General features: G+C 41.0%; 4 protein-coding genes across 5 annotated transcripts; all 4 read right to left on the minus strand.

Annotated features, from left to right (window-relative positions):
* Positions 1-51777: 51777 nt before the first annotated feature.
* Positions 51778-84749, minus strand: FGF18 (fibroblast growth factor 18). Its single transcript, XM_080804634.1, has 5 exons — positions 83682-84749; positions 83473-83509; positions 70277-70457; positions 59059-59165; positions 51778-52407 (listed from the first exon to the last, which is right to left on the minus strand). The coding sequence occupies exons 1-5, from the start codon at positions 83711-83713 to the stop codon at positions 52141-52143; spliced, it is 624 nt and encodes a 207-aa protein (XP_080660760.1). The 5' UTR covers positions 83714-84749; the 3' UTR covers positions 51778-52140.
* A 7065-nt stretch (positions 84750-91814) lies between these two features.
* Positions 91815-107779, minus strand: NPM1 (nucleophosmin 1). 2 transcript variants are annotated; one of them, XM_080804191.1, is made up of 11 exons: positions 107457-107779; positions 105383-105462; positions 104705-104824; positions 104280-104373; positions 103854-103960; positions 103672-103739; positions 99027-99084; positions 98592-98675; positions 97781-97882; positions 95191-95265; positions 91815-92192 (listed from the first exon to the last, which is right to left on the minus strand). In XM_080804191.1, the coding sequence occupies exons 1-11, from the start codon at positions 107512-107514 to the stop codon at positions 92154-92156; spliced, it is 885 nt and encodes a 294-aa protein (XP_080660317.1). In that variant the 5' UTR covers positions 107515-107779; the 3' UTR covers positions 91815-92153. The 2 variants fall into 2 exon arrangements, with proteins under 2 accessions (XP_080660317.1, XP_080660318.1); XM_080804192.1 differs by lacking the exons at positions 91815-92192; positions 95191-95265 and adding an exon at positions 96323-96649 and having other exon boundaries at positions 107457-107656.
* A 47624-nt stretch (positions 107780-155403) lies between these two features.
* Positions 155404-157717, minus strand: TLX3 (T cell leukemia homeobox 3; the record flags this gene model as incomplete). The annotated part of the gene is made up of 3 exons (XM_080804445.1): positions 155404-155614; positions 156558-156801; positions 157156-157717. 3 exons carry the CDS (start codon positions 157715-157717, stop codon positions 155404-155406), a joined length of 1017 nt encoding a protein of 338 aa, XP_080660571.1.
* A 9321-nt stretch (positions 157718-167038) lies between these two features.
* On the minus strand, positions 167039-486769 carry RANBP17 (RAN binding protein 17). The gene is made up of 29 exons (XM_080805045.1): positions 486750-486769; positions 477196-477342; positions 473587-473677; positions 464952-465118; positions 461404-461469; positions 457744-457848; positions 456160-456325; positions 452711-452784; positions 450129-450248; positions 448077-448223; positions 447293-447465; positions 443691-443884; positions 421259-421364; positions 409054-409189; positions 268407-268466; positions 260696-260769; positions 259547-259641; positions 249769-249851; positions 249568-249676; positions 236901-237004; positions 231119-231207; positions 222661-222768; positions 219780-219862; positions 209326-209540; positions 207016-207154; positions 195751-195917; positions 171560-171658; positions 169597-169724; positions 167039-167447 (listed from the first exon to the last, which is right to left on the minus strand). Exons 1-29 carry the CDS (start codon positions 486765-486767, stop codon positions 167351-167353), a joined length of 3360 nt encoding a protein of 1119 aa, XP_080661171.1. The 5' UTR covers positions 486768-486769; the 3' UTR covers positions 167039-167350.
* Positions 486770-487587: the final 818 nt, after the last annotated feature.

Genomic DNA, 487587 nt, shown 5'->3' on the forward strand with positions numbered 1-487587 from the left:
AGTTATGACAGAGGCCAACATGTGCTGAATGCTCGCCACGTGCCAGGCACCGCTCAGTGTGTCTTAGACGAGATAACGAATTTAATTCCCCATTTAAGAGGAGGGGGAAGGGACTCCCATAACGGAGCAGAGACTGGCCCGGGAGCCCAGTGCTAGAAAGCATGGAGCCAGGACGTGAACCCGGGCAGCCTGGGTCTACAGGTCCCGGGCCTCTTGTCCGTGGTACAAGGCCTCACCTTGCCTAGCACGGAACCACGATTTATTTATTGTTTATTGAGTTTAAGTGAGTTACCTCCCCACCAGCGTAGAAGCAGAGATCCTACAGTTCGAGCAACCTCCTCTTATTCTTAGAACTGCAGCCAGAGGTCCCAGGTGCCAAGAAATAAAGAAATATGCAAGGGAGTGGTTAAAAGCTTAATCTGGAGGCAGACATGACTGGGTTTGAATGCCAGAGCCTCACTTACCAGCTCTTGGATCTTGTTCAAGCAAGTAATTTATTTCCCATCTCAATTTTCTCATCTTTGAGATGGGAGATAGTAATAGTAAAGATTAAGTGAGCTAACACACGTAAGGCCCTTAACACAGCAGCAGGTACCGAGCTGAGGAGCAGTAAATGTTTCCTGAGCACCCACTACATAGTCGGCCCTGAGCTGGGCGCTGGAGTACAGATTGAGAAACATAGACGGGGGTGGGAGTGGGGAAGAGCATTTACAATCACGGGCATAGGAAAACCAACCCCCTGAGATTTGGTTGGATAATGGAGTTTCTGAGCTGTATCTAAAACCAGCCCCTGCCTGGGGTGAAAGGGAAGCAACTTGCTCTTCGTCTTCACACCTTTACGCCTTTGTACAGGCTATCTTTCCCTCGCTCTCGTCTAACTGGAAAACTCCTACTCAACCTATAATACCCAACCCAAGTATTACCCTCTGTGAAGCTGCCTCTGATTTCCACTGAATAGAATCAGTCTCCTTTTCCTCTGGCTACCCCAGCACCTTGTATATACTCTTACCAAACTAACTCCTTTCGTTCACAGACTCAGTAGATAGATAGATGATAGATAAAGATAGATAATTATAAATAACTGCTAACTGCTAACACTGAGTACTTACCATGAGGCAGGCAGTTTTAAAAGCTTTATGTATCATCTTCAACAATCCTGTGAGATAAGAGTTACGGTCATCCCTATTTTACAGATGGACTCACTGAGGTCCAGAGAAGTCAAAGTACTAAACCAAGTCCCACATCTAGTAAGTGGCAAAGCAGGGATTGCCGCCAGGCTCTTACTCACTCTACCAGACTGCTTCTTGCAGGCTGGATGAGTCAGTCCTGGGCCTGGAGTTCCAGGCACATCCATCCACCGCTTATTTCTACAGTGACCCACCCGCCTGGTTTGCCTGGGACTGCAGGCCTGGCGGGGGGGGGGGGTGCGGGGGGGGCGCGGGGAGTGTTACAGGATGTGAGATTTTCAGTGCTAAACGTGGGAACGTCCCAGGCAAGTCAGGACAAGTTGGTTCACCCTAGTCTTCCCTCGAAAATGTTCTGGAACCAGACTCACACCCACGTCTGCCCGACTACACACCCACCCTCCCGAGCAGCCTCCAAAGGAAGAAAGAACCCAGGTCCAAGCAGGATCTCATCCAAAGGCAGGGAAGCCCCTCCTGGATGTTTGTCCTGGTCCTCCCAGTCCCCAGGGCCTGAGAGCTGGCGGAAATGGACACGAGGAGGGGCTGACCCGAGACCCGCAGGCCAGGGAAGTGACCTCAGAGCACGTGCCGGGCTCATCTCATCCCCAGAGCCATCCGGAGTCACCGCCGAGGGGCACGGTTCCTGCCTCAGCCCACTCCCCTTCCTGAGGCCTCTTCTTCCCTCTCAGCCAAGCTGAGGTGATGCTTTTCCCAATTCATCCAGGAACTGGGGAGGACTTAGCTCTGCTTTGTCCCCGGGGCGGGCTGGCCCTTCCGGGTTGAAGGAAGGGAAAGCCGTCCAGGTGGTGAAGATCTCTCCCCTTGTGGCCCAACTCCTCCTCCACCTCCTCCTCGAGGTCCACTCTCTGGCCCTCGGGATCCACTAAGACACCCTCTCCCTCCTAGGAAGTAGCTACTCAAAAGTGAAAGGAGGGACAAAGTTCTTGTAATCAATGAAAAACAAGAAGGGATCAATAGCACCGTGCCTGGAAAGAGAAAGCCTTCAGTAAATGCCGACTCAACGCCATTGGCATACAAACATACCAAATCATCCCAAGCTTAAAATTAATAAAATCCTTGACTCCCACCCCTCCCTGGGGATCACCCTGCTTTTCTTCTCCCCTTATGGTAGAGTGCCTCAGAGGAGTCTGTACTCCCTGTCTCTCCCTCCTCTCCCCACCCATTCTCCTGACCTTGCTTCTCTCATGCCTGCCTCCCCGGACTGCTGCTTTCTGGGCCTGCCAAAGACCTCTGGGGGCCACAGCCAGGGGCTAGTTTGCAGTCCTCCTCTCCCTCCTCCTCAACCCCCCAGCAGCGTTTGGCACAGGGGATCCCTCCCTCCCCCTCAAAGCCTGTTTTGTGCTTAGCTTCCGGGCCCACTCTCTCCTGGTTCCCCTCTTGTCTTCTGAGAGCTCACTCTCCACTGCCTCCATCATCCTTCACCACCCTCAGGGCTCAACCCTACAGCTACACAGCACCCTTGGGGTTGGACCTCATCTGTCTTCCTCCTTCACACGTGCTCTCTGAACATCAGCGACTTGCAGTGTGTCTTCAGTCCAGATCTCTTCCAGACTTGCTGCCCTTTGAGTATCCCAGCCATGTACCTTACACCAACATCTCTGCACTTTCTGACTCTCTGTCTACTTAATTCCCTGAAGAGCCACAGAGCTGGCTCCAACCTCCTCCATAAAGAAGCACACATCTTCATAAACAGCTACTCCCCAAACCTGCTTTATTTCTCTTCATATCATTTATCACAGCTTATCATATTATGTGGTTATCTGCTTATAGCTCGTAGAATATAATCTCCTTTCTTCGGTACAGTCACTTCCCTACTTTGTTTCCTGCTTTAGCCCCAGCACTTTAATGAAGATATATATATATATATATATATATATATATATATACACACACACACACCTTTAATATATACAGAGGACACACACTCTGATGCTGTAACTGAGCAGTTCCTGGCCCAGGGTAGGCACGCAAATATTTGCGGAGTGGATGAACGAATGAATGAATGAATGGACAAAACCACAACTAATAAAGGATGGATAACGGTTACACTGGGCAATAGGAATGAATCCCCAAATCACTAATCAGAGTGATGGAGTCAGACATAGAAGAGTGCTCTCTGCATGCTTCCATTTATGTAAAATTCTAGAAAATACAAATGAATCCATGGTGACAGAAAGCAGATCGGCGGTCACCTGGGGATGGGGCAGGAGGGAGGAATGGCTGCAAAAGGACACAAAAACCTCTTGGGGGTGATGGAAATGATCTGTATCTTCATTGTAGTGGTGATTTCTGTGGTGCATGTGTTTATAGAAACTCATGAAATTATTCACTTAGAGTGGATGCAGTTTGTGGCACATAAATCACACATCAGTTAGTTGATTTGAAATGAAAGAAATGAGTTCGTGAATGAATGGATCAATCCATGCACTCGTGAGCCTTCCTTTATCAACGGCTCCCCCGGGGCTCAAAACACATCAGTGTAACCTAGATTGGCACACCTTAGATCAGTTGCCCAGCCAGACTTCCCAATGAGGATGGGAATTGGTATTTATTTAGTGCCTATTATGCACCAGACTCTGTTCATAAACATTTCAGTTCTTCCTCACAAAGGTCTTGTGAGGCAGGTGATATTATTTTCATTTTAAAGATAAGGGTCACTAAGTCTCAGGAAAGGAAAGTGACATCTCCAAAACCCTACAGCCCCAAAATGGCAGGGTCAGGATTCGAACCCCCATTTCTCAAACTCTTAGGCTTCATCACAAACTTCTCCCCACTGAGGGCCCAAAGAGAAACTTCACGCGTGCCCACACACATGGCCTTGTCCTCGTCTCTCATCTCTCCAGGAGAAAGTGTTGCCACTGCCAAAGGGACACAATGTGTTTCTCATCATTTTTGAGTGTCATGAGAAGACTCAAGAAGAAGCAGTAGCCAGGCCCAGATGTTGTCTCTGGCCCACTGAAGACGGAGAAATCATCCCAGCTGGAGCAAGAGGCTCAGCCAGTAGTGTCCTTCTGGGGTGAGGTTGAAGGGGGGGCTATTCTGTCCCCAAGTGTGGGGCACAAGGGGTCACGTCAGCAACGTTGGGGATATGTTTATGTTGCCGCTGGGGTTGGGGGGAATCCAAAGGAGACCTCAGTATGACTCTGCCCTGTAAATCAGAACCTACCACCCAAGTGTAAGGAGGAATGAGCAGGGAGAGCCAGAGGAATGCAGAGAACTGACATTTTTGAGAACTTAACCGTATTCAGGGCGCTGTGCCAGACACTTGTACACATATCTCACTTGAGCTTCATAGGACCCTGCCAGGTAAGACTATTTTTTCCCTTTTTTAGATGAAAAAATGAAGGCTCAGAAAAGTGATGGAACTTATATAAATCACACGAATGGGACATGACATGTTGCTTTCCTTCTACCAGCACTTTCTTCCACAGTAAAGACCTTGCTATCTTCAGGCTTTTCTCAATTTATCATTTCCCCAAAGGAATTCACTGCTGAATACATTTACCCATACCCCCATCCACTCAGCCATATCCCAAAGACAAATTCTGGGCCTGAGGTACCCACCCTTTCATAGCTACATCTAATGTATGCACTTAACCATTCAATCGTCCATCGATCCACTTATCCACTCATCCAAGCAGTCACATGGCTGTCCATCAGTGTGGACGTATATGCCGCCACCAGCACCTCATCCAACCATGGGTTCCACTGGACACCATGCAACTACCAACCAACCATGCAACCACCTATCAATCCACCCACCCACATATGTACTACCCAACCAATCACCCATTTATATATCTATCCACCTATGTATTTATGTATCCCCACATCTACTGTCTCGACCAACCATTCCACCATTCATCCACCCCAACACATAACCAACCAGATGCTACCCATCATTCCAAGCACATGTCCAATCATCTACTCATCACTCATGGATCCATTTGACCAACCAGCCATATCCACATTCTGTGTAAACAAAAACACATACATGCTTTGATGGTTAATTTTATGTTTCAGGTTGGCTAGGCCGTGATACCCAGCTATTTGGTCAAACACCAGTCTCGATATCGCTCTAAAGGTGAGAGTAACATTTAGACAGTGGAGTCGGAGTAAAGCAGATTACCCTCATAATGTGGGTGGGCCTCATCCAATCAGTTGAGGCCTTAAAACCAAAAATACTGCCATCCCTCAACGAAGAGGGAATTCTGAGGTCTATAGACTTGGGAGATATTTTTAAAGCAGCATGGACAGGCCTTGGTGACTGAAAGGAGATGATGCCATCAAGGAGGAGCCCATGTTTCTGGCTTGACAGCCAAGATAAGTGGAGGTGCCACTGCCCAAGAACAAGGTGATAGGACAGGAAGGGGAGGCAGTGGGTGGTTCAAGTTTGGCCAAGTTGAGTTGGCAGTTCCTAGAGAACCTCTGGGGGAATGTCGAGCTGCTGGGGAGACGTGAGCAGCTGGAGGTTAAGGAGCAGAGAACTGAGGGTAGAGGCTTGAGTCCCACGGAATGAGGAGGTAACAATCCTATCTGAATGGAGGGGCCTCAGGGCCATAAACAGACTGCTGTAGGGGGAGCAAAGCCGCAAGGGGATCCCAGAAGACTTGTTGCTCCCCTGGCTGGGGTCCTGACCTCCCCCTGCTCTGAGCTCCTGGGAGGAGTCTGGCCCCTACCAGGGGGCCCTCCAAGCTGCTCCCTCTTTCTCCGGGGTTCATGGAGGGTTCACAGGAGCAGACGGACCCCGTAGGGCTCCTGCACAGATGGGAAATGGGGCCATCTCAGGCTCCGGCCCAGGGGTGGGCCCCAGAGCTCCAGCTGGAAACCCCATTTGGGGGCTGCAGGGGTGTGTGTAAAACTGCTCCCTGGGTGGCTCAGGCCAGTGCAGCTCAGAGAACAAACTGTTGTCTCTGCCATAAATCCCCTCAGCCATAAAGTCCCTTCCCCCCTGACCCCTTGGTTGGTGTGAGAAACTGAGGGCAGGGCAGGGCAGGGTGATGACCTCCTGACTCCGGGGCCACTGGCCTTCCAGCCCACCATGTCGCTCCTTTCAAGGCCTCCTGCGCCTGCTCAGGGCCCCAACACAGAGAGACACAGGCCCAGCCTGGGAGTCAGAAACCCTGGTTCAAGACCCAGCAGTGCCCTGGTTTCCCCTTAGGTCACTTCCCCATCCATATCTCAGTTTCCTATTAGCAAATTGTTTCTGAGAATCCCTGTCTTGCCTCTGGATGGGGAGGATGAGAATCAAAGGAAAGGGGCAGGTCCGTATCATGGGTAAGAAGAACATCAACATGGCCCACGGTCATTGAACCGCTCTGGGCCTCAGGTCTCTTACCTGTAAAATCAGGGTCACAATAAGACCTATTTCAAGGGGTTGCATGTATAACACGAGTGTAGAATCCCATACTTCAGAACAAAGCCTTTCGAAAGAAAAGCATATGCATTTGCCTTTGTTAAACATTTAGAGGATGCTAAAATGGTCATTTAACACTTCAATGACAAGGGAACATGTGGTTGATAATGATTTTTATAAACTGCTTGAGAGATGACATGATATTTTTCAGTTGCTCCTCAATTTCCTAGGATTTTTAGTAATTTATTTTACAAATGTGCGTGTATGTATAGAAACAAATGCACAGGGTACAAAACTAAGATTGTTTAAGTGAAAAGTAAGTCATCTCCACACCCCTATTTTCCAGCTACCTAGTCCCCAATCATGATGAACAGTTTTTGTGTATTCTTCCAGAAACCTTCATAGGCACACATACGTACACAAAGGAAGGTGAGGGAAGGAGCCAGAATCGCCATAAGTGACTGACATTGCTGGTGTGAACCACAGGGACGCTGACAGGCTTGGACGGTGGGGCACGGAGAGAGAGGAAGCTGTGGTGCGCCATGGAGAATGCTCCATTCAGGAACAAGACACTCATTCCTCCGTCGCCTGCGGGGTCATCTGAGAATGGCACATCACTGAGTCCCCTCTCAGGGAATTGCCCTCAGACAAGGTGAGCCGCCTCCCCCAAGACTACACCCTTCGCAGGGTAGCCCCCATTCAAACGCCGGTGCCTGGCCTCGATTTCACCCATCTGCCAGCGCCATCCCAGCTCCAGAGGTCCCCACGGGGTTGGGAAGGCCTTTGTCTCCACTGCAGGGCAGCTCGACTTCTCCCTCTGGCCCAGCCTGATTTCCTCATCCCTTCAGAGGATCCCCCTGCCATGCTGGAGGGGCGCAGCTCTGAAAACTCTCCGTAGGGGTGAAACGCGATAGGACCCCGCGATAGGACTCTGCGGAAGGGAATGCGGCACAGGGTCAGATGTTTGAAAGGCTGGAGAACGTGGCCGTGCGCTAACAATCTTGGAGGCTGAAGACTGCTGCCAATCACCAGCAGTACATTGGAGAAAGACAGTAAGAGGTGAGGGTGATTCATTACCAATCGAAGGTGAAGTGTAAAAGCCAGAAGTTCTCCTTGGCGCCATAAGAAGGGATTCCATCTCCTGCGGGAGAGGCCAGAGGAAGCAGAGAACCAAGCCCAGAGTTCATTAAAAGTGAAGCTTCAGTGAAGGTTGGATTTTCCAGCAAGTCTGTTATGCCAGAGTCATAGTCCTGCTTGGAAGGATGGGCTCCTGAGGACTGGTATGGGGACGTGTAGATGGATGCGCTTAAAAATCTAGAATCCCAGGGTTTTTCTGAACCCTATGAGCATGCAGAACCCCTGTCTGTTAGATGCTGGCATTTGTCTCCCATTGGAAGACGATGCCGAGCCCTCTACCTTGAAAAAAAGATCCAGCTCACTCAGAATCTACCCCCGTATCCCTTCCCGGCTGCCAGACCAGTAACTAGAGTTAGTTATAACATAACTGGGCCGAGGAAGTAGCAGGCCTGCTCCAGGAGGTAACGGGGAACTACAGCTATCTCAGGCACACGGCTCCACTTGGAGCTGCCATGTTGATGTCTTTGCTAAGCAGATTAATATGGCATCAGGCGCATGATACGTGGCTGGTGATCTCGCACACGCATGCACTTCTATCCCTATTGGGGAGAAGAACCAGAAGCATTTCATACTCATTGGGAGGTGCATAATAGTCGAGAACTATGATAATTCTCCCAACCTCTGTCATAATAGGCTCCAAAGACATGTAGTAGCCAATCTGGATATTACCTAGATGATCACAGTGGACCATTAAATTGGAAAGCCTGGCATGTTCATCAGACCCCATGAACAAGTGGCAAGTGTTGTGGATACCTTGGTAAGAAACCTGTTTTACAGAGAGCAGGAGAAAAACTATGTGAAGATTCCAAAACCCACCTTATCAGTGACATTTTTAGGGGTCCAGTAGTTCTAGAACATGCTGAGTCAACTCCGTGGAATGTGAAGAACAACTTATTGCATCTCACAGCTCCCACAGCGAGGAAGGGAACACAATGCCTGGGAGGAGTCTCTGGATTCAAGGGGCAGCACATGTCCCACTTGGAAATGCTGTCCCGATCCATTGATGTGGAAGCTGAGCTGTGCCTGGGAAGGGATGGAGTGGTTACAACCCTGAACTCTAGAGCCAGGCTGACTGGGTGTGAATCCTGGTTGCATCACATATGGCTCTGCGACCTTGGGTGGCAATGGCAATGATGCCCACCTCAAGGCTAAGGGGAGTTCATACACCAAAAACATGTGGAACGGTACCTAGCACGTGGGAAATGCTAACTGAATGATTGTAAGTGGCAGAGCTCAGATTCAAACACAGGTCTGGGCCACAGGTTCTTTCTATTGTACCACCCAAGACATGGGACTGGACGGCATTAAAGTCGAGAAGCGCCCCTGAAAGGGAGAGGTGCCCTGCCAGGCCTGTGGCAGGGATCCCCCAGCCATCACAGTGCAGCTCAGAGTGCAGAAAGGGAACGAGAGGGAGTAGCTTCTACCACTCAAGTAAAAACAGCATGAGGACTGATGACAAGAATATCAAAGTCTAGGCTGAATGGGTGGGTTGCAGGGGTCAAGGTGACACTAGATTTTATACAAAGAATAGTATGAAGTAAAAAAAAAAAAAAAATCCCAAATGCTCTGTGGCTTAACCAAATATAAACTTACTTCTCACTCAGATCACATCCCCGTGATGATGCGAGGTTGACAGTTGTGCTTCATGATATCACTCAGGGACCCAAGATCTTTCCATCTTGTGGCTCCATCCAGTCTTACGGCCTCAGAATCTTCAGGTCATCTCTAGGTAGCTGAGAAATGGAAGAAGACGGGGAGCACAAAGGCTACTATAGGAGGCTATAGGGCCTCAGAGTGGTACCTCACCCCCATCTCACTTGACTGGCTGAATTGTCATGGCCTTACTTAGCCGCAAGGGAGTAGGAAAATGTAGTCTAGCTGGGAGCCCAGGGAATAAGAGAAAACAGATTTGGGGCACACCCTGTCTCTGCCACAGGTTTTAAGTGGGGAAGCTAGAATGATGCCCCCTCTGCGCCATCCTTACACTTGGCACACAGCGAAGTGCATGGAAGTCCTCACAGGTACCGGCCTCCCTGCAGAGCTGACATTCAGCGCTGGGACTCCCAACACGGAGAGTTGTTGACAGCCAAAAGCCACTCTGCTGGGTCAGATACTGTCCTGTCTTTCACTGTATCGAACACTGCCCTGCCTCCCCTAGCTTGGAATGCTCCGCATTTGGAATGGCTGTTCCCCCAGAGCTTCTCAGCATCTGGGGGTTGAAATCAGACTGCTGTGGGTGAAATCCAGGCTCTGGTCTTCACTAGCTGGGCCACCTTGCTCAAGGCTCTTGACCTTAACCTTGTCTTGCTTGTCAGGCCCTGTGACCCCACTCATCTGCTTGCAGCCCTCTGCCTCTTCCCCAACGAATGAATGGAGTGATATTATGAGACCACTCTGTATTACAATTTGAGATGCATCCACATCAACGTTAGCATCAGAATTCAGCCCAAATCTGCTCTTTGGCTTCAGCTTTGGAAAGCCAATAGTCAAATGCCAACTTCATTGTCATTTCTGGCATCTCTAAATTGTGTGGGAGAAATGGTCATGTAATCACATAGGTTTCCAATCATGTCCAATCATCACAGCAGCATCAATAATACATAGAGTGATAGTAATACATAAAAGACACACCATTCAGGCTTATTGTTAATGTCTGAGTATTTACTTTCAAATATAAATAGTGATTCAAAGTGTAACTGAGAGTGGAAATTACCTTGTGGAATTTATATCTTATCAGTCAGTGAAAGGGTAATGTATCTGCCACAGGCATAAATGCTTATAATAATCAATGACAATTGTGCACACTGTTCTTTTATGTACAAAAGCATTCATTTAAAAAGCTCAGATGGTTCATTAAGGGAAATAAATTGACAATTTGAGGCGATTCTCTCTCTTTGATCTCTCGCTTTTCCAAACATCTTGGGAGCCAAGATTCTATCTTATCAAGGGTATTTGAGTAGTGAACAACCCTGGAAGATAGAGATAGTGTTTGCCTCCAAGGCGGTGGGCAAATGTGTCTACTGTTCAGTATAACAAAGAAAATGTCTTCCACTGGGGCAAAATTCAGGCAAGTTTTCTGCCCATTTTAAGGATCCTGTTCCCTTAACTTTGGGTTCCTCAGCTATGATACAAACCCGCTGTTTGTGCAGCATCCACCTGCCCCCTCTCAAATTCCCCTACCCATTGGTGAAATCATGCTGTCTGCTGTGCTGTAGGTAATAATGTCTTTTGTCTCTGATCCAAGAGTCTTGTGTCTTCTGTTAGCATTCATGAAATAGTGCAAGCAAACTTGTGAACTTACAAATAGGTAACATCTCAGACCCTTCACAGTTCTTGACAACAGTTTATTTGAATATTAAGAGAGAGTTTGTCTTCGATCAGTTTCCCTGGGAAACTGGCTCTGTGATTGGAGATTTGGGTGGATGGACAGATGGATGAATGAATGGATGGATGGTTGGAAGGGTGGATGGACAAATGGGGGGGGCGGAGTAAGGACTCCTGGGCATTTGGGCAAGAGAGGTGACTCATTTTCTCTCCAGGTCTGGAGAAGGGAGGTTGGTATGAAGCAGAGGCAATGCGTGAATTCCCAGATGCTGCTGCCTGACCCAACACTCCTCCTGTTTCTAATCTGCATACTCACCCTTTCCAAGGAGGCTTGCAATTAAACCCAGCTGAATACCAAGCCCCAGGAATGGAAATGCAACAAATTCTGCACCCCAATTGACAGGCAGATGGGACTGTCAAGCAGAAAGAGGGAGGACTGCCCAGGACTAGGGCACAGACCTTTCCCCCTCGGCTAAAGACTTTAATCAAGGAATTATTCACATGACTACTTTCAGCCAGGTGAAATTTGTGGATTGCAGACAGAGCTCAAAATGCTGCAGAAACCTGCTTTGAATTTACAGAGCAGACCTCCATGGGAGAAGAGAGCAGTTGACTGGGGGCCTCCCTTTCCAAGAGGAGATGATGGAAGAAATTTGAGAAAAAAGATTGGGGAGGGCTTACCCCCACTGGACACCCACTGCATGCCAGGTAGGACACTCAAAGGCTTAGAAACGACATCTCAGTATGGTCCAAATTCCAGTGACTCCTCCACCATGTCCACATGCAAGGACCACCTGTATGTTGCTGCTGCTGGAAATGCAAGTTCTGATCAACAGAAATAATACCAGCAACGGGATGGGCAGACTTTCTGTAAAGGGCCAGATAGCAAACACTTTGGGTTTTGCAGACCATATGGTCTCTGTTGCAACAATTTCACTATGCCATCGTAGTGTGAAAATAGGCGTAGATGATACGTAAATGAATGGGTGCAGCTGTGTTCCAATAAAACTTTATTTGTATTAATAAGAGATATTTTATCTTGAGCTCAGTTTGGTCCACGTCCCATAGTTTGCTCACCCAAATGTCAACTTAGGGTTAAAAAACACTGTAGCCCATTTTAAAGATTGGCACTGAACAAAGGAAAGATGTTTAACTGCACAAAGTGCAAGATAGTCCTAAGATAATTTCAGGACTTCTTAATAATATCAATCCATAGAGCACTGAGGGCAGGGCAGTGAAATAAATTGTGTGGTGAAATCTGTCTTCTCTTAATCCCATCAGGGTGGTTCTGGGGCAGTATATGGGGGGGGTGGTAGATAAAACATAGGATACCCAATAAAATTCAAGTTTCAGATCAATGAGAAATAATGTTTTAATATAGGTGTATGTATACTTAAGAGTTAGAAGGAACTAAAATATTTGGAACATACACTAAAAAATTATTTGTTGTTTTTCTGAAAACATCTTTATTTGCTAAGTCTGACAGTTATTTGTTAAATCTAACTGCATTTGTGATTTCATTGGAAAAAACTGTGGAACGTCTGTCTCTGTCTTCAGCCCTTCATGACAGTGAGACCAGGGCCAAATGGAGCTAGGGTCCCCAAACTCCCACCGCCATGTCACAAAGGCCCTAGAGCCAAAGTAGAAAGTCATCTTTGCGGCAAGCAGACTTAGGTTCCTACACAAATTGTCTGGCCCCGAGTGGGTCCTCCATAAACCGTAGCTGTGGGTTTTATTCATCTGTAGTACCTTGATGTATTTTATGTTCCCTCTGTAAAGTATCACCTGTTCTGTGACCTTGACCAAGTTCCTTGACATTTTCTGAGACTTAGTTTCTCCATCTGTAACATGGGGATAATGAAGGCGCCTCCTTAAGGTGGTTTGTGAAATGAATTAAATGAAGCAAACTTGTCAATTGCTCAGCATAATGCCTGGCAACTAGAGGCTCTCTAGAGATTTTTAGTAAAACAGAATAAAGAATTCTGCCTTCACATGCACTCTTCCAATAAACCTCAGAACAATTAGAGAGATGGCTAGTAAGGTACCCAATGAAGACCGGGTAAACTGAAGCTCTGGGAACTAACCTCACTCACAGGAAAGAAACACAGGACATGGGATTTCGGCTGGTGGTCTTGGCTACGGTCAACTCGACAGCAGGCAGACGTAGCCCTGCTCCGTACCAGCAAGAACAGAAAAGGCAGAGCGGGCTGCAGTTTGGCCTCCAAAGGCCTCAGACATGGCACTCCCCACCCCCACCCCATCTGCTGAGCCAGCTCCCAGCTGCCCAGCAGGTGACACTTGCCTGAAGAACCAGCACATTTTTACCTGGGTTAGGTTGAACCTGGAATCAGACCACCCAGGCTTTCCCCGGCTGCTGCAGAGGAGATGGGCGAGAGCTCCTCTGCCCCTCAACTATCCCGTCTCCTCCATGCTGACGATCCCTCCCAGTGCCTTCGACATGTCTGTGTCATGGGCACAGAGGCTTCCTGACCTGACTTCCCCCAAATGCCATCCTTCCCCATTTCTAGTCCTTCCTCAAACCTGAACTTCTCTCTGGCAGCCCAGAGCCCCCGAGAGAGCATCCAATCAGGTGTGCGTAATGCTTTGCTCAGTGCCTATCTTCACCGCTGGGCTGAGATTTCACCCAGTGTCTGGTAGGGGCAGGAACCCACCACACACTAGCTGAATCACTGACAAATTGAGGCAACCAACATTCTCCAGGCACCTACCATGTCCTAAGCTCTTGCCCTCCATTTTCTGGTGTTCTCACATGGGTGTTTTGAGGTTGGGATGCGCCGTCCATTTGACAGATGGAAAAAGTCAGGCTCAGGACCACAGTCACAGAAAGCAATTTGGCATGCAGTGAAGAGTGAGACTTCTGCTACTTGCTGTCCATGCTATCACAGGCAAATCCCACCCGGTAACTTAGGACAATGATCCTTCCTCCTGCGAAGGACTGTTGTAGGGACTCAAACAGAACATGATAGAAAGTACACAGCCCGGTCTCTGGAATACAATGTTCTGTCATCTTTACAGTATGACTTTCACTAGCGAGCGCAGCTAATGAGTGCTGGTGCTGTGATCTGATTTCTACGATACCAGAGAAAAGCAAGATGAGAGAGGGGCTGTGGTGGGGCCTGGAGATCCTCCCTTCTGTAGCGCCAGCCGGGTGCCGCTCCACACTAGAACTTTCTCTGAAAAAGAAAGGTCCTAACTCTGCAGGTCCTGACTTAGTGGAGTGGTCAGGGCTGGCAGCTTTATCTGCAAGGCTTAGTGATGCTGGTGGCCCAGGCTGAAGGGCCCAGATAGGAGAGAAAAGGGAGAGCCCAAGGTCTGAACTTTTCTGCCCCCAGAAATGTCACTCATCTCTGTCCTCATCCAAACCTGGATTGAGAGCTTTTCTGCCCCTGGGAAAGGCACAAGACTCAGAGTAGATGAGCTCTCGTAATGGACCCACGGACCCAGGCTCCCCCGTGACTCAACACGCATCATGGGAAAGACCCAGGCCCTGGAGCTGGACACAGCTGAAGTCAAACCCCGAGCTCACCATGTCCTCACCCAGATGTGTGACCTTGGGCAGGCAGTTTTGGGCCTCTGTTTTATTCACAAAATGGGTAGGAGAAAATACACCTACTGGGTTGCTGTGGGGATCAAATAAAACTAGCCTAAGAAAGGCACTCGGTACCCAGGAGGAGCTCCATGCACGTCAGGTGGAGTTCCGTGGCCTTCTGCTTCCACCTGTGTCTCCTCGCCCTCATCTCCCTCTGGATCCCTCCTCCCAGCTCATTTCAGGGCCGGAGTTGGAAAGAACTAGAAGACCATCTTGGAGGCAAGCCTTAGGCCCTGCAGAAGGGATCCAGGGCCAAACATAACATTAGATTATTAAAAATGTGGATTGTAAACACCAGCATCACTGGCCAGAACACGGTGGCCACCAGACCACAGCTCAGCTGCTCCTCATGCCCAGGGCCACACCTCCTGCTGCCCCTGGATCTGGGATGGGCCCAGCTCCACAGGCACTGGGCACAGGCTGGTGTGTTTTCCCTGCGCTGAGCCCAGGGGACCGGGCCAAACCCTGTCCTCACAGTCAGAAGGCCTGGGCAACAATTGCAGGGTCTGTGCTCAGAGGGGAAAGGGCCTCCCACCCTACCCCTGCCCTTGGCCATCAGAAAGGCCCTGAGGAGGTGACAAGAGACCAGATCTCTAACTTAACTGTGTGGTACTTGGTACAGTACACAGACCAGGATGGGAACCGCAACACCCCAGTTAGCAACTGTGCGAGCTTGAGTCAGTCATTTGACCCCTCTGGACCCTATTTTCCTCACCTAGAAAGGGAGGACTTAAGAGTCACCCCCTCCCCAGACTATGCTTGTGGGGTCAAACAAAATCATACATATAAAGTACAGCATCTGGCAAAATAAAAGCAGCCCCTAAGTTCAGCCCCAAGCTGGACAAGATTGCGGCTGGAGACCAAGGTCCCATCATCATTAGGTGCTGGGTGGTCACTGAAGTGGCCACTTCTTTAGCACCCAGAGATGAGCAGCCTGGTGCAGGTGTGGGTGAGCAAGTTTTGGAGCCCAACAGCTGGATTTGAACCCTAACCCTGTGATGTCATTGTTGTCACTGTCCCAGCTGAGCTCCAGTGGCTCCAACCACAAATAACCACGTTATCTTGCTCACTGGCCTCACTCGCCCATTCAAGAACTCACTGAAATGTTTCTTGAGTACTGACATTGTGTGAGCTCTAGCACCCTTGGACGAATAAGGCTGTGCCCCTGTCCTTAAGCTGTTGTCACGATTCCAGGAGATACTGCAGGGACAATGTCTAGCATTTGGCAAGGGCTCAGTAAGTTGTCTTTGCGTCATGAATTACTGCCTGTCTCTTTCGTCCTTGTCTTCCTCTCTCCCTCCCCCTCCCTCCCTGCCTCTCCCTCCCATCCTTTCTTCATTCCAGCCCTCCCTTCCCCCCATCCCTACCAATGAGGCATGAATCAGACATTGGCCCTCTGGGAATAACTACCTGGAGAATGGGGGTGGAGGGTCCAACACCCCCCACCCCCGCACCCTATTCCCCAAACAGGTGCCAAGCCCTTTTTGGCAGGTGCAGACCGGGGCCTGGAAGGAAAAGACAGAGTCGGTGGCCACAACACAAGAAAGGGCTTTGAAAAACAACCCCCACGAGTCGCCTTCTAAATGACTGCAGCTCAGTCTCCAAGACCTTGTTTGAAGCCTCGGAGTTCCCGACCCACAGCGCTGCAAGGGAAAGCAATCAGGGGCTGGTGGGCTCCGTGGCCCTATGCAGTTGGTTCCAGCCCAGGAGCCTGGGAAAGCCCCTTCTGGGCAGAAGAAGATGCCGGTAACACGGCCGGGGCGGGCCCTGGGACTCCCCAAAGTCATGCCAGGGTCACGACCTCCCAGGGAAAGGGGCTGCAGGGACCCTCCCCAGCCAGGCTTGGCCTCCCTGGCCCACCCATCGGCCTGTGTCACCGCCCAGCCTGGCTGAAACCTGACCCAGAGACAGAGCCCAGGCCGAGCCAGCCAGTCATGTCTTAACGTAATTTAGCTGTAATCGCAGCGTGTTTTCCTTCGCTATAATTAGTAAAATGTGGTTGTTTTCTGTGTTCCTGGAAGATGTCTGAACCGGAGCCAGCTCCCCGTAGCTTTTCTGACAAGCTCTCCCAAACAGGCCCACCAGCAACACAGTGGGTTTACCAACACTTTTTTTCTTCTTTTTTGTTTTTTACTCCTTAACCCGAGTCCTCCTGATTCTGGAGTTGGGGGTCTCTTCCTCCTGGCCCCTGAGGACAAGCCCTTGGGCTCAGCACGGCTCTGGACATGCTGTAGGTCCCCAGTCAATGTGGGTGCGTAATTGAACCCTCAACCCGGCCACATAAGAAAAAGGCAGGGAGGGAAGGTATTCCTTTTTTTAGGAACTCCACGAGATCCTCAAAGAAGTGCGTGTGTGTACGTGTGGGTGTGTGCAGCTCTGCACACATGGGTGTGTCTGTGATAACGGGCACAACCAGCTGTGTGGGGCTCCACCTGCCTGTGACTCTGGGTCTACGTATGTCCACCTGACAATGCCGGCGCCCTCGTGTTTAACTAGGAGCACTCTCTGGGCTTGGGGGCCGCCGGGAGGGTACCAGAACTGACCAGGGACGCCCCGACCACCGCGTGGAGGGTTGGAACAAGGCGAAGGATGCAGAGAATCCAGGAATCCACACCTTCTGTCCTCTCTACCTTGGACCCTCATTAGGTACAACTTTTCGTCCCGGCGTTCCGGGATTCTGCAGCAGCAGCTTCTCGGCCCCTACCGTGCGACCGCACGTATCCCTCTTAGTGGCTCTCCTTTGGCTCTCCCTACCGCATCTCATTCCCCCGCTTGTCCTTAGCTCAATGCGCATTTGTCACATAATCACATGGGGTACGCTTTGGGATTTTGTGTGTGCATCTGTCCGCATGACGGATCAAGAGTCTTCCCCAGTGGGAGACTCTTGCGGGAGGGAGGAGACTTTGTGTCATTATTTGATCAGTCAGTAAGAAAACGGAAGCGGTAATAGCCCCCACCTCACAGACCTCTCATGCGCAGGTCACATTAGAAGCCCCTAGCGCAGCCCCCGGAACACAGGAAGAGCTCGGGAAAGGTCAGTAGGACAATGCAGAACACAGGACAAAACAGACGCGCTATAGCGTTGGGAGCACGGACCCCACACCCCTGTGTGACCTCACGCAGGCTCCTTCGCCTCGGAAAGCATTTGGAACGCAATTTATGTGTAAATGCTCCGTATACGTAAAAGAAGATGTTAGTAAGTGTGTGGGCTTGACTTTTTCAATTAACCGCTTCTCCGCTTGTGCCCCTAAAGTTCTGTCATTGGCAGAAGTCCACGGCCAGCTGCGCCAGCCAGACTCTGGATGGGAGGAATGCTGAGCTCTGGGTGGCTGAATGAGCCCGCACGCGGAGTGTTCCCATTGGCTGGAACACTAAGGGCCTGGCCCATTTTCCGCGTGTGTTTGTGGAGAGTGATGCCACACGGCGGATTTGTCCTTTGACCTGGGTTATCATTCTTTTTATCTGTTCTCAGGAAATCTCACCAATGTCCAGCTCTACGACTTTCTGCAGATAATTTCCTCCAGAACACATTTCCTCTTACAAAATGCGTAAACATTGTGGTATTTACCCCAGGGTACTTGCATGACTTGAAGGGGGAACGTGCTCGTGTGCGAGGATGTGGAGCTCCATGCTCGCACATTAGGCAGGAGGGTGTTCCTGGGTCCTGGCGTCAGGCCCCGACTCGCATGAGGAGCCTCCAGTTCTCCTTGCAAAAGGGCACTTCCCTCTGCCAAGCCCTCCTCTGGCTGGGCACACAGATTCATTTTCGAACCATGAACATAATGGGGAATTTTTCCATACCCTGCACTGTGCCATGGCTCAGACCTGAAAGTGGTCGTGCTTTTTCATTCATTAATTTACCGATTCACGCACTCCCAATGCTTTAAATGCTGAGCTGAGCTCTCGGCAGATATTTCAAAGAGATGGAACTTCACGGTAAAGATACTGAGAGAACATACAATGGGCAATGAACTTTGCAGGTGAAACAGAGAACTCCGAAAGGCCATTGAAGTGTGAAAATAAATTCTTCATCTCACCAGTAATCATAAAACTTTATATTTAAACAAGATGAATTTTGGGGGCTCTCTTTTTGATAAAAATTTTTTTTATTTTTTACTTATTTTTTAAAATTTCTTTTCTGTGTTCCAGAATTCATTGTTTATGTACCACACCCAGTGCTCCATGCAATACGTGCCCTCCATAATACCCACCACCAGGCTCACCCGACCTCCCATCCTCTTTTTGATAAAAATTGTAAAGGTTAGTACTGAAAGTATAAGAAAATAGGTCCTCTCATAGAGTGTTAGCGGGAGTGCAAATTGAATAAACATTTTTGGAAGATAATTGAGCAAGTCCACTTCTAGAATTCATCTCAAAGTAAAACTTGGACAAACACACATAGGCAAAAAAATTTAAGCATTTATAAAAATTTAAAATAGCACAAAAGACCATCAAGAGGGTTTTAACTAAATAAATTATGGCACAATATTCACCCATTGAAGAGAAGGAGGGGATGTTAATGAAAGATGCTTGAAACAAAATCATGCAAAAAGCAAGCTGTGGGAAAATCTACAGTCCATATAACATTAATAAATGTGTATATAATATAGATAGATATTTTGTAAAACATTCCAAAAGCATATGTGCTGCTCTTGATAGATATTCATTTGATGCAAAGGTTTTTTACTTAATAAACTTTATTTATTAGAGCAATCTTACAGTCATAGCAAAATTGAGCAGACAGTACCAAGAGTTTCCCATCCATCCCCACCCTTCTTGCAACCTCCCGCACTATGAACATTCCTACAAGAATGGTTCACTTGTTACAATGATTGGTTGACACGTATTTATTATCCAAGTCCATAGTTTACATTAGGGTTCCCTCTTGGCCTTGTCCATTCTATGGTTTTTGACAGGTGCATAGTGACATGTATCCACCATTATAATATCATACATGGTATTTTCATTGCCCTAAAAATCCTCCGTGTTCCATCTCTATATCCCTTCACTTCCCTAATTCCTGAACAATCATTAATCTTTTTACTGTCGCCATTGTTTTGGCTTTTCCAGAATGTCATATAGTCGGAATCATATGGTATGTAGGCTTTTCAGATTGGCTTCCTTCACTTAGTAATACACAAGATTCCTACATGTCTTTTCATGGCTTGAAAGTTCATTTCCTTTTAATGCTGAATTATACGCCATTGTATGGATGCACTGCCATTTTAGTAATCCTTTTGCCTACTGAAGGATATCTTGGTCTCCTTTAAATTTTGGCAATTATGAACAAAGCTTCTGAAAACATCCGTGTGCCGGTTTTTGTGTGAACATAGGTTTTGGGTAAATTTCAAGGAGCACAGTTGCTGGATCGTATGGTAAGAGTGTATAAAGCTTTACAAGAAACTGACAAACTGTGTTCTATAGAGGTGGTACCATTTTGCATTCTCACCAGCAGAGAATGAGAGTTCCTGTTGCTTCACATCCTCACCCATGTTTGGTGTTGTCAGTATTTTGGATTTGGCCATTCTCACAGGTGTGTAATACCGTCTCATTGTCATTTTAATTAGCAATTCCCTAATGATATATGGTGTTGAGTATCTTTTCATATGCTAAATTGTCATCTGTATATCTTCTCTAGTGAGATGTTTATTCAGCAGGTCTTTTGACTATTTTTTAATTGGCTTATCCATTTTTCTTTCATTGAGTTTTCAGTGTTCTTTCCATATTTTGGATAACAGTTTTTCATCAGATGTGTATGTTGCAAATATTTTCTCACAGTCTGTGGCTTATCTTCTTATTCTCTTGACATTGTCTTTCACAGACCAGAAGTTTTTTTGTTTGTTTGTTTTTAAGATTTTATTTATTTGCCAGAGAGAGAGAGAGAGAGAGAGAGTACACACAAGCAGGCAGAGAGGCAGGCAGAGGCAGCGAGAGAAGCAGGCTCCCTGCTGAGCAAGGAGCCCAATGTGGGACTCGATCCCAGTACCCTGGGATCATGACCTGAGCCGAAGGCAGTGGCTTAACCTACTGAGCTACCCAGGCATCCCAGACCAGAATTTTTAATTTTAATGAAATGAAGCTGGATTGTACCTTTGATGTTACATCTAAAAAGTCATCATCATACCCAAGGTCATCTAGGTTTTCTCCTATGCTACCTTCAAGTAATTTTATAGTTTTGCATTTTACATTTAGCTCTATGATCCATTGTGAGTTGATTTTTGTGAAGGGTATAAGAACTGTGCTTAGATTCTTGGGTTTTTTTTCTTTGCATATGGATGTCCAGTTGTTCTAGCAAAATTTGTTGAAAAGACTATCTTTGCTTCATTGCATTGCCTTTGCTCCTTTGTCAAAGATCAGTTGACTATATTCATGTGGGTCTGTTTCTGGGTTCTCTGTTCTGTTCCATTGGTCTATTTGTCTGTTCTTTCAACAATACCACACTGTCTTGGTTACTATAGATTTATGGTAAGTCTTGAAGTTGGGTAGTGTCCATTCTCTAACTCTGTTCTTCTTCAATACTGAGTTGACTATTCTATTACTATTTTGAACAAAGTGTGATCTGATCAGTTAAGAATAAGAAAATAAAAGAATGTTTACCATCACTTATTCATTCTCCAATGTTCTCCCTTTCTTTATGTAGATCTGAGTTTCTGACCTATATCATTTTCCTTCCCTCTGAAAAAGTTCTTTTGACATTATTTGCAAGGCAGGTTTACTGGCAACAAATTTCCTCGATTATTGTTTTTCTGAGAAAATCACTATTTCCCCTTCATTTTTGAAAGATAATTTCACACAATGTAGGATTCTAAGTTGGTCGGGTTTTTTCTCCCAACACTTTAAATATTTCACTCCACTTGCTTACATGGTTTCCGATTAGAAGTCTGATTAAATTCTGTCCTTTGTTCCTCAATAGGCAAGGTGTTTTGTTCTCTGTCTTCTTTCAGGACTTTTTCTTTATCTCCCTTTTCTGCAGTTTGGGTATGATATGTTTAGCTATAGTTTTTGGCATTTACTCTGCTCTCATTCTCTGAGCTTCCTGGATCTGTGGCTTGGTGTCTGACATTAATTTGGGGGAAATTCTCAGCCATTATTCCTTCAAATCTTTCTTCTGTCTGATTCTTTCTTTTTCTTCTGGTATTCCCATTGTGATATGTTACAATTTTTGTAATTGTCCCACAGTTCTTGGATATTCTGTTCTGGGTCTGTTTGCCTTTTTTTGGCTTTTTTTTCTCTTGGCTTTTCCGTTTTGGAAGTTTTTGTTGTCATATCCTCCAGCTCAGAGATTCTTTCCTCCTTTGTGTCCAGTTGACAAATGAGCTTCATTTCTCTTCCTGGTTTTGATCTCTAGCATTTTCATGCTTTCTTAAAATTTCCATCTCTCTGCTCACCTTATCCATCTGTTCTTGCATGCTGTCTGCTTTTTCCATTAAAGACCTTAGCATATTAATCATAGTTGTTTTTTTTTTCATTCTAACATCCCTGCCATATCTGACTCTGTTCTGATGCTTGCTCAATCTCTTCAAGCTATCTTTTGCCTTTTAGTGAGCCTTGTAATTCTTTGTTGAAAAGCAGACATGATGCACCGGACAAAAGAACTGCAGTAAATAGGCCTTCGGTAACATGGTGGTGAGGTGTTGCAGGAAGGAAAGTATTCTATAGCCCTAGGATTAGGTCTACACGTGTGCCCCTAGACTCTGAGCTTCACCAGTCCCTCTCAGTTTTTCCTCCCTTAGATGGGACAGGATGGCTGGAGGAGACTAGAGTTATGTATGTCCCTTTCTTCATGTGGAAGGCCAGAAAAACCGGAGTTGGATATTTCCCTTCCTCCAAGTCTGATAAAATCCCAACAGCTTAGGCTTTGGTAAAATAATTTCTCTGGAGGGCAGTTCTTGTTAAGAAAAAATGGAGTCTTCTAGCATATCTCAAAATGGTTCCTTTTCTCCTCCCCCTGCTGGAGGAATGAGTTTTTTCTGATACTCACTCTGAGGACCTGGTAGAGCTCCTGGGGCTAAAACTTATGAAAGTGTGGGGGCCTCTTGGTGACCGAGCCCCATGGTGTTTTTAAATCTCAGTGTCATCTACACTGAGTCTCTGGCAATTCAATTCCAGTTCAGGTTCTCCTACCCCAAGACTGGGGCCTATAGAGACTTCTGCTCATGATTTTCTGTTCCAGGAAGTTGTGACCCTCTGTAGCCACCTGCCTGCCTCTCCAAATCCGGGGGCAGTCATTTTCCCTGTAACCTCACTTCCCTGAAAGATCCACGAGGAGTTTTTTTTTATTTTTCAGGCTTTTATTTGTTGTTAGAATGGAGTGGGGACTTCCAAACTCCTTACCTGCTGGCCAGAAACCAAAAGTCCCTGTTGGGATGATTTTAAAGAGTGTTTTTGCTTTCCATCTGTATTAGTCAAACAGAAACAATAGAATGTATACAGAGAGAAAGAGATTTATTTTAAAGAATTGGCTCTCATGATAATGAAGCCTGGCAAGTCCGAAATCTGTGGATGGCAGGCTGGAGACTCAGACAAGTGCCAGTGTTGCAGTTCAGGTCCAAAGGCCACCTGCTGCAGAATTCCCTCTTGCTCAGCAGAGCTCACTCTCTTCAGGTCTCTGCAGGCTTTCAACTGACTGGACAAGACCCACCCATAGTATGGAGGGCACCAATTTCAATGTTAATCTCACTTCAAAACACCCTCAGATTAATATCCAGAATAAAGTTTGACCACATATCTGGGCACTGTGGCCCAGCCAAACTGGCAATAAAATTAACCATCACACCATTTTTACAAGTTCACATTTACTCAGAATGTTTACAGTGTGTCTGTTTTGTTTATAATCAGAAAAAAAAAAAGAATACAACAAAATTAAATAAAAAGCAATAAAATGTGGTAAATAATATATTAAAATTCTAGGATGCATTTGTAATGTGTTGCTTCAGAATGCAATGCCTGGAAACTTGGTAAGAAATAATGCCCAAATCACGTGTAAAGAAAGCTCTATGTTAGACTCCCAGGAAGGACGATTCTCTGATAAGGAAGGACGATGAACTTGATGACTTCCATTCTGGTTGCTCAGACACCTTTTGTTCTTTCTTCCATCCAGGTTGTCCTCCAAGTCTATATACATGAGGTGCCATTTTTAAGGGAAAGTGTTCCATCTAAAGCTGGAAATTGTTGGTGGAGCTCAGTCGGGATCAGGCAACAGGACAAAAGAAAGAGGAGGGTCATGTAAACAGGTTTGTGTAAACAGGAGAGCAAGGGAAAACAGGGAGGAGAGAGGGATTGGGCGAGGGAAGGAAGGCAGAAAACACTGCTCAGTAAGTTGGAGCATGTGGGCAGCTGAAACACACCTCAAAGAGCTGGTGTGGAAGAAAGGGTCCTAGCGGGGCCAGGGCCACAGTCAACGTGACAAAGGACATCCCAAGGACATCCCTTCAAGTGACTCCCCGAAGTTCTCATTTCTCAAACATGGGTCTCACCAGGTCTCAACACCCCTCCACCCATTTTAAGATTTCCTGACTCCCCCATTGCTTTCACAATAAAGCCTACACCTCCTAGCCTGACCCCCGAAGCCATGACAGTGTGGCCCCCGGGTTTTCCCAGCTGTGGCTCCTGCTGCAGCTGCTCCTGGAATGCTCATCCATCCCCTCAGCCTGGAAGTCTTTGCAACGCCCCTAACACCCATGGGTGAGTCATCCCTCCCTGTAGGCTCAGATAGAAATTTCCACCACCTTGTGCAATGACTTGTGTCACTGTGTCTGCCTCCTCCTCACACCGTGACCCTGAGGTCAGGGACCATGTGGCATTTATTCCAACATCTCCGATGGGAGCCTGTGCCATAGGCATGTGTCACGTGGTTCAGAGTCACTCAGCCACCCCTGTCTCCTCCACCTCTCCCCAACACAGGCTACACCCATCACCGTGATCACTGCATGTCACCACAGCCATAATTGAGAAGCCAAGGGGAGAGAGGACATACTCAATGAAACTAGCCCTAGCTCTCCATTACTGTGGGCTTGCCATGTGCCAGCCATGTTTTGAAATGCTGCACATGAATGATCCCATGTCATCTTTGCTATGAACTTTACAAAGTCAGCAACACTGTGAGCCCCATTTACAGATGGTGAAATGGAGCCTGCAAATGTTGTCTTTGCTCCAGATCCTGTAGGTGGGGATGGCTGGGCTGGGATTTGTACCCATACCGTTGAACTTCACAGCCTACACTAAGCCTACACTTAAGTCTTAGCTCCACGAACTTGTAGAATAACCAAAGAAGATCCAATTCCCGGTCGTAATTTTATTAAGTGATCCTAGAGTTCATCTGGAGGGACAATTGTGACCAAAGCCACAAAATATTTGAAAGAAAAAGAATGATAGGGGTAGGGGTGGTCTTCCTCTACCAGATATTAAAATGCATTATGTCATAAAGTCCCAATACTTAAAATGGCGGGAGTGAGTCTAACCTCTTCGGCAAGCATTTATGAGAATGGCAGTGTCTGACAAAGAGCCTGCTTTGCCCCAACAGCATCCTGCAAGAGGAGTAGGGTTGGGGTTCGATGACTGTCAACATTGCATTGCCCTTTTACAGATGTGGAAACCAAGTCCCAGAGGGTAGGGTGAGTCACACATGACAATCAGGCCCTCTGAGGGGGGATGTCTGACGTCTCCGGGTCGGGGGGGGAGCCTGGGTCAAGAGAACTCAAGAACAAAAACAAGAACTGCTTTTCCTTCAGAGGTACAGAGGTGCGAGCAACAAGCCAGGAATGTAAACAGTCCCCGCGTCTCAACCCTTAGCACCCTCCACAATTAGCAGGCACCCCGGACCCACCTCTGCGCTCTTGCTGGCTGAGATGAGGCAGCCGGTGAGTCTTCTCAAGGCAGAGCCGTGGCCATCAGCGAGGACTGACTCATGAGATGAAAATACTAGCCATCCTAATCTGGGTCAAACCACCTTCCCTTGCAGACGATGACCCAGGGTGTGGAGTGGGGCTCTGTTCCACCACACTGTGTCTGGAGCCCTCCTGGCAGCTCCAGCAAAAGCCATCTCATCATGTGTGACCCTAAGTCAGAGGGGGCGGCCCTTCCTCTTCCCCTCCAGACACTCCAGCCCCGCTGCGCCCGAGCCTGCAGGAAACGCAGCTCCCCAGTGGACGCCTGTCTTCCGCCAGCGTTCTCTGTCTCCTCCAAAAGCCCGCTGCCAGCTGTTCGGGGTCACTTTGCCTGTCTGATCACCCCAGCCACCAGCCACTGGTCGCTCTTCACCCCGCTTTCACCCAAGCGTGGATGCAGCCCCCTCTCCTCCACTCCCCAAAGCACCCCAAATACAGGGCTTTTGGCCACAACAGACCAATATTCTTGCAAAGAAAAAACTCAATATAAAACTAGGCAGAGAAAATTATCTGTCATTAGAGTGTGTTGGTCCTTTGTCCCAACAAAGGGAATCCCTTGTGTTTTTCTTGGGAGATTCTGCTCTTCCTCTCCTTTTCCCCAAAAAACCATTACCTCCTACTTTGGGGCAGTCTCCCTTAGGAGGGACATCGGTGGTCCAGGCACTGTAATGGAGCCCTCCCTGTGCCTTTGCTTAGGCCGTCCCCTAAAAGCATCCCTGTGTCTAATTCACTCTGCCGCCTGCTCCCCTCTCCTAATCTCTTCTCATCCTCGGGATATTTTTCTTTTTGTGGGAGGACCCTCCTCGGCTGAGTTAGGGGCCCTGCCTCAAGGGTCCCACAGGCCCCTTGTAACATGTCAGGTTGGAGTCGGTCTACAGGTTTATTGGACTGCTCAGATTTTTTTTTTAATCTTTAAATTTTCTGATTAATGCTCCCCCCTCCCTGACCCCAGATTTCTAAAATAAGCTTTTAATTCATTTTCCAGGCTTTGGAAAATGGAAAAGTTCATAAAGCATTCACATTTTTGATTGACTTTAAAAATTAAAGGCTCTAGGGGAGCCTGGGTGGCACAGTCAGTGAAACATCCAGCTCTGGGTTTCTGCTCAGGTCACAATCTTGGGGTCATGACATCTAACCCCAGGGCAGGCTCTGCGCTCAGGGCAGAGTTGGCATAAGTCTCTCTCTCTCTCTCTCTCTCTCTCTCTCTCATGCATTACTAGTTCCGGTGCCCCTGACCCCAGCCTGACCCACCAAACACTCCCAGCTGCGAGGCTTTGTGGACTATACTGCCACTGAACTTAGTCATCCCGGTGTCGCCGCAGAAGTTGGAAACTCCCAAAGATTCAGCTCTGGCAAAGGACCAGGGTGGGTGAAAGGCAGGACCTGGGATCAGGCAGTTATTATACCAAAGGAGAACCTCACACAGTGCAGGGACCATATCCCACTCTGGCCCTCCTGTCCTGTACAAGCTGCCATGAGACCACGGGTTCAGCTCATGTGACCTGGCTGCTCCGCTATCTTGCCCAGGAGCAGCTCTGGGGCTGCCCTCTCAGCAGAGGTGGGAGGGGGTGGTTATTTGGGGTGCTTTGGGAGAAGGGCTGGATAGACACGATAGGGGCCCAAGTAGCACCCCCCAGGCCACGGCCACCTCTTGATCGCCACTGCCTATGACAGCCCATGTGTCCAAATGTCTCCAGGTGGGCCTGAGGGGTCCCCTCCAGGGAAGACATTCCACCATTCAGTCACTGAGGCCTGGACTGAGATAGGATTCTGAGTTTGTCTTGAAGTCAGTGCAACACAGAGAGCAAGCAAGCAGCAGACACGGGACCAGGAGACCTGGGATCTTCTCCTGCTTTGCCCTGAACCAGATCTGCGCCCTTGGCCAAGTCCCTGCTCCTCTCTGGGACTCAGAAAGGGGATGCCGCCAATCAAGGGCCCTCCAGCTGTGGCCAGGCATGTCTCAGGCTTCTGTGTCCCCACCTCCTCTGCTTCTGCCCGCTTTTCCCTCTTAAATATTGGGAGTCCAGCTAAGTTTGATCTAAAACAAGATAAACAGCATAATGTAAAATGAACAATCACAAGCTCTGGAGGCAAACAGACCTGGGGGTTCAAATGAGTAAGTTTGAGCAAGACTGCTGGTCTTGTCGAACCTCAGTTTCCCCATCTTTAAAATGGGAATCCTGCTGGAACCTAGCCCCCCTGGGTAGTTTCAAGTGTTAGGTGAGCTCATGTATGCAGAATGCTTGATGTTGTGCCTGGCACATGGTGACTGCTTCATGGATGTTACCTACTACTGTCATTATTAAAATCCTGCTGAGTGTTTATTTTAAAGTTTGCAACCGTTCACTGGAGACCGATCGAGGTCTCCGATCATCTCAGTCCTAGCTCCTATCTCTGGTTTCCATCCCAGCCCTCATCCCTTACCTCGGCGACTGACTCTGGGAGGTGCTGAGCCCTCAGCTGGGAGCCTGAGATTGATCTGGTTTGGACATGAATTCTGGTGCAGCCTTGTCTCTAACTAAGCTGAGTGACCTTGGGTAAGTAATTTCACTTCTCCCACCCTCGGTTTCTGATCTGTGAAGTGGGGATGATGTCACTGTGTACTTCCTAGTGGTGCTGGGGGATTGATGCAGCAGCTGACACAGATAAGTCCTCAATAAATGGCTGTTATCATTAAATTCAGCTGGGATAAGCATTTTGGTTTTGGTGTTTAATCATGTTTTGGGGAGCGATGGGCGCCCTCTAGTGGTGGAGCCCCACATGGAGGGGTGTCTTAGCCTTTACCCAGCGGGGTAGGACGGTAGAGAAGGGAGAACAGTTGGGGCCTAGATCTTATAGGTGGACTTTCTTGGGCCTGGCGATGAGTCTCCACGCAAGGCCACCACAGGTGGGCCTGGGACCACTGATCTGGCTCGCCAGGGAGGGCAGAGTGGAGGGGTCCAGGTGAGAACTCCGGGGTGAACCCCTGGGGTAAACCTCGGCGAAGAAAGAATGGTGCCCACCATGGAGCCAGGAGACAGGCATGAGAAAGTGCCAAAGCAGTTCTCCTTCTTCCTTCTTCAGTGCTAGATGCACCCTCACCACCATCCTCCCGCTCCATTTTACAGATGGAGAAACTGAGGCCCACAGAAGGGAAGGCACCCCCATGAGGTCATGTGGGGCATCCGAGGCAGCAGACCAGAACTTCGGGTCCAGTGCTCTCTGCCCTACAAGGTCAGCTTGGCCAAGCCAGGCAACGGAGAGCAGAGGACATTTCATTGAATCACAGAGTGAAGTTTCGAAGGAGAAGAAAAAAAGAAGCAGCAGGCGGAGTTCCCAGGGCTGGAGTGCTGCCCAGCTGGTCCCAGGGCTCAGGGAGGGCGGGAATGACGCAGCCCCGGCCCGTGGCAGTCTCAGGAGCACCATTCGCCGGGAATCCGCCTGTGGCGGCAGCCAGAGGGGCCGTAGAGGCTCCGGGAAGGACGTCTGAGCCGGCAGCCCAGGCTGAGTCTGTGAGGGCTCTGTGTGTGTGACACGGTGTGAGCTCAGGAGTCCCTCACTGTTCAGCACCTCTCCGTACCCCACCCACATACCCAACACACACACACACACACAGACACACACACAGGCACCCAGCCTCAGCAAAGAGGGCGTGCCTGCGTGGACAGCAGAAGCGTCCTCAGCAGGCAAGGGGTCAGCCTGGAGCAGGCCCATGAGAGGGGGCGGCCATGAGCAGGAGTCCAGGCCCAGCTGCCGGCCCAGGCCGAAGTCTGAGTCTGTGAACGCAGCCAGCTTACTTTCCCCACTCCAAAGGGCCCCCATTCTGTCCTCCAACCTGGGAGTCCTTGCCCACTATGTGTCCTGAAAACTTTCTCATGCATTAGAGCTCAGCTGAGGCTCCCACTGCCTTTGTCGGATCTTCCCAGCCTACAGACAGGGAAGCTAAGGCCCGGGGAGGGGAAGGGACTGGGGGCTCTGGGGGTGTTTCCGCCTGCCCCAACTGTCCATCATTTGGGGCATCTGTGGAATTGGGCTAGTGGGAGGGAAGAGTAGATTCTGTTCAGCCAGAGAGAGCCACTGGCCTCCAGGCCCCTTGTGAGATGCCAGCTCTAGCTCCCAATCCAGCCGTCACCAGCCACCAGCTCCCCACAAATGTGCCATCCCATGATTTGAGCAATGGAAGGATCCGTCATATGAAGACCGAAAAAAAGCAGGCTTTGGCACCAGCTGGACCTGAGTTCACATCCTGACTACCATCAATTGTACCCGTTCTAATACTCCAACGGCATTCACTGATGGAACCCTTGCTGTAATCCTCTGACACCGTGTCACTGATGGCTCCATTTACAGGTAGGAAAACTGAGACACAGCTGGGAATGGGCAAAGTGAACTCTGCCTCTCTGGTCCTTTCAACACAAGCTACAGTGTCCATTTATGAAGTTTGAAAAGCACATCAGAGCTGTTAGCTGTGCTATGGGGCTGGGCACTTTGGGTTGTGTGGAGGTGACGTCACCACGAGGACGAAGACCTTGAGAGCGGGGCTGTTTGGAGAACAGCCCAGCTAGGGAACACCCATCCCTGCCAAGATCCATTCTGACCACCCAGCTAAGCTGGGTTTGAGAAACCAAAAGGAAACTGAGTCAGTGCAAGCCTCTGGTTGGAGTCTGGCGTCCCAACTCATAGCTCCATCCAGGTCCCCTCACCAACGTCCTCTGCTCCTTAGTAATTTCTGATGTGCTCCTCTGGGCCTGGCCCAGGATACTAGATACAAGGCAGACAAGGGACCCAGCCCCATGGCCCTCTCAAGCGGGAATAGGCCCAGTGGGATGCCATTGTGGTGAGGAGGCAAGAGACCATCGCATCTCTAAGAGGGGATGACCTCTCTGCCTGTGGGAAGGCACTGAGCTCTGACCCCAGGGCTGAGCTCTCTCACCCCACCACCCCATGCCCAGCCCAAGAGCTGCCCCTTTAAGAGGTTTGGCCCCGTCAGGAAGAGATGGGCAAGGCCATTTCCCACCTCATGCCCCTTCTGGCTGCAGCTGTAAGACTCCTGACTTCAGCTCTGGGAATAGGGGGCCCCTGCTCCTTCCTCAACCTCTAGGCCACCCCTCACCCCCAGGCCACCCCCCAGCCTCTAGGCCATCCTCCCCCCCCCCACCCCCGCCAACCTCTAGGTCTCTGTGCCTTGGTCCTGGCCTCTCGGCAGCCCCAGTCATCCCATCCGCTCTTGATCCCGTTCCCTGGCTGGGACTCCTGGCTGGGCTGCCGCGGCCCTTCCCTTCCCACTCCGTGCTTGGCAAAGGGGTGAGTGTCTGTTCTCAAGCCGGGGCCCAGGGGGCCAGCCAGGGCCAGCGATGGGAAGGGGGGTGGAGGGCAAGACTGTCTAGAGGGAACCCCACTTCCTGAGGAGCTCACTTTGCCCACCACAGGGCCGTAGAGTTAGGACAGGCAGAAGGGAACCTGGCCCCCACTGGAAGGCTGGAGAGCACCTATCTCCAAAGAAGATGAAGCACGTGGTTAGGCTTCTAGAAGAACTGATTAACCAAGGAGAGTCCTGAGAGAACCGGGAAGACTCCAACTTCCTGGGCAGCTTAGCATTCCATCCCAGAAGTGTAGGAAACCAGGAGCCCAGATGAGCACCTTCTCTACGGCAGTCCACACCCATACCTGCCCCCCTCCCCCGCTCAAACTCTCACCCAACTAGGAGAACGAGTTAGAACCTGGGCTCCAGAGTTTGACAAACGCTAGGATCAAATCCTGGCTCCACCACTTACTGCCTGTGCGATCTTGAACAAGTCCTGTCACCTCTTTGGGCCTTGGCTCCTCATCTGGAAAATGGGGATAATAGTACCTGCCTTAGGGGGTCGTTGTAAAGAACGCCTGGCATGGAGAGTACGCTCACTCAATTCATGTTCGTCTCTGTGGGCCTGCCTGCCCTGCACACCCACCCATCTCATGGGTCCCGTGGAGCCCCAGGCAAGGGTTCCTGACCTTCTCAGCCGGCCGTGGCAAGTCCCTCCCCTCGGCTCTGCCTCCCTCCCGTCTGTGTGCACTTTGGACCCTCACCACAGGGGCTGTGGGGACCCAGTCCAAGGCCTCCCCATTCCTGTCACCCACTGGACTCAAAGGGAGGCGGAGAGGGGCAGTTAGAGGCGGATGTTTTCCCCAAATCTGAGTCCGAAGGCCCAAGGCCGAGGCTCTGCCTGCCGCGCTTAGCTGGATGGTCTCCCTTCTTCTGAGCCTTGCTTTCCCATCCGCTGGAAGCGGAGCGCACGGGAAGGTCCCCAGAGACTCCAGCGTGAAGGTGGTTTGCGAGCCTCGGCTGAGCAAGGCCGAGGGCTGCAGATTCAGGCCTCAAGGCTGCCCTTGTCTTTGTTTGCTTTATTGAGTAAAAGAAAATACTTTGAACATTTTATGGGGACTTGGGGAGGGGAGGAGGGGTCAGGAGAGGCTTCATCCAAGAGAAACAGCCTCCAAGGAGGATCCTGCCAAGAAAACCCAAGGGCGGGGGCCAGGAGGGTTCTCCTCTGAGCCTGGCCAAGGATGGGAGCTTGAGGGGACACAGGAGCCAGAAGAGAAGACAGAGTGCTGTCTGTGCATGGGAAAAGGGACCCTGCCACCACTAGGTCCTCCCCAGATAATGAGCCAAGACAGCCCTTTGCCCCAGCCCATCCAAGACTCCTTCTCTGCCGTTGCTCTGCCCGCAGGACCCACCTCAGGAACTCCCAACTCACCCACTCGCTCCCACCCGGGCAAGTTCATTCCTTCCCTCATGCCATCACAGACTCACTCATTCATTAGCATAGGCAGCCACTTTTCTGTTCCTTCGTTTCCTCACTGGTTCACTCACTCATTCACTGATGCATTTGCTCAAAGGTAAACAGTCACAGACCCTGCCCTCGGAGCACTCTTGGGTTAAGACATGCTCCCCAGGGGCGCCTGGGTGGCTCAGTGGGTTAAGCCTCTGCCTTCAGCTCAGGTCATGATCTCAGGGTCCTGGGATCGAGCCCCGCATCAGGCTCTCTGCTCAGCGGGGAGCCTGCTTCCCCCTCTCTCTCTGCCTCTCTGCCTACTTGTGGTCTCTATCTGTCAAATAAATAAATAAAATCTTTTAAAAAAAAGACATGCTCCCCACAGGAAATCTCCGAGGCAGAGCCCACCTGAGGCTGTAGAAGGCCAGCAGGTCAGCTGTGAGGGCCTCACAGAGAAAGGTAGGTTCTGGAAAGGTGAGGGGAGGGTACCAGGTGGTGAAGGAGGAGGAGATGGCAGGCCAGGAAGATGACAGAGAGGTGTCCAAGAGTACCGGCTGTTTCAGAAGGGAGAGAGAAGTCAGAAAAGGGGCAGAGCTCATCAGCCACAGAGGAGGCCAAACTTGCCTCCAGCTGGGCACTTTGGTGTCCCCCAGGACGTCTGTGGGCCCTGACCACTAACCAGGTGAGGATCCCCTGGAATGCCCCAGCATTCCCCATGGGCCTTCTTTCTCCAGCTGGGTCCAGGCCCTTGCTTCCCAAGGGACTGAGGTCAGATCCCAGCTGCGCCCGTCCCGTGCAGCCCAGGGAAGCCCTGGCGTGCCTCCCCTCCCCGGCTCCTCAGGAAACCCCGGTGCTTCCTGCTGTCTGGATTGCAGAGCTAAAAACCTTCCTCCTGGCTCCCGTCCTCAGAGGCCACAGGTCTTAACATTCAAGCTCAGAGATTGCCAACACGGCTTGACAACTGCTATTTTTCTGAAGGAGGAGGCAGAAGAGAGGTAGATGTTGAAGGGGAAGAAAAGAGGGCCTGGGAAGCAGGTGCCACTGGCTTCCCAGTTCCGTGGTTTCTAAGTCAATGCCTGTCCCCTGCAACAAGGGACATCCCCAGGGTGAAGCCTCACCCCTCCACGATGAGGGCCCAGCTTCCAGGCCATGTCCCCACTCTGGGGTGTCTTTTAACCAAGTGCATGACTCTTCCCTGAAAAGTCACTCAGGCCCTTTGCCTCAACTTAGCACCTGAAGGTGTTGAAAACCCTCGGATCACCACTCCTGCTGGGAATCCTGGCTGTCACCCAGAGCTCCAGGGGAAAAGCCGGAGATGACAGACGAGCTCTCTACATACTTCTCAAAGCGTAGCGGGAAGAGGGAGATATGGAGGCAAGGGCCATCTCTGCCCTTCACTGAGTGCTCTTGGGGCAGTCAAGTACTCTCTCTGAATTCCAGGGTCAGTAGGGGCAATAATAGATAAGATAATAATAGGAGAGTTATCGCCACTTTACAGATTAAGAAGCTAAACTCAGAGAAGTTGAGTAACTTACCCAAGGTGATCCAAGCAACAAAGGAAAGAGCGAGGACCCCAACCCAGCCACTCCAACTCCGGACCCCGAAGACTGACCTGTTACACCGAATCTCGCAGGGTTTTGTGCGTTCATTGAAAGAGCAAACACGGAGCATTTCCTTGTCCTGGGCACTGAGCATAGAGAGAGAAAGCTTGTGCCAGCTCTCCAGAAGCTTCCAACCCATGCAGTGAGATAGATAAGTAACCAGTAATAATGGAGCTTGACTATTGTTCCAATAGCTAAATGATAAGACGCTGGGTGTGTTAGGGCCTTCAGCGCGAGCTGCTTTAACAAATAACCCCAGCCTCTCGATGGCGTAACAAGATATCACACGGTGCAATGTATTGGCACGGGATTCTGCTCCATGTAATCATTATGAGATCCAGGCCTCCTTGGAGTCTTCTACTGGAATCCTCTACTGGATGTCTGCCAACACGCAAGAGAGAGGCGTCATGGAGGACTGCACGGAACGTTTTATGGCCTGGCCCGAAACTCACGTACCTCACTTGCCCATGTTCCATTGGCTAAAACTGGTCACACTGCCCCCACTTCACTGCGCGGGAGGCTGGGAACTGGGGAGCCGGGACGGATGCTCCTCTAGCGGGTCTCTGCCGCAGGTGGGGAGACAAAGGACAAAGTGGCTATTGAGCCTATCTGATTGAGCAGAGAAGCTTCCCAGAGGAAGTCAGGATGGAACCGAGTCCAGCAGGGAAGTGGGCAGTCAGAGGGCATTTCAGGCGGAAAGAACCGCGTGTGCAGAGAACTATGTAAGATCACTGATCCAAAAATGCTTTGCAATGAATTCTATAAGTCTAAGTTCCAATGATTGTGTAATTTCCTAGGTAGTGAAGGGAAGGAGGGTACCTTAGGTCAGCTTGCCCAGAGCCGTCTCTAAGCTATGTTTTTGAGGGCCCATGATTTATTAAAGAACTGCTTTCAGTAAGAGATTGGGAGGCCAACAGGGAAGGGAAGGAGCCAAGCCAGGGTGTAAACTGAGGCAAGGCCCCAGCCTCAGCCTGATCCCACAGACAGACACAGGAATGGACGTTCCCCCCGGAGCTTGTGCAGGACACAGGAACTGGACTTCTATACTCCAGGACCAGTCAGTCAGTGGCCAAGGGTGCCCTGCTACAGTGTGAACAGAGAATGTAAGTTCTAGGGCACGACCATCTCTTGGCATCTGGGTGAGGCATCAGCAGCCAGGCCAATAGGCACAGAGAACACAGAAGCCAGGAGAGGGGCTCAGAGGGACAGGAAAAAGGAACAGAGTCAGGGGCTGCGTGGGAGAAGCTAGACAGAGCAATGACAGTGCTAGGTGCAGAGACAGAGCAGCACCCCAGGGGAAGGGGACCTAGCATGACACCAGGGCTTGCCAAGTCCCCAAAAGTACCAAAAACCTTTTCCTTAGGGCCTCTCTAGCTGGAGGCGGGTTGAATTGAGGAAGCGACATGATTCCGAGTTCTAATCCTGACTCTGCCACTGGGTGAGATAATTGTGTGCACCAAAGTCTGAAGTCAGCACCCTCATTTTACTTACAAATAGGAATGAAAACATTGACTTGAAGGGTCGTGCTGAAGATAAGAGGCAGGGCCAGGTGTACATAGCAGGAGTTCAATAAATGCCAACCATCCTTGCCATTTTGCTCCTTGAATCCACACCCCAGAGCCTTGGGTGATCCAGACCCTTTACCTGCACAGGTTGTGAGGGAAATATTTAGCCTGTGTCCCAGTACGAGGCCTAATTCCCACCCACTTCCCAGTCCTGGAGGCCCCAGGTGGAGGGGGAAAGGGAGGAGGGGAACCATAAAAAGCTGGTCCCAGGAGGTGAATTCCCACCTGGTGACTTCAAGATTTCCCATTCCCAAACCATCAGAACTGGAAGGCACCTTACAGATCACCTGGGCCATTATTTAACAGATGGAAAAACTGAGGCCCAGAGAAAGGAAGGAATTTTCCCAAGACCCCAGAGTCCCAAAAACAAGACTGGCAAATAGGTTGTACCTCAGATGCCAACTCTGGTAGATTGGCAGCAGCTACCTAACTGCACTGAGTCTGGGGTCTTTAACTGGGCGCAGTGGGAAAGAATGCCAGACACAGTTCATCCTGCCGCCATGGGAGGGGTTGAGACAATACAGCAGTATTGACGTTACTGCAGAAGACAACGGAAAAAACGCCCTCCTCACCAGCCTCTGTCTTCTCCCCAAAAGGTTCAATGACGTTCATAGAAGATGGTTGCAAAGTAAGTCAAAAAGACTGAAGGGGACAAAAACCTCACATCCAAAATTGTGAGATCAGTTAACAAGCGCTAGGGTGTAGCAACTCTAACTCTTGACGAAAATGCCAGAATCCAGTAAGTGGCTGGAGTGTCCTAAATTAGAGCAGACCCATGTTGTTCCTATTCCCCTTCCGAACAGAGTTCTAACTTCCTCTTGCAAAATTCTGTTCTCCGCTGCTCACAGTCTACTGTATCTGTTCCAACCTGCCTCCCACCCCCACCCCAGCCCGCTATTTGAATCTTACCCAGACAGATGCAGACACGGGGATTGTGGGGCTCCTCCAGTAGCAGCTTCCTGACCAGCTCTTCGGACTCCGAATGGAGAGATGTCCCATCATGCCTCACTCCACCGCCCGTGTCTCCTGTGAGTCAGTAAGTGCCTTGAGAACAGGGATTCTGTCTCATTTGCTAATGTATTTCCCAAAGCCTAGAAGATCCCCAGAAGTAGTAGGCATTTAATCTTTTTGGCTGTTCTGGAATAATTAATGAATGCCTGAATATAAGAAAATCTACAAGTTCTGAATCAGAGGACAGGCTTTAAACACTAGCCCTGCTTCTCACTAGCCATATAACCTTGGGCAAGCCTGTTACCTCTCTGAACCTCGGTCTTGTCACCAAAAAGTGATACAATTACACTTCCCAGGATTGTTGGGAGGTTTAAATGAGACGGTGCATGTGAGAGTGCTTTATAACTTGTAAGTAATGTGCAGGGGGCAATTTCTCTCATCACCAAACCGAGGATCTTCCTTAGGTTGGTAATGGGACTGGATAATACAAATAAAAGTCCACACTAGCAGATAATTAGGGTCACGATGAAGCAGGCATTGTCTTTGCCCCCAAAACAGTTTGTAATTCAATGTCTGTGTCAAGTTGAAAGTTGCAGAAAATTTAATTTAAAAATATGGAGAATCTGTTGACTGAAGACACTGGAAAACTTTTGATGCTTATTTTAGGTAAGGTTTGATCAAGTAGCTTAAATGATATCACTAAGGGCCTAGTTTCTAAGCAGAAAGACTGTAGCTAAACACCATTTGGTGGCCCAGTGACTGAGTACATAGTAAGAACATAGGACATTTTTGTTGAAAAAAAAAATTGCTCCTAATCTCACATATGGAACAAATTGAAACTCTGATGATTCAAAAGTCTTTGGCTGCATAGAACAGAAACTAACTTGGACAAAAGAAATCTATTGGTAGAACTGATAGAGGCCAGAGAATAAGGCTTGGAAATGGGACAGGAATCAGTGATTGGCAGGGCCAGCTCAGGAAGGGCCTTGTAAGTCACTGTAAAAAACCTGAAGGTCAATGGGAAAGCAACTGGAGAGTGGCATGCTACTATCTGCATTTCAGAAAAGTCACTCTGGCGGCAGCCTGCAGGAGAGATGGAAGGGAAAAAGAATGAAAGGGGAGGCCGGGGGTGAGGCTGTTGCTGTGGTCCAGGTAAGAGGTAAGAGAGGCCCAGATGGGGCAGTGGGGAAGCACAACTGAGGAGAGTGTAAGGACCCCAGAGATGGTACAAAGGGAACCAACAGGATATGGAGGCTGGCTGGATGTGGCAAGAGACAAGAGTTACCTGCAGGGTCCAAGACTGGCGGCTGGGTTCAGCAATGGCCTCATTTACTGCAAAGGGGGCCATGAAGAGGAGATGGCTTCACCCCACTGGGTATTGGGTAAGAGTGGTACAGCTGACGCTATTTGTCCTGCAGAAGGCCTAGGCTAGGCAGCCTGCCCAGGGAACTGGCCAGAGAGGGAAGGGCTAGAGAAGGATGCCCAGTCTGGTATCGGACGTCAGGGTAATTCCAAACTCTTTTGGGTACAGCAATGGGCCTTCAGAGCCAAGTTCTGGGATGCTCTCTGCCTCTGGCTTCCTGCCACGGGCATCATCTGCAGGGAATATTCAAAGATGTAAACATGATGATTTCATCAAGGTCCAAGTGTCAGGGGACACATGTGCAGGCGATGGCAGCCCATCAAACCGTGGAAATTCTGACCCGGGAGGTTCAGACACAACAATGTGGAGGCTTCCCTCCCCCGCATCCCCTCTGGCCTGTGCCCAGTTCTCAAACGTGGTTAATTAATGTAATGAATTATGACAAACGTGTATGGTGCCTCTGATTTGCTGACAGCTGATACAAACAGAGGCAGTGGCCAAGAATCCCAATGCGTACATTACACACACACACATACACACACACACACACAACTCCACCAAAAATAGCTTGCAACTAGGTTTGTAATTCAGTGACTTTTCCATCTGTATTGGAACATGGCAAGAAGTGGCTGTTGCTGCAAAGGGTAAAAAAGTTGAAAATATGTTGCTCCCTATTTTTCACATTATAAAGCCTCCTTCTCCTCACCACTGCTTCTCCTGTGACATACATTCGCTGGTTACTTTAGCCAACCCTGCATTCCATGAAGGAAGAGACCCACATTCACTGAGGACCTACTATGTGCCGAGGGTTTTCTCTACTGAGTCAGAGCTCTTTTGGTTGCAAGCAACAGACTTCCAATTGAATCATCTTAGAGTAGAACAAAAGAGGGTGGGGATATAGAAAGGACTTTGCAATATCTCACATAATCGAACAGAAATTGAATATTCAAGCTATAAGAAGAGCAGAGAAATAGCTAGAATCAGTGACTCAAACCCCCACCATAGCTGAAAGTGTCCTCTTTATCTTCCAGTCAATTCTCATTTCTCACGCATCCTGCATATGTGAATTCACTTCCTTACTAAAATTTATCTGCAACCCCCAAATCAACATTTGTAGCATTTTCATGGTTGTTCATGGATACGTGCAGAGTGATGAAAAATTTGAATCCTCCAACACACATTCTCAGCTTGGGTCAAACAAGGAGGCCAGCTCATCTCTGCACTCATAAGTTGAACAATTATCCTTGTCATTGTCTATTTAGTGCCACATTTTTCTCATTTTAGTGCTTTTTGGCGGTGATTTTGCCATTGAAAATGGTCCCCAACCATAGTTCTGAAGGGCTGCCTAGCAATCCTAAGTGCAAGAAGGCTGAGATACGCCTTATAGAAAACACACATGTATTAGATCAGCTTCATTCAGCCGTGAGTTCCAGTGCTGCTGACCATGAGTTTAATGTCAATGGATCAGCAATGTATATGATATAAGATGTCTTTAAACCAAAACACAAATTAAACAAGGTTAAGTATTGATGTGCTAATGAAAATGTCACAACCAGGGGCTCACAGGAACCTTGCCCTGTATTTCCCCTAGGAGCAATGGTGCCGTGGTCACTAATTCAGTTTGTGGCCAATTTAGAGAATATAACTACCGTGAGTAACGAGAATTGACCAAATCTATTCTTTTTCCTTTTCTTTGCCTGCTCAAGGTCAGTGTCCTCAGTAAGGCAAGGAACAGGCCAACAGCTTCCAAGCCTCGTGTTTGATAGCATCTGCCACTAGAGAGCGGCTTTTCATGGTTGGGAAAATCCTGACTGGTTGAATACAGCAGGAGTAGGGAAGGTGATATACACATGGTATCTCCCAGAGAAACCACATACAGCAAAGAAACAGTAGTTCCTGAGAGAAAAGAGGTCCATTCTTATATGATTGAGAAAAAGACTGCACGAACATATTACACACACACACTCGCACACATGCACATTATTTAATTGTTGCATAAATTTTACCATATCCACACACCTCTTATAACATTACCAATTAGTCTTCCTAAATTAACTCATTTTCTTTCCTTAATACATTCTAAAGGAAAATTTACATTTCTGTCATCTACAGAAATTGGTCATCAAAATACACTCATAACTACCCAAATAAAAACTAATGTTCACACATGACGTTAGTCTGCAAACCATCTAAAATGCTCGCCCCTGAAACCTTTAGGATCACAGGTTCCTGTCTGTGTCTCTGTCCCTGGACTGGGAGTTCCATTCAGAGGGGATCACATCTTGTTCACTTAGGCCCAGCGCAAGGTCTGGCACAGAGTGAACACTACATACACATTTCATAGCTAGGCTAAGATTGCTGCTACCTGCATCTCCCTCCCCAGGTACATTTGGAGAGGAGACTGAATAAAGAAGAGGATCCCCTCAGGGGGAACGGAAGGACAGAGGGTACAGAGAGAGAGGGGGGACACAGAGTGCTGCCTAACATGGCCAAATCCTATCTGACCTCCCCTCTGAGAACTAGGACTTCCAAATCCTTACTATGAACATTTCCTATTAGCTCAGCACCTTTGTCTATATTCCTTTTCCTGAAATTCTCTTTTTCCCTCTCCTTGGGAAACATTCTTCAAATTCTCCCTCCTCTTCTGTATCACTTGGGAAGCCTTCAGCAACCGGTCGAAAGGGACTTAAATACAAAAACATTTTGTTGTCTCAGACAATGAGAATTCTCAAGGAAGGTGCCACGTGGCTTAATCCAGTGGCTGTAGGATGGCATCAAGGATCCAGTTTTCTTCCATCCCTTTGCTCTTCCATCCTCTGTACAGCTGCTAATTGTCCTTGTGATTTTGCAAAATGGCTACAACAGCTCCAGCCACCACATCCTCACCATAATCCAGACTCTAGAGAAACGATAGTGAGTTCCTTATGTATGTTTACACGAGCTAGGAAACTTCCCTAGAAACATGTCCAGCACCGCTTCCCACATCCTTCCCCTCATAGCCCATTGGCCAGACTATAGTCACATGCCCCTTATTAAGCCAACACTGGGAAAGGGAATGCAATTAGCACCATTGGCTTAGACTAGAGGAATTAACACTCAACCCCCGAGGATGAAGATGACACAAGGCTTCTCTGAAGTACATAAGCCCACAGGGGAGGAGGGAACAAGAACCAAATCTGTATTCTGTAGTGAGAAGTCTGCCGCCATTCTTTTAAACTGTTCTTTTAAACCCTTTAAACAACCACCTTTCAGGCCACTGGGTTGAAGACCCTCTTTGGTCCATGGAAGCCTTGTGTCTAAAGGTTCAAATGTTTCCAGTCTTTTCTCCCCTTCCAGACTCTTCTGTGCAAAGACCACGCCACACCATCTAGCTCCTTCCTTTAGAACTGTTAGATGACTTTGCCCTCGCGATGCAGTATGACTTGTGACTTATCTGTTTATGAGTCTGTCTTTGTCACTAGACTGTGAGCTCCTTCTGGACTGGGCCAGAATTGTCCTGGATTCTAAAGGCCAGGCCCGCCCGACGCCTAACTAAGTTGCCGTGGGAATGCTAGTTACACTCGATTTACTGAATTCAATTGTGAGGGCAAAGAGTGGGGAGAGAGAAGCAAGGAGCAAGGGGAGAAGAGGACAAAGCAGTGAGTAAAATACAGGCTTCGGCTGCAGACAAAACATAGGATGCCTGAAGAGCCAATTCACTAACCGGGATGGAGATACTATTGTGGGAAATAATCATTCCTTAGCTTAAATAAACCCTTTTACCTCAATTACGTGTGCTAGAATACAAAGTATTGACTCAGCCTGGGGAGGAAAGCAGAAGTTCAAACCCACCATCACTTCATTAGCAAGCACTAATTGCCCCAAGGTTTAGGTCAAAGGTTATGGCGGGATTAAAATAGAGTGAAAACAAAAGCAAGGCCTTGACTCCTGAATTACCTAATTGCTCCTCTCTTCTGCCTTACACTGGCTTTTAATGCACGAGGTCTCTTGACTGGCAGGTCCCTCGGCCCAAGGAAGCCACTACAAGCCTCCCCTGGGGAACCTGAGCCCTCATTACACTCGGGCCCCACCTTAGCTTGTCTGGAGATCCAGAGAGCAAGTGTTGGAGCGTACTGGAGGTGGAGGGGAGCAAGGGACTTGCAGCAACTTGGCAGAGAACCTGTCTTCAAAACCACAGCACGAGATGAGTGCTCACTGTGTCCCAGGCACTGAGCTCACAGCTTCATAGTCACCATCACGGTCCATCCTCTGGGAGCCCTGACATTCTCCACTAAAATGAACTCAGGCTCTGAAAGAATTAGCTGCTCCCAGGGTGGGGGCTGGGAAATCGCAAGACCAACTGGGGACTGGACATCGTGTCACACCAGGAAGCGAGGAAGCCGGCAGAATGCAACCCCCCCTCCCCCTCCAAGGAGCACTCACTGGCCAAAGGTGGAAGAACTTGACCTTCAAAAAGAATAATGACTGCTATGGATTGAAAGACATTAATTGGGTTTTTAATAATTCCCAGGGTGACACTGAAAAATGCATTGGTCATCTTTGGAGAATACCAGTTAACAAATTATTCTGAAAAGTGGTAAATAAAGAGAAAGAATCAAGGACCTACCTGCCTTTCCTCAAGGAACTACCCCTCGGGGTAACTGAACAGTTGATGGGGGAAAGTTCTCAGTTCATAGGAGAATCCCAGTTAATAAACGCAGCAGAAATGAGAAAATTAGAAAACCATCATTTTGCCACCTTCCAGAAAGAACGGATCTAGGCCAAGTTTTCTCAACCTCAGCACAACTGACGTCTGGAGCCAGATAATTCTTTGCTGTGGGACCTGGCCTCCACGTCCCGAAATGTTTATTCAGCAACCCCACCCCCACCCCACCCCCCCCCCCCCCGGGCCTGACCCACCAGATGGCAGTAGCAGCCACCTGGCCGTGACAACCAGAGCATTCCCACACACTACCCAGTGTCCTGCAAGACAAAGTCATCCTCATTGGGAACCGCAGATGCAGGTCACGGCATTCAATGGCTACTCAAACCACGAGGTTCTATCTGGAAGGAACAGAACCACGCCTGACCCGTCAGAGCCCCTGGAAGTACTTGAGGAAGCTGTGGGACCCACCACGACCACCGGTGTCCGTTAGCTTGGGCCCCAGTGTCCCCCCAACAAAACAGAAACCCAAGGTGAATCTTCCAGTAACAACCCCCAATTTTTGCCAACCAAGCTGCCGTTCCTCCACTGAAATCATAAATCCTCTCCTGGTCCCTCTCTGGGTTCCTCTGGAGGCAATCCTCTCTCCAGCCCGGTTTTTGTACATGCTGCCTCTTCTAAAATGCTTACTCCTCCTCCCGCCTGCTATTCCTGCCAACGCTTTCTTATTCTTCAGATCCCAGGTTTCCATGACTCTTCCTCCGGGAAGCCTTCTCTGACTCCCACTTTGTGCTATGCTTGCCCCTTGTGTCACTCGTCACAGTGTGTGGTCACTGTTAATGGTCTGTCTCCTCAGTAACGCTTGCAGGGGCAGAGACCATGCCAGAGTCATTGTTTTATCTCCAAGGAACCCAGTAGAGAGCAGGCACTCAGAAAACGTTGCGAGGAGGAAGGAGGGAGGAAGAGAGGCACGGCCTGGCACTCTGTTAGGGCTGGTGTATGCGCTTGGCTGAGCCTCAGAGTGTGACTGACTGTTTACACATGTGCACATTGGGGTGAGTGTGAACACAGATGTACATGCGCAGTGTAGAAGGGCCATGCAGAAATGGAAGCCTACAAAAGCGACAGCCTTGGGGCACCTGAGTGGCTCAGTCGCTTAAACAACTCTTGGTTTTGGGTCAAGTCTTGATCTCGGGGTCATGGGATGGAGCCCCACATGGGACTCCACCCTCAGCACAGAGTCTGCTTTAGACCCTCTCTCCCTCCTTTTATCCACACCCCACCTCTCTCTCTCTCAAATAAATAAATTAATTAAAAAAAAAAAAAAAAGAAAAGAAAGAAAGGAAAGAAGGAAGGAAGGAAGAAAAACCCTGCCTTGACTCCCTTGCCCCTCTCCCCGCCCAGCTGCACCTCCCAACACCCCACCTCCCGCTCGCCAGCTCCGGCTACACCTTTCTGCCTTTGCACGTGCTCTTCCTTCTGCCTGGACTGCCCTCCCCTGTTCTGCAGTTAAACCCACATTCAGATTTCCAGAGTCTCCTGACCCCTCGCCCCTTACCCAGTCCGTGCCCACATTCTCTGGGCATCTGGAACTTCTGGGCCTCCATCTATACGTGTTCCTCTGGCTGCATTATAGTCCACCTGTTTGCAGCCTTCACCTGTGAGCTCCCTAAGGGCTGACTCTTGGGGTACCCCCAGGGGACTGTGTCGTGGCACCTCTGTGCTCCCAGCTGCAGAAGATAGACAAGCGAGCCAGCGTTTCCAGATCGAGGATCGACAGTGTCTGTGTGGGTGTAGTGCATACAGGTGTCTGCGTTGGACTAGAAGAGGGTACATCTTCATATTTTTTTAATTCAGAAATCCCTAAGTAATTTTGATAATTATATCTTTTCAGTAAAATCCATGTCATGCACGATTAAATTCATCTAAATCTAATAAACGCACACCAAGCACAAATAAGTGAACAGGCGACAGCAAATAAGGGGTTTCCACTCACGTAAAAAACAAATGTGGCTTTACAGTAGCCAGAAATCTTTCTGCAAAAGTTAAATGAAAATATTTCCCCTACAAGTCTGAACAAGTGCTCAAGAAAATATAAAACAATAACTTGTGTCTGATACAAGATATTTCACTCAAAGACGGCCTGGAGGAAGTAAGTGTGGAACATTTCACCTCCTCCTACTTTGACTGGGCAAAATGCTTTCCACGCACCAAGGAGAGGATGGATGAGAAACACAACAGGTTCTTTCTCTTCACTGAGAGTAGCGGCAACACAGCAAGATGCATTTGGCCCAGACTCGTACATGCCAGGATGCTTTTTCCAAATCATGAATACTGTCATTCTAAGATGGCTTGGTAGATAGATAGGTAAATAGGCAGATAGGTGGCTGGATAGATAGACAGGCAGATGGCAGATAAGGGAGCACGTACGGAATGGAACTCACCAGGAGTTGTGTCCCCTGAATAAGTTACCTCTATTACCCTTATTTCTTTTCCTTTCACAAGACACCCCTTCGTAGTGAATGAGTTCCAGAACATTTGGGGTATAAATGAGGCAAAGTAATTAAAGAAAAGTTGCCAGTACATCCCACTGTGCAATATACCTGCGTTCAGAATAACCCAACATGGGCCAAAACAAAATACACCATTCGCCCTGTGATAGCATAGACCAGTATTCAGACAGGGAAAAGCATGAGGACTTTCCACAGATTCATGGCCCCGTCCCAATCCTATCTTCCATTCATTCCATGATCTGGAGTTTCCTACACTCCAGGCAATGCCTGCAGTGAGATGCAGGTGGGGTGAGGGGTGCATCTTCTACTGGGAAGTGGAAGAGAGGCTTTGTAGGAAGAGTGGGGAGAAAGGGAGCCTGCCAGCCATAGGAGCATTCTTCAGCAGATCAATTTAGGGGAAAGTACTCAGGAGAGTCAGGAAGCTGTAAATTGATTACCTTGAGATGACTGTACCCATGCATGTCTTGGAAACCCCTTGCATAGCTTGAGGTGTATGTGTCCCCACTCTGAAGTCCTGGATGAGAGCATGGAGCTTACAATGATGATGGGGAGAATGAGGGTAAGGGAAAGGGGCAGACCAGTGGTTCTTAAAGAATCCCAGTCCAGCAGCATCAGCATTCCTTTGTAATTTGAAAATTCTTTGGCCTACCCCAAACCTATTGAAGTGGAACCTACAGGGCTGAGGCTCAACTATCTGTATGCGAACCCCCCTTGCCTGGGGACTGTGTTGCACACCTAAGTGGACAAGCACTGGAACAGACATTTCTTGCTTTTGCCCCTTTTCTTCTGGTAAGAACAGTCCCATATTCCTTTGGGAAATCACCCCTTCTTTGACTTGCAGAACTTATGGTTGGGTGGACTGGCCCAGGTCTCCCCAACACCAGTTCCAGGGTCTGGCTCATGACCTACACCTGGCCACTTAAACTGTTCTGTCCCCCTAGTGAAGCTCAAGTGAAATTCCAGATCATGGAATGAAGGGGGGTAGGGGTGGGGGGGAGGAGGAGGGGTCCTATTCCAACCACAGTAATTGGTTCAAGGATTTACAAGAGAGAGAATTGATCCAATGAGAGTCAGCCCTGAGACTTTTACTGGAGCCTCTAGGAAAGATGTGTTCTCTTCCTTCTGAAGTTATGAAGGCAGTAGGATGTAAGCCTGGAAATACAGGGAAAGCCGTTGGTAGGAAGCACATAAAAATAGCTCTCTGGGGCAGTTGTGGTGGGAATTAGAGAAGAGAAGTGGGTAAAATGCCCACAGAAAGCTGATGCTGAAGAGATGACAGTGAGCCCCACGTGGGGCAGGCAAGGGGGCCTTCAGTCTGCAACAGTCTTTTAGAATCAGCCAGTGCCTCTGACCCACCCCAGGGAGCAACCCAGTGCCCAACAGCCTCAGAGTGGTCAGCCTGGGAGCCTGGAACCTTGAAAGCATATAGCTCTGTCTGCAAGCAGAGGAGGTAGGCAGAAATTCTAGCAAGTGCTAATTAGATCCGTGAAGCTACGGGGTGGTGTTTGGGGGGGGGGGGATGTCTGATTAATCACTGACCTGCTCTGCAGGGGGCCACACACCAGGGCTCCCTGCCACCCTCCCTCCTTCTCAGAGCTGGCAACCTCAGCCAGGAGGCCAGGCGGTTCTGGGACAGGGCAGCCGAGGGTAAGGCTCACCAACATCTGGTCCCAGCTCCCCCCACTAATGTTTGTAACAGACCCACTACCTAATTGCGTGGTTGGGGAGTAGCCTTCACATCTTTAGCACCTAATTCACTATTGTTTCTTTGGAAGCCCCAGTCTTGCGTCTGGGGAGGGAGGGCTCTGCCTGTTTATGGGATTTTCAAGCCCCGGGCATCCCAGCCCCCTCTTGTTAGGCTCCAGCTGTGTAGGCATCCGGGAGGCCATCTCCACCCTCCCCCCAACTTCCTGCACTCAGCCTGGGGCTTTACCGCCTCCCACTGCCCAGGATCACCTGGTTTGGCAGAAACACCCCCAGACACAGCCTCTCCTGGCCCTCACGTCATCCCCACCCACCAGGAGCGGCACTTTATTTCTCTTGCCCCAAGTTTTGGGGCTTTATTGCCCTCTCCATCCCCAACAAAGAGATGAAGATGAACAGTAGGGAAGCGGAAAGTAGGACCAGGGAAACCTGGGTTCGAACCTCATCTCTGACACTTTCTACCTTGCGACCTGGAGCCAATCGCATTCTTCTATGGGACTCAGTTTTCCCATCTACAAAATAGGTCTCTTAACACTTACCTTGCCAAGTTGTTGTACCAGTCAAATGAGATCACAGTAATAGCTAGGGTACCAAGAGCTCACTCCGCACCAGGATCTATCCTGAACAGGGTGTGTGTGTGCAGCTATGATCATAAGAGTCTCTCTAGAGTAGGTGCCCGATAAACATCCCTTCCCTCTCCTGTGCCAGTGGTCAGGGAATGGATGGCCATGGAGGGAGGAGACTGAATCCAAACAATGCCCAAATGTGGGGCAGGTAGGTAAAGAGAGCACCCTCATCATCAAACTCATCTCTCTCCCTTTTGGGGGCCAGTCCCACCATTCTTTTTTTTTTTTTTTTAAGATTTTATTTATTTATTTGACAGACAGTGATCACAAGCAGGCAGAGAGGCAGGCAGAGAGAGAGGAAGGGAAGCAGGCTCCCTGCTGAGCAAAGAGCCCGATGCGGGGCTCGATCCCAGGACCCTGGGATCATGACCTGAGCTGAAGGCAGAGGCTTTAACCCACTGAGCCACCCAGGTGCCCCCAGTCCCATCATTCTTGCATGCCGACCCCTTCAAATGCTAGGTAAGCCTCCATCTTTACTCACTTCTGGCACTTGGTCACATGGTGCCACTGTGGGGATGAAGAGCAGAGGGGTACGGTCTGGGACCAAGAAACCTCAGTCCTCTCCTCCCTGTCCTCCATTTCCTTGGGTCAAGAAGCAAACTTGGGAAAGATGCTAAGAGGAACCTGCTGGGCCACCGAACTGCCCCTTGAACTCCCAAGAAGAGCCCTGACTCATCTCCCTTTGCCATACTCCAGCATGTTTATGAATCACTATCATCGCTATTCGTCATCGAGTGGGTTCTGCCGTTAACTCGCTGGGTGCCCTGGAGCAGGTCGCTCTACCCGTCTGGGTTGTGATTGCTTCCTCTCTAAAGTGATAAGATTGAAGGGAAATGGAGAGAAGACTGAGGGTAAAACACCTGCCTGGGCCCTCCAGCTCTTACTGGGCAGGATTTACTCCCACTGTGCTCCGCTATCTCTTTTGGACATGACATGGGCAGCCCTGCAAGGTGAAAACTATTGGGCTGATGAGGGAGACTGCTCAAGGTCACATAGCTGGCAAAGTGGCCAAGCTGAAAATAAACTCAGGGGCCGTAGGTCCCAGATCCCTGTACCGTCTGTGACACTGACATCCTGGGAAGGGTCCAGGGGGTAGGAGAAGAGCTGTTATCAGAGATGTGGGAATGTGGTCTTGGTCTGCCTCCTCTCTCTGGTGGGTTGGGAGATGATGGACACCAAGACAGGATAGGGAGGGCCAGGGGTGGGAAAGACTGAAACCCTGGACAGGTGCCAAAAGCCCCAAGCTCTAGGGATCAGAAGACCTGGGCTCAAATCCCAGTGCTTTTATTGACTATCTGGGTGACCTCAGGCAAATGACTCCACTTCTCAGAGCCTGCTCTATAAAGTCAGGCTAAAAATCTGCACCCCAAAGACTGTTGGGAAGACACAATAAGACTGTACTTGGTACATAATAGGTGCTCTGAGAGGTTTCCCTACTCAGCTGGACTGTGGAAACACTCACTTGGCTCCTCCATCAAGCAAGCATCCTAAGACATCATCCGTGGCTGGGAACTCTTCCCACCAGTCCACTGTGCCTATCATTAACATAGTTCTCATTGTCCAGGAACTGTCCAGGAAGCCTGTCTAGAGTAAACAGAAGCTGGGGCCGCATCTTCCAAAGACAGGGAGTCTCTAAAGGGGCAGGAAAAGAGAATGGATGCCGGCCTCACTGCTCCACGAGATGGAGTAAAGGCTAGGTGCGGGTGTGGGAGGCGCCCGCAGCCTGTGAAGGGTGGGCAGAGCCAGCAGCAGGAGGCAGCCCAGGGCCGTGGGGATGAGAGCCCAGCTTATGGTACTGGGCAGTCCCGGGCTGGAAACTGCCATCCTTTTCCACTCAGGAACCAGAGCATTCCCTTTACAGTGTAAGATATATCACACATGTCTCCCCAGCTCACTCTGAATAAAAGCCCAAGTGGTGGTCTGGCCCCATCCAAAACTCTGCCCCCTCCAAAGTTCTCCACGCACTATGCTCCACCCTGCAAGCCCTTCTTTATTCTGTGGCAGGCCTCTGGGCCTTAGCACTCTCTGTTCCCCCTGTCCAGAATGCTCTTCCCCTCAGTGTCTGCCTGTGCCCACCCTGCTCCAGAGGCCTTCGCTGAGCACTCTAAAATAGCAGCCCATCCCTCTCTATCCCCTCACCCTATGTTATTTCCCCCTATTTCATGATTTATCACTGTCTGACATGTCTTCTGTCTATTGGGTTTATTGTTGATTTTCCCCAATGGGATGTAAGCTCCATGAGGGCAGGGGCTCTGCTCAGTTCACTGCTCTGTCTCTAGCCCCCGGAACAGCATGTGGCACAGAGTAAACTAAACACATATGGATTGGATGAATAAATAAATGATTGATTAAATTCTGACTCCACGATTTTCAAAGCTTGAATTGCTTTGAGCAGGTCATTTCATGTCTCTGAAACGTTCAGTGCAAAAGGTAATACACACCCATCTCATAGGGTCAGTGTTTAAATTAAATGACAGAGTGTAAAAGGAGTTGACACCCAGTAGGTGCTCAGTAAATGACAACCACCATCATAATTACTATCCCCAGGGGTCTGAGGCTCAGTCACCCACTCACTGAGGCCTTGGACACATTGATGGCCTCTCTGAGCCTCCATCAAGTGTGCCCATGTCTCCCCCGCTGGGGCGTGCAGTGAGGCCAGGCAGGCTGTGGTAAGTCCGCAGCAGGCCGTCTGAAACACAGGAGGCACTCACCAAGTGGCAGCTACCTCCACCCTGGGGAGTGTAGGATGTGGACACCAGCCCCAGCTTTCTTATTCTGTGATCTTGGGGAAGCTGCTAAATATTTCTGAGCCTCAGTCTCCTCCATCTATGAAATGGGAACAATGATAGTATCTTCCCCGCAGGATACCCTGAGGTGACAACGAGATTATGCACCTGAAAGGGCTTCACAAAGCCCCAAGCCAATGTGCTGTGACACAAGGGATGGGGCCCAGGGGTGGAGAGAGACCCTCATAATGCAGGGAGGAAGGACAGAACCAGGAGTTGTGCTTGGCCAGAGCTCGGAGGTGGGTTGCAGAGGGAGCACACATGTCAGAAGCCAAGCCCCGGCCCAGCCAGGAGCCCTCTGCAAAGAAGGTTCTCCTGCCCTCCTCTTTCCTTCCTCTCTGTAGGGCCTCACTGGGGACTTCTGGCCAGTCTTGGCGGGAGGTGGTTTCAAGGGAGGCAGGGAACAGCAGCAGGACCCCACGGGAGGAACCTCCTCTTCAGTCAACCTTCTGCCCAATCTGCTTCCCCTCCCGAGGCAAAGCTGGCCTCTCCCCTCCATCCTGGCCAGGTCCTAGGGAAGACCTAGAAGAAAGGGCCCCTAGAAGTTCAAGAGGCAGACAGACAGACTTCTTGCACTCCCACCCGTGAGAGTTTAAGGGGAGAAACACAGTCTCCTCTTGACCTGGGCCCTCTGACTCCACCAGACACAGAAGGGGGCCCACTGCTGCCTTGCTCAGCCTGTGTCTGGCAAAATCCAGATGAGGCTGCACCAGTGACTCGAGCAATAATCCCTAGACTATAAGTTTCATGCAGTATGATTTGGGGTCTGTTTTGTTCTTTGATGAATTCCCATTACCTAAAACAGTGCCTGGCATTTAATTAAGTGCCTAGTAAACATATGTTGAGTGAACAGGTCCATCAAGAAATGAGTGAATGAAGCAATTAATCAGTGACTAAGTGAAGTTCCCTGGGAGGCTGGCATGTTTGGGGACGTTTTTCAGTAAATACCCAGTGCCCGGAGTCGGCAAGCAAATGTTTGTGAACAATTACGCCTGAATCAGCTATCCAATCAATGACTCATTGGAATGTAATCTCTCCAAGGGCAAGGATGTCCAGAAGCAAAGATCCCTTGGTCTAAGGCTGCGTTCTCACAGCCTGGAGCAGTGCGAGGAGCAGGTGCACGAGCTCCCCACCCCTTCTCTCAGAGCCCAGGTTGCAGACCCAGAGGAAGGAAACACAGAGGGGCCCCGCCCTGCCTGAGCCCCACCCCCCCACCACCACTCACCTCGGGGTTTTTTTAAATAATTTGTCGATTGTTTTTAATTGTTGAGGCAGTAATACTTGGTTCATGAAACTGCAATATACAGAGAGGTGAAATAAATAGCTTATATATATAATATATATATAATATAGCTGGTTTTAAAATATTCCCTTATCATTGGTGTACTAGGTCACGTGAGTCACGGAAGGTCGATAGCAGCATCCTCCAGAACTGCGAGCAAGGCAGGGTCACTTGATTGGACGAGGCCGTCTGTCGTCGGAAGTCGAGGCGCCGAGAATTCCGAGGGGCACGCCTTCCCTGCGCGGTGTCTCGGGACAGCTTGCAGCGGACAATAAATAAATGACTGCAAACCAGAGAGCGATTTTTGTTGGAGTCTGGGGCAGGGATAGGGGGTTGGGAAAGAGGGGGAGTCTGGGGATAGGTACTACTTTCTCTTTGTTTTTCTTTTCTTTTTTTTTCTTTTCTTTTCTTTTTTCTTTTTTTTTTTTCTTTTGCTTTGCCTTTTTTTTTTTTTTTTTGCTTTTTTTTCTTTCTTTCTTTTTTTTTTTTTTTTTTGCTTTCAGAACCTTTGGGAAAAAGGACTTTGGTTTCTCAGAGTGTCGTTTTCCTCATTCAAATCCTCCTCTGGGGACGAGATTAGAGTTGTCTGTTCCTAGAGAGAGACAAGCACCTGTCCATTGACAGCAGTCCCTTTTCGTGAGTCTTTTGTCATAGACAGGGGGTTTCAAGTCAACAATAAAATCCTTATCGCTCCCCCCTCCCCAAGAGTTTTGGTTCAGTTTTTGTCTTCTTTTAAACACAATGTACAAAAATAGAGCTTCTTCCTAATTTTTCATGTAAAAATATTCCTCTGATGCAGTTCTCTGTGAGTGTGAGTGTGGGCCGGGGGGCAGCCCGGGGGACTGCGGTGGAGCCAGCCTAGCCAGGGTGCGTGGGGCGGATCCGCCGGGACCTCTTGGTCACCGTGGTGTACTTGAAGGGCTTCTGCAGCTCTGCCTGCCCCTTGGGGTAGCGTTTCATGAAGTGCACGTCCTGCTGGTTCTCCCGAGTCTTGGGACCTTTCCGTGGCCGCCCCTTCTTGGTGAAGCCCACGTACCAGCCAGAGTACTTGGCAGACATCAGGGCTGTGTAGTTGTTCTCCAGGACCTTCTCAATGAATACACACTCCTTGCTGGTGCCATCGGGCTGTAGGAGGTAAGAAAAGGAGGTGAGCGGGGAAGGGTGGGTACGAGGGGCAGAGCTATATGGACAGGGTGTGGGTAGATGGCAGAGGCTTGGGGCAGTAAAGTCGAGAGGGCCTGACGCAAGTTTTGTCCGCAGTAATTTCACTTCCTAGATCTGCGGGGTGGACTTGTCATATCGGCCCCTGCCTCCTTCCTTACCGGCCAATTAGGTAATAGATTCCCAATAGAGAATAGAGACCCAGACCTGGCCAATAAAACATTATTTCCCATGACTGGTGCAGAGCTGGACATGTGGCCTGAGTCATCCAATCAGAGTGCTCCTCAAGACCCTTGTTTAATCCCCCCAAACACAGGCTGATTTAAACTAGAGGAACACCTAAGGCTGAAGCAAAAGCAGCCATTTTACCACTATGAGGAAAAACGCTGTCTGACAACAAGGCCAACAGAGAGGAAGTCATGCCAAGAAGAAGGGAATGAAAAAAACCAAGTTCTCGTCACATCCTTTGGGCTCTGGACCAAGCAGTATCTAAGTTCGTTACCTCACTGTGATGTGGGCCAATAATATCTCATTTCCTTTAAAGTAGTAGAGATTAGTGCACAAAACCTGATACGGAGTCAGCTACACCATGGCCACTCCACTCCACTGCAATATAGTTAAATTCAAATAACATTTAATGTGGGACACGGTGCATTTTAAATGTTTGGTGTGAAGAGGGGAACTCCAAGAATAAGAGTTTTTGCATGGCCAGACTCCAGAGCCTATGCCTTTGGTTCTGAGATTTCAGGCTCCCCAGCAGATGTGCGAACTCCCTAGGAGACAAAGGATGCCGGGCAAGGAATACTAGATTTGGAGTCGGGAGCTGAATCAACTCTAACACTTCCTTATGTGACCTCAGGCTAGTTAATTCCACTCACTAGACATCGCGTTCCTTGTCTTACCAAACCAGGACAGTGATCCCGCGTCACATAAATGTGAGGAATGACACTTACACTTGAGCCTCATTCACGGTAGGAACTTGCTGAATTATTTCAGAATTGCAGGTGGTTCAGATGGGTTCTGGCCTCCCTCCCTGGATCAGATCTGGACAAAGGACGGTAGGAGGCAGGGCTCTGACCCTCCTTCCTGAGACAGTTGAATTGCTCCATGTAGCAGAGTGGGAAGCACACAAAGCTGGAAGGCCTGAATTAGCAGCACTCGAGTTTCCAACTAACATCTCCAAATTTAGGCCGGGCCCACTCCTCGTTCCGGACGGATGCCCAGCCAAGTTGGAAGCCCAGCGGTCTGGCTGTGAGTGGTGACTGAGGTGCGAGTTCCAACCTTTTGTTTGAAGTGGAAAACAGGCTGGAGCTTCCAGGAACGTTCACCTTTGAGTGGAGGGCAAGCTTGGGCCCTGCAGACAAAGTGCTGAACTTTGCAGAAAGGGACAGGCAGGGTAAGAAAACATTCTCTGGAGGCTGAGATCTTTCGAGGAGGCTACAGAGCAGGCAGGGGGTGGGACTGGGAGACATGTGGGACCCAGAGGACAGTATCTGTCAGGGGGTGAAGAGTGAGGGACTCTGGTGAGGGAAGTGGGGCATTTGTACAAGGCAGGTAGAAGGGAGAGGTCTCTGGCCAGCCCCCTCCCCCACCATGGATAATTCTGGAAGCTGCCTATCCAACCTGAGTCCAGGTCCCTCGGTCACTCTCAATGGAACAGTCACAGCAAACTGAACAAAGCCTACACCATGCTGTTCCCTGCCACAGAATACCTGCCACTACCTGGAAAACTGCTTTCATCCTTCAATGTCGAGTTCAATAACCACCTCCTCCAGGAGGCTTTCCTTGGCTACCATCTATCTCCCTGGGCATGTCCTCTTCTTCATTTAAGACTCCATTCAAGCATCAGGTTTTATTAGACTCACATATTCCAGCTTCTCCCCTTGGCACCCATTCCTCCTCCCACGCCCCAACAGAGAAATCCCATATCTGCCTGCCTCCTCATTAGCCCAACAGCTTCAGGAGGTCAGGACCACCTGTCAGTTGCCCTCGTGGCTCAGCATAGGTCTCAGGCACCCAGAGCATTTGTGGTTGAATAAAGGAGAGATAGGTGGTAGGGACCCCTCAAAAGGCTTTCTTCTAAAAGAAAGGAGATGCTGCCTCCTGGATCCCTCACTGATGTCCCAGAGACTGTCATGAGCTAGGGGAGGCCCTCCTGAAGGTGTGCTGAGAAAGGGACAGAGCAGGCAGAGGACCAGAGCGCCCGGCCTGGCCCACTTGGTCTACCCCTTCATTCACTCACTCATTCAGCATTTACTGCTTGTTAATTATAGGCCAGACATCTCTGTGTGCATTACTTCATTTAATCCTCTGAACTTGCTCAGATAAACTCTCTCTGCTAGAAGATAACGGAGTTCAAAGAGGGCAAAATGTCTTGCCCAAGGTCATGGGGCTTCTAAGAGGCAGAGCCACTGTAGCTCATTTCTCCTCTGTCCAGTTTCAGAGAGGTCCAGGAGAAGAAAGAGTGTGGAAGAGAGGGCAGAGCACTGCCTGTCAAAAACACCTCCCCACCGCAGGCCCCCAGGGCCGCCATCAGCATGAAGCAAGGTCCTGGACATGCAAGGTACGGGCACAGTGCCTGGCACTTTGTTTGTATGTATCCAGGTGTACTTATGAGAGCTGAAACTCTGAGCACCTCGGAGAGCTCGGGAGCCCCTTGGGAGGAGCCACGGGACCCATGATGGTCACAAGTCCCCACTCCCCCCACCACCCCCCACACCCCACTCACCCCTGGGAGCTCAGACTCAGCAGATCCAAAGCTAATGGCAGGCCCCACCTGGGCTTGGCCCTCACCTCTACTCCTGACTACCTCTCTGACCCTGCTTATTGCCTGCAAAGATTTAAAAAAATCACCTGTGCTTGAACCTCACCCCCCAAAATGCTGACACAATAGGTTCGGGCAAGGCAGACCATCAGTATTTACTGAGTGAGTGAATATCCTATCACAGAACTTTGGTGATTAAGTAGAATTTGAGCATCTCCCCCCACCTCCACCACCTCCAACCTCCAACCTCCTCCTTTCCAAACTGGAGTCCTATTCCTTCTATTTGATCTGAAGACTGAATCCTGATGACATCATTTGGCCCCTAGATCCCGTCTTAGTTGAAACTAGAACTACCCCCTGGACATTTGTAATTATGTGAGCCAAAAAATTCCTTTTTTGCTCAAGGCATTTTGAGTTGGGCTTCGGTCGTTCACAACCAAAGCAGTCTTCACAAAGATATGGTGGTAGGTGGGGGACCCCTCTGCCCTGAAAGGTCTTGGGCCCTGTGCTGCCCCAAAGAGGGCTCACCGGGGAACACTCAGGTGGGGGCAGCTGAGAAAATAATCGATCTGGGTTGAATATTCAGAAATGCGGGGCGGGGGGGATGCCGAGCACACAGTGCTCTATACTCAACAGCTGTTTGTGGAGTTAAAGGATGTACACCCTCCTGGGTGAGATGGACGTGGGGTCCAGGAAGCTGGCACAGGGAAGGGGGCTCCCTGAGCATGCAGCAGAGGAGTGAGGAACTAGAGCCAGGGCCCCAGAACATCTGAAAAGGCTCTGTTGGGGGCTCGTTGCATGTGCCCTGCTGGGGCCAAAGAGGTGCGAGGTTGGCACCCAGGGTCTAGACCACCCAAGAAAGCTCCAAAGGAGTCAGAGCCTAAGCTAAGGCCGAGGGTTCCCACAGCTGATGGAGTAACTTTGGGACCTGGCTTCAAAGGGGAAATGAATGACTATTTGTCATTTGCCCACCAGATGCCAGCATCATTGCTGCCATCGTACAGATGAGGACACTGAGGCTCAGCAGTGAGGGCACCTGACACCCCAGCCTGACGTGAGTAATTCTGGCTGTGGGTTAAGACAGTCTTTGGAAAGCAAGAAGCATATTTCTACTTCTTTGGTGCTCCTGCGGCTCTTTGGCCCCGGTACCCAGATCATGGGTGGATGGATCCAGAATCAGCCCTCAGTGAGCTCTCCGTCTAGTTGCGAGATGTAGGCACAGGAACAAACAGTGAAAACTCGGGTTAGCGACAGGCAACAGAGGACTGTGTGTGGGACTGTGGGCTCCAGGGCAGGTGTGCTGTATGAGGGGTTGGGGAAGCTAGAAGCTGCAGAAGGCTGAGCAGGACTTAGAGCAGGTGGACAGAGGGAAGGGCAATCAGCGTGTACAAAGCCCAAGTGCCCCATCCAGAGAGTGGTAGTTGGCAGGGCCATGGGTCTGTGGCTTAAGGGACCTGAGGATAGGTGGCAGGGCTGTGAGGCCAGGGAGGATCCCCAGGGCCCTCTGGGTCTCCCCAGGGAGTGTGGCCTTTCTCTAGTAGATGGTAGACGGTGAGGACCCAGGCATAGGTTTTGAGATGGGTTGGGGGTGGAAGACAGGGGATGCTCTTAGAGAGTTGACAGTGGGTAGTGGGCAAAGGCAAATAGCCTGGGCTGGGAGTCCTGAAGCAGCCAGGGCAACAGTTCCTGGGAAAGGACTAGGTCACAACAGAGGCAGTGGCAGCAATTAAGAACAACAGGGGGGCAACCTCAGGACCTTGGGACCTGACTGCCTGCGAGGCTGTGATGAAACAGCACCCCATGAGCCTGTGACTTCTATCTACAGGGGCCAGAGACAGTGAGGGGAGCTGGGCTAGGCAGAGGGCAATGGGGGGTCTGCCCTGGGCCATCCTGGGGCAGGTGGATTTGGGGCCCGTCCTTGGAGCCCCCCCCCCTGCTCGGAGAAGACAGGCGCGTCCTTACCGGGATGGGGGAGTTGCCTCGAGGGGAGCGGGAAGGAGGGGCCCCTCTCCGGGCTGCGCCGAGCCTGGCGGAGCCCGCGCCAGCTGAACCGTCCCCAATATTAATGACGGGAGAGAGGGCGAGGGGGCAGGAAATCGGATCCGGCTCCTGTGGAAGCGGTGACTCAGCGGCCAGCCGGCGGGCGGGCGGCCGGTGGGCGGCCGGTGGGCGGCCGGCGGCGGGGAGCGGGGCTGCTCTTTTGACCCCAGCGCGGCCCTCCTGGGGTCAAGCTGCCGGGAAGCGCGCAGCGCAGAGGGAGGGGCGCGCGGGCACCGGGCACGGCGGGCTGCTGCGCGCCCCCTCTGGAAGCCGCGGGAAAAGGAAGCCGAGCGTCCAGCCACAGGCAGGTTGGGCCTGGGAGGCGGCCCGGGCGGGCAGCAGAACAAAGCGCCTGACGCGGGGCCGGGCCGCGCCGCCACAGGAAACGCACGGCCAGGCCAGGGGACCCGGCGCCCGGCCCGCCCGCCGCCCCTGCCCCGATCCCCTAGCCGGTCGGCCGGCCGCCCCGGGACGCGGAAAGTGAATCACTAATTAAAACCACTCCTCGGCGTCCCGGAGCCGCGCTCTGCGGATTACTATTACTGCGCTCTCTGAGAAGCTTCGGCGGGCGTGGGGAGTGCGGCGGGAACCTCTCTGCCTTCCAGACCGGGCTTGGAATCCGCGCCGCTCTAGTGTGGGACCCGGGACAAGTGCCCGCGACGGGGCCGAGCCTCAGGTTTCTCATCTGCGAAATGGGGATGGTAGTGGTAGCGACCTCGTGGGATTATTTGGGAGTATTTTTGCACAGTGCCTGGCAGAAAGTAGATGCTCAATTAGCCGAAGCTACTGGTAGTGTTATCATTAACAAATAGGAAGCAACGGTACTCGGGCTCAAGTCCCTGGCCTGTTGTCCTCTCCGCAGCCACTAGGGTGTGGAGGAGGGGAAGACAGCCAAGAGTTGGGGGCTTCCAGAAAACAAAACCATGGCTTAAACAGGAATTGGGGCCTTGCTTCCTCCTCCCAACACGGTGTAATAAATGCAAATCACCAGCCCGGGCCTTGCCGCCAAATAGGAAGAGCCGTCCTCCTTAGAATTGGGGTCTGCCCTGTACCCCTCACTCCACCTGCCCAACGGAATCATTTTACAAGTTAGATATGGGGGGGTCAGTAGGGGCCCGGCAAAGGGAAGGGAACACAGAGCGTGTGCACCGTGGAGCGACTACCCCTAACACCATCCACCGGAGCCCCCAAAGGAAGCAAGTGTATGAGCTTCACAAACAGGCACACCCATGAAAAGAGGGGGACACTGAGCAGCACCCGCGGAAACTATGAGCCCCATGTGGGTCCACACCCCCACACCCACACTCCACCCTAATTTATCACATGCATCTCTATGGCCTATGCCCAAGTAGTAAAATCTTCCTGAAATGCTAGAACCATAAGGCCCAGCACTGAGACGGCAGTGGGGTCCAGAAGATGCTGTATTTCTCCGCAAACCCCTGGCGATTATTCAACCAATGCTGTTGCCCCAGCCCTTGGCCAGCCATTTGCCTGTTCTCAGACAGCAGACACACACAGGCAGGGAGCCCTGAGCCCCTCAGGGTCCACAACCAGCAGGAGAGAGCGGGACCCTGCCTGCTCCCCAAAGTTGCGGCCATGGATACCTCAGACTGGCAGGCTGGGATGTGGGTAGAGAAGGGGCTAAAGAAAGAGATTACACTCAAAATCACACACACACACACACACACACACACACACCCAGCTTATTTTCCATTTGGGGCTGACAAGGCCCTGAACACCCTGTTCCAGCTACCCAGAGTTGCCAGGGGGAACCCTCCCGAATATCCTGGGAATTCCAGACCATCACTCACCTTCCCCACGAGCTTGCCTTTCCGGTTCATACACAGGTAGAATTCCGTCTCCTTGCCCTTGATCCGGACTTGACTACCGAAGGTGTCTGTCTCCACTAGGAGCTGGGCTTCGAAAGGCAGAGGAGAATAAGACACATTTTTTTTTACCAGGGACAATGGTTTGGCGGAAAGGCTCAGCAACATGATCCCTGACCCTGTCCCTGGACCCCCTCACTGTTCCAACATCAGGCATAGGGGAGGCTTTGAACAGGTCTCATTGGAGCGCCCTGTCCCTTAGGCAGCCACAGAAAGCTTCCCCACCCCCAGCCTCTCTTGACTCCACTTGAGACCTAGATGGCTCCAGCTGGAGGGTTGTTCTGCCCCTCGTGGCTAACTCTACCTCATCACCCACTCTATCAGCCCCTCACCTCTTTTCCCCAGAATAGTACACACAGCCACCAATAACCCCAGAGAAGTAGCAGTCTCTGGAATTAGGGCACAGAAAAATGCATGCAAGGTTGCATGGGCACGCACACACCCTGCCTTGGGGGGACATCAAGCTACTTCCTTCAAAATTTGGGCGAAAGGCCTCTCCCTCCAGGGCAAACATCTAGAACCCCTGCTATGTCCCCTCCCCATGCCACACCTTGGGCACTCAAAGTGGGGAAGGCCCGGCGAAAGGAGGTTTAAGGCCCCCGGGAATGGAGACTATCTTCAGAATATTCTACTTTCTCAATCATGGCCACAGAGGCTGAAATGTAGCTAACTACCAGGAACCCAGACATCCCAGTCGGGACACAATATTCCCTGGTTTGAAGTAGGAGACCCCAACTAAATGACCCATTCTCCATAGAGCTTCCCTTAAGAGAGGGTGCTGTCCAGAGCAGATCCCCCAAAGCCGTGACTGTGAAAGGGCATCAAGTGGTCAAAGGGTGACTGTTTTTTGATGTGCCGTGTCCAGACCCCTCCCTGTCCATCTGCCAATCCACTTTTTCTCCCCAGTAAGGTGCTGTGTGACTTCAGTAGACCACCCATCCTCTGAGCTCTTTCTCCTCTCTGGCCTTGAATTCTATGCCTGAATCCCTCTGCAACACCTCCTCCCCACTGCTGCCTTCTTTGCCTATGACCCCCTCATTCTCACCCTCCCATCTCTGACCCTTTGTTTCCCAGCACCTGCCCCTCCCTCACCCACAAACTTTTAATTTTAGTGACAAGGGACTTGCTTCTCCATAACAAAAATCATAGCCCTAAATACAGCATCCTTGGAGCCACAAAGAGTGTACCTCAGTGCCCCTAAAATACACTAGGTATGATTTTAATAAAAAAAAATTTAAAAATATATACCCTGGTGCCCTGCTGTGAAAATTAAAACCATCTGGAACTCAGGATTTCCAATAATTAATCTCGCCCTCCTTTGACACCACTACTAATTAAAATATGATACCCCACCTTTCCAAGGAAAATAAGAAGAATTTACATAAAATTTAAAGATCTAACAAGAATTTAGTAATTCTAGTAACAGGGAGGGAGGGGGAGGCACATTCTTCTCTCCACCTTCCCCCATCCCTAGTAAACACAGTCAAGAATATTAAGCAGCACTGAGATAGGGGGTTACAAGCCCCTCATCCTCCCTGCTCCCCTTTAACTCAAACTCCCTGTAACTCTCCCTGGGAACCCAGGCCAAACATCAGACCAAACTGGGGCTTGCTTTCTGCATCTCTTCCAAAACTCTGGCCCCACACAGAATGGAGGTCGTGGGGTTCAGGAGTGTCTCCCATCCTAGGGCGGTGAAGAAGACAGCACATGTAAGGGAAAGGCGAGAGCTTTGGAACGCGCAGATTTGGGTATGAATCCCTGGCCCCGCTTGCCAATCATGTGACCCTGGGCCTCAGTTTCCTGACCCGTAAAATGGGTGTAATCATCCTTAATCTTCAAAAGGTACTGTGAGGATCCCACAGAAGGAAGGCAGAAAGGGCCTAGCACCTGTTATCAGAGGCCAGGTGAGGGAAGTGTAAGTTTCATAATATTGTGTAAGTTTCATAGTAACTGCAAAGCAAAACTTTTTTCCCCTAAACACACACAAACACACAGCATAGTGTGTTGGGAAAAAATCAGATGCGTGTAAAAGGGCAGAAGCGGAGCCAAACTTTCCTCCCCAGGCATGCCCTCTAACCTGAACTTCTTCAGCATGCCTCCAGGCATCCCACACGGCACAGTGCATCAGAACATGCCTTGCACTGGGACTTATGGGGTCTGATTCCACTTCTGGCATCGCCATGCTAGGCTGTATCACCTTGAGCCAGGCACACCCCCCTTCTGAGTCTCAGTCTCCTGCTCTGTGCAGGGGGAGGGGGAGACTCACCCCTATTCTGATTCTCTCTGGGACTGGGGCAGAGCCTAGGAGAAGAGTAGGGATGGGAGACTGTAGAAAAGGGGTCAGGTCAGGCCCCAGAACTATGGCCCAAGAGACCCCAAGTGAGTCTGAGGGGAAGTCTGCCCCTCTCCCAGCATGTGCCTGGACCTCTGTCCTCAGAACAGCTCCTACCATTCTGGCTCCCGTGTGAGCCCACTGAAATTTATACATCACCTTGAGCTTGGGTGGCTTTGTCCCCATTTTACAGTTTAGGAAACTGGAGTTCAGAGAAGCAACCCAGCAGGAGGGGCTGACATCGGGCCTGCCTGACTTTCTGCTGGGGTCTGGGCACCAGGGGAGGGCCCCCAACTCTGGAGAGGTGTAGTTCCCTGCCCCCCCAACCCCTAATTCTCATCAGCTGCGGCCCACCACAGCAAGCCCTGGCCTTTGCCTGAGCTGTCCAAAGGCCTAGGCTGGGGCTGGGCTGTACCCCCACCCCCACAAGCCTAGCTGCTCTCACCCCAGCATGGGGAAGGTCTGCTCCGGACACCATGCCGGGGAGCCAGAAGTCTGTTCTTCCCGACCACAGCAGGCCTTGCCGTGACCTAGACTCCACTCGGGCGCATGACATAATGAGGAGGGAGCCGGGCCAGAATTATGTAAAGTCTGCAGGGACTAATAGCAGCAGCAGTTCTCAGAAAGAGAGAGAAAGAGAAAGAGAGCATGAGCAAGATGGAGAGAGAGAGACCCCACCCACCCAGGCCAGGTTTGCTCACAACCTACCTCACCCACAGCATCGCACTCCCCCTTCTCATGACCCAAGCCCCCAACACGCAACTCTCAGGAGCTTAGAAACCTCATCTGGGCTCAGTTCCATTCTCAAGGCCTGTACCAGACCAGGCGGGAGGAGTCTCGGATGTTATCTGGCTCCCCTCATCATCAGAACCCCTCTCCAGGCATCCCCCCCACTGCCAGACTCGGCAGCCTCCACCCTCTGCCAGAAAAAGCCTTTAAAAATAAAAAATTAATTTTATCTCTTTCTTGCTAAAAGCCTCCTAGGGATCTTCAACCCACTTAAAATCTAGCCTCTTCATGGAGACCCATAGGGGGCACACGCTCTGGCCCCTACTGGTCATTCCTATGTCCTACCCTCACTCACAGCCTGCCAGCCAACAAGCCTCTTTGCTGTTCCTCTCTGACACACCAGGCACACTCCCACCTCAGGGCCTTTGCACTTGCCATTCCCTCTATCCGGAGGCTGCCTTGCCTAGAGCTTCCCATTGAGGCTTCTCTTCTCTTAGGTCACTACTCAAATATCACTTCCTCAGAGAGGCCTTTCCTACACCATCCAATGTCCTATTACCCTCCCCAGTCCAGCGCTACCCATCCCCTGCTCCATTTTCCTTAGAGCTCTTCTCCAGATTGTCTTAGTTGCTATATTCCTTTTTTTTTTTTTTTTTACCCTCTGTCTCTCCACTGGAAGGTAAGCTCCACGACAGCAGGGCCTTATCTGTCTTATACACCCCTGTGATTTCCAGTACCTAGCCCATACCTGGCTCACAGGAAATGACCAACAAGTAAATTTTAGTAAACGCATAAACGGCTTTGTGAAATAGATATGAGTAACACTATCTAAGGTAAGAGTTAAAGAAAACAAGACTCAGGGAGGTGAAGGGACTTGCCCAAGGGCCCACAGCTGATCAAAGCAGCGCAGGTGTTGGGACCCTGTCTAAGTCCACAGTCAAGGTCCTTAGCCACTCCGCCCCCGCTGGTGTTCTCCTGGTGCTACTCCTCCGACTTACTCAAACTCTGAGCTCCCACCCACCTGTCCCTAGCCTCAGGATTACTACCATGTCTTTCAGTTTGCTGTGTGACAGAGGTGAAAACCCTGTTCCTCTCTGGGCCAGGCCTAGGCGACCTCCAAGGCCTCTTTCAGTACTGCCCCTCTAGAAATATTATCAGTAACCTACATGTACTTAGAGCTTATGAGGTAGTGGGCTCTATGTGCATTCTGTCACTCATAATAGCCTCATAATAAGCCCATGAGGTGAGAATTTATTATCATCCCCATGTTACAGGTGAGAAAACTGAGTCCCAAGGTTACCCAGTGAGGGAGTTAAACCCCAGGCAGGCTAGCCCAGCAGTCTGGGTCTTATCTCATCCACCGCTTATCTTCCCTCTGCATCAGTCCCTTTCCTGGGTGAGTAAGTGAGTCAACACCAAAGGCAGGGAAGGTCTTTGCTCTGACCTCACTCTCTTGACACAGAAGAACTATCGGTAAGGATGCCTACAAAGCTCTTTCTATAAAAAACTCGTGCTGCCTTTTTTTCTTCCCTAAGTGCTTGAAGTCACAAGGATAATTGAAAAGTCCCAACGAATACTTACTCAGGCATTTACCATCTGTCAGGCACGGTGCTTAGACTGAATGTGCAATGCCTCGTTAGATCCTCACGATCCTCTGAGGTAAGAACTATGACACCCTTTTGATGGGTGAAGAGACTGAGGCACGGAGCAGACGAGTTACGCGCCCAGAGCCACCCAGTAGGGCCAGGATCTGAACACCGGCAGAGTAACCCCAGAGCTCGTCTGAGCCAGACAGAGGTTCTGAGGTAGGCAGCAGCAGGAGACAGACATCCTGCAGGCCGGTCATGGCAGAGAAAAAGGAGGTGACACCGACTGACTGACTGACTGACTGATTCCAGTGTGATTCCCTAGCTGGGCCTCCCAGTGTGTGACCCAGGGCCTCACTTTGACGGCTTTTGGTCTGAAGCATAGGAAACAGCAGGGAAACACACAGAAAGGCAGCCCAAAAACCAGACAGAGACACAGTGCAAAGAGAGACACAGGAGACAGGAACCGAAGGAGGAAGCCCAAGAGAACAAAGCTGGAGAAGGGAGGTTTCTTTCCCCGCCTCAAGCTTCAGCCTCAACCCCCCCCCCCACCCCGAGACCTGCAGGAGCAGTGTGGGAGCCAAAACCCCCCGGGCCCTGGGTGAGATGACCAGCAGCTGGCGGGCCTCTATGGTTCCAGGGCTGACTGCGCCCCTGGCCACTCTCCAGGTGTCCTCCAGCGAGGAAACGTCCTTGCCACCAAAGGCACCGGAAGGTCAATGCAAATCAGTCCTCCCTTCCTCCCTCTGAAGGTGGACCAGGTGGGGAGGAGGGGGTGGGGAGAAGGAACACTTTCTGGAGATGTTTCCACATCACTGTACACACACACACACACAAACACACACACAGCCTTTCTCCCAAAGTCCCCTTCTCCTAATGTCCCCCAAGGAGGTTTTTTGCAGGCCACGTGGGCTTGCTGGAAAGGAAGAGGGAAAAAAATCAATGGGATTGATCAGGAGCTATATTTAATCCTAGCCATAGCTCTAGTGTGGCCATTTCAGCTGCAGAGTCAGCGAGGTGTGGGTGACCACTCCTCACTGGGGACAGAAGTTATGGGACATGAGCTCAAAGGGCAGGGGTTTTAATGCCCCTTCCCAGCTGCGAGAGCCCTGGGGGAAGCCAGGTCTGCTGCTCTCTGTATCCCACATTGCATGATGCAGAGCCAGCAGGTTGGAAGGATGGAAGGGGAGGGCAAGAGAGGAGGGAGAAGAGGCAGGGAGCACCGATCTGCCAAGCATCTACTGTGTACCTGAGCTCCATGAGGCACCTGCCCCAGGGGGAGCACTCCCAGACACACACAGGGCTCGTCCACACAGCCACTGGCTCAAGCACACATCGAGCCCCTGCTGGTGGCCGACTCTGTGCATGGAGATACAGCAGTGAACAAAACAGACAGAAGCCCTCTACCCTCAAGGAGTTTGCACTGTAACAGGGGAGACAGGGAGCAAAAGGCTAACTACATCATGGAATATCGAGCAGCAGTAAATGCTAGGAAGAACAAAGTGCCCACGAGGAGACAGAGACGGGAAGTCTCTGACAAGGAGACCACTGAACAGAAGCCCGAGCAAAATGAGGGAGCCAGCCATGAGGCCATCTGGGAGAACGGCATCCTAGGGTTGAGGGAACAGCAAACGCAAAGGTCCTTAGCCAGGAGCACACCTGGCATGTTGGCTGGTGTGTGGGACTGCGGAGCTGAGTGGACAAGGCAGAGGCAACAAGGCGAGGCTGGAGTGGTCATCAAGAACCAGGCCATTCCGGGCTGGTCCAAGGACTGGGATTTAACCCTAAGAGAGACAAGCACCTTAGAGAGTGGAGTGACACCGTCTCACATTTTGGACTGCTATACGGACTCCGGGCATCCGACTCAGAGAGTAGGGGGTCCCTGTGGCATCAGCCACACCAGCCCTTGCTCCTTGTAGAAACACGGCCCTCCAGCAGGCCCTCCATTCTGGCCCTCCAGAATGAGGAAAATGGGACCAGAGGACTCCCCCCACTCTTGTCGTCTGCTCAGCCAAAGCCCTGGACGCCCCCCACACCTCCCTGCGTGAGCCACACGGGGCAGTCCCCGATGATGCTGGGAGCTGCCCCATAGTTATTTTATGCCTTCCCCCAGCATAAGTGTGGACCTGCTTTCTGCCAAGACTTGTATGGGACATAGGGATGTGCAGAAGGGTCACTGCTTTCAAGGAGCTCATGTTCTCAGTGCAGGAAGGTGCAGGCCCATGCTGGGATGGGCTGACCCCTCCTGACCCCACACAGCTGTACCACAGCTGGACTCACAGACGAATCCACGCCTGAGCTCTCAAGGAAGCCAAGGAGTGCTAACTCCACACCCCACCCCTAGCCCCCATGAATGGGGAGGAAGCCCAGGCTCAGGGACAGAGTGAGAAGGCCCCAAGGTCATGACTGGAAGTTGGAGAACTAGACTCTTCCTACTCAGAGTCAGCCCCATGAGATGGAGCAGGGTCTCTGGCCCAGGAGCAGCCCGGGGGCTGGAACCAGGTGTGTCTTACACCGTAGCCCCAGGACTCAATACTTCTGTGCCGAGGGAGTGAGGGACCCCAGCTCAAACTGAGAAATGATCAGACCACCCCCAGCAAGAAGGTCCAAAGATCCTGCCTCCTCGGGCCCGACAGCAGCCAAGGCAAGCAGACCCGATGCTTGGAATCACATTGAAGATGCCTCTTGGGCCTGCAACTGACATGCCAGAGCCCCATGATATGAGAGAGACCTGGCCCCTTCTGGAAGCCCCAGGAACCAGCTCCTGAGAGGGGAACCTCGACCAGAGCCCATGAGGGTACCCCTACACCCATACAACAGTAATGAGTTCAAGTAGTTGTTCTTCATCTTTTTTTTGTTTTAATAATCACACATAATCTTTGAGTGTAAGAGATGCTCTCATTTCTATTACCCCATTTCAAAGAAGAGCAAAGAGGATCGGAAAGGCTAACTCAGATCCCAGATCTCCAGCCCGCACGTGGTGGAGCTGGGTTCAAATCTTGTTCTACTCCGGAGTCTACAGTCTCATCCCCTCAAAGATCAACTTAGTGGCTGACACAGCCCCTCCAGTGGCTGTTCTGGGCACAGTCAGTCCTGGGAGCCTGGCCCTACTACAAAACATTGGATTTGGGGGGTTTTTGTGGGGGTTTTTTTGTAAAGTAGAAAATCCTTTTTTCTTTCAAACGACAACAGGAAAGAATATCTAATCATACTGCTTATAAAAGCAGAACTGCCCCCACACCACCATTCCTACTGCCTGGGTCCCTCCCCACTCCCCTGAGCACTGACTTAATGCGTCCCCCCACCACCACCTCCCCCATCCCCACTCCCTCGCCCTGTCCTCCTCCTCTGAAGCTCCACCTGTGTCACTGGCAGCCCAGCCTCCCGCAGCCAGGAGGACCTGGTGCCGCCACACCCCAGGCTCAGGTGTGTCAGTCTCAGAGGCAGATAGAGCAGGCCTTTCTCATCCTCACGTGGCTAAGGAAGGAACTAAGTCCAGAGCCAGACACCCTTGCCCCAAGCTCCATGGGCTGCTCAGTAGCAGAGCGGCAACCAGGTGTCCTGCCTCCTGGGGCTGTTTCTGCAACAGGGCCACTACCTACATGACAGAGGTGGCCAGGGCCAAGGGCAGAAAGGGGAGGGCCTGATGTAACCATGCTGGGGGGGCAGGGTGGCCCTACCCGGAGCCACGGCCCACCAGCAGTCCCCGTTCCTAAACCTTCAGCTTCCTGGGCTAGCACACTTGTCCCTCCAGCGCCCCACCCACCCTTAGCATCCTAGAGCGCTCTGGAAAAGCTTTCGGGAGCCTTGGGGGAGATCCTCAGGCTGTGGGAGCCCGGCTGACATCTCTGCAGATCTCACCGAAGACCGCTCACAGTTGTAAAGATGTCAAGCAGACCAAGAGCTCCTGGGCCAGGCCCCGGACTAAAGTGGCCCACGCCTATGCCTGCCCTGGGTCCAACAACTTAGGACGCCACTGAATCTGAGATTCCAGGTGTCTGTCAGGATTCCAGATTCCAGGTGTTCCTGGGGCCCCTGTTTATACTTGGTGTTTGCTGCCGTTCCCAGACTACATTACAAATGCCTATGACTGCAAGCCTCAGACCACATCATTCTTTCAGCCCCACAGAGTCCTGAGAAGGAGGGACTATCCTGGGATTGGGGTGGGGGGTGTTCCTGGCCTGTCAGGGGACTACTGGCTGCCCATCCCCCACAGGCAGGGCGGGCCCCTACCACAGCCCCATCCTCCAGGCTGGCTTGGCCACATAAATCAACCTCCCAATAATATTTGTATTGATTATCTAGATTGGAAGCCTCAATTGGCTCCATTGTCTCACTTCCTCTCCCAGGGCTCACAGATGGGGTCCCTTTGCCTCATCTGCGTTTCTAATGCGACACTTAAATGAAGCAGCCTCAGCGGCCAGCAAAGCCCAACGCTGCCCCGGCTGTGGGGAGGAGAAGAGGGGGTGGGTTGGAGGAGTGATAAACATATTCCTTGAGAGAAAATGATTCAGTCTGGGGCTTGTGGGGCTGGAGAAGCCAAAATGGGCTAGTTCCCGGATGTGCCGAGTGTGGCCCGGTGGCACCGTCTGGGCATGGGTTAGAAGTGCAGAGCTCAGGTCCCACCCCAGACCCACCAAATGAACATCAGCACCTAACCAGATCCCTTGGTGACTCCCAGGCATGTTAATGTTCAGGAAGCACTGCTGTCGTCCAAGCCTAGCATGGTACAGAAGGGAAACTGAGGCCCAGAGGAGGCAAAGGTCCTGCCTGATGTCACACAGCATGTGAGATCCCCTGAGTCTCTGTTTGGCTCAGGCAGAGGAAATGAGAGGCAAGTAACTTCTGGAGTGAGGGGTGGCCATTTCTGGGCTCCTCTCCCTTCCGAACTCCTACTTCCTGTCTCAGGGCATGCACAGATGGTTCAGACCAGCATCTGACCCCCCTGTATTCTCCCAGCCTGGAGGGGCCGGTGAGAGCTCCAGGGACTCCCCAGGAGGGCATCTCCCTCCCGCCCCGGCCAGCCAGCTGCCCCTTCCCTGGCAGCAACTGGACAGCAGATCCCAGGGAAAAGCACCACCTGGGTCTGCCCAGCACAGCAGGGAGCACGGAGAGACAGAGGGCCCAGAGAGGCGGCCAGCAGAGGACCTGGGAGAGGTGGGGAGGAGGGACTGGAAAGCTGTGATCCGAGGGAGGGAGGCAGGGAGGACAGAGATTGTGGGGAGGGGAAGACAGAGAGATGGACAGACACAAAGAGGGGAAGGGATGAGCACCAGGAAGGAGGGGAGAAGGACTGAGAGAGAGCGGTCAGGAGAAATGCAGCAGCAGCAAGATGGAGAAAAAGAAGGGGAAGGAGGGAGGGAGGGAGGGGAATGGAGGCAGCAAAGAGTGATGGCACAGGGAGAAGGGAGGCAGCTGGCCTGGAGACGGGGAGCCCAGGCTGGCCCAGCCCTGCCCGGCCTGGCCTGCCCCAGCCCCCAGTGACGATGCAGCTGCCACACTTGGGCCCTACCATGAGGTCAGTCCTGCCCTGGGGCGGAGGGAAAATAAATGGTGTCCAAGATAAAAGGTCCAAGAAATTATTTGTCTTGTTGTCATGTCTTGACTGCAATGAGCAGGGGCCGGCGGGCAAGTGGGGCATCAACCCCGAACAGGCTAGGCTGGCAGGACCACAGCGCACACCCGGGACCCGAGCCCCAGCCCCGCGCATCAGCCTCCTGCAGCCCCAGCTCCCCCGCCCAAGGCCAGGGACTGGGGGTGGGGGGTGGGGGGCGGTTTGGCTGGGACACTTCTCAGAACCTGGCCTCAGGAGGCAAGAACCCATGGGACAGAGTTCCCCAAATCCTCTCGAGGCTCTGGGAAAGTGCAGTCCTATGTGTTTCTCTCACTTTTGAGGGTTTTGTGAGCTGGGTGTGTGGGGTGGCAAGGGATTCAGGGTGTCTCATTCCTCCCAGCCCCCTTGCAGAGGCAGCATGAGGTGAGGAATGGTCCCCAAACATCCCAGAGGAGGGCTGGGCCGTTTCAGGGTCAAGGGCAGGTCAAAGGGACCACAGCCCAAGGTGCTAGGAGCACCATTCCTCACAGGTGTACAAGCTCAAGCTTGCAGAGCATATACCCATGCTCTCACCCACGTCCACCCATGCTCACACCCATGTGCAGCCAGCACCACCAGCAGCATCCAGAAAGCACTACCCAGGGGCTCCCACCTCTCTGAGCACCTGAACCCAGGGCTGGTGAAGCAAGGCCATGGGGAGCGGCTACCGGCTTTGGGCCATGCCAGGGAAGCCGCAGATACCCATGACCACTGGCCTTCCCCAGCAAAGCAGTGAGTGCTCCCACCAAGGCTCTCCGGGAGACACACCGCACCTGCAGTTTGCAGACAAGGAAGCCGAGGGCCAGAAAGGCTGTGCCAGGTGCCAAGTTACACAGCCAGGACAGGGCAGACCTGGGATTTGAACCTGCAGGCTGGGTGAGGGAGGAGGGGGCTGGTACCTACCATACTTGTCCCCGTCCTCGCCACGGGCACTGATCCTGCGGCCCAGGACCTGGATGTGCTTCCCACTGGTCCGGCTGTACAGCTGGTACAGCCGCAGCTGCTTTCGGCTCACATCGTCCCGGGCCCGTGTCTGGTTCTCCACGTGGATACGGAAGTCCACGTTCTCTTCGGCCGCCAGCACCTGGCCAGGGAGAGCGGCATCAGTGGTCTACCGGGGAAGGACTGGGGGCCCTGCACGCAGCAGCCACGTTCACACCAGATGGCCAGGGCCCGCTCCTTGCTGGCCCTGGGTCCGGCATAGACCCACATCTGCTTTGTTACCATCCCATTGCACAGATGAGGCAACAAGGCTCAGGGAGGGGAAGCATGTCGCCTGAGGTGGCCTAGCCGAGAAGTGGCAAAGCTAAGAAGCAGGCCTCAGTCTACTGACAGCAAAGCTGGCTACCTTTCCACCAAAGCCCCTAATTAAAGCAAGAAGTCCAGAGCCGAGTTTTCTCCTGTGACCTTGGGCACACAGGCTCCTTCTCAGTGAAAGAGCAGGGCAGAGCCCCTACCCTGATTACAGACCAGGGTGGTCATGAGGATCAAGTGAGCAGGTGGGGAGTACAGGATCAAAATCGGTATGAAGATGGGAGAAGGGTGGGGGGCATAGAGCTGCTGTTTGGGTGCACAGCAGGGAAGGACAGAGGCCTGGCTAGTTACCCTGGGAAGGAGTGGGCCAGAATCCACTGTCACTCGTCCCTAGGAGTAGATGTCAGGGGGCCTCCTCTGCATGACCAGGGAGTCCTCACGCTCACCCACCCTCAGTGGCATTTGCCCACATTCCTGGCCTCTCTTGGGGGGGACTTCACTTTGCATCTCCCACCAAAACTCCCCATATCTTCAGAGGTTTAGTTCATGTCTGACCACATCCTCCAGGAAGCTGCCCCTGGCTATGTCAACATGTATCTCTCAGTCTCCCATCCTAAACATGACCTCTCACCTGGACAACTTGCAGCCACCTCCTCACCAGCCTCCTGTTCCCACTCTTGCCTCTTGGTAGTCTGGCTTCCACCAAACCCAGTCACGTTGCGTAATGCTCCCTCTCCCCCCTCCACACTCTCCGGGGCTTCCCATCACATTTAGACAAAGGTCCCCACCACCGCCTCAAGGTCTTCAGGGTGAGCCCCCTCTTCACCCTTTACAACTCTTCACCCCTGCTTATACTGGCTGCCTTACTATGCCACCGAGCATTCCAAACACAAAACACACACCTGCCTCAGGGCCTTTGCACTTGTTCTTCTCTTGGCTTCCGTGGTCTTTCCCAGATTTCTACATTCTGGCTCCTTTACTTCATTAGGATCTCTGTTCAATGTCACATCCTTGAGACTGGCCTTCTTCAGCTGTTTTTCTGAAGCAGCTCTACCTCTGCCATTCTCCATCTCTCTGTCATGCTGTTTTTTTCCTTCTAACATTGACCAACCTGACATAACATTTGCTTAGCTGGCTTTTGTCTGTCTCCCCCCAACATTATATTGGCAGTACCATGAAAGCTGGGGCTGTCTCCTTCTTGTTTGCTGCTATAACCCCAGCATGTAGCATAGTAGAAACTCAAACATTTCTTGAATGCATGAATGAATGGACAAATGAACATTGGAAAGATGTGGAGTCTCATCATTCCACTTACTATCAAATTAGGTTTTCCTAGGCCCTACTAAATGTATGCCTGTTCCATCCCATCTTCACCATAAAGCTGAACAATTCTCGGTGTCCAGACAGTGTTCTTGGTTTGTTCTGTGTGCCCACGAGGTCCAACATGATGCTGGGCAGGAAGGACCCCACTCCCATGAGAGCGTGGCCCACTCAGCCTGTCACGGAGCTCTTGGGACCAGGGCTGCCCAAGCATCTGTCTCACCTATCAATCGTGAGCTCCCAAGGCAGGGACCGTGTTCTCCTCATTGCCACATCCCACGCCCAGCCCAGGGTCTCTGTCCTCGGGCTGACATGCACATGTCCCCTGTTGCTAGCCTGGGCCCCCCAGGCACTCCACCTGGACCACATTATTGATCCTCCACTATCATCCTCAGGGTGGAACTATTATCCCACATTACAGATGAGAAAACTGAGGCCTCAAAGCCAAATTGACAAGGTCCCAGAACAAGCCACAGCAGAATCAGCCCCAGTTATGGCTCCAAAGCCCCTCTTCCAGCCCCATTTTGCTGGGCCTTGCTTGCCCCACCTGCACAATCAGGAGGAGGTCCCAGAGTCAGAACCCAGGGTGTGCCTTTCCCTCATTAAGGGTCCCAAGGCAAGTTACCAACCCCTCTGGACTTGAGCTTCCCTAGAAAATGAGAGGGGTGATGATGGCACCCACCCCACAGGCTGTTCCACAGATGAAACAGAAAGTCTTAGAACAGTGCCCAGCACAGAGCGAGTACTCAGGAGGCGTAACTAAGAGAGCACATTGGGGCCCTTTCAGAGGTGAGGCCCCACAGACAGAGCCTGTCTGGAAATACAAGCAGATCACACTCCCATCCCTCTGCACACAGTCACAGGCCGGGAAGACGGTATCACCTCTGATGCTGCACCATCGGAGGGCTTATCCCCTCCACTTAACAGACGCAGAAACCCAGGCTTGGAAAAGTTAAGTCGGTTGCCTTGAGTCACACAGCCAGGGGTGCAGGGCCTGGCGGCTGGCCCACCAAGGGTGCACAGCCTTCACTCCCACTATTCTCAATGGCCAGCCCCTGTCACCAATTCACAGCCAGAGTCTGACACCTGGGACCCACCTCTTCTCATATCCCGATGCTCAGGGAGGGAAGAACTCCATACCCCATGAGGTTCACACCTGGTGGGCACATGTCCTGAAGAACCCCCATCCATGGCCCTCGACCTCCCCCCGAATGACTTCCTGAGGGAGTCTCGCCTTGTCCCCTCCCCCCAGGGGCGGGTCTCCAGCCTCCTTCCCTGTCCTCCAACTCTCCTCCTGCTCACAGGAGACCTTATCGACCCGAGGTCAAACCAATCTCCTTACCCTGGGTCCCCAAGGGGAGCTGCCCTACCCCAGAAGCCAGCCTCCCATTAACGATTTTCTCCCTGGCCCACTGGACAGAGGCAGTGCGGGTGACCCAGGGTCAGCAGGGGCTATCCGGTGGCCCTTCCCCAGGATGTGGAGGGAACAATCCATCTTGCCCAGCTTCCACCATTTAAGCCACATTCTGTGGTCACATCCTTCCCAAGGGAGGTAGCAGGGGTGGCCTCTGACACATAAACAGAGTCCCTCCTTCTGAAAAGGCAGAGACCCCTGGGCTTCCTGGGCAAGACCTCTAGGGAGCCACGGGCCTTTGCACAGATCAGGTCCTCTGCCCAGGGCACCCTGCCCGCTGTGGCCAGCTGACACCCACCCTCAGGTGCCTCCTTCAGAAGTCCTTTCCTGCCCTACCTACCCCCCACACCAGCTGGGTTAGGGTCTCCGGGCATTACTGTAATGGTTTATCAGCCCCAGACTGCAGCCTATCCGGCTCATCCTGGGGTCTCCAGTTCTGGCCTCAGGAAGTGCCCGGCCAATGCTTGCTAAATGACTGTGGCTAGGATGAGAGAAACCTGCAGGCAAAAATCAGCCCCAGCACTTACTACCCAGATGAGCAGAGTGCCCCACGGAGGGATGGCGATGGGGCGTCTGAAAGCTCTCAATTGCTGAGCTTCCCTCTGTTCCAGGTACTCTGCTAAGAAGCCCCCTAGACGTGCTACCTCCTCAGCCACTCCAGGAGGTGGGCATCCGTCAGAGCTCACTGTGTAGACTGGACCCTTGAGGCACTTCTCCAGGGCTACAGAGCTGGACTGTGGGCAAGCGGAGCTCTAGCATCTGCCTTGAGAACATTCTCTCCCTCCTGCTTTCCTGCTCACTGCGGGGCAGGTCACTTGGCCTGAGAGGGGGCCTGTCTTCCAGGCCCTCCTAGAAGAGCCGACGCTGCTGTCCACGGGCTCAGCCCCCTCCAGGGGCACAGTCACCTGGGGTGCTGAGAAGCTGCAGTGGGGAAAAAATGAGACTATGCGGCTCTCACAAGGTGAGCCGGTGGGCACAGCCAGGACGTGTCCTTGAGCAGAGGAAGGCACCTTTGTGACTCTGCCTTCCCTCCACTCCAGCTTCTCTTTTGGGTCAAAGCAGCTTTCCCCACAGCAGGATGGCCCATAGTGGGGTCCCCCTGCAGCTTAAGACCCCCCCATTACCCTTCCCTACAAGCCCCTTCCCTGCCCTAAGAGCTTGGGCTGTGGTGGAAATATTCACTCCTCAATCCAGGAATGGCACAGAGGCAGCAATGGCCTGACAGGTTCAAATATTACCCAAGGTGTGTCGAGGTCCCAGGCCCTGGCACAGACAAGGGGTCCAGTGGGACCCCCCACCTCTGGCCTGGCCTGCAGTCTTCCCCTGTGGGCATGGCTCTCTAACGCTCAGGAGAGGCCGGTTCTGACTCCCCACTCAGCCTGGCTGCCAACTCAGCCTGGCTCTCCACTGCCCACAGCACGGTGCCCACTTGGGGTCCTGCACCATCTGGCCTCTCCTACCTTCTGAGCTTCTTCCCTTAGGCGCCTTGGGGGGAACCTTCCATGGGGTGGAAAGAGATTGAGGCTATCTCAATGCCCGCTCCCAGGCGTCAACCCAGGTCCCCTCCTCCTGGGGTATCATCAGCCACCCCTGCTCTGTCTGGCTGTAGATTTCGGTTTCCCTGACACCCTCCTGCTCTGAAGACATGTTTGGGGGCTCCTAGTTCTTCCTGGGCCGCACCGCCACCTTCCCCATCAGGCTTCATTTCAGCACACACACCACACACATTCAAGATGACCAGCACTGACTGACCTCTGGGGTTGTCCGGCTCCAGCCCAAATCTTTGATTTCTCTAACCCTTGGTTTTCTCACGGACAGAATGGGGACTGCATATCATATTTATCTCAGAAAAAAGATGGTATTAGGAACAACAGCCACAATTATTTTCTTTTTCCTTTTCCTTGTGTTTTGTTTTCTGAACGGCCACTGCTTATTGAGCGTAAGAACTGCTTTAGGTCAACTGCCTCATGTAACTCCCAGAGTGGACCCATGAGTTGGTTTGAGTACAGTCCCCATTTTACAGACGAGGAAACTGAGGCTTGGAGAGGGGGCCTCGCGCATCCAAAGTCACACGCTAGTGAGCAAAGGAATCAAGATTCAAATCCCCGTCAGCCTAGAGCGCAAGCATTCCAGCACCTCAGCCTTGCCTGCCTTCGTTCTCCCCTCTCTCCATCCCCTCCCTTCCCTCAGTTCAGGATGGCAACTGCGTTCTGGCCACAAGCCACAGTTGGGGCAGGGACGGGAGCAGGAATTAAACATGAAAGGGCTGAAGGCCTTGAGCTCACTCCCCCTAACTCCAGAGGAGGATGGGGTCACACCGCCCCCTCCCGCCCAGGTCCCCAGCCTTGAGGCCTCCTATAATCCATGCCCCTGTCTCCAGGCAGCCTGCCCAGAAAGGGAGGGTCTCCTCAGTCCCCGGAGGGGCAGCCCACAGACTTCCGGCCAAATTCCACCACTGCCTGCCTCCTTCTCCAGCACCAGTGTGGCCAGCCCCGCCAAGGGCTTTTAGAGCTTCTCCAAATTCTCAACTCACCCCTCTAGGAGTGGCCACTGGTAGAGTCAGCCCCGCTCTCCATCCCAAAATGCAGCTCCCCAAACTCTTCCTAGAGAGCAGGTCTGGACTCGGGCCCAGGAGTTGCTGCCCGCCCAGTGTACTGGGGATTATTATCTGAGACAGTGAGACCCACACTGGCTCCCACTTGCTGGCCACTTTCTTTGTGCCAGGCCTGAGCTAAGCACATGGCAGACATGGTCTCTGTTCTCCTCACACAACCTGGGCAGGTCAGGATGATTGCCACCCCTATGACAAAGGGAGACACAGAGAGGCCAAGCAGCTTACCCACGATGTTGTACACAAAGCAACCGAGCCAAGTTCTGAACCCATCACAGGCTCTAGAGCCCATGAATTTCCCCCAGCTGGCATCTATGGACAGAAAGGAAAGGGGGAAGGCCAAGCGCACCCCTGGATGTGAGTTTGGCTCAGATTCACGCTCCCATTCACCCCTCAGCCCCAGGCTTCTCCCCTCTCTCCTGTCATCGTCCCCACACCCAACCCAGCCAGAACTGTGACGTTGCAAAGGGCCCTTCCCCACCCCCAAGCCTGTCCATTAAGCTCCCAGGGCTATCAATGTATTGATTGGCAGGGCTGAGGCATCAGCATGGGAGGGAGGTGCTGCCACCCAAGGGGCTGACTAGAAGCCCCTCTCCCCACACATCAGCCTTCTCCGTACAGATCGTCAATACAGGTACCCCTGGCAGTCAAGCCTGAAGCCGGCTTGGGGAAGGAGGCAGGACCCCTAAAGACCCAAGCTCCCTTCTTTTCCCCTTCCTGCCAATCCCTTCTTCAAATCCCTTAATGCACATGAGTGGGGAGTGGTCCGGCATGCCTACAAGATCAGAAGCGAGCCCTTTATTCCAACATTCAATGCCTATGATTGGCCCTTCACATCACCCCATTCCTAAACTTGATGCTCTAACTGGCTCAGAGTCCCCTGAGCACATCGGGCTGTTCCCTACTTCCATGTAGAGATGTCCCATTGCCTGCAATGGCTTTTCCATACACACACTCACACACATGCACACACACGCACATGCATGCATGCGCATTCGCATATACACACATACATGCACATGGACACGCACACACACATACATGCAGGTTCGCAGTGTCCTCGCCCAACTTGTTCTTAATCTGAGATTCAAATGGGGCATCTTCCCTGGTCAGATCCTCCGGCCCCCCATCGGGTTTCATGGCCCTTCTCCTAAGGACCCATGGCACCCTGAGCCCCTGTCCCCCTGCACAGATCCCTCAGATTTCTCTCAAGTCCCCAAGGGCTGGGATAAGTTCTGAGCTCCCTCGGCCCACAGCTGGTGCCAGAAGGGGCCTAAATGCAGGTGCCTGGCCCCAGAGAAGCTGGGGCTCCTTCAAATCACTGACTCAACGCTCAGCCTGCTCACCAGGTCTGTGCCAGATGCTGTGGGGCCCTCGGGATGGGTCCAGCCTCCCCTGACTTCCAGGAACCACGAGCTGGTAGACAAACAGGCCTCCAGACACACCAAAGTCAAATGCCTAACTGAAGCTCACATTTACTTAACACTTATAATGATCCAAGTGCTGTGCCAAGTACTTCCCCTGGGGTAGCCACAATTCACCCCAACAGCAACCCCAAGAGGGAGGTTCTACCCTAATGCCCACATGAAAAATGAGCCACAGAGAAGCTAAGCAATTTGCTCAGTCATGAGACTATGAAGTGGCCCAGGCAGGGTGTGATCTGGTACTCTTAACTCAGAGAGGTTAAGAATCTTGCCCAAGGACACACAGCCTAGGAAGGGGTGCAGTGAGGCTCAGGTGCAGACTTAAGTCCAAGGGCTGGGCTCTCAACCTGGACAAAAGGAGCCCTGAGGCCACTGATGCAAGGAGTATATCCTTCCCAGCCTTGCTCAGTACCCTGCAGAACGGTATGCACCTGACACACACATAGAGCAGGGAAATGACCCACAAGCTACTGTCATTTGGATACTGCCAGAGTGCCAGCCACTGTGCCAACCACCCTGTGTGCATTATCTCAACTCCCACAGTGACTCTTAAGAAGCGGGTCCCGCTCGTCACCCCACTTTACAGGTGGGAAAAGCCAAAAACTGCAAAGTGTTGACGTTAAGAAATTTGCCCAGCAGCACAGACACGGTTCTAACCTATTTCCCTCCTACACCAAAGCCCATGCGCTCAAGCTCCACAGAAGTCAGCTAGCTCACCTCACTGATACCCAGCTGTGTAAACTGAGGCCCAGAGAGGGAGGTCACCCCATGAGCCAGTGACAAAGCCCGGACTGATCCCAGGGGTCCTGAGAGTGTGTCTGCTCAGTGGTCCACAGGAGGCTTCTCCTCGGCCCCATCTTTGGCACAGGAGTGTTTTAAGTGACCCATGAGCATTGTGCCATTTAGATATGAGAGCAATAATCCCCATACCTCTCCCAGCCCCTACCAGCAACCTGATGAAAGCCTGAGGGGCCAATTTACCCACTGATGTTCCAGAACAAGTCCCCATCCTCAGGCCCATAGTGGAGATGGCAGGTTTCAGCCCCCTCTGAGGTGTGGCAGCTCTCCCCAAGCCCCAGGCAGCCTGGCAAGGCCCTTGGCACTGCCCTATCCCTGAGTGTTTGGCCACAGTCCTTGTGAGTGGTCAGCAACAAGACCCAGCAAAAAAAAAATGGGGCACACAGAGGTGGAAGAGAGTCGCTGCCCCCAGAGAGGGACCCATCCACATCTCCCCTGTCATTGTCACCAGGAGGTGACGGGGCCCTGGGGAAGGGGAGCTTGCCGCACTGACATGGGTATGGAGGCAAGGGAGGCTTCCCCAAACAAGAGACCCAGGGGCTGGTGTGCTGACTCTTGCTCTCCACCTTTAGGGAGCAGGGATCGTTCTGTTGGTAGTTTTCTTTCCATTTTACACATGCAGAAGCTGAAACCGGAGAGGTTAAGTAACTTGCTCAAGGTCATATGGCAAAGATAAGTCAGGGCGACCACTGGAACAAGGCTGGGACCTGCCAGAACCCTCATACTGCTATTTCATAAATCTGGGGCCTGGAGCCGGGTAACCCAGAGTCGTGGCCAGCTCTGCCTCTCTCGTGCTGTGTGGCCAAAGGCCGGTAATGTCATGCCTCTGAGCCTCACTTTCTTTTCTGCAGAATTCCCTCATCGCAGGCTGGTTGTGAGGCTGAGCCTCCATGATGCAAGGAAGTGCCTGCCTGCCCCATGGCAAGGACACTGTGCTGGTGGTGGCTCTAAGTATTGCTGTCGGCCTGATGGGTCTGCGCCCTGATTTCCCACACCTACATGTCTCCTGCTAGAAGACCACGTCGGAGCCAGAAGGTCCTGCTGAGGCTAAGAAGTCTCCTCCCTGTCACCTTCCATCTCCCTTTGGGGGCCCAATGTGACCTCAGAGCTATCCCACGCCTGCTGACACTGGCTGAGACAACCACAAGATATTTAAACAATCTACCTCCTTATCTCAGAGCGGGTAATGCTACTGGGCTACAGGAATGCTGGCAGGGTGTCCCCCCACTTCCCTGCTGGGAATGAAGCTGGGAGGGGAGCACAGAATCCCCCAGGCCCTACCCTCCTAAACACCCACCTATGGCTCTGGGACCCTTTCAGTCCAGAACATTCTATGAAAACCAGGGCCTGCAGACTCCAAGTCAGGTGCCCTCTGTCAGAGACACCTATCTGGGTTCTGATCATCTGTACCGTGGAGACCCTACCAGTGAGAATTCAAGGGGAAGCTCTCACTGAGAACCCCTAGCACGCCCCTTGGAACTCCCATTGCCCCACCGGAATTCTTTCTGAAGAAGTCTGTCTGGTGTCATAGAAAGAATACAAGACCTTGAATCCAGAGTCTTGAGTCTTAGCATTGGCCTTGAACAAATCCCTTCCCCACTCCGTGCCTCAGTTTCTCCAACAGTGAAGTAGGAATATTACCCCACCTACTTCAGGAGGAAAAATGACAGGAAGAAGGAAACAAGCTTCTGGATTCAAGAGCCTTGGAGTCTTGCTTGGTTGGACAGAACAGGATATGCCTGCCCCCTGTACTTCTCAGGAGGCAGGATCACAGCCTGCCCCCGCTCCCCTTAGAGTGGGAACATCTTGAGGCTGGGAACTGACTAGATTTGTTCTCAGATCCAGCAAGAAGCAGACTTTTGAACAAATACCTGACTGGACATGGATGGATGATGTCACCGCCCTAAGAATCTAAAAGTGCTACTCAACAGGACAGTTCCCCATCCTCCTCATATCCCAAAGGACTCTGTCTCTGGCTTTCCTATTCTAGCCAGCTAGAAGAAGGGTTCTAAACCTCCCAGAGGAAGTCAGGTGTAGGGGGTGGTCAGGTCCAGAGGGGGTGTGGAAGGAAACTTCAAAACTTGAACACACCGGGCGGTGAGAGAGGAATGGTGCTGTGGGAGTGACAGCGGGTGGGTGGCGGAAGCCCCCCTTCCCTGGCCCGCCTCAAGCCTGGCCTGTCTGGGGAAGGCCAGGACCTAGCCGAGCCTGGCGGTAGGAACAATGTCAGGCAGGTGCCGGCCAAGCTGCGTGAAAGGCCCAGCCCGGTGTCATTGTCAGCGCTCAGCCAAGTGCAGAAAAGCAATTTACTGGTCACGCCGCCTGCTCCCCTCGGAAATTTTTAAAATTCTTCCGATTTGAGCTATCCGCGGTGTCCCAAGTCGTGTGGAGAAGGGATTTTATTAAATTCCCAGCTTCCTGCTTCCTGGGGTGGCCAGCAGGAGCTGGGGGGGGGGGCGGCAGGGCTCACCCCATGCGGGACTCAAGGGGAAGGCAGTGTCTGGCATTGACTGTTGTGCTTTCTCGAAAAAGCATCTGGAGGTGGGGGCCCATTCTGGGCCTGATGGCTGATGGATGGGGAGAAAGGAAGAGCCCAGAAACTCTATTGCTAAGACTGGAGCAGTCCCCCAAACCAGGGAGGTGCGGATGGGAAGGGCATAGATATATCCATTTCCCAGCAGAACAACTCCCAGCAGAACAACGTACGCTCCTGGGTGGATGAGACTCTCCAAACCTTCTTCCGTACCTGTCATGTATCGCTTCAACCCCAAGTCCACCCACTCACAAATGATGAGCTCAGACTCACAGAGCTCTACAGCTGAGGGAAGATGAGGCTGGGGCTCAGGCCCAGACCACCAGGCTGCAAAACTCTGAGCCCTTCCCACCACGCAAGGAGGCCTCTCCCAGCCCCTGCTCACCAAGGGAGCTCCTGTCCCCCTCTCTAAGTGTACCCCGCCAGGGAAGTAGCTGCTCTCCCCTCTGCCTGCCCAATGCCCGCCTCAGCAGGGAGCAGGCTTCACACTCCCAGCAAGGAACACTTGAAGCCCACCCCCCACCCCTCAACTCTACCTCTAATGGCCACTACACCTTTGTTCTTAGACCATGAATGGGGACATGAGCCTGCCATTTCTTTATCTTTTAGGAATCGTAGATGCTTTTGAAAATCTGTGGGGAGCTGAGAGCCCTCTCCAAAACATGGGCACATTTGGGCACCATTTTGATGCAACATATCAGGGGCCTGCCTCCTCCAGAATTCCATCCTTAGAGACTCTCTGGGCACTTGGACCATGGGTTAAATTCATCAGTCTTACAGCAGTTCAGATGGGGAAAGTCTGAAAAGAAAGGAAGAGGTGAGAGAGGGGGGAGAGGAGGCTCCATCACCTGCTTGAAGTCCTAACCCAGATGGACCACCCAGCTCTTTCCTGAGAGGCTGGCTCTAGCTGTAGGCCAGGAGGTTGTGGTGGGATGCAGAGTCCAGGTTCCCTCCCTTGTGCTTCCCCAGAGAACACAAAGACATCACAGCAACCCCTCCTGGGCCAGCTTTAAGGACCGAGAGGCAGCAGGCAGCAGAAGTGCACAGATCTCTCTACCCCCGTGGCCACTGCAGCATTCCCTCATCCCCAGGTGCAACATGCAGGAGAAGAGCTCTCACCCAAGGCAGACAAGCAGATCCCCTGGAATGACCCTGGGGCCTGCCCTCTGCTTGGGGACTCAGCTGCAAATCAGGCAGGTCATGCCTGGCACTGGCCTCTCTCTTTGACACCAGCCATTCCCACCCCTGCCCCCGCCACCACAGGGTCACATCTGCTTTGGCAAACAGCCAGTTTTAAGTTACTGACTCCAGTTATATTGATTCAAGGAGTCACTGGGGACCTCAGCCTGCCCAGGCTGGGGGAAAGAACCCATCAGTCTGTCTGTCCGTCCAGCCAGTCAGCCAGTCAGCCAGCCATCCTCACAGCCCCCAGCCCCAATTGGCTTCCCCCAGCCCAATGTCCATCCTGATGGTAAGGATCCACTCCCAGGAGTGCAAGGGAGGTAAACAGACCCACCACCACACCAAGCACTGAAAGAGGCTACTGGGTCTCAGAAGCACTCAACACACACACCATTCCTTAAGCCATAAAGCTGGGAGAGCCACCATTTTCCCTGCTTAAGATTCTTCTGGGGCACCTCTGGAACCCAAAAGGCTAAAACCTAAGCATCCTCTCTAACCCTGTGAGGACACCTGCCTTCAACCCAGAGGGGGAAGGGGCAGATAATCTCTTTTGGCCCCAATCCAGCTCTTCCTAAGGCCCCTCCCTTGCAGCTCTAGGTGGGTGGGGGGCTAGGGCAGCTGGCACTTCCTATTCCCCTTTCCTTTGCCCCCCCCCAAAACCATGCTGAGGCAGCCCTGGTCTGGTTCTAATCGGGGCTGAAGTCGCTCCCTCTTTCCCTCTTCTCTTTCTCTGCCCCCCCCCCTTCCTTCATTTCCACGGCTTTGGAAGCCAGAGCGTTCCAACTGTCTGCGTGCCAAGACCTTCCCGAGTCTGAAAGCTGCTGAAGTAACAGATCAGATTTTAGCAAGTGCTTTCCAGGCTGAGCGCCAAGCCCTCTTCTGATTCACAGAGAGCGAGCGAGCGAGCGGGGAGCAAAGCGGGGAACCAGCCCAGGGCTGCACCACCTTGGGCGAGGGTGTGCGGAGCGTGGCCCATTCCGGAGCGGCTTCAAGGGCAATGGCCTCGCAGCCCGAGTGCCCGTCTCTGCTACCTTTCACCGAGTCTCTCCTAGACCTGTCTCTCTCCCTCCCTCTCTCTCTCTCTCTCTCTTCCCTGCAAACGCCTTTGAAACCACAGAGTAATTTACAACTGAAGCTTTCTCCCTGGACTCAAAATCCATTCGGCTCAAAGGAGCCTTTTTGTTTGGAAGAGCGAGCGGAGATATTAAGGGACGGTTGGCAGAAAAAATCCCCAGGTCCCAACTCCTCCCCGGTTGTGGGCAGGGGGCTTGGAGCGGGGCACTCTGCAGCGGCTGAGTCCGCTGGCTCCGGGGATCTCCTCCCAGCCGAGGCCAACTGGGGCCGCGCCAGTCTGAGCCCTGCAGCAGAGCCCCTTGCCCTTGGCTGGTCCCCCGCCGGCATTGGGCGCGCGCGGAGCCGCCCTTTGGCGCCCTGGGAACAGGTGCACTGGGCTCGGCGCCCAGTAGGGGTGGGGCACAAGGAGGGGGCGCGGCCCAGGGGAGGGGGGTCGGCCTGTACCGCGAGGTAGGGGCAGGAGGAGGTCAGAGTCAGGATCCTACGTACCTGTACCTGGAAGCACAGCAGTAGGAAGTGTAAACACCTGCGGGAGAGAGATGGAGAGGTGGTCAGTGGGACTTGAGGGAGGGGGGCACGCGGACAGACAGACGGATACGCAGTCGGAAAGTCAGACGAACGGCCGGGCGGGCGACAGAGTCACAGGCACACGGACAGACGGCCAGGCAGGGTAGGCAGCCCCGCGCGCGGGCGCTTACAGGCAAGTGCAGGCGGAGGGCGCTGAATACATCGCTGGGCGGGGGGGAGGCGGCGGCTCCTAGCCCAGCCTGCACATGTCCGCTTCGCGCGGCCGGGACCGGGCGCCTCCGCCGCCGCCGCCGCCGCCGCCGCCGCTGCTGCTGCTCTCTCCTCGCCGGCTGCTGCTGCTGCAGACTCTGCTGCTCCGGGGCGCTCCGCGGCGCGCCCTGCGGCATCAGCGCCCCGCGCGGCTCCTCCCGAGCGCTGCGCCCTCCGGGCTGGCGCGGGGGCTACGGGGTGGCCGCCGCTGTGCAGGAGGCGCCCGACTGGTGCGGGGAAGCTTGCTCACTGCTGGCCGGCCGTCCGTCCGGGCATCCACGGGAGGCTGGCTGCTCAGTTCACTCCGGGGGCAGCATGCGCGGCGGGGCTGGAAGCTGGGGCGCGATCTCCGGCCGGGGCGCGGGGCTGTGCGGGGCCAGAGGTCAGCGCTCCAGGGCCGGGGCGCGCGGCTGCAGCAGGAACGCGTCACGGCCGCACCGTCTGGGCGCCCGCCGGCTCATGTCTCCTCCTCCGCGTCTCTCCGGCCGTGCGCATCGCCGCCTCCCACCACTGGCGGCGGCCGGGGCGTTTTCTACGCGCGGGCGGCGAGGGGGCGGGGGGCCGGGGGCGGGCCCGGGCCCGAGTCGGCACAATGAGGATGCGGGGCCCGGGGGCTCCCCCCTCGGGGCGCGGCCGGACGGGCGCTCAGCTCGGCTGGGTGCGCCGCGCCCACATCAAAGGCGGCCCAGCCTGCTTGCCTGCCTGCCGCGGCCTCTCCACCGCCTCCTCCTCCTCCTCCTGGCGGCTCCGGGTTGGAGGGAGGTGCTCTGACTCTCGGAGACGGGACCGGCAGCTCCGAAAGGGCAGAGCCCGCGAGGCTGGAGCTGGTGAGCGCTGGAAGCCGTCGGAGCTCTGCGCCCAGGCGCAATGACCCGCGCCGCGGCGGCGCAAATACTGCGCGTATTGGGAAGGCGGCGGTCCCCAAGAATGCAGTTAGGTGAGGAGCGTCCTCACTCACCCACATTCGCTACTAGCACTCACTCACACCCACTAGCGCTTGAGTGGGGAGCCGGGAGGGGGCGGGTCAGGCCCAGCCCCCGGGGCGGCTCCGTTTAAGGGGGTTCGCTTTCGTCCGCTCGGTGAGTCTGCGCAGGACCGTGGCGTGTCCCAGATGCCCTCTCAGACGGCTAGCACTCTGAGACCCCGTCTGATCTCTCCTTCCTTGCCGCTGCGGGGGAGGGGGTCTCCAGGACTTCTCTCCCCCTCACCCCCCTCCGGAGCTCTCTGGTCTGTTCTCAGGGCTCCCAGCTGGGCTCTGGTAGGGGAGCCAGCTTCGGAAACGCGCGGCTGCCACCTAGCGACCCCGAGGCGTCGCTGCAACCCCTGCCCGGGAGGGCTAACAGGGAGCTACCAGCAGGACTCTGGTCAGCGACCACTCCAGGTTCTCCTCGGGCCACCTGGCTGAGACTTGTTTCTGTTTGCATTTAGTTCCTTTAACCACGACTCCAATAAGAATATCTCTTCTCCCCGCCTCTCCCCGCTTCAGAGGCAACACTCCCAACTTCAAAATGTAGGTGTCGTCATATGCAACTGCCTCCTCTACAACTGCTGACAGTCAAGGCTGTCCTTTGGCCCTGACGCTAAGGGAGAGGTCATAGTGGGAAACAAACTCAAAAAGCAAAATTCAAGAATCCATACTATTCGGTTAAAAACCTGGTGTCGCTGGCAGTGTTTGAAAACCCCACTGTACTAAAGCATAAACTGGGGTAGCTGCTGTCAAACAGGAAATGACTGTTCCGTGTACCAGCCCTCTCTGCAAGCTCTTGTGAAGTTCCCATTCACACTTGAGGCTCTGAAACAGGTTGTCTCTGTTTCAGCATTAGACACAAGAGCAGAAAACCTTTTGAAAACTAAGTGCTGGGTGACAGGGAAGGCTCCTGTGGAGGGCTGAGCTGAACAGCCATTCTCATTGCCAGGATTGGTCTTGCTTATCATACCATTATTACTTTCTATTATTCTTCTATCACCCAAATAAAGACTGACCCAAAAAGTCCAGTCAAGAGACCAGTTCTGAGTAAGAGCATGAACTCAAGAGTCAGAAATCCTGGATTTGAATATCGCTTCCAACATTTACTTATAAATTCCAACAAGTAAGTCTGAGACTCTGCTTCCTCATCTACAAACCATGGCTAAGAACAGTAACAACTCGAGAGTTGTTTTCAGTTACTGAATGAGGTCATTCAGAGTCTGGCACATAAGAAAAGCTCCAAAGGTTTTAGCCATTATTAATAATTATAATTAGGTTTCTCAGATTTTCACTTTCTTTATGACTTCATGAAGTAGGGAGGCAGCATCATTCTCAATTTACAGTTGAAGAGGCATCCAACCAGGATGTCTTTTGACTCCAGCTGGTCATTTGACCACATTTTTTACCATTTACATCTCTAATCTAGTTTTCACATATCTACTTACTATATACATGATTTTCGTATGAAGTTTTCCTATATTAACTTGACACATTTGTATTAACTTAATATGTACCACTAATTTGGTAGTCACTTCTCATCAATTCATCCAATCACGATTTATTGACCCTACTATCAGGCCATGGGTGAAGACAGACAACTTCCTCTTTTGAAAAAGCCACTTCACTTTCATGGAAAATAAGAAGTAACGGAAGTCAAGAGAAATTCTAGCTTATCGGTGCTTTGAAGAAAACCTATGGGACAGAGAAAGCCTCTTAGTAATACTTAGGCTAAGCTGCAGAGGTGAGGAGAGCTAGCCATGCAAAGGAATATTCCAAGCAAAAGACATCAAGTGCCTACAAGTAGAAAAAAGCTAAGTAACAGGCATGATTAGCCAGGGGTGAATGGCAGTAGTTCAGGGTAAAAATAAGCAAATGCTTGATCCTACCTCATAGGTTCTCAGAGGCCAACAGGTAGCCAGTATCTTTTTAAAGGCACTATTTTATGTACAATTTTTAAGTCCATCTGTTTCAAGTGTGCTCAGAGTTTAACACAGATCTATGTATAAACACCTAAGGCATCCTCCCCATGCTGGTCCCAAATTAACATTTGTTGGCACTAGATGCTACTGCAACATAAACTGAACCGTGTATTATGTGCTATTTTGTGGCCAGCTTCTTTTGTTCAGTATGTTTTTGAGAGTCACCCTCATTGTTGCTTTTATCAGTTTATTACCAAGTAGTACTCAACAGCATGGATACACTAATTTGTTTGGCAATCAGTGTCAAAGGCTTTGAAGCTCATGGTCAAAATGAATTTGCTTTTCAAAAGCTTATCACAGGTGCTAAAGTAAAGAATGAATTGGAAGGGTCCAACTGTGGCAGTTGGGAGGCCAAGAAGGCTATGACCGCTAGTCTAGGCAACTGTAGCTTGGGATGGATGGCTGTGTGCTATATCCAATTCCCAGTTGTCAGCTAGTAACTTATAATTTTCTGAGTAGATTCTCATGTGTTAACCCCCTTTTCTTATGCGGAACTGAAAACCTTAAAGAGAGCTGAGAATGTATATTGACTGCTAGTGCAATGGTATGTATACCCCACAGGGCAGTTAACTTTTTTTGCTTTCTGACTGAACACCTAGAACTTTGGGACAGATTATGTAGTTAAATGTTTTAGATTTCTCCTATCTTTTTGAAGTGTGAAAGTAATATACATCACAGCAACCTGATATTTATTTCCTACTTTTCTCCAACTTAAGACTCACAAAATTCAGGGAGTTTGTAGAATACAAGTATTTTGGGTACAGAAAAATAGAACCTCCAGCCTAAGAACACAGAACAGAGCCTCAAGCCTTCAACAGTAGACAGACCCTTAGAATACACAAGGCTCTAAAATTTTCTCAGAACCAGCTCTTAGAACTTTCACAGCATTAAACAGGACCTCTACTGCCAAATGCATGAGTCAGGGAGCAACTGGCTCTGGCAAGAACTGGCTGGAAGGTAGCCTTAGAGTTTCTGAAGTAACATTAACCCTTTATTGTTAACTATACTCGAATTTTAAAAAACTAAAACAAAAACAAACTGTAACCTTTTATTTCCAGAGCCCAGACCACTACCTATTATTCAGCAGCTTCGTGTGTGGTGACCCTCAACTTTTCTTGGACCATTTCCAACAAAAGCCCCAGACCCTAGACTATTTCTCTCCCTCATTTAAGCTACTGGTTGTCAAGACCACCTAGAAGCTTCTACAGCTTTGTGACACTATAAACCTCATACTATTGTATTATTACTTGTGTAAGTCCATTTAGACAGTCTGATCTGCTCTCCCCAAATGGCATTATTTTGTTCTGTGGTTGAAACTGAAGGTAACACAACCTTACATGATCAAGGTATCAAGTGAAGAGAAGCTTCTCTCAGTTACCAAGCCCTCTAAATGCTCTGACAACTCCATTACTTTTGCAAAGGGTCTGATCTGATCATCCATAAAGTGAAGCTAATGATCACCACCCACCCAGGCTGTTCCTAATCGCCTTTTTTATTTTACAAGATTTTGAGAGCAAGCAAGCATGAGCGGGGGGTGGGGGGGTGGGGGGAGAAGCAGACTCCCCGCTGAGTGGGGAGCCCCATGCAAGTCTCCATCCCAGAACCCTGAGACCATGACCCAAGCTGAAAGTCAGAAACTTAACCGACTGAGCCACACAGGCGCCCCTGCCATTCTTTACAAGAAATGGATCATTCCAGGTCTGAGAAAGAAAATGAAGATGAACTTGGAAAATGTTCTCACTAGAAAGCAAGACACTATCAGACTACTAGAGTCTGTGATGGTAGGAACAAGCTCAAAGGGGACTCCCATCAGCCAAAAAAGATCTAAGAGCAAAATACCAATATATAAAAAAATCTGAATCCAGGATACTTAACTAAAACTTTCAGAGGTTGTTCTGATGAAAGAACATCAATCCATCATTCTGAAAATTAGTAAAGAACATCCAAATACTTGTTTTTTAAAAGTCAGGTACAGAGGCAATACAAGTGGGGATTTTTAAAGAAAATGCCTGCAAATTGTGAATGGTATTGCTAAAGAACTAAGCCATTAAACATTCGTATCTTGGAGACTGGCTTAAGAAAGGGAAATAATAGTTATTCCATCAAGAAATGCTGTGAATTGTGTAAGACTGATGATTCACAGACCTGTACTCCTGAAGCAAATAATGTATGTTTAAAAAAGTTAAAAACAAAGTACTTTTAAAAAGTATTATTCCTGGTATACCTACTATAAATTCCTGAAATTAAAGAAAATAGACCAGGTTTCTCTTACAGGTCCCTCTACTACTTTAAATCAAGATTTGGGGTGCCTGAGTGGCTTAGTTAGTGGCCGCTTCTTGATCATCTGAAGATCTTAAGACCACACCCCTTTTTTCAAACTCCCTGCTCAGTGGGGATTCTAGATTCTTTCCCTCTGCCCCTTCCCACCACCCTCTCTTCCCTTCTCTCTAAAATAAATCTTTAAAAAGATTAGTACTAGGGGCACACCCGGGTAGCTTGGTCAGTGAAGTGTCTGCCACTAGCTTGGGTCATGATCCCGAAGTCCTGGGATCAAGTCCCACATTGGCTCCTTGCTCAGCTGGGAGCCTACTTCTTCCTCTGCGGGCAGCGTCCCCTTCTTGTGCACTCACTCTAACAAAGAGAAAAAAAATTTAAGATTTTTTATTTGTTAGAGAGAGACACAGCATATGCAGGACTTGATCCCAGGACCTTGGGATCATGACCCTGAGCCAATGGCAAACACTTAACCAACTAAGCTACCCAGGTGTCCCATAAATTAAAAAAAAATTACTTTTTTCCTAATTAGTCTTAGAAAACTAAAAATGCTTTGATTAAAAATCTTTAGCTTTCCTTAAGTACCTTAATTGTATTTGTTTTTTAGTAATTAAACCAATATTGATCTAAATATGGCCAATCTCATTTAACAGTTTGTATTGCACAAGTGTTTTTTAAAGGAAGAATTTTCAGTCACAAGTCTAGGAGTTCAATTTTCAGATTAAAATATTTTGTTGGCTGAAGTCCAATACCAAGCACTATTAAGTGACTTCGGAGGCACAAGAAAACCTGCCCTACCTGGAATCTTCTACAAAGATGGATCTGATCGGCTTTATTTAATGTGCAAAACACGACCACCAGTAAGGCCAACAGCTTTCCCTCAGAATGGGGAGAAGTCCTTTTGGTCTTCCTGCTACATTAGGTACCTATCAGCTAAACCCAAGGGTTAACTTCTACACAAAGCAACTTAAAACATTTCAGACCTACGTTTTGGTTAAGACATTATATTCCAAGTATACTTCTACTTCTGAACATTTTAAGTAACTAATTACATAATATAGTCCTACATCATCACGTACTGTCATGCAAAACACTATCTGGGGAAGGAATGACTCAACTTTAATGTATTTAGTTCTTGGTAGCACTCTGTGGCACTATTTAAGACCAGTAACTTTTTCAAATTCACGTGTAGGCTAAGCATTTTGGGAGTCTATCAATTTAAAGTATATGATCTTTTAAACGTTAAGCATAAAACATCCTTTAAAATAAGAGCTACTTTTAAGTCAAATTAAGAACAATGAACATTTGCCATTTCCAAGTGAATCTCCATTAAAATAAGATATAAAAAGAGAAACTACAAGGACAGACACCTTGAAAAGGAAATGGAATAATCAATGAAGAAAACCAAAACCTAAAGTAAATCACTAGAAGAGACACCTGAAGCCTGGAAAGTGGGATTAGAAAGACAGTATTGCACCAACCCTTTCTACCCTTCATAGCAAAGTTACTCAGAGCGCCTGCTGGCTGGCTCAGCCCATAGGGCATCTCTGACTCTTTATCCCAGGGCTGTGAGTTCAAGCCCCGTGGTGGACATGGAGTCTACTTAAAAAAGTAAAATGAAAAAATAAGGATACTCTACCAAAACCGTTACAAAGATTAAAAGGCTGATACCCGCTCATTCCCATCAAAGTATTTGGAACTACAGCCTCATCAAAGACAGCAATTCTCCTAATCAATATAAAAGATAGAGGGTAAAAACAAACAAAAAAACTTGAGTAAACAATGCATGGGTGAAAAGGGTTTCTTCAAACTTCAAATAATATGTCCCCCAAACACCAAAGAGCATTTGGAAGTTAATAAAACCAACACAAATTTGAAGACATAAAATAGTCCTTTCTCCTAAAGTGAAAACAAAAAGCAATGATGAAAAACATCCAAGAGCGTCAAACCAAAGGCCCAAGAACAGACAGACTTTAAACAGGAGAGCAAAATCTCCAAGAACATGGCCCCAAATTAGAGACTCCTTTAAGAACAGACCCAGTCTACCCACGGCCCAGAACAAGACAAATTATAAAATTTCAGGAAACCAGCAATAGGGCACTCTTAATCAGTTCTCAGGAAAATTGGTCCTAGACAACACATGAAAATGGCAACAGAGTAAGCCAGAAAGGGCACAATTAAAATTCTGAGAAGATTTAGCAGCAGTGAATTGTGTCAAAAATGGACTTTTCAGATTAAAAGTAGTCAGAAAATACTTCCTCCAGGTATTAGCAAACTACTGGGAGACTCCACAGCAAAATAAGAGGAGGAAGAGTAATTAACAGAACCATCATACAATTGGCACAGGGTAAAACAGATAAAAGATGCCAAGAATTAGCCCCTAAATGTCCTCAGGTAACCACCACATGCAATAAATTAATCTTTCTCCTACAGATTTAAAAACGTGTAAATTATGCGTTTTTGGGCAAACTGAAAAAAGTCAACAGAATTCGTCCTTTAGAAATCGAAAAAAGTCAACAGAATTCATTCCCCTTTAGATGAAGAACCCAAGTTGAGAAAAGCTGCTGCAACATGTTCAACATGCCAGATTTTAGCAGTAAAAACTGGGCTAAAGTGGATAGGTGGTCTGAACACTTGGAAACACACCCACATGGTCATAATTATAATCTGTTATTAAGAAGTGGGAAGTTTTAAACATTAAATGCTCAAGATGAAAAATAGGTTAACTCCAAGAAGCAGAACTATTTGGAGGGGTAGGGAAGGGATTTTAGGATAGTATTTGACACTTTTAACTATGTACACTTACTTCTTTGACAAAGTATAAGAAGGGTAAATAACAGAAAGAGAAACAGTACTACTTTATTAAAATACTGAGTTTATTTCACATGTATATTTTTGTCTCCCCACCATTTCCATTTGTCTGACCACCACTACTACTATGTCCTATCATAACATTCCATACATACTTAAAACCAAGCAAAGGGTGGAGTTCCATCTTTAAAAACTAAACAGGCATTTTGGACAACACATTCTTGGCAATAGAACCTGGACAACATTTATCAGACACGGTAGGGAAAGTTCTCACTCTGCATTATAAAAAGGACAGCCAGATATCAACTGTTACAGAAATGAAATAAGACGGAAAATTTTAACAAACTGTTTAAACTATTTTCTTAAAGAGACTTCCTCCACTGCCAGAGATCTTGAATAGCCTGGAAAAAAAAAGAAATGCGGTTAAAGAACCACAACACTTCATAGACACCAATAAATTAAACCATGTCTCTTTGTACAGTTCAACGTATCTCTTTTTCATCTTACCACCAAAAAGGTTCACTACGTAATTAAGAACTAATTTCAACCAAATATATACTCAGACATAATTTATTTCAAATACTTCAAATCAGACTAAAATCATGTGAATCTTTGTAAGCAGAGTCAATGGTACTAGTATGTATCTAACAGCTTAGATAAATGAAATGCAAGAGTAGGGAAGCCAGTTTGCCCAATGTAAACTGCTTTAGGGCTGCCAGATTAAACAAGCAGAAATACAGAACACACAGTTAAACATTTATTTCTAAGCCTATGGGACACATACTAAAAAAAATTACATTTACTTGAAACACACCAGATTACCTACTCACACTTGCTCTTGTTTGTTAAATCACTTAACACCAATCTTCCAAGACATAATCTGTTTTCCATTCTTAAAATCTAATGATTTGATGTTGTCTATTGACAAAAGAGCATCTCTGAGGCACCTGGGTGGCTCAGTGGGTTAAAGCCATTGCCTTCAGCTCAGGTCATGATCCCAGGGTCCTGGGATGGAGCCCCATAATCGGGCTCTCTGCTCAGCGGGGAGCCTGCTTCCTCCTCTCTCTCTGCCTGCCTCTCTGCCTGTCAAATTTAAAAAAAAAAAAAAAGGGCATCTCTGTCCATTTCTATGTCCTCCTTTAACACATGATGAAATTTATACTTATTCTCGTGCTAGTATTAACATCCACGTAAAAGAATCATTCAAATGACAATCTTGGCTAAGTATAGTTATTAATTATCCACTTCAAGTTAGCATTTCTTTTCCTATTCATAGAGAATGTTCTTTTTTAAAGGCATCTTGAGATGCCTGGCTGCTCAGTTGGTGGAGCATTTAACTCTTGATCTTGGGGTTGTGGTACAAATTCTGTGATGGATGTGAGGTACTTAAGAAAAAAACCTTAAAAAATACAAATAAAAATAATAGTCTTGATGTTTGTCAACTCTACAGCCTTCAACAAGTTCCTTTTAAGACAACAGGAGTACATTACAGTAAGTTTTTTGAACTTCTCTGCATTTACATAATCCTACTGCTAAATGTAGGCTTTATTCAATTAACCATTTAAAAACGTCACTAAGAACATTTAGAGTCTTTTCTTCAGAAGTATGATTTCCAGTGCTTCAAATGGGACTCTGAAAATTACCATTATTCAACAGTCACTGGGTTTCAAACACAAAGGAAAAGAGTATCAAAAGTGAGTAAATCTCACAAAAATCCTCCCTCAGTTTAATATAAATGCTGAAGAACAATCTCCTGACACTCTAGTCAAAAGAAACATCGGACACCACCGGGGCAGTACTATGCAGAATATGAGGACAGCAAAACACCTTTTGTAGAATCACTGCTTTGAGTAAACATTTTATCTTTACAAAAACATTCACCAAAATTTCATCTGTTGTTTCTCCACAAAAAGCAGTACAATTGTTTTCATTAACTCTTAATTCAAGAGCGTTTGCAAAGATTTGCTAGTATTTCTCAAGTCCCATCTGGAAGGGATTTTACTAGCCAAATCCTCAGAAGCAACTATTTCACTAGAAAAATTGCACAAGCAATGGAAAAAAATGTTTATACATTGTAACCTGTATCTGTAAGTATGCTGTAAAAACATGAGGCACATTAATAGTTTTGATAAATCTCTGTAATAGTAAGCAAAACTACATTTGAATATTTCAGAAATTTCATCCTTGCACTTGAGAACAGGCTTTCAGTTTTAGAATCAGAAAATACTTCTGAAAGCAGGAATTCAGTCATTTCAGCTGCCAAGACTGATATACTGGGTGGAAGTCCTTTACAACTTCGGTTATTTTTTCTTCCCCTGAATTGTTCTTAATTCCAAGTTTTATTTCACGACTTCCTTTGGTACTAGTGGGAGAAATCATTTGTTTTGTGCTTCCCTGTTAGTAAATGCTGGTTTACATCTTACTTTCCACTACACAATATTGAACTAATAGCTGCATACTGCACTTTCACAAGATTTTTGTTTAACAGATGTCCACTATTCAGAAAATTCACACTTGCACTTTGGGGTTCAAATATACACAAACAGAACAGCAACCAAAAGAGTGCAAGACTGAATTTCATCATTTCACAGCCATGCCAATTAAGGCTGACCTCACAAATAGTAGTGTTGAAATACTGAATGGGTTTCAAACTGGACATAAACAGTACTGCCATTTAAGTCATCTAAGTACTTAAATAACTGGCAGAAAATAAACTCAAACTGACAAAATTTCCTCGTTTACCGAGAAAAGTTGAGGCTTGGGGATTCTTGACAAAAGTGTGTTCTGTATATATAAGATGCCTAGGAACCTTACCTGTTTTTACGTTTTCCTTTATAATCTGAGTCAACAACCATAAATAAGACAATAAAAACAAATGCATTTTTTTCTATTGACAAAATAACACATAATATAAAACTTAACAGATGACTCAAACTAATATATTGAATATTAACTACAATTTGGTTTCTTGCTTCCAGATTTTACACTTTAGGTTGATTTCAGCAAAATGTGCTTCCCCGAAAACCTATGGAGAAAATGGTCTTCTCTGCCAACTCACAAAAAAAGCCGAAGTCCAGACTACCTTAAGTACTCAAATGGAGCAGCAAGGAAACCACAGAATAATACTTCCTTAACCAACAAAGCACCAAAATTAAAAGCAAGTTCAGGAACCAAAAAGATAATTTACCCACTATTATCAAAAGCTGAGAAAAATATACTGAAGAGTTATCTTCTCAATCTCTACCAACTAAATCCTTAAAAGTTCCCATGTATTTAATCTGAAGTATTATCTGTGGTTAGGAACATTTTAAAAGGAAGCCAATACTTAAACTGAAAGAATCATAAGTAAGTCACAATAAAATACTTGGATTTGGTCATATGTCCTGAAAATTCAGTTACCTCTTGGTCAGTCATCCGGAAGCAATTCTTCACATAATTGATGAACTTGGCTTCCACTTTGGGAAGAGAACCACCCTAGGAGACAAAAGGATTATTAAGGGTAAGTACGGAAACACTGTTTTTGAGATATGAAATTCCTCACATATTTTCATGCTATTTACACACATCACTGGTTCATTTTGTATCAATTCAACTCTTTCATTTTAATACTGTTTTTAGGCCCAGAAACACCTACTGGGCAACGAGACTTAGGAGCTAGGTCTTCCATTAAGGAGGGCATATGATGTAATGAATGTTGGGTATAAGACTGATGAATCACTGAACTCTACCTTTGAAACTAACACACTGCGTTAATCAATTGAACTTAAAGTTAAAAAGGGGAAAAAACCTTAGTTAGGTCTTTCATAGTATTCCCATACTGCTAAGTTTATCAAAGTCTCAAATTCTCTCCAATTTTAGAAAATATATTTTGTCTAAAAATACAAAATATAAGCTACACTTGAGATTCTTCAGACCCTCAAATGTCAACTGCCTGCCTACCGTATTATATACCACCCAGAACCAAATACAAAACAAATGTATACCCTTTTTTGAGTACCACATACAAAAAAATCAAAACTGTTTTAATACTTACTAAAAACCTAGGTCCAGCACTATGCTAACCTGGGAGTCAGTTCAGGACATTTGTGAAGTCGAATGGGAGGGAAAATTAGCCCCACATTTCACTAATTGTAACTTGGAACCTCCTTCATCAATTATGGATACAGGGAAGAAATCGTAATACTACTAGCACCAAATTATTTTCAAAATATTTCATCACCAAGTATTTTTAAACATAGCAATTACTGCAAAATACCCTGAGGTGTTCATATTCATCACTACTTCTGAATGATCTTATTTACACTAAGTATATCCTTTTTGTTTCCTCTTTTTATAACTAAATTTTAATTTTCCTTTAACCTCAATTTTCTACACATTTTAAAAGATCAAGGTTTCAAAATGCCAAAGGAATCATGCCACAGTTTAGGGATCAGATGTATGGTGTAAGATAGTTAAACTACCTCTATAACCTAGAAAATAAACCTCACTGTAATTTCCAATTTTTAAATTATTGTCACATACATTCTTATTTGATTCATTAAAATATTTATTGAGCAGCTAGGGAGATACAGAAGTGATTAAAACATTGTCAAGAAGTGAAGCAATTGCACACATTATAGAAAGTCAAGTGTAAGGGATCCTGAAATCACAGCAGTCAAAAGAAAGTGCTTTAGGAGATCAAGAATGAGATTGCTTCCAGCCTGGAAGGGGGTGTGGGTGGGTGGCAAATCAGGAAAGGGTATTTGAAACTTCAGTCTGGATTGTTGATGACAGTCAGTATGGACTATATTTGTCTCTCCTTTTCCTCTCCCCAGCTTGGGCTTAATTTACCAGTAGTGCCCAGGACTGTTCAATTCGCCTGTAATTAAATCAAGGAGATAGGACCATATTAAAATGGGGGGGGGGGATCTAAAAGATGTCATTTTAGCATTGTATGCAAGGGATAAAAATAAAGCCATGATACCAGAAGCTAGAAAGGTATACCATAGCACCAAAGCACAAATGAACACATCCTGGTTCTAAACATTATTTTTCCAACTGACCCTTCACTGCACAAGGACATCTAGCAAAGCCAGGTAAAACTTAGAAAGCACAGGAAAAACATGGGTAAAGGAGAGTCAGCAACTTTTCTTTTCACCATCCCGCCTTCACTCTCACTAATTGGGGTCTTATATCGTAACTCAGAATTGTTTTCTCAAATGTTTCAAGACATTTAAACTATTTATTCCATATTCTACAAGTCCAAGTTCAGTAAGGTTTAGTTGAGCTCCCCAATCAAGCAGCAGGATGAGAGCTAATTTCTTCCCACATTTCCACTAAGATAAAAGGCTTTTAAATTTAAGTGTTATTAAAGATTCAAGATACTATTACATGTATTGACCAGTAATTATCTCAGTATAAAAAGCAAATAGAAAAAGACATTTTCCAATTTGTTGGAAAATGTTTGACTAGAGTCAGTCATTGAGTATTTTTTTAGCTACACCACCAAGCAACAACACTGTCCACTTTTCCAGTGGCTTACAATTTTATAAAACCCAAACGCCCTCTGCTGGTTCTGTAGCATCTTACAACCAAAAAAATAAGCAAAGGAATCTACTGAACTTTTAAAAATTTATATAATGTATTATTTGTTTCAGGGGTACAGGTCTGTGAATTGAGTCTTACACAATTCACAGCACTCACCATAGCACACATTTAAGATCAGAATGAATCTTAAAACCAATTTACTTGTATTTCTTTTATAAAATAAAATTCAAGTAAATTCAAGTACACACCAAAAAATCACAAGATTAGGAACAAATGTGAAAAAACAAGTAATCCATTTCTGAAAACAAAAGAACAACCAAAAAAACACAAAAGGGGCAGGTGTAGCAAGGGGAAAAAAAAAAAAAAAAGGAGCACTCTAAGTTCCAAGCCTTCACAACAGTATTACCTTAACATGGGGAGGAATAAACCTATTCAGTTCTTAAAGAAAGATCCTTTTACTCACTTTTTCTATACTTGCTTGCATTTTTGCTTTAATGTCTTCTACAGAACTAGGTCCCTTCGGTGTCTTGGGAGTCTTTTCCTGTTTTTTGAAAGATTCTTGACCCTGGGCAGGGGGAGAAAAAAGATGAATTTCAAAAGGTCCTTAGAGTATAGCTCTTAAGACCCATCCCCTATCTACCTGGTTTTTCTCAAGGAAAATCCCTTTTATTTACCATCCCTCTTTATAAAATGTACGGAGTTACGCTGTTATTTCAAATTAACGTCTGAACAACTGATTATTTAGTATCATCCCTTAAGAAAGGAATAGGAATACTTTGAGCTTGCTTTTGTAATTCAACACCAGATCAGTTCTACACTTAGATACACTTAAAGGATACCACTTAAAGGTTTGAAACCCAAAGGCCCCAAAAATGAAGCAAGTAAATGCAGCTTGATATGCTGGAGGCCCATCCTGCAGCTTCTAATAATCTCCAAGCCCAGGTACTGTGTTTCTTTTAAGCTGTCAGATTCTAACACACAGCCAGGGTTGAAAAACTGCACCATGCCATAAAATACTTTCAACAAACTCCTTACAGGACACAACTGTTTGTAATGCACTAAGAATCTTTCTGTTGGCATCCTCCTCCACTAAAATGCCAGCAGTCATACATAGGACAATAATTACTAACAAGCATACTTTGGCTCTTTAAGACACCAATTACAAGGGTTCTCCAAACAATGTCAAATTTCAGACTAGCTTCTTCCACAGGAGAACTTTGTAATTTTTTAACTACTTCAATGAAAGCTGCATTTATGTGTATGGTGCCACTTACTTTTGTTCTTGGTGTTGATGGTTTTGAGTCTTTTCCATTCTGGTTCGATTTCTGTGCATTTTTGGCTGGAGTATCTCGTATAGACTGCAAATGGAAATTAATCTTAATCACTGCCCTCTCCTAAACAACGAACATGAGTGCAAATAAAACTTCCTTAAAACTACATATGTAGCAGTCAGGCTAAGACACAGGCAGTCATTCTGACAAAAGGCGTGAAGAACTAATAAAGTGGGAGGAGGCCCCATGGATAAAGAAAACACATCATTCTTCACTACTAGGAAAGTTTTTAGGATGACAGGACTATAGTAAGTATGAGATCAGCAAATCCTCCCAAGGCAGCTTTCATTAACTACAAAACAAGTGAAAAGCACTAAAAAATTTCCAACATTTCTGTTATTAGCTGTTTCGGACCTCATACCATTGTATCCTACTTACTTTCTTTACTGGAGCCTTTTCTTCAGCTTCCTCATCATCAAAATCATCATCATCATCACTACAAATGAAGAGAGTTATTAATACTGACTCAATGCACTCACATAAGCCAAAAAAATATGTAGAAATTGGATGAACCTGCAAGTGTTGTCAATCAAAACAATAACTTTCAGACTTTTGGGGACTGACAAAAAGAATTAGAAGCAGGATCTTGAAGAGCTTTCTGCACGTTCATCTTCATTACAGCATTATTCACAATTTCCAAGAGGTAGAAGCAACCCAAATATCCATTAACATGACAAATGTGACATGTATACAATTAATGGAATATTCCTAGTTATTACTACAATATTCATATTTTTGGGTAAGATTTGAGGGAGAGTGAGCAAGCATGGAGTGGAGCCCTCTAAATCTCAGGACCCTGAGGATCATGACTGACCTGAAATCAAGAGTCGGACACTTAAAAGACTGAGCCACCCAGGCGCCCCTGGAATATTCACTTTTAAAGGAAATCTGTCACATGCTAAACACAGATGAACCTTTAAAACACGGTTAACTGAAACAGAACAGTCACAGAAAGACATACTACATGATCCCACTTAATGAGGCATCAAAAGTAATCTTTATACTCCTAAGAACCCAAAAGCAGATTGGTGGTTGCCAGACAGCTCCAGACAGCTGGAGAATGGTAGAAAGGAGTTTTCATTCAATGAGTACTATTTTCAATATTAAGTAGATAAGAGTTTAAGATTTATTACACAACAGTATAAATATGGTTAGCACTCCTGAACTACACACTTAAAAAATGGTTAGGATGGTAAATACTGTGTTCTTTTACAAATAAATGAGTAAAAAAATTGGAGGTCGTAGTTTAAAGAAATTAAATAGAAACATGTTATGTTCACAGATCAGTAGAAATATTCTAAGGTGGCAACTCCAAAATAATCTAGATTCATCAGTCCCTAAGAGTCCCAACTGACTTCTCTGTAGAAAATGATCCTAAAATTTGTAACAAAATTGAAGAACCTGACGCAGCCAAAACAATCCTGAAAAATAAAGTTGGAGGATTCATCTAGTGTTTTCAAAGAAACCCACAAAAACTACGAAGCAACCGAAATCAAATTGTTTTACCAGCACTTAACGATACACACACATTAATAAAACGAGAGCCCAGAAATAAACCAATATATTTATAGTAATTATATTTTCAACAACAGTGATCACACTGTTAATTCAATGGCGAAAGAAGCCTAACAAATGGTGCTGGGACAACTGGAAATCCACATGCAGAATCTTAAGCTGGTCCCCCTCACTTCACACCATACACAAAAACGGACTCAGAAATGTATCAAAGATCTAAATATAAAACATAGTAAAGATTTCACTAGAGTTGGCAATTACTTCTTACATTAATACCAAAAGCACAAGCAGCAAAATAAATAAAATGGATTTCACAAATCATTAAAAACAAAAATTTAAGCTAATGTGACAGTGTATGGTCAACTATGCTTCAATTACAAAGAAGACAATGAGGATACTAAAAACTTTTGTGCAAAGGATACCACTCAAGAGTGGAAGACAACCAACAGAATGGGAGAAAATATTTGTATCTGATAAGGTGGTACTTGTCCCAAAACAAAAAACCTCTTACAACTCAAATAATATCAAGACAAGTACTAGTAATACTACAACATGCATGATTCTTTTAAGACTCAAGACATCAGGGGCGCCTGGGTGGCTTAGTGGGTTAAAGCCTCTGCTTTCAGCTCGGGTCATGATCTCAGGGTCCTGGGATCGAGCCCCACATCGGGCTCTCTGCTCAGCGGGAGGCCTGCTTCCCCCTTCCCTCTCTGCCTGCCTCTCTGCCTACTTGTGATCTCTGTCAACTAAATAAATAAATAATCTTTAAAAAAAAAAAAAAAAGAAAGACTCAAGACATCAATCACATACTGTATGCAGAATTCCATCCATTTACAAGAAATATCCAAAATAGGCAAATCCATAAAAGACAAAGTACATTACTGGTTGAGTAGAGCTGGAGAATATAAATGTAAGTTATAGTATGGTTTCTTTCTGAATAAATGAAATGGTCTGAAATTGTGGTGATGACTGCACAACTATGCAATATAAGAACCACTGAATTATGCATTCTAATTCTAAACTGGTAAATTATAGGGAAAATTTTGAGACGTTCATGTAAGTATTAGCTAATAGCAAATCTAATTCATATTTTAATTACCTCAAAAACTAACTTTTATACTAACTAAAATGTTTTTCCTTTTCCACACTAGTCTCTAAATTAAGCAACTTCATCTACCCACACCAAGAAAACACCCATCTTTCCAGAACTGGGGTAAATTAATATGACTGCCAGATACCAGGTAGTACAAGAAAACCTATATATACACTGTCCTTTAATTTAAACAGTGATTCTGTCAATTTTGGCTTTAGAGCCCAATCCCTGTTATGTTCTTCCCACACTAGAAACAAGATGACAAGAATTTCTATAAAACCAATTATCACAAGCAGTTTTATTTAACTATCTCTACCTATACATTTATCTGACCACCCACCCTTTCTTCCCTTATATGAAAACTTAGTATTCTGGACCTTGATTAACATCTATATATATTTATTTCACTCCTCCCTCACTATCAAACTTAAAGACAACTTAGAGGGAACATGGAAGAACACAAACTCTTCTACACTGTGGTTGTATCAAGAAACATACCCATTTTAAAGACAGGAAATCTTTCAAAACCCAAGCAGAATAAAGACAACAACTGGGTCCCACTCCAAAGCGTTCCTAGAAGGGATTGTTTCCTCACTGAATAGGTTATTGGACATAAACAGTAAACCTACACAAAGGTAATGTGAGATCAAGGACTAAGTAAAATTCAAAGCACATATACCATTCCTATTTCTCATTTCTATTTTAAGTCCATTTCCCATTCTTCTCCTGGGGTGTATCATTTTAATTCTGACTGATAAAAACTATTCTCCAAAGTAATTAACAGTGAAACAACAACTATATTGTTTCTAAGTCTGATATGCAGGTGATCCTGCATTTTTTTTAAGCATTCAACTCTTTTGTCTTTTCCTACTTTACAGGCTTCATTGCCATGCTCAAATGGCTTTTTTAATAACTACCAGCTTGGCTAGTTGAGGTTACTGAAAACCTAACTCTCATATTTGATCATTACCTAGTATGTGTTAGACCTTAGATTCTGTTTGAATTATGTTTTCTCTCTCTCTCTCTCTATATATATATACACACATACACACACACACACACACACACACACATATATATATATATATATACACACACACACATATATATGGACCAACCTGGGAACTCAGGAAAAAAGCCTGACAGATAATTAAAAAGTTCAACTTATCAAAAGTTACTGACATTATTGCACATAGGAAAGACCAATTACAAACAGCATTTTATTTTTTAGGTGCATATAACTCTACCTCAGCCTGATCAAGTTTAATAGACCTATCATTAAATTGTTTCCACCCCAATTTTAAATCCTCCACGAACATCCTCTTAATCTTTTTAATTTAAATACTGTATTTACAGGAGAGAGCTCACAAGAGAATGTGAGAGAGAAGGAGAGACAGGGCGTCAGTGAGCGTGCACACATGCGAACCCATGAGCAGCAGGAGGTGCAGAAGCAGATTCCCTGCTGAGGGGCTTGATCCCAGGAGTCTGGAATTATGACCTGAGCCAAAGGCAGACACCCAACTGACTGAGCCACCCAAGCACCCATTCTTTTTTTTTTTTTTTTAATTTATTTGACAGAGACAGAGATCACAAGTAAGCAAAGAGGCAGGCAGAGAGGGAGAAGCAGGCTCCCCGCTGAGCAGAGAGCCCATTGTGGGGCTGGATCCCAGGACCCTGAGATCAAGCCCCAAGCCGAAGGGAGAAGCTTAACCCACCGAGCCACCCAGGGGCCCTCCAAGCACTCATTCTTAATCTCTTTTAGAAGAATCTTATTTTACCAGTAAGGACCAAAGAACCATGAGCCAAAATCCTTTGTGAGGGGGAAAAAACCATGAAGTAACAACTTACAAATGAATGTAGCTGGAATTATTCAGATTCTTTCTACCCAAACCATTTATCATACAGCATTCAATAAAAAACATACCAGCAGACTTATTATCACAGGTTCACTAACTCTTCCTCAGAAAAAAGCTAGTCGGAGTGCCTGGGTGGCTCAGTGGGTTAAAGCCTCTGCCTTCAGCTCAAGTCATGATCCCAGGGTCCTGGGATCGAGCCCCACATCGGGCTCTCTGCTCAGCGGGAAACCTGCTTCCTCCTCTCTCTGCCTGCCTCTCTGCCTACTTGTGATCTGTCTGTCAAATGAATAAATAAAATCTCTAAAAAAGAAAAAAAAAGCTAATCAAATACATTTAGGAAATACTGCATATTCTTTTAAAATTTGCAATACACTACAGCACTGTAAAGGCTCTTAATCCCGTAACATTCTTTAATTCAGCTATTTTAACTCGAAATGACAACCACTGGCCATCTACCCTTTAATTATGTTAATTCCACAGGATAACTATAGTAAATAATTTCCATAAACTAACCCCCGGACACCTGTCAAGCTTCTAAGAGCATACTACTTATACTTACTCTTCATCATCGTCGTCATCATCGTCATCTTCATCATCATCTTCATCAGCAGCAAGTTTTACTTTTTTCTTAAAGGAAAAAAATATATATATAAATATATACACCCATATACTCATGAACAAGTACTGACCTTAATCACAAACTGAAGGCCAGAGTAAGATATCCAGCTTAATTTCACCTACCTGAGGAACCTTGCTACCACTTCCAGGGGCAGAACGCTTTCCAGATATACTAAGGAGTTTCACGTCCTCTTCCTCTTCATCTTCTGACTCTGCATCTTCCTCCACAGCTAAAATAAATTTATTATCCACTATTAAAACTCAACTGACAAGGAAGAACTCAGAAAAAAAAAGGCGTAACATAGAGTAGTGAGCTTTTAAAAACAAAGATCTACTAGAAAAACAGCAAACAGGGCACAGAAAAATTTTTTAAAAGGACTTTCCATGGCTAATACTCTCCTAGCTTTTAAATGGGGTGGGGGGAGGCTTTTCCAGTTATTTCCATGTGAATGATTATGAAGACAGGAGTATTAGAACTACTGAACAAAGTTCAAACGGGAACAAAGCAACTGCATTTGCGAATAAATAGCCTAATACATAATAACATACCTACTAAGTGCTGTCCACTAATATGCACAGGCCCTGAACCACATTTCAACCGTAAGACCACAGGTGGTGTTATTTCAAAGCCCCCAAGGGAAACCTAAAAAGGAGAAATTTTTAAGGTTAAATGTTCAGTATAAAAACCTGTTCACGACAAACTTAGAAAAATGTTTGCATTAATGGGCATTATAGGCAAACTCATAAGCCAAATGAACAAACCAGTGAACCTGTTTTTCCACTTCTGACAAACAAGTAGCAAACCACTATGTTCAAGAGTTGATCATTCAACCCCACAGTGAAAGAAAACACAGCTACTGCTACTAGTAAGAACCAAAGGAAATTCCTCCTTTCTAAGTCCTTGGTCTTAGACATCTACTTTAATGCAAAAGAATCGGACCTTGACATAAATTCCAAAGTTTAAGTGCCCTTACCGTTGGCTGTACAGACATTTTCAAAGTTGCCAGTGTGACTTTAATTGGACTGCCTTCATAATTCATTGCCTCTGCTTCAACAATGTGCAATTCATCCTTTGCACCAGCTCCTAAACTGACCTGTGAACAAAAATAGTATTTCAGCTTAAGTTCGCATTTTACAATCCCCCCAAAATTTGTCTTCAAAGAAAAAAAAAAGCAATTATAAAACTGTTATTACCACTGATAAAAAACTTAATTGTGCACAACATTCAAGTTTTATGTCGCCTTGCCAATCAATTTCTAATATTTGATACAATTGAATAAATGCACAGAAATGTATTTGATGGCATAGTGGTAGGTATCAGTTACCCACAGTATGGATCACCTAACATTTACTGGCCACCTACCACAAGTTAGGCAGTAAGGCTACAGGCCCTACTGTAGAGTACAAAAAAGATTCATCACTGCCCTAAAGGGTTTTATAATGCAGCCAAAGAAACAAAATACATAAATATGGAAAGTTGAACATTAGTGTGACTGAACTTCACATGAGTACCAACTGAGAGGTAAAGATGCCAAGTGCACGATCACATATATACAATACTCAGTTATAAAAAAATATTATCAAAGTGTTAAGTCACACAAAAACAAACAAGCTGTTATCAAGAAAAAGTTTATTTTGGAAAATGTAAATACCGTTCTTAAAGATAACTGGTGCTCATTTTCATCATTATCCACCTTAAAGTGATAATCCTTGTCAGCCTTTAGTTCACAACCTGTAAATAAAGCAAAAAAACAACAAAGAATATCACTGAAAACTTAAGGGAAGATGGCTGAACAAGTTTTCTACTGTTCTAGCTACCAAAAGGCAGGGCAGAAGTAGCTCTTCCTGGATTTCATGAACAATTGTCTGTAAACATCAAATAACACCCACACATGGCTTTATAAATTCCACTTTCCCACTATACTATCTCATTTTCTACTACACTACTATTACCACTTTCAGGTAGAAACAGGCTCGAAGACTGAGTAAATCTGGAACTGACACCTGTATCTGAAACTAAGTCTAATGTACAATATTGATAAAATCCTACTATTTAAAAAAGATGAATTACCCTACTAAGCACCCAAGTGGCAAACTGAAAAATGAGAATAGTTACACGAACACCTACATGAAGAGTTTATACTTATGAGAAAAACTACAAATGTAAAAAGAACCAAAACTTACTACAGGAATCAATATCCCTATTTGAAATTAACAGAAACGATATACATTAAATTATGCTCAGAAATTATATTTAAGAATAGACATATACCAGGGATAGTTCCAGTAGAAAAGATTAACACAAAAATATGGTATAAATTGATCAAAAACCCTGGCTATTCAAAACGGCTAGAAATAAAAGCCTTAATGTACAGTGCGAGTTATCTACTCCCATTCCATCAACAGGCAAGTTGTTTCAAGGACCATCAGAATAACATTTTAACTAAATGATTCCATTTAACTGCCATCTAACAGTTACTGGTACACAGATGCCTCAATGTTATCTCAATTAACAAATCTCAGCATGATATATAAAGAACAAACGTGGGGCAGGATTTGCACTTACTTCAAAGCCTGACAAAAGAGCTTCGACAATTTCATGAGGACTGAAAACCAAAACTGGGCTCTTTCTACTACGGTATTGCGTTCTGGAGAGGGGAGGGGAAGATTCCTAAACAGTACCAGCCCTTATCGACCCTACACACATTTCCCATCTTTTCAAAAGGGCTGTTTGCTCAGCGCGTCACAGAAGGCAGTCTCCACCAGCCTCCTCCAAAAATGAAAAAATAAAGCACCAGCTCTAGAGGCAAGGGTCTTGGTTTAAATCTACAAGCACAACCTTCGTTAAGTCACTTAAGTTCTGAGCACCAGCACCGTCATCTGCAAAGTGGGCTAATTCAATCTACCAACGTGAGAACAAAAAAAAGCGCTCTATAAATGAGAACTGCCATCACAGACGTTAAGCACTGAACAAAGACTCCCACAATCTTGGCTCTATCAGCCACTCTACCCAACATTTCCCGCCCATGAGCTTCAATTAAGCCCCAGGATGCCGGGCTCCGGGGTGACAAGACACCAGGTAGACCCGGATGTAGTGCCCACACCCCCTCCTTCCCCCAACCACGTGGCAACCACGTGCTCCCAGCGGTTGCGGCCTCCCCACGCCGGGCCGCGCCTCCCCTCCCCCCGCAACCGGCCGAGGCACCGGGGCTGAATATCGGCCCTAGAGCTCCGCACTCCTGAGGCCTGAGGACAACGCCAGGCTCTAAATACCCTTTTCCCCCAGAAAACAAGACCATGCCCCACACCACGGATTCCCACAACCTCCAGCACCAAGGCCGGGCCCAGCATGAAAGACACCAGCCAAGAGTCACAAGCCTACGAAATCACACAGCCCAAGAGAAAATCATGCCCGTGGTTCTACCGCGTGCCCCCAAATGAAGCTGAACCCTCAGCCTGTTGGTTCTACGTTACCTCAGGCCCAGGGCCTCGGATCGCTCCTGCCCCAGGCTTCAGGCTGCCCCTCCTTCCACCGCTTCGAGCTCCAGCTCTCCTTTTCTGACCTCCCATTTCTTAGGCTGCAGGGCCCCGGCACCTCGCTTCCCTCCCTCAGGCCTCTAGCATGCCTAGCTTTCTCTACCAGCCCAGGCCTCAGGAAGATTCCCGCCCCCCCACCTCAAAGCCACCAGGCCCTGGTCGGCCTCGCCCCGACCTCCCAGCACTTACCGAAAAGATAGTTCTGGGGCCTCAGGGGGCTCATGTCCATATCCATCGAATCTTCCATGGGGGGGTGGCTCGCACTTAGGTGGGAGAGAAGGCGGACGGAGATAAACGACTACAGTTCACAGAACAGCCGCGCAGGACGGAATCACACCAGGGAAAGGACGCGGGCTCCCTGCGCACATATATAGCATCGTGAAGATCTCGCGAGAGCTTCCCAAGTCCCGTCTCCGCGCGCGTGCTCGGGAGCCCCCCTCCCCCGGACCGTCCGTCTCTCGCGCAAGCGCTCTTCAACCCCACTCCTTTCCACCTCGCCCCCCACCTCCTCCAGGTACTTCGCGGGCTCCCACCGAGCACGCGCACTCCTACCCCGGCCCCACCCCTCCGCCGCTGCCGCCTGTGCGCACGCGTGCTTTCCCCTGGTAGCGCGCGCTGCCCCCCTCCAACCCGTCCACGTCCTCTCCGGCTCTGGCGGGCCGGCCTAGCGCCAGGATTCTGCGCAGCCCACCCTGCAAAATGGCGACGGCAACCCTTAGCTGTATTAGGGAGGGAGGGCGAGCCGGTTCACCTTTCTCCATCACTTCGTGCCTCTCAAGTCTCCAGACAAGCATAACCACCTCGGGATTTTGACTTACCTGAAGGCTTGGGCTCAGAGTTCATTGTTTCCCCAAAGTTAAAGCTTCAGGTGCCAGAAACAGTGGATTACTGATTATTTCTTGGGGAGAAAAGATGTAGCTGCTGCTCGGACTTACTCAGCTGCTTTTATAGCTCTTTCCTTTCTGAGGAGACATCTCTGAAGTAGAAATCTCTCATCTTGATGTCATTTGGGGGCCTAAAGGGGACTGAGTGATCCTCTTCCATATGAGCAGGGCAGGGGCCAACCCTGGTTGATTTCGCCAGACACAAGATTTATTTAAAAGGACTACATACCCACAATACGTCCCCATGTAAGATCTGTGAGGCACATGTGACTATCCCCACTCTGGAGACAAGTGCCCAAATGGATGAAGTGGTAAGACAGGATGCTCTAGCTCCAAGTCCAATGCTAACATCCCTCTGAAAGAGTTTGGAGGGGTATGTGTGGGTCCAGTCGCTGAGGCAGTGCAATTCTTAAGCTTTAATATTGCTTCGACTGTTCTGACCTGTGAAGAAAACATACGACTTATAAGAAATGCAGAGGCCTCAATTAGACTCTTTGGGAGTGAGTCTGGAAATTATTATTCTCAACAAACTACATCTTGACAGAGGATCCCCGACCCCTGGAGCCCCCGGACACTGGTGCGTTTTTAAGGATTCCCCTAATTAGCTTGTTTACATCAACAGATTAAATAACTTAAGAAATTGTGGAAGGAATAAAAATAGTGAGAGCGGTGCCCCACCTCCTTTTCTCCAAATACAATCAGGTTGGGAAGATAAACTGTAATACAGGTGAATCAGCTATTAACTAACAGAATCGAAATTCTAAATTTGGAGAAATCAGTGAAATTAGTATGTGAAAGGGAACAAGCTGTTCCCCACCCCCAAATAAAGAAGAGTCTTCACCAGTCTGGTTCTTGGATCTTTTGATATGCAGAGTATAGCCAATTGCTAGAGAAAATCCTGAGACTTAGAAGGATGTATATGTAAAGAGTTGAGAAAGGCTGAGAAAGGGAGGGAGGACTAAACAGAGGATTAGAGATTATTTAAAAATAAAATCTTACAAAAAAAAAAAAAAAAAGATCTGGGCATGAGAAAGTCTCAAGAGGAGCTGTAGGAGAATGGAGAAGGAGAGCTTAGTATTCTTTAAGCCCATGCCAGTATAAACTGGAACTACTTTGTACTTTCTTTCTGGATTCTGGACCGTGATTATTCAAATGCAGCTCTGCACAGAGCCTGAGCTATGTGGGAACCATATCTCATGTTATATAAACAAATACATTTGTTTCTTAAATATTTTAAGCACCTAGTCTAGATACTATCTCATGGAATCAAGCAGTTAAAAAAAAACAAAACCACTTATTGCATTTTTTCAGATTTACAAACATAACAAATGCTCACTTCTTAAAATAAAATTATTTAAGCCTATACAAAGTGGAAAAGTAAGAGTGCCCCTCTTTCCACATTCCCATTCCTATTCCCAAGGGTTAGTCACCCTTAATAGTTATGTGTGATTTTTTTTCCTTCCAGATTGTCTATCTATCTACCTATCTATACAGAGAGAGTGAGATGATATAGTTGGAGGGTCTTCTGTATTTTTTTTAATGTGGATGATTCATATATTGTTCAAATTGCATTTTTCAATTTGCTTGCTTTGTTCAAGAATATATTTTGGAGGGGTGCCTGGGCGGCTCAGTCAGTTAAGCGTCCAACTCTTAATCTCAGCTTGGGTCTTAATCTCAGGATTGTGAGTTCAAGCCCTGAGTTGGGCTCCATGCTGGGTATGGAACCTACTTTAAAAAAAGAAATTTATGGGGCACCTGGGTGGCTCAGTGAGTGTGTTAAAGCCTCTGCCTTTGGCTCAGGTCATGATCTCAGTGTCCTGGGATAGAACACCACATGGGGCTCTCTGCTCAGCAGGGAGCCTGCTTCCTCCATCTCTCTCTCTGCCTGCCTCTCTGCCTACTTGTGATCTCTGTCAAATAAATAAATAAAATCTTTTAAAAAAAAGAAATTTATGTATACTTAAACAAATATATATATACACACACACATATATATACATATACATATATATTTAAATATATAGAACGTTTCCCCACACTAGTACATAATATAGATATAATTTACTTGTCCATTCCTCCATTGATGGGCACTAAAATTATCTCCATAATCTTACTATAAGAAATAAAGCTTTAGTAAATATTATGGACTGTGTGTGTGTGTGTGTGTGTGTCCCGCCCCAAATTCATATGTTGAAGCCCTAAACCCTCAATGTGACTTTATTTGGAGACCGAGCCAATGAGGAAGTGATAAAGGTTAAATGAGGTTATAAAGATGAACCCTGATTCAATAGTGCTGGTGTCCGTATAAGAAGAGGAAGAGACATCAGAGCTTGCTGTCTCTCTCAGCTATGTATATAGGAGAAGGCAGCCATCTGCAAGCCAGAAAAGAGCTCTTTCCAGAAACTGAATCAGCAGGCACCTTCACCCAGCCTCAAAAACTAAGAAATAAATTTCTGTGGTTTAAGTCACCCAATCTGTGGTATTTTGTTATGGCAGCCTGATCAGACTGCTACAGTAAGAATATTTGTACATATATCCTTATGGATGTCTAAAAGTAGTTTTGTAAATAATTCTAAGAAATGGACTTGCACAGTACAATGGCAGCTATTTGCTTACAAACATATATACACATGACTACATCTTTTTGTTTACATAAATAGGGGCACACTTCATATATTGCTCTCTTAGCCTATTTGGGCTGTTGTAAGAAAATCAGTACAGATTGTGTAGCTTATAAACAACAGAAATTTATTTCTCACATTTCTGGAGGCCGATGTTCAAGATAAGGGTTTCAGCATGGTTGGGTGAGGATCCTCTCCGGATCACAGACCTCTTGAGTCCTCATATGGTGGAAGGGGCAAGGGAGCTCTGTAGGATCCCTTTAATAAGCACACTAATTCCATTCATGAGGGCTCCATTTTCCTGCCATGATCACCTCCCAAAGGCCCCACCCACTAATACTACCACCAACGGGGGTTAGGATTTCAACATAGGAATTTTGTGGGGACAAGAGCCTTCAAACCATAGCAATTATTCCTCAACTCCCCTTCTTGATTTCATGTAACTTAGCTATCTTTCCATGATATATTTGAGATCCAATGCTTTCTTTTTAGGAGTTGCATAATAGTACATAGGATGTACATATATATTATTGGTTTAATTCCAGGTTTTATTTATTCCTTCATTTGTTAACACCTTTTGTGATGGAAATTTTCAAACTTTACAAAAATGGAACATTATGATGAATACCCATATACCCATCACTCAGCTTTAACAGTTATCAACATATAACCACCTTGTTTCATTTACACCCCCCCACTATTCGTCTCCCCCTCTGCTAGGTTGTTTAAAGAAAATCCCAGACATGTATATTTTCATCTATAAATACTTAAGTATGTATCTTTAAGAGATAAGAACAATTCCTCAAAACCTAAACGTAATACCATCATGATCAAAATCAAAATTATCCAGTTCAGATTTCCCTGATTGTCTCACAGTTGGTTTGTTTGAATAAGGACGCAAACAAGGTCAACACATTATGCAGGAAGACGTGTTGTCACTTAACATGTCCCTTTATCCCCTGTATTTTCTGTAAGTTAGCAGTCAGATCTGTAGCTGCTTTGTCAAATGGTTAGTGGTTGCCACTAACTACATGTGGCTACTTAAATTTAAATTAGTTAAAATTAACTAAAATGTAAAAGTCAGTTCCTCAGTCTCACTGGCCAAGTGCTCAATAGCTATGTATTGGATAGCACACAAAAACATTTCCATCACCACAGAAGGTTCTGTGGGACAGCTGTGAAGTAGAGGCTTCCCCAGATTGGTGTTCACCTTCCTGACAAGAACATTTCATAGGAATACATCCTCTTGTGACAAGAGGCAGATAATGTCTGGTTGTCTCTTTTTTTATGGTATTATGTTCAGCTATTGTCAGCCTAATTCTTCCTTTATGAAGTTCTCCACTCCCCTACGTTTTGACTGATCACTGCCTTTGTTCATTATTTCTAATTTTACCACTCCCTCTGTATTTATTAACTAGAATTCAACAAAGGAGAACTTTCCCTTATCAACTATTTAGTATTGGGGCGCCTGGGTTGCTCAGTGGGTTAAAGCCTCTGCCTTCAGCTCAGGCCATGATCCCAGGGTCCTGGGATCGAGCCCCGCATCGGGCTCTCTGCTCGGTGAGGAGCCTGCTTCCCCCTCTCTCTCTGCCTGCCTCTCTGCCTACTTGTGATCTCTGTCAAATAAATAAATAAAATCTTAAAAAAAAACACCTATTTAGTTTCCCTGAAAAACAGTCCATAAATAATTGTATCTTTCCTTTCAATTACTTGTTTTACCTTTCTACAAAGGTGATTAAGTTTTTTTTAATCATCTTCATGTACACATGAATTTTAACATAGCTAGTATTTCAACTTATTTCAGTAATTCTTTTCTATTGCTCAGAAATTTTGTCAGTGAGAGCCCCTTCAAGTTGGCTTTAATGTCTTTGTGAAACGATATTGCTTTCTAGTACGATAGGATATTCTAGGCTTGCCGTATACATTTCCTACTCCTGAACTGGATTCAGCTGTTTCTTTAAGGATCCTGATCCCTTTAATGGGAATGGTATTAGAGATCCCATCCTAGTTGTGAAAGGTACTTGTTGCTATGGGGTTAGTTGTTTTTCTAGAACTTTCCAATGGACAGAACTAGGAAATATTTTCTTAGGTTAAAGGCAATATACTATACTCATTGTTTTGCATCTCTTGTTTTCTTTTTCCCTCACTTCTCAGTATATCTTAGATATCATTCCATGGCACAGCATGTAAAGGCTTTTTTTTTTTTCACATCCCATTTTATAGCCGCACGGTGTGGATGTACTCTAGTTTATGTAACCAGTTCCCTATTAATAGACGTTTGGGTTGCTTCCAGTTGTGTGCTATTGCAATTGGTACAGCCAGGAAGAGCCTTGTACATGCATCAGTTTGTGTTTTTATCAGGTTTGGGCAGCATTATAATGGGTCAACTTGGCTAGGCCAAGCATCCCTCTATGTTTATAGTTAGGGTGGTTGAGAAGAGATATTTTCACATGAAACTTGATGCGCAGAGGAGAAGCAGCAGCATTTTGGTTTTCATGCCCAGAAGGCTGGGGCAGGTACTTTGGGGCTAACACACATGGTGGCTTATTTACTCACTTACTGGTTTGGCATGGGGCAAAATTCAGGCTTACAACTGCCCCACCTCCCCTTGCATCACCATTCAGTTTCTACAACTCCTAGGACTTGCAGATGTCTAGCTCAGTGAAAAGGACACCACCTTCGGCGAGATACCCAGTTCCTCAAGGTTGGAGGTAGTGAGAACTGGCATCAGTTTTGGTCTATCTCATGGATTCCAGCTCATGTTCATGGATGGCTTGTCCTTGTGCTCTCTAATTTTTTATCTGTCTATGCTTCCTGACTGACTGCCCTGCAGAATTCAAGCTGTAGTATCAAACATGAAGACAGCAGCCTTACAGCTCCACCATGCATATGATTTTTTTTATTAAAGATTTTTATTTATTTATTTATTTGACAGAGAGAGAGAGGAAGAGAGATCACAAGTAGGCAGAGCAGAAGGCAGAGAGAGAGGGGGAAGCAGGCTCCCCACTGAGCCGAGAGCCCGATGTGGGGCTCGATCCCAGGACTCCGAGATCATGACCTGAGCAGAAGGCAGAGGCTCAACCCACTGAGCCCCCAGGCACTCCTGATTTTTGCTTGATGTTGTCCATTCACCTTTATATGAATGTAAAATTTTGTATTCCCACCAGTCTGTTTCCTCACAATGTCATCTGTAGAGTATGTTGTGGAACTTCAGGATTTTTGCCAATCTTACAGATAAGTAATATGGTTGTAGACTTAATTTGCACTTGTCTTGTACCCTATTTATTTACACACTTCTCCATTATTGGATATTTGGGTTGTTTTTAGTTTTTCAATGCTGTAAACTATAAAATGATAAGCATGCTTTTTTTAAAAGATTTATTTATTTATTTTAGAGAGCGTATGTATGTGAGCAGGGGTAGAGATTAGAGGGAGAGAGAGAATCTCAAGCAGACTCCCAGCTGAGTGTGTGTGGAGCCCAACATAGGGCTCTGTCCCATGAATCTGAGATCATGACCTGAGATGAAATTAAGAGTGGACACTTAACTGATTAAGCCACCCAAGCGCTCCAAATGACAAACATCTTTAAACATACATGTATTCTTGAAAGTTAAACCTCCAGGTCAAACCATGGCTTTGTTTTATTGCTTTATTTTTTTAAGAGATGGTTGATATACAGTAAAATTCACCTTTTCTAGGGTATGGTTCTACAAGTATTTACAAATGCATGAAGTTGTATAACTACTACTCCAATCAATATAAAGAACATTTTAATCACCCCCAAATCCCCCTGTCTTTTTGTAATCAACTTCACCCCGCCACTTCTAGCTCCTGGCGATCACTAATCTGTTTTCTCTCCCTATAGTTTTTGCCTTTTCTAAATTGTCACATAAATGAAATCATACAGTATATTGGTTTTTAAGTCTGGTTTCTTTCACTTAGCATAATGAATTTGGGGTTCATCCATGTATCAGGTGTTTATCATCTTACTGCTAAGCAATATTCTATACTACATATACTGCAGTTTATCTGTTTATCAGGTGAAGGATTATGAGTTGTTTCTAGTCTTTAGCATTTACAAATAAAGCCACTATACTATGCACATTTTTAAAAAATATTTTATTTATTTATTTATCTGAGAGAGAGAACACGGTGCGGGGGTACAGAGGGACAAGCAGACTCCCTGCTGAGGGCAGAGTCCAATGTGGGGCTCAATCCCCAAACCCTGAGATCATGACCTGAGCTGAAGTCAGATGCTTAACTGACTGAGCCACCCAGGTGCCTGGTTCTGATTTTTTTTTTTTAAGATTTTATCTATCTACTTGACAGAGAGAGAAATCACAAGTAGGCAGAGAGGCAGACAGAGAGAGGGGGAAGCAGGCTCCCTGCCCAGCAGAGAGCCCCATGCAGGGCTTGATCCCAGGACCCTGAGATCATGACCTGAGACCAAGGCAGAGGCCCAACCCACTGAGCCACCCAGGCACATTCTTATACTGATATCTGTGTCAATATAAATATTAATTAAAAATTGGGTAACTGAAAAAAAAATTGGGTAACTGGGGACACCTGGCTGGCTTCGTCGGCTAAGCGTCTGCCTTCAGCTCAGGTCATGATCCCAGGGTCCTGGGATGGAGCCTGCATCAGGTTCCTTGCTCGGCTGGAAGCCTGCTTCTCCCTCTGCCTCCTGCTCTCCCTGCTTGTGTACGCTCATGCTCTCTCCCCACCCACTCTCTCTGACAAATGAAATCTTAAAAAAAAATATTGGGTAACTGTTCAGGAGTGGGATTGCTGAATTATGTGGTAATAATATGTTTGACTCTAAAAGAAAAGGCCAAACTGCTTTTCTAAGGGGTTGTAGCAATTTACATTTCCTCAATCAGTGTTTGAGAGTACCAGTGGTTCCTCTGGCATGCCAGCAGCTGCTACCGTCCGTTCTTTTCTCACTATAGCTTTATTGAGGTATTTCAATAAACTTACATGTTTCGAGAGTGTACAAACTAGATGGCATCCCCTTAGGATTCAGAAACAGTTCATGTCCAACTCAGGGGAAGTAAGAAGTCCTTTCAGAGGAGGTGGCATTTGAACTGACTCCTGAAGCATCAATGGAGGGAACCATGTTCTGGCAAGGGAAAGAAAATGAGCAAGTAAATGAAGGGAACACAGGGCTTGTAGGGGACCAGCAAGTCATTGTGCCTGAGGTTATAGTAAGCAAAAAGATCCTTTCACTGGGTAGTGGTATTTAGAAATCAAGAGATAGGTGCTAGATGTGCTTATTGGTAGTAGAAAGTCATCGAACTATAAGTGTGTGTGTATATATATGTTGCATGTATTTTATGTATATGTACACACATATACATATACACACTATTAGTTTATATCTCCAATTCCAAACCTACACCATAGGTTTCATTCAGCCTTTCCCTTTATTTTAACTGCTTTCTCTGACAGTGAGAAACCTGGCTCTCATTATCCACAATATATTTACTTACTGACTTCAATATTCATAAAGTCGTTTCAGATACTAAACCCTATCTGTGATAAAAACAAACTACTAAGTAAAGTATTTGTACTCAATTTTTTCCCTTGGTCTTTAGAGCATATTAGTGTGTATAGAGTCAAAATATTCTTTCCCAAAGTTACATAGGTTGGTCCTTTTCTGCTGTCACCCCCAATATGGTTATGTTGTTCAATACAGTTAGGTTTTCATGTACAATTCCATTTGGGGCTCTAGCTCATCTTCACTGATTATATTTTGCTCATATTTTTAGTATGTGAAACAGTGGCATGGCTCTAAAAGTCAGAAATTTGTAAGAAGGATTGCTCAGAGAGCTGTCCTTATCCTTTCTATCCTATCCCTATCCTCTGCTTGTACCTAGCCAATCTCATTTAGTTTTTGGTTTATCCTTTTTGCGTTTCTTTTTGCACAGTTGAGATGCAGAGACCACATTAGGGTGAGGAACTCACCTTGGCACAGAATTAAGCGGAGAGGAATCTGTAGTCAAGATAAATAAGATTTTAGGGGTGCCTGGGTGGCTCAGTCGGTTGAGCATCGACTCTTGGTTTCAGCTCAGAGCATGATCTCAAGGATTGTGGGATCAGGCTCCACATTGGGTTTTGCACTCAGTGCAGAGTCTGCTTGGGAATTCTCTCCCTCCCTCCCCCTCTGCCCATCCCTCACTCACAGGCACACACACACTCACTCTCTCTCTCTCAAAATAATACATAAATAAAATCTTTAAAAATAAATATATGATATTTTAAGGCAATATATTTTTTTAAGATTTTATATAATTTGACAGACAGAGATCACAGGTAGGCAGAGAGGCAGGCAGAGAGAGAGGAAGGGAAGCAGGCTCGCTGCTGAGCAGAGAGCCCGACATGGGACTCGATCCCAGGACCCCGGGATCATGACCCAAGCTGAAGGCAGAGGCTTTAACCCACTGAGCCACCCAGGCGCCCCTAAGGCAATATTTTTAAAAATAAAAATTAATGCAAAAAAATCTGTGATGACAAGACATCAGAGTTTTGAACAAATATGACCACAGAGCTGAGCCATATTGGAACCTGAGGCAAAAGGAAAAATATGTACCTCATGTACACGTTTTTAAGTAGTTTTTAATGACTGCTATTCCTCAAGAACATTAAGGCAGATGAAAAAATATTGAAAAATTAAAAAGTAGGTAGAGTAATACATTATTTTATTTTATTTTTTATAGCACAACATATATTTCAAATGGACAAAAAATTAGAATCATTTACAATATCTTAAGATAAATTGCCTTTGAATGGAAGCTTCCTTTCCAGTGCTTTGAGGTCTACAAAATGTATCTAGAAAATGTACTACTGTGGAAAATGAAGATTGCTTAAATCAAATGGGGGAACTGTGTTTTCTCTTTTCAATTAATTGCTGTGACACTGTCCTTCAGGCAGCTGAGGGAGTTTCATGTTTTCATTAGACATCATCTTGCAACTTTGATGCTATATGAATTCCACCATTTTGAAAGCACTGGTATGGCTCTTGGGTCTACTACTCCATTGGAACTGTTAAGTCCACTCATATTCATTTTTGTTACAAATATTACAAAGGGGGAGTTTTGGGGTATTTAAGGCTGTATGTTTGGTTTTCATAAATTGTCTCAGCCCATGGTGGCTGCCATCTTTCATCAGTGTTGCTCTTCACAACATTATTTTTAATTTACATATTTTGTTTATACCAAAACAGACTTTATTCTAATTTTACTTCAGCTTAAGTTGATTAAAAATTATTTAAGATCACCACTTGTCCAAAAGAAATGATCAAGGAGCACCTGGCTGATTCAGTCTATAGGGCATGCACCTCTTGATCTTGGGGTCGTGAATTTGAGCCCCACATTAGGTATTGAGCCTACTTTAAAATATAATAATAAAATAAGTGATCAAACACAGCAGTTCTCTCAACTGAAAACAATATAAACAAAGAAGTAGATTTTGAGAATATTTATGAGTGTGATCCCATTAGATCCAAAGGTGTATATGTTCCTTTTGCCTAAGCTCCACATGGCTCACAGGGCATTGTTGAACAGATACATGCATAGTTTTGTATTTTTCCCTTCTTCACTACACAAAAGGTGGCATACTTTGGGCACTCTTTACACTTTGCTTTCTTTCATCCTAGAAATTGCTCCATGTCAGTTCATAGAGAGATAAAGAGATGCTGAGAGGAGTGACCTCTGAAAGGTCAACCAGAGGGTACAATGCCCAGCCCAGCAAATGTGCCATATCAGGGGTTGTTTGTGAAGGAGTCATGAAAGCATCCCACGAGACCCAAGGCCAGCCTTTGGGCATCTGCTACAGGAAGACAGTGATGCTAGATAAAACCACCACCATCAGGGGCACCTGGGTGGCTCAGTGGGTTAAAGCCTCTGCCTTCAGCTCAGGTCATGATCCCAGGGTCCTGGGATCGAGCCCCGCATCGGGCTCTCTGCTCGGCAGGAAGCCTGCTTTCCCCCCTCTCTCTCTGCCTGCCTCTCTGCCTACTTGTGATCTCTGTCTGTCAAATAAATAAATAAAATCTAAAAAAAAAAAAAAAAAAACCACCATCAAGTTAGACCCTGCTTTGCTTCCTCCCGTCTCTCCTTTCCATCCTGACTGAAGGCACCCAGAAGCACCAGGAAGCATACAGTAGGAGTGGAATATAGTGAAGAAATAGGAAAAACAAACAAACAAACAAACAAACACACCCTATTCCTTCACTCCCACAGGTTTTAAGCCTACATGGGCCTCAGAAGATTTCATCCACACCAGAAACTGAAGCTCTGACTTAAATCCACCCAGATTTTTGGCACCTGAAATAAGACTATTGTGATACCTGAAAGGGACAGAAAATCTAAGTCCTCTGCTCAGTATACCACACAGATGGAGAACAGAGAACGGACCAAGTAGGTTGAAAGAGTAAGTGATGAGAAAGAATAAAGCTACTTCTTGCTTCTCTCCTACCAAGTCCTGTCCACTAAATATGCCACTTTCACAAGAGAACCCAATTCAAACTCAAACTAGCCAGGGAAAAAAGATACGAAGCAACATTCAGGTAGGATTTGATGAACGGTGGTATAAGGTATCATCAAGGTCACTATAACTCAAATTCTCTCTGTTCCACCCTCATCAGCTCTGCTCATGGTTTGAGTTCCCTCATAAGAACAACCCAGACAAACTTTCTGTTAATATCTGAGACTGGGGGTTGAGAGGGTAGAGACATCCTTCATCAAACTGTCAAAGAAAAGTCTAGGGAATTTCTCTAATTTAATTCTTGGGTCACAGGTTCCCCCTCACCCCCATCTGTGGCCTGAGAAACGCTGTGATGATTGGCTCAGGCCTAGGTTACCTGTTCATGTCATCCAGTCCCTGTGGGAATGGAAATGGAAGGAGAATTGTAGTGAAGGGTTTAAGCCACTCAAAACCCATCCTGAAATTGAGGAAGGGGTCAGTCGTACCCAAGGCACCTGGCTAGAAAATTCAGGATCTCTAGGTCATTTAGTGAATACTGAAGAGGCAACTTCAGGATATGTTTTGTTCCAGTAGATATGTTTGTTGTTGGTTGAGTCATTAATCTGCTCAAAACAATAATAATAGCAACCAGTTTTTAAGTACTTTTTACGGGCCAATCACTGTATGAAATACTTCCTGTGCATCATCTCGTTTAATCCTCATTACAACTCTATGGGGCTGGAACTATTTTAATCTCTGGATTAGTTTGCAGGGGTTGCTGTAACGAGGTGCCATAGATCACGTGGCTTAAGAACAGAAATGTATTGTCTCATGGTTCTGGAGGCAGGAAGTCTGAGATTGAGGTGTTGACAAGGATGGTACCTTGGCTTTTAGAAACATCATCTTCATCTCTGCCTCCATCGTCATATGCCATTCTCCCTGTGTGCATGTATGTGTCCAAATACCCCCTTTTTTCAAGATTTATGTATTTATTGTAAAGAGAGAGAATGAACAAGGGGAGGGGCAGAGGGAGAGAATCTTTGAGCAGACTCCCTGCCGAGTGTGGACCCTGATGCAGGGCTCGATCCCATGACTCATGAGATCATGACCTGAGCCAAAACCAAGAAGCGGACGCTTAATCGACTGAGCCACCCAGGCATCCCCAAATATCCCTTTTTAAAGGACTTCAGTTTTGTTGAATTAGGAACCCACCCTTCTCCAGTATGACCTCATTTTAAGTGAACTAATTTTATCTGTAACAACCCTATTCCCAAATAAGGTCACATTGTGAAGTATTTGGGGCTAAGACTCTGACATATGAATTTTGGAAGAGCACAATTCAACCCAGAACAATCCTTATTTTGCAGGTATGAAAATGGGATTAAATAAGTTAAGTAATTTACCCAGAACCATAGCTAGTGAAAGGGAGAGACAGACCTTTGCTTGCCTCCTAAGCCTCTGCTATTGGGCTGCCATGAGATCATTAGCCAACAGACTATGCTTTCTACAAAGGGAGTAGGACCATTTAGGTCAGCACTTCTCTCCTGTGTTAACCTATTAGAAATCAAGAAGAATGATTTTATATAAATGCATAAGATGGGATAAAGATAATCAATCTACCAGAACTTATTGCTTCTTCCCCTACCACCTTCTTGTATTTTCAGTCCACCTGCCCAAAGAAGATTTTGAAAAACTTTTCTTTGAATTAAGAAATGTACTTCCGAGGGGCCTGGGTAGCTCAGTGGGTTGAGGCCTCTGCCTTCAGCTTGGGTCATGATCCCGGGGTCCTGGGATCGAGCCCCACGTCGGGCTCTCTGCTCCACGGGGAGCCTGTTTCCTCCCCGCTCTCTCTCTGCTTGCCTCTCTGCCTACTTGTGATCTCTGTCTGTCAAATAAATAAAATCTTAAAAAAAAAAAAAAAAGAAACGTACTTCCCACAATTTCACTTTGGCATTACCTGAAGAGACTTAAGAAGACTTGTTGGGTGCCTGGGTGACTCAGCTGGTTAAGTGACTGCTTTCTGCTCAGGTCATGATCTTGGAGAGCCTGGATGGGGTCCCCGCATTGGGCTCCCTGCTCAGCAGAGAGTCTGCTTCTCCCTTTGACCCTCCCCTCTCTCATGCTCTCTCTCTGTCAAATAAATAAATAAAATCTTAGAAAAAAAAAGATTTGTTGAACTGCATTTAATTGAAAAAGATGGTATGCAAAGACTATGCAATATGAAATTGTAGGCTAGATCAAAGGATGAGCCTAAACTGCCATCTCCCCTCACTCTTTTATTATCACATTTCTTTTTTTTAACTTTTTTTGAATTTTAAATAAAGCTCTGTGCCCAGCATGGGGCTTGAACTCATAGCCCTGAGATCAAGAGTCACATGCTCTGCTGACTGAGCTGGCCAGGTGTCCCTGTTATCACATATTTTAAATTTATTTTCTCGTCATGCCCTTGCTTAAGACTTCCAGCTGTAGAGAGGAGAGAACAGAGTTCAGTGAGAGCAAATGCAAGAACCACCATAGGTGGGGATGACAATCAAGTGGCCAAGATGTACTATATATGGGTTGCAGGATGTCCCCAAACAGCTTCCTTCAGGATAGAGAAATTTTGCTGCAGTGAGACTTAACCTAGTTAGAAGAAGGGACTTCTTCCATTGACCTCCATTGGATTTGGAGTTTCTCAAGGGTAGGAACTAATGCTACTTTTGCATGCTCCCCTAACTCACAGCCTGGAAGGAGGAAAGGAAGGGAGGGAGGAAATATATGCCTTTACATTAGGATTGTACTAGAGCCAGCTCATGCCATTTGAATTCTTTATCTGTTTTCTAGATCTGATAATTTTTTCCTGTTTTTTTTTTTCCTGGCCTACCATATGACAATAATTAGGAGAAGCAATGATACTTTCCACAAGTTAACACTTCTTTAAGAATATTGCGTCTTTAAAAATTATTATTTTCGGGGTGCCTGGGTGGCTCAGTTGTTAAGCATCAGCCTTCAGCTCAGGTCATGATCCCAGGGTTCTGGGATCGAGCCCTGCATCAGGCTCCCCGCTCAGTGTGGACCCTGCTTCTCCCTCTCCCACTCCCCCTGCTTGTATTCCCTCTCTTGCTGTCTCTCTCTCTCTCTCTCATTCTGTCAAATAAATAAATAAAATCTTCAAAAAAATAAAAAATTGTTTCTTCTTTTGGAGAGGATGGTATAAGTAGAATTAGTGAGCAGAAAGAATAATAGTATACTAGAAACTATTTATCTTCATTTTTATATTCATTTTTTATTAGGAATTATTCAAATAGGTAATAAGGATTAGGTCACCGAAGTTCAGTATCCACAAGAAATCAATACTATAATGACGGTAGAAGATACTGCAAATCAGCTTTTACAACCCTACTCCAACCTCCTAATAATATAGTATGATCTTGGGAGCAGACCTTAAGATAAGGATTCAAGCAAAGGTGACTGATTAGGAAGTACTCCCAGGAAAAGCTAGCAGGAGTGTGGGGAAGTAAGTTGGGAAGGGAATGAAGCCAAGCCAGTTTGTGATGTCTAGTGTCTATGTCTATGGAGGGTAACTTTGGCTCAGTTCCACAGGAGAGCTCTGGACGGTATAGACAAGACTTACACTGTCCTATGAGGAACAAAGGAGCTAGAGTATGTATACCTCTGTGCCCTTCAGTGATTGGTTAAGGGCTGGTGTGTGTGTGTGTGTATGTGTGTTGAGGGTGGGGGAGGGGAGTGGGAATTGTAAATTCCCAAACACTTTGGCCCTCTGTGCCCAAAGGCACCATGGTGCTAGGAATCTGGGGGCACCCCTTGGACAAAAAGATGCAGGTACTGCCTGTTGGAAGAAAAGGCATATGGGAGCTGGTACCCCAAAATTATAAAGGAATCTCAGAATATGGGGAGAATATAGATAACTTGTACTATTCTTGGATGCTTCAAGTTAGATCTAAACCAGTGTTTCTTCAGGAGGGTGGATCATCACAATTTCTAGCCGAAGAGATGTATAAGAGGAGAGATAGTGGAATGAGCTACAGCTCCTTCTTCTGTAGTTGGTCCTGAGCCTATAATTGATAGTTATCATCTCCTTCTACTGCCCACCTGTTCTAGATTCCCTCTCACCTCAGCTAGCACTTTCATTAGTCTGAATTGCTTGCCTGTTAGGGCATTCTAGACCTTCACCCCAAGTGGCTTGAGCCTTTGCTTGCTGTGTGCTTGTCAGGCCATAGTTCCTGAATTGTTCATTCACAGTTAAAACTAGGCATGGCAGCCTCAAGAGATGCCCAATGGATTCCCCGAGTTACAGACATGTCTCTCCCTTTTCCTATTATGTCACAGCAACTCTGTATCCCTTAGAAGGAAAAAGGTCAGTTACTCCTGACAATATAACTTTTTTCTTTGTCTGCTGATCTTCTGTCATGAGAAAATCAAAGTGACCAAGTAGCAGCCAGAGCTTTAAGTTCAGTAGAACAATTATTGTTCCCTGACGGACAATAAATAAAAGTTATCCCCACCTACCCTATCCTCTCATTGTAGGCCAGGACCTCTAGATGCACCTAACCTAAAGTTGCAGAGATGAAAAGTACATAGTCCCTAAGAAGGCCACTGAAAGTGGTGGACAGAGGGTCACTCTTAGCCTCCATTCCTTGGCTCATGGACCTATGTATTCTATCTAACAGGAAAATAGCTCCACATAATAGCAATTTATATATATCACATCTGAGGGTCAGTACCCCAGCCCTACAGACAAAGGAACTTCCTAGCAAATGAAGTGATGCAATGGACTGATGCCCATGGAACTCTGGTTGCATATTTGTCATCATCTGGCCTCACTGAATAGTGCTATGGCCTATGAAGACTCTGTTGCATTCTCAGCTAAATGGTAACATCTTGTCGGGCTGGAATAATGTTCTCCATTATGCAGTATATGCACCAAATCAATGACTAATATAAAGTCTGGATTTGTGGAAATCAAGGAGTAAAAACAAGAATGGTTAATGGAAGAAGAGCCCCTTCCGTTTCCACCCTTAGTGATCCCTAACAAATGTTTTGCTTCCCACTCCCTTAACATTGCTGGTCTACAGGTATTAGTTCCCAAGGAAAGAAGGCTTCCACCAGAGGTTCTAACAATGATTTCATTAAAAAGTAAATTGAAACTGCTGCCTGACCATCATGGACTCCTCAGGCAAAACAGGAGTTTTTGTACTGACCAGGGCGAACGATCTTGACTATCAAAGGGAAATGGGGTCACTAGTACACAGTGTGAGTAAGGAGGACTATGTGTGGAATGCAGTCATTTTCCTCAATGCATCTTAGCTCTGTGTCCTATTGATAAAACTAAATGAAAAACTACCACAACTCAATAACTCAGTCTTTAAATTATAGGGCATCAAAGGTAGAGTGTGACTCAGCTAGAGGAAGTAATCCTTTGCAAAAAAAGATGGGCCTTCATATCCTGTTTTTGAGAGAAGGTTAGCACGCTCTTTATTGTATGAGGGGTACTTGCAGCATGTTAGTCAGAAGCATGATTTTGCTTTTGTCTTTATCCAGAAGATGAATATAGTTGATAGAGGTAAAGTGGACTGTGGTGATTTTGTAGGGTGCCAACCTGGCTAAACTGGAATTATATTACCTGGAATTCCCTTCCCTTAACTCATAGTTTAAAGTTGGTCACAAGAAAAGTATGCCTGAGATTTGGAAGATGAGAGCAAACTAGCAGGCATCAGGGCCTAAAGATCCATATGGGGGAGCTCTAGGTGTTGCTGCAATGCGCTTACCTTGTCTCTCAACTGCTGGCTCCTCCAGTGCATTTTCCTCCTTCAGTTCCTCTGTGTCCTGGGCCAGGTGCATGGCAAAGGGCACCAGCTTCTTCTACAGGTCATCCATGGCATCGAGGTTGGAGACTCTGAAAAACAGATGTGGGTGCCAGTATGTCTTCCTGTGTTCCAGCATGTCCCCATTCTCACCTGCTTCGAATTCAGTTATTTCCCTCTTCTAGCCCTGCTGATGTACGTCAACATTAGGGCAACACCAGACACAAAGATTTCCGTAGCCTTCTTCATTGGCTGCTTTTGTGGTCCCTGGTGAATGATTTCTCTCTGTTCCTCTAACTGTCCTCTTCCAGATTTTTACTGCCCCAACTAACCCTAACCTGACCCTGAGCCTGACCCTGCAAATTTCTATTAAAAACAAGACAACAGTTGCAAAATAAAGTCACTTATGTTAAGCCCCTCATCACCAAACCAAGATTTAATTTAATTAGTTTCAGCTGTCCCAGAAATGGCATCTTTATAAACCAGTCAGTTAGGAATCTCCTGATCAGTACTAGTTAGGTAATTTGCCTGACAGATCCCTGCCATCCCCTAAAGGAAAATAACCTTACAATGACCGACCCACTTGTTTTCCTAATATAACTTCCTTGTTCCTGTTCCCTTCTGCCTATAAAAGTCTTTCATTTTGTACAGCTCCTTGGAGCTCCTTTCTATCTGCTAGATTGGATGCTACCCAATATTAATAGATTTTTGCTCAAATAAAGTCTTAAAATTTTTTTCATATGCCTCCACTTATTTTTTTAATATTTTCTTTATTTTTTTAAGTAACTCTGTGCCCAATGTGGGGTTCAAACTTATGACCCCAAGATCAAGAGTCCCATAGTCTATCAACTGAGCCAGCCAGGAGCCCCTATTTTTCAATATTTAAGCACACTTAAATTTGGGGCACCTGGATGGCTCAGTTAGTTAAGCGCCTGCCTTTGGCTCGGGCAACTATCACAGGATCCTAGGATCAAGCCCCACATCAGGCTCTCTGCTCAGCAGGGAGCCTGCCTTTATCTCTCTCTCTGTGATCTCTCTCACTCTTGCCCTCTCTCAAAAAAAAAAAAATATAGTAAAATCTTAAAAAAAAAAAAATAAACACACTTAAATTTTTAAAAATATTTCCGAAATTCAAATTTAACTGGACGTCCTATATTTTTATTTGTTAAATCTGGTAGTCTTAATTGCAGAATAACAGACAGTGATGTCTGCTATTATATACAGGGTTTTATATACATACTTGGTCTTTCATTCTGCCTTAAAAAAAGAAATGGCCAAGGGTATAGATCTGCAGTGAGTCATGAGTTTGGTAGAATTAGACAAATCATAGATTTTGATCCTTAACAAAATAATAGGTCCAGTTCATGATCTCAAGGAACATTCGTATAAATAGGAGAAATGTTTAGAATCTTTACAGTGGAGGGACCAGGGCCATACCACCTGAACCCAATGATCAATCTTAGATTCTTTGAAAGAAGGATACCAGACAACATGCCGCAATAGAAAGACCCCAAGGGTGCTCATGAGCTCCTCCTGTCAACAAACAAAATTCACTGTAATCAGGTCTTTAGAATAGCTACCAGCTTTCAGGAAATACAGGGTAAAGTAGAATAAGTTTGATGATATCAAGAAAAAACAATCAACCAAATACATAATGTGAAACATTCCACACTTAAAAAAATAACCTGGTTTCGCCAACAAATCAAAGCACAAAAATGATAAAAGAAATTGAATAAAAGAATAAATTGAATAAGAGAGGTTGAATAAAAGAAACTCATGAGACCACACAGCCATGTTTGGATTCGGAATCAAATAAACCAGTTTAAAACGTCTTTGAATATTGACTGGTATTGGTATCTCATGACTAGTTGAAGAAATGAGATCCATGATCACAAATTTTATACATAATACTACTTCGTTTCCCCCCTTCACTTACTACATGACGTAGAGCAAGTTCAAATATTTAATACGGAGTTTATCGTTTAGCACTTAGATTACAGGGTATCAATACGTGGGTATACCAGAAGAGGAATGAACATCACTTAGAGATGGACAGCACATAGAGTGACTTTTGGGTTTCTTTTTGGGGATAAGCTTCTTTTTGTTTATATGAGGTATGAGTCCATTAGGAAAGTATGTTGGTTCTGGTTATCATTTTTGTTTTTTGTTTTTTAAGATTTTATTTATTTATTTGACACACAGAGAGAGAAATCACAAGTAGGCAGAGAGGCAGGCAGAGAGAGAGGGGGAAGCGGGCTCTCTGCTGAGCAGACAGCCCGATGCGGGGCTCGATCCCGAGGACCCTGAGATCATGACCCGAGCTGAAGGCAGAGGCTCAACCCACTGAGCCACCCAGGCGCCCAGTGGCTATTAGTTTTGTTTAGAAGATTTTTTTCCAAGATTTTATTTATTTATTTATTTGAGAGAGAAAGCAAGAGAGCAACAGAGGGAGAGGGAGAAGCAGGGTTCCTTCTGAGCAGGGAGCCCAATTTGGGGCTCAACCCCAGGACCCCGGGATCATGACCTAAGCTGAAGGCAGACACTTAACTGACTGAGCCACCCCAGATGCTCCTGGAAGATTTTTTTTAAAAAGATTTATTTATTTATTTGAGAGAGACAGAGAGAGAGAGAGAGAGAGAGAGAGCGAGTATGAGGGGGGAAGGGCAGAGGGAAAGGGAGAGAGACTTAAGCAAACTCCATGCTGAGAGTAGAGCCCCACATGGGGCTCAATCTCATGACCCTGAGATCACGACCTGAGTCGAAACTAGAAGTCAGACTCTTAACCTACTGCACCACCCAGGCATCCCTTTGTTTGGAAGATTTATTGACAGAGACTATATACAGATGCTGTGTTGCCAAATGGATGGACTGTAGCAGATATTACCGATTGGCTCGTTCAGCTCCATTCAGCCACTTTGTGTCACGGCTTGCTGCCTGCTAAAAACTGGAAAGCAAAAGTACTGCATTTCCCAGACTCTCTAATAGCTGGAATTTTTCAGAGGACCTACCTTCAATCTAGCAGTGTGCCCATATGAAACGTGGACAATAAGAACCAGTATACAAAGACATAAACCATAATTCTTCTGCTTCTGCTAGCAAGTAAGATCATAGAGGCATTTGGACTTCCATGGCATTTGTAGTAGAAGGCCCAGGGTCCAATTCCATTTTTGTTGGGGGGTGGAGAGGCATCCATTCTAATCGTGTAAATCATGAGAAAGGCACTAGGAACCTAGAACTTGCAACTATGATGACAACTTTTTTATTCCCAACTTCCCAATGATGGCAGAGGTAGCTGTCTTGGTGAGCCAACTCCACACTGTGATTCTGGAGTTCATTCCTGGGAGATCAATCAACTCCTCCTAATCTTCTAATGATTTTATAATAACTAGTAATAAATCTTGGCTTCCAGCTAGAGTAGATTATGTCATCTTCAATGGCACCTTGACCCATACAGTCGGTAATAACTCAAGGGTTAAGGAAACAGGCTCTTTCACACCCCACTGATTGGAATGTAAGTTGATACAACCAAGTTTTTCTGCCTTTAAAACTCTTATCCTTTGGTCCTATTATTTACTTACAGAGATATATCCCAAGGAAATAATCAGAGATGCGCTCAAAGCTTTGCGGCACATACAATGACAATATTTGGCAGTTGTTAAAAATAATGTTTTAAACCATAGTGAATGAGATGGAAAAATATTTGTGATGTCATGTAAAATGAAAAAAGCAGTTTATATATGTATATATTTCAGCATTATGGGTGAAATGGCACAATTCTTTGGATTTGTGTCAAGATATTTCAGGAAAAAAGAAAAGCAAGCCAGTAGAGGGAGAGAGATGAAATACAATTAACAAAATGTTGATAATTATTGAAGCCAGGTGTTGGGCAGATGGAGTTTCATTATGGTTTTCTCTCTGATTTTTATGTATGCTTAAGAATTTCCATCATGTACAGCTTTAAAAGTTTAAAAAGAAAGTAAAACAGAAAATAAAGTGCATGCATAGTACGTACTCGCTTTTGTAGTGATATTAATACACACACATATACATAGGGAAGAGACTAAAATGTATGTGAAGATGAAAAGATCAGTGGTTGCTAGAGATTAGGAAGGAGAGAGAGATGAATATGAGGAACATGGAGGATTTTCAGGGATACTTTTATATATAAATCTATTCTGTATGATACTATCATGGTAGATAGATGAACTTACACCTTTGTCAAACCCACAGACTAGTACGGCACCAAGAGTAAACCTTAATGTAAACTATGAACTGTGGTTGACAGTGATGTCTCGTGTAGGTTCACTGGTTGTAAGAAATGCCCCACTCTGGTGGGGGATGTTGATAATGGGGGGTTAGGCCGGATATGGAGGGGACGGGGAGTTTATGGGAAATCTCTATATCTTCCACTTCCTTTTGCTATGGACCTAAAACTGTTCTAAAAAATAAACTCTATTTAAAAAAAACACACACACACACATCCAAGTGTTAATAGAAGTTATCCCTGGGTGCTAGGATTAGCTTGATGTTTACTTTTTGAACTCTCTATGTGTTATCAAAATGTGTATTATGAGTTTATATATTAATGGGTTCTGTTTAAATTGAACTAGTCAAGATAATTTAGAAGATACCTTGATGGACAAGTATGCCAAATTTTGATTGGCAAGTTAGATTGGTAAACACTCATGGTCAAAGGCACTACATGGATCTCTCAGAATAGGGAGAAAAATACCCTCGCAAGTGACAGCAGAAAGATCCCACACATGAGGGCACATATGAGCTACAAGAAGATGTGAGATACATCATGAGGTGGGCTTGGCAGACTGGTGGGCTTGGCGGCAGGCCAGTTCCACTCCAAGAAACTATAACCAGGATACAGTTTCAGAGAACAAGAAAGGAACGTGTTAATCCCTTAGAAACCTAAAACCAGATCCCTTACTTATTCCCCGCTGGCTTGATGGAGGCTGTGGGAATCTAAAGGGATCCTATCATACCTAGATAAGAGACGGACAGGAAAATGTAAATTGGCGTTGCCCTCTCTCAGTGTAGGTCTACCTACCTGAAAATAACACGGTGATGTTATTCCTGCTTTCATAGATGCTTTTCTGTTTTCCATGGTGGGCTAATACCCTGAAAACCTGCATTCTCTGTCTGCTTCCTCATTCATGCCACAGGTAATTTCTGAAGGACCTGCCAGGAGCCAGGTGAGGGAGAGAGAAATCACAGACAACTCCTAGGCTTTGGGGCTGAAGGAAAGGTGACCCATGAACAGAGGTGAGAAGACCTGGAGGTAAAGGATGTGTGGGCTGGGAGTGGCGAAAACGACAGGTCTGCCTTCTTGGAAATGCAAAATGGGAAATGCCCTTCAGGGGTGGAGGCAGCTGGATGCAGGGGCCCCTGTAGCCCTCCCTCTTGGGTGAGACGATGGAGATGGAAAGAGAATTCCTGGGAGTTCCGTCAAGCACACTGGTTTCCTAAGCCTGCTGGGATCTGGGTTCGCAGTCAGTATTCAAGTTCTGAACCCTGATGGCTGAGGACCTGACCCACACCTGCCCTGACAGTTGGGTTGTCTTCTCAGCAGGTTTCAGCTCTTTGCCCAAGTTGGAAGAGTGCTAAACTCACAGAGTACAGCAGAGGGCGCTGTGAAACTAAACTGCTCCTAAGGCCCAGGGAAGGTTTATGATGCACCCAGTCAATTTTAGCTTTTAGCATAGTAAAATAATTAAGAAAGGGTCTGTACCATATCTTGGCTTGTAACACAAAACAAATCAGACTCTGTAATATTTTACCTTGAATTAGCACTAAATTTGTCCTGAAATACAAATAATGCAATTAACAAATATAAACAAATGGATGATTTAAGTGATACAGTTTATGGTTTATAAGTTTATAAGTTTCCTTCAAATTCACAATACCAGCAAAGAGCTGGTATTTCAGGAAGGATATATTTATGCCTAATTATATTCAAAATAAAATTCTGATTAAGTATTCTTCGAGCAAGAGTAAAGAATAGATAAAATGGACACTACTTGCAGTAAATGTGTTCATTGACAAGTGATATTAGCAACTTCTCCCTCCTCCCCCAGCCAGGTATGAAGTAGTTCTGATGATACGTATCATTTGCGGGCTTAAGTGACCAAAGGAAAACAAAGGGAAAAAGTAGTAAACATGTGTGCAATTCAAAATTTAAAAATAAATATTTTTTCGTTCACTTTGCAGCTTTCTGTAGGATTAAATGAGATAGTCTGCTGGTCTTTGTAGAACACTGAGCACAGAGCCTGGCACAAAGCAGGCAGTCAATAAACGCTAGTTCCTTTCTTCCTTTGTTCCCTTTATTGAATTCTCTTCTCAATTTACTTCGTGTAAAAATATTGTGTTTCCCACATAGATTAGTAACATTAAATATCATTCTCTGTTATTGATTTGGGATGTTAGGAATGCAAAAGATGAAACGCAGGGCTCCTGGCAGATGGAAAGTAAACTTATGACTGAGAAATCACTCTGCGGGTTTGTTGTTGTTGCTGTTTGCTTTTGATAATGTGCAATTATAGAAATTTACAAAGATCCTTTTAAGTGGACAATGTCCTGCCTTCAGAGCCAGTTTGCTCAGGCATAGATCAACTCAGAGACTGACTGTCGCCTTGCTATTGAATTAGAGCTGTACTTTTGACAAGTGTGGCAGCCACACCATCACTTTAGTCACCCAATAATCCACTGCGTCTCTTTATGTTAATAAATAAAACATCCTTCGTTAAATATTTCCTAGTGAGCACGAGCCGACCTGTAATCTCCACCCCTATATGTTACAAAGTAAAATGATATAACAGTAATAAAATCAAATCAAATCATGTCTAGGAGTTTTATAGACAACTAATAGCTGAGATTGCAAAGTGCACATCAGACACCAATTGAAGGGTACTTTTCTCTTTAATATAATGTACTATGCATATTTCACTAACTGTCTCGTGATATCAAATGAATTTAACAAGATGATTATGTAGGTCAAATTACTTAGTAAGTTCTTTCAAGAATGGCTTTTAGACCTATTATGACTTTTAATGGTGCAATTTGTTAAATGATTGGAATTTCTAGAATCCTGCCTGCAAGTGCCTGTCGGAGACACTTGGCTCTGCCCTGGTGATCTATTTTTAAAACCTACTTCTCGCTTGTGGCGATTGAAACAAAAACGACCACCGAAGAGCGACTTCTCAAAGCTCATTCCTCACTTTCAATTATTTAAACTACTTCTTTATCGCCAAATTGTAATTTGAATATTCTCCGTTCAAATAGCCTTCCGACCAAATTTCTTTCAACTCGATATGAAGCTGTCCCAAGAGTTCTTCATGCCCCCCCAAATTAAATGTGGCCCTGCTTAAGTTATCTTAGGAATGATATACAAAATAGATATCACCAAAATTTAAACTTTTAAAAAATGGTGGATAGTTCTATAATTGTACATCTGTGGTGGTAAATTTAAGGGAAAAACTAAAGAAATATGATTGAAATATTCAGTCTTATTCGCATGTGGAGTTCTTTGTCTGTGTTGTCTTTCGAAATTCTGTAGGTATTTCAATTCAGTTTAAGAAAGCCCAGTAATGGGGCGCCTAGGTGGCTCAGTGGGTTAAAGCCTCTGCCTTTGGCTCAGGTCATGATCCCAGGGTCCTGGGATCGAGCCCCGCATCGGGCTCTCAGCTCAGCGGGGAGCCTGCTTCCCTTCCTGCCTCTCTGCCTGCTTGTGATCTCTGTATGTCAAATAAATAAATAAAATCTTAAAAAAAAGAAAGAAAGAAAGAAAGAAAGAAAGCCCACTATTCTGGGCGCCTAGGTGGCTCAGTCCGTTAAGCATCCAGCTCTTGATTTCAGCTCAGGTCATGATCTCAGGTCATAGGATTGAGCCCCGCATCAGGCTCCCTGCTTAGTGGAGAGTCTGCTTGAGATTCTCTCCTTCTGCCCTTCCTCCCCACTCTCTCTCCCTCTCCCTCTGCTCCTCCCCCAACTTGTACATATGTTCTCTCTCTCTAAAATAAACAAATAAATATTCAAGCTAAGTTTTTTAAAAAAATCACCCATTGAAAATCACATATAATATATCTCATATGTCTAAAATGATTTTATAAAGTATTTGAAAATATCTTAATGTAATAATTAGTCTCAGAAGTCAACATCCTTTAAAAACTAATCTTTTGTCTTTGGTTTCTACACTCTTTACATTGAAATTCCTCTAAGACTCCAAATAGCCTTAAAATCTTGGGGCTTCCTCGTAATTCTAATTAATAACAGAAGGTTCCACATCCCAAAATTTGACATTCTTCTTACCAGAGAGAAGAGAGCATTCTGGAGCAGAAGTTCCAGATACAACTGACCGATAGTGGTTCTGCTCTGTCTCCAGCCCTGGACTCACAGGATGACTCTGGATGAGAATCCCTTGTCCCCCATGGAACCCATGGTCACAGCTTGGAAATGAGGCTAACAACTCTCGATTCCTACTCCTTGGGGTAGTTATAAGGCTTAATGAGCTCATTGTGCACATTTTCATTTTCTCTTTCATGCTTTCAGTGGGTCTTAGGTAGGGGGCCGAGTAAAAGCGAAATATGGAGGTCTGCTTGGATGTCTGGGTGAAAGTCACTGTAGAACAGTGTTATTTAATTTTTCTACTTCTTTCAGTTCAATGGATGCCACATTCACAATCCTCTCTCAGCCCATCAACCACAAAAACTTAATTAGATATTATATCTCCTTGGTTTAAAATAGTATTTAATTTTACATAATGTGTTCAGCCAAAATATTAGGATTCCCTAAACAGAAATGTTCCCTCTATTTTTTCCCCTTGGGCTTTTATTTCAATTTTTTTGTAGCTTTTAAAAAAATTATTCTCCTTAAAGTATGATTTCGGCAGTTTCCCTCTGTGAAACATCACTGACTCCCCCGCTACCACTACTTAATTGAAGATGTAATCCCCACTTAGTGACTTTGCAGCCTCCCAGATACCAAGTGTGGCAACGAGTAAATATTAACATTCCCGCTAAATGCGCACTGCCTCTTATTCCTTTCCCCTCACAAATTGTCTTCCTGTTCCTCCGAGTGTCATCTAAAGTGAGATTATATTAACCGTGCCTTATATGGGGCTTAGAGCACTGGAGTGGAAATTAATGGGCAAATATCCTGTTCACTTATGGAGTAAATGAACACTCGATCTTTGGGCCATACCCAGGTGTTACAGAGAGGCACAGGCGACGGGGGCACATCCAGCAAAGAGTGCCACACAGCGGGCCAAATTAGCGTCCTTGCCTTGCCTGATGGCCAAAGGATAACATTAAAGCAAATTTTAAAATGAATAAGTAACCCTCAGAACACAACAGCTCGGGGCTGTTTTCTATTCCAGCCAAGACTACTCTCTTAACGATCTCTCCAAAAATGCTCCGGCGCTCTCTTCCAAGTCCCGGGGAGTCTTGGTACTCGGTCAGTTTGCTTTTCTGTTCCAGCACACCTCCGTTCCATCTGGGGGGTGAGCACCGAGGCCGGCGTAGCAGGACACCCCAGGTTCCGTGGGGGATACCTGTGTTCCGACCCAAAGAACTCGAAACAAATTCAGGTGGAAACTTTGCTGGTTCCCGAGCAGTTGGTTTTTCCTTCCTTGCGGTAGACGTGGATGACTCCCTCCAGAAGGGTTTGTTTCCCAAATGACAGCAGAGGGCACTAGAGTCTGCCACACGGCGAGCAAGGCTGCCTCTCACCACCCTCTCCCCGCAAATGCGGGACCCACCAAGGTCAGGAACATCTCCGGTGTGTGTGGAGGGGAGATCGCCCCCAGCCCACCCCACCAGGTATTCCGTTTGTGTCATCTGGGGTGCTGCGAGAGAGCTTTGCTGTGGGAACACCCTGCTCCTGCTCTGATTTGCGCGGAGGTGGCTCCAGTGCGCATGCCCCCATTAGCATCGACACATTTGTGTACATAGATGCACATGGATCATTTTTTTAATCAAAACTAGAAGGGAAAATGATTACATAACAACAACCTCAATTCTTTTGAGAGACCTGTCCCGGTGATCCTAAGGGGCTCTGCGAACATCTGCTCAGCATCAGTCCCCCACGAAGAAATTATTCTTCTGCTCATTTGAAAGACAGGTAAACTAAGGGTCAGACTGCTCCAGATGACAAAAGCCGTCTCCATCAGCGAAATAATAAAGCTTGGGAGCGCAGTTAGCAAAGGCTCTCAGAGTCAGACAAGCATTCATTTGTTATTCCAAATAGCATTTAAGGCTGACATTAGTTATGAAGGCCAAAAACCATGGTTAAAAGGCCTCTTTTTTCCTGGAGCACCTGGGAAGCTTCCAGGCCATTAACTGTGCTCGGTGGCAGCCCAGTTTATTCAGAAAGCATTTGTTACCGAGGAAGGGTAGGAAATGAGTCAGATCGCTTCCTGGCTCATCAAAATGCGGGAGATGGATCTAGTTGTGTCCCCAGTCCGGAAATTCTACCTTTATCAGAGGGACCATCCTAGGGCTCCGAATAGGGGTGGGGAGGTCGGGGAGTGGGGTGGGGGCAGTCTGTCCCAGTGGTTGCCTCTTATAGAGGGTCTGGAAAGGATTTTAGGATAAGGCTCTTCTCTCCTGTCTTCATTTGTTGCTCCTTTGCATTCCTTTGAGGGGCTCGGAGTTTCAACATTTTGCAGAATGGGGACCGTTTCTCTACAAGGCAACTCAAGTTCCTTTCAGGAGCCCGGTCCTGCTCTAGGGCAGGAAGTTCATCTCGGTCAAGTCACCGTTCCTCTGGGCTGCTCTCAGATCTGGGAGCTACAGGGGCATCAGGGCCAGCCAGACGCTTGTCCTCAGCCCCTGTCCTGCAGGCTAGCCCCCTGAGGTGATGACCACGCTCCAACCCTGGGCCTGGGTTCCTGACAGACTCTGCCCTCCTGTCCTTCTCTCACAGCGCCCCTCCAGATACCCCCCACCTGGGCACGGCTCCTGTGCCGTCTGGGGTGCAGGCCCCTCTGGAAGGCAGTCTTGGGCCCCTCTGCCCTCGGCCCCTTCTGGCACGAGTGTGCTTTGTGTGGATTTTGAGTGGGAAGCAGGGCCCCCGCATCCCCAAGACAGATTCCCCACAGCACCTTGGGTTGTCTGCTGTTCCCTTAACTCTCAACTGCCTTTTGCTCATTCTTCCCGCACCCTAGAAGCTTCGGCCTGCTTTGCTCTGTGGACTCATTATCTCCCTCCTCAAGTCCACTGTTCAGGCCCATAGTCCCACAGAGCTTCCGCTTCGAAACTCAAGAGATTTTTCTCATCCTACTGTGACATCCCTTCCCTCAGGCACAGAGGCCACCTGGGCTTATTCTGCTCTGGGCTGAAGGAGGGAGTGGGTGGGGAGAGCAGGGCTACAAGGAAAGGCAGGGAGGAAAAAAGAGCATTTGAAAATCCAAAATGCTATCCTTGTCCATGTACCATAAAAGCAATCCGAATATAAATAGAGACTCAGGGTCAAAGAACAGGTAGAAAATCAAGTCCAGAGGAGAAAAGAATTTAACCTTCCATTCACGTGGCTAACATATAATTGAGCTCAGGATGGGTGAGCTTCCTGGCAGCCAAAGGGGAAAAATAAAAAAGAGACACTGCCACTTTACACACTTGTTTTCTAAGCAAAGAAAAGCAGACAAATTCATCAAGAACACTAAAAAGGCTTTCATTTCCTCAGGATTTTTAAAAGACTTGTCACTTGGGACGTGGTAGTGGCAGCCCCAGAGTAGAGAGGAGGAGGGTGACCGGGCAATCCAGACTACAGGCGTTTCTGGAGTCCTGGTGGCTCCAGACCAGAAGCTTGAAGTCAGAGCAGAACGGTTGCCTGCCTGGTTGGCTGGTCATGCCGTTAGCTAGCCTTCTGGCTGGCTCCACCCTCTCCCTACACAAGGACCCCCCACCCTCGCCTGCCCTTTCTTTTAACATTGTAAAGTAGCACATGTTTGGAATTGACTTCAAAAATACAGGGAGAAAGAAAAGAACATTAAAACACTAGAAAAGGGGCGCCTGGGTGGCTCAGCAGGTTAAAGCCTCTGCCTTCATGGTCTCAGGGTCCTGGGATCGAGCCCCACATCGGGCTCTCTGCTCGGTGGGGAGCCTGCTTCCTCCTCTCTCTCTGCCTGCCTCTCTGCCCACTTGTGATCTCTGTCTGTCAAATAAATAAATAAAATCTTAAAAAAAAAAGTAAATAAAACACCAGAAAAGAGTCCAAGGAGTGAACAATCGGTTGTCCTCCTTCCTTGTCTCCCGTTCCCCAGCTCCCCTCTCCACAGCAGTCTTGAAACTAGCTCTTCCTTCCTTCCAGAGTCAGTCTATGCATGTGTTAAGAATGTTTAGCCCTTCTCATCTTTTTTTTTTTTTTTTTTTTGGATACAAATGTAACTTAGCGTGTACCTCCTGCTGGACTTGCTTCTTCACCCCGCAGTGTATCTGGAGATGGGTCCCTTTTTTTAATGGTTGCGTAGTATTCAATGATGTCATTATTTCCTAGTTAGTGAATCCATTCCCTATTGGTATTTATTTAGATTATTTGCAATCGACTGCTTTTTAAAATGATGCTGGGATTGGATTACCTCGTATGTACTTCTTTGGAGCATAGAAGTGTATCTATTGGAAAAAGACCTCTTTGTGAAACCATTCAATTAAAGGAATGGGCATTTTAAATTAGTAACGATATTGTCAAATTGTTCCACAAAAAAGGCTGGACAATTAACACTCCTGCCAGTTTCCCCTACTCTTGCCAACATAGTACAGCATCATTTTTTGTCTCGGCCATTGGGATAATATTGTCTTCCTTGATTGTTGGCACTGGCCTATTTAAAGAGGAAGCAAATTAGGTGGGAGAATGCTCAACAGTCAGCATCACCTAAATTATGCAGACAGGACCAGCTCTACCATGTGTGGGCTCACCACACAATGAAAATAAGGAGCCTCTTGCTGAAAAATTGAGTATTCCAAGATGGCGACAGTCGAGCACTGAAATCAAGTGCAGGACTCTTGCAAGCGTGGGGCCCCTGACAAGCTGCCAGCCCCTGGCCCTGACCCTGCCTACAGGGAGAAAGAGAACAATGGGATGCCAAGTAATCATTACAAATGACAAGCCTGAGCTGTCCATCAGGAGAGGAAAACATGTACGGAAAAGGAAATATCAAACTGCTCCTGCCCACAGCCTGTGGCTTCACGGACAGGGATATGCTTGTGTTCGCAGACATGAGATCAGACTCCTCAGGAAAGAGAGCTTACACGTAACAAGTACTAGTTAAACCATATGAGCTTGCTCTGGTCAGAGGCGGCAGCTTCAGAGGGTTGTGTGGTAGGAAACCTCATGTTGCTCTGTTCAGGTTCCCCCGAAAGTAGAGTGGTGACACAAGAATGGGGGTACAAGCAATTATTTGGCATTGATCCCAGGAGACAGTAGCAAGAGAGCAGGGGGGTGAGACAGGAAGGGAAGGCAGCCAGTGAAAGGTGTGTTTGCGTGCTAGTTCCCACTGTGGCGACTGGAGTTCAGCATCACTGGGGACCACTGGGAAATGGGAGAAATTGCCTCTCAACCCAGGGCCAGGCAGCGGGAGTACTAATCCGTCAGTGCCCTGCCCATCATGGGTTGAGGGCAATAAGCAATAGCTCCCTATTTGGAGGGCGACGGGGCACGTGCTCCCATGCCTGGGGGGAAAGCCTGCAGGTTGAGAGGTGCAGGTGTGGACCCCACGGAGAAAGATGATGCAGCAGAGCTGTGGGTGTCCTGGTGCCCATGTCCAGTGCCCTCGGTACTCTCTTCTTCTTCTTCTTCTTCTTCTTTGAAGATTTTATTTACTTATTTGAGAGAGAGAGAAAGTGAGAGAGAGCATGAGAGCAGAGAAGGTCAGAAGGAGAAGCAGACTCCCCACGGAGCTGGGAGCCCGATGCGGGACTCGATCCCAGGACTCTGGAACCATGACCTGAACCAAAGGCAGTTGCTTAACCAACTGAGCCACCCAGGCTCCCCAACCCTCGGTACTCACTTCTATGCCAACAACTGTGGTCACTTTAGAGTCTGCCTCCCCATGAACAAGGAAGCTCACACTGGTGGTAGCGTTCACATCAGCAGTGATACCAGGACAGAAGTGCAGTGTCACGGCTACTGGGCGGGGGTTGGGGAGCATCCTCTTGCTTGGCTTCCTCCTGAAGCTAAGTTTATAGCAAACCCAGTCTGAGCTGCCTTATGAATGGAAGACTCGGGCTGTGCTTGTTGCTGGCTGAGAGTGGGGGAGGCCTGTGCTGGGGCCAGCGGGGTGGGGGGTGGGGGCCTGCTATCCAGGAGCAAGGAAGAAGGAATAGCCTGGAGTCCTTGCCAGATTTCTTGGGCAATGTTTTGCAAGTAGGCCATACATTGCACACAAGCGGGCAGGCGCAGCCGTGAGGATTTCCCCCCTTCTAACAGTTCTCCTGTAGAAACAAAACGCTTGTAGTCTCCCACTAATTCAGTGCTCCTATTTCTGAGAGCTAGTCCGCTGACCTCTTCATGACTAATCCACCGGAATAACAGCCTTTCCATCCCCTCCGTGGTACCTGCAGGCTCATTCAGGAGAAGTGTGTCACCCGCCACAGCTCCTGCCCTCCCCCAAAGGCCCACTTCTGGCTACGGCAAGAAACACTTTGTCTTTTTCCTTAAAGGAAGAACTGGATGCTGAAATTCTATTTAAATAGTGATCTCTTTGTTTGTTTCCTTTTGAAAAGGGACCTTTGAGCATTAAGCATATATTTTTTAAAGATTTTATTTATTTATTTGGCAGACAGAGATCACAAGTAGGCAGAGAGGCAGGCAGAGAGGCGGGGGTGGAGGGCGGGAAGCAAGCTCCCTGCCGAGCAGAGAGTCTGATGCGGGGCTCGATCCCAGGACCCCGAGACCACGACCCGAGCCGAAGGCAGAGGCTCAACCCACTGAGCCACCCAGGTGCCCCAGCATTAAGCATATTTTAAACGAATCAAATATATGGATACACATCTTTAACATGTCAGCAAGGTTGCTTTTTAAAAAGTCTTTTCAAAGTTTGGATCAGCATCAGCCCTATTTGTTCTCGGAGCAGAGAGCTTGGTACCATCCAAGAATGGGCCCCCTTTCCCAGAGTTATCTACAGGCTCCTTCCCCAGTGGCCATCCGCTCTGAGTTGCCTGTCGCCTCTCTGGAGTCAGCTGGTGGTATCAAAGCCAAGACCGTATGAAGGAGGCCAGAGGGAGACAGACAGAGAGAACAGCGGGGGCAGGCGGGCAAATGCATCTGTGGTCTCGGGTATTTCTGCCAGAACTGACACGCTGCCGCTTTTTTCTTTTTTTTTTTTGCTTGACAGGAGTCGGCTTGGAAATGAGTGTCTCCAGACTGGCTTTCTCTCTCCTTGTTCAAAGTTCTTGCTCAGGAGAGCTTGGTGGTGAACCCCCCACGGACCCAGTCCACCCTCAGCTCTCCTACTTAGAAGCCCGTGAGTGGGCTTCTCTGCAAGTGCGTTTGCAGAACAGCCTATGTGCCTCCCGAAAATGATCAGCTCTGCTATGTGTCCAGCAGCTGGGACGTGGTGGGTGGAGAGCAGCAAAGCAGGTATTGTTATGCCCAAATCCCAGGGAAGGACACTATGCTTCAGAGAGGGCAAGTCACTTGCCCTGGGTCACAGAGCCTCAAGGCCAGATGCTGGAATTGGAAACTGCCCGATCTCATTCACGCCCCTGTGTCCCTGTCAGACATGACTGGAGCAGTCAGGGAGGTCCGGACCTCAAACTGTCCTCTTCGGTCCCCTGGTCTCTGTCACTCAGGCCTGCCACAACTCTCCTCTCTCTTTATCACTTGGGAAGAGGTCTCTGGAGCCTTCCAGGAGGCCCTCTCTCACGGCTTGAACCTCTAGTTCTGCTTCTAGCCTCATCTCCAGATCCTCTTCCCTGGGCCACCAGAGAGAGCTCCCTAAAGTTCAGCCGCCCTCTGCCCACCACACACACCCTTGCATAAAGTCTTTCCGCGCCTCAGCGGCACACACAGACAAGGAATTCAACCCCCATGGATGGACCCTCACCCACCCAGCCGTCGGCTGTTTTCTCTGCCCCTTCGCATGCTGTCCTGCCACCCTGCCCACTTCCTGCCCAGAGGCAGCTTTTCCACTGGGTCAGCCCCACCTGCACGGGCACAAACCGTCTCTCCACCCTGTCCCTCTGTACCCACTCCTCCCACCTAACCTGCTCCCCCTAGCCCCACTCTGTCTGTCTGCCTGCCCTCTATGTGGGTTCCTGCAGGACAGGGAGCCTTTGATTGTAATGTCTCCAGCACCGGCAGCTAAGTGTAGGGCCCCTAGTGAGGGAGGAGGAAGTGTCTGTTGAGCCAAAGGGTGAATGAACGGACTTGGATATTTGTAAGATGGTAATGACACCTGGAAAAGTTGTCCTCTCAACCCCCACCCCCATGCCAGGGAAGGTTTCAGCAGCAGGTTTTGATCAAGGAAAGGGGCAACTGGGAGATGTCAGCAAGAAGGTAAAACCCTGGGCAGACATTCAGGATTGGAAGAAAGACAAAGGAAACTGAACAGATTCCAAATGGCACCAAGTACGTTTTCAAACTTCCTGCCCTAACATTGCCTTTCTATCCAGGCTCACCTACTTGTCGAAGGTGACCTTGGGGCCAAGCAGGGACTTTTCTCCCGGTAATCTTCCAGGATTCCGTCCTTTCTGCTCTCTTGTCATCTGCATGGAAACTGGCTCTGTGTCTCCCACCAGCCCCCAGTCCCCCCTCTGCACACTCTGCACTACAACCCTAACATGTATCTAAATTCACTCATTACTGGAAAAGCTATTGGTGTTGACATGTAGGAACATCCATTTTAATTATGGAAAGGGACCTCCTTATCAATTATTTAGAGCCCACAGAAAATAATACAGTGAAAATAAGAGAGAAAAATTAGCTCTGTCTTTTGCCTTGAAAATTTGACATGGGGGCCATCATGGTACATACATATGCCACACCACATGCACACACACACACGCGCGCACGCGCGTACGCACACACGCATGGAGACAGACCCTGAGGTCCATTCCATACTTCAGATTCTAAGACTGGTACCTTTCAAAAAGGGATAAAACAGCAGAAATTAAAATGTTAGCTGTTTGAGAAAAGCCACTGAAAGCCAAAAAAAAAAAAAAGATTTGTGAGTTGGCACAATGAATTTCAAAGAATATTCAGTTGAGGTAACTGATATCCCTCTGAACTCAAATCAGTCTGCAGAGCTAGTCAAAACAAAGTGGAAGTATGGAAATAATTACCCAAGTGGTTTAGGGTAAAAATACCTTCTGAAGCAACCCAGTAACTGGGATAAGAGGCTTTTCCCCAGGCAGTCATCCTCCAGAGTTGCTCAGTTAAAAAGCACCCTCAACTTCGCACATGTAACAGCCATTTTATCTTATCAACCTGTTAAGTTCAATGTGCCCATGCTGACTTCTGACAATTGTAGGGAAGTGGAGTACGTTTTTTAAATCTTTAAAAAACTGGGGAGTTGAGACCTTAGTGAGTTCCTATCATTTTCAAGGCCTAGAGCTGGGTTTCAGAAGAAGCAAAGGCCGACTCAGGCCCTGCTTATCCTCCAGTGTCATCTTTTGATGTCTTACTTTTTCAGTGTTTCATCTTTTTTTTTTTTTTAATCTTAGTGTCCTATGTGTTTAAAAAAAAAATAAAAAACTTTGAGCCCTATAAACTAAAAGGTTTTGGTGGCAGGACTACGGGTCATTTTCTTTTACACCCACCACTCTTCTACCTCTTAGAAGTTATTGTAGCTTTTGACTTAATTCAAAACATTTATCTTCCAAAAATCTTTAAGTTTTTGCAAATGACCCTGCAATACAAATGACTGTGCAGTTCAGTGAGAAATGAAAGCCTCCCCCCACTCCAGCATTATTTCCTCTGCAGGAACCAGAGCGAATCCTCTCAGACTTTGGTCCTATGCTGATAAAAGGCACACCAGCAGGTAGGTTTTTGGGTTTTTTTTTGTACTGGGATGTCATACACATGTGAGTTTGCAACTCACTTGTTTTACTTAATAGTGCATTGCGGGCATCTTTCCAAGCTGGTGGCTATCAATTTCTCCCATTCTTTTGATGGTTGTCTTTCATCACATAGTATGAATGATGTCGTTCTTGGTGACCAATCTCTAAATGATGGGCCTATGGCCATTCCAGCGTCTCCTTCTTGCAACCACCGCTGTGATGAACATGCAGGTACATGGAGCTTTAGACACTTATGCTAGGATTCCTTAAGTGCCATTTCAAAAAATACTTGAGGTGAAATTCACATAACATATAGTTCACTGTTTCATTCCGTACAGTTTGGTGTGGCATTTAGCATACTTGGAATGTTGTCCGACCACCACCTCGCTCTAGTTTTGGAATTCTTCATCAGCCCAGAGAAAACACTCCTAAGCCATTAAGTAATCACTCATGATTCCTCCCTTCCTCTGTCCCTGGCCACCACCAATCTCTCTTCTGTCGCTATGGATTTGCCTTTTCTGGACATTTCATGTAAATGGGATCATACAACATGGGACCTCTTGTGCCTGACTTCTTTCCCTTAGCGTAATGTTTGGGAGGTTCCTCTCGGTTGTAGGATATATAGGCGCTTCCTTCCTTTTGGTGGCTGGAAAATATTCCATTGTGAGTATGGAACACACTTTGTTTACCCATTCATCCACGGGGGGGCCAAAACCCCTTCTCAGAGGGAACAGCTGGGAAGACCGAGGGGTTCGGGTGAGCCTCAGACATGAGCGCTGGTCTCAGATATTGTTTCTGTCCCTCTCTCTCTTTTTAAGGTTTTATTTATTTGTTTGAGAGAGCAAGAGAGAGAGTGAGCACAAGCAAGGGAGAGGGAGAAGCAGGCTACTCGCTGAGCAGGGAATCCATTGTGGGACTCCATCCCAGGACCCTGGGATCATGACCTGAGCCGAAGGCAGGCACTCAACCGAATGAGCCACCCAGGCACCGCTTTTGTTTCTTTTTCTTGAAGGAGCCCAGGCTGTATTGATTGTTGCATATCCTGGAGAACTTCTGTCCCAGAACTATTGTTGGTTTTGTTTTTTGTTTTTCTCTTTTAACCAAGAGTGAGATAAAGGAATCATTGGCCTACAAGTTTCTCATCCTATGGAGTTTCTCAAATTGGAGACAGTGTTAGGAAAGTAGCTGGCTTGGTCAGGTTTTTCTCCTACGTGCTAGGAAAGAACCAGCTCACCCTGTAAAGGGTTCCTGCCTCTGCTCCTAGACCTGGCCCTTGGGGGCTGGGGAGGTGGGCACTAAAAACAGCCTCCTGTACTTCAGCCAGGGTTGTGTGGACTTGGTGGCAGGGAGGGGAGGCTGCATGATGTCTTACAATCCAATAGAATCTGTGTCTCGGATCATTATTTCTCCTGAGCGCTATGAACAGAAGTTGTATGCGTCTCTCCTTTTCACTTCATTTTCCCCCTGGTCTCTTAAATCTTTTTTGAAAACCTAAACTGTGCCAGGCACTAAGGAGCTAAAGAAGGTAAGAAATGGCTCATGCCCTCATGTCACAGGAGGGAAGATGAGCACATAAAGAAAGAACGCTGCTCCTTGGGGCGCCTGGGTGCCTCAGTTGGTTAAGCAACTGCCTTTGGCTCGGGTCGTGGTCCCAAGGTCCTGAGATCGAGCTCCTGTCGGACTACCTGGTCAGTGGGGGGCCTGCTTCTTTCTCTCCCTCTACCTGCTACTCCACCCGCTTGTACTCTCTCTCTTTCTCTCTGTCAAATATATAAATAAAAATTATTAAAAAAAAAAAAAAGAACACTGCTCCTTTGGGGCAACAGGACAGAGGAAGGATGAGCATGCACCAACTCATCCAGATAAAAATGGAAGCATCCAGTTGCTGGTCTGGGTGCCCATCTGACAGACGTCATGTGCACAAAGGCACAGGGGAATAATGGGGTATTGCCTTGCAGGAGTCAGTGCTGCGAGGTTTCCAGTGACCTGGGTTCAAATTCTGCTCTACTCCCTAGCAGCATAACCTCAGGTTATGCTTTACCCTCCCAAGGGCTTTACATACTGACCCCCCAAATGAGGATAATGCTAGCTGTCCGCTCTAAGGATTAGATGTATGTAAGCAAAGGGCTTACACTCAGGGAATATCATTCATCCTTTTCCTAGTTTCACGTTGATCTGCTTTTCCCATAGCTTGTGAGCTACCCGAATCCCAGTCTCTCACAGTCCTATTCCCAACTCCCTAAAGACCATGGTGCCCCAGGAAATGTTTCTGAAGGGCCTGAGGCTGGCCTGTAGTCCTCTCCTACTTTGCAGAAAACTTGGTATCTTTCAAGTTAGAACTGGCATTCAACAGCCGTTCTATTCAGCTCCCAGCAAACCCCTTCTAAAGGCAGAGCCCCTCACCTCCAGCCAGTGCTCCCTGGAGCTCCAACATCTTCTGAGAATCACCCAAATCTGGCCTCCCACAAGAGGGTCTTCCTCTCCTGACAAATTGAGCCCGAAGCTGTTAAGATCTCTTCTGTTAGAACTTTTTAACGGCGTCATAAATCTTTTATTAACATTTGGTATTATACTAATTAAAACTGTTCTCTGTATGTATTATTAATTTCCCTAGCACTTCTTGCTGGGGTGACGTTTTTAGCCAGCTAAGCAGAATGTAGCACAGTAAATAAGAAGAAACTCATTTCCAGACAATTAGCCTTGCAGAAAAATAAGTTGGTTAATGGAAGGCATGATGATTACAAATTTTACCTAAATAAACAGGGTATCTTAATGGTAACTCTTCAAGCTAAGTAAACAGATTGGGGTGGTAATGTCCTAAGCAATACTTAAATGTAACAGTTTAATAAATTGGTAAATTACTCATTTCATCTTAGAACAAAATGGTAATACTGTAGTAATAACCTAGTATATATTCCGTAAATATGAAGCATTATCACTTTAGCTCTGTAGAAATCACCACAGTGATATGTCAGCATTGATCTAAAACTGCAGCATTTTATCTCAAGTTTATTACCCATTTTTGAGAATCGCTGAGATTTTCAGAGCATAATGGCAATAAAAGAAGAATTTAAAAAGCGCTTTAATGTGCATAAGTTAATCAGAGGTATCCTCGGGGGGAAAAGGAAATTTGGTAAAACATGAATTATAAGCATCATTTAAACTTACTTTGGACACTAGAGATAATAAATGGCACCATAATTTAGAAATAGCTTTTAACATCAATGACGGTAAGTACCACTTTACTGTTCATAAGAATTGCAGAGCAATGGTGCTGAGGCCAATTTTATTAGCCATTTTTTTCTTTATAAAAGCAATCCAGCCCTTTCCACAACTGAGGAGACAGGAACAAGAGTTACGTGCTAATATGCAAAATGCATTTAAGTTTTTTGAAATAGAGAGTAATAAATTGTGCCAAAAGATAGAGTCTGGAGACAAATGAATGATCATTTAAAAAGAATAAGGCACTCTCAGAGTTTACATATTTGGGGAAACTTGATAAAAAAAAAAAGCCAACAAATTGTTCATACATTTTCCCATTTGCCAAAGCATGCGGGTGTGCTTTCAAATCCAAGAGATGAAGCCATAAATCCCAGCGATTGGGAGATGCCGCAACAGAAATATATTTTTGTAAATTGTCGCCATTGACAAATCATTTTTAAACTATATAAAGTGCAGGTTCAACTTTCTCTTCATGGTGCCCTTCCTGCAGAGAAGCCTCAGACTCCGACCTCTGCTTCCCAAGCACAGCCCGAAAGAGAGGGGTTGCTGGCTGCCACTCAGCTCAAGCCGAGCCGCTCAAGCTGTGGGTAGGACCATCGCCAGGACTCACTGAACCACCTACTAAGTGCCCAGTGTGCTGAGCATTATGGAGCCCAGGAGAAGCTTGTCTGGTACAGTGTGTGGCGAGGTTGGCCAAACCTGGCGTATGTGGAGGAAACAAATCCAAGATGTCAGCCCAGACCTTGACCTTCAGGGTTTAGTAACTCCACGCTCAAGGTCTTTTGCTTGTTACCTGATGAATTTGAAAAAAACCAAAACAATCCACCTTACCTGGTCTTTAAGTCTTAGATTCGAGTGAGTTACATAGATGCTCCCTGCCGTGCTTTTGAACTGAGGGTATAAAGGGCCTGGGGTCATCATCTAAAGCAGCTCTTTCTGGAAAAGGGGGGAGGGGAGGTAAGCTATAATAGTGTAGTGGGGCAAGGACGCAAGCAGAGGAGAGAGGAGAAGCTGAAGGCAATGAGGACAGCTCCTAGCAAGGCTCTTAGCTGCGTACTTGCAGGCTGAGAGCAGGCCTGCAGGCCTTTTGTCCACCCCAATCCCGGTTTATCTGTGTTCGTCTTACCTCCCGATGCTTCATCATTGTCTGTTCACAATATCACTGACATCCCCTCCCTCAGAGAGAGTCAGGAAATAGCAAGTTTGCCTGGCCTCCTGGTGGGAAAAGCCACACGGCTTCTCATATTTCATCTGAGAACTCCACCTCCCGTAGCCATGGTGGCCCCATCTCCATAGAGCAATCCAACTTTGGTTGAAGACCTCAACTTTTGAAACGGAGTGGAGCATCCCGGGCCAGTAAACAGAGAACCGCTGTAGTCAGACAGCTACGTGACCTTGGACCAATCCATTTTAAAGTGACCAAGACTTAGTTGTGTCATCTGTAAAATGGAGTTTTGAAACTCTGTTAAAAGGTGATTGTGCGGATTGTGTGAGAAATAGAAAGGTTGTGCCAAGGACAGTGCTTAGCACTCGGTAGGCACTTGGCACAGATTGGGTTTCTCGCTGCTGTGGGGTCCGAACATTTGGATTGCAAGCCACACCCTGTTGGATGTCGGTAAGTTATTTAACATCCCCTAACTCAAATTTCTCATTGTCAAAATAGGATCTACTTTCTAGGTCTGTTTGAAGAGTTAAATGAGATCAGTTGTGTAAAATGCTTATTCCACAGCCTGGCCCATAGTAGTTCTGGAAACAATACTTACTGTTATTATTGAAGAAATGTGTACTGGGCTGTTGCAGTGTGCCAATCACCAGCGATCCAAGTAAAGAGAAGCCCCAGAAGGCAGCAAAGAACCTGGTTACTCTTACTCAGAATAATCTAGATTTTCAACAGTCTAGAAGATTCTCTAAGGGGGAGATATTACACCGAGTGAGTGAGTTAGGGCTCTAAACTCTGACATAACTGGGTTTGAATTCTAGCTCTGTTAGTTTTTTTCCTTTTTAAAGATTTTATTTATTTATTTGACAGAGATCACAAGTAGGCAGAGAGGCAGGCAGAGAGAGAGAGAGAGGGAAGCAGGCATCCTGCCGAGCAGAGAGCCCGACGGGACTTGATCCCAGGACCCTGGGATCATGACGGGATCATGACATGAGCTGAAGGCAGAGGCTTAACCCCACTAAGCCACCCAGGCGCCCCTAGCTCTGTTACTTAACATCTGACCCTGAGCAAGCGACTCATCTTCTCCCGGTCTGCTTTCTTCTCTCCAGGAAGAGAACAAGAACAATTTATCTTGTGAAAATTCATCTACCACTGATAGTAAGTATAGTAAATGTACCACAGTGCTTGTTGTGCGTCAGGCTCCTGGTGGTGAAATGCTCAATGGATTGTGTCATTTAGTCCTCAAACAACCTTGTGAGGAAGATCTATCCTTACAAAGTACAGACGAGGTCGATGAAGCTCAGAGAGGCAAGGTGACTTGTCCAAGGCCACACAGCTGGTGAGTGGTAAAACTGGGATTTTAACCTGGTCCAATGAAAGCTCTGTACATGCTGTGGGCATCTTGGTAGAGGAAGCAGACCACATAAAAGTGCCACCTCCCTTCCTCAGTCAGAAGTCCTCATGGTCTGAAGCTGAGGGGCACACCGTGGTGTGTCAGCATCTGTGGGGGGCTCATTAGACACTGTTGGTTAGCCTAGGCTTGCGGAGAGGGTTATGGAAGACCTCTGAATCCCTTAGGGAAAGTGGAAGAGCCCGTGCCTTCCAGCCACCTTCAGGGGACTCCACAGAGAAATAACAGTATACCATATTCTTACAAATACAACCCAGGGTATTCTGGTCTGTATCTGAAATTGTTTGGGAATGATAATTTTCAAAGCAGTCAGAATTGCCTCTGACAGTCTTGAAGATATTGGCCTTAATAACCAAGGGATTTTGAGAGACCTCTTGATTAAAAGCCAATGAGCCGGACTCAGTCCACTTGGGTTAAAGTCCTGGCGTCAGAGGACTTGGGAGTGTTGTGTCACACTCTGCACAGTCTTGGTTTCCTCATCTGTAAAATGGGGATTAGAGTAACCCCTGTCTTCTAGGGTCCTTAGAAGGATTACAGGAGATTGTGTAGCCGGTCTCATCAAATGGTAGCTTGGCCACCGTTGGAGAGTTTAGGAGGCTGCTGCTCTGAGGGGTCTCCAGGAGCTGGGGACTGGGTGGGTGTAGGGCCCCATCCCTGTTCGGAGTGTCCCCACCCACCCCCTGGAACAAACTAACTTGCAACGAGAGTCCCGTCGTTAATGAAGGCAACCCCTCCCGGGGCCCTCTCCCCACCCTCGAGTCTTCCCGTCCTCTTGGAGTTGGGTTTCCTCTCTGCTCTCCCCCAACCCCTCCTCCTTAGTCCCATTACTTCCTAGGAACAAAAGTGTGCCAGCTGTGGCGCCCCAGACAGCAGATGCGAACGTGCTGTTTAGCATACTGGATATTCACGGGTGCCCCTCTGAGCCCACACCCGTTCTGCAGCCCCAGGGGCTCAGCGGGTCTTGTCTATTTGTACTGGAGAAGGTTGTGTCTTTTCCCGGAGCGTTCTGCATTTTCCTGATGGCTGCATCTCTGCTGGCAGGAGGAAGGAGTGAATTTTTCCCCGATCGGGGGTGAAGGAGGCAAAGGGTGCGCTGCTGTCCCAGGGTTCAGGCCCTCCGGAGTTTCAGCGTATCCCAGATAAATCCATCGATCAATAAGGCTTGATAGCGAAGCCAATATATCCCAGGTAGCGGGCCAGCACGAGGGCTGGCTTCTTTAACATCAGGGAAGTCTGGGTCAGCACAAATCTCTCTAACGACCCTGCGGCCGGTGGGGCTTTAACAGGCTGCGATCTGCAGCCGGGTGGCAACACAGCCAGATGGGCCCGCAGCCAGGAGCTTTGAGTCCAGAGCTGAGTTCAGCGGCGTGAGGTGAACCTGGGCGAGTCCCCTGCCTTTTGGGCTCCCCAATGTCCTTCTTTGTAGAATGGGAACACAGGACTGTTCTGGGGAATCGCTGGGATGTTGGAAGGTGCAAAAACATCCGATCAAATATTCTGTTCAGGTGTGTTTTTCTTTCTTCCACCCCACCTCCTCTCCACACCAACTGGGAGAGGAGTTTAATAACTAACTCATTAACTGGCAGCGGGTTTGACACTTTCGGAGAACAACTTTATGGGATCATTTTAACTAAAGTGACAGTCAGATACGGCCACTCATCTCAAGGTAACACCAGGATACTGACACTTCTAACGGATCAAACCAGGCCTAAATTCGGGGCTGACTTCTCTGCCAACGACGCCACTTACAGCGATGACAGAAATGACTGCAGTTGGGGGGACACAGTCCTATTCCTGCCTTTTCCTCTCTCAGAGCAACACCTCTGAGTAAACACCTACGTTCTTAGTAGGCGTTTAATTAGATTTCTAATCCACAAATATATTTTTAAATGCTTTTATTCTCATAATAAGCTGATAATCAGCTGTACTGTACGATAAGCCATGGGCTTTTATTTTCCCTGGAAGACTCCTTAGTGACTATATAGCCCTCATTTTACAGATGCGGAAACCAAAGCGCAGAGAGTCAAAGCCACTCGCTCAGGGCCATACAGAAAGAAAGTGACGGAGCTGAGCGGAGAACTTGGTCCAGCCCGCGGGTGGGTGGCGAGAGGGAAGGCGCTCATCATTGTGGCAAGTCCGTGAGGGTTTTGCGAGTTTCTGAACCACAAGAAAGTGTGCGACTGGGTCTGACGTCGCTGAGAGGAGATGCATAAAACAGCGGATGCTTGCAAATGCGGGCTCTCGCCGCTCCGCATTAGGAAACCCGCCCAGAGGATGGAGAACCCTTCACTGCTCCCGAATGCCGGCGCTGGCACCGCGCCGCCGCCCTGTGCTTTAGTTGTGCCGAGGCCGAGGTTGAGATTTTAGTGAAGGTTCCCAGGAACCTTCCCCGCTGCCGCAGCCTAGGACCCATTCTGGGCTTGGCGGTCTCAGCGGGAGGTTGGAGATCTTATTCTGAGGACTCTAACCCAGCGCGCCTAGCCAGACCTCGGCGAAACGCACGCGCACCGCCTTCTGCTGCACCCGGCCTTGACCCCGGAAAGGCGCAGCGGGCTGTCCGTCCGACGTGGACCAGGCCGCGTCCTTCGGCTTTCGAGAAGCTCCGCCGGCAAGAGAAGGTTGCCCAGCCCAGGAGAGCTGCGGGGCCGCGCTAGTCTCACCGCCGATTGGAGTGGCGTGGCTAAGTCTCCCCGCTCCCGCTCCGAGGGCAAACATGCGCTAGCCCGGCAGCCCAGAGGCGCTGGTGCCCTTGGAACGCGCCGCGTCCAGCACCCAAGCGGGGCGTGGGAAGGTCCTTCGGCCCCACTGATAACCCCGGGCCTCGTGTCAGGGTGGCTGCTGGTGCATCCTAGGCCTCCTCCCCAGCCCTCACTAGGCCAAGTCCCTCCTTACCCCCATGTATTAGAGAGGGAGCGCTTGGTTTAGGGGAGATAAGAAGCGCGGGTGCGCTGCAGCCACGCGACCCACAACCAATTACCGAACTTCTCTGAGCCTTCGTTTTATCAACAGCGAGTAGTGTGGGGGATCCAAACCCCGCAGAAATGCTGTGTGGGTCATCGTAAACCACACTGCGTGCAAAGCTCGCTGTCCCCAGCCGGCTCTGGACAGGGTGCTGCTGAAGGGGAATCTTCCCCACTTGAGGGAAGCCAGCAGCCGGCCCGAGCTTCTCTCTCTCTCTCTCTCTCTGTCTCTCAATCGGCCGTGTCCCCCCAGATTCTACTGGCTTTGGAGCCTCCCAGGGAAAACTGAGCACAGCCTAACTCCTCGCCCCTGGGCAGGGCAGCCTCACCCCTCTTGGCGGATGCTTGGGGCCCAGACCTCCCTGCCTCGTGGACTCCCAAAACGAACGTGCGAGGAGAGCCTGTGAGAACAGTCCTCGCAGGCAGACAAACTGATCCTTGTCTCCCAGTCCTGCATCTGTAAAATGGGCACGGCTTTAGAGACGCTTTAACCGAGGTTAGGAAAGGCCCTTGGGGAAGCCCAATGAGTCGGTCTTCAGCCTTCACCCAGAGGCCTGGGCTTCTATTCCTTAATTCCCTCCCCCGTGAGGCTGGGCGTCCACACGTACCCGCTGCCTCTGGAGCCAAGGCTGCTTCCTCCGGCAGAGGTGGGACCTAATGTTGGGAGTGGATCGCCAAGAAAGCATCCACGTGAACTCTTCTGCCTACTCCAGATTCCCTCCCCTACACTCAGCCTTAGAGGCGGCTGCCTAATCTGGATGTTTGTGCGCCAACACGGCCTTCCGGAAAGTGGAGAGTGTGAGCTGTGACCCTTAACAGGGCGTCCTGGGGCTCTAGTCCTGCATGGCCACAATGTAAAAGGCAACCTCCAGGCTTTGCACAAGGGGAGGACGGGTTCGACACTAAACACCCTTGCATCACCCAGCAATCTGTCCTACCCGTTGGGGGCGCCCACACAGCTCTGGGTGGGCGTGGGTGAGACACAGTCCAGACTCGGCCCCACACGAGTTGGCTCAGCCCCCTAACTGAGATGGATCCTTAGTCTCTGTCTGGGCAAGGCTTGGCTGAGGTGAAGCGCTCAGACAGGGCAAAAGCGCCAGTGGGGAAAAATACTGACGTCCCTGAGAGCCAAAGCAAGACTAGGTAGGTTCCCATCCCCAGGCTTGGCTGAACACAGACCCCGGGCGGGCTTCCGGGTCAAAGACCTTTGGCTCAAAGGGAGGCACCAGAGAGAAAGAAAAAGATGCTTGTGTGTTCCCCGAAAAGGCCAGGAATTGAGGGTCATCCTGGCAAAACCACAAAAATATTTTAGAAAAACAAAACCACTATGCCTTATTCTAGAGAAAAAGAAAAAAAAGGAAATTGGAAAGCCACACCAGTCCCTGAGGAAGGGGCTGTTTGGCTAGCAAATGGAAAGAAGGTTGTTCTTCGATGCTCAAGTCCCCATCCTGGAAAGCCAATGATTCTCATCCCGATGGGGCCGCTCCTCACACTTTTTAGTGGAGAAAATGGAATCATTTCAAGAAACCACCCGCGGGAAATACCCGAAGATCTGAGTCCCTCTAGTCCCTCTCTGGGGGTGTCTATAAGTCCGGGCGAGTGGAGCTTGGAGGTGCAGATGAAGGCAGCCACCATGGGAGCTCCGCCCGTGTTTCTTAGACTCCCTGCTGTCTCTCGAGCCCTGCCAGTGTAGACAATCCCACAGCCCGCGTCCAACGAAGTTGCCCAAACACCCGAGCCCGCAGGGTGGCGCTTGGCCTGGGGGAAAGGCGGTGTGCTGAGGCGGTGGGGCGGCTTCTGGGCCTGTGGGACAGCCCCAGAACTGTTTCGCCTCAGGAAGCTAATGGGAGCCCCGGTTGGGAGGAAGGGATGGAGACACGGAGGGAATGGTGGAGACAGACACAGAGAAAGCTAGACGCAAGGAGATTCTGAGACCAGAAAAAGAAAACAAGAAGAACAAAAGGAGAGGAGGGAAGGAGGAGTCAAGGCTGGGAAAGAAACCCGGAGAGAGACAGAGGACGGTGGAGTCAGAAATGGAGAGAGAAGGGTGGGCAGGATACAGAGTCGGGGAAACTAAAAGCAATACTGAACGAACTATATAAGGAATCATAAAGCTGTAAAAGAAAAGCAGAAGTTACAGTAACACGGAAACCAAAAGTAACAAATAGTGTAGAAAATAGAGAACATTGTGGGGAAAGAAGTGGAGAGGTCAGAATTAAGAAAAAAAAAATTAAAAGACCGAATAAAAGGGGGGAAATTGAGGGAGCAAGAGGAGAAGGGACCACCCACCACTCAGCCCGTGATCCTGAAACTCAGCTTTTCAGCCGAGGTAAAGCTGGGTGGACTGGGCCTCGCTGCTTTCACACCTGGGCTCGGTATTCCAAGGTTTCCGGGTGCCCCGCCCCTCTCCTGAACAGTGACGCCACCAGGCTGCGGTGACGTCACATGACGTCACGCCCCACCTGTGGTTCCCCGTAACCCACAAGGGTGGTGGTGGTCTGGGTTTGTGCCCTGCACTTTCGCCTTAGACAAGGAGCATTTGGAGATTCGGGACGTGCACGGGTTCTGTGCACACAGCCCGCCCACAGTGCGCCCAGATCCCCTATTGCCAGTCCTTGGGTCCGCCCAGGGCCTGAGGCCTCACTGGAAAAAGAGGAGGTCATTGGTTTGGTGGGGGGGGAGGGTTCTGAGTTCTTAGAAGTTCGAGGTCACGGTGCCTTTCACCCCCTAGGTGGGTCTGGCCTGTGACAACCTAAGTACCCACGGATGGGAGGGGGAGAGCTTTCAACCCTGCCTGGTGCCGACCTTCGACCTCTGGGCCTTGAGTGCCCTTCCCAGTCCGCCCCACCCGGCCGGCACCCAAACTGCCCGCGGCTGGCACGAACTGACCTGCACCGCGGATCCTCCCCGGGGCCCCGGGCCGTGGTTGTAGCTGAGCCGAAAACCGACGAAGCTGGAGAGGTGGACGCGCCCCCCGTACACCGCGGCTCGGCCTCTGCCGCAGATGGGGTGGGGCGCAGGGCCGGGCTCGCCGAGCATTATTGGAACGAAAACGAAATAAAAGCGGCGTTAAGGGAAATAGCTAACTTTTTTATTAAATAAAACGACTTAAATAAAAGGAACGGAAAAGGAGAGGAGTGGACCCAGCCTAAACGCAGGGTGCCCCAGCCCTGGCGCTCCCCCCAGCCACCTGGTCGGCCGCCCCTCCTCCAGCGGCCCCCGCGGGGGAAGCAGGTGGCCGGTTTCTAAAGAAAAAAGCCAAAACTTTTATTATTTACACGTTTGGGCAAAAGTACAAAGTATAATACAGGCGCCCGGCCCGGGGGGGTGCGGGCGAGGGGCGGAGAAACGTAAGGCGCTTTCTTTGTCAGGCCCGGGCCTGGGGCGGGACTGGGCGCGGGGCGGGGGCTCGGATTGTGCAGCCGCGCGGAGCCCGGGCCCAGCCCCCTCCGCGGCCGGAGGAGATGCGGCCGCGCCCCGGGGCCTAGTCGAGCTCGGAGGACCCTGCCCCTCTCGGCCTCGGGCCCCCCCCGACCCCAGCCCGGCTGGGGGCCCGGGGCGCCCCGCCGGGTAAGGGCGGCGATCCTTGAAGACTGTGCGCGCTGGTGGCTCACACCAGAGAGGTGACGGCGGGGACCTTGGAGCTGTCCTCCTCCCAGGGCTGCAGATTCTGCAGAGCAAAGAGCGACGAGTTGTGCAGACAGAGAGGGTCGGGCTGGATGGAATCGTTGAGGCTCTTTTGGAAGGCGTCGTGTTGCAGCTGCAGCATGAGCCGGCTCGCCTGCTGCCGCTCCGCCTCCCGCTCCTCCGCCGTCTGCCGCCTGCACCGGGGGAGGGAGAGGGACAGCACCGTCATGCACCCGGCACTGCGGGGCCGCCGGCGGGGTCGCCGGCGGGGCCCCCAGCCCTACCGGGAGCGGAGCCCAGCCGGGAGCCTCGAGGCGCAGGACCCGTCTGCACCCCTACTGTCGCTGTGCGCCCGAGGCCCGCGCGTCCGGGGAGTGGGTTGGCATCGTTTGTTTTTGTTTTGTGCCGGGTGGTCGCGGGGAGGGGACTCAGCCCGCCGCCCACCTGCACGTCCGGGTATTGTGGCTTCGCCAACAACAAAGATGTTTCTTTTGCGGGATAACAGGGACATGGCGTGTGTGTAACTGACTCGGCCCTGCGGACAGTCAGGTCGCTAGGGTCCGCGGGTGGGAGGGCTGCTCTGCAGCTGCCCGCGCTGTGTCCCTGGGCCGGGTCAGCCTCATCCAGTTCTTCCAGGCCCTTCCCGAACCTCTCTTCCAAAACACGACCGCTTCGCCGTTCACGGGTTGGATGGAAATAGGGATCGGATAAAAACGGGGCTGGAGCAGGATGGGGAGCCTAAGGGGGAATACGGAGCCCGCGCGGACTGACGGATATCCGAGCGGGCAAGCGGGAAGGATTAGGGGAGTGGGAGAGAGCCCGGGGTAGGGTGGGGCGGATGCTGGTGGAGGTGCAAGTGAGAGGAAACCGAGAGGGCGCAGAGTCGGAAGAAAACACGGAGAGTTGGAGAGGCGCACGAGAGCGACGCGGATGAGAATGGAGAAGCCGAGGCGCGGGAGAGAAGGGAAAGAAACACAGGCCGGCGGGAAGGAGAGAAGGGAGATAAAATTTGGGAAGGAGTGGGAAAGCGCAGCACTGGGAGGGCGGTTAGCGGGGAGCAGAGGATGAGAGCGCAAGGCCGAGGCGCAGGGCAGGTGAAGAGCGGGTGCAAGATGGGCCGGGCCGGGCCTCTCTCACCGCCACTTGGTCCTCCGGTTTTGAAACCAGGTCTTGACCTGCGCGTCTGTCATTTTGAGGGACTTGGCGAGCGCCGCCCTCTCGGCCGAGGCCAGGTACTTCTGGCGGTGGAAGCGCTTTTCCAGCTCGCAGATCTGCACCCGAGAAAAGGACGTGCGCGGCTTCTTACGCTTGGGCGGCGTCCTGTTCTGGTAGGGGTGGCCGATGCGCCGGGTCACGGTGAAGGGCGTGAGGGCCGCCGCCGCTGCGGAGACACACGAGGGCCCCTGAAGCCCAGCCGGGCTCCACTGCCCTTCAGGCCCCATGCGGACTCCGTGTCGCCCGGTGGGGCACAGAGTGCTCCGCTATTATGTTGGTCCCCCGCGTCCCCAGCGGCACCAAGCCGGGCGGGAGATACTCTCCTCTGCCCCTGGGCGTAGGCTTATTTCCCCGAAACTCCCTGATTTTCCTCCCCCCGTGGTTGCCCCGGGCGCCGAGCGCTGAGGCCTCCGCCGCGCCTGGGCCTCCGGAACCGTTTCCCAGAGTGGAGCACCCAGGGCGCGGCGCCTCTGGCCCCGGGAGGGCCGAGGCCCGGTGCCTGTTGGCTGGCCCTGCTCACCTGTGAAGCGGTCTTTCACGAAGCGGCGGCTGCTCTCCATCCAGGGGAAATTGAGGCCGCCCAGGCTGGAGACCGTGGGCACGGAGGGCATGGCGGGCAGCGCGCTAGGCAGAGGCGGTGGCACGGCCCCGGGCAGCGGCCTGTGCGCTGGCACTCGGATCACGCCGGCGGGCGCCAGGCTCAGGTTGACACTGTAAGATCCCGGGTCCTCGAAGGGCGCGCCGAGGCCGGCAAAGGAGGCGGGTAGAGACGGGTACGCGGCGCCCGGACGGCCCCCGGGGGGCCCTCCCAGGTAGCTGGCGCCGTCGGGGCCCCGCGGGGCTGGTGCGCTGTCCTGGTCCGGGCTGTTGAGGATCTGGTCGATGCCGAAGCTGATGGGCTCGTGCGGGTGCGGGGTCTGCGCGCTGGCGGGCGCCTCCATCCTGGGCGGGCGGAAGGGCTGGGCTGGGCTGGGCGGGGAGGCGGCTGGGTCCCTGTTACGGCGCGGCCATGGAGCGCCCGGCGCCTCTCGTTGCACTGAAACTTTGCCAAGAGTGCGCGGGCCCGACAGGCTCTGTGTCATCTTTCTTGAACCGAACCTGGAGTTTCCGCTGCTAATTCCTCTCCCGCCGCAGCCATTGGCTGCGATCAACAAGCCTCTCTCCTCCCATTGGCTCCCGGCTTTCAATAAAGGCCTAATTCATGGAAATAGGAGCTTAGGGACTGTTCCAAGGTGACATCATTTTAACAAACGAACAATAGGTCAAATTTATTAGCTGGGATAATGGGCGGCGGATATTAGCGCCCGAACCGCAGCCTCCCAAACCCGAAATCTAACGAAGCTGCAATTAGCAGACGCTCCCCGCTCCTCCGGGCCGGGGCCGCTTCCCGGCCGCAGCGCGGGGCGGGTTAGGGCGCTCTGCTGCGGAGATTGCCGTTTGGTGAGGGGGGTTTCGTTTTCTTCCAAATTATTTCATCTGGGTAAAAACCAAACCATGTGAATTCTTCCAATTACAATGGAGTTGCAAGCCCGGAACGACCCTGTGGAATCCGCGGAAGCGTCTTGGAGACCCTACCGCCACGGGAGCAACGAAAGGAGCGCACCTCCCGGCGCAAGCTCCGCGCTCCCAGCGCGCGGGGTGAGGGGAGCACCGCAGCACGCTCCGCGCTCCCGAGGACACCGACCCGCGTGGGGAGAATTCACCCCCACCCGGGCCACTTTGGAGACACTCCCTGGCACTCGCCAGGCGGACCGAGGTGTGATTCACAGGTGCCCACGCGTGCCCGGCCCGGCTGGTCTAGGGACCCAGGGTCACCCGGTGGGGAGCGGGGGATCCAGCCCCTCGAAATTCGTTGCAGGGTGGACGGGGACTGTGGTCGCGTGTGGGAACCCGCCCATGGCACGGCAGGTGTGGGGACCTGGGATGCCCGAGTAGCGAGGCGCGGGGGCTGGTCGTCTTTGGAGAAAATAGCCGGATTTCTTTGGGTAACGGGAGCAGCGAGTCCCTCCCGCGGCAGGCCACCCTGGCGTTGGACCACTCCCTCCCTGCTCCGTTCATGCCCACGGGGACTGTCGAGGCCGGCGAGGGGCACCGTGGACAGGACAGGACAGGACCTCACGGCCGGCGGCCACCCCCAGCGCCAGCCTCGGCTGTCTCCCCTGGAGGCGACTTACGGAATCGTTGTCTACCCTCGAATTCTGAAATCATTAGGTGCAAACTGCTGCATCCCTGGCCAGGCCCTCTCACTCTCACCCCGTCTTGCGGACGTGGTGAGAGCTCGGAAATAAGGCTGGCCAGAACTGAGCGTTCACATTCGGGTCAGTCACTTTCTAGCTCAGTGACCTTGAGCAAGTGACTTCCTATCTTTAGGCTTTGTTTTTCTTGTTCATGAAATGGGCAATGCGTGCATTGCGGGATTGTCCTACGCCTTGAATGAGATACTGAGAGAACGCAGGGCTTTGGGCCTGGCACATAGTAGGCACTGAGCAGCTGCAGCCCTCCCACGCCCACGGGATGGTTGATGTTTTATTCTGATGAGTCTTGTTTATTTGTTTGCAATTTTGTTATTTGCAGAATCTCAGTATCTTGAAGAGAAACGTGTATTTGTCTATCAGTGGGATCAGTCCCAGAGGACCCAGAAGGGCAGGAGGCAGCATGTTTGGGGTTCTTCCTAATAATCTGCCCCCGGTGACCTAGAGGCCTCAGACCTTGCAATCTTAAGGCCTTGATTCCTGAGTCAGTCACCGCCCTGCTGTGTGACCTTGGGCAAGTCTCTGGCTCTTGCTGGGTAGGGGGAATGAGGCTACTGGAGAGTGAGGGGTGAGGAGAGAGGGTGCTCAGGCCCGGGGGTGAGCCCTCCTCTGCTCTTTTGGGGACACAAGGACCTTCAAAGGGAGCAGACATCACTGCTCCCTGCCCGGGGTGCCTGCTTTCTAATTCCGGCTCTGCCACTGGTGGTTTGGGGCTGTTTGGTCCCTCCTTGCTTCTCCTGGAGCCTCATTTTCCTTATTTGTAAAACAGGAAGGGTAATAGCTACCCCCAGGGTGGCTGTGAGAAGTAAATGAGATAAGGTTTGTGGACATGCCTGTGAGAAACCGGATTATATAATAACAACTTTAACGACAACAGTAAGGCCACAGTAGGTTGAGAACGTAGCTTGTGCCAGGCAGGGGGCTGAGCACTTCCTTACTCCTCACAACAACCCTGTGAGGAAACACGGTTATTGATCCCATTTTTTACCTGATGAGGGAACTTTGGGTCAGCGAGTTCACGCAGCTCACAGCCCCCCCGCCCCCCCCCCCCCCCCCGGGCTAGGTAGGCACCAAGCCAGCTCTACTTCCCTTCTAGCTTCCCAAGCCCCGGGTTCCTGGCCTGTCCTCCCCACTTCCGGGCTTTGCTAAACTGGGCTAACAAGGCACACCCCACACAGCTGTGTGGGCTTGGAATTAGAGAGAAGTGGGTGATGTAGCCAGCACTTCTCCCAGGTACCACGGTGAGTGGTCCAGTGTGTAAGGATCAGATTCCGACCTCTGTTTACCAGCTATGGCCTTGGGGAATCACTCATCCTTTTTGTGCCTCAGTTCCTAGTCCTGCAAAGCAACAGCACCAACGTCATGGGATTAAGCGAGTCCGACCCGGTAAAAGCACCCAGCAGTGCCAGACATGGATGGGACAGAGCTCAGTCTCACCGCCTGAGTCCCAGCTTTCTGAGATGCCTGGTTTCACCGTCTTCCAGCAGTAGGCGCTTTGGGCCACATGGGTCACAACCCCCCTATTTTCCAGCCCAGACAGAGTGGAGCTGTTAGCCCCGGAAAGGGAGTGATTGGGGGGCAGATAGTAGTCCTGGGGGTTCTCAAAGTCTATGCCTGGACCAGCAGCAGCAGCACCTGGGAATTTGTTAGAAATGCAAATTCTTGGATCCTAGCCCAGACTTACTGAATCCGAAACTCCAGGGTAGGGCTAGGCAATCTGCTTTCACAAGCCCTCCAGGTGATTCTGATGATCGCTCACATTTGGCAGCCAGTGTCCAGAAGAGTGTCCGTTTCATCCAAGTTTTCCAATTCATTGTTATAACGTTGTGGGGAGATACTCTCCTAAACTCTCCTGCGAATCCGAGCTAATGTCCTCTGCTCTTTATTCCCCGCGTCACTGAGCTATGCCTTCTCTTATCGTATTTACCAAAGGTTTGTCTATTCTACGGGGTTTCAAGAGAAGACTTCTATTTCCTTCTTTTTTTTATGCCATCTCTTTGAGGAATGTTTTATTTTTATTAATTATTTTCCTCTTCGTTTGTGGGGGTGAAAATATAGTTAATTTTTATCAAGATTTCTTGTTTTTTTTAAATAAAGATATTTAAGGTCGTACATTTACCTCTAAGCAGTTTTTGCCCACTTGCACTTTGATGCGCATTTGGTGTTCCTGAGATTGTAATTTTTTGCTGTCCCTTCTTGCCTGCTACCAACGGAACGGTGCCAGATACACATGCACACGCACCAGAGGGGACATCAGAAAGTGACAGTTCTAAGATCCAGGGTCTTGGGGGGCCACAAAGACTTCCAGAATGCAGTGCATTGTCTGTTCTTCCCCATGGAGAAGCTGGGAGGAAGGGAAAAGCTGCTGGAGGCCCTGCGGGGAGACAGAGAGGACGGTAGGGGCCTGCAGGGCTGGGAGAAAGGATGTTGGAATTCCCAACTGCCCATGTGTGGGAGGCCAGCTTCATTCGGTCTCGCTCTGCCATCGACCTCTTGTGTGAACTGGACTCAATTTCCCTACCTATGAAACGGGGTAAAGATCGAATCGAGGCTCTTCAACATATTTGGGTCCACAATCCTATTTGAAAGATCGATGAAAATACTGTGGACTATTTCCATAGACGAAGACACAAACGCATAATTTGGCACATGCACCATGTCATAGGCTGCTTACCTGCCCACCTTCCATTCTCGGGTTGCACACCCTAGCTAGAAGTCTGTAGGGGCACCTGCAGTTCTCAGGGTGGAAGGCTCTAAAGACGTCTGCCCAAATGTAGTCATTCATTCAGCCGCTTACTCAACACCGATGTCCTGAGCACTTATGCACATCTCTGGACCATGTCCCGACTCTGGGCCTCAATTTCCCCATCTGATAGTGGGAGTAAGGCAGTTTAAGCTTTTCATCACTGCCTCCCCACGAAGAACCTTCCTGAGGACGTCCTCAAGGGCCCAAGACTCTGACGGCTGGAGGAAGGCAGAGGCCGCCTGGTGCTGTGTGCGATTTGTGTCCCCTGCCCCCACGCTCCCCCCCCCCCGCCCCGCCCCGCCAGCACTGGTCGTGAGACTCAAAGGACAGTTGGCTTGGGGAAGTGAGGTCTTTTGCCCAGGGGCATGCAGCTGGGAAGGCTGGAGCTGGGATCTGAACCCAGAACTATCTTGACTCCAGAGCCCATGCTTTTCCCTTTTCCCTATATTCCCGTTTCTACTCTGGGAGCTGGTAGTAAGGGTCCAAGGCCCAGGACTGAGTGTGGAGGAGAAATCAGTGGAGGAGCTGGGGGAAGGAGCTCCGGAGCAGGGGTGAGGGCTGGCCATGGTGGGCTTACTTCTGTCCTCCCCTCTCCCCAACTGGCCTGAGAGTTCCTTCAGGACAGAACAGTGTTGACGGCATTTGATTCCGTGTCTTGGGGCTGGGGCCATGGGAGAATCATCGTGAGAGTTTGCGGTACTAAACCGAAGAGCACACAGCAAGGTCAGACAAGGGGAGAGGAAAAGCATCCAAGTGCGTCCGTGTGGGAAGTCCGGCACCCTCCAAAGCCGCGCCCCCTACCCCTTCCCTCTCCATCTCTGTCTATCTTCATCACTGCCCCCAGCGCCTGTGGAACCCCTCTATTCACTCTGCTCAGCAGCTTTCCGAAGGCAGAGAATTTTGTCTCACTCTTGGCTTTATCTGTGGTGGAGAAATGAATGACTTCCAGGATCTTGGTGCTGAGTCCAAGCCGGGCCCTAGTCTTGAGAAGGGTCTGGCCCGGCAGGGCGGCCGGCAGTCACATGGAGACGCTGGCTGTGGGGCAGAGGGAGGGCTGCTGGCGGAGGGACATGTGAGCCAGGACCCTGTGCAGATGACCGCGTGTGCCCTCAGGTGCAGGGGGGCGACGCGGGCACTGAGGGCGGCCCCCTGGTGGTGGTGGGGGGGCTTCTGAGGTAGCCCCACCCCTGACCTCATGCCCTGCTCTTTCCCTCCACCACCCAGCAGCCATTTTCTGCATTTCCGCTTCTACAACTTTCCTCTCTCCCTGACAGATTTCTCTACTAAATTTGACTTCGTCTCCACACTTTGGTTGGGCAAATTACATTAGGATGGATGTTGCAAGTACCCTATATGGTTTATTTATCGTGATACTGTTTGTATCTCACGCTTATAAATAACTTATGTTATAGCTTTTGTTTGTGGAAATGTAACTTACATATTTTATTACGCTTTCTGTAAACCTCAAAAAGAATCTTGTCAAGGAAGCGCTCTTATCAGCAATCCAAACTATGGGACGTAAAAACCGACACTACCATTATTTTTTAATATGCCAAGGAGGCAGGTTACTCTTGCTGTAGTTTGAAAGGTTTGCTGTCATCGTAAACTTGCACCTCAATAAAACATTAAAAAGTCTCAAGAACGATTTTATGAAGTTCAGGGAGGAGGATGAATCGGTGGCAGAACCCATAGACACAGCACTCAAGGAGCCCGGGTGTGGGACTGGCCTTTCTCTGAGAGTGTCCAGCTTCACTGGGGGGTCGCAGAGGGTCCTGGATCCACCTCCCCACCCACTATCCCTGGAGCCCCATGGTGAAGTACCCAGCTTCAGGGTTGAGAGAGGAAAAGAAACAGGAGTTTTGGGGTCTGGCTGACCTAATTCTGAATCAGGCTATGTGGCCTTGGGTTAGTCTTTCAGTCTCGGTGTTCCCATCTCTAAAATGGGGATACTACTACTTACTTGACATTCTGATTGGGAAACATTAAATTGAAATGAGATGGCAATTTGCAATGCTCAGGGGGTGCTCAATAAATGATTGTGGCTGTAATTTTTAAATTTTCGCCTTGAAACTGTTACTTTCTCCTTTTCTACTCACCTTGCTCTCCTCTCCAGGTGCTCTTTTCCTCCTCACTGTAAGGAGCTGAGTTCTCCCATGTGCTACCGCCCCACGACGCTGGACTGGCCTCTGTCTAGATAGGGTTCCCATATGCCAGATTTTTCACTCTCGCCAATTTTTCTCATCCAGACTATCCTATTCTTTGTTCTCATGCTCAACACTCTGTTGGTGGGCAAGTAATTGTCAAGGGTCTCAGCTGGTGGCTGTACGCCAGGCCTGTTTTGCTGAAAGAGACCTCCAGTACCATAACCCAAAAGCACTTCCAGGTTGGCACAGTCAGTGGAAGCAAGTCTGGGGGCCGAGAGGGCTTTCCTAGGCAGTTGGAATCATCACACGGAGGAGGGACCTCCCACTCCCTCATCTCTCACCCATCCTCCTCCCCCTCCCCCCCAAAGAGAAGCCTGAACGGAAACCCTAGAAAAATGGAAACATCTAGAACACAAGCAGGATACAGCTTTCTCAGGGCCAGGGTCTTAGGTCAGTGTGGAGGGCAAACACTGAGCAAAGTCCAAACATCTTCACGCTGTTTCTTGTTGGAGAATCAGCCGGAGCAGTTTGCTAGCAGAGCCTCCCTCTCCCCTGCAGGAATGAGGCAGGTGTGCAGAGCAGACTCCTCCGGCGGACCAGGTGCCCCCCCACCCACCGCCCCCGGCTCACACCTCCTGCCTCCCCCTCCCTCTGGCCCCACAGAACTGTCCACATGGTTTATTTCCTCCTTATGCTGAACGTGTTACATACGCTTGTGCTCTCGTTCTGGCACGTAACAAACCCACCTCGTCCTCTTTTGTGTAGATTCCATGACTCTGGGTGTCTCTCTGGAGAACTTTCTGCCCAGGAGTCCTCACTTTCCCTTCCCGCTGCAGGCTGTGGGCGGGGGCGCGGTTCCCAAAGGGCTTCTACTGGGGGCCGAACTCTCAAATACTTCGCTCCTGAAACGGCCCAGCTTCCCCACCCCCCTTTTGTCCTTAGGGCACAGGATGGAACTTAGCCCTTCAAAGAAAATCAGGATTCCTCTCCAGGTTTCTAGGGAGAAACTTGAAGCTAAACTCAACCTCTCCAGCACAGACAAGATAAGAGAGCTGTGGCAGGCATCTTTGAAAATGGCTTCTGAGGATCGCCGTGTCCTAGTGTTCACGCCCTTGTGTAACCCCTCCCCTTGGGTATGAACTGGTCCTGGTGAGTTATTTTAGTGGAATACAGCAGAAGTGAGGGGGTGTCGCCTTTGAGATTAGCTGAGAGGCTGGACTTCCAGACTGTAGCACTGTCTCTTCTCTATTTTGCTTGCTCTGACGAAGCAAGATGCCACGTTGTGTGCTGCCCTCTGGAGAGGCCCATTCGGCAAGGCACTGAAGCTCTCAGACCACCAATTGGCGCGAAGCTGACTCCTAGCTGCGAGTGAGCATGGGAACAAGTCCTTCCCCAGCTGAGGCATGGCCAGCAATACTGTTGGCAGTCTGGGAGAGACCCTTAACCAGGTGATCCAGCTACAGATTTCCAGCCCTCAGACTGGGAGATAATCAATGTTGTTCTAAGCCACTACTTGGGGTAATTTGTTCCACAGCAACAGGGTTCAGAAAAACAAATGGAGGTGGATATGAATATTAACTGGTTTCAACTCACCATTCTGAAATACAGGTCTTCTCAAAAGAAACCAGGACTTGCTCTGAGGTGAGAGAGACATGGGTTCAGCTCTCACCTGTGTGGTCTGGGCAAGCTGTGCACCACCTTTGGGCCTTCGTGGCCTCCCCTGAAGGGTGGGAGTAATGCTGTCTCCCTTCATGGGGCTCTTGTGAGGACCAAAGGGCATGGCAGGTGCTCTGTGAAGTGTATGCTGTGTCTGTTCTCAGCCTGTGTGAGGCCTCACAGTACCCCTGGAACCCCCGCCCCACAACAACGAACAGGCTGCCGTTGGCGGTGGGGGCAGGCCTGATAAGTCCTCCTGTGGGAGCAGCTCTCCAAGGCCAAGGTTGACAGAACCTTCCCTGGCTTCCCTGTGAAACCACCAGGTGACCTTTGGCGGCACGGCAAAGAAAAGCAAGGGCCCACTGTTATTTTCTTGAGAGCATTTCAATGTAGATGGGGTGGTGTTTTTGGAAAGAACTGTCAGAATGGGGGAGGCCCTCTAGGAAGCATTTTTGTGGGATGAGGATGTAGTAATAAGCCCCTGAGAAACTCATTCTCAAGTCAGACTTCTTCCAAGAGTGGATGTTTTATAAAGTGTAAAGTTTGCCTTCTCAAGGAAAATTACATTTCCCACTGCTAATGAAGTATAGCGTAAGGCCACGGCTTGTGTTTCCATGGAATACCAGAAGCAACCCTCTTCGTAGCACACCTTTCCCTGATTTCCTGGCCTCACATATAGAAGAGAAACATTTTGAGATCAACTTGGGTGACTGCTTTGATGTGACATGCCCGTTGCTAAACTCAACTATCAAGAAAGGTTTCAAGAAACACTAGTCCAGGAAACATGATTATAATAGGAGCCTGTGGATTTACTTCTTCTTCACCAGGAAGGCCAACCTTTCATGTCTCATTAGCAATAAAGGGCACAATATTTGCTACAAGCTTGAACCACGAAGACAGAGCAGTGAGATACAAAAGCCAGATGACAGTGGCAATCTCAAATTAATAGCCTAGTTACAGTCTGCCACAAACTGGAAGGGCCTCCTTCATGTCCCGGGTTTGGGTTAAGTCACAATCCCCAGGGTAGTAAAGGGTTTTTGTGGAGGGATGGAAATCAGCTGTTCTTCGAGCTCTGAAAAGCTGAACCTTAGCACCTAGCTCTGTTTTGGTGGCCCAGGGCTGCAGTGAATATATATTGTAATTGGGCACCTGCAGCTTGTCTTAAAAGTGAAACGAAGGCAGAAGGACTGGGTGCCAGCCCCGCCCAGCACCTCTTGCGGGAGCCGCTGGCGCTCTCAGAAGGAATAGCTCTGCAGGCGGTAATTGTATGGCTTAATTCTTCTAGACCGAACCGCTTCAGATCTATGCCAGTGAAAAGCAAACGTTGTTTGTAAGTCATTTAATTGTGTTACTGTCTCTCAACTTTATCAGATGCCGCTGAGGCCAAGAGGGCTGTGTGCGGCCCTGTGGGAGGCTCTGGCGGGCTCCCAGCCTCGTTCTAAGTGCCCACAGCTCAGAGACCCCAACGCTGCTTCTTCCAGACTCGCAACAAACTACTAATTTAATGGGTTCAAACGGTATTTGTCTCGACACATGATCCATGTTGAAGGCTGCTCCAAGACATTCATGACCTTGATGACAGAGTACCATTTACTAGTACAGACTTAGGTTCAAACCTGGTTTATTAAGTTCTTTGGTTAAATATTGTTTCTACACCCTTTTAGAGCATTATAAGAACAAAGATAATGGTATTTTATAGAAAGACTGAAAACCCATCTCTTGCTTTCTCAAAGACTGAATTTACATTGTGCACTATTATAAATTCTTAGAATTAGACCAGACTTATAAAAAGGGAGGGATTTTGTTGTTTCTTTTGAAAAATAGATTCTCCTGGGCTAGCCAACATCACTGTCCTGGGACCCAGATGCACAAGAGTCTCTCGGTAAAGGCTGCTTGGCACGTGGTCAGGGGAGGCGGTCAGCTCATCATGTCCAGACTGCATGGCTCACTGCTGCCGTCGCTCCGCAGGGCCTCTGCCACGTCTCTTCTGAAGACAGACAGGTTCTGGGTGAACCTGTGGAAAAAGGAAGAAAGGCTGGGGGCAGCGGGAAGGCCGAGGTGGTGTGAGCAGGGAGGATGATGAAGACACTGCAGTGGTCAGGACCTTGGAGAGAGCCCCGGATCCTGGCAGAGCTCCTTCCTAGCACCTCCACTGCCACCAGCACCCGCTTCATCCTCTCCCTCCCAGAAAACAAGGGTTTTACCACCAGATGTGCCTGGACCATTTTGAGGGACACATTTTGTGGGTGTACTATTTAAAAACTGCTTTTAAAAGTCAAATTACACACAGGCAGTAAGGAATATAAAGAAATGAATCAAAGTTTCTGTGCCAAGCACTGGGTTGAGTTTACATACAAATCCATTTAGGCATCACAAGTCTCCCCAAACGTTGGTATTCGTATCCTCACTTTGCAGATGAGAAAACCAGGCTAGATTACCTGGGTTCGAATCCTGGTTCCACCACTTCTTAGCGGGGTGATCTTGGATGAATACTTAGCCTCTTGTCTTGGGGCTCAACTGGAATAGCTACCTCATGGGATTGTGGGACTTGAGAATTCACTGACTCAGTTGAGACAACGCCTGTACATACTCACCCTAGTGCATGGCACGTGGAAAGCATCTGTACTCTCTTAAACAGGAAGGCTGTCTGGCATCGTTTTACAGAGCAGCTCGGGAGGGGGTACTCCAATTCCCAAGCCTCAAGTGATGCAATCTCCCCCCTTCTGGCACCTATGGTGTCCCCATTCATTCAGTCTCTTCTGCGTGCCAGAGGATCATGGCATGGGATGAGCAGTCAAGGGTGTGTCTGCAGAGCCTATCCGACTTGGCCTTGTACTGCCAGGGCCCAGGCTGGGGACCACTACACATCACTGTGGTTATTGGGATGACTGATGACTCACATTTCAAATGGTGAAGCATCTGAATGTTACCACTTTTACAAGAGGTGGTGCCTGGCCCCAAAAACATTTTCTTCCTACATTGTTCATTATGGTCTGTTTCCTCCATTAGAAGCTTCTAATGGAGGCAAGGCAAAAACCTTGAACAATTATTTCATCACTGGTATCCTCAATGCTGGCACATAGTCGATGCTCAATAAAATTCTGTGCTCTAAATAAACGAACGGATGAAAGCATACCTGATAAGTCTGGGTTCCTTTCATTTAGATCTCATTGGCAACTGTAAAACCAGCCACTCTTTTTTTTTTTTTTTTAAGATTTTATTTATTTATTTGACAGACAGAGATCACAAGCAGGCAGAGAGGCAGGCAGAGAGAGAGGGAAGCAGGCTCCCTGCTGAGCAGAGAGCCCGATGCGGGGCTTGACCCCAGGACCCTGGGATCACGACCTGAGCCGAAGGCAGAGGCTTAACCTACTGAGCCACCCAGGCGCCCCAAAACCAGCCACTCTTAAAGATTGGGCAGAGGAGGAAACTCATGTTTACTATGGCTCCTATGTCCTAGGTACCATGCTTTACTACATTCTGTCCTTTCACTATCACAACCATTCTGTTGGTGAGCACACTGAGTATCAGAGCAGCTGACTGCCTTACTCACTGCCGCACAGCCTGTAGAGGGCAGGGATAAAATTTAAAGTGGAGTCCGGCTGACCTCTAAGCCTGTGTTTGTTCAGATGCCGGGAAGGCTTTCCTCGTCCTTCAAAGCAGTTCTGAGCTTTCCTTCTTTTGACCTTTTCAATGAGCTATTTTTCCTATCTTCTGCTGGATTATAGAGTGCATAAGGGCACAGGCTGCATTTTACTAATCTCTGCTTCTCTATATAGTGCCTAGCGTGGTGCTTAAAACAAAAGCAAACAGGGACACCTGGGTGGCTCCATTGGTTAAGCATCTGCCTTTGGCTCAAGTCATGATCCCAGGGTCCTGGTATCGAGTCCCACGTCGGGCTCTCTGCTCAGTGAGGAGCCTGCTTCTCCCCCTCCCTCTGCCTGCCGCTCCCCCTGCTTGTGTGTGTGCTCTCTGTCAAATAGATAAATAAAATCTTAAAAAAAAAAAAAAGCAAATACCTAGTAATATGTATTGGATGGAAATAAGCTGAGTCTAGGCTTACAAGATGTAACAGAAAAGCCACCTGAGTGTGTGCTCGGTGTCAGCACGATCCAGTTGTTTTCCACAAGCCGCAGACACTGAGCCTACTGGGCAGGGCTTACCTGTCTCTGTTCTTGACGGACAGGTTCTGCTCTACTCCTTCCATCAGGTTCCTGAAGCACTGGGCAAGGACCTCCTGCTTGGGGAGAGGCTGGCTGTTTATCAGACTTGCCCTCAGTTCACTGAAATACTGTGGGGAGAAAGAATAGCCTCAGGGCCTGGACGCCAGACGTGGGCCCCCGAGAGAGCTGTGGGGGAGGGTCTCGACCTGCTCCCTCCGCTCAGTGCTCCTCACTCTCAAAGGAGCTCTCGGTCCAGGCCCACTTTGAACTTCAAGCCAAAGCAATAGCTACGTTCCGAGGTATAACTGTATTATCCCTTCTCATAAAGATCTCTTGTGATAATTTTCTCCCATCACGGAACAATCTAGGCCCTCTGTGGGGGACCAAGCACGTGAAGGTCTTCCTGACTCTCATCTCCACTCATCACAGGCTGAAAGAGGAAGGGCCTCTTCTCCTCTGAGGCAGGAGAGAAGAATTTAACAGGGAGGACTTGGGGTGACTGGAGGGTCCCCCAACAGGCTTCATCATTGTCCATGGCTTTAGTGACTCACTCCTCACACAAGCCCGGACTTGGTCCCAAGTGTCTGTCTGCTGGCTGAGGCTGGGTCTGCTCCCGTGAGGCTGGGTGCTAGAGGGGCTTGCTTCCTTCTGAGAGGGCCTTCTGGCCCTAAGAAATGCACCTGTCACACCTGGTGATGAAGAGCTGCACCGCCCTTCCCCTCTGCTGGGGTCTGCGGGCTTCTACACACACGAGCTCTTGCGCGACACACAGCTCCTCATCACTGGAAACGGCTTAATTTCCGCACAAAGACAACATTTTGCCAGTCATGTGTTTATCCTTCCCAGCCCAAACAGCATGATATTTAATTTCCATCATACATTAAAACAGCCCACATCAAAAACACACATAATTAATATGTAGTCAGACTAATACTTAAATACTATATATCAGAGGCATTACACTTAAACCACAATGTCTTCCTGAACAAGATTGGGAATGCACAAAACTACTTATTTTTCCCTTTTATAATGATGCAGTGACTCACACCAAATAGAAAATTATTAGTTTTTCATCCCAAACCATGAAATATTGCCTCCATCAGTAAAGTATAATATTGTGATGTCATAAGCTTTTTCTAAACACTGAATTTGCCCTTATTCCCTCTCAATCATTTTAAAAGAACTGCTCTCTTTTATAGAGCTTGGATTTAAATCACAATAACACCGAGGGAAGATGAATGACAGTGCTATTGAATGTGGCTAAAATTGGATACTTCAGCACAGGTGAATGATGAGACAGCTCTTCTCTTTTTGATATATTTTCTTCTTCTATTAGTTTCCTTCCAAGGCTGGGATTTCAGTTTGAATTTTAATGTATGCGGCTGCCTCTAATCTCACTGTCTTTCTCCCCAGTACTATCTTATTGTATAGACAATTCATTCTCCCAAGCAGTAATGCACTGTTCCTCCTGACTGCTGGGGAGACAGGGGGTGGTTCAGGAGGAAGCTGGAGGGCCTAGGAGGCTGCCCACGGTGGCGAGTGCACGTAGGAGCTGGAGACTTGTGCTCTCAGGTGGTGGGTGCTGGCTATGCAGTGAGTCCCTGAAGGGACGATGACCATGTAGGCCAGTGGGGAGCAGGAAGAGTTGCAGCTTGGAATTCCACAGGAAACAGATTAAGGACATGAGGGGGAGCTTGAAGCACTACTGAGCAAACCACCTGCCCAGCGTGTGGCGGCTCTGGGTTCCAGAAGAGCTGGTCTTGAGGCTCACCTACCTGAAGAAGATCCGAAGCCTCCGGGGAAGGGCCACCTGGGGGATTATGGCCTTGCCCCAGAGTGCCCAAGGTTCCAGCTCAAGCTCCTTTGTTCCTTCTGTTCTTCTTGTCGCAGCTCACCCTGGTGTACAGCTTCTCCCTCCCCACCAGGGACCATCTCCTGTGGACATTCCTGCAATCACACTCACCTTCTCGTTGAGCAGGATGAGCCCCAGCAGAGGCCTGGATACTGACCACTGGTTCCGACAGTCTTCAAAGACAATGGTGTTCATGAGGACAGACATCATCTAGAAGACAGAGTCAAATGAAGGCCTTGGCTCCAAGGTCCCCCCAATCCCAGGTCTGTCGTGGGCTCACCTTCTACCCCATATAGTGCCAACAGCCACAAGGGCTCTTCCTGGACAAAGAATTTTGACCCTGTAAGCCTATAATGCTGCATGGAGGAACTCTTGGCCAAGACTCCCAGTGCCCTGAGGAAGAATTGCTACCACCAAAAGCTTCAGCGAGAACCTTCTGGGTGGGCAGAAGTCAGAGGTTACAGAGCTAAGAGGATCAGTCTCTGATCCTCAACCCTGGTATACTTTCCTCCATGCAACTCGCCAGGAGGCAACTTCTTGCCTCTCATTTCACCAGAGGTCACGTTATGGAGGGGTAACATCTCTCAGAGTGAGGGAGAAATGGGACACATTCCACGTGACCTCAGAAGGTCCTGTTTCCTGCTGGCTCAGGCTCATTTGTTCTTCATTCACTAGCTCACTCACTCACTTCACTTTTGTATGTACATACAAATGCATCCTCTTAAATTCAAAGTCTCAAGACACCTAAGGGAGGTCAGAGAACAGGCATCTACTGCGACCTCTGCCCCGGGGGAGCTAGAAGCTTCCTGGGGCAAAGCACAGAGCAGAAAGATAGCCAGAAATCGGGCGGGGCCCATGGCAGTGGGCTAGCAGTGGAGGGAGGGATGCTGCTGGGTCTTTGAGAAGGCAGGAAGATTCCACAGAGAAGGTACGGGTTAAGGAGAGCACCATACATGTGTTCTGGGGACAGAAGGCCGTGCAAAAGGAGGTTGGGAAAAAACTGAGTGTGGCAGGGGAGAAGAGACGGGAGCCAGAGAAGCCAGACCCAGGGCCAGGCTGGTAGACCATGCTGCGGAGCCTGGACTTCATCGTGATGAAGGGGGAGCCTGTGATGGGTCTGTGGCAAAGGAGAGACGCTCAGATCCGCACTTAAGCAAGATCCCTTCAGAGACAGTAGAAAGTGTGCAGTTGCAGGTGACATTAAAGGATGAAGGCCAGTGCTGGGGTTCCTGCAACAGTCCGGGCAAGTGGCAGGGAAGCAAGCTTCGGTCCCCTGCATGCAGCTGGCGGTACACTTGCCTTTCCTTGGACACTTTCCCTCCCATCTCTAGTCCTTCCGTTTCCACAGCTCCAGAGCTCCTGTGCCCCAAAGAGCACAGGGGAGATGGCGGTTATGTAGGAAAGCTACCACCCACATGACCCCTGATGGGGCTCTGGTGATGCCTGCTCTCGTCCCCTGCACTTCTGCAATCCAATCTGCCTGGCGATCTCAGGCCAATTACTGAACCTCTCTCTCTCTCTGTGTCAGTTTCATTAGCTATCAGGAGGGAAATAATAATCTAGCCCAAGAAAGCTCTGAGAATCAAATGAGATGGTGGAAATAAAAAAGTGTTGCAGAGAGGAAAAAGTGCCATAAACATTTAAGGTACACGATAACAACAGTAATGAGCATCTCTGTAGTTCGAAACATCTGCCGCCCCATACATCATCCTCATCATCCTGGCGGTTAGGCTGGTTGCAGGTGAAATCAGCCAACTCCACGTTTACTGTATGTCCAGGCTCTCGGGGGAGAGGCGAGGGACTCAAGCCCGGCCCTCTGAACATCACTTGTTCCCACGTATGGTCTGACAAGCCACCCAAAGTCGTAGAGCCACAAATTAAATTGACAAGCAAAACTAACAGATCTACAGAGACGGTCTAAAATATTATGGGCTTCGCAATCTGAAGGCAGAATGGATATTTTAATGGAAAAGATTAAAATCAGAGGCACCAAACTCCTCCAGTAACTGACAAAGCAATCCTGAAGTGATGTGCCAATTACTTTATACGGTCCCTCCGTGGATTCATTTGTCTGAATGCATGTATTTATGTCTGTAATAAGTAAGGCGATGTTTGAATAAAATACTTTTCTAAAAATAAAATTGGCCAAAATGTCTGATTTAAAAAAAAAATTTTTTTTTACTCTTCTGCAAAAATGGAGATTAGCGAGCAAATGTACTCAAGTGCTATTGATGTGGCAGCTGAGGGGGGAGGGGACAGCACAAGTGATGCCACGAATTCCTTTGGACAAGCTCCCCCCCTGCCAGTCTGGAAGGATAGTGGGTGAAATGCCTACCTACAGAATCCTGATCCAGGTCCTGCAAAATCTCTGGTAGGAGGCTCTCCGTGCTCAATGACACGGACACATGCAGGCTCAAAGGGGGGGCGCCCTTGGCGACTCTGCACCTGGGCGCCCTAGCCTGCACGGAGTCACATAATGCAACTAAAAGCCTGGATTCCATGGGATCCAGCAGGCCCCCACCCCTCCAACTTCTGCTCACCCCCATACTGTTACAGGATGGCTGCAATGGCCATTTCTGATCTGCCCAACTGAGGCCTCGTTTTCCAGGGCCCATGTCTGAAACACACACATTACCCACTGTATTAACCCAAGCCACTCTTCTGCCCAGCCAGGGAAGGGGCCATTTGGGAAGAGGAGCTGTGTGGCTTGGTCCACTTAGGAAAACCATAATCCACACTGCTTCAGCACTTACTCTTTCTCCTCCCTTCTCCCCACAGGCTTTGGTGTGAGTTTGCAGGAAATGTCCCTCCCTGAGACAAAACCAGCATGGTGTGGTAGGGACAGGCTTTGGACCCTGCCAGAAAGGAGGCCAAATCCAGGCCTGCCACTTACGTAACCCAGATGCTGGGCGAGTCCCTTCATTTCTCTGAGCCTTTATTTCCTTACCTGTAAAACGGGAGATTATAACAACTACTCTGAAGGGTTGCTGGGAGGACTGACTTCCTTCATCTGTATCAAGCATTTTGTACTGTCTGCTGCCCAGTAGGCATTCCATAATTACTCATGTTCCTTTACTGAATCTATGGTTTCCCTCTGTGGTGTGACCTAATGGAATTTCAGGGCTCAAGGAAACACCTCATTTCATGTCTTGATTATGTTCAGATAAATGAGATCATAGTCTCCTCACAATTACCGAACTTCATGGAGAGTTGCAGTCAAAAAATAACCCACCATAGCAAATAGTCTCCAGACTACCCCTATTTGGTCTGACACACGTATTAGCATGGAGTCTGAATGACGGTGTTTCTGCTCTTCTGAAGACTCGTCATCTTCCAAATCAAACACAAAGCTACCACAAATACCTGACTTGGAAAGGTAAGACAAACTAATGTTGGGCCATCTGGATCTCCATCCGCCCCTTGGCCCCTCTCCTCTGCTTCTGCCCTAGGATGCTCTGGTCTGGGCACAACCTGAAGCACAGTGGACCCTGCAACCCGGATATGCTGGTCGCGCTCTCCCAGCGGCAAGGTGGCGACCACATGCGCTCATGTCAGGCGCTTCCTGTTTTGTCTCCTGCTGATGTAGAATAAGCAAAGATGTGGCCTGTGTTGCAGGCTTTGCTGCGAGCTGGCGAGTCTGCACTCTAAGGAAGTTGGAGGTTCAGTGGCTCTAGAAGCTGGGTAGAGCAGGATGGTGGGGGTCACATGGCCCCAGTGAGTGCAGGGTGATGACTAGTTGTGAGATTAGTCTGTAAATTCCTGGGCGCTGAGACCAGGAGGGACTGCAGATTCTGTATCCCCAGGTCTGGCATGGCATCTGGCACACAGCAGAGGCTTGGGAAATAGCGACTGAAGGAAACAATGGACACATGAACGAATGAATGAATGAACAGGAAAGGATGAATGAACTATCAAGAGTAAAAGTATAAAAGGCTAAAGAACATTTTGAAAGGGGATAGTATAAAAAACAGAAAGTTCTGGCCTCAATCTGTGGCGAAAATCTGAAATGGGTAAATACCTAAATTAATACACTGTTCATTTCCAAGGATCTTGCCTTCGTGCTCGGAGCCTGAGAACTCTCCCAAGCCGCTGGTGTCCCTTCAGCCAGCAGCTCCCCAGGAGAGCCCTCGTGGGGCTACGAAGGCTGAAGGCTAATGCACCATCGTCTCTACTGACCAGCACGTGCACCCAAGAGAGATTGTGCCTGATGAGTCTTCTCACTGCCCGCGGTACTCAGTTATGTCTCATGCACAGCCTTCTGGGTGCTCAGCCCTATGCTTGGCACATGCTGTCTCTAACCCTCTGCTCACCTTGAAGCAGGCCTTATTGTCACTTTGTAGACTAAGGATCTGAGGTTCTGAGCCAGGAAGTTACTTGCTCGAGGCATCAGGCTACAGCTGTCGGGATGCAAGGGAGACCTCAGGTACGTGCATGGGTCTGCCTGGGTCCCGAGGCCATGCCTGTGCCATCACGCCAGCCTGCTGCCTACTGCAGTCCACAGCAGGGCGGCGACCATCAGTGGCGGTGACCAAGGCCACGTGTCCTGCTCCTGCTGCAGTCTGCTGGGGCCCTGTTGGTGTGGGCTTGCTTCTGGGCATGATCACTCTGGCACCTTCTGTGGGCCTCCTGGATCACACGCATCTCCTCTGCTGTCTCCTCTGAGACTAGAATGGCTGCTGGAATCCCCGCGATGACAGTCCAGGCCAGCAGGTCCTGGAGAGCGTGCAGACCTTCCTGCCTCCTACCTGATGCTTCTAGAAATGTGGTTAACTGATTTTCAGACTCTCAAGATGAACAACAGTAGACATAATTAATAGATTGTCTCTGGAAAATGGTCCACTGAATGTTTTTCTAAAAATAACAATTTCCCTCCCACCAAAAGTACCATGTACACAGTAATTTAAATTAACATCATTGAGAACATTAGTAAATTAAGCTAATTTCCTTTGTGTTACAATGTTCCCTACAAGGTGAACGCTTTTCACTGTTAGTGATCTTAGCGCCTACTGAATAATGCAACTAAAAGCCATTCCACAGAGTTCTGAGAACTAGAGGAGGAGACGCTAACCCTCCCTCTTGCTCCCGGCCTGTGTCAGAAAGACAAAACCCCGAAGCTGGAGCGATGTCATGAAGCCTGGTACCGCAGGGATGGGAGCCTGGATGTAGGGAGGGGAATGCCCTCTCCTCCCTCTCCAGCCCACTCTGTGCACACTTCAGTTACACTGCAACTTTGCTGCCTGCTCCTCTGGGAAATGGAAAATGGGAATGGGATGAGAGTCATCGGTCTTGTCCGAGAGGTGGTAGAAACAGGGCCTGAGAGGCAGGCTTTGGTTTGACAAAGGAAGGACAGCCAGAGGAAAGGTGAGAGGCCCCGGATGAAGCCCTCCTGTGCCTGGATCTAAGTGGAGCGAGGAAGACAAAGCAAGGATGGTCAGGGCTTGGCTAAGAGGGCATGTCTGCAGAAGGAGGGGTCTTAATTGGTCAGGGAAGGGGTCTTAAAGGGAAAAGAAATAGAATGCAAAATTCTCTACACCACTGGCCAAGCTGGAATGTTCTCGATTTTGACACAATGAGCTGAAGTTTTGAGGAACGACCAATGATAAATGGACCCGAAACTGAAGAGTGGGTCATGTGTCTCAGCAATCTCTTGGCGTATGTAATTGGCCTTCCAGAAGGCCAGTAAGACAGGAGAGGGAAGGCTGGCCTCAGCTAAAAACAATGACCCAAAACCAGGATTGCTGGGATAGTGCAGTCGGATCTGAGCAAGCAGAGGAAACTTCTACCCATCCCCACAGTAATTTCTCCAGAGCCCCATGCCCAGGATGGAGATCCAGGATCGGGGAGAATCTGAACGTTGCCAAAGGAGGAAAAGCTTCCAGGTTTTCGGTGCTTGTGAAAGTAAGGCAGTTGCTGTCATAACCAAGTGCTGTTCCTGAGGCCACGTGCACAGCAGATATTGAAATGTGATCCTCCTCAAATTAGATACTAGTCATCTTTAGGGAAAAGGAATCAATTGTTCTCTTCGTCTGCTGTCTACTGATGTGATACTAGCGGAATGTTATGAAAAATGAAAGCAATGGACAAATAAGCACGTATTTTCCAGTCTGGATTAATTATGCCCCACCATCTATGTTACATTAAATCTTTTAATGTCTGTGAATATTAAGCATTTTCCTAAATTCTTATTGTGCCTTTACAGCTTCATAATACTAGCAACTATTTAGCACTTTAAATGAAAAAAAAAAAAAACAAAAAAAAACAAAAAAACAAACCCAAAACAAAACCTAACAAAATGCAAGATGCGGTGAGCCTCTTATTTTTAAAGAAACAAGATTTCAATCAATTATAGGTGACCTATTCCCCTTTGGAAAATCATCTGGGAGTCCTGCCTACTTGGCCTTTGCACAATGCTAGCTTTGCTCTCGAAGTTTAAAAAAAAAAAAAAAAGGCAAAACATCTTTTTACCAATAATGGCATTACAGGATTGTAGGCCTGGTTAACTCATCTGGTTCTGGTCATACATTAGCGGCGCATATCTGCACATTTAAACCAACAGCACTCTCTTCCTCTGCCCTCTCCTATGCGAAGTTAAAGGATGCTTTTTCTCCAAGTGATAAATCGCCCAGGATATTAAAGAAACTCTTCCATCCACTGTAAAATCTAAGGAAATACACAACCTGGTTTTGCTGTTGTTTCAATTTTCTCCATTACCAACATTACCCCTAGTTCTGAAGACATTCATTTTAATCATCGTTTATCGGGGAAAGAATTACCTGCCAGTCTCCTGGCTTATACGAAAGAAGATAAAGTTGGAACGAAACTTCAGGATTAATTAATTGAGAGTACTGCCTGTAATGTGTCTACTCTGAATGTTACAGCGCACATCACAATGAAAACAGTTTTATTTTCCATGGTTGAAATAAATTATAATAAATAATTTATTTCAATGGCAGAGATGTACTGGAGAGCAAGAGCAGCAAAATTGACTACGCTACACTGTGAGTCTCATTCTTGAATCTTCATTATCCATTTGAAACTTTTTACGAGTAGTAAATCATATTTCAAGTGGCTGCAGATCTCATAAAGCAGCTTGCCGCATTCAAATAAAACCGGAAAACCTGGGGCATTGGGAGTCTGCAGGCCTTGCCACTCAGCACTATTTGGGAAACTCTTTCTCACTCTTATCTTGCCAGCATCAAACAGAACACTTTTTCCACTTGATATAAAAATTAAGCATCACTTGTCAAAAACGTCATCTATGTTTCCTCTGGGTGAGAATATTGGGAAAATTTCTATGTAGAGGAACGGCCTTCCCCTTCAAAGCCACTTCCCTCTAATTTTTATTCCCAAATGAATGACTGCCACACAGCCAGGTTCTAGAACCTCAATGGCCTCTACTAGCAAATATGTGTACAAACTCAAGAGGGAGGGGCACATGTGCTATGATTCTGTCTAAAAAGACCAGCTGATCTTCATAGGATGGGTGATATTAAGCTTGAACCTTAAAAGATACATATAAGCATCAGCAGGGAAGAAGAATGTATCACGAAGAGGAAATAAAATGAGAAGAGACAAAGCAGACAGGGCTTGGGATGTCTGAGGAACAGTTAGCCTCTTCTTTTGAGTAGGAAGGAGCAGAGCTGAGGGCGGGGAGCTGAAGGCTGGGCTGGGTCCAGGCTCTAAAAGGCCTGTGCTGGGATGCCTGGGTGGCTCACTGGGTTAAGCCTCTGCCTTTGGCTCAGGTCATGATCTCAGGGTCCTGGGATCGAGCCCTAAGTCAGGCTCTCTGCTCGGCAGGGAGCCTGCTCCACCCCCGCCACTGCCTCTCTGCCTACTTGTGATCTCTTTGCCTACTTGTGATCTCTGTCAAATAAATAAATAAAAATCTTAAAAAAAAAAAAAAAGGTCTGTGCTGTCACACTAAATGCAGAAGCAGGTTTGGGCCAGTGCATAACGGGTAGCCTTCAAAGGATTCCTGAATAATGCTGAGCTCTGGGATCTAGAACAATGACCGATGGGAGACCGGAGCAAGGCAATGATGCATCGGTACCAGAGGCAAGGGAGCACGTTTAGATACTACTGCAACAGTCCAGCCGAGAGACGGCGAGGGCCCCAGCAAGGCTGGTAGCAGAGACAGAGAGGGGTGGTCAGAATCCTTGAGTGTACACACCAATTTTTTCCCAGGCAATGAAATCTTTCCAAGAAACATAACCTGCCACTAAAGCTGTAGATAAAGTCAGAGCTTTAGGCCTCAAATGCAGGACTGCCCATGGAGAGAAGGGGCTGGGTGCCAGATGGCCCTTGGAGTGCTGAGGGCAGTGGAGAGGCTCTGCAGACGAACAGTCCAACAGTGACCTCGGGACATCAGGAGCCACGAGACAACCCAGCCGGTGGACGTACACATGCACAACGGAGAAGACTACAAGCACATGTTTATATTAAATATTCAGCGATAAAGTAAACTCTAACCGCTGCCGTTCAGAAGCAGGGAAGGGAGTGGGAAATAGCATGCTAGTTTATTGAACAGTCATCACAACATTTCCCAATGAATATCGTATTTCAAAACAGCACAACATCAGGCATAATGGCACGAGGGCATCTCGTACAGCCATCCAAGCAGAGTGCAATGAATATTGTATTTCATAATAAATATATTATCCTTACAGGAGGAGGGTCAATGTTTCATTGTCTCTCATCTGTCACTACATTCTCCCTGATTTCCTGAAGGGATTTAGTTAGATGGACCTAAAAATCATCATAACCAACAGCGGAGAATTATCTTACTTATTATGTTCAAATGATTTTGTGTGGGGAGAAAAAAGTATTTTTGTGGCACATTCACAGGGCCCTCGGAAGCATTTTCCATTAAAGATTAGCCTAGAGTTTATGTTTAAACCACAGAGGACAGCATACTGCCTTTCAGATTTGAGGGTTTTTATTTATAGTCATCTAAATGGCAGAGTGCTGGCCAGGAGGCCAAGGGGATGATTCAAAGAGTTACTGAGATTTGGAAGCTCTTTTGCCCTAAGAATTATAGGAAGCCTGAGGAATGATAGGACTAGATCCCTGCTCCCTGATTTATTCAGACATTTACTGACTACGTACTCTGTGCCAAGCTGTGTGTCACAACCTGGGGACACACAGATGAACAAGGCACAGTCCTAGCCCTCAAAGAGCTCAGAGTCGTGTAGGGAAGGAGATACACAGTTGATAAACCATGACAACCCAACAGAGAAAGTCCCACACACAGAAGCTAGCACAGAAGGCTTTAAGAGACCAGAGGAAGCTGAAGAACTCTGTCTTGGGGTGAGGGCAAGGCCAGGAAGGCTTCGCAGGTGACATGTGGAGCTGTGGGAGAGAATAAACCAAGTCTGACAGGCATACAGGTTGGAAGAAGGGCGAGCAGGGGCAAAGGTTTGGAGAGGTGTTTGGGGGATGGCGAGCAGTTCTGTGGGACTGGAGGGGTGCGGTGTGGAGGGGCCGCTGGTGGCAAGGGAGGCTGAGTATGCGGACAGGGGCCGGATCTTGGGAAGGGCCTAGTATTGGGTGCTACAAAACATGGGCCTTATCTTGCAGGCAATGGAGTGCCACTCAAGGTGAATGACTTGAGGTGAATGACTCTGAGAAGGACAAATTGCTGGTCGAGCCCCTCTGCTGATGGTCTGCTCCTTTAGGAGGCCTGGGCCGTCTGACTTCCCATCCGTCTACAAAGGCAGCTCTGTTCCTGTTCTCGAATCGGGAGGCCACAGACACAGGTTACCTGCCTGGCCTGCACCACAGTCGGGGCAGATCTCGGTTCCCTCTTTGCTGGCTCTGTGGCCAGGACCCTGAGAAATGGCACTGCCATCACTTCCCTTGGTCCGCAGTGCATAACGTAATAGTGTCCCCTGTCAGGAATGGTTCTCTTTGTCAGGAAGCTTTTTATTGATGTTCAACCTTCATTTTCCCTTTCTTAATAATATCCCATTATGCCAATACTCCATTGTGCCATGCTAAGTAATTCCCTCTCCTTCTTGGCAGTGACATCTCCCAAGTATTTATAGACTTATCAAATGCCCTGTTTAGTTGTCACTTAGGCAGGCTATACATATTTAGCTTCTTTAATCTGGCCCTATAAGCCAGCCCTTCCATTCTCCTAAATCACTTGAGTTTCTTTCCTCCAGGTTTCTGTCAATTTGTTTCCAGCCTCTCTGTGATGCAGGGGGCTCAGGAAGAAGATGGGCCTGGGGGAGGGAGGGTTTGCTCCCTCTGTGGGATACGAGCCCAGCCTATCCTGAGGGCAGAACTTCTCCCTTCAAGTGCAGACTCCAGAACGGGCCAGGCCAGGCCTCTGGGGGCTATGAGCCCCTCACGTTACCCACACGTGTTTCCAGTCCCTGATACTCCACTGGTGGCTCTCATTCTGTGCCAGGTGCACACAGGCAACACGTAAGTAGTAAGCGCCTACTGTGTGTCGGGTGTCATGCCGGGGGCTTCTCCCTCCTGCTTTTCCTCTCCCTCTTCATTTCTCACACATATTCAGTGCTCAAAGACTTACTGAGAGCCTACTATGTACCAGGCACTGTGGTATGGGATGGAATAAGATGCGGTCCTTGTGGCCTTAAGAAGCTCCTGGAGCCCGAGTTTTGTATCAATGTCTTATTGCCCACCCATCAAGTCGTTTCCTTCCAATCCTAAAGGGTCTCTGAGAAGTCACCCTAAATGCACTTAACTCTAATTGACGCTTTTAGTTCCTTGAGTGGAACTTCTTCGTCCTATCTAAAACTGGATGCCACATTAAGTACGGGCATTAACACAGAGCTCCTGCTTAGGATTTTCTTTCTGGTGGGTCTCTCTGGGGCCTGAGAGAGTTCTCTCCAGGCCCTGCACTTCTCATTGCTCCTTCTTGGCAGTTGGCTTCACATTCCTCATTCACATGACCTCAACTAAGTATGCACTTGGATGTTTTTCTTTTCCACGGTAGTGATGTTCTGAGTTACACGGTAGGCTGAGGAGTGACAGAATGGGAAACAGCTAAGGCAAAGGGTCTTGGCTGAAGTCTTGGGGAGTCTGGGCCTAAGATCTCAGGAGGGACTAGTTCAACTACCTGATCCTGGGGGCCAGTTCCAGGAAGGCTGAGAAGTGCCCTGGTGGAGATGCTGGTATATTTGAAGAGGTAAAGTAACTATCCCAAGGACACAGAAGTATTCAAAGCCAGATATGTTGATTGCAAAATCTGTTCTGATCACAGTAAAGCAGAAAATCCTAACAAATACAGAATTTGCAACTCAACACTCAGAAAGGACAGAAATTCATCCATCTGAAAGCATTCCCTGCATCTTCCCAAGCATGACAAGGATTGAAGAATTAACATACAAGAGTTATTCTTGGGTGCAAAGTGTACAAAGTAGCAGGCCAGAGGCCTGTCCTCATGACAGGCCAGAGGACTAGGGAAACTACTTTGTTCTATAAGTAGTGATCAGACTGTAATCAAAGAAGTTGTTTTCTTGAACATACGAAATGAGCTCATAGCCTCCCCAGTGGTTGCTGCTGATTAAACTTTCCAAGAATTAAGACCGGAAATGAATATGAAAGTTCAGTTCACAACTCTGGCGCACACTCATATGCTTTGGAAAAATTTCCCATTGTTTACCCTTCAAGTATGTGAAAAACCAGGGATAACTGTAAAATGAATAAATCAAGCCATCATTAAGCTGACCCTCACTTTACACAGTGCCATTCTTTCAAGAAACTCAATTTCTCATACCATTGACAATGCCACTTGGAAAGATAAAAGTGGGAGAAATGCCAGGAGAGCAGAGTAGGTTAAAGCCCTGGGAAGACTTGGTGCGGTAAAAAGTATGCGAGATCTAGAGACAACAAGCCTTAGTTATACTCTCAGCACGGCTATTTACTGGCTGTGTGAATTTGCCTCCCAGCACCCCTGCACAGTTAACCCATACAGGTACTGTGGATGTAATCTGGGGATGTACCTATACTCCCAAGTTCAGAAAATAAACCATATTTGCCCTACTGTCTCATGAGAGTTGCCGTGAGACTCAGAGGAGACATGAGGTGTAAAGAAACGTCAATGGAAAGAGTCCTAATGTTTATCCTCATGGTGATGCCTGGAATGTGTAGAAAGAATAAGGGACAAGTCAATTTGGGGCCAAGAATAAAATCCAAATGACACTGTACCTGCTCTCCCTGCCCCACCCGCCCCGGTCCCCACCAGTGAGGGTTTGTGATCTTGAGAATGCATGTCACACGGAGAACTCTAAGAAAGGCAGAATACACTTGTGGGACTAAGAAGACCTAGGTAATCTGGTTGAAGTCATGGCCTTCAGATTTCCTGGAAAGGACACTTCTCACTTTCATCTGTATGAATAGTAGCGATATGTTCTCCTCAGGGACATAAAAACATTATTGGTTCCTGTCCACTGTTTTTCAAATTTTACCTATTTATTGAATACCTTCTTTGTATTGGGTGAGTCTATACTCATTGGTCCATTTTCTCCTCACAATTCCCTGAGTCAACAATCTTTTGGCTGTGAGGACAGCAACTTCCACAGACAAAAGTCAGGCCTAAAAGGGGTGACTCAAGGACCCCTGGATTAGGCAGTGCAGCTGGGTCTCTTGGTGGCTGTGGAAGGCTGATGGAATCTTTCTCGGTCTCTCTGGGGCTGCTAGTCTCCTTCAACATCCCCCCAGCGTGCCTGCTGCTTTCTTCTCTTGCTGTTGACTGGCTACTTCTCTGGGCATGCAGCAGGGGATGGCTGCCACATGGTTCTTGGTTTTTCAAGTCTTCAAGTCAAGTGAACAACTTCTTAATGCCAGTTTCTAAGTCTAAGGAAGAGGACTCAGCCAACCTGGGTCAAGTGCTTACCTCTTATCTCATCAGTTCTCAAAGGAAGGGCTCTGGCTCAGTCAAGGATTTATAAATGAATTAAATGAATGAATGTTGTGTGCCCCACCCTGCCCCCTCCTGCCCTACCAACCCTGTCTCTAGGGCATTTACAAGTAGCACTACATAGTGGTTATGAGCACAAAGGTTCTGCTGGTTAGAAGCTGTTATAGTGACTGGGTTACCTGACTTCTTGAAGCTACACTTAGGATACTTTGATTATAAAATGCAGAAACGAGTATCTGCTTCCCAAAGTAGTGAAACCTTATGAATACAAATATAAATACGAATGATAAATATATACATTTAAGCACTTAGCACAGAGCCTAGCAGATTTTTCCACTTCTTTTTCATCATAATCATTCATCACCATCATTGTCTGCATCTGAAGTTGCTCCTCTATAGTGACCTCCTAGGTCTTAGCAACCCTGCAGGAAACATCTAGATCTTTAAGGAGGAGGTGTGGAAGTTCTTTCACTTTGGAGTGGAAAGGTGAGGAAACAGTTCTATCTTTTTCATCAGCTTCTCTGTGACATCCATACAAGTTTAGGATCCTTCTGCTGCGCCCTGGCTTGGGTATGACACAGGAAGATGGACGCAGGCGGCATGTTCACATGTTGCAGAAACACTGGTCAGAGCACGAAGACCACGTGTGTGCTAAAACATGGGAGTGCTAATCCTGAGTGACTTCTGTTCGTGAAATATGGGCTAAGTGCTGCTCCCTGCGCTGTGTCAGCATAAGCAGGCAGATACCATCTGGAGAACGTCTGAGGGCAGACAAAACCATCCCTTTAGAACACGGACTGTGGGACACCTGGGTGGCTCAGTTGGTTAAGCAGCTGCCTTCGGCTCAGGTCATGATCCCAGCGTCCTGGGATCGAGTCCCGCGTCGGGCTCCTTGCCCCGCAGGGAGCCTGCTTCTCCCTCTGCCACTCTGTCTGCCTATGCTCACTCGCGCGCTCTCTCTCTCTGACAAATAAATAAATAAAATCTTTAAAAAAAAAAAAAAAAAAAAAATAGAACACGGACTGTGAGGGGGCCAGGGTGACTCAGTCGCTGAAGTGTCTGACTCTTGATTTCAGCTCAAGTCATGATCTCAGGGTCTTGAGATCGAGCCCCGCATCGGGCACGGAGCCTGGTTAAGATTCTCCCTCTCCCTCTCTCTCTCTCTGCCCACCCCACCCCCTCCTTATGCACACTCTCTCTCTGAAGAAGAAAAAAAAAAGAATACAGATTGTGAGATACTTCCTCAGAGTTGGTATCAGTATTTCATCTATAGAGTAGAAATTTTCCTTGCTAAGGCTTTAAAAAGGGATACATTTAGGGAACTTTTAATTTACAATGATAGCCAATTATGCCAATCACCACTAATGAAGAGGCTAAAACCATTTTGCTTGCCATTTGCCATCCTGGGTGAGAGATTTGTTACCACGCATGCCTAATTATCTTGGGGGAAACCTGTGTAAAACTCTGCATTTTTTCCCACATGCAAGGTTCTCTGTTTTATAGGAATGTGAATACTGTTACGCTGAAAATAAATTAAAAAAAAAAAAAAAGGAATGTGAAGGAAAAGGTATGGCTGTTGTTCATCTTTTAGAGCCCCTTTGCTATTCTGAAAACATTGGCTATGACTACACAGCAAAACTGTGCTAAACTGTAGATAAAAGAACAGTGACAGATTGCAGTCACTTTAATTCATAAAGAAAATAGTGGGAGCCCCTGGGAACGCCGATTGAGCCACTAGCACCCAGTGACTTCATGCTAAGTCACAAACTACATCATATATTTTAGTTTAAACACAAAGGCTAACGGACATGTGACTTATTTATTTCAAAAACTTCTTTATGCAGAGCTGGTCCTTTTTCTTTTTTTCTTTTTTTTTTTTTTTAGCTCTTTGGAAAACATTATACATCCCCTCTTTTATAAACATACAAATATAATTGTAAAATGACATCATTCTGTTTTCATTTAATTACCCCTGAAATGCTTTCTATTTAATATTCATTACTCAAAAGCTAATTTAAAAGAGAAAGAGATGCGACTTATTAAAAAAGATGTACTGTCATTCACAGCAATAGTTATCTAATATACAGAAGTTAATAAAGCAGATTAATCTACAAGTCCCTTTAAGCCATTCTTGAGTTTTGAACAACTGCCTCTTTGACCTTTCACCTTCATGCTGTGCACCAGTAGCAGGTGCCAGCTGTACAGAAATTATGGCTGTGCGTTTGAACGCAGAATCTTTTCTTACTTTGCTTCTGACCAGCAGCTGACCCTGTAGGAGTGATTGTTTCTGGGGCCGGCCTAAAGGCTACATAAACCAGCAGCAGATAAACAAAAGGCTACATATACCAGCTGCCTTGCCTAAGGGTACCGTCCGAGGCTGACACCTCCACTCCTTCTCCGGCGTCCCAAATTGCTCCTTGTTTGTTTCCATACATGCATTTCATCCTTGTTACACTGTGCAAGGGGTGGCCGGAGGAGAAAACCCCCTAAAACAACAAAAAACCCTGTCCCTTCCTTCGCACTTGACTTTTGAGTATTCCATGTCAAACTGTGTTATTATGATGCTAATCTAGGCCTGATTTAGCAACTTTAATAAGAGGCTAAACCCTCTTGTAATTAGATAATAAAATTTTATTATGTATTTTAATATTAAAAGTCTTAAAATCAAACTCTTCAAATCATACACTGCTATGGAGCTAAGGTACTTAAATATCATAGCCCCAGAAAATGGGAACTTGAAAAAGCACATTGTGGCTAATTTTTCATTCTCAGAAATGTAAACATGGAATTCCTATGTGGTGGCAGGGAAAGCTCCAACACTCTTAATTATGTGCAGGGAAGAACGAATCTATTCAAGGGTGAAGCACACTGTACCATTTCCAGCAACAGCGTGAGATGGCTTTGACAGTTATTTCTTGGATACAAATTACACAAGTATAAAAACAATCCCCATAATGATTAAATGCAGTTATGTACATAGGAGAATACCAGTGCAAATGGTAACATATTTAAATGGTTTTTCCTTCATTAAAAAAAATTATATATGATATTAAACCATCAATCACTGCTGAGGCACAGGAGCTGCAACGTACTGTCACTGGTTGAAATAAATGACTTGGAGACTGAATTCTGGCTCATTCAATATGGTGTCTCTGCTGTTGCTTAGTCACCCAACTCTCTGCTGGCTTGGGCTACATCTGGTGGATTCCGTCCCTTTCAATTAATAAGGCAAGTTATGCTATCAATGGATTACATCTTTAAACTGTGCTTAGAGGTAGAAAAACACATGTCCTAGAGAAAAAAAAAAAAAAAACCACAACACTTCTCTGTTCTGTTAACCATTTGGAACAATATTCGAAGTGCTTATTTCTTTCCACGCCTATGTTTAGGATGAAATTTTTTTGTGGAATTTCAGCAGGATCGTTAGTATACAAAAGTGTAATCTCCTCTTAGCATTCCCATTCCGTTTATTATGTAGCAGTCTATGATCATGCTGGTTTTGAAACCTAAAGTCACTGCCTGAGGACTGTAATTCTGCAAATTAATTTTGGGGGGTTTGTTTTCTAGACACTCATTGACCAGTACAAGGTATCAGGCTCTGCTAGATGCTAAGACAAGTATCAAGCCTGAAGAGATCTTTGGGGAAGAAAAGGTACTCTGTTAAAGACAGATATTACAGTTCTGATGATAACTGGATGATTCATAAGTCAAGAACAGATTTTTGTTTTAACTAATTTTTCTGTTTTAAAATATCATTTCTTTTGGTTATACTTGAAACAGTCATTCAACAAATATTTCCATAACAAAATTCAACCAAAATGGCAAAGATAGGGTATACAACAAAAAATTTGGACTCGAATCATCCTTCTACAGATGGATCAATGATTTTATAATATCACAGATAAAATGCCATTTTAGTAAAAAAAAAAAAAAAACAAACCCCCAAATACCTAGTTTTTCTATATTTAAAATTATATACTTTAACTTTCTAAACTGATCTTTAGGGGTGATGGTCACAAATTCATCATTCAAGAGTTTTACTCCCATCTGGACTTTCATTATGTGGTTGTTACCTAGAAACTTTTGTCCAGTCCTGGTCCTCTCATATATTCTGATTTGATCCTTAGTAATTAGACTGTGTGTACACACACACACACACACACACACACACACTTACTTGACCAAACTGAACTTTAATTTTTGCCTCAAACAAATATGGTTATTTTGAAGATTAAAAAAAAAATGTTTGGGAGGTGTTAGCCGAGTTTCATTGACTGCTGACTGCATCCATTCTGGATGCAAAGACACGATCCAAATATAAATAAATGCCCTCTTTAAATTTTAATAGACATCTATGTATAGAATCAAATGTAAGAGCAACATAACAGCAGCCTCTTTAAGCAAGTAATCCAAAAAGTGTGCTTCAAAAATTATTAAAACATCAGCAGTAGCACATGGGATGGCTGTGGGAAATATCGGGGATCATGCTTTGGAAGACCTTAGTTCTGAAACCCTCTAGGATTACATAGTACATTGGTGGAAGACTGGTAAGCAGACACATAAAACCTGGATTTCTGGTTCTCTTTTGGGGGTGGGGGCGGCAACACTGGGTCCTACCTTCTTACAGGGCAAGAATGAGCTGGCCCTGTGTGGAGGCTGCCCCCGCAGGACTGGGATGTAGACTCAACTTGGGTTTCTTTCCCAAGCTTCAAGTTTCCTGCTTGGCTCTGTAGACATCTTAGTTTGTGATACTTTGTAGAATGGAAAGGATAGGGAGAGGGACGCTCAACGTTATCACTTTGAGTCTTGTTGATGTGAGAAGCCCTTAAGAGCTAACGGTACCCAGGGGGTGCCTGGGTGGCTCAGTGGGTTAAGCCTCTGCCTTCAGCTCAGGTCATGATCTCAGGGTCCTGGGATGGAGTCCCGTATCGGGCTCTCTGCTAGGCAGGGAGCCTGCTTCCTCCTCCCCCTCTCTCTGCCTGCCTCTCTGCCTACTTGTGATCTCTCTCTGTCAAATAAATAAAATCTTAAAAAAAAAGGGGGGGGCGCCTGGGTGGCTCAGTGGGTTAAAGCCTCTGCCTTCAGCTCAGGTCATGATCCCAGGGTCCTGCGATCGAGCCCCGCATCGGGCTCTCTGCTCAGCGGGGAGCCTGCTTCCCCCTCCCTCTCTCTGCCTGCCTCTCTGCCTACTTGTGATCTCTGTCTGTCAAATAAATAAATAAAATCTTTAAAACAAACAAAAAAAAAGAGCTAACAGTACCCAGCAGCAGAAGCAGCTTCCTTTAGAGAAGAGAAGCTGTCCGCATCTGAAGGAGGTGACAACTGGCATTTTATACTGATGAGTCAGTGGTGAGAGTCAGGATGAAGGCTAGAGATGCACTGGGTACAGGGGACGGATAGAGAGCACCTGTTGCTTCCCCACCTTCATTTCACAGCTGCCGTATTGCCTCTATCCGAGAAAACCCAAGCTGGAACAAACCTCAAGAGCTCCCTCAAAGACATTAAAGGAAAGGAACACAGGAACATCACGAGACAGTGATGCTATTAGACTCTGGCGTCCTTCTTGAGGATACACGTCCCACTCCATTTTATACTCTCAGTGTCTGGCTATAGAATTAATGAGTGGGTGTGGGTGCAGGGTAAGGGAGAGGAGGGTCCGTTCACTCTGCCTCAGTGATGGTGCGGAGCACAAGGCTCTCTGTACCAGCTGGCAAAGCACTCTTCCTCTCCCTTGCCCACCACCTCTCTGGGTCACCGCCCATCTGTTTCATCCTGGCTGCGGCACGAAGTTGGGGGATAGGATAACTGCTCTAAATCATTCCACCTTAAGGATGGCCCCAGTGGGACTTACTGGAAGCTTAGCTTGCCTCAGCGTGAGTGCTGAGAACACACAAACCACCTCAGATTAGTAGCTGCCAACAAACTCTAGCTCTGTGGTTAAGCATGTGAACTCTGGAGTTCAACAGGCCAGAACTGCAGTTTTTCCACTTACTGACTATGGGTGACCTTGGGCAAGTTAATTACTTAATTTGTTTGTGCCTCAATTTCTATATTTACCAAGGGGCCATCATAATGCCACCGCTTCACAGACACGCTGTGATGATGAAATCGGATTACACGCATACGTAGAAAGCATACACTAGTACCTGCATAGAGTAAGCACGCATATTTTGCCAATATCATTTTTTCCTAGAAATAAATACAGAGTCCGAGTGCAGAGTGCTGGGAAGAAGACCGAGATCGTGGCAGCACGTGCAAAAACCAGTTCCTTCCTGAAACCTGAGCTCCTGCTTTCTATGTTGGTGTCTACTGACCGATCCTTGGCTTCTTCTAAACCCTCTACACCCGTGCTGTCCTCTCATCTAGTTTTGAATATTCCTTCAGCGTGTGTTTCTGGTACCAATCTACTTCCATGTTTTTGACAATACGGTGGCACGTCAACCAGACTGAGCTAATGCATCATGCGGAGGGCACACTTTCCATTCAGGGTCCACTAGAAATGCCTTTAATAACATTAGAAAATCTGGCTAATTATTTTGTAAGAGGATAAGAGACATGAATATTCTTCATCTGCTTAAGTGTTTCCCAGGTGAGAGTGTTGCTAAGGTTCTAGAGGCCAAAGTCTCAACATGAGTTAAATATGCGACTGCACTTTCTCCTACTTAGTATTATAGGGAATGGAATCTTAAGTATGAAAGATGTCTTGTATAGGATGTCAAAATGTTGAGCAGTATCACTTCAATCTAAACACAAAAATGAAAAAAGAGCAGATGATTTCCCTTTTGCTGTAATTCACTTTGGGATGCATGTCGTGAAGAGCACTATACAAAAGCAATTTTCATTGATTGACTGACTGATTGAGGAAAAGGGTGAATGTTCTCTCAGCACACATCCCTACTGAAGTATGATTCTTATAGCTCCTGACAGCTCTTCACAATTTGTAGTTAAATGCCAGGTTGGGGGTGAGGGGGGGGGGACGGAGGGAGGAAGGAAGGGAAGGAGGGTGTGAAAGAGAGAGATAATCATAATTAGCACTTTCTGGGGGGTTTTATTATAGCTGACTTATACCAAATAGTTTAATAGATGAGGGTGAGATAAATTCAAACCCAAATATTCTATTCGTCCCTTCAATGTATTTAGATTTTAGAGACTATAATTGCTAAAAATACCTTGTTAATAAGTTAACCGCATAATCTAGTCAGTAATACTGACAATCACAGAGTTCCCGTCCTACTTCCGTGGAAGGTACTCCTCTCTCCAGTGCAATTACTTACAGCTGCAGTTCTGATTTACAGACACATTCCGCATCAGTGTCCTATTCTTACCATCCGAAAAAGAATCAGTCACCCATTTCCGAACTGCCCCTCTAATTCTATAAAACACACTCTTCCGTTTACCTAATTTGGGCAAATCTTTCACTCCATGATATAACTAAGTGAATGCTGATCTACAGCTTATTAGAGGCAAACACTTAACATGACCAGAGATAAAACTGAAAAAAATTCACACAGAATTTAATTTTCCAAATTACTGTAGCAGATCTGTGCCTCATCACCATTACTATTGGCTTGTTGTTAAGATTTTAGTTTATCTTTCTAATGGCATAAAAACACATGGGAAATGTTTATTCTTAATACATGGAAACTGGGTTTTCCTCAATTGCTAAGTCCAAGGAATGCTGCTGAGACAATAATTCTTATTTGCAATAGAGTCACTTAATTATAGTGGATCTTCAAATCGACTGAATTTAATGCTAGCAAAGTTAGATTTGTTTGTGGATTCTGGAAGATGCCTTATTTGGAGAATATTTTTAAAAACACCGAGGATCTCAAGCCACATAACAGATCATAATAACCACATTTCCAAGTGAGAGGTGCTGAAAATGTGCTTCCCAGGCTGTTGCACACCAGTCGAAAGGCCTACAAGGATGTTGGAAAACCTTTTATGTGGGTGCAAGCTTCGCCTGCTATGGAAGCTTGAGGACATAAACTTTTGCAATTTGGAACTGACACTCCTCATGCAATTATGCTTCCAGCAATATATACATCCAGGTTGCGGGGAAAACAGTTCAAACAAGTAAATAATTGCAGGATCATTGCACCAGTTTAGTTTAAAGAGCTGACAAACCCTCTCTAAACTCCAAGCACAATTAGTCATTAGGGTCTAGTTTTTCAGCACTGTTAAGCAATTTGTAACCCATTCCTTTTAATAGGGTTAGGCATTACTTAACCGACACAGATGCCTTGAAAACTGAAACCTCGAGTTATAAAGCAGCCACCTTGTTCATTACCTCAGTGATAGGCAAATCATCTATAAAAACAGCATTTAATGGGCAACCAATGAATAATCAATGGCTCACTTTTCATCTGAGTGTGAAAATGAGAATAATCTAATACAAAGTCCCTCTGGTAAGATGCCGAATCTCGAATCTCGAGTTCTGCTGCTCTTCAGGGCTGATTTATAAGGTCTTGGAAAGCTGATGTAAACAGATGATCAATGGGACCCATCCTTGCTCATAATAACCCCCAACTGGCCCACTCCCTCTTTTCCAAGTCCATCCCTTCAGGCTATTAGCTCTGTCCAGCTAATTCTTCCCACTCCTCCTGCCTGCTGTTTTTACTCCGGCCATCCGTTCAGTCCAGCCGACTCAGAAGTAATTTTATACGCAGCAGAGAGCGGGTAGAATTGATTTTTCACTCAGCGCTCAGTTCCCATCTGAATAATTATCAATTTTACTGCCTCATAAAGGGAAGAGTCAAAATTTCAAATCAATTCAAAAGAGCTTTTGAGACGACAGAAACTGTGCATAAGAATAGAGGTCAAAGTTGTCAGTGACCTAAGGAGATGATGTCAGATATTGCTATACCCGATGGTTGACATCAGAGGCACTCAAGATGATATAACCGAGTGCTAATGCAAATCATATTTATGCTGACTACCAGAGACCAGTCATTAATATTTAAAATGCTATCTGAAAGCCTACATTCCAAATAAATAGAATGTATTCTACTGTTAATAAAGATATATCACTACTTAGTCATATGCTATAAAGCAAAGGATTACCAGGTATTATTAACACACAGAAATTACTTAAACCAACAAACGCATGGTGATTTCGAGTAAAGACAAACTTGACTGTCTCCTGTACAACCATATCACTTGCTCTGCACAGTCTGATGGTATTTGTCTAGGATCACAGCCTATTGATTCTGGTAGAATCTTCTACCGACTTAAAAAAGTTTCTGCCAAAGTTTATGGGATGAAATTGTGATCAGGCTGAGTGCTGGCAGGAGGGATTTGGCGGTGGACTTGTCAGTTGCCATGGTGGGGTGGGGGCTGGGTCTGATTCCTGGCCAATCCATGGGTATTTATTTTCTCCCCTGGCTACATGCTCTAAATCTGTGGTGTTCAACCTTGTCCTCGCAGAACACCGGAAGGCTATGCCACAATCCCATCAGTACCAGAGGCTACTGCAGTTGGGGAGGTGGCTGAGGGGGAAGGAGCGGTGCACGCAGATCTCCACAGAATGTTCAGTGTGAAATGATCTTATCCATACCAACCAGGCCCTTTGAGAATCAATAATGTAAGTGGTAAGGACTTGGGCTTTTGGTTTACATTCCACTCCCCATTTGCTCTCTCTGTGACTCAATTTACTCACCGGTAAAATGGGGATGATGATTTCCACATTTCAGGGTGGTGGTGGGGGGTGTAAATGATAAGAGTTCTCTGAAAGTCCTCTCCTTGTGTGTCAATCTCTGTTACCACTATATTAATCAAATTATCATTTAAGTGGTTAGTTATCTAATAACTAACTGATTATCTCTGTCCCACCTGATAGCATCATTTTTTAAAAAAGATTTTATTTACTTATTTAATAGAGAGATCACAAGTAGGCAGAGAGAGAGGGGGAAGCAGGTTCCCCGCTGAGCAGAGAGCCTAATGCGGGGCTTGATCCCAGGACCCCGAGATCATGACCTGAGCTGAAGGCAGAGGCTTAACCCACTGAACCACCCAGGCACCCCTGATAGCAGCATTTTAAGGAGAGAAATTATGTCTTAGGAATCTCAGCAGCTCCTGCACCTTCTGCACGGAAAGTCTTCAATCCACGTGCTACCTTTCTCTTCTTTTCAATGATGCGTCATAACCCCTCCAGGGTCATACCAAACACTTACAGGCTGACAGCACCTTGTCTAGTTACACAGAATCTTAATTACACACCCCCTTGCCAGGAAAACAACAGGCTAACTAAGACATCAGCCAAAATAAGTTTATATAATTTAATAAGAATATTTGTAAAAAATGATAGCCAGGAAGAAAGACTAGCCCATGGCTGGCTCATTCTATGTTCATCATTTCTTTGCTCAGAATGATAGTCTCTGCCTGGTGGCAGGTGTCTTGTTTGTTGGCTAATAACCTTGTTAAAGTGTTTAGATTTGCAAACCACCAACTATTATGAAGATAATTTGGCAAGATAAAACGACTGGCAGCAGTATAAAGTTTCCAAAGTTAGTGGAACTGGAAACTATCATAGTGATGGTATCTCTGCAGAAAAATGGTATCATTCTCTCTGAATTATTTCTGGCATGTGTTATTTTTATGCATGCTGTTACTGTGATTTGCAGAAATGAGTTTTTAAAAAATAGTATTAAACTTGAACCTAACTCATATTAGCTAGTGAGAAAACACATTTGAAAATAAAGAAGGGGCACCTGGGTGGCTCAGTGGGTTAAAGCCTCTGCCTTTGGCCCAGGTCATGATCCCAGGGTCCTGGGATCGAGCCCCACATTGAGCTCTCTGCTCGGCGGGGAGCCTGCTCCCCCCCCTCTGTCTACCTCTGCCTACTTGTGATCTCTCTCTCCCTCTGTGAAATAGATAAAAAAAAAAAAAATAAAGAAGTTGTGGCTTTATTATTTATTACTTAAATGCCCCGGGGGAATGTGACCTATCTGAACCCTGATTTATCTTAAATGGGAAGAGTATCAATTGTGGTACGATAAACGGCCAGTTCCCAGCAAGCTGTCTGGCACTGAACAGGAGCTCAGCAAATGGCAGTTTCCTGACGTACCGGAGTACCCACAAAGCAAACTTCAGAGGCCGTTATTAGAGGCTCCAGGAAAGAAACCAGAGCGTGACCATCTCTAGTTCCGGCTTTGCCTTTTGTTTTTCTCAGGCCTCTGGAAGAGCTATCCTTTCTTTGAATTCTAGCTTCACTGGAGTAAGATGAACAACTGAGAGATTTCCTGAGGGTGAGCAGTCCTGGGGTTAGTGCGCTAGGCTATCTTCTGGGAAAATCCGCCTACAGAATAACTGGTAAAGAGTCTTGACCAGATCATTTGCTCTAAGAGATACTCAGGCCCTAGGCTGGCTTTTGGGAAACTCTGTTTCTTAAGCCAGGTGACCGACCACCAGTTACCTGCTGCAGGACATCTGGATTTTGCTGCATAAAATGTAATAGTCTCTGACCGGCCTGGGTGGCCTCTCTGCATCGAAGTGGCTTCTTGCCCTCTTTTGCTATGTGCTTGAAGAGGTAGGTGACGATGTAGTCTAAACTGGTACAGCAGCTGGAGGAGACAACTGTATCTGTACGAACAATAAATGAGAATTCCTTCGCATTACTGAAGCGTTTTTTCATCTGATTAATTATAATGCCTCCAATTAAAAAAATCACTTCCTGGTTTCAAAGCACTTTTATCAAACTATAAATTCCTTGATGGCAGGGATTTTGCCTTGCTTATCTCTTTAAACCCGGTGTCTACTACAGGACCTGGTGTAAAGATGTGTTAGTAAGTAAATGATTCCTGGATCGAATTGGACAGAATTTTCCATTTGTGACCTTAACGGCCCTCTGTTCAACTCAACTGACTTTATTAAATATCTATTTGGTGCAAAGTGCTCTGCTTCAGACGAAACAGGGCACAGACTTGGGGCAAAGGGCTCTGTTTCAGAGGCAACCCTGACCCTGGTATCCAAGACCTCATGAGGTAGTAGGTAAGTCACTGGGGCACAACGCTGGGTATGAATGAGTGACACACTGCTGTGAGGATTTTGAGGAAGACATCACATTTGGATGGGGGAATCAAAGAGACTTTTTGAAGGAGACAGAACCTGAGATGGGCCTGGGAAAGTTGTTTTAATTAGATATAAGCAAGGACATTTTTCAGGTAGAGAGATGAGCACAATGTACACGGGGTGGCAGGAAGGCAGGAATTTTGGAGTCAGACAGCTCTGGTTTCAAATCTCATCTTTTCCAATTACTTGCTATGTTGTTACTTTGAAAGAGCTGCTTAACTTTTCTCATCATTTGTAAAATATCTTGTAGACCTGAATGAGAAGAAAACAACTAGAAATTCTCATCATAGAAACAGCTGATATTTAATGAGAGCTTGTTGCGTTAGTTGCATGAATTATTATTTTGTATCTTCACAGTAATAGTTAAATTATTATCTTCACTGTAATAGTTACTGTTATTATTACTTCCATTCACAGGCAAGAATAGTGAGGGATTAAGTGACATGTCCAGTGCCCCAGGGCTAGATGACTGTGGAGCCACTGTATGGGAATAAACAAGGAGCTGGATTCTAGATTTATGTTCTTAACCACTAAAATCAAGCAGGTTTAAACAAAATCAGGTATTAAGCAAAAATAAACACAAGCATCAAACACCTTCTTAAAACACAGGGGCTCAGAAGATGATGTTACTACTGGTTTGCCCTCATGATGGAAAGAGGAAAGTGTATTTCGGAGTAGGACTTTTGGTTTGAGTGAAAGAATGTATACGGAGTCATAAGAGAGAAGGTGACAAAGTAGGTTGGGGTCTTCCTTGAGGGCATCCAATAGTGGGCTGAGACATTACATTTAATTTGAAAGACAACAGAGGTGTTTTGAAGGCTTCTTTAAAGCAAGTGAGTGACATGATACAGCAACCATTTATTAACGATCTACTTTGTACATTAAATTATTCACTTACTTCTAACAACCACTTTGTATATAGTGTTATTATTTGCACTTTTCATTTATTTATTTTTAAAGATTTTATTTATTTATTTGACAGAGAGAGAGAGATCACAAGTAGGCAGAGTGGCAGGCAGAGAGAGAGAGAGAGAGGAAGAAGCAGGCTCCCTGCTGAGCAGAGAGCCCGATGCGATGTGGGGCTTGATCCCAGGACCCTGAGATCATGACCCGAGCCGAAGGCAGAGGCTTAACCCACTGAGCCATCGAGGCACCCTATTTGCATTTTTCAAATGAGAAAAATAAAGCTAAGAGTTAAGCAGCTTATCCAAAGTTCATGATTTTGATTCATAACATGACACTACCCAGATTTTTTGGCTAAAGCTATCATATGGACACAATTCCAAGGAGTTTATGTTTAGTAACAGAAGTGACAAGAGAAACAATGGAAAACACTCAAAAGTGGTGAAAACGGTAGATGCAGTAGATGAGGAAAGTGGACTGGGAGGGTAGGGTTGGGAACCAGTGGATTATACGCTCCCTAAGGTAGTCATTCATCTCTTATTCTTACTAACCTCTGAGCTTCTGAGACACGTGTGCCTTTCCTAGATTAGAGGTGTCTTCTTAGCTGAATTAAAGAATGGACAGGCAAAGCTAATCTGAGGAAGGTTTTTATAGGTCTTGAGTTGCGTTCAGTAATAATATCTGGAACTGATATAACACCGTAGCTTAGAAACGCTTTCAAATACATTGTTTTGGAGAGAAATGGCATAATTCACAGAAGGAGGTAGGTTGGGGGAAAGTTTTGAAATACAGATGGATGAATGCATTTAAACTTGAGGATGATGGTAGCTGATGCAGGACCAGGAGGGGTTGTCTGAAGGTCTACAAGATGACCACAGACAATAGTTTGGGGAACTTTGGAGCTCTGGAAGCTACATATGTAAGTAAACTCTACTGCTATATTTTCCTTTGAAGAAAGGAGCTCTTGTTCTCCTAAAACTATGGTGTTTGATTGGTTGATTGTTTATCTCCACCCCCACCTCAACTGGGTTACTTTGCAGGCAAGGGGGCTTAGTTTTTTTTTTTTTTTTTTTTGGGGGGGGGGCTTAGTTTTTATAGTTCCAGAAGGTAAGAGAATGCAGTGAAAAATATCTAGGCCCAAGAGTCAGGCACAGACTTGTTGAGCTTCATTGCTTTTCTCTTTTCCTTCACTTTTCTACCTCTGAAGTCCCAATCACGAAAGTAAATGGATTCAGTAACTTGAGATCTACAAAGGGAAGCCAGCAGGAAATAGGTACCCTTCCCCTCACCAGTGAAGAGCAATATGCTATCAATCACACGAAAATTATAAAGACTTCACATAGATTTGGTGACCACATGCCATGCAGGTTGCATTAAAAGGTTCCAATCTACTGAGTCAGCTATGAAAAAGCCAGGTAAACACTTTAGACATGAAGGTTGGAGCATATATCCTTGCAATAAAAGCAAGAAGAAGAGCTTCCATTACGGCTGATTTATGGTTGGGGACTTTGAAACGGATAAATGTTATGTTAGGGTAGATTGAAAGGTGTGGAATTGTAAGGATCAAGGGCCATTTGATCAAAAACAGAATGAATAGTGCTGAGGACTGTGTATTATTATTGGTTTTCTTTATTCGCAGCTCAAGCTATTATTTGAGATTCAAATAATGAAACTCTCCTGACATAAAAGGATGGGCAGAAGTCATGAATTTTCATATTTTGTCCTAGTTCTTGGTATTCAGAATCTTTTAAGAAGGACTCATCTGTGCTTAGACGATTGTAGATACAATTTTTTTAGCCTAATAGGCACTTTGTCCTCTCCAGCAACTTGTTGTTTGGCACTAAAAACAACCAAATGCTCCTTTTCTCCTGCAACCAGTCTCCACAGGAAGCACATGCATCATTAATAGCCCTCTGCCTCACTAAGACCCATCACGGAAAGCTGTTCTGAAAAGTTAACTGTATAGGAAAGAGTTGCTTAACTGAGTCAGGAGAATGATAATGGGGCTGAGCTGAAATTTGGCTTCAGCTCAAAATTTCCCACCATGGCAGAAGAGAGGATGGAGGTCTTGGAAAAAAATGGTGTGAAAGGCAATTTCAGGAACAAATGGCCTGTATGGGTGGTGCCGCAGTTCTGGAAATAGGTGGGCCTAGGTTTGAATCTCTGTGTTCTAGATGTTTTGACTTTATGGAGCTTCAATGTGTGCCTCTGTAAAATGTGCTTAATACCACCTACTTCGTAAGATCTTGTAAAAATCAATTAAGGTCAAGTGTGTAAAGACTACCATAGTGCCCAGTACACAGTACTGTCTCCCTTTTCACTTCCCATGTGTTTTCCTGGCTATTTCAATCCCTGAAACACCAAGTGCATCACTTTGGCTAATTCATAGCTTTCTTCTATCTTTAGCATGTTTTTGGTGGGAGAAACTAATGTACAAGGTCTCTAAGTTTCTAAATGTTTCCTGAATGTTTTGACCCCATGTTACATCCATACCACTTTCTACAATTCAAGAATGTGTTCAAAATAACAACATACTCTATTAATAATGAACTTTTTATTCGTTGTAGACTTGATGAGGAAAGGTCTGGTGGTTTCCAGTTGGTTCAACTTTTCATTTGCCTTCACCATTTCTTGTTGTTGACTCCTGTACCATCCTTAACTTCTTCTTGGAATGCACCCCCATCCCTGCCCCAGCTAAACTGCAGAGGCCTTTTCTGATCACTTCTTCTAGAGAAGCCACATTTAATCATTCTCCAGTCACTATACCATTTGACATCTTTGTTTAGCACTTGTCATGACTTGGCTTTTTGTGTGTGCATGTTCATTTATTTATTGTTTAACTTCTCTCTCTAGATTCGAAGCTTCACGTAAGTAGGGACCTTATCTGTTTTGTTCCCTTTAATATGGTCAAGTACCTGGTATGTGCATAATTGATACTGAATGAATGAATGACTTGAGAGTCATTATAAAGAGCAGCTTTTTGTAAGTCCTGCACTTGGTCTCTGTATGTAAAAGTATGGTGGGGGGTGGTGGTGATGGTGGCTGGGTAATTCAATAGACAAAATATAATCTCTTCTCTCATTTACCTTTCTCTTTCCCCATATTATAGCTGACCTGAAACTAAAAATGCTGATGGATGCTGATTACCAATTTTTTTTTTTAGCATCATGACAAGCATATTAGGTGAGTTACTATTCCACCACTGATTGAAATTTTTTGTGCCTCCCTCTCATTTTTTTCCAGAGGCTAAAGCAGAACCGAGACCTGCTTGTGACCCAAACAATATCTAAAAATGCCTCTTTGCAGATCTATTATTGTTGGAGAAGGAGAAACCCAAGTGGTTACTTTCAATAGACTCTTCTTGAAGACACAGAGCGTGATTCACCTGCCAAACTGTGACCTGTATTAGACAGACAGATCCAGCAGGGTGGTGCGGTGAAGAGGAATGGAATTTAGAGTTAGAAAGACTCCTAGATCAGGCTTTTATTAGTTGTGTGACCTTGTGCAAGTTTTTTCGCCTTTCTGAGCCACAGCTTACTCATCTGTTTAATGAAAATATTACCCAGCTGATTTAATCAATAAGTATTTATTGAGCTCTTACTATATGGTAGATAGGGAATAAAGTGGTACTTCATGACACTGTTCCTGGCCTTTGGAAGTGAGCAATCAAGTAGAAAATCAGGACAAATAGCACTATTACGGTGTGTAACCCAGTTTTGGTATGCATAGTGGTTCTGAGAATAATAAGGGCGAAGTACATATCTTGAAAACAGCTATGACAGCATCAGGCACAGAGTACTTGTGCAAAGTCATACACTTGATAAGTGGTAGTAGCACTGGGACTTATTCAGTATTCCCTCCATAATGCCACCCCATCAAGACTCCCTTGAGTGCCTTGTGAAAATGCAGATTCTAGGCCCAAGACCACACCTAAGAACAACAAAGCCACCTGCAACTAATTCAAAATTTTTAAGTATTAATGCAACGTGAGATAAAAGAATGTCAAGCCAAACTGTAATAAGAAAAGACAAGGCTTCAGTTTCTGTCCATGAAGGATTAACTGTTACAAGAATTTTTTTGTTCTGCCATAAACAACTAGAAAACAGAAAAAATATGAAATATTTTTCAATTATTGCACAACAAGCAGTATAGGGCTATTAAACCAGAGAGGAGGGAAACAAATGAGGTTACACCTACACAGTCACTGGAGCTTATTGCCCCAAGGAGTTTCCAGGCTACAGGCCTGGAAGGGGGAACCCAAACAAAGCCTATTAGTCTCACTGCATTGAAGAGTAACAGTTTGAACTTGGGAAGGGTGAGGCAGCTAGAACTCATGGCATAGAGTTTCAGAGAGGGGGAGACATACAATGAGAGAATTCTGGAGAGCTGTAAAGGAGTCCCTTCTATTCAGTGTTTGTATAGTAACAGAGATATATAATACATGTGTAGCTAGAGTTCCAGAAGGAATGGAGATAGAGGGAAAAAAGGTAGACTGTTATTATCTGAAGGCAAACTGTGATGATATTATTTGAAGGTGTAGATTATAAACCCTAGAGTACCACTAAAAATAAAGAAGTCTGGCTAATAAACTCATAGAGGATATAAAATGGATTCATAAGGAACATTTAATTAATCCAAACCAAAAGAAGGCAGGAAAAAACAAAGTTCAGTCAAATAAAAAGAAAACAAATACCAATATTATAGATTTAAACTCAAATACACTGGTAATTACATTAAATGTAAATGGCTGAAACTAATGAGAAGGCAGAGATAGTCAGATTTGATGTAAAAGTATGACCCACCTATATGCTGCATGTTAGGCAAATATGTTCTAAGTCCATGTGAATATGTTAGATTATACACCAAAGAAAAATAAGATTGCAGATAGATTAAGACCGCTAATTAGTTGAGTGAAAAATAGGGAGATTATATTATCCTGGAGTATCTGGGTAGGCCCAATGTAATCCCAAGGGTCCTTAAAAGTGAAAGAGAAGAAGACATCAGAATCAGAGGGAGATGTATCTATGGAAGAATGCTTACAGATGCAATCTTGCTGGGGGCCATGAGGTAAGGAATTGAGGTAGTTTCTACAAACTGAAAAAGGCAAGGAAATGGAATTTCCCCTAGAAAGGAACACAGTCCTTCTGATACTTTCACTTTAGCGCAGTGAGACCCATGTCAGATTTATGACCGAAAGAACTATAAGATGGGGTGCCTGGGTGGTTCAGTTGGTTGGGCATCCCACTCTTGATTTTGGCTCAGGTTATGATCTCAGATCAAGCCCTGCCTTGGCTCTGAGCTTCCCTCTGGCCCTCCCCCACTCCCCCCCACCCCCCATCTCTCAAATAAATAAATAAATAAAATCTTAAAATAAAAACCCAAATAGCTATAGGATAATAAGTTTACATTGGTTTAAGCGAGCAAGATTGTAAAAATTGTTACAGTATCAACAGAAAATACCTGGTATCTACAGGAAACCAACTTTAAATATAAAGACACAGGAAGATTAAAAATGAAATGATGGGGTGCCTGGGTAGCTCAGTGGGTTAAGCCTCTGCCTCAGCTCAGGTCATGATCTCAGGGTCCTGGGATCGAGCCCCGCATCAGGCTCTCTGCTTGGCAGGGAGCCTGCTTCCACCTGCCTTTCTGCCTACTTGTGATCCCTCTCTGTGTGTCAAATAAATAAATACAATCTTTAAAAAAAAAATGAAATGATGGAAAAAGATGAAACAGTAATCAAAAGAAAGCTAAAGAAGCTAGTAATATTAGACAAAGTACTTTTCAGAAAAAAGTATCACCAAAGATAGAGGGTCCTTTCATGATAAAGGGGAAAATTCATCAAGGGACAGGATGATCCTAAATATTTACATACCTAATAACAGAACTTTAAAATGCTTTATATCAAAACTGATAGAATTGAAAGGAGAAATGGAAAAACCTATGATCATAGTTAGACTTAAGCACTTCTCTCCTGGTAATTCATAGGTTAAGTAGAAAACAAACAAACAACTAATAAGAATGTAGAAAACCTGAATATTATCAATGTCTTAGACCACTATATAACATTCTTCCTGATAACAATGGAATGCACAGTCATTTCAAGTGCCCATGGAACATTCACTGTATTCTGAACCATAAAAAAGATACAATAAATATAAACATTATAACAATCATTGAGCATATCCTATGATCATAATGGAATTAAACTAGAATCAATAACAGGTATCAGAAACACCTCTGGATATACAGAGATTAAACACTGTGCCTCTCAGTAACATCAGCAGGACAATTAGAAAATATTTTTAAAGTGAACAGAAAAAAAAAACCCAAATACATAAAAATTTTGTGAGGAAATAGCTTTAGCAGTGCTTAGATGAAAGCATTAAATGTGTCTATTAGCAAAGAGGAAAGGTCTAAAATCAGTGATCTAAGTTTCTATCTGAAAAATTAGAAAAGGAAAAGCAAAGTAAAGTGAGGGAAGGAAATAATAAAGGTCATAGCCATACATGCAGTCAATGAAATAAAAGACAGAAAAATAACAGAAAAATCAATGAAAACTGAAAGCTGGTTCTCTGTAATAACACTGGTAAATCCAGAGCCAGAATGATCAAGGAAAAAAAAAAAACAAAACCAAACACAAATTGCCAAATTCAGGGATAAAAGAGGGAATATTACCCTACATCTTACAGAAATCAAATTGTAGAGCAATGGGATAATATGAATAATTTTATGTCAATGTCAGATGAACTTCAGATGAACTTTAAAGGAATTTCTCCTTTAAAGACCCAAACTACCAAATGCTACCCCAGATCTAATAAATAACTGGAGTAGCCCAAATCCATTAGAAATATTCAATTTGTAGTTAAAAACCTACTAAAAAAAATCTAGGCTTAATAGCTTCACTGGGGAGTTCTATCAACATTTAAGAATTAATAACAATTTCACACAAACTTTTTAAGAAAATAGGAGAGGAGGGAACAATTCCCAAGTCATTTTATGAGAGCATTAGAATGACACCAAAACAAGGCAAAGATATAGAGGAACAGACAAAGAACAAAAGATATGGAAGAAGAACTATAGAAAAACTACAGAACACATCAGTATCTGTCATGAACATAGATAAAAAAATCTGTATCAAAATTTTAGAAAGCCGGATTCAGTTTATATAAGAAGGATATATGTTTTAACCTAGGGTGGAATGTAAGATTGGTTTAATATTCAAATATCCATCAATGTGATGATCAACATTACGTAATGTATAAACAACTAAAAAGAAAAACCACATGATCATCTCAGTAGATGTAGAAAAATAATTTGAAAATTCAATATTCATCCCTGATAACACCCTCAGAAAACCACAATGGAAGGGAATTTTCTCAACAAGATAAAGAGCATCTATGTAAAAACCTGCAGCTAACGTTACGCTGAATGGTGAAAGAATGAATGGAGACATTTCCTTGAGGACGAGAAAAAAATGTCTGCTATCATTATGTCTATTCAACATTGTACTACATGTAGGTCCTAGCCAGTGTGATAAGGCAAGAAAAAATAAAAGCCATACAGATTGGAAAGGAAGAGATAAAACTGTATTTATCTGCGGATACATCTATGTAGAAAATCTTTTTTTTTTTTTTAAGATTTTATTTATTTATTTCACAGACAGAGACCACAAGTAGGCAGAAAGGCAAGCAGAGAGAGAGAGGGAGAAGCAGGCTCCCTGCTGAGCAGAGAGCCCGATGCAGGGCTCGATCCCAGGACCCTGAGATCATGACCTGAGCTGAAGGCAGAGGCTTAACCCACTGAGCCACCCAGGTGCCCCTATGTAGAAAATCTTAAGACATCTACAGAAACCACCAGAATTAATAGGTCAGTTTATCCTGCAGTAAGGCTGCAGGATATAAGGTCAACATACAAAAAAAAAATCAATTGCAATTCTACATGGTAGCCAAGAACAAAAGGATATTAAAATTCAGTACCATGTACAATAGCATAAAAAAGTAAAGTATTTGTTATAAATATAACAAAATATGTACAAGAGTCATACATTCAAAGCTACAAAAATGCTATTGAGAAAAATTAAGGAAGATCTAAATAAATGGACAGATATGACATTTTCAGGAATTGAACATTTAATATTGCTAATACATCAATTCTCCCAAACTGGGCTAGAGATTCAACACAATCCCCACCAAAATTCCCTTATTCATTTTTTTTCTCTAACATGAGAAACTGACAAACTGACTCTAAAACTTATATAAAAAGACAAAGGACCCAGAATAGTCAAGATAATTTTAAAAGAAGAAAACAAAATTAGAGGGCTATGCTATATGAGTTTAATGCTATATGATTTTAAGACTTACTAAAATGTTAGGACAAAAATTAAAAATCAGAACAGTATAGAATGGGCACAAAGTAATTCAACAGAGAAAGGATATTTTTCAACAAAAGAAGCTAGAACAACTGAATGACCTTATGTTAAAAAACAGCTTTTATCTCATACATAATACTATATACAAAAAGTTTAACTGAAATGGATCATGGACCTAAGCATAAGAATAAAAAACTATAAAAACTGTGGAAGAAAACATAGGAACAACCTTTCTGGCCTTGGGTTAAGGAAAGATTTCTTAGGCTTGGACCCAAAAGACATGAACTATAAGAGAAAAAAAATAAACTAGACTTCCTAAAAAAAAAAATTAGACTTCCTAAAAAAAAAAAATGATACATGAATGGCACACAAGCATGAAAAGATGTTCAAATCATTATTCAGTAGTGAAATAAATATTAAAACTACAATGAGATTCTTCACACCCACTAAGATGGCTAAGACCTAAAAAGATTGATAATAGCAACTGTTAGGGAGGATACAGGGAAACTAGAGCCCTTATATGTTGCCGGGGAGAGCAAAATGGTACAGTCACTTTGGAAAACAGTGTTGTAGTTTTCTTTTTTTAAAAAATAATGTTAAAAATACACTTGGCATACAACTCAGAAATCCCACTCCTAGGTATTTGTCCACAGTATTTGTCCACAGAAAGACTTATACATGAATGTTCATAGTAGCATTGTACAAAATAACCAAATAATGGAAACAACCCAAATAGCCATCAGTTGGTGAATATATAAATAAATTGTGATAATCCATATAATGGGATAATACTCAGCAACAGAAAGGTAAACTGATTCGCAAAACTACATGGACGAATCTCAAAGGCATTATGCTATATCAAAGAAGCCAGACACAAAGGTCTATACATCCTGTGTTTCAACTTAGACAAAAATCTGGAAAAGGCAAACTATAGTGAAAGAAAGTAGATGGTGGTTCTTTGGGGCTGGGACTAGGGGGAAGGGATTGATCAGAAGGGCACAAGGGAGCTTTTTGTGGTGAAGAAAATGTTCTGTATCTTGGTTGTGGTAGTTTATGACTGTACACACATTTGTCAGTAGTCACTGAACTGCTCACTTAAAATCAATGAGTTTTATTGTGTGTAAATTATACTTTAATTAAGCTGATTAAGAAATAAGCTCTACATCAAAATATGAAAAAAGGGCATTCTCTCACTTGCAAGTAATAATTATAAAATAACGTTTCAGTTTGGGTACACAATCTTTTCCCCTTTTTAGGATGACCATCTCACCAAGTATATACATTAAGAGACCACAATCAAGCTTTTCCTCTGGGAAGTATGTTCTCTGTGATACTTACCAAGAGTAGTGAGTCCCTCTGAGATCGATGTGAGAACATACAGGAGTACAGGAGGCTCCAAGTTGGTGATGAAGCTCATGTGGTCCTGGGTAAGACATTCCAGGAGTGGATAGTAAGACTGGCTCAGTTTCCGATATTGCTACAACACAGAGACAACTGTCAAGCCACAGGAAGGCAAAAGAGATGTTAAGGTCTAGTGGAAACTGCCATTTATAATATCGGAAATTGTAAACTTACCTAAACACAAATATATAAAATAAATACACTGAATAAATGACATCAGGATTCACAATTCAGTATTTAAATGGGTTCTAAAAGGAATCACTTGATCTCTAGAAATCCTAATTTGAAGCTATAGCACAGTAAGTAATCTCAATTTCACCTTACATGGCTAACACTTAAATGCAAATAAAATCTCTGTAGTACGGAATTTAGAAGAGTGAATTATTTTTCTGGATGGGGATATTGTAACACTGAACAGTACTTAATAGTGGCTATGCAGCCTTTTTTTTTTTTTTCTAAGATTTTATTTATTTATTTGACAGAGATTACAAGTAGGCAGTGAGGCAGGCAGAGAGAGAGGAAGGGAGCAGAGAGCCTGATGCAGGGCTCGATCCCAGGACCCTGGGATCATGACTTTAGCCGAAGGCAGAGGCTTTAACCCACTGAGCCACCCAGGCGCCACCCCCCCCTTTTTTTATATGAAGGTATTTGCTGTTATAATAGGATATGATATCATAGTCTGTTTTACTTACAAATGCCAACCTACCAAACTAAATCATGATTTGGCCAATGGCTTAATATTTGCCATATACTACAGACAAAAGATAAGTGCATGAGAAGGATACCTGGAAAACTTTAAATGGAACTCAAACCAATATCAAGGAAGCATAACACTCATAAGAGAAGTAAGCCAGAGCAGTATTTATTAAAGTGGGATTAAGACCACTTCCATAAGATCACATGGGATGCTTATTAAAAATGCAGTTTTCTGATCCCCACTCCAGGCTCACTACAGGAAATGCTCTGGAATGAGGTCTTAAGACACGCATTTTAAACATGCACGCTAAGGGAGTCCTATGCACCCTTAATTTTGAGAATTATTAGTTAGAGATTTGCTTGCCTGTTAGAAAAAAAAGATTAGAGTAATTCCTGGAGCCACGATCAGTTTTTCTGGATATTGAAGAGTCCTGTTGATGAGAACCCACACCTGATCTCAATCAAGTTTCTACTTTGTAATTTCTGTCGTATGGGTAGCCTTCACTGAGCATCCATTCAACTACTGAGGCTAAACCACTCTGGCTTGAGATGTGGTTCTATTAAGACTATCTTAGGACAGTGGAAGAGGGTGCTTCTAGTCCATTCATCCATTCCTGTCAAGGAGCATTTCTTACATGGGCTGACTTAACAAATGCCCCCTAGATCTTACTTATAAAACCTTGGCAGGGAGCAGGTGGAAAAGCCTGAACTAAGCCTGAGCATGAATTTGGCTGTTACGGAAGTAATTAGTGCAACCACATTGGGCATATATTAGCTTTTATGTAACCAGGCAGGGATGTTTAAAAAAAGTCTGATAATGACACAGCTCAGTGGAGGAGCCTGGAAATTTAAATTTCCAACAAGCACCCCAGGTGATTCTGATGGGCCTCAAAGTTTGAAAACCACTGACATAAATCATAGAAACTAGATGGTAGAGTTGAAAAGGGACCTAGAGATCACTTTGTTTAATTTACTAATTTTAAAGGTGAGGAAATTAAAGCCTGGAGAAATAGAGAAGGTGATTTATTCAAGGTAATGACTAGTGAGTGGCAGAGTAGAGACTATGCGCCTGTATGCTCAACTCTGAGTTCAGCACTCTTTCTGCCACACCAGAATTTTCACAGAAAGGAAGGCCAAAGAGTAGGGGAAGTAGATGGAGGAGGAAGAGGAAGGAAGGAGGAGGGAAAAGATTCTGTAGCCAATCGTCCATTTCTCCTCCAGGAAACAGACCTTCTTTGAATTATTAGCATAGTTGTAAGGAATTCGTTGAAATTGCTAATTACATTTTTCTCTGGCTGTTGAACCTGGAGCACTCTGGATGACCGATCTGTCAGATGTGGTAGCTGCAGTTCCCGAAAACTGTACATTTAATTATGTAAATAGAACCACTATAGTTGTTCAAATTCTGTACGTTAAATCAAGAGGCTGTCCTAAAACATAAAATGTTCTGGTGCTATTCTAACTCCCCGGGCCTCATTACAACCACTCCAAGCTCGTGGTGGTGTTACTTCACATTTCACACAAAGACTCCCATGACGCATGACTGCTTACCAGCAAGTCGCTGTGGGACACTGACAGCAGCATTTTGACAAAGGCCTGGAGTACGTTGTCAAAATGGTTGTCCCCATACAACTTGAAGACGCCAAAGCTGACATAATTTCCACACAAGGCAGATTTGAGAGCTGAATAGCAGATGGAGATGCCCTTGAGTTTCATTGGATAAATCTGATCTTTTGAGAGGCTCCCAAGGGACAGGATCTGATTACCTGTTTTAGGGTAAAAGCAGAAAGAGAAAGTGATATAAGGAGATGTAATTCAAAGCAGTTATAAGGCACAGTATTTAATATTTTCATTTTACTGCTAAGGTTCACTTCCTTCTATCATTGTTCCAAGAATTACACCATCCACGTGGTGAAAAATACCAATATATAAGGCAGTTTACCTGAGAAGTACAAATGTCTAAGGAAAACCAATCAAGGGTACTGTAAAAGTTTTGTATTTTTATCTGGATGGTGATTATTATATGATTATTATAAGAATACATAAAAATTGATTGAGTTCATTCATTCATTAAGATTAGGTCACTTTATATACTTTTATATGTTATCTCTTTCAATAAGATGTTAAGAAATAGGAGTAAATAACCAACTAAGTCAAGAGAAAAAGGTAGCCTAGACTGAGCTATAAGTTACTCTAAACTCTGTAAAATTTCAACAATTTTACATGAATCTGATTTGAGTTATTTCACTTTTAGGAGCCTCACAGTTTTGGTATGTGAATTAGATGAAATAAGACACATAAGTTCTTGGCACAGTGCATAACAAATGTTACTTCCTTTTTTCCTTACATCATTTTTTGGAAGCTCTCAAGGGATGATTGTTTAAAAACTGTACGTAAATTCTATGTTGACCATCAGAAGACAAAGAAATGCTTATATAATCACCTTAAGATTTTTTTTATAGCAGTTAGTATTTATAACCAACAATTTGTTTCTGAAATGTGTGCTAGGTAAGGCATGTTTCTAGGCAATACCCATGAACGTCGTCCAAAAAACTATAAAGTCATACATGTTTCTTAGTCTGTTTTTTCCTATTTATGTGAGTACTGCTTCTAAAATTGAAACTAAATTCAACTTAGAATATTTAGAGATATATTGTTGTGGTTTGGTACTTTATCAATCTGGCTACATAAGAATTATGTTTCCCAGAACCCATTTCCTTGTATGGTTGTGGACTAGAATTGGGCAAAAGAGAAATCATGTGAGATTTGAAAGGTCCCAGTGACGTAGCAGCCATGTTTTTTGAAGGTCACTGTAACAGTGAGAAAAAATGGTAGAAATGCCACTGGGTTTCACTTTGTCCTTGTTCTTTTGTCCTCTGTAACTAGAACTACAGCCTTGCCGATGAATGATTCCAAGACCACCACCAAGTACTTCGCAGCAAACTTCCAGAATGGCAGCAGTGCAGAGGCAACAGTCTTACACTGACAGCTATGCTACACCAGTTCCCTCTCACCCCACATCCTTTCATGGTCCCACACTAGCAGCTTCTAGTTTCCCTGTGAGCTCCAACTTGTCTATCCATGCCATTGTTTCAGGAGGGCTGGTGAGTGATTTTTCTCCTGAACTTTCAATTCTCCCTTTTAACCTATTTTCCCATCTTCCCCCAACATCTAATTCATGAAATAAATTCCCTATTCTGTAAATGTCACAGTGCTTGTTTCTCCCTGTTTGGGCCCTGACTGATGTGTGTATTACAGAAACCACATGTGTACTAACTGGTTAAGAAGGACCAATATTAGGGACGCCTGGGTGGCTCAGTTGGTTAAGCCACTGCCTTCGGATCAGGTCATGATCCCGGAGTCCTGGGATCAAGTCCCATATCGGGCTTCCCCTGCTTTATGGGAAACCTGCTTCTCCTTCTCCCTCTGCCTTTCCCCCTGCTTGTGTTCTCTCTCTCTCTCAAATAAATAAATAAAATCTTAAAAAAAAAAAAAAAAGGACCAATACTTCTGGTTAAACATGAAACACAGATCTGGCTCATGGCAAAAGTCTCCTCCCCTTGATATGCCTTGCTAAAACATCTCTGTGGGCAGGTTTTCTTCTGTACATCCCTATAAGCCCACAAGGCTTTGCTTGTAACTTACACATGTAAATGACAATACCTGACTAACACCTTCAGACTAGAAGGCTCAGACAGATTTTGGGATTTACTCCATACAAATTCCGTACCCTCTCTCATGACCTCAACCTAACGTACCTTAGAGATCTATAGTAAGTTCTGTAAAGATTCAACTCAATATGACTGCATTTACTTAACAGCTACTATGTGTGAGGTCCTAGGGTAAATAAATGAATGAAATAAAATCTGTACTCTGAGTAAGTTCAGTCTGGTTAGGGAAAAAGATATATAAATCAAGAATCCCACACAATGTGACAAACACAGAGAGCTGTGCTAAAATGTTAGTGGAACAGAAGAAGAGACGAACTGTTTGGGCAGGAGAGCAGTGAGGAAAGGCTTCACAGCACAGGTTGTTTCTCAAGGATCAAACACAGTTTTCCAGGAAGACTTGGAGTGGGGAGGAGTGTGCACCAGGTAGATCAAACACATGGGTATGGAGGTCTGAGAAAGCAAGGTGTTGTAGAAGAAAGTTCTCAACCACTGCTATTCTACCTTTGCCTCAAATTCAGTACAAACCAAGGTAGGCATTCCCTCACCCTCTCTTTCCCCTTAAAAGAAAAGCACTGCTTATGTGTGATGACAAGAGCTAGGGTAGTTTGGGGGTATGCATGATCTACACATTTTGGTTTGCTGTAAAGGCCAGGGTCAAAGGGAGAAAATCAGGTCACCTTTGGTGGCCTTTTTATGCTGATGTCCTTATGGGAGAATTAAAGAGGTCTTATATTCTGCAGCAAAAGATGGAAGAGGCAGACCTAGAACTGTGACAGGAGAGAAATTTTGATCTTAAAGTGCTGGATAACCTTCATTAATAAGGATTACTTATTTAGAATCGCAACTTTTATTTCTGTGCTAAAGTTGCAACTTCATATACATAGCTTGCCTTTGGGCTGTTTCAGACACATCTGCGTTATTTTAATTAAATAAATTAATTAGTATTATGGTTACCATCATGATCTTGGAAAAGTAGAATGAGTAATACCTTCGAAATAGGAAACTGCATCTCACCGTGCTCAGGGGCCTCAGCATTCCATGGTGGTGATGAAAGATCACGGGAGAGAAGGCTCAGCCAAGTCACTTATTCACTATAATTCAGCTCTATTCAATATGTGTTATTATTCAACAATACTTAACTGAAATTGGATGCCCTGCCCTCATATAGCTTAAAATCTCACAGTCAGATTCACACTACTGCAAACAAAAGTAACAGGGTCGAAGTCTGGTTTTGAAGTTCCTTTAGGGGTGTGACGGTCCTCCTTGTTTCCCTGTTGCACCCCATGCCTGGCAAGTCCCACTTCCTTCCTTCCTTGGGGATGGAAGTTTCTGGAAGGGAGATCTCCATGACACTGACGGACAGCTGGCAGTGAAGGCAGGGTCAGCCTGGCCGCCACCAAAGCCAGTGACAGTTGACACTTTGGTACCACTGTCCCAGCACAAAAGAAAATGATCCTTTCCTTAATGAAATAAAGACTTCCAGAGTTTAGAATCAAAAGGAAAATCTCTAATTGTTTCTCACTACTACAAGGCCATAACTGCATGCAGGGGAATGAGGTACTGTTACATTCTTACCATTAGGTCTAGGGCGGGGGTGGGGGGTGGGGTAGGTGCAGAGGCTGCCCTGGGCCTCAGGGAAAAAACACGGTGAAGTGAACAGATGATCTAGCCAAAGGCCATCCTGGGCCAGAGTGGGGGGCACACGTGCCATGGAATTGCTGTTCTAACTCGGTACAGGTGTGGCAGGAAAAGAACTCTCACTAAATAATGAGGGGAAAAAACTGCGAAGCACAGAGGACTCCTGATACACAGAATTCAGCTTATTAGAAATATTTTCCTCATTATTAGCTTATATTGTTTGGGTTTTTCCTTTTTATATTCTCCGTCCTTTTCTGAGAAACCATTTTTGTTGTTGCTTTGGTTTTTTGGGATTAGCTTCCAGCATTTAGAAGTGCCCTTCTAGACAAGTCTCAAGATCTAGATTCAGAGGATTTACATTAAAAAATGCAAAATCTCTTCTACACCTTCACCTTCTCAATGAGGCTTATCTCTAGCACTTTACTTAATTTACTGTAACATGTTTTCCAATCCCTGGCACTTCTAATGTTCCTTCTCCTGACTTTCTTTCCTTCTTCCTTTTTTCCATTGCACTTATTACCGTCTAACATACTAAATAATGTCTTTTTCTGCTTTGTTCACGAATGTATCCGAAAAGTCAGGTACAGTGCATGTTGCTCCCAGTATACATCTGCTGAATGAATGAAGCTCACAGAGCTAAATATACAAAGTTGCTAACTGACACAGAGAGTCCAGTAGTGAAAAATTACATGTTTATAAAAAATTACATTTATAAAAGGTGAATAAATAAACTATAGTATGACCATAAAATGTAATATTTTACAGCTATTTAAGAAGATATGGTAAGGATACCTGGCTGGCTCAGTCAGGGCAGTATGTGACTCTTAATCTCGGGGTTGTGAGTTTGAGCCCCACACTGGTGTAGAGATCTCTTAAATAAACTTAAAAAAAACTTAAAAAAAAAGATATGATAAATTTATATATATTAATATGGAACAATGGCCATGATATAAGAAAAAAAAGGCAAATTACATATAGCAAGTGTATTATAATATCACTTTTGGAAAAATATATCTATATACACACACATAAAAAAGTATGGAAAAGCACACACTAAACTGTTAATAATGGTTACCTCTGAATGATGAGATCATCAGAATTTTCAATTTCTATTCTCTATAGCAATTCTGAAATTCTGCAGTTTGCTAATACCACGCTAATATTTTACATTCATAGAATTTTGTAAAAGCTACCATCTGCTTGAAATACATCTTCAAACTTCTGGGCCTTATCCTATTCCTTCAAAAGCTACTTCCTTGCTTGACTCCTCAGTTTGAGTTAGAAACTTCTTATGCTTCTCAAGCATAAACGTGAGCACAACGCAGTCTTCAGTCTTCATTTACTTGACTGAATACCCTGCTGGACTCAGCGTCCTCGAAGGAAGAATCAGTAAGATTCTTTTTCTTTTTTTTTTAAAAGATTTTATTTATTTATTTATGAGAGAGAGAGAGAGAGAGCGAGCGCGTGCACAAGCAGGCAGAGTGGCAGGCAGAGGCAGAGAGAGAAGCAGGCTCCCCATCAAGCAAGGAGCCCGATGCGGGACTCGATCCCAGGACCTAGGATCATGACCTGAGCCGAAGGCAGCAGCTCAACCCACTGAGCCACTCAGGCGTCCCAGTAAGATTCTTTTTCTGTGTGTCTTATTTCTTTTCCTATCCCTTGTAACTCTTACAGTATCGGACACATAGTAAATGCTCAATAAATGCTAGCTGCCTGGATGAAAGAATCCACTGAACAGTACACACGTGTCTGGAGATCACCTTCACTTATCTGACAGCTTACTCAGTACTTCCTGCTTGTGTGCAAAGGGGAGCTACATCCAGCATGTGCGGATCTGGCGTGGATCGTGTTCCTTGAGATCTTGCTTTTGTAAGCCACCTGATCCTGGTGCTGGGATCCTCAAGGGATTGATCATTCCACCGCCTTCAGAAGACTTTCATGAGCTTTACTGTCCTACTCTACTACTTTCTTGTCACTCTGTCACTCCAAGCAAGTTTCAGATAGGATCTATCTGTCTATCTATCCAAGCAAGTTTCTGATCTATCTATCCAAGCAAGTTTCAGATAGGAACACGTGCGTATTCCTGGACAGTTTGTTTCCCAGAACTATTATTTCCTGGTGACATTTATGAAGTCTCTAGTTATTTCAAGACCAATGCATTCCTCAACCATCTTTTTGTAGTCATTCAAACATAAATATACAATCATAATCCTTTATTCTTACGCTTCTAATAGTACATGGCAGTAGTTTTCAAGCTCTTTAAAAAAAATATGTATCACCTTTTCAAAAGGTGATCCTTTCTACAAATAAACCCTAGTGCAACTACATAGCGGGTGGTTCTGGACAAGGTGGCAAGAGAGTGCCTTCTTCCCCGCTATTTGGAAAGCCTCCATGGTACTTTCAGAGATCTCTTGGGCTCTGCAAAACCCAGCTGGAAAACCACTGGTCTGTTTTCTAGGTCACGATAAATAACAGTGGCTTGTACATTGCTTTTCAAATCCAATTTAAGCATACGATTAAGTCATACCTTAAATGCACCTGGGGCATATATACTGCTTTAAAGAACACTGATGTAAATTCTTATATGTAGTGAGTAATCGTAACTGTTCCATCCATTTTTAAAGTTTAGATTTTCACACACTGAGCTTTCTTAAATCAGGTATCTAAGGAAGGAATAAAAGCAGTTCCATTTTGGCTAGTCTTATGAGAATAATCCTTATTTCTCCCTTCTGTGCACTCTTCAACCAATAGATGTCACTAAAGATACCAGTACCCAGAGGCTAAGGGAAGAAAAGATTAGACAAATGGAAATTGAGCATAAAAAACATCCAGTTCTTAAAACTGAGAAGTAGGTTTCCAAAGTAATAACATTTATTACACTGCATGCAACATTTTAACCAAAAATTTAAGAAAGAAATTTCTTTTATTAAGTTGCTCAGGCTGAATGGATCACAGCACTAAGTTTTGAAATACATGTTCTTGAAGCAATTTAAAACTCATTAGAAATAATAGGCTTGGGCTAGTAGAAAATGTGGTAAAATTTAATCCTCATCCAAATGTTACCTGGGCAGTACAAACAGGAAATTGTTTTGTGCTACTGTGGCTAACCTCATTGCTGACCCTGAGCTGTAACGGCGAGAACAGCTGAGAGCTGAAGCAAAATTAAAAACTTACATCAAAGTATATCATGACAGAATGCAGATAAATAAAACAGCATATCAAAAGTATTATTTTTCTGCCAGTCTCAAGGAGCAGGAAAGGTACAGGTATTCCACAAAATATGCAACAAATCAGGTGCTTAAATGAAAAAGAGTCCTCCTGGCTCTGCACCACCCCAACCACTGACTGCCCAAACACTGCTCATGAGACGTGAGCAGAGAAGAAACCCAGTCAAGATGGGGACAGAAGGGATCACAGAATGTTCTGGCCTCTTTTCTCCATGGGTTTCCCCTCCCTTCTACTTGGCTTACCAAAAAAATAAATAAAGCTGCTCTTCTGTGTCCTCCCAGTCACGCTCTCCCTCATCTTCCAGCCTCCTGGATGGGGACCACATGATCTCCCTCCATGAGCATATTACAGTCTCCAGAGGTAAAAGCATGAGTAATAAAACATTAAGGGGGTGAAGAGAGATCAAATCAGCTTGGCTGATGGGGGCCAGCATGGGAATCAGTGGAAGGCAGAAGACATTTTTCCACTGAGCCTTTGGTTTCCCTTAAGCTTTAGGACAGAAATCACCATCCTTTAAAGAACTGTGCTTCCTCAGAAATATCCAAGGCATGAACTTGCTGTGGCAGCTCCTGGGTAGCACTAAGGACTATGGAGCCCTACAGGACTATCATTTGCAGTTATTCAGACTTTGAATGAAATTCGAATTCAACTGCTTGCTAGCTATGCCGTCTTTGGCAAGTTTCGTAATCTCTGGAGCTTCAGTTTCTTCCTCACAGTCATCCTAGAAGCTAACTGGTCTAAGAGCTCGCCAGGCACTACTGGACTGAACCTCATGCCCACCATATGAAGCAGGTATTCTTTTCCCCATCTAACAGGAGAGCGAAGCAAGAAAGGCTAAGCAACTTGGCCAAGGCCAAATGAGTACTGAGTGGCAGAAAATAATACCCACTCTGAGGACTCAGTAGGCTAATGAATGATAAATGGTCTAGTGTAGGAGCAGGCATGTAAGAGCTGATTAAAAAATAAAAGCTACCATTATTATGAGTCCAAGCCAAGGTGCAGAGCCTTGCTTTAATCCCCTAGTTTTTCTTTAGGGTAAAAAAAAGTGTACTGGCTTTCCTTCTCAAGAATGCTTTTTCCTCTTTTCTATTTTACCTCCTTTCTCTTCTTTCCACTCTTCCTCTCTCTCCTTCTGACTGCTCCTCTTCTTCCTCCAATGTAATCCTCACATAGTCAAGTTTCTCAACTTTTGCTACAATGCTTTTGCCTACGTCGGACAATGGGATGGAAGACTGGGTAGCTTTCAAAGCCTATAGATTTGGCATTGTTCTGAGATTGTTTCTGGTGTCACTTGCTGGACATACATTCTGTCCTAGAGGTCCAGTAACACTGGACGAGAAAGTCACTGCTCTTATCAGTCCTACTGCAATAGTGAAGAAGCCCCAAAGGAAAAAATTACACTTAGTGAAAGAAACCGGATCCAGAAAAAGAAGATACAATTGTGATTCAAAACAGAATTCTGACATTTCTAGAGTTAAAGCTCTATCAACTACTAAGCAATTCTTATACATATATTTTTCCCTAATAAGAAGTATTATTTCCTTTTTAAAAGCAAGGAAATAGAAGCTAAGCACTTATTATAGGCAGAAGAAAGCAGGACAGTGTGGTCCCAGCAGGAACAGAACCAAAAAGTGATGTGGTCAGTGGGGCCCTGTCCAAAGAAAGCTGGTTCTGTGAATGTAAGAGAATGGCTTTGGACCAAGGAAACGCATGTTTGCCAAATGCTATTCCATGTCACACCCTGTGCCAAGCCCTTTACCCGGAGTAGCTCACTTAACCACCTCTTCTAAGTAGATGGGTAGGTCATGGGGTAGTCATTATTCCTAATTTTGTGTATGAGAAAACTGGGAACAAAGAAGTATGGTGTCTTGAATGAGGGTTATGGAGTTAATAAGGGTTGGTACTATGATTGATTGGGACTCAGAGCTTTTAATTTCCCAAAACTGTGCCTTTTCTTTTCTTTTTTAGCAGGCCCCATACCCAGCATGGAGCCCAGTGGGGGGCTTGAATTCACAACTCTGAGATCAAGACCTGAGCTGACATCAAGAGTTGGATGCTTAGCCAACTAAGCCACACAGGTATCCCCAAAACTATGCTTTTTCTAAGATACTGTTTTGGAAAATGTCCAGAAATGTAAAACAATGAAAGGAGTTAGATATATACTGGAAATACAGTGAACTGCATTGAGAATATTCGAGAAGGGGTCCATTTTTACCTTTAGGAGGCAAAGCATTTCTATTTTATTTGATTCTAAAGTGTCTATTTTCAACAGATAAATAAAATTGTGACAATGTAGTTGCTGGTACAGATGAATATAGGAGAGTGCAAGATTACTACCTTAAATAGGTGCTTTATGTAGTTTTCATACACTTATAGTCTCAAACTCTAAAAATCAAATGTACAATTAAGACTAAGCATTTTAAACAAAGGCCTATAATGCATTTAGATGATCATCCAGAGTGGGTTTTGAATTGAAGTGAAAACACTTTCTTTTTTTTTTTTTAAACAAAACAAAACAAAACCAGGCTTTTACTTTTAAAAAGGTGATACACTTTTAGTGGTTGTTCCTATGCATATGTGTGCACACACTCACACTCACACACACTCAAAGAGGCTTTACAAAATTTTGTAAAATCTGTTTCAAGGTGCTAAAAAAAAAAAAAATAGAATCACAGGTAATTTTTGAGACCAAATGTACTCAGAGTTGGCTACTGATTTGGAAAAGTAAGAACCAACAGCCAAAAAAGAAAACACAGGCTAAGAGGAGAGGACACAGGGAACCATCTCTCAAGAAGAGCACTGTACGGAGCCCGGCCTGTAGGCAGCATCCAGCCAGCGTGGGGCAAACTAAACAGAGGATTCTTATCCATCCTCCCCCCCATTCCCAGGTTCCAAAAAGATCTCAGAGAGTTGAGGATTTCCTTGATGAAGCTGTCAGAATTGGCAAGAATTAGGGTTTATGGTAGTCCTAAGGCTCAAGTCTAACTGCTAGCTGAATTTTTTGGACAATAATTGAACAGGACTAGTTTTACTAGAGAACTCTGATTCTAAGGGTGCAGTGCCCCCAAATTCCCTGTCATAAAATATTTACTGCTCTTCAGGAGGAGATCTTTCCAAAATTCAGTGCTGGTGACATACTAGTCTAAGTGCTCCTTGAGTCACAATAGCAAATTCCCTGATGGAACTTTTCAATACTCTATCTAGTGGATTCCCTTTGCTTACTGACACTGCAATTTTATCCAAAAGAGATTCATCAAGTTGGTCAGGCATGATTTGTAGTCAAAGGTGTGCTGCTTACTTACTTTTGATGCCAATATGATAGCTGTACCTGGCTTTCCGCACTCCTATCACCCACTTCACAAATTCATACAGATAGGAAGGTTCAAAAGAACAAAATAACTAACATCTTTCTTTTCTCCAAGGAGATAAAGTTATATTGCTGAGACAAATATGGAAAAAGATACTCACCGTAAGTGCAAATCATTTTACTAGCTTCTCTGAAGAGAAGAATTCCATTAGGAGATGATACATCAAAATTCAAACGCTGAGATCTAAGAAATACAGCAAAAAAATCAGACTCTATATGTAGATAAAGAAACCAGATGTAGATTGAAAGTGCTTAGCATTTCCATTTATTAGAAGTAGCAGAGTACAATTACCCTTTTAAAAAAAGATTTTTTTTTTTTTGAGAGGGAGACCGTGTGCCTGCACGCATGAGTGTGAGTGGGGGGAGGGGCAGAGGGCGAGAATCTCAAGCAGACTCTCCATTGAGCACAGAGCCCAGGGCGGGGCTCCATCTCACAACCCACCAGATCATGACCTGAGCAGAAACCAAGAGTCAGATGCTTAACTGACTAAGCCATCCAGGCGCCCCTACAATTATCCTTTTAAAAAAAATGCCACTCCATTAAACAACTGTTGATAAAATATGTGTGCTGACTTCTCACTATAAAGACATTAGGACAATTAAGAAGAGTTAATTTCATTCATTTGCTGATTCAAAGAATTCACTTTTATCTATCAAAACTATTATCTTGACATCCTACGTGGCAGACCACCTCCTCTCTTTTCTTTTCATGCAAAGTGGTTGACAGAGAGTAATAAAAAAAACACAGGTGTGTGTATGTAAGTTTATATAAATTCCTGGCTAGAGGTTTGCATTCGTAATCTCCTGTAGTGCTCCATCCGTATTTTTAAAACAAATTTTAAAGTGACAGAAGGTCTAGGTACTTTTAATACTACTCATATGCAAAATGAATCATCTGATACTTTAGGCATATTTCAAATACATTAAATCCCATTCAGACTATAGTTTCCATGGCACATAGCTCAAAGAAAGAGAAGTCCTAGAAGTTCTAAATGAGAACAATTCTACTTCCCGGGTTTCTGATGGGTACAGGAACAGTATGAACAGGATAAAGGACTGATATGCCATCCTGACATAATACTTGTTTTTTTAACATCAGTTTGTCTTTAGTTGGCTCTGATATGCCTGGTCTCTGTGCTTTCAAAAAATAGTGGTATATATTTTTAAAGGACTAGCAAAAAATATGAAAGCGGGACTTAGCAAAGAAATGCCCAAAAAGCAAAGATACTTGCTAAAGTCCTTTTGCCAGGAATGATGAATTGTTGCTTCTCCATGCTTTTTCAAAATGCTTTAGAATAAGGTACAATGATAACTGATTAGAAATATTGTGAACTTTTGATAGTTGGCATGTAATTACTGACTAAAGAAATGAACATACATAATTCATATTAGATTCTGGAGAAATATAGACAAGATAACATATTTTCTCAGATTATAGATTTTCACTAGGAACTTACTATAACAGTTGTGCTAGATAGATATGAATCATTTGCCTACGGCAGGTATAAAATATATACTGCAATGATTTTTTCATTTAGTATTAAATGTTATAGCAGCAATATATAATATCAATTATCTGGTTGAAAACATCATAATCAAAAACAAATTTGTAATATGAAATATATAGGTACCCTTCCTTTAGTATCTAAGATACATATGAGAATATGAGAACAGTTTTTAAAAAATGAATAGCCTCAAAAAGAATTATACTCACATTTCTTTATTTGCCAGGTCTTTTCCCACCTCGTTTAATAGATTTTAAATTATTACTGGAAAAAGCCCAGCACGAGAGCGGAATTACAGCTACAGTCCATAGTCCTTCTCTGTCTGGCTAGCTCCCTTTCAACATGTAGTTTACAAAGAGGAACTGATGAAACAGGATGGCTAAGTGACAGGTAATTTGGTGCAAAGCCATATTCACAATGACATATTTTAAAGAGGTAAAACCAATTAGTTTTCTGCAGTTTTTCTCTTTTAGCTACATCTTTGTTAATATTTATATGCAGAGTATTTGAATATCTGCTCGTCTGTGCAATTATAAGGTCAACTGGGCATTTTTTTTTATTTTTAAGTTTTTAGGCAATTTTCAAGACGTGTTGTTGTTGCCAAAAAAGGAAGGGTTGTAGCTGCTATTTGTTTCAGTCTTAAAAATTTTTATTAACATATAGTGTCATATTAGTTTCAGAACCACTATGAGATTACACCTTACACCTGTTACAATGGCTAGAGTCAAAAAGACAAGAAATAACAAGCGTTGGTGAGAATGTGGAGAAAAAGGAACCCCTGGGCACTGTTGGTGGAAGGCAAAACGGCGGAGCCACTGTTTAAAGAGGTATGGAGGGTGCTCAAAAAATTAAAACTAGAACCACCAGATGACCCAGCAGTTCCCACTACTGGGTATTTACCTCCCCACTCTCAAATGAAAACACTAATTCAAACAGATACATGCACTCTTGTTTATTGTCATCGCTACTTAAATGAGAAGGTTGAGCACATAAATCATCACATAGGTGCACGCTGGCAAAGAGGAAGAAGGATAACTTAGGAGTCAAAGCAGGGACAATCCCGGAGGCTCCTGAGATGAACTATGAGTCCATGAACTGCTCTGGGTCTCAGTCCCCTTCTTCATAAAGAAGCAGCTCAACTCAGAGACTTCTAAACTTCTTTCCTGCTTCAAAAGTCTACGGAATTGCAGTTAAGCAGCGAAAGAGTTAAAATAGCTGCCCTACCTCCATCTGCGCCTTTGACTATTTTAAATAATGGTGGCCGTAGTCTTCCATCTCACACACCTAAGTGTATTACGTTTTTACCCCCAAGAGGTCTCAACCTGGGGCTCTAATTCTATGGCTTTCACCGGTTATTTGAAAACTTCGGGTTCCTGAGTTCTTGCTAAGCGAATATACACATACCAGGCAGGAAAATCTGACTTCTGGAGATGCCGTCGAACAGTGATTTTTCCCCCTCCCCCAGTGCACTTCTTACCTATTTTGCATCAGTTCTGCCATAAGTTTTAAGATGGGAGTGGTACATGCTGGCTCGCCATACCACCGCTCGATCGTCCTCTGAAGAATGGGAAGATATGTGGGGTACCTTTTATGAAGCCTGTTAAAGAACTTAAGGGTCAAAAGAAATATTGTTCCTGAAGATTGGCAGCACTTAAAGAGCAAAGAAGGAACCCACATTTGCTCTATGTTTAGTATACAACGGCAATTTTATAAATTGCTCTCCCTAACCTGCACAGCTGTACATTTTTTGGGGGGAGGGGCTGTAAATGATTTGTTCTTCTTTGTACCATATCCCACACATTATGTTGCTTCATTCTTGGTATATACTATAAATAGAAGACATACTCTGAAAGAACACACATAAGAATCATGCTTAATACTGTATGAAAGGAAAAGAAATTTAACGAGGATAAAAACATATTTGAATTGTTAATGCCAGTTTCTTGGGTATTAGATTACTTAAGAAAATATGCTTATTATAAAATTTTGAAAATATATAAAAGTAGAGGGAAATAATAATAATAAGCCCCATACATCTATCTTTCAGCTTAGAAACTACCTACTCTCTTTTTGTTTTTTTAAGTTGTTGACTTGCTTGGCTTGGTCCCACTGTAGCAGCTCCAAGGAGCACTGGAGATGTTAGCTTGAAGAAAAGCTCTGGGTCACTTTTAATGCACTCAGGGTCAGCTAAAAGGTAGTACCATGTACACCCAAGGAGAAGCTCTCAAACATCCTCAGCAACAGTAAGAAGTATGTGCCTCTGCTAAGTCAATGGCTGAGACCAGCAGAACTGGAAAACTCTGACTCACCTCTCCTGGCCCTTTAAGCCATAATTGACTCCTTCCTTGACAAATGGACACATAAATATAAAATTAAGGCCTAAAATTGCAGCAGGAAAAAAAACACAACAACTCTTGATATGCCACTCCTTCACTTCCTTTTTCTTTTCCTATTCTCTAGGTCTCTCTCTTTCTGATGTTTTCTTGTCTTTTTGTTTCAATGAAAGTGCTGAATGGAATCACTTAATGGTATACCTTCCCTGTGGGTATGGGTAGAGATCTCCATGGTGAAAAGAATACAATTTTCTTCCCTGCTCTTAGAATACATTTCAAATTCATTAGGATAGCATACAAGGCCCTTTAAGATCCAGTCCCTGCATACCTTCAGACTCCTCTCTTAGGACTCCTGCCTTATCCATGATTCAGCCATTCTTAATCCTCTGCAAATCCACAGATGCCAACTCTATTTTTTTAAAAGATTTTATTTATTTATTTGACAGAGAGAGACACAGCAAGAGAGGGAACACAAGCAGGGAAAGTGGGAGGAGGAGAAGCAGGCTTCCTGCTTGGCAGGATGTGGGGCTCGATCCCAGGACCATGGAATCATGACCTGAGCCAAAGGCAGACGCCTAATGACAGCCACCCAGGTGCCCCAGATGTCAACTCTCTTGTCTCCATTCCTCTACTTGCAGCTTCTTCTGCTTTAACCCATTCCTGTCTTTCAACATCTAGCTCAAGTTCACGTCCCATGGGACGGTGAAACCTTCTCTCTTTTTTTGTCAAAAGGCATCAATCTCTTTCTTATCTATGTTCAATGAGCACTCTGACCCCATCTCTCTTTTTTTTTATTATGTTAGTCGCCATACAGTACATCATTAGTTTTTGATATAGTGTGCTCAACATCACTAACCATCAGGGAAATACAAATCAAAACCACAATGAGATACCACCTTACACCAGTTAGAATGTTAAAAATGAACAAACAGGAAATGACAAATATTGGCAAGGATGTGGAGAAAGGGGAACACTCTTACACTGTTGGTGGGAATGCAAGCTGGTGCAACCACTCGGGAACAGTACGGAGGTTCCTCAAGATGTTAAGAATAGAGCTACCCTACGACCCAGCAATTGCTCTACTAGGTATTTACCCCAAAGATACAGATGTAGTGAAGAGGCACAGGCATCCCAATGTTCAGAGTAGCAACGTCCAAAAGAGTCAAACTGTGGAAGGAGCCAAGATGCCCTTCAACGGATGCATGGATAAAGAAGATGTGGTCCATATGTACAATGGCATATTACTCAGCCGTCAGAAAGGATGATGACCCCACGTCTCTTACAACAGACTCTACTAGTGTTGCTTGCTTGTGCTACCGGCCTGCCCCATTAGATAGTGAGTTTCCAAAGGGCAAAGATTGTGCTTCCCTACCTTGCCCCCACCATTGTTGCTTGCCCCTCAGAAGCCTTCCTGGCCTCCCCTCTCTGAAGACTTAGCTGGTATGTTTCCTGTATGTGGCTGTGGTACCCTGTGCTAATGCTTTTATGTCTCTTTATCTCTTCTATTATATTATATGCTTCTTGAGGGTAGGGCCTACGCACTTGTTGTATACATGGACCTGGTACAAAGTGGGCTTCAATAAATATGTGTTGCTGTAAACCTGTCAACCTAAAAATGAGGTATAGCATACTTGATGAGAAGTATCTATTTCTTTTTAACTGTGCATTTCATTTTGAAGCTTCAGGAACTAATTCACACAACGTTCAATAAAATAAGCCTTCTAATCCCTTAAGAGTGGCAAGCTCCCCCAAATTGCAAAAAGCAATACTTTTGTCTCCCCAGATATACAATGTTAAGGCTCTGTATTTGCATGTGTTGTATTTGTATATGTTGAAAGAATTTACTTAACAAGTATTTACTAAAGGCCTAGTCTATAACTGTGTATTCATTGTTTTAGACTCTCTGGAGACACAAGTGAACCAAACATTGAAAAATTCCTGCCCTCATGCAATTTACATTCTAATAAGAAAAGAGAAAAAATAAATAAAAGACATATATAATACGTTAGAAAGTACTACAAAGGAAAATAAGGTGAAGAAGGGAGGTAAGTGTTCTGGTTGGAATAAAATGAAAAAAATGAAATCAATGAACTTAATTATTAATTCCATTTTGGCGGTTGTCAGATAACTTACTGCTTTTTCCACGTAGTAGAAAATACGCTATTTTTGATAGCTCACAGATACTATGTGCTATTTACTGTGCTAGGGGTGAGGGATCCAGAGATACGTAAGACATCGCTTTTATTCTTGGGGAATTCATCCGCAAGTCTGGGTGGCTGACATACAACAGAGATGCTCTTGAGTACCCCAATTCAGAGGCAGTGTCAGAGGAGCAGAGGTGAGAAGAGATTTCACTAAGAGATCTCCTGAGCACAAACTCAGTGATCTTAGTGGGGAAGCATCGGAAAGTCTCGTCAAGAAACTGTGAAGAGCCCAATCTCAGAACCTAAGAGTATCGTAGGCACACGCAAGCCCCTTTGCCAGGCATTCTAAAGGCATCCAGACCATCCTATTTTTCAGAGCACACTGCATTCACTATGGGAGAAAGCCGGGGGATAGGAGGGGATGCTTCCTTTTCTGTGCAGAATGAGAGTGGGGCCAATTCTAATATGCTTCTGACAGAGGTGACTGCCACAGAGAAAATGAGTGATTACTGGAAAGCAGAGTAGAGGTCTACCAAGCAGGGAGGTGAAAAGGGCTGCAGAGTGAGAGTGCCAGACTCAGATTACAGGGTGAGAAGCAGACCCTGCTCTTGGAGTTTAATTTTCCAGGGCCTGTGAGGACCATGTATATACGGAAAGCAGGAGGACAGTGGGAGCCCTTAGGTAGAAGAGGCACAGACCTAACTGCTCTCACCTAAACCTTCTTGATGAATTCCTAACGTCTACATCAGATAAAAGAAAGATCAAAAGCATTAATGATAGGATGCCACCTTAATCAGATGCCAAATAGGACACAATGAGAAATACGGGGTTTCCTTCTTGACAACCACCACCCATCCATCCACCCACAGCGTAGTTAGTATAACTTACCATGTGCCTGGCCCCAAGTAAACAGAAATGAGGAAAAATGTAATTCTTTCCCTCCGGGATCTCATAGTAGGGAAAGCATGGTAATATCCTAGAAGGCAATAAAGGAGTTTTTCTTAAAACTGTTAGGAGATAGGGGTGTGAGGATGTGATTCCAGAAGAGAAACAGCCTGCCAGTTCAGAGCTTATTTTAAAGGTATTCCATGAATGCAGAACAGTGTACCTTGTCCACGAAGGCAAATGCTGCTGGCAGTCTTTCCTTTCTCTCCTGTCTAGCAAATGCCAATGCACCTTTCAACACCTTGCCCAACTTCCACTTCCCTGAGAAGCCTACTTATTTTTGTTTGTTTGTTTTGCCAAAAATGCCAGTCTCTTCCTCTTACATGTTCATACGGTCCTTTGCATACATCTTTGTGACAACACACTATCCGTTAGCATGTTATTTATACTAGTGAATATTAGTATGTTAACCCCCCAGATAGTGAGCTTCTAAAGTGCCATCTATTTTATTCATTCTGGTAAAAAGCAGTCCTTTTAGTCCTCAGGCCTGACACACAGGACTTAAAACAATGCTTGCTGAAGTGATTTTTCAGGTGTACTTTCTTCCCTATTTCAGTCTGTCCAACGCAGTGCCGATTACTTTCTTCTTGAAATACAATTCTGATTTTGTCAGTCAGATGGAAACAACTGCCTCACACTATCTATGGGATAAGGGTCTAAATTCCTTAGCTTGATATTCAGGGGTCCCAGGCAACCTGCATTTCCCACCATGAAATCAGTGGTACCTACAGCAAAACATCTTCTCCTTTACTCCCCTTCCGAGACCTGTGCTTGGGGCAACCGAAAACCTCTTACTTCATCGTTCCAATACTCTAATCCTACTTGTTTGGTTAGATTCAGGGAAACAGCCACACTTTGACAGAGCCCATCCTGATTCCCCGGCTAAATTCAATCACTCTATTTGTGTCTGTTGTTACGGCAGTCATCATCTTCTGTATTTTATTACAGTCATGTATGTAGGTATCTAACAGTCTCTATTTAATTATAAGCTCATTTGGGGGTAGGATTTGAGTCTAAGTAATCTACATCCCTCATGAAACCTAGCACAATCCTTAGCCAAATTTTCTGAATAAGTGAGCAAATGGGATCCCTCTGTCTCATTCCATATTTGGGAGAGGAACGGACCTAACAACAGTGCTGGAGGACTTCCTTTACGCCAGACATTACAGTGGGCCCTTTACAGATGTCAGTTCACGCACTTCTTACACTACACCTGTGAGACAGGTATGATTAGCCCTGTTTCGTGGAGGAGAAAACTGATTCTGAGAGAGTGAAGAAGTTCCCCAAAGCCCCCACAGGTTAAGTGGTGAAGCCAGGACCGGACTCCACGACTGTTTTATTCTGAGGTTTGCACCCTTCTGCATACCTACACAGGGTCTAGACTTGTCTTTGTATGATGTGTTTACGCATGCTAATAAATAGCACCGATGACCTGACTGAAAACCAGTGGACTCAGAGATCAGGTTATGACAATCATACACATTTCTTTTTTCTTTTTTTTCCAATTGCTGTCTGGATCCTTGACACTTAGCAGTCTAAGTATGACCTGGGAAAAAGTCTAAACAAGGTAGCTAAATGCAGTGCAAGGTAAGGTGCTTTTATACTGTCGTGTTCTCACTATAGGGGCAAAGAAGTGTATCAACGATTCCTCAATTCTTCAGCAGCGGAACAATTTATCAACATGTTTGCTATGTAGTTTCAGGCAATTTAGTTTTGGAAGGACAGTGATAAGCAATGCAGTTCGTGTAGCAGTTAATGCAGTCAGTGTTTACAGAAATGTTTTTGAATTAAATAGCTAACCACTAAAATAGCATTTTATCAAATAATCGCCATAAATAAAATGCATTTTGACTTTAAGATGACATGTGCTCTTATAGGACATTTCTTCTGCATGCTAAGGACTGTATAACGAATTAAAGAACACACATTTATGTGAATAAAAGGCAAAAATAAACTTTCCCCAGCAGTAATGTGGGAATCATCACTGATGGTTTGACATATCAATATTTCAGTAAGAATAAATGACTTTCATATCCATGTTTTTTTTTAAACTATATACTTATTCATTTTTACATTACTAGAATACTTGGAAAAGAATCTATACTTTATCACCTGAAACTGCTTAAAGTATTTCAAAATATTTTAATAAAGCTTTTTGGATTATCTAATAATGTAACTTTTAAACAAATTTTACTATTATTATAAATATTTGCTCTTCATCCCTTGCCCAAAGGAAAACTATAAATCTTGTCTCAACTGAATGAACACCATTTATCATATTCATTTTGTTGTCAATACAATTATGAAAAGCCTTTGGCCTTTTCCCAAGGAAGCTGATTTGCTACTGAAACTCAATTATTATAAGCAAAGCCGGTACCAAGCCAACCTGTTTGGCAGTTCTAACACAGCTTCCTGCATAACTGACCCTTCGCCCTCCACCACGGACCCTAATAACATCAACATCTATGGTCACGTGGAGGAGACAATAGTTTCCAGTTCAAAACAAAACATTAAGTCCCGAGGCCTTCCATTTGCTATTGTCTGCCATCTGCTGGACAAAAGTTTCATTTCAGCTATAGGTGCCAAAGAGACGAAGCTGGGGAGGAAATGGAAAACAGACTTAATTAAAAACTTAAATTATATATAATACGTTCTATGAATTTTAGGCAGTATCAATTATGGCAGATATTTATATTTTTTGGCACTGCGGGGAAAGGTTCTGGACATGACTCTTGGTTGGGACTGCCGAGGAGGGAAACATGAAGCATTAATTATTGGGCATCCTAGATTTGCAGCTTGGTTCAAGATCACGATCACTTTTAAAGTGCCGAAACTAGGTTCTTATGATTTTTCAAATAAATGAAAGTTTTTACTTTGTGAGCTTCTATTTATGTTTAGATAAACAAAGGTCACATGTGATTTCAGTGCATTCTTCATAGTTAAAAGAATTTTAGGACTTTCCATATTAAAAACTACAGTCTCTCTACATGTACTTTGCATGCTGAAATAGACACGGTTCTTCAATGACACAGAAAATTCTTATCTCTAATCCTTCTATGGACACATATAGCTGATGAAGTAGGTTTTATTTTTTTTAAACATTTTTTTAAAAACACTTTTTTATAGATTTTATTTATTTATTTCACAGACAGAGATCACAAGTAGGCAGAGAGGCAGGCAGAGAGAGGAGGAAGCAGGCTCCCTGCTGAGCAGAGAGCCCGATGCGGTGCTCGATCCCTGGACCCCGAGATCATTACCTGAGCTGAAGGCATAGGCTTTAACCCACTGAACCACCCAAGCACCCCTGATGAAGTAGGTTTTAACGGTAACTAAAAATGTAAGTTAGTATTCAAATTAATCTTAAAAAAATTTTTTTTAATGTGTAGAGTTCTCCCTAAAATGTGCCCAGATTCCTTGTTAGCTATGTTTTTGGCCTAACTGTGGCATCCATAGTGAAAAACTGCCTTTAAGAAGTTTCTTCTGCAATTTAATTTATGAAGGAAGTTTGGATAAGAAGAACCTGAAAAGAGCAACTGAGAAACAGTGTAACTTAAAAAAAAAAAATAGCTTTAAGGCTATCGAATTCTTCTTAGGTGCTCTGATGGTTTTACATATAAAGACATGAAAACATATTATACCTATATGACTTGTATAAATTGTCACTTTCTGTTAGGATCAAGGAGGATTCATACAATATTATTAAAACAATATTAATAGCAACTATTTATGACTCCCAAGTGTTTCCAACATTATATAAAATGTGCTATCTATTTTAATGGTCGCAGTGAGCCATGATGCTGGATGTCTCCTTTTTTAAATGAGAAAACCAACTCACAGAAGTGAAACGACTTGCCAAGGTTTACACGGCAAGTAGAGACCTGGATTTTAAGCCTGGTCTGACACCAAAGTCCGTGCTCATCTCACTCTTATGTGAAGAGGTATTTCTGTGGGGGATGTTTGTTTCTTTGTTTATTTATGTTGTTCTCTGTACCAAACCTTGGCAAAGGAAAATTCAGATTTTATACCAAAGGAAAAATCCTGACCATTTATTTCCCCTTTTTCATGTCCATTAAAATTTTCATGATGGTGAAAAACTGTAGCATGATGAATTAAGCCTCTGAGAGATAAAATAACCTTCTCAGCCCTGCTAATTGAGATGGAGTAGAAATTCAAATCTGCTCGAAAATGCCAAATGGTAAGAGTCATTGATCCTGAGTTAAAGATATTAGCCTGATTATCCCTGCAATCCCTACATAAACAATCATTTGGGGATGTGATTTTTAAGTTGTCAATATTTAACGGCACCAAAAAGTGACCTCTCTGAGCTGGGTCTCCAAATGCTGTGCTCAGTTATCTGCACTGCTGCCACTGTGCTGTAATTTTTAGCTGATTACACATTAGTTCATTTAGCTTTGTTTCCTCTTCCCTACTGTGCCATACTATTAAACGAAAGCAAGGGGCCTGGCATCCCTCTGTGCACAGAGCTGGTATTGTCACAGTGTAATAAGGATACATCCAGTCAAACAGCATGGTGTAGCTGGTCTTTGTGTTCAGTGCAAAGGCAATCCCTCGAAGATCTCTTGCCAGCCCGATCAACATACGCTGTCAGTGGGAAAGAGACACAGTAATTGATTTTCACGTTAGCACAGAGCAGATGGAGTAATAATCAGGCAATAATGACCACATATCTGATTTTGATTCATTAGCTAAAATGTCTCGCTCGGATCCCTTTCTATAGAAAACCATAGACCCTTTTAAACAAACAGACCATCAAATCTGCTGACCAACCCGACTTCACTTCTTATAAATTGAGCTAAGTTATAATTCCAGTAGTTTAGGAACATTTGGATTCTTCATATACTTTGTTTCTGAATAATGCCAATTAGGGAAAAAAAAAGCGGGGGGGGGTAGGGGAGGTGAGGATTGATAATTCCACAGAACAGAGATGCTCAGGGTCCAGACATTATTGAATAATAGCAAAATCTTAACCACACCGGCTTGCACGCAATTGGTCCCACTATGCAACCTAGCGTTTATCCTGGAAGCACACTGGAATTCAAAGATCCCAAAAGAGTATCTCTAGTCACTGAGGACAAAATAAAACTGGCCAGGTGACTTTTTCCTACCATGGCATTCCGAGAAGGGCATTTGCATTCCCCAAGCAAGGAAAAGGAAAAGGTGTAAGGAAGAGAGATGTGTACTGGTTATTAGAAGACTTGAATTTGAGTCATAGCTCTGCTGCTTGACTGTAAGACTTAAGGCAAGGCAACAACTTACAGTCTCAGTTTCCTCATCTATAAAAGGGGCTACTATCGCCTCTTTCACAGAGGCATTGTGAGGAATAAATTTAATAAACTTATGTAAAAATGCCTAGCAAGAGCCCGACACGTACTAAATGTTCCATAAATATTTAGTTTCAGAGAGACAGAAAAAAAAAAACTTGACTCTTAAATAAAAGAGATCTGCCTTGTATTCTGGACTCTTAATTAAGCTGTCCTTAGGATGATGCTCGGAAGAGAAAAAGAAAACCCATGAACAGATGCTAGAATGTCAGAACAAAGAGCACAAATAAACATAATTGCAAAACAAGGGGGTGGGATAATTGAGATATGCAACTGTGATTTCTGAAGATAGTGTTTCAGTAGAAAGATTCTGCCAGGAAATGGGTTCTGAAGTCTTCTATCAGATTTTCTTTTCTTTTTCCTCACACATTGGTAAGGAATGAAAACCTCTTTATAGGAAGGCCTTTAAATGATCATCAAGGACTTGGAAGTGAATCTGAAGCCTCATCTTAATGGCTAAATAACATCTCGAAGTAAATTAAGTTTGTCTGTCAGAAGTACCTGCAATTTCTGATCGTCCCCCATCCCTGTACCTAAAAGGTGACTCGATATAACCAAAAGTCATCATTTATATTTAGTTTCTAACCACCTAAGCGTTTCTGAATTTCTGAGTCTGCAAATCCTGAATTTCTTCTCTGCTTCTTTAAGTGATTCATTCTTTTTCCTTTCCTAATCTCACTAGTCCTTGTTAGTCTAGAATCGGCTTGCCTCCTTACAGTTCTCTCATGTGACTTGCTATTTAAAAAAAAAAAAAAAAAGCCATTTTGCCTTTTATGTAACCTATTTTCACCACCTGGAACCTGTTCCCCTCTTTTGCAGCTTTTCACGTTTCTCACAGCCTCTGGAACAAAATACCTCTTCTAAGAAACCTTCTTGGAACAATCCCACTCTGAGTATTTAGCTCTGCAGTCTTTCTAAGACAGTGGGCATTTTGGTCAAACTTGTATTATGTAAACTTACAGGTTACAGTAAGTCTCCACACATACATAAGGCACCCACGTTCAGCTCTAAACTGGTCAAGAGAAAACAGGGGTTTTACTTTCCTTGTCCTAGCGCAAAGAGCTCTTAAAATATCTTTCGACTCTCTTCATTACACAAAAAGGTTTAACATTTATTTTATCACAGATTTTTCTTCTTTAAAAGATGCCAAAATAATAAAATATAAGTGCCTCGAATCTATGAAATTATATCACTGTTTAATTTCAGAAAATGTTACTATAGAGCGGAAGAAGCATGTAACAACCTAAGAACTAACTGTGTGTTTTCAGTAGTTTTCACTGGACAGGAAAATACGGTGTCCACGTGGGTAAAAAACAGATTTCTTAGGCTCAAACAGTATCTTGTATCTTACGGGAGCAAGAGAACTGTAATAGTCTATAGAGATACTCAAACGACATGAAGGGAGTACTTTCTTGGTGGCCAAAACATACCCAGCTCTGCTCTGGACAGGACGACTGCTACCTAGCAGCTCAACTGGACTACTAAGCGGTCTCAGAGAGCCAGAGGCTGTCTGATTGAAATTTAGGGAAGGAGGAGCCACGGCTCACCATCTCATTTAAAATAGTACAAAGGGGTTTATTTCAAAAGTTGCCCTTCTCCTACGGGTGGTCCACACTTGATTGATCCTATGTGTTCAGTGAGGCTGGTTTGGGGGGCCGGGTAGGTCTGGGGTATCTAATCTTAAGGATTCCTTCTGGATAGTTCGAGGAGAAACTGCTCAGTGCTTCAGTACGCCGCACGGTGAACAGTTGTCTGTGTGCCAAGTGTGAGACGAATGGGCCGGGAAACAGCTGAAATGCGGCTCCTTCCACCCTGACCCCCAAAACAGGGTTTCTAATGGAAAGTCTGACAGACCCTTTACTGTAGTGGCACTACTGGGGGCAGCTATAATATTATCCTCATAATTCTACTATATAATAACAACAAAGAAAAAGAAGGTGAAGGGTCATTGTGCTTTGTCTTTAGAATTAAGATGGCTGTCTTCATCCTTACAGCATACTCTTAATTCTGGAGACACATCTTAATAACCTCTAAATAGTTCCAACAAAAGAGCCGTGTCAGAGGAATGAGCAGGCCCCAAGGTGTTTCAACTGGAGTGTTTTCATCTGCCTTTATTGCTCTATCCCTCTCCAGAATTAAGGCAATAACCTGTGATAAATTATTCAGGAACTGCTACAGGGATCAAAGCAAAATCATTCTGTTAAAGTGCTGTTTGCAACATTTGGCACTTAGTGCGAAAACTTTTAATGTGCGCATGCTGAAAATCAAGGATTTTAAATAATTTAACATTGTGGAGTTTTTACGAAGGGACTAAAGATAGCAGGTTCCTATTTAACTGCTCCTCTTCCTCCGAGAAGTTTTCATTCATTTTCCTTAAACTCGATGACGTCATGGCCAAATACAAAATGATGCACGAGTCAAGGGAGTAGTGGACTATATTTCACTATGGATACAATTATAGGGGGAACACACACACATTTTGAACAAATGCTTTGGAGCCAGGACCTGTCACAGCATTTTCTTTCTTTTTCCCTTTACAATGAAAGGAAAAACCCAAGACAAAAATTCAATGTTCTCTTCAATTTTATTAGGACTAAGTAAGAAAACAAAGCTATAAATTTAAGAGTTTTGCAGCATTTCTTCCCCTCACAACCATATTTCAATTTGGCAACACAGGTCCTTGCTGCTTCTGTTCATCCTGAAATCCGCATTTGAAAAATATCTATAAATAGGGAGTTAGAAAATGCTGGTAAGGGTTGCAAATTAAATGAATTTGGCAGTCCTGCGGCATTTTCATAGAGATATTTTAACAGCATCACCTCCTGTGGATTGGAATACTAAATACTTTATTGAAGAACAAAACAGAACTGTTTTTATCTCTAGTACTTGCAAAATGAAGTACCTGAAAGCACTTTTGCATGTATTATTTATTCATCATGATAGAAAAATAGCCGTAACCTAATAAATTACATTTAAAAGCATTTAGTGCAAAAGTTTTGTTTATGATAAAGCAACAGATTTAGTTCTTTATCGGTAGCTTAAAGCACCAAGTTTTCTTTATACAAATTAGACAGATGGTGCTTACAGTAGAATTTACTAAAGGTCTGTCACAACAAATGCAGCCAAGCTGCATATTTAATCACTGCAGAATCTTGTCTACCTGCAGCTGCCAACTGCTAATCCAATTTCCCTGATAAATGTGGCAAGAGACACGATCAGCAATAAAGAGCATCTAACTCCATTTTCCTGCAGGGCGTCTTTTGATGAACATTTAGGACGGAAGCACGGAGTGCACTGTGTGGCCTTGGTTCGTGGCAGCTGCATGCATTCTGAGGCACAGTTCTCAGGTTACTCACTTAATTCTGCCACTATCATTACGTTGCTATTGATCTCAGTAGCTGTTGCCTACACAGCATTACTCTAGATGAAGCTGAATCAGGCAGTTATCATGCATCAAACTTGCTCAAAAGCCTGGAGATTTCCCCTTAATTACTTGTGATTTTATTTGCAAATACCGTTAAAGTGTAATCAAGCAGTCACTTTCCAGGGTCGTTAAGAACTTGCTGGTTTAGGGATATATCACTGGAACTCCATTAAAAATGACTCTAGGAAGATGGTTTCTATCAAACTAGATGGGATTACATCAAAATGGCTTGGAGTATAATGAAATCTTCAAATGAGACAAATGTAATTTTTATAAAGATGGTGTTTTTCAACCTCACTGCTTCTTTCTGATATAAAGGGCACCGAGAGCCACCCTAAAGCCGCAAAGTTTTTGTGGTCCTTCAGAATATTTGGAAGACCTCTAAAAAATACAGCTAACCTGAGTAGAAACTCTGGTGAAGAGTTTTCACGAGACGATGAATACAATGAAATCCCTAAGATCCTTTTTGGTTTTAAAAAATTCTGAGTTTTAATATTCATTTCAAAACTCTATTTCAAAGGTATCCCATTTGGCTAATTATTCTGGTAGAAGAATTACACTAAAATAATAATCAAAGGCTATCATTTTACTATCTGGCTTCTTACTGCTAATATATATATATTAGGGAGAAGAGAGGCCATCAAAATGATGGTTAATGTTTTTGACTTATTCCAAATAACAATAAAATATGACTCCAGTATCACTTACAAAAGGTGCCTGCATCCTCTAGAGTACATTTATCAGTCTTTTAAAAATAATAATCAGTGTCAATCTGTTTAATATAGCCCAGACACATTATGATTTCAGAAGATGCTATTCCTATTTTGCAGATCTTGTATTCCCCACCCCCCACATTAAAATATGGGACTGTTTTGTCACAAACAGCTTGCTACACTTAAGGATTTTACTAATAAAACATAATGTTGTCTTAGATAGTATGACTGTTGCCACAGCTGAACTGACTTGTCAAATCAATCCTAATACGGCTCCCACAGGCACATAAAAACCTTATTTAGCTATCAGTTATCCTAATCACTTTGTTCAGTTTAAGAATGCAATACTTCAAGACCAGCTTCTATTTATACATATATGCCTAGCCATTTAATAAAGTCTTGATTTATATAAATTCTTGTTTAAAAAAATATTTAGAGATGTAGTGTTTTAGCATGTGTATGTGTGTGCATTCCTCCATATAAATACGTTGAGGCATACAGTGCAGGGTAGATGAGGGAATAGGAATGCTTAAAGTGGTGTACCGTGAGAAGTGTTCTTTTAAAGATACTAACTGCCTCAAGAGATAAATCATCTAATCGCAAACTGTCCAAAATCACGCGCTGACCTCAAAGTCAATTTGTACAAGAAACTAAAGAAGTACTTACATGAAAAGTACAACTCAGAGACACGCACAATTGAGGAAGCAAGACGGATGAGGTACAGAGCACATAGAAATATGCAGAAACCTCTTTGTGGATCTAGATATCCCAGAATGAGCAAAATTATCTTTTCATCATGTTTAGGAACAAACCCACCTTTACATCTTCTTGTTTAAAGTTGTTGTTGAATATTTGTAAGACTGTTTCAAAAGAGACTGTAAGAGGCAGCATGAAATTCTCAAATTCGTCTTCATCTTCGCCTATCAGAAAAACAAAAGGGTCACCATGGTTTAAAATGCATGCTATTGTCCATTAGCCTAGGCAGTGAGTGCTTCATTCCGGCTTAGAAATGCTCCCGGGAAGGGGTCAGGCTGCATCCACACTCATGCCACATTCTGTACTTTGTTTGGCTCATTGAATATTCTGGTGTTTTGCCTTCTCTTTTGCACCAAATAAAATAGCAAAATTACTTATGAGCCTTTTTTTTTTTTTTTCTGTCTCTTTATTGGATCAAACAGACTCATGCCCCAGGCATCTCAGCCCTTCAGTTCTTACTGCCCCCAGAGCTTCCCCCATGCCTCAAGGAAAGCCACTTTCAAAGCCTCAGAGACAGGGATCCTTTTTTCCCCTTCTCTTTAGGTGCCAAGGCCCTAAAGGGCTCACAGACTCAGGTGCCCAGATAGCTCTAAGTTATTATTCCCCTTTATTTATGTTCTTTTTTTTTTTTTTTTATTAATTTGTTAAACAGATAGCAGGGAAACTTTTATCTGCCAAATAAGATGGGGTCCCTCATGGGTCATTTAGAGTTTAAGTACATTCTCCATGGGTACACTTCCTCTTGCACTAAGCTCCCTTTTCTTTATAGAAATGAATCACTTTTTATTGTTTTTTTTTTTTCCCTTGAAAGGTAGACTGCAGTCTCCATAAGGATTCTATCAAGCAGAATCTTCACTTCAAACATGGATATGCACAAATCACAATTTATTTATTTTTTATTAAAAAATTTATATTTGAATATAGTTGACAATGTTACATTAGTTTCAGGTATACAACATAATGATTCAACTTTATGTCATGCTCTGCTCACCCCAAGTGTAGCTACGATCTGTCACCACGCAATGCTATTACAGTATCATCGACTACATTCCCTAAGCTATGCTTTTATTCCTGTGACTTATTCATCCCATAACTGGAAGCCTGTATCTCCCAGTCCCCTTCACTCATCTTGCCCATCCCCTCACCTCCCTTCCCTCCAGCAACCATCAGTTTCTTCTCGGTATTTATATTCTGATTCTGCTTTTCATTTGTTTATTCATTTTTTTTTACTTTCCACCTGAGTAAAATCATATGGTATTTGTCTTTGTCTGACTTATTTCACTTAGCATAATACCTTCTAAGTCATTCATGTTGTCATGAATAGCAAGATCTCATCCTCTTTTATGGCTATGTAATATTTCATTTTGTGTGTGTGTGTGTGTGTGTACACACCACATCTTCCTTATCTATTCAGATTGCTTCCGTGTCTTAGCTACACAACTGACAATTTATACAGTATTCTTTTCATAAGGGGTAACTTTTTTTAAAAAACATTTTACTTATTTATTTAGAGTGAGCAGGGGAAGGGGCAGAGGGAGAGGGAGAGAATCTCAAGCTGACTCCATGCCAATGCGGCGCTCCATCTGATGACCCCAACGTCATGAGCAGAGCCAAAATCAAGAGTTAGACACTCAACCAACTGAGCCACCCAGGCATCCCAAGGGGTTTCTTTTTTCTTTACTTTTAAAAAAGATTTTATTTATTTATTTGAGATAGAGAGAGAGAGAGAGAGTGAGAGAGAGTGTGTGTGTGTGTGTGAGTGGGGGGAGGCAGAGAAGGAGAAGCACACTTAGGAAGTGACACTATATAGTCCAGACCTCCTGATTTTGATGCTATTACTTTTATATACGTATATATATATATATATATATATATATATATATATTTTAAGATTTTATTTATTTGACAGAGATCACAAGTAGGCAGAGAGGCAGACAGAGCGAGAGAGGGAGGGAAGCAGGCTCCCTGCTGAGCAGAGAGCCCGATGCGGGGCTCGATCCCAGGACCCTGAGATCATGACCTGGGCCGAAGGCAGTGGCTCAACCCACTGAGCCACTCAGGCGCCCCTGATGCTATTACTTTTTAAATAGAGCACTAGAGAGGAAAAAAGATCTCAGAGAAGAGATCAGGGATTCTGAAGTTTGGTCCTTGACACGGCAACATCAGCATCACTTAGGAACTTAACCAGTTGTAAATTTCTGACTTCTATCTCAGAGCTACTGAATCAGATCCTGGGGGTGGAGGTCTAGAAATTTGTTTTAAGAAGCCCTCCAGGTGATCCAGATGCATCCAAATATTTGAGAAACACCAGTCTGTACATTCATACATCATTCTACAGATAACAGAGAAGGTCAATGGCACAATCAGGATCTTTAGACTCTCAAGGAGTGACTGATCTGGCTGATCCTGCTTTTGTTATTTCTCTTTCCACTTTAACCTTATGCACTTTGTTTCCAGGGTTCAAAAGAATCAAGGACTTAGCTTTGTTCACAAAGAGATATCAAAGGGCCAATGAGTCTTTTCTGGTATGCTGTTCTAAACAAGGGTCTGATCTCCAGGTGAAGGGTAAAGCAGACCAGATTACAATCCCTGCCTGCCAACTGGCTATGCAACCAAGTTATTCCTCTTAGCTACACCCTCTGTTCGCTGGTGAGAACATTAGAGACCTTTACAGAAGGCCTCACTTTTCCAAGCCCAGGTGAAACAGCAGCTACCCCAATCTGAGCTAAGCTCGCAGGCAAGTACTCTCTAAGGCAAACCCCAAGCAAACCCCCTTCTCCCTGTGGGTTGCCACAGCATTTCATCTACTCTTGACAGTAGGAGCATTGATCAGTCTGCCTCGAATCTGCAGATATTCAGGCAGATAGCTAATAACACTAATAATAATGCCTCACATCACTCCCCCCACAACCACCATTTGATGAGGGTTCCTGTGGAGATTAAATAAAGTAAAACTGATAATGTGTGTATGTAAACTATTAGGTGTATCAACCTACACTGATAGTATCTCTGCATCTTTGTATTTCTAGGTGAAGGAGAATGATGTCGGCAGGTGAGGCTCGGCGATAAACAGAACCAGTGTCTGGCTCTGCCACTTACTATTTAACTTCAGATATTCACTAATTATGCTGAGTCTCAGTTTTCTCATCCACAATATGAGGATAAAAAGCCCATCTTTGAGAATAATGTTCTAACACATGAAAAATAGAAGGTGCTCTATCAATAGCTGTGGTGGTGTTGGCATTACAGTATCAGCACCTAGAACAGTGCCTGGCATGTATTACACAAATACTGTATTTGAATGAAAATAAAGGGATATTTTAAAAATCCCTTATTTTCTTAACACCTGATACAAATAATACAATAGCTAATTGAAGTAGACATTATCAAATCCTTAAATATGTAATATATACGTACATTATATTTAAACTATGTAGCCTTACTCTCCTAAGATAAAGTATCTTCTAAACATGGAATTATGTTCTTCTAAACAAGAACGGTGGTAACAATCACTGCAAGTAGATAAGGGTACACGAAAGAGTGGATGCTTTTAAGTTTCTAGGCTCAAATCCTGGCTCTGCTACTTGTTAGCAAAATTCTGGTTTTGGATAAATGACAGCCATTCACATTTTTGTTGTTTTGAGCTTTATATGGACCTACAGAGGTGATCACAGGGATCAAATTAAGTGTGACAAGCAGGTTGTCCCCCAATACCCTTCCTTTGGGAGCAGAGCTTTCCCAAGGTAAGGATATTTAATCAGAACAAAGACAAATTCAGGATTTTACCATTCAACCGTTTACTTAATACCCAGAGCTATGGATCAAAAAACTTCCTGACTCATCTCTTTCCTCAATCAAAGTCTGAGGTATGGAGTAATCAAGGCACGGAAAACAAGCCACCAAAATGAGCAGGGAGAAGTCAAAGAGCACGTGCTGAAGATAGGAATGTGAACAGCATTCCTACTTTAATGTCGTATCATCAGAGGCCTTCCCTGACCTCTCTACCTAAAGCATTACTGCAAAACTCGCCCCTGACCTCCACCCACTTTCCACTCCCATAACCTACTTTATTTTTCTTATGGGACTTACTGTGACTGGGCTACACAGTCACATATGTATTCATGGTCTTCCCTAATAGAAGGTAAGCTCCCTGGTGAAGAAACTTTGTCTGTTTTGATCATGACTACCTCCTCAGAGCCTAGAATAGGGTCTGGCATTCAAAAAATAGTTGTGGAGTGATGGAATAACAACAGTTATTTCCTGAGTGCTTATTAAGTGAAGGCAATGAATTTAATACTTGATTTACTTAACAGACACCCATGTAGCTGTTCCTAGGTTCTAAGCACTGCTACAAGTCATTAATGGTCCCAACAATTCTATGGAGTTGTATGACGATTTCCTCCATTTTACATGCAGACAGAGAGGCTCACTTAACCAAAGGGCTAAGTGGTTTGCCCAACAGCCTTGGGCTGGTAAGTGTCAGTGGACTCAGATCCCAAATTCCGTTGGCTTTCCTTCCAGCTCATGTTCTTCCCCCTGTCTCCATGGTTGGGGGGCGGGGGGAGGTATCAGAGGCAGGCACTGAAGTCAGGGTTACAGAATCTTGAGTTTAGAGCCGCATGAAGTTAGAAGAGGGTGAAAAACAATCAGATTGGTTCTGATAGGGAGAAAGGGATTCCTCGGCGATCATTTGAGTTTAAGATAGACAAATATGATACACTGGGGCATTATTTCTACAAAAGTGTTTATGTTTCAGTTAGCCCTGTTCCTCTCTTACCGCACGGTAATATTTTGTATTATCTAAGCCGGAAAACTGGTCATTTTTGTTTATATCATGCAAACAAACTCTATAAAACATCTATTAGAGATTTTTTCCTTATGTGTATTACTCCTAGAGGTATCAATTACTGCTTCTGATAGGAAAGGAGAAAACAGGAGTTTGCTCTCTTACAACTTCATATTCAATTATGCAGTCATATATTTAGAATGCCAAATGTATATGTGACCATTTTATAAATAATAATTGAAGCTGCTCATTTTTTTTCTGACCAGGGCCCAGAATCCAGTATGATTTGAAGGTGAAGTGCCAATTTACAGAGTAATATTTTCACCGGCATCAGGAAAAGTAAATATTAATGGTTCTCAGTCATGCATAATAAAAATGATAAATTCTTCAGCTTTTCAGTAAAAGCCAAATCTAATCCCCTCTACTGGATTTCTGAGGATCTGATTCAACAGGAAGTTATTCACTTTAGGAGTTCCGATTTATTTTCCCTCAGAGAAGTCACATTAAAATACTAACGGTAACTTTTTTAGTATATTGACTCTCGGGTATGTTAATTTTAAGACACTTCGTTTGTTATTTTATACAATTTAAGACCTTGAGTGGTGGGCATGTAAACTGGTGCAGGCAGTGTCATACGATGCAGCCACTGTAGAAAACAGTTTGGCTGATAATCAAAAAGTTAAACATAGAATTGCCATTTGATTCACCAATTTTACTCCCAGGTATACCCCTGAGAGAATTCAAAGGGCATGTCCACACAAAAACTTACAGATAGATGTTCATACCAGCATTATCATAAAAGCCAAAAGGTGAAAACCCAACTGTTCAAACAAAATGTGGTACAGCCATACAATGGAGTATTAGCCATAAAAACGAAACAAGTACTGAGACATGGTAAACTATGAATAAGCCTTGAAAACGTTATGCTACGTGAAAGAAAACAGACACAAGGGCCACATATTACATGAGTCTGTTTAGATGAAATTTCTAGAATGGGCAAATTCATAGAAACAGAAAGTAGATTAGTGGTTACCAGGAGCCGGGGTCAGGGGAAGTAAGAAATAACTACTTTAAGATACAGGATTTCTTTCTGGGGTGATGAAAATATTCTGGAATTAGATAATGGTGATGGTTGTATAGCCTTGTGAATATTCTGACTGTACTAAATACCACTGAACTTATACTTTAACAGTGTGAATTTTATGGCATGTGAATCTCAAAAAAACCCACAAAACCCCACCAAAACCCACCATAAAACAACAAAAAACCACCATCAACAAAATTCTCTCCATCTTTAGAAGTATGCAGAACAGGAAACTTCTCATTTCCTCAAATTCAGATGCAAACTGAGGTTGGATTACTGGGGACCTGGGAGAGTAGTCAAGGAGAAGTTAATAGTACAAATAATTATGATAATAATAAATTACGATAGCCAACAGGTACTGAGGATTTATTATACGGTAACTATTGTGTGAAATACTTTGATTAGTGATAGGTTCGTATGATAGGCAGAATTATGGCCCCCAAAGATGCCCATGTCCTAATGCTTGGAATCTGTGAATATGTCAGGTTATAAACAAAGGGGAATTGAGGTTGTTAATTATCTTTAAAATAGAAGATTATCCTGGGTTATCCAGATGGGTCCAAGGTAATCACAGAGGTCCTGAAAGCGTTAGAGAAAAGCACACAGGGAACACCAGAGAGATGGCAGCCTAAGGACTTGACCTGGTGTTGCTGGTGTGAGGGGCCACGAGCCCAGGAAAGCAGGTGGCACGTAAGCTGCAAAAGCAAGGGAGCAGATTCTTCTGCAGGGCCCCAGAGAGGAACGATGCCCTGCTGACTCCTTGATCCTTGACCCATTTTGGACTTCTGACCTCCAGAATTGTAAAATCATAAATCTGTAATATTTAAGCCAAAAATTTGCAGTAATTTGTAATGGGAGTAATAGGTAACTAATACAATTAGTAAAGGTCAGATCTAATGTTAGGAAGCTCTCTGTTCCCAACTACAGAGAATTAAGAGCGGAGGCAAACAAGATGGTACAGAGGCAGATGACTAAGGAAAGTAACTTAAAACCACACACAAGTGGGTCCTATCAAAAGAGCCAGTGACCTCTGCAGGCCTAGGCCTATGCCATCTGCTGTTCCCCAGTGCTTCACTGGGGTAGCACTTCTCCAGTTCTATTAGAGTAAGTCTTGAGGAAGGTGCTCAGCTAGAAGGTGCTACCGTGGGCCAAAAAGGTGCTACCGTGGGCCAAAATTTAGTTTTCCTTTCAGTTTTCCCCTACACAGCCTAGGAGGTATAGCTGGCTGTGACAGGACCATGGCTTCAGGGAGGGCAGGCTGCTGTAGGACCTGTCAGGAAGTGTCATCAGCTTCCGCTCCTGTAAGAAAAGAACAGCCCAAGTGCTGAAGGCAGAGTAGCTGTACTAAAGGTGGTGAACTTGCCTCATTTTGAGGTCCTGGTGTCAGTCTGCGCCCCTGATTGTACATCCAATAAATATTTCTGTCTTAATTAATACATACTGAGAACTTGTTTTGTGGTAGGAATTGTTCCAGGCCTTTTCACACGTCTTTCTCTTATTTAAAGCACGTAACAATTCTTTAAGATAGATATCTCCATTTCACAGATGAGAAAATCGAGGCTCCCTTTAATTCCTCTCCCTAGGGAACTAGAATGTTTATTTTAGTTCTCAGAAGAAAAATACACCGCCCATTGCAGACCCTTGTACTCCTTTTCTAGGAAACCCACCCCGAAAAGTTTCATCCCTAAAGCATCTCGTTCCCTGGGGTGCTCTAGACTCTCTACCCTCAAAACCAGGTAAGTTATTAAAACTGGATCTGGACTTAATGGGCTGCTTTCTGCCTACAGGGCCGGCTAATTAGTCTTAATTATCTCATTATAGATTCTAAGTATTTCCAGCTGCTTCTTTACCCCGTATTGCCCAGTCCCCCCACCCCCCCCCATGTCTATCTTCCAGATCGTCTCTGCCAAGCCATGGACACAGGTGATATATTGATGTATTCTTCTTATCTATCAGAACATTAGTTATTTCTGATCAAGCTTCTCACTTGCTAAACCCTTCTGGGACATCTACCTCTGTGTTCTTTTTATCCATGAGAATAAATATGCTTTGGCCAATTATCAGGACATGAGGACAAATTTTAAAAACTACATTTGATTTTCACCGACGAAAGGACCATAATATACCTATACAGGGCAAATAATAAACATTAATCTATCTGGTTATTTGATAGAAGCTTGGAAAGTAATCCCTTCTCCCTTCTCACTGCCCTCAAGCCTCAAATCAATCATTCAGTCCAAACAGTTCAAATAAAAATAAAAAAGAAAAAGTTATCTTTCCTAATTGGTTGAGAATATGAAAGGTGAAGTAACAGTGTAGTTAGTACAAGTGAATAAGAATGTGCGGTCACAGGGCTAGAGGTTATACGACTGACCTTGGGCAAGTCATTTAGTCTCTCTGAACCTCACCTTTCTAACAGATAAGCAATGCAATAAAACCCATTTCACATGGGCTGTTGTGAGGATCAAATAGCATAATGTATGTGACAGTGGTTTGCAGACTATACATTTATAAACAAATGTTAGTTATTAATAATAAAGAAAAGGAAATTTCCTTCCTCTGTATATTTTTACTTTGATCATTAGTAGCTATTTCTAGAATACTCTTCCCTTCTTATTTAACTCATTTACTTTTTATTTAAAATTCCTCAAATTTAAGCTAGGAATATCTTCAGGTGCCAATTATCTATTAAAAGCCATAAAGGAAGGTAAGTATCATAGCACACTCCTCCCTAAAGAGAAAATACCTCTTAATGTCTATAAATAACATTTTAATATTAGCAATCCCTTGATCGTTACAAGATATGACATTTTCTTAGAGTTTGAGTATCTAGGGAAAGCACTGCTTTATGCAGTGTGCAATTTCCCAGATCCTATCAACATGCTTCTCATCTGAGTAGTTCCAGGTAAGGTGCAGTCATAAAAAGGCCGAGAAAAGCAACTGTTAGCGATACCAAGGAAAAACAATCCTAATGACACTGAGTAATTCTAAGTTTGTAGTTGGTAAAAACTTAATTTGCGACGAATAATATTCGGTTCCCCACACAGCAGTGCTGTTGTAGTTCTTTTCCACACTTCCCCTTCTCCAATAGTTGTCAACTGAATTCACCTCTATTCAAATTAAACAAAATAGAAGGTTTTATTTATTCAAGTATTTTATACTGAACAGCTCCCTGGAGGGTCTCCATTTACTGGCTTGGGTAATATTATCTTTCCTTTAGTTTATTAGATTGACAAAGTAATTTAAAAACAACCTAGGGAACTTTAAGTGATTCTTGGAAGGGCTAACATGCATGCACATATGGATGGCCACCCATTTTCTTCTCTATGTATGTTATCTTGCGAAGGGAGTTTTTGCATCAATTTTTCTAATTTCTTAGAATACAGAAATACATGGCCAACATTAAATACCATCATTCTGATGATGAAATGCTTTCAATTCTGTTCTTTATACAAGTGAACATTTCATCTAGTGTAGCCAAGGAGCAATTTGATAAAATGGTACAACTGTTTATTGCCAAAAAACCCCCATTTTCATCTGAAATACAACCTGGGGCACATAGCATCTAATTAAATTCATACAGAGTACAAATAATTGACTAGAAACCAAAATGGATTTCAAAGTAAACACCAATTAATGTGACACCCAATTTCTTTCCCCTTTTCTAATCACTCCAGTGTGCACGTATGGCTCATACACAACGTACTCAGTTTAGTTTGTTGGATTCAATTAGAATATGCTTTATATTTCTGCCCAAGACTTACATCCTGTGTTTTGCAAGCAGGTTGCTGAGGGGTTTTTCTATTTGATTAAAAAAAAAAAAATCAGTGATATAAAAGTTCTTCCTTAATTTTTCTTTAAAGAATTCTCACTACCTAATATTTTTACTTCTTTCACTTAATACATGGATCTGTGCTTCTTTTGACAACAGCACCATCTCTTTTTTCTTTGTTTCCATGACAGTGAATACACAATAGAAAACTATAAAGCCACACATACAGGAACTCTGGCAGCAACGTTCCAGTCAACCTAGTTTGTGAGACAAGGTTTCAAATAATAAAACTGTGTTCAGCAGCACTCAACAAATGATCATCTATAAAGTAATAACACTTTGAACAGAGAGCAACAAGCGATTAATCGAGCACAAGAGTGGCCACGTGTAGATGATCACTTGTGAAAGTAGTCAGCCTCTTGATTTGTTTTGTCTTGGAGAGGCCAACGATCAAAGCTACTCCCAGAAAGAACGTGGCAGGAACTGCTGATTCCAGGAACCATGATGATGGCATCTTGGCTGCAATATACTTATGTGTCATTCATTCATTCACTAAATATTTACTGAGCACCTACAAGGTAGCAACAGGAGATCGGTGCTAGAAAACATGAAGAAGGCAGAGTCCATGCCGAGAAGGAGCTCACTGTATTTTGGGAAGAAGAGCAGCTCTGGCTCTTCACCAGAAATAGAAGCTCTGGTAATATATACCACAAATTGTCCCTTGATGCTTACAGTATACATTTAGTTATTTCAAAAAGTGAAAACCACTAATAAATAAAGACTTCTTTTCAAACAGTGTAAAAGTTCCATGACTGTAGTTGCCATTGTTTTTAACTTTATCCATACCCAGACTCAATTTCCTCGTACTGAGTGCCTACCACATACCAGGCACTTCACACAGTCAGTTTCCATCTCTCCCAAGCTATCCAAGATGTGTTTGCAACATAACGGAGATTGACCTTTTGAAAAAATGCTGTGAACTAAAAAAATACCAATTTATACTTTATATTGTTATAGGTTAAGTAATTCAAAGGAACCTAACCTTGAGAAACCTAATAAAATCCTTTCTCAGTTATTCAAGTTTATATATTTTCCTTTAGCTTCTCATACCCCACAGTTTACGTTAAGCGATGCTAGATAAAAGTAGTTTTCAAAGTGGCAGCATGTAACGCAGGGTCTTTCTGGGCACCGTCGTGACTCTCAGTTATCATCACCATGGTAAGTGCAGGCGTGCTGTGAATACCAGTAGTGCTGTCTGTTGTTTAGGCTCCCACGGATTTATGGAATGTTCTTTGGTCTATGATGACTATATGAGAAGGGATCTTGACCCACTCATTTCCAGGTCCTAAAAACGTGTGTGACATGAACTTATTGCTAGGAAATCTCCTCCATCTTGTCCTCTAGTTTTGGTCTTCTCGGTCTGATGGGGTCATTAAAGGAGCATTTTTTAAGGCTTTAGGAAATAAATTCGGTCTAGACACAGTCTTCTTTAATGCTTGGACAACTGGGAGGAAAGCGAAAGGGCAAGCTCCTTGAGGGCAGGAGCCCGTATGTCTGGCTGGTTTCTGTCCTGCCCTAAGAGCTCACAGCACAGTGTGTTCTCTCAATGATTACTGACGACAATGACAAAGAGTCGGGCTGCTCCTCTTCTCTCCGATGCAGCAGCCAAGAGGTAACACAGGGCAGGGTGCAGTATGCAAAGCTGTCACTCAGATCTCCCACTTGCCTAAGGTAGCAGATGATTGGGTTTTGCATGCCTGGTTTACACTCTTCAAATATTTATAGACACTTCACTTTGCCTCAAGCCCTAGTTGTCACTTAGCCAAGTCATACATACATGGTTCTTTTAATCTTTCTTTAGAAATCAATCCCACCAAGCCCCTTAATCATTCTAGATGCATTTCTCTCAACTTTTGGCTGTTTGTCTCTCTTGTAATTTATTCTATCGAAATGCATGAAAATAATACAGATGTGGAACAGAGGGCAGTTCAGTCACCTTTCTACTACAAGGAGCAATGTCTTTTATGTGCAAAAGAAAATTATTTATCCTTTTTCCTTTTGTATGATCATGTTTAAAAAAATTCACATTAAGTTGATGGATCAATCAATACATTACAAGGAAAAGGATGAAAAAAAGTACGATCGCTATTATATTCTCTAAGGATGATATATTGTCATTGATTGACAATAACATTGTCATGACACAATGACATTGTGTCTATAAACTGATTAATTTAACCTGCAGTATTCAAACATGGGGGGAAAATGGGAACCCAGAATAATATGGTCGCCACAAAGAGGCTTAAGTGCCCATCCCCAGGTACTGTCTACCTGTGGATGGTACCTGTGGATATGTCTAGCTAAGCCTTTCAGTGGAAGACATTTTTAAAGAAGTTGTATTATTTCCAATTAGAAAAGTTAACACCTTAAAAAATTTTTAAATAATCAAAAACGAGAAAAAGTCACCTATAGTTCACTACCACAAAACAACATTTAACACTTTTAAAGAATTTCATTTAAGTCTTTTTTGGATGCATTCTGCACCCACACCCCAGGCACACTCATATCATTTGCACAGTTTAACAGCTAGCTTTTTCACTTAATATTATAAAATTTCATGTATTGCGCTATCTTCAAATCCCAATTTTAATGAGGACAGACTATTCCATCAAGTAAGTAGATGTGCTGTAATTTTACAATTCCCTATTGCTGGATATTTACATCATTTCCATTTTTTCTCTAGATTAAATGTCATTACAAAGAAAAATCTTGGCGTGTAAAGCTTTTCAGTATTGAAGACTGCTCCTAGATTCATAGCAGTAAAATTAATGGATCAAGGGATATCCAGAAAACCCTGAGGTAAAGAATTAATGCAGGTTCTATTCAAAGTGAAAAATACCACTTTAAATACAAAGATTTGTCTTTTGGCTCTGATGCCCAAATCATAGAGAGCTGCAGAAAACTGTCGAAGATGGCAAGTTTTAGTAACTTAAATATGGTCCTCACTAACAGTCTGCTCCTTTAACTGCACAAATAGATTGTTGAGCCCTTCTTAATCAAGTTAAGAATCAATTCTTCACCTTACCTAGATCTACCATCAGAAGGCGAGTGAGGGCAGTGTAGAAGATGGTTCGGCACCTGAAGTCACTGACACTGTAATTGTCACTGATTCCAAGGAAGGGAAAGTGTTCACTCTATTGAAAGCAAAAGGGCATCCAAAGTTACTAACGCTTCACCTAAACTACCCAGAAAATCCTAGTCATGAATGAAAGGAAGTAAGACTTACCGTGTGATTTTTTAGCATGAATTTCACGGCATCTATTTTCACAAGTTTTTTTAAAAGGATATAGGTAATAGAAGTTAAGGAATCTGGGGAAATATAATTGTCTTATCAATAGATAATATATCACAAAATAACACTGAATTATAATGGCATCATTTTCTATTTATGAAGAATCAATATTATTTCTAAAGAGTATTGCTACAGAAATGTCTTTCATTCTGTTAAGAATGATAATCCATTATTAACCAGTGCAATTACTTTTCCTATCTTATACATATTCTAGTTATGGAAAGGAAAAATGAATTTTATAATTAAGATAAAAACTTCTTTACTATTAAAGTCTTGATAGTAGAAAATTAAAACTGACCCTTTTTACATTTTAGATATAACTTGAGAATTTCTTTTCACTTAATATTATTTCATAAAAAATAATTATAAAAGACTCATAATAGACCATCCAGAAAGAGAAAATTGTTCAATTCCAAGAAACAATGAGCCCAGTTAGAAATCTGAGGAAATTCTGCTTTAGATGAAGAAGATCAGAATACAATTAGATGCAGCTGACTGCATGTCATCAAGTGTTGAAGGACAGGCTTAAATGACCCAATATTTCTTAAGACCCTACTACATCTAACACCCGAGGTGTTAAAATGTTTATATGTGTTCATTCACCTAATCTTCACAATTAGCCTGTTAAATATCATTTCTTATTTCTAATCCATAGATAAGAAAACCAAAGTTCAGAGAAAGTAAGTTACTTGCCCAAGATTACAATGGACTACAATGAAAAAAGTAAAAATTTGTTTTTACTGTGGACTACAATGCCGTGATCTGAACTGAGGTTTGACTACAGAGGCCATGTTCTTTCTACTGGGCCACATTACCACCTGAACAGTTCAACTCAGAAGAAGAATAAAGTTGAGAAATGATAAACATCAGCGCAAGGCCTAAATAATTTCCAGTCAGTGCTGCTATCAAAGAAGGGCTGATGTGTTTCTAAGAACATCTATTGAGTATACAAACACCCTCTTCTTTTACTTCGTCATTCAGGTGTCGGTGTAAAAGAGCAGAAAAAACAATGAACCTGAGTCAGGAAAGCTGGGCTTTTGGCTTGACTACACCATTCGATCAGCTGGATGAGTCTGAGTACTATACTCAGATCCTCTGAGCCTTAGTCTCCCTCTCCAACAAATGACACCCAAGCTATCTTCCAGGATTGTTGCAAGGCTCAGAGGAGGCAAACGTCTTCGCCAATTGTAAGGCAGGGAGGAAGACACAAAGATGCAGAGAAATAACACGTATAGTATGTTTGCTACTTGCAAGGTTAATTCTCACAAGCCCATGGGGGGTAGGTAGTATCACTTCCGGTTTTCTGACGAAGAAACAAATTCAAAAAAATTAAATAAAACTTTCCAAAAGGAAAGGGTATAATTTAGATTCAAGGCCCTCTGACTCAAGCAACCATTCCAGCTGCATGTTAAGCATGTGTATCTGGCTCACCTCCATATGAAGGCTGCAAGCCTCCCACGGGCAGGGGCCACGCCCACGCGTTTTCCTCAGTGCACTGCTCTCAGGGGGTGCTCAGTGCACTGTGTTTTTCTGGCAGGCTGAAGGGGAACCGGATCAGGGGATGATAGGCGGGAGATCTCTCCCTGCGTACAAGGAAGAGATCTGATGATTTTTTCCCAGTATAAATCACTGAGCAGAAGAACTGCCACTCAAACTTCACTCAGTTAAACAGGGGTGGGGATCAATAAACTAAGACATATCTTAAGTAATTACCAAATACAATTCTCCTGGAATTGCGAAGTTAAAAGTGACAGGGTCTATGGGTAATAAGAATGCTGCCATTAATAGGAATCTTCCTGTCAGTGCTACTAATAAACAGCAAGTCATGTTTTGACAATGGAATATTTATGGTAGCAATAAACAGAACATTCGCAGGAAGAATCTCATCTGCCAAAGACACATTTTCTGTAGAACTGCATCTGTGCACTTTGTATCAAGGCCAGCCTCACTGCCTTTTAATTACATTCTAAAGCAAAAAAAAAAAAAAAAAAAAAAGATTAAGAATAAATTTTTACTTTTTTCAATAAAGAAATAAATGAGAATTCATCTGATTATTTATATTCCCTTATAGGAATTCAACTCAAAGCTATTACGGTCCTTAAGAGAGTATGTAATGTTTTTTTTAAAAGGCAAATGGATACATCATATTTATAATCTTTTCACTTTCATCTTGTACTTTTCTAAGAGACTCAGGTTCTCAGAAGAGGAACCACTTTCGTTGGGTGGGAACATTTTAGTTGCATGGCAGGACTAGGTCAGATTCCAGAGGCTTGTCTGGAACAATGCCTCACAGGGAACATAGTAATGGTGGCTAACGTAACAGCACCAGTAGTAGGAGCCTACAGCAGTAAGAGAATTTAGTGAAGGTCATGCATGGAACATGTACATGGCAGGGCTAAGATTCACATTCAGGTCTCTCAGACTCAACACCAAAAGCTCTTTTCATTAGGTTGCATCATATCCATTTGATTTTAAAGAGGCCAGTGACTTTACAGAGATGACTAGTTTTTTGAGACACAACAGAAACTGGAACTGGGTCCCAGAAAAAAACAGGGAAACTCTTCTTTTAGGAGGCACCATCATTAATGAGCCTTCATCACATCTAGGACAGAGCATACTCCGTAGCTGGGTTGACAGTAACACACTAAACAAAATCCCTAGGAAATTCCCGTTTGTATCCATGTAGTTATGAAAACACTGAGGAAGGTGGGCATGGTCTTACTGATAGTTACCACGACAAATGAAGAAAGGAAAGAAAAAGTCAAGAAAAATGGTGTACCTTACAGATGCTGGAAAGTTTTGAAAATTTGTACCTGCGGCAAAAAGGAAACCTAAATTGAGAACAAACTGGTTTCTTCAGTTACAGGAGTATTACACACTTTAGTAGTTGATGGGCAGAGCAGTAGCAAGTATGACTTCAATCCATGGTATCTAGCTTTTACTGAGTACCTACAGCATTTCCTCAAACCTAAAATGCCACTGGTTATAAAAAAACATCATTACTGTATGTGCTAAGAAAGGTGTAAAGGTGTAAAATACCATCAGTTGTGGTATTTGCATATCTTCTTTACAGAAATGTTAAAATGTAAAGCAATTTTTGTTTTAGAATCAAAGGAGCAGTATAGTAGGCATATGATATTCACTAAGCACCAGAAGTAGATGATAAACTGATCAAAGCAATTATTTAAAAACCATACATGTTACAAATAGTTTTTGCAGACAGAATTAGATCTTGATGATAGAAGAAAGTTCACAGATATGTTAGATTTTGGATGACATGTCATGTTCACAGATATGCTGGGTGTCGGATGACATGACATGACATGACAATGACATGTTGGAAATTACTATAGGTGGATGACAGGTACAAAGTATAATTACTGAAATATTATTATCATTATTTCAAAAGTGAGATTATGTTCATAAACCCTACTAACCTAAAAAACATCCAAATATGTCTCACCAAAATGAAGCATCTTAAGGAATACTAATAATTACTTATAAGGAATAGGAGTTAAAGCTTTGTCAGTTAACAAAGGGGGCAACGTTGATTCAAATGCCCACTATGTGAAATTCTGAAACAAGAGGAAAAAAAAAAAAAGACCCCTAATCTCTAATAGTTTACAAACTAATAGAGAAGACTAGCCAATACTAAGCTATATGATATTCACCCCTGGATATATAGCTATGAACTAGGTGTTCAGGAACATTAAGAAAAATAAAGATGACAGGAATGAAATGAAACACATTAAAATTCAGTGAGCACCTACTATGTGATAGGGTCAGTAGTACCAGGTGCCTTATTTTATTAGATAACACAGATACATTGTTAAAGTACTCGCTTTGGCAGCACATATATGAAAACTGGAATGATACAGAGAAGATTAGCATGGCCCCTGTGCAAAGATGTACTGTTACATATTTATTATTTTATGACATATCTATTTTACTTAATCCTTACAAAATCTCAAGAGCTAGATAATATTCCCTTTCTACAGATGAAGTAACTGAGCCTCAGAGAAAATAAAGGATTTGTTTATGTTCTTTCAGTTAATACTCTGATAAAGGATCCTAACTGTTTCAGTACGCCTTCACCAAGTCTTTAGGAAGACCTGAAAATTTAAGAGAGACCTAATTGAGTTGCAATGGGTCAAATGAAAAGAAGAGCCTATGTGGCGATTCAGTGAAAGATAATGAAGGGTGTCAAGGGGAAGGTAAAATAAATTTCCCTGGCCTGGGCATAAAGTACAAATTGTGGTTGAGTGGTAGATCAGGAAATTAGTTATGAGAACTCAATAAGTCAAGCACTCTTACAGGACTCAAGTTCTAATCAATAATTTTACTTTGACCTGAGAAGCAAGTAGAAGCGATTCTGGGATTCTGGGAAGAGAAATGATCAGATCACAATAATACTCAAGGAAGGTAATCTTGTGAAGCAGGAATCTAAAGAACTGGGTGAAGGTTTGAGTAAGTGGGTTATAGAAAGGGAGTAGAGAGGATTCTCACTCTTGGTTCTAGGGAAAAAACCAAATGGAGCAGATAAGTTATGGGATGACTTTTCCATGGATAATAGAGATGGAAAACAAAGAAAGAAGTCAACATTTCTTTTGATCAGAAATGTTAATAGAAGTATGTCTGAGGGATATATGCTGAAACTAGTTTTATTTAACATTCTCAAAACCATCTGGAGATGGTGGTATTCACTGAAGTAAAGCAATACATGTTAATACTGTTTCTCAAAAGCAGAATTACTACTGTTTATTACTAATATATTTCCTGTAACAGACATACCCAATTGTACTTTCACCCTTCACCCTTATTTCGTTCTATACCTTGGTTTCATCTGTCACCCCCTAATCTGACCTGACCCCTGCCTCGTTCAGGATTCACACCCCAGTGCTGGGAAGATTAGTGACAGGGTAAGGATGTCTGGCTTGCATATTACTTATCTACTTAATGCTTCCATATAAGCTACATCTAAATGACCCTAAAAAGAGCTCCCTCAAAGCTACTGTATCAAAATGTCACTCACCCACATTATTTTTAATGCACAGACTTTCAGACAATTAGTATATAATTTATTTGAGTTAAATTTTAAAAAGAAAAAGAAACTCTGTTAATAAAACAACAGACTTTGAGCTCCTAGGAAAAATATGTGAAAGGCAGTCTGGAATCAGGATGAGTCCTGTTAGAATTTAAAATCTGTGAGGACAGGGTCTGTGTCTCATTTGTCTTTTTGCTCTGTACTTAATAAATGCTTAATTAATATTTGCTGACTTGAAAGAGGCCAGTAATATGAAGTAAATCATTAGGATGAATATGGAATTAAATTATTTAACTCTTACTCGGTGTTAAATCCAAAAGGCTGCAGTTCTGGGCTTTGCACTAACACAACAACAACAACAACAAAAAACAAGCAAGAAAAGACAAATGAAACTGGAGGAGGTTTGGGGTTGAAAAAGAAAAGCATCACGGTGACCAAGCAGCCTGAACAGGAAGCAGACACTTCGGTTTGTAAAAATGAAAACGGAGAGAAGCTACTGACGGATAAACAGATTTATGATGCATGTGGGTAGGAATTATATTCACCAAATCCTGATGTACAGGGACTAAGGAAATAGTCTCCAAGTCTTAGAGGGCTAGTGTAAAGCCAAATGGAGGGAATTATTTCTTTAACAAAGAACCTGAGCCAGCTTCATGGATGTCCATGCTATGCACGTGCACAGGGTTCTTCTATGCCTAGAAGGGCCTGTGCTTGCTTCAATGGTATGTTATTGAGGTCTTGAATTTTTTTTTTTTAGGACTTGATTCATTTATTTGAGAGAGAGAGAGAGAGAGAGAGAGGGACTGAGAGAACATGAGTGGGGTGAGGGACAGAGAGAGAAGCAGACCCCCTGCGGAATCCGACGCAGCACTTGATCCCAGGCCCCTGGGATTGTGACCTGAGCTGAAGGTAGACGCTTAACTGACTGAGCCACCCAGGTGCCCTTGAATTTTTTTTAACATTTTATTTTTAAATAATCTCTACAGCCAGGTACCCTGAAATTCTTAATAACTTATGAAAGGCACCCCACATTTTCATTTTGTACCCCTGCAAATTATAGAGGTGGTCTTGCAATAACATGGGGAAGTTATTCATCCTAAGAACTGTAGTTAACAGCATCAACAGGGTAAAATGAGTTAGGATAAATTCACGCATTAGTGTAGAATCTGCTTTGGGGTCTGTTTTTAAAAGCTAAAGATACTCTGAGTTTTCTTGAAGATGATGTAATAAGGGCAACTACCAACAGAGGGCCTAACAGAAAATGAAATTTCCTTTCTCATTATTACCTACCCGAAACCCAAGGTGAGACATGTTGTTGTGTAAATTTGAGTAAACAATGAATTTAAGTAGAAATATTGATTAATTACTTCTCAAGGGAAAAAACCCTTGAAATGATTATTAAAAAACAAACAATTTTTGATGAAATGTCACCCTTTCCTCCCTCTTTCTCAGAACTTAAAATGTTTATTTGGTTGCTTTGTATGATCCTCCTCCCCCAGCAGCTCCCCTGTTCTACCACTTGAACAATCTCACCTCCTTTCCAGGTGGACAGAAACTAGAATTTATGACTGGAAAGTATTTGAAGGAGGGAAAAGGATCTATAGGTATTAAACCCGGATGTGGAGGGCAGCCCAGGACAGAGCCATCTCAACTCTGTACATGTTAAGATAAAGCTATTTAGAATCTGGAATTCTTGAATTTTAGTCTTGGAAATTTAAAGAGTTTATTAAAAAAATACTCAGATGTATTTGCTAAATGTATTATATATATATGTCCCATGTAATGAATCTGACAGGAAAACAAATTTTCCCTCAAAAAGGCCACTAAATTTTAAAATTACACTAGTCTTACTAACTTGGAAAGCTTCAAACCTTGGGGCAAAAAGCAACAGGTTCTCCAGTTAAAATCTGGGGACTTAGTGTAATGGCCTCCTCACACACATTACGATTTAAAGGAACTACACTATCTCTAAAAATGTTAATTCTGCCTTTCCCTAGTGAAGACAGTCTTATAAACAGGTACCTGATTTTCTTATTTAGGACACCCGGTCCTATTTTCCAATTATCTTAAAAAGCACAGTACAGTCCCTAAGCCACTAGCATCCCCAGAAACTTGCTGAAGATGCAAATTTTCAGGCCTCAGTCTAACACCTCCTAAAACATAAACTCTGGGGGTGAACTCCAGTAATCCGTATTCTAACAAGCACTCTAATGATTCTGATCATCACTAAAGTTTGAGACTACGACCTTAAGGCAAGTAAACCTGAGTCTTTTTAGCACTTTCTAAAATTGAGGATCTTTTGTGACTTCAATTTCCAAACAAGTGGTCAGATACAAGAACACCAAAGTTCAGACTGGTTTTGAGAACCATAAACAAACACTGAGTAGGATTCACTCTGAAGAAGATAAAAAACAGAAAAAAAAAAAAAAAAGTATCTGAAGACATGCATTAGAAAATAATCAGGAACATTTAAAAACTTTGTAGTAAGATGCTTTTCAGTTATTCCTTACGAATATTTTAAATACAAATATTTTGAATATTAATATATAAACAGATTTCCATTAATAGAGGTCAGTTGGTGATGACTTTTATCTCACATAACTATTTCTATACTGCTGAAGAGTGCCATCTTATTTTTAACACAGATATAATGCATTGCTTTAAAATCGGGATTTGAAAACACATTATAATAAGGAAATCGATTGGAAACAACAAAACAAGCATTAGGTAACCAGCAACTGCACTGAAATAGACATACCACTCACATATTCCATTATGTAAATGAATTCAAAGATATTTCATGACTGATCAGCTAGAAGGGACATAATGATTTATAATTCAAATAACTGAGCACTGAAATCAAATTGAACTAATATATATTTCTAAATATGGAAACCTGAAATAATTGTTAAAAAAATATAAATCAATGTACCCAAGCTGAAATCATTCGTACCCCTTGGTTTAAATGTTATAGCTTTTAAGTTTTATCTAATAAGTTTTCTGAAAATATGATTTTTTATGAACTTCAAGAAGAAGTGTTCAAAAGCACTAAACAGCTTATGAAACAAAAGGTTATAATTTTAGGATTAAAGAATAGGTAAGAGATATAAGATGATAGGAAAAGGATCTTACTTAAATAATGGATAGAAATAAATTAGGCATTTTGCAAATTATACCAAAAAGAGTACAAATCAAATTAATTTTGTATGCGATTTCAATTCCACCCTAAAAAATAGGGTAAATCTAAACAATAGATACGTGCTGTAAAATAACACAGGCTTCCTTCCAGATAATATGCTCTCAAAGTAATTCATTGTGAAAAGGCCAGAGTTTGCAAGACTAGGAAGTACTTATAAACCACTTCATATGTTAGAAATAAAGAGTATTTCAGCATTATTATTAAAAAAAATACAGGTTGAGGTTTTTTTTAATAAGAAAAAATACATATCTTAAAAAGCCAAAATGACCACTGGAATTGGGTTGTACATCACTTTCCAGTAAAAAGGAAAAACAGCCTGGACAGGTGTAATTTATCATTTTTCTGATTTAATATCAAAGAAATATATTAAAATAATAAAAAGAATCCTGAAATCCTCAAAATTTGTAGTGATAAATAGCCCTCCCTGTCTTTATTACATTATACCTACTAACAGAAATATTGCATGGTGGATTTTGCCAGACAAGGACGATTATTTTCCAATAAAAAGTTGCATATTAAATTCCAGCACAAAAGTGGGTGTCTAATACTTTGGAAATCTTTTATGGTTTCCCAAGGAACACAATTTTAAACTTAACTAATACAAACATATTCCTGCAGTAAACCTGCATTAAAAATTTCCATCCAATGCCACCGATTTTCAGAATGCTGTTCTCATATTTAAATATCAGCTAATCTTGGTGGTTAACTAAACCAACACTTATTTTTCATAACTCCTATGTATTTGATAGCTAACATATAAAAGACAATCTACATGCTTCTCTCTCATTGGTAGAAACAGGACAATAGTATTAACTATAATATAATAAGAAAGGATGATTCTGGTTTTAGATTTAAAAAATCTGCTAAAGATAGAAACCCAAACATTTAATGCATAATGGGAAATCTTATTTTAGAGTAAATAAGCTGTTGATTTGGTGGCAGCAATAATCTAAAAAGTGGTAAAAAAAAACTTATATAATTTTCTTCCTATTACTCCTTTGTGCCTCTTAACTAATCAAAATAATATTCTTTTCAATTGAAGAATACTGAAGCTATAGTATTTACCCTCAGGAATTCAATTTTTAGAAGATAGTATTTTTAGAACATCTTGACCTTCTTCAAATTAGTTACATGCTTTCTTTTAAAACAAGAACTCCCTAACAATTAAGAAAAATCACAGACTAAAACACATGTGGTTGCATACTTTCTTATGTATCCATTTATTAAACTGGATGGATAAAAACATAACTTCAACTAGTTAGGAATCTATATATCCATATAAATTCAATTGAGACTAAATAAATGTTCATAGTTCGTAGCGAATATAAATCTTTCAAAACCATACTTTACACATAAGGCTAAGTGAAGGGTTTGTTTTGTTTTGCTTTAAACAGTTACAAATGTTATAAACATATATACCCAGCCAATAGAATGCATGCATTATGGTGTTTCTACATTACCAGATATACAGTAAAAAGGATATCCAACAGAAAGGTCATTTAGGAACTGAAGAGTCCTTGAAATCACAGGCTCGCATCTTCCCCAGTATTTAAGATTTGTAACACTAAGTATGGGGGAAAAAAATGCTTTTAATTGTAAGTAAGGTATTTGCTTGTATAGAGAGAACATGGAAAAACACATATATTTACATAAGTTAGGTCACCTAAAGCAGAAATATCTCATAAAGTTGAAAAACAGGTTTAAATACCGCTAGAGCATTTTCTATTCTATTCTTTTTAATGGCATAATCAAAATTATATCCAATCAATGTATAATGAACACTGTTCTCCAAATGGTATATAATTCTCTAAATTTAGTTTTATAAATGAAAAAATTGCCTATTTCACAGAAGAAACATCAAATTTGTACCTAAAACAAACATATTAGGAAATGACAGCAAGAGTTACAAAGGAAATCAAATAGAGGCTCACAGTTAACTGCCAAGAAATGAACCATCAAACTTGTGGCTCCAAAGCTCACTTCTTATGGTCATGATTGTTTATGTAGCTCTGTTCTCTGCAAGCAACACAGTACTGTCTATCCATTACACAGATAAAAGTGGGTTGCCAAGTGGAGGCATACAAATTGAGGCTAAATGTACAAAATTATGTCCATGACTACAAGCTAGTTAATTCTGCTAACAGATTATAAAGGATGATTTAAGGGAAGTTTCCATGAGTATGTCTCTGATAGCCATAGGTTCTTGTTGGAATCAATGAATGCCCTGTCTTAAGGCAATCAAACCTCTCCCAATGATTCCAGTTTGCAATAATCTCTTCAGTTGGTCTCTGAAATTGGGTACTTTCGTTCTAATTAAAAACAAAAATGCTGCTCAACTGACTTGAGGAATCAAAGTCTGTAAACATTTTAAAACCATATTTTGATGTTGCTTACTGCACTTGTATGGGTACCCCAACAAATCAGAACGTCTTTGGGTAGTGAATTTTAAATATGTGAAATTAAGTTTCAATTAAGAACAATGCTACCATTCTAAGAATTATAGCATAAGGTAAAAGGTCTTTTATTTAAAAGCTAAAATTTATTAAGAGATTTAAACACAGTAAAAATATCTATTACATTCAAAGCAACAACAACAAAAGAAAAATCAAAGAACTCACATTTTCGTCATGAATGTTTCTAGAACATGGTTGTCATCTGTTATTCCTAAAACTTCTGACATACGGGCATATACCTGGATGAAAACATAATTGTTAAAAGCTTTATCATTAACATATACTTTCAAACAACTAAGATTTAAAGCATTGTTGCATCCACACTGAAGAAAGGAGTGGGTAGGGAGAGCAAATGAAGGATTTTTTAAAAAAGTATAATTTAATAATTTACTCTTTTTCTTCCAGGAAGTACCTCTCTTATTTTGAAATACACGCCCACACTCATGTACTTGGTTTGTTCCCAGAACACCACATAATTTTTTTCTCTCAGACCACCCCTTTCTCGAAGATGGGTGTATGTATATAAAGGGCTAAAAAATGGAGTGTTTCAATAAAAGGCTCCAACAATTAAAAAAAACTTCTATCTATTCCAGATATCAGTAAACCATCAAATAATTCAGGATTATCTTAGCTGTAAAAAGAAGGATTTCAAAAGAAGAGGAAATTAAAGAATTTATAGACATTCTCCTAAAAAATCTCTCAATTAAGCTCCCCCAAATATAGAGATAGGTCTTACTTTCCATGCTGAAACTGAAATCCCAGGCTCACAGATTCTCTGCTGAATACATCAGGGCCTGGGAATCCACTAAGCTTCCAATTAGGGAGTGTTGGTTGCAGACTTTGGGGTGCAACATTTCAGTCCCAACCCAAGCCACATTGAGCTTGTAAACACATATCCCACTTCAAGTGGGAAAATGCCACCAGCAGCCAATGGAATATTCCCTAATAGCCTGGCAAAGCTGAGAGGTGGGTTGACACCTCCATGCTCCCTGATGCTCTGGTGTGATTCCAGGTTATCCCTGCCAGACACCAGCTGTATGGGATTTCTCTTCTGTGATTTGATCCCCTGTGATTGTGTTCTCTCACTTTCTCCTGATCTGCCTATTTCCTAGGGTATGGTATGGCAACTTAGCTCTCCCTATGTCTTTTGCTTTTCACAAGTCAACACCAGCTTGGTATACGGCCATAGGTCACGAAGGGGAGATAAAAATCACAGGGCACCACAAATCACCCAGAATTATAAGGTTATACAGGGGAAGGAGGCTGTTCATTGCAGAGATCTCATACCCGGATTTTCAACACTACGCAAAGTAGAAGCTCATGTTCTGGGCTTTCAACCTAAGTCCTGTAACCAGAAGCTGCTCAGCCTGGTAGTGAATCAGTGGGGGAGAGAGCGGGAAAGGAGGGGGCAAGTGGAGAGGGCAAGAGAAGGACAGAAGGGGCAGAAAGGTGGAGGGGAAAAGCTGGGGAAGACTGAGATTCACATTCCTGCTGCCTCTTCTGCTCATTGCTGAGCCCTACAGAAACGCATTTCAATCACTGTATCTATGACTTTGCTCATGAGAGCAGGCCTTCATCTTTCCTAAGAGTGAAGCCATCACTGTGTTTGAAAGATGTTTGGGGGAAGAGGGAGCGAGGGAGAGAAAATCTCGGGAACTGAGTTACTACCAGTCCTCAGTGATCAGAAACCTTTACGCACAGAGCAGGCTCAAAGGAAGACTGGTATGTAGAAAGGGGAGTTTCCCTTATCTCAGCATAATCTGAAACCTCCCTCATGGATGGGAGTAAATAGGGCCCTTGGAAAATCTGATAATGGGTATGATTCATGGGACGCGAGGCCCTTTACAACTTGGCCCCAACATACCTCATCTCTACCTGAAGTCACAATGAAATACTGATGGATCAACCGAGCTTCTCATGCAATTTCAAGTTTCTAGGAGTTCATGTACTGTTCATTTTGCCTTCATTCTCTCCCCCCTGATTCCCATTCAAAAGTCATCTCCTTGGAAGCCTTCTCTGTCTTCCCAGGAAGAATGAGTTGCATTCTCCTTTATGTTTCCACAGTGTCTGGTCTATCCCTCTCTCATGGTATTTCTCACATTGTAAATGTCTGGGTGTCCATCTACCCCCCACTCCCCGCCCCCCCCACACTGTATCATATTTTTGTAAAATTAAAGTTTACACTTTCAAGGCTTTAGAAATGCTATTTTTTTAAAATGGCATGCTCAGAATTAACCTAATTTTTATTTTACCCAAGCCACATTGAATAATATAACTAAAATGTGATTTTAAGCATTCAAGACATTCGAACATTTAAAAAACATCTTTTTTTTTTTTTTTTTTTTTTAAATTGGCAGTTCTTACAACGAAGTTTTCTGTGGTGTCCCTGACTTCAAGAAAGGAGGAAGCTAGGCAGGCAGGCAGGTCTGTTGTGCTCTGCTGTCAAAACAGTTTCTCAGAGCATCAGATTTGACCCAATAAGATACTAGAAAAAACAGTCAACATTGACACATGGCAGTGCTTTAATCCACAATTATCCTTGTAACTTGCACCATTCCTTTTATCATCCATTAGCTTTGATTCCCATTATCCCATCTAGAACTGTGTCAACGTTTTTGTCCCTAGGGATTTCTCTCCACTACTAGGATCTGACAGTCAAGCTTGAGTACTAAACAGGATCATTACCTCTTAAATCCACTTATCTGATCTACTGAATAGTAAATTGAAAAGCTCATTAAGAGCAACAATCTGATTTGTTTTCACGTGTGACAGGGTCATTTAAAATCAATGTATGATTACTGCATTTCTTTTAAAAGACTGTCTCACATTTTCCAAGGCACCTTATCATTCAGAGACCATGCAGATAATATGAAAATGTCTTCAAACATTTGGAATTCAATTATATCATTGACATATATAATTCGGGGGTGGCAAGTAGTCTGTCCAGTGAGGATATAAATTTCTCCAAGAATGTTTACCACGAAGCACAAGCCAGTGAAGGTTTTCTACAGGAAAAATTCTAAAATAATATTTAGGGGTTTTCAACATTTTCTAAAACTTCTATCGCTTCACCAAAAAAATTTTTTATTACAGCAAGAGGAACCTTACATCACAATACTCTTTTAAAGGAAGGATACAGAGGTTGGCATAGGAATGCAAGAAGGGGAAAAAGAAAAATACCCTTCCTTTAAGTTCATAGATTACTAATGTTTTACTTCAGAATCAATCAAGGTAATTAGATCGTTATGAAAAATAAGCAAAGGTTTAAGAAGTAAGACAATAAGCTCATGTGTGTTGTCCAATCTTCTCTGAGGGATACAGTGAAGTTGAAAATGGCTATGCCTTTGGTTATGTGTTTCACATAATAGTACGTGCACTCATTACAAGTTGGTTTTGCCTGGCCATCTGTGCCTTCCTCCCACTCTTCTTCCTTTTTAAAATATGCCTGTATTTCTCTATTAGACTGTAAGCTCTTTGAGGGCAGAGATGATGCTCTTTTATCTCCCATACCTAATACTCGATAACTGTTCGTTAAATGAATAAAAAATGAATGTAATGTTAAAATGCACATTTTGGCTGATTTCATTTCTTTCAAAATTTCTTTTTAACTAAAGGAAAACAACCCATAAAAGGTATGGATTTTTGCACAGAATTTTTTCTCTGTGAAAATGACAGATCCAAAATTATACTCTCCGGAAGTAACCCTGGTAAAATTTCATTATTTAAAAAGATGTGGTGTTAATGCTTAAATAATATTTCTGGAAGAAGCTCTCCCTATAGATGCAGTAAGAAGAGCTCCCCTCACTTGATACTGAGAGTATACACTGTTGCTAGCCTGTTAGTGGCACTTCCCATATGATACAACAGTATACAGTTTTGCCTTAGTATTAATTTTCCATGTGTATACGTCTTTCCTCCACTATTTCAAGCATGTGCTGCCAGATGGCAGGGAATTTTTTTTTTTAACATATCCAGAAGTAATTAGAACATTCCGTTGATAAACTTAGCAGTGTAGAAGGGCTTTGATCCCAAAGACATCTGGAATATGAATTCTGGATCTATCACTAACTAGATTAAAGTCTCTGAATCTTGGTTTCCTATCTGTAAAACAGGAATAATAATACGGACTTAATGGCTTTTGAGCAGATGAAATGATGATACCTAATACAGCACTTGGCATTTAGTAGTCACTCAACAAATGTTGCTTTTCCAATGGATCCTGTCTCACAGTAGGCGCTACAAACTGTCAGCTAAAATCGTTTCAAGAGAAGGCTCACTACAAAAAAAAGTAACAGAAAAGTAAGAGGGTGCTTACTTCGAAGATTTCCACACTGCACAGATGAAGTTAAACAAAACCTAAAATCTGTAGTAACTTTGAAATCTTTCTGTATATAGTCAGTCAATTCACACACTCCAATCATGGTCAGAAATGGTATTCGTTAAAAGCCATAAAGTTTCAAACTTTCATGCTACAAACCTACATTTTTTCTACTTCTACATAGCTATTATCTTAGAAGCCAGAAAAATTATCCATTTTAACCATTTATCCATCTCTCTAGCTCTTGAAATACAGAAAGTTGTTAAAAATGTAAGGAATCATTATTATTATAGATTTGAAAAGGCATGTTCCTAAAAAACTGTTTTAGTATTAAAGTTTGTTTTCTTATATTTGTTTATTTGACTCCACTTATTTTACTTTTCAATTTCAGAAAGAAGCATTTGGGTATGTATATAACGCTTCAACAACCCACACGTCCTCTAACTCCTCAACTAACCAAATGATGAATATTGCCTGTGCACAGGCAGGTAGCTTAAGTGATCTTGTATCTGGCTTTTTAAAAGGGAAACCAGACATGATAAGAAAACCAGACAAGGAATAAGCATACAAATAGCAGTAAGATTCTGAGTTGTAAATTTAATTTAATAAAGAATAAAAGCATGTGCTGTGATAATTTTTAAATTGCTTTCTTTTTCCAATCCTAATTCCTGGTCTTGGGTATCTGCAGTGTTGTCTCTAACATTCTGGTTATAACTTTGAAGAAACTAATTATGTCAATCCTTAAATTTGAAGTAGATTACAGAACTGGGAAACCCAGCATATTAGTTCCTAAAGGTTGTATGGATATATAATGACAGTCACAGAAATTCAATAACAGCCCTCTATGAAATGTACTCAAAAGCACCACATGAAACAAATTAAAAAGAACAATGAATCTCTCATTCTGTACAAATAAGAAAATAAGAGAAAACACTCATTCTATAGGTTTTCATAAGAGTTGTTATAATGAATTAAGATTTTAGATAATGAATCTTCAGAAAATTACAGTAAGTTAATACCCTTAGGTCTTCTATAAATTATAGTTTAAGATGTTATAACTTCTCAAAGAGCTTTTGTAAGCAGGCTCAATGCAGAAAATTAGCAATGCTGTGGAAATCAACAACAAAGTATTCTCCCATCAGATGATATACTTTCCTGAACCAATTTATTCTCCAAAATTTGCATCTAATAATACAAAATCGATGCCACAAATTTTTTTTAAAAAAAAACCCAGTAATTGTTGTACATTTTAAGGTATTGCTTCAATCTGCTGAAATGATTTATCAAGATTTTTAACGGGTTGTAATTTGGTAAAACAAAACCTGTCACCAGAAAGAATCCAATATAGTGAAAGCAATAACATTTCTTAGGAAAAGAATTTTGGAACTTAGTGTGATATTATTTATTACGAATAAGAAACCAATTTTCTTATTTTTGTCTTAGGCTTCAAGTGCCCCTGACGTCAATGCAGTGCTTTCTATAGAAGAGACCCGTTGAAGTAAAAGGTGGGGGTTGCAGTAGAGGGTGGAGGAGGAGAAGGAGAGGTATAAGAGGGAATAGAGGACTTAATGGCTTGGATCTAAACCGTTTGGAACTAAAGATACTGTGGTCTTTCACTAATGCTTGAAGCAGAATAAAACATGATCATCACAATTACCTTATGACCATGTCAAAAGACATAATGGTACAAATATCATTGCTTCATATTAAATACAGAAATTTAGTGTTACTGAATAGATACATGTTAATCTTGGCTAATTTTCCCACATCATTTAAAGTAGCATCACAAAATATAAGACCAAAATTAGGTAAAAAAATATTCTGGCAGAATTTAATTTTAAAACCATAGTTAATGATGGAAACCAACTGGTAAAAGGTTAGAATTCTGCTTGCTTCATTCAGTGGAATACAGAATGGCAACTGATAAAAGAAAAGCTGACTATGGAAGTACAAAATAAATGTGAATGTTAAATGTTTATTTCAATTAGACTATCTGAACCCACCATCTGTGGTGGCCATCTTGCTAAGGGGACATGTACCTAACAAATCTCTTAAGAGGCATTCCCAATCTGCTTGAATAAGCCATTGTATAAGAAAACTTGGAGCGACCACTTTGGCCTCGCATTTCCTTCGCTCCACATCCTGTGGCACAAAGCATGAACTCAGCAGGCTGGGGTGCAGGGCTGCCTGCTGCCTTGTGATAATCCCCTCTCCCAGTAGGGGCCTCCACTGATGCATGGCTAAGAACATGCTTCCTCTTTTGCTTGCACCCCAGTGGGGTTTCCATTCCTAACTTGGGCCCAAATCCAGACTGCTAAGGAAGGGCTCCAGATGCTGCCAGAGATATTTTTGGATTCGTTTCTAAATAACCATTTATTTGAAAGAGGAGTACAGGTACAATGTGAAAGCCAACAATACTGGTAATTTTGGAGAGATACTTTCCCTGCCTCCTGTCTTCCTCCACCCCCTCAACCCCCCGGCCCCGACCAGATCTAAGGTCTAACTACCACCTGTTCAACAGAAGCTGGCTGTTTGCCTCATTTTCCTTCAGGGAGCCACTGACTAAGGATCTCCACCAGCATGAACCTAATGTCTCCCGACAGGCCTTCACTAGCCAAGAGGGACCCGGGTCGAGTGCACCAGTTATTGGTCACAGGATACACAGCCCATAGAAAGACTCCTGTGGTGCAACCAGCTGAAAGCCAACTAGAGAAGATGGGGAGTGTACATTTGTCCTGACACAGCTTTGCTCCTGCTGGCTGCCAACTCACTCCATGTCTGGGGCCAAGCTTCTGTTGGACTAGTCTTCTGTGGCTAAAACCATGGGAAAGCACTGGGTAAATATTATTATCTTCCCAAGCTCATACAAGGAGAAGCTAACCATGGCTATGGCACAAGGCTACTAGAAGAAGGCTTGACTATTTCTGGTGGAAGATTCTGAGACCACGGTTTAAAGGGGGCATTTTAGGCATTTTATTTATAGTCCTTTGCAATGGCAAATTTATATCATGATTAGAATTTAGAGGAAAGAAGTTGATGCTGGATGAAATTTGTGAAAGGGTGATGGTAGAGATGGAGAATTGGGACATAAAAGTTTTTGTTTTGTTTTGTTTTGTTTTTTTACTATAACCCTCATCCCTCTCAAAGGTGTCCACCAGAAACATATGCTGGCATAAAGGATACACATACTGTAGATACCCTTCAGTAAGAGATGCTATTCACGTAGCCAAAGAAAACTTTCTCCTTGCAGGTATGAATAACTCATTAGAACTGGCCACTTCAGAAATGTAACTGAGAAACCGAGGCTGCTTTCACACTATGCAATCACGCTAAGCAGAGTCTCTGCAGTTAATACTGCTCACTAGCTGACAGCTGAACATTTGGTTATAAAACATGCATACTGTAGGGTTATAAAGTGCATAAAGAGGGAACCGAGACAAGGCATGCCTACACTTATCGCTGTGAGCATGTACCTATTTTAGTAACAAGACCCTGGGGCTGTGGTGAGATAAGTGTAAAGACTGGTGATCCACCACAATAACCAGCAACTCAACTCACCTTAACTATTTTCCAAGCCTTCTCTGGAACTCTGGACACATCACTCCTCAGGCGTACAACCTAAAAAGCACAGAGTTTAGGGACCTGGCACCTGACGTTAGGGATAAGGGAAGAGCAAAGGCCTTCCCAACTTCAAATATAGGGAGGATGTGGCTTAGGGTCTTTGTGGCTGTCACTTAAAGTGCTCTGGGGACTTTGATTTTATTCTGGAAGCTATAAGCGAAGACAATGGTGAAGTGGTGTTCAAAGCCTTGATGTGGTTACATAGATTACACAATGGGTTTGCTTCCATGGAAGAATTCAAGAAACCAATTACTAAAGGATAGCCCTAGAAAAGAACAAATTATAAATAATCGTTGACAGAACTTTTTAAAGAGTCTCTTAGTACTGTTGTTGCTCATGAAGTCCTCTCCTTATGGAAGTGTGGCAACTGGGGCTAAGAGTTTAAGCAGGCCGAGCCACCTCTGCATGGGTAAGAGTACATTCTTAATAAACAGAACTCACTTATTCAGAAGGTAAGTACCTCATACAGTCTTCTACCACTTAATCTAATTCTTGCCACACACTCTCCCCTAAATCCTCTACTCTAAAAACACACAAATTACAGTTACAGTGGGTATTAAGACTTTACCAGGTCCCCATCTCCACGTCTAACATCTTTATTTTATTCACACATATTACCTATTAATATTCCATTTCTGTCTCCACACTGCCTCTCTGAAACATGTCCCATTTTCCACATCCAAAGTAACTTCTGCACTTTCCTCCTAAGAGACTCGCAACTCTCTCTGGGAAGAACCACCCAACATGGAGGGTAGAGGATGAATGGCCCACAGAATGGCAAGCGGGGTGTCAATCACATCAGCTGCATTTGTACTACTCTGTCAGATCAGCTATGTTCATTATGTTCATTTTTTTTTTCATTACATTCTCAAATTTTACTCAAAAATGTTGTTCCTATAATCTGTTTTGACTTTCAATTTCTGTCCTTCATGCTAGCCTAGTTAGTGAAAACTTTAACCTACTCCAAATGCAAGAGATCATGGCTCACCTTCTGGTGGCCCATTAATGCCTTTGAATTCTAATACCTGGTTTCTCTGGGTAGGTGATATCTGGGGCAGCAGGTTAAGTCCTGCTTCCCTTAGTCTTTCTCCTGAACACTTCTCCATGTTGAAAATTAGCTAAAACATATGCAAAACCCCAACCAAGACAATACACAGTTACCCAGGAAGCATCTTCTTCTCTCAGTAAAACAGAAATGGGCAAGCTAATTGCATATATATTTTTGGTAACTTCATCTTGGAGGAAACACAGAACATATATATGTAGTGGAATGTGGGGTTTTGAGTGAGACTCTGCTATTTGCTAGCCTAGCATAGGACTTGACAGATAACAGGCATTCAATAAATATTTTTATTTAATGAAGTGACTCTGTAATCCTAAATTAGTTAGCCTCTCAGAGTCTCAGCTTCATCTGTAAAATGGAAAGAATAATAACATCACAAATTAGGAGTCTAGTGAAATAGTTAAGACCTAGTTTGAAGCCCAAGACTAGTAGGCTTCTACCACTTACTGAGTGATTTTGATCAAATTCTTTACTCTCTAAACCTCAGTTTTCTTGAATAAAAAATGAGGATGATAGTAGGACTAATTTATGACATTTTTGAGAAGATTGGAGTAGTTAATTCATGCAAAGCACTTAGAACAGTCCTGGAGCAGAGTAAAATTTCCCTAAGTATTGTTATCATTATTGTCATAACATGCTATAGCTCTACCAGCATCCTGGCAGAAGCACTTGGAAAGCTGTTAGTATACAGTAAGACCAAATAAACACCAGCTATTAGACTTCAGAACAGGTGGCCAGCAAACAGCCACTATTGCTATTAAGTAACACCTAATTAAACCTTAGTCTGACTTTAAAATCATGAGGCATGCACCAAGATGATGGTCCCTTTTCTTTGTGCTTTATCTGGACTAGACTGGAAAGTAGATCTCCATTCTAAGTTGGTATGTGTGTAGCTTTAGCATTGGTTACAGAGTGATTAGAGGGGAGTGAGCCCTAATGAAAGGCAGCCTAACTCCTAATCTTCTATCTTCTAGGAGGAGGAACAGAATAGCAATGGGGGAAGAGACAGGAGGAAAAACAATATTCTGTGGCAACAGGTGATGTTTTATCTCAAGGGCTCATCTGCATCACTTAAGTTCTTGATTTCAAAGCCCTCATCTTCCTTTTTTGACTCATTACAAGTTCCTGTTTCCTAGTTCCAGGATAAGTTCTCATCTCACTGGGTAAGTAGATGATTTACAGCCTTGAGGCCAATAAATTATGGAAGTCTTTTTGATCAGTGAGTCCAACCAATTCTCCAAGTTTTCTTTGCTAAATTAATGCACACAGAGAAAAGGTTCCAGAACACCATCATTAGAGTTTTAAATTATCATAAGAGTTCTTGTGTGGCAGGCTCAGTAAGAACCAAAAGGGGCCACCTTTCATTCATGAATATAGTATTGGTCTTTGACACCAGACTATGGAGTGAGTTGTTTCTTATATAGTAGGATGGATTCTATCAAATATCTAGGATCTAGAAGTAGCTTAGTTCTCTTGTGACTGATAGCCAGCCAGGATAAGAGGTCCAATCTGTGCTTGTAGAGATGAGTTTGTTTCCTTGGGAAATACGACAGCAAAGAAGGGGATGAAACTTATTATGTTCATGCTACCAATCATCTTTATATTTGAAATTGATCATATACCTAAACTCATACCTAAACTCACACCTAAACTCATACACAGGCAATGTGACAGAGTGGAAAGCAAAGTTGGATTTAGAGTAGGATGATTTGGTCTAACACACGGTTGGTCACTGAACAAGTCTTTAAACCTTCCTGAAATCTTTTTCCCATTCTGTAAAATGAAGGTTATCATACCTAACTAAGAAAAATACTGCTGAGAAGACTCCATGAGAAAATGTCATGAGTAACTCCCACAGAGTGGTTAAGCTCAAAAGGAGAAATCCAATACAGGTTAGAGTAAGGTTGAAGACAGAATATATCTTCAACTGATTATTTCCTAGGCATTTCTCATTCTACATTAAATGAAAATACAGAATTTGTAACTTAAAGCATAGACAATGTTTTAACACTAGAACTTTGGGGATTTTAGGAATGGCAGGGTTAGAGCGTACTGTGTAAGGCAACTGCACTGGCTGGGGAGTGTGGTATTAGAGCCTGTGCCTCACACATGCAAATAACCAGGAAAAAAGGACAGTTGAGAACTTGGACCATAAAGAAGGAAAGTAGGTAAAGATGGAGCGTGGAAGGAAGTGGTGGTGAACACTCAGAGACAGGAAAGGACAATGAGTGGTTGAAGGCTGAAGAGAAAGGGTTAAAACAAAAATTGAGAATCGTGTGTCTCAGCAAATGTAAAGACACCAGTGTACTAAGGTGTTTTGCATATTTTAGCATTGTGTATCATTTTACTACAATTCTCCCCATCAAAAGGTGTGGGAGATTGTCCACTGAAACGTACTTCCAATATTGTAACAGAAGTCAATCAGAAAATGTAATTCACACTGAAGAAAGTTGTTTCAAAGCCAACTTTGCTTAAACACATCTATTCAGTAAAGCAAGGGATACTGGCACTGGGGAGCCATGCAGGCCTAGGGGTAAACAAAATCTCAATAAGTATGCCAAGTATGCTTTTATATTTCAAGATCCCTTCAACAGAGACATTATGGGGAGATAAAAATTAGGAAAACACTGAACTTAACTAATTCAAAATGCTGAAAAAATATTTTGCATTTATGTTTTATAACCAAGTGCTTTTCCCACATTTGTCCCAAGGCAGCAGATGAAGCACTATATTCACCATTGCTAATACTAGCAATTGGAACATGCTCTTTGGCAAGGCAGAAATAAGATAATTGTTCAACATAGGCTGGCTTTTCAGAAATACTGGAAGCATTGCCTGTAATTATAGACATCTGTCACTGCTAGCCACTCAGTACTAACCCTGACATCAATATACAACCATAGCACTAAACTGCCTGCAGGCATAGCAATGGAGACCAGATACGCTAGGCAGGCAATCATCTGCTTCATCCAAACTATCTGTCAAAGGTTCCCAACCACAAATAGCTCTTACATTTTGTATCCTTAGGATAATATGTTGATTTATTTTAGATTCTCTAATATTTACAGTCTAGGCCATCTACTAAAATAAAGAAACAAAACTTATGGCTAATGGAGGCAGTTACTGTTCACAGTCATCATAAAAGGTCATAGCTCAACCCTCAAATGTTAAAAATTGATGGCAGCTTTAACCATGTGCTATCATACAGATGTTTCCTTTTGTAGAGGCAATTATTTTCAATAGCAATTCAAAATGGTAAATACAATCTTTCATCAGCAAGTATGTTGCCACACTGATCTAATAGAAATGCTCATATTTTAAAGCCTTTTTTGAAAAGTAAAGATAGGTTCAATGCTGAGTATTGAAGAATCCAGATTGTCAGTTTGGGTTTAGCTGTACATACAGTACCATATCTGGCAACAGTTTTTACATATACAAATGATGTGATATCTGAAAACCAGGAAATGATATTGAAGGACAAAATATGTGGTTAATGAATGAGTCAACTGACATATCATCTTGCTAGGTGTAAAGCTTACTGAAATATACATGTGTGTGTACATTCATATTTTTAAAAGCCCAAAGACACACCGTAGCTTTACATGTTCCTCTCTCTTTTCTATTAAGCAGCCAGAGAAGCAAGCTGAAAATTATTAGACATTTAGACTAATCAGAAATAAGCACTCACAATTATCATAATGTGTTACTAAAAACACAGATATTTCTTGGTCTGATCACAACAGCCTATGCTGAAGAAAAACTATTAATTACTGACAGACAGTTAGCTTACAAGTGAGCTGCATCTTAAAAACCTCTTTTAAAATACAATTGCTAAATGCCTTACAGTGCTGTAATGTGAGACAGGTTCAAATCTTATTACTTCACTGAAATTAAAACCTAAGTTTTAATACTGTTCAAGTCGAACAATGATTCCACACTTTATTGCTTTTGAAATCCCTTGATGATCATAGGAAAAAATGCCCCCGAGAAAAAAAGACTGTTTTCGATAAACAGAAAATACAGTTTGCACTCTTAGCCTCTTTGTCATCACAAAAAAAGGATTTAATGCCAATTCTTTAAAAAAAGACTTTTTTTCCACAAAATGTGCACCTTGTGTGCCATTTGTAAAATCAGTTCACTTTCTTTTATTTATTACTGCAGCGCGGCAAGGCAATAAAGAAGCTACCGATAGCTAATAAATTACATGCCTTTTAAAACAATTCTCTTGCTACAGAAACATGTAACTACAAAGGTTTACATTTACATGGTACATCACATGAAATGTCTATATTTGTGTCCTATTAACCATTTTGGCAAATTGTGGACTTCTACCAAATAGCCGACAGAAAAAAAGACAAAGTGAATCACACATGTCGACGTGATATAAAAGAAAACCCTTTCTAGTAAACTACTCTTACACTATTTGCTCTTTCTAAAAACCCTCCAAAATTTACTGAAACATATGTTCTGATAAATCATTTTATGCATCAAAAAGGTATTCAAAGATGTTCTAATCAGGGTTAATTTAAACTTTACTCAGTGAATACTGAGAACTAAGTAATTTTTCCCCCTAATTTATGTTCCTAGTATGCAGTCTTTTAAAAATCATAGCTCCTAGCAGTTACTTAGAATAAATTATAAAAAGCAGGATCATTGTTAGAATAAATTGTAAAAAGCAAGATCATTGGATGTAAGGCAAAAATGCCTCAAATCTGCCTTAAAACATTTTGTGTTTTTTAAAATATACAGAAACCTGGTTATTTATTTATTTAATAAATCCTCATATCAAACATGTCTTGCTGACTTATAACCAACTTTTCTTTTAAAATAGTATAATCTTCACATATCCAGAAGGACTGTCTAAAAATCTTACTTTATGAAAGTAAGCTGTTTTTGTCTTTCTCACTTATCTATATGTACAAATGAACCCTGAAATATCTGTACTCCAATTCCAGGATTAAATTGTTACATTAATCAGGGTATTTGCTTAATGCTCTCATCCTCTACTCTCATGATGAGCGTGTATTTATGAGGTAGTGTATTGTCTTTTATTATTAATTTCCTCCATTTCCTGTAATAGCTATCATAGCTGTGGTTTTTTTTGGTTTCATACCTACAAATTTCAACTTTGTTCAATTATGCATGATGAACAATGCTTCTCAATTTTCAAAGCACAAACAACTTTGTTCCTTTTCATATTTATTTCAAGATGACCATCTACCATACAAATGAATAAAAATTCTCTATTCTATTGCACCCCATTTGTCCATTCAGATCTATTTTCCCCCACTTTCTTTCAAAATTAGCTTGATTGTGGGAGATAACCTTTTCTGAAGAGTTCAATGAAATAATTTTTTTTTCATCTTCACAGATTTTTTAATTTTTTTTAATTTTTTTAATTTTTTAATTTTTTTAAAAAGATTTTATTTATTTATTTGACAGACAGAGATCACAAGTAGGGAGAGAGGCAGGCAGAGAGAGTGGGGAAGCAGGCTCCCTGCTGAGCAGAGAGATCGATGCGGGGCTCGATCTCAGGACCCTGAGATCATGACCTGAGCTGAAAGCAGAGGCTTAACCCACTGAGCCACCCAGGTGCCCCTTCACAGATTTTTTTAAAAGGGGAGTCATTATCAACATAATATTCTACAAACCATATATCTATATATGCAGAGAATCCTACTACACATTGCCTAATTTACCTTTTGCTTCTTTCTCATAGTAATGCTCATGTTTTTTGAAATCATGACCTTTCCCCATACTGTAGCTGATTTAAAATGGTAAAATTCTCAATTAGCAACCAAGAAAAACAGGTGACAAAATATCTACTTTCCCTATGTCCCCTATCTTTCCCTCATCTCATTAATAAAATTTTATTTTAAATATTTAATTACTTAGATTATCTTCCTTTTGGCCAAGAGAGGGCTCATTCATTATACTGTCTCTCCTGGATCACTAAGAATGTGCATTCAAAGGACAGGTATCATGAACCCCATTTTTTTTAGATGGGGAAAATCAAATAGTGGTTAGGAGACTGCTCAAGATTACACAGTAAAATGACCACTTTTCCAATTTCCTATTCACAGGTCTCACTGTTTAACAACACTGCTTCCTAGCTCCTGGGAAAAATATGTATTCACCGACACTCTGGTGAATCCAAACTAAACTTTCTATGGGCATTATTTCATTCATTGTATGTAAGATAATCCTGACTTCTCTCTGGCACCAATATGACAGAATGTAACCAGTGGGTGGTTTCTTGATGCCAAATGAGAGAGGTAGGGGAATTCATTTGTTTTATTTATTACCTTAGAAGCATGAAACATTTATTTTGACCTCAACCTCCTTAATTTGGTAAACAATCTGAAGGGTACTGATATTTAGATTTCTTGGTCTCATTTTGCAATCATGTGTGGGAAAGTGGAAAACATATCGGCCTCTTTTTGCCCCTGTATGTAACTGCTAGTTGTATTTTACTTACCTGTTTATGTAATACACAGAACCGAATGATGCTAAAAGAAACCCTGAGTATCACTTAGAAATCCTTCCAGGACTTGCCCAAGATTACATTAGGTGGCTTCCTTTATGCTCTCACTGTCCTTCTGCCTATCAATCATGGGCCTCATCATTGAACAATAACTGCTTGTCAGCTTTGTCTGTGTTCTCCACCAGCCTGTGATGGCAGGGCTATTTCTCTAGTCACACTGTGTCCTAACGTGTAGCACACAGTAGGCAATTACATGTACAGATGACTCTTCCACAAGAAGGATTTGAACTGCACATGTCCACTTACAAGCGGATTTTTTACAGTGTGGTAATTATGATTTTTTTAAAGAATATTTTCTTTTCTCTAGCATACTTTATGGTAAGAATACAGTATATAATTACATATAACATTCAAAATCTGTGTTAATCCACTGCTTATGTTATTGGTAAGGCTTTTGGTCAAAAGTAGGCTATTAGTAGTAAAATCTGGGGGGAGTCAAAAGTTATACCTGGATTTTTGACTGTGCAAGGGGGTTGGCACTCTTAATCCCCATGCCCTTCAAAGGTCAATCGTATTTGTAATTCTAATGTGTGTTTTTTCAAACACCACCAAACAATTCTCCAACTGTCCATGAAGACTGTTTGGATGTCCCCACAATTTAACTCAATTCTGACACTGTCTACCTTGAGATAGTGTCAGATTTCATGGGTTAAGGGCTCAGTCCCCTAAGGCTGCCCCTAATTTAGGCACTAACTGGAAGTCCAGATTGTCACCTGTGCTTCTGAGTGGCTACAGATTGAAGGTTCTGATGATCCCCTCCTTGGGTTTGGTTATTTTGCTAGAGGAGCTCACAGAACTCAGAGAAACATTTTACTTATTAGATTATTGGTTTGTCATAAAAGGATGTATATCAGTACTGTCCAGATGGAAGAGATGCTTAGGGCAAGGTCTGTGGGAAGGGGTATGGGGTCTCAATGCTTTTTGAGCCTCTATCCTCAAATCTCTACTATGTGTTCACCAACCCAGAAGCTTTTCTTTTTTTAAATTTAAATTCTAGTTAGTTGACATACAATTCAATATTGACTATAGGAGTAGAGTTCAGTGGTTCATCATTTACATACAACACCCAGTGCTCATCATAACAAGTGCCCTTCTTAATACCCACCCCCACCCACCTCCTCCATCCACCCTGTTTGTTGTCTATAGGTCAGAGTCTTTCAATGATTTGTTTGCCTTTTTCTCTCAACCCAGAAGCCTTCTGAAACACATCCTTTTGGCCTTTTATGGAAGTTTCCTTACTTAGGCATGACTAAGACTTTGGCCCTTGGTGACTAAACTCAAACTCGGGTCTTTCTCCGTTCCCCAGAAGTCAGGAAGTGGGACTGAAAGTACCAACCCTCTAATCACACAGTTGATTCCCCCTGGCAAGCAGCCTCCATCCTTAGATGCTTTCCAAAAGTCACCTCATTAACATAAACTCACAGGTAGGAAAAAGGGGTCTGTTAGGAATGTCAAGATACCTCTATTGGCCTTTATCTCTTAGGATATTCCAAGGGTTTTAGGAACTTTGTGCCAGGAAGGGGGACAAAGAGCATACACTTATTTCTTATTATATATCACACTATCACAGTAACTATAAGTACTTGATTAATGAATGAAAGAATAAAGGAATGGCACTGATTCAGCTCAAAATAATACTGTTACAGTTACTATAAAAATCCTGATTTACAATCCTTAAAAACTGAACATTGCCTGGTTTCAATCCACGATTTCCTAAATAAAATACCGCTCTATTTAACAACATCTACTTCAGAAAAATGACTAGGATCAGAAGAAAGTTTCTCTGCTTTAATCACCATCGAATTTGACCGTCTCATCTTATCTAATCCACAGTCAATCAATCAATAAGAAAATAGTTGATCTAGCCTTAGCTTAGCTGTATTGACAAATAAAAGATATATATATATATATATATGTATCTTTCATCTTGAAATATATCTTGAAATATATATATATGAAATTGCCTCTGTCTTCAAGAATCTGAAACGCAGAGCAGAAAAAAGGGAACAAGATTGGGAATTACAGTTCATCATTTAATAGATTTAATCAGACCTAAAGGTCAAATCTTGTATATGCCACTTCCTACCACTGTATTCTTAGTCAAGTCACTTTGTGGTAGAACTATGGTTAAGAACACCTTCATCACAAGATTATTTTGAGACTTACAAGATGTAATGCATGTAAAAGCTTACATCATACTCCTGGCATATAATAAACAATAAATGACTGTTAGTATTGTCATCATTATTTAACTAAGTTTTAATGAATATGACCCAGATACTAGGAACTGTGAGAATGATACTTGAATAGAACATTGAAGAATGGGGATTGGGAGGGGAAAGGATGGGGGTGGGAGTGGGGAAGAAGGAAAAAGAGAACAATGCAATTTAGGATAAAGATGGTGAGAGTCAGCCTGACAGAAGGGAGATATCGGAACTAAAACTGGCTGGTAGGTGGAGCCAGATTATGGAAGACCATAGAAGCAAGGATTGCTGGCTTGATGTAGGCAACAATAGGTCTTTGAGTAGGAAGAGCCCTATGATAAAAGTGGTGTTTAAGATTTGTCCAGCTACAGTATGTATGATAGACCACAGCCAGAGAGGTTAAGCTTTTACCCTTCTTGGACCATTTGTTGTCTCTAATGACATGTGTTCTCGCTCCTTGATATTCCAACCTTCATGGATATATACTACTCTTTGGTTTCTCATTTTCCTAATTCTTTATTTTTGGTTAGAAATTTCTTTTCTCCACATCCTTGAATGGAGAGTGCTCTCCCTCCATCCTCATATACCCAGTTCCTTGGGGGAGGCTCATCTGTTTATATAAGATTTCAATTAAATATGTACCGAAGTAACTCTAAATCCATAGCTTCAAAATTAAGTATTGAATGTGGAAAAGAAATCCCTCTCTGCCTCAGATGAATTACTGAAGAAAAGTAAAAGGGTTGGGAATTGAGAAGAAATGCCAAGGTGGCAAAATTATGACAATTTGGCTCTATTTCCTCAAACAAGAGGCAGGTCTGAGGTGGGCCAGGAACTTGAAAGAGATTACTTCTGCCTATATTAATTATATAATAGTACAATATATCAGCTCAAAGGCTCATTTGGTACCTTATTGCTTCTGATTACAATTCCAATGACCCACCCTCCAACTATGACCATTAACCTCAAAAGGCTGGAGGTGTACCCAGATAGTTCTATCCTTCTTTAATAAACAGCTCACAATCTTTCATTCATGGACTTTCAATCAATGTATTTTCAGTTTGTGGCACTGCTTGGAAAAATAAGTTCTATACATTTTATTATCCATCATAGAAAGTAAAACATACTCTTATTTTCCCTGAACTTAACATAGGGCTAAGGGGATTATTGAATTTAAATATTTAAGAAATTTTCAAGTCCTATCAAAATACTGAGTTAAAAAAACAAAAACCCGATTTTCCCTCTCAACTGTTTAACTTTCTAAACTGAAGACACCTAAGACTTTCATACTGTTGATTTTATAGTATATATGTGAATTGTGCTGTAAAAAAGTGAAATATTGATTATAACTATTAACATTGTGCTTTTAAATCATTTGAACCATTGGGGCACCTGGACCATTCAGTCGGTTAAAGGGCTGACTCTTGATTTCAGCTCAGGTCATGATCTAAGGGTCCTGGGATAGAGACTGTGTTGGCCTCGGTGCTCAGTGGGGAGTCTGCTTCAGGATTCTCTTTCTCTCTCTGCCCCTCCCCACACTTGGTCTTTCTGTCTCTCTCTCTCATTCTCTCTAAAATAAATAAATCTTAAAAAAATAAAATAAATCATTTGAACCATTGAATTTCTGGAGACCACATTTTTGAGTAGTGACAAAGGTCCAAAAACATGTAACAATACAGCTATTTAATTCTGACTACAATCTTGAAAGGCTACTAGAGGTCTTAAATGTTAACAGGCAAAATAGGAAGAAACAAATTAGCTAATGTAAATTACTACAAACAGGACACAATTGTTCCTTTTCTTTCTTTTTAAGTAAAAGCATTTTAAAAAAACCTTGGAAACAGCAGAAGCAGAGGACCAAGTGCCAACAGTATTTCTCAATGACTAGAGAAGAAAATAAAATGCCTATATATGATCAAAGGCTAGACAGAGTCAGGAACTTCACAAACCAAATGAAGCATGCTCACCTGCAACTAAATAAAATGTACCACCCCCAATTCCTTATCCTGAAACCTTCTATCACATACTGTATTATCTCCTTAATATGACATTTTTGAAAAGGAGTGTAGAAGAGCCCTAATCCCCATCTCAAGTGTGACCTGAACAATTTTCTCCACTTCTCTCAGAAGTGGAGCATTTCTTCATCTACAAAATGAGGATAATACCCACCTTGTAATGTTGTAGAGAGGACTAGCAGTAACTTGGACACAATGCCTAGGACAGTATTTTGTGCACAATAGGTACTTTATAAATACTATTTTTATTGAGAACATCAGTTGCATATCTAGAAAATAACTAAGCTTATAAAAATTAGGAATTTTCATTAAACTGTGCAATACTTTTCTTTTTTAAACAAGAAGGGATAAGTAAACCATTATTTATATTCAATCCCCATGCATCTGTTGTTAATGTGTACACTGTGGCCAAGTATCTAGTTAAATTTAAATTTTGATGCCTGAGAGTAAGTAACTGGAAAGGGAGAAGAACACTTTCATTACATAACATATGACATACTGCACCTAAATTAAAAAATAACTATTCTCTTGGGCATTAAATGGGAATATGCTAAAAGCATCAGGTTTTTAAAGAGCGGTAAGGATTCCTGACTTACTGTGAGAAATTCCCAATCACTTTTAAAGCTTTTAAAAAAACTCCAAAATGGCTGACAGTAGGTAAAGAGAATATAAAAGCAGATGGTTCGGACAGCCTGAATACAAAAAAGCAGGTCTTAGCAAAACAGAAGCATTTGCCAGTTTGCCAACGCTGCTGGTTCCTGCTTCCACATCCCGCTTGCGTCCCCCCCACATCTGCTCACCGGCGCTCATGTGATACACTGAACCGACAGAGGATGAACAGTAACAACCTGCAAATCAAAAGCCTACTGAGATCTGTTATTTAAAAATGGAACTCCCTTTTCTTTGCAGGATTTTCCTCACAATTTTAATCTTAGAGAGGTGGAAGAATTATCTTTCTTCAAAATTAAGATACGGTCCTTAGATTTAAGATGATTATTTTAACAATAACACAATAAAGGGATGTTAATGCCTCACGTATGAAACACATTAATAGAGATAGATGCAAACTAACTCAAATCTTAAACCATGTTTGCCGATTATACCTTCTACTTCCCAAGTACAATAAAAGAAGAAATTGTTATAAATAAGCTTCTGAAGACAGAAAGCAGGCACAGCATCTTAACCAAATGACACATTATTTTTCACAAAATATCATACTTTTTTTGGTTTGTTTTGCCTTTGAACAAGCTAAGCTAGGAACTTCAAAGGAGAATACGTTATAATTTAGAAGAAGGCTGAAAATACAGCAAGTTAAAAGGATAAAATGGTCAGTCACATGGTAAGAGGACACAGATAGGAAACAGGTTCTTCCCTTTCAGATTCCCTTACTGGTGTGAAATGGGATTTTGGAAAATCCCATAATGGACTCCTGTGAAAAATGAGCATAACTCAGATATCAATAAGAAGGAGTAGTGTAAAAGATCTAGAATATCACAAAAGGGGTTAGGGATGCTGAGAGAGGATGTTGGTAGATATCAAACTAGGAAAGAGACCTTATGGAGGAAATTGAGGTGATTTTATGAAATTGGTAAAGGCAGCATGACAAGCGAGATGGCTCATTCATGCTAACTGCAGAACCCATGGTCAGGTTTACTTTGCTAACACTCAGCTGCCTAGTTGTTCCCTTTAGTTTTTACCCTACCCCTGTGGGTACTGGACTTCCAGAGACAGGGATGCTAAAAATGATGATGTAGATAATATAAGCAGCTATCAGTTCCTGAGTGTTTATTATATGCTAGGTGTGATACTAGGTATATTATATGCCTTACCTCATTTAATCAATATAACTCTATGAAACAGGTGGGCATTAGTATCACAATTTTACCACTAAGGAAACTGAGGCTCAGAGAAGTTATGTAATGTGTCTTTTGAGTCACATAGTTTGTACTGACAGAGTTGGGATTTGAACCCAATTAAGAATAATGCCAAAGACCACACTCTTAAACAACTACCTTTCATATGTGATCATGAAATGCTCTAAAAAATATAACCCAATCAATTCCAAACAGGTTTAAACTGTAAGACTTTTTACGAAGCACATAAAATAGCCTCAGTCATGGGTTCATAATCATTTATACTATCAAAAAATCACATTCTTTAAATGGGTTTTCCCATATAACACTGAAGTTCCATTAATTAGATAAAGTAGTTTATTATCTGATATTTAATTTTTTTACTATTCTTTACTTCCTCAGAAAAGAGAAGTATGTCATGATTTCACTTGTTCTTCCATTTGCAACAGACATTAACACACAGTAATTAATTGCAAACATTTATTGAAGTGTATATGTCAGTCGTGGTGCTAAACCAGGGTTTTTCAATCTGAGCACTACTGACATTTTGGGCTGGATACTTTTTTGTTATGGAGGGCTGTCCAGTGCATTGTAAAATGTTTAGCAGCATCCCTGGCTTCTAGCTGCTGGATTCCAGTAGCACCCCTCCCCCAAATTGTGACAACCAGAAATGTCTTTAAATATCATCAGATGTTCTCTGGGAGGTAAAAATCACACCTGGAAAGAACCACCGTGTTAAGCAATTTGACTTCAGAACCTAGACTCTTACCCAGTACACTACACTACCTTTCTTTTTTTTTTTTTTTTTTTTTTAAAATTTTTTTTTAAATTTATTTATTTGTTAGAGAGAGCGAGCGAGTGAGCACAGGCAGACAGAGTGGTAGGCAGAGGCAGAGGGAGAAGCAGGCTCCCCGCCGAGCAAGGAGCCCGATGTGGGACTCGATCCCAGGACGCTGGGATCATGACCTGAGCCGAAGGCAGCTGCTTAACCAACTGAGCCACCCAGGCGTCCCACACTACCTTTCTAACAAAATAAATCAGGTCTCCAAGTCCTGAAGGATTGTGAGGATACTTTCCTCCCGGCCCCCCAGTTTAATGTACTACTACTACTACCTGGGGGGAAAGTTTTAAAAAGGAATATAAAACAAGGCTCACACTGCTCTAATTTTCTCAACTTGTTCCTCTTATGAGAAGGTGGTATGACATAGAAGTTCTTAACTTTTGGGGGGTCATGACCTTGCCAAGTACTGGCACCTAGAAATTACACAGCAGCTCTTTGATAATTCTATTTTCTTGTTCTGCTCTTTCTATAAAAGAAAGCCTCATCCACTCTCCAGTGTGCTCTAAATGTTTACTAAATGTTTTCTAAATGTTTACGTCGTCTGTGTTTCCCTTCAGCTCTTACACACATGTCATACACACTCGGTCTTCAGCCTTTCTAGGTGCTCGCCGCATCCCAGTGACCAAGATGAAAGGAAATCTCCTCAGATGCATTATTATCTGATACTTAAATTTTTTTACTATTACCATAAATGTTAGAGGAGGACTCTCATGGGATTGTTATAAGGACTAGAGAAAATCTATGTGAAATGTTTGGCATTGCATATTACAGGTGATTAATAAATGTTTATTCTTCCTCTGGGGCCTATTAGACAAAATATGGGATTTCTTCTGAAATGTTGTCCTGTGAGTACCTAAAAACCCACCTTAAAACAAAACAAAACAAAACAAACCCCCACCTTAATAATTAAGGTAATGCTTTTCCCTGCCTTTTCTTGTGGGGGAGATTAGTTTCTAAAGGAGAGGTAAAGCATTACACAACCTCATGGAAACACTGTTTCTAGGGAATACAGTAGAGAGCCCACCATGTGACTTTCAAGAGAATAAGCATGACATGTGCTTTGGGTCTGTTCCCCTTTACAGTTTCATTACTATCATGGACAATTTTTGGTGTGAGACTTCCTGAAGCTGTGTAATTGGCTTTTGCTTGTTTTTTTATCCATCCTTCCTCTATAACTCTGATAAAAAGCCATCTTTTTATTTTTGCTAGTATCAAAACATTTAGAAATCCCCAAAAAGCTGTTGAAAGTTTAGAGGGCGAGAGAAGACAGGACTTGTGGACACAAGTAAGGGTAAGTCAACTCTGGGAGCGTTTAGTATAGGAAGTGTCCCTAGGAATTTATATCAAAGAAAAGTTTCTGCTCCTCCTTTGTTTTATTAAAGAAAAAGGACTCTGGCTTAGCACAGGGTGAAATAGAGATTTTTATTTTTATATGTTTTAGTATATGTGCTGCCGAAGCGAGCACTATTCTTATATGTTTTAAAGATTTATTTATTTATTTGAGAGAGAGGGAAAGAATCTCAAGCAGACCCCTGCTGAGAGCACAGGGCTTGATCTCAGCACCTTGGAGAACATAACCTTAGCCGAAATCATGAGTCCGATGCTCAACTGACTGAGCTGCCCAGGCGCCCTGAGAAGTTTATTTTCAAACATAGGTGGCTGGGATGCCTGGGTGGCTCAGTCGGTTAAGTGCCTGCCTTTGGTTCAGGTTACGATCCCAGGGTCCTGGAACTGAGTCCCACATTGGACTCCTTGCTCTGCAGGGAGCCTGTTTCTTCCTCTGCCTGCCACTCCCCCGCTTGTGCTCTCTCTCTCTGACAAATAAATAAAATTTAAAAAACAAAACAAAATAAAACATAGGTGGTCAAAGAGATAAATTCAGGCTTACAGACAGAGGATGGTAAGATGATCGCTCACCCAAAATGTTGGTTGAATCCAGAGAATAATGCCAAGAAAAATGGTCCTCAAAGACACACTGTTTGGGGCTTCTGATGAGAAAGCAAACTTTATGTTTCTGAAGAGCCACTGCTAAGGTTACCAACTAAAATAATTCAAGCTAAGAAATCTGTGTTGACTTTTCTTTACACATAGTAACCCTGGTATTTAATGTCTAACCTTCATAGTATATGCTAAAGCACCTCTTGATAAAACAATAGCCCTTTCGATTTAATATCATGCAAGTATCACACAAATCATTTAATACTGCATTTAGTCACAAAAAAGCCAAGTGAAACATAAAATGCTCTCCCAGTAGGCCGCTTCTCCATACATCTTTACGCCTGGAGCCAAAATCTATCACAAGCAAGAACACTCAAGAGAAATAATAATATAAAAATCATGTGTCCTTCCCATTCTCAGTTTCCTAGAACCAATGCAGAGCACTCCACGGTCTGTGACAACCGAAGAAGATGATGACAAAGGAAACTACAAATTATCCTGTCTCACAGTAAGTCATAATGTCATTTCAAGTGAAGCAAAACACGAAAAGGGATTTCACAGAGAGTCAAACACTCAGTTTTAAAAGGTCCTCCAAATCTGATCTACTCTTGTGTTGTGGCAGGCAGATGCTCTCAAGGACAAAACACCTTTAACAAAACACGTAACAGACACTTGTTGCCATCAGGGAAGAAGCCAGGGGCACCAGTAAGTGGAAGAGGCTGAGGTGGCTCAAAGGCAACATACAGTTTATATTTCTTCCCCTCCAGGATGAAGACACTGCCACCAGAGTAACTTTTCTGAAATACATAAATTATCAGTCACTCCTCTTACCTAGTTGAAAGTCTTTAACGGCACCCATCTCCTACAGGATAATGTCTTTCCCTACCCTGCTGTGGTGCACTCCTCTTAATCTGGCCCTTTCCCCACTGCAAGGAATAACCTTTCCCTTAACTTCTACTCTTTTGCCCAGAATCGTACCCCCCCAAACCTCTGATCCAGGCTGTCGGGCTGACTGTGTCATGCTGTCACCCCTCCATGGCTCCACTGGGAACAGTCACCCTCCCCTTTCAACCCAGCAAAATCATCTCCATCCTTAAGACTTAGTTCAAATGTAATGTCTCAGGGGACACTTCTCTTGACTTCCTTCGTATGGCACTAATAAGCTTCTTTTGTCATGCTGACCTGTCAATTATTTATCCATCTGTCTCTTCCACTAGTCTGTGAGCTCTAAGCATAGTAACTGGGCCACCGCAGATACTCAGTATTTTTTTTAAAGGAATGAATAAGTTATTGCATTGAAAATCCTAATCCAGCAACCGAAATTACTTTAGAAAGGTAATTTGCTTCTCCAGGCCTTAGATTGCCATCTGTAAAATCAGGAAATGCTGAAAGAATGTTTCAAAGATGTGAATCCATTTTTTCAAATAAGAGTTAATCTGGAAGCTCACTATGAGAGACAGACTAAGGCAAAGTGCTCTGATTCATAGAAGGGGGAAGATGACCTGCTAAGCTCTTTTTCCCATTGCCCCAAACCACAGAGCATGCTGGAAAACTACTGGGCTACATATTTTATGACCTTTTCTACTTCTAATATTCCGTAATTCTATGATGTTATTCAGCGTGTCAAAGAAACATGTACACGGATTATTAAGTGGAAAAATTCTATTGTCCTTGAGGAACAAAAACCTCAATTTAAAATCTTATTTTCCCACAGCAGACTATCAAATCTGGGCTTGCTAACTGTGCTACATAACTGAGTAATTATGGAACCATTTATCCTATTAGCTTACCAGATAAAATCGGGTTGTTTGTGACAATGATTAACTTTAAAAACAAAATGTTGCAATTGATCAAAACATTTTTAAATAGGAAATAAACTATTTAATAATCTTTTAAGAAATCAGGCCTTCATTACTTATGTCTGGAAAGAAAAGGTAAACACCTATAAAAATGTCAATCTTCATGTGCCTTTGTAGTTAGTTACGAGCTCCTGGTTTGAAATATTGTTCTTTGAGTCATTAGCTATCGGGGATGGTCACTTATTTTGAACATTAATTTCCTAACCTCTAAAACTGATATAATACTTGCTTCACATTATTTTTAGAAGGACTAAAATAAACAAATTATCTAGTAGACTGACTGGCACATCATAGGCCTTTGAAACAGTCTATAATGAATACTAATGAACTGAAAGAGACAAGCTTTTCTAGACTTCTATTGAGAAAAAAGTAATTTTTGGATAACATGACCACTCATCTTACCACTGATAACTATGGAACAATTCTATATTCATGACAGATGTAAAATCTTATCTTTATAAAGGGCAGGGAGAACATCTGGTTGACTCCATCATCAACAGTGATCCCGGTCTGGGTTCTAAGGTCTCACCACACAGCAGGGGCATATATTTAGTAGATATCCGGTTAGTGACATAAACTGTACCTCTGGTCTCTAACAATGTATTTTTTTTCTCAATCACAGTTTGAACAAGTGAAACTACTTTTTAACAGAAAATTAGATGAAAAGAGGCTAGACTTGATTTCAAGAATCATCTATTGAGAGAGGCTCTATGAACATTAATAGAGACATAACAGCACAGAAACCAAAAACAGCAGCTTTATTGTCATTACAAACCAGAAGAAAACCAATGGCCATGTGAGGTGGGAATTTAACACCTCTATTTCCAATATCAATATATAGGAAAGATTCTGAATTATGATAGGATCTTGTATATTTCAAACAATTTACATCTGTTGGTATTTTACCAAAAAATTTGAATTTCTTAGCCTTAATTTTACTCTGAAACGAGGTCTTTCATGCATTTTTTATAGGATACATACAAATAGGCAGAAAAGAAACCAAAGACATAGATAAAAATAGAAGTATACAAAACCCATGACAAATATGCCAACTATTCTATGACACAGGAATTACACAGCACTAGGTCATAATTCATAATTTAAAAAATGAAATCTTGAATAAGCATACAATCTTAAAAAATTGAGTGACTGAATTCAGGGCTGACACTAGTAAAAGTTAGGATAGATACTCAGCAACTTAGTTTTGCAAAATAATCATTTTCATTTTAGTCTTCTCTAAATTAACCAATTCTCTAATTTTAGGCTTTTTGTTAGATCAAAGTATGTATTTTGCATTTCTGCATTTTTTGGGCTTCCTCCTCAACATTAAACACAACCTTTGTTAGCGGAATTCTTACGTCTGAATATATTTTCTTTTCAATGGAAAAGATATCTTGTCTTCATTTAGGGGAGCACACTAAGGTGAAAGGTCCCCTTTGACATAGTCATTTCCAGTCAGCAGGTATGACAGTAGAGAAATGAGGAGGGGAGGAAAAGAAACACTTTTGAGATCTTTGCAAAAGTTTCCTGAATGAATGGTACGAGGAACAATGAGGTGGAAATGAGTAAGGGCAGCCTATCATGGGAATAAAATGGCCTTAAAGCTATCCTAATATGATCAAGTAGCCAGTAAGAATTTCTGTTTCTCATTCCTTCATTCAACTGGAATAGAGCACAGGGAGAAGACCTAGGTAGTTAGGAATATTCTGGATTTGAGATAGCTCTTCATATCTTCCTGACAAATGAATGGATTTCCACAATAAGGTAAGGACGGGTTGAAGAGATTCTTGGGTCCAGAGCAGATGCCCCCCTCAAATTAGTCAGGATTTTTTTAAAAAATTGGGTATAATTTACATAGAATAAATTTCACCCTTTTCAAAAGCATACAGTTCTATGAATTCTGAAAAATGTACATGGCTGTGTAACTACCACTGCAATCAAGATATATGTCAATATATCCATATTAATTATTTCCATCATCCCAAAAAGTTGCCTGTAGTCAACCTCATTTCTATCCCTGTACTTAGGGATCCTTGAGCCCAACAGGACTTGTACCAAACAAGGAAACAGATTTTGACTGACCATCAAAAGGGATTTGGATCAGAGTTTTTTAAACTAGGGCATGATATGATATCTGCTCTTTATAACCCAAATTCTGCTCACGGAAGAGATGGCTAATCTAACGTTTGATAAATATATTCAGTTGCAGTTCCAGTTCCACAAGTATAATATAGCTTATTCTTTTATTCATTTAATAAATGTTCAACCGAATTTGGAAAACTTGAGCTTGATAACTACTCCAACATATGTCAGGTGCCATGCTAGATGCTGGTATGAACAAAATCAAACATGATCCCCATCCTCACGGAGGTTACAGTTCTAGTGAAAGAGACAGATGTTAATCAGATAATCATACAAATAAACATTATTACAAACTGTTGAGAGATGCTATAATAGAAATAAAAGATGTTCTGACAGTATTCAAAAAGGTAACATATCCTGGTCTGGGAGATCAAGGAGGCCTTCTATGATGAAATGGTAATTGAGCTGAGAGCTAAGGGGTAAGTAAGCATCACCTGGGTGAAAAGGGAGGGTTGGGAGAAATGGAAAAGAGGATTCCAGACAACAGAATTCATATTTTCAAAGGCCTAGAATTATATGAGAGTATGGTGATTCTCAGGGCCTCAAAGGCCAGTGGGCTGGCTACAAAAGTGGGGTTATGTGCAGTTAGTTGGGGTTAGATGAATAAGGGCTGTGTTGCAACATCCTAACAACAATGGGAAGCATTTAAACAGATGAAAAGATAGAGTAAGATTAATATTTTTTAAAAAAGTACTTTGACTACACTGTATAAAATAAACTGAAAGCATGGAGTGGGAGGGCAAGAACAGAGTGAGGATTTGAGTTGGGCGGGTAATGTAATATTCCAAGGGAAAAGATGGTAACCTGGACTAGGGCTGTTGAGGAGATGAAAGGAACAGATTAGGGAGAGACTTCGGATGTAAAAAATACCAGAATTTGGTGAGTGTGAGTGACAGAGAAATGAAACGGAAATGATTCCTAGGTCTCTGGCTTATACCAGAATGGTGCCATTCATCAAGGAGAATAGCAGAGGTAAAAGATCGGGTTTATTTCAAGAAATACTATTGGGTATCATGGACAAGGGCACCGAGAATTCCCATTTAAGGTAAGCATATAGATGAATTTCATATAAAGGGATGAGAACCATGACAAGGGTCAGAGAGAAAGGATGTTCGAGACAACAGTGTGGGGCAGAGGGGAAGACATTGGCTAGAGAAGACTTTCTGGAGTTGTTAACTACACAAAATTCTTTTAATAAGAATTTAAGTTTTCAGGCTTCTCACATCTTAATCTTCAAAAGAAGGTGACTATGTCTACTGCAAAGAACTACTGCCCCTCAAAAAGGGGGAGCTGGTGGCTGCCTATTGTAGAAACTTTCTATTTCAAAATAATTTTAGAATCACAGCAAAGTTGCAGCTATAATACAGATGATTTCTGTATGCCCTTTACCCCGTTTCCCCCAATATTAACCTCTTACATAACCATGGCATATTTGTAAAAAACAAAATTTTGGTATAATACCATCAACTAAACTACAGACTGTACTCAGATTTCACATGTGCTTCCACTAATGTCCTTCTTCTGACCCAGGATCCACTCTAGGCTTCCATGTTGCATTTAGTTGTCACGTGAAAGTTCCTCAGTCTTTCCTCGACTTTCATGATCTTGAAGTAATTTTGAAGAATACTAGGCAATTATTTTGTAGAATTTCTATTTGGATTTTTCTGATGCTTCTTCATGAATAGACTGAGGTTATACATTTCTTGCAAGAATACCAGAAGGGAATGAATGCCAACAGATCTTATTACTTATAATGCCAACATTGAACTCGTGCCAGGTTTTTCCACTGTACAGTGATTACTTTTCCTCTTGTAATTATTTGGTGGAAGATACTAATTTCCTTGTAAAAGTCTAGGAAAATAATCCATTAATACTTAAACTTATGCCCACTCATTTTAGCATCTGTTGGTAGATCTTGCCTACAACAATTATTATTGGGGTATGCTAACAGTGATTTTATATTTCCTTCATTCCTTCTAATTTATTAATTGAAATCATCCAAAAGAACTTCCTTCTCTCCCATTTGTTCAACTGTATACGCATATCAGCATTAACTCATGGATATTTATCCTGTTCTGAGAGTTATAATCTAATGTTATCATTCATTTTGTTGCCCCAAATTACTCTAGCTTTCAACACTAGCAATTCCTTCAAGGTGGTGCCTTTTTGGCATTCCCACATCCTATATATTCCTTCATTTTTCAAAGCATCTCTTGATCTGTTGGCACTACAAGATGCTTCAGGCTCATCTGCTATTTTCCTAGACTCAGTCTTATAATCAACTTTTTCTCCAAGAAGAACTGGTTTTTTCAATTGGAAAAAGATATTTAGAAATCAAGATCTGAGATCTAGGTATGTTCATTGCTATCAGGGCTTCACAGATTCTCAGCTCTGTTCATGCCAAAGTAAGGAAATATAAGTAAGGTAACTAGTGTCCATTAATCCGTATGTCTAAATTTTTGCCAGTACTATAATCTAATCTCCTGATGATGGTAACCCAATAGTAAGGCTTGAAAATAGATGTGTGCCTCTTTCACTTGCATTTTTTCTTCCCCACAACTGTTTTGATTATTCCTTCTTCACGAAATACCAGTTATTTTGTATATTTTTTTTAATTGAAGTATAGTCGACACACAATGTTACATTAGTTTCAGGTGCACAACATAGTGGTCTGGCAACTCTGTATGTTATGTTATGCTTACCACAAGTGTACGTACCATCTGTCACCATACAACACTATTCCAATACCATTGACTATATTCCCTGTGCTGTACCTTTCATCCCCATGACTTATTCATTCCATAACTGGAAATCTGTACCTCCCATTCCTCTTCCCCCTGGCAACTACCAGTTTGTTCTCTGTATTTATGGGTCTTCTTCTGCTTTTTTTGTTCATTTAGCTTTTTAGATTCCACACATAAGTGAAATCATATGGTATTTGTCTTTCTCTGCCTGATTTATTTCACTTTGCATAATTCCTCTAGGTTCATTCCTGTTGTTGCAAATGGCAAGATCTCATTCTTTTTTATGGCTGAGTAACAGTCCACCATATACATATACATCATGTCTTCTTTATTTATTTATCCATTGAGGGACACTTAGGTTGCTTCTCTATCTTGGGTATTACAAATAATGCTGCAATAAACATAGGGGTGCATATATCTTTTTTAATTTGTGTTTTCATTTTCTTTGGGTAAATACCCAGTACTGGAATTACTGGATCATATGGTATCTCTATTTTTACTTTTTTGGAAGCATTTCCATACTGTTTTCCAATGTGGCTGCACCAGTTGACATACCCACCAACAGTGCATGATAGCCCCTTTTTCTTTTTTTGACATCCTTGCCACCACTTATTTCTTGTCTTTTTGTTTCTAGCCATTCTGACTGGTGTGAAGTGATACATCCTTGTGATTTTGATTTGCACTTCCCTGATTAGCAATGTTGAGTGTCTTCTCATGTGTCTATTGACCACCTGCATGCCTTCTGTTTCAGCTATTTCTGTTCCTGTGGCTTTCTGGCTTCCCAGATGAGTGTGAGTGTGTGTGTGTGTGTGTGTGTGTGTGTTTAAAGAGAGGGGGACAAGGACAGAGGGGGAGGAGAATCTTTTTTTTTTTTTTAAAGATTTTATTTGACAGACAGAGATCACAAGTAGGCAGAGAGGCAGGCAGAGAGAGAGAGAAGGAAGCAAGCTCCCCGTGGAGCAGAGAGCCCGATGTGGGGCTCGATCCCAGGACCCCGAGACCATGACCTGAGCCGAAGGCAGAGGCTTCAACCCACTGAGCCACCCAGGCGCCCCGGGGAGAGAGAATCTTAAGCAGGCTCCTCACCCACACAGAGTCCAAAACAGGACTCGGTCTCACAACGCTGAGATCATGACCTGAACTGAAATCAGAAGTCGGACACTTAAGCAATTGAGCCACCCAGGCACCCCTTCCCAGCTAAATTTTGTAATCAGTTTGTTGATATCTACAAAAAATCCTGCTAGAATTCTAACTGGGAATACATCAAATGTATAGATTAATTTTCAAAGAATTAACATCTTAACAATACTGAGTCTTCTGATTATGAACTTTGTATATCTATCTCCCTTTATTTAGGCCTTTGATTTCTTTCATCAGTGTTTATAGTTTTAGCATACAGAGTCTACATATATTTTGTTAACTTTGCTTGGAAGTATTTGGAGGGGTATTATTTTACATAGTGCTTAAAAAAACAAATTTCAATTTTTCATTGGTAGTACACAGAAATGCAATGAGTTTTGTTTATAAACCTTGTATCCTAAAACCTTGCTAAAATTCATTTATCAGTCCCAGGATCGTTTTTGTACATTTCTTGGCATCTTCTATATAATCATGTCATCTGGGAATAGAGAAAGTTTTACTTCTTCCTTTCTAATCTGTACGCTGACAAATTTGTTTCCCTGAACCAGACTGGTGTGATGTTGAATAGGAGTGGTGAGAAAGCACATTGTTGCATTATTACTGATCTTAGAGGGTAAGCATTCAGTCTTTCAATATTAAGCATGACGTTAGGTTTTCATAGGCAGCATTGATCAGATTAAGGGAGGTCCCTTCTATTCCTGGTTTATTGAATTTTTACTAAGCATGAGTGCTAAAACCTTTTCCTGCATCTCTTGAAACAATCATATGATTTTTCTTTTTTAGCTTGATAATGAGGTAAAGTTACAGTGACTGATTTTTAGATGTTGAACCAGTCATACAGGGATGATTTCATTTCATTGTGCTGTATTATCCTTTTTAGATATTGTTGGATTTGGTTTATATATATTTCATTGAGAATTTCTGAGTCTATGATCATAAAGGATATTGATTTTTAATTTTCTTTTTTTATAATGTCTTTGTCCAATTTTGGAATTGGGGGTTATGGTGACCTCATAAAATGAGTTGGGATATGTTTCCTTCTCTTATTTTCTGGAAGAGACTGCACAGAATTAGGATTATTTCTTCTTTACATGTTTGGTAAATTCTCTAGTGAAACAATCTAGGAATAGAGTTTTCTTTGTTGGAGGCTTTTAAACTATGAATTCAGTTTCTTTAATAGAGGACTGTTTTGGCTATCTATTCTTAAATAAATTTTGGCAGTTTATGTCTTTCACAGAAATGGTCCACTTAATCCAAGTTGTCAAACTGTATTAGTTTATTATTCCTAAAATGTCTGTGGGATTTGTACTGATATCCATACTTTCATTCTTGATGTCAATTTGTGTTTCTTTTTTTTCTTGGCCTGTTAAGCTAGATATTTGTTAATTTTACCTTTTCAACTAGCTTTTGGTTTCAATGATTTTCTCTATTGTTTTTCTGTTTTCAATTTCATTGATTTGTGCTCTTATCTTTATTATTTCCTCCCTTCCTCTTGCTTTGAAATTAATTTGCTCTTTATTTTTTAAATCAGGGGTAGGCAATCTATGGTCCATGGGCCAAATGTGGCTCCTGACCTTTTTTTAATGAACTTTAAACTAAGAATGGTTTTCACATTTTTAAAAAGTTGTAGAAACAAAACAAAAACAAAAAGGAACAACATATGTCAGAGACCATATATGGCCTGCAAAGTCTAAAATAGTCACTATCTGGAAAAATGCCAACCCATATTCTAGATACTGATTTGAGCTCTTTCTTCTTTTTTTTTTTAAGATTTTATTTATTTATTTGACAGGTAGAGATCACATGTAGGCAGAGAGGCAGGCAAATAGAGAGAGAGGTGGAAGCAGGCTCCCTGCTGAGCAGAGAGCCCGATGCAGGGCTTGATCCCAGGACCCTGGGATCATGACCTGAGCTGAAGGCAGAGGCTTTAACCCACTGAGCCACCCAGGCGCCCCTCTTCTTTTTCTAATATGATTATTTAATGCTATAAATTTCACTCTATGCATTTTTTAGCAGTATCCCACAAACCACGATATTTTAGATTATATTTTCATTTTCAAATATTTTTATATATTGAGACTTCCTCTTTGGCCCGTGGACTACTTAGAAGTGGCTGTTTCATACTCAAATATTTTGTGACTTTCCAGATATCTTTCTGCTATTGATTTCGAGTTTAATTTTTTTTATGATCTGAAACTTACTTTATCGGATTTCTATTCTTTTAAATTTGCTAACATTTGTTTCATGGCCCAAAATATGGTCTATCTTGGTGAATATATCATGTGCATGAGGAAAGAATATGTATTTTACTGTTATTAGACGAAGTGTTCTATAAATGTCAGGTCAAGTTGGTTGATAGTGTTATTGAAGTTTTCCTAGCCTTAGGCATACGTTATACTGTCCCGTGGCTTAGGAGTTCAGGGCTTCTTTCCTCAACTCTGTCAAATATAGTGATAAGGCCTTCAAAAACATTCTTCGTCTCTGTTAAAGAGTTTTCCTTTTTTAGTATTTCATTTTATTTCTTCTTATAGTTTTCAACTCTGCTGAAAACACCCATCTGACCTTACATGTTGTCAACTTTTCCTATTAGAATCTTTAATATATTAATCATAGTTATCTTACTTTTCCTGTCAATTTCCTGTCGTACACTTCTAGCATCTGTGTCATAGCCAGGTTTTTTTTTTAATTTTTTTTAAAAGATTTATATTTATTTACTTGACAGAGATCACAAGTAGGCAGAGAGGCAGGCAGAGAGAGAGAGAGGGAAGCAGGCTCCCTGCTGAGCTGAGCCCGATGCGGGGCTCGATACTAGGACCCTGGGATCATGACCTGAGCCTAAGGCAGAGGCTTTAACCTACTGAGCCACCCAGGCGCCCCTCCAGGTTTGGTTTTGTTAGTCTCTTGGCAGATGGCTGCTTCTTTTTTTCTCCTTGTAAACTTTTTGTTGAAAGCCAGACTTTTTCTGGTTTTTGCTGCTGTAAATGGGTATGGGTATGGGTTGAGTCTGAGATTTTTTTGTTGTATGATTGCCCACAATATATCATAGGCTTCAAATTATTGTAGCAATAGCTTTTATTTAGATGAGGGGTCGACTGTCAAGAGGAATTGTCTCAAAGTCTGTTCTGCTTTTAGCATGAGGTCTTCCCTTCATGCTGTGCCTCAGACAGGATCTGTCCTAATTCTCCTGCAGCTCTCCAGCAGTATTCCACTGTTACCTTATTACTTGTTACTGACATTGGTTAGTCTGGTGATGGGAAATGAGGGAGAGTGTTCTCTGTTGTTTTGATTAGGTCTCAGCCTTAGGTAGGTACTGCGTCTTTGGGTCTTGAGGGTATGGCCTTCTCGGGGTTCTAGCCGCTCCAGTAGCTATTGTTTTGGGCACAGCATAAACTCCCATCTCTGTTCCCCAACTGGGGCCGCAATAGGTTTTCACTGGTTGCTCTTTTAAATATGTAAATTCGGGGCACCTGGGTGGCTCAGTGGGTTAAAGCCTCTGCCTTCTGCTTCGAGCCCCACATCGGGCTCTCTGCCTCACATTGGGCTCTCTCCTGGCCCAACAAGAGACAGGGCAGAAGGGTTCCGGTGGAGTTTTGTGTCTCTCTCACTGTTGCTCCCCTCACGCAGGCCTGAACCTGAAGGATGCTTTCTCAGTACCCCTGCCAGTATCTTTCTGGGGTAGAAGGGACAGTGTAATGGGGTAAGTGGATAAGAGTCTGCAAGGAGGTACAAAATCCTCATGTAGCTAAGGCCAACAGGGGTTCCGCTTTCTCTTGGCAGCCCACACTCAGTCTCCATCAACACAACTATTCCAGCCCCATCACCGAGTGCGGTGTTGGCTGTGTGTTGCGGCAGGTAAAAAAGTGCCTGTGCTCCTTCTCTCCTAGTGGGCACCTCTCTCTTCCAGATGGTTACTTTACAACCTCAGCTTTCTGAGAGGCTCAAAGAAAGTCATAAACTTGCAGTTTGTCCAGCTTTTTTGTTGTTTTAAAAATGGGAGTATAGATCCTTCAAGCTTTCTACAGCCCCAAACAGGAACTGGAGGTCTTCTGTTGTTTTCATTCCTAGAATTTGAATCAAAAAGGTCTCCCAGGCAATCTAGTTCATTACTTTAGTTTACAAATGAGAATACCTAAAATCTAAAAGAAAAGAAAGGACTTCTTTGGATATTTAGTGACGGAGTCAGGGCAGTTTTACTTATTTACACAGTGACTCCTTAAACTGAGTATTTGGAATGACATATAGAGAATCCAGACAGGAAAAAACTAAAAGAGGGATGAAAAAGGATCATGAGGATCAGACATAATATTAAATTGAATAACAGCATAGATAAAAAAGGGAGGGGGAGAGTTATCAAAATTTGTAAAAGCAGATTCTAAGGTTTCACGCAATGGAACAGTTGAGCCACGTTGGTGCCACATTTTCAGATATCCAAAGTGAAAAAAGAAAAGATTATTTTACAGTCTATGTATAAGAGGAATATATATGCACTTCTTAAGCAAACAGAAACATATCCTAGTGTTAATTTGTTTTAATGATTTTTGTTTTTTTCACAGAAAGAGAGCAAGAGAGCACAGCAGGGGGAAGGAGTGGGAAAAGTAGGCTCCCCGCTGAGCAGGGAGGCCAATGCAAGGCTGGATCCCAGGACGGAGGATCATGACCTGAACCTAACTGACTGAGTCACCCAGGCACCCCTCCTAGCACTAAATTTTAAAAGGAATTTCTCTCCTGTGGCTTCATATAGGGACCACTGAGAAATATGATGGAATCATACTCCTAACAGCACCCCTAAAGCAAATACAATTATCAGGTTTTATACAAATGTTAGAGTTAGACCTTGGATAGAAGTGTTCAGTCTTTATATCTAAATCTATTTTTATTCCACTACGCCATTTATAGTACAGCAAGTCACTAGGATAGACCGCTATTACACAAACTATTAATGATCACTGGATCACAGGTTGACTCAGTTAATGTCGGCTTAGGTTACACAATTCTTTCAAATGGGAGGGATTCTTATCAGTTTGTCCTATCTTCTCATTTTAGATAAGAAATAGAATATAATAGGTACTTTGTGAAAAACAAGTCCAGGCAAGTTAAATTCCTACTCAGTTTAAAAGGAAGTCTTTGAAAACCCAGTTAAGCTGACAAGGTATTTTCTCTTTAGGATGCTAGTGATGTCAATAATGGAACTTTACAGATATTTTTAAATAATTCATAGGAATTAGAAACATTAAAAAAGGAAAACAAAAGCCAGCCATAAGCCCTCTTGCACTGCCAACAATTTACTGGAGTGAAAAAGGGTCAAAATCTATCTAGACTGAAAGACCAGGAGAAATGGTGAAGCCAAAGAAGACGAAGAGTCACCCTGGGGAGAAGAATTCCTACAACTGCTCCAACTAGACAACTTCACAGCTCCACCTTTCAAGTCTATGATGACTTTTCATTTAATTTTATACATCAAGTGGAAAATCAATAATTTCTAAATTTCTAATTAACCATGGAAGGGGAGTGACCTAGAAAAGACCTGGGCAGGAAGTAATACATACCTATACGTAAGAAAACATTTAAAGAAACTCCCTTTGCACTTGACTATGACTAGAAATAAAAAACTCTGCTACAAAGATACTCTGAGTCTCACTTTAAAAGAGTTCTGACAGTCTCTGAAAAAATACAAGATTGGTTTTGGATACTGTTCAAAATGCGTCTGCTGAAAGTGCTGGGAAGACCACCTCTTTATAATACAATCCTACCTCAAATGGATCCTGCGTTATGGACCCAGGGGACAGAATTAGAGAGAGACTCCCGCTCTCGCTCTCTCTCTTTAAAAAAGGAAAAAGAAAAAAAATAGATGGGGAGATTTGAGTAAAATGAAAATTTTATATAAATACATAAGTCTATTATACACAGACAGCTATTACAAATATGAACACCCAGTTAATATCCTTGGGCGTCTTGACAGGGAGAAAATAATTTCATTTCCCATTTGGCATTGGCTAACTCGTGTTTGAAAGAAGTAAACATTTATTAATAATGCTCATATGAGAAAAATACTTCTATAAATTAAAGGGAAAGAATGATACTTTGGATCTATAATCCTACAGCCTTTCAGCTGAAATGTTAGTTGATCTTAATGAGAGAAATTATTTGATCCAAGAATCAACTAAATAGAAATTAAAATGAACATAAATGCATAAAAACAAAATTAACTGTATATAGCAAATGCATGCCTCATAGCACCTGTCCTCACATGTAGAAAAGAACATCAGCTTTTGACTGATTATTTCTTTTTGACATGATTTATCACCCGGTATTCTTTAAACTTGATAAAGCAAATTAATCTTTGATTGCAGGCGGCACTGGAGGTTGCCATTAGTCATGTAGTTTGGTGAGGTTCCTTGTGTTTCATTTACCAGGCACACAGAAAGAGAGCCCAGAAGCAATTGCCTCAGCTTTGACTTCTTTCCCAATCCACCCAGGAGAAATGATCAAAGAATTCAATATACGGTATTTTAAATTACCTCTATAGAACTGACCAACAAGGGAAAAAAGAATTTTCTCTTTACCCTATTTTTATAATTATTTTTTAACCAAGGACAAAGGAACAGTTACAACTTGTAATTTCAACATTAACAACTGAAATAGACTTGTTTCTTTGTTGTTAGGACAAGGGGTGGAGGTGGGGGATACTTAAAAATTAGTTTTTGAAACCAGAATCTTTAAGAAAGAAAGGACATTTGGAATCAACTATGCAGGAATACAAAAATAGCAAATACTCAATATTGAAAAGATTCTTCCACCAAAACCATCATTCCCATCTTTTATCAGAAAAGGAGTATCTTCTAGATTAATAAACATTCCATCCTAAAATACTATCCAGTTTTTTCTTTCTTTCGTTCTTCTTTAAACAGTATAAAATGATGGGAAAACTGCCATGACTATTTTGGGCTCCCTATTTTAGAATTTAACATTAAAAGAGCATTAAATTGGCCTAATACTCACCATTACTCATTCTATTATCTTAACGTGCAGAAGAAAGAGAAAGATTATCTCATTAAATAACTACTAGGGAAGAATGTCTGAGTTAGAACTTAGGGCTTTCAAATGCTTTTGGTGCATTCCTTAACTAACAATTGCTTATCAGAGACATTTTCCACAATTTTAAAAACACAGATTCTGGTATTATACTACCATTAACAAACCTTCACTTCATATATAATCTAATCATCTCAACAACCTATTTCTTCAATCTAGCCTGAAGTACAGGACTGAGAAGTTGATCCCTAAGAAAGGTGATAATCTCTATTCGGATAAATATTAAATGTTCTCAAATTGTAGCAAAAACAATCTGAATAGAACACCAGAGAACTTAATAAATCTCCAATATTTATGATAGCCTAGATTTCCAATTAGTCTGCATGGAAGACATTTGTACACCTGAACAAGAAGAAGCATTCTCTGTGTAGCCTAAGCCCACCCTTTAAAAATCATTTGTTCTTTTGAAAAGGAATCCATAGAAAAACAAATTATCATTAAAGATATCAAACTCCATTTAAGATTTATACAATGTCTTCATTTTCAAAAAATAATATTCCATTAAAATTAACTGAGGTAGGCTTAACATCCATGTTTTCAGTATTTAATTCTAGATGATACCATCTGTACATAGAACAAAATTCTGCAAGTGATCTAAATGTGCAAATAAAGGCCTTACGTGTGAGGATGCTTAAAAGACCTTTTTCTTAAATGAAACATAAGAGCAGTTCTCAAAGCACTGCAAAGCATGGAAGAACGCTCGAGTACAACAATGCTCTTTTCCAACAAAAGAACTGTGAACGTGTTTATTCCAGTGTTTGACGAATCACACTAACCAGGCTCTGGTCATACACTTAAGCGCAAACTAGTAATGCAGTAACTAGGTTTCTGTCAATTTTCCTACCATCTATATATGAACTGAAGATCTGGAGTAGCCTACGTACACAGATATTCACAGACTGAGCAATAATATGATCGTTCAAAGCATTTATTGAAATAGTATCACAAAATGTAATTTCCTAAAAACAACCCTCTACTTTCCTTCATATATCTGAAAGTTTGTTGGGACTATCATTTTCTAAATGAATTGTAAAGAGTTAGGAACAAATCTTTACAAAATGATTACATTAAAATGCATGAAGCTGGCATATACTATCTCTAACTGCAAATAAAATGCATCATTTCGTTTGGCTAACTTAAGAAAGCTGGTAGGAATAATTAACTATAGTATTCACAATAATCAGAGTTATGAAAACTGTGTATCTATAGCAAATATTGTCATATAGAAATATATATGTAATTGTATATTATCTTAATATACATATATGTATATATATATTTTTCACATTATTATGTCCATGTTTTAGCGTAGGTTATTAAAAGGCAAAGTTCTAAAATTAATTCCATGAGTTATTTAATGAACAATTCGTTTGAAACATTTTCTTTTAGAATCATAAATTGTTATAGTTTAGAAAATCAGAATACATAAATATTACAGTTTAGAAATTCAGAAAAACTGTCAGAATAGAGTGATCAAAAGAACTTCAAATATGTATATTAAAACAAGTTTTAATCTTGTCCCTGCATATAACTCAAAGAAAGGGAAAGTGAGAGAAACTTGCTCTGTAACAGGGATTTAAGCCTTTTTTTTTTTTTTTCAGAATAAAGGACATTTGAAGAAGGAATAAATTCAGTATGACAATTAAAAGTATCTTTCCCTTTTTATTAACACTAGCTGTCACTTGTATGCTTATTTAAAGCAAGTTCACATATAACAACTTACTATACATATATATATATATATATATATACACACACATACATATACACACACACATATGATTATACATTTATTGCTTGACTCCATTGAGAAACTATAAATTTCATCTATTGAACATTAGCAAAAAATTACATGTGTTTATCATCTGGATTATTCTCAGATTAATAGAGATAAATGACAAAACATAATCAGTAGCAGCTCTGCAACTTAATCATTGCATCTGAGCTATAGGAAGCACTTAATTACTCTCATTTACTAGGTTCAATCTAATGAGAAAGCATTAGCCAAATGAAAAGAATGCAGTACAAACAAACAAAATAGTTATACCATCATTAAAAAGAAACTCTGACAGTGCAGGTGACAGCATAGGCAGGATAAATTACCATAATGTTCTAAATGCTGAGCTGTCAGCATGCTAATGCCATGATCAGATACCCTGGGAGTCTCGGCACTATAGCTGTCAGAAACACGTATCATAAATCACCTCTCTCTACTGTACTGCTCATTATCACAGCTATAGTATACATGTTTTTCAGCATACTTCAGTACAAATTTGAAGGCAACACTTATTCTTATGAGTGGGTCTGTTTACTCTTGCAGACATTGTAGACAATCCTTGCCTAATAAATGGATACTTTATTTTGCAATAATGAACTACGGGATCTTAGAACATGATAGGCCTTTGCTTTAATTCATAAACCATTTGAACGAACAGACTGCAAAAACAGCACATTTTCCCCAAGCTATACAATACAGTAGCAGTGAGCTAGATGAATTAACATCATTCCATTTAAAGAAGTATCATTATTTGGAAGCTATAAACAATAGTAGCAGATACAAATTAGAACTACTTGCAATGCACAGGAACATTTAAGGAAACCACTAACAAAAATGCAAACGCAACCTATGGAATGGAAGAAAACATATGCAAATCATATATCTGATAAGAAGTCGATATCCAAAATATATAAAAAACTCATACAACTCGACAGGAAAAAAACAAACAGCAAACAATCTGATTTAAAAATGGGCAAAGGATCTGGTTAGATATTTTTCCAAAGAAGACATACAAATGTCCAACAGGTATATAAAAAGGTGTTCAATGTCACTCATCATCAGGGAAATGCAAATCAAAACCACAATGAGATATCACCTCACATGTCTCATAGTGGCTATTGTCAAAAAGATAAAAATAACAAGTGTTGGCAAGGATGTGGAAAAATGGTACATTGGTGTTTGTTGTGCACTGTTGGTAGAAAAGTAAGGTGGTGCAGACACTCTGGAAAACAATGTGGAGGTTCCTCAAAAGATTAAAATAGAACCACCATATGAGCCAGGAATTCTATTTTTAGGTATTTGTCTGAAAAAAACAAAATCACTACTTTGAAAAGACATCTGCACCCCTGTGTTCATTGAAGCAATATTTCCAATAATCAAGACATGGAAATAACCTAATTGTTCATTGATAAATGAATCATCAAGAAAATGCAGTGTGTGTGTGTGCATGCGTGTGTGTGTGTGACATGCTATATATATAATGTGGTATATATGTAATGTGATATATATAATGGAATATTATTCAGCCATAAAAAAGGAAATCCTGACATTTTCTACAACATGATTGATGGATCTTAAAGGCAAATAAGTTAGACAGAAAAAAAAATACTGTATGGTCTCCCACAAATGCAGAATCTAAAGTTAAAAAAAAATACTTGAACTCACAGATACAGAGAACACACTGGAGATTGCAGTGGGGAGAGGTGGAGGGTTGGGCAAAAAGTGGGTGAAGACGGTCAAGGAAAAAAAAAGACATAACCTTAACATGTTTTAGGAACATTTTTTTATTTTATAGAGAAAGAGATGTATTTCTGAGAGCTTATTATATGTAATCTCACAAAAGCCTTGTGGGTAAGTGTTATTCTAGCTTTATAGAGACAAGAAGTCTGAGGATCTCAGAGTATGAGAAACTTGCTCAAAGGCCACTAAGTGGTAGAACCATGTTTGAACCCAAGTCTGTATAATGGCAAACTGTATGTCCGTATCACTGGTAGAGTTAGCAAAGGATTTTGGATAAAAAAGTCTAAGAACATATGAAACATGCCAGATTTCTCAAAAATGTTCCTCGAATAAAAACATGTATACTGTAAGTTCAGTATAAATGAAACCACATCAAACTGCTAATTTCCATTCGCCAAAAGAAACAGCTAGAAGAGAAACTAGCTTTTCATCTTTACAACATACTCTGTAATACAACTGTGCCAAGGTAACAGAGCTTATGGTGATATATCTATATTCTCAAACTGGTTCTTCCTAAAAAGCACGAATTATATTTAAGAAGTAAATGGTTTTTTACATACACACAAAGATTAGTTTTAAAGTATTTTGATTGAGTATAAAAATGAAAGGGAAAGGAAAAAAATATTATGGTATATTCAGTAAGAAAAGCACAATTTCCAAAGAAAGTAAAAATGACGAATGACATTTTCTTATAATCTGTTTAAAGGTTCTCTTGTGCTCATTCCAAGAAAGGAATGGTGTTTCTTACCAATTTTTTGTATCTTGGTGGGAGGTAAGAGATGGAGGAGGAGAACAAGAATTGTTTTAATGCTCCTGTGCAAAGTACAACTTAATACATGCTTAAACTTCAGTCAGTTTTACTTTGATGATTATATAATTCTATCTACTATGTTGTAACTAGAATAACTTAATATGAATTTAAGTCCTTACCTGATTTAGATATATAACACAGCCTATGATTTTATTTTCATTTTTTATTTTTAAGATTTTATTTATTTGTCAGAGAGGGAGAGAGAGTGGATGCACAAGCAGGGGCAGCAGCAGGCAGAGGGAGAAGCAGGCTCCCACTGAGCAAGGAGCCCAATGCGGGGCTCAATCCCAGGACCCTGGGATCATGACCTAAGTTGAAGGCAGATGCTCAACCAACTGAGCCACCCAGGTATCCCAATTTTTCTTTTTAAAAAGTAAAGCTCTGATACCAAGTAGATATGCTTAAACCTCATTTTCTTTTCTCATGCTGCATAAAATAGTTTCATTATTTTTATAGAATTTGATCCTTTTCTGGTTCTATCTAATTTTACCCATTGATGCTGAAACATAATATATGATTCACTTCTAGGGGCCTACTAGGTCCCAAGCACTTTACATATCATAATATGAAAAATCCTACAAGCTCAGAGGGGGTCTTTGAGCCCAGGTCAGTCTGGAACAAAGCTTGCATGATACTGCTCATTGTATAATACTGTTTTCTGCCATGTGTATACACTTGCTTTCTTAGATTGCCCTGGGAAGAAAACTCTCTATCGCACTCATTTGTTTCTCTGATGTAATTTTACAGAACCGTTAACTGAAAAAGGCAGCTCTGGTGGCTACCGGCTAACTCAGCACTAGTAGACACGGTTGGAGGTGGGGAGGAGAGTTCTGGAGGGGCTGAAGCAGAAAGCTCTGGGGAGAGCACTCCATCACCTTCCCTGACTCCTAGATGGAGCTACGGACTAGACTCCAGGGCCAGACTGGAGAATGAGGGAACGTTTGGGGCACAGGGAGGAGGAGCTGAAGGAAGAAAAACTCTCCTTTAAGTTAAAGCCCACACAGCTTTCCTTAGCTACGAGCCAGCTATCTGAAATACCATCTGATTTAGGGACAAGCAGAGCTATATTTCATTTTTATAACAAAATATGTGGCAATAGAATGGTATAATTGATTCCTATTGACCCACACTGTAATTTCAAAGGTGAAATGGATAAAATTTCATTTTTGTTTTGATTGATTCTCAGAAACAAGAACTGCTAGGCTTGTAGCTTTACATTTTTCTACCCATTCCGCCCTCTTCCCCATTTACCATCACTACCTGGTCAATGACTTAAAAAAAAAACAAACCCAAAACCCCAAAAGGGGGTTTTGGCTCAGTTGGTTAAGCGTCAGACTCTTGATTTTGGCTCAGGTCGTGATCTTGGCACTGTCAGATGGAGTCCCTCGTTGGGGGTGGACCCTGAAGATTCTCTCTCTTCCTCCCCCTCTGCCCCTCCCCCTCTCTTCCTCTCAAACAAACATCCCAAACAAAACTCTACGTCACAGAACAAGAGATTCTATGCTGGATAAGAGGGATAGAGAGCGAGACAGAGACACCTTTTCTTGAGGACTTTGTCCATTAGTATAGGAACCTAATCTCTTCAAACTAGGTTACAGAATCTATGAGGAAGGGCCAAATTAATTAATTAATGTAAAGATGCAATAAGATCTGTTGAAATAATAACTTAGCAAATATGATATTGTTGTTTATTAATTTAGAGGGGAGAATTTTCATCACTGAAATTCACTTTCAAACTTTTTTCTTGAAATTCACAGGCTAGTTAGTGACAGTGTTCATGACTGGAATCAACTCTGTGTAGATTTCAATGTTCTCAACCTTACATTCTCATGCTTGTCACACTTACCCTTCTCCTTCCACCCTTCATCACCATTTTGATAAACATGAAGTTCTCAAGTCACCCCAGACACTAAGTCCCTCTTCATAGGACTGGGGGAGAAACTTGTCCTTCCCACAGAGGGGGGAAAACCCCCACAATATCTTCATTAGCCAATATTTTATTGAGCTTTCTCTCAGCAGTAAGTGGTGTTACAGAAAACATATTTTTTAAAAAATTTCCCCCAAATTAGCAATTTGATATTAAATACTTTTCTGTGTATCTCCTTTGTCCCTTAACAGTAACAGAAAGTCATGCATGTTAAGTTTATTTGTCTTAAATTCTCTCTATGTCAGTAAAACTATCAATTCACATGGCTTTAAAAATCCTTAAATAGTCATGATTTCATTAAAATGGACTTCTTTGTTCATGTCCATTTTACTGAGCCCCCAAATGACATAACCTGAATGACAACGGTAGGGTGCAAATGCTGTCCTAGTTAGTTTCACACGGTTTACCCCAAAAGATGTTAGCTAGTCTTTGGTCCTATTAGTTCTCATTTCATTAGAATAATGAATAATGAATAATATCGCAGTAAAAACTAGCAGGGTTTTTAAAATTAATTAATTTTTTAAATTAACATATAATATATCATTAGACCCAGGGGTATAGGTCTGTGAATCGCCAGGTTTACACACTTCACAGCACTCACCGTAGCACATACCTTTCCCAATGTCCATAACTCCACCACCCTCCCCTACCCGTCTCCCCTCAGCAACCCTCAGTTTGTTTTGTGAGATTATGAGTCTCTTATGAAAAACTAGCAGGTTTTAAAAGATATTAAATTTTGTTCCTGGGCAAACTGTCACCTATGTCCAGGCTAATGGTATTCACCATATAGGAGTTCCAAATCCCTTTGACCCTGAAACACTAGTAATCTTTGTTGGAATACTGTTAGGTCAAGCACTGGGTATGTAAGTAAGGTAGATTCATAGAACACTCCTAGCCATAAAAATTAAACTAAAACCTCTTCTCCCAGCATAAATGCAGTATTTCACTGTAATACATGGATATGTAAAATGTACACCTATATGTTCTTCAACCTTCTAAGAAATTTAATAACATTGTTTTCTTTTAATGATGTTATGTGCAACTCAACTTGGAAATAAATTTGGTGTTACGGTGAACATTTTCCAGGGTCCATTAGATAAATAAGGCAGACAATATCAGCTCATTTTAATTTGAGGGAGATTAGATAAAGAACATGTATTCATTGTTTTAAAGAATACTTTAGCATTGTATAGATCTCAAAAATCTCTATTTCAGAGCAGAAAGATGTTATTACTAATTAAATTATATTCATATAAAAGACGCTATGACCTTTCATTCACATAAAGTCAATGGCAAACATCATAAAGAATAAGGAAGATGTTATTTCTGAGAAATTTTATACCAGTTTGGCAAAAATATCTTTTGTTTTCTTTTCTATTTCTCCCATCTAACATAACCAAGACCACAACTGGTCTGTCTCCCCAGTACTTAAAACACAGAATCTCATATACGCTTACTAACTGTCAAATGAAAGCAATATACAGTTCCTTTAGAAACCATTTAGTGTGCCTGTACTATACTATGCTTCTGAAATGCTGAAAAATACATAGTTGATAAATCCTATTTAGAACACTCAGCCATTTCATTATTTAAGAAAGAAAACGGAATATGCTTTTCTTGTGACTGGATGAACTTCTGGAGATGGTGACATATGAGTTGCAATACCAGTCATATACTAAAATAGAACATTTAAACAAAATCTGCTTTAATTATGATGCAATTCTTTTCACGTACTTCATAAAAATTAACTCTGTAAATCTGAATGAAGTACAACAGGATCCTGATATTCTGATACTTTGTACTGTGAGCTCTTTGAAAAGGCCCATGGGATCAAAGAATATACAAGTGTCTCAAGTATTTTTTAAAATTTTTTATTTGAGAATAGTTGATACATAGTGTTACATTCGTTGTAGGTGTCCGACATAATGATTCAACATCTCTGTATGTTATGCTCTGCTCATCACAAGCGTGGCTACAATCTGTCACCATGTAATGCTATTACAATATCATTGACTACATTCCTCATTCTGTACCTTTTATTCTCATGACTTACTCATTCCATAACTGGAAGCTTGTATCTCCCACTCCCTTTTGCCCATTTTGCCCATCCTTCCACCCTCTTCCCTCTGGTAACCATCAGTTTACTCTCTGTATTTAGAGTCTGATTCTGCTTTTTAATCTATTTTTTATTTTTCTCAAGTATTACTGCTAATGATTTTGACAACTCGTGAGAAAGTATTATTCTTGAACAGAATCGTGGATTCTTTGAATTAGGAGGTTGACTTAAAAGACTCAATTGTAGGGGCTCCTGGGTGGCTCAATTGGTTGAGCATCCAACTCTTGGTTTCAGCTAAGGTTGTGATCTCAGGGTTGTGAGATTAAGCCCCGTGTGGGGCTCCTTGCTTGGCATGGAGTCTGCTTGAGATTCTCTCTCTCCTCCCACCCCTCCCCAGCTCGCTCTGTCTCTCAAATAAACAATTTTTTTTTAAAGATTCAATTGTATACCCAAAAGAAGGTTCTGAAATATGGGATAACAATGTATAGTAGCAATTCTCTAACTTGTTGGTTTCTGGACCCTTTTACATTTTTAAAAACTATTGAGGAAGAAATTAAAAAAAAACTTCTGTTAATGTGGGCTATATCTACTGGTATTTACCATATTGGAAATAAAACGTAATTTAAAAACATTAATTTATTAGAAAAAGAATAAATCTTTTACATGCCAAAGTAATTAACATTTTTAATGAAAAAACTATATTTTCTGAAACAAAAAATTTAGTAAGAACAGTGGCACCATTTTATATTTTTACATATCTCTTTAATATATGGCTTAATGGAAACAGAAGCAGCTTGTGCCTTAAATCTGTTGTGATATTACACAGCATATAGCCTCTAGAAAATTCTACAGTACACTCATTAGGGTATGAAAATAAAAAGGTTAATATTGTCCCAGCATCATTCTGACAACAGTTTTGACCTCAGTGACTTCCTGAATGGGTCTTGGGATCTCCAAGAGTCCCTGAACCACATGATGAAACCTGTTGCCGTGGAGGTTAAAATCACAGATTCTAGATTCAATGTTGCTGGGTCTACATTATTAGCTCTTCTTCTTCTTCTTTTCTCTCTTTAAAAGATTTTATTTATTCATTTGACAGACAGACAGCGAGAGAGGGAACACAAGCAGGGGGAGTGGGAGAGGAGGAAGCAGGCTTTCCGCTGAGCTGGGAGCCTGATGTGGGGCTCGATCCCAGGACTCTGAGATCATGACCTGAGCTGAAGGCAGAGGCTTAACGACTGAGCCACCCAGGAACCCCTATCAGCTCCTCTTCTTATTGGCTATGTAAATTTCAGGATATCACTTAACTTCTCTAGGTATAAGATGTATGACCATCTTTCCTTTTAAAATTTGCGGAGACCACCCATTTTACCAGTGTAATGCTAATGTGTAGCACAACCTGAAACATAGCTGGAACATACAAGGTGCTCAAATATTTGTGACTAAATTAATGAGTGAACAGACAAATGACTATCCATATACAATGAATGGATTCATAGTCTAACAGTAACACAATTCCTCTTTACTTTGAAATAGCATCAGGATGGGTAATGACTGCCAAGAATGTCCAAATCTAAACAATTAACCACTGGTAGTTTAGTAGTCAAGGAAAATATGTGATCACATGAAAATGTGGTAGGGATTGCTTAAGTGAGCAGATGATTAGTGATAATGTCTTCAGATCTATTTGCAACCTAGAGTTTGGTTGGGCTCCTTTACTAGGATTATACTCTACAGATGCCACATGGGGAAGTGGGAAGGAAGAAAGGAAAGCCGCTTTTATTAAATATCTACTTTATGCTGCCATCATTTTGAGAAGTAAGGATTTTTATCCCCAAGTTACAAAGGGGAAACTGAGATTCAAGTAAGTTCACTTGTGTTTATGCAGCTAACATATTTTTCCCACTATTTCTTGCAACGTGTCCAAATATTTCTCCAGAGTTCTAATTCCTTGCACACTATATTATCTTCAACGAAGGTCTACAGAATGAAAATGGCAGATCGGGGCGTGTGGGTGGCTCAGTTGGTTAAGCAACTGTCTTCAGCTCAGGTCATGATCCTGGGGTCCCAGGATCGAGTCCCGCATCAGGCTCCCTGCTCAGTGGGGAGTCTGCTTCTCCCTCTAACCTCCTACGTCTCATGCTCTCTCTCTCTCTCAAATAAATAAATAAATCTTTAAAAAAAAATGGCAGACTGTATCCAATCCAAAGGAGATGGCTTATTAAAAGAAAAATAAAATTACATCATGGAAACACAGGATATCATGCAGCAAAGCAGGTCACTGTCACCAGTGAGAGCCAATATTTTTTCAGAACTCTTTAAGGGGAGGTTTATATACCAGATCATGAAAAAAGAAACAAGAGAATGACAGATTTGGTGAAGGAACAGAAGTACAAGACATGATTTTGACTTTAACTTTATATTAGAGAAAAGCGACCATTTGAGGGCCACTTTTATTCCTGCTCAGCCAGTATTACATTAGTAACTTTCCTGACTCAGTGTATCTATCACTCCTCATGAAGACCAAAGAATAATTGTTTTTAAAGACAAGTTATTAGGAGAATAATGATGGTCATGGTGTAAAGGGACAAGATGGCTCAGCTATGTATGGTAAGAGGAGGAAAATAGCCTGTATAGACATTATTTTGTAAGAAACATAATTCATCACCTGTAACCCACTACTTTCCATCAAATTCACTCTTTCATTCAGTGTTTACTGGGTGCCTGTCATTTTTCTAGGGATTAGATATACAGAGATGGATAAGGCATGGTCCCTAAATATAAGGGGCTCACATCCTAAAGAAGACCAGGGACGAGGACAGAGAATTACCATATGATAAATATGGCAATTTGTCATATGGTGTCATATGATAAATGCTTTTGTGGCATTGTGCCTTGAGCTGAGCCAATTTGGAGGAATATCTAACGCACAGAGTTATCACAGGAGGTGATAGCATTCCAGAGACAGAAGAACATGTACAAGGGCCTAGAAGTACTGATGAAGTACAACATGTTCAAAGACTGGCAAATAACTCAGTGAGGCCAATGTCAGGAAGAATGAGTAGAGCCCAGAAAAGGGGCTCGGTCTTGAGGGTCTGGCTTTCACCTTGAAAGCATGGGGAGTTATGAAGACTGACACTGCCCCAGCAGCTCTGTCTAGGATGTTTGGGGAGAGGACGTCAAGACTGGGATTAGCAGATAAGAAATAAAGATGGTCTGAATGTCTCAGAAGGGAAAGAAAAAAGCAGAAATATTCAAGAGAATTTAGGAAGACAGACAAAGAGTCACATCTTTCCTGTTGTGATTAAGGTGAGAATGACATTCACTTAGCAGGAATGGGAGATGTCTGAGGAGAAGGTAGATGCTTAAATCTCAGAAATAATGAGTCTGAAAGAGCTCATGATACATACAAGTGGAGATACACAGAAGAAGACAGATACGAGGCTAAAAGGCTAATGAACAGTCAGTAATACAGGAGCAGGATGTGTCCTGTGCTTCAGCACTAGAGGGTCTATGCCCTAAGGAGTGAGGACAAGATTAAAGCACTGATGGCATCACGTAATGATGTGTTTACTTATTTTTAACTTCATATATACTAATGTAATCTTCCTAGCAACCCTATAAGCTAAGTACATTATTATCCCCATTTTACAGATGAGGAAATGGAAGTACAAAGAGAATATACATCTATCTCTCCAAAGGCACACAGCTAGGAAGTAAGAGAGTTGGAATTTGAACCAGGCAGTTAGGCCTTATATATAATGTTGTGCTACTGATGAACAGATAGGAAAAACATTCTTTTTAGAGACCTGTAAACAATTTTTAAACTATTTTTTCTGATAATAAGAGTAATAATATTCAGAAGCAATTCTATTTATAAAAATATAATTTACTTCTAAATGTAATTTATATAAATGCTATAATAAATATTTTATGTAATAAAATATGTAAAATAAGAAAAAGGCATATAATACTACCACTTCAAGGCAACTACTGTTTATATTTTAGTATATTTCCTTCCAGTTTTTCAATGACCTTCTCTTACCCTTGAGTATGCAAGTTTTTAGCCTACTTTTTAAATTTAAGATAATGTAACTATTTCCCCAGGATATCAAAATTTCTATTCTATCATTACTTTAATGGCTATTTCTTCAAACCATTAATAAACTTAACAAATGCCTTAGTGTTGGACATTTATGTTGCTCTCAATTTCCCACTATTATAAAAATACTGCAAAAAAATTTTTTTCATATAATGTTCTTTCTGCCCATAATTTAAAAATAAATTCTCTCAAGACGGCTTCATAGATGATCTCAAAACAACATGCACAGTCAGACAACAGTGGATAAAAATTATAAATAAAAAACGTGAGTGTAACTTTTTTATAGAAACAACTTCTAACACACATTGTCATTATTTAACTTTAATAGAAAATTATTTTAAAAACTAAAATAATGATAACATGATAAACAGAAATATAGCAAAAAAGCAAATAACTTCTTAATTTGAGTAATTCTCTTTAAGTTGTAACAGATAATTTGAAGTTCATTAAAATCAAACTGTTCCCTCGATCTGAACTGACAATATTTTCAGTTTTATTTGATTAAAACACAAACCATTAAGTTTTTCCAAAATAAGTGAAAGTCTGCCAGCCATTTTTCTGGTATTATTTGAGTAAAATATTAGACAGAAAAAGAAGATACAAAACACTTAACACAACTTATAAGATACAAAAAACTACATGAATACACCTGAACTTTAATCTTTTAAACTTATGCTTGAAGTATGTTGATATGCTGTGTATGATTCTTTTCTATTATAATTTGACATATTATGTAATCCTAAAAGCTCCCTTAGTATTTGCACTACTTTATACTTAAGAAATTTAAAATAATGCTGAAAATTGAGACCAAACTTCTCTCCCCCTAAACTGAGCCAACCCCGCCCCCCTCCACACATACCCACTCAGTTACTTACATAACTGTTTGGCAAAGCATCTGGCTTACAAAAATTTCTCTCTCCAAAAATAAAACATGGAAAACTTTGTCATGTCAACTTTATTTTTAATCACACAATGTGAAGACGAGTAAATGATAATATCCATCATCAATAAGCCTTTGTTGAGTAAAGTATCAATTGACTCTGACCATAATTGATAACCTAAACCAATAGTACATTCTGTTACAATTCTAGGTTCAAAAGGTTAATTATGGCCTGGCCACAGGCTCATCCGGAAACCTGAAACTGATTGCTATATGCCTTCCTAATGAAGATGTACTGCATGTATTATAGGAGCATACTGACAAGTGATTGGAACCTCCAACATCAATGTAGCAAGCAAGCATTAACCTTCACCACGTCAATTTAACTGTCACTCTCACAGTTTATATCCCGCCAGGTCCTTTTATTTTATGAGAAAGGAAAGTGTCTTATAACTGTATTTCCCTTGCAAAGGCAAGAGTCCCCTTTTCATTCTAATGAATACAGGAATCAATAATGGTAAGTCAATTCAAACTATGTTATGAATTAACAATACCCAGGAAAGTTAAGAGGAGATTAGACTGATGATGAGAGTTATCATTTGTCACCAAAATCTTTAATTTGCATGTAGATTTACTGCCCCAGTACACAGGGCACTAGAAAAATATCAGCATGTTTTCTTTCCAAGAGGCACTTACACTGCTCCCTTACTTACAGGCCAAGAAAAGAAAATGGCAGGCTGACTTAAGACCATCTACTCATATATAAAACCAATTTAGCAACTTCCATGGCTTGCACCCAAAACTCACTGCCAGTTAGAGGAAGAAGAGGAACTAGTGTGTTCTAAAACAGGGTTGGTTGTAGGGACTACAACTGTATCGACTATTCGTCGATACAGCACAGTTTCTGAACAGATCATGCAATAAGAACTAGCAACAAAATCATTCCTTTGATGGTAGGCAACAGAGGAAGCAGAGTGGTGTAACAAAATGAGCACTAGAATATGAGGCTGACAACATAATGGGTGTGTTCTTTACTAGTTGTGTGGCCTTTTAACAAAACATTAAGCCTTTCTGGGTCTCAATTCTCTACCTGTAAAATAAGAATAATTCCTGCTAGGTTTGTCTCATGAAGTTGAGATTTTCAATGATGGCTATACACTAGCACCACACTAAACTTAAAAAACAAAAACAAAAACCAGAAGATACTCAGATCCTACCCCAAGAAATTCTGATTGAATTGGTTTCAGGTGGGGGACCCAGGCATGAATATTTTGGTTGTCATTCAGAAAAACAACCAGTTTTACTTTTTAAACTTTTTACTATGGAAATGTTTAAACACATACAAACATAATGGGAATACTTTAATGAACCCCAGGTACCCATTACCAAGCTTCAATGATTATCAATATTTTGCCAGTCTTGTATCATCTGTTCCCCAATCCTCCAACATTTAAAAATTTCTGTTGGACCAAAAAAAAAAAAAATTCTGTTGGAATATGTTACAGCAAATCCACACTGGCATAAAAAAAAAAATTCCCTATGTGATTATATTGTACAGCCAGTATTGAGAACATGAGAATTTTGAAAATATTACAAATTACAAAAGAGTAACAACAAAAATAAACCCGTGCCCAAATGATTAGGCTCAAGTACTTTTACTGAAATGGACTGATGAAGTCAACAAAATAAAACAGATCAGTGAATACCATTTCAATCATTTTTCTCCTTTGAACCAACTCGTTCTCTCATAAAACAGACATCCAAGGCCACAATAAAAATCTAATTTCCTCCTTCGTGCCCAGTATTTTTATCTTTACTCCTGTCTTAGAGTTCCCCAAATGTGTTGCTCTTTTAACCTGGAAAAATTTACCCCCTCTCGACCCTCACCTCATACCTACCCACAGCTGTTTCCCATTTGGCCTCAAAGCCCAGAACAGATATTACCAACAGGAAGTCCACTGACTCCTCAGTCTCATCTCACCTGCTCTCCTCAAGCCCGAGGGAAGTGCCTTTCCTAAGGGCTGCTGCAGCCCCCTGTTGACACCAGTCACAGCTTCACCTTGTTTGTCTCACCACTAAAAACAGGATTGTTAAGGGTAATGATGATTTTACAACACGTCTGGTCCATGACAGGCATTCAGTCTGTGAAAGCCTGAGTTTCCAAAAAGGTAGGTCAGCCACTTACTTCGTCTAGGAGCCCAATGAGATATGCCCAACAGTTTGCTCACTCAGCTTACTGAACAATTTACCTCTCACAGTTGCACTCAAATGACTGCTTAAAGCACAAAAAGGGGTAATTGCTTAATAGATAAAATACAGAGAAATGTAAGGATGTATAGTGAATCCTAAGTACATTTTTTCCCCCAACAACAGCCCCAACCTCAGAATGGCCTGCTGCAGAGAACCTTGGTTTCTGTATCAGGCTAACATCTAGAGAGACTAATTCTAAAAAATACAGGTTTTTGCTACTCAAAGATATAAAACAGAGGAACATTTTCAAAGAGAGAAAACCCTTCTCTCCTCTCCAAAAGTTTTAGTTTAAAAATATTCACAACATGCTAAGAAGCAAAGCTTATTAACCTATAATATAGAATACATGGCCACCACTTATACAAACACATTCCCTGGGATTATGTCCCAATGATTTTTCTTTGATTTAGTAGACCACTGGGAAAAAGAAATCACTGTATTCAAAGATAATAATAAGAACAGTGGTAATAATAACTGCAATAACATCAACAATAGAAGCAACTAATTTTCAACTTTCAGTATGTCAGTTATCATGCTAAGCACATTATCTCAACCCTCATAGCAACCCTATAAACTAGATATTATCATTCATGCAGTTTGTGATGAAACTGAAGTTTAGAGAGCCAAGGAACTTGCCTAAAGAAGAACTCATAAGTAGCAGTAAAAGGAACTCTGTCTCACACTGTTATGGAGGAAAGAAGTAACAAGAAACCAAAAAAGGAAGCTAAGATGATTCCGATTTCTTCCCTCCACTGGTTACCGGCCTCTAACAATTTTTAGCACTGGATATAAGAAATCACTAAGGGAAATTTCTTCAGTAGCTCCTTGGAGCAGAAAGTAATAAAGTCTTTTATAAAACACCAGTTTAAAAAATAAGATATGAAATCAAGAATTACAAACTTTAATCACACGGCCACAATTAATGTTTCATAATGTAATCGAAAACTGTCATAATTGCTTTTGTACCAGGATATGAATCTCTAAAAGTTCTAATGTGTAGTTAGAATTTTCACTAGGATCTCAGAAATAAGTAATAAATACTGCTCTTCTCCCTCCTCCACCCACAATTCTTGTTGAGAAACTTGCCCCTTCTTTCAGATGCAAAATTTAAGCCCTCTCCAGGTTTCATTATTATTTCTCCCAAATTACTCTTTTCTTATAACCTGCAACATTTCTTCTAAGTACTCAGAGTGAAATTCATAATTCCTTACCCTATCTAAACTTTACCTCTTCTTTTTAAGATTTTACCTTTTTATAGAAAATATCTCTCCACCTCTAAGGTATACTACTCCTCTTTTAAAAATCACTCTGAGGCTCCTGGGTGGCTTAGTGGGTTAACTGTCCAACTCCCGATGGCAGCTCAGCTCGGTATCTCAGGGTCATGAAATCCAGCCTTGATTCGCTCAATGCTGGGTGTGGAGTCTGCTTAACATTCTCTCTCCCTTTTCCTAAGGCCCCTCCTTCCCTCGATAAATAAATTAAAAAGTAAATAGCACTCTTATCTGCCAACAACAATCCAATCTGCACATTTCATTCTACCCATGAGGTTGCACCTCCTAAATACTAATTGCCTATACAACAAAATAATTCAACATCCTTACAAGACATTTCCCTCCTCAGGTTTCCTCTTATTTCACACCTCTTGCCAAAAATAAAGACCTTCAATTCAAGACTTCATGACTGACCTCTGCTTCAAATCCTTTTTGGTAGAAGATGCAAAAACATGTTAATAAATATGATATACCAACACCTAATCTCTTATCCCCAACGGATAGAACGCCGCTAATACTGTATAATCATAAAGACTGTAACACTTTTCAGGATGGACGAATTCCTTTTACATGCTTTTCACAAGATTTCATCTGATCTTCACACGGTCCAGTGAAATCCAAAGGGCAGTTAAATGTCCATTTTGGACTGGAGAAAACCAAGGCTCAGAAAGCTTATGACCTACAGAAGGTAACTGGACTACTAAAACCCTTCTGAATTTCCATGCATTTCTTCATCAGTGTCAACAACAGACTTCGTTTGCTGGGGGCTATAAACCTAATACCAGATGGAAAGGACTGTGCTTTCTTTTTATTTATAGCCAGCAATGTCCTCTAAAGCTCAACCTAAGATGATAAAAACAGATAGACACAACCATGTAAATAAAGTCTAAGGTCCATGTCAGTTCCAACCATAACCTTTTCTCTACGAACCACTCTAAACATGGTTAAAGTCATCTTAACAGGGAACCTGGGTGGCTCAATTGGTTAAGCAACTGCCTTTGGCTCAGGTCATGATCCTGGAGTCCTGGGATCAAGACCCACAAGCAGGTCCCTGCTTGGTGGGGAGTCTGCTTCTCCTCCCTCTGACCTTCCCCACTCTCATGCTCTCTCTCTCTCTCTCTCTCTAATTCTCTCTCAAATAAATTAATTAAATCTTTTTAAAAAAGTCATCATAACAAGAACACCAAGGGGATAGAGAGTAGAGAAAGCAAGATGAAGTAAATTAACAACCCCCCATGGCATTATGAACTGTTTAGTGAGAATGGATTTGGAATTCACAAAGCTGACCTTATTAGGCGTTAATGGATTCTCAGAAATGAAGGGAAAGTAAAATTAAATGAAATTATCACTAGATAAAGAAAAGTAGGGAGAGAATACAGAAAATCTGCCAATGGGAGTAAAGTAAGACTGATAATCAGATAAAGATCGCACAAAGTTATTAACATATACCAAGATCAGCGAGATAGCAAACATCCATAAATTCCTCTATGTGACGACAGCATTGTTCTGAAAGATCAGAAGAATCAGTGTTAGATGATAGGCCTGGATGAGAACATAAAAGTTAAGAGCTTACAGAATCTGACGAAGCATTTTGCTTTCAGATGCCTAGAGAAGTTCTGTGGTTATTCATTTAAAGGATCTGAGGAACAGAGAAACACTGGGACGATCCACAAAGGCGCTAACCCACCTTGAACGACCATGACGATGGCCATGCTAAAAATGAGAACAATGAAAACAAAAAATTCAATTTATAGAACAATTAGAGAGTGCCAGCCACTTGGAATGGTTATTTTGCAGGCATAATCACCAACCCTCAAAATACCTTCGCAATGCAGGCATTACTGGCCTGGTTTTCACTAGATGAATGTAACAGAGCTGAGTTCATCTAGTGCTCAGTGACTTGCCTAAGGCAAAAATCTCTCATCACCTAATGTACAATTAAAAACCATACACACGTTGGCTGCCACCATCTAGACTGGTATCTGATGACTATTATTTTCTACTATTATAAATAAAAAAGCACAAGGCCTTGCAACAGAATTAGCTTGTTCTTTCATTCCTTGGTTTCTTTTAGAACCTAGTGTGTAGCTAACTCATGCCAAGATATCTTGTATGCTGATAAGTTGTACTTTCAAGGCAATGGACTTTACACCTTTCAAACAGCTCTTCACACCTAAGGACTATTTTTCACAATAAACCTTTTAAACTAAAGTAGCATTAGCTTCCGGTCACACAGCAACTTACCATGATCCAACACCACCTTTAGTGTTTGATGTAATGTTACCTCAATTAGTGACGATCCAGGTCTATATGATTATAAAACCAGGGACCTTTCCAACTCATCATCTTGGCTCAAGCCCAGCTTTGATTTAGTCTGCATTATTTCACTGCTCAGAGCACTAAATTAGACTGATGCAGACAGGGGATTATTGCTGCAAGTGAAACAGTGCATGACACACACTTAATCTGATTATATTGCTAGACTGCATAAGAACTAAAGTGCAAATAACAAATACATTTCTCTAGTCACTTACAAAATACGGAACTGTTTAGGGTTCATGAAAATTACAGCAGCAATTGTGACTATATTTGTCCTCTGACACTGAAATGATGTATTAGACAGTGATAACCAGCAGGTGCTTTTCCAGAAGTTCATATCTTACATAAGCTAACGCATACAGCTGGGTTCTTGATGCTCTTTCTTGGAGAGAGGAATCATTACACAGGCATTACAAAGGCAGTGATTTTTTTCCAGTAACAATTCAGCTATGACATCATGTGTGTGATTTTGCATAGTCATTAACTTAGTAAACATAACTGTCTAATATGTGCTCAGTTGTAATATACATTAGAAGAAGATAACAAATTAATAAAGCAGAGCTTCTGCCCTCAAGTAGCTTTTAGTCCACAGGGGTCAAGGCCATACATAAACCTGTATTGATTGTCCATGATACGTAGAACAATGTATTTCTATCTTTTGTAACAAATCTGGGGGACTAAACCACAGCTGCAAGAACTTCTAAGAAAGAAGGGGTGGCAGGAAGTTGACTTAACAATACACTTGTCTTCCCACAAATTCAAAGACATGTGTATAGACGTTATCTTCAGATGAGTACTTTCTACTATACGAAACCCAAACCAAACTAAGTATCAGTAGGTGTTCACTAAATGCTAAGCATGGAGTTTAAGAACCAGAGATCAAAGGGTAATGAATAACAGTTCTTCTCAGCACGTAAGAAGCTCCTGGGATATGCAGTTCAGGTTCCTCAAGCCCTGCTAGCTGAGGCTAAGAACAAACTGGGCTTCTTAGGGCTGGAAGCCAAATGGTCTCTGAGCAAAAATAAATATAGTGGCAGCTCTTTCGGTTGAGAATTTTTTCAGCTAGACAGAACCTTAGCAATAATCCAGTATAAGCCCTCATTTTGTAAATTAAATCCTTCAGACAGTATGGTCACATAGCTAACTGGAGGTAGAGTCTTATACCTGGTTAATCCTAATGGTTGGGAGAGAAGTCTCAGCAAATCTCTTTTATCTTAGTTTATTATGATGACACTATTATGAAAGGTAACTATTATGGAAGTAAATATGACATTATAGACCATCAGTCACAAATTGGGAACATTTGCAGAGTCACTGCAATAGAACTTGTTTATGCAGTCATAGATCAATTTGGCTAAGTATTTTTAGATCTTCAACATAATTTGCAGTCTCATTCAATATATTATGGAGAGTTCACTAAATGCCAAATGCAGAGCTTACAGATTGAAGACTAAAGTATTTTCCTGGAGAATTCTCAGAACTTAAGGAGTTCTTGGTGGTGTGCAGGCCAGATATGTAAGTGTGCAATATAATTGCTTCAATAAAAGCCATGAAAAGAGAAAAAAGAGGAAAAAAAGAGGAAAGGAAATTTGCATGCTCTTTAAAAGGAACAAATGTGGAGAGCATGGGGGGCTCAGTCAGTTGAGTGTCCACTCTCGGTTTCAGCTCAAGTAGTGATCTCATGGGTCATGAGACTGAGCCCCAAGTCAGGCTCCACATTTAGCGGGAAGTCTGTTGGAGAATGTCCCTCCCTCCCTCTCTGCCCCTCCCCTAGCTCTCTCTCTTTCTCAAACAAATTAATCTAAAAAAAATCAAAGGAACAAATGTATGTAGGTAAGACCAACTCAGACATAATCACAGTTTACCAATACTTAACGTTAAGTACAATTTTGAAGCAAAAAAAAAATTGTTTGGTTTTACTGGAATTTTTTTAGGTATCAAATCATATTTTCCCACTGACTTCAATACATTTAAAACATGTTCTTGGACAAGATTTCTGGTTAACAAAATTAACCATTAGAGATCACCTCAGCAAAATAAAAGTTAAACCTTGGAAACCTATAGTAATCAATGCAAAACACAAAAACAAAGTAACTGGAAGAGGTCTTTATATTTAACAAGAGAGGACTGAAAGTTCAAAGACAAACAAGGAAAGGAACTGGACTACATGGAACACTATATATTGCAAAGTCCTCTCCATTTGTTGAATCTGTAATTCCTGTCACGTTGGGAAAGCTAGCGTCTTCTTTTAAATGGACATGTTTGTTTGGTAACAGGGCAAGGACAAAGACTGGGAAACAGTAAGTGAATAAACTCAGCAGTACTTGTTTCCTTTAAGACGTTATACCCAGTCATACCCCACAAGTCACAGTATAAGAATCTGAGGTTATGTATCAAACTCAGGTAAGAAAAACTTGTATTGGCAAGATACCTAAATAATTTACTGTCTGCCAAAGCAATTATTCAGGAGTTCAAATGTTTTCATATGTTAACTCCTATAACTCTCACAATAATCCTATGTAGTAGTTATTATTTTCCCCAGACTGCAGGTGGGAAAACTGGGGCCTCAAGAAGTTATATGACCTTCTAATCTATGTGACCAAAAAATTAGGGGGGAAGAATCAGACTAGAATGAAAGATTCCTGATTTCTACTACATTCTCTTTTCAGAGGTCCTGAGTCAGTGTGAATTTGAGCAAAGGGGAGATAAGACTGCAACTCTGACCCTCAGACACTTGTATTTCTTACAGCCCTTCTTGTGACTGCCTAAGAATCATCCTTTCATCACAAGTTCAACTCTTTCCTACAAGCTCAGGAGTTAGTTACCCAATGAAATTGATCAGTTTACTCCTGTATCAAATATGGACATAGTCACCATGTGCCTGAAAACCTCAGGGTCCCAGAGAACACATGAAAATGGCTGTCAGTCATTCATTGATTAGCACCTTTAAAATGCCCGCAGCAACAATGTTCTATGTTTTTTTTTCATATGAGAAACAAAGGTTATGTCACTCTACTTGAGGTGAGCACAAATTAGCAATACAATACCCCCAATTCAGAAAAGACCACTAGATATTAGAAAAAGATCTGCTTTTGAGGGGGAAGGGGAGAGATCTTTTAAAATGTAATGGCAAAAATTACTTTAAAAGATTGTTTTGAATTGGGGTTCCTGGGTAGCTCAGTCTGTTAAGTGTCTGCCTTTGGCTCAGGTCATGATCCCAGGGGCCTGGGATCCAGCCCCGCATCGGGTTTCCTGCTTAGCAAGAAGCCTGCTTCTCCCTCTCCCACTGTCCCTGCTTATGTTTCCTCTCTCGCTATGTCTCTCTGTGTCAAATGAATAAATAAAATCTTCAAGAAAAAAAAAAAAAGATTGTTTTGAGTTAAAAATACTGATAGAAAAAAATTACTTCAAGTCAAAATTCTAAGCCTAAGGAATTATACTGAACTTTAGAGTTAGCAGGAGCCTCAAGGCATTTAGTTCATTTCAGTTTCTAAATAAGGAAAAGGAGAATTACCAAAGTTAAGGGACTGTTTCACGACTCAATAATAAAAAAGTGGGGATCGTACCTTACGTCTGATATCTGCATTTAATATATCCTTTTTAAAATTAATTTATTTTTTATTGTGTTATGTTAGTCACCATACAGCACATCATTTAGTTTTTGATGTAGTGTTCCAAGATTCATTGTTTACATATAACACCCAGTGCTCCATGCATGTATTACAATAAGCTGGTAAGGCCTTATCTCATCTTTCCTTTTAAAAATCCCAATTAATTGGGGCACCTGGGTGGCTCAGTCAGTTAAGCATCTGCCTTTGGGCTCAGGTCATGATCCCGGGGTTCTGGGATCGAGTCCTGTGTCGGGCTCCCTGCTCACTGGGGAGTGTGCTTCTCCCCTTGCCTCTGCCTTTCCCTCTCCCTCTGCTCGTGCTCTCTCTCCCACTCTCTCTCAAATAAATAAAAAAAATCTTTTTAAAAATTCCAATTAAGTAATGTGTTCCTAAATTGAAATTCATCTCAAATCAGGAGGTTTTGTATGAAAATTCTTATTTACCAGCATGTTTCATGATTACTTATTATTAAAAGACTGAATTGGTATTCTCGGTTTGAATTAGAAAGAATATTTCCAAATTACAAAATAAATGTTACTTTCTCCAAGATAACAGCTGCACGATGATATGTATGAATCAGTTGAATACCTTTCAGCTACTCTATAATGGCAAGTGTTCCGTGTTTTAAAGTAATATTTAGAACCGAAGTATTTTTTACAATAAAATCCATAATTCTATACCTTGAAACAAAGGACACAGCATGACATGTTTGGTTAATATTTGAACACTTGCATCAGATTCAGCTTATTGTGAATATACTGCTAAATGATGTATCAATCTAATATCTTATAAATCATTCATGAAAAACAAATCTGCAGAGTATATTGGGAAGCAGTTCTCAACCCATATCCCTTTATTCAATGACCATGGGGTAGCTCTTATCCTCTTATTAAATGATGTGGAAATCTGTCACTTAAGTCAGTTTTACTGACTGAGGGAAAAGAGCAAAGACAGAAAATACGAGACACCACTACTAAAGAAATAGAGTCAAAGGTCTTAGCACACCTATTGAGTGCCTGTCCTCAGAGACGCAGCTGGAAGAGCGGTGAAAGCATAAGCTTCAAACTCTATGGACTAGGGTTTTAAATACCAGTTATGTCACTAGTTAGACGACCTTTGACAAAGCCTTTACGCCTCAATTTCATCATCTATAAAATGGAGTCATATGATCTACCTCAACATACCACCCAGAAATTGCCCACTAAAATGGAGATGCTCAGTAAATAACAACTGCTATTATCGTGCTGAGGAAAAAGTTTGGTGTATGAACTACACATAAGACAAAAACAAAATGATGAGAAATGGCCTTCTTTTTTCATACAAAAATGCCCCAAAAGGCTCTATATTACCATGGGCAGTCATATACAATTTCTTCCTTATAATAATGATAAAGAGTGTTCTATGCAGAATGTTCTATTTGCAGCAGTGATTCATTGTGTGCATGGAAAAAACTGCTGACACGTTGAGAAGATATTTTCCCGTAAAAGGTTGAAGTCCTTAAGCAGCAAAAAACACCAACGTCCATCATCTTTAAACCCTATTGATTTCTGGTGAAGATTTAAAAGGCTGTTTACTTATTTCCCATCATTTCTGTCAGAGCTGTAACAGTTCTCTTCCCACTGAATAAACCTCTCATGATCCTCCTGGTGATTAAGGTCAGACAAAATGTCAAACTCCTAATGCTAAGTGCTTTTGCATTAAAAATTCATATCAAATCACCAAGTAAAATCCAAACAAGAAGTCAGACATGTAAACAGTTCACAAAAAAGAGTTGCAGTGACCATTACAGAATATATGCGCAGTGTGGATGTGAAAAAGAAGAAGAAAAAAAAAGGGCTGGCAACAGGTCAGAGAACTTCCTGCTTCCTCCGAGCATCTGCGCTGTCATTTCCTATTTTAGAATTAGCGGTCATGCTGGACTTAAGTCACGTGTGCGTGTCTGTGTCTGTGTTTAAGAGACTCAGAGAGAGTCTCACCCGTATCACTTCAAATCCCCAGCAGCTATGTGGTTGTACAGGTTCAGCAAGGTCTATTGTTTTCAAGCAGGGAGCACAGGTGCACGGAGTATTCCCTCAGTATCTGAAATAACCACTGCTAGATCTTCTTATAGGCATGGCTGGATCGCTGGATCCGGAGGCTAGAGAAATACTATCAGGATCTGATCTCTTTATATCTCTCAGTGTTTCTTTTCAGTCCTTATACTCACTTTCAAGTTGGCTTTCTGAACCCTGTAGCCCTTAACAGCTCAAGACTTAGATTTTCCCAGCTAAAAATTCAGTGGAAAGAGAACTTCTTTTACCAAATAGTTTCAACAGGTCCCAGAAATTAAACTTCATTGACCTGAACCTGCAGTTGTTCACAAACTCATATTAAAGCAAAAATTACGGCCAGAGGAATAGAATGAGCTGATGGCCAGGCCCGTGCCATGTCTGCACATCTGAGGCTGGAAATGGGGTCAGTTCCTCATGGACTAAGAGTAGCATGGGATTTACTTGATAACAATAACGAATGCATAACTATAAACAAGTTTATTCTCTGATGAGAACAACAGGAGATTCTAGCTATCAGTTAGCCGTGACTTTGGGCAAGATATTTTACTTCTTGGAGCCTCAAGATTCTTTATCTTTATAACAGGGATGATAGAACCTACCTTGCAGAGACTAAATGCACAGGTAATGCACCTAGTTTTGTGTACTTTCTATGAGCGTAGAACTGAACTAACTAGAAGACGTGGTAGCATTAGCGACTCAACTGTCATATTTATTGTATGATGAGTACTGATGAAGCAGGTCCCTAGTTAAATCTTAGTGGTTTTTTCTTTCCTTATTCCTTCAGATAAGATCTTAGCCAGAGTTTCAGGAAATATTTAAGAGAAGAAAGTGAAGCACTAGCAATATTTGAGTGCATTCAACTTATCAATTAAGCAAAGCAAAGTCTCAACTTAACGTGCTCTGATGACAAAATACAGATAACTTCTTTTCCTGAAATCCATGACAAGAACCCTTCGAATGCTACAGTTCTACGATATTACAATTCTCTGAAGTCATTACCCACACAAAGAATAAAGTAAAAAGAGATGAGTACCAGATCTGTAACACCACAAATGACAAATAACTAACTGCACCATTACAGGAAAAATGTACATATATTTATTTATACCATATTGTTATATATTTAGCACTAAAGACAAAATTTATCCTCATAGCATAAGAACTGATGTTGTATCACATATTCCCCCCCACCTTTTTTTTAGACAAAGGTCTTTCAAAGAAGAGTTCATTCTGAAAGACTAAAGATTTTAAAAGGTTAACATTAAAATGCAATGAATTTGATATCTCTTCTGTAAACCAAAGTAGTCTTCCAACTCAACTGTTAGAGTGCCTTAAATTTCTCTTAAACAGTTACTCTTTTTGGTTAAACAACGGTTTATTTTAAAAATGTAAACACCACTGAGGAAACAGAGGATATTTTCTTTTTTTAAGAAACCACTGTAAACAAAGTCAATACACAAACACTAACTAGGAAAAACTAGTGACATATGACAAAGAGCTCCTATAAATCAGTATGAAAAAAGAAAAAAATCAGATAGAAAAATGGACAAAGAATATAATTAGGTACTGTACAGATAAAACCACATGGAGCCTGGTGATGGGTATTAAGGAGGGCACAGATTGCATGGAGCACTGTGTGTTATATGCAAATAATGAATCATGGAATACTACATCAAAAACTAATGATGTACTGTGTGGCGACTAATATAACATAATAAAAAAATTAAACAATTTTTAAAAACTACATGGAAAACAAATATATGAAAAAATTCATTATTACAGAAATCATATGAAAACATCAGTGAAATAACATTTGTCACTTGTGAGATTGGCAGAGATGAACATGACCCAGTATCTGTCAGGCTGTGCGTAAACAAAAACTCTCAAACACTGTTGGTGGCCTTCAATAGTTGTTAAATGAATAAGCTAAAAACAGATGAACGTCTCCTTTATCACATATAAGAACATAACCCTTAAATGTCCAGTAAGTATGGAAAGGGCAATTTTGGTTTGATTTAATACAACACTTTTGGAGAACAATTTGGCAATTTCTATCAAAATTTTAAATGTATATAATCTTTGGCCTAGCAATACCTAATATGAGTTATCTTACAGCAATTATGTACCAAGCAAATAGCACAGATAAATAAATATAAGGATACTCACTGTAGAAAAATTTGTAAGAGAAAAAAGAAGCAACTTGATTATCCAGTAATTAAATATGACTGGTTAAATAACTTATTGTACACCTGTAAAACGGGATAAAGTATAGTGCATATATACTACTTGACAGGTAAGAATATCAGTGATGTAATCCACATGTACTAATACAGAATGATGTTTGAGAAATATCATGTGGGAAATGATTCCATTTGTATGAAAATAATGGCAAAGACATAAACAAATATTGGATAGACACATGACTCTATGAAAGGACTATAACTGAGGAAATCATATTGGGAGTGAGGGGGTAAGAAATTGGGCTTCCACTTCCAAATATTTTCCCCTTTGTCTTTTTCAAATTTAAAAAAATGTTACTATTATTTAAAAAAAAAAAACCAGTGAAAGCAATCCAAATGTCCATTAAGAGGAGAATGGATATACAAATTGTGGTATATTTATACAACAGAATATCACCTTGTAATTAAAAGGAAGGAATAGAGACACCTGGATGGCTCAGTCCGTTCATGTCCGACTCTTGACTTCAGCTCAGGTCATGATCTCAGGGTCTTGGGATCAAACCCTGTGGCAGGCTCCACACTTAGTGGGAAGTCTGCCTGAGATTCTGTCTCTCCCTTTCCCTCTGCCCCACTCCCCTTCACACAGGTGCACTCTCTCTCTCTCTCAAATAAATCAAAAAATCTTTTTTTTTTTAAATGAAGGCATAAACTACTGTATGCCTGTCAACATAGAAGAATCTAAAAACCTTATGTTGAGTGAAGAAACACAAGAATTAAAAGAGCATATACTTTGTTTCCATTTATATAAAGTCTTAAAAAAAGTAAAAAAACTAATTTATGGTTAATAAAAATTAGAAAGGGTTCATCTTGTGGCCAGGGGGGAGGGACATCGACTAGAAAGGGAAATGAGGAAATTTTTTTATATATCTTTACGCATATACTTGTTGAAACTCATTAAATAAAACACTTAAAATCTGTTCTTTTAATTGTAAGTAATTTATGCCTCAATAAAGTTTAAAATAGTTGCTACACCACTCCTGTAAGAAGATAACTGGGTAAACACAATCCACAACTCGGAAATGATTCCAGCCACCTCTCCTGACAGAAAAGGGTCAGTGTGCCTCAGCAGGCAATAAAGACAGATATTAGAAAAGAAGAAAGTGCAAGAAAAAGAAAGAGGTAGAGAAGCAGAAAAGCTATCTAGGGCTGGAAATCCCAGCAGAGAGAATACAAAGGAGGAAAGTACACATAATTCAGATAGTAGAGAAGAGCTCAAATGCAGAAAGAAGAAAGAGCTACAAAGAAGGAAGACAGAAAGGACTGTAAGGAGTAAAAAAGAATTAGAAAAGAAAACATGAAGGAGAAGGGCTTAAGGGATGAAGCTATCCTTGACTGTCACAGACAGACACTGTTAACACCAGATGGAACTGCTTCACGCTGATGACATGATTTTGTACACAGAAAAAGAATCCACTAAAAACTATTAGAACTAACAAATGAGTTCAGCAAGTTATAGGATAAAGGTCAAAATAACAAAATCAATTTTATTTTTATAGCAAAGAGCAAACACAAATGAGATAAAGAAAAAAATTCCATTTACAATAGCATCAAAAAGAACAGAATACTTGGAAATAAACTTAGCAAAAGAAGTTGTAAAACTTTTATTCTGAGAACCACAGACATTATTGAAAGAAATTAAAGGACACCTAAATAAATGGAAAGACATCCCTTGTCCATACATTGGAGGACAATATTGTTAAGGTCATAATACTCTCCAAATTAATCTATACATTCAGTGTAATCACTGTCAATGTCCCAGCTTCTTTGCAGAAATTGACAAGTTGATCTTAAAAATCACAAGAAAATCCAAAGGGTCCAGAATAGCCAAAAGAATCTTGAAAAGGAACAATTCCTTCCCAATTCCAAAGTGTATGACAAAGCTACAGTAATCAAGATGGTGTGGTACTGGTATAAGAACAGATGTATAGGTCAATGGAATAGAATTTAGAGTCTAGAAATAAATCCTCACATTTGCAGTCAAACCTAAAGACATACACACACTGAAAGTGAAGGGATGAATAAGATTTTCCAATTACATGGAAGAGAAAAAAAAAAGCCAGGGTAAATAATTATAACGGACAAAATAGTCTTCAAAACAAAGACTGTAGCAAGAGACAAAGAAAGGCCCTACATAATGATAAAGGGATCAATCCAACAAGAGGATATAACAACTGTACATATCCACGTATCCAACATAGGAATACCTAGATACAGAATGCAAATATTAACAGACATAATGGAGAAAAATGACAGTAATGTAATAATAGTATGGGACTTTAACACCCCACTTACATCAGTGGATAGATGAGACAGAAAATCAACAAGGAAAAGGTGGCTTTGAATGACATTTAGACCAGACAGACCTAACACACATATGCAGAACATTCCATCCAAAAATATCAGGAAACACATTCTTTTCAAGTGCATATGGAATATTCTCTAGGATAAATCACATGTTAGGCTTCAAAACAAGTCTCAATAATTTCAAGAAGACTGAAATCATATCAAATGTCTTTTCTAATGACAATGGTATATAACTAGAAATCATTTACAAGAAAAAAACTTAAAAAAAAAAACAACCTCACAAATACATGGAAGCCTAACAACATGCTACTAACCAACCAATGGGGAAATAAAAAGATACATGGAGACAAAACACAACAGTCCAACCTCAAGAAATAAGAAAAATCTTAAATAAACAACTTGATCTTATACCTAATAGAACTAGAAAAATTAGAACCAAGTCTAAAGACAGAAGAAGGAAGAAAATAATAAAGAATAGAGCAGGAATAAATGAAACAGACACACAAAAAAATAAGAAAGAAAGAAAAGGTCAATAAAACCATGAGCTGGTTCTTTGGAAACAAACAAAATTGATAAATGTTTAGCCAGACTCGTCACGAAAAAAAAAAAAAAAACCAGAGAAGACTCAAATAAAATCGGATTTGAAGGAGGAGAAATAAGAACCAACACTATAGAAATACAGAAGATTAAAAGAGAATAATATGCAAAATTATATGCCAACAAATTGGGCAACCTAGAAGAAACGGATAAATCACTTTCAAAACTGAATCAGGAAGAAACAGAAAATTTTAACAGACCGATTACTAGTAATGAAATTAAATTGGTAATCAAAAACTCCCAACAAATAAAAGTACAGGACCAGATGGCTTCTCAGGTGAATTCCACAAAACATTTGAAAGTGAGTTAATACTGATTGTTCTCAAGTTATTCCAAAAAATACAAGAGGAAGGCAAACTTCCATATTCATTCTACAGTCAACTTATTTTCAAGAAGAGTGACAATGGGCAAAGAACACCCTTCAACAAATGGTGCTAGGACAACTGTATATTCCCATGCAAAAGAATGAAGCTTATCTCTTGCCTATACTATATACAAAAATAAATCAAAGGTCTAAATATAAGAGTTAAAACTATAAAACTCTTAGAAGAAAATGTGGGAGTATATCTTCATGATCTTGGGTTAGGCAGTCACTTCTTATATATAACATCGAAAGCTCAGGCTACCAAAGAAAAAAATGAGACAAAACTGGACATCACCAAAATTGAACACTTTTAAGCTCCAGAGATACTATAAAGAAAGTGAAAAGACAACCCACAGAAAGAAAGAAAAACAACTGCAATCATATATTTGACAAGAGACTTATATGTGGAATATATAAATAATTACAAGCAAATAATAAAAAGGTAACCCAATTAAAGATGTGGACAAAGATCATAAGAAAAGATGCTCCATATTATCAGGCATCAGTCAAAACCACAGTAAGATACCACTTCACACTCAAAGGATGGATAGACTAAAAAAGACATGTGTTGGCAAGGTTTTGGACAAAGAAAAATCCTCATATGCTGCTGGTGGGAAAGTAAAATGGTGCAGCCACTTTGGAAAACAAACAGGCAGTTTTTCAAAATTTTAAACATAAGAGTTGTAATATGATGTAGCAATTCCACTCCTAGGTATACACCCAAGGGAAATGAAAATATCCACACAAAAACTTGCATGTGAATGTTCACAGGAGCATTATTTTTTCCTTCCACACCCCTTCCACTCTCCCCCCATAGCAGCATTATTCATAATAGCCAGGGAGTGGAAACAATCCTAATGTCCATCAACTCATGAATGTATAAATAAACTGTGGTATATCCATATAATGGGATATTACTCAACAATAAAAAGAAATGATGCACCGATACATGCTACAACATGGATGAAACTTGAAAAAAATTATGCTAAATGAAATAAGTCAGTCATAAAGAATCACATATATATAGATTCCATTTATATGAAATATCTTGAAGAGGCAAAACTATAGAGACAGAAAGTAGATTACCAGTTGTGTAGGGCTGGGGACATGGAGGCTTAAAGGATGATGGCTAAGGAGAGTGGGGTTTCTTTTTAAGTGATGAAAACCGTTCTAAAATTAATTGTGGTGATGAATGCACAACTCTGTCAATATATTAAAAGCCAATGAACTGTACACCACAAATGGGTGAATTCATGGTATGTATTTTTACCTCAATAAAGCCTTTAAAAAATCAAATGTCCAACAATAATTTGACTCTACTAGGATATGTACCTAAAGGACAAAAACAACTTTAGAAACTGTAAACAGTTTCCTTGAATTATATAGTTGACAGTAAAATTGAAACTGTTATCCTAAGATTACAAATAGGGTATGTATTCTGTGATAAAAGAAGTAGCTATGTTGGTGTACTTCAAAACTGGGATTTGGAGCTTTGGAGAAAGCAATAATGAAAAATATATGAGGTTCAGTAAATGCCTTCAAATGCTGAATTTCTATTGGAAGAATCAGTATGATCTTATGTTTATTTCACATTCAAAAAATTACATATTTCTGGTCTGTCCATTAAAAATGGCTAGGGTAAAGATCACTCCTGCAATAATGAAAATTCTTAGAGCCCAAACTGTGGTCTATAAATACCATTTTCCACTTGAAGGAACAAGAGCTTCTGGAACAAATGGTTGATTCCAGATTTGTGGCAGGAAATCTACAAGATAAGCCTGGAATATCTTGTCAGAGCAGATAGCAAGGAAGGCATCAACACTACAAGGTTTGTGTCAAAAGGATTCAGGAGAGGTTGAATTTGAATTCAACTTAAAGAAGTTTCCAAGGGCCACAGAATGGACAATTTCAGTATCAACACTAACTTCAATTATGTTCAAATCCACATATTCATAAGGATGCTAAAGAAAAAAATCACTTGAAAGATATTAGAGAAAAGAATCCAATATTTATATTTGCCTTGACTATACTCAACTGTACCTTGGGGGTAAGGAAATAATTGACATATCCAACAAATAAATGAAGATGGAATGACAGAATTAGAATATCTACCAGTTTTGCAATCTTTAATGATGCAGGCCAAAATTGAATTAGTGGCTGCTAACATTAGCAATGGAGAGACATCCAGCCATTATGTGGCTCCTTAAAAAAAAGTATACAGCCTAATTTATACAGTAGTCTTGACCAAAAATATACAAAAAAAAAAAAAAATTCAAGCCTGAAGTCTCTAGATCTTACTACTAATATGCAGGAAATACATGGACAGAAGAACATGCCAAACTATACCATAAGGATATAATCACCAAAATCTAGACTGTGGGAAACTCTACAAGACAAACCACCTGGCTTGTTGGTTACATGTAAGTTTAAAACATCTTTAAAAGAGAAGATACTATAAGCTAAGTTAGATGACATACAACATGAATATATACCGAACAGCTACATAACAATACTCAAGAAACTGAGAACTATGGTTTCCAAGGGCAGAATTTGATGGCTGAGAGAGACAGGCTAATGGGCAATTACCTGTCAATATGCATTCTTCTCTGTACTCTGCATTCTGTACCATGTGACTATGTTATTTTTCTATAAACACATATTTTTAAAAAGACATCCAACAAGCACTATATTTTTAAATTACAGAAGCAAATTCTTATTCTAGATTAGAACGTTAGTCAGATCCTCACCCTCCCACCACTGCCTTCATACCACAGAGCTCAAGATGTGGGGTCGCTATATTATTAAAAAAAAAAAAAAAAGGCAGTAGGAAGGACTCAGAGATGGAGCTGGGAAAGACGGGACTACTGACACACTTGTCCTATTGCATCATTTTGCCCAATACCAATGCAACTTTTAATCATGTTTACACATTGAACAAGTATCTATTCATTGCCTACTTGGTGCCTGACAATATTCAGGTTAATAAAGAGACTACAGTGCAAAACAATCTCTGCTCTCCATCAGTTTACAGGCTTTTAGGGATACAACTGAATAAAAAGACAATTAGTCAAAATGACAGGTGTCCGAATCTGCAGCACAGGGTTCTAAGAAGGTAGATAAAGAAGAACTTGAACCAATCTGGGCACAGCTTGGGGTGGTCAAGGAAGATTTATGGTCATAGCTTACTGATTACCTACATTAGACTTAGCAAATAAAGGGACAAGAGGAGAAAGGAAAGCAATACTCTGTGACTGTGTGTTAGAGTCATATTGTACAAGGAACTCTTAACACAACTGGCCTCACAAATGCACGTAGAGATTTTAATCCTCTGCCTTCCATGAGAAACCTTGTGATGATGTAGCAGTGGTACGCACTGTACATGTGCCATACCTATCTACCTGCCAAGTAATTATGGATCAATCAATAAACTCCCCCTGATCTAAAGCAGAGATACGGGGTGGAGGAGTCGGAGAGGGTGGAAATGAATTCAGTCTGAAAACAAGCAGGACTTGTTCCATTGTTTCACTTTTAGCCATGTTTCATTTGAAATTTCAAAACAATGTGGAAGGCAGACACTGAAATTTTTATATCAAAGGAGAGTCATGGATTTAAAAAGGTTAAGAAATACTAGTTCAAAATCCCCTCCTTCCCTGGCTCCCCTGGCAAACTGGTCCTTGAAGATGCAAATTAAGGATGAGTTCTTAAAGCTTTCCCCACCTCATCCAAGTTGTCCAGCACATTTCATGAATTCTCTGGTATTCCAGAATGAGAAATTCAATGCTTTAATTAGGTACCACAGGCTTTTAAAATAAAATACTACCTGAAGGCACTTCTTAGATAACACTGTAACTATTTATATATTTGTATCTTCCCCACGAGACTCACTTCTGGAGGGTTAGCATCATGTAACTAAGCCTGTGCCAGAGACACAGTGTCTAAGCAATACACCTGAGTGAATAACCCTAAATCATAGTCTAGACTCCACAGTCATAAAGCAGAAAATAATCCATAGATGAGCTTTAGTGACCTTTATGAGCTTTATGGTATAATGTTGCCTTGATATGCTCTCATCAGCCATACCTTTAAAGATAGCATCACCATCAATAGGATTACCTTCAAGGAAAGGAGAGAACTACTTATAAAAATGATAAAAAAATATAATTTAAAAAATTAATATAATTTATAAAAGTAAAAAATGGTATCATGCTGGACAGTATAAGACACAGATCTCTTGGGGTATACCAACAATTATTATTCTAATATTATTCTTACATTATTCAGACACTCAGTTCTAAAATGGGCTTGAGTGGATTTCTTCAGCACTCTTGTAACTTACCCGGGTCCTTATGAACACTTGCAACTTACTATTTTTTTTAAATTTTTAGTTTACTTTGTTGTCCAATTTCTCAGAGAGGCTATCCTAAACTTCCTCCACTCTCTCTCCTCAATGTCCTCACTTCAGACTGATGTCCTTTATTTTCAGTTGAAAACTGCCTCCCACTTAGCTGAGATGATCAAGGCTCCATAAGTTTTCTCTACCTCTCCCCATCCCCACTGAACTTTTATCTGTCACCTACTATGAAAACGAACAAATCTTCGTGGATGACCTTAGCATGTGCATAGGATCTATCCTTTCCTTTCCTTCCTCTTCTGTGAAATAACAGGAAAAATGCATTAGTCTCTCAGCCCCCGGTTCTTGGCACAGAGCTCCTAAAACCCTTGTAATTTCCTAAATTACAAGAGCACTAGGAACATCTTTTGTTCTACTATTGGGCATTTGACTCTGGTTCCTGACCTAGAACTCCTAAATCCCTTGGGATTTCCTGGGTGATAGAAGCGTCTTTTATTCTAATGAGGCAACTCTTGCTGGGATTCTGAATGGCTTCATGACAGATGCTGGTCACCAAAAAGATCAAGCCATGATTAGTAGCTTGGGACCTTTAGCCCTACCCCCAGCCTCTGGGAAGGGAGGAGGGACTAGAGACTGAGTTAATGATTGATCATTCCTCAGTGATGAAGTTTCCATAAAAATACCAAAAGTACAGTGTTCGGAGAGCTTCCAGGTTGTTAAACATGTGGAGGTGCTGGAAGGGTGGTGTGCCTGGAGAAGACATGAAAATTCTACCCTCCTTTTCTATGATTCACCATACGTATCTTTCATCTGGCTGTTCATCTGTACCCTTTATTACATCCTTTATAATAAACTGATGAACATAAGTGTTTCTGAGTTTCGAGATTCATTTCAGCGAATTATCAAACCCAAGGCGGGGGGTCACTGGAACCTCAATTTATAGCCATTTGGTCAGAAGTACAGGTGACCATCTGGAACTTGCGACTGCCATCTGAACTGGGGGCAGTCTTGTGAGATGGAGCCCTTGTGCAATCTGATGCTAACTCCAAGCAGACAGTGTCAGAGCTAACTGAATTACAGGACGCCCAGCTGGTACCAGCAAACTGCTGGATCTGTGGAAAACCACTTCTCTGAGATCAGAAGTGAGGTATAGTGTGAGAGTAAAGGAGAAACACGGAGTTTTCCCAGGACACTCTCCCTTCTCAAAAATTAATCTAACACTTAACTTCAGGTCCAATATTAGGTGCTGCCAATACAGATTTATGAGAAACACAGGCCCTTCCATAATGGAGCTCCGTCTGGAAGGGGAGAAAAATGTGAGCAAACAATTACAATGTACTATGTCAACTGACGTCTGTACCATCACTCAATTCAAAGAAGCCCCTTGCACGCAGATTTAACAACCTGAATCTCAGGTTTCATCTTATTTTGAAATTCAAGGCTATTCGGCATCCCATTTTTTTTTTTTTTTTTTTTTATTTATTGGACAGACAGAGATCACAAGTAGGCAGAGAGACAGGCAGAGAGAGAGAGAGGAGGAAACAGGCTCCCTGCTGAGCAGAGAGCCCTATGTGGGGCTCGATCCCAGGACCCTGGGATCATGACCTGAGCCGAAGGCAGAGGCTTTAACCCACTGAGCCACCCAGGTGCCCCTCGGCATCCCATTTTTAACAAATAGAACTCCTCCCTTCTTGCAAATTCCTTTGGCACCTAAGATACCAGATTGTCTTGATTCTTTGAAGCTATATATGTCAGTCCTTAATAATTAATGGAAGGAAAAAGTTAGTTAAAAGTCACAAAGATAGTACAGCATTCCCTGATATAGGGAAGGTAGTTTCTATCCCTTAACCACAAAAGATATTTAAGATATAAGACAAGTTAATTTTTTCAGGTATCAAAAGTAAGAAAAGACTACTGAATTAGTAATCTCTGTATTAGATGCTCTGATGTTTATTTATTTAACTTTAAAAAATGCGATCTATATTAAGTCAGTAATATTGTATGCACATACTCCTATGAAGCTCCTCCTTAGACTATGGGTCTTCAGTGGTAAACACTGTGTTTTATTAGATGAAAACAGAACTTAGGCACAAAAAAGAGATTATTCGAGATTATTTCACTATGTGACAACCTGCTGGGATTTAAAGTCTTTTTCTTTTTTTTAAAAGATTTTATTCATTTATTTGTCAGAGAGAGAGAGCGTGCATATAAGCAGGGGAAGCTGAGGTAGAGGGAGGCTCCCCAGGTTCCCTGCTAAACAAGGAGCCCAAAGTGGGACTCAATCCCAGGACCCTGGGATCATGACCTGAGCCAAAGGCAGACCCTTAATGACTGAGCCACCCAGGTGCCCCTACATACTGCTTTTTAAAAAATTTTCTAATATATTAATGTTTTTATTGGGAATTATTTTTTCTGCCCTTCTCCAAGATTATTGACTTTTCCATTCAGAAGAGATATGAAAGATACCATGTTAATCACTAAATAAACTCACATATAAACAATCATTATTCCATGTGGGCATGTTACTCTGGGAACACATTTTAGGAATACAAACCCCTAAGGACAGTAAACTAAATTAAATGTTCTATATTTTTTTAATTTAGATATAATTGACATATTAGTTTCAGGTGTACAACATAATGATTCAATATTTGTATTTACTGCAAAATGATCACCACAATGAGTCTTGTTAACATCTATCACCATACAGTTTTTTTCTTGTGATAGAAACTTTTAAGATCTACACCCTTAACAACTGTCAGATATATAATACAGTATGATTAACTATAATCCCAATGTTGTATGTAACATTCCATGCCTTAATTTATAGCTGAGAGTTTATATGTTTTTACCCCCTTCACCTTTCTTTTACTCATAATATACTTTGTTTCTCCAAGTTTTTATTTTAATTCCAGTTAGAATAATACACTTAAAAATTTTTGAGTATAGTTGACACACAATGTTACATTAGCTTCAGGTGTATAACAGTGATTGGACAACTTTATACACTATGTTCGCATACAAGTATAGCTACTATCTGTCACCATACATATTTATTACAATATCACTACATAGTTTTGTTGATGCACACTAAATGAAACTGCAGACGAGTCTCAGTAATGTCTGATGCTCTTAACAACCAGGTAGCATAATCACAGAGTAAATACTTAATTGGACACATATTATGTGCCAAACAGTCTGGAAAAATCAACTGTGTTTTTTTTTTTTTCTAGAGCAGGAAGACATACAGCTTAACAGTAAGAACGGTTTAGGGAGGTTCCGAATCCCAGAAAGATGAAATAAATAACCTGTATCCTGTACAGAAAGCAGGAAGAAGCTATCTGAAGATTTTGAAAAGTGAAAGACAGTAGACAAATTAGGGGAGGGGCCATAATTCAAAGTACTACCAAACCAGTGGTAAGTTTCCCATTATCTTTTCCTTCAGTATTGCTCAGTCTGGACTCAAAGATGCCTTAAAACCTAGAATTCTATACTGGGACTGCAAAGAAGGAACTTCAGAAGAAACCTTCACTCTGGCCCAAGAAGTAGGTGGCAGACTCATAAAGCTCAGTGAAAATGAGTAGATTCCCTGTATTTCTTTTATTCATTCTCTCTGCTTTTGCACCCAGACAATCCTATGGAGGAGGAGCAGCACGGAGGTTGGGTGGACACCTAGAAGTCCTCTCTGACCAGAGGAGCTGTGGTCTTAAGAGGGCAGGACAAGTTCCCATTGCTTTTTTCTTTGTTCTCCTACCTCTCGGCCCTGGATTCAGACATAGTCATAGGACATATATGGCACAGCAGAAGTGCTAGAGCCCTTTCAGGCCAGAGAACTATTAAAAAAGAGCCCCAGAGAAGAGTAAAGTTCCCAGGATACTGTAAGAAGGAGGGAGTTCAAAAAGCCATCCCATTAAGTGATATGTGAACACCTGAGTTCAACAATAATCTGCACATGTGTAAATCTAACACTATACAGCACACCAGAAGCTTTGAGAACTTTACTGGGCTTAATCAGACAAGGGAATAAATATGCCATTAAGTAACAAAAACACAGGACAGATTTTAATGGTACTGCATAGCCTCTGAAAATTAAACTGACACTGGAACTACAGCACATGAAAGAAGGGTTAGAGTCCATCTTGAATTTAACAAGGTCAGGTGTCTGTTAAAATAAGAAGGTAACACTCTCCTAAGGTTGTAAAAAAGACCCAGAATCTTATCACATAATATTCAAAATGTCCAGGAATGCAATCTGAAATCACCTCTCATATAAAGAAAGAGAAAAACCTCAAATATCAAGTGAAAAGAAATCTAGTGACTATAATCCTGAGAAGACATGGATGTTGGAATTATGACTGTAAAGTAGTTATTACAACCACACTCCAAAAAGTAGGGAAGAACATTCTTAAACTGAAAGAGAGAACTTTCATTAAAACAACAAAGAATGGAATGGAAAAATTTAGAAGTGGAAATTTCCATGAAATTAAAAATTCACTGATGGGTTCAATAGCAGAATGGAAGTGACAGAGGAAAGTTTCAGTTAAAAGTGAAGATATATAGAAACTATCCAATTTAAACAAAATAGGAAAAAATACAATTAACAGAGCCTCAAAGACATGCGGGAAAATAACAAAAGATCACATAGGCCCCTGTGGCTCACTGGAGTTCGGGAGGAGTAGATAAAAAGTGTGATGCAGAAAGACATTTTAAGATAAATGTCACATTAAATGGCAGAGTAGAAAGCCTCAGGAATTGGTCCCTTCACTGAAACAATCACTGAGCTATGAAGAACTATCAAATTTGGGGGCATCTGGGTGGCTCAGTTGGTTAAATGTCTTTTACTTTCAGCTCAGGTCATGATCTCAGGGTTGTGAGATCGAGCCCTGCATTAGACTCCATACTGGGTGTGGAACCCACCTAAGATTGTCTGTTCCTCCTCCTCTGCCCCTCCCCCCACCAAAAAACAGTACCATCAGATTCAACTGTTTCAGAACTCTAGAGTCTAACTGAATACTTACAGTATTTAGGGAAGTTTCTAACAAAAATGAAGACGGTAACTTTTAGCATTCTGCAGAGCGGCTACCACATCACACACCCAGACCTGGGCCAGGCCACTATGGGGACAGAGGTTACATTCCTAGTGCAGCTTGCTATTTCCCCAGTGGGCAATAAGGACCCTGTCCACTAAAAATTGGGCTTTATGTTTCATTGAGGGACCAGCACAGAGGCTAGCCATTATTTCAGCTTTAATTGGAAGCAAATTCCTGGATGGTCTCTGTTGAAAGAATTTAGAGAAACAAAACATCTATTTCCTACCTTTTATCCTACTAGATCCTGGTATTCAAGTAAATCTGTCAGGTCACATTGGCTGGCCATGTAGATAACAGAACAGAGACTTCGGTGACCACACACAACAAGGAATAGTCTTTGCAAAAATAATTTGACAGAGTTACTATACAAATGGACAACTACAGCCTTCAATAAGCTACAACAGCAACCTCTGGTGAAGGAAGAAAATCTGATTTCCAGAGTTAGCACATTACAATATTCAAAATGTTCAGTTGTGGGTTTTTTTTTTTAAAATTTAAAGATTTTATTTATTTATTTGACAGAGAGAGAGGTCACAAGTTGGCAGAGAGGCAAGCAGGGGTTGGGGGGAAGCAGGCTCCCTGCTCAGTAGGGAGCCCGATGCAGGGCTCGATCCCAGGGACCCTGAGATCATGACCTGAGCCGAAGGCAGAGGCTTAACCCACTGAGCCACCCAGGCGCCCCTATGTTCAGTTCTTAATAAAAAAATATATTAAAAGCATACAAAGAAACAGGAAATGATGGCCCACTCACAGAAAATAATTAATTGACAGAAATAATCCCTGAGAAAAGCCAATTCATTGGACTTACTAGACAAAGACTTGAAGTAAATATGCTCATAGAGCTAAAGGAAAGCACAAATTTAAAAGAGCATTAAATATGCTTATAGAGCTAAAGGAAAGCACAAATTATAAAAAAAAAAAATTAAAAGAATCAGAAGAATGCTATAAATAGCCAGAACTATCAATTTAAAAACTGGAAATTGTAAAAAAGAGCCAAATAAAAATTGTGCAGCTGAAAAGTACAATACTGAAATTTAAAAAATCACTAGACTGGTTGGTTCAACAGCAGATCTGAGCAAGCAGAAGAAAGACATGGTAAAATTGAGAATAGGGCAACTGAAAGTATTCAGTATGAGAAGAAGAAAGAAAAAGAATGAAAAGAAATGAACAGTGTCTAAGGGACCTATGAAAAACTATCATGCATTTCAACACACACTTTATGGGAGTCCCAGAATGAAAAAAGAAAATAAAAAAGGCAGAAAAATATTAAAGGAAACAATGGCAAAAAAACTTCTAACATTTGATGAATGACATGAATTCACATATCCAAAGAAAACATGATAAACTAACAGAGATGTACACTAAGACACTTTATAATGAACCTGTCAAAACATATATATATATATAAAATATATTGCAGTAAGAAAAAAATAACTTGTTGCATACAAGAGAGCCTTGATAAAGTTAATATCTGATTTCTCACCAGAATCCATGAAGGCCAGAAGGCAGTGTGGAATCATATTTTAAATGTTTGGGGGGGGGGGGGAAAGCTGCCAACAAGAATTCTATATCTAGCAAAACTGTCCCTATAAAAAGAAGGAGAAATTAAGATATTCCCAGCTTTAAAAAAGTAAAAAGCTAAGGAAGTCATCATTAGCAGACCGGCCCTACAAAAAATACTAAAGGAATTCTTTCAGGCTGAAGTAAAAGGGTACTAGACCACAACTCAGAGCTATATGAAGAAATAGAGCTCTCTGGTTAAGGTAATTACATAGAAATATAAAAGCTACTATTATTGTACTTTCAGTTTGTAATTCTTTTTGTTTTCTATATGATTTAAAAAGCAATGCCTAACAAACAATTATAAATCCATAGGAACGGGCACACATTCTATAGATTTTGTGTAATTTGTGACAATAACAACTTAAAGGGTAGGAGACAGAGCAGAGTTCATGTATGCTTGAAGTTAACTTGGTATCAGTGCAAACTAACTGTTATAATTCAGGATGCTAACTATAATCCTCATGGTAATCACTAAGAAAATAACTAAAAAATTGGCAAGAGAAAATCAAACACACAAGAAAGCAGTACGGGAGGAACTGAGAAACAAAAAAGATAGAAGATACATAGAAAACAAACAGCAAAGTGGAAGAACTAAGTTTCTCATTATTAGTAATAAATTTAAATGTGAATATATTAAGCTCATCAACTAAAAGACAAAACTTGGCAGAATGGGAAAAAAAACGATCCAATACTGGTTATAGAAGATTTACTTTAGGCCCAAAGACACAAACAGGCTGAAAGTGAAAGGATGGAAAAAGATATTCCATACAAACCCTAACTGAAAGATAGCTACATTAATATCAGACAAAATAGATTTTTTTAAAAAGTTGTTATAAGAGACAAAGAAAAAGCATTGTATATTGATTGGAGGGTAAAATCGAAAAGAAAATACAAAAATTATAAACATACACAAATTATGTATATATACTATAAATATACACAAACACCTCTAAAACATCTGAAGCAAACAGTGTTGGAACTGAAGCAGAAAACAGTTAATATGATACTCAATGGTGAAAGACTGAACTGAAAGCATTCTCTCTAAGATCAGGAACAAAACAAGGATGCCCACTTCACTATTGCTATTCAACCTCATACCGGAAGTCCTACTTAGAGCAATTAGTTAAGAAAAAGCAATAAAAGCTATCTAAACTGCAAAGGAAAAAATAAAATTATACCTACTTAGAGATGACACAATTTTATATACACAAAAAAGTTCACAGAAAATCAACTAAAGCTAATAAACAAATTCAGCAAAATTGCAGGACAATCAAAACACAAAAATCAGTTAAGTGTCTACAAATTAGCAATGAACAATTCAAGAAAAGAAGGAAAACAATTCCATTTATAATAACATCCCAAAGAATAAAATATCTAGGAATCAATTTAACCAAAGAGATGAAATATTTGTACACTGAAGATTACAAGACAATGCTGAAAGAAATCTAGGACCTAATTAAGTGGAAAGAATTCCATGCTATGGATCAGAAGACTTAATCTTGTTAAGATGAAAGGAGTACTCCCAAAAATGATCTAAAGATTCAAATCTCTATCAAAATTCAACTGTCACTATCATATGATATCCCTGATATGAGGAAGGGGAGATGCAACATAGGGGGTTTGGAGGTAGGAAAAGAATAAATGAAACAAGATGGGATCGGGAGGGAGACAAACCATTAAAGACTCTTAATCTTGCAAAACAAACTGAGGGTTGCCGGGGGTAGGGGGGTAGGGAGAGGGTGGTGGGGTTATGGACATTGGGGAGCGTATGTGCTATGGTGAGTGCTGTGAAGTGTGTAAACCTGGCGATTCACAGACCTGTAACTCTGGGGCTAATAATACATTATATGCTAATAAAAAAAATAAAAAATTAATTTAAAAAAAATGAAAAAAAATTTTAAAAATCCAACTGTCTTTTTTTTTTTTTCAGAAGTAGAAAAGATGATCTACAAATCCATATGGGATTACAAAGGGTTCTGAACAGTCAAAACAATATTGAAAAACGAAGTTGGAGGAGTCACACTTCCTGATTCTAAAAGTTACTACAAAACTATAGTAATCAAAACAGTGTAGTACTGGCCTAATGGTAAAAAAAATACTACAGACTGGGTAACTTATAAACAATGGAGAGTAATTTCTTACAGTTGTGGAAACTGGGAGTCCAAGATTAGGGTGCCAGCATGGTTGGGTGAGGGCTCTCTTCCAGAATGCAGACTTCTTGTTGTATCTTCATATGGCGGAAGGGGTTAGACATCTCACTGCAGTGTCTTTTATAAGGCACTAATTCCATTCATGATGGCTCTACCATCATAACTTAACTATTTGCAAAGGCCCTTAAATACTTTACAAAGTCCCCACCTAACTAATATCACCACTGTTTGGAATTAGAATTAGGAATTCTGGGGGGACACAAATGATCAGATGATAGCACAGACCAAGGAATTAGCATTGAGAATCAGAAATAAACCCAAATATCTACAGAGAGCTGATTTTTGATAAGGGTGCTAAAACCATTCAGGGGAGAAAGAACAGTATTTGTAACAAAAGGTAGTAAGATACATGCTAATCATATGCAAAAGAATGAAGGTGAACCCTTTAACTCACACCATATATAAAAATTAAGTCAAAATGGATCAACCAGCTAAATATAAGAGCTAAAACTATAAAATTGTAAGAAAACATAGGAGTAAATATTTATGACCTCAGATTTAGCAATGTATTAATAGCTTTCACACAAAAGCATGAGCAGCAAAAGAACAAATAGATAAACCAGACAACAACAGAACCAAGAATTTTGTGCTTCAAGGACATCATCAAGAAAGTGAAAAGACAACTTAGAGAAGTGGAGAAAATGTTTGCAAATCACATCTTTTTTAAAAAAGGATTTTATTTATTTATTTAACAGAGAGAGATGGTGTGTGTGCCTAAGCAGGGTGAGCAGCAGGCAGGAGAGGGAGAAGCAGGCTCCCCACTGAGCAGAGAGATCAATCTGGGGCTCAATCTCGGCATCCTGGGATCATGACCTGAGCCAAAGGCAGACACTTCACTGACTGAGCCACCTAGGTGCTATGCAAATCATGTATCTGATAAGCGTTTAATATCAAAACTATATAAAGAATTCTTACAGCTCAACAAGAAAAGGACAAACAGTCCAACTTAAAAAAATGGGCATAAGACTTGAATAGATACTTCACCAAAGCACATGAAAGTATGTTCCACATTTGTCATTAAGGAAATGCAAATCAAAACCAGAATGAGTTATCATTTCACACACACTATATATATAGTTACATAATTATATATAATTACACACACACAAAAACAACCAGAAAATAAAAAGTGTTAATGAGAATGTGCAGAAAGAAACCCTTGTACATTGTTGGTAGGAATGTACCATGGTGCAGCCATTGTGGAAAGCAGTTTAATGGTAACTCAAAAAGTTAAAACATAGAATTACCATATAACTTAGCAACTTCACTCCTATATATGTACCAAAGAGAAATAAAAATGTATGTCCACACAAAAACTGGTACAAGAACGTTTATAGCAGTATTATTCATAATAGCCCAAAGTTGGAAACAACCAAATGCCCATTAACTGGTGAAGAGAGAAACAAATCATGGTATATCCACAAAATGAAATATTATTCAGCCAGAAAAAGGAATGAAGTACTGATACATCCTATAACTTGGATGAGCCTTGAAAGTATTATACTAAGAAATAAGTGAGTTAGAGATAGACAAATACTATGATTTCATTCACATGCAGAATTTAAGAAACAAAACAGATGAACATGGAGGGGGAGAGGTAACCATAAAACAGACTCTCAATGACAGAGAACAAAGAAACTGAGGACTGATGGAGGGAGGTGGATGGGGGATGAGCCAGATGGGAGATGGGCATTAAGGAGGGCACTTGTGATGAGCACTGGGTGCTTTATGTAAATTATGAGTCACTAAATTCTACACCTGAAACTAATATTACACTGTACGTTAACTGGAATATAAATAAAAACTTAAAGGTACAAAAACAAAACAAAACATTACATAAGTGAAAGACAACAGCCACAAAAGATCACATATTACATGATCCTTTTCATATAAAAAAAAGGCCAGAGACAGAAAACAAATGATATTATCCCCAACAGATGGGAGAGGGGAGGATGAAGACGACTGATTAATGGGTACAAAGTATTTTTCTGAGGTGCTAAAAATATTTGGCTCTACAGGGAGGTGGTGTATGAACAACACTGTGAATGTACTAAATGTCACTGAATGGTACACTTTAAAATACTTAATTGTGTGTCACGTATTTTTATCTAAATGAAAAAAGAAAGAAAAGAAATAATTACTGACAACTTCTTAAATTTGGCAAAAAAGCAGGGAACTACAGATTCATGTAGAATAAACATGAAGAAGTTCATGCCCATACAATTATAACCAAATTGATGAAAACCGAAGGCAAAAAGAAAAAAAAAAAGTCCTGAAAGCACCTGGAGAAAAAGAGCCCATAATGTAGTGGGAAATAAGAATTCAAATGACTGTGGAAACCATGCAGTTGGATGAAAGCTGGACACCATTTTTAAAGTGCTGAAAGAACTGCCAAAACTTTCAACCCAGAATTGTATATTCAGAGAAAAAAATTCCTTCATAATAAAGGTTAAATAAAGACATTCCTAGATGATAGAACACTAAGAGAATTCATTGTCAGTAGATCTACTCTGTAAGAATGCTAAAGGAAGGTTTTGAACAGAAGGGAAATAATATGAGAGAAAAACTTGGAATACTGGGAATGAAAGTGGAGAAACAGGAGGAGTAACTATCTAGATAAATGTAATGGAATGTCATTGTCCTCTTAATTTCTACAAAATATGTACAGTGCAAAGCAAAAGTTCTAACATTATCTAAGGGGTTTTCAATGTAAGTTGATATAATACATTATGCAACTACAACATAGGGAGCAGAAGACAAAGGGACCTATGTTCCACTTTAAGTGATATAATATTAATGCTAAATAAACTGTTAAAAGCTAAGCATGTATTTTATAATTCCTATAGCAACAATGGGGGAAAAACATTTGAAGAGAAACGGTAAAAAACTCAACTGATAAATAAAATGTAATCTATAAATATTTAAATAATCTAAAAGGAGGCAGGAAAGAGGGAAGAAACAGAAGGCAAGAAGAGGGAAGATGTAAATCCAAATATCAACAATAACTAATATAGCATTTTTTTTAAACATTTTATTTATTTATTTGACAGAGAGAGAGAGATCACAAGTAGGCAGAGAGGCAGGCAGAGAGAGAGGGGGAAGCAGGCTCCCCGCCAGAGCAGAGAGCCCGATGCGGGGCTCGAACCCAGGACCCTGAGATCACGACCCAAGCCGAAGGCAGAGGCTTTAACCCACCGAGCCACCCAGGCGCCCCAACAATAACTAATAAATAAACGTAAATGGCTTAAGTATACCTATTAAAAGACAGAGATCACAAGAATGGATAAAAATAGAAGACCAAATGATATGCTGTGTAGCAGAAACTCACATTAAATGTAAAGATACGTTTATATTTAAAGATAAGTTTAAGCAAAAGGATAAAAGAAAAGATATAACAAAGACATACACAAAACTACACAAGTTTTGAAAGACTATCTTTGTGTCCTGGAATTAAGCAGAAAGTTTTCATACACTGCTCATTTAACCATGAATGATATGAAAAGCGTGATCCATTAACAAAAAAAATATGGCATTAGATTTCATCACAATTAAAAACTAAAAGCTAGGGTATCTGGGTGGCTCTGTGGGTTAAGCCTCTGCTTTGGCTCAGGTCATGATCCCAGGGTCCTAGAATCGAGGCCCACATTGGGCTCTCTGCTCAGCAGGGAGCCTGCTTCACTCTCTCTCTCTGCCTGCCTCTCTGCCTACTTGTGATCTCCCTCTCTGTCAAATAAATAAATAAAATCTTTTTTAAAAAATCTAAAAGCTAAAACTAAAAACTAAAAGCTCTTTAATGGACACTGTTAAGAAAATGAAAAGACAAGCTATATAATTAAAGAAAATATTTGTGAATCATATATCTAACAAAGGACTTGTATCAAACTGGAGACAACTGACATTGAGTTCAATTGCACTAAAGTTTAATGAAATACAACTTAAAATAAAAGTAAGATATTTTCAATTACTAGATTTGCAAATTATACAAAGAAGGATAATGATGGTAAAGTAAGATTGCATACAAACAGGTTCAATATTTTGGAAGGCAAACTGCAATCCATACAAGCTTTTTGTGTTTATTTATTTATTTTTTTAAAGATTTTATTTATTTATTTGACAGACAGGGATCACAAGTAGGCAGAGGCAGGCAGAGAGAGAGAGGAGGAAGCAGGCTCCCTGCTGAGCAGAGAGCCCGATGCAGGGCTCGATCCCAGGACCCCGGGATCATGACCTGAGCCAAAGGCAGAGGACTTAACCCACTGAGCCACCCAGGGGCCCCTGTGTTTATTTTTTTACCCAACAATTTCATTCCTAGGAGTTACTGGAAGATATATGTGCAGAAAAGAAATTTTCAAGAATAATTATTGCAGCATTAAGTGCAATTTTTTTTTTTTAAAACTTCTACATATCTATGTTGAAAACAGGTGGAACAAAATATGGTGCAGCCATAAAATTAGAATGCAGATGTTAAAAAGGCAGAACTGTATGTGTGAATAAGAGCAAAAATCAAGGGGCGCCTGGGTGGCTCAGTGGGTTAAAGCCTCTGCCTTCGGCTCGGGTCATGATCCCAGGGTCCTGGGATCGAGCCCCGTGTTGGGCTCTCTGCTCAGCAGGGAGCCTGCTTCCTCCCTTCTCTCTCTCTACCTGCCTCTCTGCCTACTTGTGATCTGTCAAATAAATAAATAAAACCTTTAAAAAAAAAAAAGAGCAAAAATCAAGTTTTTAGTTATTATGAGGATATGCTGAAGGAGAAACTAAGTTACCCTATGGGAAGATCAATTATATTATTAACTGGACAAAACAATACTGGTGTTGCTATATTAAATTTGGGGAAGGGTAGACAGGAAACAAATTACTGGTATTACAAAAACATGGATTAATTTTATTTATTTATTTATTTAAAGATTTTATTTATTTATTTGACAGAGAGAGAGAGAGAGAGAGAGAGAACAAGCAGGAGGAGCAGCAGAGGGAGAGGGAGAAGCAGGCTCCCTGCTGAGCAGGAAGCCCAATATGGGGCTCAATCCCAGGACCTCAAGATCATGATCTGAGCTGAAGGCAGATGCTTAACTGACTGAGCCACCCAGGCGCCCCAACATGGATTAATAAAGGCATTATGTTAAGTCAAGCCCATTTCAAAAGGTCAAATACTATATGAATCCATTTATGTAACATTCTGGAAAAAAGGAAAACTATAGTGAGTGGGAACAGATCAGTGGTTGCTAGGGGTGAGGGATGGGGCAGGGTATGGCAGCATGAGGGAAATTTTGTTTTATTTGGTGACAGAACTATCCTGATTGTGGTAATGGTTACATGAATCTATACCTGGGTTAAAACTCATAGTACTGTATATCCCTCAAAAATTCAAAAGTGAATTTTATTGTGTATTAATTTTAAAAAGAAGAATGTTTTAGATTGCATACTCTCGTGGAGGTTATTTTGCTTTCTTCCCACAAAAACTAAATTAGAATGCTATATTTTTAACTACTAAAGCCTTTGTTCTCATTCATTTCTGATTCAAAAACAATTACAATTAATCTACTAAGTGAAAATGATTAAGAAGCATATTGTTTCTGACATCCACAATGAGGTATGAATATAAATCTTCCTGTTTGAGAATATAGACTGACTTCTATCTATACTAAGGCCAAACAGAAAATGCTTTTAGGGGCGCCTGGGTGGCTCAGTGGGTTAAAGCCTCTGCCTTCGGCTCGGGTCACGATCCCAGGGTCCTGGGATCGAGTCCCACATCGGGCTCTCTGCTCAGCAGCGAGCCTGCTTCCCTTCCTCTCTCTCTGCCTGCCTCTCTGCCTACCTGCGATCTCTGTCAAATTAAATAAAATCTTAAAAAAAAAAAAGAAAATGCTTTTAGCTCATAAAATAAGAACTAATCAAATCTCTTATGTTACACCTTGTCTTCAAGTGCCAACTGAACACCATCTTAAGATAAACTAGCGAGTAACTGGTTTTATCTTCTCCTGAATGAAATCTGTTCATTTTTCTCATACATATAATGATGGTGGTCACCACACTGGATATTGAGGGGTTTTTATTCTCTGTTTACACATAAGTTGCCATTCTTTTGCTCTGAATTTGTGTTAAACCTTTATCTTCATGCAACTAGAAATAAGGTTTTCTTTTACACGAGAGAACATTATAAGCATTACAAAACTGTTCAAATTGTTTGTTAAGTTATACATTATAATTAGTTTGGCAGAGCTAATACAAATCACATTTACAGACTAACAATAATAAAATTGAAGTACCAGTTAAATATCCAAAATAATTAAAGGAATCATTTTTAGCCTGGCATAATTAGCTAATTCACTTTACAAGCATTTATTAAAATGAATTCACATGTTATTATTCCATAGGTAGTTACACAATAGTGTTTATACAGGAAAAAATAATGAACCAAACTCTTTGTATCCAGCCCTCCACAATTAAAACGAAGACTCCCCAAGTAATATCAATCTAGGATAGACTAATTAAGTTTGGTTTGATAACCATTCATTTCTTCTATTGCCTCTGAGCAAATTGTTTATTAGAGAAAGTTATTTTACACAAATCAAATCAAACTGGGTAAACCATTATATTTGAGGGAAACTTTAGCCATCAGTCAATTAATCCATCATTTTCTCCAGACACTATTGTTTAACGAGCAGATCATATTATCAACAATTTAGATATCATATGATTCAATTATAACAGTAAATTTATTGACAGTTTCTCTAATACTTTTATTATGAGTAAATTTGGATTTCTCCTTACCTTTGTGAGCAAAGCGAAACCAATTCGGGTATTATAGTCAAATATCAAATAAATACAAAATTCTCTACAAATTTTATAATGGTTTGATTTATCATTACAAAAGGAAAAATAAGCCTTAATGACTTACATAAAAATAATTACTAAACTATCTCTTTAATATGTCAAAATATACCTATGTTACCTTAGAGTTATATTAGAAATTCATTTGAAAAATGGACCTAAGAAAATATTAATTTGTATTCATAAAAAATCAGGAAAAGTTCGTGATTTTAATCTTAATGTTCAAGTCAACTGAATTTATACGAACCATTAGTCATAGTGTGGCTCATTAAATTTCTAAAAATACAGATTTCACAGGAGGCACTAAGGTAAAAATGTCATATTATTAGTATTTACTTAAAAATAACATGAGGGGGAAAAAAAATAACATGAGGGGGACGCCAGGGTGGCTCAGTTGGTTGGGCAGCTGCCTTCGGCTCGGGTCGTGATCCCGGTGTCCTGGGATTGAGTCCCACATTGGGCTCCTTGCTCGACAGGGAGCCTGCTTCTCCCTCTGCCTCTGCCTGCCACTCTGTCTGCCTGTGCTCGCTCTCTCTTTCTCTCTGACAAATAAATAAATAAAATCTTAAAAAAAGAAAAAAAAAAATAACATGAGGGACTCCTGGGTGGCTCAGCGGGTTAAACTGCCTTCAGCTCAGGTCACAATACTGGAGTCCCGGGATCGAGTCCTGAATCGGGCTCCCTGCTCAGCAGAGAGTCTGCTTCTCCTTCTCTCTCTGCCCCTTGTCCCTCTCATGCGCTCTCTCTCTCAAATAAATAAAATAAAATCTTAAAAAAAAATAAAAATAGCATGAGAAGAGGGGCGCCTGGGTGGCTCAGTGGTTTGACCCTCTGCCTTCGGCTCAGGTCATGATCTCAGGGTCCTGGGATGGAGCCCCACATCAGGCTCTTGGCTCAGCAGGGAGCCTGTTTCCCTCTCTCTCTCTCTACCTGCCTCTCTGCCTATTCGTGATCTCTGTCAAATAAATAAAACAAATCTTAAAAAAAAATTAGCATGAGAAGAAAAATGTCATCTTTCTACAACTGCTTAAAAGACCATTATTTGAGATTTAAGATCATAATAGAGCAACAGGATTGATTTCCAGTTCTTAGTAGGAAATGCATATAACTTTGCTAGTGTACCTAAATGAGAAGAAATCTCAGAGACTTTTTTTAATCTAAGGATTTTAAAACAGATCCTTTCGATTTACATTTATCTCTTCATAATTTTGGCTGTTAAAGTCTAAAACAACTTATTAATACGTTGTTAATAGGTGTTTTCTAATTGTTTTATGCTGACTGATTTTATCTTGCCATTCCAAGTTCATATCCTGCAGATATATGAACTATGGCTAAGACTTGTTTCCTACCTCATAAAAGGAAAGTTCCAGACTCTCCACTGAATGACAGAACAGCATATGCTTGGAAGGAGCTTCTGATTTGACCTAACCCAATTTTCTCTCATTATATACATAAAAAGAAAGTTTCTAAGCTCATATCACATAGCCAATTATCAGTGCTGATCAGAAAAACATGTCGACTAACAATCACTTGTACATTTAATAAACATATTGCTGTTGAACAACTATAGTGCTACTGGTAGTGTATGTGATCTAATAGGATACAAGGGCAGAATCCTCCAACAGCCAAAAGAATAGCATATGGCCTATGAATTACAAATTCCTACATATGTCCACAGTTCTCAAAATGCACTCCTCAGAGGCTTAGGACGCCACAGACACACGTCAGGGCCCCAGAAAGAGAGAATAAGAACTGAGCCATTGGAACATCTGGCACCCTGAAACTCCTGCATCTTCATTCCAGTCAGAGCCATTTGCTTCTGTGCAAAATTTCATTTAAGAAACAGCTGATTGTAAGCCAGTCTGAAATCACTAGCCTACCCTACATATATCCCTGGAATCTTCAGAACAAATTATTTTAAGCAAGAAGAGAGTAATCTTAGAGTTTTTATTTGAAGAATACTTCATTTTAACATATTTGCCTTGAAAAGATTTACTTGTTACAAAGTAATTACAAGAACATCTGCATGAAGATACTGTAGTCAGTTGTTTGATGGCGATCGATATTTGCATGGTACAAACTGTTTAAGTACAGGAAAGCAATCACTAGTCAATATGTAACATCAGCTATATCTCTTGTCCCATATTCATCTACTTTTGTGCCCATTGAGTACTTTCTTATTATTAATTTATTTTAGGCAAGTTACTCTATCTTCTTTTAAAATACTACAGAAAGGACTTTATGTTACTATTTCTCCAAACATCTGTAACATACACTCCTTTCATACAAAGCACAAATTTAAGAGCAGGGGTCTTTCTGTGATTTTGGTTTCCCTGACAAAAAGATGACGCCCCCCTCTAGAGTGGGTTATTACAATCATTAAATGGTTCTTAGAAAGCTCTCTAATTTTCATGTTTTTGATTTATAGTTATAATTAAGAAAAGCAATGCAAAAAGGACACTAGTTAGAACCTTTTAATCCAAAGATGATTCAAACGAGTGCTGCGGTGGTAAAATCATTCATGAAGTTCCTGATCATCCTCAAGATACTAGCAAAGGGAGGATTCTTCTTTGATCCTAACAACTCATCAGCATTAATTAATCATCTCTTTTACCACAAATATTTGATTAACACTGAAAATAATATTTAAATGTAGCATCTGCCTAGAGGGATGTATTTCAAAAAATTATTTCAACTGGTATATACAGGACTTCCTTCAACAAACAATGTATTTTCGTATTTTATCACAAGTTAGATTGTGAAGGGGGTGGTGGTAGTTAGTCTTCTCTGTTGTTTTGGAAGATACATTGCTCTGCGCCTAGTGGTGGTTCAGAAAAACTGAGGAACCGTAATAGAAGTAAATGGGTGTTATCAATTAGTGAAATGGCTCACTGCTTACTAAATACTACATTATAATTTAACTCTGAATTTTTACAATAGCTTTCTAAAGGATAACTGAAATGTCTTTAGATATTGAATATTTACCAAGATTTCACAACATTGTAGGAAAAATTGAGGCATGACATTACATATTGGCTCAAGGTCATCCAGTGGGAGAATCAAGATTTAAATCTAGTTAGCCAGGTCCCCCAAGATAAGGATTTTCTTATAAAATCATATTGCCATTCTCAACACATACTGTGCATTTAACTATGCATGAAAATTATTGAGCATGATACAGCTGAAAGTTGTATATTATCTACACTCACATTTTAGGTTTTCAATTTTTTTTTGTTATTATTATTAGGTACAGCTCTCCCTATTTTCAAAAATAGTACACTAACAGAGATGTGACAAAGCTATTTATTTTCTAGGGACGCCTGGGTGGCTTAGTGGGTAGGGCCTCTGCCTTCGGCTCAGGTCATGATCTCAGGGTCCTGGGATTGAGCTCCTCATCAGGCTCCCTGCTCAGTGGGGGAGCCTGATTCCCCTTCTCTCTCTCTGCCTGCCTCTCCGCCTACTTGTGATCTCTCTCTCTGTCAAATAAATAAATGAAATCTTTTTTAAAAAGCTATTTACTTTCTATGTTTTATCTAAAATTACTTTAGACTTACAGAATAACTGCAAAAATAGTTACAAAGAATTCCTATATATCCTTCACTTACATTCCTTACATGGTCACAAAGCTCTTAAGAGATGTGGCTAGGCCCGAAACAGCTGACTCCAAGTGACATAGGTCCTTTAATTATACAATCAGTCCAACTACAAATGAGCCATGGGAGGCACAAGAAATTATAAGGCGCTATGACAGTCCACTGCAAATACGCAGGCATTTCTCATAGACTATGCTAAGGGTTAATAATCATATACTAGAATCTAAAACTAGATACAGGATAGTGATTTTCAATACTACAGACTTTTACAAGGGCTACAGTAAGAAGCAGAAGTACTGCAGCACCGTTTCCTCATCTGTTTTGGATTTTCCTACAGTTTTGGATCTTGATATGGATTAAGGTGACAACAGAAGTATCTAGTATAGTGCCTGCAAAAACAGCAGCCAGTAAGTAATTGGTAGCTGCTATTATATGATGGATATTCTGTTCAAATATGTTTCGTGATATGTTATGTTTCAGGCCCTTTCATATACAGGAGGAGGCCGGAGTTGTAATCACTACTCCCCTATCATAGAAATCACATTATATAAACAGAAAGAGTTAGATGTTATTAGGCTTGCTAAGATGGCAGCTATGAACAATAACCTGTATATATTGTTCAGGTTGGAGAGAAAAAGCTATCAACTCTTTGACAGTATAGGTAGGCACTCATTTGGAAGACCAACAGCTAGGAGGAGTATTACAAGAATAAAAGTTTTATTCCCCCAACATTTTATTATGAGAATTTTTAATACACAGAAAAGTTGAAAGAACAGTGCAATGATTGGCACATACCCATCATCTAGATTTTATAATTAAATTTGCTATATTTTAAATTATTACATATCTTGCCATCCTTCTATCTATCCATCAATCCATCATTTAGAAGGTATAAGCCCTTGGAGTCATAAGAGTTTTTAGTAATTATATGAATAAGATCCCTGTTAGATGGGCTCCTGAACCTCAAAACTCTAATGACCTCCATGATTACAAGTTTCATAGGGAGATAATGCAAAGTGCATAGCCAGACATTATCACTCTTTTAACTAGGGCTTTGGCCATAAATCTCTATTAAAGTCATAATGAAGTAGGCTAGACTACATGTGAGCTGCCAAGTCTCCTACTTAGGCCTAAGGCACCTCTCAGTCAGACTTACTCCATGAGATCCTACTGCTCAATAGTGACATAAGGCTAAGGAAATAGAAATCCAGGAAAACCCACATTCTAGGACTGGGAGAGGGAGAGCTAAGAAGACTCAAGGACGACTATCTATATTCCTCTTCATTCTAGACTATGGTTCCAGGGCACCAGGTTACAGCCTCCATACAGATCAGCTGGGCCGATGCTGGTATGGGTAAGTGTTTTAAAATATGTCCATACATTTTTTGATATCCCTCTTTTCAAGAGGTAGAGCTTAGTTTCACTCCCTTTGAGTGTGGGCTGAACTTAGTGCCTCACTTCTAACCAAAAGAATACAGCAGAAGTGACAGTGTGTCACTCCCAAGAGTAGGTCATAAAAAGTATTGCGGCTTGCTCCCCTGCTCTCTCTCAGATTACTCACTTTGGGGCAGTTAACTGCATGCCTGAAAGACAATCAAGCAGTCCTCTGGAGAGCTTCAAATGGCAAGGAAGTAAGGCCTAATACTGATGAGGCCTCCTACCAACAGTCAAGTGAGAAGTCATTCTATAAGCTGATCCTCCAACCCCAGTCAAGTTAGCAGAGACTACAGTCCCAGCTGAACAGCTAGATTGAACTTCATGACACACCCTAAGCCAGAACCATTCAGCTAAACTGCTCTCAAATTCCCGTCCCTCAGGAACTGTGGGAAATAAAATGTTTGATCCTAAATCTGAGGGTACTCTTTTACACAGCACTACATAACAAATGTAGGATGCAACTAGGAAGAACTCCTCCTTCAGCAGCTTCCTCTTCTCTCTGTCAAAACTTAACTGTCTTGGAACCTCAGATTTTTTCTCTTTTGTGGTTTTAATTTTTTTATTAATTATTTTTATTAACATACAATGTATTATTTGCCCCAGGGGTACAGGTCTGTGAATCATCAGTCTTACACATTTCACAGCACTCACCAGAGCCCATACCCTCTCCAATGTCCATAGCCCAACCACCCTTTCCCTACCCCCCACTCCCTAGCAACCCTCAGTGTGTTTTGTGGGAACCTCAGATTTTCTTTAGGTCTTCTTTTTATGTCAGTTTTCCCATGTCTAGTTCCTCTGTTCCTCACCTTCTGCCTTAGAAGAAGGCAACTAGTTCTTAAGACTTTTTTTAATTCAAGGACCCCTTTTACAGAATAAGATTCCCCCAAACTGTAATTCATCTATTTCCACTTGTCAATAACTCAAATCAATAAAACAGCAAGACTTCACAAGCTTTCGTGGACCTATGGATTGCTTTGGAAAGGCGATTAAATGAAAAAATGTTTGTTTTCATTGAGTGCTAGAAACAAACTACAAACCTATCTAGATCAGCAGTAAAAGTGCAAGCATTCCCCAATTATAAAGTTCTAAAAATACATATGAAAGTCCATGGCTTACACTCTGAGACTCCCTGCTTATTAAAAATAAAACTCTAGAGCCCTGCAAAAAGATATACGTGATAGGGTGAATATATTAAAAGTTTTTATATTTAAATAGTTAAAAATTAGGTCATTTATAGTAAATTAAGAAAATCATTGGATCATCTGAGTTTGAATGACCTCTCCACTGGCAAAAAAGTCACCAAATAAAAAAAATCGTTAATGGTGTTGAATTCATTATAAATCTTAAAAATTATTAAGACATTATTTTTAATTTCCTTCTCCCACCCCTCTTATTTACTCTGCTGAGCTACAGTATCCTTGCTGTTTTGCAAATACACCAAACAAGCTGTTGTGTTAGAACCTTTGTAGTCACCTTTCCTGGTACATTTTAACCACAGATACCATTATGACTGGTTTGGGACTTTATTCAGATTTTTGCTAAAATGTCATCTCATTAGAAAGGCTTTCTATAAATATCTTATATAAAATAATCCCATTCAGCACTCCCTATCCTCTATATACTATTTTATTTTCTTCTTAGTATTTAATGCTTATTTTTTTATTTGTTATTCTTTTTATTTATACTATCACTCCAACTAGACTATTAAAAGCAACAAAAATAATTTGTTTTATTCTTGTTTCCCGCTGTTCCCCAAAGATTTTGAGGCCAGTAACAAATTGAATACAACTTCAAATCCTACTTGAAATGAGATTAAGTATAATATGAGTCATAGACAGTTTTAAACATTCAAATTAATCCTTCTAAAGTCTAAACTTTGCCTCTCTTTATTATTCCTGGCATTTTGCTTTTGCATTGTTCCCTCTGGTTGTTTTTAACATGGAAAGCCCTCCCAAGAAGTGATGAAATAAATTATGAGAAAGTCACAAAAATATTCTATGGCCCAAAATGGCTACGTACCCTGGAGAGCAAGGAATGCAGTTGGTTAGTTATGTGTCTTACATTTTCAGAAGGTACCAGTTGGCTGAGGACTAGTTTAGGTCTATGTCCCTTTGGTCAATTCTGAACTCTCGTTTTAGGCAGCACCTCTCACTGTTGTCAAGACACACTGTAACAAGTGTTTAGGTTTTATACCACTGCAACCACCATATGCATTTATAAATTAAAAAAAAAAAATTTACAAAGGGGGTTGTAATTATATCATGATAAGCCTAAAAATAATGCCTATATAACTTGTAAGGATATTATAAGCTGAGAACAGGTTACCGCTTTAAGTCTTTCAGAGAAAGCTATGCTCCCATTTCTAACTTTGTAGTTGGTTATTACTGCTTTGCCTAAGAATTTATATGTGAAGTGCTTTATAATCATGAATATAGATTATGTCAGCTTCTGTATTTTATTTTATATTATTACATGGTGCCAAGTCACAATGAGGCTGAGATCAGAAAGCCACACAGCACTAGGGAGAGCTTTGAGTCCAAGCAATGATCTTAGCTCAAAAGTCAGTACACTGGGCTTTTTACTGTTCTAAATAATGCTCTCAATGTTATAACTCATAACAAGACTCAACAGGGATAGAATGAACATATGCACAATTTAACTAACAAGTTTTAGTGTCATGGGATTTTTTTTTCTTTAATATAGAGGCAATATATTTCTTCCATTTCCCTCTTTGAGACATCAAAATTCTTTTACAATCAGGCCCCAGGCAACTGTTCCATATTTTACCTCTCTTCATTGCTTAGAATATTGTTGCATTCATACATTTATTATTTCAACTGAAGAGCCAGAAGACTACTGACCTATTCACACTGTTAATAAAATGTATAGAGTACTGAAAAATAGCCTAAAGTTTAAAGGGTATTACCTACCCACAAAAATGTCAGGCTTAGTAGCAGTAAAATGTCTACTCTCTCAAGTGGCAAAATGCAGATTCCGAATCCAGCCCTGAGCATTCCAAGTGCATGAGACTACAGACTTTAAAAAGATACGTTGTGCGGGGGTGGGGGGTGGGGGTGGATCTTTACAAAATATCAAGAGGCTATGATTCATGTAATACATAAACAATAACCTGAGCATAACAAATATATTTGACCTTTAAGGTAATAAAAACAAATGTAAAAAGAGTCTCCAGTTTTCTATTACTGCTAAGTTTATTTCCCTCATAAGTTTCACCCCATTATGGTACAATAATCCCTCATTACTGTAGCACAATAATGCATAGTCTACACTCCACCTATAGTTGTCTTGTGTCTATTTAGTTTTATAGCAAGCAAGCAATTTGAGAATATGGTAATAAAGCCTCAATCACAGTAATGATGTATGATGGGCTGTAATTTCTCTGTGCTAATGGGTTACAAACAGTATTACAGTGATGACGGGAATCTCATTGATTCATTATATGCCTGCAATAATATCAAAATGACTTAATATAGATCACTATTAAGTCATGCACATGCTACTAACAACCTCTATATTTCACTATATAGATATATAGGGAAATAAAATTAATACTAGTCTTTCTATATAAAAGTTCACACAGCACAAAACATTTTGTGTTGAGTACCCTAAATCAATGTTTAAAGTTGGAATTACTGCATTGAACTGGTTCTTTGAAAAGAAAACCATTGATTTTAATCTGCTTGAAGCAATCAATTACTCCCTGTCCTCTTTATTCCAAACTGTAATGAAAACTAAACTGCGTTGTCTTGAAAACTAAATGTGAAGATGATCATAAACAGAATTTAAACTCCATGGATTATTCATATCTACCCATTTAGATTTGCCATTTCCATTATGAGTACATTTGCCATGAGCATTTAATGGACATCTAAAAGGGAATTCATTAAAGCAGGAGCTGTTGGCAGCACTTATGGGCTTCAGACTGCTTTATGCTTGCCTTTAATAGCTCACTATTATAAAAGTGATATATTGTGTTCATCCCATTAGTAGTTTGCAGAAAGGTCTGCAAGAGATAACAAATCCTTCTGAGTATTTTCAGAACTGAAAGTAAATCACAGTTTGTTTGTTTGAAGTATCATATTCTAACAATATACAATTTTAGAGTCTCCTATATTTAGTTGTTTCAAGCCAAATAAGACTTTAGCAAGCACAGATACATTTTATGAAGGAGGCACCACCTTTTTGAAATATTCTATGGTTATTAACTTGAGACATTAGTAGACGAATTACTTGAAGGTATGGTACACATTTCTATGAGTTAAGGGCAAGACATCACCAAAAGAAAAGCTAGGTAGAGTATTCCTATATGATTGCTTGCTGCCACTATTCAGGAGGTATGAAAGGATTGTTTCTGACATCTTGGATGCATTATAAAAGAGCTTCTTAGAAGAATCACATCCCCTGGTCATTTTTGGTTTTTGCCCTACAGAGGGCACAGAAAATGGACATGAAGAAATACAAAACGTGATTTTAATGTTAAAGCTTATCAGTGTAATGCAACCAAATCCTGCCAAGGGAGGATATGGAAAGGAAGCCTCAGTTTCAGCAAATAACCTCTCTAATGCCTAGGCCTGAGCCACGCTTTATTTCAAATCTAATATAGTTTAGTTAAGAGATAACACAAAGCTTATTACAGTGGGTAAGCAGCATTGCTTCTGTATTAGAAAGGGCCGATCAACCTTATCAATACAGGGAAGAATCCCAAAGTCACATATTTGGTTTTAGAATTCATCAATTACTTATTTTTCATGGAAAATTTGCCTTTCTAATCCTGTTTTACTTAGAGTAAGGTGAATTAGCTTGCATATCCCTTATTACACATGCCAGGGATCTCTGAAATGTATTAACTGTTGTAGAATGGAAATGTTATTACAGGTAATCTAAATTTATATATTTAAAGTCTATAAATTTCTGTGCAGATACTAACAGCAGATCCCATTATGATGTCTTAAGGACTAAAAACTGATCTTTCAAGTCTCTATAGTTCACTCATTTACTGAAACTGATGTTGTAATGATTTCACTGATATAAATATGGGCATGTCTAAAGTTCACAGCTACGTCTACATAAAAATACTACCAAGTACAAAAGTAAGAGTATGAGAAGGATAAAAGGTTATTTTAAAACGTATACTCTTTAGATATACAAGTACTTTCGAAGCCAGTCAAATGCAATCTTCAAATTTTACTCACAGTTTGCTAATTTCTTCAAAATTAAAATCCTCAACAATGTAGTTGATTGGCCCAACCCAAGAACAGCATGGGAAAGCTGGCCTTCTTCCTAAGCCTTTGAAACATGACCACTGAAGTCATCACAATGCAGATTCTAATATTTAACATTTCAATGTCTATGATATTCCTGGTTAACTAATATTATTCATATTTCTAAATATTTAAGTTACGTTATGTCTTTTTATGATTGGGTTAGAATATGTTCACATACTCATACAATGTACATATAGGAACCTAATCATATTAAAACAATTATGATCCAGTGGGAAATAACCTTCTATTAGAATCTGAAGCAAAGTTAAGTAAATACCTCTTCTGTTCAAGACAGATACCCCAGAAATATTTTAATGCACAATGAATATTTTTTGCTTCTCCATGTTATGCCAAATATAAGGGTATAACAAATGGGAACAAATGGGACTTGTACCCAACAAACTGTGTCCTAAGTCCATACTGACTTAATTGTACTGATAAAGAATCACGTAAACAACTGTCTTATTTGGGTCTCAGTGGTAAAATATCAGGCAGTTCTAAATAATGAATGCTTGTTGCTTTTCTAGACAAAAAATTTTTCTCTTAGTCAAAACTCATACTGATATTTTTGAATAATAAACACAAAACAATGAATCTCAAAAAGCAAAATATTAGGGTAAAAAAACCGTCTAGCTTCATGGCTGGCAAAATATCAGAGAGGAAGATAATCTCCTTTTCGCAGTGACTAGGAATCACTCTTTACTGTGGCAAACTCAATGACATGTATTAACTTTGGTTCATAACTTATAAGTCATTTGGAGAATTAGCCAACAGAAGGAAATAGAAGCCCAATTTATTCCTATGTGTTGGCAAAGGAGACAAGGTACATCAGAGTAGAACTACTTATGTTTTCCTTATAATTAAATGCATACAATGTAAGTATCATGATGAAACAAATTATTTTGTAAGATTGACAACTAATTTATTATTGTATATAAAGGTCATCTATGAAACAAATTATATAATGCACAAGTGCATTTTGAAGGACAGACTATCAATGTCAGAAGACAAGGCAGATTTTTTTTCTCTAATAAAAAAGAAAAAGTTTTTGAAAAACAAGTTGTCTTGAAAATGGCCTCAGAGCTACAAAGTTAATTCACCTCCCAACTTAAAGATAGCATCAAGGGGCAAAGCCAAACTCCAATTAGCTAAGATCACTTGCCTGAAGAGCAATCATAAATTTCTCCTTATAACTAGCATATGGAAGTTGGATACAGAACAGGGAAATTCTTGTCTCTGCCGTTAATCATCCTGACATTAAATGAAAGAATCCATGGCAAACCAAAAAAGACCTTCATGATGACCATGCATGTCAATGTTATTAGCTCTGGTATTCTACCTTTGGTTTCCAGACATCTACAAACACAGTTGAAAACTAAAAATCACAAGGGTGCTAGACTGATTATAAGTCTCTCGAAAGTCTTACAAATTCAAACTGCAACTAGGAAAACCTATTTGTTTCAGCATATGTCTTTCTTTCTCACCACATACACATAATCCTTTTAAGACTTCTGGAATTAAAAATGAGTAAGTACCTAAAAATGATTATATTATATAGCAAAGAGAATTTTTAAAGATGTGATTAATCATTAATAGTTTAAGTGGGTCAGAAAATTAATGGACAGATGAGGTGTGTCTCTCTCTGGGGACCAGGAAGCTTTAAAAAACTAAGGCTGGCTGATGCTGGGTGAAATCATGCCTGAGTGTGACTTACCTGACCAGAAAAGAAATTGGCTTAACACATAGACTGACTTGCCCTCACCTGGACCCTTAGAGTGTGATCCCTGGTTCAGATGATGATGGATCAGATCGTTCTCAAGGAGGAAGAAACCCGAGTTGGATAGGTTTGCCACAAGCCCTTCACAGGAAGATGCCAGTCTTCTGTGCAAGACAAAAAAGAAAAGAAAAAAAGGTACAGTGGCAGTGGATGAATTCTCCTTTCTTAGGAGAGGAAAAATGTCAGGTATGCATTTTTCCATTAGCTACCTCTTTTCTGTACACAAGGCAAAGAAAGTCTCTGCGAAAGTTGGGAGAGACAAAGATATCAAAAGTCTAAATCACTCTGGAATGGAGATTCAATAATAAAGATGCTAATTATAACTGATTATTTTCATGGCTCCTTAAAATTTCATTTTGGGAGAATTAATAGTCAAGTTTGCTTCCATGAGCAAAGTAAGTAGTCCTAGAATATTTCAAAAAATGCTTAAGTTTGGCTATGTCAACAATCCATTATCAATCCAAATGATTAAATTATTTTCAGGTATTATAGCTACTGTAAAGGTGATTTAAAAGAATGTATCTTTCCAGGGTTCAAATTACCGGGCATTCTGAAGGCCAGGATTTGGTATGTCATGTACTAGTCAGGTCTTCTACAGGTATAAAATAACCTTATTGAAGTTTTCAAACAAGAGTTCTAAAAATAGGGATGCCTGGGTGGCTCAGTTGGTTAAGCAGCTGCCTTCGGCTCAGGTCATGATCCCAGCGTCCTGGGATCGAGTCCCACATCGGGCTCCTTGCTCGGCAGGGAGCCTGCTTCTCCCTCTGCCTGCCACTCTGTCTGCTTGTGCTCACTCTCACTCCTCTCTCTCTCTCTCTGACAAATAAATAAATAAATAAATCTTTAAAAAAAAAAAAAAAAGAGTTCTAAAAATATTGTGTTTTTCCCTATAAAATAGATGATTTCCTTCTTTTAATTTTAGAATCTGTATTCAAAAACATCTTGTCAGTTATTTCTTACAGTTACGCACAATTTTCTGTTAGAGAATTGGTAAACTCCAGGATTTTACGTCTATTTTGCCCTCATAAACACAACTAATTTTTGTCTTTTAGTTGTTGGTTGTTGTTGTTGTTGTTGTTTTCATTGCCTCATCAATTCTAATAGTAACTGTTCTCCTTTATGGGCAAGCCTGGAATTTCAATGTTCTGTATATATGGGTATCACTTAATTTTTATTTTTAAAAAATCGATAGGCAAAAAACTCCATTTCACATGAGAGGGATGATATGATGAGATGATACAGAAGCTAGTAAGTAATACCTTAATATATTAAGGACTAGGAATAAGACTGGTTGCAAAATTCAATAACTATTATAAAAATCTAGTAGACCAACTAATTTAATAGCTGACAAAATCATAATGAAATCGAAATTCCTTCCTCAATTCTAGTTCTCACCTCCCTTTCTACAACATACCCAGAACTACTAGGTCCAGTAGTTTATGCTCTACATAGTTCAAGAGGCAAATAAGAAAGTGGATTTCTGTAATGAAAATCATTATATAAGGCTACAAAAGTTAGTACTGAAACTAAAGTTTGAAAGGAAATTATTATAAAACAAGGCTTGAGAACAGTATTACTATTACTAATTATAATATGATGCGTAGGTTAGTTCAAATGCCTTCTGAACTAATTTTGTATATATAAGTAGATGAAGGGTTTTTTCCTGAGGGGAAGTTGTAAAATACAGAAAATTCCAGAAAAGAGCCAATTTACTGTCCACAAAGCACAAAAACAGGAGAAGAATCGAAGTGTTTATTAGCTTTATCAAAATATTATGGGTAATTCTATTTATACTTCATGAGCACTGTAAGTAAGATGCTTCATGGTAAAAATGAGTTTGCCAATGCTGAAAGAAAAGTCAAAAATGAATTCTTCCTGACACTAATTTATCAGAGAAGCAGCTGAATCTTGAGGACTCCTAAACCATGCAGGAATAATAGGAGGAAGCTAACCTGTGGTTTCTCAAAGAAGTCCCTTGCCTTACATGATAAATTCATTTAAGAAAGGGATTCTTAAAGATCGATTTGAATTTTACTACATGTTCTAAGGTAGAGAAAATGTGAAACATGCCATTACTTAATTTGAATTTGTGACTAGTTTCTCAGTTTTAGTATCAAAATTGTTAATGATAACTAAGAAAAAAATTGAATGTCAAATGAAGTTAAGTTCATTTGCAACCTGGGTGCAATTTTTGCTTAGCTATTCTAGAGCATGTCTTCAAAGATCCAAGCCAAATTGCTAAATTTTAGTGTTTCTCCCATATTTTACAGCTGTTTAAGAAGTATTTCCACAATCATTATGTGAATATTAACTATTAATGAATACATGAGCTAGTATGTATAAATACTGACTTTAATTCCTTCAGTTAAATGGGGAGTAAAAAGGGAAGATCAGATGGAGTCCTGTGGTAAAGTTAGAAATGGCAGTAGTTTTCCCAGTAATAATGTAGTAGGATGCTGAAACACAAAGGGTAAGAGCATACGAGCCTCTGGAGGAAGACCAACTGGGTTTGAATCATGGCTCTCCCACTTACTAACTGTGTGACACTGAGCAAGTGAAATAACCTCTCTGAGACTCAGTTCTCCCACAGAATCATGGAGGTAAGTGCAACACTGTGGGACTTGTGAGGGTCAAACTATGATTGTGTGTGTGGCATAGGGATAAGTAAGCACATGGAAGTTGCTCAATAAATGGCAGCTATTATCATTATTCTAAATCTTTCTTCCAAGGAATTTAAAAGCTTCCCAAAGAGAAATTATAAGTTACAGGGTTTGTTTTTTGTGTGTGTGTGATAATTAAAACACATAATATACTCATTTATTATTTCATTTCACAAATATTTACTGTCAGAAAACAAACTTGATGTTGAGGATACAATGGTGAACAAGAAAGACACAACCTCTTCCCTTATGAAGTTCATAGTTCTGTAAGGAAGACAGACAAATAATTCCAATAATTATAGCTACAATTAATCACAGTGTGATAAGTGCTCTGAAAAGTAAAGACCAAGTAATAATAGTTTCATATAACTAGAGGCCCTAAGATGGGAAGACAGGATGAGAGAAGGTGCCCAAAGAAAACAATGAAGGAATTAGCTAGGCAAAGAGAAGAGAAAGATCGTCCCATGTAGAAGAAAAAATACATACAAAGGCTAGGGTAAAATATTTGGAGAATTTAGGAACTGAAAAAATGCCAGAGTACCTATAGAAAAGAAAAAAAAAAAAGGGAAAATGGTATAGGATAAGGCTGGAGAGGAAGATAGAAGACACTTTCTTCAGTAGACTCTATAAGCCATGTAAAAGATTTTGCTCCTTATCCTAAAAGCAATGGGAATCTACTGGTTCTCATTTTAACTTTTGGCTATGGCATCTGATGAACCTCTTGGAGAGATCCAAGAATGGATATGGGCAGACCAGTAAGGATGCTGTCACACAGGTCATAGAGAGGTGGCCTGGACTAGGAATATACCAATACAGACAAAATTATACAAAACCAAATACTTAGGAGGGAGAATTAAAAGGACAGAAATTGAAAGAGAATTGAAAGAATAGAAATGTACAACAGTACATTCTAGATTACTGACATGAGTATCAGATGCCTCTTAACGAATAGAGACATCCAAAGCAGCTTTATAGGGGATGTCATGAATTCTCTTTAGAGCGTCTTGAATTTACAATGACAGGTAGATGTCAAATAGACAATTGATAGATATCTCAAAAGTTCAAGGGGTCCCTGGGTGGCACAGTTGGTTGAATGGCTGACTCGTGGTTTTGGCTGGGGTCATGATATCAGGGTCCTGAGATTGAGCCGCATATGGGACTCCACATTCAGCATGGAATCTGCTTGGGACTCTCTCTGCCTCTCCCTCTGCCCTTCGCGCCCCACCCCAAAAAAATCAATCAATCAATCATTAAAAAAAAAAAAACAGAACACTTCTGAAGACAGGCCTAGCTAGAGATACATATTTGGAATCATCAGTAAATAGATAATAACTGAAAACACAGGAGTATAACAGACTAGGGATAAACCAGAGAAGAGAGACATGATAGACCTAAGCCTAGCCCTGAAAAACTCCCAACATTTAAAGGTCAGATGGTCAGATTTAGGAAAATCACTATACAAAGAAATGGAGAAGAAATTGTTAGAGAGCTTAGAAAAAAATCAACAGATCATGGTGTAAGAGAACCTAAGAAAGGATAAACTGTTTCACAGAGAAGACGGTTGATCATGTTGAATGATGCTAAAAATTCATTAAAACAAGGGTAGGAAACTATGTAGCAGCTTTATAAATACGGCAGTCATTAGAGATCTCAGCTCCAGCAACAGTGGTAGAGTTCTTTTATGTCGGGGATGGCAAACTATTTCTTAAAAGACTGAATAATAAATATTTTAGGCTTATGGGACAACGACTCAACACCATCATTGTTGCCCAAAAGCAGCCACAGGCAATAAGTAAAGGAATGGATGTGGCTCTTTTCCAATAAAACTTTATTTACAAAATCGGTCTTCAAACCATAGTTTGGAGATTCCTGTTTTATATCAGCCAAATCTCAGATCAAATATTACCACCTCAGCAAGGCCTTCTGTGTTCTCTCAATGTAAAGTAGACTCTCCCATCACATAATTGTATCATCTTGCATTACTGCCTTTAGAGCACTTACCTGTTATCTTACATTGACTTTCTGATTTGCTCGGTTATTAAATGTTTCTCTCTGCTTCCTCTGGAATGTAAGTTTTGTGAGACTAGAGATCAGGTCTGTACACTTAGGTTTTCACACCTTTAGCATCTAAAGCAGGAATGTAGTTCCCAGTGTGTTCAATGAATATTTATTTTTTGATTTTTATAAAGAATGATTTTGTTCTTCTAACCAGAATGCATTAACAGGCTCCTGGCTTACCCACATGCCTTAAGCAACAAGGAAACTGGATTGACTGTAAGAAGCAACAGTTTTAAGACACTGGAAAACAGGTAGTGCAGGACTAGGACCCCTGTGAGAGGGGAAACAAAAAGAAGAACAAAAAGAAGACTGTGAATACTGTGAAGAAGCGGGTATCCCAGCTATAGCCCAGCAGTTTCATGGAGTTGACGAGAATCTGAGGCAACTTGAACTTTCAGGGCAGAGTTCCAGAAAGAGTTTCAGTATGTTCACAGACTTCTTGTCAGAAACTATAAAAGCCAGAGGACAATGAAACACATTTTTAAATACCTGAAGGAAAGAAAACATCAAACTGGAATTCTTTATCTAGTAAAAATATCTTTCAGAAGGACAAAATAAAGAATTTTTCAGCCAAAAGAGAAAAAGCTGAGAGAATCTGTTTCTATCAAATGTGAACTACAAGAATTGCTAAGGAAAGTTTTTCAAATGGAAAATAGATACCATGTAGAAATTTAGAACTATATAAAGAAATGAAGTGTCAAACAGCACATGTGTGGGCATATATAAAAACTTTCCTCCCCAGTCTTCAATTTCTCTAGAAGATAACAATAGACAACTTAAAGTAATAATGTATTGAGAAGTTTATAAATGTAGAAGTAAAATCTGTGAGAACAAGAACATAAAAAAATGGAAGGGTTTAAATGGAAGTATATTATTATAAAGTTCTTATATGTGAAATGCTATAATATTATTTCAGGATAGATGAGTTAAAATGCAGACTATAAGCCATAGATAAACTATTAAAAATTTAAAAAAGATATAGCTAATAAGCCAATAGTGGAGATAAAGTAAATAATAAAAAAAATGCTCAATTAATCCAAAACTGGAAGGAGATGGAAGAAAGAAACAGAACACAGATAGGACAAATAGAAGACAAATAGAAAGATGACAGCCAAATCAATAATTATATTAAAGAGAAACAGTATAAACCAGCAATCAGCAAACTACAGACCACATAGCCTGCCACCTATTTTTTTATGGCCTATGAGTTCAGAATGACATTTGCATTTGTAAATGGTTAAAAAAAGGAATTCTTTAAGAATTACATTTCATGATACATGGAATTTTTTGAAATTCAAATTTCAGTATCCATCAATATAGTTTTATTGGAACAGAGCCAACCCAAATGATTTATATATTGTCTATGGCTATTTTGCACTAAAACTACAGAGTTGAGCAGCTGTGACATAGATCACCTGCGAGGCCTAAAATATTTACTATCTGGTCTTTTACAGGAGAGGTTTGCTGGTTTCTAGTCTGAGCATTTCAGTTATAATGCAGTGATTGTGAGACAGGATACTGCTGATGTGAAAACCACCTCAAACAAAAAGAAACAGGTAGGTTAAAAGTAAAAGGACAGAACAAAATAAAACCTTCTGTCAATATGGAGTAACAGGGGCCATGTTTACCCATTTGCCTAAAATAACTAAAGATCCAGATAATTAAATACATACAACAACAATTTCCAAGACAGTTTCCAAGTCTGACAACAACAACAAAAGGATTCCTGAGAAACATATGAGTCCTAGGACTGGTCCTGGGAAACACAAGCTTGGTGAACCCCAGCAGACTCCCTAAGTTCAGGAAAAAGAAATGGAAACAGAAGTTCAGAGCACCAAGGTGGCTATAGTTTTCAGAAAGAGTACTGGAAAAGAGAGCTTTACAAAGAGAGAACCTCAGAGATGTGTAGAGTGTTTATCAATCCACATACATGTGAGAAAACTATTCAATGTCAGAGGGGAAAACCCAGCAAAAGGACAAAAGAGAATAGTGTCAGGGGTTCATACAGGGCCAGAAGTAGTTCCTGTATCCAACAGCCACCATGGAACACGTTATAATTCATGGTATTTTGAGTAGAAATCTAAGTCTATAAAAGACTCAGAAAGGTTTTCTTTTAGCACGGAGGCGAAATTAATCATGTAGTCTTAAAAAAAAGATCTGAAAGAATAAAACTGTTTCCAAGTAATTTATTTGCTTCCCAGAACAGAGCCCAAGAGTATTTATAGGAATACAAAAATCTATCTGCCATTCAATAAAAAAAAATTAGGAATGTAAAAAAGAAAATTCTATAAATGACAGAATTAGTATACAAAGACAAGAAAGTGTTATGATAAAGTATGTACTTGATATGTTCAAAAAGTTAGAGGAAAGATGTTAAGTAGAGGCAGAAAAGATATTTAAAAAAGCTCAAACTGGACTATTAGAAAATGATGATGTCTGAATTAAAAAATACACTGCATGCAATCAACCACAAATCAGATATCATGAAAGAAAATATTAGTGAACTTGAAAACAGCAAAAGAAATAATCCAAAATCAAATACAGAGAGGGGAAAAAAGACATCAGTAAGCTGCTGTCCAACTCTAGATGGCCTAATGCATGTAAAATTGGAGTCCCCACAGAAACAATGGGGAGGGCTAGAAAAAAAATTCTGAAGAAATAAAAGCCAAAATTTCACCAACTTTTTTACACTAAAATTTCACAGGTTTAAGAAGCCAAACAATCTCAAACAGAAGAAACATGAAGAAAAGAACACCAAGGCACATAGTAATAAAATTGCTCAGAATCAGTGATAAAGACAACATCTTACAAGGAGGCAGAGAGAAGGGATGGACTGCATACAGAACTAGAGAAAAGGCTTACAAGTGGCAAGGGCGCAACTTTTTCAATGTACTGAAAGGGGAGAAATGGCAACCTACATTCATATGTACAATGGAAATATCTTTCTTTTATTTTTTTTAAGATGGTATTTATTTATTTGACAGAGAGAGACAGCAAGAGCAGGAACACAAGCAGGCGGAGTGGGAGAGGGAGAAGGAGGTTTTCCGTTGAGCAGGGAGCCTGATGTAGGGCTCGATCCCAGAACCCTGGGATCATGATTTGAGCTGAAGGCGGATGCTTAATGACTGAGCCACCCCAGGCGCCCCTGGAAATAGCTTTCAAAAAGAGGCAAAATAAATGCTTTCCTGACATATGAAAGCTGAAAGAACTGTCAGCAGGATTTCTGCACTGCATAAAATTTTATAAGAAATCTTTCAGACAGGAAGAAAATTATGCCACTTGAAAATCTGGATCTACACAAAAGAATGAAAGACATTAGAAATGGTAACTACCTGGATAAATATAAAAAGCTTTTTTTCTTCTTCTTATTTAAGTACCTTTATAAGATAATTGACTGTTTTTTGTTTGCTTATTTATTAACATATAATGTATTATTTGCCCCAGGGGTACAGGTCTGTGAATCATCGGGCTTACACATTTCACAGCACTCACCATAGCACATACCCTCCCCAACGTCCATAACCCAGCCACCCTATCCCTATCCCCCACCCCCCAGCAACCCTCTGTTTTGTGAGAGTAAGAGTCTCTTATGGTTTGTCTTCCTCCTGATCCCATCTTGTTTCATTTTTCCCTCCCTTCCCCCCACAACCCCCAACCCTGGCTCTCAAATTCCTCATATCAGAGAGATCATATGATAGTTGTCTAAAAGATAATTGACTGTTAAAGCAAAAATAATGTCAAAATATTATGGGGTTTATAATGTATGAATGTAGAAGTAAAATGTATGACAACAATAGCGCAAGGCCAGAGGAGAGATGGAAGTATACTGTTGTGAGGTGGTATTACTTGAAAGGGAACTGTGATGAGCTAATGATATGCACTATAAACTCTAAAGAATAACTACAAAACTAACAGAAGTTATAGCTAATAAGTCAAAAAAGGAGACCAAATAGAATAAAAAGCATTCAATCCAAATGAAGAAAGAAAGAAAGAAAGAAGGAAGGAAGTAGGGAGGGAGGGAGGGAGAGAGAGAAGGAAAGAGGGAAAGAAAATGGGGGAGAAAAATCAGTTGAAGCAAATAGAAAAAAGCAACATAATGGATTAAATCCAACCATATTAATAATTACATTAATGTAAGTGGTCTAGGCAGCTCAATTAAATGGTAGCAATTATCTTCTATGGTTAAAAAACATAAGATTGAACCACATGCTGCCTACAACTCTATTTATATATAAAGACTTAAATAAGAGAATGGTAACTGAATGAACAGAACATGCTAGTAGCTATGTTAATATCAAACAAAGTAGATTTCAGAGCAAAGAATCTTACCATGAATAAAGAGGGTCACTTAATAATGATAAAGGGATCAATTCATCAAGAGGACATAACAATTCTAAAAGTTCACTGATTTAACAATAGTACTTCAAAATATATGAAATCAAAACAGAACTGTAAGAAATTAATACTGCAAAATTATAGTCAGAGAGATCAACACTTCTTTCTCAATAATCAACAAAATCGAGTAGCCAAAAAATCAGAAAGAATACAGAAAACTTCAATACTCTTAAAATCTCAGTTCTCCCCTTAAACAGATCTATACACTTAATGCAATTCCAATAAATGATGACTGATAAGCTGGTTGTAAAGTCTGTACAAGACACAAAAAACAAGAATAACCAAAGTAACTTTTAAAAGAATATAAAATTTAGAGGACTTAACACTACCTGATCTCGAGACTTACTAAAGGCTACAGGAATTAGAACAGTATGATATTGGCATAGGGTAGGCTAACTGACCAGTGAGACAGAATAGAGACTCCAGAACTAGATGTTTACACACATAATGAATTAGTTTTCTACTAAGGACTCAAGATAATTCATTGGAAGAAAGGATAGTTTTTTCAACAAGTGGTACTGAAACTACTTGATACCCATACGGTAGGGGGAACACAAAGCCCAACTCAAGACAAAAAAAATAACTTGAAATGAATCACAGGTATACATGTAAAAGCTAAAAATACTTCTAGAAGAAAATATAGGAGAAGAGAGTTTTGACCTTGCAGTAGTTAAAAATTTCTTAGGACACAAAAAGCGAAAAAGAAAAAAAAACGATCAACTGGAGTTCATCAAAACTAGGAATGTCTGCGCTTCAAAAGACACCACAAAGAAAACAAACAGCAAATCACAGATCCAATGGAAATACGCATGATACATATGTCTGACAAAGAACTGGCATATAGAATTTACTAAAAAAAAAACAAAAACAAAACTCTATGATAAAAAAACAAATATCACAATAAGAAATGGGCAAAAGAAGCAACGGGACACTTCACAGAGGGAGATATCTAAAAGGCCAGTAAGTCCCTGAAAAGACACTCATTTGTCATCAGGAAATTGCAAATTAACACTACAGTGAAATTCCACTACATCTGCTATAGTGGCTAAAACTTAAAACACTGACAACGTCCGCAAGATGTAGAATAACTATAACAAATAAATTGTCAGTGAGAATATAAAATGGTACGATCACTTTGAAAACCAGTTTGACAGTTAACATTCCCTATCCTATCACTTGGCAATTTTATTCCAAGAGCAGTGAAAGTTCTAAGAGAAACGAAAACACATGCCCCTTACAAAGTCCTGTAGCTAATGTTCACAGCGGCTTTTTTCATAATGACAAAGGGGAAAAAGGACAAAAAAAGTCCATCAACAAGGGAACATAAATACGTGAGGGACATGCAGACAATGGAATACTAGTTAGCAATAAAAAGGAACAAATACACAATTACATAGATCAATCTCAAAAACAGGATGTTGAGATAATGAAGCCAGACACCAACAGTGAAAAAAGTAAATTATCGGTGGTCTGGGCCTGTTTATAAGTAGGATCTGACTGGAAAGGGGTACAGGGAAACCCTGTATTTGCAATGATGGAAAATTTTTTTTAAAATTTTTATTTTATTCATTTGACAGACAGAGATCACAAGTAGGCAGAGAGGCAGGCAGAAAGAGAGGGAAGCAGGCTCCCCGCTGAGCAGAGAGCCCGATGTGGGGCTCGATCCCAGGACTCTGGGATCATGACCTGAGCCGAAGGCAGATTAACCCACTGAGCCACCCAGGCGCCCCGATGGAAATATTTTCTATCTTGAATGTGGCAATCATTATTAAGGGCACTCTCTATACATGTACACTTTTGTCATAACTCATCAAATTGCATACTGTGTATATAAAGGAGATCTCAATAAAGTTGATTTTCTAGAAAGTAAAAGTGAATGAACTAGAAAGGTCTTAAAAGAATGAATTTGAATAGATTGAGAAATGAGCAGGAGATCAGGGCATGGCGACAAGCAGTATAGACAACACTTCTACAAAGTCTGGTTAAGAAAGAGAATAAAATGTGGTAGTAACCAACTGGGGAGCAGTGTGGTTTCTCAGTAAGGAGACTGGTTACATTATGGTTCAAAATCCAACAGTTTAGGGTTCTGCTTCAGTGTGGGGTTCCACTACGGTTGGGGGCTGAACTGGTGGTAGAAGATCAGACCAGCTAATGCTTGCATATGGTGGACTTCCAAAATAAGAAGCTGGATGTTAGGATCACCTTAGAGTTCTGGAAGTTGGTTCAAACAAGTTCATAAGGAACTGCAAGCAGTGTCAACTAAATGATCGTTCAGTAGTATTACTGTGTCATTTCAAGATAGGTTCAAAATGAACATTTACACAAACCTAATGGAATATCTTCTGAAATTTAACTCAAGAATCAAAATAGACATTTGAAGCTTCTGCACATCTTTCAAAAATGGACTGTTTGTTTGTTTGGGTTAACTGGAAAGCTGACAGATGAAAGATGAAGCTATACAAGACATCTTAACACGATGGGAGTAATTAAAATATAACTAGCCTGTGGTTTGATTATACCCACAGTAAGCATATACACTACTCTTTTTAAAAGTATTCTTTAAATTTAGAATCTAAGTGAAATTATTCAGTCTGCGGAGAAAGTCCAAGTTAGAAAGTGATTATTTCAGTACACTAAAACTATCATGACAATCAGAGGCAACTCAAAATAGAACAGCAAGTAACGATTTAAACAAAACATTAAATCTGAACACCTCCTCTTTGGGTTTGAACACTGAAGATTTCTCACTCGCCTGTTTAATTTCTACTTTCACTTATTTCATAATTTTCACTTTTACCAGAACTAGATACCTTGCCCAAATTCTTCCCCCTTAGGAAAGAGTCAGAATCCTCATCAAAAATAGTTTTCTCAAAAATATCCTCAGAAAATATAAAACGACAACTATAGCATTCAAATTCTAGGAAGTGGATTTTTCAGTAACAGCATATAAACTAAAGAGATTGTGATTTTAAAAATAACTGTAGGCTTTTACCTTGGCATATATTAATATTAGCTCATTTCCTACATAAAAGACCAGCTAAGAGAAGGTAGCCAACAACACTAATGAAGAATTGATAGTTGCAGGATAATCTTGTGAACTTAAAGTTTGCTGTTTCTGTCATTTTATCTATTTGCTCCACAGTTCATTGTTGGGTCTCAACTGCTCTTTTGCAAAAAATTTTATTAACATTTGTGTTTCTACAAGCAGAAGCCTTAAAGAGCATGGCAGTGACATCAGCAGTTGCTGAAGACAGAGTTGGTTTAGAGTTCAAGTTCCATCCAGTTCCTTGGAATCTTGCCCTGTAAGGATTTGGGATAAGTTTGTATTCAGACTCTGGGGTTACCCATGTAACCTTTCCTCTTCCTTTCCAGTATCCTGCTCATTTTCAGCTGCTCTGAAAGCCCTGATTTTCAACCTCTAACTCAAAAAAAAAAAAAAAGGCTGATTTCTGCTTGAGCTGTGTTCCTGGACGCTGCAGAACTTCTGAGTTTCTTCAAGGGAAAAGCCAGATAAATGTGTGTCTCAACCAGTTTTATTGCTTTTATTCAAGGAGTATCTACTCTCTGGCTTCTACCTACTTTTGGTCACTCTCCAGTGTCTTAAAATGGTGGGTTTTTAAAAAATACTTTGTCCCGGGCGCCTGGTTGGCTCAATTGGTTAAGTGACAGCCTTCAGCTCAGGTCATGATCCTGGAGTCTGGGATAGAGTCCCACATCAGGCTCCCAGCTCCACGGGGAGTCTGCTTCTCCCTCTGACCTTCTCCCCTCTCATGCTCTCTCTCACTCTCCCTCTCTCTCAACTAAATACAGAAAATCATTAAAAAAAGTAATTTGTCCAGAAGTTATAGTTCAGGCAGGCTGATAGAAGTACTTCAAAGAAGATTTATTCACAATAGCTGAAATGTGGAAGCAATCCAAATGTCCACGGACAGATGAATGGATAAACAAAATACGGTATATACATACAATGGTGTATTATTCAGCCTTAAAAAGGAAGTAAATTCTGACACATGCGACAACACCAATGAACCTTAGAGGACATTAGCTAAGTGAAATAAATCACTCACAAAAAGACAAATACTGTATGATTCCACTTACACGAAATACTTAGTGTAGTCAAAATCAGAAAGACAGAAAATAAAAGGGTAGTTGCTAGGACTAAGGGCAAGGGGGAATGAAGGGTTACTATTTAATGGGTTTGGAGTTGCAATATTGCAAGCTGAAAAGTTCTGGAGATGAATGGTGGTGATGGCTGCACAACAACGTGAATATACCTAATACCACTGTACAGAAAAATGGGTAAGATAATAATTTTATGTTATGTATATTTACAAAGATTAAAAAAATCAGTCAAAAGAAAACTTCAGTAGGATTATATATATTCGGTTATAGCAACTGTATTAAAATTCATCTAAGTGACATATTTCAATCATCTTTGAGAATTCCTACCATATTTTTCAAAGCACATGAGAAACCAATCAAATTGAATACAGTATTTATTTTTAAGTCTGCAAAACATGGTATCAATTCTGAATCATTTAAATATTAGTTTACAAATATTGCTTATAGCTTAATAGCCTTGTAGATGCAGCTTCACAAAGATATTGGCTCTAGACAGTAATTATATACTCAGCCTAATGTTTCAGTTAATGGACGAGCATTTCAGTGATAATTGCAATGCTTGAACATAATGTGCTTTTATTAGCAGTATAAAATAAAGCCAGCTCATACCAATTGAAAAAACAGGCTATTTATTTTTATAATTGCTTAATTTTTATTGTAAAAATATTATCAAATGATAAAAAGAAACCCTGTATTAAATACTAGCATTTTATCTACAATTATAGAAATTTACTTAAAAATTTAATTATGGTAAACACTGACATAAGGTGTATTTGTGAAAAATTCATTAATGTAGTGATCAAAAAAAATTAGATAAAATAATTACATTAGGAAAATAAAAGCTTTGACTCTAGTTTTCTCTCTACAATTACTAGCCATGAGACCCTGGGCAAGTCATTTACTCTCTCATAGTGCCTTACTATTAAAATAGGGTTAAAACATTTCTAACTGCCTCAAAGTAGCAAATGATTTGTCAAGATCCTTTCTAGGTCTAAACTTCACAATGCTATTACACAGTATATAAATAAAAAATTAAAACTCAAATTAAAGTAACCTAAGATGTGATATTCTCTCTAGGTTCATGAACTTTTCCTATATCTAGGAAAAAAAAAATACTCGCCAATGATAAATAACAGAAAAATCCTGGAATTTCAAAAAATAAAAAATAAAAAATATTTTATAAAAATTTAAAACCACAGCCCCAAGGCCTGGATATCCCTCTGTTATTTTCTTTTCATTGAAATTGTAATAGGTGATTTAATCCCTCATCAGCAAAAGCATCTGGACAGATATCCGAGATACAAGTAAAAGCACAATAAAACAGACCAGTCAGTAGGTCTATGTATAATTAGCAGTGGTTAGAACGCTTCAAGGACTTTTAACAAGACTATTAAACTGCTGAATGAGAAGGGCTTACCACTGAATTAATATTCTATCAAAGCTGTCTACTACTTTTAGTACTGATGTTATTTTTATGTATATACATATATACATTTTTTACACTGTATGAACACATACATCATTTAAATACCATAATAATGAATAGAGACTAACCAAAATCATTTAGGTAATTTTACATGGATATGCCTAAGAATGAAATAATTTTTTAAAAAGTGAAAAACCCAGGATTTATAAATGGGCTTCTATTTATGTCTTCTAGCAAACAGCTCCATTCCACAATGGCCTGACTGTTCCTAACTGTTTGAAATGGCAACTGCTCCAACCTGACAATTGTTTAAAATATCACATTCAAAAAGGTATGTATATGACAACAAAATTTTCCAGTCAAATGAGGAATTAAGAAATGATGAACAGCATTAAGTTATAAAACAGCAAATTTATATGCATTTGGCAGACTTCATAGCATACTGTGAAACTAAGTTATGATAGAAAGTAATGTAAAAATCCTTAGACTCTCCTCTGTATAATCAAGTCAACTGTGAAGACATAAAAAACGATTATTTTTAAATTAATGTATTTCTTTTAATAAAGAAATAACACTGGAAAATGTAGAAAAATAGGGAAATATTTAAAAATTCTCTTTAACTGTCCTGAGAAATAAAGAAAATGAATATTTTTGTTTCTTTCCTTATAGTCCCTTTGTTTCTTTTTTCGTATAGTTGAATTGTAATTTTTTAAATATTTATTTATTTATTTGAAAGAGGGAGAGAGAGTGCAGGTACATGGTGGGGGGGTACGCAGAGGAGGAGGGAGAAGGACAAGTAGGCACCATGCTGAGCACAGAGCCGGACATGGTGCTTGATCCCACTGTAGCCAAAATCTGAAATCAAGAGTCAGATGCTCAACCAACTGAGCCACCCAAGTGCCCGATCTTATTCTGTGTTTAGTATTATGACCATTTTCTATTAACATTATAAAAGCAGCATTTTTGTAAGTGATTTCAAATGTCATGGTAATCGAGATGAGTCTCTATACCAAATTTACTACTATAAATACCAAAGCAATGGGGACTGACAATTTCCTAATAATAGATTCATAGGCATGGCATTACCAGATCAAAGGGTATGCACATTTTTATGACTCCTAACACGTTCAGCAAATAGATTAACAAGAATATTGGATTAGTATATGGTTTTCTAACAGTGCAAAATAAAAGGCCTAAAGACATGGATATTGAATACCTATTTAGTCAACCAGCATTTATTTAACACAAGAGTGGGTATGTAGAACTTCACGAAGCCAAACAAGCAAATAGCAATCTACACTTCTGTGGGAGGATTTCTAGAGTCACCTTTTACCCCTTGGTTACATATCCAGTATATGGACTAGTAGATAGAACTTCTGGACGAGAGTTTCTTGAAGTGGAGTTCAGGGATCACCTACATCAACATTAGTAGGAGTACTTATTACAATATAGATTTCTGGGTCCTGGCCCAGATCTGCTGTATCAGAATCTCGGAGAAGTACAAGAATCTGCATTTAACAGACTCTAGCCCCCACAGGACTTTTACGTACACCACAGTTTGAGGAACAACTTTCCAGAAACATCACATTGGGGATTTGCAGTTATAATAAAGCTTCTGGGACTTAACTAAAATTGGATTTTCTTTTTCCTTTTGGCTAGCAATTCACTTTTCAATTTTTTAGAAACCACTGCATTAACAAATAGGAACACAGAGAAATCTCACTCTCTTTAGTAAAGCTATAAAAAGATAAATTATCCCTTTCCAATAAGAAAAGTCGTAATGATGACAATATATCTTGAGATACATCTTTTATTTCCACAGTCAGAGAGTATGTTGTAGGTGGAAATTAGGATCCTAAGCATGATGCATGTGCACAGCAAGTGCTCTGGAATCTGACCAACCTAGGTCTGAATTCTGTTTTCAGCTCTTTTCATCTGTGAAAACTTATGGCATGTTATAACTATGACATCAAAATCTTCCCAAAGAGAAAAGAAACCTTTCTTTATATTCACCTCGTATAGGGACTGAAAAGCTGCTGTTTAGGAGAGTAAGAATCAAATAAATTCCCAATTTGAAATAACCAAAATCACCACTCTCATAAAGATCACTTTTGCTTCCTCTGAAATCCATTTCAGGTATTACAATCATTCCATCCAACTCAGATTTCCACGAACCATTTCTCCACACCTACCTTGTATTTCACAGGACACCACTGGGTCCTTATCTTTTCATTCACTGCCTTGCTTTTGGGGGGACAATAGTTTTAACTATTATCTAAACTTAGTAATGATGAGAAAAAAGTTCTTTTAAGCATCCTCTCTTTCAGACTTTTAGATTGTTAGCTAGCCCTTTTGATGAGAAAGATTATCCTTTATTTCTGAGAGCTGTCTTTTTTTTTAATTACTTGGAGGGCTGTGGAAGGTAACTGAAACTACAGAGACCCATAGATAAGTATTATTAACATTTTAATATATTTTCTTCTAATCTTTTTGGTGACTGAAAAATATTTACATATTTACAACTTGTCCTTTTAAAAATGTAACATCATATCAAAAGCTTCATACCATGTCAATAAAATTTTCACAGAAGAAAAAAGTATGATATAATACAATAGTTATGCCCGGGAAGAGAAAGGACAAGGGAGTAAGAACAACAACTTTCTACATTCAGCCGAAACAAATTCCACTGTCTGCCTGATAGTTCCTCACGTTTGTATCATAACTTGTTTAATCAATCTTCTTTGAAATAATGGGATGAATACCTTAGTACATAAAGCTTTGCCTGCATTTCAGATTATTTCCTCAGGCTACACTTCCAGAGACTGGGTTAACAAAGGTGAATATTTTTAAGGACCTTGATATTATAACTATATTGTAATTTGGTCTGATTTCTCTGAGGCAAGACATGAAGGAAAAGTGAATTACAAACTAAGCTAGAGAACAAAAGATAAACAATATTATTATTTTGGAAAGTCAAAATTTCACAAACATATGTCAATTTAATACTTAGAGATTTTTTTTTTTTAAGATTTTATTTATTTATTTGACGGAGATCACAAATAGGCAGAGAGGCAAGCAGAGAGAGATAGAGGAGGAAGCAGGCTCCCCGCCGAGCAGAGAGCCTGATGCGGGACTTGATCCCAGGACCCTGAGATCATGACCTGAGCCGAAGGCAGAGGCTTAACCCACTGAGCCACCCAGGCGCCCCTAATACTTAGAGATTCTAACTGACAATCTGCAATAAAAATGCTAAATGCGAAAATGTGTATGTTGCTTGGTCATAAATTTCAAGGTCTTAAAGAAAAGATAGGCACACAACAATCATCAGAAACAGTTCACCTGTAACACAGAATCCCCACAAATGGCCATAAAAATCTTTTTTCATAAAAATATGCAGTTTGTACGTATTTATTTCTACCAAATAATGTCTGACTTCCTAAAATTAAATGACAAACTATGAATATTTATTGGAAAGCAGATCTTTTAAAATATATCAACATTAATTTTTATTTCATTGAGAATTCTTACTGGCTTTATTAGACCTACACAGGTGTATCAGCTATAAAGGCTATGCTATTACTTCAATTATCCGTATCTTTCCAAAATCTTTCACGTAGAAATTATTAAATGTTTTCTGACATGAGAAGATCATATAGATTTAAGTTTAAGTTACAGGCATCCTGTCCCTTTCACATGAATCCAACACAGTTGTGGTCAAAGAGTAAAAAGTGAATTTAACGAATCACGAATTTATAAACAGAGAACTTAATAAAGCTATCTTAATAGATTTCTGTAACTGCTTTAGGTAATGGCTACTACAGAGTATTTAAAGGGAAGGCAACAAATAAGGCAGTACCATTCTTCCCTACACATACATGACTTCACGATGTGAATATATAGCAGGTGAAGTTTATCTGCATTTCTTGTCATAGAAGCTGTCTATTTTTAATCATTTTTCTGCCAATATAGAAAGATAATGCCAAATCTCTAGATACTCAAAATCAAACAACTCTTACAATTTTATAAAGATCCATTACTGGAAATCCTAGATCTACTGATATATGACCTAACAATGGTAACAGACCACACTCTTATAAATCAAAACTTCCAGGAGTATGAGAATCTACACTTTTACAATATCCTAGACTCCCTTACAATCAGGCAAACATGAGATCCACTATACTAGAATTATCCCCCAATCCTCTTTCCTTGCCATCCTACATTACAGAATCATCTTCAAGTTTCCACTCAAAGCATTTTCCTTTCTACATCCAAAACTGATTAGAAAAAACATGACTAGGAAGAGCTTGGGTTCCATACTGAGTCTACAACTGTGTGGCCGTACGTAACTTATCAGTTTCTATGGAATGGGGTTGAGGAGATACGTCTTTATCTACAAAAGTGACTGGTCTAGGAAGCATTTCTCAGACTGTATTTTGTAAAGCACAAGTGGGTATTCCCCAGAGAAAAGGTTTCTATGGTTAAGTAATTTTGATAAATGGTAAGGATTATTTAAGACAACGCCTTCTTAAAACCTTTAATATGCCAATATGCATGAAAAATTTCCAAGAGAAATATAGTACATGGGCTCTTCCGAGTTTCCAAATTTATTTGGCAAAATAAAAAAAAAACAACAACCCTTTTTCAAAAGAACTATTACCCTGTTAAATTCTGTTTTTAGGAGGCTTGTGATATGCAAAAAACTTGGAAAATGCTCATTTAAGTCATATCTGGTCTCTTTTAGGCTCTAATATTTTGTATTTGAAAACATGGCACACTGGTTAAATTCCCGGAGAGAAGTGACAGCCACACTGCTGTCGTCACCACTGTCAGCGTCACCATCACCATCCTTGTAGCAGGTAACATTTGCCGAGCACCACGTGTCAGGCACTGTGACAACTATCTCAAATACACTCTCCTTTAATCTCAAAACTTTCCTCAGAGGTAGATACTATTATTTGCATTTTCTAGATGTAGAAAGAATGGCTCAAAGAGATTCCATATTTGCCAATAATCACAAGGCAAGAGAGAACTGAGCATTACATCCAATCAATCTTATTCTAGCAACCGGAAAGAGTGTGACTTCTGACCTAATCTTGCTAGAGTGTTTGAAGGACTTTTCCTAAAAAGTACTACTTTTTAAAAGTTAATGAGTCCACAGATCAGCAACATAACACACACAAAGAAATGCCAGGGACAGGGAAGAGTCGCAACATTTGAGAACTGTTCAACCATTAGTTCAGACAGCAGCTTTCTTTAAAAAAAAAAAAAAAAAAAAAAAAATCCATGTATTAAGAGAAATTAGGTTTAGAAAATTCTTTTAAAAAAGTGTTCATTTTCGATTACTTACAGTGTTAAAATAAATGTTGAAAAATTAGGATAAGATTAGGATAAGCCATAGTTTGTTACATAGGTACCTTACAGAACCATATGCATTTTAGTTCTCAGGAGAGGAGACACGGATCCTCTACTGACTTACACATTCCCCTAAAGTATTTTATTTTAGCACAATGTTTGACATAGAATGAACAAGCGGTCATTTCCCCCTACCCTTCTCTACATCTCCAGGTTAAAATACAAGCAAGAAAAGAGCAGGCATTTAGGTTTAAAAGAGGTGGGAAGGAGTTACAAACAAACCTAGTTCCTTATGATGGTAAAAACAAACCACGACACAGCATCTGTCTTCAAGCCAATAATTCAGTGGTTCTCAAACTTAGGTGAGCATCAGAATCACCTTAAGATCTTGTAATAATACAGATTGCTGGGCCCACCCTCAGAACTTCAGTAGGTCAGGTGCGGCAGGGTCCTAGAATTTCATTTCTAACAAGTTTCCAAGTGGACTAATGCTACTGATTTGGGGCCTCAGTCTGAGACCACAGCTGTAATTCCATATTTCTAACTTTTCAAATACCAATCTCTTCTGATGAACATAAAAATCTCACCTCCTTTCTTTTGTTCTGACATTCTTTCCATGCTCCTTTAATCTCCGTGGAAACAAACCCATTCATTTCCCTTCTCTTCAGAATCACTGCTTTCAGTTCTTTTTAATTAGTCTGTAAGCACTTAAAAGGTAGTATTCTAATTTTCCTGAAATTATAAAGATTTTTACAAGGTTTCCTAGCTTACAACTTACTTTCACATATATTTATTTAATCAGTATTCATAATTCTAGTAAGTATCCTGGCAGTGCTTACGTTTTAAGGTAGTACCAGTATTCACACCTTGAGAAATTATAAAATGCTCCCCTTGCTCTTTTCTCCTCAAGTGATCCATTCTTTTTTTTCCTATTTGAACTACCTAATTTTTTTGGATAAGAGATACAACATAACTGATGTTGGCACAATTCATTGTGATGCCCAATGTATTAGGATACAATTTATTGACAAAAAGCATTTTATGAATATAATGATTTTTATTCTACTGACAAAGAAAACAAGGTTATTACCGAGGTTTAGTGTCACAGACCTAGTTAATAGCCTGTGCACTGCATGACCTCCCAAAAGATAAGAAAAGATGCAAAAGAGGAAACACAAATTCAACACAAATATCAAAAGCAAAAGAAGATAGAAAAATAAATATTTTGAATCAATTATACATGTGATTAGATCAGAAGTCACCACTTTTGTCTTTTTCTAGAGAGGCTTCAGAATCAGGCTGTCTACTTTTAATTCCCAGTTCTGCCACATGAACTCAGATTATCTGCTGATATTACAATCGCTGTAAATATCTGCTCCAAAGAGAAAATGTTTGCAAATTCTCCACACAAAAAAAATCAATCTATGATATCTGTTGGTTTCCAAAAACATCAGGAATTACATTAGATATTCTAAAGATTAGAGTACATGAAATTCTTTCAAGGAGAATTTTGGCATTACATTAAATTCATAGAGAGAATTTTTTAAAACATTGAGTCCTACCTTGTTATTCTTAACAGTAACAGCAGCTTTTTAAGTATGTATATTGTATTAAATTGAAAATATTTTATTTATTTTTATTTGACTTATTTATTTGTGAGAGGGAGCAGCACAAGCAGGGATAGAGAAGGGCAGAGGTAGAGGGAAAAGTAGACTCCCTGCTGAGCAGGCAGCCCAATGTGAGGCACAATCCCAGGACCCTGAGATCATGACCTGAGTGGAAATCAAGACACTTAACAGACTGAGCCAACCAGATGCCCCTAGATTGTATTAAATTTTATGCTAAACATATTTTACTTAATCCTCACAATTCTCTGCAAAAAGCATCTCTCCTGTTGATAGGTGAGGAAACTGACATTTAGAAAAGCTGGGGTGGCTGGGTGGCTCGGTGGGTTAAAGCCTCTACCTTCGGCTCAGGTCATGATCCTGGTGTCCTGGAATCAAACCCCATATCCGACTCTCTGCTCAGCGGGGAGCCTGCTTCCTCCTCTCTCTCTGCCTGCCTCTCTGCCTACTTGTGATCTCTGTCAAATAAATAAATAAAATCTTTAAAAAAAAAAAAGTTAATGGATTTACCAAGGGTAATATGAGATAGGAGGAGGAGCACAGAACAGGCTTGAGATCTACGGGACTATAGAATATAGAAGCCCAAGCTACTTCCCACTACAACACTGCATCTTTATTCTAAAGAAATGAATTCCTGCTTATCTGGACTGTCTGAAAGCAACCTTTTTTGGGGGAGAAGAAAAAAATTCACAAGCTGAGTTTCTACAATATACAACCTCTATTTCTCTAACACTGCCAGAAATAAAAAAGGTGACTACACTTACAATTCCTACCTTGGACTGCTTTTTTAAAAATTCAAAATAAATGATCATCCTTATCTTATTATACCACAAGACAGAGGTTATATGCAGTTCTCATTATGATGCTTTCTTAAACTCTAACTGCTAAACTTAAATGAGAGGCATTCGGTACAATCTGAAAAATATTCAGTTCAATTAAAAGTAATTGATGCATGGTGAAATAATTCTTCCCAAAGCTGCTGTAAAATCTTCAAAAAAATAAAGCTACTTAATAATTTTCATCTCCTACAGGCTAGAGAGAAGCATTATTGCATATTAAAAATTGGAGTGTAGTTTTCCCAGAGGTAAAAGAAAGTTATTAAAACAACCTATTTATTGTTGATATAACTATCCATTTGTGCCACACAAAAAGTAACAAATTTCAGTACATTAAAAGAAAAGCTAATTAAGGTATAATTAGTATTTTCTGTATTTTGATAATTAGGGGTTAGTTGGCTATTCCTTTTCAAATTTCTATTTGATGCGCCCCGACAATGCCTTTAATGAGCAACTAACGCTATTGAATCCCTCTTGGCAGAGGAGTTTAGTGACCACTACTACATTACTTTCATTTATCACTGCCTCTTTACCTATAAATTAATCTAGCCCCGTAGCTATGTTGATCTACTTTATATCAATTTCTTCATCCATATCAGCTGAATATGTATGGCATTAACCTCATTTGCTAGTTGAGAAAAGCAGAATTAAAATGAGATCTAATTTCTTGTGCACAGCACAATTTCAAAACTGCCTGCTAATTTCCACCACCTGTCAGTGTGAAGAGCCTTTACTTTCTTGTAATTAAATAAAACAGTATATTTTTTTAGCAGCTCTGAAAAATGCTAATCTTTCAAAAGTGTTCAGTGATCATTAATCATTAGGACAGTAAAGGAGCCTTATTCGGAATGCTCATTTATCCTTTGTTTTAAGCAAAAACAAAGTATTTTTTTGGCTTTTTTGCAAGAAAGAAAAAAATAAATGTACTAGATGGAATACAAACATTATTATAATCTATGCTACTGAAGTTTCTATACATCTAGTTTACTGCCACATGGTGGTAAGAAGCTTAACATTACATAACCTGAAGCTAGCTAGTTTGATAAAATAAGCAAAAATATAATAAGCACACAATACTCTCTAAAATCAGTAGAAATCTACTAAATGCTGACTGCACCATCTATATGTAGCAGAACCTAAATCTTTAAGACTTAGAATACAGTATTATTGAGAATAATTTTTGAAAACACATTCAAACAAATTCATTCAATAAACTGTCTACTTTGCTATGCATTAAATTGTTGCCTAAAAGTATCACTTGAGCAAAGGCAGAGCCATTCAGACTTGGACAAACACAGTTAAGTACTTTTAATAGACTTTACTGGATTTCCCAAATATATATAATATAACCAATAGGGAAAATCTCAAAATATCAAAAAAAAAAACCATAAAGAAAACACTGCCTGCCATTTTAATATTAGAGACAGCAAATTAATATTTTACTAATTTTATTAATATTATTTTATTATATTTCTTTTGTCTTTTGTCTAATACCTTGGTTTTTACTGTTTGTTTTATATCCTTATAATCATACTTATATATCCAAGTTAATAAATAGCCTTCAATTCTGGTTTACCATTCATGTATATTTTTCAGTAAGCCTACCTGGTTAATTTTTCTTCCTAGTTAACAGATTAGAACATTGATTAGCAATGAACAGTATATATTTGAGAAATAAAAACATAAACACACATACATGAATATATTATTAAAATGTTTAACTATTTAGTACCAGGCTTGCTCTCAGGCTAAACACACCTACTCTTCAAATACTAATGTGCCTTAGAAGTAATATTCTATGTTTACTTTCTTATACTTATCCTACAAAAAAAAGCATAATGCATTAGTACATAAGAGATTAATACAAAATACTTTTTAAGAATGATAAAAATAACTAAAAATGAAATGATCCTCAGTATTTCTCATTTAGTTCTGTAGGAAACATTTAATGCTACAGGATCACTATCTTGAGTCTAAAATTCTTGGAAATATTTCAACCATATGTATTACAAAACTTGAAGCTAAAAAGACTTTTATCATTCCAGTTAATCAAGTCATCATAATACACAATAGGCGTTACACATTTCTTGAAGCAAAAAAGAAACAAAGATGTGAGATGGATTATTTACAAATACTGAGCAGCTTCTAGGTTTCTACAGCAAAAGTAGGAGGGATCCTATCTCACCTGGATTCACTTTAAGCAAGCTACTTAAAGCATTCGTGAGCAAAAGAAAGAAAGTAACTTCCAAGGATACAGTAGAAGGTTCTTATTTATAACTACTTTGACAATAAATAAAGGTAAACAATTTTATTCATTTTATTTTTTTATTTTTATTTGTGAGAGAGAGAGAGAGAGAGAGACAGCGGCGGTGGGGGGGGGGGGAGCGGGGAGGGCAGAGGGAGAAGCACACTCCCCACTGAGTAGAGCCCAATGTGGGGCTTGATCCCAGGACCCAGAGCATGACCTGAGCCCAAGGCAGACTGCTGAACTCACTGAGCCACCCAGGTGCCACAAAGATAACCAATTTTAGTACCAGTATCACAGATAAACATGTTTCTAGTGGAAATCCAGAAAATTCGCATATGCCTCTGTCATGGAGATGCCAAAGTCAGTGAAATATTTTCACATGTAAGTTAATTTTAAACAACTCAAATATTTTTAAGATAGCAGATTCTACCCTAAGACTCCAGGAATTAAGTTCCCTACCTCCATCTTACAAAGTGGCCGATGATGTATTTGACAGATTCTCTGAATTTTCAAAAATATCCATCATTATCCCAGAAGCAAGAACTATCAAAGAAATGTAGACATCATGAATAAATCATGAATGGTGGACATAATTTCAATTACAAGAACTATTTCTCAGGAAATGACTATTTTGTATGTCTCACCTTTTGATTTGTGGGGGAAGACTGTCTTGTGCATGATTTGCACAAGACCCAATGACTATTAAGAAAAACTACAGGACAATGGGGGGAGAAAATAAATATCTGTAAAACTGAAAAACTAAAACCTCTTAAAACTGAGTGCTTTTTTTTACTGCTGAACACTCTTCAAGAATACACTGTAGTCACATACCACACGATATTTCATTTATTTTTTATTATGTTTTCATTTCAATTCCAGTATAGTTAACATACAGTGTTATATTAGCTTCAGGTGTACAATATAGTGATTCAACACTTCCATGCATCACACAGGGCTCATCACAAAGGCCCACCACCTATATTGTTCATTACTCTTATCACAACAATTTCTTAGAATCATTAGGAAAATTTTAAACATCCAGAGATAAGCCAGATAAATATACCTGAGGCAGAAAACTTATAAAATCACCACCAGAAGAAATTACTACATTCCACCTTACTTTTTAAAAAATCAATCAAGAAAACAATTCAAAAAAGGTCATTCATAATTTGTGAATGCACATGGAGTTTTACTTTGTGCATTTTGTCCACAGATGTCAAATTTTCTAAGTGCTTTAGGATTTATAATCATTAAAAATAAATGGAAAAATAAGAAAATACAGATTAAAAATACTCTGTGAGTTAGCATACACTTTATCAAGTAATCACAAAGAGCCATTATCTTTGTGTTCTTCCAGGCTCTAGCAAAGTGTTTGACACAAGGGAGGCAGTAAGCGCTTAACAAATGCATAAGGAATTTCATAATTATATATAATTCACATAAGATTTGATACCAAACAATGGTGTATTTGATTTGATGTGATAAAAATAAGTCAATTAAAAAATTTTAAACCAGTTAAAAAAATCTAAACCCACAGTTTTCCAACCTAAATCCCTTATTTTTCCAATTTATATCATAATTTCAATAATTAGCAGCTTTAACTTTAGGTTTTCTTGCTCTTAACTTCCTTGTCTAGTACCTCATGCTCTTGAATCAACACGTAAATGTACTAAGGGAAGTTCATACTTTAAAGTGTAACTTAGCAAATCCATTTATAAAGCAAAAAGTTTTAAAATCAAATAATTAGGTCTTTAGTTGGATTTGTTCAATTTTCTGTTTAGCAGGGGCGCAGAATATGTTTGGGTTTTTTTACAAGTTAATATATATTACCATGTAAGATTAAGTGGGTAAGAGTATAGAAAAATTACCTTTTAAAAAAAAGGCCTATCTGAATACTGATGTATTATATGACAATTAAAAGAACAAATCTCTAAGCAATAAAACAATCCAGCAGTGTAAGCATTAACTTTCCCTATAAGCACAAACCATTTTCTAAGAAAGAAAACCTAACTAACTCTAGTAACACTATTGCAAAGACATATTTACACAGTACATTTAGAGTAAATGTGAAAGCATCCCAGAATTAAAGTCTGAAAAGTTTTAAAACACTTAACAGAAAAAAACCCCAAAAGTCATCAATCATTATTCTTTAACATCCCAAAAGATATTCTTAACTTTCAAAGGTACTTTTTCCCTATAAGCTGCATGACATACTTATTACACTAAAATATTTTCAAATCTTTAAATGTTTACTGTTTAAAATGTTTTAAAGCTGCTACTTATTAAAGTAAAAATTTTATGCCCAAAACTGTTTTCTTGTGATTGAATTTCTTAAATGCTTATCCCTAAAATGTAGTGTTATCAAATACAAATATATATTTTGCCAACACCTAAAATATATCCAAGTACCTGGAAAAGCAGCAAGTACATTATTTCAACACTGGATTGCACTTAGAGTTATAGCACTCTAACCACTGAAGTTACCGTTACAATATGTTTTTGTTTCCTTATTCGAGGGCTTTCCTACTCAATTTACCAGTAACTGCTAGTAACATTTTATTCAGGAGGACCTAACAACTGTAGGGAGAGAATGCCATCTGCTGCTTCATGTGTGTACTCAGCAGGAGAAAATAAGCTGGATAACAGGTAGATTAATTACACAAAACAATTTAGAAATTCATATACAAAGCAAGTGCTTAGAAGTTGAAATGTTCCCATTTCTATTTTTGATAACTTGAAAATTCACCAATGGGCACTCACTGTCTTAATGCAAATTCTAAGTTATTCCACAGAATTATAAGCATGCAATGTGCTTCTATGTCACTAGTTCATAACTAGAGAGCCAAAGAAAAGGATCATTTGCCTGGGCTTAACAAAGTTATTTCCCATTTCTGGATTACTACACTATCGTATTTATAAACATGTGACTTATACACAAGGTGACCATATAACTTATCATCAAAACGGGGACACCTTTGAGAATGTAAACTGGGGCAATTATCAATTATGGCAGGACAAGTGTGAACCAGGACTACCCAAGGCAAATCTGGATGTATGGTCACCCTATTTATAAATTACTATGTTGCCTTCACTCCCTCTGGCTAATAACCTTCTCAATGCTTCAAGAACCTTCCTAAAAAGCAATTTGGAAACTTTTAGGAAAGAGCTAGAGTCAAGAGGATAAAGGAGAGGAAAAAAGTGTGCGTGTGGAGGGGACCAACATGGGAGTGCACTCCTAACCACATGGAGGTATCTAGGTAACCACCACAACACAGCTGATTTCTTACTTACTTAACTTTGTTATACCATTTGGAATTCTTTGGCACTAATAAATATCTTTAGAAAAGGCAAATCCTTTATGGGAGAATTCTTTCATACATTAATTGGAATGCTTTCCTTTTGACATCTGGCATATGCTAGGTGTTTGGAAAGAAAGCAAATTTGTAAGGGGTGTGCGTGTGTGTGTGTGTGGCAGTGTGTGTGTGGCAGTGTGCACTGTGGTGATGGAGAAAAGAGAGGTACAGATCATTTTAGAGGATGAAATTCCCCTGGTCGTGACTGACTGGATAGTTTCAAATTCATTCTATGTGCCAGCATTACAGAGACCAAAACCAAAGGTACTACAGAAAAAGAAAACTATACACCAATATCCCTGATGAACAATGATGCAAAAATCCTCAAAAAATATTAACAACATTCTATAATATATTAAAAGGATCATTCACCACAATCAAGTAGGATTTATTTCAGGGATGCAAGGATGGTTCAATATTTGCAAGTCAATCAACATGATACACATGGAGAGGAGAAGTGAGTTGGGGGAAATCGGAGGGGGAGACAAACCATGAGAAACTGTGGACTCTGAGAAACAAACTGAGGGTTTTGGAGGGAAGGGGGTGGAGGGTTGGGTGAGCCTGGTGGTGGGAATTATGGAGGGCACGTATTGCATGGAGTACTGGGTGTGGTGCATAAACAATGAATTTTGGAACACTGAAAACAAAACAAAAAAATTTTTAAAAAAACAAAGGATAAACATCGCATGATCATCTCAATAGATGCAGAAAAAGCATTTGACAAAATACGTCAATTCATGATAAAAACTCTCAAAAAGTGGGTTTAGAGGGAATATACCTCAACATAATAAAGGACATATATGAAAAACCCAAGCTAACACCATACTTGATAGTGGAAAACTGAGCTTTCCCTCTAAGATCCAAAATAAGACACAGATGTTCACTCTTGCCACTTTTATTCAACATAGTACTGGAAGTCTTAGTCACAGCAATCAGATAAGAAAAAGAAATAAGAGGCATCCATATTGGTAAAGAAGAAGTTAAGCTGTTACTACTTGCAGATAATATACTATATTTAGAAAATTTTAAAACTCCACCAAAAAAAGCCACTAGAAGTAATCAATGAATTCAGCAAAGTTGCAGGATACAAATTAATACCCAGAAATTGGTAGCATTTCTATACAGTAATAACAAAGTAGCAGAAAGAGAAATTAAGAAAACAATTTCATTTACAATTGCACCAAGAAGAATAAACTATCTAGGAAATAAACTTAACCAAGAACTGTACTCTGAAACTATAAAACACTGATGAAAGAAACAGAAGATAATACAAACAAATGGAAAGACATTCCATGCTCATGGATTAGAAGAATTAATATTGTTAAAATGTCAATACTACCCAAAGCAATCTACAGATTCAATGCAATTCCTATCAAAATACCAACAGCATTTTTCACAGAACTAGAACAAATAATGCTTAAATTTGTATGGAACCACAAAACAGCCCAAATAGCCAAAGCAATCTTGAGAAAAACAAGGATGTCAAAACCAAGAGTGAAGAAAGGCAGAACAAATTTTTAAGACTAATTTGCCTATTTCAAATTTTAAATCCTAAGAGGAGAAAGAAACTTGCTTTCTCCTCAATTTTTGGTACCCTAGCCTAGGAGGCCAAAATTCAGAAAAGTTGTATTAATACTATGGCTTATGAGCATCATCAGCATCAGCATCACCTCCCCCTTGTGGAGGAGGGCACAGGATGTAATGAACACTGTTATGTAAGACTGATAAGTCACTGAACTCTTCCTCTAAAACTAATATACCACTTGTTAATTAATTGAATTTAAATAAAAAATAGCTCTTTGTGAATCTATATTTAAAGGAAAATACATTCCAAGATCTAAATAGCCACATTTTAACTAACATTAGTGAGATTCTGTAACCAACTAAAGCAAAAGTGGTATTTATAATAGGTTTGGCTTAAATAAAGGGATTTAGGAACAAAGTTCAAAACTTCCAGGGATGCCTGGGTGACTCAGTCCATTAAGCATCTGCCTTTGGCTCAGGTCTGATGACCCACGGTCTGGGACTGAGCCCCACATCAGATTCCCTGCTCGGGGGAAAGTCTGCTTCTCCCTCTTTTTCTGGTCCCTGTTTGTGTGTTCACTCTCTTACTCACCCTCTCTCTCAAATAAATAAAATCTTAAAAAGCAAAAAACAAAAAACAAAAAAACAAAACTTCCAGCCTTTGGTAAATATTCAGTAGCCAAGATATGTGTGTGTGTCTGTGTGTATGTGTGTAAAAAGGGTTCTTCCTTTTGTAATTTTAATTGGATTAAAAATTAAAATGGACTTTTCCTAATAAATGAATGGATATCACATTTTAAAATGTAAATGTGACATTTAAAACTGATCTCAATCATAAGCCGAGGCAATATATAATTATGGTAAATAGTGGCACCAATTATTATAATGAGATCAAAGGAAGCAGGTAATATTTACCACAGAACTGATGTAATACAAAAATAAAAAATACAGCAAAAATTCTTAGGTAGCATAAGAAAGAATCTATTATATTTTTAAAAATTTTAATGTTTTAAATTCTATCCTAATATTTCACATGGGTGATCCATTTCATATACAGTTAAACTATTAACTATACTTTTAATTAGTACATTTTATTCCAAGAGAGTGCTGGATTATTGTAATCACTAAAGTCCAGAATATTTATGTATCTCAGAAACAATCCACATAGTTCCATGAGAAACTGGTCAGTTTGCAGACACCTGAATTTGCTGTATCTTCCTGGCCTAGACCTCTCGTGCTTTAGATACAAGGTAGGCTGCATGTGACTGTCATGAATCTCCTTTCCCAGACTTCTCATTCTTAAAGGTCCCTTTTCATACATCAACTATGTACTCATTAATTCAACAAACATTTATTAAGAGTTTACTAATGTTAGGCTCTGCAATGGTCACTGGGGGTTACTGGGAATCCTAGCTGTACTGATCTATTTGGATTTCTCCCAATGTGAAACCTTTGAGGCTTTGTTCCTGCCTCCTAAAACAAGCATCCTGCTTTACTTCCTTTCCCATGGCTTCTACTAATTCTTTTGGATTCCATTCACAATTTCCCTCTCAAAAGCCTTCTCTGATTCTCAACATCTGGGCGGATACCCTGTCCTCTGTACTCTTATGACACCTTATGCTTACCATTATCACTACATGTATGATACTGTACTTTCTAAACTGATTCATATTTCTATTAAAATTACATATGCACATCATTTGAAAATCAAGCTACCATCCTGACATACTCCTTTCTACTTCCAATTCTGATACTTAGTAAATCCACTTTCAACATTTTTAGCTATTTCTTTACTATTTTCATGCATTCTTCTAAATAACATGCTGATACAGCTATTTCTCTTGGTTTTTAAACTTTAGACATTATCTTTCGACTCCCTAACATATTTATGACAATGTACCTATTATTCACAAAGAAGCTATATAGTACTATGATTGGATTTCCTTTCTTGTACATTTAGTTTGATTCACTTTTCATCTGCCTTAATTTTCTATGTTTCTATGTATCATGAACCCAAATCCGTAAACTCCCTCAATTCCTCGCAATGTGATCCACCATATTAGGCAATCAGTTGAAAGAAAGAAAGAAAGAGGAGGAGGGGGGAGGGGAGGGGAGGAAAGGGAAGGGAAGGGAAGGGACGGAGGTGGAAGAAATGGAAAAGAAGGAGAAAGGAAGGAAAGGAAGGAAAGGAAAGGAAAGCCCAATGACCTCCCACCTATTCCAGTGTGGACTGGTTGCTCTCTACACTGGAGGCACAGATGGCAAACAAGCTGGAAATTTCCTTTGCCTCTCTCCTCTGTTGGATTCCCTGATTCTCAGATCCCATGCCTGCCTTCCTCTTTCTGGATTTACTCTTAATTTTGTGGAACACAGCCTCCAGCAGCTTCCTGGTAAAGGATGTAGGGGAAGTAAATTTTGAGGCTCTGTCTGTCTAAAAATGTCTTTACTCTACCTTTATACTTGTTTAACTTTGGTTTATAAAATTTCAAGTTGGAATTCATTTTTTTGCCCAAAAAACGTGAGGGTGTTGTTCCACTGTCTTCCACTTCTAGTGTTGCAACTGAGAAGGACAATATAATTTTCATTCCTAATCCTTTGAATGTGACCTCTTTCATCTCTGGAAGCTTTCAGGATCTTTTACAACCTCCCTCCTGATGGTTTGAGTTTCCAATGATGTGTCTGAATATGGATCTTCTTTCACTCACTTTGTTGGACCCCTGCATAGTCCTTTTCAATATGAAACCTCTTATTTTACAAGAAATTTTCTAGTACTCATTCAAATTCTCTTACTAGCACTCATTAATCCACTGCTGGGCTTCTTAGATTGTCTAATTTTCTTATCTTTTTCTTCTATTGCCCATTTTTATTTTAATTTTCTGGTGATATTTGCTACTTTATCTTCTAAATTGTCTACTAAGATTGAATTTATGCTATCATGTCTTAAATTTCAAAGAGTTCTTTCTTCTTTGAATTATCTTCTTTATGGAATCCTGGTCTTGTTTTATGGTTGCAATATTATTTTGTTTTGCTCCAATTTCTTATTTTCTGTTTGTTTTTCTCTCTGATTTTCATTTAAGAGGCTTTCTTCAAAAGGCTGGCAGTTGTCAACTATCTGTTCACTTCTGAGAATGGGTCACTCAAGACTCTTTGTTCACAATAGGATTTATAACCCGGTAAACTTGACCATAGGTTCATAATGTAGGCTTATTTTTATTTTTATTTTTATTTTTTTTTAGATTTCATTTATTTATTTGACAGACAGAGATCACAAGTAGGCAGAGAGGCAGGCAGAGAGAGAGAGAGTAGGCTCCTCACTGAGCAGAGAGCCCGATGCAGGGCTCGATGCGGGGCTCGATCCCAGGACCCTGGGATCATGACCCGAGCCGAAGGCAGAGGCTTTAACCCACTAAGCCACCCAGGCGCCCCTGTAGGCTTATTTTTAAATTGGGGATCCCACATACCTGTATTTATGGGACTCTCTTAAATATGTTCTTACTCCTAAAAGCACTTCATCAATATCCTGCTTTGGGGTTTCAAGCCCGGCTAACAGTGTTAGGATAGCAAGAGTTGGGAAGTGTCTAGGAGGATTTTCAGTCCAGTGTCTCATCTCATTTGCATCCAGGCTGTCCAAACTTCTATGAAAAAGAAACATTCCTGTGTCCTGCAAGAACGAGGGAGGAGTTTCTAGCTGTGCAGGAGTAGGCGGGAGCCATCAGAACTGAACTAATCTAAATACATATTTCAAAACAGTTCTCCTACTTCTGGCCAGACCCTGAGCCCTAATCTTCAAAGTATCTAGCATCTCCAAGTTCTGAGCCTTTCCAGGATTCTTACTGCAAACTGTCTACCTAATTAATTGCCTTCTTCCACTCAAGCATGTGAGGTTTAGTTCTTTCAGTTATATTAAGCCAAATACAACTTCTATATCTGGTTGCTAGTTTCAAGTATGTCATGGTCTAGCATCTCTCTCACATTTTTCCTTGTAACTCTATTGGTTTTATTTTTATTCCTTTACTGTCATTACACTAGGTTTTCAAGGTGTGAAAGAGGATAAATGTGAATATTCAATTTGCTACGTTTAAGTACAGTGACTGTAATTATTTGTTTTGTAGATTAAAAATTCCAAATATAGTAAAAGGAATAAAATATAGTAATAAACACTCATGCAGACCCACCATGCAGACTAAGAAATAAATCATTAGAGACACAAGTCAAGTCACTTGTGCCTTTTTCTCTAATCCCATGCTCCTGCTCAACCAGAGATGACTATTAGCCTGAATTCAGCTTTTAACCAATCTCATGTACATCTTTATATTTTTATTAAATAAAGAATTCATGAACATATATTATTAACATATTTGATAGAGGGAGTATCATATTACATATATCCTTCAACAACTTTTTTTCATACAATAGAGAGGCTTTTTTGGATTTAGCCAAAAATGAATGTAGTTTAGATCACTCATTTTCATTGCTGTACAGAATCCCATTGTATGACTACACAAAAATCTATTTATCCATTCCCCTGCCAATGGGCAAGTTTCCTTTTATTTTTGCAATTACACATCATGCTTCTATGAGTAATCTTTTGTAAAAAAAAAAAAAAATCATATTGAGGTATAACACACATAAAGTACATAAATCAGAATTATGAGCTCAGTGAATTTCTACTTATGTGTATATCAAGATAAAAATATTTCCAGCTCCTCAGAAAGCTCCTTTGCTCACTTCTGCAGTGAATATACTCTCCCTCCCCGAAGGTCACCACCATTCTGACTTTTATCACCATAAATTAGTTTGACTATCATTAAATTGTTAAGTAGACTCATAAAGTCTATATACTTTTCATTCATCATCATGGCAAATTGATGAGCATAAATTCATCCATAAATTTTTGCATGTAGCATTTTTTTCCCTTTTCTTTTACAGCCATGAAGTATTTACACTGCATGACTACACACTAATTTATCCATTCGACTGTTGACGGACATGGGTTTCCAGTTCTTAGATGTTATAAATGAAGCTGCTATGAACATTCTTGTTCATGTCACTTGGCAGCTATATAAACTCATTTCTTTACCCAAGTGTAAAGCTGATGAGTTATATGGTAGATTATGTTCAGCTTTAGCAGATATCACCAAAGAGTTTTCCAAAATGGTTACATCAATCTACACTTCCACCAGGAAAGTATGATAGTTTCATGTCTTCCAAATCATCATTAAGGCTTGGTTTGATCAGTCCCTTTCCTTTTTAGCCATTATGGCAGATGTGTAATAGTAATTCACTTAAGTTTTAACTAATATTTCTCTGATAATGAGCAATGTTAGGTATCTTTTTGTGATTACTGGCCACTTAAATATCATCTTTTGATGAGCTTGTTTAAATCTTTTCCCCATTTTAAAAGTGAGGGTTTTTTCTGGTAATAGCTGAGACACTCACCTATTATATAATTCACACATTTAAAGTATACAATTCAAAGGTTTTTAGTATATTCACAGATATTTGCAACCATCATCACAATCGAGTCTAGAATATTTTCAACACCATAAAAAAAAAACAAACCTTACTAGGAAACCAATAATCTACTTTTGTTTCTATAGATTTGCCTATTTTGGAAATTTCAGATCAATGAAATCACACATTATTTGTTCTGTGGTGCCTGGCTTCCTTCATTTGGCATAATATTTTCAAGAATCACCTACGTTATACCATGTATCAATACTTCATTCCTTCTTCTTACTGAGTAATATTCCATTTTGACATATACCAGTTTTTAGTTATCCATTCCTCAGTTGATGGGCATTTGGACTTTTTTCTACTTCATGGTATTACAAATAATACTTGTGTGAACAGTTGTGTAAAATTTTTATGTGGATGTGTGTTTTTATTTCTCTTGGGTATATACACTGGAGTTACTGGATCATATAGTTATTCTCTGTTTAACTTTTTGAAGATCTTCCAGACTGCTTTCCAAACTGGTTATACCATTTTTATATGCTCACCTATAGTGTATGAAGGTCCAATTTCTCCACATCCTCACCAATATTATTATCTGTCTTTATGGTTTTATCCATCCCAAGGGTTATGAAGTAGTAACGCATTGTAATAATGACATGGATTTTCCTGAATTACAGTGATTAAATTTTTCATGAATTATAGTGATGTCAAACATCTTTTCATATGCCTGTTAGCCACTTATGTGTCTTCTTTGGAGAAATGTCTATCAAATGTTTTGTTCATTTCTAAATTGGTTTACTCATCTTTATATTATAGAGTATAAGAGCTCTTTATGAATTTTGATACAAGTCTCTTTTCATATAAATGATCTGCATATATTTTCTACCATTCTGTGGGTTGTGTTTTCATTTTCTTGATGGTGTCATTTGAAGCACAAAACTTTTTAATTTTGATGAAGTCCAATTTCTCTCTTTTTGTATTTAGCTGCTTGTGCTTTCAGTATTGTATTGAAGAAACCATTACCCAATCCAAAGTCATGAAGTTTTACTTCTGTGTTTCTTTCTAAGAGTTTCATACTTTAAACGCTGACATTTAAGTCTGGTTCACTTTGAAGTAATTTTTGGCTATGGTGGGAGATAGGGTTCCAACCTCATTCTTTTGCATGTGGACATTCAGTTGTCCCAGCACCATTTGTTGAAAAGATTACTTTTTCCACCACTGGCTTGTCTTGGCATTCTTATCAAAAATAAACTGCAAATGTGAGGGTTTATACCTGGACTCTCTCAATTCTATTTCACTGACCTGTATGTCTTTTGCTAAGCAGTACCACGCTGTCTCAGTTACTGTTGCTTTGTAGCAAGTTGTGAAATTGGAAAGAGAGTGCTCCTTTTTTTCAAGATCGTTTTGGTTCTTCTTGGTCCTTTGATTCCCGTATGAATTGTAGGGTAAGCTTGCCAACTCTGCAAACTAAGACAGCTAAGATTTTCTTTAAGATTTTGTTTATTTATTTGACAGAGAGAGGCCCAGTGAGAGAGGGAACACAAGCAGGGGGAGTGGGAGAGGGAGAAGCAGGCCTTCTGCTGAGCAGGGAGCCCAGCACAGGGCTTGATTCCAGGATTCTGGGATCATGACCTGAGTCGAAGGCAGATGCTTAATGACTGAGCCACCCAGGCACCCCAATAGCTAAGATTTTTATGAAGATTGTGCCTGAAGGTATACATCAATCTGTGGAGTACTGCCATCTTAACAGTAAGTTCCCCCCCCCCCAGATTCATTTACTTATTTTAGAGAGAAAGCACGAGTGAGGGGAGGGGCAAAGGGAGAGAGAGAGAGAGAGAGAGAGAAGCAGACTCCCTGCTCTGCTAAGCAAGGAGCCTGACACAGGGCTCAGTCACGAACCTGAGACCAAGATCTGGGCCAAAATCAAGTCAGATGCTCAACCAACTGAGCCACCCTGGTACCCCAATAGTAAGTCTTCTGATTCGTGACCATGGGATATCTTTCCATTTATTAGATTTATTATTCCATTTATTATTCCAACAATGATATGTAGTTTCTAGTTTAAAAGTTTTGTACTTCTTTTGTTAAATTTATTCTTAAGTATTTAATTCTTTTTGATGCTATTGTAAATGAAATGTTTTATTCATTTCCTTCACAGGTTGTATATTGCAAGTATATAGAAATTCAAATGATTTTTTTATACTGATCATCTATTCTGCAAACTTACCAATTTTTAAAATTAGTTCTAATAGTATTTTAGGTGATTCTTAAGATTTTCTATATTCAAGATCATGCCATCTGTGAACAGGGGTTTACGTCCTCTCTTCCAACCTGGGTGACTTTATTTAATTTTTATTGTCTAATATTCCTGACCAGAACCTCTAGTACAATGTTTAATCTAAGTAAGAGACATCCTTGTCTTGTTCTTGATCAGAGGAAAGTGTTTATAAGTCATTAGATTCAGTTAGCCTGTATTTTTAAAAATTGTTTGCATCTATATTCATAACAGATATTGGTCAGTATGTTTTTTGTATGTATATGGTCTTGGTATAAAATTGGTATAAACCGGCCTCACAGAATGATTTGGGAAGTGTCCCCTCCTCTTCTACTTTTTGGAAGCATTTATAAAGAATTGCTATCTATCCTTTGAATGCCTGGTAGAAATCACTAGGGAATCTATCTGGGCCTGGGCTCTTCTTTGTGGGTAGTCTAATGACTAATTTAATCTCTTTAGTTGTCATATGCTTATTCATATTTCTATATTCTCTGTATAAGTTTCAGTTGTTTATATTTTTATATAAACTTGTCCATTCTGTCTAAGTTATCTAACTTATTGGCATTCAGATGTTCATAAAATTACATTAAAATCATTTTCATTTCTGTAAGGTCAGTAGTAATGTCTTCTATTTCATCCCTGATTTTAGTACTCTCTTGTCAATGTAGCTAAAGCTATGTAAATTTCTTTCTTTTTTTTTTTTTTTACAAAGAACCAAGATTGTATTTCATTTACTTTTGTTACTGTTTTCAAATTTCTATTTCATCAATTTCTACTCTAATCTTTATTATATGCTTCCTTCTGCTTGCTTTAGGTTTAGTTTCTTCTTATTTTTTGAGTGTCTTAAGGTGGAAGATTGGGCTATTTACTTAAGGTATCTATTTTTAAAGTAGGTGTTTTTAGCTATAAATTTATCCCTAAGTACTACTTTAGCTAAATTTTATAAGTTTTGTATATTGCGTCATTTTCTTTCATCTGAAAGTATTTCTTACTTTTCCTTGTGATTTCTTCTTTGACTCATTGGTTATCTAGAAGTATGTTGTTTAATTTCTATATACTTATGAGTTCCTCACATTTCTTTCCGTTACTGATTTCCATGCATTCCATAGTGATTAGAGAACACACTTTGTACTATTTTAATTCTTTTAAACTTATCAAGTCTTGGTTTATGACTGAGCATATGGTCTATTCTGGTCAATATTCTGTGAGGACTTGATAAGAATGTATATTCTGGGGGCACCTAGGTGGCTCAGTCGGTTAAGTGTCTGTCCTCAGCTCAGGTCATGATCGCAGGGTCTGGGATTGAGCCCCATGGCAGACTCTCAGCTCACTGGGGAGACTGCTTCTCCCTCCCCCTCTGCCTGCAGCACCCCCTGCTTGTGTGCTCTCTCTCTCAAATAAATAAAATCCTCTTAAAAAAACAGAATGCATATTCTGCTGCTGTTGGGTGTAGTGTTCCATAGTTGTCTATGGTCTGCTTGGTTTACAGAGTTGTTCAAGACCTTCTTATAGACCTTCTGCCTAGTTGTTCTATTCATTATTTTTAAAACGAAGTCATTAAATCTTCAACTATTATTATTATTCTGTCACTTCTGTTTCATATATTTTGGACCTCTCTTGTTAGGTACATATGTGTTTTAATTGCTATATCTTCGTCATGGGTTGACCCTTCTATCATAAAATGTTCCTGTTTATCCTTAGTGCCATTTTTTGTTTTAAAGTCTACTTTGTTTGGTATTAGTATAGACACTCCAGCTTTTTAATGGTTGCTGTCTAGGTGATATATCTTTTGCTATCCTTTTACTTTCAACTTATTTGTATTCTTGAATTTAAAATGTATGTTCTATACATAGATAGCATGTGTAACATTATTTTTTAAAAAATCCAATCTAATAATATCTGCTATTGGTTGGGTTGCATAATCCAGTCTAAATTTAATGTTATTATTGATATTGTTAGATCTATGTCCCTCATTTTTGTCATTTTTTCCTTTAGCCTTCCTATGAGAGTGCTTTTACGTTAAATGTGCTGCTTTTACATTAAATGAATATTTTCTAGGTAATATTTTAGTAACTTTAATTTTAATAATTTTTTAACTATATATATTTTTAGTTACTTTCTGGGTAGTTTCCCTAGGACTCAACATATACATCTTATCAGAATCTACCTCAGATTTATACTAACTTTATTCCAAAAGACAAAGAAATGTTATTCCTATATAGCTTTATTCCTTCTTCTCCCTTTTCATAATATTGATATTATATGATAAAATTTATTACTTTATATATTATACATCCAACAATAAATCATGATAATTATTTCTTCACTTAATTTTACATCTTTTAATGAAGTTGAGAGAAAGAGCAAAAACGTATGTCTAAAGTGTTTGCTACATCAACTTTCTTATTTACCATTTCTGGTTCTTTTTTATTGGTTCTCGTGGATTCGAGTTGCCATCTTGTGTCATTTCCTTAGCCCCCAACTTTGCTACTACCGATCTTCTTCATGCTGTTATTGGCAAATATATTAAATATTACATATGCTATATGCCATCAATACAGTGTATATGTGTATAAAATACGTAATTATCTTATCCAATTGCTTTTTAAATCAGTTAAGAGAAAAAGTACTATATTTTATAATTGCCTAATTACCTTCACTGACCATAATAAGGAGCTTATTTTATACATAATGAGCATTGTTCTTTCATGTGGATTTATCTGAGGTCACTTGCTTTTAACCTAACGTACTTTTATTAGTATTTATGAGAAGGCAGCTTTGAAAGCAATGAATTCTCTGTTTTTTGTTTGCCTGGTAATGTCTTTAATTTTCCAAAATAGTTTTGCTGGATATAGAATTCTTGGTTACTGGTTCAGCCCTTTGACCACGTCATCTACTGTCTTTTGACCTCTGCTGTTTCTAAAGACTAATCAGCTATTAGTCTTATTGGTGTCCCTTGCATGTAATGAGTAGTTTTCTTTTTTTTTTAAAGATTTTATTTATTTATTTGACAGAGAGAGACACAGCGAGGGCAGGAACACAAGCAGCGGGGAAGGATAGAGGGAGAAGCAGGCTTCCTGCTAAGCAGAGAGCCCAATGCAGGGCTCAATCCCAGGACGCTGGGATCATGACCTGAGCTGAAGACGGATGTTTAATAACTATGCCACCCAGGCGCCCCTTTCTTTAAGTTTTTATTCAACATTTCCATACATCACCCAGTGCTTATCACAAATGTACTCTAATCCCCATCACCAATTTAACCCATCCCCCCCACCCACCTCCCTCTGGTAACTGTGAGGAATATTCTTTTTCTTGCTGCTATCAACATTTTCTCTTTCAGTATTATTACTATGATGTGTTTTTAATGTGGACTTTTGTACTTCTTTGATTGCAATGTTTTCCATCAAATGTGGTAAATTTTAAGCCATTATTGCCTTATTTATTTTTTAAAGATTTATTTGAGAGAGAAAGAATGCATGCAAGGGAATGGGGGAGGGGCAGAGGGAAAGGAGAGAGACTCTCAAGCAGATTCCCCACTAAGCATGGAGCCCATCTCAGGACTCAGAGATCACTATCTGAGCCAAAGGCAGATGCTTAAGACGCTATCCTCAAGCTTGTTAATTCTTTATTCTGTCAGTTTAAAATACTGTTGAGGCCTTCAAGTGAACTTTTCATTTTTAATTATTGTACTTTTCAACTACAGAATTTCTATTTTTTTCCATCTTTAATAATTTGTATCTCTATTGAAATTCTCTATTTGGTGACACACTGTTATCATACCTTACTTTACATAACAAGTCTTAACAATACTGAGTCTTCCAATTCACAAATATGGCATATAGATATTTATTTAGGCCTCATTTCATTTCTTTCAATGATGTTTTACAGTTTTCACCTAGTCTAAGTGTATATGTATTTTCAACTTTTCAAGATATTGCTAAACTATTTTCAAAAAACATTTTACTGGTTTGGATTCCACTAGGAGTGTAAAGGAATGTTTTCTATTTTACTTCCTCACAAATACATGCTTTCATCAGACTTTTTAACTGTCTCCAGCTAATAGGTATGATACCATATCTCACTATAGCTTTAATTTGCATTTCCCTAAGTCCATGAAAGGTTGAACATTTTTTTCATGGTGATTACAGACTACGATTTCCTCTTTTGTAAACTGTTTTTTCCTATCTTTGGCCCATTTTTCTACTAGGCTATTTTTCTCTTATTGATTGATAGAAATTGTTTATATAACTGGGTATTGATTCTCTTTAAGTTACATGTATCAGGTCTCATCCTGTCTCCAGTTTGTCTTTTTATTTTGTTTACTGTGTATTTCGAGCTGCAGAAATTTTTATTTTTAATATGGGTAGAATTAATCAACCTTTGCATTTACAGTTTGGGCTTTTTATGCCTTAAAAAAAGAACCTTCCTATCCCTAAATGATAATCTTCTGCTTTTCACACCAAGATTCACTGACTAATTTAGATTTAATTTTTGTATGCTGTGGAGTAATAATCCAAATGTTTACATAGATATAACCAAAAACCCAGCACCCTTTATGTAAAAGTCTGCCTTTCCTTATTATATAGCATTTCACTGTATAAGTGGGGGTAAATTTTGTGATTTTTTTTAATTTGTCCATCTTCCTCTTTAATTACAAACTTAGTGGAGAGACAGACCATCCTATTTGCTATTGTATCCCTGGTCCTAATATGCAGCAGTGACTTATTAATATTCACTGGATAATAAGAAGGAACAGGTAAGAGGGAAAGGAGTGCAGCACACACAAAGCATATCACAGAGTAGAATCCAGTGTCAAAAGAAAAGGCTGCAAAGGTAGGAAAACCCTGACCATAATAAGGAGCTTATTTCATACATAATGAGAAACCAGTAAAAATTTCAAGCAAAGAAATTCTGCAAATTTTAAAGTCTGAAAAAAGCAAGTATTAAGACAACACACAGCAACACATATTGTACTGGGAGAGGGAGAATAAACTATTCAAACACTTAGGAGGGCAACTTGATAATATCTTGTAAAGCTGAAGATATGTAGTCTACAGCCCAGCAATTCCACTCCCAGGATTCACCTTCAAGACACTCATACGTATGCATGAGGAAAAAGGTATTAGAATGTTTACTGCACTATTTTCTATAATCTTTAAAACTGGAAACAATCTAACATAAATTAACAGAAAAATAAGTCTGTAATGGCACAGTAATATACTGTAATACCATTCAATAATTTAAAAAAATTAGGTCTATATGTATCACCATAGATAAATCTCAACAACAAGGCTGATCAAAAAAGGCAAGTTTCTGCATACTAGTTTTCTATAAAGTTAACAGTGCTATGTTTTGTTTAGAACTACATAGAAATGTGGGAATAGAACAAAATCATGCATGAAAATAACACTAACTTTGGGATAATGGTTACTTTGTGGGCAAGAAGTAAGAACAGAATCAGAACAACAGGCCACTAACGCTTCATTTAAAAATATACAGATCTGGGGGCACCTGGGTGGCTCAGTGGGTTGGGGCCTCTGCCTTCGGCTCGGGTCGTGATCCCAGGGTCCTGGGATCGAGCCCCGCATCGGGCTCCCTGCTCAGCACGGAGCCTGCTTCCCTTCCTCTCTCTCTCTGCCTGCCTCTCTGCCTACTTGTGATCTCTGTCTGTCACATAAGGAAATAAAATCTTTAAAATATATATATATATACACACAGATCTGAAGCAAACAGAGCAAAGCATTCAGATTTGACAAAGCTGGATGGTGGGTGTATGAGTGTTCATTACACTATTCTCTCTGGTTTCTGCTGAAGGAAAGATTACTTTCCTTCATTTTCCATACTACCACAAGGCAGTATGGAAAATGGACTGAAGTGGGGAAAAGGCAAAAAAGGAAACAAAGAGGAGAGTCAGAAAACTTTTGAAGTCCAGTGAGAAATGACAAGCAGTACCAATGAGGATAAAAACTGAGGGCCTGAGAAAAGAGTCAAACTGAGAGATACTAAGAAAATAAAATCTGCAAGATTAGGTGACAGATCAGATATAAAAAGTAAGAACAAAGTGGAAATTTGGGGTTCACAGTCATTCTTCCTCAAAATTGGAAAGTAGGAGGGATGGGTTTCGGGAGATTCAGACCTACTGAGATTGGAAGGCCTATTCAATATTGCACGGAAAGATCCAACGGGAGGCAGTACAGCAAAGTGATAAGCATCACAGGCTCTCTTATCAGGTGTTCTGGGTTCAAACCCAGATTCAACCACTTAAACACATTAATTAACCATTTCAAACCTCAGGTTCCAAATCTGTAAAAAGGGGTGGGCAGAGTGTTAATAAAAACAACTATTCCCACAGGTCTTTGTGAGATGAAATTAGATGCCTGTCAAGTGCTGTGTGAAATCTTTGACACAGACTCTTCAATAAATGCCTACAGCTACTATTTACAACTCCTTTTTCTCATTTAGAGCACATGCTTCTATTCTATACATCACTTAGGATTCCTCAATGATTCCACCTGGGTTCCCGAAACACTTATTATGCATATCTAAAAATTTGAGGATGCTTAGCAGTATACCTTATTTAAAATTGCCAAATAATTTCACTAAACAATTTCACTAATCTCATTTTCCAACTCAAGAACATACCCTTTATCACATGAATATATTATGTATGAGATCTAGACCCAAATCCTATGGAATTCTACTAAATATATACATTCAACCATTATTTAGTAGAAAGCATATAAGCAATATGCCAGGCATTTGGAGGTCATAATAAAAAAGGTGGAGACAGCCCTAACCTGAATTATAGTCAATGTACGTTCTGCTAACAAACAATTACAATGCAGCGTAATAGTGCTAAAATAGGGTGTTAGAGAACACAGAGAAAAAGGAATTCTCCCAGAATTTAAGAAGGTCATCCTAAAGGATGGGGTATCTGATGTGAAAGATAAAGTAGAAGTCAACAGAGTAAGACAGGAAGGTGCAAGTTTGATTTAAAAGAAATTAATGTTCTAGGCAGAGGAAACATTTGTCTGAAGGCCCAGAATTGACAGAGAACACAAGCTGTTGAAGCTGAAAAAACTTTAGTACACATAAAGTAAACAGTACAAATATGGAGGACTGACACATGAAACTGCTGACATACATAGAAAAAAGACTGGGAAGAACTTTGTAAGTCATGCTTTATATGGTTCAATTAAATGAGATAATGCTTAAGAGTGTTCAGTATAGTTACTGATTAAAGAAAGTAAGTGCACACTAAGTATTTTTTGCCTACTAGTTATCTAACACTCTGCTTTTTTTGCCAGCTTGGAATGTGACAATATACTCACCAAAAAAAAAAGTATTTTACATCTGGTCTTCCTTGGTTGGTTGCCAGAAAACTAGTAGAGAACTTTTAAATGTCTCAGATGGTTTGTTTCATTTGTAAAATGGGAACCATAATCCCAACTTTGAAAAAGCGAAACAAACAATACCAACTTTGTAGGATTACTGTAAGGATTAGAAGGAGTGTGAAGAGTTCCTAGAGGAGTGCCAGGGCACATATCAAGGACCCCCCAAAACTCTCCTCGAGGCTCTACAAAGGCAGATTGGCAGACAAGCCCAAGAAAGGAAAGCAGAAAGCTCTGGCTTCCCTTTAGGACTGTGCAGTAGGAACGCCTTGGAAATAAAATCACTGTAGGACTACACACTTTTTGAAAAAACAGGATTAGATGCAGACACCAAAAATGATAAGTTATAATGGAAGAATCAACCCCAGTCTATGATGTGCTCATTTTTTCCTAATATGTAAGCTCTTTCCAAAAAGAAAAACTGACCTTCTATAATTCACTTTTTTTCACAATTACCTTATAGTTAAAGATATATAAATGTGTCTTTTTCTGTGACCTGTTTCTTGACATCTAAAACTCTCACATATTTTTTTTCTATTTTTTTTTAATATAACAACAAAAATTCTGGAAAAAAATTCCTAAATCCCATTGATGTAAACAACTAGTGTCATTTTACATATATCTTTCCTACTATTTTAAACACAATTAATATGAATGCTTTTCTACTCCATGTTTTACTATTCAGATTTAAGACCCAGACCAAACATATATTGGATTAGTAATGTTTAAAGAGTATTCACTTTTGTGAAAGCAAAATATCAAACTCTCTGGGTACATTTAAAATAAGACAATTTATCATAATTTGATTTATTCTCAACCTTCAAGTAACACAACTTGGATTTTAAAAGAGATACCCTGTATAAATGCCATACCATGTAATTTTTGTCTGACTCTAATTTGTCCTCCTATCAAACTAAAACATTTATTTCTAGTTACTCCTTTTTCTTCCTAATAGTCTCATTCAATGGCAACTAAATTCTAAGAAAGTTTTATTGAAATGGCAATAAAATATCACAATATATTTGACAAAGGAAGTACCAAGCTATATCACTTTCTTAAAAAGCAAAGAAAATAAACCCGAAATCAACTAAAGGATATTAACAAAACCAAACAAAAAATTTTCCCACTATTACACAACTAGTATGAACAGAAAAGCATAAATGTATTGAAAGTTATGCTAAATTTCCCATAGGGGAAAAAAATCAGTTCAATATAAAAAGCTCATTCTAAATATTTCAAGTAAGAAATCCTTCAATGTTACTAATAGAAGCTATAAATCCAAAGGAGATAAGACTGTCCTTAGGACTTCTTTCAGAGAAGGGTTAGAAAGAGTTACTATTTCAGAAGAAGAAGAAAACCTCGTAGATCTTACTCAGTGTCACAAGTACTACTAAATATCCGGTTAGGGTTCACATAAATTAGCCCTCAATAATCCCTCATTATGCCTTAGGATCAATTCATCGAAATTTGTTGATGCTAAACTTTCAATCATCATAATACGAGTGTCCTCTACATTAAGGTGATTTAACTGTGGCCTCTTCCAGACAGGTCTAGCTCTCCTGATCCTCCTCAGTTATCATGTAAAAATGCTGAGTAATGAGCGAAAAATATACTGGAAACCACATAAATAAGTGACCAAAAAAAGCCCAGAACTACTAAAAGAGGAAATCTTTGTTTTAAACTTTGAAATAAATATAAGGCAAAATCTTTTAAAGTGTTTAAAATAATCATAGTTCTTTAATGACTACCCACACAAAAAATATTCACTAACTCTGCCAATCAATCTTCAAAGAAAATGGTAAATCTAGGCGTAAAATAAGCAAATTAATCTCAAGTTGCCTTCAATGCTAATTAATCAATCGATTTCAATTAATCAATTAAATTTCTTAGGTAGAAATTGCCTAAATATATCATTCAGCTTAAAGCTATTATATGTGAACATCTTTCTTCATTTTCAGTAAGAGTTTTTTAAAAATCTCTAGTAAAAACCTACCTTTGAGGTTCTTTGAAGTTGATCACCAACGTACGTTTTACGAAACTGATCCAAGAACCACAGAATTGCAAGCTCTATTTTCTCATTAGAACACTGAGGCAATCCGGTATCCATTAAGGATATAAGCTGAAAAACTCTTTTCATGAAGGAGAAAAAAAGGCTTCAGTAAAAATTCTTAGAGAAACAACATTAAAACATTTATCATCAATGTAATGTAATATATAATCACTTAAATGTGGGAAAATACAAAAGCTTACAAAGAAAATATTTTAAAAACCATCTGAAATCCTACTACTAAGAGATATTACAATTGGGTCTAAGTCTCTAATTCCTTCTAGTCTTTTTCCTAAGACATACACATACATGTACACACAGAGAAACCTACAAGGACATACTTATTATTTCATTAAAAATTTAGGTATAAATGCATATGACATATACATATAAATATATTATGCATATATATAAGTAAATACCTATAATTATATGTAATATATATAGATAAATTAATATCTACATCTATATAAAATTTCAGTACAAGAAAAATGATACTGAATGTGTAGTTTTGTATTTTACCTTTTCATTCAACCTTAATGTTTTTATATAATTATATATGTGGGGTCATATTTTCAATGAATAATAAAAATTTTACTGGAATAATTTATAAGATGATCTTAGTAAAATCAAGTATTTTTAATATAAGTATACAAATATTATTACCAGATAATCACAAAGTAACTGAAGGTGAAGTCAAATTTCCTAGAGAAAAAATTTAATTCAATATAATGAAAAGCTTAGTCTAGAGTTTTTGAAAAAAGAAATCCTTGTATTACCTATTTTCATTAAAAATTTCCAATGGATGGCTGCCAAGTCTCTGACGTTAACAAAATCAGCTTATTATAATCATCTTTTTTAAGGACGAAGAGGTGGAGGTTACTGAGGACCAGCACTTTTTTCTTCTTTTTCTAACTGCACAAAGACAGCTACGTCTAGTCCTGACCTGCATGCTTCCTTCCACGTACGCACACAGGAACATATACACATGCTATTAATAGTTCCTATGTCCTGGGGCGCCTGGGTGGCTCAGTGAGTTAAAGCCTCTGCCTTCAGCTCAGGTCATGATCCCAGGGTCCTGGGATCGAGCCCCTCATCGGGCTCTCTGCTCAGCGGGGAGCCTGCTTGCCTTCCTCTCTCTCTGCCTGCCTCTCTGCCTACTTGTGATCTCTGTCTGTCAAATAAATAAATAAAATCTTAAAAAAAAAAAAAAGTTCCTATGTCCTTCCAGAGATTTTGTTTAATGTATATATAGACAAATATGACTGTATGTTCTCCTCCCAACTCCTTTAAACATATGGAACATACTATTATACTTATGGTTCCAACCCTAGCTTTTTCCATTTATCTTATAGATCTTTCCATATCAGCCATCAAGAGTTTCCTCATTCTCTCTTGCAACTCTTTTAAAATATTTTTCTTTTTTTTTTTTTTAAGATTTTATTTATTTATTTGACAGACAGCACAAGGAGGCAGAGAGGCAGGCAGAGAGAGAGGAGGAAGCAGGCTCCCTGCTGAGCAGAGAGCCCGATGTGGGACTCGATCCCAGGACCCTGGGATCATGACCTGAGCTGAAGGCAGAGGCTTTAACCCACTGAGCCACCCAGGTGCCCCTGCAACTCTTTATATTACATGAATATGCTATAATATTTTCAAACATTCTCCTACATGGGCACAGCTTAAAATTTTTGCTGTTGCAAAAATGCTGCAATTAACCATCTTGTATACATCATTTCACACATGTACATTACAACATACACTTCTAAAAGTAAAACCACTAGTTTAAAGAATATAAATTTTTATAATGTTGATCCTTTTAATAAATTGTTCCCCATAGAAATTGAAACAATTTATATTCCTATCTCCAGTCTATAAGTGTCTATATACACTCAGATAGTTCAGATGATATGAAACTCTAAAATATTCACTGAAATCTGAACAATGGCATCTCAGTGCAATTTGATTTTATATTTCTCTATTTCTCTCATGTATGTGAGGTTAAAATTTTTCTGTGTTTTTAAGCCATGTATATATCCTTGCTTGTGACCTATTTGTCCATATTCTTTGCCAATTCTTCCTACTGGGCTGTCATTTTATTGTTGATTTCTATGAATTCTTTATATATTAGAAAACTGAGTTCTTTGTCTTTGATTCAGCTATAAAATCTTTTCTCAGTTTTGTCTCTTGACTTTGATTATGGTGTTGTTGGTTTTTTAAAGATTTTATTTATTTATTCAACAGAGAGATCACAAATAGGCAGAGAGGCAGGCAGAGAGAGGAGGAAGCAGGCTCCTTGCTGAGCAGAGAGCCTGATGCGGGGCTCGATCCCAGAACCCTGAGATCATGACCTGAGCCAAAGGCAGAGGCTTAATCCACTGAGCCACCCAGGCGCCCCTGATTATGGTGTTTTTAATGCTGTGGAGAAGTTTTTGCTATACAAAATTTTCATTCATTTTTTAAAGACTTATTTATTTATTTTATTAGAGAGAACGCATGAGGTGGGGGGGGGCTGGCAGAGGGAAAAAATCTTCAAGCAGACCCCACGCTAAGTGCAAAGCCAGACTTGGGGCTCGATCCCACCCGCCATGAGATCATGACCTTAATCGAAACCAAGAGTTCAACACTTAACCAACACTTAACCAACACTTAACCAACCAACCCACGTACTCCTTTCATCAATGCTTTATTTTTATTTATTTAATTTTTGAAAATTTAATTTATTTATTTGTCAAAGAGAGAGAGCACAAGCAGGGGGAGCAACAGGTAGAGCAGGCAGAGGGAGAAGCAGGCTCCCTACTGAGCAAAGAGGCCAATGTAGGACTCGATCCCAGGACCCTGAGATCATGACGTGAGCAGAAGGCAGGCAGATGCTCAACTGACTGAGCCACCAAGGCATCCCTTCATCAATTTTTTAAATGGATTGTGCATACTAACAAGGTCTTCCCTAAATCTGAGGGGGTTTGTTTTGTTTTGTTTTGACATTTACCTCTCTCATACATTTGAGCTTATCTTGAACACATTTTGTGAGATACGGATCAACATTTTTTACCATTTTTCCCATTTTAGCCAGGTGCTTCAACACCATTTCCTTCTTATATAGTCTATCTTTTGCTCACCATTTCAACTATGTCCCTTATCATATACCCTCAGTTCATTTATGCATTCAGATTCCTTTATCAGATCTTATATTGTATTCCAGTGATCAGTCTCAATAAATATACCTTGATCAATTTTTTTTCAAATTATTTAGTATTTTTCCAAAACATTATTTTTAATGGATGTAAATTAAAGACTATCTCAAAGTTTGAGCATCTCATTTTGAATGTAAGTTCATATTTCAAGGAAATACAACTATTGCCCTCTTCCCTACTTCCAAAGAATTCTACAGTGTCTAGGTTATAGCATATAAACTTCTCTTTAAAAAGTTGGGACTTATGGGGCACCTGGGTGGCTGAGTCAATTAAGCATCTAACTCTTGGTTTCAGCTCAGGTCCTGATCTTGGGCTCCTGGGATTGAGCCCCAAGTCAGGCTGTGCACTGAGGGAAATCTGCTTATCCCTCTCCTTCCTCCTCCGCTCTTCCTTGCACTCTCTCTCTCAAATAAATAAATAGTCTTTAATAATGGGGAAAAAAAAGAAAAAAAGGTTGGCATTTGTTGCCAAAGTATTACGAAATAATATGTTGAAAACCATTTTATGGTTATGATTTCCTATATTTATATTATTTAAAAGTAACTTTCATTTGCCAAATATCCTTAATACCATTAAAATTTATGAAGGGAAATTTACTGATGAACAAATTTAAGAATTAGATTACTGTAGCCAAGTTGCTGGGTTGTTGTGTTTGTTTTTTTTTCCCTAAGAAGATATGTCTGTTCTGTAATTTTGAGAGGAGTGACAAAGCTGACTTTTAGTCTGAGTATTTCTGAATTAGCATATTGCTGGAGTAATTTTTAGTTAAATAAATAGATATATGCATCAAACTATGCCTAGATCCAGGTGATTTTTCACATGACTTGAACAGGTATATCTTTTTTTTTTTTTTTTTTTAATTATTTACTGAGTGGGACTTTCCTTTTCCTACTCTGGCTCTTTGTCGATTCTATGCACTCGCTCCTTTACTTTTTTTTCCTTTTTATAGCATACATTCCAAAATCATAGGAAGATGTGACACCAGAGGACACTTTGTAGGGATGCCTTTACAACTCAAGTTGAGCTGGTGATTTGCATTTGCCTAAGAGGAAATGGCATCCCAGCAGGAAAGCAGGAAAGAATTTCCAGCAGGGTACAGGATCCATTTGTCAAAGACCTTTTGGTAGTTGCACAGGAAGTTCAGCTGCAACAGTCTAACATCCAAGTAATCATGGCTTAAACAATATGGATATTTATTTCTCTCTCAGGCAAATATCCAAGACAGTGTTCCAGGACGAGCCAGTGCTCCCCGGTCAATCAGAGACTCGGGTACCTTTCATCTTGTTGTTACACTTGCCTCCATTCACAAAATCACTCTCTGGTGGACAATGGCTACTTCAGCTCCACCCATTATGTCCACACATATTGCATATACCACATCTGTTCACATCTGTCTGCCTAGAATACAATCACTTAACCACACCTAGCTGCAAGAGAGTCTAGTAAATCCAGACTTTATTCAGGTGGCCACATGCCTGGCAAAATAATGAGGTATTCTACTACTTCAGAAGAAGGGAAGAAGAGACACTGCAGCTAGTAGTCTCTGCCATGGTGCCCGTCAAAGATTTGTGGCCACCTTGAAAAGTAATTAAGGCCAAAGCTTGTATTGCATATATAATATTCACTTTCAGTTACCATTTATTGCCCTACATTTATTTTTTTCTTTATGTTAAATTACTTTTGGTAAAGAGCATGGAGGGAATAGAAAGACAAATATATCATTAAATAATTTTGGTCCAATTTCAAATTCAAAGAAGTGAATTTTGGATACTCAGTTGTTTATACTCCCCTACCTATCCAAATAAATAAGTATTCATTCAGTCAACAGATATCTAAGGGCCTACTATATGGCAGGTGTGCATTACAAGTCCAGAATATAACAGTGAACAAGACATAGACATTCCTAGTCCTCCAGATATCTAGAGTCTGTACAGCAAAAGACATAAAATAAAACAAGCAATTAAAATAAAGAATGACAAGTGCTATATAAACAATACAAAGAAATCAGTAAAGAATTCATAATATTCTAGGATAGAACAGGGCAAATAAAGAGTGTGTCCAGAGAAAGGGGAAAGCCTGTGTAGCTAGCTAACTAAAAAGGGAAGAAAACACATGGCTCATTTAAGAGCTGAAAAAAGTGAAATGTGGCTATAAAACAACCAACGTCAGAAGATGAGGCTAATGAGACAGGCAGGAGCCAGATCATGAAGAACCTGATGAGCCACGTTGATTTTAAACCCAATAGCAATGGAAAGAATTGCAGAGTTTGAGCAAAGCACTGACATAATGAGATCTGTACTTCAGAAAGCCAGGAAGGAAGCAAGGCATCAATTTAAAAGTGTAGCATGAAGGGCACCTGGGTGGCTCAGTGGGTTAAAGCCTCTGCCTTCAGCTCAGGTCATGATCCCAGGGTCCTGGAATCGAGCCCCGCATCGGGCTCCCTGCTCAGCAGGGAGCTTGCTTTCCCCTCTCTCTCTGGCTGCCTCTCTGTCTACTTGTGATCTCTGTCAAATAAATAAATAAAATCTTTAAAAAAACACAAAAACAGTAGCATGAACCCACGTGAAAGATGGTAAGAGCTAAAATGGCAGGGGAGATAGAAACAACTGGACTAACTGGCCTAACTAGAAGGTGGAAATGAGAGGATTTGGAGATGAAGGCTACATGGATGTTAGAGAGAGGAAAAAGGAAAAGTTAAGGATAACTCCTGGGATGCAGGCTTAGACAACTGAGTGGCTGGTGATGAGACACGAGAAGAGAGTCAGGGCTGGGAGGGAAGGGAAAAGAGGAGTTTAATTTTAGCCACTGAACTGAAGACACATGTGGAACACAACTTGCAAGTGAAACAGTTCAACATAATTTGGAAGTCAGAAGACAAGAATTACTAAAGCAACAGAGAATCACTGAGCAATGCTGAAGGCTCAGCTGGGGTAAAAAATGGTATCTTCATTGACAAATGGGACCTATATACAGTGGTGTACAAGTTCTCTTATTATCACTCAACAAATCAGAGAAAACTCTGAATTCCTTCATGGTTAAGGTTTTGTCAGGCAAATGAGATAAAAATATAGCATTGAACAAAGCAGATAAAGCTTATTCCGTCCCTTACTCTACTGGAATGAACAAATAAACATCAAGAGGTAATAAGTACTATGAATAAAATAAACTAGGAAAAGGATGCTATTTTGGATTGGGAAGTCAAGGCAGGAAGAGACAGCTGGGTACACACCTGACTGAAGTGAAGGAGTACTGTATAAATATCTAGAGGAAAGCATTCCTAGCAGAAGTGCAGAGGTCCTAAAGTGAGAACATACTGGTAACGCTGAAAGAACAGCAAGGAGGCCAGTGTGGTTGAGCTGTACGAGAAAGGGTAGGAAACGAAGTCAGGTAGCACAGGAAGCACAGGGAGCTCTAAGCCATGACAAGGACCCTGGCATTTGTTTCAAGTGTGACAGGAAGCCACTGGAAGCTTATGGACAAAGAAGAGCAGAGTAACATGATTTCATGGGAAAGAAGCTGGAGTCATCCATAGGAGAGCAGAGTTTGGGGGAGAGAACAAAACTCTGAGCTAGCTGCCAAAGGTTTCAATGAATGATGAGGGATGACAGTGAGAGGAACAGGTCAGAGAAACAAGGAGAGACGGAGGGTGGCATAACCGAGAGAAATAAGCCTCTAAAAGAAGCAGCCACTCTACTGGCACGAGCAAACTGAGAGGATACAGGATGAATAAAACAAAATCTCCGGGTAAATTCTCAAAAGGTTTACGTTCTGGTAATGATGAATGAAACTGAAATGACTATAAAATTATCTTTACTTAATTAGAATTGCATGGTCTGAGCACAATTTGCTAAGTTAAAGAAGCATATTTAAATATTTTAAAGTAACATGTTTTAATTAAAATGATCACAATATGGGGAGCTTTTATGAATATTAACCTTTTCTTGATAAAATAGCATGCAGGTTTTTGGCAGAAGCTTCATGATCTTCCAATTTGGTAGCGTTCTCCCAGGAGTTAGAAAGGTATCATATAACAACACATAGAAGGCAACAGTATTCAGTTACTTGGAACTTCTTCATAGGAAATTGATATTTTAAAATTCTACATAAAACATCATTCTTATTGGGGTGCCTGGGTGGCTCAGTGGGTTAAAGCCTCTGCCTTCACCTCAGGTCATGATCCCAGGGTTCTGGGATCGAGTCCGGCATCAGGAACTCTGCTCAGCGGGCCTGCTTCCTTCTCTCTCTCTGCCTGTCTCTCTGCCCACTTGTGATCTCTGTCAAATAAATAAATAAAACCTTTTATTTGTTTATTTTTATTTTTTTAAAGATTTTATTTATTTATTTGACAGACAGAGATCACAAGTAGGCAAAGAGGCAGGCAGAAGGAGAGAGGAGGAAGCAGGCTCCCCGCTGAGCAGACAGCCCAATGCGGGGCTCGATCCCAGGACTCTGGGATCATGAACTGAGCCAAAAGCAGAGGCTTTAACCCACTGAGCCATCCAGGCACCCCAATAAAATCTTTTTTAAAAAAATCATTCTTATTCAATTTAAAATCTCAATATTTTAAAACACATATTTATGTTTTTTCTATGCCCCACTTTGAATCTGCTTAGTCCTGTTTACATACTCACCAACCTATTCACTACCTCTCACCCCAGCCCTGGCCTCAACTACTTGCCTTGTAGCTCCAGTAAAAATGTACACAGTTCCTGCAGTTGTAAATCCTCACCCAAGGGAGAAGAGAGGTCTTCGACAGCTCCAGCCCTATCTCCCAACCCAGTAGGACCGACAGAAGCTCTGGCTTCCCCAATGGCACCTCAAAGAGGCCAGGCAATGCAGTTATGAAGTATGAAAAAGTTAAAACACCCCAGAAGTAGACTTTAATATGAAATGGAACACAGAAATAAGGAAACTAAAAAGAAACAGGACACAGAAATGAGCAAACAGAAAAATGGCTTGCCCATAGTCCCCTGTCTTCCTGCTACCACCATGGACTGTTTGCAAGCACAGTGGTTCCATGTGGCCTCTAGGGAAAACTCCTATAATAATGAGCAACCAGGTGTGTAATATACTACCTTACACACTTGATTCTCATTATTCATGGTGGTTATGTTCTATTAAAGACATTAAGCAAAGTGAATTAGTGAATACTGAACCACTGCATTTCCAGAGGAGACACAGGGTTAGGGTGCCTGCGGAACTCTGGTCACAATATTTTCATCAGCCAATCAACACATAACTTTATGTGTGTTTCTCTTTAAAGACATCTTACTTAATATATTGTTGATTCACTAACACTGAACTCTTGGCCAACAACACAATAATTTGTGCCTGAACAAGGCTTACCTAACATAAATATTTTCTCTGTAAGGTACTTCACAGCTTTTTTTTGTGCCTAGGAACACTAGAGAACTGTATCAGGGACCAGTGTAAAAAGCAAAACCACCAACAAAAAGCACAAATATGTGATGGGCATTAAACAGACAATGAAAAGGACACTTATTTACAGCACGAGAGTCTGAAACAAGAAGGTACAGCATCTGTTCAGCCTCAGCTGGGAAAGTGGGTATCAGGCAACTCAAATTTTTCATCACCAAGCACATATCCAAAAATGACTGCGGCAGCACCATGAGTATTGGTTTTGGGGTTACAAATAAATTTTAGCAAATACACAGATTTGCAAAAATGGAATATGAGTTGGGAGCACGGACTCTGTTTGTTTTCTCTTACTCTCTCACTCTTCCTGTTCCTTCATTTTTTCCTTCCTTGAAAATGCCCCATTCTCCCCGTCAATAAAGCCTTAGACCATAGAATTCACCTAACACTTTGTTTTTCTAGGCAATGGCTAAAACACAAATCAAATCTTATTTAAAGTTAAATATGTTTGTTGCTTAAAGAAAAAATTAAAATTTTGTACTTGGCAAATATACACCTGCTTTTGTTTATTTCCTTAGCAAATATACACCTGCTTTTGTTTATTTCCTGTTATATATTTCTTAGGAAAATAATGCCAGTGGGTATTTCTCTACTTGATGATGAAAACTTAAAAATCAAACTAATTATAGCAAAAAGTATACTTACTTTTCACTTTACTAAATTATGTAGTATTAAAAGATGGCAAAAAAGCAAATTATTCACTGTTTAAAATTAACCAAAGCATTCTAAGAATACCCTCTTCATATTTTAAACTTATTTGATATTAGAAATAAATCTTAGGAAAGCTAAAAATATTTATGTTCCATTCAGACTCAAGTTTCACTAAAGCAAGTGTGAGTTTAAAGGTTAAAAAGAGTATGGAATGAAGAGAAAAATTTCTATTCAGAATGGTAACAAATTTATTAAATACTCAGGGATATATTTAAGAATAGTAAGGAAGGAAAATGCCACAAATAGGTCTAATAATTTTAAGGACGTTGGTAGGGTGATGGTGGTGTATATTGGGTGGTGGCAAAATTCGGGTGGTGTACATGTGGTCAAAAGCAATGGAGGGCACCTGGGTTGCTCAGTTGGTTAAGCGACTGCCTTTGGCTCAGGTCATGATCCCAGAGTCCTGAGATCGAGTCCCGCATCAGGCTCCCAGCTCCATGGGGAGTCTGCTTCTCCCTCTGACCTCCCCTCTCATGCTCTCTCTCACTCTGTATCTCTCTCTCTCTCAAAAAAATAAAATCTTAAAAAAAAAAAAAAAGCAATGGATAGTCAGTTACCCAATACAAGCGTTGCTTATGATCATGGACTAGGTTTTTCATTCATGACCACAGCCTCAATAAGGAGCAATGAATTATTTCCCTTATATTCTATTCTACACGGAGGAAAACAGACTTCTAAGACAAATGGAAAAGAATGAAAGGCTTAAAAAAGACCTAAGAATTTTGTGTAAAGATAAAAGTAGCATTTCAAGTCAGTAAAGAGTGGGGTTCACATTAATTGGTTAATACTATGGGAAGTTTGGGAAAAGTATATAAAACAAATGTCAAGTATTAAAAATTAAATATAAAAAGCTGAAACCATAAAAGAACTAGGAGAAAATCTAGGTGAATATTTTTATTATCTGGGTGTGGAACAACCTTCTAAGTCTGAAGAAAGGGGAAAATATGAGGGGGAAAATTCATAGATCTCAATATATAAATATTTAAATCCATTACAAGAGAAATTTCTTTTTTTAATTTTTTATTTTTTTATTAATATAATGTATTATTAGCCCTAGGGGTACAGGTCTGTGACAAGAGAAATTTCTGAAACAAACTAAAAACATGGAGAAGACATTTTCAAAATGAATATTAAATATTAAGATCTTTGATAATACACTGAGTTCTTATAGATAAATGAGGAAAGGTAATCAGAAAAGAAAAGCAGCGGGAACCTGGGTGGCTCAGTGGGTTAAAGCCTCTGCTTTCGGCTCAGGTCATGATCCCAGAGTCCTGGGATCGAGTCCCGCATCGGGCTCTCTGCTCAGCAGGGAGCCTGCTTCCTCCTCTCTCTCTCTCTGCCTGCCTCTCTGCCTACTTGTGATCTCTGTCTGTCAAATAAATTAAAAAAATCTTTAAAAAAAAAAAAAAAAAAAAAAGAAAAGAAAAGCAGCTAAATGATACAATCTATATATGTTTAAAAACCACAAAATGAAAACACAATTGTGAAGAATAGGGACGGAAAAGAATGTCTGAAACCACTTGTAACCAAAGCAACAGAAATCAAAACAAGACATTTGTTATCTATAAACTGGCAGGGAAAAGAATTCTATTATCTAGCATTCAACTGCAGAAAAAATGGTCTCAGAGCCTTTGAGTTCAGAAAATAAACTGGTACAACTCTTCCAGAAGGTCATTTGGTAATAAGTACTAAAACTCTTTAAAATGCAGCAGACCATTCAACCAACTATATAGCCTTTAGGAATTAACTCTAATGAAATTATTTTGACCTATATAAAGATATAACTAAAAGAATATTCACCTCAAAGCAGTTTACAATATAGAAAAATTGAGAAACAACCCGAAATCCCAAAAACTGGGATATATTTAAATTATAGTACAGCTTAGAATATTTAATGTCTAGGTAAAATGTTCACAATATTATGCTTGATTTTTTTAAAAAAAGAAGTGTTGGGGGGGCGGTATTTGGTAATATAGTGCTTATTATTTGCCAGGCATTGTTCTAAGCATCTTAAAAATATTAACTCATTTAACCCTTATAATAGCCCAAAATGAATTAGGCATTATTATCTCCATTTTAGTTTATAAAACAGTAATATAGTAGAATATAATTTTTGTTCAAAAAATGTTGAAAAAGACACATATAATGTACATATGCCTTCAAGCATTAATTAAAAAGACACGAAGGTATTATGCAAAATGACAGAAATAGTTATCTCCAAAATAATATATGACTTTTCTTTTTGTTTGAAATAGTTAAGTGTCCAATTAAAACATGTATTACCTTGTTATAAAGAAAAATGTTATTAAAAATAAATTAAAATATTAAGAAAACCAACTCACATGTATTATTCACAGGTAGGAATTTTCCTCAGTGTTAAGGCAAGTAATTCATTGCTTCTTACTAAGATTACGGTCATGAGGTGAAAAATCTAGTCAACAATCATCAACAAAGCTTGTATTGGGTAATTGGCTATCCACTGCTTTTTGACCAGATGTATGTCACCTTAATTTTGCCACCACCCAATACAAAGCAATTCTGCCTGCTTTATCGGGTCCTAAGAAATAAAAAGCAACCTAAATCTTCATCACACTATTTGAATACAAGTTTAAAATATATTTGACTATAACACTTACTAGAGATTTGACTTCTACAAATCAGTTAAACTCTACGCCTTGGTTTTCTCACCAATAAGAAAAAAATAATACTTTCTTCAAAAGGCCAGGTAGAAAATGTTTTAGCTCATAATACCAGTTCGATAACTACATTTCTTCACTACGTAAATTGCTGTAAACTTTATGGCCATTACTTACCGGCAGGATAATTCTCCATCCATAGCATCATGTTCATCTGTACTGGTATATGTTAACCTCCCTCCAACAACTGTCCCAACTAAATACACCAGCCATGCAAGACGTCCTAATATAGAACAAGAAAAAAAAATGTTTAGAAAGTATTAATAGAAACAATGCTTATTTTGCAGAAAATTCTAAAATTGGCAAAAATGACCTATTCTTCCAAACAAGTGGTAAAGTGTAAACTCAGTCCCTGAAAGAGAGTGGAGAGTGGGTGTTAGGAAGGCAGTTTAAACGTAAAAATGACAGGGACGCCTGGGTGGCTCAGTGGGTTAAAGCCTCTGCCTTCCGCTCAGGTCGTGATCCCAGATCCTGGGACTGAGCCCCACATCAGGCTCTCTACTCAGCATGGAGCCTGCTTCCTCCTCTCTCTCTACCTGCCTCTCTGCCTACTTGTGAGCTCTGTCTATGAAATAAATAAATAAAATCTTAAAAAAAAAAAAAGTAAAAATGACAGACTTTAGAGCCAGAAAAAACCATTCAAATCCTAGCTCAAACAATGTGTTACGTGATCTTGCCTAAGTGACTTACCTCTTTACTCTTAGGGTTTTCATTTGAAAAATGGAGAAAATAAGATCTACTGTGAAGACTTCAGATTAAAATTAAATTTGGTAACAAAACACCAAATGTAATGTCTAGATCCAGGCTTATATTGGTTAAGTATTAATATGATACAATGAGCAGCATCTTTTCTTAATATTATTTCCGCTTAAATCATAATAGATGGTAATAAATTTATTGCCTTTGTATTTTTATGCATAACTTCTTAAAATCCAAGACCATCACCATTCAAATAACATAGTCTGATGACCACATCAACTTTACAGACAATATTAGCAAGGGATTAAATAACTTTACAATAGTGGCACACGTGGAATGTACAGTTTTCAAAAATTTTATTTAGGAGCAGCTAAAAGTGAGTGGCTCAGAAATGGGAGTTATTTACTGAATGATTTCTGTTTAAGCATGTTATTTTACATCTCTAGACTCATTGATCTATGTATCAGATTCTCCAAAACTTTTGAGACCTTTATGAATAATTAACAACATACAAATTATCTTGCTAAAAAGAAATTTTGTGCTATTCTTAGAGACTGATTTTTCAAAGATGACCAGCTTATTTCATAATACCAAAATCAATTACATTTCTGTATTGAGAAAACTTCTCAAGTGAACTAAAGTATTTTTCACAAGGTATTAATTGGAACAGTCATAAAAGAGGCTGTCTGTGCTTCTTGGAAGACTTAGGAAGGATAAATACCTCCAGAAAAAGACCACATTCTTCCTATATTCCTGTGAATACTAGCAATCATTACAACTCATCAACTCCCTCTGACTTCTGGAGAGACATCAGCCTACTGAAGTGACAAACTTCCTATAAGTTAGAAATACAACTTGGCAAGTATCCATATCCCCTATTCTATCACAAAACAAATGAATAAATCAGAACGGACCAATTATGCAGTCTTGGACATTAACAATGTGAAACAGATTCAATAGGAGAACAAAAACACTAATTTGATCAAGTAATAATAGAATTCATAAAACAAACTCAAGTTTCAAGATCCATATAATTAAAAAAAAAAAAAAAAAGTAACAGGGGCGCCTGGGTGGCTCAGTGGGTTAAAGCCTCTTCCTTCAGGTCAGGTCATGATCCCAGGGTCCTGGGATCGAGCCCGCATCGGGCTCTCTGCTCAGCAGGGAGCCTGCTTCCCTTCCTCTTTCTCTGCCTGCCTCTCTGCCTACTTGTGATCTCTGTCTGTCAAATAAATAAATAAAACCTTTAAAAAAAAAAAAAGTAACAGAACAAAAAGCCCATGTAGGAAACTGAAGGTGTTAAGAAATTTACCTATATATCTCAAAACTGTTTTGTGATTAATATAAAAGTCTATTAAGAACATACACTATCCCCTGATGACCCTACTTCCTCTGTAGGTCCTCTCAAGGGATTTCTCTTCCACACCTCTTTATCTCAGGCTTCCGGCATGGAAGTAGGTCTTTTTGATGTTCCTCATTTCCACTTGTAAAACACACTCCCTCTCCATCATAAAAGCAATCAGCTTTACAGCTTATGTCATCAAATTATACTACCAAATACCCTTTCCTGTTGCAATAATCTACTCTCCCTCAGGTTATTTTCCCTTATTTTCTGAAGATGTTAGTTCCAGGCTTGCCATCACCCTTTCCAATAGTATTTCTATCATAATCAGCAGTAATTTCAATATGTACAAAGATGAATCTGCCAACTTCAACAATCCTTTGTTCTACTAGGACTCTCCAACACACAAACCTATCACTTTCTTTTTTAACAATTTTACTGAAATATAATTCAAATGCCATACAACTCACCCACTTAAAGTATACGACTCAATGTTTTTTTAATAAATTCACAGGGCTGTACAACCACCACCATGACCTAATTTTAGAACATTTCAATCTATCCCCAAAGAAATTTCAACCCATAGCCCTTAAGCCCACCCCCAACCCTAAGCAACTATTAATCTACCTTATGTCTCTTCAGATTTTTCCCATTCTGCACACTTAATCTGAATAAAATCATTTAACATGTATCTTTGTAGCTGCCTTCTTTCACTTGGCATAATGTGTTTAAGGATCATCCCTATTGTAGTTTATACTGGTACTTCCGTTTCTTATAGCAAAAAACAAAACAAAACAAAACAAAAAAACATTCCATTGAACCAATGGTTGCCAGAGGGGAAGGGGCTGGGGGAATGGGCAAAATGGGTGAAGGGGAGAGGGAAATACAAGTTTCCAGTTATGGTATGAATATGGTATGAATGGGAATAAAAGGGACAGTACAGGGATTATAGTCAATGACCTATAATAGCATTGTCTGGTGACAGATGGTAACTACACTTATGAGGATACCATAAGGTATAGAGAAGTTGAATGACTATGCTGTATACCTGAAACTAATGGAACACTGTGTGTTAACTATACTAAAAAATATTCCATTACTGGACATACCACATTTTATTTATCTATTCACCAGCCAATGGGCATTTGGATTGTTTCTACATTTTGGCTTTAAAAATAATGCTGCTACTTACAGAAACAGCCCAAGTGTCTACTTACTGATGAATAGATAAGAAGACATGGTATTCAGATAGATAAGATAGATACCTATCTGAATATATATATATGTATACATATATACATATATATGATAGAATATTATTCAGCCATAAAAAAGAATGAAATCTTGCCATTTGCAATGACATGGATGGAGCTAGAAGAGTATTATGCTAAATGAAATAAGTCAGACAAATACCATGATTTCGCTCATATGTGGAATTTAAGAAGACAAATGAGCAAAGCGGGGAGGAAAGGAGAGGCAAACCAAGAAACAGACTCTTAAGTAGAGAGAACAAACTGATGGTTACCAGAGGGTGGTGGGTGGGGGGAGGAGTTAAATAGGCGATGGGGATTAAGGAACACACTTATGAGAACCAGGTGCTGTATAGGGAACTGTTCAACCAATATATTGTACACCTGAAACTAATATGCTGCATGTTAATTAACTAGAATTTAAATATAAACTTTAAAAACAATACTGTTATGAATACCTGTGCTGTTTTTATGTGGATATGTTTTAATTTCTCTTGGATATATCTAGAATTGGAATCACTGGGTCATATGATACCTAGATTTTTAAAACATTTTAAGGAATGGCCAAACTTTCCAAAGTAGGTGTACCACTTCTCATTCCCACCAGCAATAAATGAAGGTCCAAATCCTTGTCAGCACTTTTATTATCTGTCTTTTTTATTACATCCACCCTAGTGAGTATAAAGTGGTATCTTACAATTACGACATGTCCTTCCCTGATGACTAATGGTGTTGACCATCCTCACATATGCTTACTGGCCATTTACATATCCTCTTTGGAGAAAGGTCTATTCAAATCCTTTGCTCATTTTAAGATTTTATTTATTTATATGAGAGAGAGTGCATAAGCAAGGACACAGGCTGAGCCGGAGGGAGAAGGAAAAGGGAGAAAGAATCTCAAGCAGATGCTGCACTGAGTGTGCAGCCCAACGTGGGGATCAATCCAGCAACCCCGAGATTGGGACCTGAGCCAAAATGAAGAGTTGGATACTTAGCTGACTGAGCCAGCCAAGAATCCTTCCTCTGCTCATTTGTTTTTTTTTTAAGATTTTACTTATTTATTTGAGATAGAGACAGTGAGAAAGAGCATGAGAGGGGAGAAGATCAGAGGGAGAAGCAGACTCCCCACGGAGCTGGAAGCCCGATGCGGGACTTGATCTGGGGACTCCAGGATCATGACCTGAGCCAAAGGCAGTTGCTTAACCAACTGAGCCACCCAGGTGCCCTCCTCTGCTCATTTTTATTTGAACTGCATTTTTTTTTTACTAGTGAGCTATGAGAGTTCTTTATGTATTGTAGATCCAAATCCCTTATCAGATACATAATTTGCACATATTTCCTCCAATTTTCTGGTCGTACTTTCACTTTCTTGACAGTATCCTTTGAAGTAGGCTAAGATTTTTAACTGATATAGTCCAAATTTTGAATTTTTCTTTTGTCATTTTAGCTTTTGGTGCATATCTAAGAAACCACTGGCCAACCCAAAGTCATGAAGATTTACTCCTATGTTTTCTTCTGAGTTTTAACTCTTCATAGTTTCTTCAAAGTTTTAACTCTTACATTGAGGTCTATGATTCATCTTGACTTAATTTTGCGTATGGTGGGAGGCAGTAGTTCAACTTCATTCTTTGCATGCGATATCCAGTTGTCTCAGCACCATCTGTCAAAAACACTATCCTTTCACCATTGAATTATCTTGCCACACTTGTCAAAAAGCAACTGATTATAAATTAGAGGATATCCTGGACTCTCAATTCTATTTTATTGATCTAATATCTACTTCATGCCAATTCCACAGTTTTGATTACTGTTGCTTTTTAATAAATTCTGAAATCAGAAAGTGTGAATCTTTAAACTTCATTCTTTTTCACACTTATTTTGCATATTCTGGGTCTTGTGGATGTCCTCATGAAGTTCAGGATCAACATGCCCAATTCCTGCAAAGAAGCTAGCTGGGATTTTAAGAGAGATTGCGCAGAATCTGTAGGTCAATTTGGGGAGTATTCCCATCTTACCAATATTAAGTCTTCTGATCCATGACCATTGGTGACTTTCCACATGTACACCTCTAATTTCTTCCAACAAGGGTATACAGTGATCAGTATATAAGTCTCATGTTTCTTTTTAAAAACTTATACCTAAGTATTTTTTTATGCTATTTTAAGTGAACTGATCAAGCTTTGCGCAGTGGCAGTATCGTAGCCAATGAGGTTTATCCGAGGCACGATTATTGCTAATTAAGTGAACTGATCTTCATTTTTGATTAATTGGGATATATATAAACATACTATTGTTTTTATTAATCCTGTATCCTGCAACTTTGTTAATCTCTTATTAGTACTAACACTTTTTTGGGACCTGCCACTTCTTCACTCTCTTAGAAGCTTAATGTCTTCTCTATCCTGCTTAGCTAGCTTCAATTCTTTGCTCAATCCTCAATCATTTTAATCGCTGCCTTACACACCCCTTCAATTCCTCTTACTCTGAAATACTCATCTTACACAACCCTAATTGTTCAAATCTAGTTCCCCACCTAGTCTTTGCCTATACCCCCACAATTTAATATAACTTGAGAAAGATACAACCATGCTGACCAGTCTCACTTTGGATTCACCTTTCAGTAAGGCCTTCTATAGCTATCCTATCAATTTTCAGTACTTAGAGTAGGAAGTATGCATGCCTTCCAGATAACCATCAATTCCTTCCCTCTACATATGCACAAGCCATCAAAAAGTGGAGTCTATTCTTCCAAACCTTTCTAAGTGTGAGCTGGATTTTAACTGCTCCGACCAACAGAATGTGGTGGAAGTGACATCATTCCAGTACTGGGCTTAGCCTTTAAGAGAACTGGCAGTTTCTTTCAGTCTCTTAGGGAAATGTTCACTCTGGGGAAGCCAATCACCATTTAAGAAGACCAAATACCCTGAGACTATCATACTACTAGGAGGTCCAACCTAGCAATGCATAGAATTGCCCACTGAGAGCCCACTCATCGAACATTCCAGCCCAGATACCAGGGTTGAGTAAATAATCACTCAGGTGACTTCAGTGCCAGGTGTCATCTGATTACAATGCAGGAAAGATCCCAAATAAGAATCATCCAGCTGAGACTTATGAATCCCAGAGAACACTAAGAGATAATAATAAAATGATTGTTATTTGATAAGCTACTAAGTTTTGGTAAGAGATTATGAGAACATAATCTGCCAACATTTCATATCCCCCTTCCCTGCTTGTTTATTTTAGTACTATCACTTTCTAATATAATATATATTTTACTTACTTATCTTGCTTTGTTACCTGTCTATTCCAATAGACTATCAACTGCATAATTACTGTTATTTTTTCTGTTTGGTTGTCTATTGCATCTCCAGAGCCTAAAGCAGTGCCTGGCACATAGTAAGTTATCCAAAGACATGGGTTACTGGACTAAGAAATCATTACATAGAAAAGAGAGCATGAGGGGCACCGGGTTGGCTCAGTTGTTAAGCATCTGTCTTCAGCTTGGGTCGTGATCCCAGCGTCCTGGGATCGAGCCCCCCATCAGGCTCCCTGCTCAGAAGGAAGCCTGTTTCTCTCTCTCCCACTCCCCCTGCTTGTGTTCTCTCTCTCACACTCTCCCTCTCTGTCAAATAAATAAATAAATAAATAAATAAATAAAATCTTTAAACAAACAAAAAACAGATCGCATGAAATAGGCCAAAAAAAGGTTAACATTTTATGACTTTATACATTAAAATGTAGAGTCATTACTAAAAATCAATGTTAATGGTAATTATATACTTATTGCTTAAATAAAACCAATTTCTTCTCAAAGCATACTCAACACAAGATATGATGAAGTCTATCCTCATTATTTGTCGATTCTCCTACTGAAAATTCGTCTACTTGGTAAAATTTATTTGTAACTCCAGAAATACTTGTGACCGTTCACGTGTAGATGCACAACACAAAATAATCTGAGTAGCCCAGTGTGCACTTGCCAAGCGTAGGTAGAACAAAGCAACACTCTCCTTTCTTGTTTCATCTTTCATACTACAAACAAGTAAGTATTCTTCCATGGCCTTTTTGGTGCTCTATTTTATTTGTACTTGTGTGCTTTCTGTTGGTGATTTTACTATTTAAAATATTCCCCAAGATCAGTAAAGTGCTGCATAGTGTTCCTCTATGTAAAAAACATATATGTTCCTATATGCTGCATAGTGTTCCTATATGTAAAAAACATATATGTTCCTATATGTTATGTACCTCAAAGAGAAAATACATGTGTTAGATAAGCTTTGTCTTGGCATAAATATTAGGGACGTGGACTATGAGTTCGATGTTAATGAAGCAATAATATACAGTAAACAAGGTGTCTTGAAACAGAACCACATATAAAACAAGGCTATACGTTCACCAGTCAATGAAAATGTTGTGACCGGGGTCTGCAGGAACCTAATGTGTATTCACCCTAGAAACAATAGCTTAATATTTGCTAATTCAGTGTTCACTGCAACTTTATAGAATGTAAATACTGAATAAGAAGATTTGACTATACTTCTCAGAATCTCACAGAGGTCATTATTAATAGATTATGCTGCAACTGTGTGTGGGACATACACATTTTGAGTACTGGATGTGAATCTGAAACACCACAAGTATAGTTTTTGCTGAAGGCAGTGTAATAATCTACCTGGCCAATGGGAGTCATTACTTAAAAAATATACTGCAAATTTTTTGAAGATGAAAAACATTATTTAAGTGTAAATAATAACCTTTTAAAATAATAACATTCTTTATATGTTTTATCAATTTAGATATTTAGGTACTGGTTATTAAAGCAAGCTTGACTATTACAAAAAATAACAGCAAACATTTTTATGATGTTTTCTATGCACTAGCTACTATTCTAACCATTGTATCTATTACCTATATTTACATTCATTTAATGTCACAAATGTTCCTATTAAAAACTGCAGGGCTATGATTCCAATACAGGCAATGGAGTTCCAAGAGCCCATTCTCATACCCTTAGGAGATACACACCACTACCTCTCAAGATGGATGAAAGGGAATACTAAAGCAGCACAACTGTCCATTAGCTAGACAAACTGTGATGATCCAACAATATCTTATAATCCAAGAATCTCCCAAGTGTTTATTTAACACATTTTAACTCCCAATCTGCAATTTTTCTCTGTCTCCCAGTTTTGACCACAGATGAAACTGCATCTACCTTTGGGATCATGTCTAGGGTCTTTTACACTTCCTTTGATTCCCAAACCACCCACAACAAGCCCAAGTACATGTGAGACATGAAATGAGTATGTTTTGAATAGCTGAATTTAAAATAAGAAAACTTATTTTGGGGGTTTATCACTAATGTAAACACAGAAACATTTGTCTACCAGTTCTTGATAAAAACAAGCCTACCTGAAAACAAAGAATTCACCATGCATGTAGCTTTCATATTTCTCTGCTGACATATCAGTATTATAAAAAATGGAAGCAGTAAAATTTAGCTACCAAGACCTTAGGGTTGGTCCAAATTCTGCCTCAACTATTAACAATGCTAGTTACTTAATTTCTCGTTTTTATTCTTAGTTATAAATATGAGGGTGATAATTATACCTGGCTCACAGGCTTGTGACAAGCACTAAACTGTATTCTGCATGTAAAGTACTCATAATAATGCTTCCTACAAGTGCTCACTAAATGTTAACTATTATCACTAATACTATTATTATAAAATAGCCAACCTCTTTTTCACTCTTCTCTATCAAACAAACCTACAAAAAACAAAACATACCAATGTTGCTTTTATATGTTCATTATAAGTTTTACTTTATTTTTTTTTAAAGATTTTATTTATTTATTTAACAGAGAGAGAGAGAGAGAGAGAGAGAAAGAGATCACAAGTAGGCAAAGAGGCAGGCAGAGAGAGAGGGGGAAGCAGGCTCCCCGCCGAGCAGAGAGCCCGATGCGGGGCTCGATCCCAGGACCCTGAGACCATGACCTGAGCCGAAGGCAGAGGCTTAACCCACTGAACCACCCAGGTGCCCCATAAGTTTTACTTTAAAAGCTGCTCATGAAAATCAAGTCACAATATTAAAAAATTTTTAAGTTCTTTCGTCTCTACCAGAGGCTTGTTGTAATTACAGCTAGTTACCATTAGTTATATATATATATATTTCAATGCTTTTGTAAAACAAAGCAAAAAACTATAAAGTGAAAAAAAATTTCCAAGTAAAATGCACTTAGAAAAGCATGGGCCTTTCTATATGTCATGTTCTGCCATAGTGCTTTAACTAAATATGTATACATAGTTAATATATGTATTAACTAAATATGTATTAACTAAATATGTATATATATATATAGGGTGAGAAGGGAGAGACCCCATGCCCAAAGGACTGAACCTAGTAAGAGATAAAGGAGAAAAGTGATTTTTTCAGTGCAGTTGATGAGTATTACTGTCCAATAGTAGAAAGATAAAATATACTAAATACAAGGCATGAACTTCTCAAATTTAAATTTTTTGTTTAATTCCTTTTGTTCTGTAACTCAAAAATTAAGGTTTATATATGAAAAAACGCTATGCAAAAAAAACATGGGACCAATTATAAGCATTTTTTTCTGAAATTATGGTATATTCTGAATGGAAGTTTGTTTATTCAGAGGAAAAATATTTACTCTCGTTGTTTTAGAAAGCACTGACTTCTATCACACAAGAAACAACAAGCAGGCATTTCCTAACCTTTGGAAACTTAACAACCACTAACTGAATAAATTAGGATTAGTGTTAGAAATAAAAACTGGAATGTAAAGGCACTATTATTAAACCATCAAACATAATTTTTGTATTTAACTGAATGAAAAATAATATGAGAAAATAATATTTCTCATAAACACCCTTTTCCTAAACCTCACCAATTTTAGACTGACAACATTCGAAATAATAAATGTTACTATGGTTACAGAATTTTGTCCACAAAGTTTAAAGAACAATGTAAATCCATACATCAAAATTACATTTAGAAATTTAAATATACATCAGTTTCATATCTATAAATTTGTTTTGAATCTCATCTTTATAATGATACTATATTTCCATTATAATTTTCCATTTTTCTATTTATTCTGAAACGTTCAGGGCGCTCGTTTTAGCAGCTGTTCAAGCACAGAACATTTTTTCCTTTAACAAAATAATTATTGCCATAATAATCTGTAATTATGGTTTATAACTGCAATAATCCCAAAGAAATCAGTCATTACCATAGATCACAAGTAATCGTTAACTACTGTTAATGACCTATTTCTTAGGGATTATTGTTTTCGTAAACCATGACCATATCACCACAAATATGGAAGAGCAAGACAATATAATACAAATGAGATCATAATATAATAATAAACTTATTTTATAACATTAAAAGCCATTAAGCATCTAAATTAAAGCACACATAACGAGAGCATATAATTTTCTTTGTTCAACACTAACTGAAGTGTTTAGTCTGCACAAAAGAAATTGAATACTGCTACATATGGTGGTATAAACTAGAGCCACATTAGGCACTTCTTGTACTCTGAAACAATCATTTTTAAGTAGAACACAGATATTTCTAAAAGGCAGATTCGTTCCCAATGACAAAAAAAAAGTAAAAAAACCCCAAAATGTTAAAAATTTTCTATGTACTGGGCATTAGAGACTGAAATGTTATTAAAACCACATAGTGGGTGCCTGGGTGCTCAGTTGGTTAAGCAATTGCCTTTGGTCATGATCCTGAAGTCCCACATTGGGTTCCCAGCTCATCGGGAGTCTGCTTCTCCCTCTGACCCTCTCCCCTCTTGAGCTCTCTCTCACTCTCCCTCAAATAAATAAGTAAAATCTTTAAAAAAAACCTACACAGTATATCCAACTATAAAAACTCCTTGAATTTATATTTAACCAAGAATCAGGTCTGACTTAATTTTAATTTAGTATCAATAAATTATTACATTGAAGTTAATTCCATTTTTGTATCTCATAACAGCTACATTCCTTTGTAGGAAAACAGATATTATTTTATAACTGAATCTTTTAACTTTTCATTGCAATGTAATATTTGATATATATGAAGCTATGTGTAATGGATATGAAGTGTAATGAAACAAACACCTATTTAATCCCCAGTCCAACTCAAGAACCAAGGCTACCCCTCCTCTAACATAGCCCCTTACCTGCCACCCTAGAGGTAACCATGATCCTGTATTTGGTGCCTACTATTCTCTTGAAATTTTTTTTTCATTTTATCACTTATGCATATACTCCTAAACAATGTATTTTTAGTCTCACTTGTTTTGGGCTTTATTAAGTGTTTCATACCACATACAGTTTCCTGAAAATTACATTACTCCACTAGCTATCATATCTCTGACATTCATCGTAAGTATACCTCTACTTCATTTATTTTTATTGTTATAGAATACTGTACTGTATAACCACAGTATCATCTGTTTATCCATTTTCACGTTTATGGGTATTTGAACTGTTTCCACTTGTGTCTTTAGGAACAACTCGACTATGAACATTCAGTCTCACACCACTTGTGGAGAAGAGATTTCCTAGAGGACATCCCTAAGACTGGAAGTGCCAGGCCAGCAAGGATTCAAATATTCCACTTAGCAAAATAACATCAAATTGACTTCTATTCCATTTCTAATTGATTTACTTTATATTCGTACCACAAGACTGTAAGAATTCCCTTTGATCTACATTCTCCTATAAGATTTCTTATTTTTCCCACCTACTAGGAGTACAAATGGTATCTCATGTGCCTTTTAAGTATGGTTCTAAAAATACTCAAGTGTATAGGTCCATTTATTATTATTTTTGTAATTTAGTTTTAGTTTAATTGCAAATTGGTAAGACTGTGGACTCTATGATGCTATGTGACTGAAATTTGTTGAGACTTGCTTTATACGCAAATACTAACTCAAAGTTTAAAAAATGACATGCAATTCACACATAACATATTAGTTTCAAGTGTAAAATATAATGATTTGATATTTGTATATATTAGGAAATGATCACATTAAGTTCAGTTAACATTTGTCACCTCACATAGTCACAACTTTTTTTATGGTAAGGACATTTCAAGATTTATTCCCTCAGCAACCTTCAAATATACAATACAGAACTCTTACTATACTCACCATACTGTACATTACATCCCCATGACTTATTTATTTTGTAAGTGGAAGCTTATACCTTTTGACCATGTTTATCCACTTTGCCCACCCCCACCCTCCTCTGGCAACCACCAATCTGTTCTCTGTATCTATGAATTCAGCTTTTTGTTATGTTTTACTTTCAGATTCTACATATAAATGAGATCATATGGTATTAGTCTTTCTCTGTCTGACTTGTTTCACTTAGCAAAATGTCCTAAGGATCCATCTTTGCTGTCAGACACGGCATGATTTCACTGTTTTTTATGCCTGAATAATATTCCATTTCACACACACACACACACACACACACACACACACACACACACACACACTTTCTTTCTCCATTCATCCATCAGTGTACATTTAGACTGCGCCCATGTCTTGGCTCTTGGTTATTGTAAATAAAGCTGCAATGAACGTGGGGGTGTAGATACCTTTTCAAATTAGTGTTTTTTATGTTCTCTGAACAAATACAGAGAGGTGGAATTGCTGGATATTATGGTAGCTCTATCTTTAATTTTATGAGGAACTTCCATGCTGTTTCCCATAGTGGCTATTCCAATTTACATTCCCACCAACAGTGAATGAGGCTTCCCTTTTCTCTACATCTTTACCATACTTGCTTCCTCTTCTCTTTCAGATGAAAGTCATTCTTGAGAGGTGTGAGGTGCTTTAATTGTGGTTTTAATTTCCATTTCCCTGATGACTAGTAATGTGGAACATCTTTTGATGTACCTGTTGTCACTGAGTTGTATGAGTTCCTTAAATATTTTGGATATTTACCTTTCATCAGATATATATGTTTGCAAATATTTTCTTCCACTGGGTAGGTTACCTTTTCATTTTGTTACTGAAACTTTTAATGAAGAACCTCAGCAAAGATCTATTAGTAGAAAAATTCTGAGTTTGTTTGTCTGAAAATGTCTTTTGTTCATCCTTGTTCTTGAAAGATACTTTTGCTTACATATAATTATAGGATTGCTGTTATTTTGGCTCAACTTAAAAAAAAATTATATTCTACCATCCTCTGGCTTACATTTCTACTGTTGAGAAGTGAGCTTATCAGTCTATTTTATACTCCTCAAGCTGTTTTGGAGATAATCTGTCTTTGGGACTATACACTATGACTAACTCTTTTTCGATTGGTATATGTTGGGCTTGCTATATCAATAGATTCATGTCTTCCATTAATTCCAAAAAATTCTCAAATAGATTATCTTCAGTTATTGCCTCTGTTCCATCTCCTCTATTCTGCTTTTCTGGGATTGATCTGATACCCTGACATTTCATCCCATCCTTTAACTTCTTTTTAAATAGTCTTACTTCCTTGTTTCTCCACATTCTTGAAAATTTCTTCAAACCTAACTGCCAATCTGCTAATTCTCTCCTTAGCTATGTCTGATTTACTGTTTAACACACCCATTAAATTTTAGATCACAAAATTTTTTCTTCAATATTAAAAGTTTTACCTGAGTCTTCTTCAGTCTGCCTTGGTCATCTGTCATACTCCTGTTGGCTCATTTTTTATTCTATTTTTTATTTCTTTAAACATTTCATACATAATTATTTTATATTCCCATCCAATTCCAGTATCTCAAGTCCTTGGGAAGGTCTAAATCAAATAGGTAATTTATTGTTTCTGTTACTGCTCATTGAGGCTATCTTGTTTGTTATTTGTGTACTTGTTATTTTTAAAATTATGAACACTCATTTGATTGCTGTGAATCTGCACCTTTCTCAAGGCCCTAAATTATGGTTACTATTCATCAGAGAAGGTTTTAATTTACTTTTTTTGCTGGAAGCCAAGGGGCTCTAACATTTTGAGGCCACTTTATCCCCTTTCAAGGGTCCAACTTAATATATGAATCTTAATCACCAATTTAATCCCTGATACTGATAATTTGCCTTTGGATATATGAATCTTTTTTTTTTAATATTTTATTTATTCATTTGACACAGAGAGAGAGAGAGAGAGAGAAGAAGCAGGGGGAGCGGCAGAGGGAGAGGGAGAAGCAGGCTCCCCGCTGAGCAGAGAGCCCAATGCAGGGCTCGATCCCAGGACCCTGGGATCATGACCTGAGCTGAAGGCAGAGGCTTAACCCACTGAGCCACCAGGTGCCCCTGGATATATGAATCTTAAGTTCAGTACACACATGAGGCCCAAGGCCTTGTTACCAATTTAATCACTGATATTGACAATTCGCCTTTGAAAGCAATACTGCCTTTTGACCTTGTTTGCTGTTGACTAGTTCCAGTCTGGTTAAAGTTCATTTTTTTGAGGGAGAAACAGGTTGGGGAGGGACGCGGTGGACAAAAGGGGTGGAGAGTAGCAGAGGGGAGGAAAAGGAACCTCAAAAATTTCATGCACTTATTTCAAGCCCAGAAATGCATTAAAAAGTTTATCCAGAAGCTGGCTGTTTTGCATCTGAAAAGCAAATCAGAGCAGCAAGCTGACAACAAAGAAGTGAAAGAACTACTAATTCTTTATATTAAAAAGAAGGAAACATTATTTGGGGTATAAACCAAAAAGAAAAATGTGATTTTACAGGCAGCTGGCCATAACATAATCTGAGTCAATGCAGAAAGCAAATCTGAAAAGATACTAAATAGGATGCCACTGAGTCATTAGACCAAAAAAAGCCCCCCCAAAAAAAGAAAAACCCTTTTAAAAACACTATAACACAGGCTTACAGGACAAGCACATAGCTACAAAAAAGACAGCTAGCAGAAAAGACAAGGAGGGATGAAAACAGCTTGTACTCTACTCATCAGTCTGTGCTCTCTGCTATGGTGCGTCTGCACCCAACATGCACAAAGACACCAAATGTACTACTGAGCTGATAAGAAAGTAAAATAAATCCTCAAAGGCCTAAAATCTAGAGACATAAGCATGAGAACAGCTAGAGAACTTGAGTTTCTCCTTGATGGACAAAGGACAAAGCCCAGGGCATGCCCAGTGTGAGGAGCCCAACAAAAGCTGAGACACAGTTATGCCCTTAGTGAAAAAAATGAACTGGGATGGGAGGGGGGAAGGGGAATCTGCCCTTGGCAGAGAAAGACAACAGAAACTTGTCTGACTTGACTTTAACATTAGATGGTGAGGAGGAGAAAACCCTCAAGTCAGACCATATATGGTCTGTGGCCTTAATACAGACCGCCAATGTGATATGAAGAACCTTATTCTAAAGAAGTAGTTCATATGGTATTGAGTTGGTAGTCCTCCTCTACCTCATTTAGTTAATGGACTAAACATTCCAATAAAGGACAGGATAGTCAGAGTAGGTTTTTAAAAAAGAAAGAACTATATACTAAGAGGGATGTACTTTAAATATCAAGACACAGACAAGCTGGAAGTAAACACATGGAGAAGGATTACTGTGTAAATAGAAAGCATAAGAAAGCACTGACTTTAGTTAGTATCAGATAAGACTGATTTCAAGATGAAAGATTTTAATAGGAAAGACAAAACAATTATAGATATCTATATGAAGCAAAAACTGACAATTAAAAGTAGCTAAGACAATTCCACAATTCTATTTGGAGATTATAACAGCTCTCTCTATAAATAATAGTAATAGACCAAAACAAAACACAAAATCAGCAAAGACAAAGAATACCTGGACGCTATTAATCATCTTGACTTAATTTCTATTTATAAACTGTTACTCCCAAATGGTAAAATACATATTCTTTTAAGTGTACGTCATATGTTTACCAAGACATAACATATGTTAGGTCATAAAACAAGTCTCAATGAATTTTAAAAGGTTGAAATCCTACAAGATAGTCTTTGACCAAGGTGGAATTAAATTAGAAATCAGCAATAATAAGACAACTAAGAAAACCCCAAATACTTGGAAATAAAAAGCATATACTTCAAATTCCATAAATTAACAAAAAATATAGACTAGAAAATATTTTTAACTAAGTGGTGATAAAAATAGAACATCAAAATTCATGAGATGCAACTCAAACAATGCTTAACAATGAAATTCATAACTTAAAATTTTTCTATTAGAAAAATACAAAAATTTAAAACTCGAAGATGTGAAATCTCTATCTAAAATTAGGGAGGGAAAAGATGAAATAAAATCAATAGCATAAGGCAGAAAATAATAAAGCTAAAATAACATGAAATTTAAAAAATGAACAAACAAAAAAATCAATAAAAATAAAAGTTGGTTCTTTGGAAAGATTCACAAAACTGATAAATATCTAACTAAGGTCAATCGGGGAAAAGAAAAAAAAGGCAACAATTGTTAATATCAAGAATGAGGGGTAGGTGGGTAAAATGGGTGAATGGGGACAAAAGTTAAAAACTGCCAGTTGAAAACTAAGTCATGGGAATGTAATATACAGCACAGAGACTACAGTTAATACTGTATTGCAGATCTGCAAATTGCTAAGAGGGTAGATATTTAAAGTTCCCATCACAAGAAGAAAATAATTTTATAACTATGTATGGTGACAGATAGTAACTAGATTTACTGTGGTGACCATTTTGTAACATATACAAATATCAAATCATTATGTTGGCTACCTAAAACTAATAATGTTGTATGTCAAGTATGTTTCAGTTAAAAAAAAAAAAAATGAAAGGAACATCATTTCAGATCCTACAGACAGTAAAAGAATAATAACAGAATATTAGAAATAACTTTATTCCAATACAAAGGAATTTAAAAATAGGACAAATTCCTTGAAAGATACAAATGACTAAATTTAAGTCCAAGAGAAACAGAAAATTTGAATAGTCCTGTATCAATTGAAGAAATCGCACTTGTGATTTTAAACCCTCTAGGCCCACTGACTTTGCTGGTGAATTCTGTAAGACTCTTAAGAACGAAATAATACTCATATTCCACAAACTCTTTCAGAAGATAAAGAAAGAAGAGGAATTGTTTCCTGACTTATGTTATGAGGGTATTACCCTGTTCCAAAACCAGGCAAAGACATGACAAGAAAACAAATATAGACAATATCCTTCATGAACATCAATATAAAATTAACAATTTATTTTTTGCAAACGTATCTAACCCTATATAAATGAACGCTATATCATAACCAAATAGGATTTACCCTGGGAATGTAAAACTGGTTTAACACAAAAAAATCAATCAATGTAACTCACTATATTAGTAAAAAGAGGGGAAAAAAAAGGGTCATTTGAATAGGTAGATAAAAACATTAAAAAAAAAATCAATACCCCATTCATTATAAATAGCCAGAGGAATAGAAGGGAACTTCCTCAAATTTATTATAAACATCCTTTAAAAAAACTTACAGATAACATCCTACATCAATGGTGAAAGGCTCAATGCTTTATATGTACAAACAGAAACAGGGACAGACTATCCACTCTCACCACTTTATTCAACATTGTACTGGAGGTCCTACCAGTGGAATAAGGCAAGAAAAAGAAATAAAAGGCATGAAGACAAGACATTAAACTGTCTTTATTTGCAGATGACATGTCATATATAACAATCCAAAAGAATCCCAAAAAAGCTATTAAAATAAGTAAATTTAGCGAAATCATAGGACACAAAGATAAAAATCAATCCTGGTTTTATATAGCAGAGAATAATTGTAAAATTTACAATAGCATCAAAAATATATAGTAGTAAATTCAGTGAAACATTTCTAATACCTGTGCACTGAAAGCAATAAAACACTGCAAAGAAAATTAAGGGACAACTATATAAGTGAAGCAATAACCACGCCCATGAACTGAATGACTCAATATTGTTAAGATTGCCCAAATGGATGCATAGATTGAGGAAATCCCAATCAAAATTCTAGTGAGATTTTTTAAAAGAAATTAACAAGCTGATGCTAAAATCAATATAGAAAGACAAAAGACCTAAAACAGACACAACCATTTTGAGAAAGAAGAATGAAATGGGAGTACTTAGATTACCTGATTTCAAGACTTATAGAGTTAGAGTAACCAAGACAGTTTAACACTAATATAAGGGAGGACATACAGATCAATGGCACAGAATATAGAGTCCAGTAATAAATCTCAGCTGTTTATAATCAATTGATTTTGACAAAAGTGTTAAAATAATTCAACAGGGGAAAAGACAGTTGTTTCAACAAATGGGGCTAGAACAACTATATATTTGTATGGGTTGGGAAGGGGGCCTTACCATTAACTCACACTATGCACAAACATTAACCCTAAGTGGTTCCGACTTAAACATAATAACTAAGAACTATTAGACTTCTAGAAAAAAACACAGAACATCATCTCTGTGACTTGGGTAGCAGATTTCTTAAATCCAAAAAGCACAAGCCAGAAAGAAAAAATTGAAAAGGTAGGTCATCAAAATTTAAAACTTCTGCTCTTTGAAAAACAGTTAAGATATACCACAGACGGGGAGAAAATACTTGCAAACATGTATGTGAAAGAGAGATTACATACAGAATTATAAAACACTCTTACAATTCCAATAAGAATATGTATAAAAGAACAAACAACCCAATTTAAAAATGGGCAAAAATGTGAACATTTCATAAAAGAAGATATATGAATGGGCAAAAAGCACACCACCATTAATTATCTGGGAAATGCAAACTGTAACAATTAGATACTACTATTAGATACCCAGTAGAATGGCTAAAGTTAAGAAGACAGTATCAAATCATGATGCAGATGTGAGCAAATGGAACTCTCATACATTGTCAATGAGAATGAAAAATGGAATACTTTGTAAAACAGTATAGCAGTACCCTGTAATATTAAACATACATTTCTTCTATGACCCAGCAATTTGTCTTAGGTATTTAGCCATGAGAAATAAAAATTGAAGTAGATACAAAGACTTGTCTGCATATGTTCATAGCATCATTATTCATAACAGCCCCAAAACTGAAAGTGGAACTCAAATGTCCATCACACAGTGCCTAGATAAAGTATAATAAAATCATACTATGAAACACTATGCAGCAATGAAAAGGAAATATTAATATACACAATATATTTGAATGTCAAAAACATTATGCTATGTAAAGTCAAACACAAAAGACTACTTATTGTATGATTCCATTTATAAAGAAATCTAAAAGAGACAAATCACAGTGACAGAAGCCAGTGGTTCCTGGGTCAAGAGACAGGGAAAGGGATCAAAGAGCATGAAAAAATTATTTGGAGTGAAGGAATTGTTCTCTATCTTGAATGTGGTGATAGTTACATGGCTGTGAATATCTTCTAAATTCATCCAACTACACACTCAAAAAAGAAAAGAAAAGAAAAGAAAAATATATTTGCAATACTCATAAGAGACAAGGAGCTCATTTTTCTAAAATACAAAGAGCTGTTTAAAAAAAAAAAATCAAGGAGAAAAGGACCAATAACCCAATTAAAAAAAAAAAGAGCAAAGAAATAAATAAGTCATTACAGAAAGAGATGACTAAATAGCTCTTAAATAAATTTAAGCAATGCCTAACTGCCCTGACATGGAAAGTTAAATTATACTGAGAAACCATTTTTCACCTACAGAATTGCTAGGAATTCAAAAGGTTGGTAAATTACCCTGTGAAGGCAACAAGGAAACACTCCCATAGAGTTGATGGACAGGTAAACAGACATAGTCCTTACCAAGAGTAATTTGGCAGTATCTATAAGAGTTATAAATACATTTATCCTTTACCCAATAGTAGTTCTACCCTGGAAATTTATCTTATTTATATATATATTTGCAGACATGCAAAATGACATATGTATGTCGTTAATCTATGAGGAATTAATTTTAATAGCTGATGGTGACAACTCAAATGACTTTCAGTGGTGGACGGAATGGTTAAATAAATTATTCAAAATGATAAATATGAAATATCATGCATCTATAAAAAAAGAATTCTCCATATACTGGCTTGAAAATAGCTATAAAATACATTGTTAAATGAAAAAAAAAAGGCAGGAACAGAACATTAAGTATGCCACATCCCAAGTAAATAAAGAGGGATTAAGAATTTATAAATTTATAAATTTATATAATATATAAATATATTATTAAATATAATATAAAAATTCATAAATTCATAATTGTTTGTATATGCACACAGAAACTTTGAAAATATATGCAAAACTAGTAAGAATGGCTACTTAGAGTGAAGAACAAGAGGACAGACAGGGAGCTGAAGCAGATCACATTTTAATTTATTTTTTCTAGACGATGTGCATATATTACCTCCTCAAAAAGATTAGGTGAATTAATTCAAATGAAGTTTGGTATGAAAAATAACTAAGAGAACAGACACATTAATATGATATGTAAAGACAGAGCACAAACTTAGGGACAACATTTACAATTCAAATAACTGAAGGATTAGTGTCAAAAATACATAGAGAATTTGATCAGTAAGAGAAAAACTAACAATCCAAATGATGAGGAGAAAAAGAACAAAAATCATGAATATATATATCACTGATAATGACACAAGAGTCAACAAACATAAGATAACACTAAACTTCATTAATAATTATGGGAATTACAAAAGCTAAAATACCCATGAGGTATAATATCTCAAGTAGTAAAAATTTAAGTCTAACATTATGAGCTGCTGGCAAAAATCTAGATGAGGGTGGGTGGAATATAAAGTAGTAAATCACTCTGTAAACTGCTTTGGCATCATCTACTGAAACTATGTAATAGGTACATATAACCAATCTTTACAGCAGTGCTCATTGTATCAGCAAAAAAACAGGAAAAACACAGTATCTACAGACAAGAAAATGCATAAATAAATTTGGTACATTCAAACAGCTGTATAGAGTTCAGAAATCTGCAAAACCATCCATTATTTTCAGAATACATAGATATATATACACACATAATATATATACATATATATGGAGTAATACTATGAATAATAAAAGGCACCAATTGATAAACACAAAACTCAAGTCTGCAAGTATTTTCTGCTGGTAGGAAGGATAGATTTGGACAAAGAACAACGGGAATGGCAAAGATACTGATACTGACCTAGTCTGTGTGATGGTGCTGTTATCGCTAGTCACTATGTTTCAATATATAAATAACCTTTTGTAGGTATTTAATATTTAATCATTTTCAAAACTCCACTGAAAGAAGAAATCAATCATAACAAGACTAAATGCTGCAAAAAATAACTGCTCCTCAATTTAATTTATAAATCATGAGATCTTAATAAGAGAAAACATTTGCAGTAGAGAAGGTTAACTACTTACTCCACTATCTAGCCCAGCAGCGGTTTTCTAATGTGACTCAAAAAATGAAAACAAAAACATAATAAAAGGCATTTTAAGAAGATATTAGTAAATGTAAAATCTTATAAACAATTGTTTAAAAAGCAATGATATAGGAAATCATTCAGAGTGTGACTATCATTCTTTACCATTCCCTTTCTGAAACGATGAAAGGAAGAAACAGAAAAGAAAAAAATTCTGCAACTATAATTAAAGAGCCTCCTATTAGAAATATATAGAACCAATTCCATTCTCATATTCACTTCATTTTTTTAAAGTGTGAAAAATGTATTTACTTAAATTTTATGCCCTGCTATGTTCCTGAAAGGGTTTAAAGGGACATAGAGCAATAAATAAATCCTCCCTCAATAAACACTTAAAGAAAAATAATAAGAAAATCAAGGAATTAAAATAGAATGATAAACCAAAGCCATGGTGAAGGCTAATGCACAGATGCAAAACCATAATGAAGTCTTATACAATTTTTTATTGGATGAAATTGGGCTCTGAATTTACAGTCAAGTATAGCAAAGAAGGAAACATGATTAGTTAAAAGACAGTTACAAGTTAATGAACTCTACTCAAATACCATTATCAGCTTTTCTTGATGGTCACTCCAGAGGCACAGTTCCCATGTATCTTATAAAGGAAAACTAAAAATTGACCATCAAGCAAACAAAACACCCAGAAGGTTAATAAAATTAATGGCTTAAGAAGATGAGGATTTGGGGGAAATACATAAAAATAATTTGCAGCAAAATTACTGAAGTGACTAATGAAAAGCTACTTAAAATTCAACATAATACCATACACAGTCATATAAAATGTACTGACCTTCCTGAATTGCCTTGTCCACAGTTATTCCAGAAGGTGAATGCAGAAGCTTTTGGTAATTCTGAGCATTTTGGTCAAACAACTGTACAAGAAGAGTGCATGTCTTTTCATATTCACATCTGCTGACAGTGCACAACTGCTCCAGCTGCTGAAACACAGTAGCAGTATCATCCAGTGGATCATCTAAATTATCTCTGCAAATATAGAACAAGTTTGCAGACAACATTAGAATGTGATATGCTATTACTCACCACAAATAAACTTTATGTTAAATAAAAATTCTACCATGGATAAAGAAACAAAAAGACAAACAGATTGGAAGGTAAGAAATAAAATGTAAATATAAATTCTATATTTGAAGATGACATGATTCTATACACAAAAGTCCCAAAGAAACCACATACATACACACACACACACACACACACAGCTACTACCTCTTACAGACAGAAGAGTTTACCAAGGTCCTAGCATACAGGGTCAATATATAAAATCCAACTGTATCACTAGCCATGAACTACTGGCCATGAACAATTGGAAATTGACATTTAAAAAACTGTACCTTCCAAAGGCACCAGAAAAAAATTAATTAATTAAATCTAATTAAACATATATAAAATCTGAATGCTGAATACAACAGTAAGGAAAGAAATCACCAGTGAGGAAAAGAAACACCAAAGAGCTAATTAAATTAAAAGATAAACCTCAAAGACAGTCTCTTCAATAAGCGGTGTGGGGAAAATTGGACAGCTATGTGTAGAAGAATGAAACTCGACCATTCTCATACACCATACACAAAGATAAACTCGAAATGGATAAAAGACCTCAACGTGAGGCAGGAATCCATCAGAATCCTACAGGAGAACATAGGCAGTAACCTCTTCGACATCGGCCACAGCAACTTCTTTCAAGATATATCTCCAAAGGCAAAGGAAACAAAAGCGAAAATGAACTTCTGGGACTTCATTGAGATCAAAAGCTTCTGCACAGCAAAGGAAAGAGTCAACAAAACAAAGAGGCAACCCACAGAATGGGAGAAGATATTCGCAAATGACACTACAGACAAAGGGCTGATATCCAAGATCTAGAAAGAACTCCTCAAACTCAACACACAAAAAACAGATAATCATGTCAAAAAATGGGCAGAAGATATGAACAGACACTTCTCCAATGGAGACATACAAATGGCTAACAGACACATGAAAAAATGTTAATCATCACTAGCCATCAGGGAGATTCAAATCAAAACAACATTGAGGTACCACCTTATACCAGTTAGAATGGCCAAAATCAACAAGACAGTAAACAACATGTGTTGGAGAGGATGTGGAGAAAGGGGAACCCTCTGTTGGTGGGAATGCAAGTGGGTGCAGCCACTTTGGAAAACAGTGTGGAGATTCCTCAAAAAATTAAAAATAGAGCTACTCTATGATCCTGCAATTGCACTACTGGGTATTTACCCCAAAGATACAGATGTAGTGAAAAGAAGGGCCATCTGTACCCCAGTGTTCATAGCAGCAATGGCTACGGTCGCCAAACTGTGGAAAGAACCAAAATGCCTTTCAACGGACGAATGGATAAAGAAGATGTGGTCCATATATACTATGGAGTATTATGCCTCCATCAGAAAGGATGAATACCCAACTTTTATATCAACATGGACAGGACTGGAAGAGATTATGCTGAGTGAAATAAGTCAAACAGAGTCAATTATCATACGGTTTCACTTATTTGTGGAGCATCAGGAATAGCACGGAGGACATGGGGAGATGGAGAAGAGAAGGGAGTTGGGGGAAACTGGAGGGGGAGACGAACCATGAGAGACTATGGACTCTGGGGAACTAGCTGAGGGTTTTGGAAGGGGTGGGGGTGGGAGGTTGGGTGAGCCTGGTGGTGGGTATTATAAGAGGACATGTATTGCATGGAGCACTGGGTGTGGTGCATAAACAATGAATTCTGGAACACTAAAAAGAAATTTAAAAAATTTAAAAAAAATTAAAAAAAAACCCTGCTCACTGACTAAAGACTTGATCCTGTGGAGATGTCAATTCTTCCCCAAAATTAACCTATAAATTTAAAATAATTTCAGTCAAAATTCCAGCAGGATTTTTTGGTGGAAACTGACAAGATGAATTTAAAATTTACATGCAAAAGCAAAGGAAGTAAAAGAGCCAAAGCGATCGTGGAAACGGAAAACCAAGGTAGAAGACTCATACACCTGATTTCAAAGCTATTAAGGCTACAGTATTCAAGACAAGGTACTGGTAGAAGGAGAAACACATAGATTAATGGAAACAGAGTCCAGAAAGCACATGGATGCAGTCAATTAATTTCTGAAAAGAGAATAAAGGCAATGCAATGGAGAGAAGATAGTCTTTTCGGCAAATGGCGCTAGGATAATTGGTCATCCATTAAAAACAAAAAAGCAAAAGCAAAAACAAAAACAAACCCAACGTCAAGCCTTACCTCATACCATATGCAAAAATTAACTCAAAATGGATCAGAGAAATAAATGTAAATTCTAAAACTGTAAAACCTCTAGAAGAAAAAAATAATGGATAAATCAGACTTTGTTAAACTCTAAAACTTCTGCTCTTCAAAAAAGACTGTCAGGGAAATGAAAAAGCAAGCTATGGACTGACAGAGAATATTTACAAAATAAATAAAATAAAAAGACTTGTGACCAGAATATATAGACCTTCAAAATCTAAATAAACAACCCAATTCAAAAAGAGGGGGCAACAAATTTACCAGGCACTTTGCCAAACAATACAAACGGTAAATAAGCACGTAAAATGATGCTCAACATTACTGGTCGTTAAGGGAATGCAAATTAAGTCCAAAATGAGGTACCACTACATACCTATTAGAACGACTAAAATTCTTAAAATTCTTAAAAACTGATGATATCAAGTACTGAAGAGGATAAAGAGCAATTGAATCTCATACATTGCTGGTAATAATGCAAAATGATACAGCCCTTTAAAAAACAGTTTGGCAGTTTCTCTTAAAGTGAAACATATACTTACCATTCAACCCAGAAATCTCCCACCTAAGGTATTTACTTCTCTACCTATCATCATACAGAAATCTGTTTAGGAATGTTTATAGCTGTTTTACTCATAATTGACAAAACAGAAACAACCCAAATGTCCATCAACAGGTAGATGGTTAAATAAACTGTGATACATCCATAAAATGAAATACTATTCAGCAAAATATTTTAAGAACTCCTGACACAACATGGAGGACTCTTACATGCTAATTATGCTAAGTGAAAGAAGCTGGACTACATACCATAGGATTTCATCTATACAACATTCTGGAAAGGCAAAAACTACAAGAAAACAACAAGTCAGTAATTGCCAGAGGCTGAGGGTGGGTAAAGGGATGATTACAAGGGACACAAAAGAATTTTCTGGGTTGATGGAACTATACTCTATCCTAACTGTAAGGTAGTTCTACAACTGTATATCCTTATGAGAACTCATAGACCTGTTCAATAAAAAGTGTGATTTTACACTAGGCAAATTACACTTCATATGTTTAAATTCCACGATGCAAAAGATAAAAACACAACAGAAACATTTAGTTTTCAATACCTCACAACTATGGCAACAGATTCCAACCGAGAAGTGATAAAGGCCTTCGTAATTTCTGGTGCATAAGTGTCTAATAAGTGGGGTTCAGCTGATTTCACAAAAGGCACTGATGCTACCATCCTTTGCCACAGAGTTAATAAATAATGAACACTGTTGGGAGCAAATTCCCAATGCTACAAAGAAATAAAGCAAATGTTATTTAAAATGACATATCTTCCCAGAATAAGAATTATAAAGACAAAATTACTAAAAAGATTTTTTGACAAATTACTAAACACAGACTTTAAAATTAACTTTTATTCTAATTATATAGCCAATGAATATTCAACACAGCAAATTTTATGAATGCAAAAAGGCATAAAGAAGAATCCAACAATCTCTCATTATTCTACCACCCAAGGATGAGGACTATTAAAATGTTAGTGTACTTCCTCCTAATCTTCTTTCCATGAATACTTTCCAGAGTTGAGATCATGTAGAAAATGTGGTTTTAAAACCTCCCCCCAAACTTATAAAATTTTTCCCCCCAAAAAAATCTGTAAAAAAGTTTTTATTTCTTCACAGTTTATTATAGCTTCTCAATTCATCCTTCAATTATTAGATATTCAGATAGTCTAGATCTAATTTTTTTTATAAAATATGTTCCAGTGAACTTTTACTTAAAATCCTGGAATAAGTATTTTTAGTAAAGTACAGTAACAAATATTAAAAATCCCCACCAAATCTTACCAAGAAATTGTTCTTAAAATTATCTGTTTAATACCAATTATGTATTTTTATTTACCTGCAGGCTAGTAATGGTAAAGTTAGCAATCAATCTGATAACTTCAGGATATTCCTTCACCATAACTAATTCTCCCAGCTGATAATTTGTCTTTAAACGAGCCAAAAATCGGCAAAATTCATGATAATTACCTGGATCAGACAAACCCTAAATTATAAGACAAAAAGAAAGACTTTTAAAAATACTTAAGAACAAACGAAGCTAACAACCTGTCAATAAAATTTCAAGAGTATTTTGTTAAGTTTTCCAGTTTTCACTGGTACTCTGTATCAACTGGGTAGATTATTAATGATATAAAGCAAATGATTCCTGTTGAAATTAATGTTTTCATGAATGATTCATAATAAGAAATCCAAAGTAGAGGATGTGGAAGAAGCTTTGCACTGGGATGGCTAAATTATATTTGGGAACCCACCGTATTACACAAAAAATTTGCATGTGTATGTACATGCGTGTGTGTGCGCCCAGGTGCACGCACACTGCAGCTTAAACAGAAGTTAACAGAAGACTTGAGAAATATTTATGATGAAAATTCAGAATGGGTTCTTGAAACCCTGGAAAAAAGTGATACCAGCTGAACTGAAGTTAAAATGGTATTTGTGCAAACAAGCAGAAATTTTTTCTAATTCAACAAATATTTACTGAGTTCCTATAGACACTGTGCCCTCAAGCAACTTCTGGTTCCTAAGCAGAGTCATTCAAATAAATTAATGCAGAAAGGGCAGAAAGTTTAACAGAAGTACTACAAGACAGAGAGGTAATCTTGAAGAAGGAAAGGTTAAAAGGAAAGACCAAGAAAGAGGTCCCTAGTTGTCTATTATAGCTCCTTGAGGACTGGGTACAACTGTCATCTTTACAAAAGCTCAAACACTTTGTATTGTAGATTGCATGAAAGAGAATTCAAAAAGCATCTGTTTAGTACTGAAAGTTTCTAAGAAATTTCATTCATATGAACACCATGAAAATATAAAATAGAGTCTAATTACAATAAGATACTTCATACTCATAAGTCTTCTAATATGTTTTTAACTCTAAAATAATATAATATTCAAACTAACTTTTACAGACATGAAACATGAACATGAGGATTTTGGAAAACCAATTAAAACAATTATTTGATATTAACATATTATTTTCCACATACTGACTGATGACAGTGACTTAAACTACTAAAAATTTTAAAGTATATTAGTAAAATCCCATTTATCAACAAAACATGTATATTTCATGACTGTGCTAACATTGGAAATATAAAAGTATAACACATAAAATACTAAAACACTCTTGAGAATGACCTACAAAATCAATTGCTCCTTATTAAGCAAGCACATTTTCTTTATGTACAAATATTATATGTCCCCTCAAAAGTTAGTAATAACTAAGAGACAGATAAATCCCCTTAAAGCACTCAACCTCTTAAAATCTGTACTTTCATTACATATATTTTAAACCAAAAACAAAATAAAAAGTAAAACAAAAAGTTTTATCTAGGCAGCCAAGTCACTAATTAAGTCACTAATTAAGCCAAGTCACTAATTATGGCTTTGCAATTCTCTGGAATGAATACTGCTACTGAAGCTTTGCAAGTTAATGTATAGATTTTTTAAACCTACAAACTCTTATTTGTCCACAAGAGGGCAAAAAGACATTATCTCATAATTCAAAGCCACTTAATCCAATATTAACGTTCAGATTTATATTAAGTCTTCTAGTTCAGAAGGTAGCTATGACTCTGAAGTAATAAATAAGAAGTACAAGCAAAGAAATGCAGGACACAATGGTATAAAGCAGAAGCATCACAGGATATATACCTTCTTATTCTTATTCACCTAAAAGAATGGAAAAAAAGTGAAAAAGAACACAGAAGTCTGTCAGGAAAGCACCCATTTTTAAAAACTGCCCGTTTCTACTACAAATGAGATCTAAGGAAGATGGATATGATACTTCACACTTCCTTCCAAAATCATAATCAAGTCACGAATTTATTACACCTTTCAGCAGAAAAACTGTATTTCTACATACTAAGTATTAATTAAATTACTTCATAAATACCTGAGGGTTTTCAAGTATCCTTTTTACTCCCTTAATTAAATTACCAAGGTACTTGGCACGTTCAGGACTGCTAAATAAGGACCTTCTTGTAGAAGCAAACTGAACTAAACATGAAAGTGCCTAAAAATAGGAACAACAAAATTCATTTCAATTTTAAAAGTAACTATGGCCACATGTAAGGAACACTGTCTTTACATAAAAAAGTATTTTTTAATTTTAATAATAGAAAAGTACTACAGAATCCAGAAATAATGAAAGCTACACACCATCAACCACCACCACCACCCATCACTCTTCAACCCCACCACTAAAATTTCCATTCATCTGTATTCTCTTGTAATATATATTTCCTATGTTAAATATGCCAAAGCAACCTGGGCAGTCATACACTCCAAAGACTCCCAATTGCTTCTGCTGCCCAGCTCTGTTCATGAACCAATAAAACAGTTGTTCTACAGAAAATAAAAGATGGTTTTGTGGTAGACTATATTTGAGAAATACTGTACACTACGTACGGCAGTATCCTGCAAGTGGGAAAACTTTACTTTTGTGTAACTTGGTATAACTTCACTTAATCCAGTATATCCCCAATTTATGTGGTGATGGTACCTCTTATCCATACCACTCTTTAAAAAGTTGAGGAGCAATTTGGAGAATGCTGCTAGGAACATTAGCTATTCTACAAAAATGGTCTAGTTATCTTCTAAAAGTTAATACTTTACCAGACAATTTCACTGCTTGGGGTCTTAATTTTACTACTGAAAACCACTGGAGTCTGTCTGATCATTAAGTGAGAGACCCACAGTTGGCAGCTTTTCAGGCCAAACAGGCCCTCATAGGTTTTGTTTTGATCCACATGTTTGCCAACTTTATAAAAAACTTAGAATTGGCTGTTAAGATTTAAATATTTTAATGAAGAGATATTAAATAATGTCTGGCTGTCTTAGAAAAGGTGAAAACAGCGACAAGAATCAGAGTATGACCTTTTAGATGTTCTCTAGTTTGCCGCAGTCCTTACTGTTAAAAAAAACAAACAAACAAAAAAACAAAAAAAAACAACAAACAAACAATTCCTTAGGCAATTCTGATATACTGAAGGTTTGGGAACCACTGGTGTTTGGGGGCCAAAAACATCTGGGTTTGAGTCTCAGTTTCATTATTTAGTTTGCTACCCTAATAAATTTATCTTAGCCAGTCTGGGTCTGTTTCCTTGTCAACATAGTGAGGATAATAATACTTACCTTGCAGGACCACTGTGAGGATGAAGGGAGATAAGCACCATATAATAGGGCAGGCCCAATAAATGTTAGTTACTTTCTCTTAAAGCAGTTGTTTTACACTTAGTTTTTTAAGTGCCAGTAGCTTATGTTATTGCAAAACATAACTGTACATGAAAACATGGTTTTTAAATAACTAAAAACAAAATTATTCTGGTTAAAAGATAGAAGGCTGAAACTCTGGCACCACCGGAAACAGGAGTATCCTGTGAAACGCAGTTTAAAAACCACCACCTTAAAACCCTAGACTGAAGAACAGACATGTTTTTTTTAAAAAAAGAAGGGGAGAGGGGCGCCTGGGTGGCTCAGTGGGTTGAAGCCTCTGCCTTCGGCTCGGGTCATGATCCCAGGGTCCTGGGATCGAGCCCCGCATTGGGCTCTCTGCTCCTCGGGGAGCCTGCTTCCTCCTCTTTCTCTGCCTGCCTCTCTGCCTACTTGGATCTCTGTCAAATAAATAAATAAAATCTTTAAAAAAAAAAAAAGAAAAGAAAAGAAGGGGAGAGATTATTTTTGCAAATCTATTCTCCCCTTCTAGGCAATAACATATCTAAACAAACACACCACTGATCTGTACTTTAAATCTGGAGCATGTTTTTTCAGGAAATGGCAATATCAGAATCTTCCAACTTTACTTCTAGATGCTTAGATATTAAACTGACAACTTTTTCTTTTTCTTTTTCTTTTTCTTTTGTCAGTCTTGCCTGGTCTCTGTTTTAGGTTCCACAAAGATGGGGTTCACATTCTCAAAGTTAACTATGTAACCAAAGAGTTTTAAGATATTCAAGCACACAAAATACTTTAATTCAAAAAATAAATGAACAACTGGAGTGATGAACACAAAATTACATGAGCAGATCCCCTTTGTTTCTCACTCAGATACACCGAAGCGGGCTGCCCGGCGAGCCTAGGGAAGGGAGCACCAAGGGAGAATTCGAGAGAGGGAAGGAAAAGGGAAGGTAAACGATGGTGTGGCCAACTACCAGACCGAGACCCAGAAGAAGGGGTGGGGACTGGGTAGAAAGGAAGGTACACTTAAAGGGTGACAAGCTTTCCTGGCTCTGGGCAAGAGCGAAACCAACAGCTAGAGGTCCTGGGTTCACCCACGAAAAGGAAACCCGTGGTCACTATAAACAGAATCTGACAAATAGCTCAAGTAACAAATCCCAGGGGATGTAAAAAAGCATTTCTTGTGAGAGGTGAACCCAATCAAGAATATAAATTGGGCCTTTTACACTAAAATAGATACCACCCTTAGATAAAGATTGCAAGTACTTTTTAATGAAATAATGAATGATTTTTACTTACTAACTGAGACAGTAGTGGTGGAAGTGAATGATACAAATTGAAGAAAAGATCCAATGTTTCTGGTTCCAGGAAAACTGGAAAAAAAATTTTTTTTCTAATACCATTACTTCCATTCAGTTATTTTCATGTAAACAGTAAGACATCAGCACACAAACAAGAACTCTAAGACCTCTGCATGTGGCCACTCTTATCAGTTAGGCTTAATTGCTTTTTAATTCCTAGCTATTGTCCTTTGAAAGATGAAATAATATAGAGATAGAAACTAATTAGCTAAAATGTTCCTTATTTCTATGTAGCATCTACAGTTTACTGGGAGAATCTTCTTACCATTTTCATCTTTATTACAGTAATATAAACATTTAAAAATTCAAACAGTATCAAAAAGTAAACACTATTAAAAAGTGTATCATAAAAAACAGCTATACCCTACCCCATTCCAACTACCTTTCAACTCTTAATGTACACTTACATACGTATTTCCAAATAACATGCTATATGGCTATTTCTTTGTTTTACCTTAAACATCAAATGAATTTGTTATAAGCTATGAGGCTGGAGCCTCTACCACAACCTGACCTCTTTCAAAATCTATCCGCTATTTTAACAATTGAGGATTAAATCAATTCTAAGTGTTTACATTTATTATGGCTGTGTAAGTAATGTTAACAGCTGAGCCAAGGAGTACACTATGATCTTATTTCTAACACTCTCTGGATTTAATCATAGCATCTTTTCTGTGCTTAGTTGTATATCTATCTGTCACGAATTCTTTCCAGATACTCTGACAGATTTGTAAAATGTTCTTCATACCATTTTCCACATGATGAGTAGCATCAAATAACCTATAATTTCCACTTCTCCCCCCTTCCCTCATCTCCTAGCGCCTTCAACTTGTTCCTAAATTTGTTATATAATTATCTTCTTTCTATGTCTGTTCATTGTCATCTTGTTTTGAAACTCCCTTTTCACAAACCCCTCATCTTCCATGGTTTTTTTGTCAAGTAACTTTCTGAGAGCAAGCACATAAGGGATAAGTTCCAGGAGGATGAGCATGTCTGAGAATGTCTTAATTCTACCTTAAGCTTGATAATTTCCATCTAGTTTGAATATTATTTCCCTTCAGAAGTTTAGGGATACTACTCCATTGTCTTCTGGCTTCCAGTGCTGAAGCTGAGCGTCTAATGCTGTTCTTGACCCCAGTACTTTGTAGGTGACTTCTCCTTTCTGGTAGATTTTAGGATCTTCCTTTTATGACTATTACTCTGAAATGATTATGATTATGAAGCTTAGTGTTTCTTTTATTCATTCATTACTATGTGAACTTCATGGGATCTTTCAATCTGAAATTTTATGTTTCAGTGCCAAGAACTTTTTTTTTGGTGTTATTTGTTTGCAAATTTTCTTTTCTTTTTTTTTTTCTATTCTCTTTCTCAAACTCCTAGTAGTCAGATGCCAGCTCTCCTAATTTCATGCTCTGATTTTTTTTTTTTTTAAGATTTTATTTATTTATTTGGCAGACAAAGATCACAAGTAGGCAGAGAGGCAGGCAGAGAGAGGAGGAAGCAGGCTCCCTGCGGAGCAGAGAGCCTGATGCGGGGCTCGATCCCAGGACCCCGGGATCACGACCAGAGCCGAAAGCAGAGGCTTTGACCCACTGAGCCACCCAGGCGCCCCTCATGCTCTGATATTCTTGTAGATTTTTCTCCTATCAAATCTCTCCTTGCTTTTTTGTTCTACTTTCTGGGATATTTCCCTAACTTGATCTTCCAACCTTTTATTAAGTGTTTTATTTAAGCAACTGTCTTTTATATTTGGAACATTCTCTGAACTCTCCTTTATAAAACAGTATCTTATTCTGGAGCAACTGTGTGGCTTAGCTGGTTAAGTGTCTGACTCTTGGTTTTGGCTCAGATCGTGATCTCAGAGTCATGAGATCAAGCCCCACATTGGGGCTCCATGCTCGGTGGGGAGTCTGCTTGAGATTTTCTCTTCTCCTTCGCTCTTTACCCCTCCCCGCAATGCATTCTCTCTTTCTTTCTCTCTCTCAAATAAATAAATAAAACTAAAAAAATACTAATCTTGTTTCAGGGATGTGTTACCTTTTTTTTTTTAATTTCCCTGGGGATATTAACTATACTTTTTTGAAGTTTACTTCTACTCTTTACTTTGTTTCTACTAAGCTCTCCCTTTATAAAAAAGCTTCTTGAGATAATTACAGATGCATATGCAGTTGCAAGAAATAATAGAGATCCCATGCACCCATTACTTAGTTTCCTCCACTGGTAAATTCTTGCAAAACTACAGCAGAATATCACAATCAGGAAACCACACTGATACAATCCATCAACCTTATTCATTTTTCCCATTTTTACATGCACTCATGTGTACATACGGGTGTGTGTGTCTGTCTATGTGTAGTCTGTGCAATTTTTATTGCATTTGTTGGTTCATGTATTCATCATGATACTAAGAATACTACATCCCTTTTAACTGTTTTAATCTCTGCTTTCCATATTAGAAGTTTTCACAGGGGCGCCTGGGTGGCTCAGTGGGTTAAAGCCTCTGCCTTCGGCTCAGGTCATGATCCCAGGGTCCTGGGATCGAGCCCCGCATCGGGCTCTCTGCTCAGCAGGGAGTCTGCTTCCTCCCTTCTCTCTCTGCCTGCCTCTCTGTCTACTTGTGAGCTCTCTGTCAAATAAATAAATAAAATCTTAAAAAAAAAAAAAAAGAAGTTTTCACAAAATCTGTGGTGTTCCCCTGCTCTATCTGTTATCCTAAATATCCAGTTTAATTTCTTGAGGACAAAAAGGTCTGGTCTTGGGAAGTTAAGGGGAAAGGGCATACAGGGAAGAGAAATGAAAAGTTGTTAGTTGCACAGGTGGGAGAGAAGATCCTGGGGACTTTGAGCAGAATACAGACTTTTTTTTACCAAGCCCTATTCCTCACCTCACCTCTGACTGTAGGAATACCCTAGTGCCATCATCTGAAATGTATGAGAGCAAATGAGCTTGCTTTTTTTCTTGGTATCCTTCTCTATAAGGAAGTAAGCTGCAATTCTGCTCTGCTAAGTCCGTTATTCTAATTCATTCTCCTTCTAACTTTGAAAAATACGGTTTCTCTGTGTTATATCTCCGTGTTATAGCCTCTCTCACTCTATTCATCTGAAACTTTCAAAACAGAACTCTTCATTTTCCCTCCCAAACCTGTTTTTCCCCTAACTCTAGAGCTAGCTTTCCTATTTTCCAATATCAAAATATGGAAGCTCCCATGATATGAAGTAAAGAAAGCAGATTTCAATACTGGGTATCAGCAGCTACCCTGTGTTACAAATCTTTTTGAATTTTTTGATTGCCTAACAAAAACTAGAGGTAACCGCACATTTGGCAACTATATTGTTTAATTCTGTGCCCTTGACTCCGACCATCCCTCACACTAAACTTTCTTCTTACTTGTTCTCCAGGTTGTTGGAATCTGCACTGTGCAAAGATCATCTGCAGATTCATCTGCTGAACTGCCAATGAAGTCAAAGCTAAGGCAGTTGAGGACCAGTTTCAAGACCTGCATTACTAGAGTTTGTTGACCTTCATCCTGAAGATTTAAGGGTTTGGCCAACACCTGAAAAAAGGTGAAAGTCAAATAAAACTTCATGAAATACGTCAATAAACAAATTGTCACTTCACTAAATCACTTTTCAATGCCAAATTAGAATTAGGAAGAAAAGTCTGCAAAATTATGTTGTTGTGTATGTCAGAAAAAGTTGTAAAATCACTATCAACAAAAATCTACAACAGACTATTTTCAAAATTTTATTTTCTAAAATGAGAATAAGACCTTTGACACCTAACTGCAAATTGTAGGCCACCTCCTAAAGTTATAAAAAGAACTTTAGGACAAATACTGTACTCAGGAAGAATATATAAATCTTTGGGATTTATTTTAGATCAAAGGCTGCTTAGAACAAGCTGGAAATATAATATTCTTCAAGTGGGGGAACTTTATGTAGAAATATGATCCATATTCAGTTAACAAAGGTCAGAGCTGCATGAGTCTAAGACTGTTCTGGAGAACAATCCTTACCACACCCTATTCCCCCCCCCCCACAAAAGGTCTATTCTGACACAATCGGAGTAGATTATCTCCTAAAGACACATTGCGAAATACCTGTGGAGGAAGTGGTAACTAAGTTTGGGATTCTGCTTCAAGAATAACACAAAGACAAAGAGTTGTCTGAAAAGTAGAGAGCTGAAAAGAGACTGGTTTGGAGTTGTTACTGCTTAACTGGTTAATGGGTCCAAGGGAGCTCATTCTACTCTTCAACCTTCTTTTGCGTATGTTAAAATTTTTCATACAAAAGGGAAATTTTAAAAATAATAGAGGGTCTTTCAGACTGGCCTACTGCAGCAGTTATCCTGTTACTAACTACCTAGAGAACTGAAATAATTAGAAACAGGTACTTCCTGGAACATACTTTAGGAAATGCTATATTATGCCAATTTAAAAGCTTGAACCGCATGACAGAATCCCTATATTACAAGCAAACACAATATAATTATTAATTGTACTATCGCTAATATTCCACAGGGCACCAAGCAGCAAATGGGAAAATATAATTTCCCAAACAAATTATTAAAGTTAGCTGTCTTGGCTCACCTAAGAATACTGATAATTGATGAATTAGAAAAACTTACTGCCATTTCATTGTTCATCTGTATCCCATTAAAATACAGGCAACAAAAATGAAGAAACTAAATCTCAATTAGCTTCTGTAATAAATAATCTATAGCAGTAGTAGGAAAACAATGAAACTACCTAAAGATGAGTTACTGAATTCCCTTTAGATTTTGTTTTATTATATCTCTGGTAAATAAAAGTGAATTTTTTGTGGAAATCTACTGTACCTAAATTAAGACTGCTCACAGTAAATCTTCAAAAGGCAGAATGAGGGTTAGGGAAGGGGTTTCATTTGAAGTTCTTCTGAAACTTAAAATTTCCTAAATACTCTAAGTAGGATACGGAATTATTTAAAAACTTACCTCTTTTAGAAGAGAGCATGCTAGCACTAAAATGTCTTTGAGAGAAGTGTCACGAAATGAGGTAGCTATTTTCCTGTGTTTTGCTGAAGGTCTAGAATAATCAACCTAAAAAGACCAAGATAAATTTATTTAACCAGACTTAGCAAATAGCAAAGCAAAAATTTACTAAGAAAAGGAATGGAAATAATGATTAAAGAAGCATCAAGTACAGAGTTAAGAGAGCTTTTAAAAATCTATGGGATAAGTGCCCTGCTAAATGTTACTCACAGAGTTAATGGCAGACCCACCATCGGCAAAACCCAAGTTTCTGGATTGTTTCAATTCATTGCTCTTTCTAACCATACCAATCCCCAAATTAGAAGCCAGAATTGATCACACTTTCAGAGGTAATATGAACACAGATTGTAAAATAACGGATGGATCCTAAGAGTATCAACTCCTGTACCATGTACCATTTCATATTAGGTAAGCAACAACTTCTCTGTTCCTCAGCTCAGATTCCTCCTGTAAAACAAGAATCCCTAAAATAATCTTCAAATTTTAACTTTCTGTGAATCAGTTAATAATCAATTACAGAAAAATTGTTCATATAAAAGTAGTATTTCTATATATACCAGAAATGTCATTGGTTCATATATCCTTGGTGTTTTAAAAAGAAACCAAGGCAGAAAAAATAAACAACCAGAAATCTTAGTATATAAGCAACAGTACATTCCCTCTGAATATTTATTAGTTACTGATAAATAACTATTAAGAATAAATTTATGAAGAGTAGTTCTTAAGCCTCTAATCTAAAATATGATATGGTCAAAACTATACTATTAATGCCATTAATACTTCCATTTATCAACAGCAAACAGCAAACAAAGCTGAAGTCTGATACCCAAATGACTATTAACACCATGGGCTACAGTCACTACAGCATTCCTTTTGCTATTTGGAAGAAGAAAATAAACCATTTTCTTTGCTAATGCTTAAACACATCAAAAAAAAAAAAATCAGTGAGCTCAAAATTATCTGATACTTCCTAAGCTCCATCAAACAATTTAGACTATATTTAAAGCCACATTTACTTATAGAAACATGAAACATAACAGAAGTGATTACAGAAAGTAGTTACTGGAATCTGTAACCAATAGGTAAGATCCAAACTAGCATTTCCAGCATTCTTCCTTTCTTTTAAACCAAACTTCAGTCTGTTTCTCTTATAATATTTCCCTCAATATATAAAAACTTTTCCTTAATACAAATTAATAATAGCATATAGTATTGCAACTGTAATTTATGAAGTACTCTTCACACATTATTTCACTTCTTAAAATAGCCAGTGAAAAATATATTATCCTCTTCTAACATGAAAATTAAAGTTTACAGGCACACTATCTTAGGCCAACCTCTCATTACTACCATATTATAACACGAACAGAAGAAACTCTTATGGAGCACTTGTACATACCAGACCCTGAGCTAGTAGTTTATCTAATCTTACTAAGATCCTGGAAGGTGTCATTCTCACTTTACAGAGTGTAAATCTGTATGTTTAAAGACATTTAGAAGTTTGTCCAAAGCAGTAAGCAATAGAGCTAAAATACAAATCCAGGACTTATTTCAGTTATCTTCAAGGCCTACCCTGCTTATTTTACTTGTTTTATTCACCGATATCCAGTCTTTTGAGAAGAGGGACTGTGCATCTATTGTCTAATGTATACCTATGCTTCTACAATGTAGATAAAGGATATTGTACTTCTTGATGAGTATATACTGAATATCCTCCAGGAACAGTAGAAACAACAGGCTTGGTTTTGAAAAAAAACAAGATTGCATATAATCCTCTTTTAGGAAACCTCAAGTTTAGGTATTTTTTCTTAAAAAATACATCTTGTTATTGACATTATATGAATTTGCCTGGTTCACATTTAATAATGATAGTGTCTGATTTTCACCATGCACTGTAGATCTCCCTGCTGCCTGGTCAGAAGTACTTACCAAGTGCTTGTTCAAACTGTAAATACCATAAAATTAGACCAAGTAAAATGTGTCCACAAAAGCCGTATTTTTTTTTACCATACAAAATCACAATCACACTTCAGACCTTGAAGCTTTTTTCAAAAGCACTTGGGTTATATACAAGATAAGCCTAGAACATCTTGTGCCAAAAAGTAAGAAAATATTCAAAGACTGGTGAGTAAATGTCAAATGGACACGGAAACAAGCTTAAAAGGGTTCCTACTGGCCAAATCTGGCAAAATGAGAGCATGAAAGTATGTTAGTAACAAATTATAACCTACTAAATACAATTGGAAGCCAGGAATGCATATTGATATAAATAAGTGAATAAATTGGAAGTCTGATGAGGAATGGGTATTTTGTCTTAAGTAGTTATTATTTACAAGGGAGAAAAAAAATAAATCTGCAATTAGAGAAGCCTGGTGGAGACCATTTTCATCAAGTAACCAAAGTAAACATCATTAGTAATGTAACAAATCAAATCATGTGCTTCCTGACTGGAGAAAATGAGAAGACCACACAGTATCATTTCTGTGATATTCCTAACCAATATGCATAATCCGAATCTAATAATAAAGAAACATCAGACAATCCCAAATTGAGGGACATTTCACAAAACTGGCCTGTAATTTTCACAAACGTTAAGGTCATGAAAAGTGAGAGAAAGATTGAGGAATTTTTCCAGATTGATGGAGACTAATAGAACATGTCCAATAACTGAGCCGCACAATTCTACACTGGTTCCTTTGTGGAACAAATGGATACTGGTACATAGCCACAGGGGAGAAATTGTTACATGCTCGGGGTGGAGGAGTCAGGGAGTGAGGTCTGTGATAACGTAACGGATCACTTTAAATTTAAGATAAGCATCCGATAAAACTAGAAATATTCTCTAATTCCTGACTGAACACAAGTTGGAAACAGTTGTTTTTGGCTGATTTTTTTATGTACAGGAACTATACTGACACTCCAAAGGGAGCTGGCAAGTAGTCCTGGGTATGCAAACTCTTCATATTCACACACACACACACACAAACGCAGACTACTGAACATGACAAGAGTTTTAAAATATAAACACTACCTCTACTCCCCTTTATTTAACATTATCCCACAGAGAACCTAACTTCTGCTTTTGTTCTGTTTAGAACCATGCTAAGCACAAAAGTGAGCAGAAACAGGTGACAATGTGCTCAGCTGCTGAGCTCATAAAGGCACTGTTGGGGGGAAGCACGGCTTCTGGAAACTCCTTGTACAGGGTGGAAATTCATGCCAGCAAGTGGCCAAGTGCCAAGTGGCCTATTCTTTGAGGAGTCGTGCTGTGTACCCATTGTTGAGAATCCATTCACCAAACTGCTTGTCTTTTATTTGTAAGCAAATAAAGGTTTGTTTCTTTTCATATAATTTTTTTCTTATGGTTAGTAAGAGAGAGGATAAAAGGACAATTCACCAATGGTCATGGAGCAAGGACCATGACCATTGCAGTACCTTACACTGTTTCTGTTACTTTCAATAAGTGTTCCAATACCCAATTATCCCACCAATAAAATATACAAAAAACTTGATTACTCAGAGTTTTATGCTACACAAACATTTTATATGAAAGAATCAGCATTACTTAGCAAACTTCACATCACTATTAGATGCAAGGCTTACCAGGTTCATTTCCTGAGTCAACTCGGAGAGGATTATTACTCCTATTATGCAGTGCTCCACAGTACCCTATGGAGAAAACAACCAAGTGTACCCTAAGTAGAGACATATTATTGGTTCTTAATGTGTAAACAAATAATCAAATACTGAAACATCACATTTTCTTAATAATGTATCTACTAAAAGATGTAAAAAAAAAATTTATGATGTCTACAAAAATAATTTTGAGTTCATTTTTTGAAGGATAAATTTAGGTACACACAGAGCTGAGTGAGGGAAAAAGCTCACCTACCCTAGAAATGCTAAATACTCTAAAAAATGTTTATAGCACATAGGATTTACATTAAACTAAACCTTAAAATACAAGAGTTTAATAGTTTTCATGACACTGTATAAGATTGAACAAAAATTGCTCTTTAGTTCTATAAATTTGCTTGAAGGCTACTGAGATAGCTGCACTCAATAAATAATAAATAGCTTAGGAACTAATCTAAATCTCTCAATCTAATATCACATAAGATCACTTAGGCCTTTTTAATATTATTTAATAGCACATGTGTATGCATTTATTATGATATCTAAAATGAAGGCGCCTAAAGTGTCCAATGCACTGGGGTAAATTAATACATAACTATCAATATGGTATACAGTTTCATAGCCCCTATAATGTTCTTAATTAATCAGCTCCCAATTTAATCTCAAAAACTTCCTTCGAATCAAAATTCAGATTTTACATGCACTTTTACTAACAAATTACCCTACTGCAAAATCACATTATAAGTATAAAAACTAAAAAAGTAATATCCAGGGATGCTTGGGTGGCTGAGTCAGTTGAGTGTCCGACTCCTGATTTCAGCTCAAGTCATGAGCTCAAGGTTGTGAGATAAAGCCCAGCACACAGTCTGCCTGAGATTATCTTTCTCCCTCTCTCTCTGCCCCTCCCTGCACATGCTCACGCGCGCGCTCTCTCTCTCTCAAATAAATAAATAAGTAAATCTTAAAAAAAAAAATTCAATTATAGTATAATCATAAAAAAGAAATAATACAGATTACAAGTTTTTCAAGTCTCTCTTTTTTTTAAAGATTTCATTTATTTATTTCAGAGAGAGAGAGAGCACACGAGCGCACAAGCAGGGGGAGCAGCAGGCAGTGGGAGAGGGAGAAGCAGGCTTCCTGCTGAGCAGAGAGCCCGAAGAAAGGGCTCAATCCCAGGACCCTGGGATCATGACCTGAACTGAAGGCAGACACTTATCTGACTGAGCCACCCAAGGCCCCACAAGTTTTTCAAGTCTGAATTTCATAGTTGGTCATTCCTTCTATTTATTATCTCAGGATAAAAAAATAAACAAAAGACATATCCCATAATTTTTGCATTTTATTTCTTTATGGCCCTTCACAACAATTTCAACTGTTTGAACTAGGCTACACATTTCCTGTTACTGAAGCATCGGCCCTCTGAGTAAGCACACCAGGTCAATGCTCCTCGAAGTGAGGCTCCCTGACGGCCTGCTGGTCATCTGCAAACTCAATGCAAGTCTCAAAGCTGCTTGGGACTCATTCATGATGGATGAGATAAGAGAGTCTGTACAAGATTATAAGCCTGCTAAGTCCCTACTAAGTACACTGCTTAGTTTAGCCGGCATTGTTTTCATAGCAAGTCTTCCTCAGTGAAGGAAGCACCACGTTGATTTACATTCTGCTCCTTATCTCATTGTGAATCAGTTATGTGGCTAGCACTGCCATAGATGACAGGAGGCTCTCCTGGATATGTATGTAGAAAAGAAGCCCATCAATGTTTGTAGTGTGGCAGCAATAAGACTGCAATAACAGAGAAAAGAAGATGTACAAAACTTGAGGCCATTAAAGATTTAGCAAATTTAAAATAATTTTTAGTATAAAATTCACAGAAGCTGTTAATACCCAAAGGAACCATGGGGTACACTATTTGAGTACTTAAACATCAAAGTCAGTTGCCTTTCTCATGACTCAAAGTTAGGTTAAGTCATACCCAGAAAACAAGTGCTTCCTTTTATGATACTTTGTTAAACTTTGAAGACCAAACATTTTGTTTCTTCTGCTTTTCCAAAATTGACAAGAACACACTAAAGCTCAACTTAAGTTCAATTTACCAGCCACTGTAAAGAGAGCTTGAGAAATGTTAACCAACAAGAATGACTTCATTCCATTCAGTTTTCAACCTTAATTTTATTTTTCAAAAACTCTGAAGTCTGTTCTTGCCTACACTAATGATTCTTGAGCTGTGTGTGATCTTAAGAAACGACAAGAGAAGGCTGCTATTTTGTTAGCCAAAACTGCGAGTACAACTCTGGAGTGAGGAAGTCATTTGTCTCTGAACAAACCATCCCACTGCTCCAGGGCTGCTCACCTCAGGGCTAAAAAAACCTGGATTCCTGTGAAGTTTTAGACGATCAAGTAGTTGTTAACCAGGGTTTTAACATTATGAATAAAAGGAAAGCATCAAAGTCTAGTGTTTCATACTCTGAGGTTTCTAGAATTGCACTACATGGTAGAGTTACATCTTACACAGGGATTTACTGCATAAGAAATAAAATCTCAGAAAATCCAAATTGCCTCTAATTGCCAATAAGCCAATACTGAGCCATCTCTCAATCCAAACTGCCAGTTTTCCCTCAAGAACTGTAAGAGATCACTGCTTCTGCAGCAGAGCACCAGTTGAAGTGCCTTTCTTGCAATTAGGGATAATGTTTGTATGAAAAAACATGTATCTTTAAATATCCAAATCACACCGAGCAAGGCAGGATGGTCATCCTAAGAGGCATGCAGAGACTGGAAATAGCAGACTTAAGTTTGCCACACCATACCTCAGGGCACAGACTACTCTGTGGAATGGCCAGCAGAATCACCAGCACAGTATATATGACTGTCCTCTTGCTTATTTTTCTTTTTTCAAATACCCTAATTTGCGCAGGTTAAATGTGCATATGCTATAACTTGAATCAGTTAAGTTAAAAATACCCTTAAGAAACTAGCATAGTCAATACAGTCTAATGCAAAAGTTAAATATATGTATCTCTTAAGTTAGGAAACTTGCTGAAATGCTTGCTTTATGCTTTACTAGGTCACTCTGCAACCATATGTAATTCACTTAACTTTCCTAAGCCTCAGTTTTCTCATTTGCAAGTGAGATCCACTTCAAAGAAATGTAATGAGCATTATATCACATCATACTCGAAAAATATTAGATCCGTTTTGTATGTATATAGTACACAGACATGCATGTTAGAAAGGACAGAATACATATTTTTGAAATTTTCTAATTTTTGTGTATTTTCTAACATTTTAATGTTCATTCTTCTTGTCTGAAACTTCTGTAATGCCATGATGCTCATTTACTGGCAATAAAAAATAAAGGACCCAGAGGATAAACAGTAAGTTGTAATTAATATGGTACTGGTAGTCACAGAAGAAACCATACTTAAGAAAAGAAGTTTTCTAAACCAAAAAAAAATCCCCCAAAAAACAAAAAAAACAACTAGTGATGTTCTAATAATGTGATAATGCCTTCTTACCTGAAGGAACTTCTTCACATCAGCAATAATTTCTCTGAAGATAAACTGGTCTTTCTGAACCTCAAACCATCCCAGTTTAGTGATTTTAGCAATGACTTGAATTAGAGCTTGGATAACAAAGGGCGCCAGCTTGGGCTGTGATGCCACATAATTAAGAATGTAGTTTCCTATAAGAAAATATTCTGTGATCATTTGAACTTTTCCGTAACATAATGTGAATCTTGTGAAGAAAAACAGCTGGTAATGACACATTCTTTGACAAAAAGCTAATCCTTTTCTCCAAGATATATACTTACTTAAATAGTCATTTCTGCTACAAGGCTTATTGTGGAAAAGGAAATTAGCTCCAATTGAATTTAAATATTAGGGGATAATTTGAGTGCAATGAGAATGTCACTTTTGTTTTTGCATGATTTCACGTAGAAAAAACTGCCAGGTGAATACAAAACTGCAACCAGGCCAAATGAAGCAAACCATATACAAAATGCAGCCACCTCAAACATCTAGTAGCTGTCTCAGTTCACCTCACGTGTTACCCTCCTCACACAACCTTATCTGGTTTCACACTTTTACATCCTATTTCAGATAATCTTCCTTCACCACTTCATTATGATTCACAAACTACAACCCTCTGAGGTCCACATCCAAAAACAAAATTCAGATATTCAAGATAAAATGCTTATTTATTCTATTTAAGTATTTCTTAACCATTTAACATGTGTAAAACTCTACTAAACCTTCTATTAGATTTCTTTTTTTAATGTGTCACTGACGAAGTTGAGTTTTATTTCCATGTCCTATTTCTCTCCTGAACCCTGTGATTTTACTGCATAACAATGCATAGCACAGTCACTTTTATGGATGCATATGTCTTTTTTTTTTTTAACTTATTTATTTGACAGACAGAGATCACAAGTAGGCAGAGAGGCAGGCAGAGAGAGAGAAGGAAGCAGGCTCCCCACTGAGCAGAGAGCCCGATGTGGGGCTCGATCCCAGGACTCCGGGATCATGACCTGAGAAGAAGGCGGAGGCTTTAACCCACTGAGCCACCCAGGCGCCCGCATATGTCTGTACGCTATCCTGTTTAAGTGGCACAAAAAATACAAGTAGTATAGTATGGTAAAATAAGTATATAAGTTATGGAAAGTACAAATAGAATAGTAAATTAAAACTTGGAACAAAGCTGATATACCAAAATCATTAAAAGTGGGTAGCAAAGTTAGCTATGAGTTTCCTAGTGGATCAAATAATTGAGGTCAGGTAACAAACATGCCAGAAGTCTAACAGAAAAATAAAGGGAAAAAATTTTTAAAAAGGAAAGGATTCCATTTCTACTTTGGCCCCAAAGGCCAGTATGCCATTAGGGAAAAGAGTGAAGAAAAGGTAAATACCTCAATATTTAACTAAAAATAGCTTTAACGGAAACAGCTGCAATGAGATTCTTACATTAAAAAAAAAAATTCTCATGACTATCATATTTCAACCTTAATTTTTATTAACATCAAGATTATATAGTTATATAAATAAATCTTTTTTTTAATTTATTTATTTGAGAGACAGAGAGAGAGGAGGACAGGGAACATGGGCAGGGTGAGGGGCAGAGGAAGAAGGAGACACCCTGCTGGCCATGTGGGGCTCAATCCCAGGACCCTGGGATCATTACCTGAGCCAAAGGCAGACGCTCAACCAACTGAGCCATCCAAGTGTCCGAAATTAAATTTTCTTTAAAAAGCAAAGATTTTTCTAGAATTAAGATAGATGTAAAAAAAAGGTTTCTCCTATGCAATAATATGGATATCCTAAGCTTCATAACTTGTAATGTTTTATTTCAATAATGAAGCTTAAGAAGATGACACTGCTTCTAGAATATAAAAGAAAATCTGGCTTATTTATCTCAATTATTTTTACTATCTTGAAAATTTTTAACTTGGAGGGGATATGGGAATCTGCATGGGGGTAATGATAACCACTAAGAGGGTAATCTCAAGATAATCAACAAAATGTGAGATCAACCAAGTTTGACATTTAAGCTAGGTCCCAATATACACACCTTCCCAGACTACCCAAGTAAAGACACTGGCTAACAAGTTTGTCATCTAAGGCAGAAAAAAAATTAATACACTACACTTCTTTTTTTTAAGATTTTTTTAAAGTTTTTTTAAGATTTTGTTTATTTATTTGTCACAAGTAGACAGAGAGGCAGGCAGAGAGAGAGGAGGAAGCAGGCTCCCCGCTGAGCAGAGAGCCCGATGCGGGGCTCGATCCCAGGACCCTGAGATCATGACCCGAGCTGAAGGCAGAGGCTTAACCCACTGAGCCACCCAGGTGCCCCTATACTACACTTTTGTTATTTTAGCTAAATACCTTACATAAATTACTCTCATGTTATGCTTTTTTACAGGACTTCTAATGTTTTTCCAGTTTAGTAAGTGTCCATGATAATGATCAAGTAAAGCAATATGCATCTCATCATCACCAATCCAAGGTAACAGAGAAAAGCCATATCAAGAAGAAAATAAAATGCTCAAGGAGACACATAGGAAAATGAAATAAAACAGCTAAAAAAGTCCCAGAGAGAAGTTAACAGAATGTTGGAAAGCTATGCACTAGAGGCTCTTTGGGTGTGGAACGCTATGTAACAATAACATTTAGCATTTATGATGCAAGTTAGAAGTGCTTCCCAGCAAATTCCTTACGTGGCTCTCATAGCAATGTGAAGATATTGCTATTATACTACTATTACTATTAACTTGTTTCTTAGGTAAAAGATACGAAAGTGAAAGAGGTGAAATAACCTGTCACACTGGCCAAATTGGGACTAAGTCAGGTTGTTTTGGTTTAAGTTTTTGTTTATTGCTTTCAAATACTGGCCAAACCATAAGTCTTATTAGTAATGAGTAACTCAAAACCTGCAGATGTCTTTGGTAATTTACCGTCATTAGACTGATGTTTTTGGTATTACACATTATGGGAATTTAATATTCAATAGTTTTTGACTAATTGATTTTTTTTAAATTTTATTTATGTATTTTGACAGAGAGAGATCACAAGTAGGCAGAGAAGCAGGCAGAGAGAGAGGAGGAAGCAGGCTCCCCACTGAGCAGAGAGCCAAATGTGGGGCTCGATCCCAGGACCCTGAGACCATTACCTGAGCTGAAGGCAGAAGCTTTAACCCACTGAGCCACCCAGGTGCCCCTGACTAACTGATTTTAGGTTAAAAAAAAAAAAAAAAGGCCACAAAATCTATCAGAAAACACACAACAAGAATATAAAAGAAAAGGGGAAAGTTTCAATCTCTACTTTGTTCCCTAAGGCTAATATGTTATTTGAGAAAAAAGTAAAGAGAAGGTAAATAACCTCAATATTTAAAGAATTCTTTGTTGGAAATAACTCCAAATTCCAAGAACACAAAAATTTGAGCTATAAACTATGCCTAGAGTTTGCTTATGAAATATCTGGAGAGAGAGAATAGATGGGATAAAAGAAACGATCACAAGATCAAGATAAGACTTATGAGGTGAAGATGTGGAGAACCTGGAACCTTCATGCATTGCTGGTGAGAATGCACAGTGATACAGGCACCTTGGAACACAGTGTAGTGGTTTCTTTAAAAGTTAAGCATAAATTTACTTATGACCCAGCAATTCCACTCTTAGGTATCTACTGAAAAGAAATGAAAACCTGTGTCTACACAAAGACTTGTTAGGTCAGTATTCACAATATCATTATTCATTGTGGCTAAAAAGCAGAAATAACCCAAATGTCCATCAAGTAGTGAATGGTAACAAAATGTCATCTATCTATACTAAGGAATATTACTGTACAATAAAAAGGAACAAAATATTGACATATGCTACAACATGGATAAATCTCAAAAACATTTTGCTAAGTGAAAAAAGTCAGACACAAAAAAGCTACATATGGGTATGATTGTATTTATATGAAATATTCACTAAAGGTGAATCTGTAAGGGCAGAAAGCATCCAGTGGTTGGGGTTACGGGAGCAAGACTAACTTAGTAAGCATGAGGGATGTCCTGGGGGTGACAGAAATGTGCCAACACTGAATTGTGATGATGTTCACACAACACTGTAAATTTACTAAAAATCATTAATTGTACACTTAAAACAAGTCAACTTTATGATATATGAATTACACCTCAATAAAGCTCTTTGAAGGGAAGGAAGGAGGACCAATCTATAAAGGTAATTACACTTAAGCTACGCTTTCATTTGAATAGAAGACCGGAGAAACAACATTAAATAAGGCACCAAGGCAGAAATAACAGGGCATAAGGGGAAGACCTTCTGGCACAACTACCAGACTAGTACCAATGAGCATACACGGTTACAAGAATGGTCCATCAATTACAAGCTCATAAAGGGACTTGAATACTAAGCTGAGGAAATACTATTTAACTGATGAGCAGTAGTAAGCCATTGTTAATTATACTAAAATAAAGGCAGAAAACAGTGCGGTGAATACTAACTGGCAGTAGAGTTAATGTTGGAAAATAATGGAGCTATGTAGTCTGGGGCCTTGCCATGAAAAACTGAGGATTTTGAGGTGATGTGAAGGCAAGGCGACTGTTGAAGCAATTACTCATATCTTCCACTTAAACTGACACTTGAATTATTCTACTGACACATGTCAGACATGTCATGACAAACATTCTAATCTACTTGCAGAAATAAGAGCAGTAAGTTAAACCAATGAAACTCATAAGGAGAACACATCATTTGTTGCTTGAAATTGTGTTCTAAGTTTCTACTTTTCTCTTTTTTCCAAATTTCCTTTAAAGAGTGTTCCTCTTTAAGTATTTATTTAAAAACAAATAATCAAATGGACCATCTGACAATAGGTCTATATCTTTCAAATAAACTGAATCAGTAATTATTCTGCACCAGGCCCTGAGGGGTTCACTGGTGGGTCCTACCAAACATTTAAGGAAGAAATTATATCAATTATCTTCAATCTCTTCCAGAAGACAGAAGCAAGAGAATTCCTTCTAATTCATTCTATGAGGCCAGCACTACCTTAATAACAAAACCAGACAAAGACGTTATAAGAAATGAAACTACAGACCAATATCTCTCATCAACATAAAGAAAAATCCTCAACAAATTATTAGCAAATTGACTCCAAAAATGCATAAAAAGAATTATATACCACAACCAAGAATTATATACCACTACCAAGTGGGATTTGTCCCAGGTTATGCAAGTCCAGTTCAACATCTGAAAATCAATTAAAGTTATCAAAAGAGGAAAGAAGGAAAATCACATGATCATTTTATTAGATGCAGAAAAAGCACTTAACAAAATCCAATGGCCAGTTATAATAAAAATTCTCAGCAGAAGCAGAGGGAAACTTTCTCAACATGAAAAAGAGTGTTACAAAAAACCTAAAGCTGACGGATGAAACCAAAGAAGAACTAAATACATGGAGAGAGATTCCATGTTCATGGGTAAGAAGACTCAATGTTGTCAAGCTGTCAGTTCTTCCCAAACTGACCTGGAGATTCAATGCAATCCAAATCAAAATCCCAGTAAGTTATTTTGTAAATATTTACAAGCTGATTCTAAAGAGATTCACAGAGAGGCAACTGATCTAGAATACCTGCCACAATACTGAAGAACAACAAAGCTGGAGGTCTGACACTCCCCAGCTTCAAGATTTATTATAAAGTTCCGGCACTCAAGACAGTGCAGTACTGGGAAAAGAACAAATAGCTCAATGGAACAGAACAGAGGGCCCAGAAAAAGACACACATGAGTCTAGTCAACTAGTCTTTGACAAAGGGACAAAGGCAAAAAGAATGGAGTGAAGACAGTCTTTTCAACAAATGGTGCCAGAACAAGTGGACACCCATATGCAAATAAACGAATCTAGACACAGACCTTACACTCTTCACAAAAATCAACTCAAAATGGATCACAGTCCTAAATGTGAAGCACAAAACTATAAGAACTCCTAGAAGACAACACAGGGAAAAAACCTAGACCACCTTGGGTTTGCAATGACTTTCTGCACACAACAACAAAGGCACACTCCATGAAAAATATAGTGATAAGCTAGACTCACTTAAAATTAAAAACTTTTGCTCTGGGAGAAACAACATCAAGAGAATGAGAAGACAAGCCACAGAGTGGGGAGCAAAATCTTTGCAAAAGACTTATCTGATAAAGGACTGCTATCTAAAATATACAGAAACTCTCAAAACTCAACAACAAGAAAACAACCTGATTAAAAATGGGTGAAAGACTTAGACACATCATCAAAGAAAATATACAGATGGTAACTAAAATGTATGAAAAGATGTTCAATCATATGTCATCAGGGAATTGCAAATTAAAACAATAAGATACTGCTACACACCTACTAAAACAGCCCAAATCCAAAACACTGAAAATACCAAATGTTAGCAAGACTGTGGAGCAACAGCAACTATCATTCATTGCAGGTGGGAATGCAAAATGGAAGACAATATGATGATTCTTTACAAAATTAAACACAATCTTACCATACAATAGAGCAATTACTCTCCTTAGTATTTACCCAAATGAGCTGAACTTAAGCCCACACAAAAGTCCACTTTAGGCTTTACTTATAACTGACAAAACTTGGAGCAATCAAGTAGGTGGGCGAATAAACTGTAGTACATCGAGACAATAGCTTATCATTTAGTGCTAAAAAGAAATGATCTACCAAGCCATGAAAAGACATGGGAGAAGGTTAAATGCATATTACTAAGTAAAAGAAGCCAATCTGAAAAAGCTACACATTGTATGATTCCAACTACATGACACTCTGGAAAAGGCAAAACTGCAAAAATAAAAAGATCAATGGCTGTCAGGGGTCAGAGGGAAGGGAGGGATGAATAGGTGGCACACAGAGGATTTCTGGGGGGCAGTGAAACTATTCTGCAGACTATTATAATGGGGATATATGTCCTTACACATTTATGCAAACCCCAGAATGCACAATACCAAGAGTGAACCCTAACGTAAACTGGACTTTGGGTAATGATCATGTGTCAATGTAGGCTCATCAATTGTAACTAATGTACCTCTAGTGCAGGACACTAAAATGGAAGAGCCTATACACGTGTGGGGGACAGAGGGTATGAGAACTCTACTTTCTGCTCAATTTTAAAACTGCTCTAAAAAAATAAAATCTATTCAAAGTGTACGTGTGTGCATATGTAAGTAAGTCAAAGTCATGATGTTTTGTGAGTTAGGTTTATAATGTTTGGACCCTAATTTTTAAAACCATAAATTCATTTTGCTTTCTTAAGCACCCAAGTCCATGAATACATAGATAAATCCTCCTGTAGGCGCTGTGCAGTGCCTCTGATTCTGGGTGCTTTAAGAAAAATATCAGTCAAATATATGAGGCAAATGACATATCATTGTGTGATCTGATTGTTCAAAAATTTGGCTTTCTATCTATCATAGATATACATTTTAATTTTTCTGATACACAAGTACAAATAATGTGAACCCTGAGGCTGGAGAGCACAAATAAGTCGACAGTTCATTTCTACTATGAACAAAGATCACTGAAAAAAAAATCCCGTAGCTCAATTATTAGACTCCTGTCCATATGAAAAGCTGACACATACACACACAGATACATGCACACATACACACACACAAAATCTTAAACTACATTATTTCTGAAAAAAGTACTGCTACTTCACAGAATAAGTTTTCCAACTACACTAAGTTCCAAATATTATTCTTCCATATACACGTTATCTTCCTAATAAGTAGGAACCTGCTTTTTTAAAAATTTTTTTATTTTTTATTAACATATAATGTATTATTAGCCCCAGCGGTACAGGCCTGTGAATCGCCAGGTTTACACACATCACAGCACTCACCATAGCACATACCTTCCCCAATGTCCATAACCCAACCACCCTCCCCTACCCCTCTCCCCGCTATAACCCTCAGTTTGTTTTATGAGATTAAGAGTCTCTTATGGTTTGTCTCCCTCCCAATCCCATCTTGTTTCATTTTTAAGAACCTGATTTTGATATGACATGCACCCCAAATGATTTTGTATAGAAGCCTGAGAAATAAACGGACAGCTGGCTTCTTTTCTATCATTCAGTTGCAAATGAAGTTAAGACAATGGCTGAGAGCATAAACTCCACACAGATTGTATGGATTTGTATCACAGCTCTACTTACTTCTGAGCTGTGTAATCTTGGGCACATTACAGAGCCGATCAAATCTAATTTCCTCATTTATAAAATGAGGATAATAAGAGCACCTACTTCATAAATGTGGTGAATAAAATGAGATAGTACAAACCTTACCAACAGTACACACAATAAAATCCTAGTTATTTATTATTAAACTAACCAAATGCTTTTTTGATTACACATTGTTGTATAACATATCACTGTTCATTACTAGATGGATAAAGGAGACTTGACAACTCATCTTCAAAAAAAAACCACAGAATTTTAAGTAACTTGCATGCCTCTTCACAGTTTAACATATTTAAAAGGAAAAAATGATTTTAAAGTGCAATGTTAAATAATGTAACATTGTGTGTCAACTATACTCCAATAAAAAATAAAGTGCAATTTTATAAAAAAAAAAAAGCATAATAAACCACTTACTGATATCTACCCTCTGTTCAATTGGCAAAGGACTGACTCGGCTAACAAGTTTTGAAAGACATGTTGCTGCAAGGAGCTGAGCATAGGATGTCTGTAAAGAATAATAAATTTTATTTATTATTATCACAAATGAAATTAGAATCATCAAAACACTGTGACAGGAACTTTTCCTAAGCAATAATGGAAATTTTTCTGGTTTTCCAAAACGGCAGATTAACAATGAATAAAGTATATATACAAATATACACATATATATATACAATCTCTCATAAGGGTTCAGTCGTTGAGGAAGGTGTAGGTCACTTTTTCAAACAACAGCAGATAATCAAGAGAAAAAATATTATTTTGAGCAAGTTCAAATAAAATACTCTTACCACTTCTACACAGTCCTGTATGATTTGGCCTCTGATTATCTCTCCCAATTCACCTGGTTCCACTCTTCACTGTCCTCTGACCACAAAAGCTCTCTTTTAGCCCCTTTCAATGCCTTTCCTACCCTGACCTCCGCACTCCTTCAGATCCATGTCTTAATGGTATTGTATTCCCTCTGACCACCAATTGTCTTAACTTTATACTCAATCCTTCAAAATTTGGTCCAGTTACTCACTACATCTCCAGCAATTTCTTGTAAAGATAGTCCTTCTTTTTTTTCCTCTGAACTAGAGGTCAGCAAACTAAGGCCCGTGGATAAAATCCTATCTGTTTTTGTAAGGTCCATGGGGTATGAATGGTTTTTACTATTTTAAACAATCAGGGAAAAAATAAAAATAATATTTTATGACATGCGAAAAATCATGAAATCCAAATTTCAGGGTCCATACAGAAACACAGAGCACAGACATGCTCATTCGTTTATATATTGTCTATGGCTGCTTTCAAGCTATGACAGCAGAGTTGAATAGTTGAGACAGACTGTATGTGACACTCATTGCCTCCTGCTGCTGAATGCATTATAAATTGCAATAATATAATTATAATTCCATAGCACCTAGCGTGCCATGGGTATTGCCATGACATGTACCTTTGATTATTACCAGTGCATAACCACCATGTCAAAACATGATAAAAAGCAGATTTCAAATACCTAACTTTTAAGGCACAGGAGAGTTTGAGTTATTGTTACTGAATTAGATAGCAGAGCAATGTGCTCTTTATGAAATGGCACTATGGCTATCCTAAAAGACTATAATATATGTTGACAATATCAGACTATGTATTCATGACAATGTTCCTAACTCACAGGAAATCAACAGTCAGAAAAAGTAGAAAATTGGAACAGAGCATCTCATCACAGTGGAATTTCCTCACGAAAATAAAATAGGACTGAGACCAAAGTTCTGAAGTGACTCATTTGTCAGCCAAGCATGGAAAGTCATTTACCAATGGAGAATTAATTAAAATCACCATTATTTTATTATAGTAGCAAAATTATATATGCAGAGAAAATAAACCTCAAACTACTAGACTTTCAATGAGAACAATGCTGAAACAGTTGAAGACATGGAAGCAATATCAAAAGTCAATTTCAAACAAGGGAAATGATTTGGAGGTTCTCTTTAGTACCTGATGAGCTGACAGATGTTGCTAATTCTGTCTTACTCCGTTAACAATATTATCCATTTATTCCAGAAGTCAATACTAAGTTTGAAGTGACTAAAGGCCTCAATGAAAAGTCTATGTGGAACGTCAGGCCAGAAATATTTTCAAAGAAGTTAAGAAAACACTGTGTACAACCTGAAGCAGTATCTGCTAAATGTGTCACAAGCAGTGGTAAAAATATATGGAGCAGAAAAGTGCTTAGTCGTACAAATTTACGAAGCTTATAAAAATGTAAGAGTCCAAAACCTACAGTTATTCATTATATTCTCCATCAGTAGATACTCTGTAGTAAATTATTTGAGTCCATCATGTATTAATGAATCAGTGGTGTTAAGAGTAGACTTTAATTCACTTTTGTGAACTTATCTTCAGTTCTGTGAGTTTCTGTCAGAAATAGACGCTGAAAGTCCTGATTTGTCCCACCACAAGGTAGTTCAATAGCTTAGCAGTAGTAAAGTTTTATTGTAATTTTTTTTTAGCTCAGGGCTGAGACTGAAATTTTTCTGAGAAGAACCATTCTAAACCCCTATTGTTGAATGCTAAATGGCTTTGAAAATTAGCTTTTGCTGCAGACTTGATAATGTAATTTAATGAATTCAACCTAAAGTTACAAAATTGCCTAAAAGGCAAACGAGTGCTTAGTACTTATATTACAAAACTTAAAATGCAGTAAAGTCATTTCAATAATAACTAACACTTTTTCGATCACAACTAGTATTAAGTAAGCTGCTTGAAACACTTTCCACACTACCAAAAGTTAAAACAAGTAGCAAGATCTCTACTCCCAAGTATATTTTCTGAACTCAAACTATACGTCCAGCAGCATTTTTCAGAACCTGAAACAAGTTGAAAGGAAATTTCCATATTTTAAAAACCATTTAACTGAGCAACTGAGGAGCTTCCAGCTACCCTTCAGTTGGAAGTGATTACTCTGCAATGTGAATGACATTCTGGAAGGCAAACATCCAGATTTCCATAAATGCCTTCTAAGTGATGAATATGCTTAATTAAAATCTTATGCTTATGGATGGATATCAATATTTGGCAGTACCTATTTATGTGAAAAGACATTTTCAAAGATAAAATATTAAAAATCTCATTAGAGACGAGTATTAACACATGAACATTTGCAATCAACACTAATGACAGAAGTACGAACTTTGAACCCCAATTAAGTCAAAAGTTATCTCCAAAAGAATAATTTCATTCTTTTGATTAGTAGATCTGTATTACAAAAAAAACTGTACTCAATTATTATACTTTAAGTTTCATCAATAAAACTTTGTGGAAATTTGTTTTCTCTCTTCTTATATATGTACTTACAAAATATCCTTTATTTAGCCTGTTGGCCTGCAAAATCTAAATATTTACTGTTTGGCCCTTTACAGAAAAAGTTCGTTGACCTCTGTTCTAGCCCCTACAGTCTCCTACTATAGCACGACCATATCATTTTATAGCTATCTATTTACATACTTATACCTCCCCAACTAAACTAGGAGTTACTTCTATGCATGTGCATGAGGCAAGTAGGTAGTACTATACCTAGTTTTACATTTAAGTATTTGCTACATGACTACTGAGTGAATAGCTAAGAATCTCTAGAAGGGAGGCAGGCAAGAGATAGTCAGCATTCCTATGAACCATTCCTTCATGTTTTAGAGTTAATTACAACCTGCCTCTCTTACCTGAAATTTTTTTTTTTTAAAAAGGCTCTTACTCAACTTTCTAAAAATGCAAACTTTGCCCATTATTGATGGCAAAGGGGGTCAAGAAGAATCAAGAAACTATTTCAATTTATGCCTATTTCTACCTCTTGGGTTCTTTTCTAAGTTTGCTCTCCAGGCTTTCCAATTCTTTCTATGATTAATCCTTTGACAGTGAAATAAACTATACCAAGAAGACATGCAGTATTATCTATCAATTACCACTGACCATAACCTACATAAGTTCATTGACACTAACATGTATCTACTGATCTCTCATGGTTAATCGCTGTTATCAAATACTTACCGTTCCTTGTTCTAATAAAAGTTGACACTTGCTGAGACATTCTGGGCTGTCAATAAGTTCCAGGAGTGCTTTCTCAGCCTCTATTCTTTGTGTAAGATCAGTCCCTATGTAGAGATGAGTACATAACACTTCCAATTCAGCCAAGCTCTTGAGAAGAAAAAAAATATGTAACATTTTACTTGAGTGAAAGACAAAAATAAGATAAATATATTAATACAGGAATTGAGGGATGCATATCATGCCTGAATTCATCAATTCAAGAAATACTTACTGAGCTACCACTACTTACTCGGCGTCACAGTGGTGAACAAAAAAGGCCTATCTCCTTCCTCTAAGTTATTTATTTATAAATTGACAGTAACTGTAGTGGAAAAGAGTATAGGAAGAGAAGGACTTGCCTAATCCAAGGAGTTTGAAAGGTCTGCCTGAAGGAGTAACATTTATCCTAAAAGGGTGAGCCAGACAAAAAAAGACTAGACAGCAGTCCAGGCAGAGAAGTAGCGTTTACCAGGGCCCAGAACAGAGTGTAATCATTTTGAGGCATTAAAAGGTCAATGTCACTGGTAGACAGCAAGAAGGAGATGCCAAATGAAGCTAAAGAGATGGGTGGGGGGAATTATCATGAGCGATGCAGACACTGTATCAATTATATTACTTCTCAAATTATAAGAATTTCAAAGGTTCAATCCATAAAAAAGCAAAGATAATTATTAATATACGCTGATTTGGGGCCTCTAAACTAATGACTCATAGTGCTGCAGGCAAACTCTGTCATGATTTTCAGGAACTATGACCTAACCCCATGTTATTTCTAGCAGTGTAATAACTAGTTATCATGTTGTAGGCTCCTATTTTATAAGCACAAAGAATAATTCATTCTGTTTATAAATATAATTTCATCTGAAGATATAAAATACATGGATAAGATCTGGGAAAAAAATGAGATCAGCATTCTTTTTTAGCTCAAAACAATTTTTATTAAAGGCACTTGACTAAAACAAACTACTTCACTTTGAACTTGAATTAAAGAGAATTCTTTGGAGGACAAAAAAAAAGGCACAGATTTCAATATCAGGTAGTCATATGAAGGTAATCAGATATTCCTAAAGAAATGCCATGTTTTATCCTTTCTGGCCTGAATTGTTACGTGGCAGCCTTAGAGCTACACTAAGCCAAACGTTCTCTCAAATACATGTATCTCTGCCTAATAGGAATGCACATAAAACACTGAAATGAGACCTCCTCTAACTCCCTTTATTCTTTTCACTTCTTTCTCCTTCTTAGCTCCTGTATGACATTTTCCATTTTCTATCCAGGTCAGAGCCAAACATCCCAGACTTGGGAAATTTCTGCAAGAGTGAAAGTAAAAAAGAAAGGTTTCAGATGAATAAATTAAGATAAAGGACCTCAAGTGTGACACATTTTAAATACTTCCCCCACCTAGACTGGCCCAACAAGCCCCCAGAGCACCATTCCATAATGCTCATATTAAAATGCATAGAAAATGTATGCTTCATGAATACATATGTATTTCCATATTTTCTCCAAGGGTAAGAAATACAAAAAAAGAAAGAGCTACCTTCTTCCCTCTCTTGACTCATGATTAACCTTAGAAGTCTTTTCCTTCATCTAATAAATATGAAGGGCTAAATTTTAGAGCTGGTAATACCCAGAATAATTTAATGATAAACTGATCCTGCTGTCAAGCATTCATCAAGGTCTAAAGAGTCTTTGAAGTAGACCTTAAATTCAAAAAGAATTGGTCCAGAAATAATGACACCTAACTATTTAAAAGCAAAAGGCAACAAAAAGTGAGACTCAAACCTATCTTGTAAGTATGTTTGGAGATTTAAATTTTATTTAAATTATTTATTTATTTTATATAATATAATATTATTTTATTACTTGTTTATTTTTATTATTTATTATTATTATGACTTAATAATAATATTGTAATGGGTAGAACTGTATCCCCCTAAAAGATATGCCCAATTCCTAACCCTGGTACCTTTAATGTGTCCTTATTTGGAAATGAAGGTCATTGCAAATCCTAAATTAAGGATCTTAACCACACTGGCCTGAATTTAGGGTGGGCCCTAAGTCTAATGATTCATAAAAGAAAAGAAAAGTACATGTGAGACGCAAAGACACAGAGCTACACAAGGGAAGTCATATGAAGAAGGAGGGAGAGGCTAGAATGATGACTCCACAAGCCAAAGAACGCCAAGCATTACCAGCAGCCGGCAGAAAGTAGGAGAAAGACATGGGGCAGTTTCTCCCTCAACGAGTCCAGAAGGAACCAATAAGACTGGCTTATTAGTTTCAGACTTCAGCCCTCATAACTGTAAGATAATAATTTTCTGTTGGCTTTTCAGTTTGTGGTAATTTGTTACAACAGTACTAGGAAACAAATACAAATATTAATATTAATCAGTTCAGTGGTACCTAAGTAAACCTATCTGGAAAGATTCCAGAAAAGTTCTCGAAATTATTTTGTCTGTTTTGCTATACTGATTTAAAGAACCTCAACAAAGAACAAATCTGGAGTGTATTCAAACAGTATTCATTTAAGTCAACAATATTACAAATTACCTTTTTCTTTCCAAAGGTATTTCAAAGTATTAACTGAAGGGCAGTACAAGATAAAAAGGGAAAGGTCTGAACTTTTTCTTATGTAAGACTGAAGCAAAGAGGAGGGGAAATCAAGTCATTCTTTCACTGTAATGATAATAACAAAACACATCCCAGGCATATCAAATCTTTTTAGAGTAAAGGACACATCCACAAAGATCCTTACCCTGGTGGAAAGGCATTATCTAAACATTTAAAACACTTAAAATCACAATATGGTGAATGCTGACTGACCAAGCAATCTTCTGATTAGCATTTGACTTTCCAGAGAATCTATAAAGAGAGACTTTATTTTTCACAATGAATTGATAAATTTGCATCTTAGTTTTACACACTGATGTCTATGCACATGGTTAACATCAGAATGCTTCAGAGAAACGGATCCCTTCTCTGTTTGCTGACAAATCAGGTATGAGTTATTAAAGCTCCTGCAAGGCTTAACATCAATATTAGATGCCCATAAAAATAACTAATAGGTAGAACAAGTAGAATTGGACATCACCTAACTCCCAAAGAATAACTATCAAATATATACAGAAAGTACCCAACTTCCATTGTGGAAGAGACAATGACATAATTTTGCCTTAAAGATTTTCCAAGCTATTCTGAACTCGTTTCTAGTCTTTGCACTTAACATACAATTAACCCCTAAGTGACGTGACTTCTCTCTATACAGTAATTCTCACACGTGTATCCATCGACAGGTAAGTGCTGAGTAAAACAAGAAACAAACAAAAACAGACAAAAAGAGTATATATCGGAAGGTATTATAGGAACAGAAAACAGATTACAGGTTTTGGCCAGGGAGGGAGGAGAGCAGAACAGGACAGGGGAACAGCAATGGGGGATTACAAAGGAACAAAAGGAAGCTTTGGAGAGATGATGGATATGTTCATTATCTTGATTTTAGTGATGGTTTTGCAGGTGTAAACGTATGTCAAAACTGTACAATTTAAATATGTGCAGTTTGCTATTTGTCAGTTACACCTCTATATTAAGCTAAAAGAAAAAGAATGATGGCTTTTGTTCTAAGGAAAAAAATGGCCCCTAATAATAAAAAATAAATCGATGAGCCACAAAAATCCCACCCCAATTGAATTTAACTCTTTCAATTACTTCTCTATATTTTTCCTGCCATCTGGAATTAAGGTTCTTGATTATCATTAACAAAAAACACTTTCATCTTGAAGTTACGAATTTCCCCACAAATCTTTGTTTCTTCTTCCCTTTACTACCTCCTCCTTAGCAAATCTGAAGGCTCTTGGAACTCTTCCTTCTACAATGAATTAAGTAGTATTTGTTTTTAGAGCCTTATAGTTTACAAGGATTTGTAGCTTTTATTTTTCAAGCAATCCTGAAAAGTAGACTCCTGTAAAGTACATATTTGTAGTACACCCAGTTTAAGACCAAAACAAAACAACAACAAAAAAAAACCACCACTGAGGCTGAGAATATACATACATACACACACACACACATACATACATATATATGTTGCTTATGATCAAGTGTGAAGTAAATGGTCAATTTTGAGCCAAATAAATACAAGTCTATAGACCTCAAGAACACGTTGTTTCCTTACCCCCCTGACATCCTGCCACCCTTTACTTCAGTCTGCAGGGAGATAAGCAGATGATTTCCTACTCTATACATTCAACCCTGTCTGCTCACCATCTTTGTATCTACCAATTTCTTCCTCTTAGAAATTCAGAAAGATGCTAAAAACCCAAAAATGTCAAAAACTGAATAGAACATATTTCCCACAAATTGCCACTTCCAAGTGGCTCTTTGTTTTCAGTGTTTTCAAAGGACTAGACCAGGATCTAGATTTTTAATTTTGATGTCAGTTTTGTCTCTTCCTTCTCCTTCGTCCCTTCTATATAGTTAAGAGTTTGGCCTTGCCCCATTACCCTCAGATTCTGGAAGGTTAGCCTATGTCATACCTGTCTGGCCTATTTTTGTTTAGGGGCCAGGAACTGGGGGGTACACATTCCACAGTCTTAAGTCGGGGGCTGGCCAAACCAGAAAGACCAAGGTGTGTCTCAGGGTGCAGGCTTTGGATCACATTAGTATTAGCCTAAAAACTGAGATCAATCACATGGGCAATCAAAAGTCAATCATGACTACGTAATGAAGCCCCAATAAAAAGTCCCCCAGTTTGCGAGAAGATATTTGCAAACGACATATCAGATAAAGGGCTAGTATCCAAATTCTATAAAGAGCTTAGCAAACTCAACACCCAAAGAACAAATAATCCAATCAAGAAATGGGCAGAGGACATGAACAGACATTTCTGCAAAGAAGACATCCAGATGGCCAACAGACACATGAAAAAATGCTCCACATCACTTGGCATCAGGGAAATACAAATCAAAACCACAATGAGATACCACCTCATACCAGTCAGAATGGCTAAAATTAACAAGTCAAGAAATGACAGATGCTGATGAGGATGCAGAGAGGGGAACCCTCCTACACTGTTGGTGGGAATGCAAGCTGGTGCAACCACTCTGGAAAACAGTGTGGAAGTTCCTCAAAAAACTGAAAATAGAGCTACCCTATGACCCAGCGATTGCACTACTGGATATATATCCTAAAGATACAAACGTGGTGCTCCGAAGGGGCACATGCACCCGAATGTTTATAGCAGCAATGTCCACAATAGCCAAACTGTGGAAAGAATCTCGATGCCCATCAACAGATGAATGGATCAAGATGTGGTATATATACACAATGAAATACTATGCAGCCATCAAAAGAAATGAAATCTTGCCATTTGCAACAACGTGGATGGAACTAGAGGGTATTATGCTTAGCAAAATAAGTCAATCGGAGAAAGACAACTATCATATGATCTCCCTGATATGAGGAAGTGGAGATGCAATGTGGGGGGTTTGGGGGGTAGGAAAAGAAAAAATGAAAGAAGATGGGATCGGGAGGGAGACAAACCACAAAGACTCAATCTCAAAAAACAGACTGAGGGTTGCTGGGGGGGGGGGGATGGGAGAGGGTGGTGGGGATATGGACATTGGGGAGGCTATGTGCTATGATGAGTGCTGTGAAATGTGTAAACCTGGCAATTCACAGACCTGTACCCCTGGGGATAAAAATACATTATATGTTTAATTAATTAATTAATTAATTTTTAAAAAGTTCCCCAGTTTGCAATACTCAATGCACACTGTCATATATATAGGCTGGGTGAATAACATGCCCTAAGAACAGCAAAAGCTTTGTTTTGGAACCCTCCCAGACACTGCCCTTTGCATCTCTTCTTTTAATCAATTTTAATCTGTGTACTTTCCCAGGAATAAACTGCATGCATATGACAGCTTTCAGTGAATTCTTCGAGTCCTTTGCTAAACTATCAAATCTGAGCCTGGTTCTAGGAAACCCCCAAATATGCAGCTGGTGTTAGAAATGAGGGCAGGGAGGGAGTACCTTAAACCTCACAGTTTAGCTAATTCCTGGTATATACCTAATTTGTCATAAAATCCTAACAATTCTTTTTAACTAGAGACTCAGACTTAATACCTCTACATGCTATTCATGGACAACAGAACAACAGAACAGTATATTTTCTAACTGTGGCCTCCAGTGCCCTGGATTTCTTCAGCAGCTTCTTTGGAAAGGAGTGGAAGCTTTGGAATCTACCATTTATTGACCCAAAGCAAATTATTTAACCTTTCTAAACCTCACTTTTGAAACTGCAGATAGTAATATCCACCTCCCAAAATAACTATGAAGAGTAAGATAGAAGACAGAAAGCTTAACCCAGTGCCTGGCACACAACAGAAGCAAAATAACTTGTAAATAATTCCTGCAGTTCACGATAAATTATGAAACATTATATTGGTCTTTTGTCTGTAGTTTCTTCCATTCGAGTCCATGCTGCCATGATCTTTCCCAAACCTTTTTCCCATTACATTACCATCATGTTCAAATAAAACAGTGCACAAACACATCTAGATCAAATCAGGTAGCCTGGCTGGGTATTAAGAAGCATAGCCATAGTTCCTGGTTCTGGAACAATTCTGAGAGCAAAAGGATGGACCAAATGAGTACTCTAATAAATCATTACTGACATTACCTCTTGATTCTCATCTCAATCCTACTGTTCTATCTAAAATTCTTTTATTGGGACACCTGGGTGGCTCAGTGGGTTAAAGCCTCTGACTTCGGCTCAGGGTCATGGTCCCAGGGTCCTGGAATTGAGTCCCACATCAGGCTCTCTGCTCGGCAGGGAGCCTGCTTCCTCCTCTCTCTCTCTGCCTGCCTCTCTGCCTACTTGTGATCTCTCTCTGTCTGTCAAATAAATAAAATCTTAAAAGAATAAAAATAAAAATAAAAAATAAAATAAAATTCTTTTATCTTACCTATTCTCAACTCTATCTTTCTTTCCTCACTCTGCCTTCCTCCCACCAATCTGGACTGTCTCCTCTGATGATAATCCAGATCCATCGCTTCCTTTGGGACAAAGTACTCTAACTCGCTCACAGCTTCCTAACCAGAATGCATGTACCTGGAATAGCATGCCTGGCATATTGATCCTCCTACCCTCCAGGCAGCCAGACTTTTGGCTGTGAGCAGTTTATGTCAATGAACAAGACAATTACCATTTTTTATGTATGCCATGATGTGAAAAAGAATGTGCAGAAGTGCCCTAACCTAACCTTACACAAGTCCACATCTTTACGCATCACCCTAATGGCATAATTTTTGACAAGTTACCCTGGTGAGTAGGTAACAGTAAGCTATTGATATGAAAGAATATGGAATTATGAATTACTGGGCCTACTCTAACTCCACAGCCTAGGGGAAGTCACAACTGTTCTAAGATTCAGTGTCTTCAAGAATAAAATGTATATATGTACATATATGCACACCTCTCAAATCACTTGTGGGGCTCAAAATCAATAATAAGCCCATGTGGAAAGTCAAAATGTTAGCTACTGTTTATCATTTTTAATAAATGCTCCTAGAGTGAACTGGAAAATAAGGTCTCACACACTAGAAATACTTCAAACTGAGAAGTTTCAGAGCTTTTTTCTGGCTCTCAAAATTGTTTGATCTTTTATTTGTCCATCTACACTTTCAAGCTGCTGTGAAATACATTCCTGAAAAACCAATATAGGTAGTTTTGGCATTAGTAGCTAACTTTTCCAAACTCTAAGTATGAAGAAGTCTTCCAGGACTGAGGGATTTACTATTATGCATCATTTTTCTAAGTCTGAAAACTTCCAAACTTCCACCAGTCTTTACCCTCAAGATTTACACCTGAGCAATGAATACTTGATTACCTATTTACAATCCCTACAACCTCCCTGTAAGATTCTTCCTGTAAAAATTTCCAGGGGGCACGTTTACCAAAGTGGAAACAAGTAACATTATTTTGACCTGGACACCCTTAGAAATGGCAAGAAGTCTAAAGGTAATGCGTGGGGCTCACTACTTCCTGGTGTATAAATCCTGGAGCTTTCAATTACCTGACAGGAGAGTGGCTGGTTGGAAAGAAAATACCCTTTGGAAGAATCAGTAAATAAGAATCAGTCAGTATGACCACAGGTAGTCCAAAGAAGTCTACAAGAGGAACTTGACACATAGAGACAGTCACCACATTATCAAATTGACTACACCTCCAAGGTCATTCCCACCATCCAGAGCAGCCTCCCCTTCTCTCTTCCATTTTACATGAACCTTATGCTCCAGCCAGACCAAACTTCCCACAGTGTGCCATGTTCTTCCACAATTCTTCACCATCGTTCACATGGTCCTTTTGCCTCTGTACTCTTCCCCTCCTCTTCACCTGGCTGGCTCCTAAAATTCAAGACCCACTAGACTGCAAGTTCGCTGAGAGTAGAAATCACAGTTTTGCTAGAGCTGTTTTCCATGCCTAGCAAAGTAGGAACTCAGTATATAACTGGACGAACGGAAACTCAAAGCATCTCCTCCGAGAAGCAGAGAAGCTCTGCCTCACTTCACATAAACACACACACACACACACACACACACACACACACACGGAAGGGCGCGCGCGCGGCTGACTGCCCGTCTTCAATGTTCCCAAGATATCCTGTGATTAATTCTACCGTATCATTTCCGCATGTACTGTAATTATCTGTGAATTCTATGAGGACAGGGATGGTAAGATGATGTAATCCCTTATCCCAGAACTGTGCACAATGCTTGAGACACAGTGGGGAGCTCCATAAATGTTTGTTGAATGAATAACTGGATGCACATGCCAGTGCAGCCCGAGAATACGTGAGCCTTCCTCCGCAAGCACGCGTCCCATCCTTATCTCCGCGCTCCTCAGACACGCTGCCCCCGTTTCCTCCTCCAATAAGGCGGCTGCTAAGCACTCCGCAACTCCCTACAGATACAGCCCCTGCCCGCTCTAGCCAATTAAAAATCCAACCGCTGCCGCCGTTCCCTCGGGGGACCCTCGCCCCCTCTCGAACTGCATCCCAACCGTGCGGACTCTGGCGATGGAGCCGCGGCCAGGGACACGGCGGGAAGACCGGTCCGGCCTGGTGGGGTTCCCACCTGCCTGGGCGCCGCCAAAGCCGCCCTTCACACAGTGCCCCGCGCAAGGAGTGCGGGCTCCCGCGCAGCGGGTCCTCAGCATCCGCACCTCCCTGGAGGGGCGAGCTCCGAACCTGGTCCCTTGCCCCTCCACCCGCCACCCTCGGGCACGGGCCATCCCCTCTTCGGGCCCGGGCCCGGGGTGGGCAGCCCAGGCCAGTGCCCGAGTCTCGGACCCGGGCGGGGGCGGGGGCGGGGGCGAGGGCTGGGGCTCCAAGGCGCCGGTCCGCGGCCCGGCGTCCTCCGCCGCCGTCCTCCTCCCTCCGTCTCCAGACCGCAGCGTCGCGCCGGGTTCCCGGGACGGCGGAGCAGAGGCCCGCGGTGCAGAGCGCACTGACCTGGAAGTGCAGCGCCATCTTCCCGGGAGGCGGCGCCGGCCGGCCGCCCCGAGGGCCCGAGGGGAGGGAACGGAGGCGGGCACCGCGGAAGCCCCAGCCGCCCGCGGGGTCCCTGCGCCGCTGGCTTGCTGGCACGTTCTTCGCCTCGGCCGTGCGGCCCCTGCGTTTGAAGCGCTGGACGGGGCGGGGCCTCACGGGGCGGGGCGGGGTGACGGAGGCGGCGCGCGGGGTGGGGGTGGAGGTGGGTCCTAGGGGGCGGGTCCTGGGGAGCCGGGAATCTCAACCGCCCCTGGCACGGAAGTTTGAACCGATGCTGCTATCTCAGGTGGGTGGTAACCTCTGACATCTTTCCTTTGACACAACCACCACCACTCAACTGTCAGCCATGACCTCTGGTTCTTACATCTTCCGCAAATTCTGTTGATCTTGAAGACTTAACAGCACAACTATGGCCACGGCTTCTGATGCCCCCGTCTCCGTAACTGTTCTTGTCCCTGGAACACCCACTTGCCATGCACAATCTACCATAATCTTTGACTCCTTCATGCCAGCTGCTTGCGGTTCTTGACCTCTGACTCCCAGAATCCAACTTCCATTTTCTTTTTAACTTTATTTGGCTTGAAATTGAAATGACAGTGTCTTCATGGTGTTAAGTTGTAAAATTCTAGCTCACCTATCACTACCTCTTGCCTATATTTCATGTAATATGAATTTGTATTTTACACCAAATGATTCCATTGGAATGAGGATTTATTTGAACAAAAGTAAGTCAAAGTTATTCCTTTCTGGTGCTCTTCATTTCTTCTTGAAGATTGACCCTTCTAGTTGTAGGCATTGT

The sequence above is a fragment of the Martes martes genome (genome assembly GCF_963455335.1).
Source record: "Martes martes genome assembly, chromosome: 5".
NCBI classification, from domain to species: Eukaryota; Metazoa; Chordata; class Mammalia; order Carnivora; family Mustelidae; genus Martes; species Martes martes.

Excerpts from the sequence above, each read along its gene's own strand:
- FGF18 (XM_080804634.1), bottom strand. The coding sequence starts at position 83,713 with ATGTATTCAGCGCCCTCCGCCTGCACTTGCCT. Across the intron at positions 70,458-83,472 it reads TGCTGTGCTTCCAGGTACAG|GTGCTGGCGGCCGAAGAGAA; the intron begins GTACGTAGGATC and ends CTCCCTGGCCAG. Across the intron at positions 52,408-59,058 it reads AAGGCAAGCTCGTGGGGAAG|CCCGATGGCACCAGCAAGGA; the intron begins GTGAGTGATGGT and ends TACCTCCTACAG.
- NPM1 (XM_080804191.1), bottom strand. The coding sequence starts at position 107,514 with ATGGAAGATTCGATGGATATGGACATGAGCCCCCTGAGGCCCCAGAAC. Across the intron at positions 105,463-107,456 it reads GCCCCAGAACTATCTTTTCG|GTTGTGAACTAAAGGCTGAC; the intron begins GTAAGTGCTGGG and ends CTTTATTTACAG. Across the intron at positions 97,883-98,591 it reads CATCAACACCAAGAACAAAA|GGTCAAGAATCTTTCAAAAA; the intron begins GTAAGTGGCACC and ends CCCCCTGCCCAG.
- RANBP17 (XM_080805045.1), bottom strand. Across the intron at positions 473,678-477,195 it reads TTTTATTAGAACAAGGAACG|ACATCCTATGCTCAGCTCCT; the intron begins GTAAGTATTTGA and ends TATTCTTTACAG. Across the intron at positions 167,448-169,596 it reads TCCGTCAAGAACAGAGACAG|GTTCACCCAGAACCTGTCTG; the intron begins GTAAGCCCTGCC and ends CTTTTTCCACAG.